This window comes from Lasioglossum baleicum, chromosome 11, assembly GCF_051020765.1.
Source record: "Lasioglossum baleicum chromosome 11, iyLasBale1, whole genome shotgun sequence".
Classification (NCBI taxonomy): Eukaryota; Metazoa; Arthropoda; class Insecta; order Hymenoptera; family Halictidae; genus Lasioglossum; species Lasioglossum baleicum.
The window spans coordinates 6,694,649-7,164,690 of record NC_134939.1 but is presented as its reverse complement, the minus strand read 5'-3'; the positions used below and the strand labels follow the sequence as shown (position 1 = coordinate 7,164,690).

Here is a 470,042-nt window from a genome sequence, read left to right as displayed (position 1 = left end):
AATGTTAGTAAAACAAAGGTATATTAGCGTGTTGCCCCTCTCGTAAAGAAAGTCTATTCGAGAGTTGATGCAGAGGTCGCTTGACGATCTTGAAAATTAAGGATGCGTTTGTTTGTCATTCGAATGACAGTAACTATAACTAGACTGCATATTTTTGTGATATAAATGATTTAAGATATGAAATATTAATATATAACAATTCCAGCACAATGTCCTATCCAAAGTCAAAGACTGAAAAAATGTAATTTTATAGTATCAGTTATAATTGTGACATATATATTAACTAGTTCAACTTTTATTTACAGTTGCCACTTGGTGTACATCTTACTTGATTAAATTTTAGCTAATCAGCCGAAGATTCCAACATCATTCTGTTGTACCGTAGCCAATCATAAATCACGCATTTGTGATGAGTGCGTGATCTTATATTCGCGCATGCGAATTGCAGTAGAGAGTGGGTTGGGCCTCGACAACACAGTGAAACAACGCGATGCATTTTTCAGTAATAGTTACGACACATTTCATTCTCACTTGTGAAGAAGTGTATCCTTAATCTTACATTTAAAAATTTTTTTCAATAATTATTTTCGATTTTGTTTCTCATGGTGGATTTGTCCTGACATTTGTTCCTAGATGGTAGTCCTACCCTCTCAAAAATTTATTTAACATTTATGAAGAAATTGGTTGGGTGAAATATACATAGAACAGTGAAGGGTTAGAAAAATTCAAGTATATCGTAATGTTGTTTTTAATGTAACAAAGTCATTAAGGGATAAAATCAATTTTTATTTTATTTTGCATAAATATCTGCAGTCTAGTTATCAGGAAAATAATAGATTCATCTTGTTAAACTCGTCTTATAAGATTCCACAAGGTCATTTGTTTGAATACAAAAGATGATAAACAATTTCAAGAACGTTCACCGAAGCTAAGCTTCAAACGGCGATAAACGACCTTGAGTGACCTTTGAAGATCAATGAATTGGTCTCGGAATGGACTACACAAAGGTCAACTGGAAACCTTGGAAATACGTCCGCTTAAAGATTTGTGATTAGTAGACTGCAGACTTTTATGCAAAATAAAAATTGTGTGCATTCATTACAAGATACAAGAGCTACATATAAATTTATATCTTTTCCTAGTTATTTTAATAAGTCGAAAATGATGCAACAGTATTTTTCACAGTCTAGTGATCAACATAAGACGTCTCTTGTGAAACAAGATAGGTTTTACTTGAAACTATTTTTGGAACGAGCTACAATTTGATAAACAATTCCGTGCAACACTTCAAATGGGACACCCTGTATGTACATCTTACCGAATCACAAAATTAACCAGAGTTGATCGCTTGTTCATTATATATAGACAATAAAAAAAAATAGTCTTTTAGCTCTCTTATCTAATTTTATGCTGGCAGTTGTCCCTCTTCATCCCTCTACGAAATTCCTCAAATTCCCTATTACGTCCTTACATAATATGCGCTAACTGCTGCTCAACTGCCATCAGGTACTCATTCGTCTCTTCTAAACTACCACATCTCGTTACGAGAACTAGTTTCTGCCTACCTTACCTGCCATCATTTTCTATATTGCGGTAACCTACCTGGCTTATCTATCTATCTACTTCAATCTCTGTATCTCTAGGTATTGCACTTGTAATTTTCCTTCTAAATCCCTTTCTCCTAATATCCTTTCCTTATTTTACCTAGTGCTCAGCTCTAATCCCGACTAAACCCGTTCGTAACACTCTGCTATACACCTCTCTTTCGGAAGTGAAAAAAAAAGAAGTCGCAAAGAGAGCCATTCAATCCCCGAATATTATTGTAGCCCAACACGCGTTATGCGAAATAAAAAGTCTCCAAGTCAACTGTAAGAAATAGAAGCTGAATAAAAGTATAATTTGACTTTAAAAATTAAAATTAAATGTGAAATCTAAATAAAAGTGTATAATTTGACTTTAAAAATTAAAATTAAATGTGAAATCTAAATATTAAAATAACATAAATGATATAATATTTGTGACCAATAGTAGATTTTTATGCAAAATCAAAATTGTTGGCATTGATTCCAAGATACAGAAGCTAGATAGACCCTCACTTCTTTTATTAATTATTTTAATATGTTGAACACATAACACGACAATATTATACATATTTTCTTTAAATGTTTTTAGTATTTTACATTCGATTCATTTTTGTCAGGAATGCATAAAATCAGCAATCTAGATAGTGATCAAATTATTATTAGAATAATTATTTTAATTATTTTTAAAAATGTTGCAAAAATTCTGTGTAGCTAGTATTTTATCTAAAAACTAATTTACAACTTTCTCATTAAACAAATTCTAAAAATTTCGTTAAAATCGGTCGACGGTTGAAATCGAAAGATGGTAAAAATTGCATATTTTCACGACTTTCGGCTTCTAACTGGAATAAATCTAAGGATTCTTACATCTTTCAATGCCTGTCGTTTTCTCCCGCATCAACCGATTTCGATGAAACTTTGACAGTGCATATAATTGACAAATTGACACATATCTACAAATTGTATTTTTAAAAATTTCAATATAGGCCCGCATAAAAATGTTGTAAAATGCAACTTTTAGTATTTTTTCGAAAATTTCTTTCCACATCTTGTAGTAAACTAATTGCTCTAGCTTCCCAAAAAAGTTCAAATCGTATAGTACAATATCAAAAAAGTTATCGTCTTTTTTAGAGCGTCCGAATATTAATTCGTTTCACTGTACGTAACGAGCTCTAATAACTTGATAACCCTCTACAGCTATTCGCATTGCTGCCCAACCCTAAGAATTCAGGTACAAGTAACTCTATAATTTCATGCTTTATTAGTTGTCCGTAATGTACCCGGTGTTCGCATATTTATTAGGTTGCTCGCAAAGTTTGGCAAAAAGGAAATCACGGTGTGATTAGTGCTCGGCTTCTTTTATTTACGCAGTACCTGCGCTTGAAAGTTTATAGCAGAATCTTGCAGTGAGGTTGCGCGAACACGTTCAAACAGGTTGTTAACCTAGACATATAGCTCCCTAGATTATAATACAGGTTTGACACTTGCATTTTCAGCCGAGATTTCTGCCACTGCGACAATCACGATTTTTTTCATTCCACTTGGTTTCTCTGTTCCTCTCACCGTCGTACATTTTTCGTATGTTTTTAACGAGAAAACCAGTATGTAACGCAAAACCGCTCGATGTGACTATGTGAATATGGTGCACAACCGGCAGAGTTGGGCAGGAATTAATTACATGAGTAATTAATTACATCTTCAATTACAATTACATGTAACTGTAATTGTAATTGCAATTACTTTCGCTCAACCAGTAATTGTAATTGCGGACCACAATTACAATTACTGGTTCAGCGAAAGTAATTGCAATTCCAATTACAATTACATGTAATTGTAATTGTATTTCTGCAATTCCAATTCCAATGACATGTAATTGTAACTGTAATTGTTAGTAGCAGTTACAAGTAATTGCAGCTACCAGCTACAATTACTTGTAAGTCTTGTAACTGCTACTAACAATTACAGTTACAATTACATGTAATTGGAATTGGAATTGCAATTACTTTCGCTCAACCAGTAATTGTAATTGCGGACCACAATTACAATTACAGTGATTCGTCAAGTAATTGCAATTCCAATTACAATTACATGTAATTGTAATTGTATTTCTGCAATTCCAAATTACAGTAATTGGCAAGTAATTGTAACTGTAATTGAAATTACATTTTGCCCAACTCTGACAACCGGTGTCCCCACTTTGCCTTCCCTTCTTCGATTTTATCATTGTATTTTGCGAACTACTGTGCCAAAGAAAGAAGCACCCGGCCATATTTAATAGAAAAGTGTAAACAATCAAATAAGAACACAGTAAGTTTCGGAAAAGGATGCCTCTGTTTAATTGAATAGTTCTGAGAATATATACAGGGTGTCTCACCTGATTTTGACATCTTGATTTTCTCGCTATTGTTACTCGTAGCAAAAACTTTTTCAGCATAGACTTGAACGGTATCGAGTGGAGCATATTTTGATGTTATTAGTTTTTTCGTTAGTGGACGCGTAAAGGTCATATAAAGGTTAACTTTTTTTTTTTAAACGGAATGAGGTATTTTTGAATACATCAATCGATGCAGCTGGACATTCGTTATAAAAAAGTACTAACCTATGTATGTCGAAAAGTTAGTAGTTCAGGAGATATTTCAATTTAAAAAACTCTAAAATACCATTACTGTCGTACTAAGACGTTAGTGTTTACTTACTTATGTAACGTTTTATTGTAAGACGTCTTACGACTTGTAACGTCTTAGTACGACAGTAATGGTATTTTAGAGTTTTTTAAATTGAAATATCTCCTGAACTACTAACTTTTCGACATACATAGGTTAGTACTTTTTTTATAACGAATGTCCAGCTGCATCGATTGATGTATTCAAAAATACCTAATTCCGTTTAAAAAAAAAAGTTAACCTATATATGACCTTTACGCGTCCACTAACGAAAAAACTAATAACATGAAAATATGCTCCACTCGATACCATTCAAGCCTATGCTGAAAAAGTTTTTGCTACGAGTAACAATAGCGAGAAAATCAAGATGTCAAAATCAGGTGAGACACCCTGTATACTATACAGTGAGCCACAAAAGTATTCGAACGCCCTTCAAGACAGAATAACTTTTTTATAATTGTACCAAACGACCTGATTTTTTATAACCAATTAGAAGCATTGGTTTATGAAATGACAGGCAAAAAAGATTTTCCAAAAGTTATAATTTAAAAGGTTACATGTAAAAATAAAAAAGACATTTGTTAAAACTTCATTATGTGGGCCCTTAATGAAAATCTTAAAAATATATTTTGTAGATCTATAGTAGTTGCACACACGCTGAAAATTTCATAGTCCTCGAGGCACCTCAGGCGCGTACCTATCCCAGACCGACACCCGTATCAATAGATTTCCAATTTGCGAAATGAATATAATATGTATGAAATTAGGTTGACGTCAGTATATGTAAAAGGACCGGGTTGTATTGGGCAAATAGAGCTCAGGCTCTACAACGCCATCTTTATGTATTATATATAAAGAGAAGAATAAACCAGAGTAAACCAGGTTCCCAGTTAGGTACGCGCCTGAGCTGCCTCGAGGACTAGGGCCGCCACAGGGAGCGAGACGAAAGGAAGCGTAGCGAGCCGAGATCGGGCTGAAAAGTCACTGTCGTTGCCGACCACTGATTTAGGGTCAATAACTCGTACGTGGCATTTACATGCGCGGTGATGCAGTCAAGTGTAATTAAAATAACGAACGCGCTATGCGTAACGTTATAGTGCATGGAAGGCCGATCATTTTGCGGTGTTGCGCCGTTTGAATCATTAATGAATCATTGTCACTTTTCATCGGCCAACAATGACTGATGTTCCAGTGGCACACAAAAAGACTCGTTGTCGATAGAAGTTCTATTGACAGGCGCGTACCTATCCCAGACCGTATGAACTGCGCGTGGCGCATTAGGGCGACACCCGTACAAATAGGTTTACCAGTTAGGTACGCGCCTGAGCTGCCTCGAGGACTAGGGCTGCCACGGGGAGCGAGACGAAAGGAAGCGTAACGAGCCGAGATCGTGCTGAAAAGTCACTGAAAGTCACTGTCGTTGCCGACCACTGCTCTAAATCAATCGATGCCATTCTACCGTGGTACGTGTTAGTGAATGGAGATCAATCTAGTTTGCGTCACCGAAAAAAAAAGATTGATTAAAGTTTTTCTTATTATTCAACGTCTCCAGTTCGTCCTCGTTTCATTGCATTAAACAAGCGATTCTTTTTTGCAAATTTTTCGCAATACAATTGTAACGTTTTGCAAAAATATAGAAGAAGCTACTGTGTTGTCACGTGACATGACAACCTATAGAATTATACTATAATCTAAAATAAAATAAAACGTAGAAGTACCGGGACAAAAGAATGAATTAAATCCACGTTCCCTAATTTTTTTCTGCTCCCTTAATGAAATTCTTGTTGATTAATTTTCAAGCTAAGGGTAGTTCTGATAAATTAATCCTTATGTTAATAACCGAGTACCTACGTATCTATTCTTAAATTAAACAATTTTGTTTGAATTTTTGCGGACAAATGTTTAAATCCTACATTTCTGGATAATTATAAATTGCATTCACATTTGTACCATCAAATATACATGCTGAAACTGTGAACGAGTACAATGTTATTGAATGTTGTGAAAAATTTTGGGCATTGACATTAAAAGAATGATCTGAAGAGTTGTGGAATCATGAGAAATGTGAAATATTTTGTGTACAAAATATTCTGTTTGAAGGGGATAGCCTTGTGGTAACACTTTCTTGTCGGATGTTTCAAGGACATTCAGCTGGATTAGATCTAAACGCACATGGCGCTGCACTGCGCTGTGCTACTGCAATAAGAAACGGCTGTATTAGATATGCGAGAAAGAATGGGTGCAAGACTATGTAAATGCTAAGAGAAAAAAGAAAGGAAAGAAAACTGATCCATAAAAAGATTCAATAACCCCATTTTTCTAATAACGATATTTTTCAACCTGAAGGCACAGATGCATATTTGAACAACTATTAACGATTAGCATTTCTGCGTTCTGTGGATACTTGGATACTAATTGCAGATCGTGCTATCGTATCTATTTTATGCAAATTTGGTACATATTTTTGTAGTTTATATGCATTATAATGTTTTCTCATCTTCGCAGGCGATAATCACATTCGCAAAAGCCTTAAAAAAATGTTGTGTAAAAAAGTGGTGCGTGATCTCTCTGTATAAATTGCTTAGATAGAAAAGCTCAACAAAGTACAATTAAGGAAACATTGAAATATCAACGTTAAAGGGTGTAAGCCTTTTTAGAAAGTGTAAGAATCATATGATCAAGGTTTATGATTATGATAAAAATGAACTATTAATTCGCAGTGGTTAAAAGAGAAAAAACTCTGACGACAGCTTACGTAACAATTCGTTGGCGGCATGGCATCCTTTGTTCCGCATTGTCCAATAAGAAATTAGTACAGTTACACAAAGTACGTGATGTTTATCAGTAATGCACTCGATCGTTTAAATGGAGGATCGAGAGAAGTTCAAAGAAAGTTTTCGATTCGTTAAACGAATTATTCATTTTTCAATTTCACCGATTCGGCGGTTCATTACGCTGTCACATAAAAAATGGATATTTCGATACCTGTACCATCAGAAAACACTTTTACAAATTCATATATTGCACAAGCAAATGCAATGTTACGCTTACTTAAATCATTTTAATTTTACATTTTGTCCAAAACACATTTTGCTAAACATTTTGTAGAACATTTCAGATATTATCTTATACCTTCTCCTGTGTACCTTAATTTTGTAATTGAAGGTTAAAAGAGTTACGCGCGCGAATACATAAAATAAATAAATTTTTAAAAATGAAAACCGTGAAGATTTGCTAGAGGTAAAAAGGATCCTGTAGTCAAATCTAGACGATGATGCGCACACGTTGCATTAGTATTCTATCATTATATATGCAACATACTGCATATTAAATATTTCAACGAGCATATATAGCTTTCACCTTCAAAACGTTTCGCAATACTTCAACACGTGACGTAAAGTCAAGTTTAATATACAAGATGTTTTTAAAAGTGCAGAACACGTTGTGAAAATTAATTATTTATATCAAAATCATACTAAAATCTGCTGTACGTATAGTATGACGTCATTGTGACATCAATCGCTCGATTGATGATGTAGTTGTAAGTGATCAGTTTCACTAATTTGTGGCCACATCTATTTCTATATTCGTTAGTCTCGTAAATAATGAATTTCCATTGCTGTTACATACTCATAGCCAATCATTGCACAGTTTGTTTCGAAAAATACAGTTCCGCGTGTGTAATTAATTTTCTCAATCGTCATTAAAGCATTACAAATAAATTCTAAGCAATATATTCTTGAAAGTGAATAGAATTTTGTTGACGAGAATGAGTTTCATGTTTTTCCGATGCAAAACAGCGGCTGCGTTGTTGATATACACGGCGCAGTCCATCTTTGAAAAGCTGTTGACGAAAATGACTCCACATTTTTACAATGCAAATTATTCTGACGTTGCGTCCGTTAAAATCTGTGTATTCCGCGAGTCGGTCCCGATTGGAAAATATTATTTTCCTTTATTTTGCAAAATACTTCAAAGGAACGCAATTAGCACATCTAAGTAGGAACAGATCCGTACTTCGTACTACATGCAATACCGGAGATACGACTACTAAAAAGTTTGCAGAAGTTTCTAACAAACAAAAACTCACTAAAAATAGTAGGAATGCATTTACAACGAACTGTCACCAACTTTTGTCATGACTAGACTGCGAATCTTTATGCACAATAATAAAGATATTCTTGGTCAATTGCAAGGAATAGAAACCAAATTGAAAGTTGTTTTTTTCCATTAATAATTTTAGTAAAATAAAAATAATGTATCGACATGCTTCCATTCTTGTTAATCTTCCCACTATTTCATATTATACTCAATTTTCCCATAAATATATAAAATCTGCAGTTTAGTCATACTATATACCTAAAAAAATTAATTTATTGAATAAATTTTCCACAAATGCGTGTTCACGATATCAATGATAAATAGACAGCGGATCTTGATGCAAAGTAAAAATTTTCTAGCTAAATTGCAACATACTGGAGTGAAATAGACATTTTTCTGTCTTAATATATGTTTAACAGGTTAAAACTAATGTAACAGTATTTTTAAATTCATCTAATCTTTTTACCATTTCAAATTACCCCTACTCATTCGTGTCATAAATGCGTAAAATCAATCACCTGACATCTGGCAACCTGAAAATCGCAATACACCTGACGGCTGGCAACCTGAAAATCACAATGCACCTGACGGCTAGCAACCTGTCCGTCACCGGCGCGAAGCGAGTAAGTCACTTCGTAAACAGAACCGTGGTAAGTGTTATTAGATTGTAATATGTAACAGAACGTATAAATAGATTGCATTGCATTTCTCCAATATTTTCTTTATAAAATGTACACGGTCTAATTTTTTTATCAACGAGTAAGTATGTAATTGTATCATTTTTATTGCGATTAGTTACTTTTCATTTGTTCCGGTCACAGTTTATAAACGTTGTTAGTTGTAATAATCACGACGTCCAGACTTGTAGATTTCTGTCTGCGAAATCCTCTTGCCATTCATATAATATAAGTGAAAGACAACACGTAAACGCTGTGTAATCAATAAGTACACACACATTGCATACGTGTACGAATTGTGCAATGCTAGACATTCTTAATTTGTTGCAATTTTCGTAAAATGTAAATATTAGTTATCTTCTGGTAATCTTTCAACGATTTACAAGGAAAGGACTCCGAGAGTCCGACTTCGATTTTGATAAGTTTTTGTGAGATGATGGTATATGGATCCCTAATTATCTATGAAAAATATTAGGTGTAGTTACTCAATAGTTTTAAAGATATAAACAATTAAAGTTTCATACCTGTGAATCACGCAACCTGCTTACACGGCTAATGGAACTTCGAAAACTACAAACTTTAATTGTTTATATCTTTAAAACTATTGAGTAACTACACCTAATATTTTGCATACATAATTAGGGATCCATATATAGATGGCAAAATTAAATTATCAGTCAGACACTTGGGGTCCTTCCCTTGTCAGTGTCGTTATTATTATTAGTTATATGTTAATTCATGTAATTTAGCGTTGGAAGTTGGAATCAAGCCGATTAACCCCTTGCCGTATCATATTCTTTACAGTTACAGTGATTAAAACGTCTTTATGCACAAAAATGTCTTTGAAGGGAAAAAAAAATTTATATTTCTTGTATGGCTACACATTTATTTTAATGCTTAAATATTGATTACTAGACAGCGGATTACTAGACTAGGATTGCAACAAACCAGAGTAAAATAGAAATTAATATTCTGTCTTAATATGTTTAATAGATTGAAAATAACATAACAGTATTTTGAAATTCTTCTAATCTTTTTACGGTCTTAAGTTACACCTACTCATTTTTGTCATACATGCATGAAATCCGCTGTCTATTAATTACAAACGAATCAAATTTTATTTCGTCTAAAATGAATCGCGTAACATTGATATTTGTTAGACTTTGTTAAAAATCCTTCATCACGAGTCTGGCTCGTCAAAATACGGCAAAGGGGTTAACAGCTTCTAAACGCGCATGCTTCTTCTGATTAGAATTGAATTCTTGGTACTTATGCAACTCGCTGCATCGTCGAAAGAGCCCTAGGTCTATTAAATTTTGAAGAAGCTGTTTCGGCACATATCTCCGGAAGGGTCAAAAGTCGCCACCGGAAACGTATGCGTACGTAACACCAGCTTACATCGCATCGGTCGATGAGTGAAAACAGCATTTCAGTATTTTCTTGTGGACTCTATTTACTGACGTCTACTAAATAAGTATAGCGTGTCGACATCGAGTCTGCCACAACTGGTCAATATTTGATTCAGTAAGAGCATTTCCATGTCCCGACTTTTCTTTAATAAATTATCATTAATTATGTGCTGTCAATTGCTAGTACATATACAATTTAACGCATGATTCGTATTATTTCTTTCTGAATCAATGAAAATGTGTAATTTTGTTGCAATTACATATTTACTTACTTAACCAACATATTGAAAACAATACTATGTGTAGTAGCTATGCATGTTGACATGTAACATTAAAATTGGATTGTATTTAGCTGGCTCGAAAAGAAACTTATTTTAAAATAATTTATTAAGAATTAATTATTGAAATTAGAAATTCGAAAATAAAAATTGACGGTGTTCGTTGACTGATCAGGTCCTATATACATATACTGTGAAACAAAAACCTTGTGTTGGGATTAATAATTCAAAAGAGTCGTTGAAAGTGGGTCGAGATAAATGAAAAAACCTTTGGTAATAAACAGGTAATAAATAGATCAATAGGTAGGCAAGGATAGGCGGAGGAAGTTTCAAATGACCCCTGGTCTAAGATAGCTAAAGGTAGACCATTGTAGGCAATGATGGCTGTAGTAAACCACCGATCAACCCTAAGGTAGGCCAGGTAGGTCAACTCCAAGATACACCTGGTCCTGGACCTGGTCTTAGCCCAGCTCAGGTGCGCAGCGATGCGCAACTCTCCCCAGCCCAACTGACTTCGGTAAATATCGATTGTCGTAATAGTTAGTTATTGATAAACTTACTATCTTCTAGCTGGATGATATTTATAACAATTCCTTTTGCCAACGATGTCCACAAGCACTCTGTTGTGTTTTGTTAATGCCCAACTGCGATTAGCTGAGAAAAACGTCTCATTGAGAGATAATGAAATAAGTAAGGGAGTAGTCGATTTTTCGGATAACAATAACTGTAATAAAAGGAGTCAACAACGGTATACAAAAGAGACTTCTCGTGGGGGTGAAAATTCCCTCCACCAAATATTGAAGAGTGGGGCCTTAGTCAATGACAGAGTTGTTACGAGCCAGGGCCGCGAGCAGCACGAGTGGCCGGCGAAGGATTGTCACTGTCACCCTAGGAATATGGTCTCAATTTGTTAGTTAAGGTACGCGGACGAACCCAATGCGAAACTGGGGAGCCGCTAGGATTATAGACAGCGAGGACGAACCTGACGCGAAGTCGGGCAGCCTCTACGAATGGAGTCAAACGCAGACGAACCTGATGCGTAATCAGGGAGCTGCTAGGATTGTTAGTGGGCCTCGTAACTAGTATAATTTAATGAATACAATCCGAGCGGTAAGATTGTATCATGTGGGGACGTTCAATTACGTGATTAGGATTTTGGAACAATAATAATGGGTTAAGTGATTTGCACGAATTTATCAATAAATACAAATATATTCTGATTACAAGAGAATATGTTACAATCGTGGAATTGTCGCGACTGAATAAGATGGAATTGAAAGAATTATTACGTATGTTGATGCACTGGCAATGCGGGGTTTCGGAGCAACTTTGCAATTGCCTAATAGATTTTACACCGAACTCGCGGAATCTATATGGTTGACTTTGATACGAAGGGGAACTTTAGCCCGATCTCACGAACAAGTTCACTCTACGAGACGAAGCACGACGTGACGCGATTCGTGTCTACGAAAGTACTAGCCCCCGAGAGTAAGAATCTAAGGGTTTATATACCCCTCCAATGAATGGGATGCTCTGTTCATAATCTGGGGTCACTTAGGGCGGAGACTCTCGTTTTTTGTCATTTCCAATTAAATCGGGCAAAGTTCGGTCTTCGTTAAGAGGTTCAACTTATGATACGAAAGGTTATCTAGGACCCTTCCTGCCAGAGACGATCTTGAAGAGATTCCTGTGAAAAAGTCGAACGGAATCTGTTCTCTATCCGTAACAGAGTTGAAACTACATGAACGCCAGCTATAAACGTTTAGTTCCAACCACTTCTCTAGAACCCATAAATTAGTCTTGGAGATACAGGCCCTTGACCAGGCTCTTGGCCCACGATGCGTCATGTACCAGTGACAGCGGTACGGTCAGGTCAGGGTCAGGGCGACCTTTCTTGACAAGGGTGTCCAATGAAACCTCCCAGACGTACCCGAGTCACAAGCTTCAAGCTGCGTAGACTCAAACTGAAACTCGAGTCGCGGCCACACACCAAGTACGTCTGAACGCGCACACTTGACCATCTTGCCGTCTAATTTTTTCAGTAAGAATAGCCAGTAGATTTCGAAGAACAAATTAACTTTTAACACATGAATATTACGAAGCATAATTATACAGGGAGGTCCGTTTAAATACGAACACCTAAATATCTCTTCAGGTTATTGTAATGCAAAAAATATTTGTTACGTAATTTGCATAGTGTCATTTTTTTGGAATTATCAAGGTCATCGATGTTTTTTGATACATAACTACAATTTTTATTTTATTGCATCAGGTAACTGATCGAAAAATACATTCAGATATGTATAATAACATGACTTTGAAATGACCTTGATCTTCGAAAATTAAAGTTTTACCTTCAGATCAAGGTCAAGGTCATGTTATTATACATATCTGACCGTATTTTCCCATCAGTTACACGCTGCAATAAAATAGAAATGTAGTTGTGTATCAAAAAACATCGATGAACTTGGTAACTCCGAAAAAATGACCTTTGAAAAAAAATATTCTTGCCAGATATTTGGTCCATTGACACCATGCACATTACGTAACAAATATTTTTTGCATCACAATAACCTGAAGGGATATTTAGGTGTTCGTATTTAAACGGACCTCCCTGTATAGAGCAAATTATAAATTCATTATATATAAATTTGCAATTGATATAACAACTCATAAAATACTTAAATGTTTTGTGATTGGTTTGATACCAACATATTTAACAATGCAAACAATATTTTCGATAATGGTACAACAATTTTTATTGTCGACTCTGAGTCACTACTCGTAATAAATTTATAATGTTCACTTATCATAAAATACAATCTTCCCCCTTCAATTTTACACGCAGCAATTAGAAAGTCATAACCGAGGAGTATTAAATGATTATTTTTGTTAGTGCGTTTATAATGTTCGCCATTTTTTCCGTAAGACACAATGCAAATTCCGGCAAGAATCATTTGCTGCATTTAGATGTCCGTACAGCGCAATGCCACGTGGTGGCAGAATGCTCAAACGTGTAGCCAAACGTGCTCGCAGAAGAAAACTACAGCGACATCTGGCTCTAATTATTTAAAAAACGATGTATCTTTTCAGAAATATTAAACAATAATTATATGAACCACTAGAAAATCTAAGCGGACTAAGCGGCCGCGTGGGGCCCTGGAATATCATAGGGCCCCGAATTTTAAATAAGTTCATGAATTTTTAAATAAATGTATTTAATGTGTAACGGTATGAAATTTTTCATTGCTGTTCTTTTTCATTAATAAGTTTATGAGAATTTTTTGCAACTTCTATTTCTAACTTGAGTTTGAGGGCCCCGACATTTTTACCGCTTGGGGCCTCCACTTGACTTTAACCGCCACTGGCTTCAGAGAATAAATGTTCACGTTATATTATATCTTCGTCTGCGTTTCTGGGTGAGAATGATCGCATGTAAGCATGCTAATAAATAAGATAAATGATAAAAAATGACAATGTCCCACTCGATGGTAGCTGTTGCGTCCTATGGTGGACGTTTTTAGAGATGTTACGAAACAGAGTCAGGCAGCACGAGTGGCCGGTAAAGGGTTGTGCCAGTGCTGCGATTATCGCAGTGCGAATAGTATTTCGTCGGTGATTTCACGCGCACACGCGGCGATTTCAGCCTCACTCGGTAAAGTAAGATTCTCGATAAAATGGGGTACCTTGAGCACACCGCAGAATTTTAAAAAATTGATATGATTTGATTCTGAAAAATGAATGTATAACATGTGTATTTGTGTATATTTTGTAACTCGTACACTCCGCGACCAAACTATAAGGCATGTGTGAAATTCGATGAAAATTCTATGTAAGTCTTGACTTTTGTCTTCCTTTATTCATAGTGTTCTTGTTTACATTATATAGAATATACATAGACGTATATTCTACAGTTCTACGAAATATCGAAGGCTATAATTCCAAGAACTTGGGAAATGTATACATATAAACATGCTATTCTCGTCAAGACAAAACTATAAGACAGTAGCTTTTCGTCAGTCGATCTTATACTCTAATCGCAGTCACAGTGTTAGAAGTAATTGTGTACTTAAAATTAAACATTTGTAATATTGTTCTTACATAATATAATTACGATGCCGCGTGGGAAAAAGCTGACAGACAGTGAAATAAGAGTGATCATAAATTTAGAAGATTTCAGAAATTTCGAGGGTGATTGGGCGATGTCGATGTGCTGTGCTCAATTATTTAAAAAGTACAGAGAATTATGGAAAAAAACATCCTGGTGGACGTGCAGAAGCAACAACAGAGCGACAACGACGAGCCATTCTGAGGGTATAATTGAAACTATAAAAAATAAAGGTAGTACAACACATTACTAGTAAATAGAAAAAAATATTTCTCATTAACTTACATCCACTCTTTTTCTTACCTCAAATATACATTATCTTATAGTTTTGCCGCACCTTACTTTATCAGAAATTAGAAATTTTAAAGAAACTTTTTTTCAGTTGTTGAGATATAAGCTGTTAAAGTTTTTGCAAAATTTCATTCTGTGGAGTTATACGTATAGACAAAAGCATACTACTAAAATCCATCCGACCGTGTCGATGAGTCAGAACATAATCGTGTGCGTGCCTCGAGCAGTGTTGGGCATTAATACGTTAAAATTTTAATCATGATTGATTGATTAATGTATACGATTAAAAAAAGAAATCGTCGAATAATCGGCGATTGATTCAATCGATTGATGAAGTTAATCGTCAATCGTTGATTAAATGAAGAAATCGTCTAATAAATCGGCGATTGATACAATCGATTGATTTAATCGTCAATCGTTGATTAAAAAAAGGAATCACCGAAAAAAAACATAAAAGCACGTAAACAGAATTTGTATTATGGACCAAATGACAATACACCTAAACTCAGTTTACATTTTTTTCAGTATTCATACAGTTCTGATTACGCGTATTTCATTTCGAAATTTCAGCAATAATCATTAATCAATTTGTAACAGACCAGCACTAAGCAGTATCACTGCACTGTCACTAACAGCTGAGCACCGGAATAAACCGAACTCCCCCGAAAACCACCGAAACACGCCGATACAAACAATACCCCGCCGAAACTCCATGCTCCAAATGTCACACTCCCAAACGCCAAAATATACCCAAAAAACCGATAGTAAACAGTAAGACACACCTTACCTCACCAGTACCCCTTGTCATCAAACCATACATTTTTGGAAGTATAAAAGGCCCCAGGAACAGACCAAATTATCGCAGTCCTGCTTCGGAGACCTAAGCCAACACCGCGCACCAAGTCACCGATCCTCCGACGAGACGTCGCAACCAGCCTGCCGAAATCACCGATCCTCCGACGAGACGTCGAAGCCAGCCAGCCGGAATCTCCAGCCCCCGATCACCACGTAAGATCAACTCCTAGTGCGACGAGACCACGACTCCTGTCCCGAATCTACCGCAACCCAGTTCCCTCGGCGAGACGTCGACTCCTACACCGAACCACCAGGTACCCCGTACGTACACTCGGCGAGACGTCGACTTCTGCACCGAGTCACCTAGTGCCCCGCTCTCTCGGCGAGACGTCGACTCCTACACCGAACCACCAGGTACCCCGTACACTCTGCGAGACGTCGACTCCTGCACCGAGTCACCTAGTGCCCCGCTCCCTCGGCGAGACGTCGACTCCTACACCGAACCACCAGGTACCCCGCACACTCGGTGAGACGTCGACTCCTCCACCGAATCTACCGCAACCCCGTTCACTTGACGAGACGTCGACTCCTACACCGAACCACCAGGTACCCCGTACAGTCTGCGAGACGTCGACTCCTGCACCGAGTCACCTAGTGCCCCGCTCCCTCGGCGAGACGTCGACTCCTGCCCCGAATCTACCGCAACCCAGTTCCCTCGGCGAGACGTCGACTCCTGCACCGAACCACCTCGTACTCCGCACACTCGGCGAGACGTCGACTCCTGCACCGAATCTACCGCAACCCCGCTCCCTCGACGAGACGTCGATTCCTACACCGAACCACCAGGTACCCCGTACACTCTGCGAGACGTCGACTCCTGCACCGAGTCACCTAGTGCCCCGCTCCCTCGGCGAGACGTCGACTCCTGCCCCGAATCTACCGCAACCCAGTTCCCTCGGCGAGACGTCGACTCCTGCCCCGAATCTACCGCAAACCCGTTCACTCGACGAGACGTCGACTCCTACACCGAATCTACCGCAACCCCGTTCACTCGACGAGACGTCGACTCCTACACCGAACCACCAGTTACCCCGTACACTCTGCGAGACGTCGACTCCTGCACCGAGTCACCTAGTGCCCCGCTCCCTCGGCGAGACGTCGACTCCTGCCCCGAATCTACCGCAACCCCGTTCACTCGACGAGACGCCGGGTCCTACACCGAGTCACCAGGTACCCCGCACACTCGGCGAGACGTCGACTCCTGCCCCGAATCTACCGCAACCCCGTTCACTCGACGAGACGTCGACTCCTGCACCGAACCACCTCGTACCCCGTTCACCCGACGAGACGTCGAATCCAACACACAACCTCCACGTACACTGCTCCTGCGACACGACGTCCCCTCCCACACAGAATCATCACCGACACCGATCCTGCGACGAGACGTCGCCTCCTGCACAAAACCCGCGAAGATACTGACCCCGCGGCGAGGCGCCGTATCCTGCACCGAATCGCTCCCCACGACTACTCCTCCGCCAAGATCCTGCGATCTCCTAACAGCTATCGAAGCTTATTCGCGAGGTAGCGAGCACCGAATTTATCGGAAAACGTAGTTCGTTTATTTACACCTTCACACCACAGCTTCCCGCTCCGATTTACCCCTCGCCACCAAGCGAACCCCGGCACGACGAGTTATCTGAGCACCAAGGGGATTCCGTGCCGACCAACCGATTCTCCGAAGAATCGGCCCCGTTATAAATTATCCGATTGACGATTAATAATCGTTAATCGCAATTAACGACTAAAGTAGAAATTTAATCGTTAACCGCAATTAGCGACTAAACTAGGAGATTAATTGTTAGTTGATTAATTGTTAGATTAATTTTTTGCTCAACACTGGCCTCGAGCAAATGAAATTTAAAGGGACATTTGTTGCTAGACATAAGTTGCAAAATATGAAAGAATACCTTATATCCATTGTTACAAGAATATTAATCCTGTATTATTAAATGTTACCGTGCCTCACCGTTCTCCCAGCGGATTAAGCGATATACCTATGAAGGACATTATAGCAAGCAAAAAAAAACAGATCAACAACACGTGCGACGGACCCATCGAAGCGAGCGGAATACCCTTATAAATCACGTCATTGATGACCGTAAACAATGTCAAAAGGAATTTCTACCCACTTCTCAACCTGAGGTCCTTCCGACACACCCCTGTTCAATTAACAAACGCAACATTTCCCCACCTAAATCCACCCCGAAGAAACCCGAGGTGACAGCCGCAGTATTATTTTGACCATGGTCTGAGTAACTTCTTCCCGGTCGCTGTCACGATTTCGGAAAGTGTGTCGTGTAGTGTCCAGTGATTGTGTAGAAGTGTGGTGTTTTGTGCTTCATCGTTAATAAGACGTATTCGCAAAAATGGCAGTGTTCACTTGATTCGACGGAGGAACAGAAGATTCTGAAAAATTTGTGAGTACCTATAGTTAACATTCGTATTTTATACATTAGCGTCTAACCGCAGAAAATCAAAACCGCGCTGTTTCCGCGCGATTTTATTTACTATGGTTGCTATGAGAGCGTTCAGGTGTTTTTGGTGTTTTTTTGCGACGTGTGGCTTCTTTCAAACTTTTTCTCTTCTGGATGAGTAGAAGGCGTTGATGTAAAAAGAAAACTTTAACAACAATTTTCTTTGTCATAAACAATTTTGCGGAAAGCTCTCACAAACATTCACCGATCCAGAGGTGCTGATTCACCCTTAGAACGGATGACCATTACTTTTTATACCCTATGCGTCCGAAGTCTGACTGGGAACCACGACTTTCGCGAACACGCGTACTATATTACATACTTAGCACTCACAGATGCAGTTGATTCGCCTGAGGCGGCGCACGGAACAACGGAGATAGCCGAACCGGCGAGGATCCTCGCGAGGGAACGCTAGACAGCGATCGGTTGAATGGATGGAAGACAGGCGGCCTCCTCCAGGAAGTCTGCTTTCGTTGTACATACCTCTACCGCTGGAGCCGATGATGGCTGCGGCGTCGTGGCGAGAACAACGATCCGCACTCGTCCTTGGAAGATCACGTCCCTGATGATCCTAGGTGCTCCGTCTTCACGTTCGTTGACGCGCGCGAGCTTTCGTAATTGGTAACGACGCGCCGCGCGTCATGTGATACTCGTATTATAGAACGCGTTGAATTAATGTATTGAAGTCGAGAGAGGCATCTGCGTTTCCCGTTGGAACCAGAGGAATGCACCGAGCAACTGGTTAGGCTCAGTCGTGCGAGGTGGAAATGCAGAAGCAGGTAGAAAGTAAATTGAAAAGGAGAGTATCACAAACGCGAGGATGTGGGGAGAAGAACTAAGCGAGTCTCACTTATTAAATGAATAACTGGGTGTATATTGTCACGTACGCGCGAAAATAGAATTACAATTATTAAACGAGGATTAGAATTAGAAGCACGTGGAATGGTAAGACCGTTCGAAGGCGGATGAGAACGACTCGTCGGAGTCCGGAACGGGACTTCCAGGAGGCAGCGAGCCTCGCTGGAGTCTAGAACGAGAGTGACAGACTGACTGTATGAACTGAACGCTTTTTGGGATCGTGTCGTTGAATGTATAGGTGTTAGGGGGTATCTTATCTTCTACGCGATACGTCGTTAGACATAACAGGTGTACTCATGTCTTATATTCCATGCTTAATTTGACGCTGCGGATGTTATGAGATATGAGGTTGATAACTACAGAGAATGATATGCGATACCGCTACGGGCAATATCGTGAGAATGTTATAAGACTATAGAAGAGAAGATACGTGAGAATATTATATGCTTATCCACTTGGTTCTTAGTGACGCGTTATGTCGCGACGTCGATACCGTTCGTATCGACAACATTTTTTCGAAAAAGCTCATGCAATAATGAAGTACGCGAGATATGTCGTCTGTAGCACCGCATGAATGGTATTACGTCGCGGGATAACACGTCCGTGACACCAGCGCAAGCGACATTGCGTCGCGTGATAACACGTCTCTGATTTGTACATGTGACCCTATACGAACGGTATAATAGGGCGACATAATTATGTCGCGACTAGGACACTCTTGAAAAAAATTCGTGATGGACAACATTTTTTCAATTTCGAAAACATCTAGAATAAAAAATCCGAAACTATGAATGTATTCATTAAACCGAATATAAATGATTACTGGGTTCTCGAAATTTTCGGGAATCCCGATAAATTCGAGAATCCCTATTTTTTCGAGAATCCCGATAAATTCGAGAATCTCGAAATTTTCGGGTACCCGTCCCGATCTCGATAAAATTTCTTATTATATAGTTATGGGTTCTCGCACACCCCTAGTCGCGACATAACACGTCCGGGGGAACGAAGTGGTTTTAATAACTATAATACATGTATAACTTTTATTAACTATACTTATTTTCAGCCTCCAACTGCAGTCATTCTAGGGATTCTTACATCTTTCAATGCCTGTCGTTTTTTCCCGCATCAACCGATTTCTATGAAACTTTCACAGTGCATATAATTGACACGGATCTAGAAAATGTATTTTTTAAAATTTCAATATAGGCCCGCATAAAAATGTTGTAAAATGCAACTTTTAGTATTTTCTCTACAATTCCAACCAAATGCAATTCTTGAAAAAATTTCTTTTCACATCCTGTAGTAAACTAATTGCTCTAGCTTTCCAGAAAAGTTCAAATCGCGTAATCGAATATTAACAAAGTTATCGTTTTTTTTTTTTAGAGGGTCCGAATAATAATGGGAGTCACTGTACGTCTGTTTCACTTTAAATGACTCACCCGGTATACCCCTACAATGACGGGTGGTACTTGTCTGTCAGTACCCTTGGAATGAACGGATGGTACTTGTCAGTACCTTTGGGTCATATTCGTGTTTCGTCATCGTCCAGTTGGTCGTGCGTATGTTTCGGTTTTAACTAAACAGATATGCGGATTTGTCTAGGGTGGTTCTGTGCGTTTGTCTAGGACGGTTCCTGCCAGAGTGGAGCCAGCTCGCATAATAAACCAGACGGAAGAAATGCTAAAAGAGCGGGGCCCCCTCTGGCTCTCCAGTGGGCCAGAAGTTGAGGGTGGAAAGGGCATAAACCCTGGACGTGTGGTTTTTTTTAGTGGGTATTGGGGAAACCGAAGACGAGTTTTTCTCAAGTCCCATACTACCCCCTGGGGGGGGGGGGGTTACGCAAATGTATTTTTTCTATACGTCCTTGAACTAAAACAAAAAAAAGGACGGCTCCTGCCAGAGATGATCTTGAACATCTGTTCGTCATCCGTAACAGAGATAATATTATTTAAAGATTTAGATATACAAAACAGTTTTCGAACCTACCTGCATTCACCGGCTTCAGTTCGAGTAATTGAGGTTTCGTTAATACTAATTGGCTTTAGTTGTGGGATTTGGATCGTAGAAGTTGAAGTTTGTTTTTAAAATGATTTGAGAGTTTTGATTTGATAATAAATAAACAAAAATATATTCTGAGCAACAAATGTAGGATACATACAGTTACAAGGATCTTATTATTATAAATTGTTAGTTATACTGTTAAGTTAGTATACTTTTCGGGAATGATTGGTTTGGGGTGTGGTGGTTGATCCTCGTGGTTGGGGTGGAGGATGTTAAATAGAATTCCAGCGGGTATTCTTCTTTTTACACAAACTTCACTTTCTAGCTTGTTCGAATATATTTAAAAAACTGACTGACTGTAATGACGAGCGGAACTACATTATTGAATGAATATCGAAAGGATTTCAGATGCTGACTGACTGATTGTCCTGATGAGGAGCTGCCCCTTCTTATAGACGGGTCAATCCATTGTTCTAAGATTAATCTTCATGGGGTGAGTGCATCCTCAGCAATTTTTCGTAATCGCTTTTCTTATAAAGTCGTCTTCAATTTGGCCGGATGCATAATCTTCATTTCCTTCTTATCGTCCTCCTGGCTGCATCATGTTGCTCTGCACATTCTCTCAGGTAGTTGGTGTCAATCTCGGTTAATTCTTTGAACTGATTAGTTCAGTCGGGGATGAGTTTCTTCTGAACTATCTTTTACATTCTTCAGCGATGAATAGGCTCAACGGATGTTGCGTTTAATTATTCGCTCGCATATTATAATATTTCGGATTATCTCCTGTGGTATAAGTGAGATTTGTTTATTAAAATACATTTCTTTCGTGTGTGTGTTCTTAATTTGTTCAATGAAGTTTCAAATTCAAAATGAGTTTAGGTTTCTGAAATAAATCACATAGGTTATAACAATTCCATGTAGTCCACTGCGAAATGTATCTTATGAGTTTTCCTTAATTCTATCATTCGCAATATGGTATAATATAAGATAATTCTATATTAATTATTAATTACAGTATTTGATATATTATTTCCCGTGCAACATTATTATTATAGAAAGTATAAAAAGAAATTCAGGAAATATACATACATATGTATACATGATTGATCTTATCAATTATTACTAGAATGCAGATCTTTATGCAAAATAAAAATTGTCTGCATCGATTGCAAGAAATAGAAACCAAATTGAATGTCTTCCCTTAATGATTTTAATAGAGGAGAAATCGTATAGTGGCATTCTCAGTTTTTAAAATTGTCCAACAATTTTGAATTCCATCTACTCAATTTTGCTATAAATCAGGCCTGGGCGATGCTGACTCGAAAAACACATGTTGCTGCTTCTCTCGTTCTCTTGTTCGGTAAGACAGTGTCCACCACGTCCACTCCGACAGAGGAGTAGCAGCAACATGTGTTTTTTAAGCCAGCGTCGTCCAGGTCTACTATAAATGCATAAAGATCCGCAGTCTAAGTGTTGCTAATGGCTGGGCCACCGGAAGTGGCACAGGGCACAGGATGTCTAGTCAATGCTAGACAATTAGTTTCGATTGGTGCTAGGTCCTTTTCTCAGACAATGCTCCATCGCAAAAAAACAGAACACGTGGGGTCTTCGTCGACAAGGTTTATGACACGGGCGTGACAAAAAGTCTATTCATGAGAAAGACCTTTTTCACATTTGGCGACCATTCGATGTGCACCTTTCGTTTTCGTTTTCCTCAATAGCCGTCGCGTGTCATAAACCTGGGAAATTCCAGGCTATTGTATATCCCTAAAAGATTTCACCTAAAGACCTAAAATCTAAAATATTCTAAAACATCAAATAACCATTACTTCTGTTTCCGTGCGATTCAAAAGACCAGTAAGTCTCCTAAGAAGAGACAAGGTGACAGAGAGAGAGAGAAGGTTAATTGTACCGACCGGACTATAACCGCTATTTACAGGTAGGTTTGGTATTAATTAAGTTGTAAAGTATATTAGCCGGCAAAAAATCCGCTATTTTCGAGGAGCTTAGAAAACACAGCTGGGGAGACCTGTATCTGTGTTTGAAGGTTTATGACACGCTAATAATCTTTATTGACTTGAAAACCAGGCCCTACAAGAGGCCCGACTTCAATGCTATTTAAAAGAAGGCTAAAAGCAAGCCAAACAAGCAAAATCCAATACACAGAGATTTGTTCTTTGTTGAATCTAAAAATTAAATATGGTTTCTTATTAATTATTTATTAATACCTTTGTTGTAACTAATTTGAACAGCTCGATACATTTAAACAATCCACACGATTTACCATACAATCAAGAGTACGTCTGCCTACTTTGACTTTGACTGTCGTTTACGATCTACCGCGACGCACATGCCGCCGAATTCGATTCGCGAATTCTCTGTCTCATTCTCTCACACATTCTCTCATCTTCCCTCATTCGAGCTATCCACTCGTTCTGTTTAATCATTCGCTCACTCTCACTCGCCAACTTCTTTCTCACTCATTCACTCCTACATACACCACACCTTTTTCATTTCGATTTTTATATATATATATACCTTTTATTTATGTTCATCGTGTTTTTATCAAAATTCATCAAACGGCAGACCTGGGTAAAAATGTATTGAAAATAGTTATTTATGTTGTGATAAGACAATTAGTAATTGAAATAGTATTTTCTTAAGATGTACTGGAAATATTGTATAATTATTTGGAATAGCATTTCATGTGTCTAAATTTCTGTTAATTATTTGGAATTCTATTTTTTACGATTAACACGTTCCATGCCGCATGGATTTTTGTGTGACTAAGGGTAGTGACCGGTCGAGGTTCACTATCGAAAACATCTTAGTCACTATTTATCAGAAAGTAAGTAGTTGGTCATCCTACAATATATAAATACATATTTTTTATCATATACATATTTGTAAAATCAATTAACCTTTCGTCGGGCGCAATATCTGGACCGCCGAGTTCGGGCGCAATGTGCTTGACGGGATAAACACCTAATTAAGTTCATTTATACAACTGCTGTTAGGAAAATAGTGCACTTGGTGCCGTCTACACTCGTAGGGCCGCCCTTTTGGCCCTTCCCAAGGGTGGGGGTGACTGATTCGCTTGTGTTTTCCAGATACTAAATAATCGCGCTGTGCCTCTCAGATCGGTTGCGCCCGACGGAAGGTTAAGTATTTCATTTAATACAGAAATAATATGTAATACAATTGATAGAAACAGTATTCGCAAATATTTGCATTTCCTAGTTGAAAATGTTATTTTGAAATACTATTTAATATTTTTATGGTACATGTACCATCTTCGCCGGATGTCGGCCACAAGAGGACCGTGTCGAAACGTCGTAACGAAGGTGACACCGCAACACCCCGTTGCGCAATCTCGGCGGCGCGGCGCGGCGCGGTGCCACAGTAGGGTAGTTGGCCGAAAAACCAGAAAAAATTATTGTAGCGATATTTATGGGCTCAAGGTCATAAAAAAATAGGTCGTTGGATTCGTCTTGACATCAGCTATAACAGTACGAAATCAAAAATGTATTTTAACATTTAAAAACTCAAAATTATTTTTATTTTTAGTCTAAAAAGAATTTTTTTCGAAATTTTATATATAGAAATTTGTACATGTTTAAATGCTGTTCAACTTTTATTCGAAACATCTTTTCCTCAGATTATCCGAAACCCTTGAAAAATCGCGATAATAGAGTGCTTCCATCGAAAATCTGGAAAAAATGATTTTTGCATGTAAATTATGTTGAAATGATGTAATTTATTATTTTGATGCCAAATATGTAGATTACGTAACTTTTTAATAAGCAAATACATATATAATAATATTTGAAGAAATTTTTAAATTCTCTCACTATTGATTTTCTTATACTTAAATACGAATTTGACTAGTGATCTTAAACAATTAACAAAGTAAATAAGGTAACACGCTAAATATAAATCCCGAACTTTAAATTTAAGACTATGTGTAAACACTAGATAAAATTAGAACTGGAAAAAACTAAAGAAAAACTAAAATATAACATAAAAAAATAGACGCTTTCTGGTGGCACTGTTTCAACTGAATATTAACTGCAAGGAGACGGTTTAGTCGACAATTTAGTTGCTTATCTACAGCATGCCATAAACACTCTCAATATCGGTAATAATCTAAACAATTACCTCATAAGATCTCGTGGAGGACCGGGCGAACGCGTTCGAACGTGAGAAGTTCAGCGTACAGTACATACTACGTAATACGTAGCGACTTTCGATGCTCATTTTAACTTAAATTAGTTGTTGTAACTCTTCAATCCGGAAAAATCCGGAACCAATTCTTTTTGGACTACGATCACAAACTTTTATCATAGTTTTTTTAAGGTCATCGTTAATTTTTATCGGGAAAACTTCTTTTTTTTATTCGATCTTCTTAACGACTGAAGCATATTCAAATGTATTTTTTCAGCCGCTATAAGATGCAATAAAAAAAATAAGTTTTCCCGATAAAAACACATCAACAGCGTTACAGCGCAGCGTTCTTTTGTGTGTCACTTGTTACGCGTGTTTCTAATAAATATACAGTGCCCGAAACTATAAAGTCACTGTGTTTTGTGCCCGTGCGAAATCAATACGGGCCGGTTTATGTACTTCTTTAAGGCCTGGTTTACGTTGTATTTTTGTCCAGAAGAATTTAAAAGTTGTTACACACGTCTTGTTGTTACTGGGAGCTCCAATTCAGCTCGAAATTGTGCTGCATTTTTCCTTTCCTTAGCTGCAGACCTCATTAATATTGAATGTTGTCTCTTTGACTGTTTTTTATTACTACCTTTAATATGATTTTTACCGTAATTTTCACGTAGATTGATATAATTATTAATCACAGTATATGACCGATTAGTTTTCTTAGCAATTGCGCGATTAGAGCATCCCATATCTTTATAAGCATCGATTGATGCTTTTTCTTCACTTGTTAGTACTTTTCCTCTCGGCATTCTCATACACGTGAATCAAATTATAACAAACAGGATTTCTGTGAGTTTTAAAACTAATACTTTTAGAATATTCGCAGTTTTCCGTAGTTCTCTGCTCAGAATACAGAGAAACACTAAGTGACTTTATAGAAACTTCGCACTTGTGTTCTGCACCACACAGAAAAAAATTTTAAAAAACGTAAATAGTAAACATAGCGGTCTAGAGTACGCAGTCCCTCTATCCGAGTGTCTACAAGGCACAAGACCAGATACGATAAATCGACAAAAATGGTGATATTTTTAAAATATCTATGAAAAAGAAGATGATTTTATAGAAATTTCGACCACTGTATAATAACTTCTGCCTACGCGTAGTTGAATCGTTTTCAACTTTTACTGTGACGTGATCTTGAAAAACTTCCCCCTTACTATAGATACCAAATTGTTTTATGCAGATTAGTTTAATACATCTTATTTTATTCAGTGAAATTTGTAAATGTAAGCGTTCGAATACTTTCGTGAGCCACTGTAGATGTGCCCGGCTTCCTGTTTTTCACCCAAAATATTACCCAAATTCATGATTTCACCCTTGACTCATCCTGAAACTCTGCCTCATCCTCGACCTCGATGCTTTATCTGGCCACGTCATCTTCAAAACTCTGACCTTAACATTCTAGCCTTTACAATTCCTAAAAACCCACCATTCAAATTACCCGTTTTCCCTCAACAGGGCAGATTCTCTGTTCTCCCAAGTAAGTACATACTCCATTCGTTCGGCTGTCGTAGCCTGCTGCATATTCCGCTAACGTACAGCTTGTCAAATCTAGCTGTGCGGCTGAATGTCCCCCGCAAGGGGAAATGACCCCGCTGCGCAGTGGTAAATACGCGGAACTTCACAACGATACGTCACCTGTCAAACGATTCACGTTGCGACAGTTCAGTTAAAGAAAGTATAGATAGTGACACAAGTGTATTCACACAAACATATAAACAATTGTTTTGTATGTTTACAGCTGTAAGAAATAATGGACAGTATGCACTTTTGACGAGGTGTGTACTTTACCGTTCAAATGTTGCATCCTTCTCTCGTCGAGTGCGGTCTTTGTTTTCTTCTGCGCATCCCTATGAATTTGGTCAACCGCACACAGCTACATTTGACAAGCTGTACAATACATTATATTGTCAACGTGTTTCCGACTAACAAGGGAACATATTCAGATGCGAAATTCGGATTTTGATAAAACTTTGGGAGTTTATAGTTCTTTGAAAAATATTTGACACGTATTTTTTTTTATCGGCAACCATCCACTTTGAAGGGGTGAAAACAGCCCTCAAAGTTGGGGGTAAAAACCATACTTCTTGAGATATCTCGGAAACCAGAGGTCGAAAAAATTTGAATTTTTTTTTAAATTGTGTGTTTTTCAATGGGCAATGTAGTCGCGCAAGAAAATTTTAACGAAAGTTTTTTGTTTAAACAATATATTAAAAATTTGATTTCTTTTTGTAGTTTCTCTTATTTATTGTTAGTTAATTTTAATGTAAACTTGGGTGCGTGATCTTTGATCCAAAATAGGGGATACATGTTCCAGGATTTTCTTTTTTTTTGCCATTTAACAATAATTATGCATAATGGAATATAGTCTTGCACCTGGCGTTTGGGGGAATTCTGGCTTGTTTTATCGAAATATAAGCATTTAGTCTAAACGTATATAGTATTTTAAACAATACCACTGGATTACATGTCGTTTATTGGTTTATCAGCAGCTAAAGAAGGTGGCGCAGGTACCAGCGTGACGCGGTGCTAATTAATAAAATTTTCTTGCGCGACTACATTGCCCATTGAAAAACACACAATTTAAAAAAAAATTCAAATTTTTTCGACCTCTGGTTTCCGAGATATCTCAAAAAATATGGTTTTGACCCTCAACTTTGAGGGCTGTTTTCACCCCTTCAAAGTGGATGGTTGCCTATAAAAAAAAATACGTGTCAAATATTTTTCAAAGAACTATAAACTCCCAAAGTTTTATCAAAATCCGAATTTCGCATCTGAATATGTTCCCTTGTAAGTTCCATTGTATCTTACGGATAAAATACTAATTAACGGAATACAACACTGGATCGAATAAAATATTATATTTTTAAAAATAATCGCGATCGGGACCACTATTTTACCTAGCTCTGCTCACACGGACAGAGTATGTACAGGTACGCGTGTGCGTAGCGTGGTGGAAGGAAAATGGGAGGCGATACGTCAGCGTGGAGGCTGTCCCTTTGCCGAGCAAGGCCCACTCACGGCTCGCGAGAGACATTTGCCTCGTTCTCCCACTCCCACGTCTTTATTCCGCTAAGGTGGGAGATGACTATTTCAGAGACGTGCCACCAGAAGAGCATGGTATTTGTTTACATCTACAGTTTAAGTAGTGGGGGAACGGACTGAGCGATGGTGGGGACCGTCGGGCTCGTGAATCACGACGAAGAAGTTCAGTTGCAGACCTGCCACAAGAAGCACAAGACGTATCATCCGTGAGCGAACAGTAAATACATAGCTACAAGATTATCGAGACTGAACAGTGTGATAACAAAGTGATTTTCGGCAGAATTGCGGCATTTTCTTCAGAAACATGTGAGTTGAAAGTTTGACTTGATAGCATTTTATAGAATCCCTGGTACTTCGTATTTCTTTTGCACTAACGTTTTCCCAAATTGATCTTGCGATGAATACTTCGAAACTGTTCCATTTATTTAATTGTAGAAAGCTATTGCTAACATATCTGTCGCGAGTTCAAGCTTTTCTTGGCGTAGATAATAGTCTTATATTATTGGGTATACATACGTTCGCATGGCTCAGGGGGGAAACACATCATCAAGTAAACGGTAGTCGTCCCGAGTGTTCGAATCCCGCCAACTGCATAAAAATATTATTCGGTATACACGACACTGTTTCGCACATGTCATTGCGTGTCAGCCTTGTCGTAAAGTCTCTGCTCCCTGGAATATTCATATACCAGGTGACAAAAGATTTGTAATTGTATTGTCTTAACCTCTGATACCGGTTTGACGTTTGTACGTCAACATAACCTCATCACCTGTGGCGGTTCGATGTATGTATGTAAATACCTACTCTTGTACCTTTCCGCTTTCTTTTCATTAAACTCTCTTCTTCTCTCTCTATATTGCACAATATAAACAATATTAATCTCTCAATATTTCTCTAAATATTACGAACACACGGTATTGTTTCAATGGTTGCATGATCGGCGGAATATGAGTAGGATCCGTTTCAGTCATATGCGCAGTAGATTCTTAAATTCGTCTGTTGTCACTTACATTCTTAAATGGTGCCAAGTATAGATAAATACCGGAGAAAGTTAATTAGTTAAAGTCGAAATCATTTAATCATAAGATTGTGTTATGAATTCTGGGGGGACTTGTACCAATATTTTTCAGTTATATCTTCATAACCGTTATAGAAACCGAAATATCAAATGTACACCGGGATATTTTCCTATATCTATCGCTGATATTTTCGGGTTTTCAAATATATAGGATAAATTAACTGCTTCACGACCATAAACGAGATATTCCTCCACGATTCGCATGTCTTTAGTGACAGATATGTAAGTGCTTGTGCCTTGGTTCTCATTTGGGGCTCCAGCGAGGTGAAAATGCTATAGTTTATGTTGTTGCGTTCAAGTTGCCAACCGGGTACCCATATACTGGATTTCTTTCAACAAACTATTTAATGTTAATGTTCCTCTAAAAATATTACTTCCTCTGTCCCATAATGACAGTAGCAGTTGATGAATTTAATTTGTCCCATAATAATAGTAGCAAAAGAAAATAAATATACATAGAACGCAACGTTTATTATCAAAAAACTAGGTTACATTAAACAATAAATGGTAATTATTTACAAAAGCACCACCCTCTCCGATTTTGATAAAATTTATATATGATATAGATATGGACATTTTGAACAACTTTTTCCTTTTCCAATATAGGGGGGTCGCTTTTAGTTTTCGAGATATTTGCAAAAAACTATCGCGAATACTGTATTGAATTTTTCGCATTCCTGGACACTCCGCTGCAACGTAGACCTGTTTAGGTGCGGCGTTTGTTTACATTTTGACGCTGTAGAGATAAGAGAGAAAACAGGGGGGGGGCGGAAAGGGCCAGCCTGATACCACACACACCCACCCAGTACTTAACACGCACCCACTGTTTCTAAATTATACTCTAGATTCTTACGTATTTTCACGTGCTGATTACGAATAGGATAGTGAAAATTGGTGCAAATGTTAATTTCTTAACGGAAACCTTCTTTTTAAAAACACTGGGTGCGTGTTAAGCACTGGGTGGGTGTGTGTGGTGTCAGGCTGGCCCTTTCCACCTCCCCCTGTTTTCTCTCTGACACCACACACACACACACCCAGTGCTTAACACGCACTCCCTAAGTTTCAGCTTTAATTTAAAAAAAATTTCATCGCTCTACCTCATTTCTAACGAAAGTTCTTTGATTTTGTCTCCGATTTGGACGAAAGGTCCCACTGTGCGCCATCGCGCAAACAGTTATAATTCGTAATAATTAGGTTAACCTAAAAATTGAAAGATGTGCCAAAACAAATGACAGATGTGAAACATTGATTTTGTTTGAAGAATTCGCAATTTTGCGCTACAACATAACTTAGAGCAGCGTTCGCTAATAATTCCCGTTTAAATATTCACTTGTTACTATTATTATGGGACAGAGGGAGTACAAAATTTCTCTGAATGGCCATTCTTTGCTCGTTAATATTAATTTATAGTCTTAAAATGAGAATTTGTGGAAATATGTTAAATACAAGACGGTTTTAAATCATCTATTTGATGGCTACATAAGGGTTAAGTTGCATTCTACATAGTTTAAGGGAGTAGACTCGTTTTTCCAGGATTACAAGAGTCCGGGATGTGCCTTTTCATTTCTCAATAATGCAAAGAAGGGGGGTTTTCAGTAGTCAAAAGTACTAGAGAAAAGCTCAATCTCGGCGGCGGCGATCGTCTGCAAAAGTCCTATTTTCTGCGAGGCGTAAATTGCATTATTCGGAAGCATAGAGTTGCGCATGTAATATTATCATAAAGGTGCCGAATAATGCAAATGACGCCTCGTAAACGTAAAAATAGGACTTTTGAGGGTGTTACGTTTTAAGGCGGACGTTTTAAGAGATATATTTTAAATTTAAAGATTTGGATAGAGAATAAAACGCAGTTTTGAACCTACCTGCATTCACCGGCTTTGGTTCGGGTAATTGAGGATTTGGATAGTTGAAATCGAAGTTGGGTATACTCTTTTAAAAATGATTTGATATTTCAATTTAGGTAAAAATAAACAAGAATATATTTTGAGCAATAAATTTCGGATACATTGAGTTATTAGGATTGTAAAGGAATAGAAGGGTCGTGGAAGGATATGAAAATTAATGTCACTAGCACTGTTGGTTAAGTGTATAAAGCACAAGTCATTGTCCAGTTTATTTAAAATGAAACCAAAGGAACCGTCACCACTTAGAACTAACTTAAACTAGAACGTAAAGAGTTTAAACAAGAGAAGTGCAAAGGCCTTGGTATTTTAATCGCTCAAGCAAAGCGATTGTTTTAAAGTAGCGAAAAGTGTTAACCGCTCAAGCGAAGCGGGAGTTCGAAGAGCAACTGAGACTCTTCGGGTAATCAGCTGTGCCCGAAGAGTCAGAACGATGCGCGATGGGAGGAGAGGTGAAGAGCAGCCTCTATGGTAGAGAATCATTGTTATGATTTTGGCAACCCCGTTACCTCTCTCTCCCCTGGCCTATAATAAGTCGCGTGCCGCCGCCGCGGAGCTCGCGCGATCCGCAACAAGGATCTTATCGTGTAAATTGTTAGTATGTATTTACCGCACAGTAGATTTCGCTCGTGGGGAAGTGAACAAACGGACTCGGTCGCTTCTATAGCGTAAGGCCTAAGGGATGACATGGTTGAAGATGATGAAAGTAAATAATATTGAGGATTAATAATCCGGCGGGTGTACACGCCTTATAATTTTAACTTCACTGACTTGATTTGAATACTGACTTTAAACTGACGTTGACGAACGATATAAAGATTTCTGATGGCGACCGACTGACTGCACGTATCTGATGAATTTCGGATTCTGACATTAAAGAATCGTATGGCGATTGAACCAAATTTTGATGTTGACTGAGTTCGTTCTGATGAAAAGCCATAGGAATTACATGTAGATCGGTCAGTCCATTGTTCTTAATCTTCATGGGGTGAGTCATCATTTCTTAGTAATCGCATTTCTTCTTAAAGGTGAGCGCATACTAGAGGGTCGCGGGAAGGCCGCGGATAGTCTCGGGAAGGCCAAAGCCGCCGATGGACGTCCACGCGGGAAGAAATCTCTAGCGGGCCGACGGCTCCACAGCAGGGAGCAGGGCTCCCTGAAAGAAAGGTCCCTTTCCCTAAAAGAGGTGGGGAGCCCACGGAGATCTTTTTTTCTGCCACGCACAGCAGATAGCCCTGCTCCCTTATCGCATGGTCGTCCATCGGTGGCTTTGGCCTTCCCGAGACTATCCGCGGCCTTCCCGCTACCCTCTAGTATGCGCTCACCTTAATTTGTCGTTTGCATTTTGACCGGATGTATAATCTTTGATTCGTTTTTATCATCCTCTTGGTTAGATCATATTTCTCTACCAGTCACCAACCTATTGCTCATCGATTCTTCAGTCCATTTCTTTTACGTAGTGTCTATCTTAGTTTCCCCTGGACTATCTTTACATTCTTCAGTGATGAACAGGTTTCAACGGATGTTTCATCTAACTATTGTATTTGATATTTCATTTCCAGTACAACGTTATTAGAGCAAGTATAAAAAGAAATTCAGAAAATGTATGTAATATATGATTGATTTTATCAATTATTATTAATGGCTGAACCACCGGACGTGACAAGGGCGATCGCGGCCTCGATTGATCTTTTATCTAGCGCTTTTGACTACGGAAAAGCCCTATTTTTAAATTATTGAGAAATCAGAACGCGCATCCCGCACCCTTGTAATCCTGGAAACGAACCTACCCCCTTCAGTTGCATTCGTTACGTATACAGACGTTTCCGTTGGTGACACTTGACCCTTCGGGGATATGTGTTGAAATTGAAACAAGGGCCCTATTCAAGAGCAAGGGCTTACTCGGAATCGATAAAGATTAGGGCGCTTGCAGGCGTGTAGCGAGATATACATATACAATAATTTCTAGGAATTCAGTTTTAATCGGAAGTAGCATGTGCCCCCCCCCCACCATCGTTTGGGCTCGATTTTGGGTACTATAGTACTATATAAGGGTATAGATCCCTCCTATTAAGGGGGCCGTCTCCTAGCAGATGACGGTCGCGCGTGAACACTCACACACCGCTAGAGTACACTCACACACCGCTAGACCACGTATACGTACGCGAGAATTGCTAGGATCAGGGAAATGCGTTCTGATTTCTCGATAATGCAAAGACGGGGGTTTTTATTAGTCAAAATCGCTAGATAAAAGATCAATCTAGCGCGCTGTTTGCTTCAAAAGTCGTTCTTTTACGTTTCCGAGCAATGATTTTGCAATATTCGGCTGCATGATGATTAGTTATTAACAATTAAAAATCCGCCTAAAATGCTGCAACACTTCTAACAAAAGTATACGTTGCGTACGCCAGACAGGCGCGCGACAGTCTCGTATCAAGTGACAAACGCATGCATACCTTGGTTCTCATTTGTGGCCCCAGCGAGGTGAAAATGTTTAAAAAATCGGTGGACGACATTGAACCTACCTACTCGTTAAAATCCACAAGGGCATTTCTAATATCCGCCCTATGGAATTATCGAGTAGAAGAGGTCAATGCCCTTTCACTTTTAAATTCTTCTCACACATATCCACAAATCCTTATCCTGCACTATAATTGTTCATAACACCGTACCTAATATACTGGAATAAACGCTCTAGCACTATTTATAATATCATACGCACGCACTACGAGTTTACAGAGAGTACAAGTTTAATAAGGGGAATGAGGAGAATGTAAAGAACTGGTAATCCTTTAATGTTGAAACACTGCACTTTATTGAACTTGATTTACGTCGCGAGACTCGCTCACAGACAGTATCGTATGTTTACATAAATATTTTGAAATCAAAACAAATTTTTTAATTTCTGGATAACTAAATCTTTTTCCAGATGCTTACAATATTTCAATACTCAAAAGAGATTAAGCGAACATTCAAACGATTGCGAGCTGATGAACGATTGTGTTTGGAGCTTCCATCTGAAGAAGATAAGTGGTTACGATTTAAGAATTATGCGAATAAAGAACAGACACCATTCATCATTTGTGCCGATTTGGAATGTTTGTTGGATAAACAGAATAGACAATATAGTAGGTCACGTGAACAGTATCAACATCATAATGCATTCAGTATAGGTTATTACCTGCATTGTAGCTACAATACTTCTTTGTGCAAATATAAAGCTCATCGTGATAAAGAGGGTTGTTCCACATGGTTTGCTACAGAGTTACATAAAATCAGTAACGAATTATTACCAATATTTAATAATACAGTAGCAACGCGAAATCTATCAAAAATCCAAAATCTAAAGTTTAAGACAGCTACACATTGTCACATATGTGATAAACCATTCAATAAATCTGATTCTAAAATACGTGATCATAAAATGATGATCGTAAAATGTTCGAAATCATGTTAATGTACAATTGATTTCTCGATGGAACGGACGATTCGGTATCGAACGATTGATATCCAGACCAATTTTTCACTGTTGCACAGTTTTTTCTGAGGATTTTGTTGCTGTTCAGATGAAAAAAATGATTATTAAATTTTATAAACCTATGTATATAGGCATGTCTGTGCTTGATGTATCAAAATCACATTTGTACAGCTTCCATTACGATTATATGTTACCCAATTTGCGGCGAAATTGTAAGATTTTGTACACAGACACGGACAGCTTAATATGTGAGATTACTTGCGATGATGTGTATGAGATTAACTGACAAAACATGTATCTGCAAAAATATTGACGAATAAGTATACAGACTGCAACAGTCAAATAGGTCACATAATTTATAGCTGTGCATTAACCTATGCGGTGCATTAATCAATTTGTAAAAAAGCTGATAGTCTGAGAGGGTTAAAGTGGTCTACAGATAATTCTCCATGTGAGCAGTACAGTCAGATAATCGTCCTTGTAAACACAATGCGACAGTCCAAGAGGACACATAATTTATCGCGATGCAATGATCAATTAGTAAGAAGCCGATAGTCGGAGAGGGTTAAAGTGGCCTACAGATAATCCTCCATGTAAACAGAACAAGGGTGGAAAGATTATTTACAACGGACATTATAAATATTTGGGTCGCGCAGCATTGGCTTCATAACTAACAAGTCAACCAGCCCGCTTTTGATCCGTCTCTTTCATAGTACATTCTAGAACATTCTAGCAGATTCTGGCACGTTCTACAATCTACAATATCTACAAGACTATACATTATGAGATATATGTAAGTCAGAATGAAATGATGAGGGATTGGTAAGGTTAGGTTGGTAAAATAGAGCACTATGCAACACCAACCCCCCTTCCGCGCATTTTCGATCGCGCGATTTGAACCGCGTCAAAATTGACAGTCGTTCAGGAACAAGCGGCAACCATGCGGATATGCAGGAGAGGGGCGAAGTTTTAGCTCAATGCTATTGTAAGATGAATATCGTAGAAGCAATATGTTTGTGTACATTGACACACGTCCAAACCGCGAGATTTCCGTGAAACACCTGAACGCTCTCATAGCAACCATAGTAAATAAAATCGCGCGGAAACAGCGCGGATTTGATTTCCTGCGGTTCAGAAGGCGGCAGCCGCGCGGATCTTTGGACCGCGCGGTCACGTGTGAACGAATACATAGACGCTAATGTAAATAAAGTCCGCGCGGTTGATTCGTGCGGATTCCGCCGTGTCTGAACGGGCCCTTATAGTGGCGACCCGGTGGTGAAAGAGACAACGGCTAGCAAACCTCGGCTCGTAACACATGCTAGTTTAACTTGCGTCCTAATTTGTTTCAGAATGTCAACGGTCTGTTCATCGATGGAGTCGCACAGGAGCCATATCAAACACTCCAGTTACACGGAAAGAAAGGTAAAGACTAGACTTGCCTATTCGAGAGATCGCTCACTCTACTTCTTACTGACATTGCCCTGTAATATTATGATTTCAGCAATCACAGACAATGCTGAGTAACGTTGCTACTACGCTTCCGAAGACACTGTCACATCAAGCAAACGCGTCCACGGGTCGTGTAACGAACCATACACGCGATCCTACGATCAACCGTAAAAGAAGGGGAAATAATTGCGATGTACAGGTGGTTCTAACTAAAATATCAAAATTGAACGATCAAGCAGCATCTTGTTCAAAGGAAAAATCTGTGAAAGGTAATTTTCTCTTTTGTTGTGCCCAGGATGAGGGTTAACCGTTTGCACTCCCTTGTCGAGTGTGACTCGACATCCGATAAAGAAAATGTAAATGAAACGGGTTTTGATACAGGGTGAGTCACTTAATGTTGCCACCTCAAATATCTTTGTTGTTTTTAAAGATATGTCGAATGTCTGAAGGACAAAGTTGAATGGTTAAACGGGGCTCACATGATACCAAAAATATTTTTGTTTTATGTGACTTCTTTTTAAAGATATCAAGGTCACCTTCATTTTTTAAAATGGAAGCACCCTTTTTTAAACATCTACAATGATAATCCCTTTATTAAAAATTCAGTGACCATGTACGTATAAACTTTCTAAGTAGCTCCTAGTCCATATAACAGACACAAAACATTATTATTTTGCATTAACCATTTAAAAATTCGCAGAGTCTACTCGTTAATCACTCACTAATTTTCAAAGCCCCTTATTTGTAGATTTCATACTTACGCTTTAAAAACAACAAAGATATTTGAGGTGGCAACGTTACGTGACTCACTCTGTATGTATTTGGTTCTTCCTTTATTTATTTAATTTCTTATTTCTTAGTTGAAATCAAACAAGCTCCAGAAATATAAATTAAAACAAAATTTTAGAACTGTCAAGGAACTGTCCCTTGATGTACATTTCAAATAAAGCACTGGACATGGTAGGGAGTTGTTGGCAATAAGATTGAAAAATAATTTGGAGTGCAAAGGGTTAACCATGTTTCTTGATGGATTTCGGAATAGACGTTTTCCAGGATAGGAGTTGGAAAGACTTTAGAGCCGCGAATATACATAACTAATCTTTATTGTACTCGTCTTGATTTCTTTCTGCCTTGTCCGGGTGGTGCCCCGGGTTTTTATATCTTTCTTCTGTCTATGATCTTTTGGCGGTGATACCGCTGCGCATGACACGTGTTGCTGATTCCGAATTTGTTACCTGGCCGTTCGTCAGCACGGCTTTCCCGTATTGCTTACTTATGAAATTCCCGGCACCACGCTTTTTCGCTTCTAAAGTGGCTCCTAGACAGAGTTAGGCAATAATCAACTAATATTTAAAAATTACTAATAGTCTTTTTGAATGTTAGTCATAGCAAAATAGTCATTAGTCAAAACTTTTTGATTACTTAGTGATAACTAATTAATAATATTAATGTATGTTAATCGCACAATAGTGATTGATGACTAAAGATTGATGACTGATCATCAACTACTAATTAATTAATAAGCAATAGCTAACGATTACTTAGAGCTGTGACTGTTTGCCATTTAGTTATCACTAACTAATCAACAAATTTTGACTAATGACTATTGGTCATTTTTAAATATTAGTTGATTATTGCCCAACTCTGCCCCTAGACGATCAATAATATTGTCAATATTCGCTTCAATATTGATATAAACACATCAATATTCTCACCAATACTCATTCTGGCAAAAATATTCGTGCTGCATGATCGGTGCTATTCCATTCTCTTTTCTAATTGTTCAACCGTAAAGTCTGGTTTACATTGTTTCGATGCATCAACAATTTTTTGCATTGTAATTGTTTTTTTATTTTTGTTAAAATAATCTTTTGACTTTACACGCCACAATTCCGGATAATCATGATATGCCGCTATAAACAGGGTTGTGAAATCCCGATCCCGAACGGAACCCTGATCACTAGAAGGGGAGCTCGGTGGATCAGCCATGTTCTCACTTCGCGGTCTCACAAGCAATTGATATTGAAGGAAATATTGACAATAAACCTCCTAGACGTTCAAACGGTTCTTCAATATTGACAGAAAATATAATTATCTATCAATATCCGTCAATATTGATAGGACGCTTCGGTACGCTCCTAGACGATCAATATTTCCATCAATATGGTCCTTCGTCAATATTGAAGCGAATATTGACAGTATTATTAATCGTCTAGGGGCCATTTTATATTACAAACTTGTACCTACATATACTGATAAATATGTATATACATAGAATCAAACTGAAGTCGGCTATTCAAATTTCAGAGCACAGCAATGCAGTGGATGAGGACGAAGTCATGGTAATCTACGATTCGTCAAGTAACAATGTATCGAAGAGAAATAGTAACAGTCATAGCTCTGACGTCGCAAGTATTCAATCGAATACTCGCTCGAATCACAACAAACATACCGATTGCAATATGCAGAATGTGAATCATAGCACATACTTGAATTCCGACATCAGTGATACGAACAATAATATTAATGACGAACAGAGTTTCGTCGGTAGTTGTAAGAGTACATTTCAGAATGTACGAAGGAATAATCTGTCAAGTAACGAGAATAAGGAGAATCTATTTATCAACACCTCTAATTGTAACAAACAGTCCGAAAACGGAATGACCGACGGCCGTGCGAGAGTCGGTTCGAGACAATACGATAAAACTAGTAGCAATTCAAACAGTACAATTGCTATGGAACAGTGTCCTATTGTAAGTAACCAGAACGATACATCGTTGTCGTCGCCTCCATATTTTGTACGTATTGGCGACACGGTGATCAAAATGGAAGAAGAGTTACAAATAACGGATACAGACGAAGATGCAGTTTGGAATTCCACTAATGCATTCTCGATGCCGATCGTTTTTCCGGTTGTATTCGAACAAGTACCACAACAGCCGAAAACAGAGTTTTCAGAAGAGGATGTTGTTACCTTACGCGACACCGAGGACGATACTCTTCGATACCCTCAATTATTCGACGGATGCGGTATGAACACGTCGATGAAACAAGTGGTCAAGGAAGAGGTGAGAGAAGAGGAAGCGGAGGTCGTGTCCAAGGATTCAGGTATCTCATCTTACGTCACCGATAACAAGGATGGTAGTTTTCCATACCCTCAATTAGTCGACAGATTCGATATTAACACGTCGATGAAACTGGAAATCAAGGAAGAGGTGATAGAACTGGAAGCGGGGGCCAAGCACAAGGATCCAGACATCTCGGCATACGTCACCGATAACAAGGATGGTAGTTTTCCATACCCTCAATTAGTCGACAGATTCGATATTAACACGTCGATGAAACTGGAAATCAAGGAAGAGGTGATAGAAGTGGAAGCGGGGGCCAAGCACAAGGATCCAGACATCTCGGCATACGTCACCGATAACAAGGATGGCAGTTTCCCACACCCTCAATTATTCGACAGATTCGGTATGAACACATCGATGAAACAGGAAATCAAGGAAGAGGTGATAGAACTGGAAGCGGAGGCCGTGCCCAAAGATTCAGGCATCTCGTCTTACGTCAGCGACAAGAAGGGTGGCAGTTTCCCACACCCTCAATTATTCGACAGATTCCGTATGAACACGTCGATGAAACAGAAAATCAAGGAAGAGGTGATAGAACTGGAAGCGGGGGCCAAGCACAAGGATCCAGACATCTCAGCATACGTCACCGATAACAAGGATGGTAGTTTTCCATACCCTCAATTAGTCGACAGATTCGATATTAACACGTCGATGAAACTGGAAATCAAGGAAGAGGTGATAGAAGTGGAAGCGGGGGCCAAGCACAAGGATGCAGACATCTCGGCATACGTCACCGATAACAAGGATGGCAGTTTCCCACACCCTCAATTATTCGACAGATTCGGTATGAACACGTCGATGAAACAGGAAATCAAGGAAGAGGTGATAGAACTGGAAGCGGAGGCCGTGCCCAAAGATTCAGGCATCTCGTCTTACGTCAGCGACAAGAAGGGTGGCAGTTTCCCACACCCTCAATTATTCGACAGGTTCCGTATGAACACGTCGATGAAACAGAAAATCAAGGAAAAGGTGATAGAACTGGAAGCGGAGGCCGTGCCCAAAGATTCAGGCATCTCGTCTTACGTCAGCGACAAGAAGGGTGGCAGTTTCCCACACCCTCAATTATTCGACAGATTCCGTATGAACACGTCGATGAAACAGAAAATCAAGGAAAAGGTGATAGAACTGGAAGCGGAGGCCGTGCCCAAAGATTCAGGCATCTCGTCTTACGTCAGCGACAAGAAGGATGGCAGTTTCCCACACCCTCAATTAGTCGACAGATTCGATATGAACACTTCGATGAAACTGGAAATCAAGGAAGAGGTGATAGAAGTGGAAGCGGGGGCCAAGCACAAGGATCCAGACATCTTGGCATACGTCACCGATAACAAGGATGGCAGTTTCCCACACCCTCAATTATTTGACAGATTCGGTATGAACACGTCGATGAAACAGGAAATCAAGGAAGAGGTGATAGAACTGGAAGCGGAGGCCGTGCCCAAAGATTCAGGCATCTCGTCTTACGTCAGCGACAAGAAGGGTGGCAGTTTCCCACACCCTCAATTATTCGACAGATTCCGTATGAACACGTCGATGAAACAGAAAATCAAGGAAAAGGTGATAGAAGTGGAAGCGGGGGCCAAGCACAAGGATCCAGACATCTTGGCATACGCCAGCGACAACTGGGACGGTAGTTTTCCATACCATCAATTATTCGACAGATTCGGTATGAACACATCGATAAAACAGGAGGTTAAGGAAGAGGTTGTAGAAATGGAAGCGGAGGCCGAGCCCAAGGATTCTGGTATCTCGGCATACGCCAGCGACAACAGGGACGGTAGTGTTCCATACCCTCAATCATTCGACAGATTCGATATGAACACGTCGATGAATCAGGAGATCAAGGAAGAGGTGATAGAAGTGGAAGCGGAGGCCGAGCCCAAAGATTCAGGCATCTCGGCATGCGCCAGCGACAACAGGGACGGTAGTGTTCCGTACCCTCAATCATTCGACAGATTTGATATGAATACGTCGATGAATCAGGAGGTCGAGGAAGAGGTTAGTGAAGAAGAAGCAGAGGCCGAGCCCGAGGATTCGGGCATCTCGTCATATGGCAACGACGATTTAGTCAGCTCGTTATCCGACAGCTACGACGAAGACTATTGGAATTGGATGCGTAAATTGTCTCGTAGTCGAATGCTGAACCATGATGAAGTTAGGAAAGAAGTGAAAGATCACGTAACACAGAATGAGGTCGGTCACGCTTTGGACAAGACTGCGGATAAGTCACCGTTGAATATGAACGAGAGACTCGAAGTGGAGAAAGAAAGGGAAATAGAGGAAGAGAAAGAAAGGCCTAAGCGTCACGAAGACAAATACGATGACGACAGAACTATGAACGAGATGCATTCGCTCAGTACTACCAGTATGAAAAGAATGGAAGTTGCTGCCGTGAATCGTGCCATAAGCTTAAAAGAGTCAACTAGCGATAGTACAATTAGTCATAAGAAGTCTTTTAAAAAGAAAACTCCCAGCTCGCTGGGCTTTCGAAGGCAAGAAGCCGATAGTCGTCCGACAAGCAGCACAACAAAACCTGCAGTAACTCCTAGCAAAAAATCACTGGAACGAAAAGTGCGTCAGATAGAGCCTCACCATCTGCCTACCAGAAGAAGAAGCAGCGGTGCCAACAGTGCGAGAGAAGATCCTGAGAAACCTCCCAAGGAGAGACTATCCAGCGAGGAGAAGAAGGAATTGAAAGAGAAAGCTAAGATAGAAGATCATAAGAAGGATCAAAAGAAGCGCAAAGCACAGAACGAATTGCCAGATTGTCTTACGCCATCCAAGAAAAGGGCGAGTCCGCTTACCAAGGTGGAAAAGAAACAATTAATGGATGACGGGAAGAAGGAATTGATAGAGAAAGCTAAGATAGAAGAGTACACGCGAGCGAAGGATCAGAAGAAGTGCAGGGCGCAGAACGAATTGCCAGATTGTCTTACGCCATCCAAGAAAAGGGCGAGTCCGCTCTCCAAGGGGGAAAAGAAAAAATTAATGGATGACAGGAAGAAGGAATTGATAGAGAAAACTAAGATAGAAGAGTACACGCGAGCGGAGGATCAGAAGAAGTGCAGGGCGCAGAACGAATTGCCAGATTGTCTTACGCCATCCAAGAAAAGGGCGAGTCCGCTCATCAAGATAGAAAAGAAACAATTAATGGATGACAGGAGGAAAGAATTGATAGAGAAAACTAAGATAGAAGAGTACACCCGAGCGAAGGATCAGAAGAAGTGCAGGGCGCAGAACGAGAAGAAGGGATTGGAAGAGAAAGCTAAAATAGAAGAGTACATGCGAGTGAAGAAACAGAAGAAGTGCAGGGCGCAGAACGTATTGGCAGCTCAAAATACGAGTCCGCTCACCCAGGAGGAAAAGAAACAATTAATAGCTGATAGGAAAAAGAAGTTGAAGGAAATTGCTCTGAAAGGGAGACGATCATCTGAGGAGAACAATCAGGAGAACACGATTTCCGATGTATTGGCGAGTCCAAGAACGCCCGACAGTGTAAAAGACAGGGAGGCGGCTAAAGAAATGCCGACACAACTTCAAAGCTCGGCGCCTCACAGCAGGATTGCCAGGATACCGAGAAAGAGCAATGCAGCCGAAGCTAAAATGAAAGTTTCCACTGGAGATGCTCCCGAGAAGGCTGTGCGGTCGCAGAAAATGAAAGATATAGAGAGCACCTCGAAAAGAGCAGAAGTAGCAAAATACAAATCAACCGGACCCGTCATTGCCGCATCATCGATTCTGAAATCTCCAGAAAAAAAGACTACGAAAAAAATTGACGAGTCGAACGTGTTGAACAGGCTCGCAGGAAACGACGCGGCTATGCCTAGAAAAAGCATGTATGATGAAATGACTAATAACTTTTTACTGCATATATTTAGATGGCCACCAATTTGGTTGGAGCAGCAGCAGAGTCAGCTGCGTTTGGACAGAACCGCGCCTATTGTCCCCGACGACGTGCTTCACGAGATGTTGACGCATTATAAGTCGTACGATGAATATTACAGGGCGATATTGCCTCGTGTGCTCCTGGAGACCTGGCACGAGATAACGCGAAATTTTGCACCTGTCGACAACTGCAGACAACCCACACTGATGTGTTCGATCATTGAAAACTCCATTCAAACGAAAACGCTGTCCTCGAATCTGCAATTGACTACTTTGGGGCTCGAGGTATTGGTCACGAGAAAAGATCGAGAAAAAAAGGCATATCCCGTTGAGGGGGATCTGGTGTTCTTAGAGTACTCCAACATCGAACAAGAGGGCCAAACGTTCATCAAAGTGTTCGGCTACGTGGATGACGATCGTCAAACTATACTGTCGGACAACACACATTACAACAAGGAGTTAATGAACTACGTGGAGAGACCTTACGCCTTGATAACGTATATTATACGGACGAAGCCCTTGAAGCCAGGTATCGTGGTGAATAAAGTTGCCAGATTGACGCGAGCAGGTAAATTGCGGCCCAATCTGCAGATGGTGCAGGCTCTCGAATATCTTCCTAAATCACCGCTGATGAATTTGATTTTAAGTCCAAAAATCGAGGAGTATTGTTTACCCACTGTCCCCATTCAATCCGAGCAATTATTCACTCGGGAGAAGCTGAATAAAAAACAGCTAGAGGCTGTGTTTAAGGTGACCGAGACTATAGTACAAAACCAGGCAAAACTGTGCTTTATTCAGGGACCACCTGGTACGGGCAAGTCAACAGTTATTGTAAATATAGTGAGCCAGGTGTTATATAATAAGAGGAGGTACACGAGCAGCAAGGGCGCGTTAAAGATACTAGTCTGCGCCCCAACGAACGCCGCCATCGACGAAATCACTTTGAGGTTGTTACAGATCAGATCTAGCATGAAGCAAAATCAGTTCAACATAGTAAGGATTGGCCAAACGGGGGTGACGGATCCGGTCGTAAAGAACATCTCTGTGACAGAGCTGACTAAACAGGAAATGAAAAGAACGAGAACCAGCTCGATGAACATTCCACTGGACAGCGTGAAGGAGAAGTCTCGAGTTAAGATCCACTCACTGATGTGCACGAGCACCCACAACATGTGCGACTGCGAGGACCACCTGCAGACGACGACGGCACGCCTGAACAAGAAGGAGTCTGTCAGGATACAGCAGGACGCTGAGACTGCGGTCCTCAGCCAAGCGGATATCATAACTTGTACCTTGTCGTCCATTTATAGCAAGCAGGCGGAGACCTTTTTCATGGCCAATAAAAAGGGGATTTCAGTCTGCATCATGGACGAAGCCACGCAGAGCACCGAAGCGGAGACACTGATACCGCTGATGTTAGGCGTGAACACGTTAGTTTTGGTCGGCGACCCTAATCAACTGCCCGCTACAATTCCGAGTCCTCGAGGGAAGATAGAGGGACGGGATCAGTCCATTTTCTCAAGGATTCAGAACGCCTTTGAGATGAACCCGGCCAATCCCATAATCATGCTGGATACTCAGTACAGGATGTCGCACGATATTTGTCGCTGGCCCAGCAAGTTCCTTTACGCTGGAAACTTAGAAACAGGCACACCGCCCAACGAAGAGTTCCCGTTCCACCCGTACAGGCTCTTCAATATCTATACCAGCCAGAACAATGATAACTCGAATACCGCTGAGGCTCAGTTCGTAGCCAACATGATGTACACGATGGTGACGCAAGCCAATTTGGATGGCTGGGAATGCATCTCCTATGGCATTCTCACACCGTACAATAACCAGAAGCCCGTGATACTGGCCAAAATTAACGAAATGTTAGTGCTGCATATACTATTTTGGAAATGTAGAATGATAACTAGACTGCAGATGTTTATAGACTAATTTAGAGAATACTGAAGTAATAGAAATCTTATTTATTTTACTATCGCTATCATTTTGGTTCGAAGAAGACACATATCTCGATAAATTGTATTAAATGTGTTAGCATAGAGAATCTGCAATCTAGTGATGATACATTTCGTGCAGACTGTTGTTCAATAAATGATTAATACCGGTGATGATTTCAGATTGTCGTTGCTGCCAGACATTATTAGGAAAAAGATTAAGTTTGAAGTGAGTACGATTGACGGCTTCCGAGGAAAAGAACGAGACGTGGTAATGTTGTCCTGTGTACGAAGCCAGCACATCGGATGTTTATCTGATAGGCAAAGATTGAGCGTCGCCCTTACACGAGCCAAACACAGTCTGATAATCTGTGGAAACATCGGCCTTTTTAATGTAAGATGATACTATTGCAACGACATATGGTCAATAATTTGTGCATCTATTAACGGAAAATAATTGTTTGTTGCAGAAAGATCCAATCTGGAACTCCTTATTGTCGGACGCAAAATCGCGTGAAGTATATTTTAAGGTGGACGCTCAAGCAGAATCTTGGGAGATTAAACCCCTTGTTGTTAAGCGATCCAGATGTTCACGATAGCCTTGTATATTTATAAATCACGCATTATATAAAGTTCACTTGTTCCACTGTAAAAATCACATAGACTGTTAATCAAATTTCTCTATCATTGTTTTAAAAAAAACCTCTTGCAATAAAAGAAGAAAATGCTTTGGGATATTTGATTTATTCGACAGTGTCCGAGAACTCGAGGGGGGGACTGAGGCTCTCTCCCGGAGTTCCTTGGATAAGTTACCCTACGTTGTTGAACACCCCCTTGGCAATCTTACCGCCTAATTGTTTTTACTAAAAATGGCTAATAGTACTCGAGGTACCACACATACACACACACAAAAAGTAACTATTAACGCATATCTTGAGCATGCTTAAAGCAGAGGTCGGCAAAAACTGCACACTTCGGCCGCGTTTTCGCACGTCTTGCTCCCTGCTCCCCGTGACGACCCTAGTTCTCGAGCCAGTTCAGGTGCATATGTATTTACCATAGGCGCTATTTGGTGCGCGCCAAGGAGGACTGTGACCGCCACGGGAAGCAAGACGCGCGGCCGGGTCGAAGGGGCGTCGTAGCTTTCGAAAATCGGCCGGCGCGAGTAAATAATTCCGAACCCTGCCCTTCAAGAACCGCAAGGTCCTCACCATTAGTTAAACCTATTCCCACTACTACAGGCCTCGAAATTAATGACTCGCGGCGGTCAATTTTCGAAGGCTGTGTCCCCTTGATCCGGCCACGTGTCTCGCTTCTAGTGTCGCCCTAATGCGTCACTAATAGCTCCTATGGGCGTAGCCTTCGAGAATGGGCTGATCTAATTCACCAGTTGGTTGCTCCAGAGAGTAAATATATGGGAGTGCTCACGACCGGGGTTTCATTGTTCCCGGTACTACCCCTCGTCTAATATTTAGCCTGGATCAAAACTTACATCATCTTTGGCCTGGATCCGAACCACAGAGAAGTAGACCAATCACCATATGCGGTTTCGTGTCTCAAGATCTGAAATACCGTCATCGATAACAACAACAACTCGATTTCTTACATCCTCTACGCTGGCGAACGAAACATTTTGGACCTAAACCCACGAAAATATTAGACCATATAAATACATATACGTATGTCGTTCCTTTGATCGCATCCACAGACTTACAATTAGTGCACATACATAAGATGAGTGCAGACACTGTGATCATTTAATATCTAATAAATATAATTGTCCGTACCTGGCCTGTGTCTCCAGAATTGCAGTAGAAGTCTGATGGTGTGCCGAGGGAGAGAGAGTCTAACTGACAAAAAGTCTTTAGAAGAATGATTATGTACATGTACAAAACAACCATTTTATGTATGAATGTAGAATGAATAAATAAAGAGAATATATAGTAAAAAAACGTATGTCTGAATATATGTATTAATTGTATCACCTATCTTTTCCCGAACTTCCGACTTGTCGTCGAGTTGTGACTGAATTTTCGAAAAATTTTCGGACGTCCGTTCAGATGTTGAATTTCACTATACTGATTTCCGAAAATTTTTCGACCGTCTGGCTTGCCGTTGACTATTACTACTGAATTTCGTGCCACCTCCTTCGATATCATATTCTCCTAGTAGAAACCCCAAAATTGGCGAAAATTTTCGAAAAATTGAGTTTTGTATTAGGAGAACATGATATCGAAGGAGGTGGCACGAATTTCAGTAGTACAAGTCAACGGCAAGTCAGACGGCCAAGAATTTTCGAAAATTCAGTAGTATAACTCAATGACAAGCCAGACGGCCGAAAATTTTGCAAAAATCTCGAAAATCAACTTTTGTATTAGGAGAACATGATATCGAAGGAGGTGGCACGAATTTCAGTAGTACAGGTCAATGGCAAGTCAGACGGCCGAAAAATTTTCGAAAATCAGTAGTATAACTCAATGACAAGCCAGACGGCCGAAAATTTTGCAAAAATCTCGAAAATCAACTTTTGTATTAGGAGAACATGATATCGAAGGAGGTGGCACGAATTTCAGTAGTACAAGTCAACTGCAAGTCAGACGGCCAAGAATTTTCGAAAATTCAGTAGTATAACTCAATGACAAGCCAGACGGCCGAAAATTTTGCAAAAATCTCGAAAATCAACTTTTGTATTAGGAGAACATGATATCGAAGGAGGTGGCACGAATTTCAGTAGTACAAGTCAACGGCAAGTCAGACGGCCAAGAATTTTCGAAAATTCAGTAGTATAACTCAATGACAAGCCAGACGGCCGAAAATTTTTCAAAAATCTCGAAAATCAACTTTTGTATTAGGAGAACATGATATCGAAGGAGGTGGCACGAATTTCAGTAGTACAGGTCAATGGCAAGTCAGACGGCCGAAAAATTTTCGAAAATTCAGTAGTATAACTCAATGACAAGCCAGACGGCCGAAAATTTTTCAAAAATCTCGAAAATCAACTTTTGTATTAGGAGAACATGATATCGAAGGAGGTGGCACGATTTTCAGTAGTACAGGTCAATGGCAAGTCAGACGGCCGAAAAATTTTCGAAAATCAGTAGTGTAACTCAACGACAAGTCAGACGGTCGGAAATTTTTCAAAAATCTCGAAAATCAACTTTTGTATTAGGAGAACATGATATCGAAGGAGGTGGCACGAATTTCAGTAGTACAAGTCCACGACAAGTCAGACGGCCAAGAATTTTCGAAAATTCAGTAGTATAACTCAATGACAAGCCAGACGGCCGAAAATTTTTCAAAAATCTCGAAAATCAAGTTTTGTATTAGGAGAACATGATATCGAAGGAGGTGGCACGAATTTCAGTAATACAGGTCAATGGCAAGTCAGACGGCCGAAAAATTTTCGAAAATCAGTAGTGTAACTCAACGACAAGTCAGACGGTCGGAAAGTTTCGAAAATCTCGGAAATTGAGTTTTGTGTTAGGAGAATATGATATCGAAGGAGGTGGCACGAAATTCAGTAGTAAAAGTCAACGGCAAGCCGGACGGCCGAAAAGTGGCAGAGTTATTGGTGAAATTAAACTTTTTAGATTTTTGAGGGTGGGGAATAAAGAACAGATTAACTGTGGTAAATAATATTCTTTATTTTTCACTAATAAAATTACAACTTTGTTTATTACCATATACATAACAATTTTAAATGTGTAAGTACATGTGGGGTGCGAAAAATTGTGTACAAATTTTTATTTTTTAATTACCACTATATAAAATACAACGCATTACACAACTAAAAATCCTTTTCCGGAAGCTGTGCCTCCTTGACACGGCCGCACGTTTCGCTCTCCATGATGGTCATATAGATCTCGATTTACCTCAGGCCCGTACCGTGTGAAGCGAGTGCGGCGTTTTGGGGCGACGCGACGCTCGTATGAATAGATTTCCACATCACCCATGAGGTACTATATTTTATTGATGCGTTTTTTTTGTCGGTGGTATCCCTTGTAGGCCTATTCCACTGCGTCACATAATAATTTCAAGAAAATTCATAATCAAAACCATAACATATGGCGTTGATCTGAATTTCTTTCTACAAGAATTAAGATTTAGAGAGATTTATTTCTGAAACGCTCTCTTTACGGCGAACGAGCAGAAGAGAGCCTCTTTGCGATCGCGATCTTCGATGATTTTCGGATGTATTGAAAACTTATAACCTGACCTGAAGCCCTGAAGCAGTGCTTCGATTGTGCCCAAATTTTCTCGCGCATCCGCGGCGATTTCAGCCTCAGTAACGTAAGCTTCTCGATAAAATGGGTTCCTTAAGCACCCCGCAGAATTTTTAAAAATTTATATGATTTGATTCTGAAAAATGCATGTATAACAAGTGTGTTTGTATATATTTTGTAACTCATAGGACACGTCCTGGAGTCTTTTTGTCCGGTAAGATTATTTCAGTACATTCCCGCCAATATAACTGCTTCACGGCTCTGGCCGCTCTGCTACCCAATAGTAGATACGTTACTGTTTTCTCGCGCCTGCGCGTGAAAATTTGGGCACAATCGAAGCACTGCCCTGAAGTCCTGAAGCCGGGTCTATAAGTATAATAAATATTTTAAATTTATATGAAATTTATTCTTAATTAAATTGTTTTCTTATATATATATACATATTATCTTTAAATTTGCAATTTAATATTTTAAATTAAACTATACAATAATGGTACAATAATATGGTCAAAGAATATGGTCTAAAAGATCTGTACTGATCGTAAGTCTATGCACTGACGAGATACTATTCTCGTCGGTGGTCAATGTCTCTGACGAGGAATATCGACATCGCACTGTCTTATCGACGGACCAGAATAAGTTCCGAACTGTTTCAGAATTGTGCCGTCGGCCTCAGTTGTCGCTAATTTCTCGCCGAGTTGAGAAATTGCGATTGGTCGACAAGTATTGTATAAGCGGTCGTCGCACGGTCTGCTTGGGTCTGCTTCCATGACGCGTAGGCTCGGTGTGCGAGTTTGTGTACCGGTGAAAAAAACATTGGCACGGGATTTTGGCCATCACATTGTTTTCTATAAGACTTGCAACGTCTCCTGCAACCTCCGTAACACGTAGACCCGTGACTGCAGATTCGTGTGTAGCTAGGCCAGTCAACAATACACAACGGACAACATCGCGCTGCATACATGGAATACAAACGCAATTAATACTCCAATGGTGAGCTTATACTTCGCATTTCGTGCAGGTTGCATCGCGTCCTCCGGATTTTCATTGCACCTCGGTCATACACTTACCTGTCAGTCACATCTACGACATAATAGACCTGGTTCAAGAACTCGGTACAACCTGTCACTGACTCATACTTTCACACTATCGAAATGCGCTGCCGATTAACACTATGTTCACGATACACTAAAAGTGATTACTTTATATTACTAGGCTGCGGAGTTTATGCATCTATGATAGAAATGAGTAGCTGCGACTTGAAAGGATTGAAAGATTTAAGATACTTAAATATGTGGATATTATTGTATTATTTCTAACTTGTAATCATTAGAGAAAGTTGGCTATTTCGTTCCCGCTTTTTGCAACTACTGTCGTACTATCGTAGTACTATCGTAGTACTTTATAAAAATAACAAGACCATATTTATTCTTCATGCTTTCATTCAAATATACGCTCAAAGAAACGCATTTCTCGAATAATTTCCTATAAAAGTGTGTTTACAATCTCTGTAATCGTAAATTATACAATTTGGACTCGTATTGAAAGTATGTGTAGTATGGACACAGTGTGGGGTGGACCTTAGACATACCTGCTGAAATTTTTCTTGCGGGATTTTTCTTGGATAAGAAAATATTAGGTTGGCAAGAAAGCAATTTCGCTATTTTAAGGTGAAATAGAATCCAATTTTTTTATTCAAGCAATGAACTTTAATCAATAGAATATTTTCCATTTTGTTCGATGATCTTTTGCCATCTTCCTGGTAGCTTTACAATTCCGCGCTCATAAAACTTCTGGTTCTTATCGGAAAAATACTGATCCAAGAGCGATTTCAGGTCATCACACACATATCATTTCATCTTAAAATACCGAAATTACTTTCTTGTCTCTCAACCCAATCATTCTTGCAAAAGATGAAGTTAATCGGATAAGAGAAAGACGTGGAACATTTACGTTAAAGTCGCGATAAATATGAAATTTATTTTAAATTTTATTTTAGATTTAGGCTGGTGGCGAATTAGAGTTTTTACTCCAACTGAAACGCGTCGTTCTCACCGGTATTGCGCTTCGCGAAAACGCACTTGTTAGCGGGAAGGTGGTGGACAGAAATTAAACAGGCCAATTAGTGTGAAATAATCTTAATTCGTACAAAGCAAACTTGTCCTTGGATGTATTTAATTATGCATTCATGATACGAATTGATTGGTTGAATACGAAACTGTGCTTTATGCTCTCGGTTTATTAAAACTATTGAAAAATGCACAATTTTCGTTTAGCATAAATATCCGTAGTGCAATGGTTACGTCTTAAAAACTCCAGGTTACTTAAAATGTAAATATAAAAATTCAGTCGTGTGACAAGACATAATTTACAATATATTTCATTAAAATATACATCCATAATTTTTTACGATACGTTTTTAAATTAAATACGTCTGGTAAGATATTTGGCTACCATAAAAATATAAATTTAATTCTGTTAAGACGATTCCAAAGTTGCATTTTCTGGCGTCCCTGATTTTTCAGCTTTTTCCATCTAGATCCAAAAATATTGGAAAAAATTCGCGTAATACCTGTATGTATACTGTGTGCCATCATTTTCATTTGAATATATGAGAAAGAAAAATGTAGCAAAAACGGATAATCCGATTTTACTACCCTTTCTATCGAGGTGGAGGATTTACATTTTTCGAATATTTTGTTCGAAACCATCCTCTGAAATACGGATGTTGGAAATCTGTTTTATATATTTTAATGCATTTTTATAAGTTAGAGACTGCGAATTTTCTTGCAATTATAAAGAAGCTGAGTGGGTGGACTATAAAACAGTAAAGAGAGAGGACTAGTTTTTTGTCGTTTTCAATGAATCATATTGTATATATATTAGGGGATGAATTCCAAATTACATAAATCCTGCTGATAATCGATGGGGAACACTCGGTCGAAGTTGGTCCTCATCGACGATTTTTATGACCTCGAAATATGTTGTCAAGGACATCATTCTGAACAACATGCTAATTTCTTAGGTACTCGCGTACGAACACTACAGCGAATTCTGCCCTTTTTTAATTGACCGAACACTTTTTATGCCTAACAATCCCTCCTCAAAAACCTAACCGAGTAACCAAAATTCATTTAAAATAGCGGAATTTTCCAGAATGATCCAAACACTATTTTTGCGAATACCTAAAAAACAAAGACCGTGCCGCGGTAACCTGTATGTATAGGCAAAAGTTGTTCAGAATGACGACGTTGACAACATATGTATTTCAAGGTCATCAAAATCGATGATGAGGACCAACTTTTATATTATTATTTTCCGTAGAGTAATGATCAGATTTATTCATTTCGTCCTGATTTTAATAAGCAACCGCGCGAAGAAACGTAGAGAATGAGCATACGAACAAAACATTTGGGTTAATCATGATAGAGTATGTCTTTTCGTCGACGAGTTATCGAATGATCCATCGTTAATCCACTTTCATTGAAGGGGGTGCTTTTGACCCCTTTATCTCGCCATATTCTTCCACCAAGTAACTATAGACCGATGATCAATTTTCTGCGGCTTAAAAGCGTATGCTTCAATATTCCATGCTGTATGTACTTAAGAGCTAATCAATTTCATAGTGGTTTATAAATACTAGAAGCACAAAATTACTTCGTGGCCCACGCAATTAATCAAGTGTAAGCATTATTTCAAATTCAAATCTTCCACCCGCCATATTGCGGATTCATTAATTATTGGCGAGACGAGAAGCAGATGCATAGAAGCGATGGAGAGAGATCGTCTTCGAGAGTAGAATACATTTTGGTTGTTCATAAATAATTAATAGATTCGCGAGAATAGGGCTGCGAATTAATTTTTGTACACTTTGTAATACCTAAAAAATCATTAAACATCAGAAATTCCCTATGAAATAGAATTCGAAGAAATAGATAATTTAAAATACGAACTTGTATAAACTGATCACAGTTACGTACAGGCGCAGTATTTCCTCCTTGTAACTGTATACCGAAGAAGGATTCGAGCGAATCGATCACTGTCTTTGGGGGTTGTTACGCGGGTATAACCATCATCTATAGCACTATCAAAAGCTGGTATTGACATCGACGTTGCTTTTTTTTCAATTTATTCAAGGAATAAATCATTTCTATATATAAAACGAAGGACTGCAAGTGGAAGGACAAATTTGGTATCCTTTATGCAAAATTAAAATTTGTTTGTATGAATCGCAACAAATAAGAGCTAAATAGAAAAGCTTCTTTTTCCCGTTACTAGTTTCAACAAACTGAAAATAACACTATCGATTACTGCGATCAAGTGCCTTCTTCCGAGAAACAGCCCATAAGTTTCTCATTTTCGCGTGGAATTTTACAAATATTTTGCAATGCGTCCCAGATTGTATTTTTACACCTTGAATAATAGCGTGCTGTCCGTGTGATTTCAATCCGAGTACGCAAATATGGTCTCACATAAACAGACTTTAAAATAGAGGAAAGTATCATACAGAGAAAATAAGCAACGAATATGCTGCCTCATAGCGTTCTCTTGTATTGATCTAAATTTTTGATAAAAGGCGGGGATAAATTCTTCGCGACGAAGTAAATCAAGATTTATGCTTATTAATTAGGAAAATCTGTATACTCGTGTCTCTTCTTTCGAAACATCTGCATGTTTAAATTTAAATATTTTAGAACGACAGAATTGCATTTATAGCAAAATTGAGTAGATGAAATTTAAAATTATTAGAAAATTAAAAAAATTAAGGGAAGAAATAACATTCAATTTAGTTTCTATTTCTTGCAATCGATGCAGACAATTTTTGTTTTGCATAAAAATCCGCATTCCATTTATTACATTGCCGACATTTACTGAACTTTAACTTGGAGTGTCTGAAATCTAAATTTTTTAGAACAATATGATTTGCAAAATATATTTACTTTACCTTCGAGATACAATAGCATATTCATTTATTGAATTGTACCATTGGATGTGTTTGAAATGTGAATTTTTGAAATGATGATCAATTTCGAAAATATGTTTATTAGATTTTTGACGTGATAGCACGTGCTACCATACATTCAGTTATATAACGTTTATTGTAACGGTATATGTACCGGATGGAGACCACTAATTATGTTATTATACATGTATGTAGCTTGTAATTTTAGTAATGCGTTCCATGCGATTACGTTTCGTGATAAGAAAACCAGCAATTACGTCACAACTATGACTGATGTTGAAGGTAGATTGTTTATTGCGTGCTGGACAATATTAATCTTTGAAATCGAACGAGTGAAGTTAAGTAACTTCGACTTTATGTTCGTAGTTATCATTTGAAATTTACTTGTTGCATGATTATTTAAATTACTAACGAAGTGAGAAGTTTGAAAATTTATTTATATACATAGAAGTTTGAACTTTGAAAAATTATAATAAGAACATTTTTATATTTTTGAGCGTTAATGATACAGTGTAATAACCCAATTATATTTAGTTACTTACTAAAAACATTTATAAGGAAGGCCTTCTCTCTCTCTGATCATAAAATTTAAAAAAACTTATTTTAGTTAATATAAAATTTGCTACCTACCATAATGTGTTAAAAGACTGTGTCACATGATATTTTTTATACATTTATCATAGCTTATTAAAATTGTAGTTTATCAAGGACGATCAACATTTATCATGTTCAACTGTTTAAAATAAAATCGAGGCACAACAAAATACTGAAATTGGTATCAAAATTAGTTTTACTTCTCTTCAAAATAATGAGTTTATTATATTTCTGGAAGCACAACAAAATAATGAATAATAATGAGTCTACTATATTTCGAAAATAAAATCGTGATCCAATTAAATAATGAAATTGATATTAAAATGAAGTACTGATTTCCCATTTCAAAGTTATTACTTTACAATACAAGGATAGATTAGTACCAAGATGATTTAAATTGATTTTCCTTTCTAATAATGGGTTTTTACCATATTTCTATGATAAAAACGGGGCACAACAGCATAATGAAACTGGTATTAAATAAATGAGCTTCCTTTCAAAATTATGTATTTTCGTTCTCTCGAGAAGTTTCGACAATTCAGTTCGCCTCCAACGAAAGTAAAATAAAACTGCACCCGCAGAGAATTCCACACGTCACAATTACAACTTCAACTACACATGAAAATGTCGATGTTTCAACGTCTCTTTCAATTCCGAGCAACCTGGAATTCGGTGCTGCCAGATAGATATTGCACGATTTTGACTGGCACGCAACATTCCAGTTAAAAAAAATACCTGTCACTGATTGTTGCTTCGTACGTAACCGGTGACGAACAAACGTTATTAATACTCATAGCAGTCATATTCATGGCAAACTGAGACAACGCGAACTCACCGTACAAACTATCGAGCGCAAGGTATAGCTCGTTTCTATTGTGATGGAATCTTACAATGCCGACTTGAAGGTCGTTTAAATTGTTTACATTTGAAATGCCTGTATGTATTATGCACATTTCCCATATAACAGAAGGCTCTTGGCGATCAGAATGAAATAAAAATTGATGAATATTAACAAATATACAGGGTGTCTCATAATTCGTGGTACAAATTAGGTCAGGTCGATTCTATGGCTGGAAATAAGACAAAAATCAAGAATAACGAAATTGCGTGGGGTAGGACGGTTCTGTTTACTTTATTCTCATGCGTCCCTGTTCAGGTCGTCACGTACGCCCAGATCCTACCATAAATCCTTCCAATCTTAAGGGTCGCCTCAACATCAGCCCTTGACTTTGCTTTAAAACACGTTGACGCTAAGATGTACATGTTCCCTTGCATTATTCAAATTTGTTATAAACGCTATAAATGCATGAATCGATCAAATCAATCTCATTGTCCATCACATCATTGTCCATCCTTCATTGTTCATTTGTTCCATTATTTAAGATATTGATCTAGATCAGGCCCGGGCTACTTCTTCCCCGCTGTCGCTTCACGACTTCTACTACCAGTGTACCCCTACTATTACGACAGGTTTCCCTACTATTAACTATTTCATGTTGCCCCTACCGTGCTTTGTCTCGCATGATTGCGAGGCAATGTCGCCAGGTTCAATCCAAACGGATTGCATGTACTCTCCTCCTTTTCCCCTTCCACTATCCCATTCCAGCTCCATGCGCGCACTCCAACGTCCCTCCACTAAAGGGGCCCCCAGACGATCAATAATATTGTCAATACGCCTATCAATAATATTGACGAGGCGCATGGAAAGGGCATACTGACCGTTTAACAGTGGTTCAAACGCATTGTCAATTTATTGGAGCATATTGATAGAAATTTTGATTGAAGCGCGTTGACGTTTAGGAGGTTTAGCTGTCAATATTTCGTCAGTCTCGACTCGGACGTCGTACAGGCAAAATGATGTACAGGCGCACCGATTAAAGACGATTCCGACGCGGAACGAGAGTTTACTATGTTGCTTATTACTTTGTACATACCGTGATTGCCCAGAACTGTGTAAAGTGAAATCAAAAGATTACTTCAACCAAAACAAGTAAGACATTTCTCAGAAAAAAATAGTTGACGCGTTGATTCAGTTCAAACCGGATTTCACTGTCGAAAAATTCAAGAAGAAAATCGTCACCTCGTCACAAAATAGAGTGCACAACCGTTTTTCGAAACAACAGTGCGTAGTCGCCGTATTGATAGCTAGATTGACGCGATTGTTGAAGAATATTGACGGGAGCTTCAATATTATTGTCAACCTACATTGACGTGCCGTAGACTGGTCTGGTCATCAGAGAGGGGGTACTTGTACTCCCCTCGATTTTCTCGACCTGGCGACACTGCTGCGAGGACAGAGTTGGGCAGTATCCCCTCGGCTCTACAACGCCATCTCTGTACTACGATATGGAGTAACGAATAAACCATTAACTAACCGTTAAAATTATTTAAATACCGATTGGAATAAAAAATACATAACTTTTATTCGTTATTAGACTTTTATTTAAATAATTTTGTATTCGCCGAGAATGTATTCGATGAATAATAGTTACAAATTGTGTTCGAAGCTTCGAATAACGAATACAAATTTTGTATCTTTTATTCGTTATTCGAAATTTGTATTTAAATACAATTTAAAGACAATGTATTTAAATACAATTTTTTCCCAACACTGTGCGAGGATAATATACACATCTTCCCTACACTCCACAGAAGTTTGGTGGGGAGGACCCAGGAGTAGGGAGAGTCGCCCAGGTCTGATCTAGATAGTAATCTAGACACAATCTAGTTCTCTGAAGAAAATATTCTCAGTGTTTCTAAAGATCCCTAAAGGACAAGAATTTATATACTCGGGAGGTGACAATGGTAAAATTTCAAAGTGGTTCGTTGTTTTTGCAGTGGCGAAAAAGGAGGAAAACGCCAGACGGATCGGGATCTCTCACTCCCGAGGAAGAAGACAATGAGTTTATCGATGAAAATGAACCCGAGAAGAAGGAGCCCGGCACCTCGACTGACGGTTCGGTAATTCCAGGCACGATGAACATGGACATTTTAAAGAATTGTTATAATTATTAGTGTACTTGATGCTTTTTAATTTTTTATTTTGTTCGGTCATTATTCCCGATCAAAAGTCATTATTGCTTCTCGGATTGTATGCACTCACGACGAACACGAGTAGGCGAGATTTAAAACAATCGAACGATTAAAAGAATTTAACGCTGTACATTTGAATATATTATTTGAAAAATTAAGAAGATACTGAACATTTGAATATATTATTTGAAAAATTAAGTAGATACTGAACAAAACGCATACTCGTCTTGCTATCGCCCTATGCTGAGACGCATTATACCTGTAAATCGATCTTTAAACCGAAAAACCTAATCTTATCTCAAGAATTTCACAAACATCACGTTATCACCATTACCTCAAAGTACGAGTGTTATCGCACTTAATTTTATTTTCATGGAAGAAACGTTGTCGATTGTTAACAATGTTATTATTACTCATGAGTAGACTGCGAATTTTATGCATTTATGACAAAAATGAGTGGGTGCAATTTAAAACAGTACAAAGGTTACAATGACTTAAAAGTGCAAATCTGTTTTTCACAGCTTGTTAAAATTATTAAAGTAAGAATAAACTGTTTATGTGGCTATAGTTACTTGCAATCGGTGCAAGCAATTTTTATTTTGCATAAAAATCCGCAGTCTACTTACGAGTATATAATTTTTTTGTGCTTTCAGTGATGTTAGCTTTTTCATATCGTCGTACGATATTCGTAGAGTTTGATAACAGTGCTTTGTTTTTTACTTTTCGAAAAGTCTGAATACATTTGTTACATTTTACGTTTACATTTTTCCCATAGGAAGTGAACCGGTGACACCAAGCAGACGCGATGCCCAATTATGGGAATTTCTTTCAACCAATAGATCTGCTAGGAGGAACGCAATCACGAACGTGCTGCGTTGCCACGCTAAGGCTGGAATGTTAGAATTGCCAAACCGTTTCGAGGACCTCACTGTCAACATAGGTAAATGAAACAAACCATAAGTTCTGAGCCACCATAACTTAGGAGAAAATAATGAATTTGGGAATTTTTTTCCAGAAAACCGTAAGACTTTTTTCAAAAAGAGTTTTCATATCTAAAACAGTTTAGTTTAGAGAGTACCCCCTAATTTTTGAATTCAAAAATATGTATCAATTTCAATGTTATGGCTGATGTTACGGATACCCTGTAAAAAAATGTGCATCCAAAATTAAGAAGTCGATGAAACCTGTATTATTTATAATATCTATTAGGTTGTTGCATATGAAATGTCCGATTTTTAGCAATGACATTAAACAAACGCAATTTTGTACCCAATGTATTGGATATCTATCGAGAAATACTTATACTTCTATTTAGAAATTTTAAGTCTTTTGATTGTATTACGGTAAAAATAAGATTTTATGGTCATTCACATTTTTCATTTACAAGATTGTCATCTTGATTTTGTAGTTCATTTTTACCATCGACGATTAGTAAGTTAATTAATCACGACATTTTGACAAAAAATCATGAAAAGTTATTTTTCCAGGCACATAAAAGGAATACACGACAGTCGCGTTGGTTGGCGTTGAAATATACTTTATTTAAAAGTAAAATTATACGTCTAGATTAAAACATTGAACATAGGATGTTGCCTTATAATTACAGTAACAGCATCGCTATATCGAAATGTTTTATAAGAGTCGTATTCTAATATCGGACATTTCATATGCAAAAACCTAATAGTTTTGATTAAAAACGAGTAAGTTTAAAACGTCCGTTATTTGATCTCAAATCAATATTTCTAGAAGTTCTTTGTTCGAGGACTAGATGATACAAAATATTACAGAAATTCCGGATTAATAAACATTTCTAAAAAAGATCAGGAAAATCCAAAATATTCTATCTTCAAATGTGTTCATGATTAAACGGAGTACATACAAGTAAGTTGAGCTTGCGACCCGCAACGCATAAAATATCACTTGCGTAAACGTTGCAGTATTAAATTTTCATTCATTACAGCGTTCTCTTCAGCACAGTCTCGTGCCAGTTCGTTTAAAAATTCCTCGTCGTTTCGTATTTCTTTTCCATTTACTAAACGCCGCCGACGTATAACTAGCCAAGTGGCAAGAGTCTCATTTCTCGAGAAATAAATTACGGATCTTGATCCGTAAAGTTCAAAGTAATTTAACTTATCTCGGGAGAAACTTTATTAATCGGAGCAAAGGCCATTAGACTCGCCCTCGCCATTAACAGACGTGTTTACGTATTCCATCTCGTCATTCTTGACTTTCGAGACCGATCACTTTTTCATAGACGCTGAAAACTGGCTGCTTCGTTATTAAACATTTCCTGTGTTGCACGTGCGGGGTTCGAGATGTTTGGATCGTTGGTTATCGGATTGTTAACACTGAATAATAATGGGCGAGCCGAGAGTCTCCAGATTAGGACTTGTGTCCCCACCAGTGGCGCGTTACCCTATGGGCAACTTGGGCCCGAAGCAAAAAGGGCCCCAAACACAAACCAAGATTCAAGATCAAAATTCTACGTTTTTCTTATAAAGTTATTTTAGTTGGGGTTAGGGGCCCCGAAATTCTACTTTGTCCAAGGCCCCAACTAGTTATAACGCGCTACTGGTCGTGCATTTGTCCGGTATTGTCGGAGAAGGGGCAACTTTTTCCCCTCAAATAGTGCTCCCACCCCTCATCTAGCGACTCTGGGTGTTGCGTGACCGATTTGCTAAATTCCTGGATTTTTCTGTCGTGCAACGAAACACAGCCTTATCGATCGTAAAAAAACGCTGATTATTCATCGCAGGACTGCTGATTTGATGCATTTGTGGCAAAAAGTGATTAACTACAATTTGCGACAGTCAACAAATTAACAGAATTGAACAGCATTGCCGTATAATTTTCGATCTACTGATATCGTTAGTGACAGAAAGAAGTTACTGAATGACTCCTGTTTCCCGCAAGAAATTCGTCACGCAGTTTCTACGATTCGTTGCTGAATCATTTAATTTGTTAACATTCGTTCCCATCGGTTCACGAGGCACTTTAGTTGCGGCGAGTAAATCTTTTCACGCGGTCAATAATCTCTTTTTCTCCTCCATTAGATTAGCGATTACTACTTGTTTATAAAGCGTTCTTAAATATTTCTGTCATACTGGTGGACTCTTTCGAGAAAAACGCCGACCACATCATGAGAAAAATTTCACAATAGAATGAACGGTGGATTATGACTAGACTGCGGATCTTTATGGAAAATAAAAAATGTTTGCATTGTTTGCAAGACAGAGGAGCGAAATAAAAATTTCTTTCTTCTTTTAATTATCTAATGAAGCTGAAACCAATACATATTGATGTCTTTAAATCTTGGTAATATTTTCACTGCTTTAAATTGTGCACACCCATATTTGTGATAAATGCATAAAATCCGCAGTCTAGTTATGACACTAGAAGCTTCTAGCTTCAAAATTAATCTAATTTTATTATTGAATTGTTGGCTGGTACAACGTTGCACGATATAAAGTGCAAAGATTCGATGGGAGAACAATAAAAGCTGAAATAGATCTTAAGGAAATCCCACGTCCAACGTTGCTTCGTTAAATCTCTTTTTCCTGAAATTGCATAATTGTTCAAAGGGGGTCTCAATCCCTCTAAACATCGGACACGAAGCATTTGCCGTCATCCATCAGTTTATCTTTTATTGTTTCCCGATTTAAATGTTTCCACTCCGCCCGACAATTTCGAGAATTCCCAGCGCAAAATTGTCGAATATCCATGTACAAAGGGATTCACTCGAAGCATCCGATCGGTTTGATTGCAGGTCAATCAAAGAATGGCGCGCACGATCCAAACACACCGGGTACATCGAAACAGCAGGGTTGACGTGAATCCACGTTCTGTCCGTGATTATCTCGATCTCTATATCGACGTACACGATCGATATAGACGGTACCGCAAGAGGTGCCTATGGAGATTCTACGGGGACGTTTGCTGAATCATCAACGACGTCATACCTATGTGTGCGCAGAACTCTGAACAATGTACTCTCAACATGTACTCTAAGGAAAAAAATACTGTCAACAAGTAAGTTTCGACGCGTCTGTATGTAAGATTGATAATTGCGCATTGACGTAAAATGTTGATGGCGACTGGTCGAGGTTCAATGATAAGAGTGCATCGCGTGCACTCGAACATAACGAATTGTATACGGTCCTGGAGTTTGCCGCAGGCACTATTTTAGAAGCGATATGCTTCGTACGACGCGAATCCTGCTGGTAGTAGATTGCTGTACATAATGTGTCGCTTAACGATTATGATTTCTATCGTTACACACGGTAATGAACAATCTTTGTGTACCAATTTCACGCATCGACGAACAGGGCCTACTGCGGAAACATTGTGAATAAAACGTAAGGTGCAAGCATTTTTTATGTTCAAGTAACATTTTGTGATAAACCTTCGAGGTAGACTGTACCGGCGAGGTGTTTACGATTAGTATTATTGGTCCTAGGATTTCCACGTGCTATGTTGTTCGCAAAATTTTCGATTCATCGTTTGAAATCTGATCGAGAGCTTTTTTATAGAATGGTTCTCTTGCGACGTAAAGTGGCCTACCAGCGTTTAGTCACCTTTTCGTAGTTTGTGATGGTCTCATTTCGCCTGGCACGAAACAGTCAACGAAGAGGAGAAAGAGAGCAGATAATTTTTGTATCCCAACGTTGGGTGATAGTTTTAGGAAAGGATGGCGTAGCTCTTGAAGAATGTGTTGGACCTAACGGCGTGCAACCACGTCGATATATTTGTAGGAAAAACACGAAAACAATTATTTCCGAATCGCCTATTAACCCTTGGACGGCGAACTATTCTTGTAACTATATAAATAATGATGTGTAGGAGCATTATCAATTTTTTAAGACATATTTCTGAAGGTACTTCTCGTAGACACGTTGATCTTTCTATTGTTCCTAATACAGCAGCTTAAGTTTAAGTAACTCGATAGAACCTGAGTAACAGAATGACGATTTTGATATTTTGGATAAAGCCACGTTATGTTAACCCTCCGAAGACCGTGCCAGAGTCAATTTTGACCCATCATAGCGCGCTCCTCGAGAGCGGTGTTGCACACATTGACGAAATATGACGTAATCGCTGATGGAAGGCAAGACGAGTCTTTTGGCTGTGTGCGTTGCGTTAATTATGGTGAGGAGCTCGAGCGATTGTAAACGCATTTATGAATATACATGTGGGGTCAGAATTGACCCTGGCACGCACCGCTGTGCCTCGGTATCCGAGGGTTAATAGGTCTAGCTGTCTACCTGTTTACCTTCATAGAATCGGTATTGTGAGCTCGCAGATTCACGAAACTGTAGACGGGAACATAAAAGCCATCGAGAGATGCCAGAGTCTAAGGAATGAAGTCATTTCTAACACGGAGGCGTGCGCTGTCATTGAATAAACGAGAAGCCTAGAGGAATATTTTCTGAAACAATTAGATGACACCGACGCAATTAGCTTCGAATTCGTGAGCGTTTCTCACGTTACAGACTGCGCGCAATACATATGTATGTGTTCACACGATGCATTGATTCATTTTACATTGCATTGAACGCAGTGAAAATTGGGAATTACGAAATTGGGGCAGAGGTTGCATCATCATTTGCTTCACGTGATATGTTCCTGTTTGAAATGAGTATAAACAGGATACAATTTGGATCGTATATGCTTGTTTAATTCACGACATAGTGGAACCTGGATTATTTATTTTTTTTTTATTTATTAATAAGCTTTAGATCATCCGAACTACAGTAACAGTCGCCATCTAAGTAAGCGCGACGGAGGTGACCGTTCTAATCAGTTCGAATAATCGAGGATCTACTATGTCATGCATTAAACAAGTAAATGTGATCCCAACTGTATCGTGTTTCGTCTCATTTCAATCAGAAGGAACAAGGAAATAATTAAAACTTCGCCTACAAACTAAGATTCCGGTTACGTCAGTTGATTTCTTGTTCCATTTGCAAAATGGCTGACAACGATATTACTGAAGCTTTAGCGCGAGGATGCTATGACAAATTTCGAGATAGATTGTACAAAGAAAGCGATGACGTAGAAACTAGTAGTCGCTGATAAATGTCTACTTCTTATCGTGAACCTACAAGCTCCGTATTATCATACACTAGAATTTTCCCTCGGTATAATTAGACTGATTTATTTGAAGAACAATCTTCAAATTAAACATCTATGCTCATTGTCGCGTCGAATATACTTTTCAAGAGTTAGCACGATCCTTTGTATATGACTTCTAGGAATACATGTTAGTTTTAGGAAGTTCGCATAGCCCAAAATCTGGTGAATAAAACGACCTGTCATGCGTAACTGGAACTACCTTTTCTGTGTTGTCTATACACGAGAATATTCTGTGGCCAAATTAAACATTTTGCGGATAAGATCGTGCTTAAATCACTGTCCTTCACTGTCCGAAACCTGTAATGGAACTGTAAAGATTGGAATCCTTTATGTATAAATTCTGGAAACAATTTCTTGATATTAAATGAAAATTATCGAAGAATATCTTATTTCCACGAGTCTTTATCCTTTATTATTTAACGAATGCTCGCGTGTCGTCTAGTAATCGCAGATCTAACGGATCCAGGTAAGTATGGATAATGTTTATAGTTCTAGACACAACCCGTTGTACCTTACAAATGGTGTCAGGCAACTAAAATATAGTGATATTTACACAACTTTTTGTTGGTGTCGTGTAACATGCACGCATTGTAGAAACCGTTGATGTGATCAAGGCAATTAAACTGCATTAGACGCAATCGAATGATCTGTGTGCAACGGGTGGACACGCAGCGTGTAAAACCTTCGTGCGGTTTAAGCCTGAAGACTCGGATCAAACGAAGTGATATCCCCGACATTAATTAACCGACTGATCCACCTCGGTTTTCTTTCAGCAACGTTTATCAGTTTGTTTGTCTTTATGGGGGTAGACTCGTTTCCAGCATTGCAAGGGTGCGGGATGCGCGTTCTCATTTCTCGATAATGTAAAGATGGGAGTTTTCAGTAGTCAAAAACGCTAGATAAAAGATCGATCTAGGCCGCTATCGCCCTCATAATTCCTATTTTTTAGTTTACGAGACGTAATTTACATTGTTCGACAGCATGTAGCTGTCGCAGCTTTATGAAAATAGCTGTATGCTTCCGCATAGTGCAAATTACGCCTAGTAAACGTAAAAATAGGACTTTAGAGGGCGATCGCAGCCTAGATTGATCTTTTATCTAGCGCGTTTGACTATTGAAAAAGCCTATCTTTGCATCATCGAGAAATGAGAAGGCGCATCCCGTGTCACGGCCGTAACCAGCGAGTCAGTAAAACAATAATCAAACCCTCTGCGTAGCGACGGGCCACCCGGGGTTGGTGCAATTTGGAAAAAACTGGACTCATCTCTTGAGATTGCATGAAGTGCCAGAGTGCGTGCGTCTTGTTCACGTCTTCGACGACCCTCTACGTCAGACCTGGGCGACGTGACGCTCGAAAAACACAAGTTGCTGTTGCTGCTCCTCTCCTTCTCTTGCTCGGTAAGACAGTCCCCACTGCGTCCACTCCGACAGAGGAGTAGCAGCAACATGTTTTTTGAGCCAGCGTCGCTCAGGCTTGCTCTACGTCTCAAAAAGGGCAACTGCCTAAACTCGGGTGGGCCCGGTGAACCGTCTGGAAAATCCTGAGCCTATCCTCATTTCCATTGTTCTTTTCCCAATCCATTCTTCCATCAACCCCGGGTGGCCCTTCGCTATGCAGAGGGTTTGATAATTGTTTTATTATTTTCGCCGAAGACAGGAGAGGTTCGCCAGAATCGCTGGTTACGGACGTGACACCCGCACCCTTGCAATCCTAGAAAAACGAGTCTACCCTCTTGACATCGATCAGCTTTCATTTTGCTGTACAAAAATGGCGGTACACGGTACACGTCTGTAAAATCGAAACGAAAATTATTTTCGATGGAACAAAATAGTTGCATGGTTCCTTCGATCTGGTTTTTGATGCCATTTTCTTTGCGTATGATCGTTTCACACTGGCTTATAATAAATAAACTCACGACAACCGATGGATGAATCACCAAATATGGTCATAAATCATCGCCTAACGACAACTCACCCATCCACCCTCTCCTCCAAGCAAACATAACCTTCCAAGAAAATCCGACTGAGCAAAAAGCGAAATTGCTTTTCTGCATTTACATATACCCTATCAGAAAACGTAAATTAAAAACTACTGCTATCTTTTCTTCTGCTCACCTTTCTGTTCTCTCATAGTTTCTAATAAATCATGATCAGGATTATACTAATATAAGAAAGGAATAAATTATAATTCAGGGATTATATAGATTTCAATTTATTTCGATTTATAGTCATTTTGAACTACTATTAATATTATTTTAATGTATTCATATTGTACTACAATTTTTTAGACTAATGCCCAGATAGCACAAAGACGTCTTTAAGGCGTGTACCGTTTTCTAACACACAAGACGTTCAGGAGACATGCGTAGGACAGTCGGAAGGTCTTTAAGACGTCCCTAAGAAGTCTTACAGGTCCATAAATGTTAATTAAATTAAAAGAAGGGAAGAGTAAAAATAGATTTCGACAAAAACGAGTTTAAAGTATTAAAGTTAAACCAGTAAATAGCTTTATCAGAAAAACGCATGTGGAATTGGCATAAAAAGTGTAATAAAAATAACAATTGCAATTAAAATCACAATAAAAATAATAAAAATTAAAATTACGATTAAAATCACAATAAAAATTGAAATTAAAATCGAAATCAAAATGGAAATTGAAGCAAAAACACTAATTCGAACAAATAATACCAATGCTAATACTTACTACTAGATTATGGCTATACAATAAAAACCACACTGTTTATGGTCTTAAAGACGTCTTTTTAGGACGTACGACTTTCAAACCTAAAATATCGCGTAAAAAGAACGTAGTGTGCTATCTGGGTATTACCCATTTGTCAACTTCAGTAGTCAACTTCAATTGTCAACTTCAATAGTCACCTTCAGCTTCCATTATCTTTTCCGATTACCTCATTTTTCCATTTTTTTGTTATAAAAATGTTCATTTTCGTCGTCAAAAGATAATTGTGTCTTTAATGCTAACTTGTTCCGATAATTTATTTATAAAGTTACTATTTGTGTACATGAGAAGATTGCCGAAAGAGGTTCTACGAATGAAGATACGGCTAGATCTCGTGAGACTAGCCAGTTAGGGTAAGGCTGATAGAATTTTAATCTCCAGATACGTTGTGTGAGAGGCACGTAATGTTCGCGTGAAGCACGTTGCGATTCGTGACACACGGTAATTGAAACTGAATTGAAGCAAATTGAGTAGCCAATGCATATTTACTAACAGATCTGCACAAAAAGTACTGATCATTTGTGTACTTGTTTGGAGCATCAGGGACATTCTTCACGAAACGGTTCACTATACATACAGGATGAGTCACCTAACGTTTTCACCTCAAATATCTTTGTCTTCAAGACATTTAATGTATCTTTGAAAACAAGAAAGATATTTGAGGTGAAAACGTGAGGTGACTCACCCAGTGTATTGATCTCGCGACCCGAGTGAATCGCGGACACTAACATTGCTCTGGATATCAGCGTTCATACAAAAACCTTTGCCAGAAAATTGGTTGCACCGATTTTAGAATTTTTACAAAAAAAGAACAATGTACAGGTTGTTTCAGCCAAAGCAGGTCACCTAAATATCTCCTTTATTTTTAATGACAAAAAAAATATTTGTGCCATAATTTAAATGGTATCGAAGGAGGAATATCGTAGAAGAACAATTTTTATTTGTCCGGTTATTTTTACATAGTTTATTCAAGGTCATCGTTATTTTTTAGCGGGGACACTTATCTTTTTTATTCGATCTTGTTAATGACTTAAGCATATTGAAATGTATTTTTTCAGCCGCTATAAAATGGAATAAAAAGAAAAGTTTTCTCGATAAAAAAATAACGATGACCTTGAAAAAAACTATGAAAAAATAACCGGACAAAAAAACTTGTTCTATGATATTACTCCATCGATACCATTTAAGTTATGCCATAAATATTTTTCGTGTCGTTAAAAGTAAAGGAGATATTTAGGTGGCCATCCTTCAGCTGAGACACACCGTATATGTTGTATACTAAAGGAGTAAAAGAACACGAAAATATGATAAAATGGAATATTCTCTGCGCAAGAACTAATTTATGAACACAAGACAAAGTATAAAGAGCCGTACAATTTTTCAGTTCATTTAATATTCATGGAACTGCAAAAAGATAACTATGCCAAACAAAAAATAAAAGAGCAATATAAATTTGCATTTCGTTTAATCAAAGCCTTTCAAATTCTGGGTCAACATGGACCCGACCACCGCCATCCAATAGCCAACAACATTTCCTGTTTGTTTGAGGTGTATCAGAACCCCTAATTGACTAACAACATATCTTTTATTAACACATTACCGACCGGTGATTATTGCATAATTTTGAAAAATCTATGGTACATACATGGATAAACACTCTTTAATGGAACCTTCAATAGCAACAGCAATTTTCATTCTGAATTAACAAGTCACCCTCAATAACGTCATCTAATAGTTTCATTTAAAATTTTAATGTAAAAGGAAATTTGGGTCTAGCAGACTAAGAATGATCCAGAGGCCCACCCACAATTTTACACATAATAATAATAATTTTTAAAAAAATGGAATACTATATTTTTTTCTTCGGAAAATAATAGCAGGTACTGAGACAAATCCAAAAAAGTGTTATATGATATTATTCTGAGTTGATTAAAGGTAAATCGTTATTTATCGATCGACGGTCGATTCGACGCCACTCACAATCAGCAGCGGCTGCATACTGTCGGCCGTCGCGTCGGTCGATGCACGTAAGTTAACGATTTACCTTTAATCAACTCAGAATAATATCATATAACACCTTTCTGGATGTGTCTCAGTACCTGCTATTATTTTATGAAGAAAAAAATATAGTATTCCATTAAAAAAAAATTACAAATTATTATTATTATTATGTTTCACCAATCCGATCATCTTGAAACTTTTGTATATATTAGACAGGTAACAGAACATTTTTCTTGAATTTTTTGGAAGTGCTCTCACTCGAAGGGTTGCTTGCAATCCCCACCCTCAAAAAATTAAATGATTTTTTTCTACCCTTAATAATTTGATCACAATTGTGAAAAAAATATATGATATGAAGGAGGTAAGTTCGAGTATTCTCGTTTTTTTTTATCTGAATATCTTAATTAACAACCGAGAGAAAAAATGATATAGTTAAGGGTATTTACCCTCATATCATCCTTATATGAAGGGTTAGCGACTTACAATTTTAGGGGGTTACCTTTGAACCTAAAACCATTGTTTTCCACACAATATCAATAAAAATTCAAATGTTTTCTTTTGGTACAGCACAATTATTGAAAATCCTATTAAGGGTGTTCTGGAGGTATATAAAAACGCAACAAAATTTTTAAAAATTTGACAAGATATAATTCTTACTAAATTAATGCAATTACCAAAGTTTGGGTTCGATTCACTGCATCGCTTAAGAATTATAGCAACTTAAAATTTGCACATTTTAATACGTCTTCTTATGGAGAATTCATAAAATTCCACTTCAAACCCTATTTAAACCTTGAAAAAACGCAACTAGAAACTAAAAAAAAAATACACTCAAAAACAAAAATATACTCGTGAATGGCTTTCATTGCCAATATATATTGATGGATTTCGAAATTCTTGTACTTTTGTCTCCCATTGTACCTCCAGAACATCCTTAATAGACTTTCGGTAGGTAAAGTGTTGTCTATCTCCTTAATTATTGGATAACAATAGTACATATTGAAGATAAAACAACGACCTTCGTGACTAAAATTGACCGAGCACTTTTACATTGTGAATCGACACGATTGCAGTCGACACATATACAGCAGTGCAAAATAAATATAAATCACAAGCGTAAATTGACTGCAATGTAAACACATTTTTCCTTTCCTCCATCATGTTTCCGATAGTCATCTCAGATTCGAAGTGATCGTTGGGCAAGACTGCAAGTAAACAGGCCAGACATAACGTATACATAATGAATTAGATACATCATTAACGACAAATGATCGTTTCACAGTATGTATCTCGCACGGCGGGATGAATATTTAATTGAGACGCGGCGATTAATTAGTGCGACTTGCGTGGATATACGTCGCTGCTACGTTCTACGACACGTAATGATTTATTTCTTTAATGATTCGAGATAATATGAACAGGTGTTTTCATTCGAATTTCGACTCGTATTCATACGAATAAATGAACTTTTTCCAGTACTGATATTTTATTTTATACAAAATATTAGGGCAGTGCTTCCCAAACAGAGTGCGTCGCGAAATAATTAAAATTATATCAAAAATGAGTGAACTATGAAATAATATTCTCAATATAAATCATTAAAATAATTAGCTACTAAAATATATTCATATATTATACAGGGTTGGGCAAATAACGACAATATTCAAAGTGGACATAGTTATTGCCCCACCCTGTATACAGGGTGAGTCACCTAACGTTATCACCTCAAATATCTTTGTTGTTTTCAAAGATACATTAAATGTCTTAAGGACAAAGTTGAATGGTCAAATTGGGGCTCATACGATACCAAAACAATTTTTGATTTTAAGTAATTTCTTTTAGAGATATCAAGGTCACCTTCAATTTTTTTAATGGAACTACCCTTTTTTAAACATCTACAATGATAGTCCCTTTCACTACGAATTCAGTGACTATAATTACTGAAGGACATTCAAGGCCATTTGACTATAATTACTGAAGGACATTCAAGGTCATTTGACTATAATTACTGAAGGACATTCAAGGTCATTTGACTATAATTACTCAAGGTCATTCAAATGTTTGAAATGATGGCCATCTACGTCGATACATGTCTGTAAACGGGCTCTGGGGGAATGTTGAACTCTGACAAGTACATCCAGACGTTTAGAAAAGGGTGGTTCCATTTAAAAAATTGAAGGTGACCTTGATATCTCTAAAAAAATTACATAAAAAAACTTTTCTGGCCCATTTTACCATTGAATTCTGCCTCAAGACATTTTATGTATCTTTGAAAACAACAAAGATATTTGAGGTGATAACGTCAGGTAACTCACCCTGTATAATAGAAGCGCCGCAATTTTTTCATTTGCTGTAAAGTGCGCCGCGAGTAAAAAAAGTTTGGGAAGTACTGTATTAGGGTGTCTGTAAAGTTTATTTTGTATAATAAACACTCGAAGTTAAAATAGAACAACGCAGTTAGGTAGAGAAGGAAAATATTATAATCATTTCTCTTGTGAAACGTGTTTGTAATACATTTTCGAAAGGCAGGAAAGGTTATACTAAACATACTACTCTAACCACGTGAAAAAACGGAGTGGAAAATATTATTAATAGTCTATTTAAACACCGTCTGATAAATGACACGGTTGGTGGATAGTAGCAAGCAGAGTTGCCCCAACCGGAAGTGTCAGTCGACCGTCATTTGTGTTTTGACAAACTTCACCTTCCTCCCATGTTTTCACTTCTTCATCGTTAGCCACTTGAAATACTTCACGGATTGATTGTAACATGTTGCTGGGTTATGACAACTGATTTATCAAAATCGTGAACAGTGGATCTCAAGTATTCGCTCCACGTAGAAATAAGTTTTATAATTGGACTGCGAATCTTCATGCAAAATAAAAATGTTCTCCTCGATTACTCTCAATAATGTCAATTATTTAAAAAGAACATTAACGTTTGGTGTGTTGTTCAGTTATTTTTGTTATAAATACACAGTCTATTTATAATGAATTGGTAAATTAAAATTGAAAACTGAAATTCAGATATTTATTCATAGATTTATTCAATAGCATATTTTCCATTCCTTAATTTTAATATTTCCATTCCTAAATTTTGAATGCCTTGATTTTATCTTCGATTTTTAATTTATGATCATATATGATCACAAATGTTCATGAAAATTTATAGTTTTTTATAAAAAATTTACAATTTCATCTATTAAACTCTTTACTTCACCTTTTTTGGAAGGTTTATAGTAAATTCAGATGCATAAAGCTCGACTTACAAAAATGACAAGATGTTATCGTGATCTGTTGCACAAGTAAACAAAAGACGAGCTTTCATACAAGAACATTTACAATTTTGACAATAATTTATATACATATACAATAAATAAAGCTGTCCTATTTTCTTCTAAATAACAAAAATAATGTATCTTTCTTCTACATAGCAAAATAACCAATCTTTCTTTGGAAGAACAAAGAGAAATGATCAGCTAACTATTGAAAAAGTGATCAAGTGGACCACAATGTTTAAAAGACTATGAAATCATCTTAGGTGAATAAAGTGTTAATTGTTGCCCGAAGGCATTGTCCAAACACGTGACACTCGTGTCGCGTTCTAATGTTTAAACAACGGAGTGCCAGGTATTGGATCTACATATTGGTTTCCATAAGTAAAACCGAAAGGATACTAAAGTGGGTCGGTGTTATGGGAGAGAATACACATACTCGTCCCATTTCACTGGAAACAAATGCACGCGGCATGACAATGGAAAAATTCTGTTTACACAGTCTGTCAGGTTATCGTTTGTTCACGTATGCGGAACACTATTGCTGTGGAAAATACTGAAGTAATGAGACTGTGCTCGGCTGCGAACAAACACTATTAAAAATGGTACAAACACGAATGATTTTGCATTTCGTTCTTTCCTTTGTATGATTCCTCCTTCCTTATTATTGAGATCACTAATTGAAACATTAAATAATGATCGACTAGTGTCACAGCATTCAGAGAAGAATAACGTATGTGAACATTTATTTAGTGCAAATAACCAAATAAATATTTTCGAACGAAGTCTGCTATTTTCACCTTCCCTTGATTTAATTACATCAACTTTCTATCAAATGTGTAATAACTAGACCGTGATTGATTGATTACAAGCATTTCTTCTTTCAATGATTTTAATAAGTCGTAAGTTATGAAACAATACTTTTAGATACGCTTTGAATGGACCAACAATTTTGTATTTCACTTCTCCATTTTTACGCAGTTTAGTATTGTTTCCTTAATTAACTGTTTAGTTTCCATTTTAAACAGTTATAATAACATCGTTGATACTGTATGCTATTTTGTTAAGAATTTTAGTCCGTACAGAACTGGTGAATATATCTATGATAAATTGTTCTCCAATTTCTAGATGTTACGAACATTATAACGAAGACTGTATATATCGCTAATATTAATGTGTCACTATGCAATACATATGAAATAAAAAATATGTTTCTCTTTATTCTTAACGGAAATATAATAAACAATACCAATTCCTATTAAATAAAATATATGAACATATAAATAATATAATATAACAAATAATATATATGAATATATTATTTAGAGTATTATATTAAAAAATATATAATGTACTATATTAAAAAATATAACATGCACTGTGCAAAATATTAAATATATTACTGTTCAAGAACAACTGAAAATATCACATTAAAAAAGTGTCTATAATTTGCACTGCATATAATGCAAAATAAAATATGCATATTTCATTTCTCCAATGTTGAGCAATCATGTCTGCTCAAGTCTCGCTCTTTTTTCAGAAAAATGTGCAGTTGCATAGATACTAGCAATAAAAAAGAGAGAAAATGTTTAATAAAAACGAGAGATTACGCAATCTGTGCTTTAAAGTGACCAATTGTTGGAAAAGCTTTGGATTCGATAGTTTGAGACGTTTTCAATGCGCGAGCACACCTTGAAGTTGAGCACCAGTCGATAGTGTGAGCCTCCATTGAATGGCATTCCTGTCAAGTATGTCAAATGTCCGGTCATATACATATAAACCTTTATGAAGCGGTGCATATCTGTTATTTCTCTGTCATAGTTTATAGAGGCGCTGTATAAACAATATAAGTGTATACCCGATGCAGTCGTCCAGTGCATCCTCAGTTCATTTTCTGACGCGTTCTCCAACGGAACAAGTTGTCCTCGCTACCGCGTTGCAAATACGATCTTTTACAGTTCAATCATTTTTTAATTACTCTGATGTTCCACTTTGCACAACACAGTCCATTCTAGAATTTATATAGAATTTTTATATAGAATTCTATTTTGATTTTTGTTTAATACAGAGTGTGTTTGCTGAAATGATCGTAGAAATGCAACGGATTTAACGATTTATTTTTGAATTGATAGTAATCGATATACTATTTTAATCTGTTATGTAGATTACGATGGTTCTATGTTCACTTGAACATGTCGAAATATAGTAGTGGCACGCGAATACTGAACACTATGCGACCGATTAATTTGTCGATGAAGAAAAGTCCAAAGATATTGTCTATTAACGTCGGGTATGTATAAATATAGAGGTTTCACGTTTGTTGATTGTCCTGTGTATTTCATTAAAATTTACGTGCTTCTTCACTTTTTCATCCATTTTTTATTCGGACATTATTGTGTGTTTCCTGTCACTCGCAACAACGAACGGCTTAAAAGAAATATAAGTTTTACTGGGAACCAGACAAAAACATTTTGGAAACCAATGGTGTCGTTAAGACAATGTCATTCTGAATGCTACTAGATCATTGTCTCTACTACTTTCGAAATAAATTGATATATTATAATATGAAATGAAAATTTTATTGTTTACCGTTTCTTCATAGAGAATTTTTATTGAAAATATTAACAGTGTAGCTAGTAATAGACTTTTTGATAACTGTATATTTTCTTCTGAATAAGAATGTGTTAGATCAAACAAGTTATTATAGATTATATAAAATAACCTATTAGTTTAAAAATAAAATTGTTATTGTTATCGAACAGTTTCGAATAATTTTTGAGGAGCTATTAAGTATCTGCCGAATAAGTGTTATAATAATTTCAGGGTTAAATATTTTAGTGAAATTTTATTTTGAAGTTTCCTATTGAAAAATAATGCTAATTGTAAGTAGGGTAAACTGTACTATTGCTGGCACTGCAGTAGTTATTGGCACTTTTGATTTAAACGTCAAATACTAAGAATTCCTGGTATAGAAAATCATTTTATACTGCTTCTTATTTATATTTCAAAGCAACGTTTTAAGTTTTCATAGCGGAGTTCCACATATGACCACAGTGCAGTGTAAATAATGATTTATTAAAATTTTCGTTACGAGAAAGTAACCTTTATCGCTTTATAACTTAATATCGAACTGTACTACAGATGTAATAACTGCGCGTATAAGTTTAATTATAAAACAAATAGCCTGTTTAACGTTTACTTCTTACGGTGCCAATGACTGTACTATTTGTCTTACGATTGTTATTCACTGAATATATTTTATAATAAAAGATTTATGACTAGTAAAACTGTTTGATTTTGCTGAAAAATCTCTATCAGCTTATAGTAATAGCAAGTTAAGCTCGTTTAAACATTTCAAAAAAAGATAAAAAGATTTTTACTACGATTTTGGCTTAGGGTACCAATCATTGTACAGTTTACCTTAAGCACTTCAGAAATATTATGCAATTTTTACAGATATAAATGTATTGTCTTCATAGCTCTAAAATAATAAAAAGCAAATTCAGTTATCATTTGTTTTGCTGATAAAAAATGTAAAAGAACGTATAAAATGCGCAACAAACATGAATTTAATCGTGATGAATTATTCAGAATTTTCAAAAGAGTATTACGAAGTTTACTATGCTTTATACAAGATAATCTTCTGTAGTAAAACAGTTTCTCTGTATGCTATTAAAATAAACTGATAATTGTCGCGATGCAGCTCGCTTTAGGAAATTGTAGTGAGTCACGCACACAGGCTGATCGCATCGTAAACACACCGTATTGTTCGGATGAAGTTGGCAAATGAAATCGGCGAGTTTTTACAGCTGCTTCAATTGCGCAATTTCTCCCGATGTTCGCAAAAATCGTCCCAGTCAAAAATCCAAAAATATATTCTACTTACTGCAATACTACCAAAGCAATTTTATTAATCAATACAAAGTTCAGGCATTTAATTGACCTTATAATGCAGGTTCGAAATATTCAGATAGTAGTGTAGAATCTGACTAAACTAAATTGTCAACTAAAGTAGAACTTTTTTATAGATTTTTATTTAACACTAGAGGGGAGTTGTTGCTCGCTCGCTTCGCGAGCTTCGCGAGTAGGGTTGTTGTAGCTTTTTGGTGTGTGACTCTCCAAGAACTTCCCGATTCGTTAGACATTTGCGTACGTAACAAAATAAATTGTAATCGAAATTAACAAACAGACGTCGATAATGTAAATTTCTATTGAAATATTGATTAAACGCTACGACGTTCGTTTTTTTGTTGTATTGAAATATGATTCTAAAAGCTTTTAGTTTTTCCCGAATTTTCATGTTTCCGGGCAACTCTTCCAATTCTTTTTAATCTAAAAACCTGATTCGGACTACAACGAACATTTAAAAAAAAAAATTAGCCAAATCGGTCCAGCCGTTCTCCCGTGATGTCGTGACCAACGAACAGCATTTGATTTTTATTATATAGATTGAGCATAATTGTTACACCCACACTACCAGTGTCCACATGTACTTTGTACAAACTCAAACTAAAAACGCCCTAAATTGTCTACATGTATATAATAAAAGAAATACGCGGTTGCTGCAATAAAACAAAATATTTATTCCTTAACTACATTATATAAAACAAGTTTAAGTTCATAAATCTTCAACAAAATGAAAATTTTATGTTTAAAGTTCATATTTCAAATGTTCACATTTCATATACAAATTGAAACAGAAAGCGCCCTAAATTGTCTACATCTCAATCGAGAAATTTTAAATTATCCCTTTCCGCAATGAATGACACGTGAATATTTCGCCTAATTGACTACGAAAAGGCGCGGATCAGAAGCAAGGGTGAATTTTCATCACCGTGACATAATCCGTTCAGATGATTCAGGTGTTATGAGAAACTCACTCGACCCTCGTTATTGGCTGGAAGGATGTTTGCTCAGAGGCACATATTAGCTAGACGGATACGAGGAAACCCATTAGATTTATGACAATAGATGATTATCACTGAACGCGACCAAGATCATTCGATAGATGCAAACCTAGCGCAAGTCTTCATTACTTACCCGTATCACGGCGAACGTTATTATCGCTTCGTTATCTGTTCCCCCATTATTCTAAAGCGAGAACGTCGGGCTCTATTTTGTATGGCTTCACGAGTGGAAACACTTTCCGTTGTTTTCGAACACGGAGTAGCTTAATCACGGTGCAGTAATGCCTCGATACATGCGAAAGAGATGTGCACGATATATGTATATTTGCGAAAAATCTAGAAACCAGACGGTACTAATGCAATAACAAAACTTGGTTGTTTGTAATAATTCTTTTGTGAAACATTGACTAACACGATACACTTCGGATGGTGTTTACTAGTTCAATTAACGATTCATCCGACGAATTAGTAACTATTTAATCGAACAATGCAGGCGTAACTATGCTATTGTAACTAGACTGCGCGGATAAAGATATATTTAATTTATTTTAATAGCTATAAAATTCGACATGTCAATTTTTTATCTATACATATAATTGCATTAAATTATATTTAATATGTAATAATTAAACTGCGGATATTTATGCAATTTGCAATTTTTGTAGACGAATTTTAAGAAACTGGAATCAAATAAAATTCTATTTTCAAAGATAATAGCAAATTTGTAGATCAAAAATAAATAAAAATCATACTAAATTCTGTTGACTTTTCTCTAGCATTTTTTTTAAATTATTATAAGCCACAAATACATAAACATCCGCAGTCTAATTATAACATAAGTGTTCCACTGATTCATTAGGATAATCGAGGTCCCACTGTCTCTTGAATTACACAAATAAACATGACCAGAACTGTGTCGTGTTTAATGTCGTTTTAATCGGAAAAATGGCACGAATATGCTGGTGGTAGTTAACTGAATTAATTAATTTTTGTAAGGATGTTTGTAGACGAATTGTAAGAAACACGAATCAAATAAAATTCTATTTTTAAAGGTAATAGCATATATTTGTAGATAAAAAATAAATAAAAATCGTACTAAATTCTGTTGAATTTACTCTAGCATTTTTTTTCAATTATTATAAGCCACAAATACATAAACATCCGCAGTCTAATTATAACATAAGTGTTCCACTGATTCATTAGGATAATCGAGGTCCCACTGTCTCTTGAATTACACAAATAAACATGACCAGAACTGTGTCGTGTTTAATGTCGTTTTAATCGGAAAAATGGCACGAATGTGCTGGTGGTAGTTAACTGAATTAATTAATTTTTGTAAGGATGTTTGTAGACGAATTGTAAGAAACACGAATCAAATAAAATTCTATTTTTAAAGGTAATAGCATATATTTGTAGATAAAAAATAAATAAAAATCGTACTAAATTCTGTTGAATTTACTCTAGCATTTTTTTTCGATTATTATAAGCCACAAATACATAAACATCCGCAGTCTAATTATAACATAAGTGTTCCACTGATTCATTAGGATAATCGAGGTCCCACTGTCTCTTGTATTACACAAATAAACATGACCAGAACTGTGTCGTGTTTGGCGTCGTTTTAATCGGAAAAGTGGCACGAATATGCTGGTGGTAGTTAACTGAATTAATTAATTTTTGTAAGGATGAACATTCAAATTTTTGAGGAAAAAAATTGTATGCAAACCGTTGAAGAAGTATCAGGATCGTGCACGTATAGAAACATCCACTTAAACGACACAGTTTAGTTTTATTACCACAATATCATTAACGATAACAGAGGCTCATCCGTGCAAAACACGTTAATTCTTAGATGACCTCCAGGGATTAGTTTTCTGACTCGTTAATCCAGCGTAAAAGGCCAATATGCGTGCTCGCGAGCATTTCAGTTGCAACAATACAACGTGCAATCGTTGATATCGTACAGAAGGTTAGCTGAAGGATAACATATTATATGAGAATTTGTTCTTTTGTTGATGACCTTCAGGAACATGTTATCTTCTTTTGATGGCATACCTCGTGTGAACGTTATCTTCTTTTGATGGCATACCTCGTGTGAACGTTATCTTACTAGTTTTACACGTTTTAATTAATGTCGTATTATCTACAAACGCAATATTTTAGTATCATTCTTCAAGATGTATGAACAGGATACAATAAAACAGTAGAAATTCATGGTCGACACTGCACTGGAAACATCTAGCTTTATGATTAGTTTTGTGATAATGCTTATGATGATTAGCAGGCCTAGTATTATTTTAGACTATCAATGTTATCTTTTTCAAGATACTTCGGGGAGGTTCGTTTGCATTTTTCGTAGACGGACACTATTTTTTTGAGCTTCAAAGGCCGAGCCGAACGTAGATAAGGACAGCGCGTGTAAAGAGAGAGCGATTGCGTCTCTTTCTTTCCCATACGCTGTCCTTCCTTGCGCCCGAAACATTCATCGTCAATTAAACCACTAAATAGATTTGAAATTATATCGTGTTTGGTCTTATTTTAATAAAAAAAAACGCCACAAATATATTGGTAAAAGATTCATAAAAAAATAAGTAATAATAAAAAAGATTTTATATTGGTATTATATTGTGAGGATGTACGGGCCTTTGAACTGTGCCGACGACTGCGACTCTCCGTGTCGCATTAGAAGTGGTTCACACCGATATACCCGAGCCGAGATCAGATTACTACAGTGGAGGGGATATTTTTTTGCGTTTATAGAGGATTTACTGTATATCATTTTATCCTTGAGTGCAGAGAATTTATATATTACTATGCTGATAACACTGGTGCATGCCATTCTGTGCTACTTGTAAAAATATTATTTCATAACAAATTCTGAAGATTCGCCAACAATTTCATTAAAGGAAACTTGTCATGAGGATGATTCTATTTAAATTTTAAATTCGAATCTTTTAGCAGTCAACTGACATTATTAGCGACTTATATCAAATCCAAAATTAACCTCGAAGAAGTGGTTTCACAATGTAAGAGAAATATTCATTCATGAGGATTTGAATGGATCTAGCTACGTCGTGAGCTGTTCGATTTATTAAAATTGTTAAAATAAAACGGAACTTATTTCTATTTCATTTCTAATTAATTAATTTCTAAAATCAGCTGTCTAGATGCAGTCTAACTTTGCAGGGGTAGTATTATGCAAATGTTCTTTAAAAAGTTCTTTGACTTTTTATTTCACAATTTTCAAAATTATAAAAATGTTTCTGAATGAAGCATTTATAATTTGTAAAATACTCGTAATGAATAGACTCCGGAATGTTTATGCAAAATAAAAAGTTTGTGCATCAATTGCAAGACGCAAGAGCTAAATATAAATTTATATTGGTCATTAATAAACAATTTGAATGTGGTGAAAATAATATATTAATACTCTTAAAGTCTTTTAATATATTCACTGTATTAAATTGCACTATGTTTGTTATAAATGCATAAAACCCGGAGTCCAGTGATGAAAAACCGAGAAAATCTAAATAAATTCAATCGTGCCATTTGTATAAGGTAACACACATGCTTTTAGTGCTCGGCAGGTTAAACGGGATTATTAAAAAGTTCCATAACTCTTTCAGTCTCTGCTTTGACGCATTCTTGCTCTAGTATAGGGATAAAGTGTTACATTTGTCCGCGAGGCCCGACAGAGGCGACGTTTCCTATGATTGAACAAGCAGACGTTTATTGAGCTTCCGTCGTGTGTGTAAAACACCCTCCACCCTCTTTAGCCCCTGCCGTATGATAAAACTCTGAAATAACCAGTTTATCTTCTGTACGCTATGCGATCCTGCGTCGTGCACACCGTCGATCGTGACGCGCCACAAGCAAGGTTGACAGATCAATGAGCTCAAGAATTCATCGCGAAACGATCGCATCCGGATTAATTCGCGATTCGTTTTATTTCGCAGATCGAATCACGCGAGTGCTTCTACGTGGAACGTTCCTCTCGCCAACGTTCATATAGCGTGACGCATAATTTAATTGCCACGTGTTCCTCCAACTTATTCCTCGTTAGTGGAAGTTCGTATGTGCAACTAGTTTTGCGAATGACATTTTCAGATCGCCCAGGGACGTCGAGATATTCCGCAAATTCGACAATCTGAAGTCCACTCTGGTGGCTGCTGAGAGTAAGTTTCTTCAGAAATCGTTCAATGCAAAAACATGTAATTTAAAACAACAAAAACATTCGGAGAATTTACAAATACAGTAGAACCTCCATTATCCAGGCCTCTGATGTTCGAATTGTTTATCGTCTGAATACTTTCCGCAAAGAATTAAAACCAACCCATACGCTACACGATTTACTGCACACTTCAATAACGATTACGCTCAGCACTGAAACTATGTAATTGTTTTATTATCTAAATAATCATGTTCCACTAATTAGCACGGATAATCGAAGTTCTACTGTACTGTTATAATTAGACTCTGGATGTTTATACAAAATAAAATGTTTGTGCATCAATATTTTCACCGTTTTAAATTGCACTTGCTCATTTTTGTTATAAATGCATAAAATCGGGAGTCTAGTTATATTTTCAATCTGTAAAATATATCTTAACCCGTAGCAGTCGAGGGGTGACTCAGAGTCACCACTAAAAATGGCTGCACCATTATTCGTAATGTTCTTTACGTTATTAAATATGTTGGTATCTAATTATTACACATTTAAGTATTGTACAAGGTATTATATCAATTTCATATCTGTCAAATAAAAAAAATCATATACTGTGAACCATAGTAATATTCGGACAATATTAAAAGGACAATAACTTTTTTAATATCAAATCATATGATCTGAAAATTTTTTGAAAAGATTGCAATTTTGGTCGGAATTACAGAGAAAATATTAGAAGTTGTTGTTTTTTTACAAATTTTTTATGGGGGCCTATATTGAAAATTTAAAAAATACATTTTGTCAAAATCGGTCAACGTTACAATAAGCTACAAACGTTTAGAGACAGTAAAATTGCTATTTTTCCAGCCAATAACTGAAATAAATCCCAGGAATTTTGCATCTTTCAATGTCTGTAGTTTTTTTCGACATCTACCGATTTTGATGAAATTTTCAGAATATATATACATATATGTATAATTGACACAGATCTAAAAATCGTATTTTTTAAATTTTCAATATTGGCCCACATAAAAAAGTTGTAAACAACAACTTTTAATATTTTCTTTGTAATTCCGACCAATTGCAATTTCTCAAAATTTCTTTCTCACGCCATGCAATAAATTAATTGTTCGAACTTCTAACAAAATCCAAGTCGTATGATCTGATATTAAAAATGTTATCGTTCTTTTAAAAGACACTGGAATTATTGTAGCTCAGAAGAAACGAATTTTCGAGTTAAAGTGTAGATCTCATTGCGGAGGGTTAAGAACTAATTATTAAAACTTGATCTACAATTTGACTCGAGACAATCTGGTTTTGTATTGAAATGGGATTGTTTAACAAAATTTTCAGTGTCGGGCCCAGCAGTGCGCCCCGCCAGCACTTTCAATCCGGAAACCGACAGTTTGCACGCGTCTATGAAACCGATCATTATGTTGGCTCAATGCTTTTCCATGTTTCCTGTATCCGGTGTGAACACTCCAGACGCATCATATCTCAGGTAAAGTTTTCTCATATAATTCGAAATTTAATAAATAAGATATAAATACAAAAGTGTTCTACAACGAGTCTGATTCGACTTTTCTGGTGGCTTTTATCATAATGTTTTATCATTACGTAGTTCAAGAATCATCTTCACATCTTTACAATCACAATAATTGTAAATTAATCATTTTAGAACCCGCCAATTCGACGCGTCCCGTAAATCTAATGTTAAAGTTGTTAGTCGACTGAATATTCACATTCAGAAATATATTTATATCTATTTCTACAAGAATATATGCATTTGCATTTTCTGCCGTCTACCAATGACTCGCTGAATCGCTGATAAAAGTAATAAACGTTTGCTTGTTTGTTCAGGTTTACCTGGCGCAGTCCAAAGATCATATACTGTGCGCTTTCGTTGCTTGGATCGTTGACGTTGACGATTTTTAACATTATGAGGATAGTCTCGACGGAAGCCAGTTCTGCGAAAATGAGTAAGGGAAAAGGATTATAAAACGTCATCACTCTTTGAAAATGGAATTTTTTAAATGTTCAGTAGCATTGCAGACATATTGACTGAACCATTTTTAATAAACAATTTTTTAATAGCTTGTGTGATGCAATAATATCCTAATAATAAATAACGATTCCTGTGACAATTAAGTCACGAAGATTCATGTTTGTAAAATGGTTCGATTTGTATGTTCATTCTTGTATGTTTGGGACAATAGTGGTTACAAATTGCAAGTTTCTTTTTATAACTAATTAAAACAATTGGATAGAACATTTTTAACGTCTGCAAAATAAAATGTTACCTTTGATTATATTCGATTATTCTACGATTATTAAAAGTTCAATCATGTTCGTTTAACATATCGACTAATTGTATCATCGAAGTAACAGCTTGCTTTTTAAATGTGAACTAGCCAACTTTGTATTCAATGGAACGAATTTAATTGCATCCTTCCTTTTCCTAAAATTGGCGATGCAATGGCCCTCGTTGATGCTGACGTGGGAAAAGCTCGAAAAAGAATTTTCCAACAGACATAGAAAAGTGTCGAAAATAAGCTTATCCACCAAATTCAAGATTGTTACTATAATAGTCATGATACTTGCTTTGGGTGAGTAATATTAATATTACCATGTTAATTACAGTATTACATTCTAATAGCCACCACAAGAATTTAGGGATTTTGTGCATTTATTACAATTTCGATAGTTCAAGATTCACCGTAATTTCAATGTTACCGAGTTTTGTGAGATTTTTATTTTACAATTCCTGTAATTTAATGTATGAACTTTGAATTTGATTAGAAATCTCTAGTGATTAGTTTAGAGTCTAGACTGCGGATCTTTATGCAAAATAAAAATTATCTGCATCGATTGAAAGAAATAGAAACTAAATTGAATGTTATTTCTTCACTTAATGACTTTAATAGATGAGAAATCATATATTGACATGTTCAATTTTAAAAATTATCCAACAATTTTGTATTTCATCTACTCAATTTTGCTATAACTGCATAAAGATCCGCAGTCTAGTGATTATTCATTACTCATTGACGTATAAATTAAATTGTCTGCTCATGATTCACCATTTCTGTTTTTAGTAGAAACAAACTAACTGTTAGGTTTTTCGCTGTTTTTATTGTATGCAACCCTGCCATAATAAAAATGTTCTCCCAAACACTGGGAGTACGTACATCAGTTGTGTACGTGTCGGCCGACGTGTTAAAAATTCTGGAAACGTGTAGCCAGTTTCGTTGGAGTCTCCTCTAGAAAGCACTTGACCATGAAAGTCTCTCTGCACTTAATAACAAAGAACTGAACTCTTAATTGGCGCCTCGCTGCTCGATCCGAATATCTGGGTCATCTGCTGTAGGTTAACAGTATTCAATACGAGTAGCATTATTGGAATAGTGCGCATAATTATAAATTTCGAGATACAAAACCCTATTTTCTATCTTTAGCATTAGAACCGCTTGCACTCGTTGTTCGATTTTACATTGAAACAATAAATTTTTATTTCAATATTCATCCATCCCTCATTTTCGCAATTTATCCCTAGTTTGCATTACAAGCAGAATTATTCGTATAGTTCGCATAATTATAAATAGACTGCGGATTTTTATTCAAAATAAAAAATGTTTGCATTGACTGCAGGACACAGGAACCAAATAAAAACTGTATTTTGCTTTTAATTATCCTAATCAGCTGAAACTAATACGTCGATGTCCTTAAATATTTTTAAAATGTCCATTACTTTAAATTACAAATAATACCCATCTTTGTCATGAATGCATAAAATCCGCAATCTAATTATAAATTTCGAGATACAAAACCCTAGTTTCTATCTTTAGCACACGAGTTGACGATTCTACATTAAAACAATAAATTTTTATTTTAATCTTCATCCATCCCTTATTTTCGCAATGTATCCCTAATGTGTCAAATTAACAGTATTCAATACAAATAGAATTATTCGTATAGTTCGCATAATTATAAATAGACTGCGGGATCTTCATGCAAAATAAAAAATTGATTGCAGGACACAGGAGCCAAATAAATATTGTATTCTTCTTTTAATAATCCTATTAAGCTGAAACTAATACGCGTTGATGTCCTTAAATATTTTTGAAATCTCCACTACTTTAAATTACAAATACCCATTTTTGTCATAAATGCATAAAATCCGCAGTCTAATTATAAATTTTAAGAGATACAAAACCCTAGTTTCTATCTTTAGCATCAGAACCACTTGCACGAATTGACAATTTTACGTTGAAACAATACATTTTTATTTCAACCTTCACATGCATCCCCTATTTTCGCAATGTCACAGTCATTGACACAATGGCAAAACAATAAATAGAAAGAGTTGATGAATAATAATTAACGTTGGTAATTATTGTATCGAGGATGAAGTAATAAATATTTGCACAATGTGTGCTCTAATATTCGCGTTGCTCGCTTACCTATATTCGTGTTTCTCGATTTCATTCGCACGTGTTCGACTTCGCTTTGTTTCGATGTTATCGTTCTTAGCTTTGTCTCGCGATGAGGAGAGAACGAAGAGGATACGTAACGCCTTTTATCCTCTTCTTCAAGTTCACGCCAACTATTGATGTTCCAAGCTATACATGTCTAGCTGCACATTCTAGAGGGGTTGTACAATGCATCATTTTTGTGTAACAATTACAAAACAATGAACTCGCTGTCAAAGAAATTGAAAAAACGTGAAAATTATGCGTGTTAGATTGACACGTGTTAGATGCGTGTTTTGCTATTAACAAGATTGAATGTACAGGGTGTTAATTTGAACTCGAGCACCTAAATTATTTCGCTACTATCGAAGGTAGGAAAAATGACTAAATAGAATGAACATGGTTTTAAAGCGTGCATCTGATAGTGATAAAAGAATCCTGTGGAGGTCAGTTCACCGGATTCTCAAGGTCATCGCTTTTTTTTATATTAACATGTATCTTTTACTATACACCGTGACCTTGAAGCTACCTTCAATTACAAATGGCAAAATAACCATTCAATATACTAATTACTGGAGATTTTTATGGAAAGAATTTTTATGCAGGAATTATTTCATCTCTTTAAATTGTTTTAACCTTTTAACTATTTGGAATTTGTCATAATTGCTTAAAATCCGTAGTCTACTAATAAGTATTAATAAGATATAAATAGTCTCATATAATTTTGAATTTCATTTTGATTTACTTACGTTTAATAAATCGTTGCACGTGTTCACAGTGGAGCATGGCTTCTCTATTCTTCATGGCTCTTTCAGAGCCCAAGAATGCGCAATTTATCAGGGCTCTTCAGACGTGGTCGGTGTTTATTTCGAGTCACAGTTTCCACAGGTGAAAGAACGTCTGAAATTTTAATCGTTTTAAATTAACATATCTTTCTCAATATTAAAGGGGGGGTTTTATTATTAAATGTGTCTTTGTTTAGGTATTCTCTAAAATTTCGTACAGCTTGTGGAAGGGAATTATAGTGGACCTCATCAACATTCTGAGTACATTCTCTTGGAACTTTGTCGACCTGTTCCTCATCTTAATTAGCATTGCTTTGGCGGAGCAGTTTCGACAACTGAACAATCGTTTGTACTCGATCAAAGGCAAGGTACGTCGTTTAATTGAAAATTCAAATTCTAAATGCTTCATATTTTCAATCCTAATTAAAACCTTACTTTAATTGATATTTATTGGATTGGCAAGGAAGTAATTTCGGTATTTTGATTAATTTTTATTAATTTCGATGATCTTTTGCCAAAAAGAATAAATAAGAAAATATTTTATTGATTAAAGTTCATCGCTTGAATAAAAAAAAAATTGGGTTTTACTCTTAAAATACCGAAATTACCTTCTTGCCAATTTAATGTAACAAATAATTATGTATCGATAACAAGCATAATTACACAACCCTAAAATGCTGACACCGGTAGTTAACAAATGTATCTGTATACATATAATTTGACAACGTCCAACTGCACATTGAAAATTAAAAATACTATGTCAACTATTGGGTTGTCTGACGATCATAATTATTCTACAGTACAGTATTGTGTACAGTATGAAATTTGAAATTGTTCTAAAAATCCTGATATTTATTCTACAATCCAATAATCATTTTTAGACGAGATATATTAGGTGTACAAATAAGTTCGGTGCCTTTTAAGCATACTTTCGATCTTTATTTATAAAAAAAGGTATACACGTTACGTTTCGTTGCTCCCAAACTTCTTCAAACGAACGGAAATTACTTGTAGAGTTACAGCAAGTTTCTGTTGTGTTTGACAAGGATTTTCATTCAATAATTGTATATAATCAACTGCGTTCTCGATCACCGAGATCAAAATTTCCACTGCGAAACCTTCGGTACCACTTCTTGCATGTTTTATAAATCATTTTCGTAGCCTCAGCAGTATTTTTCTTTGACTCAAATGCAAAACGCCATGGTGCAAAGTATTGTTTTTTGAGGTTATGTACCAATTAGCGTAAATTTATGTAGTGCTTTTAAGGGTAAGATTGATACTTTAAAACACCAAAGCGGTGGGGAGCAACTTTTAATTTGAAATGCAATCACAATTGAATATATGTATACATAAAGGCACCGAACTTATTTGTGCACCTAATAACTGACTGTGGATATTTATGCATTCATGACAAAAATAAATAGGTGAAAGACGAAACAATGAAAATATCAGTGATCACATTATTTAGCGCAAAAATCGGTGTCGCAACATTCATTGTGCAGCGAATGCGATGTCAACAGCGGAGGGGCAATCGTAGTATCGTTTCTAATGACGAATCTTGGTCGTTAGTATCATTTCATTGTTAAGGCGATGCCAGAATGGTGGTGGGCCGAAGCAAGAAGTGACTACAACCACTTGGCAAGCTTGACAAGGCAATTGGACTCTCATATCTCCATTATGGTTCTTCTCTCGTTTGCCACCGATCTCTACTTCATCTGCATACAACTTCTCTTCTCTTTCAAGTATGCATAGCGCACAATAAAATGTTAATTGTGCGATCCGTGATGTCGCTTTGTTTGGGACATCTTATCTCGAACAATTTTTCCTTATTTTGCAATCAACTTTAATATCAGTTTCGGCCAGAAAATCTTTCCGCACAGTTTTATGTTTTTAGGGGTAAGTCTGATGTATTAGGTCGGAAAGAAAGTTCTTGCTGTTTTTATTATAAAATCAAAATAACAAATACCGCAAGAATTTCTTTCCGACTTAATACTTTATTGTAAATTGGTGTCTTCATTTTGTTTTAATATTTCTTCTTCCTCGTTACACCATCAGTGAAAAGGAAACTGTGAAGACTTTATGGTCAACCCAAAATTTCGTAAACGAAACTGTCTTCACACACTGCCTTGATCCTTTATATCAGGCCTGCCCAATTTCTTCTTTGCCGCGAGCCACTCGTCGCGTCCCAACCATCAAATTAATATAATTGTTAAAGCAATGAATATTGTAACCACTTATACTTAGAAATTATATGCCCATATTCTGAAATTAAATACAGGAAGTTTTAAGTTGTTAGTAAATAAAATACAAGAATTAAATAAATACAAGTTGAACAAGCGTGCTTTATGTGTCCTGGATTATTTTGTTTTAATCTTTTACTGCTATCTTTAATTTATGACGTCCATCTCAAAACGGTTCACAGAAAATATGGGTTAAGTATAAATATCGATTGCAATTATTTTATTTTCATGTCAACGATCTATGGTCGGACTTAATAATTTCAATGTTCTTGTCTGGTTTAGTTGCTTTTTATCTGATACTTGTGACGCTTCCTTATTTTTCAGTGTTCTTTTCCCGTCGAAAATTACGAAGTTAACTAATTTTAAACGTTTTGAAACAGTCCGATGCGGGGCATCATTGAGAAAATTTACTTTGGATTTTCCTTCGGCTTCCTGTTGGCCAGGACAACATTGGTTTCTTTGTATGCGGCGTCGATTCATGACGAATCCTTGCTTCCGGCTCCAATTTTGTACAGCGTGTCCGGAACCAGTTTTTCTACGGAAGTACGATTCTCATTTTGTTCGTTTTTCTAATGCTAAGTAGACAATTATTTTCTGAACGTGTCATCTTAGAAGTATTGCATGGTCGATCCACTTCTTTTCAAACATATTGCATGTTGTAAAACGAATAGTCAACATTTACGTAAACAAAACTAAAATCTTTAACACTCTAACCATTTTATAAAAATTACAAAACTGAATTTATTTAGATTTAGATTCATTGGATTCACAATTTGTATAACAATACGTGTGCTCGAATGAAGAAATTTATTGAATACTCTTTCTAATGAAAGCATCTTTATCATTTCAACAATTAAAAAATAGACGGTGGAAAGTGGAAGTGGTCATGTGACCGATTAGTGTTAATGAGATTATGTTAATGTCTAAAAACTGATCTATTAACCAAGACTTCCCAAGCGATAAAAATTATCTGTTGGTTATAAATAAATTTTTCTATTTTTATTTTTAATAGGTAATGAGATTCTTAACTCAGGTGACGACGGACAGTATTTGCTTGACAGGCATGAAATTTTTCTCAGTGACCAGAGGCCTTGTGTTAACGGTTCGTATAAATCACCATAATCTCTATGCATTTATCTGTAGAATTATCATGAAAATCAGGATATTTAATTACACGAAGAATAACGTTTTTCCTGTTTTTCTATCCACGTAACAAAACATTAACTTCATTAATCTGAGGCAACGTTAGGTCAGTTTCTATACGTTCATCACATGACAATTAGGCTATTTTTGTCAACTGACGAATATTTCTTACATTTTTTATTAATCGTTACCGAATAATCTTTCTTTACGTGAAAGCTAGTCCTAAAAATTCTGACGAGGATCAATTTTTTTCGATATTCTTTTATTTATTAAGAAAGCTAGCCTCAAACTAATGAACTCTAAAAATTCTGATATGGGTCAATTTTTATTCTACGTATGTTATCAACGTTGTTATTGCATATTACATTTTTAGCATTATCAATTTTCATAAATTTTCTGTCTCCATCAGCATTGTTAAATATTCTTCTTTCCTAAAAAAAAGCTAGCCATAAATTCGCGAATCCTGAAAACGTTTAGATGCGTCGATGTGTCTCTAATATTAGCATTATTGGACGATCTTTTATGAATAAATCCTTCAATTGATTAAATAACACTAAAAATTCTGATATAGGTCAAAAATAATTTCAACAAGTCGAATAGACGCAATTTACTCTCCGCTTCCAAACTATACAATTTCATGCCACTTTCCTCCTCTTCTTTCAATGGAATGGGAATTACTCATTGATAATACGTTGCAGGTTGCAGGGACTATAGTTACCTATGAATTAGTTCTCGTCCAGTTCAATTATGCTCAGCAAATCGATTCGACGAACGTAACGAAGATTTGTGAGGTGAAGTAAACGCGTTTTGAAGCACCTTCCAAGACGCTTTTACAAAGCGTAGAAAATTTTCCAATTTGCCCCCTCCCACCCTCCCATTCCACCTGAGTTTTTTCTTTGCTTCTTGAAGTATGCATACGTGTGGAATGTTACAATATTATATAAAGCTGCTGTATATAAGACGTTCTATGAGCCAGGCCAGAGGTGGGCATTATTTGCCGAAACACACAAATATTTCAAATACTATTTAATATTTTAGATTTTATCTTGCTTAAAGAAAATAGTACTTTAAATGAGATATACAATTTCGAAAATAAAATATTTCTATTTGAACAATCTGAACCTCAAAATAAAATATTTCTATTTCAACAATTTGGTCCACAAAATAAAATATTTCTATTTGAACAATCTAAAACACGAAATAAGATATATTACTTTTTGCATTGTTATAATACTCTGAAACGATTTAATCATAATTGTTTACTCATAAATGTATTGAATTCGAACCATTATTTTCAGCAATAATATTTTAAACTGCAGTTGAAAATAAAAAGACAAAATACAAATATCTTCAATATTCTTCAAATAAAATACTATTTAAAAAATGACTGCCTCAAATAAATTATTTTATTTTCAAAAATTACTGCATCAAATAAAATATTTTATTTTCAAAGTTGTACACATATTTTCAAATAAATAGGATTATATATATTTATTATTTACTATTTTTAAAATACTATTTTCCCCAGCTCTGCGCCAGGTCCGGGCAACTTGTCCGCTGTCGCTTCACGACTCTCACTACCAGTGTACCGGTCCCCCCCGCTATCAACTATTTTATATTTCCCCTATCGTGCTTCCCGAGGTCATTTGAAGCGACATTTTCATTTGCAAAAATGTCCGCCTCGGCTTTGTGTGTTAACAGCAACCGTACAGAGTACAAAAGGTGACTGATATACATTGTTTTGTAAAAATTACAAGACTTTTGATTTAGATTTCTCACAATTTTGATAAGAATATGTGCTTGAATAAATAAATGTATGTCATGATTTCTGATGGAAACATCTTTATAATTTCAATAATTGAAAAATAAAAAATATGAATCGTTCACTTGACCGGTCGTGGAACGGTTAGTGTTAAAAAGTTATTAACGAAAAACATGGACCAATAAGAACGCGGCGTCGACGGTAGGTTCCACTGAGCGTAGCGATAGTGTCACGCCGCGGTGAAGTAGTGAACAAGAGAAGGGACAGAAATTGATTTAATTAGAACTCACCTATTCAGCCGTAAATGTACCATTTAGAGACGAACTGCACAGCTGACTTCAGATAGTAGATTATACGACAAGTTAAGGGGTGTGGGTTAGGTCAACGATCTGGAATTGTACTTTCACTTTCACTTTCTTATCGATAAATAAATCGTACGTTCATTTCACACCGTGACATTTTTCCACACTCGCGATCATTGTTCACATTTACCAACACGTAGGTAGCTAGCACTAATAACAATTGCAATATTACTTGTATTGGAGCACAAATAAAAATTCGCAAGACTTTAGATATGTTCTCTACCGTGGTTCGAACGACACTGATTCTACGCAAGATTTTTCTGTACAGGTTCAGGGGAGGGGGGCATTATGCGTGTCGAACGACGGAGTGGTCGGACAAAAAACAGGACCCGAGAGGGACCGCTGTAAGACCATGATTTATGGCAACCACATGACAAAATATTATCTGTCCTTTATTAAGAAACTTTCTAAAAGGAGAGTCATAAACGCTGCGCGTACTGTTTTTCTATGTAGACAAAAAATCTGTCCTTTTCGCGTTTATGAGTCTCTGTTGTCTTATGAATTGCCATTCCAAAACTTGTTTACTGCTTCACCGCGGCACACCATCGCTACGCTCAGCGGTGTTTACCTGTCGAGCCGGACTCTCCCCGCCATCGTTCGTCGTGGCTGCGCTCTGAGTGGTCCGTGTTTTTCTTTAACAGCTCCTTAAGCTTTTGCACTCCGAATTATTTTCCAATTTTATATTGCCAACAACTCCCTACTACTAAATTAAATGTCTTATATTTGAAATTTACTTCAAAGGACAGCTCCTTGACTGCTATTTATTTTAAACAATTTTGTTTACTAATTATATTAAATATAGCTCTCAAACTTTGTCGTAATTTATATTTGCGGGACTTATATTTGTTTTTAGCTCTCATCTGTCCCTCGGTGTCAAATTGACACAGTGATAAAAAATCGACAAAATAAAAAGGCAAACAGTTATTTTTCGATGTTTTTTTTAGTCAAATTGATGATGAGTTAACATTTACTTAGGTTTCTCGGTTGTTTCGCATTAAAAAAATAAAAGTCACGAAGCTTCAGGAAAATTTACGTACAATTAACAGAACAGTATAACTTATTTCGGGAAAACTGTATCAGATTGACACGGGGGGCGAATGGGGGTTAACTAAAAAATAAGAAATTAAGTAAATAAAGGAAGAACCAAATACATATAGAAACCCGTTTCATCTACATTTTTCTTTCTCTGATGTCGAGTCACACTCGACAAAGGAGTGCAAAGGGTTGACAAAGCCGAGGCAAACATGCATTTCTAGAATAGACGATCCCCTTAAGTATGCATCATTTACAATTAGATTATGTCTGTAATACCATTAGCACTCAATACGTACCATTAACTATTAAGATAATTTAGCCTAAACTTTAAAATAACTTTTTAGAATTATCTCTCTTCCATGGAACCGTTTGATACATGTATCCGATGCAACAATTTTCAATTATTGCGAATACAGCTTCCAAGTTCCAGATGCTTAACAGAATCGTTGTTTGTAAATACAAAAATCCTTTACACCATTTTGCAAGCCGAGATTTTATTTTTGTAAACTAATTGTACATTATATATTATAATTCATTGCGAGAATGTCTCAACTATTGTTTACGAAACATAAAAGCATGCATGTAATATATTTTATTCTATTTACACTGTACTTATAAATAATGTAAATAAAATGCCAGCAAAGAGATCATTGGACTTTACATCTTGGATTATCATCGGACTTTACATTATTATTAACACGTTCAAGATCAGAAAATTGTTATGCTGTCTCTCGGTGATACTTTTTTACAGTATTATAATGTTAATAGTGGTTAATCTCGTGTTAAGACAAGACAAGAATATTGACACTTAGTTCGCTTCATCTGTAACATGATATTTCCGGCTATAATCCAAGAACTAACTAATTATGTTGGAATCATAGTTAACGACGCAACAGTTACGTCACCGGTCTTGAATGTGTTAAGCAATAATCCCCTCCACATTTAGCCTAAGATCTTGACATGTACATATTTGATACGATACGTCACCTTAATATTTTATTAACTATTTTGAAATATCTCGATTAATAATCGAGATTGCCACTGAAAAATTCACGAAGAAACTACGAAGTGTGTTAAATTAATTTTTATTTCAGCCTATAGGCTGATACATATAGCTTTCCAACTTGGGGATTTAAATGGACAAGATCCCCAAGGCCACGAACGTGTTTTCATTTTACGATTCATAGGTATGTATTTGCTCTATGTACAGATGGTACATAATAAAACTATTAACTGGATAAAAGAGATACATTCAATTATAATTGCCGATTTGTTTGTTTATTGCAGTTCTTGCTGGACGATTTCGCAGAGATCAGCAATTAACGCCTCGATGAATTGTACGATTTTCGAAAATACACTTTGCAACCAATGTGGCAATAGTGAAAGAAATTCTCGACCACTTTTTATATTTCATTTATTGTGTTTTATACTATATATTTAATAAAGGATATAATAAAGTAGATAAAAATGTACATCTCGAGAATCTGTTCACGTAATTTCCGTTTTTTATATTGATGTTGAATATTTGGAGAGCTATTCAAGATAAAAATGCAGTATGAACTTTCAAATTGTATATTTTGTAAATAATACCTCGACCAAGACAATTCTATAGAAAATGAATTAAATGTTTAACGCTCATCGTTCCACATTGTTTTATTAGTTTTGAATATGTATGCCAATACCTGGGTACCATTTTCTTGTTAATAAATAGCAAAATCGTCATAGATCTCTATTTCCCTGGATAATAAGTTGATTCATGTTGGACACACCAACAAATACATAGTTGCTCCAGTCGTACCACTTGAATTTTGAACAAACTACTTATAATAAATAACAACAATATTAACACAAGTTTTGAATAACACATTTAATTTCGATTTATTTGATAAATCCTAAGTTTTATACGGGTTTTTTCTTAAGGGGCACGACTTGAGCAACCTTACCTTACATTAAAACCTTAAAATCGAACGACTAAAATTTTATTAAAAATCGTAGGAAATGTTGGATATTAACGCAAGGATTAAAGAATAAAACAATGTTAATCATTTATGTTTCCCTTATATTTTATATTAAACTCTGGAAACGAGGGACGGATGAAGATTAAAGACACTGTGCACCAAAAATAGAAATACAAATTACAAAATGCTCACATATCAGAGAAACATGATAACGAGGGTTCAGGGGTGAGAAAAGTAGTGTACATTATTGATATATTAATACCGAAATGTTTGGCAATGTATAATCCTAAGTGTATCACGCATTAAGTGTAGATCCTTGTTCGTATCGAGTGCAGGACGAGTATACGTAGCGAGTTCGTAAAACACTGTGCTATGCCAAACGGCGAAGCTCATCCTATGTGTCGAAAGCCAATATGTATTTCGGAAACGATGCTGATCGATTCACTCTAATTCGCTATAATGCTTTGGTTTGGCACCCGTGGCGCGTTGGTGATATCACCGAAAGGTAATCACGTCCATTCATGCCATGAATTGTGATCCTAAAGAATGTTTCAATAAAATCCAAGAAAATTGTTTAACTGTGTATTATATTTTCATTGTCACGAGTACGCACCGTACGATTTATTAACTTTTACCGTTGAACTGCAAGAGCACGATTTCGTATGTTATGACCGCGCCTGCCATCTGTAAATATACGTTTATTAAACAAAGTGTAACACACATTATTCTCAAGGTTTTGTACATCACGTGTTCAGCAATTTTTAATTTTCCTTTTACGTTTCAATAACCAGATTTTTACAGAAGTCATTTTTTAAAAATGAAAAGTAGTATACACGCATATACAATGAGCCGCGAAAGTATTCGAATGCCCTTTAAAACAGAATAACTTTTTTATAATTGTACCAAACGATCTGATTTTTTATAATCAATTAGAAGCATTGGTTTACGAAATAATATGCAAAGAAGATTTTCCAAAAATTATAATTTGCAAGGTTACATGCAAAAATAAAAAAGGCATTTTTCAAAACTTTTTTATTTGGGCCCTTCATGAAAATTTAAAATATAGTTTTGTAGATCTATGTTAGTTATACATATGCTGAAAGTATCATCGAAATCGGTTGACGCAGGAGAAAACGACACGCATCAAAAGATGTACGGTTCTGTAGATTTTAAGCAGAAACTGATCAAAAGTCGTGTGAAACTATGATTTTCACCATTTTCAACCGATTGTAGCTCGTGTATGTATATGTTAATCGATTTCGATGAAATTTTGAGCATGTTGTGCATCTACAAAACAAACATTTAAAATTTTCTTTAAGTGCTCAAATAAAAAAGTTTTAAAAAATGCCTTTTCTATCTTTGCATGCAACTTCGTAAATTGTAATTTTTGGAGAATCTTTTTGCTTACAAAAACATCAGGTCGTTTAGTACAATTATAAAAAAGTTATACTGTTTTAAAGGGCGTTCGAATACTTTCGTGGCTCACTGTACATATTACTACTTTATAATTTATAATAATGTAGTATAAGTTGAAATAGGAATTTGACAATCAGTTAATAAATAAAAAATACTGAATACGAAATAATGTGGTGATACCGCAAGCATGAAATTTCTTGTAATGGAGAAAAATCGCAATCCCGTCAGTGCCACGTCATCTGTGGCCAATTGGTACTGCAGCCTCTGCGTCTATTAAAAAACAGTTAAATGCTTTATTATCAAAGAAACTTAAATGTACGTAAAAATATAAATGGATCTACTCTATTTCAATACATCCACGATGATAGTTCCTTTTATTAGGAAGTGATCGAAGTTTTTAATGTCAGTGACATTAAAAAACATTGAAAATCAGTTGAATGCATTATTATCGATTATGATGGTTTCAAACAGAAACTATTATAAACTATTTAACAAAAAATTATATAAATTTAAGAATGTAATGCGATGTTACTGGAATAACTTATAAAAAATTACCTCAATACCATAGCTGGACGTTGAACAATTGTACAAATGTGGTAACGCCTGTTTGCTCTCGTCATATATCCTCGCAGTCAATAAAGTAACCGCAGCCGTACGGCCGATAAGGAACGCAAACGAGCCGAAAAAGTATATTGCGTTTAAAATGCTGCTGCCTTCCGAAATTCTTAAAGCAAGAGCCGAAGCCCAATTTTCATTATCACTCTCCAATTAATCAATGCCAAAAGCGTCTGATAAGTATACTTACGAAAGGCCATTCAATAATTGAAGGCAAATGAAATAGAGATTATTTGCAAAGGATAGGAAAATAATTGGCGAAATGTAATTGTCCACTCTTTTCACGATGGAACTCAAAATGGCGTAATCTTCGCGAAGTTTGCACCAACCATTAGGTGACCGACTATTTTTCGAAGTGATAGCCAATTTCTTATTTAAAGACCTGTATCTTTCAGCCAGACCAGTGGACATCTAGAAACCACGTACAACAAACATAGTTTTGTAAGTGTTCACTAACTTTTGTATTTAACAGAGCGAAAATTTGTTTACACCACTTTTTATAGTACATATCTTAAAGTTTCATTGAAAAATATTAATACAAGGATGAAAGCCATCCTTAATTGTCTTTCATCCTTAATCGTAAACTAATACCAAAAGTCCCCCTTTAAGCAGCTTACATAAAGAAGAAATGTAATAATAATACTAAAATATTAGATATGTACCAGCATAAGAAAGAGATCCGTAAAGTTCCACGTGAAGGTTGCCACTTTACTGATAAGGAAGATGTATAAACCGAAGCCAAAATTGTAGTCCACTGAAATCGAAAATCACTGTAATATAACGTTTACACATATACAGTAGAACCTCCATTATATAAACTAAACAAGGGGAAAAATGCTCTCATAAAACAATTTTCATACAATTTTAATAAAAATGTAAATTGCAAGAAACTAGGATCGATTAATTTCTTTGAATTCTACTGTTTTAAATTTCATCCACTCGTATATCAAACAAACGTGCTAAATGCTCACATAACGAAGGTTTTACAATAATACAATAATTTCTCCTATAAATAAAATCTTACATATACTGAAGATGAAGAAATTCGACTTTACACAATAAATTTCTAGAAAGTCGCGAAACGTGGAGTTACGATTTTCGCACCATTCGGTGTTCTCGATGTTGCTTAGCATGCTCAAAATATGCTCAACGAGTGCCAGTAACAACACAACAGAGCTTATGAAGAAGAATTTCCATCGAAGACTTGTTTTCTCTGTGGAGTTGCTGCACAAAAGAAAGAAACGGAGATTATTTATAATCAAGGGCTTGTATTGAAAATCATTCGCTAAAGTGCAATATCATCCTAAAAAGATATTGTTCATTCGATAAAATTTTCAAAATGTACTGATCGTCCATCAGGAGATGGCAGTGATTTCGACAGTGGGGCGCAGGGAGATTTGGGAGAACCTACTCTTACGGGTAGGCTTTGGCGGGAACGATCGAAATAGAAGCGCAGCGTCACCAGTCATCGAGCGATTCGGCCAATAGCGAAAGATGTGTAGCGCGGAGTAGGGATATCACGTGGTCTCCACAAGTTTCTCACTGCATTCTGCTGATGGACGATCAGTATACAGAACTAACATAAATCTACAAAACGTAATTTTCTTTTAAATTCTTAATACAGATACAGGACCGTGCTGTGCTGTGATACAGAGAGGCGGCCGCATCAGGCGGCACCATAACGGGGCGGCGCGGCGTAAGCAGCGAATTCAAAATACAATTTGAGCCATTCAATAATCATAAATCTTTACGCAACTCCCCAACCTTTTTATCGCCGCGGACCGGTCAACGTTTGATAATTTTACCGCGGCCCGCTGAGGGGGGACGTTGATTGTTTATATTTTAGATTGTTTTGATTTAATAATTTTAATTTAATCGTATTTAAATAATTGTATTTAATGTTCCTTGGGCGGCCCGGTACCATTTGATACACGGACCGGTATCGGTCCGCGGCCCGGGGGTTGGGGACCACTGATTTACGGTATGATTTACGGAAGGTTATTTTAAAGAACAAACATTTAAGGGAAGGCATTTAGAAGACTTGCATCATATTGAGAAAATCTACCGCACAGATAATTGAAAAATAAAAGAAATTGCATCCTGGTCCTACATTGTTATCAACGTCACAAAACCGTGCTCTCGCTTAAGCATGGTGCAAAAACAAATTTTCTGGCCAAACAATATATGTAAATAAATGCACAGTCATGCTACTAGAAAATGTATCAATTATCCTCCGTTCGGATCGTAATGTCGATTAATAGCTATCTAAAATCGCGTGTCTGCTGATAATAGATGAACAACATGATCACTAATGTCACGCTTTACATCTACACGATATTGACCTATCTATGTATTGTTCCATAGCCCTGTATTCGCATTGGAAGGACGACCATCGCCAAGATAGCCAGAAAAATAAAATCGAGCCCAGCAGGCTGTTCCCATAGAACACTGCGCCGACAGTTGCTGTACCTATGCCACCTGAAACACAATCAGTCAGTCAGATCAGTCAGCACAATCTACTTACACAATGTAACATTCTGTAGTGAAACAGCCTTAAAAATCATATGCTAATTAAATGGAATCTCATCGTAGTTGCACAATTTTATTTGTCAGTAAAATAAACAATTGTTCAAATGAATCGTAGTTTTTTATTCGTTCACGATGTGTTAAATATGATAAATCTAATCGTAAGAAACTTTCATCGACATATTCATTACATTTTGCTGATTAAAATGAGTCCAAACACGATACAATTTGGATCACATTTACTTGTTTAACACTGAACCTAACACGGGGGGTCAAATGACCCATTTTAGATTTTTTATTTGACAATTATTGTGAAATTGTGAAGGTGTTTTCATGGGAATTGATTGGATACATTTTTCGACTCCAGTATACGGGGTGAGTCACCTAACGTTATCACCTCAAATATCTTTGTCGTTTTCAAAGATACATTAATTGTCTTGAAGACAAAGTTGAATGGTAAAATGGGGCTCACACGATTCCAAAAAATTTTTGATTTTATGTAATTTTTTTTAGAGATATCGAGGTCACCTTCATTTTTTTTAAATGGAACCACCCTTTTTTAAACATCTGCAATGATAGTCCTTTCATTACGCATTCAGTGACTATAATTACTCAAGGTCATTCAAGGTCACGGACTGAAAAAACGTATAAAACTAAAATATGGAAACAGAATACGTTTATCACCAGTCAGACTTGTAGTAAAGATGCTAAGGTCCTTCTCTCAATGCTATGGAATGTTTTCAAACATCCTCTAGCCGATTACGGTGCGATTTATTTACTAACAGTATGCTTCCAAACGCGATTCTGCTATGTCTTACTCAATGATTGAAAGGTGTGACATGATAACGGTTTAATGTGAATGTAGACAAAATGCATTGCAGGCCCGATTGCTTTATGAAGAAAGGTACCCTGAGCGAAACACTCCTTTTAAGCTGACTTTTACTAATATCTACAAGTTATTTAGAAATACTGGAAGTGTAGATGTAAGAAAGCGTAAACGAAAGAATCCCATGACTACTGAAAACAATGAAATTAATATTTTAGCAGCTATAGCTGTCAATTCACGTGTGAGTACGAGAGAAATTGCCCGAGAAGCAAGCATGAGTCAAAGTAGCGTAATACGAGTTCTGGCCCGACATTTTCATCCGTTTCACATATCGTTACATCAGGAATTCATCAGGTTTTTTCTGTCCGTGACCTTGAATGACCTCGAGTAATTATAGTCACTGAATTCGTACTGAAAGGGACTATCATTGTAGATGTTTAGAAAAGGGTGATTCCATTTAAATTAAGGAAGGTGAAAAACAAACATTTTTTGGTATCGTATGAGCCCTATTTTACCATTCAACTTTGTCCTCAAGACGTTTAATGTATCTTTGAAAACAACAAAGATATTTGAGGTGATAACGTTAGGTGACTCACCCCGTGTATTATAGTAAAAATCGCACAAAATATAAATATATTTAATCTTTAGTAGGTAGCAGAGAGAGTGTGGCCAGAAGGAAATTGGTTTCAACTTCATTTCCCCCTCCAGGCTCTCCACCTTATCCCCTTCCACTATCCTATTCCACCGTTCAGTCCCTATCGCGCACGCGCAACGTGTCTTCCATTCGCCTCACTCTGCCTCACTCTATTATCGTCTCGCAACGTGTCACATATTACTCTCGTCATCAGAGAGGGAGTACTTGTATTCCCCCCCGATTCCTTTTCGATTACCCCTGTCTGGACACACTGGTAGGTAGGGGCTCCTAAGTTGCCTCGTGCCTCGCTTCCCCCTCGTACGTCCCTCCGTAGCCGACCACGAAAGCACAAGGGAGTGGGGGAAGCTAGACGGATGCCTCTTGTTTGTGGCGGACAAACTTTCCCATCAAAGCAGTAGAACCTTGATTATCCGAACTGACATCTGAATTGTTATCAGTTACATGTGTTTCATTACAACGACCCATACACAACACAATTTATAGTGCAAATCAGTAAAGATTTAATCTAGCACTGTAGCTAGCCAACGGTCCTGTTGTCCGAGTTGGTGTTCCACTAATTAGGTCGGATAATCGAGGTTCCACTATATCGTGTATTAAACAAGTAAATATCATACAAATTATATCGTGTTTGGACTCATTTTAATCAGCCAAATGTGACAAACATGTTGATAAGGCTCGATAAAAACATAATTAAAAACACACATGCTTTGTTACTGGATTAGTAGTATCGTACATCAATGTTCGTGAATACTTTTTTGTTTTGTAGAAGATGAAAATTTGGTTTTAGTAAATACTTTACTAGAGAAATCTTGCTAGTCACTTGACGAAACTTTCGTGACTGCACGATGAAGAATACAACAGCTTTTGTGTTACACAGTAATAAATACGTCAATAAGTCAAAGCCAGGGGTTCAGAGTTTCGACTGTCACGCGAACTATGATTCTATCTCTCCCTCTCTCGATAGTGCTCACTTACTCGACGGGTAAGAGACATAAAATCGCAATTTTCTATACTGTCACGGATTCTTATCTAAAAGGTTGAACTACCCCGGTTCCCAGAAATCATTTGTCCAACGATTCGTTAAACAATATTACCGGATATCTGGATTTGCAAAGTAGCGGCACATACGTAATGCGTTCACAACTCAACACCTCACGCAATGCGAGGGTGGCATTATTTCCTGTTTCTTTCATGAAACTTTTACTCTAATCAAAGTAGAAATCGCGTAATACATTAAATGCCACGCCAATGGCCATACAAGTCACGCAAAGTTAAAATAACTTATTTGAATATAACAAAAATAGACAATAATACGAGAAAAGACAAAGTTTATCGTAACAATGATTTGTGTAGATCCTAATCAAATTTGGTTTTGGCTAGCTGTCCTTATGGGAGTGAATAACAACGTAATTTATGTAATATTAACTAGAAAGTTAGAATTATATATATATACAATGTAGTGTGTGACTCTAAACTCTCTTGCATTTCCTATATTTAATATATTAATAAAAAAATTGATTTTTGAGAGGTAAACAATTTAGACAAAGTGTTGATAGCATAAATGGGAACCTATTTTAGAGTCATTTGTTATTGCAAACCCAGGAACGCTATACTGAAATTTTATATTTCGCAATCATCTCTTTATAATGAAAGGACGTGCTGTTAATGTTAACATAATAACCGCAAACAACGAGAAGAACATGGAGTAGTTTCTACTTTTCACGAGACAGTCTCACAATACTAATCATCACAGAACATGCAATCGTTAATGGAATTGGTGTCCTGTAAAAACCTTTGCAGACATAATTAACACGTTTGCATAACAGTTGATGGATTTGCATCTTTACACGAATAAAGCACAGAACGCAATAAATAAATGCGATAGTAAATAATCGTGTACATGATCAAAGAACTTGGACAGTAAAGAGGAAAATTCCAGGCTATACGTTATATCAGTTTAAAAAATGCTTGAAGAGGTATACCTACCACGAGTTTCGAAAGTTGCAGAGTTTAAAGATTTCAGCATGAAAATCACTGATACGGCTGTCGCGAAAAATAGCATCACAATGATGCAAGAAGAGTAGATGCTGAGCAACGAGATCATGCTAAAACGAAGTTTCGATGGTGATGGAGATCGCACCCCACATACCGGAAATATGCCAAACACTTGAGCCATGTTTAAAATAGGTCCAATTGCACAGTGGAAACTTTCTGCGTTCTTTGAAAAGAAAAACAAATAACATCGTTAATAAATTATTCTAATTAAAGATGCAAGTTGAAGCATAACTTTCAAATTAATATAATTGCTTAAAACAATAAATATATTGCAACCACATATTCGGAAAATAAATATTAGAAATGTTTGTTAGTAGATTATGGATCTTTATGTATTTACGATAAAAATAAGTTGGCGGAATAAGTGACAGTAGAACAGAGTCGCCAGACGAGGGGTGGGAGCACGAAAAGGGAAAAAGTTACCCTCTCTCCCGGAAACGCGTCGGTTGGTAGAGTGGGGACACAAGTCTTAATCTCGTGGCTCTGCAGTAGAGACACAAGATAATTTTAGAAACTCGTTCATATTGTCTTCAACGTGTTAAAATTGATTAAACACAGAAATACATAATTGTCTAGTTAACACTGATAATTCGGATTTGTAGAACTGTTCAGAATTGATGCAGAAAACTTTTGCATAAAGATCCGCAGTCTTTTATTAAAAAACAGTTTCCTAAACAGTAGATCCTCACGTCAGAATGTGGAGAATAGTTTCGTCGACGTTGATACTCATCCCTAGATAAACGCGTTTGTTCACTCATCCTTCTCTCCCCAATAATGTTGTCATATTTTCTTTGCACTGCCAACGGCCAAATTAGTTGGTTCGGCCTCTTACTTCTACTCGGAATTTCATTGAGGGAGATCATCTCCATCTTTAAAAGCATGACTTAAATTGTGAGATGCACATTCGTATTGACAACCATTGTACTTTGATCCGGACATAATCCTGCGAAAAATTGGAATAATTACAAGCTTAACCTTTAACTACCCGCGCCCTGAATTTTCACGTAACTATCCGCGCGGTGTATTCAGTACACCACATGTATCACTGCGTGTGACTGAGTACTGTGCGGACCACGAGAGAAAACTAGCGGCAGGGAACGGGGAAAGAAGCCTGACCATTCAGATTGCCTTTGCGTTGCTCTTGCCCCGTTCCCCTCCCGCTAGTTTTCTCTCGTGCTCTGGACAGTACATATATTATTGTATTGGGACAAGAAAATTGTCGTAGTTTTTACATCAGCGCGGGTAGTTAAAGGTTAACAGGCGCAACCCCTTTCTTATTTCTATTATCCAAATTTATCTATGCATGAAAGTTTTCAATCTTCGCAAAAATTTTTTTAAAATATAAAAGATATTATTCTTGAAGATTCTGATATGCTATTATTTGAATAATTATATAATTTATTCGCAACTTTATAAATTGGATACCTAATGTTTCCAATATGACGACATTCATCCTCGAAGGTTTAAAAAATTAGATTGAAAGTGAAGAATATAAAACACTCAGTTTAACATTCTCTTTTCTTTAGAGCAAACGTTGGGAAACTATATTGTCTACGTCAGGTCTGGGAAACTTGCGATTCGCGCACAGACGACTCCTCTCCCTACTCCGAGGTCCTCCCCATCATGAAATAGTTGATAGTGGGGGACAGGTACACTGGTGGTGGGAGTCGTGAAACGACAACGGGGAAGGAATTGCACGGGCCTGGTCTACGTGTATGCAATAGAAAATACTTACAACACCCACACAATTTCGATTCACCGATCTGAATAATTTATTTCCAGTAATGAGTATTTTGTTCAAATCTAGATCATCGTTCATCTAAATTGTACTGCGATGTCTTTTTATCATTGAACACCCGCGTGCCCTAATAACAGATGTAGAAAACAAATAAGCAATGGGATTAAACATTCAGAGATCACGTAATGCTTGGAAAATTTTATAATATAATACTCGGTAGGTTTAACGTAAACCGATTGGGTTGCATATTGGCTGAAGGAATTACCTAATAATGCAAAATTAGTTGCATTACTTGCATTGCATTACTCAATAATGTAAAGTAAATTATTGTTATGTATTTTTTCTTGTAGAATATTTGCTTAAAATGAAATGCATTTAAATTTACTTAAAATGCACATAAACAACAAGACACTTTCAGGGCAAAAATAATTTTTAGTTTATTGTACATCATTCCAAAATTAAAATTTGATTACTAAAACATTTGAACTGTCTTTTTTTTATAAAATACATTATATATATATACGTATAACTCCAATCACTTTAAGAACCGATCAATGTTGGGATTTATTAATAAACTACAGCCAAAATAACTTCGTCAAACAATGCTAAAAAATACTTCGTTCTGTATAAACCACAGAATGGGGATAATTTTATTTTTATTATAAAACGCTTTTCGAAAATCCTGGTCAGAACTTATACAGACTAGCTCCGTTTACACATTCCAAGCCTCCCACGCTAGTTTTGCAATTACTACAGTTCGTTTAACATCGAGTTAGTAGCTGTAAACAATTGCACGTGACGCCATTTAAATCGAACAGAGTCAGATTCATCCACGTTTTTGGGATAGTTAAAAATAGAACACCTAGATCTTTTCGTTTATCTTCATTGACTCGCCTCGCTGTAGGAGCTAAGAAGCAAAACAAATTGTATAATTTTTATACTAAAAACTATACCTCTATCTTAAAATATTATTGTTATAACAGAAGTTTTATCACATGTCTGAAAAGATTACAGAATTTTACAGATTCTGCAATAAACATATACTCACCAATGTTCTCAATGGAACTTTTAATTGTTATTATTTTCATATTTTTAATTTTATGAGTATTTCTATGTAGGAATGTTACAATTTTCGTAACGATGGAAACACAAACTTTTTATTTTAATTTCGTGATATCTACGACACCTTTTAGGATCGCAATTTTTCCGTGAATATCACTTTTAAAAGTTTAGCTTAAAAATAGTATAACTGTATCGATGAAACATTGCGACATGATTAATTGCAACAATGTTTTATCGCCACGCAAACGAGACGTCCCTTTTTTTATTTTGCAGAACGCATCTGGATATCACACGCTTCCGATCGCGGTCAATTATACGACGTTAATCGGCAACCTTAATTACGAAAAGCAACACAGTGAAACTTTAAAAAACCCTAGATCGTGGCTGCGTCATTTGTCGCCGATTACACGGTTCTTAATTAATTATCATACACTATAACGTGACGCGCATTCGGTTCAACCGATACTAGCAATGCGGTATATTCCTGGAATGGGAGTGACAAATGTTTATCCAGGATATCAAGTAACGTGTTGACGCTTCAAAGTCATGTTAACTCGCCGCGTCTAAAGTTTTTATGCAACTTCGTTCCTATTACCTCCCTCTAACAGTATAAGGGTCTCATCAAGCAAGTGCGGCCGAACAAAACTCTAGGATTTGATTAATACCTGACATTATTAACAAAAATTTCATGTATACGAACATCCTTATCCAAATAGCAAACTGAAAACATTAGTTTCGACTGACATTTCTTTTTTAATTGAATGTGGTAACAAATGTCTGCTGCATTTGATTGGAGCACGGAAAACGTGACAAATATTTACACAAAGAAAACTTTGCATGATCCATACTTTACTGTACACACGAACCACTTTGCACAGGTCAACCTTGCAGAAATTACATATTAACCGCTGCCGGCAGCGGTAATGATTTACTTTTTTATCTCTTATCAGTTCATAATATTATCGATTTCATAGCATTGCACAGTGCGACATTTAAACGATGATTCGGAAAAAAATGCATATGTATAGAGTTATAAATATCTTCAATACTTATTTCAATGTCTTAACCACGCGCGATAACGTTTCAATAAATAATACCGATTTCGGGAACAATCTTCCAATTTTTTATCGAGCGTCGAACAGTAAACATTAATCTTCTCTTCCATTTTGTTAGATATTGTTATTATATTATTGTTTATATTCAATACATCAAATTTTTTGCATAATATTCATCTACTAAATCACGATTACGTATGGATTTCTTTAAAAAAAATTAATAAACTTATACAACAATGTAACACAACACACCGTTTTCTTTTAAATTACTTTCTAAAGAAAAGATAGATTTTTTCAGGAATTAATGTTTACATTTACATAGTTTATTTAACGACCGATGATATCACCGAACAACAATAAATTCGATTTTTGTGCACAGCATGCTGCACCGTGCATCGGCTTGTTCGAACTGCATAATTTTAAAATAAATTCTACTTACCGCATAAGGAGCTTAGCAAATTAATTACACTGCAGAAAATGACGACAACAAATGCAACAAGTCAAATTCGATGCCGGGATAAAGAGGAATTCACTGTATGAGAGTGTCAAAGGATACTAACACGGAAAGTTTCTTGATTCAGAAAAATTGAAGTGTATACTCGGACCTGCGCTATGCATGCCAGATCAGATAGGTAGTTATACTACTAGCTCCTCGCATTTCATGTTGATTATATACGTTGGATTCGATATTCATTGAGATTTCGTTGCGGTTTTGAAATGGTATATTTATTTGATTTTTTCGTGGTAAAATGCAATAAAAGTATATGTTTCTCGGATGATTTTGTTCTGTATAGGAAATTAGAGTTCGTTCTGCGAAGTTTAGTAAACGTAGGAATCTCGTTTACCGGCACTTTAACAATGTGTTTTTTCACCACTTCTAGATCTGTACAATAGAAAGTTGTTACAGACCAAATGATAAGAATAGAATTTTCGTGATCGCGAATACGTTCTCTAATTCAGTCTGCCTAGCTGTTTAATATTCATAGCTAGACTGCAGATCTTTATGCAAAATAAAAATTTTCTATCCGAATTACGTAGATTGAAAATAATATAACAGTATTTTTAAATTCTTCTAATGTTTTTACTGTTTTAAATTACACCTACCCATTTTTGTTATAAGTGCATAATATCCGCTGTGTATTCATAGCTATTAAGTATATGATAATTATAATTCATAATTATTAGAATCGTTTTGCTAGTAATATGTTTGTGCAATCTCAATTGTATTATATGTATATAGTTTTCTAGTAAAAACAACTAATAATGCATCCTCAAAATTTTGATAACGGCTTCATAAATGTAACAAACTCAAGAAGCATGAAATACAGTTGTAAAACCACGAAAATTTTACTTCTTTTTGGTCTTTTATTTATTATCTTAAATACCTGTTCTAAATAAATTGAAATGGTAATTTTTACACGGTGTAAGGAAACGATTAAATCTACCATTGCCTAATATCTTATAATTTTATTTTCACCCTTATATTATTATATTCTAACACACTAAAAGTATCAAGTATTCGTCGTAACATGTGAAACCACTTTATTGTTTACCAGAGAGCACGTTGCACACCAGCTAATTTGTTATAGTCTGCTAAGTGACGGAACATCATTCTTGATAGTCTCCATCTTATAACATTACCACGGGCACGAGAAGTTAACATACAACGTTGTGTTAACTGCCGTAATGCAGTTTGGCGAGGAATGGTCTCGTCTATTTGTTTACCAGCGAGTTCCTGAAACATAAAACAAATCATGTTACTAGAAAATTGTTGATGTTTTAAGGGGTTAGACTCATTTCAAGGATTGCAACGGTAAAAGATCAATCTAGGCTGCGATCGACCTCAAAAGCCCTATTTTTACGTTTACGAGGCATAATTTGCATTATTCTACAGCATGTAGCTGTTGCAGCTTTATGAAAATAGCTACATGTGCAGCTTTATGCTATCAAATTACGTCTAATTGCTAATTACGTCTCGTAAACAAAAAATCTTTTGAAGGCGACGAGGCATACATTGACCTTTTACCTAGCGCTTTTGACTGAAAAACCCCATCTTTGCATTATCAAAAAATGAGAAGGCACATCCCGCACACTTGCAATCCTGAAAAAATGAGTCTACCCCCTTAACCCCTTGGACTACATATTATCTTATGGTTACAGTGCTTAACCCATCCGACCCAAAGTAGACGAACAATGTACGGTGTATTTCCTGATGCAACATGATGAATTTTTCAGCGTAGACAGACAGCGTAGCTCCGTCGGGTTGGAAGGGTTAAATGTTACAGTACAACGAGTTAATCTTCGACTTTTTATACGTTTGTTTCACATATTGAGGTTAGTTTCAGTACGTACCCGAATTTCCACTGGTAAAATGTCGTTTCTTTTCAGAGCAACTAGTCGTAATCGCTCTGGGGCATGCTTTTCGGCCAATTTTCTTCGTTTTATATCTCGAATCATCCACCGACCAACATATTTGTTACGTACTTGCTGAAACTGATCACACAAGTACAATTACAAGACAGTATTCACGCTTACATAATACAAAATATATAAATATATTTTTATGACATATTCAATACTGTAAGGATTTATTTATACTTACACCAGCTAGTGTGGAACTCGCATTTTGTAAAAGACTATTTGAGAAACTCGTCAATCGACTTGTTATTGTCGCCATGTTTGATATCTCCGTTTATCTTCAAATTGATGAAAGTACGCCACCTAGCACAAAGTTTCTGAATATGTACGATTATTTGAAACTGCAACATGTATTTAGGTGCAATGTGTTTTGTACAATCAAATTTTCATATTTAAATTTTAGAGAAACATTTTTCACAGTATCTTAAACAAAGAATAGTAACAATTACTATCATTTATACCGTATAACATCATTTTACAAGTCTGAAAATTAGCTCAATACCCTTTAATCTTATTTCAAAAAATCAAATAATCCAATTATTCAAATAACAAAAGGTCCGTATATATATTTTTTTGTTCTCAGGCTCTGATATATGATTTGTTACTTTGAGAAAAATATTTTTAATATTTAAAAAAATAATTAATTAATATGTAAAATATACGTGATAGTCTTATCAGCTTAAAATTAGTCTAATAAGACTAAAATTCTAATAAGACAAGGATGAAGTATTTAGAATCGTAGATGCCGCGGAAATCTATTTGCACTAATTGTACATTCTACTAAATAATGACGCAAAATCATTCTTGATTTGTATGCAGTAATCTATATATTATAAAAATGGAGTAATTATAGTAACAAAAATTGTATGAACTTATAAATAATGTACACAATGTGCGTATAGTGCGTAAAATATACAGAATGTTGAACGAATTTGAGGCCAAACTGCATAAGCATGCATATGTATATTTATTATTGAAACAATTATAACAACGTTAGCAGTCATTTAAGAAATCAAAGTACAAATGTCATTTGTTTCACCATTATAAAATACGTTCAACTTTGAGCCTATAATAAAATTCTATTGCTTGTCTATGTAATACTGATCGAGTGTCTTGCTATTGAATTATCAGTAGACTGCGGATGTTTACGCAATTTTCAGTTTGAAAAACTAAATTTCGTAGGTTGAAATCGAAAATTGGTAGCAATTTGCAATGAGTGTACTTACAGTGTACAGACATCCGAAGTTTACTTATATGTAGATCATTATACAAGTCTTATGTAACACTTCTGCCTGACAAATTTTTAAAAAAACGCTTTTCAGATAAAACTTTGGAAAACGTTTGAAGCAAAACTTACGCAGTTTATCTAGTGAAGATTACGAATATATAAAAAATTCAAAGTGGCACTGATTTTGTTGTTCTCACATTATAAATAAATTTTTAACACGTGTGATGAAACACCCTGCGTAGTGTTAAACAGAATAGTTGTCCACCTCATTCTCGTTTCTTAAAACATGTTATGAAAAATAGCATTTTTTATACAGAATTTGACATATACACTATGTTATGTATTTTATGCACACTCTAAAGTGAATTATGCAAAATAGAATGTTAACATGGAATTGCATATTCAAGTTACAAAATATGCACTATATCAACGTAATTCTTTTAAGGAACTTTTCACAAAGTGTGGAAATATATATATATAAATTTTATAGAAAACTTCTAAGTATAAAAAGTGATAATAAAAATATTGGTCGAACATTAGATTATGTAATGAACAACTATTTTGTTCGACGATGCATAAAATATATTGTAGTTATATGTTTACATACGCAAACATACTTCTCTGTAGAATAAATAACGGAAGAATATGACCGTTTTATAATTATAAATTAATATTGTTCTTTTCTTTATTAAGTGTAAATATTTCTCATATATATGTTGATAACTCGTTACATATTGTACGTATGTAAATTTTACCATATTTCCTTATTTTTCATACACTTTGCATACTGTATACTAACGTGAATTGTACAATGTTCCAGTAATACAATTTGCGTATCTCGATACACATGTTTTTCCGTTGCGTAATTTATATATCTCAAGTGTTTTAAAAACATTTGCTTTTGTGTTACAGTCCACCAGAGAAAAGTAGTTCACACAAGTCACTCCACTGAATTATTCATACCGGTCCTCGCCACAGTAGAAAAAATAATTGTAAATCTTTTAATCCTCTAGATTATTAGTTTCTTAAAAGCTAACTCATGTAAGCTTTTCTAAAGACGGTAGAATTATTGGAATTTGTTTTAATAATTTCATTAAAGAAAAATAAGAGGAACACTTGGGAGGAATAGAATGTTGGACATTATTGGACAAATGAATTATTAATTGTTTCGGTAGCTCCTTTTATTCACTTTCATTCGTTATTACTGTTATTTATAGGTATGTACAGAAAACCGTTGTTAACCAATCTCGGTCATAGGAAGAAACGCGGAGCAAAAGTATTGAACCATTGCAGACCAATCGTATCTTCGCACATACTCCCTTTTTTTCAATGTAGAAAGTGTAAAAAGGAAAGGTATAGTTGTAAAGAAATATTTCGTAGAAAAAATGTTTCGTGTATATATCTTCCAGCAGTTCAATTCCTTATCGAGTCAGGTAATTGAAAAGTAATAAAAAAGCAGGTCCCATTTCCCCCGATTAAATCAGCACTGGAACTACCGATCGCTTGTGTGTTTCTCGCTGCTTACTTTCGCGCCGACGTATAAGATATAGTTTTCTTTTCTTTTTCTTTTATGATGAGAGAATGTCATATGCCAATTAAAAATAAAATATCCTTTACTGAAAATCTATACGATAAGGATGATGATGATTAATTAGTAATAACGACGACAAAAAAAATAATGAAATTTCTCGAATATCGCAGATATAGGGATTTATTTCCGTATAATAATTAGAAAATATAATTAAGCCGAGCTAAATTATGATGTCTGTTGATGTTCTTGTGAAACAGATGTTAGGAGTAGCTCACGTAGTTTACTTTCTTTTGCCATGGAACTCGTAGAGAAACGAGAAAGATGGCTCTCACCGAGCCTCATCATCGTCGGCTGCCGACCTTTCCTACGAAATTCTTTGCGATGGGAAAAATGACGACGCAACCACTTCGACAAACGGAATAAACGAATGTAAAAGAAGTGCGACGTACGTGCTACTTCATGTACACGAAAAGCCCTCTGCCGCGACTCTTTGATAATCCTGTTATTCTTAATCACTGGCTGTGATTTCATAGGTAACATCGTAGTCTGCGATGGAGGCGATAAGTTGCCATTCTCGCACGAGGAACATGAAGAAAGAAGGTAAGCTACTTCCCAGCTACTATACGCCGACGCCCATCTTGGGATACATATGTACGGAAACTAGTTATTTCTTTTTCTGGGCCTTCTCTGCAGCCTTGGTGACCTTGCCGCCCGATGCATCCTTGAAGGTGACGGCCTTGATGACACCTACAGCAACCGTTTGACGCATGTCACGAACGGCGAAACGTCCCAAGGGTGGGAATTCTTGGAAAGCCTCGACGCACATGGGTTTGCTCGGGACAAGCGTGACAATGGCAGCATCTCCGGATTTGATGGCTTTAGGTTCCATTTCGGTGGTTTTTCCGGTACGACGGTCGCACTTCTCGATGATCTTGTGGAACTTGCAGGCGATGTGAGCAGTGTGGCAATCCAACACTGGAGTATATCCATTGCTAATTTGGCCAGGGTGGTTCAGCACGATAACCTGCGCGAAATAGAAATATAAAATTAAAAACAATATCCCTTAACAATCGCATTTTAAAAGATTGCATTTTGATTAGCACTCAGACGCCTTCGGCCGTCAGCAGATACAAAGACCTTCCGGTGGAAACCGCGAATGAAGTAATTAATTTCTCATCATTATGCCAATTGTTCTAATAACCGTAGGAGATTGTCGATGTGTACTTGTGGAACACCTACCTGTGCAGTGAAATCAGCAGCACCTTTAGGTGGGTTGTTCTTCGAGTCACCAGCTACATAACCACGACGCAATTCCTTGACAGACACGTTCTTCACGTTGAAACCAACGTTGTCGCCGGGAACAGCCTCCGTCAAGGCTTCGTGGTGCATTTCAACGGACTTAACTTCAGTGGTGAGACCAGCAGGGGCGAATGTGACCACCATACCAGGTTTCAGGAGACCAGTTTCGACACGACCAACGGGTACTGTTCCAATACCTCCAATTTTGTATACATCCTGTAATAAAAAAAGGTAAACATTCTTAATATTTCGTTCTAAACGAATCCAAAAGTATTGAAAAATGATTATTTTAGTCAGACACCTCTGGCCATCAACAGATCGAAAAATCCTCCGGTGGAAACCGCGAATGAGTAATAGATGTTATCATCATGAAAATAAAACCCCAGTTCAATAATATTGTGCGTAACAGAGTGATCTCACCTGAAGAGGAAGACGGAGAGCCTTGTCTGTAGGTCTTGAAGGTGGAAGAATAGCATCGAGAGCTTCGATAAGGCATTTTCCTTCTGCCTTACCTTCCTTGCGTTCCACAGCCCATCCCTTGAACCAAGGCATCTTGGAAGAGGCTTCCAACATGTTGTCTCCGTGCCAACCAGAGATTGGTACGAATGCAACGGCAGCTGGATTGTAACCAATCTTCTTAATGTAGGATGACACTTCCTTCTTGATTTCTTCAAATCGGGCTTCGGAGTATGGTGGTTCGGTAGAATCCATTTTGTTCACACCAACGATCAATTGTTTCACACCCAGAGTAAAAGCGAGCAGAGCATGCTCACGGGTTTGTCCATTCTTCGAAATACCAGCTTCGAATTCACCAGTACCGGCAGCGACAATTAATACCGCACAATCGGCCTGAGATGTACCAGTAATCATGTTCTTGATGAAATCTCTGTGTCCAGGAGCATCAATGATGGTCACGTAGTATTTAGAGGTCTCGAACTTCCATAGAGCGATATCAATGGTGATACCACGCTCACGTTCAGCCTTCAGTTTGTCCAATACCCATGCATATTTGAAGGAACCTTTGCCCATCTAGAAATGTTAGAAATCACATTTTAGTTTAGTTAGAATTCTGATATACCTGCTTCACATTTTTTACATTTGTTATATATGTTTTTATAGCTTACCTCCTGGGCCTCCTTCTCGAATTTTTCGATGGTACGTTTGTCGATACCACCGCATTTGTAGATCAAGTGACCGGTGGTCGTGGACTTGCCGGAATCGACGTGTCCGATAACGACAATATTAATATGGATCTTCTCCTTTCCCATCTTGAACGTTTAGCGAGACTACTGGTTATCTCTGAAATCAATAGAAAATATTAATATTACTTCTTTTATTCAATAACAACGGGACGGAACAAATTAATAAATCGAGAAGGTTATACGCGTGGACCACATGCTCGCTAAACTCTGCTAAATCAAGTGATACGAATGTAACGAACCGAATAAAATATATAATTTTGTCAAAACAATCGTATTTCAAAATTACATACACGCAACTACGGTATTTACAAATAAAAATGCTCGAAAAGCAGCAGGTGTCTATTCTAACGTACACGTGGCGACGTCTGAATATTCTAGAACGGAACTGGCAGCCATTTTGTAGATAGCGAGATATTGCAACGTTGCCAAGATTTCCTTGACGCTTGGCATCGGATGATGCCACGTTGTGAATTACATATAATATTTCTAATGAAAGGAGCCGCAATTAACCCTTACAGATTCGAGGTTTTACTTTGCATCAGAATTTGCGAAAAAAAATTCATCGACTTTACAGTTTCCGCGAGGCATTAGCTTCCGGTTAACAAAGTAGCTTCCTAACACGTTCCGAAGTGTATATGCAAATATTGGTGAAGAAGTTTGAGAAAAACGATACATATATTTTAGAAATTCGAAAAAATATCAACTAACGTTGCGCAACGAGCAGTCAAATCTAAATAAGATAAGTCTCATGTACGTGCACCATAAATAGCGTTCGAATAAATCACTTAATTGTTCGTAATAACAATAATTCCACTGGACGTGTTGTTCGTTTCGCACAAAAATGATCGTTTATGTAACGATGTGAAAAAGATCGAGTCAGCTATACTGTAGAGCGGCGAATGAACTCCATTGTTGGGAACAAGTCGTCCCACAAGGTCGCCGTTGCATACAATTTCCAACAGATCATGATGTTCGCCCGCGGACACCATTTCCGAAGAACCAAACCGATTACAGTTCATTCTTTAGTTACGTTCTGCAAAAGTACGTTTTAGAAACGGTTTTCTCTTAGGCTCGCGAAGCGCACAAAGAGTAATATTACACAACGAATATCTCCAATGATGCACGAACATGATCGAATCTCCAAGTGTGACAAGCGTCCGCCATACTGCATCCGGTTATTTGCTTTTCCCGAACTTTTTAAGCGAACCGAACGAAATTTTATCCGTCATTTACCGCGTTTGTTTTATTTTTTTTTATCCAGCCGGCAATCGGTCGCAGTATCGCACGATTTTTACGAGCCACGTTAAAAGATTTCAACAAAGTTCAGCATGTGGTCCGCGTTCGAACAGCCGGCTAAAATGGTGATTGGCCATGCGCTTGCTTTTTCCAACGTTGCAATTCTCCGATAAAAAATCAGATTTCCGCAAAACTGTTGTCACAACACATTTCGTTGATATTTCGATTGTTGTTCTATTCTGTACCTGACGTACGATGCTACCGTCTCGATAATAAAATCGACGGATTATTCTCCCGTGTAAAAACCACGAACAACCACTCACCTCCAGATGCCACGACAGAAAGAGATCGTCGAAGTGAAGTGACATGCGCATAGGGCTTCCCGACCATAATCTCGAACCCAGCGCCTCTATCATATTGATCACTTGTAGAATAATCAACGATTTCCGTTAATATTATTCACGGTATTTCCCTCGTTGGAAAACTGTCAGAGAAATTTCACTAATATCCAGCTAACAATAACATTATTAAACTGCCGATTTCCGTAATTATTTCAATGGAAACTCTTTCAACAAAATGGAGGTTTGGCTTCGAGGCTACGGTTACGCAGCACACAGGCGTGCCGGGAGACATATATATGTTACACACAGGTATTCTCAGGATGTACGGTTGTATGCGTAGCCATGGAATCAAGAAAAAGATAGACTGTTGGACCACGATGTTCAACGTTCAACGATAGATTGATGCATCTGTAACGCGAGTTTTCAACGGTACAACCTTGAATCCCTTGAATCTTCGGATATTGAATAACGATATGAAAAAGAATTCAATTTTCTTTCTCACTCACTTTTCGCACCGTTTGTTCCGAGAAGGCGTAGGCGAGATTAGCGTGTCTTGCTCGACTTATGCCGGACACAATGCAGGCTCCACTCTGATGTAATCAGATGTAATCCAGTACAAGATTAATACAAAGGAATATGAAACGATAATCTGCGTTCTTATGTAATTAAACGTTATTGTAACGCGGATTTGTTTGCTGCACAGATAATTCCGTACAGTTAATGAGACCAGTCGGCAGGAATGCTTGCTTTATTCTTACCACGTTTCGCATTTACATTTTAGCAGTAACTATAATTGGCTGCTGTGTTAGCATAAAATAAATAGTATTTGGTAATTCCGTTTGATTTTGTGCATTGCAAGGTGTTAATGTTTTTTGCAGAACTATGAACAGATTGTGCTATTTGTTTGAGGGTATAGGAAGACATTCTGTGAGAGATGTGTACGTATGCATCCATGTATATGTGTGCACACAATGCTACTGCTTTCAAATGGTAACGTTTCCTTGTATGTAGTGGGAGCGTTGACATGCAGGTCAAATTTTCTCAATCGTACATGGTTAGTCGTCCGTAATCGGTTGTTTCCAAGTATATCCGGTGTCTCCGGATTATTTTTATCAATTTTTTGCATTTTTTAGTAATAAGAAAACATATTTTATACGAGCATATATATGTAGTTAGACGTTTTTCTTAGAAAGTTGTGTCAGGAAAATGTTCTGAAATTATATTCACGTGCATTATAAATTTATAAATATATTGTATTACTTTAAAGTAATGCAACGAAGATTTATTCACATTTTGTACCTTTATAATAAGAACAATTTCGTTATTTCATTTTCTGTCATGAATTTTTAGAAGTTTTTTAAAATTGTTAGAAGTTGCGTTTACATAGCACAATAAAATATACATGCACGAAAAATGAAAAGAAAATGTGAACTGCACGGTTTGTGTGTGTGTGTGATAAGAAGAATTAATAAACATTTCATTGCATCGAAGAAATAATCGTAGGAGAATGATAAGTGTTTCGGAAACTGTTGCTATATAATTATCATGTGTTTCAACTGAATATTTAATTACTTTTATTGGGAACAACAAAATAAATATTTATATATAAAGACCACACTATCTCTGATCAATTGCTAATTACCGACATCCGAAAAAGAGTAAATGAAGAGATACAGAGAAATAAAATGATTTACATAATGATTGAATTTCAATGAATCAGAAAAATCAATTAATAATAAATATAAAATAAGTATAAAATTTCCATGTTTCATTTATTTCGAGTGAATTTACATAATATTTGTTCTATCTACGTTTAACGGTAGTTTTAGATAAAAAGTAGTATACATACATGTGTAAATACTATATTAAATATATGTATAGTCGGTATGGAAACACGTGGTCAAAGTATTATAGTAGGCGCCTGAACACAGGCAACCGTGCTTGCAATCGTGCCATCAACGACGAAAGCAATCATATCGGCGGCGCTCGTGATTGCACAAAGAAACTCCCGTTGTAATAGATGAATTCCTCGTAAAACGATGTATGCATGCTAAGCCTTAGGTATCACCTACTATTAATTAGCCTTGTTATCTTGAAACTTTACAAATATAAAAAATACAGCGTCATTAAGCCCCAACTGGAAATAATTCATTTAAGATCGGATGAACTACTCAGTTCATTAATGTTAATATTTATATCTATTATCAGTTCGTCAACATTGTCAGTTTGAGATGTTCAAAACCTCCGCGGCTCGATAAGACAAGGGATTGACGCTATTTATGGTCAACGATGTTTGTCTAACTTGTTTTCGCCGAAAACAGTGTCAGGGAGGCTTGTGTTGATGATTTCAATTTGACCTACTGTAATTGCGTATGCTGATTCATAAAGAACATTCCTTGGTAATAAACACACATCTCGGAATAGAGGTACACGAAATGTCTCTCGGAAAACTATAATTTTCTTCACTTTGTTGCAGTCGATCTTTTTCGCACAACATTTTTAGTTTTTAAATACCATTATAATTGTGCACTTTGTTTTTTATCAAGTAACGTCTGCATTTTTTTGAAGACTGATGTTCTAGGAAAATGGTTACTAACGTATATGATGCTGTTTTGTTCATATTATTTTGAATAATTCAACTAAGGATCCTAGTAAAATTAGCACAACTGTTTTCTAGATTTTCTTATGCTTACGCTAAGCCTAGCAAAATGAACATTTTCTACCTCGATTGTAACGAAATGGAGTGATATCCGTAATATTTTAATAGGCATAAAATCTATTTCTGATGATTGGATTCGTAAAAATGCCTCTACACTATAAATTCAATCTTTTCATTTTGATTAGGCAACACGTCGTTTTTAGTACATAGGTTCATTGTTGATTAGTATGGTGCGAAGGGTATGTGAAAGAAAACATGTCGCCAAGTTCAATTGTCTATTTATATTTGTGAATTTCTACTGACATCCGATTGTACAACACTCGCACATGGGAGCGGCGCAGCGAAGTTTCGAAAATTTAAAAATAACTGGTTGAGGAGAGAAAAAACGGATATTAGTATGTACATACATACATATGTGTCGAGATGGACAAAAATCTGTGCATATGTGAGTGGGAAAAATGGTAGTTCACACGGGTAAGTTATATAGTTCACAATACACACGATGAATGTTTGCTTGCGAATGGTAATTGATAATCGCATGGTTTCCAGTCGTGTTTCGTCGTGATAGTTTTCTTGTTTCTCGTTTTGCTCTATTTGTGTGTCTCCCCCGTCCGACAGTCACGATCATCCACAAACGTTATGTAACCTTAATGTCGACATTTTTGGTCAGTTTCTGTAATCGGAAGTAAATTCTCTCGCTTAATACTTCTTCCACGCTTACTTTCGCTTTATCTCTCTCACATGTTCCTCATCATTCACGCACCGTAATCTCAGGCTTTTTATCTCTTATTGGGACAATGCTATAGTTGTACAGGATGATTTCTCGTTGGCGTTTGATCGGAGAATCTCTAACACGAAAGGTAGCACTAATTCGATCTAGAAAAAAGCAACCACACGGCGAATCTTCGATTATCCGATAGTAATTTTTTGAAAATACTTTTTAAATATGGACATTGATTAAAGAGGGAAAATTTTTACTTGAGAACATTTTTAATTTTGTTATTTCTGCTGCTTCCTCCTCTGTGTTTCAATTTCAATCCATCTTGAGACTGTTTTTGAAGGAATGAAAGCTTCGCAGAGTGTGAAAATAGAACTTGAATTATTTTTAGACACCTTTTCTCCTCTATTTTCTTTTTCCTACATTTCTTCCTACATTTTCGATACCATATCGGGTGTTATCAAAATATCGAAGAACTTCTGACACAGTTTTCACTTCACATTTTTGTATCAGTATGCCACACTTTTATATTGAACTGATATTGAACTTTTTCCATTTAAAGTAAATTTTCCTAATTTCCAGGTTTAATACCACAGAAAATATTGTTAGAACTTTCAAAAATGAGTATATGCTATTTTATTAATCTTCTCCATATTTTATTTTGTTCAGTTTGTCGATTTGGCAAATGAGCAACTCTATTCAATGTTCGTCAATTATTTTAAACATAACTTCATTCTGATCCGCTTCAATAAAAGTATTAAAAAAATAATAATTTTGTATTTTGCCTGAAGCAATAGAACACGGTTCTATTTCATTGCAATATATTCGAGTATGCTAATGGACTTAAAAAAGAAACTCGAATAAAGCAGGTCAGTAGAAATGACATACAGAATCCAAGAGAAATAAAAATGGCGGTGGAAAAAATCTAATCGATATTCCGATAATCGTTAATTACCGTTTCAATAATCGAGGTTTCACCGTGCATCTTTTTTTTTTGTAGTTAATCTAACGCACGATGTCCTATTCGCTTATTGTATCCTTTTAAAATCATGTTACAATTGTTCATCAACGAAAAAACAGTGCTCGCTCCGATCGTACAGTTCGAACAACCCTGTACACAACTTTCGTACATATTCATACTATCATTATTGTATATTCGTTATTATATTTATACTTACAGGCTACACTCAATATTTACAAGAAGTAGTCTCGCTAAACGTTAATATTCATTATCGCAATATCGTTATTACATTATAACTTTATTCCTGAGTGACCATTCATTAAGAGACTTCCCTCTTCGTTTAATCAGATAGCTTATTCAATGTTAAAGCGCCGCGATAAGTAAAGAGGTAGTGAAATAATGAATATATGGAGACACGTTCAGTGACAATTCAGTTTAGCGATGCGCGAACTAATCCGACTGTGAATATATATATGCGATAAGCTATCAAGAATTCAGCTTATATTGAGAAGCCGACGCTTTCGATGATATCGAAATTAATCGAACTCGTTCGGCTCTCAGAACAAAAAAAAATCGTCCGTTTGATTCCGTTTTATTGTTACAAATTGTAATGATATCAAAACAGATACATATTTATTATATACTGTTACATCGAAGCTAAATATCCTGAGATTTGCAATTTATTGTGAAATGCCTCTGTATATAATGTAACGTCCCGAAAACATTTCTTATTTAACACGTTCACTGCTAAATCTGCGTGTGTTATTTACGTCGTGGGTAACTCAACGGTTCCGTGGTGCCTAAAAACTCTTCGCATAATTAATTACTATGAGCGTTTACATTCGGATTACGATCTTGATTTATGCATACATCTTACGCTATGTCTACATTGCTGATACTGCCACCGAGCACTATCGTACCTCGATGCTCGTGAATTTTACGTCTGTCTATTTTGTTCGCCGATACCCTACACTCGTCACGTCCACACTGCCACCGATCATTGCAAATACGAATGCATTAAGGGAGTAGACTCCTTTTTCCAGGATTGCAAGGGTGCGGGATTCGTGTGCTCATTTCTCGATAATCCAAAAGTGGAGTTTTTCAGTAGTCAAAAACGCTAGATAAAAGATCGATGTAGGGCGCTATCGCCCTCAAAAGTCCCAGTTTTTCGTTTACGAGGCGTAATTTGCATTATTCGGAACCATAACTTATTTTGTGACCTAGCTAATACAGATTACTTCCACTAAATAAATAAATAATTGGAGAGACTATATTGTTACAGGAATCATTTCAAATCTAAAGAAAACAATTTTTAAATGATGTCTAAGAATTGTATGAAAGAGTTTACAAATTTTTTAAAATGACATTATTTTTAAATAAGTATCAGTGACATCTGTAAGGCAGTCTACTACTTCGTTGCGAACCACACGGCCACCACCATCAATCATTCCGTTTCCCCACCATGCACTTCGGGCAGTAAAAAGTGGGAGAACATCACCGCCCACCTTAGCAGAATAAAGAATTGCTCTAAGGTTCTAGAGCATAAGACAAAATTTTTCTTTCCTGGAAACTACAAATAGAATGATGTGGAAATTAGTATAAATAAATGCATGTCGTCGGCTGCATTCGTAATTTTTATTCATTCATCAGCGAGCAATGTGAACGTGACTTCAACTTCGTTAGTATAAATTGCTATCTACGACCATTATACACACCTACTACTGTAAGAGCTTAATATATAAGTAATGTCTTAAACATTAATGATCCCATTTGTTTTGTTGAAAAAGAACGCAAAACCTTAAAATCTTTAAGACAGCGCAGCACCCAGGAACAGACCTGTTTTTGGCAGTGATCGTGTTCAGTTCACTCAAAAATCACTGAGGAAAGTGTCTTTGTTTTTTGTTTGTTTGTCGAATTTAGTACATTCACCGATAATATTATTATTTCGAAAGCTTAACAGTTTAATTAACATTCTACATGTTTTTTGTTTCACCGAGATTCACCCTTATTAGATGTTCGTTACACGTTGTTTTTAAATGTTGTCTGAGTGAATAATAATTAGAAATCGATTAATGGAAAAACGTTTAAAATATACATTGAATACTATAAAACATCGCGATTGTTTTGGTTAAATCATGTTTAAAATGTAAAATTAAGTAAAAATTTTATCTTGAATATTTAAAACTGATTTTATATTGGGTTGGCAAGAAAGTAATTTCGGTATTTTAAAGTGAAATAAAACCCAATTTTTCTATTCAAGCAATCAACTTTAATCAGTAAAATATTTCCCATTTTGTTCGATGATCTTATGCCATCTTTCTGGTAACTTCGTAATTCCACACTCATAGAACTTTAAAATTGTACCAAAATTGGGTTTATTTTCACCTTAAAATACCGAAATTACTTTCTTGCCAATCCAATATAAAAAGATGATAGCAATTGTACTGCACGAGCTTACTTGCAAGTCATGGATTATTATATTTTTCTATTTGTATGAACATGTTTGGCATTATTGTATTAACTGGCAATCCATAAAATGGTTTGAAAATATTTTCAGAAAAATATGAATAAATGGCTCCAACAAAATTAATGAATGTGCCTCAATTAGGCAATTGGGAGATGTTTTTATGCAAGATACATTCGAATATAATATAATATCAGTACATGACTTTACTATTAACAAACTTTTACAAATCGTCTCCGTTATTGCGAGACACTTACAACATTTGTACACGGTTCATTTCTGTTTTAACATCGATAAACATTTCAATAAAATTACTATCATGCAAACAGTCGCGAGGGGGGGGGGGTTGATACTGCATATTCAAGTTAATCGTGGTGAATGGGTAAATCAAGTTTGCTAAATGTTAAGAAACAATTTTATATTTCTTGATCTGTCCCGTTCCATCGTTAAAATACTTCAGAGACGTTAAAATTGTTCTTTCAGTCTAGTTGTTACACCAACTTTATGCTTTAATAGTGTGACTCAAATTTTTATTATTATAAAAGAATGGGGTCTAGCAATTTTTATGATTAGCAAATTGAAACAAGTCGATTAATTTACAATTCTAACTTTCAATACGTGGAAATGATTCCAAATGTATTAGCCATAAGTTTTTGTTCAATAATAACAGTAACATTAAATAGTTATATGGATAAATGTCGATATTTTTGAAAGCATTACTTGTCTTGCATTTCGCGAATTTATATATCGATACGCAGATTATCAAACTGTGGCTTTTGTTTTACTTTACAAATGTACTTTTTAAATTAATGATTAGACTGCGGATTTTATGCATTTATCACAAAAATGGGCATGCACAATTTAAAGCAATGGACATGTTAAAAATATTTAAGGACATCAATGTATTAATTACAGCTCGATAGGATAATTAACAGGGGAATACAATTTTTATTTGGCTCCTGAGTCTTGCAATCAATGCAAACATTTTTTATTTTGCATAAAGATCCGCAGTCTATTAATGATACTACATTAATGTAGAAATTTTCATGACTTTATTGTGAGATAAAGTAATGTATATTGTTTTTATTCAATTGAATGAAACGTCTCTACCAATGATTAAATATTCTTAGTAAATATAATTTTAAATGTCTCTACATTGTAGGAAGAAAAACAAGAAAATTGATGGACTATTTACAAAAATATAAAACAGGAAAAATGTGGAAAAGGGACTCGAATGTAGCTACAAAAAAGTTACATAATTTCAACAGTACATTTTGCAAACTCCTACAAGTACAGGTATATAATACAGGACTAAAAAAGGAATTCAGACTTTACAGGATAATTGTACTCACCGAGACTTGATGAGTTGATTCCAAATAAACAGATAAGTTTGTTTTTATATTTATAAGAGATGTTCAATATATATCCTCTGTCCGCTATGACTAACATCTACGGCTTCATTTTGAACTCCAATTGCAATTAATATTAAACTCGTCACAAAAATACCAAACAGTTACTAGTTATTCTTATCCTCTTTTTAGAAATGTATAAGCACGTAGTCAAGCCTATAACATGATAATCTGCATATAAATTTACAAACCTGCAGAGCTGTAAGACACTTTCGACACCATCTTGCAAAAACGACGAGAATCGATTAATCTTAATATATTATAATTTTTAGATGATTATATAATCAGACAGCGGATTTTATGCATTCATGAAAAAAATGAGTAGGTGCAATTTAAAGTAGTAAAAACATTGAAAGAATTTAAATATCCTACCAAGCCCAAAACATAAAAGTGGAACACCGTATAGAAATGAGAAGATTGTTTTTATTATAATACGTTCTTAAATAAAGGAGACAATTCAGTCATTTTCTATGGAAGCGTTCTTATAATTTCAGTAACTATGGCATAGAAAACCGGCCAATTTGACCGTGGTAGGTTCAGTGTTAAACCTTCTTCACTCCAATTTGTTGTAACTGATGTAGACAATTTTTATTTCGCATAGAGATCCGCCGTCTAACTATAATAAACAAATCTAAATCAGCTACATTCTGATCGTATAGCAGATTCAACGTATCAGGTCAGAATAATTTTGCAAAAACTGTTTTGCCAATCTCTATTTGTTTGTTTTCATCAATTATACAAGAATGAATGGAATCTGGAGCTTGCTCCTTCCAGAATACAGCGATGAGTCACAACCATTAACTAGCCTTCCATGTTGTTCAAACAATTCTTAAAAAAGAATTCCCAGAGTGATCTGTTCGAAAAATTGTGTCTCCGAAAGTCGAGAATGTATGAGAACGATGACTATCACGGGAGGACTACATATCAGACACGGAAACAGTAACGCGAGAAAACAAAAGAAAATTCTATATCCTCTAGATACTTATATTTTTATTTAAGACACTTCGTTGAGAATCTCAGGAATTATTTATACTCAGACTGTCTATGTTATCGGTGGTGTGTCATATTCAGATAACTATATTGTACATAGAAAACTGTTGCATCGTCAAGCTTCCCTCACATTGCTCTCCGAATGTAATCAACACTGTTGAGTATTATTATATTACCGGCAGAATTGTGTCAGTTCCTGAAACAACCTTTTGTATATCAGTCCCCATTAGTCGTCGACGCGATTATTATTTGGTCATCTAGATTATTATTCTATCGGTGTGATATCTTTACTCTAAGTTCTTTAATTTAAGTATGAAAACAAAATTCACTGTCGTTGGAGCAGATGCGTGAATCGAATTATTACAGAAAAACGTGCGAATACTTTTTACAGCTTTAGCTGTGACATCGTTGTTGTTGTTTTCATGGTAGATAAATAAATAATGATGAATGACAATGCCGCGAAAAATTCTAGTACAGGTCCGGGCAACTTCTTCCTCCCTGCAGCTTCACGACAGAGTTGGGCATTAATCGATTAAAATTTTAATCATGATTGATTGATTGATGTGTACGATTAAAAAAAGAAATCATCGAAAAATCGACGGTTGATACAATCGATTGATAAAGTCAATCATTGATTAAAAGAAGAAATCATCGAAAAATCTACGATTGGATCAATCGGTTGATGAAGTTAATCGTCAGTCGTTGATTAAAAGAAGAAATCATCGAAAAAAAACATAAACGCACGTAAACAGAGTTTATATTCTAGACCAAATGACAATACACCTAACTCAGTTTACATTTTTGTCAGTATTTATATAATATATATATATAGTTTTGATTCCGTATTTCATTTCGAAATTTCAGCAGTTAATCATTATCAATTATCCGATTGACGATTACAGTTGAAATGAATGTAATTGTTAATCGCAATTAACGACTAAAGTAGAAATTTAATCGTTAACCGCGATTAACGACTAAACTAGGAGATTAATTTTTAATTGCGATTAACGATTGAAGTAGAAATTTAGTCGTCAACAGTTGATTAAATTTTTGTCCAACTCTGCTTCACGACTCTCACCACCAGTGTACCAGTTCCCCCACTACACTCCGCCTTCACTCCACAGGAGTTTGGTGGGGAGGACCCAGGAGTAGGGAGAGTTGACCAGGCCTGAAGTACAAAATGAAGTACAAAAAATATGTGAACACTACATTTCCGATTCTCGAAAAATTGTCGATATTTAAATTTGGATAATTTCGTAAAAGGAAATAGTAGAACCGTAAACCTGGACTGGTTTTAAAGCTTGGAATTTTTCCTATCCGTTTTCGAAAGGGAAACAGTACAAGGAAGTGAAAATAGCGAGATCAATTTCCCGTGTAAATTCAGTTCGCTAATGTAGGAGAAAGCTTGTTTATTTCTGTCATATTGATTTCCTTTTAAAGTTACATATTAGTTCTCGAAATGATGCGTATGTTTTCGGAATCGTTGTGTATAAAACGCAATTTTGAGATTCGAATGGTGTATAATGATTCGTTCATGAGAAACACAGATTTTCTGCACTATTTTCATATTCCGTATATGTATAAGGATGCAGTATGTATGCGAAACATAGTGACCGGAAATGAGAACAGAAAAATCAGCAGCAATGGGGGTTGGTGGTTTTTAGTTGGTCCCGAACATGAGTTACAATGGATTTGTGTATAAATCTTAGTTAGTTGACTTTTATTCGAAACACCGTAAGATACTGAACATCATAATAAACGAAGTCGAGTTTCTTCCCGTTGATTTATGCGATTAATGACAAATCGGTTCTAACCGGGACGAAACTAACAAGCTGCTCGAAGCAGGTCGGTTTCAATCCGATTGAAACAGTTACTGAATCAAACTACGCGAAAACAAAGTTAATTTAACATTAAGCTACTTTTGAACTACCTCGAGAGATTTCGCGTTCAAAATGCGTATTTGAATCGGTGCTTCCTTTTAAGGGTCTGTTTATACTGGAATATTTCCGATCTGATATATCCGACCAGACAGATATTTTTCAATACATTTTAATGGAAGTATGTAGACCTACGGTAGGTATCATATCCGGTCGGAAATATTCCAGTATAAACAGACCCTAAGGCAGGCCTGGGCAACTGGTGCTCCGAGAGTTGATGACGTAGCCGTTGATAGTAGCCGATTCTACGTCATCGACTCTTGGACCACCAGTTGTTCAGGCCTGGTTTACGGGATGCGATAGGAAACGTGATTCTGAGTAAATAGTTCGCCTTTGAAAACGCGATCGTCAATTTTTTCATAAAGAATGTTCAATCAAAATGTTAAAACAAATTATTTAAAATTCTTCGATAGTTCATAATGAGGCAAATAATGGTTTTGATTCAATTTGGTTCAGTGTGAAAATAAAAATTGTTCAAATTCGATTTTTCTGCATCGTAAATCAGGTGCTATTTTAAATTTGTTTTAATGTATAAAAATCAATGAATGAGAGCAGTAATTTTTAATATTACAATTTTAGTATTCTTGACGAAGCATTGTCGAACTGTTTTAATCGAAACCCGATTTCCTATCAAACGGAGTGTACTCAATCGGAAGCACGTTCGATTTCCCTTTAATCTAAATACTTCAGCAATGTATCTTAAAAGTTACCTAACGATAAGACAAAGGAACGTCCAGGGCTAATTGACGAAGAATGGGGAAACGAGTATAGGTTCAAATGGGTACGATTTTTGCACAAATCCATTCTAAAAGTCGCGCATGGAATCGTGTCGATCGTTGCATCACGCATCTTATTGTTAGCTCATGGCGACACAGCACGTGTCGAACGCAAAATTTATCTCTCTCTCTTTCTTTCTCTCTCTCTTTCACTCTCTTAAACTCTTACATCTCTCTGGCGTCAGTTTCTTTCGTCGACTCGAATTCACACTCACATAGCACTTTTAACTATTACGGATTACTTATTAAATCTATACAGCCCTACGATATAAGGTTTATTGGCAGTTTATTTACACGCGAGTCGAGCTACGGTGCCAAACGCGATTCGAACAACGAAAATTTCGATGTTGAATGATCATCGGGGATCATTGTAGGAGACTAACGTGACGATAAAATCAATAGGTTTTTGTTTTGCGGCGCAGTAACACGTCTCTGTTTCGTTTTGGATGGAGAGTGTCGTTGTTGATTATTAGTCAGTCGCTTCGTCAACCTTCTCTTTTCCTTTATGAATTGAGCGGGTAGTAATTATCAAATGCTATCTCAGCTTACCACTTTGAAATTTCTAGTCACCTGTCTTTACCTGTCACTAATCGGTTTCGTTAATTATAGCATCTTTATTGCAAAACATCGTTTACTTCGTGCACGGCAAAATGAATTGACAATTTATATTCTTTATTATAAGAAACAGACGTCAACCAATCGGAAGAAACAGAAATCTTCCTTTCTTTTTGTAATATACTAATAAATAAATAATTACGAATCACTGTGGTCAACCCCTGTAAAAATTCAGACAAGATTTTGACCCTTTAAAACATATAAAATGTTAAATATTCATATTATAATCACTACACTTTGATGCATATATGAACAAATTAATACATGGAATGTAAACCATAAATAATACATTTAAAGAATTTAAAAATGCTATTATAAAATTATTACGAAAAGAACAAAACCGTAGTGTAGCTTCTGTGTCTTCATTAATGCAGATAATTTTTATTTTGAATAAAAATCTCTGATAAAAATATTTGTTACTAAAAATCTGTCCGAGACACTAATACGTAACCTAATATAATTATTTACTTGACTTACGAAACATTTACAAATGAATTGAAGAGGTTTTACCGTACGGGTGTGTAATTCTATTTTTGTTATTCGAAGAAGAGATTGAAAATAACTCTACATCGATTTCGGTTCTCGTTACATTTACGAAGAATCGGAATCGATTACAACAAGCAACAAATGTATTCGAACGGCAGAGTTTCTTATTAGCAGGCATTGTTGTCATTCTTTTGCTCGTACAGTTACTTCAATATTTTTTAATCTAATATTTATTTTACTTTTTCAGGTCGATTATTTTTGTCATACACTGTATATCACTTTTATCGTGACTCCATAGCAGTTTGAAAAAGTTATTGTATTGGTTTTGTAACGGTGTAATATTGATTTTATTGCAAAACGGGATAAAATTGTAAATATGAATGCTTTGTGACAAACTGAGATTGTCATGTGCTTTGTTATTTTTCGCAAAATCCTGTAGGATTTATTCGAACTTTTCGAAATTTTCGAACATGACAGAATGTAATTGGTGGGTGTCGAGAAACATGAGAAATTAGAAAAATGTTTATATCGTTCAAACATGAACAAAAGAGTATAACAATAAATAAATCCGAAGCTTATTTCGTGGGATAAGTTGCGAGAAACGAAGTTTTTTTGTCGTTAGAAGTTTCATGAAAAATTCTGAAAATTAGAGCGAAAAGGAAGTTCTCTCCGCGGCGAGAGAATAATGAGCGATGCTAAGTGCTAGAAAAGTCTTGCAGCTTTGAAAGGAAGAAAATGTAATTAAACGAGTCGAAATTGAATTTACGAAAGATAATTCTTTCGTACAATTCGTTTACTATAGTTTCTTTTATACACTTCAGAAGAAAATCCTCTTCTATTATTCAAATTTTTTTACTTCGTTTTATTATTCGAATTCTTGAACACGAGCTCCTCGAGATTCCTACGTAGAAACGAAGGGGATTAAAATCCTTTATGCTCCAAAGTTTCCCTTACGTGCTAAAATTCTACATTTCGTGTCTTGTGAAGCGGAATAGAAAATTAAGTGTTTTCGTAGCTACAAAGGTGAAGTTACTGTTCAATTACAAATGCACTATTCTCATTGTTAGGATCGGAAAATGTTTCGAAGAATTTAAGAAAAATCTAATCAATTCGTTTGTAAATATTTCAGAGTATTCTGCTCGCATGATCAAGTATCCCTCAGCACATGAACTAAACAGATAACCGAGTAACCCCATAAAAGGAAAAACGATGCATATTAGAGTATAAAAAGGTTAGCGTAGTACACTATGAATACTACTAGCTCAGATTAGTACGATAGTATAACAATATGACAACAGTACGCTACAAATACATGCGCCTATGGTGTACGTCCATTCGAGATCGCGGGACTGGTACATACAACGCTACTACAACCGTGTCTACAGTTAACCGTCGGTACTCTAATCTCAACAATACTCTCCATGCGCCAGCGGCGAACTCCGTAGCTCAACCGCGGTGATCGTAACCGTGTTTATTTACAGGGAAAACCAGTAGGACTGGTCGTGTAATTGAAATATCCTCCGTCAGTTCGATTTATCTTTGTACCCCCATTTTCCTCGTCATCCTCACTGGCAGTGACTCCTTCGCCTCGACTATGGTGTCCAGCCGTTCCACGGGGCTCCTGTGATGGTGTTGAGCTGCGGAGACGTCGTTATCCGTCGTCTCATCGGAGTCCCCGTCCATGGCATGATCGTTCACCTGGATTTTCACCACGGCATCCACCGGATACTTTCCCTCGTCGCTGGAGGACGCAGCTCCCCTCTGCGACCTCAATTTACCGGACATCATCCCTCTATCGCCAGCCTCGCAACGAGGACAAACTCGACCGTTTGACGAGCCCTCGTCGCTCTCACAGCGGAAGCAGATTAGGTTGCCGTCGCTAGAACAATCGCAATGTTCGCACTGTGGCTCCCGACCGTTCCCATGGCAAAGCTCGCATAGTTCGTCCTCCTGGTCCAGCAGCTTGTCCCTGTAGTGGTCGTGGCCGTTCGAGTCCTGCTCGTGCTTCTTCGACCAGCCCTGACGAACTTGATACTCCTGATCGCAGCAAAACGAACTTTGAGAGGAGCTTTGACCATTCGCTTCCTGATCCCTCTGAGACGATTGAGGTGACGACCCGTGAACCGGGCTCTTGTACGACCGAGACGTTCCCGGAGTTTGGAGCTGATCGTCGAAACGCTCCTCGACGTACCGGCTAGAGTACGTGCCTGGTGTTTGCGGCCTGTACGTGCAAGTTCGAGACTTCTGGTCGCACTCGCTACATAGCAATAAGTTTGATTTGCTGCCCGGCTGAGAGGCGTACCCGTTACACGTGCCGAAAAACTTCTCGTCCTCGTCGCTCTCGAAGAAGTGCTGACTGAGGCTGCCGATCGACTTCGTGTCGCTCGATCGGCCCGACATCCGAGCACCCTCCGGCTCCTCTTGATCATCCGCGGTATATCTAGAACGAAATCGGTCAATGTTGCTCAGAAAATTGATACTGCTGCGTTGGGGATTCCAGGATTCGAGAGATCCATGCGATTATTCGGGAAACTCGAAAACGCGAGCTCTCTGGTTTTGAATGAGTTTGTGCTAGAGACCAAACCTGATATTACTTCCACTAATAAGTTCGATGTTATCGGATCATTTAAAGTTTGAATTTATTTATGAAAGAATCAATGTGAATGCTTAAGAAATGAAATTTCCTCTGAATTCGAGTCCACTGAATGTTAGACCTTTCTGTAGTAGATTCAAAAAATATGTAAATACAAATTAGTGTATAAAAATTTATTAAAGTTTAAAGTTTTTATTAGCGATTAATAGACTGCGGATCTTTGTGCGAAATAATTGTATGGATCAATTGTAAGATATAGCACCCATTTTTGCCATAAATGCGTGAAATTCGTAGTCTATTGTTGGAGGTCTCAGAGAATTGTATTAGGTTATTGCATATGAAATGTCCAATTTTTAGCAGTGACATTAAACAAATGCAATTTTCTATAACCAATGTATTCTATGTACAAAAGTTTCTTGATTGTATTGCGGTAAAAATAAGATATTACGGTCATTCACGTTTTTCATTTAGAAGGTTTTGTAGTTTTTTTACCATCAACGACTACAACGTCGTTGTACCAAAAATCACATAATGCTACGGTCAATAAGTTATTTTTCCAGATATATAAAAGGAATACACGACAGTCGCGTTGACTGACGTTGAAATAAACTTTATTAATTAATAATATTAAGAGAATTTCTTGATCGAAACGTTTTATAAGGGTTGCACTCTAAAATCGGACATTTCATCTGCAACAACCTAATATTTTGCTATAAAAATCGCATAAATAGAGGATAAATTGAAGCAAAGCGGAGCTCCAGTGTTGCGAAAGATCCTGATTGTTTCGATTGATTTTTCCTTTGACCCAAGTGGCGAAACGGAACGAATATAAATAGAAGAAACCTACCTATTGTCGGTGGCATCAGCCAAGTAGTGCCGTATTCGCCCCGTTTTCGTTTTGCCGCGCTCTCGCGGCCTTGTTTCTTGTTAAATGCTACTTTCCCGATTCCTGTCGCTGTCTTCTACACTCCACGTGCTTCCGGTCTGAATCTGCATTTCAATTTCCGCTAATCGATGCTTCACTTCCCGGTGCTGTTGCTTCAACTTGACGCTCGTCGCCGCATTCTCCGATTCCAAACAGATCAGACGTTTCCGAAGACGCTTGATCTCAGCTAGCAATGTCTCGTAGGTATCCAACAACGGCCCCGTACCATCGCTCACCAGCTGCGTCATGCTGTTATATGTCATTCCTACAGACAAACAGTCATTTTAATATACAGTCGATCCAAAATGTATTCGAACACTTACATCTACGATTCTTGAGTAATTGACAGTATTTGAACTAGCATCATTTCGTTAAGAAAAATAGTACAATAATAAATTTTGACTCATTTTAAAGCTGAAGACCTCTACTTTCGCAGACCATCATTCAAGTTTATCTAGCATATTTACGCATGATACAGTGGGTGAAAAACTGGGGGAACGTTTTTGCTCGAGAATGCTACAAATTGAATCGTCTGTAAAAGCATTCAAAACTTTTTTGTCCGGATGGATCTATTACTGGTTCGAAGAGTGAATCTTCTACTTTACAACGACTGTTTAAAATCAGATCTGTGATTTTTTTGACTGTTTTACAGAACAAAAATGAGGAACAAATCATTGCAAAGATGGCAGTGCGACTTTGTCTCAAAGCCTAATAAATCGACTAGAAAAAATCGTAGATCAAGTTTTAAGTACTCGTTGTAAAGGGGACCTCCAATCTGTAAATCTATGGTGGTTTCAGTCGCGAAAAAAATTTTTCAATATTTTTACAAACGGTTCAATTTGTAACATTTTGGACGAAAAGTGTCTTCAGTTTCCCAGTCGTTGAATCATGAAAAAATATCTTAGATAAAAATGAACGATCGATATATAGAAAAAGTGGAGACTGCAAGCTTTAAAATGAGTCCAATTATATTGTCGTACTAGTTTTTTGTAATGAAATTCTCACAGTTCAAATATCGACGATTTCTCGAGATTGGTATATTCAGTTTGTTCAAATACTTTTTGGATCCACTGTATATCGAAGCAGTCGATTGTGCGTTCAATTCTTATATTCTATGTGCTTATTGTTTAAAGTGCAGATTTAGGTAGAGTTCCTTTATTAATCCTCATCCGTTCCTCGTGTTACCAATTTAATTTACAACACTTGGTGTTAAGTTGACACCACAGTAAAAGGTAACATGTATTGCACAGATAAATCATTTAAATTGTAACTTCATTTTTTAATCATGAAAAGTTGAAATGATTAGGTTCTAAGATAAGGTTCGAAGATTAAAATGTGTTAAATTGACCCGAAAGGCGGATGAGGATTAATTTTGGGTGAATCTCCTATTGGTGGAAATTAAAAAACGAAAACCAAATTGACGTTTTGGATAATTCTAGTGTAATTACTCTATTGAAATTGTAAAGGGATGATTAGAATTTTTAGTCACAGAAAATGAAAGAACTAAATGAAATTATGACGTGTGTAAACATTTATATTTTGACTATATATTTTTAATATTAATTGTAACAGCATCTGAATACCACCGTGATATTTAGCTAATTTTGTTTTTCGATCTTGGTTTAACTTTTTATTGATTGTACTTCTTTTCTAAATATTCTCGGCTCCGCGCACGCGCGCGCGAAAAAAGGTAGGATTCATTGTCAGAAGAATGTTATGAAAATGCATGATGGTAATGTAAGAAACAAAATTAATGACGCTCGATGTCCTTCACGTATTTTCATTTATAATAAAGAATAAATAGTGGAGCACCCAAAAATGCACACGCAACTTTTTATTTACAGACGTCCTATTCAGAATCTGAATATTATGTTTATTTTGTTTAAACTATGTATCATTTACCTACTTATGATTAGGTATACATATACGGTTTACACTCACAAATACATTTAAAATGCGTTTACTTGAAAACTGAAAAATTAATATTGAATTTGATGTGCATTCATTTAAAGCGTCAAGTCTTCCATATTCAAAGAATCTTTAATACTTCGTGTATTTACACCTTTGTGTAATATTTATAATATACATATTGTAACACAGAAACTTGCAATAATTCTTATAAATATTGTATAGTGTTTACCATGAAACGAATATTTAATATGTACGGAGACCTAAGGAAGTATATGTATATAAGGGACAATCAATCTACAATATTAATATAATTATTGTGAGGCCGTAAACAGGATGAAATTAATTTCATAGACAATTTTAAGAAGAAAAAGACAAAGGAGATAATTTATTTCGTTAATTAAAATATTTTTCATAACAATAAAATATAATAATAAAAATTGAGTAAGCGTTACAGGTGCCGGAAGACTTGTTACTATTTTTAGTAAAGATAGCATCGGCATTACAAAGCAAAGACTTTAAATTCTCGCGCTCGGAGTAGAAGGCAATAGATGGCGCCATGTTTAACGTTTTGGTTGCCTTGATAATAGAGGCTGCTTATGGAAGGCGTTTCTACCCCATAGAAACGAATGAATACCTTGATTAATTACAACTTCAACATTTTAATAACAATGGTAAAACATGTGTACAGTCTTCAGGGTTCTATTTACATATATAATGTCCTATATTTCACCACGATTTCATTAAAAAAGAATGGTTTGTCCTGTTCGCAGGCCTCCCTAATTCATAATGTTCATAATGTCCATTACAGATTTTGCAATTAGGGTACAAGCTTTTAGGTGAACAATTAATTGAAATAATCCTATACGAATTGTTAAATTGATCTTATCAATCAAGCATAAAAAGAGACAAGGGGAACGGGTGAATAGAGAGGTTTAGCCATAAGTGGTTGGAAAATGTTAGGGTTGATTCTGTCTGATAAAGTACGATAAGGATAAAAAATAATAAAACTATGAAGCTAGAGCTTAATTAAGCTTCGTTTTTAGTTATAAACACTTAAATGTTCGATACAAATCAGCTTTGACAACAGGCAATCCGACGATCACCGTCATTCGTGAGGCAACTCGATAGAGGAGCCTATAATCATCGTCAAAAGTCAACGAGGACCAAACACTCACCTCATAGAAACTGTAACTCCCGTTTACAGCCATTAAAAATGACTTATTACACATGGAGACCATAAATTACAAGTACACATGCAGGGTGTCATCAAGAGTTATAGCGCCGTCAAGGGAATATTGCAATAATCAATGTCAACAAGATTGTAACAGGAATGTCAAACGGATACTTGGAAAATGTACAACGTGTTCTATTTATTAAATCAGTTACCTGCTGCGAGGTTGATGTTGACACGCCGATTTACTACCTGTAGGGTCGGTTATGCAGATCCTTCTTTATGTGGGAACGAAGCAGAAGCAAGGATTTCGCGAAATCTTACACCTGCAGTTTTGTCTGCTTTACAACTAAGGCAATACCTATTGAATTACCGATTGGCTCGGGCGCAGAAACACTCCTCGATTACCTTAAACGATTTATGCGGACGTTGTCGTTGCTTATTTTCAGTACTGATACGTTTTTTTATCCCCGTTAAAGACGAGCTGAGAGAGGATTAGACCCGTTACATACTTTCCAGTTATCGCTATATTGTTTATTAAAAATCGTTGACTTTAACCCTCAACCTTTACATGCCATCCGGGAGTTTCCTGCATTTAGATGTTTATTAATTTTTTTCAGCTATTTCTAAACAAAAATACAGGAAGAAATAAAAAGAAAATATAAGGGTAAGTCAACAAAATCTAAAATAACTATTGGTTGTACCAAAAAACTTTTTAATGAATTATGTAGCATTTTAAGGGACACATTGAATGAGTACAATTTCATTTTTTTCTATGATATCAAGGTGACCTTGAATATTTTCTTTGTCAACTCAAGGTCTGAATTCGTCCTTTCATCGGCAAATAACAACGGTATTAACACTAAACCCTACCGAGTACTAAAATCGATTAAAATGTTTTAGCTTACAAAAATGACAAGGCTCTATTTATTTAGATTTTGTGCAACTATAATTACAATATATGCTTGGATAAAGAAATTTATCGAATCAATTTCCATGTAAGCAACTTCGTAATTTGAATAATTGTAAGACCAAAAATATAAAACCGGTCATTTGACCGGCAGTGGTAGGTTTAGTGTTAAAACAAATTTGCGTTGTCTGTGGAAAAACTGGAGGTCACCTCGATATCTCGGAAAAAATGAGATTCAGAAAAATCGAATTGTATTCATCCGACCCCCTTCCCTTAAAATGTTACATAATCCTAATGTAATTATCATTAGTCGTGTATTCTACCACTAGCTTCTAAAAGGAAAGACCAAAGTTACATGTACGATTCAGGGTTAAATTTATAGAACAGATAGAATTCTGAATTAATAATCGATCTAGAAAAGCCAAGAACGACCGAACAATGGATATTTGAATACATATTTCGAAGTGTCGTGGTATTCTATGCACAGTAATCTACGATTCCAAAAATGTTTGCCATTATTAGCATTACGAATGACGGTGATCGGTGGAATCGGTTGTAGGTTTGCTATGCCCGTCCATACTGATGCAATCACGTCATAAAATGCTGTTCGGTTCATGTCAGAACCAGGCTTTAGCCGACGCGACACATCTCCAGGTTTATAGTACGTCGATCGCTTTTAAAAATTGCTTTTATGCCAGGATGCTGGAGGCATCGAAAATAAATTGTTTAACCGCGGCCAAAACACCGCTTGTCGAAAATCCCTCAAAAAGAGCAGCTTTCAATCATCCACATGATAGACCTAGTCTGCCAATATTCTAACAATATTGTAAACTATCGTTGAATCGATACAGTTGAAGCGAGCTAACATGATTTTTCGAATGAGCTTTCTGCAAAAGAATATTTTGACAGATGTTTCTCACATCGTGACGAAGTAGATCTGTTATTACTAGACTGCGGATGTTTGTGCAAAATAAAAATTGTTTGCATTAATTGCGAGACATTCTTTTTTGTGTCGATGTTCTTAAATCTTTTAATCATTACACTGTTTGAAATCACACCCAGTCATTTTTGTCAAAAATGCATAAATTCCGCAGTCTAATTATTACCATATATGTCGTTGATAAAGTACCTGGAAATAGGACTTGCATTAATACCGTACGAAGTATTTATTATTATGAGCATTTTAATAATTCTGCTATCAAAATGTGGAATCCCAATGCGCACTTCTATTGTATATTCGGCGTAATGAGTACAATATTCCCGTATTTGCACGTGCAATGTTAAAACTTGCAGCAGCTTTCAAGTCGTACATTAACAATTCAATGTGTTACTTGTGTTTATTGTGCTGTTTTCACGAAAAATCTGGGTACCTCGATGTTGTTTAAATAAAATATATTCCAAAGATTTCGAAACGTACATATACACATATAATGGAAGTACATACATACATCGTATCATGGAATTATATAAAGTTTTCAGATAACAAATTTGAAGTCGTCTATTATATGAACACTTTTACACATTCGCCATACGTGAGCATCGTTTCAGAAGTAAGTTACGCAGACATGTTCTGAAAAAATGTGATGCGTGTTCGATTTAGACATTACTTTAAGATTAAGTCACTTTAAGATTAAGTTATTTTAAGATTAAGTCACTTCGAGATAGAAGAAGCTTTTCCCAGAGAATGTGTTCAAAGTGGAGGAATGATAAAATAAATGTAAAGATGTGGATGACGATACATTAGTTTGCCTTATACTGAAATATGAATCACTATGAACCAATATGAATCACTTCGTGTTTCAATAAATTATTTTACAGGTACTCTAGACTAGAGATCCCTATTTCACGTGCATTTAAATACACGTGTACACGTGTACACATGTACTATTTCACGTATATTTTGAATATACATTTTTAAGATACAGATACTAATTTTAGAAAGCAAAATATGGGTACACTGGTGGTCAAAATGATAAGGCACCTCAAGGTTTTTAGCAATGAACATTCATTTGTACATATACACGTAGAAAGTGAATATACAACAAAATAAGATACTAACTTTTATATAATATACTAAAAATTATATGATTCGTTCGAACCATTTATTATTTCTACAAAAATTGACTTTTAGTGTCGGTAAAATGGTAAGGCACTTTGAATATAAAATAAGAAAAGTATTAGAATTCAACAAAATTACACAATTTTTGGCAGTTTTAGTAATGCGTGAACTGCCCTTCACGTTGTACCACTTCAATCTTGCTAAAGTTCTATATAGATTTTTTATATAATTTTGATATATGCTTTCCTAAGCCTCTAAAATGGCTGATTTAAATTCGGATACTGTACTGTATTGCTTTTCACCTTCGTTTAATATTCTTGACAGTCTTCCCCAAACGTTCTCGATAACGTTTAGGTCAGGAGACCTTGCAGGCCAATTCAAAACCTTTATATTTTCCGCTTCAAAATAATTTTTTACTATGCGAGCAGTATGCACAGCTGCATTATCTTGCTGAAATATATATTTTCTGTCAGCAATTCTGCGAGCATATGTTTCAATTTGCTCTTTAATTAAATTTAAGTAGCCAGCACTATTCATACGGCTTTGAATAAATTTTATTTCCATTTTTCCTCTATAGCTGATTCCTCCCCATATCCATCTGGACCAGGGTTGCCATCTGCGAGTCTCGTCAGGCCCCTTACCCTGATCTGGACCATCCAAATTTAGTTTCTTTTCATCCGTGAATATAATTCGTTTCCACTGAAATTTCGCGACGTATACATATGTATATGAAATTTTGTGCGTGTACAACGGTGCTTTATCATTTTGTCCACCAGTGTACATAAAATAGATAGAATAATTAATTTGAGAACCACTCCCTTAAAAGAATGCAATCAACTAACCCTCCAGTTTATTAGAGAAGAGTCTGATATGTTTTAATGTTCTGACAATACACGACTTCTTTTGTGACAACAATATTCTTAGCAGTTGGAAAACACCATTCCAGAGCAACTGCTGTTGCTGATATGTTTAAATATTTCCGCGTTATTGTTGCACTAACAACCGCGGAATTTGTGAAACCGTAGTTCCGATACATAAATTAATATCAGTGTTCTAAAATTATACAAATTAAATTAAATTAAAATGAGAATACATTAATCGTGTGTATTTAAATACACGTGAAATAGAACACGCGTGTACTTAAAACGACACGCACTAAAGTATGTATATGTAAATACCCGTGTACACGTATACACGTGTGTTATTAATACACGTTCAAAACCACGATCTCTACTCTTGACTGTATATCGTGATAGTTAAACAAATATCGTCCGTATAAATTCGCTACATATTTCTCACAATTAAATCGTATATATCTGCAGGTTTCTGGGCAATAAAAATGTCCGTCGGGTCGTTCGAGAAGTTCGTGTCGTTTCAACGTGCAAAGTTGTGTCACAGTTAGTACTGTGCGAGCAATTGGAACGTCAAACAATTTTATCACCGCAATTACACGTCTTTTTCTGAAATATCAGTCTTCTCCGGACTCGAGAACGTTATACACGACGTTCCCTAAAACTAGAGTAGTTTCTGTTAACAGTCTGCCACTATACAAGTCCCACAGAAATAAAAAAAAAAAAGAATAACTCTAACTCGCACACGCATATGAATCTACGTAGAAGACTACGTGTTCGCCAGGTCAGAGGATGAAGGACAATGAAGAGACTGGTCCGGAGACGGCACGAACTCTCGACGACCTAGCTTGCAAGTCCGAAGAGAGAACGATACAGTAGTGCACGGTTAAATTTACATCAGTTCGGGAGCCAGCAGTTACATTCCCGCGAGCAGGAGCGAAATAGACGTAGTACGCCGATCATCAACAGCAGTGTCGCCAGAATCGACCAAAACTGATCGATTTCCCTCTCCTCCTTTTCCCCTTCCACTATCCCATTCCAGCACCATGAGCATACTCCAACATCCCCCATTAACACCGTAGACTGGTCACGTACAGTGTCGCCAGATCGAGAAAATCGAGGGGAATACAAGTACCCCCTCTTTGATGATCGGACCAGACTACGACACGGGCACGGTGGTCTACGGTCTTAGTGGGGGACGTTGGAGTGTGCGCATGGTGCTGGAATGGGATAGTGGAAGGGGAAAAGGAGGAGAGGAAGAGATATCCATTTGGATATCTATCTGGCGACACTGGTCACCTATTAATCTGGTTATCAGAGAGGGGGTAAACTGTATTCCCCTCGATTTCCACGATCTGGCGACACTGGTCAACGGTAGAGACTCAAAGGGAGATTGAAAAACTAAACATGCAACAAAGGAAATTTCGTTTTCAGTAATTATCGTCTTACCTTCATAATTGCAGTACCGATGGACAGCAGAGGTTCTTCCGATTAAGCCAAGTCCAAACACGATGTAAATCGGACTATTTGCATCACCTTATAAAAATGAGAAGAACGTGTCGTGTTTTTATGAATTTGTTCAACAATTACAATCTCAATAATTGTAGATCACAAATATTAAAACCCGCGACTTTGACGAGTCACGTAATCCGAATCCATTCGGTCCCAATTGTGGATGTTTAAGTGGGGAGGTGGTTCCAACTGAAAAAGGAGAGGGGGTAGGTGCATGATTTGCCTCGTGTTTGGATTCATTCTAATCGGAAGAGTCCCGGCGATCCGTTGGTGCTACAATTACAAAGGTAAGACGAGAATGACTCGAAGTAAGAAATTGTCTTTGCTGTATGTTTACTTTTTCGTGGCGTTGCATGTATCGTATCGATCCTCTATCCTTGTCTGGTGAGGTAGCTTCGCCGAGCTCGAGACACTGACTGCGTTGGGAGATGAGTGGGGCTGACTCGTGCAAATTTAACCGTGCAGACGACGACTCGATGTGAATTGAACCGTGCACTACTGTATCCCTAGTTTCGAGTGTACTTAACAACCCCAGAAGAAATACTTGCCGGAATAGGTGGACTGTCGGCCGGTGGATTGTTGGGTTGCTGCAGATTGCGGCGCCCTGGCGGTTTGATCCTCGCTGCTGTGGCCGCTGCTTGTGGCACTCATCGGGCTGTCCATGCTCCTTGGAACGGTGTTGGCGTTGACATTGTTCCCGGTGACGGCTAAACCGCGCGGTATCACCGGACTAGGGCTAGGAGAGAACAACGAGTGTCCGGCTGAATACGTATGAGTAGACTTCGTGTCCACGGGCGAGACCCACATCTCCTCCAACGGTATGCGACCCCGTGACTCCACCAGTCCCGGCGTGCTCTGACACCGTCCCATCGAAGCTGAAAATTTAGTTCATCTACAGACGTGTGCAGGAGGATGCTGGACCGAAGATCAGAGGAAAAAGCTTTTCTTTCACATGCGTCCTAGTTCTGGCTAACCTCGCGCAAGACACTACTGCTTTCTTTGCTACCAGCCACACTCATCCTCTCTGCTACTTTAACCGTTGATTGGTCACGTGCCTTAGAATCACATGGTCGGTCACGTGGGGTTTGTCAGACCCTGTATGAGAAACGCTTATAATCTTCGTTATTATTGTTTCGGACGTTCGCACAGTGTGACGCGCGTATGGACGTTCGCGACAAAATTCATAGCCAGACAAAGATGTATATCACAATTAATAGTAAAAATATATCATTTGTGTAATATCCGTAATGACTGTACTAAAAATGGCGGAGGTGCTTTTTGATACTTCTTTTAAATATCAAGTCAAAGTTTTTCTTATCGATTTTAAGGGTATATATATATTAATACTTATAAATAGAAAGACTGCGGATGTTTATGCAAAATAAAAAGTTTGTGCATCAATTGCAAGACGCAGGAACGAAATATAAATTTACATTATTCATTAATATAATTTTAAGGTGGTGAAAATAAGATATTAAGACCCTTGAAGTCTTTTAATATTTTCACTGTTTTAAACTGCACTTGCTCATTTCTGTTATAAATGCATAAAATCCGGAGTCTACTTATAAAGATTAAATTAATCAAGCATATTTTCGACAAACGGTACACGTTCAAAGAATTATTTTTGACAACAAAATTGAAAATTTCATAAAATTTGTCAACAGTACTAAAATCTACATACCTTCATTAGCATTTTACGATTAAAAAAATGGTTCGAATGTTTGACTTAATTTTTCCGACTTTTGTCCATTGCTCGTCACACTGTGATCCGTTGTGACCGATATGTACAAAGGTATGCTTTAATTAGTCTTCGTGAAAATCTCGTGCATAACTTTGGTATAACATGCGACTATGTTCATGTTCAATGTGTACGATTGAAATAACAATGTTATAAACGTTAAAAGTTTACTGGGGCCTACCAAACCCCACGTAGCCAGTCAAAGGTTAAAACTTAGTCTCCCAAGGTGGATGCTGAGGAGATACTGTTTTCTGTTGTTTCCATTTAACTTTTCAAGATGCAAATGTACGGCGCACTATTGTACAGTTGAACTTCCGTTATATGAAGACAGCACTGTTTTTCAGTTCTACCAATTAAAAATCTATTCCGAAATATCATACTGTTTCATTAACACTAAACCTACCGAGCACTAAAAGCGATGAAAATGGTTGAGCTTATAGAAATTACATGGCTCTATTTATTTAGATTTTTTGCCATTTTTATTACAATATTTGCGTGGATAAAGAAATCGATGAAAACAAGTTCCATGTAAGCAACTATTAAGTTTCAATAATTGTGAAACTAAAAATATAAACCCCGTAATTTGACCGGCAGTGGTAAGTTTAGTGTTAACTTGAAAATATGATTAAATCAAGTATGGAAATATTCAATAAAACACACAGAAAAATGTCATCGGAAATTGGAAACGAATCCATGTCCAATAAAATTTATACAGTATTGGATGTATTAAATAAACAGCCCTCAAGACCAGTGATAATTAAGAACAAACAGAATTTGTTTCTCCACAAACAGAATGTCGGAAACATCGAAAACGTGTTATTTTATCGGACGCAGTAACGAAGAAATATATTTGTTCGAAGATATAACTTTCTATGGAAGAAAATCAATATTTACTGAATACATATAATTCTGTTTAGTATAAAACACATTCTCTTGAACAATGGTGGCACTGTTAGAAATCAAAATAGTAATTAAGAGAAGCAGTTAAAGAAAATGTGTTGTTAATGTATACTTATAACACAATATAAATTATACGAGAACATACAGTTAGGAGCAAAACTGATCACACTTTAAATTAGAATAACTTTTTTATGAACGGACCAAACGACTTCAATTTCTCTGTAAGACTAGATGAATTAGTTTAGTAAATGATGTCTACAAAGTATGTTGAAAAAATGCATTTGGTCGGAATTGTGAAAAACAATAGTAAAAATTGATTTTTACGACTTTTTTAACTGGGCCAATAACGAAAATTTAAAAGATGTGTTTGGTCAACTTGTACAAATTATATCCGCTCCGAAAATTTCATTGAAATTGGTTAATTAGTTTACGAGTTATAATCGATCAAAAGTGGTAAAGATGGCAGTTGTAGGCCGAAAATAAAAAAATTGCAATTTTTACCACTTCCGATTGTCTATAATTCGTAAACCAATTAACGAATTTCAATGAAATTTTCGGAGCGTATATAATTTATACAAGTTGATCAAACACATCTAAATTTTCGTTATTGGCCCAGCTAAAAAAAGTCGTAAAAATCAATTTTTACTATTGTTTTTTCACAATTGCGACCAAATACTTATTTCAACATATTTTTTAGACGTCATTTACTAAACTAATTCATCTAGCCTTACAGAGAAATTGAAGTCGTTTGGTCCATTAATAAAATTCTGATTTAAAGTGTGTGTGATCAGTTTTGCTCCTAACTGTAGATTCAGGTTAAATTTAATTTAAAAACTGGGTAAAAACCGTTATCGTCACGATTCTTGTAAGATTATTTAAAAAATATTTATAACGAATCCGCAAGTTTTCTGTCTATATTCTGAAAGGAGATTTGATTATTGATTATTTATTTCGCGGTACATCTGTCCAGAGCTACCCGGCTTTCCATAACTGGAAACCGAAATCAAGTTTCCGCAGGTTTAAAATGCAGCTGGAGAAGCGAATTTTTCGGGATGTGTCTGACGGTCGTCCCGGACACGTTTCCGACTGTTTCGTTCGTTTGAGAGAGATCTTGGTCTCGTACGCACCTCGGTGTCCCGGCTGCAGCGTCAAGCCATCTCTCATTTTCACCGGCAAGCTTCTTTAATTAAGCCACCGCACCTTTCTCATTGTGCAGCCACTGCAGTCGAGTGCGCGCACGCGCTCCGACGTGTGCTACGTGCCGCAACTTTGCCTCCAAGAGTTCACACAAAACGACTCACTGGTTCGAAAGTTCGTCTCGCACCACCGCGCCCGCGAGAACTTTCTTTCGCCGGGAGAAGGAAGCTACCGAGTAGACAAGCTGCATTTGTTTTGCGCCGAACTTCAGAATTAATTAATTAGAAGTTTGTGCCCGGTTACGGCCTGTTGCCATTACCGCGCAGAAGAAATCTTTGCATGTCTTCTTCGTTGTCTTTCATGTATTCGCGAATTAGGCGGCTGCAAACAAACACCACTGGAAACGCGACTGGTCCTTCGACCATTGCATTGCGCGACGTGTCCGCGCGTGATAACTAGACTGCGGATGCATTTATGGTAAGAATGGATGGGTATAATTTTGAACAGAAGGATTGCAGAGAGTTTAAGAACATCAATATATTTTTTACAATTTAGTAAAACTATTCGAGACAGAAATAAATTCTATTTTTAGTTGCTGTGTCATTTTATACAAACAATTTCTATTTCTATTCTACATATATGCATGACGATCTGCAGTTTAGTGATAACTGAAGTGAATAATTATAATAGTAACTGAAGTCCCTATTATGTCAACAAGCTCAAACTTTAAATAGCTGCATCTAGGCCCGGGCAACTTCTTCCCCGTTGTCGCTTCACGACTCCCACTACCAGTGTACCAATTCCCCCACTACCATTGTACTGTTCTCCCACTATCAATTATTTCGTATTGCCCCTACCGTGCTTTGCCTCGCGTGACTGCGAGGATACGGCTTCCTTCCCTACTCCTAATATCCCAAACCTCCTTCTATATTCCGCAGGAGTTTGGTGGGAAGGACTCAGGAGTAGGGAGAGGAGTCGTCTACGGCTCGCGAGCAGCAAGTTACCCAGGCCTGATCTAAGGTGATCTATATGCAACATTATTTACTGTACAAATCAATACAGATTAAAGCTAGCAATTTAATTAAGTGACTACAATCGAATAGAAATGAATAGAAATGTCTTTATCCTATTTTTAAATTCTTTCTATCCTTCGTTTCAAGTTCTACCTACTCAAGTTTGTCATAAAAATGCATGAACTATAATACCTAAGTACATTATAGATAAAAATGACGTGGGAATTCAAAGAAGTACCAACACAAAAACTATAAATTACACGTCTTTGTGGACGTGGTTCAGGGATGAACTAGGTAAAATAAGAATATTTTTGACTATCTTTGTTGCAATAAAGTTAAAAGCAACCCCTCGGAAGTTTGGACGTTCCACTTTAACTTCGAATACTGAATGCATGAATAATTCCGCGAATACTGGCAGGAAAAAGTGTCTATTTTTTTTAGTCAACTTCGAAACCAGCAAAACGATTATTTCGATACTGCTCTACCTCGATTTTCATGCGGCTACAATATATTTCAATTTGTACAAAATCACGGACATCGAGCACGCAAGTGATGGATTTAGCATGCAATGGACCCTATTCATTTGTATACATGCGTGTATGCCCGCTTAAACGCGCGCGCGCGCGCGCGCGTTTTCCGGAAAACTTTTAAAACCTTTGCAATTTACCGATTTGTTAGCTGCAATTCCGTACACTGCCACTATCCTCTAAATCCATGTATGTATAAATACTATTTTTCTATAGCCTTGTTACTAAACATTTTTGCCGTAGAGGAAAATATCACTGTTCTAAATAATGATTACGCCCTTATTCAGATTTATCGTCATTATTAGACAGCGGATCTTCATGTAAAATATAAACATTTTCTACTCGAATTACAACAAACTGGAGTGAAACGGAAACTTATTTTCTTTCTTAATATGTTTACTAGATCGGAAATAATAAAACAGTATTTTTAAATTCTCCGAATATTTTCACTGTTCTAAATTATACCTACTATTTTCTCCAAAAATGTATAAATGAATATTTCGTAAGAATTAACGAAGCATTAATGTATATTTTTTTATTGAAACGCTATTCAATCTTTATTCGGAACATATTTTTCCACGGACGAATGTTCTTTTCAAGAATATCCTGAACGCAGTCAAATGGTTAAACTGGCAAATGGCTACGTATTTGTACAAACATCGGAGCGTTTTAAATTACGTGCAAACAAAAAGAGAGATTCGCTTAGTTCGCTTTCGACCGGATTAAAAAACGTGTATAAAATATTTGAAATGGATTGTGGAATAAATAACTGAAGCTTCACTTCACGACACGTGTACCGAATATAAAACACCCGGGGTTGTACATATATATAATGTACATAGTGCATAGTATAACGAATTTGCTTGCGCTGCGTTTTGTTCGATTTCGCATGTTTTCTGCATCAGAGTTTTGTTCGCCCAATAACGCACGATGGATTTCTACGCTGTACGATGTTCCGTAGACCGATTGTAATAGGTAGAGACCAAACTAACCGGGAACAACGAACAAGGCAATTCACTAATCCATTTTTCTGTGGATTCAGAGATGAAATGGTTGCTGAAAACGCTGTCAACGTTGTTGATCTCTTTGAACAATTTTTGATCTGACAGAGAACAAGCTTTTCATGGAAAGCAGTGTGTTCTTCCATTTGAATTATTAACATGTTGACAATAAACTAAAGAAAAAGGCTGATTTGCTTAACAAAAATTTGACGAAATCAAAATAATTTAATCATTGAGATCTTTAATGGATTACTTCTTGAACTTCTTTGGATCGTATACAAATAACTAATGAAGTTCTGTTAAAGTTGTATTATTAACAAAATTAATTATTAAAAAATTGAGTTATCCACATATGAGCGACGTGCTAGTTAAAATGTTAGTGAGGTAAAAATTGAAGACACGCTCTGTATATCAGCACAAAAATTAATTTTTAGATCTGCACGATACAAGTAATCTGTGACATAGATCTCTATACAAAATAAAAATTTCTTAAAAGTATTTGAATTTCAACCCTCGTATGACAGATTGTGGTCTCCGGTGACTGGGTCTCGCGTGACCCAGACTAGTGACCGTACAGTTAGAGACGAAAAGAGTTAATGAAAATCTATTTTTTCTCTTAATAATATTATAATAGTAAATATAAAACAATACAAAAACACTCGTTATGTTTTGTAAGGTTTTCACTGTTTCACGTATTGTTTATGAATGAAGGATCGCATTAACGCTAAACCTACCGACCATCAAAAGTGACTAATGTGTATGGTATTATAAAAATAACAAGATTAAATTTATTTATATTTTGTGCGATTTTTACTATAATATAATACTAGAGTCAAAAAATGAATTTAATCAATCCCCATGAAAACACCTTCACAATCTCAATAATTGTCAATCAAGAAATCTAAAATGGGCCATTTGACCCTTCGTGGTAGGTTTAGTGTTAATGGAAGAAATGGCACATTATTAAAACTTGTTTTTGAACAGCATAAACTTGTTTCACGTATCGGGAAAAGCCTCTTAAAAATCGTGGAGCCCCGCGAGCTGGGCGAGGAGGAGCGTAGAACGCGCGACACGGCCGTAATTTCATTTCCCCGATTTCAATTTAAGGGCAGCAGCGGGAAGTTTGGTTAGGTCCTGCCGCATTAATAAATACCGGTCCACAAAGGATAATTTTATATCTTTGTTTTATCTTTTCTGGCAAGTGTAACAGCACACAAAGTCGTCCACTCGTTTCCTCTGAACCAGGTGTTCGTAACTCTCTGCCGCGCCGGCAGTTTTGCCTGGAGCGACCGCAAGCGGCCGTGCTTAGCACAGGTGAGTTGCCCGAGTCTTTTGAGCACGATGGTACTACCGCGTTACCAGACTTAGAGGTCGACCTTCTATGAACGGAGCCCTGTACTTACGTTGCTCTTATTATAAGGCTGAACCGCGTAACTGTAACGACTTCGATAACTCGGTAAGTAATCACTAGACTGCAGAATACTGCAGATCTTTATGGAAATTCGGATTCTTCCGGGGTGTACCTTTCCGCAACAGATTAAAACGAAAGTTTTGGTGGCTCGAGAAATCTCCTGGTCTGAATGCAACAGAAAATCGCTGAAAGTTCGCGAGTCTCCTGGAAAATTCTACATATACAATCAAATTACGGTAATGCCTCGATGCATGTAGAAGGGATTTGTACGATATTTGCAGAAAAATGACCACTATAGCCCTTAATACAATGATAAAACTGTTTTGTGTTTAATTATTTCTTTATGCGACTGTTACCAACATATTCGTGACATTTTTCTGGTTAACATGAGCCCAAACACGATATAATTCGATACATATTCGCTTGTCCCATTAACGATTTAGTAAAACCTCTATTATCCTTTATTATACGAATCAGTTTAAAGCGACAAACAGTGAACTGATCGTACAAATTAGTAACATTTAATCTAATAGTTAGGTAATCCGAACCTTACGTTCCACTATTGGTTCGGATAATAGAGGTTCTACTGTATCATGGATTAAAATCGTAGATATGATCCAAACTGTGTCGTGTTTGGTATCATTTTAATGAGAAAAATGTCAGGAATATGTATATTGATAACTAGACTGCGGATGTTTATACGAAATGAAAATGTTTGCGTTGTTTGCAAGACACAGGAGCCAAATAAAAAATTTTTATTAAGCTTGATTTTCTTATTCAGCTGAAACTGATGTCCTTAAATCTTTTTAAACCACTGCTTTAAACTGTACGTACCTATTTTTGTCATATATGCATAAAATCCGCAGCCTATTGATAACAGTTCCATAAAAGAAAGTTTCAAGTTCAAGTTACACTGAGTTCTCGTTATTTGCACGATACTTTAAAGTTTGAACATTGCAAATATGCATACAACGTGATTGACACCATGGTCCATTACGTGGCTAAAAAATACAATTTTCGTATTGCGAATTTGGTCATTTGTCCACGAGTATGTGCAGGTTGGACAGTCCAGTCCATTAATTCCTCCGAAGTAGAAACCCGTTTGCAACAGCGTTCAGCCTCAACTCCTAATTGTAAGCTGCTCTTCCAGCAACTATGTTGACCGGACTGGTAAGAACACTGGTGATTGTGGACGAAGCATGTACGGCTTTGCTTGGAGCTTTTCGGTCCGGCTTCGGCACGTAGCCTTGCCCGGATGCTTAGTATGTTCCTGCGTTTCGGTTTTCTGTGAGAGAACTGTTCGCCGAGATTAATTATCGCAATTTTACGGGTTCCTCGTGAATTCCCTGTAGGAGGTTTCTCGCGCAGCTCCGCCGCGGTTTATCGAAATATCGTACTCGATACTACCGGAGCCATACACATCGCGAGCTCGAATTTTAAACGGTAGCGCTGCAGAGAGGAGTTTGCCGTTTCATTAAAATTCCATGGGAACTTTATCCCTCGTTCGGTTATTTTCACCGTTTCTGCGAATTCTGGCTGACCTCAGCTATCCGAGCAACTCTTTTGATCTATAGTTTCGATGTAATTGTTGTTCAACGGCTGCGGAAAATGCGCGAGGCAGCGTTCCGTCCTAGGGCCGCTGGAGGACTCATCGATGAGGCCATCTAGCAAGCCCTGACATACACGCTGACATCAGAGTATGGTGTCCTCACTCTACCTTTCCCTTCTACGACGCTAGTCCCCACTCCTCCGCCGCGACCCGACCACGTGACTAATCCGGTACTGGCAGAGAGAGGATAACTTTTTCCATCGATTCGTGCCAGTGTCGGCAGAATCGACCAAAAACGTCGATTTTCCCATTCCAACAACCTCCACTAAGACTGTAGACTGGTCTCGTTACGTCATTCGCCCCACTCAATTCGTGTTGCGTCCCCGTCGCGCACGCGTAACATGTCACGTATTAATTGGAGAGAGGGTAAACTGTATTCCCCTAAATTTCCCCGATCTGGCGACACTGATTCGTACACCTTCCCCTCATCTGGTGACTCTGATCAGAAGGCAGTTGAGGACACTACATACAGGGTGAGTCACCTAAGACTTTTACGTTTAGGACGTTAATTAACGTTGAATAACCTTGAATGATTATATCGTTGACATTTCCTCGCGAAGGGCTACAAACGTAGGAGTTCAAAAATATGTAGTTCCATTAAAAAAAAACTAGGTTGACCTCCAAATCTCCTAAGTACCTTCACCCGAGTTATTCAGGCGGCTTGTCTTAGGTGACTCACTCTGTACAAGTTCGGTGACGGATTAGGTAGTAGCGGAAAAGGTGTTGACTATTTGTATCGCGATAATTTCAACAGAGACCCCCCACCACAGAGTCTAGAATACACTATACAGCAAATTCATTTTGTGGCGCTATCGGCCGCCTGAGTGAATCAAATGGGCTGCTCTACCAATGGCAGACCATGGTTGCACAGTGAACCGCACCGCGGGCACGGTTTATAGCAGGCTGGTTCCCCAAGAAAATCCGTAGCGTGTTCAACGGGTGGGACCAGCGGTAAACAAGTGCGCGCGATGATCATTTTGAAGCCACCATTCCGGTGGTATCATTTAAGTAGGGCAAAGTCGGATTAGTTGGTCAGAGCCAATAAGCTGCTGCGTCTATGACATGCTTGGATTAGTTGATGTTTTGTTGATCTGCACTGTTCCGGCTCGTTGAATAGAGCACAGCTATGCTTGGAACTGCCCGATTGGGTATAGCTGCCGTACGGCAATGATCTCACAAGAGATCATTAATGAAACTTTTGTGAGAGCTGATTCTTAGAAAAATATTCGACACGTGTTTTTTTTATCAGATATCGTCCATGTTGTAGGGGTGTAAACAGCCCTTAAAGTTGGTGGTTAGAAACGTATTTGATTGAATATCCTGGGACCTATTCGAGCTAGAGAAACAGTTTACATGGTGAAGTTGTGTAATTTTTTATTATCAGGAATAGATCTGCGAAAACAGATTTCAGATATCATTATTTGTCTAAACATTATCTTGAAAATTTTTGCTATTTTCCCTTAATATTGGCAAATTTACGCGATTGTGGTTGGAGATGTTTTAATAAGTTCATTATACACCGCGCCACAAGATTAAACGAGCGGTAAATTTTAATAAAAAAAACGGTCGCTGCTCGAAGTCTCGTAACTTCCTATAAAGTAATCTTCCGATATTCTGCCGGCGCTCATTCTGAAGGATAAAGTCTTTACTTTCATCCCCTTAAAGTTAGTATTTTCAGAGACCCTTTTCTGTTATAAAGTGGAGTGAGACACTAAGCTTGTCTCCTTTCTTTCGAAATTTTAGTACGTATGGAGAGTGCGCGTGTGTCTAGTGTGTAAAGTGCTGTAAAATCGGAAGATCCGAGATCAAGACTTGAGAGGTCAATGTAAAGATGACGCTTCCCTCATAAGATTACATTGAAAAGAATATGGAGAGAAATGTGTGAAACTACGTACAGCAGTTCGAACGTGTAAAATTTCAACAGAGGAAAAGCGCAACCGCATTCTTTTACTCAATTTTATAACAAAAAAGGTCTTGGAAAAACTAAGGATGTGAATGATACTTTAATTTGATGGAGTAGTATACTATCATCGTCTTTTGATGTTCGCATCAATATATTATGGTTTTTTAGTATACGAAGTTTATCTCTCCGAGTTTTCATCAATCTTTTTTAACTCTGTAGAGTAGATGAATTAATACTTTCAAATTATTTCTGTACCTTTAACATATTGTACCATTTTATGGAATCCTTGATTTAATATAAATAAATATTTGAGACTTAAAATACCGTTTAACTTTTTGTTAAAATGTATAGAAACGAACAGCTTTTCTATTGTGAGTTGATACAGAAATGCCTAACGGTAACATTGAATAAATTATTAATAAACAATTAGTTATTCACATGAAATTAATCATAATTATTAATTTATGCTATTACTAAAATATCATATTATAAACTAAACCTGACCCGTGCATTACAAGTTTGAGTTGCTCCGAAAATTAAATGAGGAATCAACGTAGTTATTGAAACACGTATAAACAGCTATTAATATTTCAAAATATTAATTATCCGACAATGGCTCCAAATGAATACATTTTCGCAAGAATCTTTGTTATCAATAACGTAATTGTCTTTTTCTGTCATTTGTTAATTTTTATGTGGGTATTAAATAGTTTCGTTAATACTTTTGTATACATTAGTTACAAAAGATTCAGCCCCCCAAAATATTTTCGGTGACCCTGCTAATTTTGAGAGATTTTCGAACTGTATCTGTTGTTCTAAGCATTTAGGTGAAACAGAGCTTCATTTTTTTTTTTAATTTCATTCTGTTGTATGCACGTATAGTAGAAGCTTGTATGTAAAATAAATAATTAAGAGTAACATTCGGTTATTATATATGAAATGTCCGATTTTTGCAATACCTTAAATAAACCTAATTTTTTCCTAAATAAAACTAATTAATTAAAGTCAAATAATTAATAAAGTGACTGCATAACATTTTCATTTTAAAATCGGACAAATCATATGTAACAACCAATGTAATAATAAAAAGTAATAAACACTAGATACTTAATAAATGAGTCAAATCAGGCCACAAGTTAATTCGCATAGAACACACATTCAATCGACTACTTTTTAAGAAAAATTTTTTTGTTTGAAAGTCGATGGAAAACTGAGTGATTGAGATTTTAAAATCACTATTGAAAGCATAGTATTTGACGAAATTTTATGATAGTTAAAATATTGACAATTAGTAAAAGCACCATTGAAAGCATGATTTTAATTTATATGAATTGTATATTTTATAGAATCCCCAGATTTACTATTGCAGTATATTTTTGACGGAAATTTAGTGTCAGATACTTAATAAATTTTAAGGGGCCTCGGTCTACTAACTTGTGGACTGATATCAGAGAAAATTTCGAAAGAACGTTATGAGAATGGTATTTAATCATTCTTACTCTTCTCCGGAGGCGCCCTCTTGTATTTCTCGAGTCTTTTTACGGCGATGGCTTCGAGGCGGAATCTGGCAGCAGGATATTCCTTGAGGACGTCCCACATGTCCTTCTTGCTGAGGACGAAGAGGTCCGAGTATCCAACCGATCGCACGCTGGCTGTTCGCCGGTTACCTGCGACGATGTAGCCATTTATTGGTTATCGGGATGCATCAAGCTTTCGTTTGTATCCGCTCAGAATCGATCGTTTCTGAACCTCACAAATTCCCATTTGGTCGTGTGTGTGATCCTACCTTAACTGACGTTGCATATTGTAATAGATTCTCGATTCTATTATGCAAACTCTATTACTGAAATATCGGAAGCATAACCTTGGCTAGTACGCCGTAAAACTCATGCCTAGAAAAGTTTTCATTGTCGATTGACAAGCTACGTGATACTTTATTCGTATGAGCACGTTTCCATCGGACCGGAGCTTCTCGAATGCAAATTTCCACCGAGCACGCGGAAACTTTTGGAGTTACTGAATCTTCCTAGATTTAAGAAATCACATACGCTTCGCACTTCCGGTGACTCTACACATAGTAAGTACATCGTTTTATTAAAGCTAGGTTTACGAGGACTAAATTTTACAATATTAGACTGCGGATTTTATGCATTTATAGGAAGAATGAGTGCATAAAACATAGAACAGTGAAAGCATTAAGAGAATATTAAAATGTGGTTGTTATTTTGAATGATTAAAATTTTCTAGTATAGTCTAGATCAGTGGTGAGCACGTTTGCGTCAATTGAGGCAATACCGTCCCCACCATAGTGCCTAGTGATGAGAAACAGATTGGTGGGGGAAGCAAGCGATGTTAATTAAAAACTCTACCTATTAAAAGATTAAAATTATTAAGACAGCAAATGAATTCTTTCATGTAATTCCCACACCTTGTAATGGCAAACATTTTTATTTCGCATAAAGATCCGTAGTCTAGTATGTGTGTCAGAGTTGGGCAAAAATTTTATTAAAATAAAAATTTCGAATACTGTGGGTTTTTCAAAGTGGTTTTTAAACCGACTTTATTAGAAATTTTTATTTAAATAAAATTTTTGCCCAACTCTGGTCTATATGTTACAAGAATAATTAAAATGTGTCTGTCTATAAATTTTAAGCAATTTCTTTAACAATATATACCCAAATAAATTCGTTGAATAATTCGTCGTGGTTGCATCTTTGCAATCTCAATAATCGTAAATTAAAAATATTGAAATCAGTCATTTGCCCACCAATTTCTTCAATTAATAAAGTCAATATCAAATATAACTTTTTTAATAGCATTTTTGTTGTTAGATAACATATTATTATCATTGCTAGATAAAGTGAATTCCTACTTAATTTTATCTTTCGCAAATTACACCAAGAAAATTTTATTTCACTGCTAGTACGACACTGGAATTGGCATTCATAATTTACAATGATAAGCGTACGTGATTTCTACTGTAAACATAATGTTTTCATTGAAATTCTGGAGAATACTAATGTTTTATATTTAATACTTGTTAATAGATGGAATAATAAACGAGAATAATTTCTATGATTCTCACATATGTAATAAACAAAAGATTATTTATGTATGCTATTTCAAATTACATTTTCACTACACAAGGATATTTTATGCGGTAATATTTTTGGCTACGAATAAAATACGCACAGAAATTGTCAATACCGTAAAACAAAACGTAAGCTGTAAATTGTTATTGAATTAAAGCTGAATCATTCTGTTTCACTATAAAAAGATAGCATCGTATCCACATTACATATTCGAACGTTGTGTGATATACTCTATGTACTTATATGATTGAAAATCAATTTACTTATATTTTGAGTGTTTTACTTATATTACGAATAGTTTTACTAAATTTTCGTGGTATATACTGTAAGAATTAAGTATTTTCTATGGGAGCATTATTTACCAAAATTGTCAGTGCATCGGATTCACTGCAACAAATGTTAGCTTCGTGTGTTCACTCCGATGCAATTATGAAAGTATAGTAAGAAGAGGTGCAATATCAAGCTGTTCAAAGATGATAGTTACGTTGTGTAAAGTGGCTCATAATAAATGTATTAGAGTGCACAATTATTGTACTTCGAGGAACTCAAATGCATAGGGATTATACATAACATATTAGATCAAAATTGTTTGTATAACATTGAACAAACGTTGTATACCATTTCGGCACAGTGTGTTTAATAGTTTGCTTAATTTCGTTCACATTTAGTTTACTGATGGCACGAATACGTCAGATTAGGTTATAAAACGTTGCAAACACAAATAATGCAGAATGTTAATAACAAATTTCCAAATTTCTAATTAAATGTTTTGATACTAACACTTCACTGTTAACACTTCTTTACTTCATTCGCGCAACGAAATTTTTCATCCTAATCATCGTATTATTTATTATCATTATTTAACACTTGACCAGTCACAGGAATTGCTATTGTCACGTTTAGGATTCTTTTCTGGTAGATTAAAAACAATTGTAAATTTCTATAAAACCGTAGAATTTGTGAAAAGAATTGCAAAAATGTATTCAATGTCGTCACGTAACTGGTGAAGGGTTAAACTTTAGAGTCAAAGGTAGTGTCCTCTCCTCGCAAAGTATATTGACAAAATGTCATCTGTTACATGGAAATTGCGCAATATACAGGGAGCTAACTGTAATAGTCAATATGTGGGCGTATATCATGAGAAATTCAGATGCGGATTAATCACATGTTTGTGGAGTGTATGCATTACAGCAGTAAGTTACAATCACTGTTCAGTGGCTACGATAAGTAATGGAAACGAAGAATTGCGAAATATGTAATACATGAATAACAGTAATGCATCGAGTAACAATAGGAAAGTACAAGAATGAAAAGAAATCCCAGAAACATTTTGTGTATTTATAATTTATTCATAAAATTCATTTTCAGACTAATGATGCTGTTACGTTAATGTTTCAGAATCATCCCGATTCTGTGATCCAAAGTTGACAGTGTCGATCATAAAAATGTTTGAACACTTTGACATAACAAATAGGAAAAGATGTTAATGGTTCTACAATATCGATTACGTATTCATATTTTCGAAGTTGAATAAACTATACATACGTTGTTCGTGTAGATTCGACATGAATTAGTTAAACAGCAACATTGTATATAAAGTGTGCTGGTTGTATTTACAAGTGGTCGTTGTGTAATTTCTCGTGCAACAGTAAATACAAAATACAGAATTATGTAAACATATAAGTACACATATAAAGATTCGAACATTTTTGCGACCAGCTACATATACAGTTCAATAACCACATTCAAGGATAATGTTAATCAGCTCTGACTTGAGTTAACAATTTAGCACTGTTTACGAGGATTATTTGCATGAATTTCCATTAAACAATATATCCGATGTGATACCGAATAGATCAACAAACAAATTGAAGCTAAATAAATTGGCAAATACATGAAAATGTTTCGTTCGGTCAATTAAAACGAATAGTCACAAGAAATATATTTATCAGCATATCATAAAAGCTTCATCGATCGCCAAAAGAAATTGGAAAGAGGATGAAAAAGATGTTAGAAGAGCATGTCCCATTTTCAAGTGGAAAATTCTAAACTAGATCAGCTAAAGTAAACTACGGAAGCATGATAAAAGTCAAGAGTGACTAAAGATATGTTTCTTTTTGTCATAGATCGATCAACCAACACGATCTACACTGTTTCAGACATTTTCTGCACGAAATAGCAATATCATTATTACACAATCAATGTGGGAGTCGCCAGATTAAGATTTGCCTTCCACTCTACCCTTCCCCTTCCACGACGCTATCCCCACGCGTCAGCCTGGTCACGTGGCGCGCTGCGTCTCTGTCGTGCGCGTGTCACAATGTCACGTGACTAATCTCCGGTACTAGCAGAGAAAGGATAACTCTTTCCCCTTAATTCGAGTCAATTCCCCACATCTGGCGACTCTAAAAATGTGTTACTTCTGCGCGATAACTATAGTTTTTTTTGTAGATCGTGTTGACATGTTAGCTGAAAGACAACAATCGATAAAACAGAGGGTCGAAGGCTAAAGGGCAATTCGTGTCACGGGCCTTTTCCAAAACGATTCAACGATCCCGCAACGATTTGTCCACGTTTCTTTACGTTATCCACGCTCATATATAATTCATATATAAATGTAGGAACAATATAAACGATAGTTACAACAAAATAGATATCTTGTTGCCTTTAAAACAAAGTTTCCAATTTTTGCGTCTGAATGAAAAATGATATTTATGTTTACGGGGCGAGAAAACCGAACTCTAGGACTTCGTTTTGTTTGTTTTCAATTTTCGACGTGCTGCGAATATTTTCTTTATCATACATCGATATGGATATACCTAAACTAAACACACGTCCGATGTTTTTGTGTATTCCTTAAAATATTTTGACCTTGTTATTCGATATTTTACCGACACGAATAAAAATTCGATTCGTATTGGAAATGGGTTATGAATTAAACTGAAACAGCGTATACTGTTAAAACTGTTTTATTCAACCGAGCTTGGAAGGACGTCGTATCGCGCTGAAAGCTATACTAGAAGTGAAGAGAGGCGAAAAGGCAACGTGGAAAAGTCCCTTGTCCACTTGAAATAAAGGACCAGGCCTGTGCTCTGTCCTTTTCCCAGGCAATAGGTATGTAGAGAAGTCGCAGGCCCATGGGTCCGCTGACATCTGGTTACTGTTAAAGCCAGTGATTCTCATACAAAACTAAATTCGTTTTTGCATTTGGACTGCCGGAGTGTTACCGGCAATCCAACACGCCCCCTCAAAAATGAATCGGTTACATTTAAATTCTATTTCCCGTTTAACATCAAATATAATCACAATATCTATTACCACTAAAACAAAAATAATAAATGACTGTCCTTCCTTGCTTTCTCTGGGAAATACATATGGTCCAACATTTGTTGCGTGGATTAGGGAAACCCAGTAAAACCTAATCAGACCGTTAAGTATCCTTACGATTAGACTAACTTAATCAAAATATCTTATTGCTTAAGATTTATTGTAGCCCCATCCTTGTCCTGAACTCCAAGAATTTTACTGCAGGCAATGGTTTCGTAAGTACGTCGGCAACCTGGTTCTCTGTACAGACAAATTCAAGTTTAATCTGATTCTTTTCTATCTGTTCTCTAGAGAAGTGATACTTGATATTGATATGTTTTGATCTCTTGTGATTGCTTGGGTTTTGCGCTATACTTATGCAGCCATTATTGTCCTCATAAATAATAATCGGCTCTGAAATATTTATATTTATACTAATTGCTAAGGATTTCAACCATAATGCTTCTCTTACGGCCTCGAATAGTGCCATATATTCTGCTTCGGTAGATGAAGTTGCTACCGATGCTTGTCGCCGAGTCGACCAGCATATTGTGCATCGATCAAATAATTTAAACAAGTACCCTGATGTACTTCTTGGATCATTTTCATCTTGACCTCCCCAATCCGAATCAGCAAAACCACTTATTATTTTCACGTAATTACCTTTTACATAGGTCAACATGAGGTCACTTGAACCTTTCAGGTATCTCAGCACCCGCTTCAGATTTTGCCAAAGCTCCCTATTCTCTTTATTGGTATATCTGCTTAAAATGTTTATTGCAACACTCAAGTCAGGTCGTGTACATACCATTATGTACATTAGACTACCAATTAAATTTCTACACGGGGCCTCGTATTTTTCATCTGAATTTAACGCTAAATAGTTTAATTTGCTCGGAAGAGGTGTACTAACAGGTTTACAGTCAGTCATATTGAATTTCTCTAACACTGTTTTTAGGTATGCATTTTGATCTAACGTGATTTTACCGTGAGTCCTCTCAACTTTTATCCCCAAGAAAAGTCTAATCTCACCTAAATCTGTCATGCAAAACTGATCCATCAAATACCTTTTAAAGTTTGTCATTGTTTCCTTATTCGCAGTAGCAATCACAAGATCGTCAACATATAATACCACATATATATTTTCATATATATTTCCTTTATCTAATAGATAAATACAGCGATCAACCGAAGAGCTTCGAAAACCCTTTTCTACAAGACATTTTTCGAACATTTCGAACCAACATCTTGCTGCCTGTTTTAAACCATATATAGCTTTATTTAATTTGCAAACTTGATTACTTTTACTGACGACTCCTTCAGGAACTTTCATATAAATTTGCTCCTTTAACGTACCATTTAAAAATGCCGTCTTTACATCCATATGATGTATCATTAAATCAAACTGGTTTGCAAAAGCTATTATAAATCTGAAACTTGCTATTCTGGCAACAGGTGCAAATGTTTCATTGTAATCAACTAAATACTTTTGACTAAAACCGCGAGCAACAAGTCGCGCCTTATATTTTAATGGGTTTCCGAATTCATCACTCTTTATATTAAAGACCCACTTACAATCTACAATGTTTATATTTACCGGTCTTTCTACTAATGTCCATGTTTTATTCATCAAAAGGGAATTTATCTCATCAAGGATGGCTTGTTCCCATTGAATTCTATCAATTCTAGTTTTAACTTCATCAAATGAACTAGGAACTTTGCACATTAACGATTGTGCACACATAAGAAGATCATATTGTAAATCGCATTCTTCATACGATATAGAAGGTCCTTTTTTAATCCTTTCACTCCTTCTCAGCTCAGATTTCTCTTGTACTTCACTTTTATCATTTTTAGAAGTGGAAGACTCATTGTGCATATCTGTTTCTATTACAGATTTATTAGGTTTCTTTCCTAATTTTTCTTCAGAACTTATTTTTACCCTTGACACCGATACATCTGATTTATCAATATCAGATTTATTAGACTCTCCATCTATTTCTACTGATTTTGACCGTATGTCTAATGCATCAGTTTTATCATTACAATAGATGTTCTCACCCTTTTCAAGTCTCAGTATCGGTCGAGTTTTTAAGTAATTTGTCTCATCAACAATTACGTCCCTTACTACAATGAAACTCTCTTTTTCTACATCCCACACTCTATAACCATTTGGTTCATACCCAACTAGTATACCTTTCGACGATTTTTCGTCGAATTTACCTTTCCTAGTTTTATTATGGATATAAACTGTAGAACCGAAAACTTTCAAGTACCTCAACTTGGGCTTCTTACTATGCCACAATTCGTACGGCGTTTTTGACTCTTTTAAAGCCTTGGTTGGGGTTAAATTAATCAGGAATGTAGCAGTAAGCACTGCCTCCCCCCAAAACACCTTATCTAAACTAGCACAACTTACTATTGTGCGACCCTTTTCGGTTATTGTTCTTACCATGCGTTCCGAAACGCCGTTCAATTGTGGGGTTCGTGGGACCGTTAAATGGTAACTGATACCTTTTTGCACACAATAGTCTTTCATTTCCTTCGATAAATACTCTCCTCCATTATCGCAGTACAAGTTAACAATTTTTAAATTGAAATGAGCCTCACTTTTTGCAACATAATCTTTAAATACGTTAAATACGTCTGACTTGTATGTAATCAAATATGTGACGCAATAGTGAGTGAATTGATCAACAAAGAGAACAAAATAATTTTTGTTGTTTATAGTAGGTGGAGTGATAGGACCACAAACGTCCGAATGAATAATGAATAATGGTCGCCTTATGTGACTTTTATCCTTAACCTTTTCAAATGGTAACCTTGCTTGCTTACCATTTATGCAAGCTTCACATAGGTTATCATCCGGTATTACTTTTTCAATATATTGTATGTCTTCGACCATTTGTTTATTTTTCAATTCTAAAAATTTCGATTTTCCCATGTGACCCAATCGTCTATGCCATAGTTCATAATTGCAACTCACCGTACTATTTACCTGCGAGTTATTACCTGCCCTTTTTATATTGACTTTGAAGTCGACAGCTGTTAAATTATTTAAGGGCTTACCAGACATTACGATGTTACCGTCTTTGAAAATATGTACTCCCTCGTTGTCGAATACGATACCCAAACCAGCCTCCTGCATTCTTCGTACGGACAGCAGATTGTACGGAACTTCAGGGCAGTAGAGTACATTTTCCAGCACACCATCTACTCCTTTGTTGCTGGTCACGTAAATCGTCCCCCTCTTCGTTGCTGTAATAAACGCACCGTTCTTCGCCACAGAAATATTCAGCGGCGGTTGTAGTGTTATAAATTGGGTAAACAAATCTTCCTGGTTGACGAGGTGATCAGAGGCACCTGAGTCCAATAAAAATGTCACTCTTTTCCCGGCCTCTGGCTGATAATCCCGGTCACCAGCCATAAACGCAAAGCCCGAAGTATTATTATGCATCTGTTCTGTCATTTGAACCGTTTGAACAGTTCTGTTTCTATCTTCATTGTATTGGCGATTTCTTTTATAATAATAGCAATCTTTAATCTTGTGTCCTCTTCTACCACACTGATGGCATTTCGAAGTTTGCTGACTATTGTTATTTCGAGATTGCTTCCTTGGTTTCCATTTGCCGTGGTTGCTCCTTGATGTCTTTTGTCCTTCAATAATGCCTTTATTGAAGTTCTGCGAGGTATGTGCATGCAGTACCTTTGAGCTTGTATCTCTGCATTCTTCACGCAATTTCACTTCGTGGTCTAAAAGCCTAATCTTTACGAAGGCTAGCGTCAAATTGTCATCTGACAGTGTCTCGATTGCCGTTATGACACCATCGTAAGAATTTGGAAGAGTCAATAGTAGATGAGCCACTTTGTCAGTCTCTTCCAATTTCGATCCCGCCGCCGATAATTCGGTGATCAGATCGTCGAATATCATGAAATGACGCACCAGAGGTTTGTCACCTTGCAATTTAAGAGTTAGTAATTGTCTACGTATAGCTAGTTGAGTAGCAATACTCTTTCTTTGATAAATTGCATCCAGATTCTTGAAAATTTCTCTTGCCGTGCTAGCTGTACTCGCGAACCCAAGGAGGGAGTCCGATAAATATTCGACTATCGTGTTTTTCGCGATCCTTTCCGCTCTCATCCATTCGGCAGTTAATGTTTCTGGAATTTCTCCGTCAATCACATTTATTACGTCCAGTTCACTCATTAAACCGCGCACTCTTAGTTTCCAGACACTGTAACGTTCACCGTCGAAAGGTTTAATGTTTCTTTTCGCTTTTGAATTTTCCATAGTTTTTGTCCTTTTGATAAACTAACACGTAATTACCGATTAAAACTAAATAACGTACACTAGATATAGAGTTATGTATATATATAGTTCAATAACAAGATGTCTAATCACTATACTTAGTCACAGTACTTTCTTAAACACTATCGCACTATAATTCTACGATAACTATATTAATCGTCTATCACTTATAGTTTTAAAACACAGTTAATATTAAAGAAAAACGTTTACTGGGCCCATAACCTATTGGAAATGGGTTATGAATTAAACTGAAACAGCGTATACTGTTAAAACTGTTTTATTCAACCGAGCTTGGAAGGACGTCGTATCGCGCTGAAAGCTATACTAGAAGTGAAGAGAGGCGAAAAGGCAACGTGGAAAAGTCCCTTGTCCACTTGAAATAAAGGACCAGGCCTGTGCTCTGTCCTTTTCCCAGGCAATAGGTATGTAGAGAAGTCGCAGGCCCATGGGTCCGCTGACATCTGGTTACTGTTAAAGCCAGTGATTCTCATACAAAACTAAATTCGTTTTTGCATTTGGACTGCCGGAGTGTTACCGGCAATCCAACAATTCGTTCAGGAAGCGGGCGATTCCATTGAAGCAATTAATTGAACTATTCATATTTTTGATGAATTGTTATCTTGAAATATACAGGAGGTACCACAAAATATTAACAGATTAATATTACGGGTGTCTACATGCATCAAATGCATAAAAAATATTGTGCTTTTCACTAATAATTCCTCAACAAAGGCGCACAGATCATTTTCGCAACGGAAAAAATTACTTCAAATGACCTCAGGAATCACCTCTTTCAAGGAAGCACATTTTTGGTGCACTCTGTATTTCTGTTGAGATGCAGAATCTCAGGATGCATTTAGACTGACGACGGAGAGTGCGATCAAGGGTTTGTATGCTTTCGCGCAAGGGGGAAATCGTCCGCAGCTCGTAGGAAAACCCTTACCAACTCCTTACCCCACGGTTCATGCATTAGCTATCATCAAATCTATGTCGCGCAGCCTCGCCCCAACCCCTTGCAATCCCGACCTGGATTCCATGTTCAATTTTGCAAATGCAATTAATAGTGTAAACACAATTTTACTGTCCCGTAAATGATAAATGTCGCTTGCGCTGTTAAATGTACCAAATGCAATTCAATTAAACCGGAATTCGTATATTACAGTAAAAAATTGCAGTGACCTCTTGGTACGTAGTGTGCACACACACACACACAGACGGTATTCCTTGATCTATTACCTTTTACTTAGCGTTCAACATAGAAAAGCATAGATCGTCGATAAAACAGATTTGTTTATCCAACGTGTTTGTGACGTTTCTCTGATTAAAACGACCCCAAACACGACACGGTTTGATAACTGATAACTCATGGATAACAAAACACTTACCTTGCTATATCGTTACCGATTTGTACATTGAATCATGAGTGTGAAACACGTATTCGATAACAATGAATTCAGATATCATCGGTTCGGATAATCGTGGTTCTACTGAATCGCGAATTGCACAAGCTAATATGCTCCGCATTGTATGGTGTTTGGACTCGTTTTAATTAGGAAAATGTCACAAATATGTTTGTAGGAGTTTCACATAATTATTATTTATGACCTATAGCAAATGTACTCTACGATCGATTCAATTACTAATTTAACTAATGAATAAAATTACCCCGTTTAATACATTCTACACAAAGCATAAATAAGGGGTCAAACTTGACCCGTTCAAATTAATGATACGAAATTGATGCATTAAAACGGGAATGACGTATGCCTCAATCTAATACATTTCAGAAACATTGAATGGCAAAGTACGGATGCGCCACGAAAAACGACTTGCTCGCATTAGATCGGTTTTCCTGTGCGTCCCATGTTCGTTGCGTGATCGTCGATCGCGAGTGGCTGGTGGATATCGACAACAGGAATGTCGGTGACAGAGAGAGTACAAGAGTAAATAAAGTTACTAGAAAGAATCGGTTTTAGATCGGCTCATACCGGCTCGACGGCTTGCCCTCTCACAGAGTGGTAAGCACGTGAAACGTGAAATCGTGATTGTGAAATATGAGGGGGACAGCTCACGGGCCCCTGGTCCGCTTGGAATATTTACCGCACTCTTTACCTGCAGTCCCCATATTGAGAATGCTGATCTCCCCGAAGTAGGAACCCGCCTTTAGTGTCGCGAGGACTGTCTTCCCATTGTCAGCCACCACCTGCAGTCTCCCCCTGTTTACTATGTACATCTCCTTCCCCACTTCACCTGCAACAGATTTTAACAGAATTTCAACGCAAATATTTCACTCGAACAGCCCATTGTGCTGGGCGAGAACCTAATTACTCTACGAGCCTCGACGAGGCGACCTTTTCCAGAGACTGTAACGTAACGTGTCATTTTTTTAGTTCATCATACTTAGACTGTGGATTTTTACGCAAAACAGAAATGTTCCCGGTTAATTGGAAGATATGGGGATTAAATAAAAATAAACTTGTTTTTTTGAATAATTTTGACAAGTCGAAAATAGTGTACTGATTCGTAGTTCGCTTATTCATTTTTACCACAAATCTGCAGACTAATCATATTATTTGCTAATGTTCTTGCTTGTATTTCTTTAACCCTTAAAATAAAGAAATCAGATATATTGCCTTGTCATTGCATTTTTAAAATAAAACAAAATCTCTCCATACCATGATTATCACATCACGCGTTGTGACTTTAAATGAGAGTGTGCATAAAATTAATTTGGTTTAATATCATAAATATGCGATGCCGGTAGTTAACATTTTAATTTAAAGGCGGCAATTTTTTAACCTCAGGTTTAGGTTCGGGATAATTAATCTGTCACGCATAAATTCGCAATTAAAGTAGGAACGTAAGGCACGCCAGATTAGCTTTGAAGAGTGGTACTTAACACATCTTCAAAATGAATTTCCACGGATAACCGCAGGCTAGAATAAGAAACTTTGGTCCGCGTGACAAATTGTTCGAGCAAGATAGATTGCGAAAGAGTATTTGTGCCTTTGAGCAAAAGAAATGATATATCGTTGTTAAGTGAAACTTGAGATGTCGTCGTGAAAATGAGTAATAGTGTGGTTTGAATAGTACATATGAGTTTATATTCAAGTATATGGAAATTATAAAAGGAAATTCTGCAATATTTATTTTACATGACAAGCCCAGAAAAAGTTATTTAATTCTATTAGGCAAGATAATTTGTTTGCCTGCGTATAAAATGACTGCGGTAATGTCTCGATTGTAAATCTAAATTATTTAAATTAACTACTGAGAAATTAGTGAATCCTCAATTGTAAATCTAAGTTATCGAAATTGACTACTGAGAAATCAGTGAATCCTCAATTGCAAATCTTTGATTGCTCACGACTCTTCACTGGTACGTACAGTGTAGATAAGGTAAAAGATGGTACGGTTAGACGACTCATCAGTTACACATTACATTAAGATCGTACCATTAAGAAGAACGACAACTTTATCGATCTGTGCGACATGATGTGGTCATGAGCCGTGCGTAACTCGGTCAACGCCAACTGCACGGCAATGATGCACTCGCAGAATGGTCATCAAACGAAAGCGTTTACCACCGTAGCGTAGTAGGAAACGGTTGCCGCATTCCGGGGGCCATGCGGCTGTCGTTTCCACGACGATGAACAAGACAAAGAAGACAGCAGGATGACCTCTTCGTCTCTTCTTTCATCCCCATTCGCCCGATTTTCCCTCTGCGCGTCTCCCCAGGCGAGGGAGAATTATTTGCCCGGTTGCTCACGTTCGCCGATTCGAAAGACCGGAGAAATATTGACCGGCTCGTGACAGATCTAACGAAAACTATTCCACACCTGAATTGATTCCGCTAACTCGGCAATCAATGATTTTTCCAGCGATGTGGGCACGCCGCGAATCTAGTCGACCTTCATTTGCAATTTTTGACGCATCAAATGCCGCAGTAGTCTTCGTATACTCTTCAAAACGGAAGAAATTTTTCAATTTTGTTTAAACGAATTGGATCCTCCTTTAGATGTTGAAGCTTCATGATGCATGAAGCAATCGTAAACAATTACAATTTACCATCAGCGCTGTTGGAAGTACGCATAACTGACGCAGTAAAGCCTTGATCTAAGAAAAACACTCGCGTAAACACGGACCACGCAGCCAACGGTACATACTGTCAATTAAATCACTAAATAAAATTAAAATTATATCCTGTTCAATGTCATTTTAATCACAAAATGCAACAAATAAGGTGGCGAAAGTCCTATAAAAGAATAATGAAAAATGAAGAAATATTTAACATTGCATAATATACTTAAAGAGTTCAGAAAAAACGAGTATAGCTGTGAAAAAACGTTGGAGAAAATTCACTAGAGCAAAAAATTGCTTCTAAACTTCAACATGAAATCTGCATTTTTTCGAATTTTCTTGTGTTTCTAATTTTTACTATAGAAACTGAATAAATGATTAACGATGTTATACTTCGCCCGGGTCAGAACAGACCCGGGCTCCGCCATGAATTGATCGACTCGGGCCGTGATACACGAGTATTTATTTTACGGGAATGAATTACGATCCGCGGCGGCGCCCGGCGATCATAAACGGCTATTTCTCGAAATGAAGTAATACTTCTGTTATACATAACTGCGCCTCTTCGATGCGCTATTGGCAATGAGGCCAAGTGGAAAGGGCAGGGCATTCACTTTTCAGCCCCCTTCCAGGTTAGTACATGTCTTGGCTCGGTTCCAGTAGCTCGTTCCAAAAGTGAATCACATCGTATCCAGAAAACATGTCGCCCGATACGAAAGAAGGAAGGGAGACACACCTCTCCAGGTACATACGCGTGGATGTGGATACGTACCTTTACGACAAATGTAGTCGCCAGGTGAGAAAAGAACGGGTCGCAGTCTCAGCACCAACTCGCACAGGAACCCGGCCTCCGTGTTCTGAAAAATCTCCACTCTCCTCAACGTGTCCAGATGCACGTTTATCGCAATCTCTGCCTTCAGTTTGTCTGGAACGTTTCGAGAATAAGGTCATTAGATACAGAAGTTCTCGCAAGGCTGATTGCGCATCGAAATGCTGCTTCCTCGAACGGAATAGAAAGCATCGACTTTGGAAGTCGAACAACTTTTCGTTTCGCGTATCCACTAGCATTCCAGGTTATGTGAACGTTTGTTACGTGAATGTTTTGTATTCTCTGTTGTTTAAACGGTTTAGGTTGCTATTTCCTCGCGTAACAAGAAATGTTTACCTGTTCCCTATGTTATCCAGTAGATTTGGACGAGAAGACGTAAGAAATCCAAGTTTCGATCATGCAGGATCAATGATTCATTTGTTTTGTTACAGTGTCGCCAGATCGAGGAAATCGAGGGGAATACACTTTATCCCCTCCTCTGATGACCAGATTAATATGTGACCAGTCTACGGACTTACAATTAGTGAGGGAATGTTGGAAGGAGAAAAGGAGGAGAGGAAAAACCGACTAGTTTTGGTCGATTCTGGCGACACTGACTGGTTATAAATGTTTAAAGTTGTGCAATTGTGTTTTTGATAGGTTAGCGCCGCCATGTTGTGTGTTGTGACGGTCGCGCGCCGCTTACCGAGCGGAGGAGCTAGGTGGAAGCACATGCACGCAATAATGCCGATAATTAATTAATTGGTTTGTGGTTAGGTCGGGAGGGGTAGCGGCTTGGGAATCTAAATACGTGCTCAACACTTATATAGACCATATACAATCTGTGGTTGCCAGGAAAAACGCCGCATGTCACAATTTCAAAAAATTTGAGTTTATGCATTAATTGATCTTTATAGTAGGATTTGCGTCTTTACCAGAGGAAAGGTGATGAAGATAAAGTCGAAAGGCTCAAAAGAATAATGTAATTTAACCGATATCCTATGTCAAAGCATTAGTGAACAAAACTTTAAACGGAAATATGTATCTCGAAAGTGGAAGTATGTGACATGCGGCGTTTTTCTTGGTAACCACAGAGATCCGGCTACGGATAATATATGCTGTGTTCTAAGATTACTTCATCTACCAGATGACGGATGTGGGCAAAGTGTGTTGAGAAGTCGCAGTACACGAAGAGCTAAAGTGTACCTAGAGGGGAAAGGGGAATCGTCGTCGTATCTCCTTCTGTATAAATATTTATGGAAACTGTTACTGTAATATATATTTTATTTTATTACTCGTTCACATTTTTACTTTAATCGTATTATTTTAAATATGGCTAACTCATTTTGTTAATTATAATTTGGAAAAAGTGAAATTTTAACGTAGCTTACAGCTTATTTCGTTGAAAAAAAAGAATAGTAAGAACAATATATGCAACATTAAGTATAAAATACTTATATGTGTGTAAAGAGATATTTGTATCACGGTTTTGTCGTCCCTTACAATTTTTTATGCAACAAGTTTGAGCCATTTTTCCAAATGTTTACGAAATAATGCATAAATACACTTGTGTACCTTGCTTTTATATCGCTACCCACCATTTTGAAATATCTTGTAGCGTGACTTGTGGGCACCAGATACTCCGTTACTTGGAACAGTGCTGCGATATGGTGCAACATTTCAAGCGCATACGCGGCGATTTCAGCCTCAGTAAAGTAAGATTCTCGTTAAAATAGAGTACCTTGAGCATCCCGCAAAATTTTAAAAAAATTGGTATGATTTGATTCTGAAAAATGAATGTATGACATGTGTATTCGTGTATATTTTGTAACTCGTAGGACACGCCCTGGAGTATTTTTGTCCGGAACAGATTGTTTCGGTACATTCCCGCCAATATAATTGCATCAGGGCTCTGCTAATATAGATACGTTACTGTTTTGGCCGCGCATGCGCGTGAAATGTTGCATTATATCGCAGCACTGCACTGATTCAGCATTAGCGTAAGTGGCGCGCGACCGTGACTACACTGGACTACACTCAACATGGCGGCGCTAACCGCTAACCAGTCAAAAATACTGGAAATAGCTAAACTTTAATGTATAACTAGTGAATCGTTGATTCTGCAGGATCAAAACTTGAATTTCTCACATCCTCTACTGGATAACATAGAAAAAGGTACAAATTTATAGGAGAAAGGCAAAGACTGCTGGTTACGCAAGGAAACGTTTACCTTACGTATTATTTTATACATTTATTTTCTAATAACAATACTATATGTGAACGTAGCAAGTGCTTCTATAGCTGTTCTATTTGAAATTTCGCACGCACTTATTACCTAAGCTCGTTAGAAAATTTTTTTTAATCATATACATTTAATCAAATTCTATAAATAAAATATTACTCCTCTCAAATAATATTAATACTATATAAATTTACTTAAATGTATACTCTGTTTCAGAGGTTATGGTGGTGTAACACTTTCGTCTCCCAAGATCAATCAAGGTCATTTAGTGCTGCTCAAAATTTAGCTTAGCTACACGTCCACATCGAGTAAGTTTTATTAATATATATTAAAATGTTATTAATAAAAAATTTCATGAGTTTCTGGGGATTGTCTACGAATTATTTAAAATGTACTGCGGGCTACTATGTATATCGATTCAAATGCCAACGGCTATTTTATTATTACTCCATTTTACTAGTATTATAATACCGTTTCCCCGAGTAACGACCGGGAAAAATGGGTATTAGTACCTTCATGAAAGCAGAAGGAATTTTCTTGGCATATTTCACAGTTGACTGTTTTTTATGGTTCGAGATCTAACCTCGAATCGTACTGCAGAGATATTCTCTAGCCGCGTATATCATTTTTGACGGAACAAAGAGAAAGAAAAGAGCTCTCGCAATGCCAAATTGTTACGAGTCAAAATAGAATTACTGCGTTGACGAATAAAATATGCTTTGTCGATATTTATAATTATATGTATGTATATTTTATCGATAGAATTATAAAACAGCAAATCATTCTATTTTCATAATTTTTGTAGCATTTCTCATCGATACTTTCCATAATCATGATCAATTGATCATAATTATTCTTAATTTCACATTCATACTATTATAATTAAAAGCGTTGTTGACAAAATAATTTATTACAATAATGCTATAAAAATAGCAAATAATATTTAATTCTTAGTTTCATAATTTTTGCAGCATATTCCATCAATATTGTCTCAGTAATTTTATTATAATTAAAAGGTTGTCGTAAAAAGAACAAATGATATTTTTTTCGTAGTTCCACAATTTTTGTGGGATATCATATTGATATTTTTCTCGGTGCACCTAACAGTATTATTATAATTAGAAGCATCGCGGCGCGACCATACGAAAACGTTGCGTTTCATAATTTTTTTGGAAGAATATTTTTATACGCTTCACTTAGGAGAATGCTAAAGGCGTATACTTAGTAGAAACCTTATAAATCCTTACCGGGAAGACAGCTCACTGCTTTTTCCTCGTCCGAACATTTTTGTGTTAACCAGAGGTAGTCGAACCACTTGATCACTTTCACTTGTAGATGCTTTGGCACTCTTCTCATCCTCATGTACGTTTTCACACCATCCAACTTTGCTGCAACAAAGAAAAAATTGTTTCTATTAGATACACGCTGCATGTAGATCTAATATTGAATTTAGATAAATGAATACATAATTTGTTGAATATTTGCTATTTTAAGTTGTGGTGTACGAAATATTGATTTTTATAGCTTTGATGATAATGGTATGTCAACGTGTTGACAATTATTTGATTAGCGAAGTGTCTCAATCAGGGATCTACTATATCGTGAATTAAACGAGCAAATATGATCCAAACCGAGTCGTGTTTGATCTCATTTTAATCAGAGTAGTGTCACTAATATGTTAGTGAAAGTTTCACATATAGAAATAATTAAAAACAAATAAGTTTTGTTACATTCTCCTGTAGGTAAACTTTTCCCAAATATTTCTGGAGGCATTAATACATTATCATTACTTTTAATTATACAAATAATTGCGCATAAATATAAGGAATGATTGAAACTCGGGCAAATGCTTTAAAAATTCTAATTAATATGCTGATAAAAGATTGCACGTACAATTAAAAACTGTGCTAATACTTTTGTTCGTGACCCCATTCCTGGCACGTTTACCTTTGATGAATGATCGCATAGATCAAGTTTAACAAAATTTGACGTAGATTTATAGACCGACTCGTCAAAAGGGACTCGCGGAGTCAAACGTCGCAAAAGAAACTCTCTGCGAGTCGGAAACTTTCTACTGACGCTTCGAAAACTTTCGAAGAAGTCGAAGGATCTTGTATGTACTTCTGGTATTTGAAAAACTGTCAACTTTTTGCGATCCAGAAAGATGAATACGCTCGTGGAAGGATCCCTTGTGGGTGCATCATAATCGGCTATAGAATTCCTTTCCTGATTTCCCTGTGGATCCTCGAAGAGGCTCTAACTACCCCGTCAAAAGATGCTTTCGTGTTGATGAAAACACTTTCTTCAAAATTGCATCTGAGCCATTTAACGAATGGCTAATATATTCCATCAACTTCGTTCATTTATTTCATTCGGGTTACGAAAGATCTTAAATTAACTTCCGAAGAAATATTCCCAAGACTCGTCATACATTTTTCAGGGTGGTTTCATTGAAATATTTCTTCGAAACGTGACATTATGTATGAAACCTAATTTAAAACGTAGAACAAGAGTGAGTAAAGTATTGTCCTAGGAACTTCTATTATGATACACGATACTCATAACCTTGATATGTATATTTAATAGCTGAGGAAACGAAATTTTTATCCGACTTGTTCAAATTTTTCTATTTTGACTTGAAGAACCTAGTTATAATAATTGAATTTTAAAAGCAATATTTTCAATTAAAAAACTACTGATCATAATTTATAAATGTCGATTAAAACACTATCATTGTCCTTTTTACGATTGAATCTGTTTACAATTAGACTTTATACGAATTATCTCTTTGACACGTTTACTTGAACAATAATGGTTTCTGTATTAGTCGAACATGGCTCCGCTGATGAAATTATATTAATATGATTTTTGTTGGAGAATGTTTTTATCGATTCCAACTGGACCGTCAATCATTATGTTACCTCTGATTACTTGTTATACACATTTCATCCGTTTATTTCTCTTTCGCTTCAGTTTATTTTCGCGTCGGTCTGTAGCTTTTTTCTGTGCAATAAACGTAGCGAATTGAGAAGCGAGTCGTTGATATTATTCTTGTAATCCGCGGCTGTAATCATTTCAAGTAAATTAAAACAGAAATGAAACGTAATGAAATGAAATGAAATTCAGCCGACTGTATCGCGTGAATTTTGTTTGTTCGTCATTCGATTCAACGAAGATTGGTTTTCAGCAAAGGAACGTATCGTGCGAGATTTCTCTTAAAATATTTACTGCTACTGAAAGCTTCGTTTGTTTCTATAGACTAATTTAAAAATACGATAAATATCGAGAAACTCCAGCAATAAATTCATCATTCTATGTGAAACTTAAATATGCATATGAAAAATATTAAGAACCTTTACCGATTATTATTCTGAAGAAAAGAATTTTTACAAAATTTTCTTATTCATAGGCTGCTTTGTCATGTTGAAATGTTAGCAATTATTTTCTTCCATTTCTTTGACGTACAGACAATTTTACACAATTTATGTAACGGAGTCTGTGCAGAGTCGCCAGTGAGGGGAAGCGTGGGGAGTAGCGTCGTAGAAGGGGAAGGTAGAGTGGGGACACAAGTCTTAATCTGGCAACTCCGAGTCTGTGTGTCGAAACATTTTAATTAATACTGTTCCCATAGAATAACATCAAGAGATTTTTATTAACATTATTGAAATGTTTGTAGTTATTTTGTTCCAACACACAGACAATTTCACACAATTTATTTTTCGCGACAGCAGAGTTTACGAGTCCGATATTATATATAATAGCGTTTCCCTAGAATAATAGCAAAGCTTCCAGTGATTTGAATATTATCAGACGTCACGGGAGTCGACACGGTTGAGCTGGTGTCTTTCCACATCGGTTACTGTCACGAGATTGGAATGTCTGTCATTCCAGAATTCTCTTGTCTACGGATGCTGAATTTCCACCGGAAGTTCGGGGAACCATCGGGACTATCTCTAGACAATATTTCAAAGTTGAGGAACACCACTTGTTGGAACAGATTGAAATTGTTGCCCATTCCGCGGGTATTGATGGAGCAGAAGGCGAACTGGTTAGGACGATGAAACGGTAAAGGGAATTATGCGCTAATCAGATAATTATGTGGATTCGAAGCTCGATTATGTACCTTTGTTACAAAACATCCTTATTTCCAGTTTGTTCCTCACTTGATAGTCTAAGTACAAGATAACTGATGTGTCCCAAAAGTGTTGTGCTTGAAAATGGTGATTCCGGAAATCATTTGAAGTAATTTTCCTCTTTGCGAAAATGTTCTCCGCGGCTTCGTTAATGAGTTATCAATGAAAAACACGGACCAATCAGAGCGCGACTACTACGGACGGATTCCGGCTCAGTGATTGGCCCGTGTTTTTCGTTAATAACTCCTCAACGAAGCTGCGGATAATATTTTCGCAAAGGGAAAAGTTGCTTCAAATGACCTCAGTGATATCACCTCTTTCAAGGAAGTGCAATTTTTTAAGGACGTCATCTATAATAAACCGCGTAATAGTATTTCTTCAGACATTTCATATACAACGACCTAATACATTTTGGTTAACGAGCTCGTTCGATCACTATTGTGCGATGGTTCGCGCGGTTTCATTTCGCAATAAAACAGCCCGATGCCCCGAAATGTATAGGCACGTAAGCTTTGTTCGCCGGAGAGGTACGATCGTAGATTTATTTTACTCGATCCCTGCGCATTCAACCCCGTGTTCGATAACTACGTTTATTTCGCTCCGGACGCGTTTGTATTCACGGCGTAAACATCTTAACGAGAAGTTCCACTGTGCAGGGTACTAACGCAGCCCAAAAGAAAACGCAGCATGAATAATTCACCGTTACACTTTCGAACTATACGAGTGCGAGTAGATCTGTGCGTGAAGTGGAGCGGAAAGTCAGCGTGAGATCTGGCCAAAAAAGAGGTTTCGTTTAGCGAATTAACAAAGGATTCTGTGGGGCGTCTGCTTCAAGAACTGAATCGATGTACCCAGTTGGCAAACTCAAGTTTAACGGGCCAGCGCGCTTCTAACTTGAAATGTGCACCGGCGATTCCTCTGACAATATCATTTCTGGCGAAACCCTTCTCCGCGTGGTTCGGATTTTTATGATATTTATAACTAGCAAAAACACTGGCAAAATAAAAATCACATACGTTAATTGCAAGACGTAGGAACCAAACGGGAATTCATTTCTCTTTTCTCCTAAATGCACCCGCCCATTTTTTTCATAAATGCATGAATACACAGTCTAGTTATAACTAGATAAAATTATATAACTAGATTAATCGCTTCACAACTCCAACTACTAGTGTACCGGTCCCCCACTATCAACTATTTCATATTGCCCCTACGAGAAGTTTGCAGCTCGCGAACCGCAAGTCGCGCAGGCCTGACGTACATAACGTTAAATATATTTTCTGTACAATTTATAGTACCTATTAAAATAGTTATTAATAAAATTCGACAAGCTCTTTTTCTCTATGAATGCCGTTTCACAAAAATGGTTGCATTTGAGTGTCATCAATGGCAAAAGAAAAGCACAACAGATTTTCAATTCCCGTTTTTTCAAATTTTGGACGACAGGGAAAAGAGTGGAAGAAACTATATGTATAAATAGAAATGCGGTAATTAATCGTGTCAACGACCCGCCAGATCCCGGTAATTAATCTTGAGCAGCTCGAGCTATCGTTCAACAATACCGTTGAATTTCTTTAAGCTACGAAATAAAAGGAAACCGAGCGAGCTCTGTGGGAAAGAGGCAAAATGGCCGAGAGCGAAAACCACGAAATCCATTTACCGAGGGGAGGACGCAAAATCTGCTGGAGTTTAAAGTATAGCTCATAACGCAGCGTCATTTCTTACGTTCATAACTTGCCGCGATGACTCCATTTTACTATTGACCAGATAAAAGAGGGACACAGAGTTGGAAAGGATATTCGCATTTTTCTATTGAAGTCGCCTTTTGTTTCGAATTTTAATTATAAACTGCTAGCATATACAGTTTGATTTGCTTTTTATATTTTTCTCCCGTCTCGCGGCCAAACTGTTCGGAGCTTATTGAAAGCGATCTTTTTTACATAACACGCTTTTTTACTTTACTTACCTTTCAGAAAAGCATTTCAACACCTTAACTGCCGCACGTGACAGATCGGTCGCGGCATTGTGTTGCACGGAGTGCTGCGACGATCGATCAACCATATTGTTTAATTTCTTCCCCTTCTTAAGAATTTCTTTTAATCAATGTTTACCGAAGAATTATGCTTCAATGCCAAAATTAAGACGTTTCGTATGCGTGTTCTTTTTATTACATTGTATATGTTGTTTATCTCATTTGATTTTGAGTCAACATAAATTCGAATTTAATATTTCCCTTCATTTAATTAACAAAGCACAGCCTTTCATTCTGTGAATTATACGATTTTCATTATTGTTCATGACAGTTTTCCGATGAGTTCATTGTTTCTGCGGGGACTCATAATTAAATTCTTTATCATGTGAATTTTGTTTGTTGGCCAATCGATTCGACGATGATTGGTTCTCAGCAAAGGAATGTATCGTAAATTCTTAAAGTCTTGGTTGTTTCTAGATTAATTTAAAAACGCAATAGATATTGGAAAATTCCAGCTATAAATTAATTATTCCACGTGAAGAATTTTTATTATCGATAAACAATAATCAATCAATAATTCAATAATTGTTATTGTCAAGTAAACAACTTTAGAAAAGCTGTATGCACATTCATTTTATAATATTCTTAAGAGAACAGAAAATTGTGAAAAGAATTATAGTAGCAGTATAATATAATATTTTTAGTATATGTATAATATTTTTAGTATATTATACTATATGATATACTATAGAATTGTTTATAATGTAAAGACTAAGATATGTGTAGTACACAAGATATGATGAGAAAATAATAGCATAGAAAGCAATATTTCACACGAGCACATGATTTCTAATTAAAATATGCAAAACGCGAAATATGCAAAACATTGGATAATAGCAGATCGAAATATGCTGTCGCATAAAACTCCGGTCTGCTCGCGATTCCATTTCAATGGTGTCATAGGAACGTCGAATCTGTCGATACATATCGGTATGTTATCGTTAATTATCATCTATGCTTTCAATGAAATCGCTAAATTCAAAACTGTCCACTTTCGTTCGTTTTTATAAATCGAACAGAAATACGTCGCCTTTGTCGTTCAGTGGAGACTCTCAGCAGGCGACCGTGTATATTTTAATAAAAATATTGAATTTCATCGGAGCGATGTTATCTCAAAGTGAATAATTCAAAAGGCGGGGAACCTTTCGCTGCGATCCAATATGTGAGAATGAGAGCGCAATGCTCGCTATCGGAACTGGCATCGGACACAAAGGATCGAATAAACAATTTGTCTCGGCGAAGATCATGGCGGTACTGCGCGGGCATAAGTAGCTAGTTCAGATTGGAGAATTACAATTCTCTCAAATGTATTACGATGGAAACAAAGTTTATTTACAAGTGAGATTAAATATCTAGATATACAGCGAGGAGCAAAAGTGAGCACACAAACGATATGTTTGCTTATAGAATAAAGAAAAAACAAAATACATAGTATTAAGTACAATATTTCAGTTTTCCAAAAAAATTTAAACAATGATGATATTATTATTATTTTCATAAATACAAATTGTTTTCGTGTAATCGGTTTTGCATCACAATTCATTTTAAAATAAACATTTCATACTTCTATGCATTTACTACTTTGTCCAGAAGCCTTGGCCTTGGCAGTGACTTGAATGCGTTTAGGCATACTTCAAATTATATTTTCGCAGTATTCTGGAGGAATAGAATACCGCTGTTGCTGCACTCTTTGCCACAAATCATTTATCGTCGTTTGTGGATCATTGTAGTTATTCGCTAATTTAATTTTTTAAGTCTGGGCTTTGAGTAGGCCACGACATCGTTTGAAATTGTCGATTAGCCAATTAGTTAATTAATAACAGGGCAGAATGCCCTGGGGCGTTATCGTGTTGGAAAACAAGATCATATTCTTCTACGGGCATATTATCAACAACATCCAATAAATTCTGTTATGTAAGTGAACTGGTTCACCGTACTTTCAATTCGACGCAATGGACCTACCTCATATGCCGTAAGGCAACCCCATATCATGGCTGAACCACCGCCAAATTGAATTGTCTGTTTAACATGACGCGGCAAAAGAGATTCATGTTTCCTTTTCCAACACCAAGAATATCCATCCGATAAAATTCGATTTATTTTAGAGTCGTCTGAGAAAATCACGGTCTTCTATTGTTCTTCGTTCCAATTTATATATTTTTTGACAAAACTGACACGAGCTTCAATATTTTTCTTTGAAAGAGCAGGTTTCTTCTTCTTCTCCATTGATATAAAATTAATTTCTCTTAATGCTCTTCGAGCCGTCCACTTGCTTATTTTCTTTCCAACAACTTCGCAGCCATTGACGCCGGCGACGTGTGTGTGTGTGACTTCTGATGTTATATGTATATTTTCTTAATCGTCGCTTGTCCTGAAAAGAAAATATTTTTGGACGTCCTCCGACAGATGTAGGAACATCATTACAATATTGTTTTCGTATTTTATGTATGTACTGCAGCTTTGACTAATTCTCGGCAACTTTTCTCGTCGATGAGCCAGATTTTAATTGAGAAATAATACTATCTTTCACAGTCTTGGATAATGGCTTCATGACAGTATGTTGATGCGTGTAACTGCACGAACAGCAAAAGTGCAATTACTAGAGTACTCCCGGACTCGAATAACACCGGTCACTGTTAATAAAAATATGTTTAAGTCTCTCAGCCACAAACATACTATTACGGTGCAAAACCGCCTACACGGAAAAAGTTTGTATTTATCAAAACAATAATAATACCACGATCAGTAAAATTTTCTTGAAAAGCTAAAACTTTGTATGTACTTAATACTGTGTATTTTATTTTTATTCTATTTTACATGCAAACATTAAATAAAAATACGTTTTCGTGAAAATATCGTATGTGTGTTCACTTTTGCTCCTCACTGTAGCATTGAAAATCAAGTACAGTCCAGATAGGGCTTTAGAAATCTAGATAATGCCTAAACAGGTAATTAATATCTAGATAGGGTCTACATAGGGCCAAGATAGGGCATTAACATCTAGACCGATCCTCAAAGATCAGCTTTGTGTCTTAAAATGGTAAGCAACAAACCCGTATACTGTAATATTTCTGAAAAATCTTCACAACATCAATACTCTAAAATCGTCCATTTCCGATGCAACATACATTCAAACTGAAGACTATCACAGAGTTAGGTATATCCTACACCAGAATGTCCCAAATCCTTCGACGCAGAGCACTATGAAATTCCCCATTGAATCGAATGCTCTCTTCAACAAACACCGTGCTCGCCTTGATGTTTCGATTGACATTAGACGGGAAGGCAGTTCGAGAGATCAATTTGGCGCGGCGAATGCGCGAAGAGGTGGAGTCGAGGAGGGGAGGTTATCGTATCAATCAGGATCCATTTAGGGCTCGTTGTCGGTAAGCAGCCGAAGCAACAAAGAGGATCGTATTAATTCTAGCACGTCCACCTAATGTTGGTGCCTTAATACCTGATTACGTATGCATGCATCCGTAGGTACGTAGGTCTGCCAGGATTAGACTGTAACCGCACAAACGGCACCGGATCGTTCCAGTCTAGTTTAGCATTGAGCCTTTAATCTGTACGTTATACCTCTTATCGGAGCGCGAGGGCGGCTACCTGGACGGAATCGGCCGTGCTAGATCGAAAATTCGGTACAGCCATTCATTCTCGGTTATCTGACCTGGCGAATCGGTGAGCTGGAAGACTGTATTTCGGGTCCTGTACCGGGCGCGAATACCTATCGGACATGTACCAAAATCGGTTAATTAGACAGACCGCGGCGAATGATCATCGGGCGTTCGTTATACGGTTGTAATATTAGACACCTGATTAACCTGATCATGTTGTTTAGGCGGTCGGATTGTTTGCTTAGAACGCTCCACTAATTAAGAGATGATTGTTCTACTGTTAGACCGTGAATTAGTTCGTTAGCCAAGGGGAGATTGAATTTACGGGATAGCGGCCGGTGCCGCGGGGGTGGACCGCATTGATGATGACAGGAGGAAAGGATTGAAGTCTTTCCCATGGAACCGTGTGCGGTTTAATTCGGCATTCATTCTGGAAAATGTGGACATTTTGTCCGGCGATCTAGCAGCCTCGAAACTTGTATAAATTCAGAGTAATTTGTCTAATGAAATGGAAATTGTATTTGTAGCGGAAATGAATATGTGAAATTTAAATTGTGGGAGGATCAACAGTAAACCTACCACTGCCGGTCAAATGACCGGTTTCATATTTTTCATTTCACAATTATTGAAACTATGAAGTTGGTTACATGAAAATTGATTCGATAGACAATGGCAAATGACAAATGGCCACTTTCAAAATAAACGGCTCAAATAATCTTTCCAAAATTTCGTTGACCTGTTTCCGAGCTCCTGAACGGTGGTATGACGCAGCAAATGTGCTGTAGGATCGAAGTAGCGCGAAGAATTTCGAGTTTCACAATTTTCGCGTGCGCGAATGCAAGGGGATAATGCATGTATGCACAGCGGGAGTCGCAGCTTCCAAAATTGTGCAGTGGAAGGATCCGAGCGAATCGAAAACGGCCTAGAAGAAAGTTCGAAGCGGTGCGGGGAGCGGATCGGTTTCAATCGGAAATGGGCTACCAACCAGTCGAATAAACGACAACCGAACTGTGATATACGATGGCGATGCAATTTAAACTTTCTCGTTCACGCCAGCTTACGGGTCTTTTTCTTCGCGGAACAGCTACAGATTTCGGATGACAGTCCATAAGAAGGATGGCGATAGACGAACACCGCTGATAATACGGAAAAACCAAAGACTCCCCGGCTAGTCGGGAACGATTTAAAAAGAGGAAGCGAAGATTTTTGGCGGGGGTCCAACGGGAGATACTACCACCAGGCTAAACGGAGACAACGATCAGATATTTTCTCGGCGAGACGCAGAAGGAGAACGTTCCGCGGATTCTTAAATATTTGCCTATACGCGCTGTACTTACGGGAGATGCGAATCTACAAGCGCAGCGCAATACAAATATTTGGAGAGCCCGTATGATGAAGTGGATGAGAATACGAGGGAACAGGAAAATGCATTCTAATATTGTAGCTGGTCGACGATACAGCGCCGGAATTTTTCAAATAGAAGTCTGAGAACATTGTTCGCATTTGAGGAGGTATTCTCGTCTCCCCAGTGCCACGTCTAGAAATTAATTTCGAGGACACGGGGTAACCTGGGGAGTTCAAATTTTGCATATATGTTTATATATTGTTAAAATAGCGGCACAAATTTTTCTGAGATGTATTGTCAAACTTTGCCGGAGTTATTAATACATATGTGTGCAGGGATCAATTGGATAGTGTTTTCGTGACATGACTTGTGCAGTTAACAAGTGCTGTAGTTTTGAATGAAACGTCTCATAAAAGTTTGTTTAATTTGCAGGGTTTGATTGTTTTCTTCGAATTAAGTCCCAAATATTGCAGTAAAAACGCGCGACCATTTCCAACCTTACATGTACATACATAGAGGTCTATCACAGTGTAGTCTATAAGGTCGTCACTGTGTATCTTTTAGTTCACTCGATCGAAGCACTCTCCTTAATGAACGTTGCTACTGAGTGTCTGCAGCAATACAAGAACAGACTACTTACTATACCTGCTGCAGCTTCTGCGACTTGTTAAATCATTTGTCAGCAATTTTGTTCAAAAATGTCAGCATAGGAAACAGTGTTGTAGTTCGGAGAACTTAAATGAATAATACCGGAATAATAAATTAAGTATACTGGATGTACCAAATCAAGTAGTGTCCTAAGCTGTTTTTATTTTTATCGTGTTATTTTTTTAATTAAATGCTCTTTCTTTTCTTCAGGGGTACTAATCTTTTAGTACCCAACCTTTTGGGGGGTAAACCACAAAAAAGGCTGGCTCCAATATTCTTTAAATAGGAGAGTATTCCCATTAAACTAAATAACAGTTACTTGAACCATTTCTTTATTATGCAAAATCAACCCGTCGCCTTATAAAAATTACAATATAGAATTTATTTAGATATTTCATCTATTCTATTTTAATTGTCTGCATCGATTGCATGGAATAGAAACCAAATTGAATATTATTGCTTCCCTCAATGATTTTAATAGAGCAGAAATCATATATGACACCTTGAATTTTCAAAATTTTCCAACAATTTCGAATTTCATCTACTCAATTTTGCTATAAATGCATAAACATCCGCAGTCCAGTAATGTGTGTTTGAGTAACGAAATTTCTTCAACAATTTCCGATGGAAGTAATTTCATAATTTGAGTAATTATAAAATGAAAAATCGGAAACCATGAGAAAACAGATTTGGAACACTTTATTTGGCACGCCCTGTAATGGGAGTAAAACGTTCATCAAATTCCGAAACCAGTGATTAGATGTTAGCGACAGAAACCTTTAAACAGATCAATACCGGCAGCACAATGCGCGTATTTGTGCTTTGATTGGATAAATGCATACCATTTCCGCGCAATTTGATATACAAGGATTCGCAATTACGTTTTAAACAGTCTTTGACTCCCGACGCGTTTAGAACGATTATTCTGAATGAATCGTTGTGAGCTCGAAGTTTCAGACAAGTGTGTGCTGTTGCCTTTCCAATTTCGTTCCACTTACGATTAGTTGAGTGGATTGAAACTTCTGTAGTTACTCTGGCAAAGACGTACACTTCGAAGAAGATCGTCACTGAGCTGAAGTACAGGGTTCTATATGTATAGTATGTTTCATGGAATCCCTCTGTTCTTGATTACTTTTCCGAAGTACACAAAATATTCTCAGCAACTGTACTCTTGTGATGAAAATATAGGGAACACTTTGAAATTATTAATATATTCAGATAATTTTAAAGTATACGCATAAATCTACATACGAGAGAACAACAATTTTGCTTATTTTATCGGCGTTGAGTAACTTGTCAATTCAAATCAGTAGATTGCAGTCTCTATCAATCTATATCAAGATTTCCACTTTGCCTAATTTTAAGTAATAAATAAGTAAAGAAAATCTTGTTCTCAAAATCTTTTTAAGTTCACATTTGTGCATCATCTGCACGTCTTCATTGACGTAATTCTAATTTTAATCCAAATATTAAATCAACCCCTCGCTAGACTCCATTTTCGCACATTTCGAAACATGATATAACAATAAGAACATGCACAGCATTTTCTTCTCTCAATGCATCCAATCGAATCAGCATTTCCCGAAATATATTATATTTAGACGCAACCCGCATATTAATTTCTGTCTCTTTATATCGCGACGAAGGGTTCGAAATAAAAATCCTCACAGCGAAAAGATTAACGAGCGACACGTGCTCGCCCATGCCAGAAATTCGCAGTCATCGCGGCAACGTGTAATTATATAAATGTCAGCCCCTTCGGAACGGAGCGCGCGGGATTCTAGAGGTTCGTTACATTTCGATCACTGAGAAATAAGACACGTTCAACCAATTTTTTTAAAATCGAAAATTATGTTCCATCAAAGAATCAGTATATACATATCATCATGTGTTATTTGAACAGTATTCGCTGAAAATTTGGGCTGGATATCTTAAACTAGAAAGATGTGGCAGCCATTTCTCCAAAACTCTACATGAGAATACCCATTTAGGGTGAACCACCCACTTAATTATTTGTTTGGAGGATAATTACTATCCCTTTGCACTCGGAGCTATTTTAACTCAAAAATTAAACATTTCTTCCGGTCTAGAATATTTCATTCCCTATGATTTTTGAAATTTATGGATACGAAACTGGTATAATACCTCATACAAGTAATTGATTAGATATCGACACATTCAATAATGTAAACAATATTTTGAATAATGGTACAGCAAGTTTAAGTGGCGCCGCAAATTCACCATTCGAGTGCGAAGGGTTAACATGATTCTTAACTGTATTCTCCATTTCGTTCAGGACAAGATATTAAAAAATTGCGAAAAATTGAAACGTCCGAAATGAAAAATTTCTTTTGTTCGCAAATGTATTGTCTAAAACGTAGACATACACTCTTAAAAGATTAACCCCTTTCATTAACTTTCCAACATAAATTAAACTAACTATTTTGCACTAATTCTGAAGCAATATAAATTATTTTGTAATAAGACTTATTGTAGTGGTCAAAAACTTCTCGGTCACACCACGAATTACCGAACTGAACACGTTTCGGCTAAAAGTATCGATCCGCCTGCGTCGTCACGTTTCAATACTTCCACAATCGCCAGTGCGAACTTCCACATTGTCTCTGTATTAATGCCGTAAAGTAACCGTCCGGCTGCAATGTATGGCGTTTCATTTTGAAATTCCTATTGGCCGTTAAAGGGCCTTTTGTAAAGTTACTAGACCGATATTAGCGGCGATAATACAACGGGAAATCGTGTTTGCGCTTAATAAGACAGTTTCAGTGATGGGAAACGTTCGTTCCCTCGCAACACTGCGCTACCATCCTCGAAACCTTATGTCATTTACATGAGCATGGCTGCGAACCCGGAATATATAAATATCTTTGCAGCTGAAAACGCGCGGAATCGAGATAAATTCTCGTTTTTCTGCTAAGCATTCCTATTAAACCCGTCCACCGGATTATTCCGCGATCCATTTTTATTATTCGTTTCGAATTTCGAAGGAAACACGTGTACTATCTATCGCCTCGGAGGTTTGCTCTTTACTGCAACACGATGACGTCACTGGAAAGCTGCAGTATAAGCTGCAAGCTGTTTTTTTTTGTCACAGTGTTATAATAAATACATCTCCGAACCTATAAATTATTCGTGTTCCAAATAAAACTTGTTCTGCTTCAAGGAGGACATTTTATGATGGCCACCATATTTGTTTTACCAAATGCAATGGCACACATTTTCATACAGCTAGGTTTTTAGCCCATCCAAGGCCATTCGAGGTCATTTATACACAAAAACTATAATATGTTTACAGTTAGTGTAACAAAATTTTACGCAAAGTTTCAAATTAATTAACTGTATTTATCATTTCCAGAAAAATGCAAAAGTGTTCATGTTGTTTAATAGACAAAGAAATTTCCCTCTTCAAAACAAAGATAAATTCTACAACTTTTAGTAATAAGTACAATAAAAATGATCAAATAACCACGTGATGAGTAATGTCGTTTACAATGCTGCTAAATACACATTCATAACTTTTAAACATTAATAGTCATTTAAAAATGGAATGTTTCAGTGTAAAATGGTGAACATGTGTAAATAATTACAACAATTTGACCAAAGGATAGCCACAATTTCCTTCGATAGAGTACGTGGTCTATGTTTGGGACCAAAAACTTTCAGTTAGAGGACACACCTGACGGACGGTGACAGTCGCAGTAGCCTAACTTCGAAGCTCTAAAAGTTATTAGCCTGGAGTGTCTGGTAGGTGGACATGTATTGCGACGAACGCACGCCAGTTCCTCGGGTTCTATAGTCGTTAGAAGAACATAGCTAGCGTCTTGGATGGAAACAAGCCCTGTCCGCCGTCTTGGAATTGTAAGGGAGGTCTTTAATCTCGTCTGGGATGGAGATGAACTCGGTCCGTGGTCCAGGAGCTTGCGGACGACGCGGCGGTCTTAAATCTCGTCTAGGATGGAGACAGTCTCTTTGACCAGAAGCTAAGGAAAGTAGTCTTATGTCTCGCCTAGCATAGAGCCGAGCTCCTTTAGCTGACCAGAGGCCACTACGTGATCTTAAATCTCGTCTTCCATGGAGGCAAATTCCATCTGCTCACCAGAAGCCGAGGTCTTAAATCCTCCAGGATGGAGGCGACAAGCTCTGTCCGTTAACACCAAACTGTCAATTTGACGACGGATCCTCGGATCAAAGAATTCGGGTCTGTTTTGACCCATGACGCACTGCGGCGAGTACTGGACAGGCGGGGATCAGATGTGGCAGATCGATATGTCAAGTTAGAATTTAATAAAAATCCTGGGAAAACAAGGAAATAAACAGTTGATAGGTTTTCACATAATTTTTCCATTTAAAATGAATAAGAAGTATGTATCATAAGCTATATTTTATAATAATTACTTAAAATTTTCAAGCTGCAATTTATAATTGTAAAAAATTTAGAAATTTATGGACTCAAATTAAAGTTCATTTTTTCTGTCATCAATTTTATCAGTGAACTGCAACTATTATTGATATATCCCTTCTAGTGGAATGGTAAATTCATTCTTTATTTATGTTTGCAGTTAAACAAATATCGTATAATATACATGTTGAATATATATAAGCAGATTTTTTACAAGGATTACGATACAAATAAATATGCTATAACTATGAATAAAATACAGTTTTGCAGAAATTAAAGTGTGTTTCTTTCATAGCAGCATTTTAATGGAAATGTTACTTTATAGTTTATAGTAGATACCCCGAGGACATAAAAGGTTAAAGACGCAGGACGTAATATGATTATCCGGGATATTACAGAATTTTACAACTTCTTGAATGGTTTGTTGCTCAGGCTCCCGTCCTGCGGAGATAGCTGTTTTATTATAATTACTCTAACTCTTATTGGAAGGATGAAACTAACAATTTTAACGCATCCGTATTTTTTGTATATTGGCGTGTGGTACGCAAATTATGGCAATTAGTAAGCAAGAAAATGTAAAATATTAATAGATAAATTTCAGAGATCGAAATAAGCAGTTATTTTTCAGTTTAAATGAATTCTGGAATTTATGTTTCGTTTAAGAAAACATTTGTGATAAAATGTTGATGAGAAGAAACGTTAGTCCCAGGAATTTTTTAAAATTTTTGGACTATAAATTACCTACGTAAATATTGCAAATAAATAACACTAATAACGATTTAATGTCGTTATAGTACTATTCATTGAATAATTTTCAGTATTCATGACAATGATAGAATCGAACAGTATTAAACAATTAAGGTACGTAACTACCTTTAAAATGAAGGTCTTAGTCTTCTGTTAGAATCGGAACTGCATTAAATATTCTTGAAGCAATGAGAACATGCACAAAGCGAGGTGCTAAATTCAGTGGGACCACAAAGAGGAGTTTGGGACCGATGGTCAACAAAGTGTATCGAGACAAAAGGAAAGTGACTCGCCGCCAATGCTGTGCAAAGTAGCACCCTTCTAAATTAGTTTCCACTTTAGAGCAGTTTTGAGAATGTTTGAAGTGCTAAAGACTCCGCTCGAGTAACCTAACTAGATCGAATCCGCAAAAGGAACATCCGTTCACAGTCCTGACGGATTTTAGCTCACTAACTCGGCCAAATTTCGCGCGAACCATCAAAAGTGTTTCTAAAATCAAAAATATACAAATCATATTCTAAAAAGGAAAACATTCTTCGAAGATAGAAGGAAAATAGTTGCAACAATTGTAATGTTACAATTCCATTTAAAAGTCGTACGTAAAATTTTAATTAAATTACAATTCGAATATAACATTAAGATACTTATTCACAGATTTATTCAATAACATGTTTTCCACTCTGCTCTATTACTTTTTGAGGTAACTTATTCTTGAATAACCTATAAATAAATATCTTCATTTCATTTTTGAATTTAAAAATTCATGCTGATGTGAATATAGGGAGTTGTAGGGGCCAAAATTGAAACAGAATTCGAAGGGTTAAGGGTTGGACGTGTAAGGTTACAGGAAAGTGTATTTTCTAAGGTTCCTCGCGAGATTGCATTGGCGCAGTACGCAATTTTAAGATCCTTGGGAAATAGCTCACGGATCGTTAAAACATGTAGTCGTTCTAATAAAATGAAATGTCGAGTCTAGGTGGACGCAGAACCGCGAAGGATTGAAGTAGCAGAGCGTTCATTCGACTCGCTATAGTGAACGTTTAAATGTTTCAGCGGATTCGTTGGTATAAATGCGGGTGGCTGGTACGTGCGGATAAAACTCCCGGCCGTATCTTCGTTTTCCGTTCCACTGAATTACGATTGATCTGTGACCTGTGCAATGATTGCACGCCTGATAAACCGCAATACGACGCTGTTAAGTTGTCGCTCGCCGACAGTCTCAGATTAAGAAAATGGAACGTGACAAGATACAAACGAGAAAACTTTACGGACGATAATTACGTTCCGGTTTAAAGGCCCGCGTCGTCCTCGGCCACCCGGGAAGAAATAATATTAGTAATTAAACGGGGACGCTTTCGCGATTAAACGATGCGTTGTTTTGTAGCCGAGCGCCATTCTACAGAAAAACTTTGCGAGCAACCAATTGCATATACAGTCCGCGAAATTTTCATATAATTTTTAGTGTTGTAATTGTTGTCATTTGACTGTCTGACTAATGAATATTGCGAGAGATACAGATTTTTTAGCACGAGAACGGTCTAATTATCTAAGCTTGCTGGATAAAATGCAGAATTCAACTAATCCAATGATAAAGCTTTTTTGTTTCTAGCAGTTCTCTTATGAAACTGATTTTATCAACAGATTCGTGACATTTTGCTGATTAAAATTATACCAAACACGACACAATTCGGATTATATTTACTTGTTTAATACACGATAAAAAATAGCGTCTCGATTATCCGAACTAATCCGTGGAACATGAGTGTACGGATAGTAGAACAGTTATTTAGCCATCGTATTATATGGGTCGCTTTAGAATTTTAGATTAAATTGTTTTATTCGGATAGTGGAGAATTCTGATATCATCAGTTCGGATATTGGGGGTTCGACTTAATCGTGATTTAAACAGGTGAATATCATGCAAATTGCATCGCATTTGGGCTCATTTCAATCAGAGAAATGTCACAGGTATGCTAGTAATAGTTTCACAAAATAATGATTAAAAACATAGTTTTGTCATTGCATTGAATAAATACTATCGGACATAATAGAAAAATTGTGCAAAAGTCAAGTAGTCACACTAATATGCTTATACTCTGTATTGGATAAATAGTAAACATTAAATACTCTTAATTGTTAAGGCGGTAAACTCGTTTCCAGACTTGCAAGGGTGCGGGATGCGCGTTCTCATTTCTCGATAATGTAAAAAAGGGGTTTTTCTGTAGTCAAAAGCGCTAAATGAAAGATCAATCTAGGCCGCAATCGCTCTCGAAAGTCCTATTTTTACGTTTATGAGGCGTACTTTGCATTATTCACTGTCACAGCTTTATGAAAATACAGTAAATCCTCTATAAACGCAAAAGCCTCGGGGAGGTTCGATTGCAAAGTTCGTAAACAGACACTACTTTTTTGAGCTCCAAAGGCCGAGCCGAACGTAGAGGGCAGCGCGTCGCGCGGACGAAGCAACTGCGACTGTCCGCGTCTCTTTCTTTCCCGTACGCTGTCCTTCCTTGCGTCCAAACGTTCATCGTCAATTAAACCACTAAATACAGTTGAAATTATATCGTGTTTGGTCTTATTTTAATCAGAAAAATGCCACAAATATATTGGGAAAGTTTCATAAAAAAAAATAAGTAACAATAAAAAAATCTTTATATTAGTATTATTTTGTGAGGACGCACGGGCCTTTGAACTGTGCCGGCGACTGCGACTTTCCGCGTCGCATTAGTAGTGGTGCACACCGATATACCCGAGCCTAAATCAGATTACTACAGTGGAGGGGATATTTTTTTGCGTTTATCGTGTACGGCCTTTTTGCGTTTATAGAGGATTTACTGTAGCTACATGTGCAGTTGTATACTTCCGAATAATAATTACGCCTCGTAAACGAAAAAATAATACTTTTGAAGGCGATAGCGGCCTAGATAGATCTTTTATCTAGCGTTTTTGACTACAGATAAATCCTACATTTGTATTATCGAGAAATGAGAACGTGCATCCCGCACCCTTGCAATACTGAAAAAACGAGTCTACTCCCTTGAAGTTGACTTGTTGGTGTGTTATTGAAATTGTTATTGCTCCTGAAAAATTTATTACATAGTCGTTCAGATTTATATGTAACAATACAGTTTTTACGCGCACCACAGTTAAAGGTAGTATCCTATAAGATTTAATTTTCGTTTCAAATAGCGCCATGAAAGCATTCCATGGTGTATAACCAATACATCAGAAACTGAATGGGTACTAATTAAATGCATATTTTCGTCGGACAGAATTTGCCGAAATTCTCATGCAGTTAAATGCGATGAGGCTTGTACGTTAGATCATTTATTTTTCAAAAATTACAAATTGCTGCAGGCGTTTCGGCAGAATGCGTTTCGGAGGAATGTTATCCGAAAATACGAAGGACTGCCACGCATTTACGAATTCCACAATGCCGTGCAAATGTTTTCCCGTTCATACATCATTAATTAATTTTGACATGAAATATCAATTTCGCGAAATCGTCGCGCGGCACTGCTATGCGCGATTTTCAGTCAATTTTAGTTTTCGCTCGAAGCGTCGGAAATTTATGCCACACTGTCGTGTTTGTGCTGCACCGGCTCACGTTAATTCCGTTTATGCTGACAGTGCGATGTCAACTCAACGAAAGGAAAGTGACACTCTTCACTTCCTGACGACAACGTTTATCTAAATAAAACGTTGACTCGATTAAAAATTAAACAATGCTTTCGTAAACTTATAAAATCAAGAGTAAAATCAGGAGTTGCCGAGATTGTGTACTCTCAAAACAGTTAAATATTATGACACGGACACATCTTCATTGATGCGACCCAGAAAAGGAATCTCCGTTTCAATATTTGCTTGTTTGATAACAAAAGAAAGTGATGGTTTTCAAAATATTAGTATACGTCAGAAAATGTTGTGTATCTTTAGTAATTGCTTTTTTGGCGTCCATTTTGAGCATCAAAGAAGCAACATTGCTTGTAGAAGATAATCAAGGCAGAAAACATGATATCACTTCAAACTTTCTTACCTCACATTAATGAAGATTGAATTAATAATCAAATTAATGTGGAGTAGAGTTTTACATCATCATATGAAACAAATTACCATCGATTATTAAGTTGTGGTTTACTATTCTTTTATGAAACGTTTATTAACACATCCGTGACATTTTACCACGTTTTTATTAGCTCGCTTTCTTGTTTCTGATTAAAATGAAACCAAACGAATGCAGACACTCGTGTTCAATTCGGATACTGGAGAAGTCAAATTGTATCTTCGGATATTTGAAGTTCTACTATAATATATTGTGATTTAAACGAGGAAATATCAAGCAAATTGTATAGTGTTTGGTCTTATTTCAATCAGAAAAATGTCGCGAATATGTTGGTAAAACTTTCATAAAGATATAATTCATAATATACAGGGTGTCTCAAAATTCCTTCAACATCCGGAATTGGGAGGTTCCTGAGATCATATGAAGCAACATTTTCCTTTGTAAAAATCGCGTCCGCGGCTTTTTTAAGGAGTTATTAACGAAAAACACGGACCAATCAGAGGGCGACCTAGGCGCGTGTTGGCACAGTCAGCCCGACGCGTCAACTGTCAATTGGCCGACTGTGCCAACACGCGTCTAGACCGCGCTCTGATTGGTTCAGGTTTTTCGTTAATAACTCCTCAAACGAGCCGCGGACGCGATTTTTTCAAAGGAAAATGGTGCTTCAAATGATCTCAGGAACCTCCCAATTCCGGATGTTGAAGGAATTTTGGGACACCCTGTATTAATAATTAATATTAATAATAATAAAAGTGGAAATAAATTTTTCACAAAGATGCATATATCTTTCATGTATGTATTAATATATGCAAATATATAAAATAGTAGATGATAGTGAAAATCGCGACTCACTATTATATAAAAGGTATGTAGCTTTAATAAATATATCACGCAACGGTGTTAAGAGAAAGAAGGAGCAAGCTCGAGCCAAGAATTACGCAATCACCTGTTGAAGGGAGGGGACCGATATAAGGAAGATGAAGACGGTGATATAAGGATTAGGCGATAGGGTAAGAGGAGATGGGGAATAGATGGAATAATTCTCGACAGGTGATTCCGCGGTAGTACTGATGGTAATTAGGCTCGCCGACTTAACGGCAATTAGAATAATACCGCTTACGGAGCGCAGCTTTCGAATAATCTCAAGCAAACCGGGATCATTACTTCGCAAATCCGACAAAATCGGTTAGTATCGGGAAACGTATGTACGCGATATTTTTACTAGAAAATCTCGGCTGTAAATATCTATAGTTAGAGTATTTATGAGGGTATGAGTAGACAGCACACAAAATTATGAAAACATCCAAAGAATTTTAAAATAATGTTACATTACTTTTAATCTATTTAGATTTAAATCTATTAAGAAAGGAAGATTTTTGTTTAATTCTTGATTATACTGAAATCGAAATAGAGAAATTCTTTATTTTGCAACTAAATGTGCCATATCGTTTCACAAAATATGAAAAGTATTTTTACAAAAATTATAAATTCTCTGAATATCATGTGTTTCAATTTTAAACAAAGGTGTGCACGTAATGAATTTGATTTAGAATATAGAATAGAAATACAAATTAATTACTGTACAACATTTTTAGTTGATTAAAGGAAATTGATGTCATTACATTCTCTTTATATTACACGACTTTCATGTTGCGTACGATAAAAAATCTATTTTTACACGTATTGTAAATCAGTTCGTAACCCTAATGTTTGCAAAACAAACAACGTCACTCATCGTCAGAGAATATATTCTATGACAATTGTGTTTCGCTTGCCAAAACGTCAGTGAATATTCGTGAAATGCTGTCCGGGGAATTCAACATGGAACCCGTTCTGCATAAAATTGATAAGGTGTGATAAGGCCGAACTATTTCGGCGGTATGCTACGAGAGGCGTTTTGCATTCACTATTGTTGTTGATGTAACCGGGCGATCAAAACGGAAACTAAAGTGGAGACAAACTTTACTATTGTATAATAGATGCTCCGGATTTATTGATTCCGATGGGAGCTGTTTGTCCACGGTGTTTACGTTAATAAACATTGTTCCAAGTGGGCGGAATGGCCGACGAAAATTGTAATTGCCGTGCAAATACTGCAAAAGCGTGTGCGCTCCATGCTGTATAAATCTAACATCCGAAATCAGAAATCGTAACTCAGCGTTACCCCGTCGAGTTAGTATTGCGATCATTCTTGATATCAAATCTTCGTTAGCTGAATTCGCTGTGGATTTATTGCTCGTTTCGTATAATAATTTAACGAGGTCGGTCGAGCTTGTTGTATCTTATTTCTCAGCTACGAAAGTTTTGCCAACTTAAATAGATAGTATGTATTACGTTTAGGAGAGGATGATATTGACCTTGACATATCTCGTTAAGGTCACTTTGCCGAGTAACGTCAAAGAGATTTTAGCCGTCGCTCGGTTTTTATTAAAAAGCCATGATATTACAAATCTGAAGTTGAGTATAAATTATTGTTCTCGATAAACGATGTATACAGGCTGTCCCACGTAACACTTTTCACGATTTTTCAAGTACTTGCGATAATTTGACAATAAAATATTTTAAACGAAAGTTGATCAGTTTTCGAATGGCCATACATTGCAATAAAAAAAGTTCAAGACTTATTGTGTTGTCAAGGCCATCATTTTTTTAAAATGGCACGGTATTTTTTACTTAACAGTATTATAGCCCGTATCAAGACGAATTGAATGACCTATGTAGTATACCATGGCCTTCGGATGACCTTGAAGTACCATTTAAAAAAATGAAGGTGGCCTCGGCAATAATTAAAACGAAATTTTTCGAACATTTTTGATTGCAATGTGTAGCCAATCGAAAACTGATCGACTTGTGTTTAAAATATTTTTTTGTCAGATTATCCTAAGCACTTAATTGGAAAATCGTGAAAAGTGTTACGTGGGATGTTATATGAGGAAAGGGCTACGAATCAATTCGTACACCTAATGGGTACCTTAACAAATCACTGTATAATAGTGCACATCTATTTCGTTAATTGTCTTAATTTTGTGGTATTGGTAAAGAATTATAATTATATTTTAAAACAAACACTTTCTTTTATCGGAAGAGAAATACGACCCAGAGTACCGTAGTCTGGCGCGTCAGCTACCTCAGAAAAATTATGACATTTTTCTCCGCCGGTAGCGCGCATAAGCTTTGCATTGAGCATAGCAGAACAAAAACATCTCGCTGTGCAAAGACCAGACCAGCGTTGTTTCCAGCGTTTCTTGCGGTTCAGACATTACCCAGCGTATTTCTCAGTTTCCCGGTGCTATCACGACCGGTTCATTTCTTATGCATTTCTCACTGTACACACATCAAGCCAACACCTATAGTGGTGTTGCATCAAGCCGAGTTTTTTTTATATCTGTCGCGGAACTGAATACCAGTACCATCAATACCGGTGTTAAAGCCAGTTGAGGTGGTTTAGTGTCCGATTCTTGCCCGTTTTTGCCAGAGATCGAAGTAAACGGTTATTCAGTATGGTGCAGCTTTATTTGTTTGTATCACGTCGATAGATAAATCTACAAATACGCCAATAAATAAGCCATCGACATATTTATTAACGTATTTAGACTTGTGTATTTACTCATTTTTATCTATTTTCTCTTTTTATGACATAGTTGGAAACATCATATAATATTAACAGTATTAACAAAAGATAGTAACAGTTAAGGAAAATGGTCCGTGCCCAGAAGGAGGAATGGAAGAATGGAAACAAACAATGGAAAATAATGTACGAAATAAGGCGAGGAAACACAGATATGTGGTGCATTCAAAGCTTTGGCAATCGGTATGATGAATATCGATAATAATGTCACTCGGTAATAATGTCACTGTAACGTATCCTAGGGAGGGAGGGAGTGCTGTGGGCGGAGGTGGGGAAAAAATGGAAAAAAAGTATAGTGCAGCCTTAAAAATTGTAGGGAGCCCCCACCAAAAAATTACCCCAAACCCACTTGTCTCTTTCTCGTTCGCTCGACTAAACTCAGTTCCACGAGTTTAACCGAATAGCGTTTCACCTCGGAGCGTGACGGATCAGACTCTTTCAGTGGTCAGTAATTGCGTACGCGGTGAGCCTAAAGAAGTTTTAAAGAAGTTTTAAAGAAGTTTAAGTCCCCTTTTATAAGTGTCCGAATATTACTGGGAGTCACTGTATATAAATAATATATAAATAATTCTTCTATTGCCAATATTTTTTTTGTTTGGAATTTACTCAGCTCTGATGGTAAGGTTAGGCCACGTAACTTCAAGTCAGAGGGATTTCGACATTATCGAACCCCTACTGTTTGTCTGGGAAATATTTTGCAAGGCGACCCATGGCCACGTCAACCATGAGACGTCATCCGACAGAAGAAGCCATTACCGGAAATTGAACGACGCCCAAGGATAGCCGAACCCTAAGATGTTCGTGCGTCTTGGTGTATGGATTCCATTGGTCGGAATCATTTTGCTTTGGAGGGTGGACCGTCTTTGCTGATAGACAATCGTTCGATTTGTGTCGTGTCTGTGACGATGGCTTGCATCTGAGGACCGCGGACGTGACCCTTTATTCAGGAATTACAAGGATTAGGCGTGGCCACGCAAATCATCCTCGCACTCACCTTTTGTAACGTAAATAGATAAAGAAACAAGATAAATTAAGACACTTTAGCAAAAAGAACTGTTGTATCGAGTAATTGAACACTTGATCTACGGAACACTAAAAATGATTACTCTGTATAAATATTTAGCTAGCTGTTTTCTGTGATCTCAGATTTTCAATGATTTCTGTTATGATTAGACTGCGAATTTTATGCATTTGTGGTAATAATTATCAAATTCCAAACAGTGGAAATATTTAGAATTTAAAAATTCTGTTATATTATTTCCAACTGATTAACATTATTAGGAAAGGGAATAAATGTTTACGTAGCTCCTCCTGTATTCTCTAAATCTGCGGTTGAGCTATGATAAATGTCCAAAGAAATATATTTATTAATCCTGATAACAAATTTTGAACTGACTATTTTGACAAACGTTATACGTATAACTGAATAAATGGAGGCTATTTTCACTGTTACCTCATTTAATTATTCTTTAATCCGAATAACCTTCCGTGTTAAAAATATCAGAAACCCAAGGAAAATTCCGACAGTACCGATCGGCAAACCGGATAAATATGCGAACGCCTCGATTCTGCTCAAAATTAATTCGGCGAGCATCTGCGCCTTTCATTAGATTCCCCGGAGGAATGTTCGCCATTTCTTCGCGCGCTAAACTTGCATCGCAGGGGACACGGTCGCGAGACAGCTACACGATTGTCATATTTATGTAAATCATAGCCATAGTATCTCATTTCGAACTGAAAATTCTCGTCCAAGTCAAGGCAAACAATTCTCATTTACGGGGGTGGGCTGCGACGACGTTACCCGGGGAAAGTCGGGCGGAAAAATGTACAGCTTTTCGGCGAGCCGCACTTTTCTTCTTGAAAAATTCGCCCTCGATACGTACAATTTTTACGAAAATGTACGGGGGAGCAGCAAGTTTGAATGTCTGCGCGGAAAACTTCTCCTGCCACAATGGGAAAGGAGATATTCGACCAAAGCTGATTGAATCTGTGACCGAATTCTTCCTGGAGAAGAATCTTTATTCAGGTTCCAAGTAGACGCTGATATATTCCAGTTATTAATAATTTATTAAATTTAACATAGTAGTAGTAATCTTGTTTCTGGTATACATCTTGTAGAATACTTGTAAACGTACAGTAAAATGGCGTAAAACAATTTTTTGATATAATAACACAATATGTATTACACGTTTTATGAAATTAATATTTTGATTCGTACTTTGTGTATTATTCTGTAGTTGATATAATACACAGATGCACTGATTTTATGCATTTATAATGTTTATGATCTTCTGAAACTTGTAAATGTCCAGTAAAATGGTCCAAACAAATTTTTTGACATTCTCAGTTTCCTCAAAATATAATAAATCAATCTTTGAATGTATTATAATTACTACATACTTTATGAAATTTCGTGTAATCCTTGAATAATTAGCAAAGTTTGTACTTTGTAAAGCCTCAAAAGAATTTAAGAATATTTTTATGGAAGGGGGGAAGAGAGAGAGGAATACAATTTCATTCAATTTGTTTTTCCGTACAATTCACCTGGAAAATTTTCATTTTGCATTAACATCCGCCGGTTAGTAATAAAAGATAATTCAGAAGGGTCAATCTCGGTCTATCTTGATCACAGGAATTGAAGTTACAGACCTTGCTAGCTACTTCATTCGTCGTCAGAGTTTCGCAACAGCTTGATGCAACCATATTGCAGCGTGATAAGAGAAGATCGCGAGTCTCTGTATATCGATCTAATAAATAGAGCTTATAGTTCGCGATATGAAATGTCAGCATTAAAAATTACTGAACGTTGTCTAGGTATAAGTATTACACGTCAGCTTTCTCACGCGTGAATTATTGCTTGCTATAAACTGTCGTCTCCTTCAACTTTTATGGAATATAAAGCTCGAATATGGTCCGCTGCTTGGACGATTTTTCCCTTGGTAAACATTGTTGGAGTTTTCGAGATGCGCATAATTTATCTGAATCATTCACAATAATTAATTTGATTCCTCGTGTTTTTTAAATAATTGTTGTTACTATTAAAATTGCATATTTATTATTACATATAAGAGAAACACATTTTTAATTAAATCATGGTTTTAACAAATTCGCATTTTTAGATAGTTATCAATAGTTTCGCACAGTTATAAATGTAATCCAGTGAATTGTTAAATATGCGAGCGTAACAACAGCTCTCGTCATGTAATATTTATTAAATAATCGCATCGAATAATCGTTTTAGTAAAAAAATATTTACGAACAGATATGAGATTTGAAATATGAGATTATGGCTCAAGTGTATGATTATCAATCACAGTTTGTCGAATTGAAGTGTAAAGCAAAAATAATTGAAAATCGATTTTTCGAGGACGAATAAATAATCGGATGAACACTATAATTTTATTTCGATGCACAGTACTGAATCTTTTATATTAGAGGATTCCGTGGAGCGTGAATAAACTTGTTTGTTGCTTTCGTAAAATCTTTCTGTGCGAATAAAGAATGAAATCGGGTTACGAGAGTGGAGGCAAGTTACGCTTTGTGGTCAACCATGACATTCCAGCTGGAAGTTGTTCTTTGGGGTGCATGAAGAGATTGCATTTTTACAGACGGCTTCCTCATTCTTTAATAACAATGTTTTCTTCCAACGTTCATTTTTTCTTTATTTTTCACTGCTCAAAGTTCCGTAGCTGGATATATTCTTTTTACATAGAACCGTTGGTCTGTGTTCTCGAATGCGTTATTTTTTATACGCCCTATACATTAATATTTTCAGAAATGGTATTTAAAATAAATACATTTTAAATAAAATCCTTACTACTTTGAGGATCCTCCAAATAGAATAATATTTTAACAAATAATATATATTTAATATTCACAGAAGTGTACGTATGATTCCACACACACACACACAAATGAAATAAATTATTTACTATTTCAAATAGTATTTTACGTAGCTCTGATTCAACTATAAAGGTTCTACTGCATCATAGAAACCGTCATTTTTCCCAATATTCGGATATACATCTGCTTATGATATTTATCCGGCTCGGCGTAGTGGTAAGCTATAAGGAAAGTCGCGGTATAATGTGTTGAACGCGATTTCATAAAAGCCGGATTTCCGGTGATGCAGTCGGCTCGCAGAGTGTGTTCGCGTGTTGTCTTTTTCGGATGGGTTCGATTAATTGGCGTTGCAGTGAGCCAGCCAGTGGTCGGCAATTTCCATATCGCGGGGATGTGCGCCACGGTTTTCCCGAAAATGTCGACGAGACCGGCTCGCATCATGATATTATCACGGCTGATCTCGGATCTCTTGGGACAAATACCCGGGAATATTCGTTTCTCGATAGGCCGGGGGCGCTGCCTCAGCCATTCGAAAGAGAGATAGCTGTGCTTTGAATCGAGCATTTCCCCATTTTAGCAACCGCCATGGGACCGATGATAAACAACCTCCGCCGGAAAAACAATCCGACAACGAACCGGAATCTTCAGTCGCTCGTACGCAACGTACTGAATCTCATTATTAAACTGCGGATTTTATACATTTACGACGAAAGCGAGTGGTTCAAGTACAGGGTGTCCCCAAAATGTATATATTTTCTTGAAAAGGGTGATCCCTGAGGTTATTCTAAATAACTCTTTCTCCTTTACGAAAATGTTCTCCGCTGCTTCGTTAACACTTTGATCGCCCAGCGTAATTCGGCTAAGTTTCCCGCGGGGCCCAATCCGACCGTCGGTACACAAAACGTAAACACAGCGAAAAGCGAGAATTCATGTTGTATATCCTATATATATAATCCTATTTTTAATTAACTCGAACAAGAAGAACGTCACCCATATTCGGGTGACGGGGCCCCCACGGAAGCATACCCGTCACCCAGATATGGGTGACGTTGGCGATCAAAGTGTTAAGGAGCAGTGCTCTGGGCAATATTTAAATAAATAATTATTTAAATTGGTTGCAGTGTTGGAGTACGACAGACCCACCGTACCAGATCGACGGGATCATACATACACACATACTTTTCTATTTTATATATTGTGTATATAGATAGATACTAAATTATTATTTATTATTCATAGGCATTAAACAAATTTTCTTTCCAACTGTCCTTAGCAACGATATTAATATTAATGTATCGTCTGTTGTGCATTACTTGAGAAGCTTTATGAACTGCGATCTATCGCAAAAGCAAATTAGTACAAAAAATAGTTGTGTTTATGTAAATATTATACATACGGATAATGACGATATTAATTTCGCCACGTGTTCATTGTATATACAAAATACAAGCAATAAGAGCAGACCAAAAAAACTATTTATTTGATTTCCACCTCAATCCAAATAATAAATAATTTTTTATTTTCAAATAAGAAATAATAAATAGATCACTTTCGCGCGCGCGCGGAATTATTTAAATTACTTTTATTTGAATAAAAATTTTAGTTATTATTTGCAATTGAAATCGCACGTTTATTTATTATTTAAATTAAAATTTGCCCAACACTGTTAATGAGTTATTAACGAAAAACACGAGCCAATCGGAGCGCGACTATAAACGACTAGCGCCGAGCAAGGCGTTGGCATTGGTCGAGCCGGAATCCGTCCGCAGTAGCCGCGCTCTGATTGGTCCGTGTGTTTTTCGTTAATAATTCTTCAACGACGCTGCGGAGAACATTTTCGCAAAGGAAAAAAAATTTTCAGTGCTAGAAGAGCAGTAGAAGGATTAAAAGAGTTTGAGAATATCGATATAGGGGGAGGGGGAAAAAATTGAATGTTCTCTAGGGTTTTATAAAGATATAGTCAATTAAATTTAATGTATGCGTGGTTTCGCTATTTTTTCGTATAAGCAATTTTTACAGTTTCTGTTGTTCCTCGTAATTTTTAATGTTTCGTGGCTCTGCCGCGATAATAGGTAGTGTTTACACACTGTGCTAGGTTATAGGAAATTTTACGAGAATGATGACTGTATCGTAAAACTTATCGATAGCTGTACTTAGCAAATAATGGCGCATAAATACATAACAAGGAGAGATTAATAAAAAGATTACGCGTACTTCCATTTAGAAATAGATAAAATTTTCCATAAAACCGTTGTAAACCGCAGCGTTCCGAGAATTTTAGTAGCCTTCGCTGTTAAACATTAAAAATGAATTTTATGAAGTCGTAAAGCATTTACGTCCCTTTTCTAAGCATATTTCTTGTACTCATCAATTTTTCGTGCTCGGGTTCAAATACTTTTCGGATTCACTGTACACAACATACGTATCTTTCTTTTTGAACCGTATCATTCCGCAATCGTGTAAAAAAGTATCGTTTCTGGGGGATGTTAGATGGGAAGAAATGCTATAGCGACGGTAATATAGCGAAATAAATTCTGCTCTAGCGGTAATACTTAATTCGTCTAGCTCCAGCTATGAAATAACAGCGGAAACGTTAAGCGATGCATTGCGATGTGAAATTACCACTTAGACCTCCCGCGGATTGAGTTAAATTTCAATTTCTCCCACGGCTGTATCTGCTATACTAAATTATTGGATTACTTAGAATGTTCGACGAATCCCTTCGCGTCACAGAATATTTCGTGACGTTTTCATTATCCGCGCAATCGAGTCCCTCTCGTACAGCTCGCGTTTTAACGAATGTTTACGTTTAATTAACGAACGCTATCGGTTAACGTATCGCAAAATAATTGTTAAAATAATTGGAACCCTAGAGATTGGAATAGTCACGTAATAATCGGTCAAAATATTAGATTGATACTTTTTCACGAATTGCTTACTGCAGCACTTTCGTTCATTATCCAGCAAATTGTAAGGATGAACGCAGTGTAACAACTTCTGAAATTATTTTTCAAAAGAAAATTATCGAGCTTCGCTTAGATACAGTTTGGTAATTGACAAATAAATTATAATTATAAATTTAATTTAGATATTATAGATTTATAATAATTTGGGACTGAGATGATTGTTTTATGAAACTCAATTTTCTATTTACCTCTCGCTTTAAAATGGCGTCCCGCTGACGTCATGGGTATCGGACGACGATTTTTTATTATTTTAAACTTTTTATATTGCAATTATAATTGCAACCTAACCAATTAATTTTAACTTACACTGATTGCAACATGGTTGTACAAATGAGCGACCATTCACGAAAAATTACATTTACTGTACTCGTTCGACATAAAGCAGAAAAAAATGAACAGTGCTGTCTGCCGCAAAACTAACATCACATGTCACTGACAGTTGCTGTGGGGGTTGAAAAAATAATTTGAAAAATCTCCTTTTTATTCTTGTTTTCGGAACTCGACATTGTTTCACGTTTGCGGTTTATTTCTCCATTTTTATATGCGCGCGGAAGATTCATGGTATTTTGAGAACGCTGCTTGCGATGTATTTTTGTAAAAACAGGGAAAAAATTGTTTGGTCTGCTGGTATGCTCTATTTGATTGAGGGAACTACGTAAATATCTCCGGTAATAATTGGTTATATGAAAAAACCGCTAGGAGAACGCGGTATACAGTTTTATATATATAATCTATAATTACATAATTATAGTCTCTGGGCAAGTGAAATAGGATTAAATAAATAAAAAGACTGTTCAGAGTACGGTAGACTGTTTTCCCACGGATCCATAAATATCAGAAGAATTTACGTACACCATGCACAAAGTAATTTTTATTTTTGGTAGTTAATTAGGAATACTGACAAAAAAATTACACGATTATAATCGTTAGAATACGGATTTTGTCCACGAGAAAAATCATTTTAGAAAGAACGTTAAAAATCAATTTTGAACGGGAAGGATAATCTTCTGTCCAGACAAAATTATATTCAAACAGGGTCTCCGATACGAAAGTACATTTGTTCGTGAAATAAAATACGTATTGGACGGAGGGACTACTACGTTCGAAAACGGTACGACTCCTGTTTCAGATATTCATAGAAATATTCTAAAGGAGTTCGAAACGGACAAAGATATTCTGTAACTTTTAAAACTTTTAAAACTCTCGAAATTCTTCGTGAGCTGATGTCCGTAGCAGTTTGCATTTTCATAAGTTTTCTACTCCGCACGGAAATCGAATAGAGACCTCATATGTAACATCGTATCGTTTAACTTCAGCTATTACAAAAATTTTGGAATCCTTTTTCGAAGAACATAGTTTATACAATTAACCATAAAATATTTTCTGATATTATTGTTTAAAATTTGCGTTTTCTCTTATTTCACGTTTATATTATATTCACATTGTTCATAGTTCCTACAACTTATGTAACTATAACGATCTTGTAGTTTAATATTTTCTCTTGCGTCAGTTTTTGTATAATTCACACATAATAGTAGTTGAATGTTGTTCATAGTTAATGAACTGCATTTACTATAAAGCTATTTTATGATTTTATAAATGTTTTCATCGATTTTATAGTTTAATATTTCAGTTAGTCTTCGTACAATTCACATGTAAGAGTAGTTGAATGAATTGAACCAAATTATATACGAATTTTTCTCTGTCTTGCCAAAGTGCATATTTTCTGCATTTGTTGTGCACATGCATCTTCCACGTAAGTACTTCTCATGTTCACTGCATAGTGCACATTACATCTGCAGGAACTTCCGCAGTTATCATAGTAAGCAAAATTCTGCGAGCGTCACAGATAAATTCAAGAAACTGTAAGTTAGCATTTCTCGGTGAACAAATCTCAAGAAATTAGACAAGATTCTATTGTCCCGATGGATGGCCTTCGCGAGTTCGCGACAAGATGAAGTTTCGCTAAATATTATTGAAGTTTGCACACCAGAAGCTCCGCAATCTACATTGTAGTGATACAGTCTAACGTCCTATTCAGAAGATGTTCCTCGTTTCCCTTGTATAGGGTGGCCGACGGAAAAATCGAGTTTTCAGCAATTATCTTCGCGGACAAAGGCGCTCGGGAATATTTACATCTTTGAATGCGACAATACCGATGGACAGTATTGAGATCGCCGAGTACTCCGGTGTACTATGTTTATTGAATGGCTCAGTCATGTGTGCACGACAGTGCTGCTCGCGTCGAACAATGGCATCTTCAGTGGCCCGCTTTTGTCCGATCCCAGTTTCGAGTCTATTATCTGGCCTAAAGTTCCGCAGTTTACGGGTCCGGCGCAATCTGATTTGTATCTGGCCATTTTCTGGCAAGTATAAGTTATGTCTATGGTGGAACCACCGTTAATATTAACAACTCTCTTCCAAACGTTCTGATATATGAACGTCTGTTATTCGAGCCTCTTGTTATGTGAACTGCCTATTGCCCAAAACAATATTATGTATTAGTACTACAGCGTTGGGCACATTTGCCTCAATTCAGGCAAAACCGTTCCCCCACACGAGTAGCTAGATGAGGGGAGTTAGCATGAATTGTGGGGAAAATGTTAATTGTAGAAGGGGAAGTGGCGACTCTGGACACCACCATAGCGCCCACTGTCAGTCAGCGCCGTTACCATGGAGAAAGGACGCGCTTCGCGAGTACAGTAAATCCTCTATAGTCGCAAAAGCCTCGGGAGGTTCGTTTGCGAAGTTCGTAGACGAACACTATCTTTTTTGAGATTCAAGGACCGAGTCAAACGTATAGAAGAACAGCGCGTGGAAAGAGAGACCGCGCACGGCCGAAGCGACTGTGACTCTCCGCGTCTCTTTCTTTCCCATACGCTGTCCTTCCTTGCGCCCGAAACGTTCATCGTCAATTAAACCACTAAATACTAGTAAATACAGTTGAAATTATATCGTGTTTGGTCTTATTTTAATAAAAAAAATATGCCACAAGTATATTGGTGAAAGTTTCATAAAAAAATAAGTAATGATGAAAATTTTTTTATATTGGTATTACATTGTGAGGCCGCGCGGGATATATACCCGAGCCGATTTCAGATTACTATAGTGGAGGGGATGTTTTTTTGCATTCATCGTGTACGAGCCGTTTGCGACTATAGAGGATTGAGGATTCACTGCAGATATGAAGACGCCTTTTAGTTCAAAATATTACAAATAGAAACGCCTGTAAAAACATTGAAAAATTTTTCTCGTAACCTAAATCACCCTGGATTTAAAGATTGGAGCTCCCACCTTTACAACGAATGTTCAAAACTGGATCTACGATTTTTTCCAGTCTGGTTTGTGTTTATTTTAGACGTTTGTAGACCCATTAAAAAGGGTTCAAATTTATTACTGTACTATGTTTTTTTTTATCATATTTGAAATATTGACGTACAAATACTTCTTTTTTGTACGCTGTACAAGAGAGTATAAATTTCGTAGAAAAGAAATCTAGTTTTTAGAAATATTATACTTTACTCGGAAATACTTCTACACGATCTCATGTTCAAATTCCGGAAATATGACGATGTAACGTGCTTCGAGTTCAGCGTATGGAAGACCGGAAGCAAGTGTCGCCGTGTTATATAACAGGCAATATAAAATGTGACAAAGAAGATGGCAGTGCATCTATAAAAGATACGAGAAAATAGATTCTGTTAAAAATGCCTAGTGGGTCTCTTATGGTACCAAGGACTATCATTTCATTTGAGATGTTTCACTCTAAATAATTGGACACGATAATATCTAAACAATATTTTGTGTATAAACAATGTCTAAAATATTAGAATTGCAGAACGTGAAAAAAAATGTTTCTGTAACACATATACTTATTGTTAGATAATTCATTGAATTCAAAACTACTTATGATTGACTTTATGGAAATTTTACACTTTCAGTAGATTGAAAATATTACAGAATTTTATCAAAATTCGAATAATAAAAAAATGTTTTCTATTTTGCAATAAAAGTAGATATTATTTCATTGGATATTTCATTTCCCAATAAAATTGTTATTAAATAATAAAAGTAGTGAAATAAAGTATATTCCAATATGTCATGAACCTTTGGGTTGCCAATACTAAATAAATTCAGTTTCTTCAATTTCAAGGGAATTTCAGTTAGCCTGCGGTGTCAGTGAAATACAATTTTAACATTTAGTTAGCGGAACGCATAAATGTTAATAAAGATACGGTACAAATATGCATTTAGAATGAGGATTAAGGACGGTGGGCGAACACAAGTTGCATCTCCTAATTTGTGAAATCCGTTATTTACGTCGTGCACTAATTACTCGCGATTTCGCAGGCAGGCCAAGACAGGCTTACCCGGCAGTTACATAGCGAGAAAAGGTGAAGGGTCATCGTTCTCTGTCAAAGGATTCTGGAAATTTAATTAATCTGAGTCGATGAGAACGAGATATACGTCGTATTCACTTGAACACATTACACTTTGAGGTAGAAATTCACTGAAATTCGTGTTCCATAGCGGAGAAATTTATAAGGAAAAATTGAAATTCGATATCGGCACATAGGATTTCACGAGTTCGAATCGGGAAATGGATTATGTTACCCTCATTGTTCTGAAACAAAAATTTATTGTTTTGGATTTATGCTTGGTGTTTTCCAGAAGAATTCTATAATAATATCAATGTGGTTAATGCAGCATTTTTATCGTTATTTTCTTCCAATAAAATTATTTGTCATTCTGATGAAATGTAGACCTTCATATTTTTCCAAAAAATAAGATACGAACTTTGTTGATTTTTTAATATTTTCTTGTATTTACAAGTGAGACTTTTATGATCGGTAACAACATATTCTTTTAATAATTATTATAAATTGAAGATAATACAAAAATATTCTAATGTCTTTATTATTATAAATGCCAAAAAATCTGCAGTGTTGTAATAAGTCATCTCTTTAATTAATTCCCTGATTCTTTCGAAGTTAAAATTGGTCTTCTTAAATTAATTCATTTTAAACAACTAAGAAAATTCTTCATTAAATATTTGTTTTTGTAAGATATTGTGAAATATTATCTTTATTCATTCATGGAAATTTATAACGGATTCATAGTCCAGTTTGAGACTCATTTTGGCAATTAATATCCGATTGCCGGAACTTGATTGTAGTTTCCTGTTAAATTGCAATAATTTCATTTCCGCAATATTGCTTTCACTGCCACCTAAAGAAATAGAATATTTTAGCATACACTGGTTGTGCGAATTTTCTTCACCATGAGTACTGTGTTGTCGGACAAGCTCGTGCTGATACTTGAAAGCAATCATATTTATTATTATAAAATTCATGTTTCGAATATACACCAACGAATACTAGTTAATAATAGTTAAAATGCTCTTATGTCAAACGAAAATTTTCTGAAACAATTTGAAGGGGGACAAGAATGCAATAGGGCTTATTTCTTTTTCAAAATATTTCAATAAATCAAGAATGACAGTATGTCTTCCGAAAAGATCTCCAACATTTCATATAGCTCACAAAGTTGGGGTTTTCACCGCTGCATAAAATTCGCGATGTAATAGCAACTTTCCTGAAATCTTCATTGAATTTTATTTCCCCGGAGGTCTGATCGGTATCCATAATACGAAAAATCGAGCACGAGCTTCCCAGACAGCACAATACATGCACGTTCGTTCCGAAACATGATATCGTAAATAATAAAGTTGAATCCGATGGAAGTTCGACGTGTTCCGGTTGGACTCTCAAGTTACCGGGCTGAAGGGAGTTTCTACAGCTGATGCATAACAGTCGGTGGACTGCTCAAGCTGTAGACGATGCAAATGTAGACGGCAAAAACCGCGGCGAACGTGGCCAAAGTAAAGACAGCCGTTCCCAATCCTGCGAGGATGGAATTCAAACTAAATTCTGATTCCACGGGGCATCTGTTTCGGTTAATTCGGCCGGGCTGGTTTGCACACGTTGTCTCTATTATTTTAGATCTGTTTATTCGCGAAATATTTGTTTCAGCCAGCGCTAACATTGCGTCTGCCTGCCGTGAACACCGGAAACTGTCAAAACGTCAGTTATTAGAGGCAAGCGTGAAACCTTCGGGCACGAAACTTCAGATTTCGTATTCAGTATTTTCCTTGCAGTTACACTAAAATCTACGTGGTCCACGCAGTTGTTTCAACCTATAGTTACAAGTACAGTTACAGAAAAACATCGAAGAAAAAGGATGAATGGTTTGAAAAGTATTACACCTGCAGGACCTTAATTTTGTAGAAATGCATCCTTTTTATATATTGGGTTGGAACAAGTTGGGCAAGAAAGTAATTTAGGTATTTTAAGGTGAAACAAAAAACCGCATTTCTTTATTCAAGCGATGAATTTTAATCAATGAAATATTTTCCTATTTATTCTTTTTGGCAAAAGATCATCGAACAAAAAGGAAAATATTTTATTCGTTAAAGTTTATTGCTTGAATAAAACAATTGGGCTCTATTTCACCTTAAAATGCCGAAATTACTTTCTTGCGAACCCGATAGATAGATTCTAGTAATTTTTAAGAAATATCTTTATTTGCTCACTGTCTTTAGCCCTTTCGTCCATAGAGCCAAATATATTCGTGGCTGAGCATGCTGGGTATTGTCGAGATTCCGATACCGTGATTTCATCTTCAGTTTTTGCCGGTTCAGACGTGCCTACACGAAATTACACAGTGTTCTTTCGTATTTTAAATCAGTTTTCATAGAAATGTCTACAGTTTATGATATTTATAAAAGCCACGATAAAAAAATACGTCTACCTCGCAAATAAACGAATGCTTATTTTAAAAAACACGGTCAACATGTTAGTAAGATTTGTTAATTTCAAACACGTCAACGAATACTACAATTTAACGTTACTAAAAATTCTAGAAAATTGTTTTCAGGTCTAAACTTACTGTGTATACACGAAGATTGAAGCTTCCCTTCTACAACGATCCTCTAACTCTAACACATGATATACGATCTTTTTTATCGTTTTATTGATCCTCGAATGAAATATGCACTGCCGATTTTACAAAAAGGGATCGTACATCATGTTTTAGGCGATCATTGTGAAAGGGAAGCAATAATCTTCAAATCTATGGTGGATTCATCACGAAAAAAGTTTTCGAATATTTTTAGAGATGGTTTGGTGTTCCCATTCTGTCACGTATTCAATTTGCATATGTTATTATATTAGTCTTGTGTGAGTCAATAAAAATTACCACCTGAAATAACTCATTATTTATTCGATTTTTTAAACTTATTCAAATGGCACTGTATATTTTTTTTGTTACTACATCGTAGTCCTTAAAGAGACAAAAATTGAACGACCTATAACAAAATCCTTCAATGGATCTTGAACCTCAACATAAATTTTATTTGAAACATTGTTTTAATAAAGTCAATATAAATGAAATGAGTTATTTCGGGTGGGGTAATTTTTATTGACTCACCCTGTAGTTTGTTTAAACAATTCCTTTGGTCGTGTTATACGGGAGAGTCTATTGTTCCAAACATAATGCCGTGTGTATAAATAAAAAATGTACATAGCATGTACATACGTACGCGGTACACCTTGATAACCTCACCTGATTGGTCATTTTGGTCCGCCATGTTCGTTCAGTGGATTGCCAACCGCAGAAGTTAGTTCGAAAGTGTTCCTCGAGTGTCGATCGACTTCTACGAACAAGTTAATTTAATTCTGATCCGTCTAACGTTATCGCGGTGTAATTGTCAACATAGAAAAAAAAAAGAAAGTCAAAGGGAACCTCGGAGTTATCGGTCGGGAGGACAACTTTCGTCGGCGTTTTCTCTTTTTCACCGCGGGAGTCAGCAGTTCGGACGGCTCTCAGTTAGCGAAGTAGACGGCAAATTTACACGGGATCTCTTTCTCCTTCTTCGTTAAGCTGTCGTTAAGCGCAAAAGGTTTTTCCTATTTCTTGCCGTTTTCGTTTCACTCTGCGCCAGAAGTCTCTCTCTCTCTCACACACACACACACTCTCTCTCTCTCTTTTCGCTGAATGTTCGCGGCGACGACGAATTAATCTGCCTCCGGTGATTACGCAGTTAGACGACGACGCTTTCCCGGAGGCTAGTGCATTTCTCCGGGGAGATTTTCCGCTCGAACGATGCAAATTTATGATAAACACGTTGTGACTCTAACGAGGCCGGATGTGGAAAATCGCGTAATTTGTTACGCTAGGAACGGAACGTCTTGGACGCGGCAAAAGTATACTTCGAATCTTGATGGCCTCGTTTCTTATTGAGAGAAGCTTCTGCAATTTATACAGTCTGTCCCAAAAATGTTGTACTTCCTTCAAAAGATTCTTGAGGTCACTTGTAGTCACTTTTTCTTTTGGGAAAATGTTCTCCGCGGCTTTGTTGAGGGGTTATTAACCCTCCGTATACTGTACCGGAGTCTATTTTGACCGGGAACACGCAAATTGGCAATTAAACTAACTGAATAGCTGTTTCATCGAGGATATCGGATAGACTAATGTATCTACACGAGATATCAATAGTAAATTTTTTGAAATTATTAATTAGAGCTGTGAACGGTCCTAAGCATTGCCAATTATGTATATAGCTATAAAAATAGTCGGTTGTCCGAGGACTGAGGTTTAACGAAAAACAGAGCGCGACCACTGGCGCTGGTTGAGGATAAATCCTCAACGAAACCACGGAGAATATTGTCGAAAAGGAAAAGTTACTTTCAATAACCTCGGGAATCACCCCTTTTGAGAAAGTACAACATTTTTGGGACACTCTGTATACATACGATAGAGCTGCTAAAAGTTCGAGACAGTTCTTCCACCCCCCAGAAAATGCAATAAAATTAATGCGATTTAGCTCGTGTAACTAAGACTGAAGGAATTAAATTTATTGTAATTTATGCTTCAATGAACTAACAACTAAACTGCAAATTTAGTATGAAATAAAAATTGTTTGGATTAATTGCAAGATGCAGGAGCTGCATAGACATCAATTCATTTTTCAAATCATTTCAAGGGGACGAAAATAATATTTGCATTTTTAAGTGGTTCACATATTTTTACTGTCTTGCATTAAATGCTTACCTAAAATGATGTTTTAAATTGCATCGATTCGTTTTTGTCATAAATGTATATTTGCAGTCCACTAATAATAAGAAAAAACGTAAAAAATAATGTATTATGTTCATTAAAATCATAATATTAAGCTCACAAGTTTAAATGTTTATCAAACTCACAGAATGGAACCTCCGATAGTTTATTTATTGATATTTCTAGATGGAAATGCGAAAGTTTATTCAAATATGCAAGTATCTTTCGACACGCCACGCTCGAAACGTCTCTAACTGTAAATATCGATTCAGCGTCTTCGAGAGTTTAAATTGATTGCCTCAATCAGAGAAGCCTTATTACAAATACAAATTTCATTTGAAGAAAAGAGTTAATTACGATAGCCTTGACGTATATTGAGATTTATGGCATAGTTAATGGAGAAGTTTCATTAAAGTTTCAACCATGTCTCATTGCAAATATAATTCTAAATACGCATTTAATCATTTTCAATATTTCAACGGATTCCTCCGCAGATATTTTCATTTTAATGAAAAATACTAAGTGAAATTGATTCTTAGATCGGAAATTCAATTAACCCATTTAGAGTTGAAACTAATTAAGAAATTCATGAACTTTTCGTTATGAATATAATTAACATTATAGATCTTCAGAGCACTAAAAGTATGATTGTTCCATAATGTGATTATTTTATATTACTCTATGAAAATAAGAAAGATATATTTATTCAAATTTTCAGCATTTCTGATTATATGTTTAAAGAAATTAATTTATCGTAGATTAATCAGTTTTGATAGCGTGGGAAGCTAACGTTTAAAAATCATCTAAATGCGCTAAGATTATTTAATATAGTAAACCCCCGTATAATGCGATCAAAAGATTGTTTAAAAGACTATATATAGTTATATATTGTACTGCACTATTATTTATAATTAATATACGCCGAAATAAAGCGCTCAAAAATCACATTCACAATTTAGATCGAATATTTTCTGCCAGAGATAGGAATATTTTTAAACAACTTTTTGAACATGTTATACTGCAGTCTCCTTTATATAATAAATCTTTCTAATTACCTTCTTCGACTTCGAAATTTCCTTATGCTCTCGATAAATATTCGTTCATCGTTCTTTTAGAGAACTAATTAGTTGTTTCTGTTGGATCAGATCAGTCTTTTCCGATCGGCTCTTCTTCTGACGGCTCTATCGTCGAGTCAGCCAAAGCAGTTTCAATTTCACTGTGTTCAGTGATTGAACTGGTTCCAGTGACTTCACTGACTTCACTGACTTCAGTCGTATCACTTTTGGTAGCCGTGACACCTGTATCTTCGCCCTGCTGCAACCCGGCGTCTATAGCTGAGGGTTCGTTCAATTCGTTGTCCTTCGATTCGCTTTCACGGCCCTCTAGGTTCGAATTCACACGTTTACATTACTGTTTCTGCCCTCCCAATCTACTTTGAAATTGTATTTCTCCACGGAACATTCGCTCCATACAAGGCGCACTGGGACGAGGACCATACAATCAAGAAGTCGATCAATTTCTAGACGTTGAATTTGAAAATTTGATCGAAAATCTATTCGCCCGGCGCATAGTTCGCTGGTAGCGAACAGGGTGAAAATGGCGTACAACGAAAATTGTTTACGTTCGTTTTGAAGAGAAACAATGCTGCGGCGAAATAAATAACTGGGCGAAAAGTCAAATTGCCATGTTTAAACTTCGTACACGCTCCTCGAAATTGGTTACATAAAAAATGTTACAACACAAATTTGTAAAAACTGTACAGTGGTTGAAACAGGAAACAGATCAATTTTTAAATTGTACCGTAGCTAACACAGAAAATGGACAATGTTTAAAATTGTACAGTTGCTAAAACACAAAGTACACGAGTCTTAATTGTCATGAAAAGTTAAAAGTTGTTCAGTACTTTCCATAGAAAATGGGTTAATATTTGTATGGAAGAAATTAGAAATTGTTTGAACAGTATCTAAAAGAGGGTAAATTTCCACTCGAGAAGCGTGTCAGGATTAAACAATAAAGGATGCTGTTGTTCTAATCACATTGTATAAAATATATGTTCCTCATTATGGAAAGATATGAATAAAAGTTGTGAAATACAGATTTGAAAATTGAAGTTTTCTTCGAAAATGAGGATAAAATAATTAATGTTCAACCTTTTTTTTGGGCTTCTTCTTCGAGCATCTTCGCTCTCAAATACGCGAGTCGTCTGCAATTATTCTCCTTTGTGCAACCAATGATAGGCATTGTTCAATTACCCGCTACAGTAACAAAATGAAAGTGTGTATTATCACATTGTTTATAAATTGTTTACTATTTGTTTAATTATTTTGATCTTTTTCGAAGAGTACAGCATACTTTCATTAAAAAGCCAAATTAAACATTGAAAAATTAAAAGTTGTCAAACGTCTGTATCCTTTTACAAGAAATTGAATTTTGTAATACCTTCTTCCTCATAAAATTTTAGCTAAATTGTTACCATTTAAAACTTTTCATTTCATTTCAGTGGCGCGTAGATTTTTATATTCGCATGAGTGGGTTGAGCTCTATTAGCAAAAAGTCTCCTTTTATAATTCAGAAGAGCCAATTAAGCAGCGCGGATGTACATGTAAATTTTTCAGAATTCGCGGGTATGGTAATATCAAAAAACCTACTTTTGGAAAGGAAAAGTAAAAAGCGAAGTCTTTGTTTCAGCTCGATGTAAGATTATCTTCGTGACCCAGAACCGCTTCTTTTAAGAAAGATTAACGAGTCCTCCTTTTTAAAAGTAGTTATCGCATTCTGGCAACCTGCAACCTGTTTCTTTCCGCTTCTTCGGTGTCGCTGGTAATTCGTATTTGCAACGTTTCTCGCAGGCGGGCGGTCGAAAATCCTTCAACGTCTGATGTGAAACACAACACTAATTCATATTCGACAAACTACATATTTTCTCAATTATCTTTCAATAATCTAAGAAGTACTAGGTTGTTACACGTGAAACGTCCGATTTTTAACATTAACGTGAGGCGAACATCATTTTTTATTAATAACACTTACGGTGACCTTATTGGCTGTATTACGGTGAAAATTGAATTTTTTGATCGTTCATATTCTTCATTGACAAGGAATTTGATTTACTTTCACATTTTTACCGAACATAATGCTATCGTTAATATAATTTATTTATCTACACATATAAGAAGAATACAAGGCAATCATATTGATTGACGTTGAAATAAGCTTTACTTAAAAATAGAATATTCGAATAAAAACTGAAAACAGTACGTTAAAGTTTGGCTTTATGTATTTATGTGTATACTAAACCTGTGGACCATAATTAGTAATTTCTTGATCAAAACGCTTCATTATATTTGCATTCTGAAATTAGACGTTTCATATGTACCAAGCTAACATTCGTTTATTTCCAATTATCCAGTTGAAACAGGATCGAATCTCCTACTTCATTATTTATATTCATAATTTTTCTTAAATAAAGCAATCTGAGCGTGACATTTCCACGAAGAAGACTTATGAAAAATGAAGGATATTAAGAAATGTACTAGTCTCAATTATTTTGAACATTTACTATAACTAAAAAATTTTTTCCTCATTAATCTTTCTTACTATGGTTTGTTTTTCGTTTCAAGAGCATTTTGTCTTAAATATCATAATCTGACGATAAAATATGTGTACCCATTTAAACAGCGTTTAGTTCTATCCTTTAAATAATGAAATGAATATTTTCTATTATAAAAATAAGTAAGACATTTAGGATGCTCACATGGTAGGAGATACGCGTAGTGTATATTTTCCAAATTTCACGCTTTTAGCGTAACAGCTTCGATTCGATAAAATCGTATGTCGGTTAACATTACCACAATCCAGCCCACCACAATCGCTTCACTGATGACATTTGAGTGTTCGTTGCACAGTGGACAACTACTGTGACTATCTGTATATCGCAGGTCCCGTCTTTAAAAAGAAAAAAAAAACAAACCATGCTATCGATCAATACTTGGTTGGTTTGTTTTAGTTTTTACTGAAGCTGGGTCTCCGTGAGAATTTGTCACACAAAATAGTGTCGATAAAACCTCCGGTTTCAGCGTAATGTTACTTGAAGGTAATATTACTTCAGAAATAAATTATTATACCGGTCGTTACAACAATTCTAAAATAGATTAAAAAAATCCTGAATTTACCAAGTAGTTCACTATGTACACAATTTATTCCTTTTCAATAATTTTGATGTTAGTTGAAGATTGTAATGCTTCATGAATAAACTATTGTATCGGTTAGCAACTAAATAGAAAGTTAACTATCAACTGATGCAGTGATGTACCGCAGTTCTTTCAAATAGTAATTTATTTATTTCTTTAAATAATTTTTGGCTAAAAATTACTGAATAATTGTAGGTATTTCAGAGCGTACATTAATAACAATTGTAAAAATCGGATTAAATGCAGTCTCGCTTGTTTTATATAGCAATGCAAACTAGTTTTAGTGCTCGGTAGTTCCACGGTCAAAAAGATTTATGGGAGTATCACAGTCAATGCACTCGGGCAGTCGAGGATGAAAAGATAAGGGAAAAGTTTTTCCGAAAAATTCTCCCGTCCCAGAACCCTTCGCAGTCTAAAAATTAACCCTTTCGCAATTTATCCGCGGTGAAGTAAGACCTCGATTAACCGGCTTGGTCGGGAAGCAAACAGTTCAGACAAATTAAGGCCCGATGGATAATCGAGAACCGAGGGACATAATTAAAATGTACATTATATTCCAAAATAAATTTTTTATTTTTGAAAATTTATTTCCCCTCATAACATAATCATATTTAAATGCATATTTGTTTATAATCGGGATCCGGTTAATCGAGGTCATACTGTATAAAATATTTATCACCTATTTCGTATTTTTATCACATATAACAATATTCCACACGGTATGTACCAAAATTACAGAAATATTTTATCACAGATGATGTTCACAGAAACACGATGTTGCGTATTATGCAAGTAAAATCAAATTTATTTTGTGCATGTCGTTATTTAAAATTATAACGCATGATATTCGGGGAATTTATAACTTGTCTGTGGCAATATGTTTTTTCATATTTCACAAGATACATTAACAGTAGAACCTCCATTATGTGAAATAATTGGGAGACAATAGTGGTACGATAAGAGAATTGTTACACCTATAATAGATAATATAATATTTGATATAATATTTGAGCCAATATAAAACAAAATGAACAGAATTTGTTTATAGATAAATTTACACAAAAAATACAATATCGAGAAGAGATTATTGTTTAATTCTTCTTTTTAACAAAATCAGCTAGAAATTTTCTGTATTATTACAGTAGCGAATTAGTAAATAATTATTCTTAGCATGCGTCTTTAAATTTAGTAGTGTAATAGGAAACATAATATTCACACATAATAGGGCGTTTAAACGGCAATCATAGAACGTTCATATACCAGAAATTCTACTGTACTATAACTACGAATTGTTAACACATATGTGACCGCATGACTATAATTAATTATTTCGCCGCCAATCACCAATAACCAAATGACTAATTAGTGAATACTAGTCCTTTGGCGTCTTGCATTAAATAATGATTCCAGCTTCTTTAATTCAAAATAAATTGAAATTAACATCAAACAAAATCAGAATTTATTAAAAATTAATGAACAAAAAATGAACAGAGAAAACATGGTAGTCGAATATGTATTAATATTACTCCTAATGAAGTTGACTATTAACCTCTTCAGGGACATTGGCATTTATGCGTACGTTTATGTACTTTTTAAATACAAATTGTCTAAGTGAATCAACATTTGTTGGAGGACAATAGTATTTTTCAACGATACAAACATAAAAAATTCGCCGAAGCGAATTTGTATTTATATTATATTATTCAGAATTTAAATTTATATTATTTTATATTATTATATATTTTCTGTTTACTTTAGAAAATTCGTCCCTGAAGAGGTGAAGGAGTTAAAAAATTTGCATTCTAATGAAATAAATAATAAATAAAAAGTAATGGTCACCCGTCCAAGGGGTGAATCGGTGGACATTTGCAGGAAAAACTTGCCGCGGAATTGTTTATACCAAAGAAAATTGTTCTAAAGTTTGTTTCTACACCATCACGTTCGATTCATCGAGAAGAGAAAAATTTTGAAAGAAACCATATGTCACACACAAATTGTTATTGAGATAAGCTGTTAAAGTTTATGCAAAATTTGATTGTGCCGAGTTATGCGTCCACCTAACCGTGTCGATGAGACAGAACATAATCGTGCGTGTGCCCCGAGAGAAACGAAATTTAAAGGACATTCGTCGGTGCTCATTCCGATAATAAATTTGAAGTTGCAAAATATGAGAGAAAACCTTATATTCATTGTTATACACATGAAAGTATCCTACATTACAAAATACTAATGTAAAGTACCTATACATACCAATTTTTCAGAAACTTCTGTTCCTCCAGTCGAATTCACAGCACACTATTATTTTACTCACGCGAATACGTCCGAATAAATGTGCCTGTTTTTCGAAGCACAAAATACCACGCATCTACACAATCGCTAAACACTACACACACACTTTCCGAAATCGTGACAGCGAACGAGAAGAAGTTACTCCGACTACGATCAAAATAATTCTGCGATATAAATGCGACTTCCGCACGAAAACTCTACCCTCCCATCATAGAATGTATTCGACCACTCATTGACTGAAACAAAAATAATAGTTTCCAAGAAGATATTTCCAAGAAGGACCCCGACAAATGGCTATATACCTGAAAGGGATTTATAGCAGACAAAAAATGCACACGGATTAGCTACGACCTGACCGATTATTTTACAACCACCGCGCTCGACAACTTGAACCCCGGACATATGGACAACACGTGCGACGGTCTCACCGAACCAACGAGCGGACATACTATTATAAATTACGCCATTTACGACTGAAGACAATACGGTAGACAAAAGGAATTTTCTTGACAGTTTCCCACTCCTCAACCTAAAGTTCTTCCGGCATACTCGCGACCAATTAACAAACGCGCTACGATTCCCCACCTAAATCTACCCTTAACCATTCGAGAAAAAACCGAGGTGACAATCGCAGTACTATATTGATCGCGGTCGGAGAAACATCTCGTTCGCTGTCATGATTTCGAAAAGTGTGTAGTGTAGAAGTGTGGAGGTTCGTGCTTCATAGTTATTAACTCTTTGCACTCCTCTGTCGAGTGTGACAAAAATGTAAATGAAACGTGTTTTATATATGTATTTGGCTCTTCCTTTATTTATTTAAGTTGTATTTTTTAGTTGAAAACAAATATAATATAAATTGCAACAAAGTTTGAGAGCTATATTTAATATAATTAGTAAACAAAATTGTTTAAAATAAATAGCACACAAGGTAATGTCCTTTGAAGTAAATTTCAAATGAGATACTTAAAATAGTAGGGAGTTGTTTTGGTAACGAAATTTAAAAATAATTCGGAGTGCAAAGAGTTAAGACGTATTCGCGTAAATTCGTTCTTTTAATACAAAAAGTATCGGCGCGGCATCGCGCCATAACGCGTCTGTGACCTTAAATTACGTTGGCAACTAAATTCGCTACCTTTTGTTTCGTAATTCTTTTATTGTATCATTCTAACCTCATTCAGTGACCATTCCTTTTGAACTGTATATCATTAGAAAGCTCTGAATTCCGCGATTAATTTAATATAAAATAATCGTGCTTAAAAAATATATATAAATGCCTTTGTTTAAGAAAATGTGGAGGTCGCGAACTTAGTTGCCAACCTAATACAAACAGTATCGGCTTAGCGATTTAACACGTTCAAGAGAATGAAGTGGTTGAAAGGTATTCGCGTAAATCGCAGTGCCCTGTGGATACTACGGCGGAACAGAAGATTCTGAAAAATTTGTAAGTACCTATACTTTACATTAGTACAGCGGTTTTCAACCTTTATGCTACTACGCCTCCCCGAAAATAAATTTTTTTCCGCACCTCTCTGTATTTTATTTGTTTAATAGATATAACAATATAGACATGTTCTAGATGATAAAAACTTTATTACAAAAAAAAACTGAAAACTGCAAATTAATGTTTTATTAAAAACTTTTGGCGCTTCCCCAAGCAATAGTCTGTGCCTTCCAGGTTGGAAACCGCTGCATTAGTCTTTTATAATAAAGGATTAGTATTCTTATGTATAATAATGGATATTAGATTTTCTTTCGTATTTTGCAACTTCAAATTTATCATCTGTATTAGCAGCGACGAGAATGTCCTTTTAAATTTCGTTTGTCTCGGGGCACACATAGTATTACGTTCTGTCTCATCGACACGGTTAGTTGGACTTTAGTAGTAGGGTTTTGTCTCCACAATCAAATTTTGCACAAACTTTAACAGCTTATATCTCAATAACAATTTTTGTGTGACATATGGCTTCTTTAAAAATGTTTCTCTTCTCGATTAATCGAACGTGTTGATGTAAAAACAAACTTTATAACAATGTTCTTTGTTATAAACAGTTTCGCGGCAAGTTTTTCCTGCAAATGTTCATCGATCCAGAGGTGTAGATTCACCTCTTGGACGGATGACCATTACTTTTTATATACGTTGTACAGTCCAGAATTTTTCGAATTCCAGTAGTTACACAGTTTTGCTTTCGCTATCGGATGCTACGAGCCTTGCAGAAAAATGCCTGAACTCGGCTCGAGTTTGTTGTACGCGATACAGGCGTATCGGGAAGATTTCGGCCGGGAAATTCCTCTCTTGGCAATTTGCGGAACTTTTGGAATTATTTAGTGCTCATCGGTGCAGCGAAGTCCTTAATAGAAGCAGTATTTATTGAATTACCTCGAGTATCGAGCGCGCCGCCTCGAATATTCCGCGCGCAGCACGGTACGTTCGCACGGAACATTTCGTATCTTACTTGAAACCGACGTCGGTACCATAATCGACATACTTCCCAGAACTTCACATTTTTCGGAACCGGAAAAGTCGCGATTTTGCTCCCGAATAAAAAAAAATTAGGTCATACAATATAAACTGGAATTTTTTGGAAATATTTTCGAGCAAAATTTTCTAAAATACTAATAAGTTGATTTGTATGGAAAATAAAAATCTTCTGCGTCGATCATGGGAAGCAGGAGTTCGAAATTGTTTTCGAGTTGCATTGAAGATGACAATGTTTTCAGATTTTTGCTAAATAAACACGTTCCGAGTTCAAAAATAATTTCATCTCGTAATAATTACGACACATTGAAAATGACAATATTTTTAGATTTCTGTAACCTTTTGCTATTTTATATTTCACGTAGCCAATTTCTGGAAATTCCAACTTCACAGAAAGTAGAATACTATGCAATTGTATAATACAAAATCCAATTAACACGCCGGCATGTAAAGTTATCGGAGCATTAAATTTTTTAAGTCCACGTTTCATAGAAATTTTCGAGGCAGACCGCGCCTTCGAACAAAGAATTCTACATGCGAATGGAAAAGCACTTGAACTTGTGCAAGCTGAACGTACTGCATTGGCACCGAGTAAATAATGTCATAATTTCCGACAGAGTAATGAAAGAGCGTTGTTCATAGTATTCAAACTTCAATTGTACAGTGAAAGAGACCAGTGTTTACTATTTTCTCCTTTGACTTAAACACTACCTTTGCAATTTCATGTGAAAAATTAGTGTACAGTATTCAAACGTCCGAATGTATTTTTCGTATAGTAATTTTTCTTTGTTACAACCATATGCTTAAAATAAGTACATACTACCACGCTACCATTATGTTATTCTCATCTTTAACTAACCCATTATCATTCGTTTCGTAAATGTCTTAAATCAGCAATGAATTTTCAAATTTAAAATATTAACAAATTATTGGTGAACAATTGAGAGATGCAAAACGGTCATAGAAACATATATCATAATTGGTAATTGAAAAGATTTGATTGTGGCCAATCAATATTGCAACCAAGGCCCAGCGAAATATACAGGGTGGCCCACATAACTCTGAACAGCTCAATATCTCGAAAACTATGCCATCGATTTTACAGTTCTTAGTTTTAAATTGCATGGAACTGAAGGGCCTTTCTGACTACATAAACGTGAAGCGGCCTCCCTTCCCCTTTAACGGGGGAGGGGAGGTACCTTTGTAATTTTAAATGGAACCCCCTATAAAATGTTACATATTTAGATTCTACAGGGGAAAACAAGTCAATTTTGTCTGAAACATTGTTTTGTCAGATACTTCCATGATGAGATATAACAGTTTGAAGTTTCGAGTTGTAGGTACTTGAAGCGCTCGGAAATAGCGTTATGGAATTATACGCGCTTGAGTCCTTTGCTTATTCGTGAAAAAATAAAATGTACTTTAAATTAAATGTTCAAAATGTCCACCACGGGCTTGTAAACATAAAAAAAGCGCGTATAATTCCATAACGCTATTTCCGAGCGCTTCAAGTACCTACAACTCGAAACTTCAAACTGTTATATCTCATCATGGAAGTATCTGACAAAAAAATGTTTCAGACAAAATTGACTTGTTTTTTCCTGTAGAATCTAAATATGTAACATTTTATAGGGGGTTCCATTTAAAATTACAAAGGTACCTCCCCTCCCCCGTTCAAGGGGAAGGGAGGCCACTTCACGTTTATGTAGTCAGAAAGGCCCTTCGGTTCCATGCAATTTAAGACTAAGAACTGTAAAATCGATGGCATAGTTTTCGAGATATTGAGCTGTTCAGAGTTATGTGGGCCACCCTGTATAGAATATACCCTAAAAAAATCCCCAAAAAATCAAAATAACTTAATTGCCATAGCAGTAGCTACATTTGCATTCTAAAAATCCTTATAAAATGTATGTAAATAAAAATCAATGTTTAAGAACAGTGTCACCACGTGGAGTCTACATGTTAAAATTTAAAAATAAATGATATGACTTTCTACTTGTGTAGCCCGTATACTATAGGCAACGTTGCAGTGAACGCGTCAAAATTTAAAATAAATTGTACGCGACTTTCTACTTGTTCATAGAAGAACTAATATGTTTATATATGACTTTATGTTAAAATGAAATGACAATGGCTACGCACAACTAATGTTGGATCGTCCGCTATGTCAGAAGAGACGCAGTCTGGGGTGCAATCGAGTGGATTGGGCAAGGCTTTGTCCTGCGATTTTCCTGGCTTTACCTCCCGTTCAGACATAGACTTAGAAACCGATTCGACACTCTGTTTTTCCTGTTCTGCCATTCTGAGAACGCAACACGCTTCGATCGTCACTAGCTTTTACTCGTGAAAGATTTGCATGATCTCCTTCATTTAAAGTGATCTGTGTTTCGTAAGGGGAGAACGAGAACTACTCTGGGAACAGTATCTTCTCTGCTATGGACTCTGTTATTTTGTCATGGCGAATGTTGGTCAGATATATCATTCATCCAGGAACGAAATTTTATTGTTGAAAAAATTCATAGAAAAATGCAATAAGAAAGATTGCCACGTCTGGTGCACAAAACGAAATCAGTGATTTATGCGATGCTAAATAATTAATTAAAAAAAAGAGAAGCATTATCAGAAATCTGTTAATTAAACTGTTTCCCTATTTATGAAGCGTACGTAAATATTTTTCACTACAAAAATAGGGGAGGAATTTTATATAGTAATATAATTGAGTTGATTATTAGAAAATTGTATATTTACTTTCTCACTTAACTTTAAATTAAACTTAAATCGAGAAGAACGTACGTTCTGTTGTACGATTATTGCAGTTTTTAAAAATTCGTATTTACTAATGCGTATACTCACTTTGAATCGGGATTGAAATGACGTAGAAGAAGTGAAAGAAAATTATTAATAATTTTGATCAGGACCACGAATTTTGAAGTTTTCAATCAGCCGGAATTGTGTTCATTGCAAATTTTTAATCTGACATTTCGTTTACACCGTCACGTTTGGTAACGCGTCGGTCTTTTGTTAAATACTGAATGTAAAACTATATTCAGATTTGATCGAGATTAATTTTTTTTTGTATAATATTAATGTCACTTCATGACGCAGTCATGCAAATTTATACATATAATCACTACAATATTAATTATTTCATATGAACATTTAATCCTTTGTTTAATAATTAATTGGAATCAATCAATTGGAAGCAGATGATATGTGTGCATATGACTATTCATTTCTAGATTGCAGATTTTATTAATTCATGACAGAAATGAGTAGTAGGTCAAAGGACCCCGCACTAAACCACGTGAAATGATGGGTCCTCGGCGAAAATGGTTGAATTTTAAATATGTTGTACCTTTTCGGTCACTGAACAAATGTATGTCAGGCAAAATGTCAAAAAATGGACAGTTTCGTTGTTTCAACCATTCAAAAGCCTGAGGTCAGATCAGCAAAGAAATCACTTTCGGATCAATGCGGTTACCATTAAAAAAAAATTCATATTGTTCCCTTATAATGGTAACCGCATTGATTCGAAAGTGATATTTTTGCTGGGCTGACCTTAAGCTTTTAAATGGTTGAAACAACAAAACTGTCCATTTTTTGACATTTTGCCTGACATACATTTGTTCAATGACCCAAAAGGTACAACATATTAGTGCGGGGTCCTTTGAAAATGCAGTTATATTATTTTCAAGTCATTACAATGATTAAGAAAAGAAATAAATACATATGTGACTTCTGTGTCTTGCAGTCAGTGTATAGACAACTTTTATTTTGCATTCAAATCCACAGTCTAATTGTTACTTACCATACTATGATATATTTCTGTATGTCTGTACTTGCTATCTTTTTCATAACTACGTGAAAATATTTTCTGTCAGAAATTCAATTTTGATGAGTTCACATTTTCGTTCGTCCTCTTAGACATCTAGTAATAATTTCTGGATTGAACCATGGATGTGTCCTGGATTTTCCGCTTTTTTGTGCTCTCCTACATTATTTCCACTTAGACGTGTAATACCCTTCAATGCTAGTTTGAAAAATTCTGTTGTATGAAGGCGGATACGTAAATAAAGAATGGTGGATGTAGACTTCCAGTGTAAACCCAGCTGAGCCGCTATTTATTGTCGTGGAAATATCTGTGCCATGGAGAAAGTTAAATAAAAGATTTGAGAATCTGCCAACGAAGGCAAATAAAAGTGTTGCAACAAAACTGAATGACAAACGGAATTTTAGGACGGAAGCCTCCTGTCTAGTTCCGGTGACTAGCATTTTTGAAAAACGAACATTTTATTATATTGCCTACCACGACTAACTCCATTCAATTCATCTTCATTTAATAATTATTTTCTTTATTTAAAAAAATCGTACATCAATCTTCAAAGTATTGTTGTGAAGAGGAAGCTTCAATCTTTAAATGTTTATAGTTTGTCTCGAGAAAAGTTTTTCAAAATTTTCACAGACGTTTGAAAGTATAGAATTTTCGAGAAAAACGTGTAATCAAATCTCGTCCCCTATAGCACGAAAAAAATCGTAGGATAAAATGAATGTGGCTTATGAAACTGGAGACTTCCAGCTTTGAAATTGGCCCGAATTTATTGTCGTCCGACCATTTTTTGCGAAACCATCACGGTTTAAATAAACAGTTCTGGGATCCACTGTGTATGTCAGGATTAACGTCGTCAGAATCGGCCAAAAACGGTCGATTTTCCCATTCCACCTTCTCCCCTTCCCACTATCCCATTCCACCACCATGAGCCAGAGTTGGGCATTAATCGATTAAAATTTTTATCAAGATTGATTGATTAATGTGTACGATTAAAAATCGACGAATGATTCAATCGGTTGATGAAGTTAATCGTCAATCGTTGATTACAAAAAGAAATCATCGAAAAAAAAAACATAAAAGCACGTAAACAGAGTTTGTATTATAGACCAAATGATAATATACCTAAACTCAGTTTACATTTTTTCAGTATTCATATTCTATTTTGATTTCGTATTTCATTTCGAAATTTCAGCAGTTAATCATTAATCAATCATCCGATTGACGATTACAATTGAAAGGAATGTAATCGTTAATAATAATCGTTAATCGCAATTACCGACTACAGTAGAAATGTAACCGTTATTATGAATTAACGATTAATAGGTATTTAATCGTTAACCGCAATTTTTTAACAATTAATAAGTATTTAATCGTTAACCGCAGTTAACAATTAATAAGTATTTAATCGTCAACCGCAGTTTTAACGACTAAACTAGGACATTAATTGTTAATTGCGATTAACAATTGAAGTAGACATTTATTCGTCCATCGTTGATTAAATTTTTGCCCAACTTTGCCATGAGCATACTCCAACATCCCCCACTAATACCGTAGACGGCAGATTGGTATTTACAGTCAATCCTTTATTAACGCAAAAGCCTAGGGGGATTCGTTTGCATTTATCGTAGACGGGACACTATTTTTTAGAAGCGACTGCGATTCTCCGCGGCTCTTTCTTTCCCATACGCTGTCCTTCCCAGCGTCCGAAACGTTGATCGTCAATTAAACCACTAAATACAGTTGAAATTATATCGTGTTTAGTCTTATTTTAATCGTACGGGCCTTTGAACTGTGCCGACGACTGAGACTCTCCGCGTCGCATTAGTATAATGGTTCACACCGATATACCCGAGCCGAGATCAGATTATTACAAAGGAGGGGATATTTTTTTGCGTTTATCGTGTACAGCCTTTTTGCGTTTATAGAGGATTTACTGTAGTAGGAGTTGTGACGCGACAGCGCGGAAGAAGCTGTCCGGGCCTGTGGTGTATATCAAAAGAAAATTTCTTCGTTGTCTATAGATTTAAAAAATCGTCGATCTAGACAAATAAAAAAACATATACAATTTTGTTGTAAACACAGTAATGCTTTTCCAGGACGTCCGAATATCCAGGTTACCGATGTTCGTTTATGAACACAGAATATTAATTAACTGTGAAATGTGTATTGAATAATACATTATGCAAAAGTACCCGGAAATTGTAAAGTTCAAATGTATCTAGCTGCACAGCGGTTTGTTGACAGAGAAAATGTAAAGCGTTAAAGTTTGGGCAAACGTGGATACTACCCATATGGCATTTAGGTTGTCGAAAAAAAAAAAGAAAATGCTTCGGCCCGAGGCATCTGAGCTTCCATTTTGCATTTGAATGGGCCACTGCCAACGGCAACAGAAGATTGAATCTTTCCGCCGCTACGTACATACAATGAACCTTCCATTCAAACGTATTGACTTATGTGTGTGTACCGAATGGAAGGAGCAGTTCGTTAGAGAATTGACACGCCCACGGAATCACATCAAACTAGTTATGGTCGTTTTTATTGCCGCAAGTGAAGCAGTTTACGTGCGGCTTTTGTTTTATATTTAACACGGTGGCTGATGAACCGACAATTATATACAAAGTTTACAAGAGCAAAGTTATGTATTCGTTATTAATTCATTATAGTGATTAGACCACGATCATTTTAACCTTCTTGAATTTCGAATATTTGAAGTTATTTTGATGTTAAAAATATGAATTTTCAAATATATACGAATAATGGCAGTTTGCAATTGGCGAGACAACAATCATGGAAATTTTTTTCAATTAATTCACGACTTTTCCAACCCTCTTGCACTCTAAAGTGTCTAAATAATTTTGCTGTTAAAACTAAAATTTTAAGTGTAATAATGAAAGTACTCATTGATTCATTGTAATAGTTCATGTTTATCAAAATGGCTATTCGTGTTTCATTGTTCATCATGGACGTTTATGTAGTATTTTTTATGTGCGAATGAAAAATAAAAGGTACGTTGTAAAATGTTGCTGGAGCTGAAATTTCATAGCTTTTTGCAGATGTTTATGCACCATAAATACGCATAAAGTTCAGCAATGTGCTTAATATCAGCGCCATAAGAAATGGACTTTCGAAAGGCGATAAGATTGGAATAAGTCAGATAAAAATGTAGGTACCATTGTTAGGGAAGGAACCTTCATGCAAATTTACAGTTTCACAGATACATGTATAAAATCTGAGATTAAGTGAAATATATTAACAGTTGGTCATTTACATAAGAACAATGTGGAACTCTACATTCCATGAGATGTTATATTTTAGCATTTTTGGGGGAATTTCGTGAGTTCTGCATAAAGCTCAGCACAGCGATTATAGTCAAAAGAAATTATTATAACACGTAGAAATGTAGACCAACCATAAGAGTTAGTAAAACATGTCAGAATAATATGAAACGGTATTATATTTAATATGTAAATGTTTCATAAATTTTTAGAATTATTTTTTAGTAATACTTCCATAAATATTCGCGATCTGAGGATTGCGGTTAAATTAAATTATAGTACGAATTATATTATGTAAAGAAATTATAACAGTTTAAAAGTCATATCCCAATAATATGAGATCGTATTATATTCCAAGGAATTCTGTATTTAATTAATGTTTCTTTATTTTTACAAGTAGCACTTGCATAAATATTCGCAATCTGATGATTGCGGTCAAAATAAATTATAATACGAATCATATTATGTAAAGAAATAACAGCAGTTTATAAACCACATAAAAATAATGTAGAATTGTATAATTTTTATACAAGTTACGCGGTTGACATTGATATAAATTAAAAAACATAGAAATAAATTCTACTCAAGTAATTATAAAGAAGTTAAATTGTTACTTAACTATAGCTCTTAATTACCTCAAATTTTTCACACAGACATCGAGAGAGTAAAAGCTTGCAAATTAACAAACTATCACCTAATCGTTCAAGCCAGTTGAACCAGTCCGCGCGTTTAATCGCAAGAAATTGTTTTTTAACTCCTTGGCTACGGCGGACGAGATATCTCGCGCCCCGATACTTCCCGATAAACGCTTTTGGCGAGATATCTCGCCACCTAGCACCAGTGGTTTGACATTTATAAACGAAATATTCTCTGTTCTGTTCGGTCATTTTACCCGAGATAAAGATTTCATACATTTCTTCCTTTTACGAATCAGAATATATTGGGTTGGCAAATAAGTTCGTTCAGTTTTTTAGAGTCGAATAAAACACAAAAACCGAACGAACTTATTTGCCAACCCAATAGTATAAAATATATTTGTCTATATATAGCGTGAAAATATTGGTGCTAGGTGGCGAGATATCTCGCCAAAAGCGTTTATCGGGAAATATCGGGGCGCGAGATATCTCCTCCGTGGTAGCCAAGGGGTTAATTCAATCAGTAAGTTCCACGGATTCGTTGCAGCACGCAGCGATTACAACGTTCAACTTTCGTAAACAAAGTTTAATTTTTCATTTTGACTTCCTGGCTCGGTCGAATTCATCGAAGCGATTCAACGATGATTGCCGCGCGTCTCCCAAAATTATGCTCGAAAGTCAAGCGGCTGGACCAGCCTTAACGTCGTAACATGGCGGCGCATAATTAACGAAATTAGTATTGGCCTAGCCAAGGCCAGCCACCTGGTGTATTGTGGCTCACCACAGCAGAATGCAAGCCGAGGGTCAACGAACTGTCAGCTGCCTACTTCTACGCACAGATTTCCTATTACCTAAATGCTTTATGCTGTTCTGTTCATGTGAAACAATCGAACTTTATTAGAACGATATTTTCTACTCTCGCGAGAGGGAACATGTTCTCGAACAGTATACGTCGAAGTTTCATGAAAACATGCGAGACTGCTCTGGAAAAAATGTTTGACATGTTGTTTTTGTTGACAAACGTCCATATCGTATGGATGAAAAGCGGAGCTGTCGTTAAAAAATATAATTGCTTACACCATGCAGTGGGATATTTTTTAAACTTTATAAAGAAACTAGTACTTCGTCCCATACGATTTATTTAACAGTCGTTTGTACAAGTAAAGATTAATTTTTATTATGAATTAAAGTGAAGTAGAGTAATTTGTAGTGCTTTTTCTTACATAATGATCTGATGCTTACGAGAAGCTTGATCATTATCTTAAATAATGATCTGATGCTTACGAGAAGCTTGAGCATTATCTTAAATAATGATCTGATATTTAGAAGCCTAATTATTTCCCAGAACAAAACTTCGTGTTGAAAGAGCCTTAACCATTATCTTAAATAATTCCTTAATAATAGTTTGATATTTTTAAAACAGCTTAATCATTTTCGTAAACAATAATGTTCGAAAACTGTGTGTCAACAACATGAAAACTTTTGCAACCCATATTGATGTTAATGAACTAATTCTTCACATTGAATGCGAAAAGGGTACCTGCATAATTGATGATATTAAAAATACAAAGAAAAATTTGCTGTCCTCACGTAGATGACAATATGACACAGGGCTTTTAAAAAATAATGGATGCCATCGTAGTTTGCTTCGGCTTGTATTCTGTAATTAAAAGTGTTCTACATAGATGTATTCTGTAGTGAAAAGTATTTTTATTCGTTGGTATTTTAGCAGCTTCAAAATTAATAATAAAAATTTTAGCAAGGGACAACAGTTGTTAAATGTTGGAAATGAGCAGTTCAGGTAAACAGAAACAAAATCGGAGTTATATTTCGAGTGCTCGAAGTTAAACTAAATGAAATGAGAATAAATTGAATAAGAAGATGTCTGGAGAATATTTCTAAAAAATTTGAAGCATTTAGAAATATGATCCGGCAGTGTCAAAGCTGGCCATTTATCAGTGCCATTCACTCGAATACTGGATGAAAACCGCGAGATTAATAGCGCTCTCGTTTGAAGATTCATTAACTTGCATTTCGTATCACCTATATTCCCCGAATGTTAATTACGTCCGAATAACATTCTAGGAGCTATCAATACCAGCCGAGAATAATAAATTTCAGTTAATTGCGGTTTCTAGGCCGCGCGAGAATCGGAGAAAATATCAATCTTCCTACTAACGAGCTGTGCGCATCGTTCTCGAGACAAATTTTCTAAAGGTAGTTCCTCGCATTGAATACTCTGACGGAATAATTTCTCTTCGCTTAGAAAAAGTTTTGTTTTAACTAACAGGCTGCCTTCGTTCGCTCCACAGACTCGAGAGGAGTGTCTATTGATCTTCTTTTAAGACCGTAAAGAGAAATGAAACAAGGAGTATTTTTAGTCTCTGACCCTCGAGACAGTCTTTTATGGAAGAATTCAACGTTTATGGCTTCAAAGATCGATATATATTTTTGTATGCTTTCCCGATGCTTAACTTTGACTACACCGAGAAAACAGTCACATTCTGCTGGAAATGTTTCGGAGGAATTCATATAATTATGTAAAGGGTTTTTCATTAAGAGCTATTTTCTATTTCTGAAGATTAAAGTTCTCACTCTTCGACACGTGGTTAGTAAAATTATAAAAAATTGTAAGTATATGTAGAAACTGTGTGTGTAACTGTATATGTAGAATATGTAGAATTGTATATGTAGATACTGTATACGTGACCATATGCGTAGAATATGTAAAATTGTAAAAGAATTGTAAATTTTTTTAATTGTATATGTAACTGTATAGAACAAAGGTAACGTTGTAAAAAGTAATTGAATCTTTGCTTTGACAGGGAAAACAACCCCTAAATATTACAGGAAAATTCGAAAAAGTCAGTAACATACTGTTAACAATATAAATTTTTGGATGGAATTCATGTGATTATTATGTAGAATACCGTAACGTTGTAAAAAGTAATTTTATCTTTGTTTCGACGGAGTGTGTGAACTGCAATTACACGACAGAGTTTTATAATTTTGCTTTCTGCATTTTACAAGCTTCGATATTGTTAAAAATGATGAATTACAACATTTTTTATTAAATTCCACACTGTTTCCTTTTATTGTCAATTTACTAAAATCACTCGCGAAGGAAACAGTATTTGATATCAAATTCCTCGAATTCGCCCATATAAAATAATAAATTTGTATAAATACAATACAGAAATAATTATTATAAATAACAACACAGAAAGGAACACGTCACTAAGTTTTCTACTGAATGTATGTATTTCCAAAATCAAATATTGTTATTCGATTGGATAAAAAGAAATTTTGTTTTTTGTGGAGTGGGATTTTTTATTTTAAGATCTCAGGATTGTTGTTATATACGTGAATTCCTATAAAAAGTGCGCGGTGGATCAAGGATTTATATGAATATGTAACCAGATGAAACTATTCGGTGCGGACTCTGTTACCACCTGTGCATTCGACACCAATGTTCGCTATAAACATTTGGTCCAGTGCGTGCCCTGCCACCAGAAATATTCGGTCGATACTGTACACACGCCGCGAAACCATAGGGGAAAAAGTTAAACGCCGCATTGTGCTCTTTTATCTTTGTTGTTACTGCTTTATTTAATGTTGAACGGCCCTGCATTATTGCTCGTTAAAACCATTCGTATCGACAAAAAAATCTATAAAGAAAATATTAGGTGCGCACAGAAGCCATTTACCGACGAAAAAATTTCTACTATATTGTCACCCACGCAATACCGTTAAGGATTTATTAACAACTGTTTTCCGTTACAAATAATAGAGTTAGTAAGATAATGAAACCTGTTATGGTAGTCTCTGGATTGATTGACGAAATATCATAAAAGAGTGGAATTTACTTATGATAAAAATTATTAAAAATTAGAAATCTCTATTATACGAACGTTTGTTTCACATGTTTGAGAAATTAAATACGAAGAAACAATCACAATGATTAGTCTTGTACGTATGTATATACAATCTTTCTACTTTCATTTAATCATTTAATGGTGCAGTGTTGAATTTTAAAAAACAAAGCTAACGAACATGTCAAGTTTAAACTTTGTGGGTTTGTTTATTAATCTTTGAAGAATACTGTAGAATTTTTTCATCATTCATTAATGACATTATTGCAAATTATAGCTATTCAAATGTTTCTTAAATGACACACACACAAACACATACATTTAATATTCTTCATGGTAGCAAGAATTTATAGTTCTGTGTCGCAAAGCGTCATCCGGTGACTCTAGTTAGAACCTGCCAAACGTTGCAAATTGGATCGTAATTAATGCTTACAAAATCTTAGACATATTTTATCGAGCATCTTGGAAACTATTACAGCAAGAGGAATAATTTAAAGGGTAAAGTTGTGTAATTTTGTAAAAAGGGTATTATCTTAGTTAACATTTTTAGTTAGAATTATTTTAAAGTTATAGTTCTGTCTGACTAGCGTCAAAATAAACGGAAACACTGCGGGACGCCCCGAAGCAGAGAATCAAACGAAATCGCCACCTAACGATTAAAGCACTTTTTGAAAGTAAAATCGCAGATGTCCACCGTTACGAGCGAGTTTAGATACGGTCGACAGAAAATGAAATTTAATATCCCATCAGCGTCACCGCGTTAAAATGTAGTCCAATTCCCCGAAGGAAATTGTAAGAATGAGAAGCACGCCATTACGAGATCGCCACGGACCGTTTCACGTTTCTTCGGATTCCGCGGGATTACATTTACAATATTAACCCCTCCGCGGGCCGGGAACGCTCGCGGTAAATACAGTTAGCTTCCGGTGAATCGCAAATAACGTTCCCCGATGCAAATTAAAAATTGCAGTATTAATGTAACCCCTTAATGAATGCGAGCTTTATTCGCCGGGTGACAACATCTCTTCGAGGACCGGAAACATTTCCAAATAAATAATCCATCGTTGCTGGTTCACACGATTTATCAAAATTTAATTTACTTAAATCGTTCAGTACGATTTATTTAAATTCAACTTATTCAAATCATTTAATGCGATTTATTTCAATTCAACTCGTGTAGATCGTTTATCATAATTTATTCCAATCTAACTTACTCGGGAGAATTTCTCCATGCATCAGACACACGAAATTTTTCCAACGCGTTTATATAGAAATTGTTTTTATAAAAAACATGAACGCGTCTAATTTCTTTTTAGTGTATCCAAACTTACAAAGGAGAGGTCTCAACGGTGGGGTCGTCGATTTTAATGAAACTTTTTCTGGCGAATCTAGAGCAAAAATAAGCAGACTCATGTCTGAGCGTTTTTGACAATGCTCATTATTTATAAAGATAATTAACATTTAATTTTATGATATCCAGAAAATATCCATGTGGTAGAGGGTGGTTTTTACTTTCAATTTATAATTTTTATTTGGAGTGTTAAGTCTGCATTTTTTTATTTCTCTTTTCTTTAGCATTGTTTTCTTTTTTGTAATCTTGCTATTCATTTATTGATGGGGTTGTCAATGGTGCAACTAGCTATATATTTTGTGCAGGAAATGGACAGTGCAAAGCAAACCTGGTTTTGTGGTTATATATATTTCATTAATGTAAATAAATTTGTCCAACATCAATTTTGTTGCGTACCAAGAATACCGAGATCAGATAAAGCCCGTAAAAGTTAAGATATGATTATAAGGAATTAAGTATATCAAGATATTCTCTGATTTATCTTTATGAATAATAAGCATTGTTAAAAACGTTCAGACATGAGTCTGATTATTGTTGCTCTAGATTCACCAGAAAAAGTTTAATTAAAATCGACGATCACAGTGCACGAGTCAAAACAATCCATTTGCTTTCTTGACATTTCTTCTAAAAGCATGAACATGAACGATGAAATCATAACGTGTTTAGAAAATACAAAACATAAAATAAATAAAGGGATTCTGATAACTAGACTGCGGATCTTTATGCAAAATAAAAGTTGTCTGCATCGATTTCAAGAACCAGAAACTAAATTGAATGTTATTTCTTCAATGATTTTAATAAAGGAGAAATCATATATTGTTACCTTCAATTTTTAAAATTTTCAACAATTTTGAATTTTCAGCTACTCAATTTTGCTGTAAAGTGCATAAAGATACGCAGTCTACTGATCACTCCAATCCAAAAAAGTTGGACCTGAATGAATGCGAGTGCTAGTTGCAGTGTGCATTAGTAGTTGCCGCGCTGTATATTTTGATTACCACCCTATGTATCTCGTGCTGAAAGCTCAGTCGCATTGCCGATGTGGAGTGACGTTCCCTGCGGATTCAGCTGAAAATTCCCGCGGCTGTTTCGGAGCAAGAGCGAGAGATCAAGTGTAAGGGTTGTTAGGAATTTTGAAATTGAAGTTCCAGCCGTGTGTATGGCGAACGCAAAAGCTGCCTCGGTGGCTTTGTAACATTGTTAACCGTTCGACTGTTCGGATTGATTCGCGACACGTTTGCGTACCAATAGCCTTGTCACGTTTTCAAACCTGGCAATGAACGGCGCGGCAGCAACGAGAGCGCAGTGTCGCGAGCACATCGGGAATCCTCCTAGCCGGAAGACTTTTCGTGTTCCACGAGTGGAACGCCGATTAACTCGAGCAAGAACTGTATTTTCCGATGAACAGCTCAGGGAGCACGAATGAACCCCGGGGACGGACAATAACAAAGCGACCAACATCCGCGCCGTTTATTCCTTATCGATCCGATAGCTCCTGAAAAGCAACTATAAATAAAGCCATGGTAATTAATCAGGGACAACTATGGAAGTCGATCTTTCGAGCACAGGAGCGTAATGCGACATTATACCGGGTGGTTCATAACCTTGATATTTCGATGGAGTCTGCCAAACGTCTCCATGCAACCTTTAACACTAAATGAACGGTTTCAAGTGTTTTATTTCACAATTGAGGAGCCACAGAATATTAAAAAATGCGATTTCTGTTAATTCTGCTACCTTCTTGTGTCCGGTTATTGTCCCACTATTTGTACCTGGCAGAAATCCTGTCTCTACTATAATTGTGTAGATTCTAGATGATCATTGTCCTCTCTAATATTCGTAACTGTCGTACACACTGCAGAATTTTTACCAGTTTATTTAATATTACTTAATATATTATATATTATATGTGTAGGGATTTGTGTCAGGCTGGTCGAAATCAACTTGATACGAAGAACAATTCGTTTATTAATTTGAATAACACTACTAAAAATACACTAGTTTGCACTGCTGGCTTCTCTAAGCCGAAACGCTCTCTCTCTCTCTCTCTCTAACTCTCTCTCTCTCACTCTCTCTCTCTTTCTCTCTAACTAGCTCTCTAGCTTTATCTTCCTCTCTATGTATTTCGACAATCCAACGATAACTCTGTCGCTCCCGCGACCTACCTCATATTTATACCCTACTGTGATTACGCAAACATTCATACTTTCTATCTCACACATGAAGTTCGCGGTCGTTGCCTCTTACGACTCTTTCTCTCTCACTCACGCGCTCGCTCTCTCGCAATCGCTCAGTAGGGCATTCACCTGTCCCCGTGTTATTGTTTCGGCAATTCGCGGGCGACCTATTCGGCAAAACGTTTGCCGCTTTTCCGTTCTCGCTCGCTTAACCGTTGACTCCTTTAACGGTTCTGACCCCTACACTCGGCCATCCTGTGTTGATATCCGACCCCGGATATCGTCTCCAGCCTCATCTTCGCTGATATCTCCGTCCGTCGATCGAGCCCAGGGTTTCATGTGGTCCGCTGCTGTCGAGGTTCGGAAGGGCCCCTCATGGTCTCCTACCTTCTCGACGACGTACCGATCATTTCGCAGCTTCCTCGTGACTGTGTATGGACCCAGAAATTTATTGGCCACCTTTAACCCTGGCCCCTGCTGAGTGCGCTTAATCGCCACCAAGTCGTCCTCTCGGTATTCCCTCGCGACCACTCTCCTTTTGTTGTACCCCTTCCTGTTTTCTTTCTGTATCGCCTCAATGTTTTTCCTGGAACGGTCCCGTATTTCGTCCCGTTCGGTCTCGAATTGGCCGATCCATTCTCTTTCTAGGAGTTCCCGGACTTCCGGGCTGTCTCGTAGCCTGGGGTGGGTACCAAAAAGGACGCGGAACGGCGTCGTGCCTATGCTTCGGTGCATCGTCGTGTTTAGGCACTGCTGCGCTAGCTCTAACCATCTATACCACTCCTCGCGCTTCGGGTGTGCTAATTTCGTTAGCAAGGGTATAAGGGTGCGATTTACGCGCTCTACCTGACCGTTCCCTCTCGGAATGCCCGTCGTAATCAGCTGGTGCTGAATTTTCTCTTCCTCGCAGTATCTCGCGAATTCTCCCGACGTAAAGGCTGCTCCGCGGTCGGAAATAATTCGGTGTGGGTTCCCAAAGACGACTGATTGTTTTTGTAGTCTCGCTATTACCTCCGCGGCTCCCGTGCTTTTAGTCGCGTACAACCACGTAAACTTGGAAAACGCATCGACCACCACCAAGATGTGCTTATAGCTTTTCTTGGTAGACGGTAGCGGTCCGAGGTGGTCAATATGAAACGTTTCCAGCGGGGTTTCACCCTTGTCTAGCGAATTTAACAACCCTTCCATCTTACCCTGTTTCCTATTGGCAAGGATACACGCCACGCAATTTCGCACGATTTTCTCAATTTTCGCTTTCGCATTCGGAAACCAGTAATCGCTTCGCAGTAACGCCTCTGTTTTCGCGACTGAAAAATGACCTCTCTCGTGCGCTTTTCGGATAACTTGATTCTGCATCGAACTCGGAACCACTAGCAACAAATTATCGTCCACCTCTTTAAATAATAAATCTCCTCGCATGGTATAGCCCTCAATACTTCCCTGTTTCGCAAGCTCTAGTATTTTCTCTACGTCTCGGTCCTCGCGCTGCGCCCTTCTAAACTGTGAGGTTATTGTATCGTCACATGTTTCTACAAACATACAGGTTGGCAGCGGGCTACGGCTAAGAGCATCGACATGTGTCATGCTTCTCCCTGGTCGATGCTCTATCTCATAATGGAACTCCTCTAATAGTAAGGCCCACCTCGCCACACGGACGCACAGGTCCTTTTTCCGCATCGTTAACGCAAACGCCCGACAATCTGTGAAAATCTTAAACGGTATGCCTAACAAGTACACTCGGAATTTCCGCAACGACTTTATGATCGCTAACACCTCTAGCTCGTAACTCGTATACTTTGACTCCGCCGCTGTGGTTTTCCCGCTCGCGTAATATACCGGGTGCATCCCGTTGTCCTCCGAGCTTCTCTGGAGGAGTATCGCGCCGTAGCCATGCATTGATGCATCGGTGTGTAACTGAGTTTCGGCGTTTTGTCTGTACAGTTGCAACACGGGTTCGTTGCTCAGTATTTCTTTCAACCTGAGAAACGCTGCCCTTTCCTCCTCGCCGAATTTGAATTTCACGCTCGCTCTTAACAAATTGCTCAATGGGCGTGCTATATTGGAATAGTACGGCACAAATTTTCGGAAATATCCGCTTAATCCTAGGAAGCTTTGAATGTGCTTCACGCTGGTCGGCTCAGGGAATTTTCGGACGGCTTCTACTTTACGCGGCGACGGACGCACGTGTCCGTTTCGCACAATATGGCCTAAATATTCTACTTCTTCTCGCAGAAAACAACATTTCTTCCAGTTAATGACTAGTCCGACCTCGCTCGCAACCGCTAGCACCGCTCTCAGCCCGCTTATTCCCGTCTCGCGATCCCGTGAAGGTATTATAAGGTCGTCCATATATGTGATTACGGTTTTGTTACGTATGAGATCTTTAAAAACGGCATTTATGTATCTTTGGAATACCGATGGCGAATTACACAGGCCAAAAGGGACTCGGAGGAATTCGTAATGTCCATCGGGGACAATGAAAGCGGTGTACTTTCGGCTCTGTTCCTCTAACGCGACGTGAAAAAACCCGTTTTTTAAGTCCAACGTGCTAAAAAATCTCGCATTCTGAAGCAGGTCTAACTGATCTTCTATAAGCGGTAGCGGATACCGATCACGAACTATCTTTTCGTTCAAGCGTCTGTAGTCGACGCACAAGCGTATTGTGTCGTCTCTTTTCTTCACTATCACGACGGGGCTCGCGTATTCCGACAGAGACGGCCGTATTATTTTTTCGCTTAACCATCCCTCTATTTGCTCGTTTACTTTTTCGCGCTCTGCTTGGGCTAATCGCCTCGCTCTCTGGAAAACCGGCACGTCATCCGTAAGAACGATTGACATCTTTACGCCTACCTCTCGTGTTTTAACCGGCCTATATTCCCGAACTAACTTTTTTACTTCGACCCTCTGGTCGTCACGCGGTATGTGCGCGACGTCTACGTCCCTGTCCGACGCCTCTTCGTTTATGTTTATTTGAAACACTTCCGGAAGATTTTCAGTGAACTGCTCGGGCGACGGGTTGACGTACACATTTCCCGCTCGCATCATGACGTCTACCGTGTCTAAGAAATCCGCACCTATAAGAAACCCATGCTCGATGATTTCATCAGGGATAACTCGAATGACGATCGGATAGGTATTCCCGTCTACTCGCACTTCTGTCTTAAACTCACCTAATGTCGTGTTCTCGCCCGACCCGACGCCGCGAAATCTGACCTCGCGAGAGTTCAACGGAGGAGAACCGATTCCGACGTACTGCTCTTTACGCATTAAACAAAGGTCGCTCCCGGTATCTATGAGCGCCGTTATTTCGCGACCGTTAATCTCTACGCGTTTCTTAAACTTCGGTGATCTTACCTCACTCGCCGCACATACATTTTTGGGTTGTCCGCCCGCTCTTTTGGGACACCTCGATGCCAGGTGACCCCGCGCGCCGCATTGGAAACACACCGGACCCTCCGCTTTTGTGGGGCAGTTCACCCCGATGTGGTCGCGCATGCCGCAATTATAACAGGGCCGCTCTCTTGGCCGCTCTACACTCGTCCGCTCTCTCCATGCGCCGTACTGCCCGCTGCTCCTCGTTTCCGGCCGGTCCATTCTCCTCACGATGCTCGGCTGGCCTCCCTCTCGTAGCGTGATTCTCTCGAACGCCTTCTGCAGTTCCGACGCGGTCTTATATCCTCCCATCCGGGCCTGATCTCTTAGTCGTACGTCAGGGATTCCCTCAATCAAGTAGTCCGCAATTTCTTCTTCTGCCACTGGCACGCGATTGGCAAGAATTATTTTATCGTGTGCGTATTCTTGGAACGACTCGCTCCTCCTCCATGTCCTCTCCTCGAATTGTCGCCGGAGGACTAATCTGCTAAGTGGGAAATGGAAAACGCTTCTTAGCCTTGTTAACAGCGAGCCTACGGACATCTCTACGTGTTCAGGTTTCGAGTGTAGCCACTCCGACGCTTTTCCTTTCAGCCGCATTCCCATCAGTATTTTTGTCAAACCTTCGTCCAGCTTATACGTCGCTCTGATAAGCGCCAATTGCCTTTCCCAATTTTCGAATTCCTTCGAGTCACCGCTGAAAGGACAAAGTAAGTCGGCCAACGCCGTCACGTTCACCCTTTGAGACGTCACCATCGTGTTTTCGTGAGCTCCGTACTGTGACACACGCATTACCTCCATCTCGCGTCTCGCGATCTCCAATTCGCGCTGTGCCAGCTCCAACTCTTTAGAGCGGATCTCTAATTGCTGCCTGTAGAGGCTCTCCTCCAACGACCGCGACTTTACCTCGTCGGGAGGATCATCCTCTACATCCAGGTCTGACGTCCACGCGCCTGACGGATCTTGCTCGTTGAGTCTCTTTATCAGGTCGGCTTTCGATCCTCCTGCCGATATGCCTCGTCTCCTTGCTATTTCCCTCAATTCTGTGATCGAGAAGCTATCCGCGGACCTTCCTTGCTCCATCGCGATGATACTCTTCCGTCTGTAGACTGACTTGTGCTACTGGTACCCGCGGCTCACCGCTCTACTCTCTTGTTAATTTTGACTTGGCCTGAACTGATCCCGGCTGAGCCCCCAAGATTTGTAGGGATTTGTGTCAGGCTGGTCGAAATCAACTTGATACGAAGAACAATTCGTTTATTAATTTGAATAACACTACTAAAAATACACTAGTTTGCACTGCTGGCTTCTCTAAGCCGAAACGCTCTCTCTCTCTCTCTCTCTAACTCTCTCTCTCTCACTCTCTCTCTCTTTCTCTCTAACTAGCTCTCTAGCTTTATCTTCCTCTCTATGTATTTCGACAATCCAACGATAACTCTGTCGCTCCCGCGACCTACCTCATATTTATACCCTACTGTGATTACGCAAACATTCATACTTTCTATCTCACACATGAAGTTCGCGGTCGTTGCCTCTTACGACTCTTTCTCTCTCACTCACGCGCTCGCTCTCTCGCAATCGCTCAGTAGGGCATTCACCTGTCCCCGTGTTATTGTTTCGGCAATTCGCGGGCGACCTATTCGGCAAAACGTTTGCCGCTTTTCCGTTCTCGCTCGCTTAACCGTTGACTCCTTTAACGGTTCTGACCCCTACATATGTAATATATAAAAAATTGTAAAAAAACTTTACACAAACACAACCTTGTCATTTTGATAAGTTTAGGGTTCAAATAGAGTAACTTTTTCAAACGTGGAACAAACGACTTGAGATTTTTCCAAAATTTAGATTTAATAGCTTACAACACGTGTGAAAAATTTGTTTTTTAAAATTGATATTTTAAATAATGTTGAAATTAATATTTGAAATAACTTTCTTCCTAAAAACAGGGGTTTGTAATAATATTTGTATATTAAGTAGAAAAGAGAGTGGCACTTTCCCAAAATTTTCTCATATCTGTACTTCTGCTCCTGATGCAATGCATTTTTGTTTGAAACTCCTTTTTGTGAAGCTTCTAGGAATAGTTGATTCGTGGACCACAGGGTATATTTATCCACAGAAGATATTTCAGCGAAACATTGCCCCCGATATTATTTTTCCCCTATTAGTAACATCTATTTACATTTAATTACGGCTAATTGTTCTACTTGATGCCGATTCCCTACCTCCCAGAGTTAACATTTGTCTTGCCAGAGAGAAACACCAAACCCTCCCTTTCCAACCAATTATGTAGCACTTACCATTCCAACAGGACTGTTATACATATTAACCCTTTGCACTCTGCTGGCTCCTCTGTGGAGACATTCATGATCCATAATGATAACAATACTGCATTTTTATTTATATTAGAATAAGCCGATCAAGGAAATTAATGTAAATGATATCGTATTGATTTTTTACTTCTGGCAGAAATGGATGAGTGGAAAAACAAAACTGTATAGAAATAAGAGAAGAACTTAGATTATTAGAGACTTATTAAACTTACTGAAAGAAGAAGTATATTTGAATTTACTCTCATTTTTATAATTGTAGAATAGAACATTTTGCACGAAATAAAATAATTTGCAGACTCGGTATAAAATTTTCCCAGTATTTCTCCGTTATATTTTCGTCTGTAGAATTCCACATTTCCATAATTTGATTATTTAGTGTAGAAATGTGTAATATCTTATTGTTTAATCTCTGTAGTATTATCATTTACTTTCTTTTGAATTTTGAAGCTCCCATTATGAAATTTAGTATGAGAAAAGCGATTGTTCCATTATTCGCGAATTTCTCTGTCCTAGCACTTGAGTCCTGTTATTAATTATAGGACAGTTTTCCTGTTTATTATTAAACTAATAAAATATGTTGGCATTTTAAATAAAGGACTCCCTTGTGCAAACCTAAGCGTGATTTATATCGTGTCGGAAAGTTTAAATTGTTTGTATTATAGAGGCTTTATTGAAATTTCTGGCAATAATTCACTGAGAAGAAGTTTGAACGACAGCAACATTGACCGCCAATAGCGTGACCGATAATAGTATTCCTGGGGTGGTTGCACTTTTAAAGTCGAAGTGTTTACGAACTTCTTATCGTTACTCTTCGTTGGCATAGAAGTCAGCGAACATGTATGGAGGGTGTCCCAAAAATGTTGTACATACTTTCTTGAATAAGGTGATTCTCTCCCTATGTCCTTTAAAGTAACTTTTCCCATTGCGGAAATGTTCTCCACAGCTTTGTTAAAGAGTTATTAACGAGAAACACGGACCAATCAGAGGCGACAGGTGGCGCTGAGCGCAGCGCTGGCATTGGCCGAGACGGAATCCGTCTGCTGTAGACGCACTGGTCCGCATTTTTCGTGGATAACTCCTTAACAAAGCCACGGAGAAGATTTTCGAAAAGGAGAAAGTTACTTCAAATAACCTCAGGAATCATCACTTTCAATTAAATACTATTTTCGAGAAATCCTGTATAGAACTCGTAGCACATTGTTAAAAGTGTTTACCACTAGACCGGTGATTATTGCATCATTTTGAAAAATCAATGACTAAACACTTTTTAATGGAACCTTCAATAGCAACAGCAATTTTCACTGTGAAGTAACAAGTCACCCTCAATAACGTTATGTAATAGTTTCATTTAAGATTGCAATGTAAAAGAAAATTTCTATGCACTGTTATTGAAAATCCTATTACATAATAGGCTTCTGGTAGGTAAAGTGCTAAGATTGTAAAACTGCATCCACGAGGAATTATTCAACAAATTTATTTCTATGAGTACTTATTGTAAAAGAAGAATTGCTAAAAAGTTGGGATAGATACGTCCTTGTGTTCTTTTCATAAAGTAACGTAAAATAATCATTTGAAAAGCCTGAAGTCCGGGACTCGTCGATAGAATATCGAGATACAAACTTTTCTTCAATATGAAGAACATGCAATCAACCGCGTTCATTGGATCGCCTTTGAAGGAAAACAATCGCGAGCTTAGACCGGCATGGCGGCTAGAGCCGCAAAGCTGCGAGCTGCAACCGGTTCTCTCTCTCTCTCTTTCTCTCTAGCTGATCGAAACGAATCAGGTGCATGGGGAAATAATTGGATTCGGTTTTCACTTACCCTGGAACTCTTTCCTGGCCGCGCTGACGGAAGTAACAATGTTGGCCACGTGCCCGAGCACGGTGGCGAACAGTAGCAGTCCAAACAGCAGCTGAGCTATTACGAACAAGTATTCGCCTTTGCTCCTCGGCCTGAAAATAAAGGACAATTCCGAACGTTAGCGCGTTCAACCTAACAAACCGGCATTGTTCGATCTTTTTCGAACTTCCCGCTCAGAATCGCAATCGCCTCGAACTACGGTCGCGTTCGAACTGCGATAGCAGCTGTTGTAGATGAATCTGCTTCTAAATTGTTGATGTCACGTTGGCAGAAAATTTTCTTCCGTAGAGCGCATGTTCCATATTATCAAAACGCGTTCGTTAATGTTTTATCATTGCCTAGGCTTCCTATTACTCAACCATGACAATTGCTTTCTTAAGAAACGCCAATACAGGGTGGACCAATAACTTTGGCCATCTTAAATATTTTTGTTATTTGTAACAATATGGAAAAATGATATATATGAATGATGATTTCTGAAGTTCTTCCAAGTAACTTTTCCCTTTGCGAAAATGATCTTCTCGGCTTCGTTCACGAGATATTAATGTAAACCAGCACGGACGAATCGGAACGCGCCTGCAGCAGACGGATTCCGGCTCGGCCAATGCCAGGGCCACGCTCACCGGGATCTGTTGCCGAGTCGGAACCCGTTTGCAATAGCCGCGCTCTGATTGGTCCGTGTTTCTCGTTAATAACTCCTTAACAAAGCCGCGGAGAACATTTTCGCAAAGGGAAAAGTTACTTCATGTGACCTCGGGAATCATACCTTTCGAGGAAGTACAACATTTTTGTGACATTCTATATACAGGGTGAGTCGGGAGGAACGGACCAAGCTCCAGGAGTGGATTGTACACAGGAAAATAATGTAAAAAACTCTTTATAGCGTGATTAACAAAATTCCATACATTAACATTTCGGTTATCATAGTCTTATTTTAATAAAAATGTTTAGATGTCAATGGCGATACTTCCGAACATTTATGAAAATAAGACTATGATAACCGAAATGTTAATGTATGAAATTTTGTTTAATTGGAATCACGCTATAAAATGAAAACAAATGAAAATCGCTTCTGGAGTTTGGTCCGTTCCTCCCGACTCACCCTGTGTAAAATTGTTTGCAATTATTATAATATAAAAAAGTGTTTGCATCACAATATTTCCCAATTTTATGTACATATTTTTCCATATTGCTACAGATAACGGAACTATTGGTGAAAGTGATTGGTCTACCCTGTATACGTGCTTCGAAAAATTCAATTTTGGCTAGCTCTCGAAGGAATGGCGCCACAGTGAATGGTCAGGGATGGTTTAACGAAATTTTCGAAATTTAGGGTGAGACGATACGTACCGTGGTAAATCGCCGATGGTCGTCAGGGCCAACGTACACCAATAGTAGCTCTGCAAGTATTGTTTGACAACATCCGCCGTCTCGGAGTCGCTGAACACCCAGTTCTTACTGCCAAAGCCGTTGTTCTTATAAATAATGTGATAGAGGCACCCGTTCCAGTGAAAGATCACCAGTAAATAATGTATCAAGGAGGTGGAGCGGAATAAATTCGGATAGTTCGTGTGTCGCTCAGTTCTATCCATGAACGCCCAGAACCTGCGTGACAATGGACAAAGAAGATTGGATGAGATTCCAGCGTGGTGGTCATAACCCGGCGATAAATTCCAAAATTCCTATTAAAATATTGCGCCGGCGAATTTCTTCAGCTCGTGGAATTTTCGCTTAACCATAGGGGACGGATAGTTGCCGAAGAATGTTTACGAGATCACCACGGTTTGTTTATTCCTGATTATTCACTGCATAATTACTTGGCGTCTTAGCCGAATGAAACTACACAGGATATATCTAGTAACTAATTGTAACTCGACCATTATTGAAGACAACAACTGTAGACGGATTAAAAAATGTCATGAATAGACTGCGGATGTTATGCATTTATGACAAAAATGGGTACGTACAACTTAAAATAGTGGAGATACATGAAAAAGACTTAAGGCCACCAGTGTATTAGTTTCACCTTGATAAGATAATTAAAAAAAGAATGAAATTTTACAATCAATGCAGACATTTTTTATTTTGCATAAAGTTCCGCGGTCTAGTCATGAAATATACAGTGGATCACAGAAAAGTATTTCAACATTAGTTTCTCGAAGAATTGTCTGTGTTTAAACTGTGATAATTTTGTAAAAAACGGTCGTACAACAATAACCCATCGTTCATTTTATTTTAAGATTTTTTTCATGGTGCAGGGGACCAGATTTGAAGACGCGTTTTTTCTTGAAAATACTGTACATTCAAACGTTTGTGAAAAGCTTGACAAATTTTTTACGAGAATGACACTACCATAGATTTATAGATTGAAGCCTTCTCTTTACAACGACACCTTGAAGATTGGTGTACGATTTGTTTTAGTCGTTTTATGGAGCTTTGAATGAGTAGTGTTTAAATACTGTTAGGATCCAATGCGTATGCAGCCTCTGTATAAAAAATAATTGTCACACTGAAATGGTTCTTTTCAAAGTTCAATTTGTCAAATAATTTTGGAAACGAATGAACAATGTAACAAAATTGTTCATCGACGACGATCATATCCGATTGAAGGATTTAATGAAATTCCGATGTTATTAACCCCTTGCCTTACGATATCGTGTTTGGCTCGTGTTGAAGATTCTGAACAGATTCTAATAAAAATGTATGTCATTAATTTCCTATAAGAAATAAAATTCTATTTTGGTTTTGTTAATGTACAGCTTATACATAGATATAAGTTTTCTCCTTTTTTAGGAAATCACGATCTACGAAAAAGTTCTAATCACTGAAACCGTGAAATGAATCGTAGGGCAAGGGGTTAATATTATTTTGGAAGTGTCACTTACCGATATATTTTCACAAGTCTAAAACTTCGCAGTATACTATTGAATCCTATAGATAAGTATAAAAAGTCGAGTGGCAGCAGGCACAGGATGTCCATGTAAAATATGGTGCTGTTCGTGTAATGATTCCGCAGTTTAGTCGCGTCAGTTTGCAACACGCCATCCTCCAAATATCCGGTTCGAATGTGAAACACTATGTCCAACACGTATAAAAAATCGGAGAAGTAATCCAGACAGAACCACACCCACCGCGTTTCGCCTGTAACACAAACAAATGTCTCTTCTAAACAAAATAGCATTTTCAATCATAATCTTCACTACTATCAATTCGTAAATTCTGTAATGCTCTTTGTTTACAACTAGTTTGCACTTGTAAAACAGCCAGTAGCATTCACTGCAACGACGAGAACATAATTTCACGAGTCTCTGGAATACAGAAACGAGCTTTGCTACGGTGTATCGTGAAATATTAAAAATCCTGATGTGTCCACTTCAGAGTGCTCTTATTTGAGCTACAGAAGTACAAAATTCGAGAGAGAGAGCTGTACAAATGCTGGGGTAGTATGATATTTTATATTTTGTAAGGACTTCTACTGGAAAAGTAAACGGGGCGAAGGCAACGAGTTTCTCGAAGAAAGCGAAATGGAAAAGCTAGGATCCTGCGGGAGGAAGCTCGGAGGACGAAGATATTTTCGAAGAATGGGCCGAGAGTCTCGTTTAACGACGCTCGCAATTAGCAGCGAGAAGTAAAAGAAAACAATTCGATATTTCCCGGTAGATATCGGAGCAAACGTCAAAGTTTTCGGCCGTTACGGAATCCGGGAGCCAGACTGATGGAGGCGCAAGGAAGTTTCTGCTCCTCGCCAAGCTGGATAGGGATTCTTTCTCACAGAGGAGTCGTGGAATTTTTGGAATAGAGAAGCGAGGTAATTCTCCGAGGTGCTAAATCCGAGCTGGCGCAGAGTTCTTTCACGGGAGCTGTAAGATAGGCAGAGGAAAGTCGAGTTTCTATCGGGACTGATCTTCGATCTACGAACCCCTGTGAAGAAACGAGTGTCTGCCAAGTTAACTGGATGTCTGTCTCGGCATTTTTACCCGGGAGAATGTGCTTTTACGATCATTTTGACTGTTTCGATCCGAAAATCGCCTCTACCCAATTTCGGGCGCTGACCAATCCTGGATTAGGGGGTATTCTGTACTGGAACTTTCGAAAAAGCGATTTCTTCTTATCTTAGACTTGGGTGGAGCTCAAAATCGAATGGGTAGAAATAGTATTAGATGATTGTATAAGTTCGTGCCCGATTTCCATAGTTGTCGCAAACTGTACTGCACGGCGGACTGTAAAAACAATTATATAGTCGCTAGGGATGGGATCAAGTTTAATATGTACTCACGAATCCGAGTCAATTTCAATAACGAAGTTTCATTTCTTGGGTTTCGATTGCTACTTAAAAGCAATAATGTTTCAATGATTATATTTGAGAAGTATTCATTTCATACAAACTGATATCGAACCTCGGAATGAGTACTTACAAGTTTCGGAAAGATACTTATAACTACTTCGATGTTGAAAGGAATCGAATCTTTCACAAGTAGTACTCGAATCTTGGAAGTCAGAACTGCATAGTAAGGTTTATAGCACTTTCTTTATTAAATTCGTAACTCTTTAAGAATAATATTTCCGATAGATTATGAAATTATAGTTATACATGTTGAATTAAATTATGCAATAGAGGACAAGATAATTGATTTTAATGGTAAAAAAAAATAATGATTAGAAAAAACAAGTTTCGAATCTGTTCGACCAGGATTCGAATATACTTGCAAGTATTATTTCCGCAACGTAATTGTAAAAGGTTCAAAACTGTCCGGCATAGGTTCGAGTATACTTAGGAGTACTATTTATGTTTTTCTAAGTATTTATAGAAGTTCGAATTCAATCAATCAAAGTTTGAACCTGTTTGGGAGGTACTTGATCCCATCCCTATTAGTCACCATTCTTTTCTACAATTATAATAATTAATTGCAATATGTACTACATATAATTATTATACTATTATTGTACTACGATGTTACTACGATATAATTAGAATAATTGATTAATAAAATGGTATTATTTATTTAACCATTGAATTTTTTTTATTTTCAAGTCGGGCACGAACTTATCCAATCATCTGATGCATTATTCTTCTTAGATTGCGAGAGGCAACACAGGGGCTGCAAACTTTTTTCAATCTCGACGCGCCTCGTCAGAAAATCTGAAAAAGTTCATGGGCAATGCTCATAACTCTGGACTGCGGATTTTATGTCTTTATCGTCTTTATGTCTTTGTCGACATGTTAAAAATATTTAAGGACATCAATGTATTAGTTTCAGCTTAATAGGATAATTAAAAGAATAATGCAATTTTGATTTGGCTCATGTGTCCTGCAATCATTGCGAACACTTTTTATTTTGTATAAAGATCCGCAGTTTACTCATATAACGGTACACTGTTACTGGAAAAATATAAACGATGTATCTGTTAAACTTCATTGCACGATCTGAATTTTTCCGACTTTTTTCAGAGTTTCGGTTTTTTACAACTCGGATTTTCAACTTCGAAATTCGGAACAAATTGCAGTGTGCGTATCTGTGAATTTGACATATCTTCCCGATTTTTTAAACATTTTTTTATTAACAACACAGGAAACCTACCAAGCTGGATATTGCTTTATAATAATTAGATTGCGGATCATTATGCAAAATAAAAAATGTTTGCATTGATTGCAAGACGGAGCAGCGTAATCAAAATTTCTTTCTTCTTTCAATTATCTGATTAAGCTGAAACCAATACACTGATGTCTTTAAATCTTTATAATATGTTCACCGTTTTAAATTGTGCTTACCCATTTTTGTCATAAATGCATAAAATCCGCAGTCTAATAATAATGAAGTATGTCTTTGAAGGTTTATTAAAAATTTCTGATAAAAATTATTTATATAATTTCAATCATCAACAACCTTTCCTTACTCGTCTGGTAGTTCTAGAGGCTTTCATTGTATTTATTGGAGGACTAGAATCGCGGATATTGTTCTTCCGGCAATAATGGTATATTTTTAACAATACTGTATCTACTTTATTCCATCTCTCCGGTAGGTAGCCCTGGGCACAACATTTAACGGAGCTATTATACCACAAAGCAGTGATGTCCGAACTAAGCTTCAGAGCTTAAGGTCCTTCCTCCTCTTATTCTCAGAGCCTGTGACTCATCGACTCATACTACTGTACGTCAAACGACGACCACTGAATACAGGCTCCTTATACAGAGAGAAATATCGTCTTCAGATGAATAAAATCCTTGGAAGAATCGAAACGCTTATTGTTAGTCTCGTGAATTTATTTAAGTTGAGCTTGAAATCTGCTACGATCCTTTAGCATTCATAAATAATGGCTGCGCTTATGTAGGATCATTTTTCGAATGTTCATTTAGTCTTTAGTAGTCTCTCCTGATATTAGTCAAACTTACATGTAAAAATTATTTGACATTTCATCTACTGTTTTTCAAAATTACTGTACCAATCGAACTCAAATTTTGCATGTTTTCAGCACACGTAAGTCGTTTGTCGGTACCACAAGAAAAGATCGAAAATATAAAATTCGTCAAAAAGCTAAAAAACACCTGTACCGCTAAGAATATTTGAGCCGTTTAGTTTGAAAGTGGCCTAAGTCCATTCAAGTTTAAATTGAGATATTTGAGAGTTTGCGTTTCAATGAAATTAAAAATATCTGTACGTATAGGATACCAATGTATCTAAGAGAAAAGAATAGCAATTATTAAGTGTGAATAATATGTCTTCTTACCAAGAATGGTAACAACTAGATTTGTCATAAAATTTGAAACAGCACAAGTCCATTCAATATCATTCAAAATGCTTCAAATTGAAAAAACAATATTCAATTTATTTTATATTTCATTGCAAAACTTGAAAAACACCATTTATGCAATCCAACAAAACTTCTAACTTGTATTTCGCTGTTGTAATTTGTCTTTAATTTTTATAAAGTGGCGTCAATACAATATTACAGTATTTTAAACTCTGCATCTCATCCATTGATGTCTTATAGAAAATTTTATATGGTTCATTTCTCAAAAAACGCATCCAGCATATTTTTAGCCAATTTATTGTTTATTTGTTAACTGACAAACAGACTTAGGCCATTTTAAAAATAAAAATTTGTATCATTCTATTAACCAGCTAATTCCCTTTTTACAAAATCTTTGTGATTTTAAATATGTTAGTTACAATTTGCTGCAGAATGAAAAGATAACGCAGAAATGTAAATATTTATATTGCTAGCCTGATTTTTCTCGAAAATGGACTTGGGCCACTTTCAAAATAAACGGCACATTTCTTTGACATAAAGAAATGATAAAATACGAGACAAATTGTGTAGAAATTTACTCACCATTTATTTCTTGGAAGGCGAACCTATAGATGATAACCCAGAAGTTGTAGAGAAAGGCAAGGGATACCACCATCGACCAATAATAACAGAGGCGTCCCGCAGGATCAAAGATGAAGGACCAGTTAGGAGCACCAGTACGGAATCCTTTCGTCCCCGATTGCCCTGGATATCCTCTGCTTCCACGTTGCTGCTGCTGTTGTTGTACTGTATACCTGCTACGGACGAGAAACAGGATTTAAAAGTGTTCATAACAGGTACGCATTGTTTATTAGAAATTTATCTTGCTCAGTAGCAAATATATTTTAGGATCATTAGGCTTCCACAGCTTCCATTCTGCACACCTTGATATTTTGAAACACATTAATATCGTATATCTTCGCATTGAAAAATGATTTTTAATTCAAACTTTAACTAGACATGTGATTTTTACATGTAGAAGTATCTCGAGGAACAAATTGAATTGAAATATTCATTCTTCTCTTATTTATGACCTAATTACATAGTAATAGACTGCGGATTTTTATGCATTTATGAAAAAATTTTGTGAATATAAACGATTAGAATAGTCTAATAATAATTAGACGCCGGATTTTATGCATTTATAACAAAAGTGAAAATATTTAAAGATTTTGAGAGTATTAACATATTATTTTCATCACATTAAAATTATTCATGAAGAATATAAATTTCTATTTAGCTCCTGCATCTTGCAATTGATGCACAAACTTCTTATTTTGCATAAACATCCGGAGTCTACTTAAAATATTGTCACCTTGTTTCTCATGTAACTAAATTATTAAGGGATGAAATCAGCTTTTATTTAACTTCTTATTTCCCACAAAGATCCGCTGTCTAATAACGACATGTACAATAAGGTACACATAAGTATATTTTTTGTCAAAATGCGATGGTATTTGTTACCCTATAAGTTTGGGTAGTAAAACCTACAAGGCTGGAACGAAAATATGAACACGCGGAACGTCACCCTCCACTTCGCCGGTGCTGTCATAAACTGCTACTTTTAGGTAGAATGCAGGTTACAGTCGCACTCGATTCCTGGAATTTACCACCTGCAATTCTAGGAATTCGCGACTCGTTGTCCTCTGAAACGTAACTCCGTAACGACCAACCAAATTGCTGACTAAAAGTTCCTCCACCAATCACGTGTCGCTCTCGCAGGAGCAAACCCGCCGTGACCAACCGCATTTCAGCTTGCCCTAAGTAATTTCACTCGATAGATATCATAAACGCTTGATATTTCAATTTTGCAGTCGACCAGAAACTGCGAGAAGAAATTTCATGCTACATACGTGCAATTTTCGACGCTGAAACCACTTCATTATTAAATTCGCAACTGCGGTCCCTCGTTTTGCTATCAAACTGCAAATGTTATCAGCAAATTAAGTTTATTATGGAAATCTGGAATTCTGGAATAGCGGTAACATTTGACATTCTATTCGAAGTCGTGTTTGGCTCATATAAATTATTGCTGATGTAAAATGGTGTTGAATTTTTAAGAACAAACCTGATGAACAATCAAGTGTGAACTTTGTGGGTTCGTTTATCAATCTTTGAAGAATATTTTAAAATTTTTTCATGCTCGCGAATAATGATACTGCTGAAAACTATAGCTATACAAAGAGAAAATAAAAATCGTGGTGTTTGGCTCATATAAAATATTGCTGATGCAAAATGTCGCAGTGTTGAATTTTTAAGAACGAAACTAATAAACATATCAAGTGTAAACTTTGTGGGTTCGTTTATCAATCTTTGAAGAATATTTTAAAATTTTTTCATGCTCGAATAATGATACTGCTGAAAACTATAGCTATACAAAAAGAAAAGAAAAATCGTGGTGTTTGGCTCATATAAAATATAGCTGATGCAAAATGTCGCAGTGCTGAATTTTTAAGAACAAAACTAATGAACATATCAAGTGTGAACTTTGTGGGTTCGTTTATCAATCTTTGAAGAATATTTTAAAATTTTTTCATGCTCGAATAATGATACTGCTGAAAACTATAGCTATACAAAAAGAAAAGAAAAATCGTGGTGTTTGGCTCATATAAAATATAGCTGATGCAAAATGTCGCAGTGTTGAATTTTTAAGAACGAAACTAATAAACATATCAAGTGTAAACTTTGTGGGTTCGTTTATCAATCTTTGAAGAATATTTTAACATTTTTTCATGCTCGAATAATGATACTGCTGAAAACTATAGCTATACAAAGAGAAAATAAAAATCGTGGTGTTTGGCTCATATAAAATATTGCTGATGTAAAATGTCGCAGCGTTGAATTTTTAAGAACAGAACTTTAGTGTAAACTTTCTGGGTTTGTTTATTAATCTTCAAAGAATATTGGAGAACTTTTTCATGGAAGAATAATGACTCCATTGCAAATTATGATTATACAAATGTTTCTGAAATGATACAAAACACATACATTGAATATTCTTCGTGGAAGCGAAAATTTCATTGTAACTGTATTTGACTCGTAGTTCTGTGCCACAAAGTGTATGTTGCTCGCGCCGAGCCTAAGCGTTCAGACAACAAAAATTACTCGAGCGTGCGATATAATTCGCCACTGTACGTCATACTTGTTCCCGTGTGTGACCAGTAGACGTTGTGTGTTCAAGGCTAGAGACACCAGTGTGCATATGTATAACTGGAACACAAAACAAAGCTGTTTCGCTCGAGAAGCTCCGACAGAAGTTTCTGTTTATCTGTCTGCGTCAAACTAGTTAGTTGTTGAACGTTCGCATGATGAAACTGAAGGCTGGCACATCTCAAACGACTCTGTATCTGTCGTAAAATTTGCTCCTTGGAATTGCGTCGGTCTCAGCGGAGACGCACACGTTTCATTTAGCGAGACCCGGAGTCGTTGGTATGTAAAGAGAAACGGTTTCTGGAGAGAAATGTTTTCCCTGAAAGGGAAACGGCGACGGTGCAATTACATATATGGGTTCCTCTGTTTGATAATTTAATATTAGACATACTATGTACGAAGGTACACGAAAAATCCTTCCCTGGGTCGACATATTACTCGAGAAATTTTAATCGTGTGTTTAACCACGCTTTATATTAAATCTCGTACGTTCCGCATGAATATTCAACCGCTTACTATTTTTATATACTGTAAAATGATTACGGTCAGCGGACCATTATTATAACGGGACTGCGGATTTCTGGGCGAAATAAAAATTTGATGCATCTGTTGCAATTTACTGCAGCTAAGTAAACATTTGTATTTTTTTATTTTCGAATTCTTTCGCATTCTAATTATGACTATATCATTGATGATTTTTTTATCAATTTTTAAACATATTTTTGAAGCCACTTCTTGTGGACATGTAAATCATTTTATTGTTCCGAATGCAGCAGTTGTCCATTCAATTAATTCGTCAGATCGCATGGCGATTTTTATACTCTGGGTCAAAATAGACCCGAGCTCCTTCATCGAAGGGTTAATCCCCTTCAGCCAGCTTTCTTTAAAATGTGATAAATGGAACACATTTTGTTGACTTCGAGTATAAAACAAAAATGAGGGAAATACCAGGTTAGTGTTATCAAGGTTGAAAGTGCACCTTCCATCTTTAAAGCTCTTGGACCCGGAAAAAGAATTTTCAACTCTCATTCAATTTTCACTTTTCCATTCAATTAATTCGTCAGATCGCATGGCGATTTTTATACTCTGGGTCAAAATAGACCCGGGCTTCTTCGTCGAAGGGTCAATCCCCTTCTGCCAGCTTTCTTTAAAATGTGATAAATGGAACACATTTTGTTGACTTCGAGTATAAAACAAAAATAAGGGAAATACCAGGTTAGTGTTATCAAGGTTGAAAGTGCACCTTCCATCTTTAAAGCTCTTGGACCCGGAAAAAGAATTTTCAACTCTCATTCAATTTTCACTTTTCCATTCAATTAATTCGTCAGATCGCATGGCGATTTTTATACTCTGGGTCAAAATAGACCCGGGCTTCTTCGTCGAAGGGTCAATCCCCTTCTGCCAGCTTTCTTTAAAATGTGATAAATGGAACACATTTTGTTGACTTCAAGTATAAAACAAAAATGAGGGAAATATCAGGTTAGTGTTATCAAGCTTGAAAGTGCACCTTCAATCTTTAAAGCTCTCGGACCTGGAAAAAGGAGTTACCAAATGACGATCACTGTTGTACCATGGACCTATTGTTACACAAATTTCTGTTCTGCATCCATAGATTTGAATACATTTGGAATATAATTCTGAAACATGCTAGCCACACAGAAGAGAGATGGCTTCCTCTTCCCAAGAGCGTCCCAGGTAGAAGAAAGATGCGTAGGACATCAATCATTCCGTGTCCAGCGTGCTGGCACGGTTCATAGTATCTGGCACCTGCATTGCGTACATTTCCACTTGCCAGTGGAACACTTTTCAATTCGCATTTTGAACCTGTCCAGCTCCAACAAATGTTTCTACAAGCATCTACATTTCAAATCGTTGAAACCTTTTCTGGGTTTTTCCAGAAATTGTCACATGGCTGACATGAAATCTCTGGAACCCTATGACCGATATCCTTCGAATTTTAAACGAATATTCTACACACAGTACTGTAAAATGTAGCATAAGCTTTAAATTATTAACGTTATTTTTCCAACGCAAACAGCGAATTTTTCGAATGAATCTGCTGCTATTGCTCCAATAATAATTGGACTTCATAAACAAATTTACGCTTCAGTTTAAATAACACATTCTAGTTTGTGGATAAAAAACATGTTTCAATTTTGAATATCCATCGATGTATCAATAAATGTCCGTTTCAGAAACACCGAACAGCTCCGCTATTTTTAATATTGTGTCCTGGAAAAAAATGGAAAAACCAAAATTTTTCACTGACTAATTATCCCTGAAAAAAATTCCCTAGGACACGTTCTTCGATTGTCAAGGTCAAGGTGGTTTAACCCCGTAAGGGCGCAGCATCCTGAGATTGCTATCGAGAAAACCGATCGATGACGCAATCGACAGAGCAGCAGGCAAAAGTCTAACAATACGAAGCGGTGGTGGAATAAAGAAATGAATAATTCACTTTACACGATAAACATGAAGGCGGGCGGATCTTTACGGCGCAATATCCGGTGAATAATTCATAGTTTCGCGGGAAGTATGCCACGGGAGACCAGTAGTTAGGTATGTCGGATACGTATAATCGAAAGTGCGGTTCCTCGTCCCTGGACTTACCCGGCTGGCATTGTCTATGGTAAACGAAAACACGGAGATGCGAACAATATTTACCGGGCGCGATGATCGAGCTTGTTGTATCAGCCGGAGGAAACCGGGGCTCGATCACGATCACCATCTACGTAACACCAATAATCGATCGCACACTTACGTCTCCGTGCCGTTGCAGCTGCTGTTATTCAGATGATTGATGGACGTCGGTGTGTGCAGGTGCGACTGGTCGCGCGAGGGTGTCAGCGCATCTGCATGCAGCTTGAATCTGCCCCACAGATGGTCCCCCTTCTCTGATTTGCGGCTTAGGTCGAAATCGGTTGCCTCGTAGTTTACGTAAGCCCCCTGAAACAGGACGAACCCGTATATGTTTTTGTTACCTGGTGTATACGCTGCACCATGCAACGCGGATATCTAACGCTGATGCATATCGATCATCGGAAGACGGTTCCGATGGATTCTGATGTACTCGAATGCGGAATTCGTTGTTATTAGCGATGGAAATCATTCAATTCTTTCTCTCTTAAATCCATAAATAATGGTTGGAAATAGTGATGGGAATGATCCGATTCATTCAAAGCAGGTACTTGTACGGAAGAATCGGAGAGTATCGAAAAGTAAAGTAGGTACTTGTTATCGGAAGCTGACATACCGAAGAGTCAATGACCCGATTCCTTCTCATGATTTTCAAGTAACTCACCAATCAGGTACTTTTATATAGAAGAATCGATACTTGTCAAGATAAATAAGATCGGTATCATGACAGCACGTGCTGTATCGATACTATTACAAATAGAATCAAATGTTTCAGTACATTATGAGTACCCTTTAAAACCGTGAAAATTGCTAACATTTAGTACATTGAATTATGTTATATCCATAGATAATGGTTGGAAGTAGTGATAGGAATGATTCGATTCTTTCTCGGGATATTCAAGCAATTTGCTAATGAGGTACTTGTACGGAAGAATCGATACGTGTCAAGATGAACACTAAATAATATTGGCATCATGACAGCAATGGTCACAAATAGAATCAAATGTTTCAGTACTTTGAGTACTCTTTAAAACCGTGAAAATTGCTAACATTTAGTACATTGAATTATGTTATATCCATAAATAATGGTTGGAAGTAGTGATGGGAATGATTCGATTCTTTCTCGGGATATTCAAGCAATTCGCTAATCAGGTACTTGTACGGAAGAATCGATACGTGTCAAGATGAACACTAAATAATATTGGCATCATGACAGCAATGGTCACAAATAGAATCAAATGTTTCAGTACTTTGAGTACTCTTTAAAACCGTGAAAATTGCTAACATTTAGTACATTGAATTATGTTATATCCATAGATAATGGTTGCAAGTAGTGATGGGGATGATTCGATCCTTTCTCGGGATATTCAAGCAATTCGCTAATCAGGTACTTGTACGGAAGAATCAATACTTGTCAAGATGAACACTGAATAATATTGGCATCATGACAGCAATGGTCACAAATAGAATCAAATGTTTCAGTACTTTGAGTACTCTTTAAAACCGTGAAAATTGCTAACATTTAGTACATTGAATTATGTTATGTCCATAGATAATGGTTGCAAGTAGTGATGGGAATGATCAAATTCTTTCTCGTGATGTTCAAGTAATTCGCTAATCAGGTACTTGTACGGAAGAATCGGAACGTATCGAAAAGTAAAATACTTGGTATCGAAAGCTGACATACCGAAGACTGAATCATCCGATTCTTTCTCATAATTTTCGAGTAACTCGCTAATCAGGTACTTATATGGAAGAATCGATACTTGTCAAGATGAACACTGAAGTACTGATGGGTACGATCCGATTCTTTCTTATTTCTCTAATTCGTTGCTAAACTTGTTGTCATACCAAGAAAGTTGAACTTTCGCATACAGAAGACATTTTCACCCCAAGGATCGTTTATGCACAATAAAATCAAAGAACATAGCCGAGCTAATTTCGCGAGGAAGCGTATCTCACTCAGCTCAGACGTTGGTCTTGCAATTCCAACCATTGTTACCATTTTCTGGAAGAGGAGACCGTGCCATCGCTTTGTCTTAAAAATTGCATGGTCCAAATGGCGTCACGCGCTCTTCAACTTCCACCATGAAATTCCTTATCCCTCAGCAAAGTCATTTCCCGTGTCATGGCTGCCACAATTGCGTACGCATATATAGCAGGTCGTTCGTCCGGTGGAAATAAAATAGAAAGCATTGCTCTTTCTGACTGTGCGACGCGCATTTGAATAGAATCTATAATGCGTTTTTCCTTTGGCTTTTAGAACCGCGAGATTACTCTGCCGGAGCAACTGGTACGTGGATTTATGGCTGGTGGTGTGTCAACTGCATTTACGTTCGTTATAGTGAACGGAGAAATGGCGGTTTTTATTTGATTCAGGATTTATGATCAACATGATCCGGCCGAATTATTAACAATTCGTAAGTATCAAAGAGTATTGATTCCTAAATTGTACCTATTCAGAAACATTATATTCATAGGTCAATCTTGGGTGAGATCGGTATTGAGTAGTGATGGCCGATACCAAGTACTTTACTTTACGCTACGCTTCGATTCTTCGGTACAAGTATTTAATTAGCGAATTGGATCATTCCCATCACTATTCACGATGTCGCGGGGTTCCGCGTTATCATTGTCGCTAGCAGTAGGGCGATTAAAATGTTGGAGGCCAGGCCGTAATTGAATACCACTGTTAGCAACGTAAGAATAAGAATAACGGATCACATCGGAATGGGTATTCTAAGGGCAAGGGTCCGGAACGGTTGTTCCGGGGGGTTTGATACGGACAATCTATTTGATTAAGGAAGACTCTCGCGCTTTATTCCGCCGGCACGGAAAATTTTCTTCTTTTGTGCGTTTCAGGCCGTTCCTCGTTTTTTACCATCTGCTACCGGGGAATGGAGAATTTTATCCTTTTCACGATGGCGCAGACCTCCTGCTCCCCGGTTACCGTTTTTCCCGGTCCGCGCTCTTCTCCTTCGGAAAAATAAACAGGTTGATGAAGAATACCGGTGAGAAATAGGAGACCTCTTGGGCATAATAGAAGAAGCACGTTAATGAGGGCAAAGAAAACGAAGAAATAATAGTATGGTGATACGACGAGGAACGGAACCTTGGTAAGCTTGTGATTAATGGCCGTTACCAACAATACCAACTCTTATCTTATAAACCTATAAGGGAGACGCAATAACTGCGGAATGAAATAAATAGACTGTAGTGTCTGTGCGTTTATTGCGATCTTGATGGCCTCGGACTTAAGATAAGAAAGAGTTGGAAGCGGTCTAATTACATCTTTCTTTTCTTCTGACCCCGTTGCTACCATTAATAACGATGGCCTAGGATGACTTCGGATGGCGAACGATAATATTTGTCGAGTTTATGCATTTATTGCGGGACAAATGTACTAATGTACAGACTCATACCGAGATTTCACTAATACAGTTTTAGTCCGATATAAGGCGATGGCTCGGGACCAGTTTTTCCCGTATTTCGGATAAGGTATCTATGCGTCAAAAAGAAGTCATGAATGACTCTACGAATGCATAGTATTTTTATAATAATCTTCGTTGCTACATCTTACCATCAGTAATACTATATTGGGTTGTTCGGAAAGTCTCCGCCGATTTTTGGATTAAATTGAAAATAACAAAAATTGCACTAACAATCAAGTTTATTTTTGGGAGGTTTCATTATACCACTCTCATAAAATGTCCCTGTAAACAGCACATATCTTTTTTGCAACTCGAACTGCATTCTTGCCTTTTTTGTAGTAAAAAAGCATTGAATGCCGAAAATGCACTTTTCCGTTCTCCGTGTTTCCATTGACACCGAACAAAAACGAATTGAACCTATGTTCATGGCGAATAGATACAATTATTGGCGAAAGTGCCACCTTTCAGAAAATGTATAATATCATGTTGTAAAGAAATAAATGCAGGATTTAAACCTATGTTTTTAAAGTGTTATAACTCACATAAAAAAACAATTTTATTAAAATTGTATTAAATTGTATTAAAATTGTTTTGATAAAAACAATAATATGAGAATTAATTTTATAGAAAATTTAATATTGTTTAATAGTAACATTAAATTATTATGAGAATTGATTTTAATATTATCGAGGGGAATAGTATTAAAATTAATATATTTTACAAAGAATTTAATATTATTTAAAAATATAAAGCTGTGCATTCGTTGACACTTCCTTCGCCCCATACGTCTTTGATATTCCCAGCCGTTTGAGCGGCACTTCGGCCTAGTTTGAACTCACAGAAAAAGATAATGGCAAAATCGCGTTTTGACATCCTGAAATAAAAGCCAAATAATTTGATAAAAAATTGAATAAAATTAAATATCAAAAGCATAATTAAATAGAGGTTAAAACGAGCTTTAAGATGACATACAACTCATTAAATTAAGGTAAATATTTATTGGTACAAAATTGCAATTAAAACAGAGGAACAAAAAATCCTGCATTTCTTTCTTTACATTCTAATAATAAAGGTTTATAAAAATAATTGAAAATCTGCGGAGACTTTCCGAACAACCCAATAGTTCGTAAGTGACGAAATTGTATATAAATTGTTTTGTACGTTTCACTTGATCAATTTGGATCGCACTATTCTGGTACATGGAGGAATATTACAAATACCGAATTGCTTTGATTCAATCAGAGTGTATTAAACCCGACGCAATTAACGAGCGGTACTAGAGTAACAATTATAGAACTAACCTGTTGTTGCGTGGGTGTGTGGCGATTCATGCATTTACAGCTTAGAGCGGAAGTGGACCCCCCCGTGATCCGGTCCCTTACAGCACCGCCGCTACTCGATATAATCACGCCTGGAACATCAAATCGAGACATTTCAAATTATGTGTCGGTAATTCCGCTTTTTCTTAAAATTAAGTGGACAAGGTGGTCCAACAGTCATAACTAGACTGCGGATCTTTATACAATTATGAAGATATTGATTGGGCGAAATATAAAACGAGGAATAGATTAGAAAAATTTCAGAATACTGTAACGTTATTTTTAATGTAACGAAGTCATCAAGCGATGAAATCAATTTTTATTTACTTCCTACTTCCCACAATCAATGCAGAATATTTTTATTTTGCATAAAGATCCGCAATATCCATAATTTTTATACATTTTAGAAATTCACATTTTCTATAAATAAATTCTAAATGGATCAGTGATTTTTGGGCTGCCCTGTAAAATTTAAGACAGTACAACGATTATTTCAAGATTAGAGCATGACATTGTTGAAATAAATTGTTTATAGATTGTTCGTTATACGAACAAACATTTCAAAGAAATTGTATGATGCCAGAGTTCACAATGTAGCAATTAATTTTCGATCATTCTGACGTTGCCACCTATGTACACCCTGTATAAATTGTACATATAATAAGTTATGTATTCAATTATGTGTAAAATTGTATTTCATAAAATATTGATATAAATTAAATGCGTTATAGTGTGGGAAAGATAAGTGTTCCGAGGTTAACAAGTGTGAAAGATGAGCGAACGCACACCATTAAATCGCTGTCGGGTGTATAGTGTATCGTGGATGTCGGTCATAGTTAAACAAAATATAGAAGACAGAGATCGATATCAGGTATTAAATTTCGAGGCTTGACGGGTGATGTAATAATCAATAACGCCTCTGCGCGAAGTGGAAGTTGTAGATTATGATAAAGATGAGACGGAGGAGAGAAAGGGGATGAGGAGTGATAATTGATAGGAGACTGCAAGAGTAAGGGGATAGGTTTGTCTAGAGAGGGATATATATTTCTCTATGTTCAAATTGTATACTATATAAATTCTTAAATTATAATAAATATTATTACTAGACTGCGGATGTTTATGCAATTTTCAATTTTTGCAGGCAAATTTTAAGAAAGTGGAATCATGTGAAATGTTATTTTCAGTGGTAGTAGTCTTCGTTTTTTTGTAGATCACAAATAAATAAAAATCTTACTAAATTCTGTGGAATTTTATTTCCTAGCATTTTTTGATAATTTTTGGAAGCCATAAATGCATAAAGATCCGCAGTCTTGTTATTACACAGCGAAATCTTAAATGTCTTTATAGACAAAATCCACAAAATTATACAAAGAGACATTTAAATGCATTTTGTTTCAATTCCATATGTTAATTTTAAAAGTACAATTAAAAAGTGGGGTATGTATTTTATTAACCAGAGTATTTTTCAGATGAAACCACGTTTTCCATTAATGAGGTAATGACTATTAGTTTTAAAAAAGTTAAAACGTGGGGGTAAGTATAAATAAACAGAATATTGTTCACATGAAACCTCGTCTCCTATAATTAATATTGCAAATAGTTTCAGAAGTGTTAAAAAATTATTGATATATTGCAGTTAGACTTATTTTAGCAACTGTTACCAATAATATTATTTGGCGAGTGTTCTCTGTGCACACAATTTTGTTTGAGAAATTTCTGTGTCGAAGCCCATGCATGCCGTACAATTTTTCATAAAATGCAAACGTTTGCAAAAATGTTTCTTTCGGTATTATGGCTGTACACACGTTTTTACGGAGTTCTCTCTTTCTATGCAGAGGTTACGTTCTCTATAAAGAAGTGCGATAAAATAAGCGCCACGAATTTTATCTGGAAATTCGCGATTTCCCAGGTACCTTGATCCTTCCTTTAATACACGTTCCAGGAAGTGTGTACCTCGGTTTCGCTCGACTTTTGCAAGGAAACGATATTATTTAGACTGCAAACATTCTGCCTGTACTACTTTCTATTTATTCCTATCAGTAAACTTTTTAGAATCAAGAGAAAATTCTAAAATAACAGAATAAAAATGATTTCCAACTACGTTCTTTACACATTTGTAGTAACCACCATAACATCTACCAAACATATAAACAATAATACACGTATATCAATTTAAAAATATAGTTAAATAAAATTCTACCGCGTGTATTCTTTTTTAATTACATTTATATTTGTAGTCGCATTAGCGACTGTAAGGTGTTTTAACAAATTATAATATTTATACGATGCTTATTTTCCAAAAATTGAATAGTAAGCATTTTATAATTTATTATTATTACGAATGATTTCTTTTTCGAATAAATTGAAAATTAAATTTAAGGATGTTGTAATACTATTTTAGAGTTACTCACATAATATTGAAAATAAAATCATTTATTTAATTTCTATTCTTCCAATTGGTTTAAAAATGTTTCTATTGCGCAGAGGTTCGCAGTCTACTTATTTGCATTTTGGAGGTGCTCTAATCCGAAGCCGTCATTGCATTTGCGAAACGTCACGTGAAGCGGTTGCAAAATGAATGAAGAATGAGAAGAGCCTCGTAGACAAATGGATAAACCAGTTTGAGGAGAACAATACCGCTGACGATCTGCCAGAACGTAGTACCAAGTGGAAAACGACAGATAAGGAGGATAAATGGATTGCACAGATATCTGCCGCAAATCCTCGCTTATCTCCGCACAACGTTAAGGTATGTGACAGTGTTTAGACGTGTTTACATGCAAATAATTTCTTTCCTGGTGTGATCAAGATATTCTTTTAACTCGTAGTAAAATTTCATTCTCTTGTTATTCATGTTCAAGCATTCAAGAAAATGTATAACAAATACAAACTGGTTTTTAACAGTTTACATACAAGTGACAGTCTTTTAAAATACAATGTTGTTAATAAGTACGATAAATTGTTAAGAAATATTTCACAATTCTTGTGTACATGTGTATACGTTAAGAAATTATTTACAATTGTAATACCAAATTCTTTTGTGTAACGTATTCCAATAATTTCATTTAGTTTTGCTGGTTAGATTTCTTTAAATATTGTATAGTCATTAAAAAATGTGTTGAAAGTGTTAGGATCGTCTCGGACAAATCTAATTTTACATAAAGATCTACATTCTAGGAAGTTCGCTTAAACTTCTGCAAATCTGCGAACAGAATGAAATGTCTACGAAATTGGTTTCTGGATTGCGTGTGGTTGGTTATTCAGTAGTACATATTTTGGAAATAGTTTCCTCTTTGTAGTTGCACAGAGCCAATTCCAGTTAAGATATCTGAAAATTCTGGGTACTTGTACTGGCAGACAAGCTGTGGAAGCTCTGAGGTCGTAAAATCCCGCACTACACCTTCCGTGCAGTCTCGCGGGAATTGCAGAAGTGCAGTGAACTTAGCTTTGAGCCAGACTCCCCTAGTCGCGAGAATAACTGTAAAGCCTACGTCCGCATCAAGCACTATTCCACCACTCAAATCCTTTGTCGCTGCTGAATGATTGAAGTAAAGATAACCCTTTAGGTTCAGCGTCGTTGTTTAGAATTGTCTAGACATTGTGTCTGCATTTACGCCACATCAAATGATACTCTGCTAATTTTGGAGCACGGTAGAGACTCCATTATGAACTAATTAGGGAACAATGATGATCACATTAAAGTATTTTTCAGTTAACAAAACAGCTAACATTTAGCACTATACGAATTGTACAGGATGTCCTGTAGTTTCACATGCAGCAATTATTTCCCAAAATATAGCTGTAAAAAATAAAACTTACTTCGTTTAGGGGAAGACATTCTATGCTGCTTTCGAGAATTCAAGGTTTTTTTTTATGGAACGGGTGTTCATTTATTCCTAAGGGTTTCATAAAATTCTTGAATTCACTCATCCATGTTAGAGAATTTCATAAAATCTTTGGCTGAACTTCCGAAGACGTCCATGCTTAGAATTGGATGAGAATAGGTTCCTTGTTGACTAAAATGATGATTGTCAGAAGGATTTTTGACGACTCGAAAGACATTTTTCATTTTTCAAGTCTAGTTATAGAGGTATGAAACCATGTGGACCGCCTACGACTTTGTCGGTAAAGTAGAGAGTGACATTAAAGTGGTAAAAAGTTTTTTTTCGAGTCGCCAAGAATCCTTGTGACAATCATCATTTTAGTCAAATAGGAACCTATTCTCAAAATTTTATTCAATTCTGAGCATGGACGTCTTCGGAAGTTTAGCCAAATCCTTGAATCCATTTATCCATGAAAGAATTCTATCAAGTTATTAAATCCATTCACTCACAAAAGAATGTTAAGAAATTCTAAAATTTATTCATTGTTGTCGCAAATTGTTTATGGTGTAATTAATTTTTTTCCAACATTCTGAGCACAGGAGCTTTTATAAATTCGCCGTGAATTCAAAAGTTTAATATTGTCATTGCATCGCGCTGCACTTGTCCTCGAAAAGATTAAATGCATATGAAACTCAGCTTCTTGGACACTAGTTCATGACAGTCGCCACCCTTCGTGACATGAGCTTTTTTCCGAGATAGAGTTTACCGAATACTGGCAACGTTGACACGAATGTTTGATGTACCGTCCGTTTTGGAACAATGTTCTGATATTGCATGCACCTATTGTTTACACTCGAGCTTGCAAACTGATTGGCGCTGACTCTTTCATATTGAAACTTTTACATGTTTGCACGTGCTCCTCGTTATTGCAATTTTCGTACGGTACGCCGATTTTTGATTTCGAGGTGTACTGACTTCGATATTTTGATCAGTACCTCGAGCGTCCTTTCATTTAGATTAACCTTAATGCTAATGGCAACAATTTTTCTACGATGTTCTACAACATTGACAATTTCGATAACAAGAACAAATAATTTTACAAAACAAATTGAAAGTAGGTACAATAGTTTTTTACTGACATAAGCGGTAAAGGTTTTTGGTTAATTTCTGTTATGAAAAATCTTTTGAGATGTTTTACAAAATTTAATCAAATAAGTTACTGAAATGGGAATTCGCATGAAGAGCTTTAATATGTAGCAACGATCAAATTATTTCCGCGAAATGTTCGCGTATAAAACTTGCGTTCCGCTCCCATCTACACACTGTTACTAACTTTCCAAAAACCTATATAACAGTCAGGATTAACCGCTTGTTTCCCTCACCATTTATGTTCCACTTATAAACATAATTAACCTTAGAACGACACTGTGGCGTACACGACGACTCCACGAAATTTTAATTCCGTCTGCAGAGGTGGAAATGAACATTAGAATATTAAGCTTTTGTTTACCCTTCTATTTTGTTCTGTAGTTCGTGAAATAACCGGGGAAAAGGACCTCGCGTACATTTTGATTAATTTTCAGCTTTTCAGGCTTGCGAGAAAAAATATTACGATAATGTAGCAACAATTTTTTGCTGAAAACGATGTCATCAATGTCAAAACAAAGAAAAACTGTCGCATAAATGTTCTTTAAAGCCAAATAAGTAAACCATGGATTATTTATAATATTTTCTACCTGAAATACTTTCTACATAAAAATATACAGTCTAAATGCAACGGAATGTGAACCTTTTTATTATACATTGGAATGCAACTTTAAAATTTTTATTTTATAAATAACAAACATTTTATTATAAATTACTATCATAAATGTTTGTTTACAACTAAGTATAAATGTTTGCTCACAGTAAATACTACGATGTGAAACATAAAATAGAATGTTTGACAACGTTTGCTTTATAAACATTCTTTAATTATTTCTCAAATCAATTTACACAAGAAAATTGAATAGTGTTACTAAGGATTTTATTTTGCTGTATATCGCACAGCTGCGTTCGCTACGAATGCATAAATTCTGCGGACGACTTGCGAGTGCACTCGAATATTGACAGAGCGTATTCGAACGTTTTATGAATATGTACCTCGGTCGTTTTCAGTTCCATAGCATTGAATTGCATGCATTACGTGCCGTCATGGAACAATCGCGGGGAATTATAGAAAATCTTCTCGCGTTAATTCTTGCGATCCACGTCTTTCGCTAGTCAACGTTGGCAAACGTCCATCGACAGTCCCTTTTGTATTCTCATAACTCGCCCGCATTATTCTCGTCCTTCCAATACGGCGAATCAAGCGTACCGTGTTTTCTCCTATTCCTCCTGCACCAATCTCCGTCAGCCTACTTCTCTCAAAGATTAAACACTACTTTTCACGAACTGGAACTTGTACCCCCTTAGTGTTCGTAAACTCAACTTTATTATTCACTGGATACTAATTTATTGTAAATCAAAAATTATTTTTATTCCTTAAACCTCGAAAGGTGAATTTTTTTGACAATATCGTGGCAGGCTAAATTACACTTTTATACAATATGTCCATATAACATTTTTATATAGTATTTTATATAATAAAAACACGTTTTTTAAATATATTTTTGAACTCACTGTCGTGAGATCATCTTGATCGATCCTTTCAGGAAACTTAATATAAATAGTTGATCATTTATTTACTTAGAACTTCTACAAGTTTGGGTCAACATGGACCTAACTGTGAGTTTAAAGAATTTTTAACATTCATTTTAACTATTTGTGTAATACCTTTGGTAATGAAATATGAGTATATCGATTTATTGTTCATATTTATTAATAGACAGAATATAACAATCCCGATCTATTTTTTCCAACTCACTAAAATTATTTAAAAAGGGAAGAAATTTCTGTTTGGTTCCTGCTTGTTGAAATTGATGAAGACAATTTTTATTTGGTTAAAAATAAAAATTCCATTCAAGCCACATTAAATATATATTTTGAGTATTAATTGTATACTAATGTAATATTATAGAATACATTTTACGTTATTATTTTGAGAACTACGTTTGGAATCATATATCTTCCATACAAAAAGTGTTGTTCGACAGACTGTTCGAGATAAATTATGTGCAGCAATATCTCATATTGCCTTAATTTAATGATTGTATGAAATCAATTTTATGATTTAATATATCATACCGGTTTGCAATGTTTTTGTTCAAATAAATAGGCCATACGCGTTCTTTTAGAAGGAAAATGATAAAAGCCTGCAGTTAAAATAGAAATCCGGAAAGTTATGATCATGTCAGTTTTACGCTTTCATGCTTCAATATCCCTCATTTTTCACGCGTCAGCTAAAAATAATATCAGATTTGAAAATATCGTTTGCACCGTTTAGTTTATAGCTTTCATTTAGCATAGTAAACGACCCATTTTTCCTTTTATGCAAGATAATACGAGTCTTTTTTATAGCCACTTTGCTAAAACTGGACTCTAATTTTTTGTGTAGGTATTGTACTTGTTATAGGCGTACTAATTAATTCGTAGTCATTTATTTGTGTGTGTGAATATATTGACTATTTACAAACAATTAAAATATATTCTACTGTCGACAATAATTTCCATGGAATTGTGTGCATTTACATTTTGTACGTAATTAATGAATCTCTAATTGAAAAGATGACAAATTTATATCAAAAATAAGGATGCAACTGATTGATTGTGAGAGTCACTAATTAATTTAGACATTTATCACAATTGATGGAGATAGTTTATTCGAAAAGAGGGTTAAACAAGAAAAATACTGCAAAAATGTAGAATCACGTTACAACCAGCTTTACACTTATTCTTTATACACCCTGTACATTAATATTTTCAGAAATAATGTTTGATCGTGACGAATAAGAGAAATAATAAATTACCAAACAAAATTCTCACTATTTCGAGAGTCCTTCAAATGAGATACCATATTTTTAAAAGTGTACTTGTGATATTTACTATTTACTATTTGAAATACATCACCCAGCTCTGTTGTCGATTGTAGAGTATAAAATGTCCTAAACCATTCAGTTCCTCGGTTGATTGATCCCATTAAAATATCTCATCGACGGCTTTGAGAGTGCGCACTGTTTCGACTTCGCCGCGTTTCACAATTTTGTATTTTCTCGACATGTTTCCTCGAAAGCGAACAGGTTCTCTGAAGGCAGTATTCACTTTCGAACTTTTCCGATGAGAGAGTATCATATTTCCAATATCCGGCTCGCCGCAACCTCTCTTCATACAGAAGTCTGCCGTCCATTTCAGCCAAACTTATTTTCGTACCGACTAAGTGCTTTCAGAGCTGAAGGAACTTCCATCAGGGAAAGTAGCAGATTAATAAAATACAGTCGCCGATCTTCCCCGAGAAGACTGCTGTGTTATCCTTGCAAGAAAATACTGGTATTGCTTAGAAAAACCACATGCGAACTGACAATATCACCTCCAATCTTCAAACATATGTTAGACTTGAAAAAGTCAGCCATGGGAATATGTTTCAATATTTCTAAACATTGTACCTTCGACGAAAATGAATAATAGATTGCAAAAGTAGAGAATTCCAGCTGGAAAATCACTTAGGTTCAATCTTGAAACAAATTTTCCAGTGTTTTTAATAACATTTTAGAAGAAAATGGAAAATGCATTACAAGAGTAGAGGTTTCAAGCTGTAAAATGATTTGAAAAATTAATAATTTAATGTTCAAACAGTTTTTCAGTCACTGAAGTTTCCACAGATGTAAAATCGTTACTGTAATATTTTTGTTGATGAGCAAATGTTTAAAACTCCGCAGTCTGGATGGAATTAATATTTTGTTTTTGAAGGAGGGCTCGCTCAGAGAGAAAGAGTAATTTATTTACGTCCAAAAAGTAAAAATACTACTCTTTAATTCCGTAGCCTCTTCCAGTTTATATCGTTTCCTGCGGAATTTATTTTTAATTTACTGAGGTTCGTTCTTTGATAATGTCAAATTGGATGAAAATATTCATGAATTCCGACGGTCTCTTTAATTATTTTTCACGTGCGCTTCGGACTTCCTTCAAATATGATAATCGAATTTTTCAGATAATTGGATTACAGTACTTTGGTGTATGAATATTTATCATGCAATGTTTATGCGCGTCTATATTTATATTAGCAATGTTTCAATCGTCGTATTTCGTGCAGCTGATAATTTCATTAATTAATTCTAGTGACAACATATTTTTAGAATGACTCACAATGTTTGTTGAAGGATTCTCTCACAGATAATAAGTATATTCAACTATAAGATACAAAAAGTGTTTAAACATTTCCAATTCTAAAGAAATTGTCGATATTTGTATTGTGATAATGTCGTTATCAAAAACAATACAACAATCTACCTGGGCTATAATTCATGAAATAAATCTTACTTAAATATTACTCCAATATCCGAGGAAAACATTAATGAGGGCGAAATTTTAGAAACGAGGCCAAAATTATTGTACTATTTTCGTCAACAAAACTATTCAGATATTGGCAATTTCTCGAGAATCGGAAATTTAGTGTCGAAATAGTGTTTCGGATCCGTTGTAAATCTAGAGCTTTATTTCCCAACCTGTGTAATTCAATCGTCGCTTGCTTCGTTCCATGATCGATGCGTCTCTGGGACTCCGCGTTCCGCGAACATCCGCATTCTACGTCTACAACCTGTATCGTTAAAAGTTACCTGAGCGCCGCCGAGCTTCCGCTCTCGGCTTGTGTTCGTTCATGAATTTACCTCGGAGCAGCATGCATATCGATTTCTAAAGGCGGATTTCGCGTACAAACGCTGCGATTCTTTCTGCAAAGAGATTGGAAGCTGGAAAACATGTGCTACGCGTTCCCCGGAACATCGTTCACTTTCAAACGTAATCGCAAAGTACAAGCGCAACCTATTTCGAGCCGAACAGAAGGAAATCGTTTGCCAAAGACTTTTCCTGTGTGCACGGATTAGAATGTGGAAATTGAAATTTTCATTCACAAGGTCGCTATCAACGTCTTGTCTGACCACGGTCTTTTATAGGCACAATAGTTTATACTAACGCGTCGTCTGCCACGCGAATTTTATACGTTTTACACACTTCCTCAATCTATCCACTCCCCCTCAGCCGCGGCTGAGTCACGTGACGCAGAGGGGGCAACTTGTTCCCCTCAATTCGTGTTCCCTCCCCTCATCTGGTGACTCTGCACCATTTTGCATCAGCAATTATTTACATAAATCGAAAACTGCGAATTTTAGTTTTTTTTTTAATAGCTGTAGTTTTCAGTAAGGATGTGATCCAGTACCTCGGAAACAGGTTCGAACTTTGATTGATTGAAAAATATTATATAAATAGTACTTCTAAATATACTCGAATCTATGCCAGATAGTTTCGAATATTTTACAAGAGTACTTTGGTAAATGGAAGTAATACTTGCAAGTATACTCGAATCTTGGTCGAACATATTCGAAGCTTTTATGAATATCGTACCAGAAATTCTCTGATTTTTCTAATCATTATTTTTTTTACTTTTAAAATCAATTATGCTGTCCTTTAATGCAAAAGCAGGACATATCGTGGATAAAAAAGAAATAGGCTTCCACCAAGTATTGTAAATGAAATACTATTCTTAAATAGTTACGAATTTAATAAATACAATGCTTAGAACCCACTTTGCAGTTCTGATTAGCGTTTATTTATTAGTGTAACGTTATAGTACGACAGTAATGGTGTTTTAGAATTATTTAAATTGAAATATCTCCTGAACTACTAAGTTTTCGACATACATAGGTCAGCACATTTTTGTAACGAATGTCCAGCTGCATCGATTGATGTATCAGAAAATACTTCATTTCATTAAAAAAAAATGAAGGTGACCTTCATATCTCTAAAGGAAAATTACATAAAAAAAAAATTTTTTTCATTCAACTTTGTCCTTCAAACATTTGACGTATCTTTAAAAACAACAAAGATATTTGAGGTGGCAACGTTAGGTGACTCGCCCTGTATTATTCGATCCCATCCCTAGTTCTCAGCAGTGTCATTATTCAAGTATGAAAAAATTCTACAGCAGCTTCATTATCATTAATAAATCTATCTAAATATCTAATTAACGATTTCGGGTTAGGTAAACAAATTATTGAATACTTTTCTACTTAGAGAAGTACCAGTCAGAATGACTGGTACCGGTATAAGTAGCCATGATACAAAATTATTTTGATTCTGAATAAATTAAACAAAAATAAAATTCATTATATTACTCCTTTAGTTATCGCTGTAAAAGTCATTACATCATTGCGGGGGAAAAATGTAACATGAAGTAGGAATTTTAAAATGAAATTGTAAAACCAGTCATTTTGACTGGTCTGGTAGTTCTAGCGTTAAAAACGCTACGAACTGTCGTTCCAACCCAACAAGTTGAGAATGCTATAATAACATCATTCAATAATGTCTTTACAGTTTTATATTTAACCAGTCCGGTTGAATGCATATAATCCGCAGTCAATAATTTGTAATTTTTATGCAATATTTAGCGTTTCAAGATAGACAATGCTTGTCAAAAATGTTTAAAGACTATAGCACAACATAATAAATACAAAACATTTTCGAATAGACTTTTCGAGGTAGTTGTAGTGTCCGTAGGTGATAAAATCCCGCAATCTTCATAATTTGTCCATGGAGATGGGAATTGACGTAAACATCCTAGCAGTCTAGTCGGCGATACATACACGAGCGTCTGCTCGCGATACTGTAGAAAAGTATTCAAGACACGTTACCGTATTCTTCCTAAAAAAAAGAGCTTGGGAACAGCAAAGGTTTAAGCTCTCTAGAAATTAAATTCAGATCTGAAACTCAGAGAAAAGGATTTTCAGCCACAATAGCTTCTGCTAACCGTGGTTCTTGTAATATGTATTATCTCGGAGCTTTTTGCAGGAGGTTTTACGCTAAAACGCTCGCGAGTAAGGGGATGAGTTTTTCTCGGCGAATTAGATTTACGGACAAATATTCTGTCGCGTGTTTAATCCTATCTATTTTCACGGAGAGACTGTTCAATTCGTGGACAAAGAAGAATCTTGCGGGCTTTGTGCAATCCTCCTGTACAAATAGAAAGCAATATTTAATCTCGTTGCTCGGTTCGAGTTTGGCTCACATAAAATGGATACTGACTTTTTTTATTAATTCCTCTCGCGAACATTCTCCATTGCATTTTATAGAAATTTTGTGTATACGCTTACATGTAATTACTGTAATTACTACACACATGGACATTTATCTCCTCCCTTAACAATTTTCACGAGTTGAAAATTGTATTAAGTATTTTATACAAGGAAATATTCGTATTAATTAAGAAATGAATAATGTTTTTTCATGTTCACAAAATTGTCTAATTATTACATTTTGTTACTTTATGTAGTTTTCGGTTCACACAAGCGCACAACACAGCATTTCTGAATTGTACGTTTCGATTTGATGAGAGTCAGATTTGCTTGAAATTTTCGCCTGAAGCAAATTGAGCTTGAGCAACTGTTTATCTTTCGGTGCAAGCCGGCGTCACAGATTCAAATCGGGAGAGCATCGCAGTGGACACTTATAACTGGAGCCCCGTTTATCATAATTCAAAACAGTTTAACCTCATTATTAGTAATTGCGAACTGCGATTTCGTCGTAATCCTTTATAATTGTGTCGGTTGGATGCGGTTATTGCAACGAGTTGCTTTATCATTTAACTGGACCGGCTTAATAACTCTGTTACCACAATACCAATTATTTTCGGGGAAACGATGTCAAATGTACCCGACACAAAAAGCTTCACAATGAGGGAAGCAATTGTAGAGTACACCATTTTTATTAATTTCGATTTGTTCTAGATTAAACGTCCACCAGAAGCCGGGGTTCGTCAAATGTTTCGTGATTATAATAATTTGTGCAGATCTAAAAATTAATTTGTTGCATGCACGAGTGTATCAAATAAATTGTTTTGACGCCCAAGGTATAAATAAACCGAGATAAAAATCTATTTAGCGAATTTCTGACAAATTGTTTGCTAGAATGCTTGTAATACAGACGTTACTTTAACATACCCACTGTTCATCGTTTTAATCATGGTGATTCTGGATTTGGCAAGCAAAATTGTGACATTATGACGTACACATAAAGCCCTATATGTGCATAATAGATTATTTTAATGGTTTGCCCGTTAATTTGTTTCGACTGCAGTTAGTTTTGATCAAAAAGTTCATTTGTCCAATCTTGTTAATTAAAGCGCGTACGAATTACTTCTATGTAATTAATCTGCAGCTGAATTGAAACCTCCAGATAAACCAAGCATACTATTTATTGTAATATTTCACATTAAATAACATGTCTTATATACCGGGTAAGTCATTTAAAGTGAAACAGACGTATATTCAGACAAAAGTTGTATGGTTTCAAGTGGGACATAAATTGGTGTCATTGATTTCACCTTGGATAGTTGTTTGAAAATCACGTGAAGGTCATCTTCAATATCTTAAATAGAATTTCCTATTTTTTACTGCATATTCAATAAGCACTTTCAAGCCTTATAAAGAGAAGATAATTAATTCAAGCCTGAGAAAATAATTTAGTATAGTGTTTTGGAAAGAGCTCTCAAAGCAAGCTACAAGAATATGCAATAAAAAATAGGGAGTTATATTTAAGAAATAGAAGATGACCTCCACGTGATTTTTAAACGACTATCCGAGGTCAAATCAATGACACCATTTTATGTCCCCCTTGAATACAACTTTCGTATGAAACATTTTTCTCCAAAATGCTTCATTTCCGAGGTATACAATACAATATTTTTAAACAATTTTATGTTTTTGAGTAAATGCAAAGTCTATACAGTTGGATTCTGCTAATTGATTTATGAACTTGTTTGGAATTTTTACCAGGCAAATTTACACGACAGAAATATAGATGACAGAGCGTACGCGCGCGGAGAGTGCGCTTTTACTGGCGAACGAAATGTGTGTTATTTATCAACACATTTTCGTCCCCCAGTGACAATAACTTCGTCGGAAAATTACGTTTTAACAAAGAATGCGCGAGCACTACGTAAACGCGGATGGTAAAGAATATCAAATTTTCATAGTTCGCTTCTCGTGCGGCGCGTTTTACGCCGACTGTTAGTGTCTGACCACTAAAAAGCAGGTATAAAATGTACAACTACGCACGGTATACTGCGAACGATAATTTTAAAAAAGGAATATTGAGTTACGCAGTAAATTCTCCACATATGTTTGCAATAAATATTGCTTCACAGATTAAAAGTATGCTATTTCTAAAAGAAAGGAACAGAAATGAAATTAGCACAAGTGTTACATACAAAATTCATTTTTAATAAAATTTTTATACAAAATTAATTTTTAATTTTTAAAAAAAATTTTTTTTATTTTTTTTTCTATTTTTTTTTTGGAGCGGTGTAAAAATAGAAAGAAAAATAAATTATTAACAAATTACATCAGAAATACTATAGCATTCATACAATTTAATTTTAATGTAACTTTAGGGATTGAATTTTTTAAAAAACATTCGTAGAAAAAAGAAATAACATGGAATTTGTAAAATTGAATTGTAATAACATTTTAGTGCACACTTTAAAAAGAGTCATTTGAAATAAAAAATAATGTAGAAGTTGGAAAACTTCAGTGGTTAAGTTAAAGAAAAAAGTTTATTAAAATAAAATATGCAATAGAATCAATAAAATAAAAAATTATATATATATAAATTATACTATAGAATTCACACTGAATTAAACTTTGATAAATTTCGACGGGTTTTTAAAAAGGTTTATTTAAATAAGAAATAGTATAGAATTCGTAAAATTCATAAAATTTAATATTGATAAATGTATAAGCGTAACATTTTAAAAAGACATGATAAAATTAATAGGAAACTAGAGAGAGGTTTTATTAATGTCACATTTTAAAACTGATCCATCCACTCGATGAATTTGTTTTTCCATTTGCTTTATGGAGCCGAGCTGGTATCACGAGATCGTATTTAACAAACTTTGCAACTGCGTACACGAAGCAGCTGCTGTTCCTTTTGTTAATGGCACATTAATTAATCGATAACTACTGCCTTTGTTACGGATCGATACATTTACATGAGAAAGCCCTCGTTTCTGTATCTGTTGCGTTACAGTCAGTTAAAGGAATTATTCGCATTAGGGAGTACACTACTACAGAATTACCGTGTTAAGTATTATGATTACAATTTTTGTAGACAAATTTTAAGAAAGTGAGACCGAATCAAATCCTATTTTCATTGACAACAGCATTTGTAGATCCAAAATAAATACAAATCATACTAAATCCTGTCCAATTTCATACTTCAGCATTTTTCGAAAATTTTTATAAACCATAAGTACACAGAAATCCGCAGTCTAATTATGACTATACGATGATCATTATTCCATACGACTTATGAATGGAATTTTAATAATTCATGTGCATAAGGTGACTCAGGTCTACTATTAAGGCCAAGAGAATATTCTGTATGCAGAGATAAAGACATTGTGCGTTGTTAATGCACAATGACATTCTTTTTGTATAATACTTACTTTCGACGAAAAATCTTGGCTGCTCTTTGTTTTATCGGACTCGAAATTTGTGCCTTTCTCCTATAAATCATGATTGGTACCCGGGGCGGTTGGAGATCGAAGTTTCGATCCTGTAGGATCAATGGTTCAGGAGTTATGGTTGCTTAAAGTTGAGCAATCTGCAGTGTTTTTGACAGGTAACAGTGCCGCCATATTGCTATTACCGAGCAGAATAAGTCCGGGGGGGGGGGGCAAGGACCGGCGGTTCTCGGTAAGCGGCTCGCGGTCGTCGCTACAAACGAATATGGCGGCGCCCTTACGTGTCAAAAACACTGCAGATTGCTCAACTTTAAGCAAGCATAACTCCTGAACCATTGATTCTACAGGACCGAAACTTCGATCTGCAGCCGCCCCGGGTGCAAATCTACTGGATTACATACCAAATATGTACATCATAATTTATAGGAGAAAGCCACAAATTTTGAGTCCGGTAACGTAAAGTTTATCCAAAATCTTTGTTTTGTAATTAATAAAAACAGTTTTAGGGGCACTCGCATTTTAATAAAACTGTCAAATATTATATCACCATGTGATCAAAATATTATTCTTTAAATACTACTAAAAGATATTTGCTCGATTATTAATTAGAAAATAACATTTGTACTCTTTTTCAATATTTCTTTATTTCATTGATTTTACATAAGCAATATTGTAAGCTGATGAATATTTTCTGTCCAAATTGTAGTGGCTGATCAATTGAAATACAGAATTTCAAATATATGTTCAATTATCATCTATTCTTAATTACAGAGAATCAACGTGTAAAAATAAGAGGAAGAAAAGGAATAAAATGTCTTCGTTTGACGCCTCGTTTACGAGTAAATCGAGTTTAAAGATCTGTCAGATTCGTGTGCTACAGTATATCCAGTAAGTAGAATAGTTCGGTTATGGTCAGACGCGTCAGACGATTCCTATCTACATAATAGCACGCGTGCTTGCTGCATTTCAAACTCGATTTCCTCGAAAACGAAGCTCCAGATGAAAAAATGTTATACCGTAATATTTTCTTAATTTTCTATGTAGAATCACTTCCTCTGCTCTTGTGCTATGTTTAATTGTAAGATCGTCGTGAAATTGTATTTGAAAATTGTCTTATAAAATTAGTGATTACAGCGATGCCAAAATATCAATGTACAAGTCTTCCATTTCAAAACAATAAAGAATGCATCTGTATTCCACTAAAATTGATACAAGAATTGTTTCTTTAACGGTAACTATAAAATTGAAATGTAGGACAGACAAGTAGAAGGGCAAACATTGCATTATAGAACGAAACGTAGCCTTTACTGAAACTTTTAGCGGTCGCTTCAATTAATATGAATTCCCCTGAAAGCGCACTCAGAATTTTTCTTTTCCGTCTTTTGAATTTGTAATGAGACTTACCGGTAGGATCCATTCCGGTGAGATTAACCGAAATGAATACCGCGTTACAAAAGTGTACGCGGGACTTTGTAGGGATCAAGTATTCCAGCTCGCCTTTGATTCAGATGGAAACAATGAATTTCCGCAGTTGCAACACCATACCACTTATACAACAAGAACTTCTAATCCTGTTTGGATTAATATTAACCGAATCCATTCAGTTTTAACATCTAAAATGCAAGAAACAGACAGACCTCGTGAAATTCCGACGAACTAATTAAATCTCTACAAAAACAGTGGTGCAGGACGGTCAGTGGAACAGGAGGTGATTTTCCGTGCGGAAATAAATAAAAAATTCAGAATCAAATTTCACGTATGGAACTTCGAAGCTGAAATTTTATACCTTGAAGTTTTTTATTCGAAGCTGAAATTTCGGTCTGATATTTCACGCGACAGTGGCCGTCCAGCTTTATTTGTCTCGAATTTCTCGGTGAACTCCGAAATGAAAACTGGAAAATAAATTATTCCGGTGATCTAATTACAGAATGTTTATTGAATTAATTAATTTTTGCATTGAATAAGACTACATGAAAGAGAAAGATTTAAAATATTTGCTTGTAATTCCCAATTCTATGAAATATTGAATTTTTCACTAAAACCGAATATTTCGCAGTATTTTATGGAAATAACAGGAACGTATTTATTCAAATTTTCAGTAATATTTTTCATAATATATATTCAAAGGAATAAATGTATTGAATACTTTTCCAGAAATCTTTACAGTCTCAATAATTGTAAATTGAAACGTGGAGGAAAATAAATTATAGTTGGGCTTAGATAATAGGAACGTATTTATTCATATTCTCAATAATATTTTTCATAATACATATATATGTATTCAAAGGGATAAATTTATTGAATAATTTTCCAGAAATCTTTACAGTCTCAATAATTGTAAATTGAAACGTGGAGGAAAATAAATTATAGTTGGGCTTAGATAATACGAACGTATTTATTCATATTCTCAATAATATTTTTCATAATACATATATATATGTATTGAAAGGGATAAATTTATTGAATAATTTTCCAGAAGTCTTTACAGTCTCAATAATTGTAAATTGAAACGTGGAGGAAAATAAATTACAGTTGGGCTTAGATAATAGGAACGTATTTATTCATATTCTGAATAATATTTTTCATAATACATATATATGTATTCAAAGGGATAAATTTATTGAATAATTTTCCAGAAATCTTTACAGTCTCAATAATTGTAAATTGAAACGTGGAGGAAAATAAATTACAGTTGTGCTTAGATAATAGGAACGTATTCATTCAAATTCTCAGTAATATTTTTCATAATATATAGTCGAGGGAATAAATGTATTGAATATTTTTCCGTAAGTAAATAAAGTATAGTTAGGCTTAGATTAATATTAATATATCATGGAGGTTCGAAACCTGTGGGTTAGGATCTCCATTCACTATTCTTAATTTATACATAGACATTGGAAAAACACATTTCCGGATACACTATTGCGAGCCCAAAATACGCGAGGGTATTCGAACGGTAACAGGAAAAAGATGTTTCAGGTATCATGAATTCGAAAAGGATTGCTTATCTAAAACGGTCCTCTTTATCGCCTATTTCCCTCGCCTATTTATATGCATAGCATTCTCCTGGTTTATACAGATCATCCCCATTCGTAGAAAACTTGAAAAACTTCTCTCGAACTTAACTCGCGTTATGTATGGTAAACCGATTCAATACTTCGCGAGGCACTAACTTTTATACAGGAAATATGGCAGTTTACATTGCTTCCTGTGACAAGGAAAGATTGGCAATTCGAAATTTCAACAGAACTTGAAAACTTCGATTGTAGTCCATGTGATGCTAAATAGAAAAATTTTTTACTGTTGAAAAACAAGGGTGAACACGTTCTTCAAAATGGATCTTGACTTTCTAACATGAATATTTGAGAAATTTTGTGAGACATGCTTATAAATTATATAAAAAACACAATATTAATTTTTGTATTAATTACAAATATTGTATTGGATAATTATAAAACGAAAAACAATGTAATAAAGTATAAGCCCAGAAATTACAAAAAAATTAGTACGTTCATTTATAAACAATAAGGAATTACACACGAAATATTAGCTGTATAAAATAAATAATAACAAACTTATAAATGTGCCAATGCTTCTGTTTCAGTGAAAACTACCCTTCATCGTTCTTTTTTTGTTTTGTAAGTAACCAATGCAACATTTGTTGTAGTATTCTAAAAGTATAGATCCAGCAGATGAATCCAAAAGTATTGTGTTTTTTTAATACTGTCGTTTGTTCCTAACAATCCCCAAATTCCCAACATCAATGATTAAACGTATATAGAAAAAAAAGAAGAGAATTTCATTTCGGCTCGAGTGAAAATCTGATAGTTAACCTTTGAAATATTTGTCAGGAGAGCAACGCGACATGATAGGGCCGGGAGTTGAGTCTCCGGTCTGATTTATCAGAGTTATTCTGAATTCTATTAATGGGCAGCCGGCAGGCAAACTGTTAAAATAATTCGAGCTTGAAACGGTTCAAGACAGCATTGATTTATCGACGAGCGGCGAATTGGCGCCGTTTCTCTTCGTCTCCGCGAGAAATTTTTCCCGGCGCCCCGTCAATTACACGCGCAACGAAAGTGAGGAATGTTCACGAGCCCGTCATTTCTCGAATTGGTGAAGTTCAGTTACCCGAAATTGATGGTTCGATCCGTTTCGCCGGTCCGACCTTCGATATATCGCCGAGGCGATACGTAAAGGCGAATTTCGACTTTTCACTTCGGATGCACATCGATGATTTGCCTACAATGAAATAGCGAAACGGCGAGTCTGAGCCGAGCCGATCAAACGAACGGTGCTCTCGGTTTCATCGTTCAGCTTCAATCCATTTTGATTTACAGTATTGTACAGGATGCTTCAAAATTTCAGTCACAAGAAAAACTTTTCAATGTTTTTGCATACATACGTTTCAATTTTCACATTTTCGATGAAAAAAGCGTCTCCAGGTTTCCAGTCATCCACGATGCACATTTAAAGTGAAGAAGTGTAAATTCGCCTGGAACATCGCACGCAGGATTAAGGCAAAAGCGAAAAAGGAGGAAAAGTGTGCGGACACAACTGGTTTACAGCAGCTCTTCTCGCCCGAAATCGAGTTTTCGCGATTGCGTTCTTAAAGCGTCGCAACAGAACGGAACAAAGTGACCCTTCGCCATTTGTCTTTTTTTTTTTCGAACGAGTTCATCAGCCAGATTTCGGATTGGAGAGACTCCGGGCGTCGTTCAATTTTCAACTGGAAGCCCCAATTCCATTGAAAGGTTGTTCCATTTTCGACCAGTTTAGTGCTTAGACGTCTCTCTCTGTGTATCCCACAATTTTATTTTTCCTTTTTTCGTATTTATTCGTGCAGGTATGATTTAATTGTTCGCGACGCTATTATTGCGGGCTTGGTGCGTGTGAAATTGACGACTGAGAATAGCGTGAAAAATCTCTTAATTGACGCGACGATAGAATTGCGGAAAATCGTTTCTGCAGGATAAAATTGTCTACGATATATTTTCGGCGGAAAAATTGAACGTTTTCTCTGGTACTCTTTTTTTGCAAATTCTTTTTTTTCGTCGGGTCGACGAAGGCACTTCTATTCGATAAAATTGTTTCGTGGAAATTATTAGACTGCAGATTCTATACATTTATAATAAAAATAGGTAGCTGGGATTCATAACAGTGAAAGGATTGAAAGGTTTTAAACGAAAGGATGAAATAAAAATGATTTTGTCACTATGATGAAGAATTACTAGATTATAAGAAAGCGGTTTAATTATGTAATTATATATATATTTTATTAAGTAATCTCATTAATTTTATATAATGTACATTCCCATAGATTCTTGGATGTAGAATAAAGGTTTCCTTTTCCAACAGAAGAATCTTTATTCATCTGGAAAGAATCTTTCCGAAACAGAAGGCAGAGTAAATTTGATTTCCATAAAAGAGGTAGACCATCTGTGACATCGAAATGTGGACCATTAGAAACAACATGAAATATATGTAAATGTGTTACCGATATCTTTTGTAGTTTGCGAGTTATGGGCACATAAATAAAAGCGATGCTTCGGATAAAAGGGATGGTGTCTCTCTTAAAGGACGACAGCAAGGCTAACGGAACACAGGAAAATTCTGGTTTAATAAACAATTGCGTATAGCCGCGTGAAAAACTTTCATAATATTTACTATTAAGTTTCGTTGTTTACTTGTAGTTTATTATTAAAATTGTGAAGATGCATTCATGGGGAATTATTGAATATCTCTTTGGACACACATTATAAAACATCTCTGAAAGTCTGACTAAAATACATTCTTGTTATTTTTATAAAGTCAAATGAGAGAGAATAAGACTTAAATTGGTTCAATATTTCATAAAGAAATTACATTTAACACTAAACCTACGACGAGGGGTCGAATGACTCATTTTAGATTTTTTATTTGACAATTATTGAGACTGTAAAGGTGTTTTCATGGGAGTTGATTGAATACATTTTTCGACTCCTGTATATATTATAGTATAAAAATGGCACAAAATATAAATAAGTTTAATCTTGTTATTTTTTATAATACAGTTGTGCAGAATTACAATTGAATTACTCCAGGAATTATATAATTACAATGTAATAGAATTACATTGTAATTCAGTTATATTGTAATTCATAATTAAATTAAAATAAAAAATTAAAGAATAATAAAGTAATAAGTAAGAAGAGGTTGAAGAATCCATGTGAATGTTTCAAACAGAAGGAATTTATTATTTATAAATTTATAATATTTAAACAGAAATAACTTCTGCGTTACACATTTTTTAAATTTCAAACATGAACATGAAATAGCGTTACGTATGTATTATGAACGAGGACGAGGAATAGAAACTACGCCGCACAGACAGCAAACAAGTATATGAAAGAAAAACATAAAAATATATCGCACTTCTTCAAAGTTCTGGGCTATAATTTGGAGAGCTGTATTTTAATTATATTGTATTTCAATTACACATCTGATTAAAATACTTAGTAATTGAATTAATTGAAAGGTTTGAATTATGTAATTCAGTTAGGACGTAGTTGAATCACTATATAATTGAAAGACGATGTAACTCAATTGCGCAATTGAATTAGCACAACTCTGTCGGTAGATTTAGTGTTAACACTATGTTTAAGGGACTCGTCAAAATAACGCGTTCTAATAGTTTAAATTTACTAATATTGTAAAGATGCATCTTAGGAAAAAATAGTTAAGAATTTGAGTAGACACATTCGTGTTATTTCATTACTAGAGATCTCTCGGTTGACGTACAATTTTTACTCGTAAAAAGGTAGCAGAGATCCGAGGAGTGTCACCGACCACAAAACTTTCGAGAGTGTCGATATTATGGGGGCCATAGTCTGCCCAACTCGGTATCTCACTTTTGTAGCGTCGTTCTGAAATATGCTCTGCTAGGAGAAGCTGGAACCTCGTAACACACACTTTAAGAATCCTGCCATAATATAATATTCCTACAGATTCAGCTTGCGTACTCCATCATATTATTATTAGTAGACAGAATATTTTATGTGTTTATGATAAAAATCAGGTGACGTAGAAAATGGAGAAAATGGCAAGACAAATGTTTTATAATGTTCATAGTAAGTTTGGACAGCGGATTTTATGCATTTGTGATAAAACTAGGATACAAAACAGTAAAACAAAGAATCAGTTGAATAATCTATTAGGTGACAATGAATTTTGAATACTTGCGACAATGTGTAGGAGAAATTGAAACCAGTTAAAATGTCAGAATTTTAAAATAATGTCTATCGTATGTTAATTACCAGTTCACGTTTGCAAAAGAAAAATTTGCAATATACGTGTTTTCGTTTACAATTAAGATTTTCTATAATTTTCGTATTAAAATTGTGAGACCGTTTTTAATTATAACAGACGAGATTATTCACAGGAAAATAAAATAGCATTTGATATACTTCTTCACAAATTTATACTTCACTCAATATTCCAAAATATTCTGAGACGGTCGAAAATGTTCAGTGCAACCTTTAGCAAGAAACGGGAAGGGTCCTTTGAGAAATTCCAGTTCCCGTAAATTACTGCATCAAAATTTACGTTCGCGTGAAGATCTGCACACCACGTTGCAATTTGTTAAGCCGGAATCGGCGTGAACGAACCCGTCGTCCAAAATGGAGACCGCGGCGAGCTTGTTAAAGACAAGAAATTCCTATTCAACGCGAACCTTCAGAAACTTATTTTTAAAAACTGGATATGTGCGGTCTGCTAATGAGTCTCTTTCCCTGAGATACTTAGACAAACAATGCTGTAGGGACATGCTCGCGCGTATGTTAGAAGGTGTTCCACCTTTCATGACGAGGGTAAAACGTCCAAGAATTACAGCGTTTCGCGTCAAAAACGCTGACACGGACCTTTGCTGGTTACTGTTCCGTCTCATGTACAGGAAGCGTGAGTGTGTGCAAAATGTGAGTGTGTTAGGTGAAGCTATGTGCACGAAGGACTGGTTCTGCAGCTTTTCGCAAAATTGTAGAAAGGATTCTGTGGAAGTGTCGCTTTAACGTCGCCAAGGAAGAAAACGTCTTTTTCCGCGGAGACGTATGTAGCAAAATGGAGGTACTGCTTAACCACTTGTAGGCCATAATTCTTGAGAAGGAAATGCTCTTTTCTTATACATTGTGAATCAAGAGCTAAAAAGGGAGCTACGGAAAGCCTCTGGGTCATTGAAATGGTTACAAACGACATTAAAAATGTAGAAATCAAAATTACTCTCCATGTCTTTCTACAAAATAGAAATGTTCAATTACATGAAACAGGAGCAGCGTAGAAATTTATTTCTCTCTTTAATCGTTTTAATATGTCGAAAATGATATATTTCATTAAACTCTTTTAATCCTCCTATTGTTTTAAGACTTGTTTACTGACTATTTAATATATACGTTATATACATTATACATTGTTCAAAGAAGGTTGATTATATCGAGAACTGTTAAAAATGATTTCCTATAGGGTGTCGAATAAATTGCTTCCCGCAGACGTCAATGTGTACAACTATTTATAAGGATAGACATGATGGTGTATAATAATTAAGAATTGCATTATTATACGAATTTGCGTTAGTGTGAAGTATTTTATTCAACCCGTTATAGGGCGTCATTCCTGAGACATGATACATTTTTTATTAAATAGCATAAAGTAGTGTCTAAATGAAAATTCACTTCATATTTCTTTAAAACATTATAATATTATAATTATATTGGGTTGGCAAGAAAGTAATTTCGGTATTTTAAGGTGAAATGAAACCCAATTTTGTTATTCAAGCTATCAACTATAATCAGTAAAATATTTTCTATTTTGTTAGATGATCTTTTGCCATCTTTCTGGTAGCTTCATAATTCCGCACTCATAAAACTTTGAATTTTACCAAAATTGGGTTTATTTTCACCTTAAAATACCGAAATTACCGTTTTGCCAGCCCAATAATATTATAATTATAATACTATAATTAGGCTATGATTTTTAAGCACTTATATAACAAACATGAATAGATAATTACACTATTTCAGACACATTGAAATGATAGAAAATTGATATTCATCTTCGTTTCATTCCTGTCTCCCGTTTCTCACAATTCGATCACAAAATTTGAATTTTGCATAAAGATTCGCAGTCGAACGATAAGCTCTCGGTGGTAGTATCATGCCAAATGTAACTATTGAACGATAAGAGGTTAATTTCGCCGTAGAATGCGATTATCTGTATCTCTAGAGTTGGTTAATGGTTAGCCCCCTTTCCCAGTGCCCGTTTAACGACTTCGTTGTCTCGACGTTGCGGCTAACTTACATTGCATACTAATTTCATAGCTGGAGAGCGTATGCTTGGTCAACATTTGATTCTGGGACCCTATAATAAATCAACTGGATTTAGAAGATATGTCACGACACGCGACATAATTTATGCAAGGTTGCAACGTGAAGTCTCGGAAGCGATTAATGTAGTGCTTGATGACCTTGCACGATAAATTTGCTTGGGCTCGTGCGATTCAGTGAAAAGTTAAACAATCACCAGTTTCACATAGGAATTTCAGAAGACAATGTACATATACGATTTTTCTTTTATTATTGTTGTTGATTCAATTAAAAACTTTTGTCTTTGAGAAGTCGTCATTTCTCGAAATTTTTGAGAAACGGTGTACCACTTTAAACATAATATATTTCGGTTTAAGTTGGCACTTTGTTTTTATCTTTATAATGCCATTCTGCTGGTCACGAAGTTCAATAATGTGTACAACTCTACGTTTTGTAACTTTACAGCAATAACAGTTTAACATTTTCTATAAAAACCTCGTATTTTCAGTATACTTATTAGGTGTGCAAATAAGTTCTTCCCCGTTTTTCCAAATTCAAGATTCTATTACATAAAATGTAATAAAATCTTATCTGGTGACTCCGAATCTTTCTGCCGATTCTTCTTGCGTCTGAATCGGATTTTCGTTGAGCAATTTCTCTAACTCTTCGTCATCGAACTTTCTCGGTGCACCTGAACGATCGTCGTTTTCCAAATTAAAATTTCCGGCTCTAATTGTTTGGTACCACTTTTTGCATGTTCTGTAAGATACAAGCAAATGATGCTTCTCGCACGCCATACTGCTTGAAATTGTTGCATAGGAAACTCTTAGAGAACTCATCACGACTCTTCTTGAAACTAAAGAACGCTCTTTCAGATGCCACCAAAATCGGGAAGGAATTCGAATTCAGTTAGAAGTTATTAGAGAAGAAAGGGGAAGGAACATATTTGCACACCTAATGTATAGAAAAAGAAACTGTTGGATTCCCTAAATTTTACTGTGCTCGCAGTGGGACATGTATGAATTTCGTTATGGCTGCTACTAAATCATTCAAAGCCGCCCACAGGCTTTCATGTCCCTTTAAAATAAAGTAAACTAGAATATACATAGGGAAGGATCATTGGCACAGGAGCTGAATAAATCCATTGGACCACTACTCCGAATAATTGCTGTTACTAATGCCACACACCAGCAATTATCCGAAATATAGTATCGGTAGCAAGGAGGTTCGTCAATCGAACGCGCGGAATATCAATAACAAATAGCGTTCTGTGTGCCGGTTCCGAAGCAAATGTTAAATTTGTCATCGGCGAGGGATCAAGGGGCCCAAAATTACAGTGACGCGGACATTGCATCGCAATGACGAACTGGGGGTGGGAGTGGAGGGTCACGTGCTCACGTGTTAGGGCGTTGGTCAAACAAATCACGACGTTACAAAGCTGGCGCCGCTCAAAGTGTTGCACCGTTGCACGTGCACGCGCATTGCACCCTCGCAACCCGACAGTATTGACATGCACTGTGCTCGAGCCTCTTATGTGCCCCTGCTCGGGAATTCTCAATGTCAACGTTTTCACGTGCAAATGTTTGCCCGCGCTGTGCTTCTGCGAGATTTCTAAGTGAAACAGGCTGCCGACTTCTGATTGTCGCATTATTGCCAAAAACTACACACGGAGACAACGTTGTGTTCCCGGTTTTATTCGGCGAATTGTCTGCACCTGGATGTGGCCACTCGCGTCCGACTGATACTAATTAGCTGGCCAAAACTCATAATGTAATTCCGTAAGAAGTAGATGCTAGTCATATGAAACAATGTCTAGACAGTAAGGGTGCGTTCCGTTTCACGCTTCAAGCGCATACACTGTATAGTGTATGCATAGAGACTCTTATACTACACTATACAGTGTATGCGCATTATGCGTGAAACGGAACGCACCCTTAGACTATTAATATTAGGTTGGGGAAAATGTTTCATCGTATTCTCCCGATAGATGGTGTTACCATGTCATAACTCCGTTAATATTAATCGGATCTGGCATTACTTGTGCGCTTCTGAAAGGTGATGTATCATAAAGTAATTACGAATAAGAAATTGTGATATTCGTTTATTTAGTCAAAAGTTGTTACGTCTTGAAAATGAGTGAAAATAAAGAAGAAGTTCGATACACATTTTGAAATTTTATTACAAAAAAAGGAAAGAATGCGACTCAAGCTGCTAAAAAAATTTGTGATGTTATGGACGTGATACAGTATCAGTACGTGTGGCACAAAGTTGGTTCAAGCGTTTCGAATCTGGCAATTTTGATCTCAAAGATACATCTCGTTCTGGTCGTGCCGTCACTGAAAAAGTCGATGAAATCATGCAAACAGTTGAGCAAGATCGGCACATTTTTTAGCAGTCGTGACATCGGTAAGGAACTAAATATCGAGCACAGGACAGTTCTAAACCGTTTAAAGAGGGCTGGATACAAAAAACAGCTCGATGTTTGGGTGTCTTATGAGTTAACATTGAAAAATTTAATGGATCGAATTTTAATTTATGAGTCGTTGTTAACGCGAAACAAAATCGAATCTTTCTTGAAATGGCTCATTACAGGCGATGAAAAATGGATCACGCACGACAATAATGTACGAAAAAGATCGTGGCAAAGCCAGGATTGACACCAAGAAAGGTGATGCTGTGCGTTTGGTCGGATCATAAAGGAATCATGCACTACGAGCTGCTGCCATCCGGTCAAACGATAGATTCTAACCTCTACAGTCAATAACTGAAAAGATTACGTCAAGCAATCGAGAGAAAGCGAACAGAATTGATAAACAGGAGAGGCGTCGCACAGTGGTCGGAAATCGCCAAAACGTGGTCAAAATAGGAAGGAGTACTCTAATTTAGTTAAAAATTGATACTCATAGGTTCTTCGGGTCGCTGATTATAAGTCTGAGGTCAAAATTACAAAAAACAAAATGACGGCCGGTTATGTGAAAAATTATTTATATTTCCACAAATATTAAATTATTATCAGGTGACTTCAGATAGCAAAAAATGTAAGATTTTAGTGTTAAATATTGCATGCGAGGTAATTCTTTAGTACTAAAATGTAATAGAAGTTTCTCAGTTCTGTTTCGTTCCGATATTTCACTCACCTCTAGTAAAATAAAGATATGTAAAAAAAAAGAATAAAAATCTTACACTGTTGACTATCTGAAGCATTTTATTCTAATATAATGACAAATATGTACCTTGCATTTGCGAAAATTAGTTTTGTCTACGATTTAGGGCAAATTCGCCATTTCGGAACGTTACCGGTCGCTAAGGAAATGGCGATAATTCATAAGGTCGCAATAGGTCGCTGATAAATGAAACGTACACTTGTTTAATAGCCTTAACAGCTTCTTTTCCAAAAAAAAATGATTGCTTGATCGCGATTGATAAGCAATTTCTTCGTCAATGAAATGTACCAGATGTGTAGATTTCTCTTTTTTCATCTCCCAGAGTTTTAAAAAATTAAATAAAGCAATAAAATCAGAATATTATATTAAATTAGGACATGCCCAACAATAGCAAGAATGATAAACCAGTATAATAATAAGTCGCAGAGGTAATTTCAATTATGGCTGAAAAATGCCGGTCTTCTAGAACTACTAACTTTGAACTTACGTATCTCCGACAGAAGTACGTATTAAATATTGGTTGTAACAAAAAAACGTGCTCTGGAACCTTATAAATAAAGTAGTATTACATAGATTTTTAAACAACGGAAAAAAATTTTCGACTTTTGGCCACGATTTGGCGATTTCCGACCACTGTGCGTCGTCTTCCATCATGATAATACCAGACCCCACACATGTTTGGCGACCCGTCAAAAATTAAGAGAGCTTGGCTGGGAAGTTTTGATGGACCCATCGTATAGTCCTGATATTGCACCAACAGACTACCATTTGTAAGAAAGAATTTATACAAACATGTTAAATATAGAAAGGTTTTAAATAACCTATACATTTTGGTTAACTACACAAGGGATATTATCCGACGTCCGCCACATTAGTGCGACCCACGGTGCATTATACAGGTGTGCCGACTTAGCATCTCTGTAATGCTGAAATTTGGAGGCAGATGAGTCGTAATTCTCTGGCCGCCCCCAGACGGCGCATGGTTCCAGGTACCGTACGTGTGCGAATGAGTGTGATTGTGTGTATTCAGCAGCGCAATCTCATTCGCACATGTACAGTACCTGGGACCATGCGCCGTCTGGCGGCGGCCAGAGAATTACGACTCATCTGCCTCAGTTTTTTCAGGGAAGTCGGCACACTTGTATAATGCACCGTGGTGCGACCGTCTGCCTGCGTCTAAGAGGGCAGCACGGTCGCACTAATGTGGCGAATGGCGTTATACAGAGCACTAACACAGACGAGGGGTACCTTATCTGTGGCACTAATATTAGTGCGACGCAGACAGAATCCAGGACCGAGCTGCCTTCGTGCTGCCAGCAGCTTGCGCCGGCAGATGACCGTCCAGAATCGATCATTTTGCTTACTGGATAGTTGTAAAGAAGGTTTTGTCCAGCTAGCACCTCGAATCGCAGCTCTGTGAGTCGGGGAGAGGGGGATAGAACGGCCTACGTTTCTTTCTTATTCCATTGTTGGATGACAAACTATCAAGGGTTAGGCCTACAATAAGACACCGGACCTCACGCACCCGGTTACTCATCCTGGATGAGACATCTTAAGGAAGTCGTCCGTACCCCTTCCTCATTTTCAAATAGAATATGGTTTTAAGACATACATCTGGTGATAAAAAATCGTTTGAAGATCATCATAAAAGTTTCTTCAAGGTAATCGCATTAATACTTTGCCTACCGGAAGCCTATTAATCGGATTTTCAATCGTTGTGCTGTTCCAAAAGAAAGCATAGAAATTTTCTTTTACATTGCATCTTAAATGAAACTATTGGATGACGTTATTGAGGACAATTTCACTGAGGGTTAGTTCACAATGAAAATTGCTGTTACTATTTAAGGTACCATCAAAAAGTGTTTAGCCATGTACCATAAGATTTTTCAAAATTCTGCGATAATCACCGATCGATACCGTGTCAGCAAGTACTTTTTGTACCGCGATATGGTAGTCGGCGTCATGAGGAGTTTAACGACCTATACAAGCCACGACCTTGAAGTGATCTTGAGGGTGAAAACATCAGTTTCTGATGTCCAAGGTGGATAAAGCAGATCGGTGTCCAGGGTTTAACAGCAGTCGAGGATGGCGTTTGTGCTTGACGAGAGCTAGGAGATAAGAAACGGGATCGAGTGGATAAAGAAGAATGCCGACCAGTAAGAAGACGATAAACTCGAGGCAAGACGGTGGAGAGAATCTGGCGAGGAACCTGGTACACTGTGTATAATTCGCGCGCAGCCGGGAACACTTTCGCCCGGTATAAACTAGCCCCGACTGTGAATTTATTCGACCGTAAACTAAAGGATGTGCGTGGGATACGCGGGCCCGTTGTTCCGTGAAGAGAAGAGCCATTGCGCTTGCAGAATGGCACAGTTTTAGCCGTGGCGGCGGGGTAATGAAACGCGGCGTCGCAGCAGAACGGACCATCGGGAACAAAGCCGATAGCAATCGGATAGGCTGTTTCGTTTACCTTTTACGGAGCCGTGACGGAATCTGCCCGTTTAATCGAAGGACAATTTATGCATCGGAGCCATATACTCTCTCTCTCTCTCTCTGTCTCTTCCTCTCTTTCTCCCTCTTGGGCGTATCACGCCACGAGCTATTTCCTGTCCTGGGCACCAGTTCCTGCGTGAGCGATCGTTTTCGCGTGAAACTAACGCCCCTTAACGGATTAACCCAAACCAACCATCCCGTTCCACCGCCTCGAAATCAAATGACACGCGAGATCAAAGCGATAGCCCGCGTTTCTCACTGCCACGGATTGCTATTATTTCGGATGATCACGTACCGCGGTCAAGATGACATTGATACGCCGCGCGCAGCCACGATGAATTTGTAAGCGTTCTCCGCTGCGAGGCTGCGCATCGTTCGATGGAACTTCTTCCCCCTACTACCGTAATATTTCTGTACCCAAATTGCAGCGAAATGTCACCGGGTTATATAACTCGGCTAACCAATCTGGCTAATGACATTAATACCTTTGGCGAGTCCAGCCAGGCGCTAAAATGTCGCGTGTGGGACGCGCCTCTGTGACACAACGGATTAGCGAACGCAATTGCTGGAAGCGGACGACAAGCTTTTTTCTGTGTTCATGGCGTTTGCCTTGTTATCTATTCGATCCCGTCCTCGGACGTTTAAATACCAACTGCGAGAACGAAGATACGAGAGCTAGATATAGTTAAGAATTACATAAATTAGAAAAAATAACAGCTAAGTGAGAGATCCTCTGTTTCTTAACGAATTTTTGTAAGTTAACACATTACTAGACTGCGGATCTTTATGGATTTATGAAGAAATTGATTCGGTGAAATATAAAACGGGAAAAGATTTTGCAAATGCTGTAATGCTGTTTTTAATGCAACAAAGTCCTTAGGGGATGAAATCAATTCTTATATTATTCCTGCTTTCCGCGATCAACGCAAAACATTTTTATTTTGCATAAAGATCCGCAGTCTACACATTACCTACCGGTGATTATTAAATAATTATTGAAAGTCTATGGTTCATGGCTAAAGATTTTTTAAAAGAATCCTTCAATAGCAATAACAACTTTAATCATAAACCAACAACTGGGTGAGTTGAGAATGCTGTAATGCTGTTTTTAATGCAACAAAGCCCTTAAAGGGATGAAATCAATTCTTATATTATTCCTGCTTTCCGCGATCAACGCAAAACATTTTTATTTTGCATAAACATCCGCAGTCTACACACTACCTACCGGTGATTATTAAATAATTATGGAAAGTCTATGGTCCACGGCTGAAGATTTTTTAAAAGAATCCTTCAATAGCAATAACAACTTTAATCATAAACCAACAACTGGGTGAGTTGAGAATGTTGTAATGCTGTTTTGAATGCAACCAAGCCCTGAGAGGGATAAATTTAATTTTTATATTATTCCTGCTTTCCGCAATCAATGCAAAACATTTTTATTTTGCGTAAAGATCTGCAGTCTACACATTACCTACCGGTGATTATTCCATAATTGATGAAAGCCTATGGCTGAGGATTTTTAAAATGAATCATTCAATAGCAACAGCAATTTTATTCATAAACCAAGAACTCACCCTCAATAACAAAATCCAATAATTTCCTTCGGGATTATTGTGTAGAAGAAGATTTTTAAGCTTCCATTTGGTGCAGCATAATTGAAAAGCCTGTTAATAGGTTACCAGTAGATAAAGTGTTAAAAATGATACCTTTTCTTAGATTTTGACAAAAGAGAAAATGTTTAATGTGTAATTTGAATGGTATGAAGTGGCCAGTATTTTTGACAAGGGTTGTTTTTTCTCATAGTTTTTATCAACTGCAGGTATTTTTCATGTTGCATCGCGTAGCTCATGAAAAAAATGCATTGAAACTGCGGCTTGATCTTCAAACGATCTTGAACTCCGAAGATGAAGGTTAAACTTAAGTTTCGTTTGTAAGGCGAATGCAGGGTGACAAATATAGGTCACCCTATTAATTTGTTAATAGGTAACATAAATTAAATTTCTTATAAAGGGTGGGCCATTTAAGATTTGGAATTTGAATCGGCTATAAAAAAAAACTAATGAATATTTTTTCAAAGTTATGAGTTTATTAAAAAGATTGAACCTTTCCATTTAGGAATGGAAGACAACATCATTCAAATGACTGCCACGGCTAGCCTTACAATACCCCATTCGATCAGTCCAATTTTTCAGTACATTTTCGATTGTTTGGGCCTCTATTTCGTCAATGGCAACTTCGATTTCGTGTTTCAAGTCGTCAATCGTCGCTGGATGGTTAGCGTAACACTTGTTCTTAATGGCTCCCCACAAAAAAAAGTCCAACGGAGTCAAATCGCAGCTTCGAGGTGGCCAATTGACATCAGCATTTCGGCTGATTATGCGATTTTCGAAAACAATGCGCAAAAGATCGATTGTTACGTTGGCTGTGTGGCACGTTGCGCCGTCCTGTTGAAACCAAATGTCGTCTATGTCATCCTCTTCAATTTTGAGAAACAAAAAATCGCTTAGCATGGCGCGGTAGCGATCGCCATTCACTGTAACGGCGTTTCCTTGCTCATTTTCGAAGAAAAATGGCCCAATAATGCCGCCAGACCAAAATCCGCATCAGACAGTCACTCGTTGTGGATGCATTGGTTTCTCCACGATGACGTGTGAATTTTCTGAGCTCCAGATAAAGACAATTTTGCTTATTGACGTATCCTCCGAGGTGGAAATGAGAGGTCCAAACAATCGAAAATGTACTGAAACATTGGACTGATCGAATGGGGTATTGTAAGGCTAGCCGTGGCAGTCATTGGAATGATGTTGTCTTCCATTCCTAAATGGAAAGGTTCAATCTTTCTAATAAACTCATAACTTTGAAAAAATATTCATTAGTTTTTTTTTATAGCCGATTCAAATTCCAAACGTTAGATGGCCCACCCTGGATATAGGAAAGCATGGAAATGTCTAGATTATCAACAGATTACCGCGACATCTGTAACATCATATCGATCATATATCAGTAGACTGACGACATCGTTCCTGAAGGGTTGTATCTTCACGTTACAAACGTACCATTCGGTAACGTCCAATGACACTACTGTGTACTGTGAATAGGATCAAGTTCAATATGTACTCACGAATCTGAGACAATTTCAATAACCAAGTTTCATTTCATGGGTTTCGATTACTACTTAAAAGCAATAATGTTTCAATGATTATATTTGAAAAGTATTCATTTTATACGAATTGATATCGAACCTCGGAATGAGTACTTAGAAGTTTCGAAAAGATACTTATAAGTACTTCGATGTTGAAAGGAATCGAATCTTTCTAGTACTCGAATCTTGGAAATCAGAACTGCATAGTAGGTTTTAAGCACTTTCTTGATTAAATTCGTAACTATTTAAGAATAATATTTCATTTACAATACTTGGTTTTATCCTATCTCTTTTTTTTTATCCAGGGACAACATAATTGATTTTAAATGTACAAAATATAATGATTAGAAAATTCTGAGAATTTCCGGTACGATATTCATTAAAGTTTCGAATCTGTTCGACCAAGATTCGAATATACTTGCAAGTATTATTTCCGTTTACCACAGTACTTATAAAAGCTTCGGAACTGTCTGGCATAGGTTCGAGTATACTTAGGAGTTCTATTTCTATTCTTCGAAGTACTTATAAAGATGTTGTTTGAAATATCGATCGCAAGATAATGAAATGTATAATATTCAAATGTTCTCGGCGCAACGGTTCGATCAGTTTATAGGAAAAAAGCAAAATTTGCACGTTAGTTTGGAACTTTCAACGTTTCGATCTTCATTCAGATCATTTTCAAGAAAGTAGAAAAACTGCGTCTGAAAAATATATTTTCACAAAAATCCTCAATTCACATCACTTCCTAATAACAACTATTTTCCTATTACATGTTATATAAATTACATCTTTATCATATATTTAATAAAAGTTTTTCATCATATGGTCACGAACATGTTGTAAGTTTGGGTTGTTGACGTTTTTCACGGTTTGAAATAACCGCCAAACATCGATCGACGATTGACTTGTGTTTTGATCGATCGACCAGCTACGTTCTGTGTCTAATGACTTCGATGGTCTATGATCCAGTATCCTGTCTGACGACATGAAAACAGCATGTGCTAAGACAATTTCAATTCCGTGTTTATAATCTGTATAAAGCAATGTAAGTAAATTATTGCAGTATCTTGTTACATTTTTACATTCTGGTTACGCAGATATTTTAAAGTTTCTGGTTTTAAAGTGTGAAAATATATTTTTCAGACGCAGTTTTTCTACTTTCTTGAAAATGATCTGAATGAAGATCGAAACGTTGAAAGTTCCAAACCAACGTGCAAATTTTGCTTTTTTCCTATAAACTGATCGAACCGTTGCGCCGAGAACATTTGAATATTATACATTACTTATAAAGAGTTCGAATTCAATCAATCAAGGTTTAAACCTGTTTGCGAGGTACTTGATCCCATCCCTGACTATGAAGCAGAATTAGGCGAGCGTATATTGGCAATTGTAGGTGGACAGTAGGCGAACGTGCGTTGCCGATTGTACGGAACGATTGTATGAAACGAAATCTCCTCAAAGTAATAGACATTAAACGACAGGCGGTTACACGGTGGACGAAAACAGGTGATTATCAGAACATGTTGTCGCCGGTCATAACTGTCAAACACATGCCTTCTGATAACGAACGCGTATCAGTTGGCGAACAGTATTTGCGAGTATCGAGTGGAGAGCGATACGTGTGTCTCATTAACGTGCATGTACGAATTACTCCGGGCACGCGTCAGATCGGAATACGTTGGTTAACCAACAAGCAAGCTGCGACCAAGCACTGCCGTTGTAAGCAAATTTAGAGCCCGACCGCACGCAGAAATCCTGAGAGATTAGCTCCATCGCTTCAACGCGCTAGACATTCTACTAAGCACGATGATCCTTCCTTTCTCGAGGTCGAGAAGTACCATCCTGATGCATTAAGTAGAGACCGGATCAGGTTCAATGTGTACCCTGGCGCGCCCAAGGAAATTCCAGTGTGAAAACTTCGCCTCGCGAGTTTCGATTAATACTCATTAGGGATGATGTTTAATTTTGTCCGTTGAATTATGCAGATAAGATTCAAAACGATGTATGATAGTTGCAGTGTTTGGCTCAATTAGTATACAACAGAATCTTTCGGGATACACATGATTCACGTTTCACCGTTTCTGTACCGAATTATGCAAGTCAAAGATACAAGTGAGATTGATAATTATAGATTCTGTTAAATTAACACTCCCTCTATCCCATAATAATAGTAGCAAAAGAAAATAGATATGGAACACAACATTTATTATCACAAAAAACTATCATAGATTACATTAAACAGTAAATTAAAAATATATTGCTCCTAATTTTTATTTTGGGTGTTCAGATAGTTTCTGGATTTTTCAATAATTTCGTTACTGCATTTTAAACTTGTAGGTAGGATCCCTTGGCTGCGAAGCTTTGCTTTTCCTATATGCGTCAGCTTAAAATTATTCGAGAATTATTCTTACTTTTACAATGGATTGATATTCAACTGGAAGAGTTGAGACATTAGAAAAACAGTTACAATTCGCAATAATTAGGTTAACCTAAAAATTGAAAGATGTGTAAAAACAAATGACAGATGTCGTGAAACATTGATTTTGATTGAAGGCTTCGCAATATTGCGCTACAACTTAACTTACAGCTGCATTCGCCAATAATTCCCGTTTAAAAATTTCGTTTTAAGTAATTTGCTTCTTAATTTTCTGTAAAATTAATAATTAGACAGCGGATTTTACGCATTTATAACAAAAATTAGTATGCGTAGTTTAAAACTACAAACATTAGTAGAATTTCAAAATACTGCTGTATGATTTTCAACCTATTAAACATATTGAGAAAGAAAATAATTAAAATTATTTTGCATAAGGACACAAGACACACACTGCTCATTTAATTTATTAATGAAAACAGTCATTTATTATCCCTTTCCGAAAGGTACATCTCCAACATGTGTGCATATTTTAAATAACCAATGCTAATAAAAAAAATATGTCATTGAAATTAAATACTGTTTTATTTAATGATTTTGATAAGTTGTGATTGATAGCAAAATTGGGACTACTCATAATTTTAATTTGGCTTGGAGAAGGTACGTATTCATCTGTACTTGTAAGTAGAAACAGTGAGCAATGGTCAGACAACTTTTCGTGTAAAAGAAGTGGTACATATTCCAGTAGCATATATCTTGAATTATTATATAGAACAATATATGTTGTTAAATTATTTGTATTCGTACATTGTTAAAGTAAATTTAACTTTCAAATTGAATTTACTCTTCACATTTATAGATGAAATGCACATCTTCAATTTAGAAATCGAATGAAAAATGAATTGAATTAAAAATAAATTAAACTGATATTTAATCTGCAAGTTGATTTTTTAAATATTATTTAGGAATTAATATTTAGAATATATGAATCAAAATGATATTTTTAAATATGGTTAAATTGAACTGCTTGCCTGATCACGTAGACAAGAAGATATTTTTAATTCATAAATTGAATCGATATATATTCAATTTTTTAATTAAATTGCTATCTCAAATTCATGTCGTAAATTAAATTGATATTTTAAATTCATATGTTGGCGAGAACACGATCATGATTTATATAATCGCAATTAGAATGTTACACGTTTGCCAGAGTGCAGTGTTACACAGAGTCCGCGTTAGTACCTATGTAATAACGTTGGGGGCGGACCCAATTCACAAATTGAGCCCGATTGATTATTTTCTAGTAATGGCTGAAAATTATTTTGTAGGACGAATCGTATTCAGGGCGATTAGAGTCAATTAAGCGAGCGATTTCGAAAATTAAACGCGCTGCTCGCCCACCGAAAGTGTCTAGCAGGGGTCATGGTTACGACCATATTATTCCGTAAATCGGTAGGTACATAACGGTGCACCGAAATTGATGCACGTGTTTAATCACGCCTCGTTCGCTGTCTGCATTATAGAACGACACGTTCGGTTTACCTAAATTCGAAAACCAGTTGCCGGAAGAATTTCTGTCGTTCCTGTCGCAACCGGAACCATCAATTTGGAGTAACGGCACTAGGCAACATGAGACGACAATGTGTATGAAAGACGACCAGAATGCTTCTCACTTATTACCACAAATATGCAATCCAAATATATTTTCCGAAAACCCGAATATATTTTTGGAAAATGCAAATATATTTTTCGAAAATCCATTCTAACGCAACTTCAGAATATAATCTGTTGTTAGAAACAAATATACAAGATCCGAGCAATATATTTTTATATAACATAAAACATATATGACATAAAACTTTAAATTAAAATAAATGATAAAGCTTAATTGTTCCTAATAATGTTTAGATGTAACTTTTGCTAACATATTTGTGAACATGCATAAATATTATGCAAACTGTGTCGTGTTTGGACTCGTTTGAATCAGACAAATGTCGCAGATGCATCGATAAGTGTTGCACATAGAAACAATTAAAAGTTTCGCCACAGAAAATTTTGTCGCAAATATCGTGTATGTACATTTTCTTCACATACACTACTGTGCAAAGGAAAGAAGCACCCGGTATAATTATAATGAGAAACAATATCTTTACGTAGAAATTGTATTGTACAATAATTGATTTTCTGCATTTAAAGTATTAGACAATCCGCAATAACACATATTCTCAGAACTATTCAATTAAACAGCGGAATCCTTTCTCCAAACGTACTGTGTTCATAAGACCTGTATTAATGCTATCGGCGCATTGACTCGATCATTTGATATTTAAAAGCAATTTTGCAAATTACCACATTGTTACTTCAACGTTTCGATCTTAATTTAGATCATTTTCAAGAAATAATTAATAGACGCAAGTATTTCTTGAAAATGATCTAAATTAAGATCGAAACATTGAAGTAACAATGTGGTAATTTGCAAAATTGCCTTTAAATATGAAATGATCGAACCAGTGCATTAATACAGGTTTTATGAACAAATTTATGATCGATATAACGAAATATTTACTGTGTTCCTATTTCATTTTTTACGCTGTTCTATTAAATATGACCGGGTGCTTCTTTCTTTTGCACAGTAGTGTATATCGCGGCATTTCTGTATTTCGTCGACGCGACGCACCGGAACATCGTGGTTTACTGTAAGGGCAGGGAACCGAAATCGACGTGTGATTGTAGTTTGGATATTCCGGATCTGAGCCAGTATCGGCATAAAATCCACACTGCACGATCAATTTCTCGCTCGCAGATCTCCCAGCCCCGATACTAACGTCGTCGCGCTGCTTCAAATTGAACCATATATTTTTTTTCTCAAAATCATTGAATCCCCTGCCGACAGAATATCAATGTAAGCTTCTCTTAAAAACTTCATCTCCAATAAGACCTGCAGCGTTACAACGCTATCGACGTTTCTGTCCATAAGTCACCGAGCACTTGATTACCCTGGAAAAAAAAAGAATCTGAATCGCGATCGTCTTCGGACGGCAGATTTTTATGATTTTCATCTCGTCGTAGATTGTAAAAGTTTTTTAAGCTGTAATAAAATCGAAAGATCTCTTCTTTTAACCCCGTCCGTTCTTTCATCTGTAACAACGCGAACTCGCATAAATGTTCGGTAACTTTATTCTTGATTGCTTCGTTTCCATGGAGGATGGTGATTTTCGATATTTGTTGAGCACTTTGCTGAATTATTTTCCAAAGGTTGATGACCATATTGAGCTTATGGTTAACAAAACTTGATTAGAATAACTCGGATATGAAATAGACTGTGGATTTTATGCATTTGTGATAACAACGACTTGGATTAAATTAAGGATCTTTAAAATTATTTAATTTCAGATACCTCACCCTGTGTTATATTTTGTTAAATCAACTTAGCAAATCGTAAGTTAACACATTACCTATCGGTGATTATTAAATAATTATTGAAAGTCTATGGTCCACAGCTGAAGATTTTTTAAAAGAATCCTTCAATAGCAATAGCAACTTTAATCATAAACCAACAACTGGGTGAGTTGAGAATACTGTAATGCTGTTTTTAATGCAACAAAGTCCTTAAGGGATGAAATCAATTTTTATATTATTCCTGCTTTACACGATCAATGCAAAACATTTTTATTTTGCATAAAGATCCGCAGTCTACACACTACCTACCGGTGATTATTAAATAATTATTGAAAGTCTATGGTTCATGGCTAAAGATTTTTTAAAAGAATCCTTCAATAGCAATAGCAACTTTAATCATAAACCAACAACTCACCTCAATAACAAAATCCAATAATTTCCGTCGGGATTATTGTGTAAAAGAAGATTTTTAAGCTTCCATTTGGTACAGCATAATTATTGAAAAGTATTAATAAACTACCGGCAGATAAAGTGTTACTATTCGTCACCGTGTCACGATTAAAACATTGGAGATTAGTTACGTATCACGAAAGAAGAAAAATAAGACAAAATTAATAATTATCATGTGCGTCCTCCCTGTTACCATTTGTTGGAAGCATTTTTCCATATAACTAAGAGTGTGGAAGTAATTCAGCAGACAGGTCAATCACCCTGTATTTCGCGAGCTAGCGAGGGGTTCAACCATCCCATTGAGTCCATCGAACGGAGTTCAGTTAATAAACAGGTTTTACGATATACCCTTCAAGCTAAAAGGTGTAATATTACACGATCCAGTTCTTCTCTGTTCTGTTGAGACACTCCGTGTTCTAGAGGTGATGGACCCCGATATAAAAACGATCTCGTAAAACGAAGACTACTATAACATTGCTGAAATTGTGCGTGATGAATTGATTTTTTATTGGTCGATAGTAGTTTTTATAGTTAACGATACGAAAACAAATTAACGAATTGTTATTTGCTCATCATGTATAGAACAAACATTTTAGATTAATATTATAGTAATATATAGTAGAGTTAATATTATAATATTATAATATTTTAGTAGAGTTAATATTGTAATTTTCTAATATTGTACAGCTAATATTGTAATATTATTTCGTAATATTGTGATACTATACCAATAATGTAATATTGTAGTTTTGTAATATTGTACAATTAATATTATGGTATTTTAGAGTAAATATTTGAATATGGTAGAGTTAATATTGTAATATTTTAGAGTAAATATTTTAATATGGTAGAGTTAATATTGTAATATTTTAGAGTAAATATTTTAATATGGTAGAGTTAATATTGTAATATTTTAGAGTAAATATTTTAATATGGTAGAGTTAATATTGTAATATTTTAGAGTAAATATTTGAATATGGTAGAGTTAATATTGTAATATTTTAGAGTAAATATTTTTATATGGTAGAGTTAATATTGTAATATTTTAGAGTAAATATTTTAATATGGTAGAGTTAATATTGAAATATTTTAGAGTAAATATTTTAATATAGTAGAGTTAATATTGTAATATTTTAGAGTAAATATTTGAATATGGTAGAGTTAATATTGTAATATTTTAGAGTAAATATTTGAATATGGTAGAGTTAATATTGTAATATTTTAGAGTAAATATTTTAATATGGTAGAGTTAATATTGTAATATTTTAGAGTAAATATTTGAATATGGTAGAGTTAATATTGTAATATTTTAGAGTAAATATTTTAATATGGTAGAGTTAATATTGTAATATTTTAGAGTAAATATTTTAATATGGTAGAGTTAATATTGTAATATTTTAGAGTAAATATTTTAATATGGTAGAGTTAATATTGTAATATTTTAGAGTAAATATTTTAATATGGTAGAGTTAATATTGTAATATTTTAGAGTAAATATTTTAATATGGTAGAGTTAATATTGTAATATTTTAGAGTAAATATTTTAATATGGTAGAGTTAATATTGTAATATTTTAGAGTAAATATTTTAATATGGTATAGTTAATATTTTAATATTGTAATATTATAGTGATCTTGTACAGTTAATATATTGTAAGTATCTTCGTGTTCATTTCTACAGCTAATGGTAGTACGTTGAGCAAAACAGCAAATGGAACGGTCATCGCACGTCATTAACATAAAATTACGTCACGGTGAAGAGCAACCCCACGTTCGGTCGACAAATATTTAGCTATGATTTTTGCTCTCAGGAACGAACTGTAACGTTTCCCTACCCACGTACGATAAGTTTGAACAAATTTGGACAGTACCTGAGGCTGAAGGGCAGAGTAAATTAGTCTACTTTGACAGCCCTGTATTATTGAAGCGAAAACTTCCAATGAAAACTAACACGATGCCCTAGTAAATTTACGATGGAGAGAATAATTTTTCGAAAAAAATATTTTAGTCACAGATGGAATAGGGCAGCAACAATTGCTACTGCACTCGCATGAAGCTCGAAAGTTAAAAGTTTCATGCCAGTTCAGTTTTGACGAACTGGAAGAGATAGTCGTTCGTGCTCCTCCAACTCTGAAATCACAATTCTGCATTCGGTGTGACACGAGAAATGATTTAATGAGCACTTTGCTCTAATTTGTTCATTTCGAAATTACTTGTTTGTTAATATAATTCTTTTTGTGTGTATTCAAACTTATATTCCACGATTTTTAAAATAGAAATAAGGAAATATAGGAAATATAAAAGAACAATTTACAATTTGGACATCCACGGGTTTAACCAATACATGCTATAATACATGTGTATATGTATATTTATGTACTATGTTATTATACATATATACGTTATTATTGAATGATCACACACAAGGAGAGGCAGTTACGAAAGAATTACACATGAAAGAGGGAATGATTACATAAATTAATAATATTTTGGAACGGAACGTAACAATAACGGTAATTGCCATATCTGGAAAATGCTACGGTACGATGGCCAATCGCATGCTTTAATCTCTCAAAAGGCCGATTACGCGACACGACGATATGGAACGGTGCGCTATATATCAAATTAATGAAATATTCGTAGCCGATTTCTATATTCGAAACGAAATTTATTAAATGTGGAAATATTTATAAACCCGTTCATCTAACACGAAAAAACCTGTCGAAAGGAATTCATTATTTCACGTACAGGAATATCAGTTTACGAAGATCTATTTATATTTTTTACAGAAAAGAGTTATAACTGTATTCCTAAATGTTCTTTTGAAGAACATGTTTGAGAATATTAAGAACATTTAAAGCACACAGTTCTCATGAATAAAATGGTATTATACCAAGGGAAAGGGTTCGTTGTTTGTGAAGAAACTCTAGTTTCCTTTTTCATATATAAAAAATGGGGATCCGCATTACAAAAGGCCACCGTAAACAGGCGCCGAATCTAATTAGGAAGCTGCATGCAAATTTTGAAGTTAATTAGACGGAAGCCTCGCGAGGTTGGGTTGCCACCATAAAAAGAAAACTAGTTTCGAGAAAAATATATCCCGAGTTTCGTCTGTGTGATAGATCGTTCCATTAAAATCTTATTCTTTCGTTAATTTCACGAATTTCTACGCATGGCATTTCGTTGAAAATATCAATCTATAAAAACGTGCAAAAGCTCAATTATTCCAGAATGAGTCACGAGGAATTATATAAATTATATTTGGAATGCATAACAATAAAAAATTCGAAAAGATCAGTTTAAGAAAACATCTGGAAGAACTCAAATTCAAACAATTAACAAAAATGACTTGCACATTTACGAAAAATATGAACAGGATTAATATAAAACAGTAAAAAAATTGAATTTAAGATAAATCAGTTTCTATTTTAATTCAGTGAAAACACATTAGAAGATTTTTAAATTATTATTTTCAACCTACTGAGCCTGTTCAATTTCTCACTTGAACTCATTGCAATCGAGGTAGGCAATTTTTATTTTGCATCGACCTCAAAGGAAGATGAAAGTGCAGTTACTTCGCTTGTAGAAAGAAATTTAATAATGCACATTCCGTTTCGGTTTAAACGGTCGCTGCTTCCGAAACAAGATTCTAGATCTAGAAGTTGAACGAAGAACATGTTGGCGGGGTAAAACTGAATGGCTGTGGAAATAATTAAATTTCTATTAATAGCGTAGATGGTGCATGCAGTATATACAAAGCCGGTAGTGTATACATATTATACATGCCTTCAATCACGTAACATGGTTCGCCGGGATGTAACCGGCTACGCATAGTCTACTCTCGACATCGGCGGACTTTCATACTACAAGCACTACTATAGTGTGTACTTTCACGCCATGGGGCCATTACTTCGAGAGGGGTGGTTCCGCGCTATTCGTTAACCGTCAGTCCTAGCTTGAGAACGTGCTTTCGAAGACAATGCTGCTTATGCCAATACCCAAAATTTTCTCTAACCTCCCTTGCAGTTGTTAGAATAATTTCAGTAGATACAGTGCTGTGAATAATTATAAACTCACACTTATTTCCTGTATTCTTTCGTTATTACTTCCAACAATCCACTAAGTACGTTTTACTACATTTATGATGAGATAGTATGACCTTTTCTATGTTAACAGTTTCTTCCTATCTCTTCTTCGTGCAATGTAGCAGCTGAATGTTTCAAAACGAGGAGATTTGAGCTGTGAATATTTATAAATTCAGTCGCTGTGTTCATACCTCATTCAGAACGTTTCTGAAGTTTTGTCAGATCTTCTTACAAGGGAAGTTACCCAACCGTAACACGCCGATTGTAATGAAATTTTGGTATGATATTTGACACGTATTTTTTTATAGCGGCCGACATTCGTGTTAAGGGGGTGAAAATAGCTCTCAGAGTTGGGGCGATAAATCGATTTTCTTGAATATCTCCGAGAGTATTAGGCCTGGACAACAATTTCAAAATCCAATTTCTGCGTCTCTGAAGGACGAATCTTTTCGTGTATCTTTTCTCGGAGATATTCAAGAAAATCGATTTTTCACCCCAACTTTGAGAGCTATTTTCACCCCCTTAAATCGTTGGTGAGCAATGTTTGATGTTTAAAACGATTCTAGGAAAATATAATAAAAATAAGGAAGAATATCATCGTTCATGAGCGTAAAAATATTGAAATTGAGAAACATTTAGAATTCATGGAACGTGTTCTTTGGAAAGTGATAAAATAATCTTACGTAAAAGAAATGTAATTCAAGCACAGCATTACACAACATTAATTTTATAAATATAAAATTTTAAAAGTGTAAAATATGAAAAATTGTGGTCGGAGATATTCAAGAAAATCGATTTTTCACCCCAACTTTGAGAGCTATTTTCACCCCAACTTTGAGAGCTATTTTCACCCCCTTAAGTCGTTGGTGAGCAATGTTTGATGTTTAAAACGATTCTAGGAAAATATAATAAAAATAAGGAAGAATATCATCGTTCATGAGCGTAAAAATATTGACAATTGAGAAACATTTAGAATTCATGGAACGTGTTCTTTGGAAAGTGATAAAATAATCTTACGTAAAAGAAATGTAATTCAAGCACAGCATTACACAACATTAATTTTATAAATATAAAATTTTAAAAGTGTAAAATATGAAAAATTGTGGTCGGAGATATTCAAGAAAATCGATTTTTCACCCCAACTTTGAGAGCTATTTTCACCCCAACTTTGAGAGCTATTTTCACCCCCTTAAGTCGTTGGTGAGCAATGTTTGATGTTTAAAACGATTCTAGGAAAATATAATAAAAATAAGGAAGAATATCATCGTTCATGAGCGTAAAAATATTGACAATTGAGAAACATTTAGAATTCATGGAACGTGTTCTTTGGAAAGTGATAAAATAATCTTACGTAAAAGAAATGTAATTCAAGCACAGCATTACACAACATTAATTTTATAAATATAAAATTTTAAAAGTGTAAAATATGAAAAATTGTGGTCGGAGATATTCAAGAAAATCGATTTTTCACCCCAACTTTGAGAGCTATTTTCACCCCAACTTTGAGAGCTATTTTCACCCCAACTTTGAGAGCTATTTTCACCCCCTTAAGTCGTTGGTGAGCAATGTTTGATGTTTAAAACGATTCTAGGAAAATATAATAAAAATAAGGAAGAATATCATCGTTCATGAGCGTAAAAATATTGAAATTGAGAAACATTTAGAATTCATGGAACGTGTTCTTTGGAAAGTGATAAAATAATCTTACGTAAAAGAAATGTAATTCAAGCACAGCATTACACAACATTAATTTTATAAATATAAAATTTTAAAAGTGTAAAATATGAAAAATTGTGGTGGATGTAGAAATGTTTACAGTGGCTTTTTGCACTGCAGCCTAGCTACTTATAAAATGTGCAAACGATTAGCTATAGCTCCAGTGGAAAAAGAGGAGGATATAAAACCGCGGTCAAAGGCGTGAGAAGTCCGATAAATTGCACCGTTGCGTTCTAATCAGTTCATTCGGTTCGTGTCTCTTTTTTTCGGAGTTGGAGAGGCAGTAATTAGTAGCTCCTCTTTCGATTTCCAACGGTCGTTCTATAGATCTTTCATCTCATCCGATGTTGCGTTTCACCGAATTGGTAAGTGTAAACTATTGGATTGGCTAAAAAGTGTTCTTGCATCTCCTCACTCTACAATTTTAGCTCTATTACTGTGAAATTGGTCAAGCTTGTAATTTTCACAAAATTAGGGGTTTCGAGAGATAATAGAGGAATAAATAAATTTTTAAATAATTATATCACTGTGTACATTAAAATTGTGATTTTCGTTGATGGGAATATTTTGTGCATTTTTGATGAAATTGACTAGGTGAAGCCGAAATAATCTGTCAAAATGGTAATTATTAGGTTGGCAAGAAAGTAATTTCAATATTTTAAGGTGAAATAGAGTCCAATTTTTTTATTCAAACAATACATTTTAATGAATTCTCCCTTTTGTACGATGATCTTTTGCCAAAAAGAATAAATAATACCGAAATTACTTTCTTGCCAAACCAATAATCAATCATAGCACTATGTATAAAGTTAAAAACTGAAAATTAAATATTGAACTACAATACATGATGCGCAAACGATATAGCTTAGCGTAATCGGGTTATTAGTCCTAAATGGGCGTACGAATGCCATGTACAATATCTATGCTAAGCTACCATTAAGGTATTAGGTTTACGAATATTCTCCCATTTCTCGTTACAAATACGAAGAGGGAATATTATGATATTTGTAAAATACTATTCACTGAATTGAAACTGGCGAGTACTAAAAAAAGATGGTTTCTAATTCTATGAAATCAAAAATCATAAAACATTCATTTAATATATTCCCATAAAATCATCTACTTAATTCCAGAACTTAGAAAATAAAATATCTGAGATCAGTTTTTTCTACGTGGTAAATAACGTTGTTACCACACTCCGGATTTTATGCATTTGTGACAAGAATGAGTTGGTGCAATTAGAAACTGCTGAGGTTTCAACTTTAGGAGTATTAATATATATAAAATATTATTTTCAATAAAATTGATGCACAAACTATTTATTTCACATAGAGCTCACCGGTCTTATTATCGGGTTAGCCTGGGTTTGTCACATAAAAAATACATGAAAAAAGTTGTAAAATGCAATTTTTAGTGTTTTTTATACAATTTCGATCAATTGCAATTTTTGTGAAAATTTTGTTCTCAAGGATGTGAAATATAGGAATAGTAAACTAATTGCTGTAGCTTCCTGAAAAAGTTCAAATCGTATGGTACAATATTAAAAAAGTTATCGTCTCTTTTATAGAGCGACCGAATATTAATCCGAGTCACTGTATGTCGACGAAAACATAGTGTCGACGAAAGTTAGTGTCGGTCAAATCATGTCGATGAAAACAGTGTCGGTGAAATGAGTTGTCGACGAACCCAGGGTAACCCCTTATTACCATTCCTGTTACTATACATTTGAAAATATCAGTAGTGAAAACAAAAATAGTAATTTTGCAGCTCCAAAAATAAAAAGATTATTGCAAGTTACAGTATATAATAATAATAATTTTATTGTTGTACTTTTTAACAAGAAAATTTTGTCCGAGAGAAAGTCACGTTTGTCCATCGCCTGTCTACAGCTGTCAGCGTTAACGACATTGATTTGTTCATTTATCCACGTTAAATGATTTGCTTGTCAGCTAAAATTAGACAATCGTATTCCACCCGTTCATCACTACCAACAGAATGGCTTCGATACACTCGCAATCCTAGACACGTAATATTTCTTGAATTAAATCATTGCTGTCCAATCTAAGCTCCGGAGCTTAAGCTACCCTCACTCTATCACCGTTGATTCCCCATTAATAGACACAGTACTATATTCCCGAGCTCTGTGCCAATGCTCTGCAGGCTTCATTCCGGACTAAATCGGGTCCCCGTTGCTCCACCCCCGTTATCAAGGATATTTAGACCGGAAGCACAACGCCATTAACCGCTTAAACTGCCTGGGTCTTCTTTGGCTCGGGATATCAAAAGTTTCTCTCAGATCGTAGAAGCTAACTTAACAGGCTGCATACCTTCGGCGAAATTAGGAAAATCGATTTTCCAAAAATGCTTCCATTAGCACGATACTGCTTGATGGATAACTACCAAAGTGCAATCGTGTTGCATGGTGCCAACAGATAATTGAAATCTCAAACACGTTTTTGAGAAGATTTCAAAATAGGTACCAGAAATAATCAAGAAACTAGTAAACCAATTTCGATAAATTTTATCAGTCTTCGACGAAGCGGGATTTTTATTTTGCATGATAAAAAATTCTATATTTCAGTTTAGATGGATAGAACTTTTTCGAAAATTGATGTTGATTCAAATAAAAATTTCTTTCCTTCTTTAGTAATAATAACAGCTAATTAAAAATAATGTAAACTCATTTCACTTTTCTGCTGTTTCAAATTTCATCCATTGATTGTTGTTATAAGTGCACAAAATTCTTATACAATTTTTTTTAAAATGCTGGAGTATCAAACTCGACAGAATTTAGTGCGATTTTTATTTATTTTGGATCTATACGAATGCTGTTGTCAATGAAATAATATCTAACATTCAGCGGAGTTCACAACGGTATCACCACCCTACATTTTCGCAAATGAAATCGTAATTAATAGAAAAATGTAAACTTTTTTTGCACGGGACCATCCCGGGAACACACTTTACAAGATGCAAAAGGTTTCGTTCCGATTGATCCATCCAACTCGGTATAATCGGTGAACTTTCTTAAAATTCGTCCACAAAACTTGAAAATTGCATAAACATCTGCAGTCTAGACAGAAGTATTTCATATTATTGTATTAGTTAAAAAAATGGAAGGTTTTATGAAATTCAGAATAATATTAACGCGACTATCAGCAGAATAATTGAAAATTTGTCGACGACAATTGATGGAGGTTCGAAAGGGCCCGTACACAATCGGCTACGTCAACAACGACTAGCATGATAGGATTAAGGGCGACTTCGTATTAGCGGTTGCTAGGCGATTTTTTTTTGTCTCTCGTGACAACCGTGATCCTTTTTATTCAACGAGAGCAGTTTCTCTTTTAACGACGCTTACTATACTCTGCACCGGAGCTCATGAATCGATACATATCCTACTGCCAGCCGATCTGTCATCGTGAATCGGTCGTCACGATATTTGAGCCGGTTTTGATGGTTGAACAGAAAAAAAAAACAACGAATGTTCACTGGTATCAAGCAGAAGATTCATCGACGTAACAAAAAACCGAAAGTATCTTTTTCTCGTAAAAGAGTTCAGTCATCTTTTGCTTTTAAATAACGTCATACGTCGTAGTTTTATTCATGAGCTTCATGCGAAAGCGAACTCGTATTGAAATACCCACATGTATAAATTCCATTTCTTTTACCTATCTTACCATTCTATCAATTGATGACAAAAATGAGGAGGTGTAATTGAAAACTGTAAAAACATTAGAAGAATTTATAAGTACTATTACATTATTTTCAACCTATTAAACATATTAAGAAAGAAAATAAGTTTCTATTTCATTCCAGTTTGTGTTGCAATCCAGGAAGAACATTTTTATTTTGGATAAAGATCCGCTGTTTAATAATAATTATTAAATATTTTTGACAATAACCTGGATTAGTTCAGGTGCATGACTATAATATTAGCAAGTTTAGTGATCTGTAAAATTAACAAAAATTGAATAGAGTCCTCTACTCATTAATGTTACTAATAATGTACATTATTAATATTGTTATTCCCCCCCCCCTTACAGCAGTTTTCTATTATTAATATTTTTATTATATATATATATATTCTTCTACTATTAGTATTATTATTCTTCCATACATCTGCCTATTATTAATATTATTATTATTATTTCGTACAGTCGTCCATTATGAATATTATTCTTAGTCTACTACTAGTATTCCTTAAAACAGTTGGTTACCATTATCCTGTCTCTAATATTATTATTGGTCCGTTGATTAACCCCTTAATATATTCCAGAATTACATGACGTTATTTCGGAGCATTAGAATAATTTAAAAAATTGTTTTATAAAATGCAAAAGTGGTGAAATGTCAAAGCAAAATGTGAAACCAGCTCAGAGAAAGAACACGTTGTCAGCAGTTCTGTTAACTCGACAAAGATTATAAGAATTTATAACAAACGTGTTTTACAAACGTGTTGCGACTGTAGTGCAATTAATAGCAGAACCGCCACATCCTTTCGTTCTTCAGGAGTGCCTGCGAAAAATATATATAGGGGCTCTGCACAAGAATATATATTTTTCATGCGTAAATAGAAGTTGCGGACTCTTGGGCTTTGTGTTTCGTACAGATTGTGCAAATGGGGGTTATGTGTGGAAGAGAATTATTCCTACGGGACGTATCACGGGAAACGAACCCACGAGTGTAATTTCCGGGCGTTATCTTCGCTTCCAGACGTGGTCAGTGCAAACAGTATTAGAATTCAACTATATCACTGGTAATCAAGTTACCGCCGTCCGATTTATGGGCCTTCTGTACGTTTCTCTTTAAAAATTCAGGGAACTCCTTAAACAAACATTCGACGAAAGAGTGTGTAGTCTCGTTTCAAAGCTTTTGTTGCCATGCTTTCCAATCTTTTTGCGACGTGCGTAAAACCGTAAGAATTTCATTTATTTATTTTATTTAAAGTGTCAACGCTGCATCGATTTTAACATGCAGTTTCTAATTATCGAATTTTGTTAATTCAGCGTGTTTTGTATTGGATTATTTTTCTTTCTCAGTTACAATTTAAAACATTGAACATAAATTACACATAAATAATTTCAAATAATATAAATTATTATTACTTTCATTTTCTTGTGCATAGGCATGTGTATTCATGAACGAAGAAATAGAAGGAAATGTTATAAAAGTCAAACAACATTTCGAAGAACGATTTTTCCATTTTTATACAGCATTTAAGAGTAGAATGCTTTATTCGAAAATTTAATGAATTTACAACAAAAGTAAGCGCGAATGAATACCTTTAAAAATATCCAAAGAATCCACAAATGATCAGAATTTCATTTAATTCGATTTGAAGAAGAATCTGCAGCGCGACCATGATCTTCTGCAGGCATATTCGACACCGAGGCGAATCACGTGTTAACGGCAATTAAAATGAAAAATCGGATATTGTCCTCCGGTAAGTGTAACATAAACCGAGCGACGTGTTCTTCAAACAAACTTTTATTAGTGGAGTGGTAGCCAGGTCGCAGTAAACGGGCAGAGCAAAACGTAGTGCAAAGCAGAAGCGAAATTAGTGAATAATGACTACAAAATGTCTGGGAGAACGAAATGCCGAGAGAAAAGCGACGCAGGGATAACGTGGTAATGAGAGAAAAGTGAGATTAGCTGGCGAAGAGTAGTGTGAAAAGCAAGGCGAATGTACCGTGAGATGAAAGACCAAAAAGCGTTCTAAGGAAAGAGCAGCGAGACCAGTCAAATGATACCTGCAAGTCTATGTACTATATAGCCGTGTGCAAATGAGAATACATCTGCCTGCGAACTACATATATATGCATTTTTCCCTATATCTCGGGCTGCTATACCCACGCACAGACCCTCAGAATTTTAATAGCCTTCAAGGCGAATAATATTGTACGCGAAGATATTTCAACATTTTAATGTAGTTTTATTAGGAATTTCGGGTTTATAGAATATTCACCAAGGCACAAATGTTTTCTTGGGTTTACGTGTGGACGTGATTTGCTCCAGGCTCGAATCTGGGACTGTGCATTTCTAACAAAAATTAATACGTGAATTAGAAAACTGCGAAGACTTTAAGGATCCTGTTGTATTACTTTCGACTGATTAAAATACTCAAAAGAGATATTTTCTGATTTCATTTTGGCTTCTAACAACTAATGCAAACTTTTATTTTGCACGAAGACACAAATTACACTGTCCAACAGCCAAAAAGTATTTCGATTCCCACTATGCGATTCTTGTAGAGTTTTCCGCGCTGATTCCGAATCTGGTTTTAATTTTTTTCCTATACGTCCAGTTTTTGAGAAAATGGAGTTTAAAAAGAAGACATATTTTTCAACTTTAAACAAATATTGCGATGTTATTATAAAAGATATTGAATTGTTCTTTACAGAAAAAGATTCTGTAGACTTTCCCGAATACAGTGATATCCAATATTAATACATTATGATTGTTTAAACATGTTTAAACAATGATTAAAGACGGAGATGCACCACTTTTGCACCAATTTTTGCGGATATTTTCGAATTTATCTCAAAAAATAAGGGTTCAGCGAAAAATTGAACTATACCACGCGAAAGAGCAGACTTTTATCTTGAGAAACCCCCGTGTGAAGTTTGCATGGTCGACGTTTTCTTCGAACCAGAAAGCAAAATATCTTCGCCCGACATGAGTTGTCACCAGTGGCGTATCCCGTCGCTGCGCCGTATTCCGTCCCGAGCGCCACTGGCGGAAACTCATGTCGCGCGAAGATATTTTGCTTTCTGGTTCGAATCATAATGTATTAATATTGGATATCACTGTATTCGGGGAAGTCTACAGAATCTTTTGCTGTAAAGTACAATTCAATATCTTTTATAATAACATCGCAATATTTGTTTAAAGTGGAAAAATATGTCTTTTTTTTAAACTCCATTTTCTCAAAAACTGGACGTATAGGAAAAAAATTAAAACCAGATTCGGAATCAGCGCGGAAAACTCTACAAGAATCGGATAGTGGGAATCGAAATACTTTTTGGCTGTTGGACAGTGTTATTAGACTATGGATTTCACGCATTGATGAAAAAAAAACGAGCTGGTGCAGTTTAAAGCATCAGAAAGAATTTAAAGAATTTTAAAACTCTGTTTTCACAATCTAATTATACTGCGAATTTCATTGCGAACTGAATCATTTTTACATCAACTGCAAGCAGCGGAATTTTAATGAAGATTCATAAAGGAATGAACGTTTTAAATTTTAAATATTTTATTTAAAAATTTCTTTCCTGGACGAAATGTAAACCAATTGCACAGAATATGAAATTTCGGTGTATCGAATTGTATGTTTCCGGTATTGTTTACATGGAATACCACATTCTCGAAATATCAATTTTATGGAACTCGGAGCAATTTCTACCAGAATTTTATGAAGAAAATTGTACAAGCACCCACACGTTCACGCGTTTTCAATACCGAGAACGTGTACGGCCGGAATATAACAGCGTCTAGCGCTAGATGACAGTTAAATTAGTTCCGACGTTATAGCAGCGCCGCTGAATATGAAAACATCCGATGGAAAATGTTCCTGCCCATCAACTTTACCTATTTTTCGAAAGCTACGGCGTACGGGTTCATGGGAAACGCCAATGAAAATAACAATACCGCCGATGGAATCTTTCAACTTTTTCAATTGCACTTTAATGGCATTTCCCGAGAACACGCCCGACAATTTGGTGTCGGAGTATTCAGAAACGCTGCTGCTGCTGCAATTAATCGCCGCAGATCGATCGTGGAAATGAGTTTCGGTTTTCGAAATTTCCTCCGAAAATCCGCGAATATCAATTCGGCTAAAATACGGATAAAAGTTCCAGAGAATTTCGTATTGTTCGTCGTCTGCTGAAACTTTTCATACACGAGATAATATCTTTTTAATACGGTTGAAGTAATTATGTAATTTAGCTGGCAAAATACCTGGCATTTCTGACTTCTTTAATTTATTTAAAAGAGGATTGCACAATATTATCTTTGTAATTTGGTATTTTATGTATGACATTATCTAAAACAACGTATGATGCAAAAGATATTTTTTAATTGCGTGCAAGAAATGATATGCTGTAAAAAAAATTTGGGGTTTTTGTCTTCTTTGTCTTTGTTAACAGGAAGGAGGATTTAATATTTATTTTTGATTTTATATCTCATGTACCTAAGAAAACATTTGATATGAGTAGACAGCGGATTTTTAGGCAAAATAAAAATGTTTTACTCGAATTATAACAAACTGGAGTGATATAGAAATTTATTTTCTTTGTCACCATGGATAATTTAAATGTCAAATGAATTTTTAAATTCTTTTAATGTTTTCACTTTAATTGCACCTACTCATTTTTATTATAAATGCATAAAGATCCGCTGTCTAGCTATGAGTAAGTTCTTTTATTGTTAGTCTGCAAACATGTTTATTTGCATAAATATCTGTAATTTAATTGTAGCTAATGCAAAGCTAAATTGCTTTTCCTCACTACGACTACTGTTAGATGCTGTTATATCGGTTCAATGTACCCTAAGCATGCTGCACTTGGACACTTTCTGATTTATGGGAATAAACTAATGCCACGCGGCAATAAACTAATGGTGTATGCTGTACGAAAATTTGGTGAACATTAATTGACTGTAGTTAATGTCGTCAGAGATGATTGTAGAGGGTTGTAGTAAAGTTTCTTGTTGAAACTAATGCTAATTGTGGTCAGCACTCATTATAATACAATATAATGTATGAAACATTGTGACCAACAAGATTATTCGCAATTATGAGTTCCCAGAGTATCGTAAACTCAATAAATATTAAAAATGTTTAAACAGTAATAAAGAAAATGTTAAAAGTTTTATGCTGTAATAAAAGACACATTACACACAGTTTTCATAACACATTATATCAAAATTTATTGATAACTTGTGTATTGTGTAAAAATAGTTATTTAGTATAAAATAACATTTGGTGCCATGTGCTAGGAGAACTCTTTACGTAGAGTTACATTCCATAAAAAGTTCATTGCCGAATAAAGCGAAGATTTTTTTTGTATTTTTAATCAAACCACTGATTAAAATTTTTAATAATGCTCTGGAATCAAATTTTCTGTCGAAATGTGGGTTAAAGTTTTTAATGAAACTGAAGGTTAAAATTCTTGGTTAAAATTTTTCATCAAGTTGAGTGTTGCAGTTTTTAATCAAGCTGGAGGTTAAAATTCTTCATCACCTGAAGGTTCAAATTTTTCATCAAGTTGAGTGTTGAAGTTCTTAATCAAACTGGAGGTTAAAATATGTAGTCGAATTGGAAGTGAACATTTTTAGTCAGTAGGGTAAACTTTTAATCAAACTGGGGGTTAAAATTCTTCATCAAATTGTAAGTTAAAATTTGTCATCAAGTTGGATGTTTTTAATCAAAGGGGAGGTTAAAATTCTTCATCACACTGACACGGTTAAAATTTGTCATCGTGTTGGATGTTTTTAATCAAAGTGGAGCATAAAATTTTTCTCTCTCCACACTGGAGGTTAAAATTTGTTATCAAATAGGAAGTGAACATTTTTTATCAGTAAGGTAAATTTTTAATCAAACTGGAGGTTAAAATTCTTCATCAAATTGAAGGTTGAAATTTGTCATCGAGTTGGATGTTTTTAATCAAAGTGGAGGTAAACATTTTTCACCACACTGGAAGTTAAAATTTGTCATCAAGTTAAGTGTAGAACTTTTTCATCAAAGTGAAGGTTAAAATTCTTCGTCAAAAGGTTAAAATTTGTCATCGAGTTGGATGTTTTCAGTTAATGTGGAGCTTAAAATATTTCACCACACTGAAGGTTAAAAAATTTGTCATCAAGTTAGCTGTAGAACTTTTCAATCAAACTGGAGATTAAAATATTTCGTCGAATTGGGAATTACCACGTAAATTTTAAATCAGGAACTGAGTAGCACGGCTGATCCCGTACATAGAGAGTTCATAAGTCTCGCGCAGGAGGAATGGCATCCACGAGCGATCCTCGAAACTATTAAGGGAAATTTCATCCCTGCGTTAATCACGCATGCACGATCATGAATTGCAATTTGTAACCCGACCGACCATTTAACAGTTCATAGGAAACGTTTAATGGTACGCGTAGCTTCTTCGTGACAGCTTTCTACCTTCTCCGTTCGGAATAGTTTCCCTATGGTTTCGTTCAAAGGCCGATGCTTCTATGGGCTGATCCCCGATTATATTACCGCGAACAAACAAGCGGCCGTGGGAAACAACTTGGACGTGTTAAGGGATTAAGCTCGTTCATTAATCTTCGACAAGGGGTTAATCGATATACAGCTGCGGGGGCATGTTTCTTCCTTCGATATCGAAACGTCTCCTTTTTTGCCAACTCCTGAAATTACTTTCGTCATTTTTAACTCCTGATTGCTAGCTATGGATATGATCCATTTTCTTTTCATGATTACCAAACAACTCGGCAATCAAATATGTCAGAGTCGAAGCGTACTGAAAAGTAAAGTACTTGATATTGGCATTAGTACCTGTCAAAATGAATACCGAATGATAGGAATGGATACTATCAGGAACAGAATTAAAACAAGTTGAAACTGTTAATATGTTTAACTTTATTAGAAATTTTTTTTTACCACATTATTTACAACTTCTTCCAACCTTAATTTATTTGAGTACCTCAAGAGAAACACTTACGTTTTAGGTCAAAGAATATTTCAGATTATTAAAATAAAATTGAGATGAGAAATGAAGTAAATAAAATTATAGAATAAGCATTCAGCATAAAATTCAAATAAAATCAAATTGACAGAAAGAGCGAATTATGAAATATACTATATTAAGATCAGAGCCTTTTTACCACGGTTATATTAGCTTGCCGAGTTGTCGTCGTCGTTGTCGTTGTATGCGTCAAATATTGTAATCGAATTTTAAGTCACTTCTGAATGAGCTAGAGACTTAAAAAACAAATTTTAAAAAAAGCTGTGCGTCTCGGAGAAAAAAAATTTAATATTAACCGTCACACCTCGTTGCGCGACGCTCGGCAATACGTCATCACGTTCAGCGTTCCCCACTCCGCGCGCTAGCGCTCCCTACTCCACTACGTTTTCCCACTCCGACTTATCCCCACTCCAGTGACCCACTTCGCACCGAAGGAGCTCAGTCAGTGTGGTGTTCCGTTCATTCAGTTCCATTTCGGACAATTTCGGACTCCATCAAAAGACGTCGTCTCTCGGACTCATCCCCTCATTCTTTCTCACGTATTTCCATATCTTGCGTTTCTATATATATATATATATATCTTACTATTTCATACCAGTATTGCTATACCTTGTGTTCCATTTAAAAAAAACTAGAAAGTAGAAAATAAAAAAATATGTAAAAGAAAACTTTTTAAAAACCACGTTTATATTAAAATGCCCTAAAAAGGAGAAAATAATTTTTTTAGGCATTAGTGACTATAAATAAAAGCGTGGAGGGCTCACGAAGATTACGTCAATATAGTTTAGCGCCCCACGCTTTTATTTATAGTCACTAATTCCTAAAAAAATTATTTTTTGCTTTTTAGTGCATAGTTTAATATAAGCGTGGTTTTAAAAAAGTTTTTCTATATATATTTTTATATATAATACTAACAATAAGAGTATTTTCTGTAGATAATAACAGGAGAAGCAAATAGTATCTAATAATGGTTTGCATAATTAAATGATACGTTTGCAACTTATCATTTTATACGGTATATAACGGTACCATTTTGTATCTGATTTATTAACAAGCGCACTGCTCACGATGGATAGAATATTTTTAAAAAATTAAAATGGTTTTATTCGCAGATTATCGTATAATATTTCGCGATATTTTAGATATTTTTCAATTCAGTGAGTATTTCGAGCGAATGCAGCGCGTGGTGCGCGAAACACTAATTTTGCATAGGGCTCCCAAGCGTAGCTGATAGCAAACAGGCAGACTCTTTATGGCAGGCAGAGGACTGCAGACTGTTGGCAGAATTCCGAATTCCGCCCGCTTAATGAGGTGCTCGTGCCGTATAAAAAACATTTACAAAATGGTCCATGTCCGAAATTTACCATAAGAGGGTACGAGCGCTAGACCGGGAAACCCTGGTCATGGAATTAAAAGGGACAAGCGGTGTACAGGGTGTGCCAAATAAAGTGTTACGAGCTGTTTTCTCCGAATCTAATGAAGATATCAACTCCGGTTTCCTTTAATTAAATGGTCCAAGGGAGCTAACCTTTTAGTACACAATTTTCGGAGTAACTGTTAAGAGAAAAAACAGGATTCCGAACATTCTTTCTAAATGGCGCATAGTATTAATTTTTATTGTTGTGGTAACTTTCATCGAAACTGAATAATATTTATTTGAACCATGCTCTTTTACTGTGCATAGTCTTTTAGTTTAAAAGAGATATTTTTTATTCCCCCGAATAGTTGCCCCCAAAAGAATTTACAGCATTCTAAAAATATCCAACCACCTGGATCATGTAATTTCAAGAAAAAATAAAGTTGATATCTTCATTGGATTCTGAGGAAACTGCTTGTAACATTTTATTTGGAACACCCTGTATACCGTTTATATAGTCACCATAAATATGTGGACAGGTTATGTAGAAGTACCGTACAACTGCTCCAAAAAATGGAAGGAAATTCTAGCAATGCTGAAGCGAAATTAACAATGTCCACTTGTCGACTCCCTAAGGCATTTTCGCAAAAATTGTTCTTATCTCGATTATATTATTATTACTACGTTATTGTAAAAAAAAAATCATATTTACCATTGTTCATTGAATTCTAGTCTGAGCAAAGCTACTAATTAATAATTATTTAAAATAAAACACACATTTATTAAACATTTTCTTCTAACCTACTTACTTTAAATAGTACCAATTGAACATTTTCTTAAACAGAAATATTTTATATTGGAACTGAAAAATTATTAATTATTTAAAAAGATATCTGAGCTCTGTTAATAACTACTTCGGCGCAGCTTCTCTTCTAAAATGTTCACTCTGTAAGATAATGAATGGATTAAGATCTAAAAGGATTGGTATTAAAGTATTAAGAGATTACTGAAATGATTTAATCGTTGAGAAAGATAGACAATCCTTTAAAATCACGGAAGTACATTAAGGAGCTATTCTTCCTTAACGCGACGATGCTTTCGTGTCTTTTTTTTTTTAAATAAAACAATTGTGTAATAACATATTATTAAACGGTCAAGATACAATGCTATCATAAATAAATGAGCAGAATTAGCACCAATTATAGAGAAAGTGTTCGCAACTACTCCAAAGCATTGAGGAAATTTTTCTGAAATATCAAATTTTTCAGCAAGGAATGAAACAGTATTTTAGCACTTCTAATGCTACTCTAAATTTTTTTATAATTATCATGTAACGGGGTCATTATGTTCCAGAATTGCAAGGGTGTGGGATGCGCGTACTCATTTCTCGACAATACAAATTTAAAATCAATTGCAAAAGTACCGAACAGACAGACAGGCAGACAGACAGGCAAGAAAGCAAGCTAATAAAAATGTAGTAAAATGGGGTTTTTCAATAGTTTTCGCCTTGAAGTCGCCTTCAGTTCACCTCCAAAACTCCTATTTTTTCATTGGCGAGGCGTACAGCTTGTCAAATCTAGCTGTGCGGTTGACCAAAACTTAGGAATGCGCAGAAAAGAACAAAGACCGCACTCGACGAGAGAAGGATGCAACATTTGAACGGTAAGGTACACACCTCGTCAAAACTGCGTACTATCCATTATTTCTTACAGCAGTAAACATACAAAACAACTGTTTATATGTTTGTGTGAATACACTGGTGTCATTTTACTTTTTAACTGAACTGTCGCCACGTGCATCGTTTGACAGGTGACGAACAGTTCTCTATCGTTGCGAAGTTCCGCCTATTTACCACTGCGCAGCGGGGTCATTTCCCCTTGCGGGGGACATTCAGCCGCACAGCTAGATTTGACAAGCTGTAATTTGCATTATTCGGCAGCATATAGCTGCGCATGTAGCTATTTTCATAAAGCTGTGACTGTCAATAATGCAAATTACGCCTTGAAGAAGCTTGGATGGTCGTGTTCGAAATGAGAATAGAAACAAGTTCGCGGGAAGGTGTCTTTATTCAATCGTAGTCGTTGCTTCTACAAGTCTCTCTGTAGCTTCTCCCCGACTCTGTCTTCGGTACGCCTTTTTATCCTTTTTCCGAAAGGCGGATTCTAAACACTAAACTGCACTGATTGGGCAGTTGATAACAATTGCCTCCAATCAGGCAGTTTTCTCGTTTAGAACACTCCCACCATCCTTGCGCCCGAGGCGCGCTTTTTCGGGGATGCAGAAAGTGACCGTTAGGGTTTTTATGATATAGCGGTATTTCCTCCAGATCGGCGAGGTACTTACCGTGGCCTTGCATGGGCCCCTCGGACCTCGGTCGGCGCGGGACCCTTCGGAAACCCTTCGGAAACTCGGGGTTTACGATATCAGCATTTGCTATTGAGGCCGTCAACGAAAGATTCTACCGAACGGGACATACATTGTCTACAACATCTAAATTGTACGCGTTAAAAACGGCTTTCTCAAAAATAGCTTTATTGCTGCTTGCCTCGCAAACCGTCCTGACCATTTGCACGCCAGATGTTTTATGGTACGTGCCCATGGCCGCTACAGCCTCATAAGAGGGTGATCGCGTTCTAGACCGATCTTTCATCTACGGCTTTTGACTACTGAAAACCCCCTTCTTTGTATTATCGAGAAATGAGAAGGCTCATCCCCCGCACCCTTGCAATCCTGTAAACGAGTCTACCGCCTTAACGTTCAAACTCCGCTGTTTGCAGGACCAAAGAAATTACACGAAGTTAAGATCTTGTAACAGTTTCGCGCAGTGGGCGGCGAAGATTGCTCCATCGTAAAGGCGAAACTGGACTTTATGTGAATCGTCGGGGTAAAGGATGAAACGGAGAGAGATAAATCCAGCTTTAACACTTTTTTAATTTACTTAAGACAGTTTCTGGCGTGGCCCATCTGTTTTCTTCTCGGGAGCGCGCAGCCATTACATATTTTACACCTCCGAGACGGCGCGGCGGCGGCGGCGGATGCTCGAGCATCACGGTTCGACGTCGGAAGACTTCATCTCACTCCGAGTAACGTTAATGCAAGTTCACGACATTACTTCGTTAGCATGAAATCGAATTGACACGCAGCAGGTGTCTATTCCACGACGGAAGCTTTCAGTAATTTTCCTGGGATCGCTAGAAGAAGCTTGTAAAGTGTATAGCTCAAAATACTCCTCGGTTCTCACATCGTAAACGACACAACCCTTCAACACATACATGCTAATCGCCGAACCTGTCATTGTAGCATATTTGTACAGCTTTTCATATCGAAAACATTTCATTCTGCAACATTTTCGTAGTGACCATTAAAGGGGTTAGGACTAGGAATGGGATCAAGTACCTCGCAAACAGGTTCAAACCTTGATTGATTGAATTCGAACTCTTTATAAGTACTTCGAAGAATAGAAATAGAACTCCTAAGTATACTCGAACCTATGCCAGACAGTTCCGAAGCTTTTATAAGTACTGTGGTAAACGGAAATAATACTTGCAAGTATATTCGAATCTTGGTCGAACGGATCAGAAACTTTTTTGAATATCGTACCGGAAATTCTCTGATTTTTCTAATCATTATTTTTTTTACCTTTAAAATCAATTATGTTGTCCCTGGATAAAAAAAAGAGATAGGATAAAACCAAGTATTTTGTAAATGAAATATTATTCTTAAATAGTTACGAACTTAATAAAGAAAGAGCTTAAAACCTACTATGCAGTTCTGATTTCCAAGATTCGAGTACTACTTGTGAAAGATTCGATTTCTTTCAACATCGAAGTACTTATAAGTAACTTTTCGAAACTTGTAAGTATTTACTCATTCCGAGGTTCGATATCAGTTTGTATAAACTTAATACTTTTCAAATGTAATCATTGAAACATTATTGTGCTTTTAAGTAGTATCCGAATCCCATGAAATGAAATCTTGAAACTACATATTGAACTTGATCCCATCCCTAGTTAGGACACAGTAATATTTTGCAAAACTCGAAAATTCTTTTTATAGAAAAATTGCATTCGTGAACTTTAAACGTGTTTTTCGCAGAGTTGCGTTTTCCAAAATGGTATATAAGATATCTTGAGTTCTACGTTAGCAATTACTTTCATTAAAATTTCATAGTTATCTTCATTACTTATAATATCTATTAGGCATCGGCGATCGATTTTTATTTGATTCTCCCATTATTTTGTTAAATATAAATTAAAAGGTAAAATTTCTACCGAAATGAAGTCATGAAATTTAAAATATCTGCCATTTTGTTAATTTTCACAAATATTGAAATGTGGGATCGTCGATGCCTAGAAAATATATCACAGTTTATGCCTTTTTTGGGATTTTTGTTATGGTCAATTCGATTTGCAGGAATCCTGTATATCAGTTGACCATCTGGAAGAAGAGATATTCCCAGCAAAGACGACGAAAGGCGTAAGAACAAATTATTTTTTAATGGGTCTCTGCCAATCCATTTATCTGGAAATTCATCATTTAAATAATTCCTCACTGTTATACAATAATGTGGAGTTTCTTCATCTTGCATATACCACGTGCTTCAGATTCACACAGCTATAATTGTCTGCACCTTGCCTGTTGCAGATTGCAGTATTGCAGTACAAGTCTGAATCTTGTCTCATCGAGCCACTCTACAATTATGTTATCAATATTTAGAATATAATTACGTTCATGTAAAACACACACATCTTATGTATTAATTCACTATGAATAAATAAAGACATTATTATGGAAAAACGTGTCTGCGCATATATTTATTGAACCACCAATTTTCCCGAACATCCACCTTGTCGTTGAATTACTCTACTGATTTGTGCGCAAAAATTTACAACTTGTCTATCTTGTCAGTGAGTTACACTATTGATTTACAAAATTTTCGAACGTCTGACTAGACGTTGAGTTGTACTACTGAAATTCGGATACCTCCTGCGACATCATGTTCTCCTAATACAAAATTCAATTTTCGAGATCTTCGAAAATTTTCCAGAATTTTTGGATTTCTACCAGGAGAACATGATAGTAAAGGAGGTATCTCGAAAATTCAGTAGTACAACTCAACGACAAGCCAGACGGTCGAAAATTGGCGAAAATTTTCGAAAATCTCGGAAATTGAGTTTTGTATTAGGAGAACATGATATCGAAGGAGGTGGCACGAAATTCAGTAGTGCAAGTCAACGACAAGCCAGACGGTCGAAAATTGGCGAAAATTTTCGAAAATCTCGGAAATTGAGTTTTGTATTAGGAGAACATGATATCGAAGGAGGTGGCACGAAATTCAGTAGTGCAAGTCAACGACAAGCCAGACGGTCGAAAATTGGCGAAAATTTTCGAAAATCTCGGAAATTGAGTTTTGTATTAGGAGAACATGATATCGAAGGAGGTGGCACGAAATTCAGTAGTACAAGTCAACGACAAGTCAGACGGCCAAAAATTGGCGAAAATTTTCGAAAATCTCGGAAATTGAGTTTTGTATTAGGAGAACATGATATCGAAGGAGGTGGCACGAAATTCAGTAGTGCAAGTCAACGACAAGCCAGACGGTCGAAAATTGGCGAAAATTTTCGAAAATCTCGGAAATTGAGTTTTGTATTAGGAGAACATGATATCGAAGGAGGTGGCACGAAATTCAGTAGTGCAAGTCAACGACAAGCCAGACGGTCGAAAATTGGCGAAAATTTTCGAAAATCTCGGAAATTGAGTTTTGTATTAGGAGAACATGATATCGAAGGAGGTGGCACGAAATTCAGTAGTACAAGTCAACGACAAGTCAGACGGCCAAAAATTGGCGAAAATTTTCGAAAATCTCGGAAATTGAGTTTTGTATTAGGAGAACATGATATCGAAGGAGGTGGCATGAACTTCAGTAGTGCAAGTCAACGACAAGTCAGACGGCCAAAAATTGGCGAAAATTTTCGAAAATCTCGGAAATTGAGTTTTGTATTAGGAGAACATGATATCGAAGGAGGTGGCACGAAATTCAGTAGTGCAAGTCAACGACAAGTCAGACGGCCAAAAATTGGCGAAAATTTTCGAAAATCTCGGAAATTGAGTTTTGTATTAGGAGAACATGATATCGAAGGAGGTGGCACGAAATTCAGTAGTGCAAGTTAACGACAAGTCAGACGGCCAAAAATTGGCGAAAATTTTCGAAAATCTCGGAAATTGAGTTTTGTATTAGGAGAACATGATATCGAAGGAGGTGGCATGAACTTCAGTAGTGCAAGTCAACGACAAGTCAGACGGCCAAAAATTGGCGAAAATTTTCGAAAATCTCGAAAATTGAGTTTTGTATTAGGAGAACATGATATCGAAGGAGGTGGCACGAAATTCAGTAGTGCAAGTCAACGACAAGTCAGACGGCCAAAAATTGGCGAAAATTTTCGAAAATCTCGGAAATTGAGTTTTGTATTAGGAGAACATGATATCGATGGAGGTGGCACGAAATTCAGTAGTACAAGTCGACGGCAAGTCAGACGACCGAAAAATTGGCGAAAATTTTCGAAAATCTCGGAAATTGAGTTTTGTATTAGGAGAACATGATATCGAAGGAGGTGGCACGAATTTCAGTAGTACAAGTCGACGGCAAGTCAGACGACCGAAAAATTTTCGAAAATCAGTAGTGTAACTCAACGACAAGCCAGACGGCCAAAAATTGGCGAAAATCTCGGAAATTGAGTTTTGTATTAGGAGAACATGATATCGAAGGAGGTGGCACGAATTTCAGTAGTACAACTCAGCGACAAGTCAGACGTCCTAAAATTGTCGAAAATATTTAAAAACCTCGAAAATTGAATTTTGTAAGCGGCACAAAATTTTTCTGCCACCTCCTTCGATATAATATTCTCTCCTAATACGGAATTCAATTCTCCAACGTTTTGAGAAAGTTTCGGAATTTTTGGGAGTTTCTATAGGTTGGAAAATAAGAACACATTAACTTGTTGTAAAAATATACTTTATTTATTACCCCATATACATACATTGCAGTTCTTAATGTTACGTACAGTGTTTGAAAAATTTTGTACAAACTCAAAATAGTAATGATTAACAACGAAGACGAACGAGGTGGTACGCGTCAACGTTAGATTCGTCGTATCCTTGCAAGGGGCGTTGATTGCAAATTCCACGAATGCCTTCGTTTTATTTCGGACGCGGGTGAGCAGACAAAATTCGAGACGATTAAAACTACGTTCCAGGAGGTGAAAATATTTTGGCAGGCGAATGAGAATTAAAGTGATAATTAACTGAAAGATAAGTGGCGATTTCCAGTAGGCCGAGGATCTTGAGGCTGGTGCTCGTGCGATCCAGTTTCGGGATCCAGAATAGGAAGCAAAGAGCGACGGGCTAAGCAAGCCACGCTCTCCAAGAGCTGAGGTTCTCGTGGTGGGGTAATCTGTGAGTGGGGCACTGCGAGCTCTATTCAACCAGACACCCTCTATAGACCTCACTACCCCTGACACACAGAAACACCGCTACTCTTCGGTGGCTTTGGCTCTTCGTGTTGCTTGTTAACGAGGAACAATCCTGAAGTGTCGGTCGCCGATTTTTGCGAAACAGCTGGAGCACTGAAAAATATTCGACATGCGTTATTGTTGTTATACGGTGCTCTGTGCTTTGCCTCTTTTCGAGAGCTGAAAGTGACTCTTACCCCTTCGGATGTAACATCTGCGCACTTTTACGAATGTTTCACGATTCGGTACACATGCTCAGATTATTATTATTATATACGGACCGAGGTCCTTTTATACAAATGTATACAGTTTTTACAGTATAGCTGATAAAGACAAAAAGAAGACATAACAGAAAAAAAGTCTTACCCTAAAATTTACATAAGAATGGACCGCGCGAAACTAAACAAATACAGGTATGATTAACAAAGAGTATTGCGCAATTTTGTTTTGAATGCCTGTAACGTGCCATTAAAAAGATCAATATTGTTGTAAAATATGTTAGCGCTAGCAATAATGCGATTTAATGGTTTTATTAGGGTTGATGCAGTTCTGTGGATTAGTGTACTAGCTGGTGTACAAAAAATTGCAGAGAAAATACGAAAAGATGTTTTTCACAACTTTTTTATATGGATCTATGTCGAATAATTGTTTTAAATAAATATATAATTACTAGCCTGCGGATCTTTTTATGCATTTATGACTTCTGAAAACAATTTTGATTCGTTTTGGATCTACAAAGGCTGGTCATTCTTAAAATTTGTCTACAAAAATTGGAAAATCGATTAATATAATCTAATCGCTCTAAATCCTTAAAAAAGCTCATGAGATGCGGTCCACTTTTGAAAGAGTTACATCATTTTAAAGGGTGCATCGGGACCATTTTGAGAGACTATTTTATTAATAGGCTGCAGATTTTATGCATTTACATGTAACAGAAATGGACAGATAAAATATCCCGCAATTATGAAGTTCAGCCATTTTGAGATAGCTGTAAAAATTCGTCGTATAAAAAGGCATACCTTATCTAAATATGTATAATGAATGAAGTGGAGATCATTAATTTGAGTGCCCAACAAAATGGCAAGAAGAAAGCTGAATTCTTCCGGAACAACCGTACTCACAGTTTCTGTAATATTTTCTATATTATTAGGATAAGTTGGTGAGGGTAGTCGGTCGGGCTCCTTTTAAGGAAACCTCTTTTGTCGAACCCCTCCGAGGATTTCAAAAGGGTATGTGCAACCGGATTACACAACTTTCTCGTTCTCTTTCAGAGACGGCACGGCGATCTGTACCGTTCTCCCGTGACGTCGGGGCTCGAGCGAGAGCTCTTTACTTTTCGAGCACTTAATCCACGACGCTCCCATTTAACGTGATCCGACGATTGACCCAAACAAGATTTTACCTTACTCCTTTACGTCTGTGCCGGAATCGTCAGCCACCGCTGCGGTTTTCGGCACGACCCACAGTGGGCCAGAATGGCTCGGTAGCTGTTCATGAGCTAAAAAATGAAAGTCCTCATATCGATTTTTAACCAATGCACAGTGATTCTTAAATGTCCATTACATTCGAAAACAATAATATTAATTAAAGTTATTAAAAACTCTCGTCACAATAAGCGTTCAAAGATCAAATTTTTTCAGATATGATTTATCACCGAAAAAATTCCTTTTCTTCATAACGGTGTCCTGGAAAACCTACTGAAGATTAAGTGCCCAATTTTTTTTTATACGAAGAATGTATATTTTTGTTGAGGACGCACCAGGAACTAAACATTATTGTTCATAATTTGTTATAAAAAAAAAATACTGAGTCAACTAAGGAAAATCGTCAAAGTTTTTCACCTTTGACAAGGAATAAGTTAAAAAATGATCAAAAATGATGGCTCTAACAACGTGGAACATTTTCAGCAACATCTCCTCTAAAAGATCCTGCAAAATTCGCGTCCCCCCTCAGACCACCGTGAAAATTATGATAGTTTAAAGCGTCGCGTGACACGCAATTCCGCGGCGAGTCGCGTTGCACGAGACGCATTGACGACCACTCAGCGGCTCTTAAGAGTGTGAAGACCTAGCCCAGACCAATCTTATGAATTTTTTAGATTATACGACCATTGATAAACATTCAAACTTCTTGCTAGCTTAGATGAATCATTTGTATTTGAGAGATCATAGTAATAGCATCGTAGTATAGCATCACAGCAGCCAATTTTGCATTATTATTCATCATTCACACGATTTTTCAGACATTTCCGGTGGTGTGACAAAAAAATGTTTCGTACAAAAAGTAATCAGTAGTCAGTCTTCTACAAATTTCAATACAAAAAATTTAAATAATTTTTGTTTTTTAATCAAAAATGGTGTGCACCTTGAATATTTATTTATAACTATATATTTTTTATTAAATAATGTTATAGCTGACGCCAAGACTAATCCAACGATATATTTAATGTGGTCTTTATGTTTTGAAATAATGGTGAACAGCCAGTTTTCAAATATTATTCATTATTCACACGAGTTTTCAGACATTTCCGGTGGTGTGACAAAAAAATGTTTCCTACAAAAAGTAATCAGTACTCAGTCCTCTACAAACCCCAATACAAAAAATTTGAATAATTTCTTTTTTTAAATAAAAAATTGTGGTCAGCTTCAATATTTATTTATAACTATATATTTTTTATTTAATAACATTATAGCTGACGCCAAGACGAATTCAACGACCTATTTAATGTGGTCTTTAAGTTTTGAAATAATGGTGAAATAGGCGTGAACAGCTACCGAGCCATTCTGGCCCACTGTGCGACCCACAGTGTGTCGTCCAATGGAAAGAAGTCCGAAAATCAAAGTGTAAGATCGGCAAATTTATGTATCCTAAAATGTTCGTAACATTTTCTATGTTCTAAAACTGCCTTAAATTTTAACTGAATAAATCAATTTGTTATTAAAATTCAGGCTGAAACTTTACTGTCAAATTCCGTGCATTTTCTTAAACGTGCGTCCCTCGCAAGCTATTTGGTTTTTTAATTTGATTTTTACAGGGCGTGTTTAACATTATAAGACCTTCGATCTCCCAAAAATTTTTTTTTAAATAATCGCAATTTGTCCTAATTTTTTATGTTTAACATTTATCATCTTTGATTAGAGTTTTAAAAAAAAGTACATCAAAGTACACCAGTGAATTTTTTTACAGTAATTGGTGGCATATTAAACTTTAATTTCGCGTTGGTTTGAATCTGCTCACATTTGCTCAACCGAAGAAAATAATAAAAAACCATATTAAGACGCTCGCGCTCGGCGGCTTTCTGCGTAGTCTTTCGAAGAAATTTGTTGCAATTATTTTTAAACGCATGCCATTTGATAAGTGCTTACATATGTGTGTTCAATTTTATTCTTATAAATTATATATTTAGTTTTAAAATTGTTTAAATATTTACAATCTTTCAATTGAGTATTAAAGAAAGTACCAATAGGTTCCTTTGAGATTTTGTATTATATTAATTTAAAGCACATTAGACTTGATATGACGGTCGACCTTAAGTGCATAAATATACACAAATGTTAAAAATAGAAGAAATTTATGTTGACGTTGAGACGCGTGCGTTCGCCGTCCACGCCTTTAACGTAGTCTATCGAGTTCCTACTTGAGTCCGCGCGAAACGATAAGACAATATGTTTACTCATTATGTTATTATAAATATACAGTCCATTATTTTCAATTGTTTATACGATAGCCGTCGTGGTCAAAAGTATGAGGCGTGAAACTGAAGCCGAACATAGTCAATCGCAAACGCGTCCAAGGTATTAATAATCTGTAAATTCATTTACTACAGTATTTATTTTTTATTCTACATATTATATGTATTATATTCTGTAATAGTATTTTTGTTATTGTGTGTTGTATTATATGTATATCATTTAGTTTATGCGTATTATTTATATAATATGTTCCGTCGAGGAACATAGACGACTTCAACAAGTCCATCGAAAATAACTCAATAAAAAAAAAACATAAAAAACAAAGTTGTCGCATTTGAAAAAAAAAAATTTTTTTTTAAATAATTAGAAAAAAATTTTTTTTATATACCAGTCGATTCGTCTTTGCATTTTATTTCAAAAAGTATTAAGGCACCTTACTCGAAAATTGCATAGTTTAAGAGTTATTACTTTTTTCCCGAATTCCCATGAACTCGACACACTGTGCGACCTGACTTTTCGTTGCCATTCTCGTTAGTACGCTGTCCGAAATTTCTATGAAGCCACCACGTTTTGTGACATTTGTATTTGGCAACGTATTGCAAATAATTCAAGAGAGCTAATACGACGGCTCCAAAACATAAATACACCGTTTATTTCAAGAAAACTATAATTATAATGCCATTTACATTTTAATTACTCCCTCTGTCCCATAATAATAGTAGCAGATGATGAATTTAATTTGTCCCATACTATTATTAGTAGCAAAAGAAAATAACATTTATTATCAACAAACTAGATTACATTAAAGTGATAAATTAAAACTATTACTCCCAATTTTTATTTTGCGTGTTTAGATAGTTCCTGGATTTATTAATAATTTCGTTACTGCATTTTAATCTTGTAGGTAGGATCCCTTGGCTGCGAAAAAAGCTTTGCTTTCCCTATATGTGTGAGCTTAAAATTATTGGAGCCATCATTCTTCCTTGCTTCCAGCATAACTTGTTTTTTTTCATCTTACTTTTACTTTTACAATGATATTCAACTGGAAGAAAACAATTGATTTCGATCAGCGGATGAAATTAGAAAAATAGTTACAATTCGTAATAATTAGGGTAACATAAAAATTGAAAGATGTGTCGCGAAACAAATGATAGATGTCATGAAACATTGATTTTGATCGAAGGCTTCGCAATTTTGCGCTACAACATAACTCACATTCGACAATAATTCCTATTTAAATATTCACTTGCTACTATTATTATGGGACACAGACGGAGTACATCATTATACAGGGTGCCGTTTGTACCTAAAATATTTTTGGTCTTTTCAAAGACACATTAAATGTCTTGTGCACAAAGTTAAAGCCGAAGTAAAACAACAAAGATATTTGAACTACAAACGTTAGGTGACTCACCCTGTATACTCTTTTTCGAATAAAATCAAAATGAAATAAGGAATTCGATATCACAGCTACGCAGTTCGAAATGATACATTTCAGACCTCTGTTTTTAATTACCGAATAATAAAAGTGTCTCCGTGAGAGATTATTAAATAAATTTAATCACGTGCACGCTACAATTAAAGACGCGCAAAAACTCAACAAAAGTGCTCTCACGATTTTTATGAAAAACCGGAGCCCGCTGACGAGTGTGTCAAGAGGAATCAAGAGAGAATTAAAATTACAGAAATGTAGCAAACTGCCTGAAGATCCATTTTTAATGGCAAAATCATTTCTGCTTTGAATTAGCTCTCGACATCTACCGGATATTAACGGTAACCGATTTCTTGCTGTAGGGCTGTCTCGTGTGACGGGTTTATGCGAATAAACCAACGACTTTACAACAGCCGAGAGCTAACATTATGGCTAAAATACGCGGTTTAGTATCAAAGGCTTTATAGTCAGTGGTGGAATATAATGGTGGAAGGCAATGCAGGTACGACATTATAATGGTGGTCATTTATGAGACAATGTTTCAGTCGCTGTAACAAAAGATCTCAACGGTGCATTTCATTTTGATACGAAAACATTTCGAAAGTTTCACAGGTTTTAAATCCTCGGACAATGGACGATTTTTATAGCTATGTATTTGGCAATGCTTAGGACCGTTCACAGCTCTAATTAATAATTTAAAAAATTTACTTTTAATGATATCTCGTCTAGACACATTAGTCTTTCCGATATCCTCAATGAAACAGCTATTCAGTTAGTTTAATTGCCACATATTGAGTACTTAAATGACAATTTGAGTCGCGATTCTTGTCAAACAGCCTGTGTTCTGCACGGATAACAATCGCATACCGACATTATCTTTTTATGACTGCGTCTACCGTGCCGACCGTGCCGAGAGTTCAAACGAAAGCCTACAAAAACTTCTTTATTTTTCATTATTATTTTATGGGACTTTCGCCAACTTATTTCTGGCATTTTTCTAATTAAAATAATACCAAACAAGATATAATTTCTACTGTATTTAGTGGTTCAATTGACGATGAAAGTTTCAGGCGCAAAGAAGGACAGCGTATGGGAAAGAAAGACACGCGGACAATTGCCGTCGCCGGCACAAATCAAAGAACTGTGTGTTCGCTGTCCTTCCTTGCGCTCGAAACTTTCATCGTCGACTGAACCACTAAATACGGATGAAATTATATCGTGTTTGGTGTTATTTTGATCAGAAAAATGCCAGAAATAAGATGGCGAAAGTCCCATAAAAAAATAATGAAAAATGAAGAAGTTTCAGACAGTAGAGTGGGTAGACCCCTGGTAACTATCGCGAACGCGGTCGTTGACAAATATCGCGACTTTACTGCATAACAAATACTGTTGAATAATAAATAGTAGAATTAGTAAGAATTTGAACAAATTCTAACACCGATTTAATATTCTTTTATTTTACATAAATTTTATTTTCTGACAATTATATTCTCTGAACGAATCCAGTCCATACATCATCTCCAAATATTTAAATTTGAATAAATGTCGAGCCATTAATATTATCGAAATAAATTATTGGGTTGTGTATTAACATTTGAATGATGGGAAGTATCTATTTTGACACTTTCAAACATCTCATTTAATTACTTAACTCTTGGTAATTAACTTCAATCAAAGGCTGTGCATATTTGCTTGTTTTTTATTAACTTTTATGGAACTTTTACCGACATTTTTCTGATTAAAATCAGACCAAACACGACACAATTTGGGTCATGTTTACTTGTTTAATTTACAATAGAGCAGAGCTTTGATTATCTATACCGACGCCCACCTATGTATAATCGAGGTTCTACTGTATCGGAAATGAAACAAGTAAATACGATCTAAATTGTGTCGCGTGTTTGGTGTCGTTTCAATCAGAAAATAATCTCTAAACGTAGAAATTACACTTGATTAGGCTTAATTCACTCAAACTTGATCCCACAAAACCTGGAAGGTTCGCATTCAAATAAACTCGGTAAAAGATTAAAGATTTGCATCTGAAATTCCGTAAAATAGACATTGATTCGCCAAACTCGTTAACGAATATTGTTTATCGTATTTTCGCACTGCGCCATGAAATAATGCCCCATGCGTTCATGAAGAAATTCATATTGACAGAAATTGTTTACAGCTTGTTACGCGTATTATGATTCGACTGTCGACATTGTTTTCGATGAAGTTACGCTACACGCTTGAGGACACTGCTTTAAGCATTAAACGCGTTCGGTTTTTAAATGCAGTTCGCGAATCGCTGTGGGGAAACAATCATTTATTTGAATTCTGCCTGTGGTGGACGGCATGATAAAACGCAAGGGAAGTCGAATCAATTCGATAGCATTGGATGCATTCGGATATTTTGCGAACGTGCAAAAAGCTCAAGTGTTTCGCCAAATACCCTTCTTTGTAACATAATATCGAAATATCTCTTTTGAGGATCATAGACTAAATGACTCAACATCGTCTAAAAGATTATAAACTTACAGTTGATACTTATTTATAATTTTGTTATTGAATTTAGAGAGACACTTTAAATATGCTATTCAATTATTTAGTATCTCGTATTTCTTCTACATAAATAGTTGTTCAAAAACATTTAAAGTAAAAACTCCAATCATACAAGTCTGGAATAGTTGTAAATAATTTTAAATCGAAAATTAAATGAATTATTAAAACAGTTTAGCAGAAGACAGTCGCAGATTCTCTGAAAATTATGCATTCTACAATGACTTTAAACAACGAAGAGTGCATAAAATTAATTTGACTGTTTCTTAAAAAACTGAACTGTCAGATTATGGATGTCACATATTTGTGACGGTGGTAGCGAACGTGTTAATATATCAAGAATTATAATAATAACAAGAATATATATATATATATATATTTTCAAACTCGTTTTTCCTAAAATCGTGTTTTGATATATCATAGTTGCAGCAAATGAGCGATATGAGGGAAATGAAACTCGTCAGCGGAACTGCATATTAATCAATCCTTCATTTCCATCATCATCATTCAATCTACTATGATGAAGTCACTGATCATCGATCCCAGATGATTTCATGCGTCCCTTGTCCGTCAAACGTAATAGATTCTTTGAAGAGAAATAATTATTCAGGGAAAAAGATTTTTATATTATAAATATTATCAATTATGTTAATTATATTTTCACATTGTTGGAAAAAATTACATAATTAAATCGTATTTAATCCTACACAAACTGCATGAATTTATGCCACTTTTCACTACTATATTTTACTGGTTTTATGTTTAGAAACATCCTCATCTTTATTCCATCTAATCCCAATAAATTATAAAAATAGAAGCAATCGTATATACACATTTTTAATAAATAATATGAGATCATACTAATCCTACACATTTTTATTCTCTCACTGGTATTGCCAATTTTTGTATTTCGTAATATGTACTTTTTACCTTATACGTTCCATTAATGAATCCAACATGTACACCATAAAAATAAGTACAGCAACGCTTGTACACATTTTTATAACAACCGATGTTTGTTATTTTAATACGAGCTCTCTCCCCGCGTATCATACAGATACACGAACGAAAAATATTCACATTCTGATAGGCAAAGAGGGAGCAAACTATAAAGCAGAATTTTCTGTTCACCGCTAATGGCGAACGAATAATAGAATGAAGCATTATTAAATTTTAATTATCATAGAGCTCCGCGTTGCCGGTAACGCAATACGAATGATCGAAGGTCTCGTTATACCGTACAGGACCGCCATTTACGAGTTCTGCCGACAGTGGTTCTTATCCACTCATTAGCAAGCAAAAAATGTTCGCACACCGGTGTTATCGGCTCGAGCAACAAGAAACCGAGCTTAACGAGGAAGAAGGAGAGTTCCATTTTGCTCGTGTTCCGAGGACGCAAAACCGAAAGAACTAAACTTGCGGAACGTACAGTATCCGCCCTCCGATGACGGGGATCGGGTCCATTCTGACCCAGAACAGCAAATTCGCCATTTCACCCTTGAACAGCGAACCTATTTTACAACCACACTACAACCTATTTTAAAAATGGCTACGAAAATCATTGACACACCGTATTTCCAATTTTCGAAAAATTATTAACTCTTATCTGTTACAATTTTGTAAAAAAAATCTGATTCAATGATAAACCTGGCTTTATTTTAAAGTTTATGATATACCGATATTGTATTAAAGCCTCTGCTTTCGCAATCTATCATTCATTTTTTTCTAAGATCTTTTTGGATAACATTTATCTAAATTATATTTATCTAAAATATACAAATATGTTCAGAAATAATATTTCATCGTTACGAATACGAGAAAAAATGTTGAGAATCCGTCAAGTAAAATACTATTTTCGAAACGTCAAAACTAGCTCCGCTTATTGGTACAGTCGAGACAAAAAGTGAGTTGACGATTGGTGTATCCAAATGAATACGATATATCTTTAATCTTGAACAATGATAATACATATTTCACTAACGTATTTGTTTATTTTCTTGTACCTCCTGAATAAAAACAATCGAATATTTTATTTCATTCATCATTAAGCTGCGGATCTTCTGCAAAATACAAAATGTTTGCATGGATTGCAAAACATAGGAACCAGATAAAAAATTATTATTCTTATTCAGCTGAAACTAATACAGCGGTGTCCTAAAATCTTTGTAATATTACTACTGCTTTAAATTGGGCGTACCCATTTTTTAACCCTTTGCACTCCTGTGTCGAGTGTGACTCGACATCAGAGAAAGAAAAGTGTAAATGAAACGGGTTTTTATATGTATTTGGTTCTTCCTTTATTTATTTAATTTCTTATTTTTTTAGTTTAAAAAAAGATAAGTTCCACAAAATATAAATTACAGCAAAGTTTGAGAGCTAAGGTGGAGTGGGGTAAGTTGTACAAAGCGTCAACTACGGACTTGCCCCGAAAATGGGCAAGTCCGTCTCTGAGAGTTAAAAATGTGCTTTCGAACCTTGTTTCAAGTGCTACGGGGCAAGAAAAGAATGAATTAACAAGTTTGCTTTAAAATGCTTCTTATTGCTTTAAATTATATTGTTTAGTTTTATAGTTACACATACAGTACGGACTTACCCCACCGTGATAGTACGGACTTGCCCCTGTAGTAATATTTACGGGGCAAGATCATCTGAATGTTTTTCTCAATAAATTTTAAACAATACAATAAAAACGGTTTGTTTAATGTAAACCTACATCAATATTTGTTGTACTTACCTAAAATAACAACACAGAATATATGAATAACTTGTAAACTATTGCACATTCAGGGTAACCTCAAAATTCTACGTGTACCTCGCACGTGACTGTTTGGCATGCGAGGAAAATACCTTTATTCTTGGGCGACATCTATGTAGAATAGTTCATACTAACTTATACTGCATTAATAAATAGAAGCTAGAGAAATTTCGTTCATATTATAATAAAAATAACCAATTAACGGACTTGCCCCGTGGACGGACTTACCCCACTCCACCTTATATTTAATATAAAATTAGTAGACAAAATTGTTTAAAATAAGTAGCAGTCCACAGGAACTGTCCTTCGAAGTAAATTTCAAATATAAAACACTTAAAATAGTAAGAAGTTGTTGGCAATAAAATTGAAAAATAATTCGGAGTGCAAAGGATCAATTGTATGTCGTGGACTGCGTCTTCATGACAATAGATTTAAAAAATGGCTGAATTAATCCGCGGATGTTGCTAAGTACGGTCAACAGTACATCTGTAAAAAAGATCGGTCGTCGGAGGTTTAACTGAAGCTTTCGTCGGGAGTAAACACGTCTGTGAGAGCCAAAGTACGAGTCTTGTCATCGGGATACCGTCGTGCTTGCCGGGCAAGGTAAATCAGACCCAAAACCCTTGTAAACGTTCCTATGTACCGGGCCGTGTACCTGCAGAGGACGCAATTTACATATCCACTTAGCAGGTTTCCAGCTTTAACCGTCTGTTTCTGTAGGAAGTGGACCGGCTGCCGTCCACATTCATAGAGGACGCAGTTCACTGAATACACGGTCTCCTGATCTGTACTATCCGTCTCTCTCTCTCTCTCTCTCTCTCTCTCTCTCTCTCTCTCTGGCGCTCGTTCTCTCTCCGGCTAGGTGGACTGTCACGGAAATATGGAACGACGACAAGAAAAGCTGCCAGTCGTTACCTCGTCTTGAAAGGATTACGAAAGAATCCAATCTGGCTGCTCGCGAATAAGGATGTCGGAGCTCGTCTGAAGTTTGTGATACAATTGAGCCGATGGGATCATGACAGCATAAGCCAGCCTGTTTTTGAAATTGAGTTATGCGCCGAATCGTGTTGCTCGCGTTTTCAATAAGGCGATTCTACTGTATCGCGCTCCTTGCAGGCATAACTGAACGGCGCACAGTGCGGCATTTGGCCCGAAATGTCGTAAAAATACTATTTTAGTATAATACAGGGTGAGTGTCACGTAACGTTATCACCTGAAATATCTTTGTTGTTTTCAAAGATAAATTAAATGTCTTGAGGACAAAGTTGAATGGTAAAATGGGGCTTTATGTAATTTTTTTTAGAGATATCAAGGTCACCTTCATTTTTTAAATGGAACCACCCTTTTTTATACATCTACAATGATAGTCCCTTTCATTACGAATTCAGTGACTATAATTACTCAAGATCACGGACAGTAAAAACGTATAAACTAAAATATGAAAGCAGAATACAGTAAAGTCGCGTTTACTGTCCGCGATCGGGTACGCGATCACTGTCCAGTGTCTACTCACTCCACTGTCATGCTGTCGTTTTCTACGTTCGGCTTTCTTTTGAACTCTCGACACGGTCGGCGCAGTAGATGCAGTCATAAAAAAATAATGTCGGTATGTGATGACTGTCTGTGCAGAACACAGGCTGTAGGACAGTTAAATCGACTTTACTGTAACTGTATTTCATAAATGTTCGAAATGATGGCTTCGAGATGAATGACCTCGAGTAATTATAGTCACTGAATTCGTAATGAAAGGGACTATCATTGTAGATGTTTAAAAAAGCATGGTTCCATTCAAAAAATGAAGGTGACCTTGATATCTCTAAAAAATTACCTGAAATAAAAATTTTTGGAAGCCGTTTGAGCCCCATTTTACCATTCAACTTTGTCCTCAAGACATTTAATGTATCTTTAAAGACAACAAAGATATTTGAGGTGATAAAGTTAGAGTATAGTAGCTCGTTGGATTCGTCTTAACGTCAGCTATAATATTATGAATTCAAAAATGCATTTTAATATTTAAAAAGTTAAAATGATTTTTATTTTTTTGTCGGAAAAAATTCTTTCTCGAAATTTTATATGTAGAAGTTTGTAGATGTTTATAAACACTGTTCAGCTCTCGTTTGTTCAAAACATTTTTTCCTCAGATTATTGGAAACTCTTAAAAAATTGTGATAATGGTGTGTGCTTCCACCGCAAAGCTGGAACAAACTATTTTTGCATGTAAATAATGTTGAAATGACCGAAACTTTTTAATAAATGAGAGTTTTAAGAAATTATTAAATCCTTACTATTAATTTTTATAAGGAAACACACATTGCGATTGAAATTGATGCTCATTTCTACTTAAATTAGTTATAAATCAGCAATCTGTGCAAATCTGGGACTAATTCTTTTTGCACAATGATGACAAATCTTTATCGAATGTAATGATACCAGAAAGAGCACCGAATATTACTCAATAGTATAACAAAATCGTCAACGAAGTTTTATAATCGTAAAATAACTTACAGAATGATTGATTACTTGCAGTTATTATTAGCAGGCTTTAACAGATCACGTATAGCGAGCTACGCACAGCAATGTGTTTTACAAAATAGAAAATTTATTTTCCATGTTAGTTCCTTTTATAGCGTCCTCGTTAAACGATTATAAGTATACTGGATTTATTGATTAATCAACAGCCTTCATACTAATTTTATAACGTTCGCAGTATCTCGAGTTTTATTTAGAGTCGATCGTGTAAAACGTGGCGAGTGATTTTCTGCTGGCTATATCCTATGGAACGCAAAATTTATATTATGTGTCATTGAAGAACTAAATGGATAAATAATAGTGTGCGAAGTGATGAAATATATTAATATCGATGGAAAACGGATAACACGGAAAATATGTACACTAAACGTTCCATGTATATTCGATTTTTCATAAAAAGCCTGAAAAATGTTCTCGACATATTTGCTCTACTTCTTAGCTTTTTATTTAATTCTGCAATTATTTCTCTCGTTCCCTCAGCTGTTTAATTGCTCAGTAAATAGGAGATTCAACTTGGTACGTTGTAAAAAAAGATTGAGAACGCTATATTTTTATATAATTACAGAGAAATAAATTTTTTGCTCTGTTTCGTCGTCGAAATTTATTAAGTCAATACTGTAAAAAAGCAAAATTTTCATTCTCAAACTACGTTTCCATTCCAATAACTGAATAAACCCGTTAATTACTTACACATTCGGAAAGAGCACATGTCTACGCCTGTTATTCTAACATGTTTAAAAGTTTAAACATTTTTCATAGGTGTTTTTATGCAAACAAAGTAGTAGTACAGTACAGCACGGATTTTCAATAACCCCTGAGTATCTTTGAAATAAATTACAATCCAAGGGTTGCTTTTACCACCTCGACACGAATGTCATGAAAAAAAATGTATCTAATATTTTTCGATGCTCTACCACTGTGCGAACTTTCATCAAAATGGACGATTGACACTTCGGGGTGCCCATTGCAGCAATAAAACGTGCACAGGTATACGTGCGGCCGCTCGGCACCAACTAATTGCCTTCCGCTTCGAGAGCACTGCCAAAACTGTCGAATATCGTCCGCAGTTTAAAGAATGCGAGAAAAACGAGCAACCTCGTTTGCGCATTGGGTGAGTCGCACTCCGAAGAATTTTTTCAGAGTATATTTCCTGATAGACTTGCGAGGGACGTCGTTATAGTGCCAATCTTTGTGCAAAATAGAAGCTTTCTGCATTGAATACAAAAGTCAAAAGTTTCATGCAAAATTTCTTCTCGTGGTGTATCAGGTGTACAAATTAATTCGTAGCCCTTCATTCGTGAATTTATTTATTGTGAACAAACAACTAAAATACACTCTACTCTCCAGAATAATTTCGATCATTTTCTGTACAGTTATTCCATCTTCAAAGAAGTTAATCAAAGGAATTAATATAATAGTGGAAGGATGCAACATAAATTGCGAATTTTATGTAATTATGACAAAAATGAATCGGTGGAACTTCAAACAGTTGAAATATTCACGCTTAGTGCTCGAATGGCGACTCAGAGTCATCAAAAAGAGTTCCTGTACGGTACAGGAACGTCTATAGCAGCCAAGACCAAACATTTCTTTACACCTTGTACTAGTGTTATACATAAATAATTGTTTAAATAACAAGTTATTTGTTATTTGGATATTCAAATAAAAAGTAAAAATAATTATCTATTATTTGAGCAAGTCTAAATGAATTATTTAGAATAATAAATACAAATACAATTTCAATTATTATTTGTATTGACAATTTTCTGTTATATTTCTATTGTATAATATTGTATATACAATGTTCATTGTATATACAAAATACAAGAAATAAGAAAGCACCAAAAACTATTTATTTGATTTTAATATATAATAATTAAAATAAAATAAATAATCTTTTATATTTGCAAATGAAATATAATAAATAGATCACTTTTGGAATTATTTAAATTACTTTTATTTAAATACAAAGTGCAATTAAAATCACACGTTTATTTATTATTTAATTATTTATTATTTAAAATAAAATTTGTCCCACACTGCCTTGTACCTAGTGATTTTCAGCTGAGTGGACCGTAATGAATAGACTGCGGATGTTTATGCAATTTTCAATTTTTATAGATAAATTTTAAGACAATGGAATGAAATAGAATCTAATTTTCAGTGGTCATAGCCTTTGTAGATATGAAAGGAATAAAAATCGTAATCGTTTCTATCGAATTTAACCCTTTCCATCGAGTCTCATTGCCAGTGTCGGCATTAGAAATTGCTGTACCATTACTCACAATATTGTTTACATTATTAAATATGTTGGTATCTAATCAATAGACTGCGGATCTTTATGCAAAATAAAAATTGTATGCATCGATTGCAAGAAATACAAACCAAATTGAATACTATTTCTTCCCTTAATGCTTTTAATAGAGGAGAAATCATATATTGACATCTTCAATTATAAAAATTTTCCAACAATTTTGGATTTCATCTACTCAGTTTTGCGATAAATGCATATCCACAGTCAATCAATTACTACACATTTAATACATATTTACAATGGAATTATTCTAGGTCGGAAGGAACGTTTAATTTTCGAGTTAAAATAGCTGTGACTGCACAGAGTTAAGAAAATTTGACAATATCAATATATTAACTGTAATATGTTGAGACTATTAAAGGAAAAAAGAAATTTGTATTTAGCTCGTGTTTCTTGCAGTTCAGCGCATACAGATCCACAATCTAGTAATTGGATTTCTAAACTAGTGATATATGGTTATGCATTGTTACAGGTTCTCACGGTACTGTTCTTTCGATACAGGTATCCGAGTTTCATTACATGAGCAAATCAAGCCTGTAACCACTCGTTGAAGTTCCGGAGCTTTTGTACGTACCACTAGTTGTTAAGGGGCAATTCAATATACCGCCAAGAGTGATTTGGATCCATCAGTTTCCCGCAAAACAGGAGTTTAGCACACACGCTGTGGATCCATTCAAGGATGATTCATTACCAGTGGTATCATTATAACTCTTTTGAGCCATTCTCTGTAGTCAAATCGCACCTATGAAACGTCACTGTAATGCCTAATTAACCCTGGAACATCACACTTAGTTTTTGAGACATGTAAATACACACTTCACACTCGGGTCTCAGAAACCCAAAGCTCTTTTTTAGAAAAACAGCAGAAAATGTAAATATTTAATGGTTTTGGGAGAATAACTAATCTTAATGGAATGCGTAGAAAAAAATTCGATCATGATGTGTTACTCTTTACAAACAGTTATAATTCATGAAAGTGAAAAATAACAAGCCACTCATGCGCATGTCACATTATAATTAATGACTAGACTGCGGGTCTTTATGCATTTATTCCTTCCAAAAATTTTCAAAAAATGCTAGAAAATAGAACTCCACAGAGTTTAGCACGATTTTTATCTATTTCGGGTCTACAAAGACTACTACCACTGAAAATGAGAATTTACATGATTCCACGTTCTTAAAATTTGCCTGCAAAAATTTAAAATTGCATAAACATCCGCGGTCTATTATAAATGACGTTCTGTGTTTCTGAGACCCAACAGTGCAGTTCCAGGATTAATAATGATTACTAGACAGCGGATTTTATGCATTTATGACAAAAATGAATAAGTGCAAATTAAGACAGCAAAAATATTAGAAGAATATAAACATACTATTATATCATTCTCAACCTATTAGACATATTAAGAAAGAAAATGAATTTCTATATCACTCCAGTTTGTTGCAATTCAGGTGCAAAGTTTTTTTATTTTGCATAAAGATCCGCTGTCTAATGATTACTATACCTTGTCCAACGAGACCAGGCAATAAACGTAAGGATCGATTAACACTAGAACTACCGGATAAATCAAAATGATTTGCTCCTGATTTGTTTTTTTTTAGAAATATTAAAATTATAAATATATATGTTTTCCTGAGAAATTTTTTTAGTGAACTTCTCTATTGAAGTACATATTTAAATAAAACTGGCACGAAATCTAAGTAAATGCAATTTTGTCATTATTATAATTATTAAGACTTGTGTCCCCACCCTACCTTTCCCTTCCGCCGCGGATCGGTCACGTGACGCGTTTCGTCTTGTGCGTGTGTCATAATGTCACGTGACAGATCCAGTACTGACAGAGTGGGGGTAACCCTCATTTCCCCTCAAAATTCGTGTTCCCTCAAATCCTTAAATACATGATAACTAGAGTATATTGGTTAGAAACAAAATTTTCATTGTATAATTAATGATATTTATTTTAGTATGTTAGAAAGGTTTGAAAATTTAATTATGGAGATAACCTGATGTTTTTTTATGTTAAAGATATTATTGTTCACGTTGCTATTTCATTATGGAAACTGATTTTTAATTTAAAGTCATGCCAAAAGTGTACGATGCTAAATTAGTAAAATTAATTCGTTAGTAAGTAGGAACGGAAATAATTTACAGGCTCTACGTACGAAAGAAACACGTAACAGATAAATTAGTTGTATTATAAACTTCTAGTGCACTACGTAGCAGGTTTGTACAGTATATTCACGATATTTACATAAGTTTTCTTTACGAGTTTAATCTCAGTGAACACTCTGGGCTGAAAGTTGCGCGCAACATTAATTTACTTTTTGAAAAATGAATCTGCGATTGGTTTATGGTAAAGCGTCGTTGTTATAGCGATCTTGTAAAAGTTAAATCTGTGGCAAATTTATTTTGTTTCAATGTAATTCGACTTTTTGAAGTTTTATTCATATCAATAAATTCATTGATATCAACGTGCTTCCAATGGAAGCATTCTTAATTAAATGATTGCCATTATGCTTTACAATAAAAATAAATTAAAACCCAACTCCTAGTTCTTGTAATATTTTTATAATCCCTAAATGAAATGAAGCAACAGTAGAAAGTCCTCATGTAATATACTTAAAAGGCGAGTTCAACAAATGGGTTCAAAAGATTCTGCATTAATTTAATTAACGTTAATTAATTCATGGAAGAACCTATAATATCGTGAATACAAAACTGGTGTTGCCCACTGTAACCTTCTATTTGATTACACTTTTGTAAATTTGAAAAGGAATTTTATTTTGCACGAAAATTTGCAGTGATTATTTATTTACAATATTATCTAGTTATTATTCATCTAATAATATTACCTTTTCATTTATCAGTTTAGTTATTGTCTGTCAAAAGCGATGTTCGCGAAATATTGTTATTGTTTTGAACGTAACAAATTCGTACGACTGCATTTCATTAATCACATTGATATGTCCACGTTAGTGGTGTGTGCATAGTGAATTTGAGTGTAACGCAATCAATATTTCGGTACTATTTGTTCGGAGCTAATGCATGCATCTGTTAAAGGCAAAACAAATTGTTCCGTTAGTTCATACATTTTTTATTGATCTGAAAACGCTCTATCGATTCGGTCTGGAAAATCGGTAGGTGGGTGCAAACGTCAATATGTACGTATGTCATAATGCAGTTCTGAAACAGACGAGGGCTCTGTACACACCGCCGATAAAAGTTGGATGAACCATTCAATGGAACTCATTTTAGGAATGCGTTTAATCCATCAGAATATTTCATTCTCATCGGTCGACATAGCGCTCCGATTACTGTGCACATTTTCAATTGAAGCCTCCGACAGAAAAGTTTTCGATTAAAAGGATTCAAAAAAAGAAGAAAATTTATAATCTTGTCGAGTTATATTAATCATATTAATTAATTCCCATCGAGTTATATTAATTAATCCCATTAATTTCGTTATATTAATTATATCTGTTACATCGAAGGCTCTTTTTTATTGTCATACATACTTTGCGGATTTTTATGCAAATACAGACTTCCACGCATTAATTAAAGGAACTGCATAAAATATTTGATTATTGTATTGAGGGTTACATAAACCCTTAAGTAAACCGTTGGCCGATGCGACTCCACTCAAATTTATGCTAATATCTAGGTGCACGGTAGTGCACCAGCCAAGTTCTCGCACTACCTTCTTTTACACGAAACAACTTAGCCGTTTCTTAGAGGCTTATAACTCGGCACTGGAGGAAGATGGAGAGATGTAATTTCGTACACTTGTTAAATGCTATCATGTCTCAATATTGACGAAACATTAATCTTCCAACATTAGTAGGTTCCGAGATATAGGACCTCAAAAATCGCTTTTGTCACTGACTGACTGACAGTCAATTTCGACAATTTCGATTCATTTGAGTCAATGTTGTGATGTTCACACCGATATACCCGAGCCGAGATCAATCCTGCGCGGCGTTGCCCGGCAGTGGAGTGGGTAGGCACTGGACTGCGATTGCACAGGCGACCCAGGACACCGATCGAAGAATTACTGTAGTAATAATAAAACTCTTAATTAAAATGTAATAGAAAAAATTTTTTCTTCAAAGCAAAACACAATAATTAAAACGTAACTATTAATAATAAAGTAATAATAAACACTACGAGTCTACGTGTCCTGTCATTACGATAGAGATGACTATTAAATATAATTTAATTGAACAATTGCACTTGAAAGTACATTTTGAAGATCCACTCGAGGGTTTAAGCTGTATTCAATTTTCTGGTATATTAAGGAGTTCTATGAATCGTACAAGACTTCAGTCTACCATTTCAAACGTAGAAACGAGAAATCGTTTTATACAATTTTCAATTTAAGTTTCGTAAATTTCTGTTCACGGCATAGAGGCAGTTTTAACCATTAACTGGGATATGTTTGTCGAGAATTGCGCGAGGGGATCGTTTGTTCGGCACGATGTAGAATTCAAGTCTAGCTTTCGATTTTCCGTGACGTAAATGGGCATTTCTTCTCTCGTTCTCGCTCTCTCTGTCTCGGTCGTTCTAAAATGGCTTTCTCACTGCGGTGCTATTGATATCACGTTAGTGTTATGTGGATTGAGGGGGATCAATACTTCGGTACTGTCAATGCCTTTGGAAACTGAACGCGACCATGAAGATTCCTTTGCAATAACCGCAAAACCTTTGACGAAGGACTCTCTGTTATCATCAAGCTCCACTTCCATCGCCTTCGTCATAGAAAACGGATTGACTTCCTACAGGACACCTAGCATTTGCAATCGAGGCAATTCATAGTCGGTTTGACGAAGGAATCGTCGCGTTTCCAACAGAGAAATTACAACGACGCCCACCGCCTCCTTTATTTTATTTATAAACAAACATATCTCTGTACGAATGCAGCAGAGGAAAATAGAAAAAGTTGTGGAATGCTCATCTATAGACTCCGGATTTTATGCATTTATAACAAAAATGAGCAAGAGCAATTTAAAACGATGACAATATTACAAGATTTTCAGTGAATTAATATATTATTTTCATCACACATTAAAATTATCAATGAAGAATACAAATTTGGGTCTAGCACAGAATGGTCCAGTGGCCCCACCCACAATTTTTAGTGATATTGTGTAGAAAACAATGGTTTTAGGTTGAAAGATAACCCCCTAAAATTTTAAGTCGCTAGCCCTTCATATAAGGATGATATGAGAGTAAATACCCTTAACTGTATCATTTTTTTTCTCGGTTGTTAACCAAGATACTCAGATTTTAAAAAAAACGAAAATACTCGAATTTACCTCCTTCATATCATATATTTTTTTCACAATTGTGATCAAATTATTAAGGGTAGAAAAAAAATCAATCTTCGTGGATGCTCTACGCTTTTATTTTTATAGTAACTAATGTCATGATTCTATTTAAATTTATATTAAATTTATCTATCTATCTCGACACTAATTTTATAACAGAAGAAATTTTGAACTAATTGCTTAAAATTTTGAGGAAAAATATTATTAATCATTTAACTGGCTTCGGTGTTTTATGGAGAACCAGGAAATCAATTATTTTCTCCTTTTTAGTGCATTCTAATATAAGCGTGATTTTTAATTTCTAATCTGTTACTGTTTCATATTTTGCTCAGTCCATTTTTTCATAAAAATTCTAGCTATAACAAATAATTTTAGCTGCCGTGAAAAATTACCGAAAACGAACTTCGTTCGCCACGCAGTAAACTTTCGAGTTCTCATGCGATATCGATACCACCAGCGATCAAATTCCACGTGCAGAAGAATTCGACACGCCGTTGAACTAATTGCAAGTGAAATGGCGAACAGAGTGCAATTAGACGCGTGCACCAATTTCGATGCACCGTTGGGCCGTCACATAGAGCAATATTATTATAAACCGCTTTCGAAGTACCTTCACGCCGATTGGTGTGCGGTCAGTTCTCGAAATCGGTCGTTTAATCAGGTCGGACTGACGGGTACACGATTTCTACCGGATGAATCGCTGGATTCAATCTTCCGTGGAAGCAATTAACAAATTCTTGGGACAGTCGATTTCATAAAAATCGGAATTCCAATTCGTACGGAATGAATAGAACGAACGCGGACGGTACAGAGCTTGCGGCAAAAGTGAGGAAGCTGTTCTACCATACAATCGAACTTTCAATTAATCTGTACAACTTTTCGAGCATGTAGTTAAACGATAATAATAATAATATTAACAGTCTTCCCACAAAATACTCCTTCAATTGTAACAGGTGACGACCATATTGATTGAACAGGTATGTTTTAATTTTTACAGAAATTTTAATTACATGTATCAAGGTATTTGTTTAAATCTGTCTGATATTTTAAATTTCTTTTTTGCCAACTCATTTTGTTTGGGATAAAATCCACAGTCTATTAATAAGTAACTAAATTTCATCGTAATATTTTTAACAAATAATTTAATATTGCGTATCATGGTACTCGAATTTTCGAGAACCTTTCTAATATTTTCAATTTATGTGTTACATACTTACTTTTGAAAACCTTTCTAATATTTTCAATTTATGTGTTACATACTTACTTTTGAGAACCTTTCTAATATTTTCAATTTATGTGTTACATACTTACTTTTGAGAACCTTTCTAATATTTTCAATTTATGTGTTACATACTTATCTTTGCCATAAATCAAACATTGGTAAAAATAAAATCTTCGGGTTAGTCATAATTAAACTGCGGATTTTTATGCATTTATGAAGAAATTAGCTGGATGAAATATAGAACAGTAAAAGATTTGAAAAATTTACGAATATTGTCATCATGGCTTTAGTGTAACAAATCTGTTAAGAGATGAAGTTAATTTTTATTTAATTCTTGCTGACCACAATCGTGGAAAAACAATTTGTATTTTGCTAATAAAAAATATATGCCTGTGCCAGTATACGCCAATAGCATTAATATATTTTTTATTAACAACTCTACGATATATATAAGGAAATATTTGTTTGTAATTTCCGCAAATTTTATATTTTATATTTGAATATTACATTATACTACATACTTTATATTTTCAAATTCTTTTAACCTGCCTATTATTTTATGTTTCACCAACTAATTTGTATCATAAATACGAACACCGGTAATCGAATAATAATTATTTTATAATTATTTTAATATAAAACGTTTATATTGGAAACGCAGAGTGTGTTTAACGTGAGAGTAAGCAATTTGGATGCGTCTAATTGGAATTGATTGTTTGAGAACACGAGAAAGACCCGTAGAAAAGTGATCAGGAAGAAGGTTGGAATCGCCGTCATCCGGACTTGAAATTCAATCATGCTCGTTTACGTTCGCAGATCACTTTAATCAAGCCAGGATACGAACACACATATCAGCCGGACAGGATCGATGCACGCTTGTCACGAAATCGTATTAACGCCGACGATTTCTCATCTCGAATGTATCGTTAATAGTAATGACAAGGTAGCGAGTCAGCGACAAGGTCATTAGCAGGCCCAGCCTCGATTACACGCTATCCACCTCACGTTGTTAACCTGCCCATTTTGCATTCCATTTCCGACCCACGTACAACATTACTTCTCGTTTCGTGCGAAGATAACCATCTCTAAGTGTATAATTATTTCATTGCTTTACGTCTTACTTATCATGTAATTAAATGCACGCGCGTATATGTATGTGGTTGCGAAAGTTGTCGAACTCCCATGAATTTCTGAATTATATTTTACAGGTAATGCAACTACGCTAGTTACAGTGATTAACAACTTCGACAACGTGCGATGTTATTACGCTTGTTACATTAATTAACAACTTCGTTGATTGCGCACGCTCCCGTTCGTAAGGTCAACTGGACTTCAGGTTTTCCCTCAAAGCTCGAGGCGTTAAGCAGTTGAAAAATAGGGCGGATTAAACTTTTTCAATGTATAAAACTGTTCCTTTGGAGAATCATATCAATATTTGGACTGTTTATTTTGAAAATGGTGCAAGTCCATTTTTTATTGTTGTTCGCATATTAGTCAGTTCAAAAATATAAATTAATTATGTCAAGTCTGGCAATGTTTCTACTAATTTATCAATACATATGTAATTTGATTATATACATTTTTTTTTTAGGCGCGAATTTAACGAAAATAATATATATTTACGGGCTGTAAATGGACTTAGACCACTTTCATAATCAATCGCTACGCAATTTCTTTTATTAGTCAATTTTAACTTGAACAAAGCATTGGCATTTTTGAAGATGTTCAATATGAACTAGTTATGAATAAAAAGTTTACACTAATTTAATCGCAAAGTATGTGATATCTTATTTTTTTTTTTTTAAATGGACTTACACCGCTTTCAAAATAAACGGAACATTTACATCTTGTTACGTATTTCCATGTTATGTCTTCAAAATACAGAAAAGTCGCGACATTTGTCAACGACCGTGTACGCGATAGTTGTCAGGTGCCTAAGTGCCTACCCACTATTTTTTTATGGGACTTTCACCAACTTATTTCTGGCATTTTTCTGATTAAAATAACACCAAATACGATATAATTGCGACTGTACTTAGTGGTTCAATCGACGATGAAAGTTTCGGACGCGAGGAAGGACAGCGCATGGGAAAGAAAGAGACGCGGACATCCGCCGTCACCGGCACAGTTCAAAGGACCGCGTGTTAACTGTCCTTCCTTGCGCCCGGAACTTTCATCGTCGATTAAACCACTAAATACAGTTGAAATTACATTGTGTTTGGTGTTATTTTAATCAGAAAAATGTCAAAAATAAGTTGGTAAAAGTCCCATAAAAAATAATGAAATATAAAGAAGTTTTTGTACATTCGATTAGTAGTGATTCACACCGATAAGCTTCGGCCACGCGGTCCGTATTTCATGCTGTCCTTCTCTACGTTCGGCTTTCGTTTGAACTCGTGCTGCGGTCGGCGCGGTAGACGCAGTCATAAAAAAATAATGTCGGTATCTGATAGTTGTCCGTGCAGAACACAGGCTGTTTGACAAGAATCGCGACTTTACTGTATTTACACTTTACATTAACGTATTAACACTCCGCTCATAAGTCATAGGACAGTGATCATATTTGTATTCAACTTTGTAAAAATGAAATAATCGTGGAAGTATGCGAACAAATTTTTCCTTATTTAAAGGTCTACATGTCGAGGAAAGGATGCTGCACTCATATATAAAAAATCTTACCAAGAAGTGTAAAAATATTTATATTTTCTGTTCGTCGAAGAATCCGCCACGTTCCTTTATTACAGTGTCCACTATTCTTGTCATCCGCGTGATAAATTGTTTCATACTTTCTCTGTTGTTATATTATTCCATCCTCGTTCCAAAATATTTCATAAATGTGTTTTCGAAGTAGGGCAAAAGTTTCGTACTTGTCTTATCCAGTTCATCCCATAATTTTTCTGTGGGATTCAAATCTGGTGATTGGGGTGGACATTTCATAATCTTTAATGAATTATTACATTGAAGTTGATGGAAATAGTTTTTACATGTTTTTGACGTGTGTTTTGGATCATTATCATTATATTTATGTTACGTAGTTAATACAGTTAAAGATTCATAATCTATACAAAATACCAGAGTTTTACTATAATAAAAACCAGAGGTGTCCTAAGATTTATGAACGGGAGTGTACACTTTACAGTAATGTCAACAATCACAGACTGTACAATTAATATATTGTAATTTAAATTATATCATGCTCGGAATTAAATTGAAGATATTTACAAACAAAAAGAATGATAAAATCATCAAGGTTTTTATTTGGGTCTAAACCACTGAAAATGTATTCGGTGTTTCGAGATACCAGAATGGTATACAAATCTGATCGTAAACTGTGTGGCTGCATATGAACCATGTAACAGTACTCTGAGCCAATTCTCGCCAAAATCACTACTTGCGGGTCTGTTTATAGTGTTTGAAGCATCCAATTGGATTTTCAAGCTTTGTTAAGCACCGCACTAACAATGAGTTCGAGGTCCATTTAGAGCTTCCAGCGAAATCCCATTTGACATGCATGTGCCCTCTAATTTTCAGTATTTAAATAACGTCGAAATCATGTGGACGTGCTTTCCTAAAATTATTGAACCGCGATTCACCTAATGAATAATTCGTCTGTGAAATATTCTAATAACTGGATAAAATAAAATAAAATAAAATGTTTGTACATAATTTGCAAGCAGGGGGGGGGGAGCTATTTTTATTTAATATTTAATAATATTTTTCTAACACTTTTAATATTTTATCTTTCACCTACAACGGCATGAAATTCACAGTGTTATAATAACTGAATTGACACTTTGTCTACTAAAAATCTATCGATAATAGTTTGTAATGTATCTTGTCAAAAATAAATTTAGTGATAGTAAAGTAATTTCTTAAACGTGAATGATTATTAAGAATTGAGAATAATTTATATACAGCGGCGTTTATGTATTCAAGACAAAAATCAGTAGGTGTAATTATGCCACAGTGACAACGTTAGAACTAATTAAAAATACTGTTCCATTTTTTTCAATCTGTTTAACATATTGAGAAAGTAAATTCATTTCTACTTCACTCCAGTTTGTTGCAATTCGTCTACCAAAAATTTGTAGTTTGCATAAAGATCTACTGTCTAGTAATTTATAACAGGCCTGGGCAACTAATGTTCCGAGAGTCAATGACGTAGAATCGACTTCCCCCACCTGGCCAGCCAGCGCGAGAGGGGAATACGAGCTCGCCGTAAGGCAGTAAGGGGATCTCGTGCTAGTCGGCCGGGTGGGGGTGCCGATTCTATGTCATCAACTCTTGGAGCACTAGTTGCCCAGGTCTGATTTATAACTAGACTGCGGATCTTTATGCAAAATAAAAATTGTCTGCATCGATTGCAAGAAATAAAAACTAATTTCAATGTTATATCTTCCCTTAATGATTTTAATAGAGGAGAAATCAGATATTGACATCTTCAATTTTTAAAATTTTTCCTAGTTGCCCAGGTCTGATTTATAACTAGACCGCGGATCTTTATCTATCTATCTATCTATCTATATAAATAAAAATCAAATGCTGTTCGTTGGTAAGCACATTACTTGAGAACTGCTGGACCGATTTGGCTAATTTTTTTTTAAATGTTCGTAATATTCCGAATATGATTTTAGGGAAAGAAAAATGGAAAATTCGGGAAAAACTAAAAGTGCTTTTTGAATCATATTTCAATACAACAAAAAAAAAACAAACGTCGCAGCTTTTAATCAATATTTCAATAGGAATTTACATTATCTAGACTGCGGATCTTTATGCAAAATAAAAATTGTCTGCATCGATTGCAAGAAATATTTAGAAACTAAATTGAATGTTATATCTTCCTTAATGATTTTAATAGAGAAGAAATTAAATATTGACATCTATTTAAAAAATTTTTTAACGATTTTCAATTTCATCTTCTCGATTTTGCTATAAATGCTTAAAGATCTATTGGTAACATAAAGATATTTTTCAAAAATGTTCTATGGCCCATGCCTCAATTGGAAGTCTCATAACTCTTTTAGTCCTCCGTTAATATTTATAGTCTTTAGAATCCTCTATTTCTCTGTTAGGATTGTATATATTAATTCTCTGTGAACAACTACAAGTAAACGATAAACAAATCGGATGTTATTCTCGAAACAACCATGCGAAAAGTCAGCATAAGCTTCCCCCCGGTTTTCCGTCTGACCGACAAAACCATGGGCGCACAAATTCGCAAATTATTCGTAACTTTCCGGCAATGCCCGGAGCATAGCCTGCTTTAATTACAGTCTAGAAATATCGTACACGGTTTTGCTCACGTGGCCAGAGCTACGAACTTCTATTCGAAGGAGCTTATACAATGAACTTATTCGACTTGTTGTCGCTAATTACTAAGTAAAAGCGCTGGTTTAAGAGACTCTCATTATAGGCTTCATCGCATACTATGATCCAACTGTTTCCATATTCATGGGTTTCCTTATGGCTAATTCGAACCATTTCGCGAAGATATGGAAACAACGAACTTTCTTTTTATTCAACTTTGTAATGTTTAATATCTCAGCTGCATACTGCAGTTTCCAAATGTGCATCTAGATGAATATTTTATCGAAATGCTGCGTGTTCTCTAAGTGAATTTCTTCATTTTCTGTGTGTTTTTGTCACTTTTTACTTGTTTTAAAATATTCTACAGGATCTAAAATTTGGGAATATGTTTTAGATTTTAATAGCAAATTGTAATATTACTATTGTACAAATTAAATTAAATTAAATTAAGTTGTTATTGTATTGTGTATGGGTTTTGATATGATTATGAATGAATGACGGATCAAGAATGAATTTTGTCTGGAATCCTGAACAATAATAAAATAGAATTTCACAAATGAATGTTATCTAATTGTATTCAAATTTTAGCGTGATTAATAATCCACATTCATAGCACAGAGATTGTAATTAATCTTTCATTTAGGGTATGGTACTCGATTAATCATACTGTAACAGGCGTCTACCACATTTGTAATACTTTTTACAATCTATGGTTCCCAATTCTATTTTTACGTTTATTCTTTGCACTTCCACAAATTTGCAAGAGGTGAAGAATTAAATTAAAAGGTGATACGAAATATTTCACATAACCTGACATATCTTGATTGTGCATGCAAAACTATAATTTTCACTATAGCACGTGAGCAAGAATTATCGATACTGTGAGTGAGACAGATTCAAAGCTCGTATAAGCATCAAACGAATGTCGTATATGTATCGATGAGATCATTAACGGGGTCATTCCACGCCAAACGTACCACTATTTGGATGCAGTAACAGGGATTCTGATAAAATTGAGATACGATGCAGTCCACGCGAACTTGAAATAGATTTATTATTGTGTTTCTAACTTTTAGAATAAAAGATTCAAACGTGTTTTTACAGAAAATAGTGAAAATAGTTCAATAAATCTCATTGAAATTTTAATTTCACTTCAACTTCAGAAACTATTCCTGGATAACATAAAGGTAACATAAATTTATGCATTATGGAAGGAACAACAAGTGACATTTTTTATTGTCTAATTAAAGTTTATACTAGCAAAATGAAAAAAACTTTACTCTCTCTCTCTCTCTCTCTCTCTCTCTCTCTCTCTCTCTCTCTCTCTCTCTCTCTCTCTCTCTCTCTCTCTCTATTTTATACCTTTATATAATTTATTTTAAGACAATACACGAAATAAAAATTTTCTTATTCGTCATCTGCTTTGTAGAAACTTTTTCGATAATTGAGACTTTCCTAATAAAATTGGTTACAAATACATATGAAGTTCATTACAAAAAATCATACCGTAATTTTATGACGTCATTACTCCAAGTCAAAGCACATGGAATTGATTCAGTTATCCAAAACGAACATTTGAAAGTTTGAAACCTCGTTTTGATTTTTGTCGAAGGCTGAGAAACGCACTTTCTATCAACAAAAGCTGTGTTTGAAAAATCCATAATACAAATGGACGCTGAAGGAATAGTGCATTTCATAGCACCATTCTCCAACGCGTATAGATTCATAGCCGTTGCAAGGCGCGATAGTGGAGAAATGTGCATGGTGGCGAGGGCAAATAATTCGCGGATAGCATCTGTAGGCAAATTGCAGAGAAAAGTACTTCTCCCTTATCATCAGTGTTAGCGGGATCCTCAGGAGGCACGTTACTGCTTATATTATGTATACGTGCACGCTCAGCAACGTAAACTGCTGCTTTTTCTCCGTGATATCGAGTCCTGCCTCTGCCAGGTTTGCGCTGAGTGCTCGAGCATAATCAGCTGCAACTGCTGCTCGGACAAAAATTAAACCGCAGGAAAAGCTTCGCGTCCTCGGTGCGCTGCAAGCTTTTATTCGGCCAGCCTGTGTTTTTTTCTCTTCCGTTTTTAATGCGCACGTGGGCACAGAAACTCGTCCAAAAGGAATAATAAATTACAGAAGAATGCGGGCCTGACCTCCATTGATTCCGGACGAAGATTATCCTCGGAAATTCTCTATTGCGTTATTATGATAACAGGAATTCATGCATTTATGACAAACATAAATGAGCAGTAGATGCTTAAGCATATTGTTGTACTTTTCTTCAATCGCTGAAGTTATGCATCAATTTCTATTCGTTAACATTTTTATTTTGCATAGAAAAAAATCTGCAGTCTAATTATCATGTAATACGAATTTACTGTGAGGAGATATTTAGACGATTGTTTTTTAAAAATTGTAAACTGAACATATAAGTAGACAGCAGATTTTTATGCAAAACGAACCTTGCTAATTAATGTACTAATTAAAGACATGGGAAGCAAACATAAACATTTCTTATCTCAATAATTTTAATTAGTTAGAAATTATATTATCTTCCATTTACTCATTTTTGTTGTGAATGTATAAGCTGTACTAGCTGTACAAGATGTACGAGATGTACAAGCTGTACAACAAGATGTACAAGAAGATGTACAGGCTGTACAATAAGATGTACAAGAAGATGTACAAGAAAATGTACAAGCTGTAACATACGATTTACAAGAAGATATTTACAAGAAGATGTACAAGAAGATGTACAAGCTGTAAAACAAGCTGTAAAACAAGATGTTCAACAAGATGTTCAACAAGATGTTCAACAAGATGTACAACAAGATGTACAACAAGATGTACAAGAAAATGTACAAGAAAATGTACAAGAAAATGTACAAGAAAATGTACAAGAAAATGTACAAGAAAATGTACAAGCTGTAAAACACGATTTACAAGAAGATGTAGAAGAAGATGTATAAGAAGATGTACAAGCTGTAAAACAAGATGTTCAACAAGATGTACAAGCTGTAAAACAAGATGTTCAACAAGATGTACAACAAGATGTACAAGCTGTACAATAAGATGTACAAGAAGATGTACAAGAAAATGTACAATCTGTAAAACACAATTTACAAGAAGATGTACAAGAATATGTACAAGCTGTACAACAAGATGTACAACAAGATGTACAACAAGATGTACAACAAGATGTACAACAAGATGTACAAGAAGATGTACAAGAAAATGTACAATCTGTAAAACACAATTTACAAGAAGATGTACAAGAATATGTACAAGCTGTACAACAAGATGTACAACAAGATGTACAACAAGATGTACAACAAGATGTACAACAAGATGTACAAGAAGATGTACAAGAAAATGTACAATCTGTAAAACACAATTTACAAGAAGATGTACAAGAATATGTACAAGCTGTAAAACACGATTTACAAGAAGACGTACTAGAAGTTGTATAAGAAGATGTACAAGCTGTAAAACAAGATGTTCAACAAGATATACAGCAAGATGTACAGGAAGATGTACAGCAAGATGTACAGGAAGATGTACAGGAAGATGTCCAACAAGATGTACAAGCTGTTTATATAAAGATATGTACCAACCCCATCCTACACAAAATTTCTTAAAATGATTTCTTGCCTGGCTTTAATATTCCAATTATTCACCCTGCAATAATCGCATAGCCACGGCAAAGAAATTACGTCGCAGCTCCAATAATGTAACTTCGTTTATTTTAACGACATAACTACGTTTATTATTGTGTCTACGATGTAATTATTCGATTACGTTCTTTACCACTATACCGGGCAGCATTAATTAGGGAAAAAGGTATAGATAAACTATGCTGTGGTCGCAAGGGCATCGAGGTAATGTCCATTATACTAATGTGTATTATAGTGTAACATTAAAATACATGCTAGTGGTCCGTTCACTAAGCAGCTTCCACATCCATTGAATTATACATCCGTGTTATGCTGTGGACGTGGAACATTTACAGCGGACAGTGCGGCACTTTTTGGATCAATATTAATGAGCCTTTGTGAGTTCGGTGTGACAATAAATTTTACCACTTGATATACAGTCGCGTACTGCTGTTGCAATCTTAAACTGCTCTCCTGGTAATTGCAGTAATTATACTGTGGATTTTTATGGAAATTTATTTCAACATTTTAATGGATTGCAGTTTTATATTCCACTTAATCACTTTTCTTTTACGAAAGTCTGCAGTGTAATAATTGTGATACTGACTCACACTTGTAGAAATAAAGAAAAAATGATTTTATACGAAATTTAATGCGACAAAATTTTTTAGGAAATTCCGAAAAATTTTAAGTGTTTATGATAAAAATGAACACATTAGAAAAATTTAGGAACATTGTTATAGCTAGACTCCGGATTTTATGCATTTATAACAAAAATTAACAAGTGCAATTTAAAACAGTGAAAATATTAGAAGATTCTGAGAGAATTAATATATGATTGCCATCACATTAAAATTATTAATGAAGAATATAAATTTATATTTAGTTCCTGCGTCTTGCAATCGATGCGCAAACTTTTTATTTAGCATAAACATCCGGAGTCTGGTTATATCATTTACAATGTATCGAAGTTATTTAAAAAAGAGGTACATTGTAATTTAAAACTTTCGTTCCCTACACATTTTTTTACAGTGTACAGAAAAATTTAAGGTAAGACAATATTACTCACTATACATATAAGAAACGTATTTTTACTTTTTTACTATTGCGGATTTGATGAATTCGTGATAAAAATTAGTGACAAACATTTAAAAATGGGAGAAAATATATTTGTTTGTAGGTAAATGAATGATTAAATGTCATTGATTTGCAGACATAGTAGACATGCGTAGAGTTCACGCGGATTAAATTAATTCCCATTAATTTGCGGTTAAGTCTTTCAGTATCCGATCAGAATCGTCTCACGGTATAAATCGCTATTTTCGGATATGATTTACACGTGCAGATATTGACGGAGAATTGTTTTATGCCTGAATAGATCCGCGTCGGAACCATTCAATAAGGGGACGAAGCGCAGCACACATAGGGGATGCAGAATAACAGAGAGAGAACAGTTTGCTACCGCCAGCGGGCAGTAAAGTGCAATAAATCGCGTACGCGGAAAACCTCATACACGAATCAAAATTAAAATTGTCATTTTTTATTAGAGTTTGATGAAATGATTGCGTTGCAGCGGATTCCCGGCCGAAATAAAACCAAATAATACGCGATCCAAATTACTTCCAATTTTGTCGTACCTTCTGATTCCGATATAAAAATGAACCGACGAATGTGGAACTGAATCATACGAATTCGCGTTTAACAAATTTATAATTGCGGATTACCGAAAAATTTACCTCTTTTCACTTTGTGAAAAATATGTTGAGAACTGTGTGAAAGCAAGTAAAACGAGTTAAAGATCTCACTTTGAAAATTAAAAAAAAATCATTTTTCTGTTCTGATACTTTCTGAATTTGAAGATTTTCACTATTTCATTAATGAGTTGGTTTAGGGATCTTGTCTCGGATCAACGAAGTAACAAATTGAAACTTTAAAGCTTGTTTTGCGCAAAGTGAGACTTTTAAACCTGGTAAGTATCTTCTATAATATTCATCCGATTGACTTCGAACTTTGACACGATCTTCCTGTTTATTATAATTAGGTTTCGGATTTTATGCATTTATGCTAAAAATTGGTAGATGCAGGAGTCCGATTAAAAGAATTTATAAGTTTCAATGCGTCAGTCCCGACTTATCAAAATTAATAATTCAAATTAAAAATCGCTAATTTCGTTTTGATGTAAGGAGAAATTGCAAGAGAATGTTACAACCCTACTATGTGGACTTTCACAGTAGATATTAATAAACGAAAATAAAATAATGAAAATAAAATAATCTGTGTAGATAGAATTAAATGAAATGTAAAATAATCTGTGTAGACAGAATTAAATGGAATGTAAAATAATCTGTGTAGATAGAATTAAATGGAATGTAAAATAATCTGTGTAGATAGGATTAAAAGAAATGTAAAATAATCTGTGTAGAGAGATAAAATTAAATGGAATGTAAAATAATATGTGTAGAGATAAAATTAAATAAAACTCTTCAAAAAGTTAAAAGTGACTAAGCACATGTGAGAAAACCAATGTAGAAATAAATAAATTTTAATCTTTATGCCACGCGAAAGAAGAAGCAGACGTAGCCGGCAACTAACAAAAAATCTTGCAGCTGCTGCGAGATTCGGAAAGTCTTCTTGACTATTCGTAATTGCCGGAAAATCTGAGTGCAGGCGTACACGTCTCCGTGATAGGTGTTGCTTTTTCACCGGAAAATGTGCGAGCTTCTTTTCAACTTCGTCCGTTTACTGGCTGTCCAAGAGATCTTGGCGATGCGAGACTACCCGCAATAAAACGGCAAGATACAATTTCTTAAATCTTCTCGCCATCCACGACACTCACGTCTCCGCAAATTCGGTCTTTTTCAATCTGTTCCACAAAACTGTTTTTCCGCTTTGGTCACGGGGTACTCTCAGTTTTATCTGCCGTGACAATTCGAGATTTCCGTCGGAATTTCAACACGAATACCTGGAGAGTCTGGGGCTCTTAAAAATCCTGTTTGCAATCAATAAAAACTGCAATGAAATCGTCTAACCTACAGTTTGTTTAGACTCGCAGCTTGCGATGTACTCTAACAATTATTTATACATGCACAAAATATATTTTTCTGTGTAATAGTTATTGGATCAAAATGAAATAGTGAATAATATACACGATCGAATTTGTTGCCCACGTTTGGTGCATAAAACAGTAGAAAAAAATCGTACATCAATTTTTAAGGAGCCGTTGCAAAGAGAAGGCTTCACTCTTCAAATCTATGAAAATTTCATCAACAAGAAAAATTTTTGGAAGTTTTTGGGGACGTTTGAATTTGTAGCATTTTTAGGAAAATGGGTCTTCAGTTTACCACCTGCTGCATCATGTAAAAATATGTTAGGGAAAAATGAACACTGCGTTGCAAAAGTAGAGGCTTCGAGCTTTAAAACTAATCCAGGTTTATGGTTGTACTATTTTTTTTTTTTTTGACGAAATTATCTTATTCGAGAATCGGAAATGTGTTTGAATACTTTTCGGATCCACTGTATATGTGTACGAGAATTTTGATGATCATTTCAGTGTGTAAAATCGTCTGTCCAAGAAGTAATATTTTCTTTGAGTAAAATAATGTCTGTAACAATTGCCCGGACGGAGCATTCAAAATACTTATTTACTCGAACAGTGTTGTAAATACTTTAAGCAGACGTGATTCTATTCTTCAGCAAGCTGACCTACTCGTTCGTGCTTTCTTGCAGTTGTCCGCCGTAAATATGAATCTCCTATATTGGAAACGCTTTGTCCCCATATGCGCGAAATAGACAGTTTGTCGTGGATCCTCGCCGCTATTGCACCACTGCCTTTTATTATTCGAAATTCCCCTTTTATCCGGATTCCTATATTGGTCGCTATTTTTATTTGCTTCCATTGCCACGCACTGCAATGGTTTCTTTTCTAATCTTGAATACTTGTCGCGTCATTCACAAGCTACAGTAGGGCCTCGATTAACCGGATTCCGATTACAAACAAATATCCGTTTAGATATGACTATATTCTGAAGGGAAATGAATTTTCAAAAATAGAACATTTATTTTGGAATATAATGCGGATTTTATGCATTTATGACAAAAATGTTTACGTACAATTTAAAACGGAGGAAGTATTAAAAAGATTTAAGGCCACCAGTGTACGAGTTTCACCTTAATAAGATAATTAAAAGAAGGATGAAATCTTTATTTGGCTCCTGTCTCTTGCAATCAATCATTTTTTATTTTTCATAAAGATCCGCAGTCTAATAATGTACATTTTGATTATTTCCCTCGATTCTTGATTATTTATCTCCGAGTTGTTTGTCTCCATGCATAAGTATCCTAGGTGAAATAAATGCTGGTGCTTTAAAATGATTCTAAATTTATTATTAGACTGCGTCATTATGCATTTATGAAGAAATTGGATGGGCGAAATATCCGAAAATGTATCGATGATTTCAAAACCAGCAAGCAGCTGTCATTGTTCAAGGATGAAATTTATAATTTACCCATCAGGTTGGGAAAGGTTATAGAGAATGAGGGTGATTACTTTGAGACGTAATCTAGTGCCTGATTTATGTAATACAATCTTAAATTTGGAAAAATAGGGGAAAGAACTTATTTGCAAACCTAATGCATACACCACTCGCACTTCAACTATTTAATACATAGTGAGCATACATATTAAGAATTTCTCGAGAATCAGTTTGCGCAGTTCGTTTGCTTCGTGTCTTCGGTTTCAGCGAGATGTCTGCATGACTCGTAATTTCCGCGTTGATGGACACATTCGCGATACGTCTTCCCACTGTGGTTCTTCGTTCGGGGCAACTCTCCCTGAATAGCTTTACTAATGACAGCCTTGGCGAGTCCATTAATCAGCGGCCGCTCTCGGTCGGTTCTACGACGGCGCGCACTTATCGTGCCGCACAAAAAGTTTTTCGCCCACCCTCGCGGCAAGTTCTTTGCGTAAATGATTGTACGCGCTCCGCAAATTTCGCTGGTTTCTTCGAAGTCCTCGAGCCACTTCCGAACATCCCCACCCTCGGCTAAATGTTCGCAAGCCGAATCCTCGACATCTTTGAATGGGAGCGACTGATGCGCGCTGCTTCCGAAATTTTTCTCCTCTCAGAACTCGGAACTGTCTTCGTCCCCTATTCTATTGTTCCCCTCATCACTCCACCTATTCTTCTCTATGGACACCCCTGCGCGTCGACAAAGTCGCCATCGGCGATTACTCGCAGTGGCTCCAAAAAGTATTGGCACGCTAAGTTCACGTTTTTGGAAAAATCGTCGTTGTCTAGCACGTTCACTGTCCCGTGAAATTTTTGCGGGGTAAACTTTACTTTACCGGACTCGAAATTGTGCCTTTCTCCTATAAATTATTATGTATTTGGTATGTAATCCAGTAGATTTGTACCCGGGGCGGCTGCAGATCGAAGTTTCGATCCTGCAGGATCAATGGTTCAGGAGTTATGCTTGCTTAAAGTTGAGCATTTTTCAGTGTTTTTTGACAGGTAAGGACGCCGCCATATTGGTTTGTAGTGACGATCGCGCGCCGCTAACCGAACAGAACCGCTAGATGGCAGCACGGACACACAGTAATATCGCTAACACAGAGAAAATATGTCAAAAAATGTTTAAGGAAGAAATATCGTGGAAAATATTTACAAGAAGCTAACCCAGACCTGTCAAAAACACTGAAAATGCTCAACATTAAGCAAGTATAACTCCTGAACCATTGATCTTACAGGATAGAAACTTCGATCTGCAGGATCCCCGGGTAAAATCTACTGGATTACATACCAAATACATAATAATTTATAGGAGAAAGGCACAAATTTTGTGTCCGGTAAAGTAAAGAGCAGCCTTCTTGTGTCTTGTACAAGGTGCCGCAATATTGTCCGTGACCTTGACTTTCATTGTCAAATTTGTTTTATTGCATTGCATTCTACGCATCATGCAATAAAACATAATTTGTCCTTGAAAGTCAAGGTCAAGGACAATTTTGTAGCAACGTTTATTACAGATCTTCATCGAGCTTTGACTCTATCATTCGTGTGAACGATCAGAGTTATTAATAGATGTTATTAGTTGCTAGATAATAAAGTTTGCACAACTCACCTTATAATTTAATTAATCTCAGAACAAATTGATATTCAGTGCCACTAATTTTATGACTAGCCTGTGGATCTTTATTGTGCATCAATTGTAAGAAACAAGAGACAAGCAGGAAGTTCTTTCTTTAACAATTTTAGTAAATTGACATTAACACTTTTCATCTTTTCACTATTTTTGATTGTCCAATTTTTCGGCAGTCTAGTTAAACACAATAGTTTTAAGCAAATGTACGAAAATGTCGTAAGACAATAAATCTGTGCTCATTTCAAAGGTTTAAGCCTCTACTTTCGTGATCTATCATTCATTTTTTCCTAAAATGTTTTTGCGTGACATGATGGATGGGGAACTGAGGATTCGTTTCTTACCGAAGATGTTGCAAATTGAAACGTCTCTAAAAAGGATGGAAAATGTTTTCGCGACTGAGTCTACCACAGATTTTAATATTGAAGCATCCCCTTTACAACGACCCCTCAAACTGCTTTGAAAATTTAATGAACAAGAAAATATCCCGGATAAAGCTAGTTTGCATCTTTATATTATTCGTGATTTTTAAGGTGGTCACTCAAAGAGTTGTTTGCGAAAACCACTCCTGGAAAATCAATTATTTCTTGCAACCCCTAATAACTGATATAAGGGTGTCTCAGCTGAAGCAGGCCACCTAAATATCTCCTTTATTTTTAATGGCACAAAAAAAATATTTATGGCATAATTTAAATGGTTTCGAAGTAAAAATACCATAACAATTTTTTTCGTCCTATTATTTTTTCATAGTTCTTTCAAGGTCATCGTTATTTTTCATCGGGAAAACTAATTTCATTTTTATTTCATCTTGTTAATGACTTAAGCATATTGAAATGTATTTTTTCAGCCGCTATAAGATGGAATAAAAAAATTAGTTTTCCCGATAAAAAAATAACGATGACTTTGAAAAAACTGTGAACAAAAATAACCGGACAAAAGAAATTGTCCTTCTATGATATTCCTCCTTCGATACCATTTACATTATGCCATAAATATCTTTTGTGCCATTATAAATAAAGGAGATATTTAGGTGGTCTTCTTCAGCTGAGACACCCTGTATAATTCTGAGAAATATATCCCGTTCAAAGCTAATTTGTATCTCCATTTCCCTTTGATTTCACTTAAATATCATAAGTGATAACTGAAAAAATAAATGGCAAAGTTTAGGACTTCACCGCCATGTTACCCCTAAACGGAGAGGTAGAGATCCGAAATTTTACAGAATAGTGTTTCAGACAAAGAACACTGTTTAGCAGCAAAAAAAAAAGTGAAAAATGAAATGTTTATCCTGCTGGACCCCATCTTTTTATGTCTTGAATGCTTTTATTGTTCTATCACGTGAAACTTTTCTCACACGAACACTTTTGTCCTGCAATTAATTCGCATGATGGAGGTTCCACTGCGCGTATGGACTATTAGGACTTCTTGGTCTCCAGCTATAAAAGCACAAGCGTGTCCACTTACGAGATGTGTAACTTAAAAACGACATCTGTCTGATAGCCTTTTCGGTACAGAGAGAGAGAGTCTCAGGTTTATGTTCGCAACAGAGTTCGCTCCCGAGAGTTCCTTTCAGCACCGAAACTCGCAAATTGACGCGTAGCATTAGTCTGATGAAAATTCCAGAAAGTAGCGGCATTACAAACTTCTCCGCGCAAATAATTCCCCACAGCAAAGTGAAAACAAGTTTCACTCTTTATTCCTCTCCATCGAACGGTTTCAGGTTTGCATAATCGTCATCGAGTGAAGTGGACAAACACTCTACCAGAAAAATCACCAAAAAGACCATTTTCTAATGCAGTCTACAAAAAACATGGAAATTTTTCGAATTTCCACAGTTAAATTATTTTCTAAAAAATACACGTTAGCCATCTTCTTCTAGCTCTAGTATAATATTTTAACCTCTTTCCAAAATATTCATTCATGCTTCTCACCGCGAGAACTTTCAGGCTGATTTCACCCCTTCGGCAGGAATATCGACAGATAAAGAAAATATTTTCGTGAGAACTACTTGCTGCCGAAGTTGCACAAAAACTGACGATCGCTACTTCAACAGGTTCTCTTGTGCATGAAAATATCTTCGGTTAAGTATAGTACCTTTTAAAAATATCCCCACATTTATATATTTTGAGAGGCCGCTGAAATATCTAGCAAATATAGTTTCTTTTATCTTTTTTGATATAGCTTTACAAATTTTATCGTTTTACAGTGCTCTAAAATGCACAGTGTTACTGTTTGACAATGTAGCTACTACTGACTCAAGTACAGTCAGCGGCAATAATAAGTGGACACCCTTAAAAATCGCATATCTTTTTAGAAGTTGGTGCAAAGGACTTTAATTATTTTAAGATGTTAGAATGGCTAGTTCGCTAGAGAATAAGTAAACAAAAATTTATTACGATTGCAATTGGTAGGAATTATACAAAATTTTAAAAAATGATGTTTTGTCAACTTTTTTATCTGGGCCTGTAACGATAATTTAAAACATGCGTTTTATAGATTTCGGTAACTTGTATGCATACTGAAAATTTCATCGAAGTCGGTCAACATTGCAATGAGCTAGATACGTTTAAAGATGAGAGCTTAAGGGTGAAAGTCGCAGATTTTCAGCCTTGCCAGGGCATTTTGCCCTTACGTGATAATCTTTAAACGTTTGTAGCTCATTGCAATGTTGACCGATTTCGATGAAATTTTCAGTATGCATATAAGTTACCGAAATCTATCAAACGCATTTTTTCTATTATCGTTACAGGCCCAGATAAAAACGTTGACAAAACATCATTTTTTAAAATTCTGTATAATTCCTACCAATTGCAATCGTAATAAATTTTTGTTTACCTATTCTCTAGCGAACTAGCCGGTCTAACATCTTAAAAAAATTCAAGTCCTTTGGACCAATTTCGAAAAAGTTATGCGATTTTTAAGGGTGTCCACTTATTATTGCCGCTGACTGTATATTAAACATAAGTAAACGGTTTCAAAAATTGCCAAAGAATGTTTAAAAATCGCTATATACTCTTTTTATAATTTTTATACTGCTCTGTAATAAATAAATTGTTCGACACATTTAATTAAATCTAGAAAAGTCGACTACGTAAGTCTTAAACTTTCAGGTATTTATTGTGCTCACTTGGAAACGGATTTGGAAACTATTAAATAAACATTTATATCCATAATCGTACATAACAAAAGTTTGTTTGTGATACTGAATTATGTTCGAACTTTCGAACACATTGCAACAAGTGTTTCAACTCCACTCGGTTTAATTTTCCTGCTCGTTAATATTTTGTTGATCTGGCTGTGTTAAATAATCGCATACTCGTGCACGATAACATACGCACCGAGCTATACCACCGTGTATAGATCGCAGGTCATGAAACTTGGTATAGCTCTGTGGCGGTCGAGTTTGATTGGACTTGCGTCACTTCTCAGTCATCCGTGGCTCAATTTTCTGCTTCGCCTTTACCCAGAACTGTGGATGCCTAAGATCAAAGTAGATACCGAAACGCGTCCATTCTATTACAAATAAATGTTGAGCGGAGTGGTACCAAAGTGGTTGGTATTTCAGACACAATTTCGTGAATGCTTCGGTTTAGGGTAAACGGTTTAACAGTCTAAACGGACTGTGCCGGCAAAAACATGATTGTTTTGGCTCCAATGTGATTCAAGCTCTATCGGGCCCGGGGCGTGTCTATAACAGATCTGCCGAAAAGTTTGTTCGAACCTGTCTATTGCAGAACACTATTGGAGCAAGGTTGGTGAAATAGGGTGAAACCACTACTTTGATCGTGTACCATGGTCTTATTCTTATTCAAGGCTACATGCTGACAAGGAATACTACTCGATCGATGATAAAATCACACACAATTGTTGATTTTACGGTTCCAGTGATTAGAATTTTGTTGTAGTTCGTATAATTTCCTAAAAAAGGAGAAAATTTATATCTATTGTTTGCTCATACAGGGTAGCCCACATAACTCTTAACAGCTCAATATCTCGAAAACTATGCCATCGATTTTAACACAAACGAACAAAGTTGAATGGTAAACTGGGGCTCATACATACCCTAAAGATGTACATTAACAAAACCAAAGTAGAATTTTATTTCGGGTTAAAGGAAATTAGTAGCATACATACAGGGTGCGTCGCCAAAATCCGGACAAAATTCAATTTGAATTTCCCGCCGTTCTATACCACTTACAGATGTCGCTCTTGGCTTCAAAAATAGCTTGATGCATCTACTATTCGTTGATAACCTCAAAACGATCGCAATGTTGAAAGCTAACGCAGAATACAATCGAAGAGTCGCTATCATCGAAAGCGTGCGCGCTGGTCGCTCAGCGACAGAAATTATTCGATTCTTCGGATGCCCGAGATCGACGGCTTATGACGTTATTGCAAAATATAATGAGTCGGAGATGTCCAGCGAAGGTTCTGAAACACCGGCAAGGAAGTCGCACTCCAAGGAAAGCGTTGTCAGGACGTCGGACATCATCGAACGGGTTCAGGAGCTAATTTTTCAGGATCCAGGACAGTCGACCCGAAAATTGTCATCGGTCGTCGGCATTAGTGAAAAAACTATGCGTCGAATCTTCGAGGAGGACCTCCGCTACATGTCCTACACAATTAAAGTGAGACAGATACTTTCTGATGCTGCCAGGGCAAAGCGAGTTGAACGCGCTGTAACTTGCTCTCGTGTTCCTTACGAAACAGTGCTGCTGGACGCATCAGATTAAGGAGTTTTGATCTCCCAACAGACCCGATTTAAATTCTTTGGACTTTTATGTATGGAGCGTTGTTGAAAGGGTCTCTAACAAATCCAGACGTGCAAACGTCGCGTCGTTGAAATCCGCCATTGAAGCAGCATTCGCCGAAATGGACCGTGACGCCTTGAAGCGGGCATGCCACCGTTTCAGGACGAGAATGGAGGCGGTTATTAAAGCAGAAGGGGGCTATATCGAATAAATGTATTCTTGAAGAACCAACAAACAATTTCCGAAAAAAAAAATTTTTAATTCCGCCATTTTTGAAAAAAAAATTATGTTTGAAAAAAATGTTCAATTTGTCCGGATTTTGGCGACGCACCCTGTATTTATTAGACGAAGTTTAGAATCGTCATCATGATTCGGACACGATACTGTAGGGGAAGGAATTGAAGTATGCAGGGCAACTTGGAAGTCATTTTTCGTATGGTATCATATAATTTTTCAAAACAAATGTTGCATGGTTTCCAGGGGGAATTGATGTTAGTTTGTATAACCCCTTCCCCTACAATATCATGTCTGGCTCGTGATAAAGATTCTGAAAAGATTTTGATAAAAATGTATGTTAATAATTTCCTTTAAACCGAAATAAAATTCTATTTTGATTTCGTTAATGTACAGTTATTGGAGAACATGTAGGCATACAATAGACATAAATTTTCTCTTTTTTTAGGAAATTACGATCTACAAAAAAGCGTTAATCACTGACACTGTAAAATAAATCGTAGGGCAAGGGGTTGAACCGAGATAAACTTCTATTTTGGTTTTGTTAATTTACAGCTATTGGAGAATATATAATTCTCTAGGAAATTGTACGAACTACAAAAAAGTTCTAATCACTAAAAGCGTAAAATAAGTCGTAGGGCAAGGGGTTAATTTTTCCACTTTCTTGAAATTAAACTAATAATGTAAATTTAAATGCTACTGATAATTTTAATTGTGGTTTTCAAAACTACTCCTCAGAACACTTTCGTGGTTTTTGGCAGTGTAAGAAATTATGCAAGCTGCATCTTGGTCTTGTTCTGTCTCATCGACACGGACGTGTCGACTGTAGTAGTAGGCTTTTGTCTATACGTATAATTCCACACAATCAAATTTTGCAAAAACTTTCACAGCTAATATATCAATAACTATTTGTTTGCGACATATGGCTCCTTTCAAACATTTTCTCTTTTCGATGAGTAGAAGGCGTTGATGTAAACAAAAAACTTTAACAACAATTTTCTTTGTTATAAACAATTTTGCGGCTTACAAATGTCCACCGATCCAGAGGTGTAGTAGATTCACCCCTAGGACGGATGACCATTACTTTTTATACACCCTGTACAATTTTCGAGTAATGTAATCTAGAAAATGGAATTTTCAGCGCACTGCGCAGTGCGACAGAGTTAATGTCGACGACCACGCTGAAGCCTGTGGAGTAAAATTCGGTGAATAAAAGAAAGGCACTGACCCGAATGGAGTCTGTACGCCGGTGTGTCGGGCACCCAGTCGGCAATACTGAACAGTGCTTGCCTCCTGTCATACTTGAGACCGCCGCAGTGGCAGGGTGTTGTAGCGATAGTGTCACCGACCACCGAGATTTGATTGAGCTCAAGGCTGTTATCAGAATGGCACAATCTGGTTGCACTGGTGCTACTGGCACCACCGCCACCGCCGCCACTGCCTTCCCCACCGCCAGCATCGCTGCGACCACCGCCGTTGCCTCTGCCACCCCCGCTGCGGCCCCTAAGCGACTGCACCAGCCGCTTGGCGCTCGAAGACATTCCACGGAGGTGATCCAGCCTTCCGGTCTTTTCTGCTTCCTGTCTTTGCCGAAGCCACCCGTGTACGAGCCCGAAGATATCCACCTGAAATTTACAATTTTTTCGTTATCCACACAACACGCATTCGGTGTTTCAATTTTTCTGTGAAACTATTTCTTAACACTAAACCTACCATTGCAGGTCAAATGACTGGTTTTATATTTTTCAAATTATGAAGTTGCTTACATGGAAATTGATTCGATAAACTTCTTTATCCAAGCACATATTGTAAAAAAAATTGCACAAAATCTAAATAAATAGAGCCGTGCCATTTTTGTAAGGTGGAACATTTTAATCGCTTTTAGTGCTCGGTAGGTTTAGCGTTAAAAATATTTTAACACAATTTTTAATATTACCCTTTAATAATTAATAGTAAACTTTTCTATGAAACTATTACATATTGAGAGCTGGAAAGAAGTCTCTTGAGACGACACGGGGAAGGGGAATCTCCAACATTGATGCTTTCGTAGTCCTAATGTTTAAGCTCTGATCACTAGACAGCGGATCTTTATGCAAAATATAATTGTTCTACCTGAATTGCAGCAAACTGTAGTCAAATAGAAATTTATTTTCTCTCTTAAGATGGTGGACCCGTTTCCAGAATTGCAAGGGTGCGGGATGTGCGTTCTCATTTCTCGATAATACAAAGATGGGAGTCTTTAGTAGTCAAAATAAGCGCTAGATAAAAGATCAATCTAGGCTCCGATCGCCCTAGAAAATCCTATTTTTAGGTTTATGAGGTGTAACTTGCATTATTCACAGTCACAGCTTTATGAAAATAGGTACATGCGCAGTTGTATGCTTCCGAATAAATCAAATTACAGTTTGGAGCAAAACTGATCACACACACCCTTTGAATCAGAATAGCTTTTTTATGAATGGACCAGACGACTTCGATTTTTCTGTAAGGATAGAGGAATTAGTTTAGTAACTGACGTCTAAAAAATATGTTGAAAAAATGCATTTGGTCGGAATTGTGAAAAACAATAGTAAAAATTGATTTTTACAAGTTTTTTTGCTGGGCCAATAACAAAAATTTAAAAGATGTGTTTGGTCAACTCGTATAAACTATATACGTTCTGAAAATTGAAATTGGTTGATTGGTTTACGAGTTATAAACGATCAACAGTGTTAAAAATTGCAATTTTCCAAGATTTTCGACCTTTGTACCACTTTTGATCGTTTATAACTCGTAAACCAATTAACCAATTTCAATGAAATTTTCAGAGCGTATATAATTTATACGAGTTGACCAAACACATCTTTCAAATTTTCGTTATTGGTCCAGCTAAAAAAGTTGTAACAATCAATTTTTATCACCGTTTTTCACAATTCCGTTCGAATGCATTTTTTCTAGCATTAATTCTTCTAGCCTTACAGAGAAATTGAAGTCGTTTCGCCCATTCATAAAAAAGTTATTCTGATGTAAAGCATGTGTGATCAGTTTTGCTCCTAACTGTACCCCTCGTAAACGAAAAAATAGGATTTTTGAGGGTGATAGCGGCCTACATCGATCTTTTATCTAGCGTTTGTGACTACTGAAAAACCCCATTTTTGTGTTATCGAGAAATTAGAACGCGCATCCCGCACTCTTGCAATCCTGGAAAAACGAGTCTACACCCTTAATATGATTTATAGTTTTAAAAAATCCAGTTCTTCCAATGTTTCTACTATTTTAAGTTACACCTACTCGTTTTTGTTATAAATGCATAAAATCTGCTGTCTACTGATGAACACGCTACGTAGTGTGTGTGACCACTTTGTCAATATTCCGCTAGAAAATACATGTAATCGGGGCGTGACCCCACATTCTTTCCAAGAGACTTCTTTTTAGCTCCCTACCCCCTAAGCATGTTTTTAAGTGATGACGAGTGTACTCGACGAAAGCATAATTTCCAGGAAAATAAGTTTTAATATTTTTCGAGTATAAATTATGTTCGAAATATCGAACTTACGCGTTACTATAGTTTCCGAGTATTCTGTAACTTTCAGTAATGTTCTAATCTATTGCTAAGCCGGACCCAGGCTGCTGCAACAGCGTACAATATCGACTCGAGTCTTACCGGTCTTACACGATCGAAAAGCCGTCCATATTGGTTCGATACATGCTGAAAGCGCCGTTTGAAACTATTAACGCTCCTGCAGTTTAGTCAGCAAGAATGCAAGGCAACGCGTCGAAGCTGTTTAGCCTCTCGTAAAGATCGAAACAAACAGCTAAAAGTTGCTGAGCATTATAAACATCGTTATAATATAAACATTATTGATATACTCAAATGCAGACTGAGAATAAACTGTAAACATCTTTAAATTCTGTGTTATAACATCTGTTTTATACTGACACCCTATGTTGCATATTATTTTCAAGATTATTTCTGTCGACAAATTCAATATTCATAATTCAACATTATTTTTATCTTCAAACAACGGTATTGAAAATAACAATGCAATATAAACTATTCCAAATGGTTATTTCTTATTTTCATTTAAAATAATATGTTCCCAGATCTGCATTTTCAAACTAATATTTAAATCCACGTTTGAAACTCTAGAACAACATGTTAATAATATTTGAGCTAACAATGTCTTCTTTGAATAGTGTCCTTCATGCAGTTTTACAATTTTATGAAAAGAGAAACACGTAAGTGGAAAATTGATCAATAATATATTTATGAGATACAGTTAACTGAAAATTTTGCAATATATTTTTACAGTTTTTTAGACGTTCTGTTAATTACTATGCTAAACTTCGTTTGAATTTTATAGTCTGAAACGCCCCACTAGCTCTTTGTAGATCACTAATCCAACAGTGTCATCGCGTTGAAACGAAAACTTCTTTGACAATGACAACGCAGGTAGGGATCACAGGAAAATTACTTGCTAAACTGCTTAAAACGTGTCATAAAGACAGGCTGCGATTTATTTTTGATCATTTAGTTGAATTACCATGCTCCCAACACCTAAGAACAAATACGTGTTCCTTTTGATGCCTTCAGCGAAGCGCTTCAACGCACGCTTTGATAATTCACCGGTCTTTGCAGCATGAATCTGTTCATAAAATGGACGGGTTCATTATTTTGGAAGCTCGAGCCTGGCGCGCGTGCTGATAGCCTGAATGCAAATAGAATATTGCGAACGCGTCTTTATTAAGATTGAATATTAACCAATAACTTAGACCTGCAGACGTTTTTATTATTCTAGCCGCTCTCATTTGTTGAGAAATATTAAAATTACAATTTTTTGACGTTCTTGTTAAGGAAATCTATTCTAAATGGAAAAAGTTTAACATTAACCAAGTGCTTTGGTAGAAAAATATAAAAAAGGTATAGAAAATTAATGAAATAAATTAAATAATAAGTTAAAAGTTTATCATTCCCCCCGTGGCATAATTTCAATCGTTAAGGAAATCTATGTTAAATGGAAAAAGTTTAACATTAACCAAGTGCTTTGGTAGAAAAATATAAAAAAAAGTATAGAAAATTAATGAAATAAATTAAAAAATAAGTTAAAAGTTTGTCATTCCGTGGCATAATTTCAATTGTTAAGGAAATCTATGTTAAATGGAAAAAGTTTAACATTAATGAATGACTTTGCCAGAGAAATGTAAAAAATCTCGAGACGTGGTTAATTAGTTTACTTTATGAACGGCCCGTTACATCTGCGGCAGTTGTTATTCTTCAAAGATTGATAGACAAAACCATAAGGTTTCAAGTTGGTGTACATGTTACGTTGGTTTGTAAAACTTTCTAAAAGCATCAGCGCTCAAATATTATTTTTGTTGTCTTTAGTCAAAGCTCCTCCAGAGCAACAAAAGGGTACACAATATAGATACAGTCATACCCGCTGGTGAGATCACTATCTGGAAAGGTACAGTTGCAGAAATAACTGTCTCTTTTTTCCATCTCACGTTGACTCTGAATGGGTTGAGAATGAAAATGAAAACCACAAAGGATATCGTCCAACTGTCCTCTTCCGATTTTGATAAAACTTTGCAGGATTTGTAAAATAACGAAAAAGACAGTTCCAAAGGTGACTCTGGAGACAAGAAGTTTCAAGTGATTACACTTTTCTATCTTGAATTTTCTCATCTACAAAAATAATTCCTTTTTCTTGCTGCTTTCACGGTACCATCGAAATTGAAAGCATGATAAGGTGCAGACTCAGGGGATATAGGGTATTGTGTGACACTTAAGTGAGCAAAATGCGCTGGGTGTTTCGTTTGAAATTTTAACTTCAGAACTATTTATTATTTAATAAAATACTTCACGTAAAACCTACTTTATTTTCGTCAAATCTTGTTTACGTAATTTTGTAAATAAAACTACAGTAAATCCTCTATAGTCGCAAAAGCCTCGAGGAGTTGAAGGACACTATTTTTTTGAGCTTCAAAGACCGAGCCGAACGTAGAGAAGGACAGCTACAGTTACTAGAATTAACATTCGGACGCTCTAAAAAAGAATATGACTATTTTAACGTTCTACTATACGATTTGAACTTTTTTGGGAAGGTAGAGCAATTAGTTTACTACAGGATGTCAGAAGAAATTTTTTCCAAAATTGTAATTGGTCGGAATTGTAGAGAAAATACTAAAAGTTGCATTTCACAACGTTTTTATGTGGGCCTATATTGAAAATTTAAAAAGTACGCTTTGTAGGTCTGTGTCAATTATATGCACTGTGAAAGTTTCATCGATATCGGTTGATGCGGAAAAAAGCGACAGGCATTGAACGATGTAATTTGTGATGTAAGTGAAAATCTGAAATTTTTGCCATATTTAAACGTTTGTATAATAGCCCTAATATAACAGCTATAATAGTTTGTATAATAGTTAGTATAAATTTTTAGAATATGTTAAATTGACACAGATCTACAAAACGTATTTTATAAATTTTCAATATATGTAGGCCCACATAAAAAAGTTGTAAAATTAAACTTTTAGTATTTTGTCTACAATCCTGATCAATTGCTATTTTTGAAAAAATTTCTTTTCACATCCCGTAAGTAGTAAACTAATTGCTCTAGCTTCTAAAAAAAGTTCAAATCGTATAGTACAATATTAAAAAAGTTGTCGTCTTTTTCAGAGCGTTCGAATATTAATTCGAGTAACTGTATGTAAAGAGAAACCGCGCGCGGCCGCGGCCGAAGCGATTGCAACTCTCCGCGTCTCTTTCTTCCCCATACTCTGTCTTTCCTTGCGCCCGAAACTTTCATCGTCAATTAAACCACTAAATACAGTTGAAATTATATCGTGTTTGGTCTTATTTTAATCAGAAAAGTGCCACAAATATAGTGGTGAAAGTTTCATAAAAAAATAAGAATAATAAAAAGATTTTTATATTATCGGTATTACATTGCGAGGGCGCGCAGGCCTTTGAACTGTGCCGGCGACTGCGTCTCTCCGCGTCGCATTAGTAGTGGTTTACCCCGATATACCCGAGCCGAGATCAGATTACTAGAGTGGAGGAGATATTTTCTTGCATTCATCGTGTACGACCTTTTTGCGACTATAGAGGATTTACTGTATATGTTATAATCCAAACAGTGTCCCGTATTAATTCGATAATTACGTATCGTACGTATTAGATGTGCAAACAAGTTCATTCCCCATTTTTTCCACGATAACAACTTACGACTGAATTCGAATTACTTCCCGATTTTGGTGCCATATGAAAGAGCGTTCTTTTAGTTTTAAGAAGAGTCGTGATGAGCGTTCTAAGAGTTTCTAGTCCTATGCAAAAATTTGAAGCAATATGGCGTGCGAGAAGCATCATTTGCGTCACTGCTTACTCTTTGCATTCCAGCTTAGGAAATCAGCTGTTTAAGCTACTGAAATGGTTTGTGTCGGCACTCGGAGAGAACGCTGTATCTTACAGAACATGCAAAAAGTGGTACCAAAGATTTAAAGCCGGAAATTTTAATTTGGAAGACGACGATCGTTCAGGTGCACCGAGAAAGTTCGATGACGGCTAGTCAGAGGAATTGCTCAACGAAAATCTGATCCAGACGCAAGAAGAATTGGCAGACAGATTTGCAGTCATCGAACAAGATTTTATTACATTTTATCTATTAAAATGTAATAAAATCTTGAATTTGGAAATAAAGGAGAAGGAACTTATTTGCACACCTAATATACAGGGTGAGTCACCTAACGCTGCCACCTCCAATATCTTTGTTGTTTTTAAAGATGTCTGAAGGACATTTCAGAAATCAAGGAGAAATCAAGGTCACCTTCATTTTTTAAAAATGAAAGCACCCTTTTTAAACACCTGCAAAGATAGTCCCTTTCATTAGGAATTCAGTAACTATAATTACCCATGCACGTATAAACTTTCTAAGTAGCTCCTAGTCCATATAACAGACACAGACAATTATTATTTTGCATTAACCATTAAAAATTCGCGGTCTCGAAGCCCCTTTCTTATTTGTGTAGGCTTCATACTTGGGCTTTAAAAACAACAAAGATATTTGAGGTGGCAACGTTAGGTGACTCACCCTGTATAATACGTACTTAGGAGATCCCACCTGCACATTTCCGTGTAACAATAGATGAGAACTCACCACGGTCGAATATCCGTCGTGCCGATGGCAGTCCGCCACCTAGGAGAACCAGCGACGCGATAGCCACCCACGCGCACGCACTCACGCACAACGGCGACCGGTGTCACCGGCTTGAACACACGATCATCACGCTCATGTCCTCTGTTCGTCCGGTTACGGTTAACGATTCCCCTGAATAACGCGCGCGATAATTGGAAGGAACTTTAGCGCGGAACACTCGACGGAGCTGGGTCGTCGAGTAGCTAGCTAACAGGTAGCTAACTCGCGGTAGCACCCGCGCGCAGATTCGTCAACGATCGGCATGGCAACCGTCACAGGTGTTCATCGAAGCAACCAGCGAATTCGTATCGCGTCAACGAGAAAAGTACGCGAAACACGATGAGCATGCTCACGAGCGGCATGGCTGACAGCACGCGGATGAACACTGGCAAACCCGAACGAGATTCAAGGCACGCGCGCGTCACTCCCTTTCTTTCTTTTCATTTTCTTCTCTTTCTCCTGTTTAAGGACGTTGACTAATCCCTTGGTCCTGACAGAAGCACGCCTCGTGGCGGACTTTTTAAGGGATAACCGACGTGCAACAAGTGTCTCGGGTCACGACGCTCGTCACATGTGCTCACTTACTCCGCGTGAGACGCCGATCTTGCTCCTTGTCCTTCGCCCCGCCGTTCATCAGCCACAACTTCCGCTCTATCTAATGGCCCACCCTGCACCTGGAACAAGAACAGGCAAATTAAGGCTAGCCTTTCGTTGATCGATCAGAGCTATTCAGTTTTTTCTTGGTAGATACACAGTGATTTGCATTATTATTCGGACGCTCTAAATAGAGACGATAACTTTTTTAATATTGCACTATACGATTCGAACTTTTTTGGGAAGCTAGAGCAATTTGTTTACTACAGGATGCGAAAAGAAATTTTTTCAAAAATTCCAATTGATCGGAGTTGTAGAAAAAATACTGGAAGTTGCATTTTATAACTTTTTTATGTGGGCTTATATTGAAAATTTTGAAAATACATTTTATAGGTCTGTGCAAATTATATGCACTGTGAAAGTTTCATCGAAATCAGTTGATGCGGGAAAAAACGACAGACATTGAAAGATATAAGAATCCTTAGATTTATTGCAGTTAGAGTCCGAAAATCGTGAAAATCTGCCATTTTTACAGTTTTAAACGCTTGTAGCTCATTGCAACGTCGACCGATTTTGACGAAATTTTCAGAATATGTTTAACACAGATCTACAAAACGTATTTTTTAAAGTTTCAATGTAGGCCCACATAAAAAAGGTGTAAAATGCAACTTTTAGTATTTTCTCTACAATTCCGACCAATTGCAATTTTGGAAAAAATTTCTTTTCACATCCTGTAGTAAACTAATTGCTCTAGCTTCCAAAAAAAAGTTCAAATCGTCTCGTACATCTATTTTTTACACGATTTTGAAATAATACAATCCAAAATACATATACACAGTAAGCAGAAAAAGTATTCGTGCACACTTTGAAAACAGATAACTTTTAAAATTGGACCTAACCGCTTAATATTTGGTGAGATGTTACACAAGTTAATTCGAAGAATGTGAAGATCACAATTTTTAAGTTTTGTGTATGTTATACATTTTTACGAATTATGAATACATTTTTTGACGGTTGGCTTTTCTCTTCGTAACTCCTGATCCTGACAGAGTTACTTTTTGATATTGCCCTATAAAAGTAAGTAAAAAAAGTAGACAAATTTTACAGTATTTGAACTAAATTTATCTATTAAGTTTCACCTCGATATTTCAAACAACTTGTTCACATTATTAAAAAATAAAATCTGATTCAAACCAGAGTTGGGCAAAAATTTTATTTAAATAAAAATTTCGAATAGAGTGGGTTTAAGTCGCACTTGAAAAAAGCCCACTTTATTCGAAATTTTTATTTAAATAAAATTTTTACCCAACTCTGATTTAAACACATAATATGCATGTCGCTCAATGCTGTTTCCTGTATGATACCAGAAAATTCTAACTTTGCTCGCATGTCTGTTAATGAAATACCTGAAGTGGTAATGGGGAAGTTTTATAGAGATAATTTTTAGAGACATATTATAGTGTACTATAATTAAGCTGGAAATTTTCCCCACGTTTACATTCTGCTTGATAATAAAATGTCTTCATCAAACTATTTTAAAGTTTCACCATTTTAGGTAAGTTTGTGTAACCCGGTAGAGTGGAACTTTCAGATTAAAAATTTCAATTATAATTTTATGTGCTTTAACATTTCCAACGAAAGTGTAGAACGAATATCGAAAACCATAGTCACGAATTCATTCCAGTTTCACGACTTTGAAACCATTAGAACTATGGGACACAAATGATCTAATACGGAGGAATACAATGGGGGTTGGAAACGCAGTTATTTGGAAGATTTAAGGAGACTATAAACAACAAAGTTTTATAATCTGCGGCTAAAAGTAAATTACCAGCATTACACAGAATGTATAGCTGCAAAAATGAATATTAACCATTGGAAAACCTCCGACGGAATAAATGAACGAAACGAATGCTTGGAATCTACCGATATTTCATAATTTGGAGGAAAACGGAGTATACCGGAGTATACTGCATTAATCTAGGAAAAGAAATATATCTCGCGCAGAAAAGTCGTCCATTTATACTGCACGGAACAATGTATCTCGTAGATATACAAAATAACCACGGAATGTTTGATGCATCACGCGAGAGTAACTCATCATAGCGCAAAAAATTAAATTCCTTCGAAATGATTGATCGCGTCGTTGATCATACAATTTTTTCCTGAAGCTTCCGTATTGCAATTGAAAGGAATAGACACAGAAATTTCTTAAAACCTGATTGAAAACCAAGATTTAAATCCAACGGCGCGCAGCAACTTACTAGAGTTTTTATCAATAAAAATCTGGTTAATTTGCAACTAATTTAGTCGTACCTTGTGTAGTTATAGAAAGCCCTGAGTAGAATTATAAAAACTAGTTAATAACTAGAAGAGTTATAGACAATTCTGATCAATCAAAAAAATTAAACCGACTTCGGAAAGACGCTCTAAAAAGTACGAAATAATTTCCATTTAATTTATGTGAATACACACGAACTTGAATACAATAGAATCATTTCGGAGGCAGCCCAAAATTGAAAATTTTCCAAATAACACATGTTGCTGATTATGATTTCATTGGAATATGGTGGACTTGGAAATCGGTAGGTGGGAAGAGAAGATACATTAATATGTGAAAGCATGTAGAAGATTTTAAGGATTTTCGTAATTTCCAGTGTCGAAAATTTTCAATTTTGCGCCTCCTCCGAAACGATTGTATTGTATTTAAGTTCGTATGTATTCACATAAATTAAATGGAAATTATTTCATACTTTTTAGTGGAACGAGCAGAATTTGTAGAACACCGTATGTTTTTCGGTCTTATTGGTTATTTGCAGTAAAAACCGCAAAGAATGAAAACATGCAAAATTTGTTTTCACGGGATCACCCCGGGAACATACTCTACAAGATGCAAAAGGTTTCGTTCTGATTGGTCCACCCATCTCTTCGTAATTGATGAAAATACATAGAACAAAAGCGAAAAAAGGCACATACAGATCGAATTGAGTAACCTCCACCTTTTTCGAAGTCGGTTAAAAAATTGGTTAAATTCCAACTAGTCATAAGTTGCATAGTAACGGAGTTGGATTTTTATCAATTAGAAATTTTTCAAATTGCAAGTTGCACAGTTACGGAGTTGGAGTTCTTATCAATTAAAAGTTCGTCAAATTGCAATTACGTAGTCATAAGTTGTATAGTTACGGAGCAAGAGTTTTTATAGATTACAAGTTTGTTAAATTGCGACGAGGCAGTCATAAGTTGCATAGTTATAGAGTTACAATCTCTATCGCTTAAAAATTTGTTAAATTGCAACTGGGTAGTAATGGGTTGCATAGTTAAAGAGTTGGAGTTTTGATCAATTAAAAATTTGTTAAATTAGAACGAGGTAACCATGAGTTGCAAAGTTATAGAGTTTTTTTCAATTAAAAATTATTTAAATTGCAACTCAGTAGTCATGACTTGCATAATATTATTTAGAAAACGAAACTCTTAGTGTAAGTAGTGAATTTCCGAATCGGAAATATGTTATTTTAAGAAAACATTTACTCGCTCCTCTTATGTTTCTTAATCTAGGTTATTTTTGCTCTTAAAAATAATATTCTTGCGCGAAATCATTGACACAGCTGGCGAAGCCACTAACGCCGGAATCGAGTATCACACACGAAAGCAGTAGATTGACAAACTGAGCATAAGGGTATATGTAGAGTTGTCGCGTTCAGTTGGCTTGACGTATTATTTCTACCAATTATTCCCTTCCTGCCTGTAAAAAGGACACTTTGACAGCTCTACGGTGTCTCGACATCGAGATACGAGCGAAGGCTTTAGCGATGTATTGAATTATTCGAGAGACAAAGGGGACCAAATATACCAGTAACACCGACAATCAGGTGTCAACTCTTTGTTATACTTTGAAGTTACTCCTGGACCACGATTAAGTGCTTCCAATCCTTTCAGATGCTAAGGATGTGCTTCAAACAGCTATAATTCTGCTTTTATTATACGTGGCCCCGGAGGTAGATAAAATATTGCATCAAATAAATAATGAATAGTCTATCTGATTTTAGATCGTACACTTTTGAGAATAAAATATTTTATTCAATATCTTTGGAAAGTAGTATCTAAAATAGTATTGTATTCAGAAAATATTTTAAATTTCATATTTATTCAATAATGAAAGATATTAACATACTTTTTTAACATATTAACATATTTTCCAATTACTATTTATAACGCAAAATTAAAATATTATTTAATATTACTTTAGATTATCAAAATATATATTTTATTTGCTCTTCATTTTCTATTTAAAATACAATTTGATTTCAACTTTGAAGTGACGATTAAATAAATGGAGTTTGAAACATTTCTCTACAATCTGCACAATTTAACAATATCTATGTTCAATTCTAGAAACCAGAAATATTTTGGACCTTTCTAGAAATTTTCTTATCTTTCTTAAGGCTTGTATGTATCATATAATTTTGCTGCTAAATTAGAGTTTAAAAATCGATTTTATCTTGGCATTTTTTACACTTTATATTTCCCCAATAGTCTGACAGGTCTGGAAATGGAGCGAACTTCATTTGCTTTGTAATAGTACGTAAAAAAACGCGTTTTTCACGGAATGACGTTTCCGTAATTGGCTGACATGGTACCTCAAAAACCGATCGTCCAATTTATCGAAACCTTCACATGCGCATTCAGTAGATGCTCCTTTATCGCCTAAACTAGCGGCAATATTTGGAAAAAGCGAGATCTAAAACTGAACAATCAAATCTTGTTTCACCAAAATGTTTCTCTACCGAACGTTGCTATTTTCCTATCATATTTTTTTAAAAACGTTTCTTCTTGTTCTACCTTAAATAATAGCCATATTTATATGCATCTATTTCATTCAAATTTCATTCATCTTTACGTACAATTATATCAATGGTTTCACTTGTAAAAATTACAATGTACTCTGAAAATACATACAAATAAATCGACATGTCTAATAGTTTTGTTTATAAAAATTCCCGCAAATCGCCTGCTCTCACAGATCTAACAAGGTGCTCTCTTTCCCATGAAAGACGCCATTTTCGCCGCATTATTTGCTTCCGACTCCGAGTGTATGTAGACGCGTGTAAAATCGGAGAAATCGACAGCGGAAACGACGGTTATCGGGAAATAAACTGTCAAAGAAATTCCTCTCAGAAACGTGTCCACTAGGGATTTGTCTTTCCAGAAGCAAACCGCGTGAATGAAACTTTCAAATCGAAGCATATAATGTATAATACATGTGGACAGCAGTGGAAAACCAAAATCGATGGAAAATGGATTCCCTTTACGTGATAAGCATAAGGCAAATGCCTTTTTCAATCAATTATTTATGGATCTAAAACATAAAAAAGTACCAGAATATATTTATGGATCTAAAATATGGTAAAAGTACTATCCAGAGTATATTTTTTATAGAAACAAAACTACTCAACGCACCATTTTGTCGACGAGAAAAGATAATTAGAAGACCTCGCTATTTTATTAGATTAATTACATAGATTACATCCAATTGTTAAGCATTGCGCTATGTGTGTCTTAAATATTATCATCCTTTTATCCGATAATTGAGATCAAGAATAATTAATGGACACGCTTTAAGGAGTGTCATCGAAGATTACCATAAATAATTGCTACAGTGGAGAATAATATTTTTGCTAATTACTCAATAACAATGTAAAACAATATCTGCCCCTCGCGAATATAATTCCTGGTGCACGTATTTACCTCTCATTCGAAATTCCTGGATCTTTAATGCAAATTAAGTAGTTCCACGGAGTATTTACTTTAATCAACCCCGGATATTTTTAATTATCTCGAGCAATCTTGATCTCGTTGTAATGAAATGTCCGGTCTAATATGAATGGCTAAATAGTTTGGAATTTCTCTGTATAATGATAATCACGGCGTGATGGGAAAATTGTCGACGATGATTATTTCGACGGAACACATCGAGGGATGCTCGTTAATTATTCGATTCTAGCGGACGTATTGAATGGCATGATATCCCTCAAGTGGGAATTACTTTTGGGATCTAGTTTAGTGTAGAATTTCAATCTGAAATCGAGAATTGAATTCATTTTTGAGCCCTCCATGTCGAGTGAATTTCCTAAACGATATGTAGAAGATAGTTAAGAGGAGATTATTTAACCTGCTTCCCTTGCTTCATTTCTATTTTACAACGTTAGTGATAACTAGACTGCGGATCATTATGCAAAATAAAAATTGTCTGCATCGATTGCAAGAAAAAGAAACTAAATAGAACGTTATTTCTTTCCTTAATTATTTGAACAGAGGAAAAATCATATATTGACATGTTCAATTTTTTTAATTTTCCAACAATTTTGAATTTCATCTACTCAATTCTACTACAAATGCATAAACATCCGCAGTCGCTAGTGATAACTTTCATGCACAATAACCAAATGGAAATTGATTTCTCTCTTAAATTGTTTTGATAATTTCTAAGTAATTTAGAGTTATTATTAAAGTATCATTTCTTCTTGTCATAAATGCATAAATAATAGTGAGAAGATATTTCTTTTTCTCATACAAACTATTATTTCTATGTTTTTCTACTTCAATCATTATTTTTCATTGAACAATGATGCTACTATAAGGACCATATTAAGTCTGAAAATTAATTTCACTCTTTCAAAATGTATTTCGAGTGAAAAAGGTATCCATTCTAAGCTATTGTTTACAAACTAATTATGCATAATCGATACAGCACCATAATTTTACATTTCTGTTTCCCGTCGAAATCGATCTGCAATCATGGTATTGTGTATCGTTACTGTTACTCGTGTATGTATTTTGATTTGAAAGTTGCAAGTTCTGTGTGTAATGAGCTATTATGCAGCTTTAAATAATACATATACGCAGCTCTGTGTGCTGTCTACAATTAATTTATGCGAAACAGTAATTCTGCTGGATGTGTCCTGAATACCTGAACAGAATCTAACTTGATTCATGATCATATTGATTCTCTTGCCTTTGCATGTCCAAACATTGATTGTTTGATATTTGTACAGCGACGCTAAATTTTGTATTAGAAATTGCCAAGTTCTGACCTACAACACGGAATCATAATAAACAATTCACTATAATAAACTCGAACTTGATTTTAAACTTGATTTTATTATTATCGAGGTTCTGAAATGATTTTTCGCGATGTATTTTCGACAGAATATAAATAATAACATTTTGTTAAAACATGTGACACCAGGAAACACCACGATTGCAATTTTCAATTACCACGATTGTTTTATCGGAGATCTATCTTTATTTGATCGGCGTCAAAGTGCGTTCTCTCACTTCCATCCACTCCGCCATTACAGTGAAATGTTTCCCAGTTAAGATGCATTTCAAGGAACGAAGTAAACAACAATCTGTTAGAGCATGACATGGTGAGTAAACCGCATCTGAGAGAACTTCCGGGCACAAGTTTAGGATAATCTCTTGAGTTAATTTAGCGACATGTGGACTTCTCGATTTGCTTATCTAGTAGACAGTTCCCCACTGCTTAATTCGTCATTTTAACATCCGTAGATTATAAGACAGTGATCCAGGTCTCTGAATTTCGTCGAATTAAGTTATCGTTTTATCGATTTCAAATTTCCATGCCGCATTCATAGAAAGTTCGAAACTGTGGCAATTTTAGTTTACACGATTAGCATCGATCATGATCAGCATGGTTAGCATGGTCAGTCATTCTCCGACATCGTGACGAAACTTTCCCGAAACCGTTCTGTCATTACGATACCGGCTGAATGATACTGAATATTAACGCAATACATTTGGCTGCTTAATTGGCGAAGACCTCCAACGAACGGTCCATTTACCACTAATTCCCCTTAGTTCCCCCATAAACCACAAGTACGCTTGGTAAACCTATACGTATACATGTAACGATGTACGCACATACTTGATCACACTAACCGTCATTAGAAGAGATAGCGAAATTATACAAGAACAACGTCGCACTATTCAATGTTTATACAAGGTCGATCCACCCGGAACAAGCTACCTAATTATCTTCAAAGACATTTTGAGAATGTGATTTTTGTATCTGTCTGTCGAGGTCGCGGTCTTTCATAATTTTGTCCATTGTGAATCATAAGACATCATTATCTAAAACATTTAGCATTAAAATCATTTCAAGTTCGACAATTGTTTCTAACTTGAAGATGACGAACACCTCAGTTTTTCACGACTACTATTCGATAACTGTGACAAGTAAATTCCGGATCTTTATCCAAGTAAATATTTTCTACATTAAAAAAAGTATTTCTTTCTTTAATAATAATCCCGATATAAAGTTTTATGAAGTCATATTTTTATTGTCTTAAATTACACTGTATTCGTACACCTTTTAAAAACTAATAACTTTTTCATAATTGTACCAAACGACCTGATTTTTTATAATCAATTAGAAGCGTTGGTTTACGAAACGATATGCAAAATAGATTCTCCAAAAATTATAATTTACAAGGTTTTATGCAAAAGTAAAAAAGAGAAAAAATTGTTTTATTTCAATTTATCACTCAATGAAAATTTAAAATATATGCTAAAAATTTCATCGAAATCGATTAACATACATACGAGCTACAAGCGGTTAAAAATGGTGAAAATCATAGTTTTACACGACTTTTGATCAATTTCTGCTTAAAAACCACAGGATCCTACATCTTTCGATGCGTGTTGTTTTTTCCTGCGTCAACCAATTTCGATAAAATTAACATAGATCTACAAACATATATTTAAATTTTCATTAAGGGCCCAAATAAAAAAATTTTTTAAAATGCCTCTTTTATTTAATTTTTGGAAATTCTTTTTTGCATATCATTTCGTAAACAAATGCTTCTAATTGCTTATAAAAACTAAAGTCCTTTGGTACAATTATAAGAGTGTTATTAGTTTCTAAAAGGTGTACGAATACTTTTCACACCCACTCTGTATTTACTATCTACAGCAGACACACATTTTTATTTTCCACGAATTCTCTAATCGTAACTGAGGAATATTGTACCGAAGCGTAAGTCGCACTTGTGCGACGTTGTACCACTTGACTCAGATCGATAGGAGTCTAGTACATAGTTCCCGAAGTCGCGATTCCGGTTCCGCCACAAACTTTTTCCGAAGTTACACTGCTGAACGATTGCATCCTAGAACAATACGTCTTCCGGCACTATCAGCGAGACGTTTTTTCCTAACTTGAAACACACATCCGTATTCGATTTTGGTTGGTTTCTCGGTTCCGGCTTCGCGACAGAACACGACATTTGACACAAATGAAATGTCCCGGAGCAGCTAGGTTTTCAGTCAAGTTACATGATACTTGAAATGTTGCACCCTCGGGGAAGTTATTGGGGACAAGCGAAGAATGAAGACACTCTTGAAAACGCGTCTATAAAATAACTACGTGAATGTCCAAAAGCTGGTAGAATTTTTGTACATATATATATATATATATACATATGTGTACAAGAATTGACCATTTCGTTATACATATAAAATTGTCTATCCATAATTTACTTAAATATTGTGAAACTACCATTTTTTTTTACGTGTAAGAAAATCAAATAATTTCTATAAAAATTGCACTTGCAAATTGCAATATATCTGTAACAAAAACATATCGTGGGAGAGTAAAATAAAATACTGAATTATAAAATTCATCGTTGAACTCGTCTTGATATCAGCTACTACACAATGAATTGAAAAATATATGATGCCATTTCAAAAATTATTGGTGACCTTTAGAAGACCTTGAAGACAACAATAGTCAGAAAATTGTTTATATCATTGCGTCTTTGTTTTGAAGAAGGTTGTACCGTTCAAAGAGGCAAATATATGAACAATTCTGGCTATAGTTGTCTTCAAGGTCTTCTGAAGGTCACGAATGATTTTCATAAATGGCGCCATATATTTTTAATTGAAACTTAACGGAGATATTGGGTTGGCAAGAAAGTAATTTCGGTACCTTAAGATGAAATAGAGGCCAATTTTTCGATTCAAGCAATGAACTTCAATGAATAAGATATTTTTCCTTTTGTTCGATGATCTTTAGCCAAAACTAATAAATAGGAAAATATTTTATTGATTAAAGTTCATCGCTTGAATACAGAAATTCGGTTTTTATTTCACCTTAAAATACCGGAATTACTTTGTTGCCAACCCGATATTTAGGTGTTCTGTTTCTCGTGAATCGGCCGGTATAATCCCGATAGTAGCCGTAAAATAAAAACTGTGAAGCACGCCATTTTGACGGGCTCGGTAATTCCAGTATGAAACGAGCTCTGTATCTCTGAAACAGATCGGGACCGTTTAGAGAACATGTTGGCGATGCGAGCTCTAGAAATTCGCGATCGAGAGTCATTGAATCGTTGAATCGATAAGCGCGCGGGACAAAAGAGCTCGCGTAAAATCAGAGGATAATATCCATAACGCCATTTACACGGGGGGCCGGAGATGTCGGCGGTGCTTGTCAACGCAATAGGATCGTTTCCGGTGGAGGTCCGGTGAATAATTCGGCCAATATTGTCTGGTATTCCGAGGAGGGTGTTACAAGGCGACATCTCTCGAGGCGTCGTCGAAGGCGCCTGTGTGTGCGGGCGTCGCGACGACGCGCGACGCGACGTCTATAGCACTGCCATTGCGACACTTGCTCGGGCATATAGTCCCATTGGGCTCCGGGTATATCCTGGAACCAGACCATGCCTGCGTACTGAGTGCTGCGAACAATATGACGATCTATTCTCTCGATATCTTTGTCCTAATCTATTGTTTGCTATTCAATACGCGCCGGCTCCGATGGAATCTGATTGACTCCGAGAGTAATTGATAAATCTCTGCTATGCCCCGGCGGGAGAGTGGAACACGAATTTTGGCGAACAATCGTAGAAATCATCATTAGGAACAAAAGTATTGGGACACAGCTATTTTATATATTAATTAAGAAATATATTTATAGATCCACTAGTTATGGTTAATACGGTTTAAAATAGTGTTGTATAAAGTTCGAGTCTTCGAAGCTCCAGAGCTCAGTCTTAAAGACTAAGTTTCTAAGGCTACAATTATATAAAACTTAAGCTTTCAAAGCTTTAAGACTCAAAGCTTCAACGCTCAGCTCTCAGCTGTTATGTTATGATATTTGGTATGGTTATGGTATACATATTATATTACGTCGGAATATTCAAACACATCCAGGCAATACAGAAGACTCGAGTCTTTGAGTTTCAAGCTCAAGCGTTGAGGACTCCAGTTCTCACAGCTCAAGGTTCAAACCTGAAAGGCTCCAGCGTTTACGACTGAAGTCGCGACTCGAGCCTTCAAAGCTCAGGACTCGGAGCTCATTTTAACAACACTAGTTTAAAAATTATCCTAATATTGCAATTTTTCTTTCAGTCATATGCGTCTGTATAAATAAAAGCCAGGCGTGCCAATAGTTTTATTCCTAACTAACTATATGTATACAGGGTGAGTAACCATTACGTTGCCACCTCAAATACAATATCTTAATTGTTTTTAAAGATACGTCAAATGTGTTGAATGGTGAAATGGAGCTCATACGACACCAAAAAATGTTTGTTTTTCGTCAATTTTTAGAGATATCAAGGTTACCTTCATTTTTTTAAATGGAACCACCCTTTTTTGAACATCTGCAATGATAGTCCCTTTCTTTACGAATTCAGTGACTATAATTTCTCAAGGTCATTCAAGATCACGGACAGAAAAAACCTGATGAATTCCTGACGTAACTTCCTGACGTATTACGCTTCTTTGACTCAGGTCTGCTTCTCGGGCATCATTGTAGGTGTTTAAAAAAGGATGCTTCCATTTAAAAAAAATTAAGGTAACTCCTGCATAAAACAAAGTATTAAATATTATTGAGCAGCACGCTTGAAAATTCCTTGGAATTTTCTGTACGTTATGCACGGATGAAGTTCGACAGTCTAGTGACTATACTTATCGATATGTATAAAACGGGAGAAGATTAATAAAATTCAAGAATGATGCTTTCAATGTAAGAAAGTCGTTAAGGGATGAAATCAATTTTTATGTAACTTCTGCTTCCCGCAACCAATGCAAAATAAAAATATTTTATATCAAGATCCAGTCTAGTTATTACTCTTCTGTACTTGGTGCTCAGAGTTGGGCAAAAATTTTATTCAAATAAAACTTTCGAATGAAGTGGGTTTGAAACCCATTTGGAAAAGAACCCACTTTATTCGAAATTTTTATTTAAATAAGATTCTAGCCCAACTCTGTATGGTGTTACAGTCAACAATGGTTTAAGAGGAGCTAACAGAATGTTCATGGAATTTCTCTGAAATAAAATATCTTATAGGTCGGTCGAGGGATTAAGCCCGCGATACCGTGTTAACTATGTAATCTACGGTGCGTGCGTACGCACCAGATTTCGCGGATCGATTTCTCTCGGGAACTAAGCCTCGGCTGAGACAACTTTATTCCAGCCGTTCGATTTATTCTCGCATAAGTCCTCCTGGCCCCTTCCTGCCATACTGTCGGTTCTCGCACCCCATATTGTAACGCGTTGCCTCGATCTTCTTTCCCTCGGTAAATCTGAGTCATGCTACCTGGAGAGACGCTCGCGACGCAGTCCCAAGATGAAGTTCGACGAAGGACGAGGAGAAGTTTCCGCTTCTTACCGAGCCGGATGGGATTCTCCTTCTGATGAGTTCGGAGAATTTCGGAATAGGGATGCGACGGGTCTGATCGCTCCAAGCTGGTAAATCCTAGCTGATACGGAATTTCTTCGCGGGATATCTACAATAGGGAGCGGAAAGCCGACTTCCCATCAGAACTGATCGTCGAACGGTTAGTCAAGACCGAGCAGCCAACTGGAATCAGTTTGCCTGGCACACTTGACCTGTACGCTCTTATCCATTCGTCTCCTTACTTTTGGTGAGCTAGGTGTTCACGTTTTTGAGAAGTCACTGGGGATTAGGTCTTTCGGAGTTTCACTTTAAGGGGGCAGATTCCTTTTTCCAGGATTGCAAGGGTGCGGGATTCGCCTTCTCATTTCTCGATAATACAGAAACGCTAGATAAAAGATCGATCTTGAGCGCTATCTGCATCAAAAGTCCTATTTTTTCGTTTACGAGGCGTAATTTGCATTATTTGAGTAGTAGTAGCTACATGCGCAGTTGTATGCTTCCGAATAATACAAATTACGGCTCACAAACGAAGAAATAGGACTTTTGAGGGAGATAGCGCACTAGATCGATCTTTTATCTAGCGTTTTTAACTATTGAAAAACCCCGTGTTTGTATTATCGAGACATGAGAAGGCGAATCCCGCACCCTTGCAATCCTGGAAACGAGTCTACCGCCTTGATCCCTTGCTTTCGTAAACTTCAACGATTTTTCTGAAGTGACATAGCTGAAAAATTTCAATTTTTCATGAATTTCGGCCTACAACTGCCATTTCTACCACTTTTGATCGTTTCTAATTCGTAAACCAATTAACCAATTTCAATGAAATATTCAGAATGTATATAATTTATACGAGTTTACAAAATACATTTGTTCAATTTTCGTTATTGGACCAGCTAAAAAATTTGTAAAAATCAATTTTTAATATTGTTTTTCAGATTCGGATCAAATGCATTTTTTCAACATATTTATTAGACGTCATTCACTAAGCTAATCCTTCTAGCCTTACAGAGAAATTGAAGTCGATTGGTCCATTCATAAATAGTTACAGTAAATTCTCTATAGACGCGAAAATCTTTTCACGATAGATGCGAAAAAATATCCCCTCCAACTTAATACACTGATCTCGGCTCGGTATATCGGTGTGAACCACTACTAACGCGACGCGGAGAGTCGCAGTCATCGGCACAGTTCAAACGCCCGTGAGTCATCATAACGTTACACCAACAGTCAAACTTCTTCATTTTCCATGATTCTGTTATGGGACTTTCACTACCTTATTTCTGGCATTTTTCTGATTAAAATGATACCAAACACGATATAATTTAAACAGAATTTAGTGGTTTAATTGACGATGAAAGTTTCGCGCGCAAGGAAGGACAGCGTATAGAAAAGAAAGAGACGCGGAGAGTCGCAGTCGCCGGCACAGTTCAAAGGCCCGCGCGTGGTCTCGCTTTACACGCGCTGCCCTTCTCTACGTTCGGCTCGACCTTTGAAGCATTGAAGCTCCAAAAAGTAGGACCACGATCGAAAGATGCGAAGAAATCCCCCCGATGCGTTCGCATCTATAGAGAATTTACTGTACTCCGATTTAAAGTGTGTGTGATCAGTAGACTGCGGATTTTATGCAATTATGGCGAAAATAGGACCATTTAAAGCAGTGGACGTGTTAAAAATATTTAAGGACACCAAGGTATTAGTTTTAGCTTAATAGGATAATTAAAGGAAGAATACAATTTTTATTTGGCTCCTGTATCTTGCAATCAATGCAAACATTTTTTATTTTGCATAAAGATCCGCAGTCTAATGATCAATATTATGTACGTGACTGTATATTGAACTTGATCCCATGCCTATCCTTAAGTTAGGCCTGAGCAACTTGCGACTCGCGAGCAGCGAACGACTCCCCTCCCCACCAAGCTCTTGTGGAGTGGAGAACGGGGTTGGGGAGATTAGGATCCTCGCAGTCACACACGAGACGAAGCACGGTAGGGGCAATATGAAATAATTGATAGTGGAGGAACCGGTACGCTGGTAGTGGGAGTCGTGAAGCGACAGCGAGGAATAAGTTGCCCGAGCCTGGATTAAGTAATGTATTGCTCACTAATTTTAGGGGAGTCATTTATTAAGTGGCTTCGGTAAGAGTATGGCATTTTTAGATGAATAAATATTAATTATTTATTTTATAGTGGCTTCGACGAGAATATTTTTCGCGTGACCATGATCACGATTTATTACGCAGCTTCGAAAGATCGTCTCCATCAGTTTACAGTCCATCTCCTCTCCGGTTTCAGCGAAAATATTTCAAGCCGCCTACTTCAATATGCGCTACAATGTTCTGAAAATGCTTGCGGAGCTATCCGACCGAGGCATAATCCGTCGTGTAGTTCACTGGAAGCAGTTACCGAGTGTACACTACAAGAGAAACTTCCTAGAGTATTCCAAACGTGACATCAATTTGAACTACTCCATTATCCGGACGACAGTGCTAACTTAACACGATTCCGATCGCTCGGGGTACAATATTACAATAATTTTATAGTTGATCAAACTGTAGGCTCAATATTTGAATTACTGTAAATGGCATTAATGCAAGATAATAATTTTATTTGCAGCGATAATGAATAAGATAAGGAAATAAGATATTTCATTATGAAACAAACGTTTTCAATGTTCTTCGAATAAAGTATTTAAGCGCGAGTTTAAAAAAATTCACGTTATTTTATTCCAAAGTTTTTATCAAATAAACTATTTGATTTTCAAAGTTGTACAGATATCTTTAAATAAATAGGGTACTATCTGAATTTTACTCAGCTCTGGTTGCAGTTAAACTTTAACCCTAGATAACTAAATAGAAGCACAAGTATAATTGAACTGTTAGAAAAATATAATATGTACATGAAATGAAAAACCATTTGGTACAGAATTTATATTAACGAAAACATTCGACAGACGTTCGACTCGTCATTTTCACGAAACTTTAGTTATCCAGGGTTGAAGGAGGTATCTTCCTTAAGGGGTTAGGACACAGTAACAAGTCGGGAAAATGTAAGATTTGAAACAACAGTACAGAAAAAAGTGAATGATCGATTAATATAAGATTTTATCAGAAAAAAATGCTTCTAATATTTAAAAAATGATTTGTTCTTATGCCTTTCGTCGTTTTTGCTCGGAATATCTTTTCTTCCAGATGGCCAACTCGTGTACAGGATTCCCACAAATCGATTTAACTATATCAAAAATCCCAAAAATGTCATAAACTGTGATATATTCTCTAGGCATTGACGATCCCACATTTCAATTTATGTGAAAATTAACAAAATGGTAAATATTTTAAATTGAACGACTGAATTTCTGTTGAAAATGTATTAGTTTTTTATTTATATTTAACAAAATAATGGGAAGATAAAAAAAATCGATCGTCAATGTCTAACCGATATTATAATGAAGATAACTGTAAAATTTTCATATAATTGCTAAGGTAGTACTCGAGATATTTTGTACACCGTTTTGAAAAACGCAACTCCGAGAAAAACGCGTTTAAAGTTCACGAATGTAATTTTTCTATGAAAAACAAAATTTTCGATTTTCTCAAAATATTACTGTTTCCTAACCCGTTAAGAAAAAAAAGGGATAATAATGCACACTGTGCAGGAAACGTACCCGACGAGCTAGCAGCAGTGAGAGGGAGGATTAATAGACCATTATCCGAACGATCCAGTTATCCCAATCGCCTTGTCCCCCGACGGGTTTAGATAAATTGAGCCAAGGGCAAGAAGATGCGTGAGCGTACCGTAAATGCCAGTAGGATACAACCGCTCAATGGCCTACTGCGAGGAAATGTGCATTGCTGATTGCTGGGAAATTGCGACGACAATGAATTTCTGCCAATTGTTTCCACACAATCGTTGCTCTCCCAATTAACCCGTCGCCTTATTTAGCAAGTTGAGTTGCAACTCGATTCTCAGTACGAACGATAGTCCCCTTTTAACAATACTTAATACAGTATTACCTCTGCAACTGTCGCGAAGACCTCTACCGTAACTGTTAACATTTAATCCCCACCACTGAGGGGGGATCCCCCTTGAAACCAGTCATCCGGTGTGCACAGTCGATGACCCAACCAGCGAGGGGTCGAGTATCAGTGAGACTCACACTAAATCAAGCATTGCAAAAGATTGTAACTTTTATAATTTTTTATCTTTTTGTTATGAAACTTTTACCATCGTATTCGTCTCGTTTTTCTAATTAAAATGACTCCAAACACGATGTAATTACGATCATAATTACTCGAGTAACAAGCGAAGTTAAGAATTCGTGTACCTCTACCGTAAATGTGAAGTCCGAAACTTTAATCGCTTGTTAGACAAGTAATTATGTTCGTAATTATACCGAGTTTGGTGTCATTTTGATCAGAGAAAGGAGACGAACGATAAACAATTTATTGTAATTTATAATTTAGACTGCGGAGGATTTTTATGCAAAATTAAAATTGTGACATTGATTTCTTTTCTCCATAATATGAATACGCGTTCGAAATAATATAATACAATTCTTAAGTTCTTTAAGTGTTCTAGCTGTTTTGTAATTGATCTTCTCATTTTTATCATAAATTCTTGAAATCCACAGTCTAGTTATGTAATGGTAAGACTGTTTGAAATAGACGCTCTCGAAATTATTAACAGGCGTAGCGCAAGCAAAAAAAAAAAAGGTTCACTCCAGTGAACTTCGCAGGAGTGTTCTTCTAAGCTTGGGAATTTGAGGCAGGAAATAAATTTCCAAGATGAGAACTGTCTCGCGTGTCGGCCGAAGGGAGCCGAGGCCAGAAAAATTGTGGACTCCAACAAGATGACGTGGAACGTCGAAAATTATCGTCGAAATTTCCATAAAGCAGCGGAGATACCCGAAAGGGTACGTACAATTTCAACATTCTTCGTATTCCGTCGGTCGCGAATAATCCTCACGTGGCTCCTTTATCTTCGGGCATGCCTACGTAGGTAAAGGATACCCAGCCGCTTCGAAGCGAAAGATGAAACTGGCATCCTTTGAGTTTGATTCCACGGATGTTTACCCGGCTACATTTCGTTGCTCAGGCTCCACAGGGAAAACTAGATAGATCTACGAAATAGTAACTCAATGGAAAGCTCGTGTAAGTTCGAAACCCCGTTAGAGAGACTCAAACCGAGAGTGTCTTGAGAATTTCCTAAGGAATATTGTCGAATATTGCGACCGGTTGTGCTTGCATTACAGAACCCGTTTCGCAAAAGAATAACGCGAGCTTTGCACAAGATGATCACTTTTTATTTGGTTTGTGTAGAAAGTTTTTGCTTTCTAGAAAAAGCATACATTTTCTGTAAGCAGTGTACTTGAATGATTGTAAATATAAGCATTGCAGTCGAAGTAAAATAAAAATTATAAATATCCACAGGCTACTCATTATTCATTTTATTTATTATTATTATTAATTTCTAATGTATTCAAAGCAGGTTAGAAATTGTAGACAATTTTATTGTACTTCGTAAAATTAATCATTAATCTTCTGTGACAATAGAATGACATTAGAATCTATCTTAAATAAATGTATGCAATTATTGTTGCATGCAACAAAGAATTACTTGGTTTTCATATGAATTTAATGTATACAATGAAACCGGTGAATCGCTAATGATATTACAGTAAATCCTCTATAGTCGCAAAAGCCTCGGGGAGGTTCGTTTGCAAAGTTCGTAGAGGGACACTATTTTTTTGGGCTCCAAAGACCGAGCCGAACATACAGAAGGACAGCGCGTGTAAAAAGAGACCTCGCGCGGCCGGAACGACAGCGACTCTCCGCGTCTCTTTCTTTCCCATACGCTGTCCTTCCTTGCGCCCGAAACTTTTATCGTCAATTAAACCATTAAATACAGTTGAAATTATATCGTATTTGGTTGTATTTTAATTAGAAAAATTCCACAAATATATTGGTGAAAGTTTAATAAAAAAAATAAGTAATAATAAAAAATTTTTATATTGGTTTACCTTGTGAGGACGCGCGGACCTTTGAACTGTGCCGGCGACTGCGACTCTCTGCGTCGCATTAGTAGTGGTTCACACCGGTATACCCGAGCCGAGATCAGATTACTAGAGTGGAGGGGATATTCTTTTTGCATTCATCGTGTACGACCTTTTTGCGACTATAGAGGATTTACTGTATACTGTGATTTCATCAACTTCAAGTAGAAATATCCGAAAATAGTCGGACACAAATGTAGTACTACCTAGAACTGAACAGTGACTCAATTCGTCAATGTTTAAGGTGTAACTACTATGAAAAACGAACATTTTTAATAGATTCTTTTTTTCTGGTTTCATATAGAACTACTCAGTAGTTATTTAAAAATAAACAACACTAGAATGCATAATATCCTCCACCCACAATATTCAACTCACGATGCAATTGTTTAATTTTGCACGGAAAATATGGTACTTAACGAAACTTTAATTAACAAATGATCAAACTAAAATACGCTGAATCGTAATAGCATTTTTATTTAATGTAAAAATCTTAACGAAACTCATTTGTATTTTCCAATTATATTTATGCTGCCAATGGCTGTCATTTGCTTGTACACAAAAACTTGATTGCAATACTATTACAATTGAAATGTACGTCAGTGTTGTATTCACCTGTTATTCGCAATCATTACTTTTAATGGATTTAATCCCTAAATGATGGAGGCCAGACGCGAAAAGAAATTTTATTCCGTGCTCGACGTTAACTAACCCCCCAAAGGTTACAAAGTTATTTTAATCATGTCCCTGAACGAGTATACGATTTTCAAAAGGCCATGCAGAAAAAGTCAATTATAAGATCCTCTTGATAATCGTTTGGGTATTTCAATATCAGTCGATTAGGTTATTCGCCATTTATAAATATTCAAATAACGGAGTTCAACTCACATCAAGCGTTATTTTAATTAACAAAGATCAATGCAACGCCACATCTGATAATTAAAACGGCAAGATTGGAAAACGGCACTACAATTTAAGTTCAGGAAAATTAATGATTATTCAAAAGGAGTAAGAACATTTGAGGCATAAAATTATCTTCATTATAAATGATTATACACGGGCACGAGAAAAATAATTAATTCCATATTCGTTTGATAAATCCAATTTACAGTTTCACACGATTACCACTGAATTATTGACGTACACGAATACGTAATATATCATATTTAAATTGCTCTAATGCAATGCTACAATTTGATGAATGTTAAAAGCTTCCCATAATGCACAGTTTTATCGGATTTGCTCGATTGGGTCGTAAATAACTTCTGCCATCGATATCGAAAAGTTAATATCGAATAATTAAACAGCAATAATAATAATAATAATGGACCAGCACCTAGAAAATGATCGAGTGATCGAAATTGCGTACCATAATTATGATAATTATAACATATGCAGGATTAATGTAAATATCAAAAGCAACCTCATAATTTCGTTCAATTAAATAATATTTATTGGAGCTCAAATACTTAATTAAAAAGAGTAGAAAGATTTATTTTTGGAAGATTTCCATTTACCTTATGAAAAAATCAGAATAAAAGGAAAAAAATAAATTTTAATTAGTAGAGAGACATTTTACACAATTTGCAAATTCGAAAAGGGCGATAATATTCGAGCTTTCGTAAGATCGGAAGGCAATTATAATATATGTATGAGTAATTGAGCAAAATGAATGTGACAGTGTTGGACGTACCCCGATGGAAATTGAGTTTTCAGTTTTCAGCCGGTGGAGCTCTGAAATAAAGTTTGAGTGAACCGGGCCACGGCCGGCGAAGTTTGTATGAACTCGTAGCATGCACGTTTGCGAATCGATTCCACGTAAAAGCGCCGACGAAAAAGATTCTATTTTTAATTCGTAGCAGGTGAATTTTTTAAACACAGATTCGATAACGCGTTTGCATTTGCTTGTGACATTCGGCGATGCGCCCGTATTCCCCGCGGTTCTATAACTTTGCCGGGTAAAATAAACCAGCGGAACCCGACCGGCACGGAACTTTCTGACGGATCGTAAATAGCGAAATATGTGCTTCCAGTTTTTAATCTTGAATTTTTCATTTATTCCGATGTAAGGACGAGAGATTTGCTGATGGATTGCTGTGCTGTTGCATGATATTTTCATGTCTCCAATGTTGGCAAACGTATGCAAACATAGGTTGCTTCCACTTCTTTTATTTTTACAGCTGAATCAATATGTGTGTCCCACTTAATTCGCTTAAGTCAATTAACTTTTAGTAAACTTTCAATTTAGTTAAATTTCAATAAGAACGAAATTATTTCTAAATTTAAATATTCAATCGTAAGTTTCATTTTAAATTTAAGTTGTGTAATTCTGAGTTTAACTGTGTTATACGAATGTAATTTTGATTTTAACTATGCCATTTAATATTTGTAGCTTGAAATTTAATATTAAATTAGAATTTAACTTTAAGCTCAACTATTTCACGCTAAATATAATTTTGATTTTACCCGTTTCATTTCAAATTTAATTTGAAATGTAGAAAGCTGTTCATTTAGAGTAACAAGTATTAAACCAAGAATAGGTATCCTAGAGAACATGATCGGACTGGAACTATAATACTGAATGAATCCATAGGTTCCTTTGGTTTATGTTTAGAGGAAGCTAGTCGAGTCTGGACTCTGATGAACACGATCGCTTGTGATACAATACAGTCGTGGACTATTAGAGATTGGGTATACCTTATTAACTGGGTTGAATTTCGGTTGCCCGCAACCGGATATACATGTCTGTATTGTACAGGGAATCCTGGAACAGGTGGTATAACCTCTCAAGAAGTTATATCAACGTCAAAATTAAACCAAAAATATGTAATTAATAATTACTAATTATATCTCCTCTATGCAGGGACCAAAAATAAAGTTATACTAACATTTTCTACGATAAAAATCATTAATAAAAAGTTGATTATTATTGAAATTTAAGATAATGTACACAAAATATAAAGAAAAAAATTCGAAGAACAAAATGATTAGAAAATATCGATTCTTATACTTCTTGGTTACAAATAACAGTTAAAAAATTGGATCCTCCTCGATAACTGTTATCGATGAAGAAAAACTGTTTCAGCTGCTCAAAGCAGTTATAGATGAAAGAAATTTATTTCGATCGCTCATAACAGCTATCGATGATCGAATTTCTTTTCACTTGATCGTAATAATTATTAATGAGTACATTCATGGAGCAAGCCTGTGAAATTCATTGAGAAGGTTTCGTACAACAAGACGAATCAACAGACCATAAGAACAACATAAAATCTGTTTGTTTGTCACATTCAATCTTGATTGTAGCAACTAATTGTACGAATAAAAAATTTATGAAATAATTGATTGTCTACCATTTGAATGTTGTACTATATTTGATAATAACTATTACAAATTTCCTTCATCAATAACTGTAATGAGCGATCGAAATGAATTTCTCTCAATGATAACATTTACCAACAACAGAACAAATTTTCGGTTACTTATAATCCTTATTTGTAACCACTACGATTTTAATCGAGGAAATACTTGAAATTCTATAAATCTTTTTCTTTTTGGTTATAACAGTTATGGTCCCTGCTTCTATGTGATACGTCATTTTCGAAGAAAGTGATTTTGTTTGTTTACACAGAATACATTCATGATTGCAACAAATAGGAAAATTGTGAGATTCAAAAGTTTCAAAAACACATTCGCTATCTTTAATTAAATAATAATTACTAGACTGTGGATTTTATGCATTTATGACAAAAATGGGCACGTGCAATTTAAAGCATTGGACGAATTACGAAGATTTAAGGACATCAGTGTATTAATTTCAGCTTAATAAGACAATTAAAAGAAAAAAGAATTTTCTATTTGACTCATGTGTCTTGCAATCAATGGAAAAATTTTTTATTTTGCATAAAGATCCGCAGTCTAATAATTACCTTTTACTTAATACTGATTTAATCACATGCTTCCAGAGATTGTCTCGTCCGTAAAATTTCTGGTATCATTTATGTATCAATTTTCAAAACTATTGAATTGTACCACATCAAACTCCATTTACTTACTTTTCACCGCTATTATGATACATTTGGAAATATTCAAATAAAAATGTATAAAATTAATTTTCACAACCACAATCTCAATTTCACGAACGTTAAATACGAAATAAAAAAATTTCCTCTTTTCAGGAGAATGTGAACGTGTTCCACCTGTTAAAATATTGTCGACAATTGTTTCTGCTTCACTGGTTTTAATACTTTTAATCCGAATGAAACAAATTTCATTCCGCCTAAATGTCGTGATATTAGTAACTTCAAGTGAATAAATAAATTAAATGAAACACGTGTAACATATATTTCTGAATTCTCGATGTTATTTACTTTATTTTATCTCGTCCAGTAAAAATAAATCCATTTCATGCTTCTGTAAAACCGTGACCGGTGTGATGTCAAGCGATTTTATGCGAGCCCATTAACAAATCTATTTAGCACGGTAAATTGTTAATAAAAATGCATAGTCCACGGTGACGTAAAGGACGAAGGGACTCGGACGAACGGAATAATTCGCTGTAAAATTAGCAACGCCGTAAAAACTTCCTCGAAGCCGATAAGTTATATCGGGTCGAGAAGGAGAAGTAGAAAGTCATTCAATTAACTCGCTTGTTAAGTTTGACAGGACATTTAAATCACTGTACGGACGGAATTAAGTAGTCGAAAGAGTTAGCGTGCCGCGTTATAAAACCGGCTGAAGACTTTCTTAAGAAGTTCTTTAGATTGAGAGCAGAATAATGGTTGGGAATCGACGGTGTCCGCGGCGGTTCATTGAAAATTGTTAAATTGAATTCATTAGCAACGGTGAACAAGAGATTAGCGTCCAGTTGTCATTTTACGCTCCCTTGAATGTCTTTCTTTAATTCATTCCACTTGAGTCTTGTTCCTTTTAGTTTCTACTTGCCACATAGAGCGTCAATTCTCTGAACTAATTAGGACCGAGGTGGTTCGGATAATCGAACGGTTTTAAAATTACTTATTAAATACAAGAGTATACTACTGCAGTACTGCTGTAATTAGAAATGTAATATATTTACTCAAAATATATATTATAAGTATTCTTTCTGTGCCAGGGGTAGTATAAAATTAAAATTAAAAGAAATTGAAATACAAATGGTTTGTTTTCGTTATAAAACAGTTTTGATCGATAGTACTCTTCGTATTCAGAATAAAAATAGAAGACTGAATGAACCCAGAGCTGGGTAAAATTTTGGAGAAAAAATATTTAAAATGCTATTTTAAATAATGGGTGTTCTAGAATTCAAATAAAATACTATTTTAAATACTGGGTATTCTACAATTCAAATAAAACACTATTTTAAATACTGGGTGTGTTCTACAATTCAAATAAAATACTAGTTTAAATAGTGGGTGTGTTCTACAATTCAAATAAAACACTATTTTAAATACTGGGTGTTCTACAAAATTCCAATGAAATATATACTATTTTAAAAACTTTTTCTAACAAATAAAAAATACTCCATTTTCAAAAGTACACGTATCATTTCAAATAACATTTATTTTCCATTTGAAATAGTCCCTCACCCACCTCCGAATAAACCGGACTATATTTAACGGACCCCAATTAGAAAGAAAGAAACGCGGGGGAAGGGAGGCTTCCAGTAAAAAAATAATAGTGAAAGAATAAGTTCATAAGCCGATCATCGGTTCAAAGTATACGCGTTGAAATTTTGTTCCTCGTTACGGAAATAAAGTGTGGATAAAGTAGACAGGTCAGCGGTGGGCGTGCCACTAGATAATTAAAATAAGTAGGGTCGAGTCAATTAACGAGAGCCGTATGCCTCTTTTCTCCATCGGCTTCAAACGAACCGGGTCGTTTGAGCCGACAAAGTTATTTAAACAGTTGATTATTTGTGGTGTCGGTCAGTAATGATATACTCTCCCTATTTACTCATCGTGTCTTTCGTCATTTCCATTCTTCCACAAAACGATCAATTATGCAAGCGGATAATACATCACACAAATTAATTTCCTTTCATTCCTGTTACTTTTGCAGCGAGTTCATCTGCCAGACTTCATATTGTGGTGGATATTAACAAGAAATATTGCACTCTATGACGAAACTTTTACTGATTTTAATCATCTTTCTACAGGGTGTCCCAAAATTCGTGAAAATCCCGAAAGGGGGTGGTTCCTGAGACCATTTCAAGCGACATTTTCCTTTGCAAAAATGTTATCCGCGGCTTTGTTTAGGAGTTATTAACGAAAAACACGGACCAATCAGAGCGCGCCTTGGGCCGGCGCGCCAAGCCGCGCCGGCAAGCGAGTGTCGCGGTACGCCGTGACATCGCATCGTGACGGCGCGGCGGCCCAGGGCGCGCTCTGATTGGTCCGTGTTTTTCGTTAATAACTCCTAAACAAAGCCGCAGTTGACTTTGGTGCAAAGGAAAATGTCTCTTAGAATGGTCTCAGGAACCACCCCCTTTCGGGATTTTCACGAATTTTGGGACACCCTGTATATTCGTGATATTTCTCTGATTGAAACGACTCTAAACATGGACCAGTTTAGTCATATTTACTTCTTTAATCCACGATACAGTTGATCCGTCGCGTACCGCTTCATCGCAAATTCTCCGTGGATACGATGACCCAAATAAAATCCTCCAATTTCCATGAACCACGGCGGACAGATACACCTGCTACATACGCAGATGTCTGGTACGTTTTTGACGAAATCAATTTTCGTAATCCATTATTATTAGTCGCTTCTGAGTCTCCTCAACAGCTAATTGCACGTCACGAACATAAATCCCCAAAGAACCTGGAGCCCGGACCCAACACATTGCCCAATATCGTTACGCGACAGCTTCCCTCCATAGCGGCACTAACTAATAAATAGCAGTATCGCCAACTTGTTTCCCACTCTACCCTTTCCTTTCTCCACGCTACTCATCCCCCCATTTTACGACGGCGAGCATCTCCACGCCACAGCTCGGTCACGTGACGCGTTTCGTCACAATGTCACGCGGCTAATCCAGTGTCGCCAGATCGCGAAAATCGAGGGGAATACAATTTACCCCTTCTCTGAGGACCAGAGTAATATGTTGCGACGGCGCTACGGTCTTAGTGGGGAACGTTGGAGTGTACTCATGGTGGTGGAATGGGATAGTGGAAGGAGAAAAGGAGAAAAGGAGGAGAGATAAAACCGACCAGTTTTGGTCGTTTCTGGCGACACTGGGCTAATCCGGTAATGCCAGAGAGAGGGTGAACTTTTCCTCTCCATCCGAGGGGCTCGAAGTGGTCGTCTTCGAAGTGAATGTGCTTTTGCACAGTGATAGTATACATGTTTCTAATGATACATGTAAAGTATTAGATGTAGATACTCAGAAACATTGAAGATATAAACACATATAAAAGTGACGTACCTTTAATAGGTAGTATGAGTAATGTGGCAGAGCACCGTTTACAATGGGGGACTTTGTTTGTAAAGAATGGAGGTACCTCTCTAATATAGTAGACACGTACCAAACCATCAACACACCCATAGGGGTCACTAATAACCGCAGTTAGGTACATGTGACCTTAAACACGCAACTAAAAAAAAGGAGGGTAGACTCGTTTCCAGGATTGCAAAGGTGCCGAATGCGCCTTCTCATTTCTCAATAACGCAAAGATAGAGTTTTTCAGTAGTCAAAAGCGCTAGATAAAAGATCAATCGAGGCCGCGGTCGCCCTCAAAAGTCTTATTTTTACGTTTACGAGGCGTAATTTGGAAAATAGCTACATGCGCAACTGTATGCTTCCGAGTAATGCAAATTACGGTGCCGAATAATGCAAATTACTACTCCCTTGAGCAAGAAATGATTGCATCCAATCTCGGTTGTTCACACTTTTTTGATATTATTTTTTGTGTCCATGCGCCAGAGTAAAAACTTAAATATAGCTCATACAAATCATCGAAAAAAGGTCCACGCAATTGCGAAGTAAAAGTAGAATAAATCTGTATAAATATTTCTATAAATCGTCTAGTAATCTAGCGCATGTACGGCGGAAAAAGGATGATTACGAGGTTGACAGGATGATTTTCTCCAATATTAACGTGTGCTTGATCGATTTATACGATTCCCGACGCCACGGTTTCTCCTTGTTACAGCAGTGCCAGAAACGCACCATCCCTTTCAATTAAGGCTAGAGGGAAAATGAAAGCTCATCCATTTCCTTCTGTAATCACCTAAATGATCTACGGAGCTCGATAATTATCCAGCTACTTCGCCGGTAGGAAGAAAGACAGACCGCACAGGATACACGCGACGAAGGGAAAGGAAATAAACTATATAAAGAGAAACGGAAAAGCACAAGACGATAAACGAGATATGGAGTTGCAAGTTGCAACGGGGACTGCACAATAGGGATCTTAATATTACTACTCGATCTTGGGTAATTTACCGCCGGAAAAGAATGGGACTTCGTGTCTCGAAAGTGCTTAAACTGGAAGCAATGAGCTGACTGTGGATCAATGAACTGGCGATGAGTGTCCATTACATTTAAAAGATGAAAACATTTTTCATTAACCTAAGTGGCGATACTAAAAGCCGAAGTGGTTTTACTGTGTTTTTATTTCGGAATCTCGAGGAGCGGATTGTAGCCAGTAACGATTCCCAGGAAAATCGCATTTTAAAGAGTTTTTACAATACTGATTCACTGTAGGATTACACGTTCACTATCGTACTAATTCGTAACGATTTTCAGTGAAATCGCGTTTAAAAAAGTATTTACGATACTAACTCACTATTGGATTACTAATTCACTACAGAATTGCCAATTCACTATAGAATTGCTAATTCGGAACGATTGCCAGTGAAATCGCGTTTAAAAGGTATTTACAGTACTAATTCACTATACGATTACTAATTCTCTATAGGATTACTAATTCACTGTAGTGCTAATTCGGAACAATTGTCAGTAAAATCGCGTTTAAAAAAGTATTTGTGATACTGATTCACTATAAGATTACTAATTCACTATAAAATTGCTAATTCGGAACGATTGCCAGTGAAATCGCGTTTATAAAAGTATTTGCCATACTGATTCACTATAAGATTACTAATTCACTATATAATTGCTAATTCACTATATAATTGCTAATTCACTATATAATTGCTAATTCACTATATAATTGCTAATTCACTATATAATTGCTAATTCACTATATAATTGCTAATTCACTATACATTGCTAATTCACTATATAATTGCTAATTCACTATACATTGCTAATTCACTATATAATTGCTAATTCGGAGCGATTGCCAGTGAAATCGCGTTTATAAAAGTATTTGCGATACTGATTCACTATAAGATTATTAATTCACTATAGAATTGCCAATTCATTATAGAATTGCCAATTCATTATAGAATTGCCAATTCATTATAGAATTGCTAATTCACTATAGAATTGCTAATTCGGAACGATTGCCAGTGAAATCGCGTTTAAAAAAGTATTTGCGATACTAATTCACTATAAGATTACTAATTTGCTATAGTACTAATTCATACTAACTCATACTTATTCACTTATAGAATTCCAAAACTGATGATCTTAACGTTTTCAATTAATTAGCAAATTTTATTTAATTCCTCTGGAATCCTATTTTACCACGTTTTTATTAGCTCGCTTTCTTGTTTGTTTGTTTGTTTGTCTGTTTGTTCGGTGGCAAATTTTGCAATTGATTTTAAACTAACTTCCTGATGAGCTAGAGACTTGAAATCGGTTACATGGCTCAGAACTGGATGACAATGCATTATTAAAAAAAAAATGTTTTTAAAAGTCTATCCGCGTTTCGGAGAAATAACAATTATTTATTTTACACCTAACCTCGATAGCAATGACCAATTTTCCACTCAAATGACACCGAACATACGCTTTCAACATCATTACTATAAGAGCATCTTCTATAATCTACTTACGAATAGTCACGAATTCACGAATTTTCATATTTCTCCAGTTTCTGCCAGAAAAGGTAATTCGAAATCTTCAGCCTGACAACATACTGAAAGATCTTCGAAGTCGTTGATCATCGAACTCTTGTATTCAATAACATATTTTCGATTCGTTTTCATTACTTTTTATTCATTGCATCTAATTTATAAGTTTCTTTATGATCGATTAATTATAAATAAACGTAAATAAACCTACTGAAATAAGACGTGCTTTGACAGACAGACAGCGAAACAAATGCTGATAGCGAACATATTAAATGTAGACTTGGTAAAATTTTTATGGTTCAACAGTTAAAATTGGATACCTCTTGAACGCCATAAAGAAGAATAGAGCCTCATAGATTTCGAACTATACGTGCTTCTGGTGGTTACCGACGCATCATGAAACGTGCATTATATTCAATTGAATTCACCGGCAGCATTTCAATTTTTTATTGCGCCAGTTTATAGTGGAGGGTCTCTAAATCGACACTTATCCTACGAACCGACCCACCAAACTGAACCATACGTATTATCGGAACGTAAAAATCACATGATGTTTTATGATTTGAAATAATCAACAGCGGAGTGGAATTTCTGTGTGCTTCACTTGTGGAAAGCATAAAATGTTAAATTCTGAAACGTTTATTCTGTTACGAATAGTTTCAATTATGTTCACAGCGATATTACAAATGATATATTATTTTGGACACCTGCAAAATTCTCATGGGATTGATTTCATAAATTGAACCTTTGAAATTTGTGTAATGAAAATTCATTTCAAGTTCGTTGATTTTTCCTGCATTTATTTTCATTGTTCCACGACGTAATACATTTATTTCGTCGAATTATGTTTCCATAGCTTCACAGAGAAATCAATATGAAACTTTTTATAATCCGAAATTTATTGCTGATAAATTGATTGTTTACGTGATCCCAGGCGTAATACAGGAATTACCAATTTGTAAAACTTTCGTAGGGGATGTGTGAAACGTATAAAAATAAATTCTTTTCGATTTTTAGGTAAATTATTTTAAGAAATAATTACAGATGAATATTCACACGTATTATTAACCCTTCGCATTTATTTTTGAATTTTGTTATCAGCTGTCTGTTATTTTAAGATTTTTATTTAAAATGTACTGCAAAAGACAGTTCCTTGAACTAATTTTGCATAAACACATTTTTTAAACTTTCACCTGACTACAGTAAATCTATTTAGACATTTTCTTTTGAGCAAACAATATAATCAGACTCGTGCCAGAAAATATTATTTCAGTTTCCCATTTACCTCGCGAAATAGCCATCCGTTCGTAATGCCTTATCGCTAATGTTAATGAACCTCGGAAAGCGAATTTAAACGTAATGGCAGCTTTACAGAAAATTAGCCACTTTTCGATGAGTTTTCTGTCGAGAAAGGCCACCGAGAGTCCAACGCGGGATACGTATTTCGCCTAAGTTGCGTACTTTTTCCAAGAGAAAAGCATGTCGTTCAAATTACATTTTAGTTAACGAGAAAATTAAAGCGACGAAAGAGATTATAAGGTAATAAGCTTTCCATGATTACTTCAAACTATAACATATAATGGAGGAACTAGTATGCGATTCGGCTTATGAAATTTGGATTCGATACGAGTTAACGATAGCACGTTACTATCATTTTTCAAATGGACCTAAATTTACTGGCTCATATTCTCGTTTTGTATTTTCAAATGGCTGCTTAAAATGACTGAGGATTTTATGCATTTATGGCAAGAATTGGTGGATGGAATACAAAACAGTGAAAACTTTAGTGGAATTCTTTAAAAATATTTCCAACTTATTGAAATTATTGAAAAAGGAAACATAGTTTTATTGGATCCCCGTTTCTCAGAGTTGGTCAAGACAATTTTATATTTTGCATAAAGATCTAGTAATAAAACTTTCAAACTTTGAAATGAAATTATAATATAATTTAATCGAATTTCAAGTACACGGCCATCATTATATGAAGAGTTCGTTATTATACAGGGTGTCTAAAAATTCCTTCAACATTCGGGAGAATGGGAGGTTCCCGAGATAATTCTAAACAACATTTTCCTTTGCAAAAATGGCGTCCGCGGCTTTGTTAAGGAATTATTAACGAAAAACCATGGACCAATCAGAGCGTGACCTAGACGCGTGTTGGCACAGTCGGCCCGGCATGCTAACCGTCAATTGACCGACTGTGCCAACACGTGTCTAGATCACGCTCTGATTGGTCCGTGTTTTTCGTTAATAACTCCCTAACAAAGCCGCGGACATCATTTTGGCAAAGGAAAATTATGTTTCAAATGATCTTAGGAACCTCCCATTTCCGGATGTTGAAGGAATTTTGGGAAACCCTGTAGAGACGATCCACGTTGGCTCCCCTCCCTACTCCTGATAGGGAGATTAGTATAGGAGGCCGCATTCTTGTAGTGATGCGAGGCAAAGCACGGTAGGGGCAATATGGAATAATTGATAGAGGAGCAACCTGTAGCGGGAAGCGACAAAGAGGAAGAAATTGCCGGGGCCTGACGTACACTAACGCTCAAAAGTATGTGGACACTTTACAATTCTCCTCCTGGAAGAAAATGAATCTTCAAGGGACTTAATCAAATTTCAAGCGATCTGCTTTAAACAGTATTGGAGAATTTATCTGAGCAATAATTTATTAGTAGATCGTGAATTTTACGCATTTATAACGAAAACTATTATTTACTGCATAATTACACATTTCTCTAGAGATTGGACGTAAAATATATATTTGATTTTTTATTTATATTATTCTGCACAATATAAATTTTTTTTGTACAAAAAAGCAAGAACACTTGTACTTCAAGACTATCTGTTTACATCTAGAAAAGGCCTTCCATATAACCACACAATTGTAGTTGTTCTAAAAAGAATCTTAAAAATCACATTTTCACTGAAAAGTTACACAAGAGTCTCCCTTAAAATGCGTTTCTAAACATTTTCAGTGGTACGCATACTTCACCTATTTCAAATATGCTATTACTATTATATACTATTTCAAATTCTATTTTACCCAGCTCTGTGAACAATAAATATCGTGTAATAACAATCAAATAGTACGTACACACATTTCAATGATAAGTGTCCACATACTTTTGAGCGGTAGTTGTATAGTACAGAACTGTTCAATATTTCAAAAAAGGTTTGGTTTTCAGACGATTCAGTTTGTAGCAATTTCGACCAAAAACGTGTTCTTCGTTTTTCACCTACTATACCATGCACAAATAGCGTAGAGGAGAAGGAATGATGTGATCTGCGAAAATAGAGGGTTCGAGCTTTCAAGTCAGTCGTTAATTATTCTATTATTTTTTTAACATAACTCTCTATCATAGTTCAAGTATTGACAATTTCTCAAGAATCGGAAATATTCAAATATTTTTTGTATCCACTGTCTTTTCGCTCGAGAATGAAGATCCATGGATCCACTTTTTTCTGGCATCGAGATTTTTTTGAAATTCAAATTCGACTTAAAGTTCGGTCGGCCAATTGCGGCGAATATTTTACACGGTAAACCCGACTCGCCCGCGACGTCATAAAGCCTGTCGATAAATGATACCGACGAAAGAGGGTTGCGGTGCGCGAATAAAACGAGATAATGCCGCGAATATGAGGCATCGGCCGAGAAGCTATTGTATAACGCGCGGACGTTTTGTTCGCGGAGATCGCGGCGATCCCATGAAAAATACAGATTCGTTACACACGGTTACCGTAAATCCCAGCGAAACTTATTTACCGAAAGCAAGATTACACTGCGCGTGAATTATAATCCATGAATCGCTGCGGAAAAAGTGTAAAGCTGTTTACAGACGAGCGGGCCGTAATATTTTATGCATACAATATGCGCATCTGCTAGTATTATATTCGATATTTAAATATATAAAGCTCGGAACAGGCGTTCACCGATTTTCGTGATTTAAGAGCATCAGACTAGAATAGAAAAATGGTATTTTATACGTTTATCTTGTTTGTTTTTAGTGTGCGGAATTAGTAAGTGAAACTAATGGTTTACCGCACATCTTAACACTAACCGTACCGCGACCAGTCAACTGATCGCTTTCACATTGTTTATATTTTAATTATTGAAATTATAAAGATGACTCCATTAGAAATTATTCAATTTTCTTTATTCGAGCACGTATTATCATAAAAACTGTGAAAAATCTGAATAAATTCAGTCTTGTAACTTTTATAAAACAGTATATGAGCCGTTTATTTTGAAAGTGGTCCAAGTCCATTTTTGAAAAAAATCAAGCCAGCAATTTTAATATTTACATTTCTACGTTGTTTTTATATTATTGATATTTTTATTCATTTTAGTCACTCTAAAATTGGATATTTTACGGTCAGAGCAGAAATAATTCTCAAAATTCAAAAATCTAACTTCTTCAGAGTTACCAAAATCGTGCTGAATCAAAACGTATAAAAATCAAAAATTAAAATTGGTATGAAACAGTGTAATTAAATTTGGAATTATGCGAAAACTATACCGCAAAAAAAGCATCGAAGACAGCTAAGAATTTTTCGCTGCATAAAGGATTTCACGGGTAAAACGCACGGAGGAAATCGTATATGCGCGAACTAGTTGGAAAGCAAAAATATTATTGTTAAATTTCGTATGGAAACAGTTCTACCTAGCTTCGATGTACCAAGTACTAAATATTCTAAATTAATGGGATTTGCAGGTCTGATGAATTCCGCAATAACTCTCGGCCGAAAATTCACTGGATTCATTCATAAATTACTTTTTCTATTCTGAAGACTTGTGCGAGTTGGTTACGAAAACAATAGTCACTCGGTTCGGACTTGTTTTCAAGCGATGTACCTTGCACAGTTCCTTCCTCTTTTAAATGACGTTCGTGTCGGTGCACCCACACTGCTATACTGTTCCCGGTTGGATAGCAAGATGTAGCAGGATTACAACAGTGTTAGTGGTAGCGGGCGCACACATGGCTTGCGGAAACTATTGTCAAAACTTCAACGTATCCTCGAAAACTGTTTGTTTGCGACATCCCTTGGCACTTTTTTGCTTTCTGTCGAACACGATGGTTGTAAACAAGAATTTTACTGCGATTTCGAGTGATATACATGGTAGCTACTGGTAACTTTGCACAGATATTACAAAATTTATAATTTGCTATTAAGCATCTGTTGTGTAAGAAGCCTTTGAGTGGTTTAAGAAAATCGAACAAAAGCTACTAAAACAAGAAAAAAGCAATTGTAAACAAGAATTTTACTGCAATTTCGAATAATATGGTAACTACTGCTAGTTATAATTTGCTATTAAGCATCTGTTGTGTAAAAAGCCTTTGAGTGGTTTAAGAGAAAATCGAACAAAAGCTATCATACTAAAACAAGAAAAAAGCAATTGTAAACAAGAATTTTACTGCAATTTCGAATAACATGGTAACTATTGGTAGTTATAATTTGCTATTAAGCATCTGTTGTGTAAGAAGCCTTCGAGTAGTTTAAGAAAATCGACCAAAAGCAATTAAAAATCAAGCGTTGTTTTATACATACGTGCTGTCGAGTCGTATCTCTTTTTATTTATTACTAATGTAGAGAACTATATTCAACCAATCGTGTCATTTTTTTCAATCACAACTATGTACAGATACAATGAGGCAATTACAATAAAATTTCGTTACATGCAATAAATAACAAATTTCACTCTCCAATCTCGACAAGATGCTTCTTCGTTTATTCAGTATACAGGGTGAATCACGAATCGTGAGCAGCAGAGATTACTCTGTTATTAAAATGTTTTTGTCAGGTATAGCATGACTTCAAAAGAGCTTTCACGTGATTATAGCAAAATTTTTGTCAACTCTTTTATTTCATGATTTTTCAAGATCACCTTCAATTTTTGCAAGTACACCTATCATTTTTTCACGCCTATTTCTTAGAGAATTTCAAGGCAAATTTGGAAAATATCATGACATGAAAAAATTGCAAAAAAAATTGCTTTCCTTGTTTTTTTTTTACAAAAAATTTGCTATATGTGATAAAAACATATTCGATCGGATTGCTAATAACTAGACAGCGGATCTTTATGCAAAATAAAGATTTTAAAATCCGCTGCCTACTAATAACAGAGTAATCTCTACTGGTGACGATTCGTGGTACACCCTGTATATTGCAATCAACAAATTTTTGTATCAAAAGTCCAAAGAATCCGCCATTTTCGCACAATCTCTGTCCACCATTTCCAGTCGCCACGGCAAACGATTAGTATCAGAATTTCCACGGCCTAATTAATTATGAACTCTTACCGTAGCACATAAAGGCTGTGTAACATTCTGTTTGGCCGAAACCGATATTGTATTTAGCACAGGCTGGTGTATTTGGTGGGATAGATTGTTCTTGCACGGAATTGTTCAGGAATCGAATTGTACAACGTGAACATATTAAACAACAATGGTTTCAATCATTTCACGGAGCTGTATTGAAATGTTGAGTTTATTTCAGTAACAATGGAGGCGCACACATTATGTTGTATTATGCAAACACACATCATGATGATTGACAGGTTCCTGTTACGATTCGCATCATTTGCGTATTGAATTTTCAAACTATGATGTTTCTCGCTTCTGTGTCTGCGGTTCATCTCGTAAGCTAACAGATCATTTGTACAGCTGGATATTTTAGCTAGTTATACGTAGATAACTTGCTCCAGAACAGTATTTCCCAACGTGGGACCTACGCCCCACAGGGGGGCAATTTGATTGTTAAGGGGGCAGTTCAACAATTTCCTAGTGATTTTTTTCTAAAACCTATCACTAAAAAGTGACGTACCATTACTCAAAATATTGATTGCATTATTAAATATATCGGTATCTAATCAATTACTAAACGTGTTGCTATTGTACGAGGTATTATACCAATGTCATATGCATAAAATTTCAAAAACATAAAGAATGGAAATATTCCAGGTCGGAAGAAATGTTTAATTTTCGAGTTAAAATTTCTCCGAGTGTTAAGTTTCTTCAGTGAACAATTAAATTTTTTAATATTAACAATTACGTATATGTTACGTACGGGACATAAGAATTTTAGAAAGGCTCCGGTGGGGCATGGCACAGAAAAGGTTGGGAAACACTGCTCTAGAACGACTGGATTAGGTTAAACTTTGTGTAATTCTACATAAACTGATGTCGGAAAATTCGAAGACATTGTAATTGCATTGAAATAACAAATATGGATAAAAGTTTCATAATTTTATGATAGGTAAATCTAAACTAATAGTATGTGAAATTTTCAAGTCTTGTAATTTATAATTTTAATTATATTGGTTTAAAACAAAATACATTGCAGAAACAAATCTGAAATGATACAACTAAAATAAGTAGATAATATATAAACAATTATCTTTTACTTTTTACAAGATCAAAGTAAATGTATACATATAGTAATTTTATTTTATATATTTAATTTGTGATCTTGTAATTTATATAATTTTAATTTATATACTTAATTTGTGTGTGTGATCTTGTAATTTTTTACGGAGCTTTTATTATATTGTAACGTACCTGCTCCATGAAGACACTTTTTATAAGAGGTCTTAAACGTTGCTTTTTATAAAAACTCCAAACTACATAAATAATGTCATCTTAAACGGAGAAGTTCCAACAGAATTTTGTAAAAAATAAAAGATAACTGTTTATAACTATACTCATTCTAATTGTATCATTTCAGATTTGTTTTTGCTAGGTATTTAGTAAGTTGCTTCAAAGTTATGGATAAGGATAAGGCGCTCACGTTTGACATTAATGCCTCATGTAGCTATTGTAGACGGTATTACGGTAAAGAAGGCAACTAACCAATAAATGGTATTTGTACAGTCGGGTGAAATATCAGAAAATAACATCGTCGGTCGAAGAAGTTCAAGGAAAATCGTTTTATCTCCTCGAATAAAAGTCAAAGAAGGCCTATTCCACTGAATGGGCAAAGGTTACTTGAAAATCTAAGCCAATCTGGCTACAAAATTGCAGAATACTGTAGTTCTAAACAACAAAGAATACAACATGCTTCTCAATGAAACAAATAAATACAAATTTGTATAAGTACAAATAAGACAAAATTTTTAAACAATTTATAAAGACAATGTAACAAAACTATTTTTCCCAATGAAACAAATAAGTATAAATAAAACAAAATTATAAAACAATTTATAAAAATAGTGTAACAAAACTATTAAATACAGAAGAGACTGTTAAACAAATTAAAAATTGTTTACATTAATTGCAAAATACAGAATCTACATAGACAGAAACAGTTTCCATGGTTCACTATCATGTCAATGGAAAAATTGATTGAATTTGTTGTATTGTAATAAATGTAATTTTAAAAAATATGGTATCCATTAATCTTTTTTTCCGTATCGAAAGCGTCGCAAATATGTTTTGGATGAGTTTTGTTAACATCCCGGAAATTTCCATGCAATAAACGAAAATTGTTTGCGTTATTTATACAGGTGTGCGCACGGATATATTTTGTTTTCTAAACTTGCACCAAATACAAATATTAGTGCACTGGGATACGTTTATGAGAACTGGCAAAAAACCGTTTCATCGCCACGGTGGAATAAACACGATTGGTTTCTATTTTTCTTTTCGTAGAGCAGCCGCCGCAGTGGAAAATTAAACAAACGTAATCAAATGAAGCTGTGTGCACGAATGGTTTTTCAGCCGTTCAGTCTCAATCATGCGTGTTCATTCCTAACGGTTACAATAGCTTCGGACGACTATATTGGCTGACAATTTAACACGTTTGCTATCAATACCTCGTTGCTTTCACAACCGCAATCTTTTGTGACATTTATTTTCTTGAAATTATTTATTATTATTTGCTTGAAATTAAAATGACGCGATATTTACGAAATCTGATAAATACTAACATAATTGTTAACGTTTTTTCGAAGTTGGTTTTATAATAAATAAAGGTACTTTATACTTTATCTATCCAAACTACTACTAAAGGAAATAAAATAATTTTTGATTTGGTCTAGTTTCTTCGCGTTTTCTCACAAAAGTAGAAAATCGTATAAACATTTGTCTAGTTTAGTCTGGATATTCTTAACACTAACCGTGCTGGCTACAAAATGTATCGGACATACACATATAGTTTTATAAAAATTACAAGACTGAATTTATTTAGACTAAGAACAGAAGAAGATTGAAACGAACCATGTGTCGCAAACAAATAGTTATCAAGATATAAGCTGTTAAAGTTTTAACAAAATTTGATTGTGTGGAATTATATTTATAGACAAAACCCGGGTGAACTTTAGTTTACCGGACTCAAAATTAGTACCTTTCTCCTACAACTACAAATCTACCGGATTACATACCAAATACAAATCATAATTCGTAGGAGAAAGGCACAAATTTTGAGTCCGGTAAAGTAAAGAGCAGCCCAAAAGCCTGCTACTACAGTCCACCTGACCGCGTCGATGAGACGGAACATAATCGTGTGCGTGTCTCGAAACAAACAAAGTTTAACGGGACATTCGTCGCTAGGCCCGTACCAAGTGATCGTCTCCCTGCCCATTCGGATCATTGCAAAATATGAAAGAATACCTTATATCCATTTTTATACATAAGAATATTAATCCTGGGTTATAAAATACTAATGTCTAGGTACTTACAAATTTTTCAGAACCTTCTGTTCCTCCGTCGGTTCAACAGGACACTGTCATTTGCGCTAATACAATCACTGGACACTACTCAACACACTTTCCGAAATCGTGACATCGAATGGGAAGAAATTACTCCGACCACGGTCGAAATAGTACTGCGGTTGTCACCTCGGTTTTTCGTGAATGGTTAAGGGTGGATTTAGGTGGGGACATGTTGCGTTTGTTAATTGGACGGGGGTGTGTCGGAAGGACTTTAGGTTGAGGAGTGGGGAAACTGTCAAAGAAATTCCTTTTGTTATTGTCTTCGGTCGCCAATGACAAGATTTATAATGGTAGTCCGCTCGTCGCTTCGATGGGTCGCACGTGTTGTTGATCTGTATTTTTTTGCTTGCTATAACGTCCTTTACAGGTATATCGCCTAATCCGCTGGAGGAACGGCGAGGTGCGGTAACATTATACAGGGTGTCCCAAAATTCGTGAAAATCCCGAAAGGGGGTGGTTCCTGAGACCATTTCAAGCGACATTTTCCTTTGCAAAAATGTTATCCGCGGCTTTGTTTAGGAGTTATTAACGAAAAACACTGACATCGCATCGTGACGGCGCGGCGGCCCAGGGTGCGCTCTGATTGGTCCGTGTTTTTCGTTAATAACTCCTAAACAAAGCCGCAGTTGACTTTGGTGCAAAGGAAAATGTCTCTTAGAATGGTCTCAGGAACCACCCCCTTTCGGGATGTTCACGAATTTTGGGACACCCTGTATAGTACAGGATTAATATTCTTATAACAATGGATAGAAGGTAATCTTTCAAATTTACGATCCGAATGGGCAGGGAGGCGATGACGTTTGTACAGGCCTAGCGACAAATGTCCCTTTTTTGTTTTTCTCGAGGCACGTACACGATTATGTTGTGTCTCATCGACACGGTCGGATGGACTGTAGTAGTAAGCTTATATCGCAATAAATATTTGTTGGCGACATGTGGTTTCTTTCAAACTGTTTCTCTTCTCGATGAGTGGAAGGTGTTGAAATAAAAAGCAACTTCAACAACAATTTCCTTCTTTGTTATCAATAATTTTGCGGCAAGTTTCTCTTACAAATATCCACCGATCCAGAAGTGTAGATGCACCTCTACGTCGGATGACCACTACTTTTTATACACCCTGTACATCGCTGGCATTCATATTTTATTCACAGTTCGCAATGGAATTTCGCGCTACATTAGGGAAATAGTATTCACAATGGTGTCGCCTTCTTCCTGTCTAGCATCGCGAAGCTGATTTTCGACGCTTCACAGTGAACGCAATCAAGACGAAAGAACGATACGCGTGCCGGCATTACTTCAAGAGCATTACGTGACACAAGTCGCGAATATTTCAGATTCAATCGCGGAGAAATACCGCATATCGATCGCTGTTTTCTTAACCGGTTTATTATCGGTTCATTTCTCCCAAATTCTATCTATTATCATTTGTGCCTCTTTCAATCCAGCATATATTTTATCGGAGACTAGACTGCAGATATACAATTTATGCTGTTTTGAAAATTATGTGAAAACATGTGCAGGGTGTAAAGAAATTATATGTCGCGGGTACCGTAGGATGATTCTACACCCTCGATTTGTGTGGTTGAAATTGAACTAAGATGCCGCAAAATTGAACTCGACCTTGAATTTTAAGGTCAAAAGTCAACAATTTTTTAAAAATTGCATCGTATTGTATTCATCGCAAGGGTCAAAAGTGCAAAAGGACCATGGGTCGCAACTCAATCGTGACTAAAAATGTAAATGTTCGTTTGTTCAAAATCTTAAATCTCCGAAAGTTTTTCCACCGATTGCTTTGAAATTTTGACACAACATTGCATTCGAATACGCGCGTGTTTTTATACAATACCTATTATACAGATGTCACACCTGTGACAGGTAAAAACATGCTTTTTTTGAAAAACAGCTCCAAGACTGAGCCACAGCAACGCGTGGCCGGGTACAGCTAGTGCAAAATAAAAATTGTCTGCATCGATTGCAAGAAATAGAAAATAAATTGAATGTTATTTCTTCCCTTATGATTTTAATAGAAGAGAAATCATATGTATATTGAGACATTCAATTTTTTTAATTTTCCAACAATTTTAAATTTTACCCACTTAATTTTTCTATAAATGCATAAGGAAATGCATAAAATTCTCAGTCTACAAATTATAGATAAGAGATACCTCCATTATACGATGAGTGGCAATGAAAATTTTTCAGCAACTTTTTCTATAAATCATTGGAACGATCAAGCAGCAATTAGTTTTACTAAATGTGGTACATAAATAATATGTACTGGTAATGGTATCAATAAATAATCCTCTACGTTCAGATGCATTGAATATTCACCCCTGAAGAAATCAAAAACTAGCACAGCTCAGACATTACAATACGACCCGTTCTCCGATATTGACCGCCATTTTTAACCGTCACACTGTATTCAGGTCAATACTATCCTGCGGAGGATATTTAAATTTTCGTTCTTTATATGACATTAACTTTGCATGAAATTTCACGTAACCTTTATACGCAACTCTTTTTATCTGTTCGAGCACCATTACAAATTGATAAATCTTCCGATAATTTTTTGCTACTCCTATAAGTATATTCACTACGGAAATGTTGTTATAAATAAACTGTTTTATTCCTTTGACAACGTGTTCACCCTTGGCCTCCTATCTCCAGCATCCATGTATTCCATCAATTTTTACTCTAGCATATTCCCTTTGTTGAAATAATAATCCGGTTATACCATTGGCCATCCAGTACGAAATTAAATGGCTCAATGCTTTCACAAATCCATATTGTTACAAACAAAAGAAGTATTGCTACAAACAATAGGGGAATAAATATTAAAAATCGGAAATTTTATAGGTCACTGAAACAGAATATTTCTATATGCTCTTCCAGCTGCGTAACCATAACGACAGTAATGAAAACATTTTAACAATCATTAAAATTTGGAATACGAATAATATCATTATATCACACGAATAATGTCAGTAATTAAAAGTTTTAATGGAAAATGTTGATACATCAACAGTCAATGTTTTAGATGTCTATTGGGTTGGCAAGAAAGTAATTTAGGTATTTTAAGATGAAACAGAGAGGCCAATTTTTTTATTCAAGCAATGAACTTTAATGAATAAGATATTTTTCCATTTATTCGATGATCTTTTGCCAAAAATAACAAATAAGAAAATATGTTATTGATTAAAGTCCATCGCCTGAATAAAGAAATTCGGTTTTATTTTACCTTAAAATACCGAAATTACTTTCTTGTCAACCCAATATATATTTTAAGCTGTTGTTAATTATTTCAAATAATTTATACAAGTCTTTCCACATAATTTTTACGAATATTTTCATAAATATTCCTTGCACCCAATGCCTCTAATTATGTAAAGTACCTAGATATACATAATGGGACACTCTGCATCAAAACTTTATCAGTCACATGAATAATTACACGAAAATACAAGCATCTACATGAGTAAGATTGAAAAATATGCAAGTGCTCCTCGTCGCTTTATCAAATATCCCAAGCAGTCTGTTTTCTCAACTTATCTGCGCATACTTCGAATAAAACGCGTGAAATCGTATTCCTCCGTTCGTTACGCTCAATTGACATCCACTATGTAATAGCTTACGATCTAGCGACATGCAATCTAGAATGATAATCTCGCAGTTCTTCATAGGAGACACGTGGCTACGGTTAGGAGGCAAACTGCTGCATACGAGAATCGTTGATCAGATTTCCGTTCACTTAGATCACTGATCCTTTTACTCTGTCCTCGGCAAGATTAATGAACTCTTCGATTTCACATTATGGGCCAATTTTCTCACTGCAAAATTACTGTGACGCCGATTCGTCGTGGAAAATGCGGCGTCCAATTTTTCGAGCCACATTTCACACGAATAATTTCGCAAAAGATAATAGTGGGACAATAAACTTGGACTCATTTCAAAGCCTGAAGCCTCTACGTTTCACAATCTATCCTAAATTTCCAGGTCTCGAGAAATTGTCAATATATGAACTATAATAATTAATACAAAAAGAGAGAGAGTTTAAAGACTAAATTTCCTATTCTCTAAAAATTGTGAACATTTAAACATCAATAATTTCGTTAAGAAAAATAGTATTATATAATAATAAATTTGGATTCATTGCAAAGCCTGAAGCCTCTATGTTTTACAATCTATCCTAAATTTCCGAGTCTCGAGAATATGTGAACTATAATAATCAATACAAAAAGGGTTTTAATACTAAGTTTCCTGTTCTCTAAAAATTGTGGACATTTAAACATCAATAATTTCGTTAAGAAAAATAGTACAATAATAAACTTGGACTCATTTCAAAGCCTCAAGCCTCTACGTTTCACAATCTATCCTAAATTTCCAGGTCTCGAGAAATTGTCAATATATGAACTATAATAATTAATACAAAAAGAGAGAGAGTTTAAAGACTAAATTTCCTATTCTCTAAAAATTGTGAACATTTAAACATCAATAATTTCGTTAAGAAAAATAGTATAATAATAAATTTGGATTCATTGCAAAGCCTGAAGCCTCTACGTTTCACAATCTATCCTAAATTTCCGAGTCTCGAGAATATGTGAACTATAATAATCAATACAAAAAGGGTTTTAATACTAAGTTTCCTGTTCTCTAAAAATTTTGGACATTTAAATAGCAATAATTACGTTAAGAAAAATAGTACAATAATAAATTTGGAATCATTGCAAAGCCTGAAGCCTCCATTTTCACAATCCATTGTTCATTTCTATCCAGGATATTTTTGCAGAACATAGCAAGTGGGAAACTGAGGAAACGTTCGTTCTCGAAAAAGGTGCAAGTTCAAACGCTTGTGAAAACGTTAAAAAATTTTTCTCGTGGCCGAATTTACCACGGACTTTAAGACCGAAGTTCTCCCTTTACAACGAGACCTCGAAACTTGAGGTCCGATTTTTTTTTTTACTGTTTAATGTGACATAACCTGGGAACAAGTTGGACCGTGCGAAACCTTCATCTTATATAATATTATTGTAAAGGCAGTACACTTTCCAATCGTATTTTAATAAAAAGACAAAGATACGTCTTTGCATATCAGGGTACACTGTACATTGAATTGGAATTTTTGAAACAATTTAATGACGTACACAGGGTGTCCCAAAAATAATGTACGTTCTTAAAAGGGCTAATTCCTGAGGTAATTTAAAGTAACTTTTTCCTTTACGAAAATGTTCTCCGTAGGCTTCGTTCAGGAGGTATTAAAGAAAAACACGAACCAATCAGAGCAAACAGGTCCCGCTGAGCGGGGCATTGGTATTGGCCGAAGGAAAATCCGTCCGCTGTTCTGATTGGTCCTCGTTTTTCGCGAATAACTTCGTAACAAGACCACGGAGAACATTTTCGTAAAGGAAACAATTACTTCAAATAACCTCAGAAATCATCCCTTTCGAGGAAGTAGAACATTTTTGGCGAAATTGTCCTTATAGTAGCCATTTTGTGTTACCTATGCTTCCGCGCATTCGAATACAGCACTGTTATTATATTACTGTGGTATTTTAGTGAATGCAAAATATCTAAAATTGTAGGTATAACCATTTGACATTTCGCCGTCTGAACGGTAAAGATTCTCATGCAAATCTGTCACGTATTGTAACGTGTGTTTGCATAATACATACACATATAATATAATGCATGCTCGTCTATTGTCTTTCAGCGGACTCCGCGTTTCCACACACTTGTATGGACTGATTTAAACTGTTATTTACGGTTCCGTACGTTTCCGCTGTTCAATCTAAAATTAATTTCGTGAGTGACAATGCAGGTAATTGCGCTTCGTGACAGGTCAATCATCGGCTCTTATAACCGCGGGGAGATTCGATTAAAAATTCGAACGACCATTGACAGAGCAATGTCGCAAATATGTTACGTTAATGGAGTTTTCATCATTCCTTTGTAATACTCAAACTACCGATTTATAGTTATGTACTCACGCTTCCACTCGATGTGGAATTATTAAAAGATCTTCAGAGAATTACTTACAATATCAAAAGCAAAAATCAAATGCTGAAACGAAATTAATTAACACTGATAGATGGAAAATGTAAGTGTCGTCCAAGTAGAAATATAATAGCAATAACTTTATTAATTAGTTAGTTCCACATTGCTCTAACATAACTCATAATATGATCAATAATAAGAAAATAAAATCAGAGAAATAAAAAAATTTGTTTGATAGAGTTATACATTAGAGTTAAAAGTATAATTATTTAAAAAACGAGAGAATTTATCAACTTAGCATATGATATCATTCTGAGAAAATAGTTCTTCATGATTATGCTATTATGCAAGAGAAAACGAAGTGAAATGTAGAGTCTCTCCGCAGTATAATTTAAATGCGAATTAACGTAATTATATTTCAATATAAGTTATTATAAATTATAATTATAAATTATACACATAATTTCGAGATAATTATTCAATTATACGTAGAGGTAATGTTGAAATCACACACACATCGTGCACGAGATGAGTGGAGAAACGGATCATATATTGTTTTAATTATCCATGAATCCGTGGATTTTTATGCGAGACGAAATGTGATCGCCTTTCTACCGTTTAATATTTCATATAATCCGCAATCTAATTAGTAAAATATTTCTTTTTTAATTTTCATTCATATGGCGCAGAACAGTTCATAATGAACATGATGAAAATAAGTAAATATATGTATGAAAGTATATAAATTGGTTAGAGAATTTCTTCCAATAATAAGTAATAAAAATTGACGCAATATTTTCTATATATTCTACATGTTTAATATAGTTTGTATACTTTTTATCTCCTTCTATATTTCCCAGCTTTATAAAAGAACACAATTTTGCAATGTTACAAGTTACAACACAAGGAAGCATTCTTTCTCGTGTGAAATAGTTGATTTCGATCGAAATATTCATAGAAACTACATATTAATAAATACTAAACTGAGGATCGATCAAAATGATTATAAACGAAAAGCTTATAAATCTTCTTTCAATTTTATAAAATTGGCAGAATCGTAAAAAACCAATATTATGAAAGGGTAAATAAACAATTTTACAAACTCCCTCTTTAAAAATGACAAATAAGGTAAATTGCGACAAGTTTACACGTACTGCAGATTTTTCTGCCAAATAAACATTATAGACATTAATTGCAAAATACAGGATTTTTTCTTAATAATTTAGTTGAAAATAATGCAACAATAATTTATAGTTTCTTTGAATATTTTCGTTGTTTTACATTTGATCTACTCACCTTTGTTACAAATGTACAAAATCCGATCAACACTGCCGACTATCAAAAGTGTGACTGATGTGTATTATAGCATTATAAAAATAACAAGATTAAATGTATTTATATTTTGTGCGATTTTTACTATAATACTGGAGTTAAAAAATATATTCAATAAATTCCCATGGAAACTATTCCAGGTGGTAGGTTTAGTGTTAAATCGATACGAGAGAGGAATGAGAGTTAAACAATAACGAATTTCGAACAAGCACGTCTATTGCAGACGAAAAAATTCACGTCCAAGCTATTAATATTTTTAATACATCCGATTGCTTGCACCAAACATTTTCGAGATAGGAATTTTTTTGCAAGTATCCTGGATGGAAGGGAGTAACAGAGAAAGGGTGCACTGGGATCGGATGAGGACACCTCGGATGCTTTCCTCGTTAGAAGAAAGGATGCGAGTGATACAAAGGCTTTGTGCTTAGACTTATGTTGGTCTAAGCGAGTACGGTTCTGCTCGAAGCAAAATGCACCGATGAGAAATCCAACCCGGGACGAGCCAAGCAGCTATTGTTGCTGTGATGGGATCTATCTTTAATGAAAATGAACAATACATTCCTTTCAGACGCCAACTCTTGAACACTCTACTGCAGGAGCCAAAAATATGAGGTCACTCTCTGTGCTCTGCAAGACCGTTCTTTTTTTCTCTCTACCGTCAACGAGGACGAAATGCCAGGAATGTATTTTTCAAATCCTCAACCTATTTTTCATCCACCACATTACTGCAGAGAGCCCATTTGGTTAATTGCATCGATTCCTTTCCTAACGATTTTCAGGTTCGCAAACAATTCCCAGGGACTGCCTAATAATGTGAAATTTTTTTCATTCGCGCAAATCTTTAACACATTACCGGCCGCTCATGGCTAAATAAATCACGAGATTTACGGTTAAGCTGCTTAAAAGTGAAATGAAATAACAAGGATTTCATTTTCCAGGTTATGTAGATGTGAATTTGGAAATTTAGTCGTGGGCATTATAATATTCACAATAATTCAGATTACACGTTGTCGTGATTAATTTTGACGACGCGTAATTAAACTGCGAATTACAACATTAATGCGGTATAAGTAGTATAAAGTATAGATGATCGAAGTAGTAACTGGGCTGGACTATAACTTGTTCCTTTTGCAGGTAGGAAAAACTTGTACAGGAAAATTTTCCATTGCTCAACGAGCATTACCATGAAGCAGATTTTCAGTGTATTTGCCCAAAAAGGGCTGTTTTCACTCTTTCAACATGGATAGTTGCCGAAAAAATGTGTCAAATATTTTTCAGTGATTTTGCCCAACTTTAAGGGCTGCTTTCACCCTTTCAACATAGACGTCGCCCGAAATGCGTGTCAAAGGGAAAACTACCCTAAACAGGATCAAAAACGGTAGGTCTAGCTTTTTAAAGTAGCAAATAAACCTCATCTGAGGCATTTTCTTTTATTCAAAAACGTTCAACGATATTTCCAAAATAACGAATGCTAAGCTTCGAAATTTTGCACTCATCATTTTTTCACCAAGTCTCGTAGTTTAGAGGAGTAAAAGCACCCTGCCTTGCTTAAAAAAACCACCCTACTGTGTAGTAGTGTAGAGGGCACTAATATAATTTTAAGATTTTATGCATGTATGACAAGAATGAATAGATGCAATTTAAAACAGTGGAAAGATTAGAAGAGTATTAATGTAATATTTTCATTGCATTCAAATTATTAATGAAAAATATAAATTTACATTTAGCTCCTGTGTCTTGCAGTTGATGCACAAACTTTTTAGTTTGCACAAACATTCGGAGTCTACTCTAATTTAATATAAATACAATGGCGTAATAATAAAAGATTTTCATGCATCAAGACAGAACGAAAATTAACATAGAATTTACACCAGCATCAAAAAAGCGAAATGGTTAAACGGACCTAACCAATCACTCCGAATTATTTATTTACCAAATAACGTCCCGTTCCCAAGGGTTCATCTCGCGATTCAATCGCAGACGTTCGTGCGCCATAAATAAAGATGCTTAGTCCGGTGGTGATAAATGAAAATTGGACAGGCCGTGCGAGCGGGTTCGTGTACCAACAAATGATACGTTAGCCGCGGCGGAATTTCGGTGAAAAGTGGAAATGAAAAACGAGCAACAAGCAAAGAATTATGTCGACATAATAAACGAGCATCGCGCTCAGCGATTGGAGGAGCGGGAGCACCTAACCGAATGAAAAAGACCCTTGGAACCTGTAGAAATGAGATTTCACCCTGGCACGGCAGCCCTTAGGCCGGGACTGCGTCCTCCGTAGAAAATTGCGCGCAGACCAGTGCGCGAACTATGCTCACGGCAGAGTGTCTTATGCGCTAAACGACGCGCGCCGGAAACGGCACTTGAGAGCCACGAAAAACGGTCGATTTTTACGAGCTTCCGCGCCCCAAGATCCGCGAATATTCGCCAAGGCACGCAGCCCAATCCTCGCTCGGCAGCAAACAAGCGAACTTCATGTATAAGAGGAGGAACATCAAATATCGGACACAAGGTCTTCTTAAGGATGTTCTGGAGGTACAATGGGAGACAAAAGTACAAGAAATTCGAAATCCATCAATATACTGGCAATGAAAGCTATTCACGAGTATATTTTGCATTAAACTTTTGCGAATACTGTACCCTCTGTAGCTATATTCAGTGGTCTACGCTTGTCGCGTTTCCATGCTAGTGAGAGACAACACGATAAATTTGACGTTTTGTAACAGTTTATAATTTTTTTGTTCTGTAACTGTTTAGTGAATCCTAATAAATTTTGAACATAATTAATTACATAATTTTTACTACGTATGAAAAAAAAATGGAGTTTCTAGTTGCGTTTTATCAAGGTTTAAATAGGGTTTGAAGTGGAATCTTATGAATTCTCCATAAGAAGACGTGTTAAAATATGCAAACTTTAAGTTGCTATAATTCTTAAACGGTGCAGTGAATCGAACCCAAACTTTGGTAATTGCATTAATTTAGTAAGAATTATATCTTGTCAAATTTTCAAAAATTTTGTTGCGTTTTTATATACCTCCAGAACATCCTTAAGAATCATCAAATTCTATTAGGTTGTCCCAAAAGTTTCTTTCGGAATGAGTTCCTTTAATGTTACTAAATAAATAGAAACAATGCGATAATCTTTATGTTAATGTTTTAGTACTTCCCAACATGAATTTGCATTATCTACATCAGGCATGTCAAACACGCGGCCCGACCAAAAACTTTGAAACTGTTGATGACAATTTATAGGTTTCACACTCCAAATTCACCCTTTTGCAAGTCAATTTCACCCACTACGAATACTTAAAAATAATTGTTTATTTATTTCGATTAAATTATATATTTATTTAGGCACGCGTGAACGGTGTCATTACTGCGAAAGAAAACTCAATGCTCAATACGCTTCAATAAATATGTATTTTCATTTCTACAATTTATTAATCAGAAAATGGCTGCAATGAATACACATATCTACACACAGTTTTCGCACATTACAGAGTTCATGAATTGATAATTACTTTTAAATAAGTATTTGATGTACATCTTTGCAATAAATAAATTTGAATAAATTTGATCTGATATTTTTTTACGAAAACTTACTTAAAGATACTTAATTTGTTGAATTTGATTTACAAAAGGGTGAAATTAATTTGCAGAAGGGTAAAATTGATTCACAGAAAGGTGAAATTGACTTGCAGAAGGGTGAATTTCGAGTGCAAAACATGTACAACTGGAATTAATCGAAATGCAGAGTGATTCCGTATTGAAACAAACATATATGAATGTTGTGATTCCACATTTTTACAAATTCTGTCGACCGATTTCCCGATATGTCATGTGCAATTAGGCGTATTTCAACTATGTTCAGTAGTAGTGAACTTGAATTTCTTCTACTTCTCTTTTCAGTTCCACTGATATTGATTTACAAATTTCATATTCGTAAATTTACGATCACCAAACGATAAAGTTATCAAGAATGGCAGAAACGACGAAAGTTTAACAATGTAATTTCGCGATATTTACTATCTGCTGCTTGCTCAGGACCAAAGTATTCAGCATATGTAACGTGGAACATGTTTCGTAATGGAAGCATAGGGTGGACAAGATAAATACACTTATATACATACAGTTAGCTTTACGATATATGTACTCTGGTACGTTCTTACTCAGAATTCGACGTTTTACCAAATTTCGACTTGAGAGAGGAATATTTACTAAAATAGAACTAATTTCGACTGCAAGAATCGTCTCTCCACGTGCAGTCCGAAGTAAATTATGCGGATCTTCGAGTAAAATAAAAATTGTCTGCATTCATTCCAAAATACAGGAGCTACATTACATACACATTTGTTTCTTTACAATTTATACATTTTTACCATATTTTAAAATATTTTACATTGTTTCACTGTCTTGCATTTTATCAACTCATTCCTATGTATAAATTACTTGTTTGTTAACACTAAATAAATCGAATTACCAAGAGTGAGGAATGTAACAAATTCAAGTATATTCATTCCTCGGGAAGGACACTTCGAGAATATTTTTAATAATTAGCCTGTGGATTTTTATGCAAAATAAAAATTGTGTGGATTAATTAAAAAATGTAGAAGTTACGTATATATTAATTTCTAATAATTTTATTCGATTGGAAAAATAATGGTATTTTAAAATTTAATAAATTGTTTAACTGTTGTGCATTTGATTCTTGTTATAAATACATAAAATCTTCAGTCGAGTAATAATCATATAAATTTCTTGCTTGTTCACACTACATAAAACAATAGAAATATCTTAAATGTTTCAATTAGTAATTAAATTGAGTATCAAAAACTGTTTCATTTCATGTATCCTGTTTCTTTATAACATGCTTTTGTTCTCGAATGAAAAGAGTTCAATTATATTTGTGATTTTATTTGCACGTCATCATTTGATAGTTTATTCGTCGATGGTTAAATTTATCACACACAGGAACGAGTGTCTTGCAAATTGTTTTCACTTCTGGAGCCACCGTGTATGTATCGCAGAAAATAATTAACGCTTTTATTAGCGTTCAACGCGAAAAATAGAAGCAGCTGCGAATTAAATGAAACATCTATGGGGGAGCATGTGCAAATAGAAAGAACCGTGGCCCTCTCGTGTGTTTCTCTTTACCTGTGTCAACTTACACGAACTGGCGAATTCAGCAGACAGAACAAGGGCCCCAGAATTCACGCCACTTGAGGATCTTGAGGAGATCGCTCCACTGTTTGCACCGAGTCTAAGGAAAGTTACGAGCAGCTTCCGCGTTTTTGGTTACTTTAATTATGCGGCCCGCGTTATGCCAGATATTTTCGCGCTTTGTACTATTATTTTCAGTTCTCTTTTACCAAAAAAAAATCGTTCTTTTTTATCATATTCACACGCAGTTGATTTTCGTGATCTTCCCGAATTTTTTACGTTCCAGCAAATAACAATAAAAAGAGAAGCGGTATTGAAACAGTTTTATTTCATGCAAATGATAAAATTCAGAATTATGAACAGACTTTTCCATGATTTTTCAAACTTTTTCTGTCGAAACCAAATAACAATAAAACAGACGATGAAATCTTATTTCGTAGATGTAATTTAAAACAGATGAAAGATTAAGACAATTTCTTCAATTAATACGATATATTATTTTCAATCTACTAAAATTATTAAACCACGATAGGTCCTTATATTTAACCTGAGCCTCTAGCAATTGATAAAGGCAATTTTTATTTAGTATATAGATCCGCAGACAAAAATTGAACTCGTTCCCCATCTTAGTTTAAAAGAAATAGTTCTTGAAGGAGTCTTCTACTGCGACGGGTCACAATTTGCAAATTTCTTATGAAAATCCAGTAGAAAGTATTAACATGAAATTTATTTCTGCATACTTATCCTACTTTTAAGAGTAATTACAAATTTTTTTGTTAAGAAATATTTACAATCGGCTACAGTATAATAAAATTAACTCTTCATAAAAAGAGTATATGGCTAGTTGACATGATTCCAGCCGAACCGCTTGTTTGAACCTAAAAAACCAAAGTTATTCTTACTCAGTATGAATGTGGTTATACCTGCAACTAGAATGAAAGAAAAGTATTGAAAAGTGAAAAATGGCGGCACTTCGAAATCTTCGATTTTTCAATTTCATTTTGTCTTTGCAAGATTGTGGAAACTAGAAAAAATTTCATTTCGGCGTGATTCTCGTTCTGATTGTAGCTATATATGAGCTGAAAAGGCATACCAAATTTTGGCTCGATCGGTTCAGCGGTTTTTAAGATATCATGTTAGCTATCTAATGTACATACATATGTATAATATACACATGTATAAATAATATGTATATATGTTTTCAATAATTTTTTAACAGAAAAATTTGTAATTACTCTTGAAAGTAGGTATTAACTATTATGTTAATACGTTGTACAGGGTTCGTATAAAAAATTTGCAAAAATCCGTCAATAAAAACAATCGTCGCAGTATTCACAGCGTTTACAAAATAATTTGATTCACTTCAAATTTTGATACAATCCTTCCTTTTACATAATCTAAAGAAGTACGTATCGTTAAAACATTTTTATTCAACAGTGTACAATTTCCACAAAAATAAACTGTTATTAAAAACCCTACACACTTCCCAGCGGATGTGTTATGTAGAAATTAAAAATATTTTGGTGCGTTAATTGGTTTCGTAAAAAGAAAGAAAAAGAAAAACACGCAATTGTAAAACGAGTATAATACCGATCATACCCTAACTATTATTACAATTTGATTCTTTAACAAAAAGATTGCTACGAATCCAACACACTCAAACTGGCCTATCTCCTTAACACTAAACCTACCGAGCCCTAAAAGTAACTGATACATGTTCCCTTGACAAGATTGATTTTATTTAGACTTTTTGTGCGGCTCCTATTGTAATAAGTGCACTACTAAAAATATCTATACACTCGTTTCTTATGAAATCAGTTTTATTATTGTTCTAATTGTAAAATAAAAAACCTGGAACCGGTCATTCTGACCGGTGTTGTAGGTTCCGTGTTAAAAGTTGGAGATTGCCTAACAACGGAAGGACCCTAAGCATCCGACTTCGATTTTGATAATTTTTGCGAGATGATGGTATATGGATCCCTAATTATGTATGCAAAATATTAGGTGTAGTTACTCAATAGTTTTAAAGATATAAACAATTAAAGTTTCATGCCTTGTTGCAGTTTTCGAAGTTTCATTAGCCGTGTAAGCAGGTTGCGTGATTCACAGGTATGAAACTTTAATTGTTTATATCTTCAAAACTACTGAGTAACTACACCTAATATTTTGCATACATAATTAGGGATCCACATACCATCATCTCACAAAAAATGATCAAAATCGTAGTCGGACACTTGGGGTTCTCCCCTTGTAAGATCCGCAGTCTACACATCGCCAGTCGTTAGGTCAAACGACTTCGACGCTAGTCGCCTGCCAGTAACGAGCTGCTAAGTATCAAATGATCTTATCAGGCATAGGCGAGCACACAGAGTAGGATCGTGACACATGCGGAGTGAATACGTACCGGCACTGATGTCTGGAGCACACGTTAGGTCCTCGTGTAGTTGAGCAGCGGTGTCCAAGTAGCCAGGAGTTTCGAGAGAAGCGATGTGTGTGTGTGTGTTAGAGCGTCGATCAAACGCTGGAACGATCGAAGACGATCAGGCGGGCACTGACGCCTGGTCTATGTGAAACACACCGAAGAAAAGTATATTGTCCCTTGACTCGCGACGATACCGACGACAACGACGACACCGAGCCCCACATATTCGCACGGGAACGTTCTCCGCTCCGCGAGCAACGCGAGCAAGACACGCTTCAGCACACCTCCAACCCCTACCGCTTCTGTGTCTGCGTGTGTGTGTGTGTGTGTTCTTCCGCAACAAGTTGAGTTACCCTTGAATTGGACCGAAAACCGGATGAACGCGTTCAACGTTGAACACCCACTGATCACCGGGACACGTCAACTTCTCGGATGGAACAGCAAGACGGAAACGCGAGGTCGTGTCTCGAGTTAGAAAGTAGGGGATGTAAAGCGTCGCTTTATTTGCTACCGTGCAACCGTTAGTCTCGAGTCACGTGGCTCGGCTAGCTCTACTAGAGAACCGCTAGCCAGCGATCCTAGAATTCGAAGTCGTAGAGTTCGATGCCGATGATGATGTCGTGCTGACAATGTGGGCTGATTAGCGAGATCGGTCGATGAGAGGCGTGTGACATTGGCGAGACTGTTGCGGTACAAAAAGCAACGTAATTGCACGCGGAACGATCACTTTTATCCTCTCTCTCTCTTTCTCTATGTTCTCGCTCTTTCCGGTCTCGGCTCCCCTTTTTCGTAACGGGCTGCTCGTCGATAGGGGCAAGTCGCACGCTCTCGGAGGGGATTCTTTCTAGAGGTTTCGCACTCTTTCAAAACTATCCATCCGGTATTTGCTCTCCGGCGATCAATTCGCTCGTTCTCCTCGGATGGTCGACCGTGTGGAGGAGTCTCGCTTAATTAGAAATTCTATCAAACACCGCGCGCGCGGGGGCATCCTTTCGCGAAAACGAGCCTCGAGGAGTCGATCGCACGTTGCACAACATAACGTAATTCCCGGTTTAACCAGTGAAACCCGTACCACACCGAAATGGAGCTGACACAAACAGATTGTGACACGTGCGTGCCTCTTCGTTATTCTTTCACGGGGAGAATACGACGCGTACCCGTCCAGCATACCACTGGACACCTGATCCGGGTGATCTCGGTCTCTTTCCACGGGGACCGGATAAGTTTCATCGGACCTTCGCGGACAGTTCCATCGTTGACTCGCGACTCGTCACTCACGCCAGGTGACGATTGATCACGTCAATTCCACAGGGTCTAGGGAATAGTCCCATTACACGGTGGTCGCGCATCGAGAGGTTGTATCGCTCCGATTAGTTTGAAAGGCTGGCTCGAAAGTGGAGTCCTGTGATCGGCGACGTCCGGCCGGAATGATCGACGGTACTCGCACGGTTCACGACGTCATCGACAGCCTCGGACATCGACGCAGCCCCGGGAGAAGGATGTCGGAGACTGGGTAGACGTCCGTAGAGCTCGGTGGTCTCTCTCGGCGATCGTAGGGTCTCACATCGTGGTGGACGAGCGAGGAATCGAGGTTAGCTCCGGTAGACGAGTTCACGCAGCCGAATCGAAGACGTTCCGCGTTTCCGTCGACGTCGTCAGCAGCACCGTCCGCGAGCTCTCCGCTGTCATCCGCGGTCACGTCGAACGGCAACGAGAACGAACAGAACGAAACGTGTTCGAAACGAGTCCGCGTCACATGATCCGCCGGCGGATCCTCTCGGCTCGTTTCGGTGTCCCAGCGAGAGGTCGCGGATAACAGCTTCGATCCCGCTCTCTCTCTCTGTTCGGCACGCGCGGATTCTCGCGGACGTGTGCGTAGATATCAGCGTTACAGTAGCGTGTAGAGCGTTACGGTAACGGGGGCAGTAGCGGATTGCCGAATTCCGCGGATCCGCGGGATCGTGCGCTAGCGTAGAGGAGTTACAGAGAGAAATACAGAGGAAACGGAAAAAAGAAAAAGAGAATTGCACGCCGGTTTCTCCTGGTTCGTTGCCCGGGGAGCGGCTATGGCGGCGGCCTGGCTCTTACTGCTGCTTTCCTCGGAGCGGGGGCAACCGAAAGGGGTCGGCTCTGCCGGAGGGACGAAGGGGGAACGATTATCTCGCAGCATCCCCCATCGCGCAGGACCAGACCGTGCGACACGACGGCTACGTGGAATCGAGACAGCCACACAGGCCAACAAAGCACACGGGAGAGGGCGCTGGTGGAAAAGAGACGTCCGCAGAATGTGGCGAGGGTGAAAGGGAACAGATCTTGCTGGTGAGAACGGTGCCAACCGCCGAGGTCTACGCCGGAGAGAGATAGAGAGAATGAGAGAGAGACAAAGTCAGAGGAAAGGGTTGGAAAGTGGGATCGGGACAGAGCTGGAAAGAGACGAAGATTCGCTGCGGCGGAGGTGGAGGAGGAGGAGGAGGACTTCGGAATTCACGGGGCTAGAGGAAGAAATGATGACTCGGGGCGAGAGCGGAGGGAGGGTACACGACGGAATAGACCCCTGCGTCGGAGCGAGAGGGACGACCGAGAGACAAAGATCAAACGAGACTGCGAACAGTGGGAAGAAAAACGCCGGGGATAATGCTGGACCAAGAGAGACGGCTGGATGAGATGCTGGAAATAGATGCGAATTAGGGGATGAGATCGGAGGGATGAAATGCGCGAGCGAGAATGGACGAATATATCGAAGTTATTGAAACAAATACGATGCTGTGTGCGTGTTTGAATCAGGTCGACGGGTCAAGAACTTGCGTGTGAGGTTCCTGTAAATGGTGGTGGAACTGTAAATGGTTCCTGTAAATGGTAACACGAGAGGGGAGACGATGACAAAAATTTTGTAAGATTGAATATAAAAATAGAGGCGCACGCGAAATCGGATATTCTCCGTGACGCTAGAATGTAGAATGAGCGAGGAAGGAAGACGGCGAATACCCTTCTCTTCCGACGGTTCGTGACACCGTTACGAATAGCAAGCAAGGACTACGCGCCGGCTCCAAAGATTCTAGAGGGAAAAACAAGACTCTGCTCTGCGGAGTTTCCTTAACGCGCTCCGAGCGCCGCGTCACGCAACCACGGTCGTCTGCGGTCAAAAATTAATTTTTCTGCGGATGAATCGTGCGGAGAAATGAGCTCTTTCCACACTACTTCGCGCGACCGATATCTTTTCAACTGGGCGACTTTCTAACCCGTTGCCGTGCGATTTTCTTCGCTGCTGCGATTGTTAAAACTGCTTTGTACTCGATCATTTCGTAGAAGAAAAACGGCAACATTGAAGATTGAAATTAAGAAAGACTGTGAGTGCCATTCTTTCAAAAATTCGTTTCTCGCAAAAAGGAAGTAAGTTTCAACGCTAATCCAATAAGGCTGAGAGATCCCTGACGATTGGTATTGTACAAGTTTTTAGTCGGCTACCATATCGGTTGCAAGATCAGTTACAAGACGATCTTACAAGATTTAATTCCAGTCTTCAATTTATATTTATTCTGTGTGTACATCTACTTGGATGCTGATATATTGATTACAAAAGAAGAGAAATTTTTATTTCGTTCGAAAATAAAGGCGTAACACTGACAGTAGTAGCAGCATTGCTTTAGTCAGCCTTACAGCTAAGAATTGGACTTGGTTTACACAATATCCTATATTTATTACAAATTATCATTCTCCCTCTCACCCTCTGGCATGAAGGTAGCAGTTTAAAATTACAATTGGACAATTCAACAAATGAAGGATTAATTTTTACGATTAGAAATTTTGAAACTTTTTGAGAAAAGATCACAACGATGGGCATTATTTCCGACTGGCTGGTATAGCCATAAAATATCGAGAGAAAGGCATTTGAATTTTTCTGTTGAAAGGGGGATTATATTTAGTGAATATAATACAGGAATACACCTGTATTTCCTAATCTGGAAGTGCACAATCACTGAATGCAGCATTCACGAGCATCGTGCTCAAAAGTTTGGATTCAAAAGCACACCGACAAAACTGGAACGCCGAACGACAGGCATAATATAAAAGCGAGGAACTAAGTAAACACTCGTATAATACATCGATCATCGTACTTCTATCATTCGATCACATATGAATCACATAGTCAGCAAACTTATATAACAATAAACAGAATATCCTAACTTTTTATAGCAGATATGTATTGGAAATAACGTGTATTTTGCGGAGAAAGAATATTTTATTCGGGAAAAGTTGTATGTCCCCCTTCGACGAGGGATAGATTGTACTGGAAATAAAATGTGTGTAGAAAATATTAAAATATATGGGACATATAGTGCACTTCAGAGAAATGTTCACATTTTACCTGTTATTTATAGCCTAGTGTGGTTAAAATATGATATATACCAGTTCGTAACGCCGTATTATCACTAAATGATAAATATCACAAACTAACAATAATAACAACCAATTAATGAAATTTCAATGATGTTATTACATTGAAAAATCTAAATAAATTCAATCTTGCAGTTTTTATTAGAAGTAACTTTATTAGAAGATTATATCGTTCACATTTTCGAGAAATTAAAAACCATTGGGGACTTATTAAATATTTTCTATAATCGAAAATAATCAAATCAGGTTAAAAAATGTTAAGATATATTTACAATGAGGAAACATGCATAAATAATAGCATAATAGCAATAATAGCATACAACGTTCATTTATAAGTAGAAACGGCAGTGATACACCGACGCATTAGTCAGACGTACACCTACTGCGCAAAAGAAAGAAGCATCTAGTATAATTATAAGATATAATGACAAACAATATCTTTATGTAGAAATTGTATTGTACAATGATTGATTTATTGCATTTAATCCGCAAAACACATAGTCTCAGAACTATTAAAAATTAAACAGCGGAATCCTTTTTCTAAACTTACTGTATTCTTATTTGATTTTTTACTCTTTTCTATTTAATATGCCCAGGTGCTGCTTAACAAAGGTTCGACTTCTATTCTATCGGGAAATTATGTTTAAAATACTCATTTTAGAATTAAAAATATTAAGAAGCGATTGGAACTTCAAAGACATCAGTTATTGTATTTAGAACATAGTCAATAAGAAAACTGTTTCTAAAATTTTGTAAATATAAAATCGAACTAATACATATGACTTTTATAAACTACTATTTCTGCTAATAAGTAACAGCAGTTATAATATAACTATTTATTCTCTAATTGTACCACAGTTTCCAAATTATCAATATGTTATCAATTATCTCTAAGCTGTGGATTTTTATGCAAAATAAAAATTTTTCTCTGAATAATGCAGTTTGGTAGCTGGAACATTCATAATGGAAATTTTACAATGTTTACCATGGAAAATGGAGGCGTCGGTGAAAGCACTATCCCTGGGTCAATGCTACGAGGTCAATACTAATCGTCCTCATCATGTTGGGCGCGGCTCAATTAAACTTGTTGTAGGACGAACTTATTTCCCGACTTGCACCGGTGACATTCATTAGGAAAAATACCTAAACGAGCGGCATGAGTTTCGCATGAATTGCCGCAGCGGAATCGTTTAAATCGAGCCGCCACATGTGTCCAACACCTTAATGTGCAAGAACAAACTACATTTGTGGGAGAACCGGTAATTAAGGATGAGAAATGGGTTTACTAATATCATCGGGTAAAGATAAACTATAAGCTGTGCAGTGTATGTGACCGTAACTTAAGAAATATATACAAAAAGCTTTTTAAAAACCACGCTTATATTAAAATGCACTAAAAAGGAGAAAATAATTTTTTTAGACATTAGTGACTATAAATAAAAGCGTGGAGCGCTAAACTATGTTGACGTAATCTTCGTGGGCATTCGACGCTTTTATTTATAGTCACTAATGTCCAAAAAAATCATTTTTTATATATTTTTTTATCTTCTACTTTTTAGTCTTTCTTAAATGGAACGCAAGATATAGTAATACTGGTATGAAATAGTAAGATATATATAGAAATGCAAGATATGGAAATACGCGAGATAAAATGAGGGGATGACTCCGAGAGACGACGTCTCTTGATGGAGTCCGAAATTGTCCGAAATGGAACTGAATAAACGGAACATTACAACCACACTGAGCTCCTTCGGTGCGAAGTGGACCAGTGGAGTGGGGATGAGTCGGAGTGAGAACGCGTAGTGGAGTAGGGAGCGCTGGCGCGCGGAGTGGGGATCGCTGAACGCGATGACGTACACCGAGCGTCGCGCGAAGAGGTGTGACGATTAATATTAAAATTTTTTCTCTCCTGAACGCACAGTTTTTTTTTAAATTTGTTTTTTAATATTGCATTGTCATCCAGTTCTGAGCTATGTTTAAAGTTTCAAGTCTCTAGCTCATCGGGAAGTGATTTAAAATTCGATTACAAGATTTGACGCATACGACAACAACTCGGCAAGCTAATATAAGCGTGATAAAAATAGTTCTTTTCGGATTACCAAGAGCGAAGAATGTGACAAATTAAATTATAATTAATCCTCAAGAAAGATACTTCGAGAATATTTTTTATTAGACTGAGGATTTTTATGGAAAAGAAACATTGTTTGGATTAATTGCAAGATATAGAATTAACATAATAATTTTATTGAATTGAAAATAATAGTATTCTTAAATTCTTTAAATGTTTTTTCTACGGTTCACATTTGATTTACTCATTTTTGTCATACTTTCGTTATTGATTTTTTATATTTTTAAAAATCTATCTTCCAGACCTACCTACCTACCTACCCTATAAACAACTATTTCATTTAAGTGACGAAAACCTCCCGAAATGTACACAAGCAAAAACACATTATATATTATTATCTGACAAAGCACAGTGAGTAGCTTTAGGCAGCATTCACAATGTAGGGGACGAATGGCAAAGACGATCAATAGACAGAGACGGATGTGCGAGTAGAAAGAGAAGATTTATGGGTAGGGAAAGGAGGGTATTCGTTCTGTCATATTGACTCCTCCCTCAAACCATCCACGCTCTTTGCCAGACAATACTCAATCCAATCACACGCCGAAATTAGATTCTCCATGATCCACTTTTATTAAATTTTAGACGAAATTCAATCCTTTAAGACCATCGTGAAACATGGCACCGAGTCAACTTGCACGTACAATGTAACAAAATCGTGAGAAAACTTGTATAATAATATTATCATTATTGGTTATCCGAATAAATATATACAAAAATTTTTTGGAAGTCGTTAGGTTGTTTAATAATATTCAGATATATTTTTCAGGTTCTCCATTTCTCAGGTGACCATTTTAATCCCACGAATATTCCATCTAAATTTGAATTTTCGGTAATTATTTACAAAGAGGCAGTGCTCTCCGATTTTCATGAAATTTAATTAAATATGTTATAGATTTCGACACTGCACAATTTTCCCTTTTCATATAATAGGGGTTCTCGTTTGATTTTCGAAATATTCGCAAAGAAATTGTTGCTGCTACTAGATTGAATTTTCTGCATGTGTGCGTGTTCCATGGAAACGTTTGTGCAGAGAGAAAACAGAGTCTGACTTTGGTCATCCTCCTTGCGAGTGTTAAAGGAGAAATTTACGAATTTCATTGTCTTTCCATCGTATTGGTTTTTTGTCATCCCGCTAATTCGACACGCGCGGGGTAAATTAAGTTGGACAAATGAGGGACGACAAGCTGCAGTCGTCGAATATAAAATACGATTTGGTGCACCGCAACGCAATTCCGAAGACAAAGAAGCACGAAGGAGCGCGAAAGGGCATTCCTTTAAACAACAACTAACCCTAAACCACGCAATCCCCGTCGACTGGAACAATCGTGCGCATGCAACTCACGTGCTGTATTCACTCGTACATTATTCGAATCGTACATTCGAAATCCAGTAAGCTATTGTATTCACGCTCGGCTCAAGAAAACTTCGTTCACCTAGATACAATAACCTGACCAATCCCATAAATCTGTGTGCCTGTTTTTTCGTTTTAAAACCGTTCGACGCCGTCCACACTACCAGTCGTTCGTATTAGGTGTACGGATTAATTCGTAACCCATATTCACGAACTAAACTACATTCTACTCTCAACAAAAATTGACTGTAATTGTGGTGGATGAATTAATTTGTATACTTGACATATGGTGCGAGTTTCCTATGTGCTTATTGCACTATTACACAAATTTTGAAAACTATAGTAGACCAATTTTGTTTGATCTCTACCTCGTTTATTATTGGCTTCATCGTCTTTTATTATTATATAATTATGGTGCAATAACCGTCTGAAATTATTGTTTTGCTACCAGAATTGAAAAATTTCTTTTATTTCACATCAGACAGTATCTGCAAAATAACAAAAAGACCATAACCATGCCCAAAATAATGAAAAAATTCATATAAACAAGTTAACTCTTTTTTAAATACATAAAAATTATTATCTAGCGTTAATATACATATGTCTGTTTTAAATTGTAAAAAATATAAAATAGAATGTATATATTATTTACAAAAAGTACAATTTTAGAAATATTCACCCATTCTATTAAATGTGTTATTAAGTGGAATATGACTACAGAATAAGAAAAATAACTGCAAAATGCATCCTCCGTATTGTTATTCAGTAATAAATAATTGGAGGTCCTGAAAGTTTATATGAAATTGTTAAATATTCCCGAAAATATGTGTTCGAATTATTGTAAGACGCAAAATACAAATAAATGTAGCACAATGTCGTCTGAAAACACTTTCTCGGCTGTCTTCAGAAAATCGATTATCTTCTAACTTTAGTTGTTGCACTTTTATTTATACCACTCGCCGTTACATACTATTTTCATCATTCAATATTATCTATAGATGGCCATGTGAGATAAAATCAATAGTTTCTCTGAAAATGTTTCCTTGTAATGCGTTTTATGCTGTTTTAAAGAGGTCTGAAGATATTGGAGCACATACTTGTGATGTCACAGGTTAGGTAGCTTCTTATGCTACCTAACCTTTGTATGATTTGTAGCCTTTCGTTCGATTTCTTATTTCTACTGCAATTTCTAGTCTGGACAGATATGAAAGATATTATATAATAAATTTTAGACATTTTTTCTTTGGAGCTCAAGTCAATTATGATATTTAACTAACTAAGTAGCATCATTAATATGTTGATGATGGTAAATAAATGCTTGAACTTGGCGCATTTATAGTGCATGGAAATTGTCGGAAAATTGATAAAATGCAACCTTTAATAACAGTTGCTTGTTAAGTAACACTAATACAAACTGCTCCTAAGGAAAATTCAATTTTCTTTGATTTCGATTTCGTTTTTCCCTAGAAAAATATGCACTTGCATAAATGATCATAATTTAACCAATTTCGTACACTTCCCAAGCTTCAGCAGCAATCTAATGCCAAACATAACACCGGTCGGAGAATATGCTCGTAAACCAGCACAATTTCGAAAACTCGGTAGTTCCCGGTTTACCGAAATTGCCTCGCGAATTTCACCTCGTAAAAACGAACAATTTTTGTTCCGTGCACGGTTGAATAATTCCCCTTCGAACGAAAAACGAGAAGAAAAACAACAGAACTTTCCGTAGAACCTGATGCGTGTACGCATTGTAAATCGAAAAATAAAATTCAAAGTAATCGTTCTAATTAATGCTTGAAATTTAACTTTGTGATTGAATTACGTGGAAAGTCGACGACACTGGAGTGATGTAAAAACATTTGCGATATTCGGTTGCCGCGCGAGGGCGATGCTTTTTTCGGGCTCTCAATAGAATGATTGCGAGGTAGATTGATACGTAGGATACGCGAATTGCAAGTCATGAAAAACAATGTACGCAACCCCGTCAAACGTCAAGCATCCAGCACCGAAATTTGTTGCCGACCTATCCAACTTTGACAACGAATAACGCGAAAAAAAACCGGTGATAACCGTACATCACAGGAGTACGTCATAAATCGAGCAGCTAGACATCACTAGTACCTATCTCAATTCAACCGTAGCCTTCGCAAATCCGCACGAACAACTATACCATTACGATACCATAAATATCATGCCACTTAAAGACATTTTTTATCCACGAGGACATTTGTAAAACGTGGAAAAAGTATTCGTACACCCATTTAACACTAGATCTACCACGCCAATGACTGGTTTTACAAATTCATTCTGAAATTCCTACCTGATGTTACATTTTTTTCGCGATGATGTGATGACTTTTACAGCGATGAGTAAAGGTGTAATATAATGAATTTTAATTTTGTTTTTTTTTTTATACAGAATCAAAATAATTTTGTATCATGGCTACTTATACCAATACCAGTTATTATGACTGGTACTTCTCAAAATGAAAAAGTATCCTATAATCCGTTTCTCGAACCTGAAACCGTTAATTAGATATATATGTATAATAGATAGGGTCAATATAGCCCTGAGGGGACCCAACTCGGATCACCTTCACCTTGACATATGTTGTCAAGGACACCATTGTGAACAGCTTTTCTTAATAAATTATCCGTCGCTCGGCCTTAGTTCCCGAGATATTCGCGAAAAAAGAGTGATTCGAGCAGCTAGTTTGCTTACGAGCTACTACACCCACCCATCTCGGATCATCTTGACATTGACATATGTTGTCAAGGACAATATTCTGAACAACTTTTATCATTACATCTACCCGGTGCTCGGTCTTAGTTTTCGCGATATTTGCAAAAAACTATTGGCAAACTACGGCCGGCTCTCTCCGCCCCCCACCGCCTAACCCTAACTAATTCCGATCGCATAATCTTTTCATTCTATATAGCCGTCATACAGAATTTGAACTTAGTAATGGAAAAATCATGCGATCAGTATTAGTTAGGGTTAGGTGGTGGGGGGCGGAGAGGGCCGGCCGTCAAGTTTGAATAATTTAGCTCTCCATGTGACTCTTTTTTTTTTCTAAGCTAACGAACTTGGCCGTATTCTGTTTGATCTAACAACTTTTTACGGCCACAAGAACTTGGCTCCTGTTTACAGAATGTTTTTGTTGGGATATTGATTCTACTTCAAATTAATTTTAGTTATAACGTTGATATAAACTTTTAGATTCGATTCCGCCAAGTGGTCAAATACTTATGCACGATAGTGTATACTTAAATATAGAACGATCCGCAGTCTAGTAATAATTGAACGATTCACTGGACGAAAGAAATGAAAGGTTCCTTCGGAGTGAATCCGAATCGCGACTGAAATATGTATATGCGGATTCGCAATCAGTATACACTGGCCAAGGGGTTTCGATCTCTGCGCCGAATAGTGAGTTTCGCGTGCAATAACGGTGAGCGTAATTCTAATTGAAATATGATTAATTAAGTGACAGGTTAGTCGCCGTCGAATCGGATACAAGCTCGATAGTAGCTCGTTAATTACTAGAACAGTTGATGGATCATCCGGCCGTAGAGAGAGAGAGAGAGAGGAGGAGGAGGAGAGAAGGGCGTCAGGTAGACTCGTAGTTGCAGCAACCGATTGTTTTCAAAGCTTCATCAGGGCCCCGAATAATCGATAAATTTTCCGCGGTTCCCCTTGCGGGAGTTTCCTCAGCCACGGAGTCAGCGACGGGGATATTCGGATAATTACTTCGACTCGTATTTCCCTAGGCTGCAGAATTCTGTCTTTCGCATCGGGCGTCCGTGCTAATTGTAATTATGTTACTAACAAGTTCGTCGATAATGCTAGATAACGTTCAAACATCTTGTCAGACAGGCTTTCGTTCTAATGGGGTCATTAAAGGAAAGTTGCCGAGGGCCGACCGGTCACCCGAATTCTACATAATTAATTCGCCGTTATTTATTATGTACAATACCTAGTGATAAATACGGTATTGCTTGTAGCACTTAAGAATAATTCCAAGATTCTGCGAAAAGAGTTATTCGATAACTATTATACAAATTAATATAATTATTAATATATATAATATGATATAAATATATATAATATCTATAATATATTAATATTAATTACAATTATTCGATAACAATACAGTTCGATTTTACTTTTCAATTTATCGTTCAAGTTGTCGAAGAACCTGATAAATTTGACTTCTCGTAGAAATATCGAATGCACTATATCGCATCCAGTTGCTCTATACAACTCTGTAACCAATTCCAGTCTAGAGCCACGAATGGTATACGATCTGGGCGCCCGTGAGCTTTGAGCACGTGTACATTAGCCTCGCGAAAAAATAATGGCAACCTATATATCTATCCAGTGGCGCACCCAGGGGGGGAGCCAGGGGGCCAAGTCCCCCACCAAGAAAAAAATGTTTAGCTTCCAAAATTAAAATCGCGGAATAGCCCTGGGTACCGTTGATAGATATTTTGGCTTAAAAAAAAAGGTCATCAGGCAAAACCTAGGGCTGGGTTCAACTAGCCCCCCCCCCCAAGATTACATCCTGAGTGCGCCACTGTATCTATCTATGCGGGAAACATGCTTCACGTTGCAGTGGAACCAACTTTGTCGTCAACCAATTTTTTCCAACCGTTATCGATCTATTACAATCGAAAATAAACATTTTCTGTTGTAAGACACAGAAGTTAAGTGGAAACGTGTTAATCATTTTAATGGGAACTGGATGATACTGGGTTATTAATAGACAGCGGATCTTTTCATGCAAAATAAAAACATTCCACCTGCATTGTAACAAAGTGGAGGATAAAGAGGATTTACTGTAAATGCATAAAATTCGCTGTCTAGTTATTAAAATAGAACTATAGATCTGTAACTGCTTACTACAGTCGCCATATTAAGACTTATGTCCCCACTCTACCTTCCCCTTCTTCCACGCTGTTCCTGGTCACGTGACTAATCCGTTACCGCCACAGTAAATTCCTCTCATCATTTAAGTGAAATTATTTTCAAAGCATAAGGGAATATACCAGTAAATAAGAAATTAAAAAATTACGATTTAAATTATTCGATTTAGATGTATATAGCTGTCACTTGATCACCCTTTAGGTGATCCATATCTCTAATATTTTTGCAGTTTTGCATTTTGCTTATTCCTCATAAATCCCGCAGTCTAATGATAAATGATAGTAAAAAAGATTACATGTTTTATTTCATTGCTTGGAACTTCATAGATTGAGAAGACATATATTATAAAAGTCATCCGCGTGGTAGGGATACAGTTGAACGTTGCGTCTGACTATTGCTATCTATTCCTATTTGCGGCAAATATTGATCAAGCCACAATATGGTCCGAGTTTCATCGATCGATGTATTTGCTAACTAAGTGAAAATAACCAGCAATGGACAGAAACATGATCTAAATGGTGGTGAAGGGCACGTTGTATACACCCTGTATTCAACCCTTCCAGAGCTCAGTCTCACAACCGAGTGAGACTCGAGCAAAGCGTCAAGTACCGAACTGTTTATTCCGAGCAAAACTCGAGTAAGACGAAGTGCCGTGTCGCTATTCACACAGCCTGTTATAACAATATTTACTGTGACAATTCATTATTATTAAACTGCTGCTCTTTATGCCGGAGAAATTCTCCAAGTCAATTACAAGGAACAGTTGATTCAAAATTAAAATGATTGAAAGAAGAAATACATTTTTATTTGTAGCATAAGCACTGCACAAGAAGAACTTAATAGTTGAAGTACAAAACTTGGAGACATTCGAAGAATTTAACAATACTGCTATACTCCGTATTTATGACTGATTAAAATTGTTGAAATATATAAGAAATGTATGAGAATTGTATTGATTGTGATTTAGAAGTTTTGTTACGTTTCGATATCTTCATTTAAAGTTTCCAGTATCGGAAGCGGTAAAAATAAGCTTTACCCTTGATTAGACCTCAACTCGATCCACATTGATTTACTAAATGTAAATGCAATGGTTGCAAGAACAGTTCACAGCAGATATTTCCGTGTGCAAGCCAGACCTGATCCGCTTTTGGCACCGATGTGACATCGACTCTAAAATCGGAAGTACGAGGTCTATTTTTATTTTTTCTTACGGGAACGTGGATTTTTTAAACTATATACTATTCAGAGTGCTCCTCCGGAAATCAATTAACTAAATATACCATTGCGATTTTATGAAGCGATGAAATAAGATCAAAATTTTATCAGATAATAAATAATACGAATTTCATTCTATTTCTGTACATAATTCTATAGATTGTAGAAAATGAAGGGAAATATACATAGAATACTAATGGTTGTGATTTTGTTTTAATATTGTACCTTCGAAAGACATGAAAAGTTACTTGTGGAATAACCTGATAAATTGTATCCATTTTACTTCACTGTACAAGTGTTTGATTCGTGAATTATTCGAAAATCATCGTTCCCATCACTACTTTCAACCATTATTGATGGATTTAACACAATTCGAAGTACCAAATGTTAACAATTCTCATTGTTGGAATACTCACAAAGTACTTACAGTGGGTGTAAAAAGTATTCGTACGCCCTTTAAAACAGAATAACATTTTTATAATATAATATAATAATATAATAATATTTATAATAATTGTACCAAACGACCTGATTTTGTATAATCAATTAGAAGCATCAGTTTACGAAATGATATGCAAAGAAGATTTTCAAAAAATTGTAATTTACACGGTTACATGCAAAAATAAAAAAAGGCATTTTTTAAGGCATTTAAAATATATGTTTCAGAGATCTATGTTAGTTATACACATACTGAAAATTTCATCAAAATCGAAACTGATCAAAATTCGTGTAAAACTACGATTTTCACAATTTTTAACCGCTCGTGTGTATGTTAATCGATTTCGATGAAATTTTCAGCATATGTGTAACTACTATAGATCTACAAAAATTATATTTCAAATTTTCTTTAAGGGCCCAAATAAAAAAGTTTTAAAAATGCCTTTTTTATTTTTGCATGTAACCTTGTAAATTATAAGTTTTGGAAAATCTCTTTGGCATATCATTTCGTAAACCAATGCTTCTAATTGATTATAAAAACATCAGGTCGTTTGGTACAATTATAAAAAAGTTATTCTATTTTAAAGGGCGTACGAATACTTTTACACATGTTCCATAGAGAGAGAGAAGTATTTAATTGGAGAATTACTTGGAAATCATGAGAAAGAATTTTATCATTCCCATCACTAGCAATAATCATTTCGTTAGCGGATGGGCATGCCCATCGCAGCTCTTCCGCGATGTTTCTGTAATTGGAACTTTGGTGGGAGATCTCTCCTTGACGGACGAACTGATCCAGGTGGATTTTGCAGGAACGGATGACGCAATTTCCAACTGACTCTCATTTGAGAGAAAGAGTGAGCGAAAAGGAAGCGGCGCGGCGCAACGGGAGAGTCCTGGATGGATGCTATCGTACTGAGAGTAACGAAACGTGAGCTCGAGGAGCCAAGAACGGAACCTTAATTTCGAGTAGTTATGAAACTCTAATGACCTCTAACGCGCGTCTACATTGTCGACTCGATCGCGTACTGTCGATCTACGACCTTGTCGGATGAGGATCTCGAGGAACGGAGGCTACTCCGTGAAAATACGCCGTTCAGAGATTTTATTTTTATAGACGAATCAATTTATCGATTTACAATTCATGGCTAGCTGCGTTATAACCGACTCGGCCGCAACTTCGTGTCACAGTTTATCTTTTGAACTGTAACGGGCCGATAAAATCGTCACTTTTGACGCAAACTGTGCTCAGTCGCTGTCGTTCGAACAGATAACGTGACATCTCCAACTATTAAATGTTAACCCTTCGGGTGGAAATTCATAGGACTGGTTCTCCAAACGAGAAAAAGAAAAATGAGAAATAATGATGGAAAACAATGAGTAAGCACGTACAGTTAGGACCAAAAGTATTGGCATACCTGGCTTTTAATTATACAAACGCATATAGATTAAAGAAAAAGCTCGATATTAATTGCTTTTATTAATCATAACTACTTAGAAATGTTGTAAAAACAACAGTTAGAGAACAATTTTCAGTAGCCAAAAAGTTTATAACTGGATGCAGAAATGAATTCTTTCCAACTTTGGAATAAAATATTATTGAAAAATAATTGAAAGAATTCAATCATCGAAATATTTGTCATAATAAAACTGTGTTTAATCGACTCTTCAAACTGCAACGGTATCTGCGCCTTATATGGCAACTAAATGCACTAACAGAACCAATCGTTCGAATCCTGTATTACCCATATGAAATATGGTAAACCAGAGTAGATTTAGTTTATCAAATTGCTAGTGTAAACAATGCAAATTGTAGGCAGTACTAGCAAATTATCTCTACGGTACTATTATTTCTGTAATTATCCTTTAATTGAGCGCAACTATTGTATGTACATCAAATTGATGCACTCTACTCTTCCATTCTTCTACCTGTGGTGATCTAGAATATTTGACAAAATTAATAACCTTTAGTAACGAGAAAAATAATTGTACGATCTCGGTATCGTTATTTTTAAAATAACGTTAATCTAAATCTAAATTACTGTTACAAGAACAACGACGTGTAAATTTAAGGTGTTTTCCTGTTGCTTTGCCTTAGAGGCACAAAAATATTCACTTTTGCCAGCAATTTTTGAGCAGAAATTATTTACTAGGAATTGCATATCGTAATCGGTACTTAGAGATAAAAGGTGATAGATAGTTAACGTCTACGTCTCTGCTTTGTAGCAAGACTGTGGAGCACCAACCGCTGTGGCGGACACCTAATTGAGCTGCTAAACGACACACGTGAGTAATTGATTCGACTAATCGATTTCCGTTCGCGGTGCCTTCCTTGTTTCGAAAAGTAACGATCCTTCAGGTGCCACAGTCAGCTACAAAATTCTCCGTACTACTAAATACCTACTAAATTTTCTAGATCTCTTAAAGCCGACAACGACCGTGCAATGCTAATCAATCTTGAATTTCAGAGATTTTCATATGGAGTGTCCAAAAAATATACGGTTCGTATAATTAAATTTTGCATAAAGATGAGATTTAAAACATTTTTCATTTGAACGCTAAGACTTCAAAAATCAGTATATATTAAAATAAACTTAATAACTAATTGTACACTAATTTAAACATATTTGAGAGAAATATAGGCATATTTGTGGAGGAACAAAATTGCATTCGTGAACGAGTGGTCTCAATATACAGGGTGAGTCATCCTAACGTTGCCACCTCAAATATCTTTGTTGTTTTTAAAGGTACGTGAAATGTCTGCAGGACAAAGTTGAATGGTAAAATGGGGCTCATACGATACAAAAAGAATTTCGGTTTTTATGTAATTTTTTTTAGAGATATGAAGGTCATCTTCATTTTTTTAAATGGAATGAGGTATTTTTTAATACATCAATCGATGCAGCTAGACATTCGTTATAAAAAAAGTACTAACCTATGTAGGTCGAAAAGTTAATATAGTTCAGGAGATATTTCAATTTAAATAATTCTAAAACACCATTAATGTCGTACTAAAAAAACTTATTTACTAGTGTAACGTCTTAGTACGACAGTAATGATGTTTTACTAACTTAATGGTGAACTACTGACTTTTCGACATACATAGGTTAGTACTTTTGTATAACGAATGTCCAGCTGCATCTATTGATGTATTAAAAAATCCCAACAAAAACATTCTGTAAACAGGAGCCAAGTTCTTATGGCCGTAAAAAGTTGTGAGATCAAACAAAATACGGTCAAGTTCGTTAGCTTAAAAATACCTCTTGGAATACTGAAAGAAGCGTTTGTAAAAATTAGTTAAAAAGAACGCTATTTAATTTTTAATGAGTTACATGGTGGGCTAAATTATTCAAACTTGGCCGCTACCTAAGACCTTTTATGGTCATTGGTTTAAAAAGTAACGGCCAAGTTCGTTAGCTTAGAAATACCTATTGCAATATTGAAAAAAGCGTTTGCAAAATTAGTTAAAAAGAACGCTATATAATTTTTATAGAGAAAAAAAAATGAAGGTGACGTTCATATCTCTAAAAAAGATTACATAAGAACAAAAATTCTTTTGGTATCGTATGAGCCCCATTTTACCATTCAACTTTGTCCTTCAGATAATTGACGTATCTTTAAAAACAACAAAGATATTTGAGATGGCAACATTAGGTGACACACCCTGTATAAAACAAAGTATTAAATATTATTGATCAGTACACTTGAAAATTCCTTGGAATTTTCTGTACGTTACGCACGGATGAAGTTCGACAGTCTAGTGACTATACTTATCGATACGTGCATCCTCCGGCAGGAAATGTCTCCCTTCCTACCTGTACAATTACCGTTGGCTCGTTCAATTGATTTCCTGATGAATGCTGCGATAGCTACAGATTTGATAGCAGTTATCAGCGCGACATGTTCAAGCAGTGTCTGTAGACATTCCATTCTCAACCCTTTTGTCCATAACAGCAAAATTTCAAACTGTTTCATAACCGGAGTACCCACCGACCAATGACTATTATTTAAAATCTAATACATTTTAATTTGATGCATAATAAAAATGTGCGTAATTAGTAGACAGCGGATTTTATGCATTTATAACAAAAATGAGTAGGTGTAATTGAAAACAGTAAAAACATTATAGTATTTAAAAATACTGTTATATTATTTTCAACCTGTTAAACATAATGAGAAAGAGAATGAATTTTTATTTCACTCCAGTTTGTTGCAATACAGATAGAAAATTTGTATTTTGCATAAAGATCCGCTGTCTAGTAATTAGGAACTTTTTCTAATGAAAAGAGATCCTCTGAACTATGTCATTTTCTGGTTTTTATTATTACAATTCACGTTTGAGTTTAAACTTGCGCTCCTATAAAATTTAAAAGACATAGGACCTTCTTCCAGACACCCATTCAATTATAATCAGGAGAACAAAAGCACATATCATTACCCCAATCGGCAACAACTAGAATTTCAATCGACATCAATAAAAACACATGAAATGTTTAGTAGAACTATGAAAATTTCTAATCTAAATTAAAAATAAAATAGCTTAAAGTCCGAAATGGGTACGAACACCAGGGTTAAGAGGCCGCGAAGTAAATAGTTGATCGTCGTCGAAGGAGCAGCCAGTTGAGTTGTGCTCGGCAGATAGAAAGAAAAACGAAGTAAGAGAGCAAGGGATGCGAGCGATGGGTACAAGCAAAAACGAATCAAGGGAAGCCGCCAACGAGAACCGAGTGCTCGGAAGGAATAGGATATCGCTGACAAAAATAGGGAACCGAGGGAAGAAAAAATGGAAGAATATCGATGGCCATCGTGCCACTTTGCCCGTGACAAACTCGGATGAGCGGCTACCCTCTTTTCACACGTTAATAAAACCGTCACACCAGTCCCGACCGATCGATCTTTAACACCCGCATCGCCGATGGACAGTCGAACTCGATGTACAGTAACGTCTTGATATATGAGAAGATTTTGGGATCGAAATGTGTTACTTGTCTCGTGTAGGTACTATTCTTTGATGTCTTCCTGCTGTGAAAAAGGATAGCGAGTAAACAAAACGACATAATACGTGACAGAACTATTAGATCATCCCATAAATTTAATTTTGTAAACGTACGTTTGAGCAGGGACCATAACTGTTACAGGCAAAAAGAAAAAAGTCAGAATAACAAGTATTTCATCAACTAAAATCATATTGGTTACAAATAAGGATTATAAGTAACTTTTTATAAGTAATTTTTTCTCTTGTTGGTAAATGTTATCGTTGAGAGAAATTCATTTCGATCACTTATAACAGTTATCAATGAGAGATATTTATTTCGATCACTTATAACATAAATTTGAGCAATCGAAACAGTTTTTCTTCATCGATAACAGTTATCGAGAAGAATCCAATTTTTTGGATACTAATAACTGTTATTTGTAATCAAGAAGTATAAAAATCGATATTTTTTAATCATTTTGTTCTTCGAATTTTTTTCTTTATATATTTTGTGTATATTATTTTAAATTTCAATAACAATCAACTTTTTTTAGTGATTATTATCGTACACAATTTTAGAATAACTGTTATTTTTAGTCCCTGCCTTGAAGTTTGTTTTAGGTATTTTCAGAACATCTGACAGCTCCTCTGATCTGATTGTTACTGAACTTCCTTTCCGAAATTCATATAACATGATTCATATATCATTTTTCACTGCTAGGAATCACTGTATTCACTATTTCACGATCTTATACCCACGAAAACCTTCTCTAGACTGTTCCCGAACAGCTACGCTTAAGTGCATTGGTCCCTTATCGCCGTAAAGTTTATAAATCGACGCGTGAAATGTATACACAAGAGTCAGCACGAACTTATGGGATGACGTAATATTTTGTTTTTAATTATTTCTTTGGGAAACTTTTACCAATACATCCGAGACATTTTTCTGATTAAAATGATACCAAACACGATGCAATTTGGATTGTATTTAACTGTTTAATCCACGATAAAGTAGAACCTCGACTATCCGAACTAATCAATGGAACGTGTTTGGATAATAAGACAGTTACCTAAGCTACAGCGTTGTACACATGTAAAACACGTTCATATGTATTCGAGAAAAATGGAGAGTTCGGATAATCGAGACTGTACTGAATCGCCGATTGATCGATCAAATATGCTCCGAATTATTGTGTGTTTGATCTGATTTTAATCAGAAAAATGTCAGAAATATATTGGTGTAAATTTCATAGAGAAATAATTAGACGAATAAGCTTTGTCAATGAATTAGTATTGTCTATGTATTATAAATTATAACTATGTATTAAAACAAATAACTATACAAGGAAAGAAAAGATAGAAATACAGATATACATTTTTTTTAACGAGTAGGTAATTGAAATGAAGAGAGATTTGTTAAAAAGAATGAAACTTTCGAACACTTTTATGAAATGGCTGGTCACACCGATGTTTGGAAGATCAATAACTCGACGAGTGCATTAACTTCGCAAATCACAGTAACTCTGATGATCAAACCGCGATTAACACTGCAATAAAACCGGTAACAGTCCGCAATAATATTGACTGTATTTTGCGTGGATTCGGATGAAATTTGCATAGGAAATGTTGGAAGAAAATCCGATAGTTACAGCAGTTGTTTTCATTGTCGAGCCAAACTTCGGCATAATATTGATAACATCGGTATAATTTCGTCTTTTCTAGAAACGAGAAAACTTCGAACTTTCAAACCATTGAATTTAATAAACATCTTTACTGTCTTTGTTGTGTGCTTGGAAGTTCTTAGTGTGGGATTAAAAAAAAAAAACTGTATTCAGAGGAACGCAAATTCTTGTTTAGTTCAAGTTGCTCGAGGTCTTGTAGCTTGAAGGAAGTTTCGAGCAACAGGCTTGGAATCTGCCGAACAATTAGGATCGGATTTTGCAAAAGCAGTCGGTGATAAACCTGAAATAGTTCACTGTTTAACGCTTGGAATAACTATTTCAAGAATCCAATTTTTGGCCACTTTTCCGATAATATATACCCAAAGAAATAAATTTCCTCAGGGAAGCATATTTACCATCGCAAATTAAGAATATTAGAACCCGTCATTTTCACGGGTCTCGTAAACCTTGCGTTAATAATGTTAGCTTGTGAAAAGTCATGCAACTGCACTTTTTTTTTTAAATGGAAGCCTATGTTTCTAACTGCACCAATCGATGCCGTTTCTTTTGCTCTACATAAAAGTACTGACGTACTTATGCCCTAAGCTTATTGGTTAGGAAGTTATCGAGGCTAAAAGTTCTCTGAATGATTTCGGTCTCTCGGCAAGTGTTCCGGAGTATCTACGATATGTTCCATTACAATTCAGAGAAATTTTAGTTTCGATAACTTCCTAATGAATGAGTATAGGGCATAAATATGTTAGTACTTTTATGTAGAACACGCGAAACTGCATCGATTGGTGCAGTCAAAAACATAGGTTACCATCTAAAAAAAAGTGCAGTTGCATTTCTCTGATGCACCGATGCACAAAAGTGCATACAATTAGTTGCATATTATGCACCGTCTGATACCATTCAACTTTTACTTATAACATCTTCTATTCCCAACCATTTAAGAGGTGCAGCCTGTTCCAGTTGCGTTGGACACCCTAGAACGAAGCGTCAAACGAAAAAATGTTATTCCTTTCTTTTCGACTTATTTTTACATGTCCTCCCCCTGATTGGTTGTACCACCCGTACCGGCCACACCCTGTATATGAAATGCTGTGTGTACAACGGTGCCTTATCATCTTGTCCACCAGTGTATATCGCGAAGTTTGGTCGAATCCTTCGTCTCATTGGCCAGTGGACGATCCTACGTGACACAAAACTCGAACTTCCTCGGTAACCGATCAAAAAACGGACACCGTGGAAACGTTGTAAACGGGAAACCATTGAAGCTCCCTCCGTCTTAAGATTCCACCTTCCTTCCCAGAGGTCTTATCAAAATTTCAGGAGATTTTGCTGGCTCGCTTGGGACACGTCGAATGAACCTTCGAGAGCAGTCGACGTATAGTTTTTTCGCGATACTCCCGTCTCTGTATTCGACGAATTGAGGAATGCAACGGGTTTAGGAATCGCCGTCCGAGAGCAATACGCTTCCTAGCGGATAAGATTTAATCTGTATACCGTGGCCCCATACGTCTTTGAACCTCCACAAAGGAGCATGGGTTACCTATAGTAGATATCGAGATAGGTCGTGTATGAAAATTATGAAAAAAATGAATTCAGAACTTTCTAAAGCAGACATTAATTTTAACTAGAATTTTTTTGGGAAGTAAGAACAATTAGTTTACAACGTGAACTTGAAATAGCAGAGAAAATACTAAAAGTTGTATTTTGCAAACTTTTTATGCGGGTCCATATTGAAAATTTAAAACGTACGTTCTGTGTCGATTTTTGTATAAATGATTGATATACATGTACAATTGTTGTATATGATTGTTCTGCTCTGACATGTGGAATTGGTTGACACGCATTTATAATTAACGTCTCTTAATCCCTTACCCTACAATTTATTTTACGGTTTTAGTGGTTAAAACTTTTTTTTTAGTTCGCAATTTCCTAAACGGAAGAAAATTGTATAACTACTGTATTCCTATACGTGTTCTCCAATAACCATACATCAACAAAACCAAAATAGAATTTCATCTCGCTAAAGGAAATTAATAACATACGTACATATCTTTATTAGACTCTGGTCCGAATCTTCATCACGAATCTGACACGACGTTGTAGGGCAAGGGGTTGAAAGGCTTTCCCAGGTATTCAGTTTGCAGTGTTGCAAATTATATACATATAACACCAACTTAAATACTTACATTCTAATTTAACTAATTAATGCGGAGGTGTATGCTCTAAGGGTTCAGTGTGGCTAAGATATTACGGAAATGAGGGTTTGAGAAATACGTGTCCTTAGATAACTGAATACAGGTTGCCATTGTGTGCGTGGAGAATCTCCACGTGGAGATGCATGAAGATTTTGAGAAATGCATGGTGCGTAGCTAGCTATGTACCAAAACTAAAGAGAACAAAATATACAAAATTCGTTGTAGAAATCAATACCGTAATGTTATACAATTAAGAAACATCCTTAATTTTGTAAGATTTATTTTGAACGAGAAATTAACGATTGCAGTAGAATATAAATGCACAAGACATAAAACCAGCAATCGAGAGATCGATAAAGTACGAAAAAGAAATAATCAAGTCGAATATTTTGAGAAGTAAAATCGTTAGCCTACATTTGCAATATTAACATCGGTCGATGTTAAAATGGCGATCAATCTCGAACGAATTTTCGCTTATTCCCAGTGGAGAAGGAACTAGTTTTTTCATACGAAATCCCCAATCGTGCGGAACGACATCGGATTTAATTAAAAGTTTTCGAGAATTTACATTTTATCCTACAGGCAGGGATGAAAGGATAGAACGCTCTACGCTTTTCTGTGTCTGCATGAGATATAAGAAGAAAATGTACATTTCAGTCAATCAATTATAGTGTACACGTAAATGTAAATATCTGTGAGAAAGATTATGCGTAGTCGGAGTCGCCAGATCAGGGAAATGAACTCGAATGTAGGGGAAAGAGTTACCCTCTCTCTGCCAATATCAGATTAGTCACGTGGCGTTGTGACTCATGCGGGACAGAGACGGAGCGCGTCACGTGACCGGGCTGCGGCAGAAGCGTGGGGGAAGGTAGAGTGGGGAGACAAGTCTCAATCTGGCGACTAATTTTAAATATGTATACAGTTATATATATACGCACATAATTGATCACACACACTTTAAATCAGAATAACTTTTTTATGAATGGACCATAAGACTTAAACTCTGTGAGGCTAGAAAAATTAGTTTAGTAAATGACGTCTAATAAATATGTTGAAAAAATACATTCGGAATTGTGCAAAACAATAGCGAAAATTGATTTTTACAACTGTTTTAGCTGGGCCAATAACGAAAATTTAAAAGATGTGTTTTGTAAACTCGTATAAATTACATAAATTAAATACATTCTGGAAATTTCGTCGAAATTGGTTAATTGATTTACGAATTATAAACGATCAAAAGTGATAAAAACGGCAGTTGTAGGCCGAAAATCATGAAAAATTGCAACTTTTATCACTCTTGAGAAATTGCAGACGTTTGGTCCATTCATAAAAAAGTTATTCTGATTTAAAGTGTGTGTGATCAATTATGTGTGTAATAGTAAAAAGCGATGTGTAAAAAGAGATGTGTATAAAACGAAATAATTTTAAATATGTATGAATCTCTGCCCAAACGAATAATTTCCGCGATAAAAAATAAAGAAGCCTCTATAAAATATTGGATATTAAACTGGTAAATTCCGTTTTTGTACATTCCATTTTTGTACATTCCTTTTTTTAGGTAAATTCAATCTCGAATAAAACAGCGTGAAACGGTGCATGCAGAAAAAATTTCATGAACGTTATCTGCTAAATAAATATTTACAAATTAATAGTGTTTCTTATTTTTTTGTCCCTGGCTATAGCAGACAGACTGGAACTTTTACGTGTGACTTTGACAAGTTGAAACAGTTGGCCGATGTCATTTTGGTGAGCAATGGTTTGGAATCAGAACGCCTACCACGACGCTCGAAACTAGAACCTATAATCCCAGGTGGAATGACAAAACAAGCCACGCGGATTGATTCGCAACCGTACCTATGCCTTTGGTCTTTCGAGCCGATTGCCAATCAGTAGGAGTATTCGTACATGCAGTTTAATTCGCCCACGCCACTGCGCGAAAATATTTCGCCAATAATCACCGTCTATGAAAAGTAATAAACAGTGCTGGAAATTATTTCACGATGCTCAGCCATTTTATTCGATATGCTAACATTTCATCAGACTTTTAATGAATGTATATTCAAAATCGCTAATCCTTGACCAGGTTTAGAAATTTATTTTTATTCTGACATATTCCAATTAGAATGCAGAAAGATTATAGTAGCAACCACTATGATCAATTATCAATTTTAGGTTTCTCGTTATTAGTACTTACCACTTGAAATTATCCTCTCGGAGCGGAAACTTCTCTATCAAATCACGACGAGGTATAGAATTGCTGAAGATGACGATGGTGACCTCATTCAGTGGAAAAAAGATAACCTAAAACAGGAAAAGGAAAGGATTAGGAACGGTTCCTGGGATCGGTGGTAGAATATATGGCATACTCAATCGAATAAACTCGACGTTTAACCCCGAATGTGGAAGGAAAGAAAATTTGGTTATCGAAATTACCGATTAACGCAAGTCCTTTGTGGTCGCGGCGTATTCAAGGCTTACCTTAATTGGATCAAGAAAGCCCCGGACGACTGTTGCTGGTGGCGTGACGGTATCCGCGGCGACGCTGAACATACGTATTCGTGTGCAATAGATGGTATCAAGAAAGAAATCAATTGGGAGCCGATCTTGGTTTCGATATCACAGTTGACAACTTCATAGACTCTACGGTCCATTCCGAAGACAATTGGAAGAAAATAGACGACTTCGTGAACCGGATTGTCGCAGGAAAGGAAGCACATGAGCGCCAGCTAGAAAGAGAAAAACGAAGAAGTACCTGAAAAACGTAAATTAGATACATACTTGCCATGTATTACTGCTGGCAATTGTGAGACATGCTCCGATGACATCGGGGAGAAGAAGAATCCAGGAAAGAACATCACACGATCTGGTCTACCTGAAACATAAAGAAAGAACTGTCATACATAATTAACAAAAAAAGAATTTGACACATACTTACCCTATTAATCAGTTGAAACACTCTGCAACGTTATGCCTGAGAAGAACCTGAAAAGAAAATAAATTAACACTAACCGTACCACGACCGGTCAAATAACTGGTTTTACATTTGTTATTTTTTAATTATCGAAATTATAAAGATGCACACATTGTTATGAAAATTGCAAGAAATTTAAATAAATTCAGAGTTATAATTTTTATAAAACAATGTATATTTCTTCCTTTTCTTCATTATATTCCCTATCTTTTTCGTCTTCTATTTTTAAATTCTACCATAACAATACAAAATACAATCGAGAAACTTGTATTTCGTTGGCAGAATATATTGGATGCAATGGTGGTTACGTTGATCAATTTCTTTAGAAAATGTTACGATTGTTTATCGTTACTGTTAGAAATCACACATTTCATACGTAACAACCCACGAAAAGGAAAATAAAAGATACTTTCGCCGCTCTACTACTTCTTGATCTAAACGCAAGGAACGGAAAGCAGACGCGAAGGAGCTAATTGAAACTAATAAGTAAATAACTACGTAAGTACGATTCGCAAATATTTGACCGCAAAGTGTTTCGACGACGGGCGGGCAAATGTCGCTCAAATTGCGGCTGAAACGTACTTCTTCAACTTCGAAGCCGAAAGGGCCAAGGACCGGGACACTTGAGCGTTACTCCGCTGCAGTTCACAAATAATCTCTACCCAGGAATTATGGCTAACGAGCCAACTTCTGTAACCTGAAAATTCTGACTTTTCCATAAACTTTGCCAATCTTTATTTTCAGGCTTTATTCTTCAAGTGCCGATTGTAAATAAAACATGCTCGATGAGTACTATACATGAGCCGTTTAATTTGAAAGTGGCCTAAGTCCATTTAAGTTTAAATTGAAATATTTAAAAGTTTGCGCGTTTCAATGAAATTAAAAATATACGTATAGGATACCAATGTATCACTCCTTAAGTGTAGTAAGAGATTTTACAATTCCTATGAAAATAATAGCAATTATTAAGTGAATAATATGTGTCTTCTTACCAAGAATGGACTTAAGCCACTTTCAAAATTGACAACTAGCCACTTTCAAATTAACTAAATGATCGAACCCTGCGCCGAAATCATAAAAATTATTATATATTCAATTTTCGATCAAGAAGAATTCACCTTTATTAACAACTAGATTTGTCATAAAATTTGAAACGGCCCAAGTATATTCGATATAATTTGAAATGCTTCAAATTGGAAAAACAATATTCAATTTCTTTTATATTTCATTACAAAACTGGAAAAACACCATTTATGCAATTCAGGATATCTTCTAACAATATAAATTAGATAACAATTTACTCCTCATTTACATTTTGTGTGTGCGGGAGGGATTTCAAGAAATCATGATGCTCCGGTGGTATATATCGTAGTAAGTCCATCATATCCTTGTATTTCGCTGTTGTAATTTGTCTTATATTTTTATAAAATGGTGTCAATACAATATTTTCGAATTTTCTTGGTGTACCCCGACGTGGTAATAAATTCAGTATTTTAAACTCTGCATTCTCATCAATTAATATTTCATAGAAAATTTTATATGGTTCATTTCTCAAAAAAACGCATCTAGCATATTTTTAACCAAATTATTGTTTCTCTGTTAGAATTCTTTACCCTTTAAAAAATTGCTTCCTCCGAAAAACTTGTTGCTATGAAATCTTCTTGTTTCAGTAAAACCACTTTCAAAATAAAAATTTGTTCATTCTATTAACCAGCTAATTTCCTTTTTACAAAATCTTCGTGATTTTAAATATATTAGTTACAACTTCCTTCAGAATTAAAAGATAACGTAGAAATGTAAATATTAAAATTGCCAGCTTGATTTGAACTCAGGCCACTTTCAAAATAAACGGCTCACATAGTATATCGGCTTGGTCGGAAAGGTTTTCCTGTTTACGTTGTTTACAAGTAAGTTCAACAACTTTAAATTTAAATTATTAGACGAGGCTTTTTCGAGTTTTGAGGACCTACGTGTTTTCCAAAATCATGTTTAAATTGGTTCAGTCTAATTTTGAAAGAAAAGATTTGCATATTCTGATGGGAATTTGATCACACTCCGAATCTAAATAAAGGGAAGCTGATCAGATTTATATCGACTCTCGAGTTATCTACATGTTTTCAAAAATCATGTTTAAGTTATTTCAGTCTAATTTTGAAACACTGAAATCAAGTTAAAGATAATTCTGCGTATTCTGATGACAAATTTGATTACACTCCGAATAAAAATAAAGGGAATCTGATCTTTTTCCGACTCTTTAGTTACCTACGTGATTTCAAAAATCATGTTTAAATTAAATTCGGTAGAAAAATTCTTATATTCGGAAATGTTATTGAACGTTTAACACTAAACCTACCGATCATCAAAATTGACTAATGTGTGTATGGTATTATAAAAATAACAAGATTAAATTTATTTATATTTTGTAAAAATGTATTTAATCAATTCCCATGAAAACGCCTTTACAATCTCAATAATTGTCAAATAAAAAATCTAAAATGGGTGATTTGACCCCTCGTGGTGGGGTTAGTGTTAAAAAAGCGAGGTCGGTTACAGTTTTTCGGGTTTCGAAGAGCAGTTTCTCGGGTTTTGTGTGTTTGCAAGAATCGTAACTGTATATGCATGAAAGCCGCAGTTTATTTATCGGTACCTCGTGCAAGTGGGAAAGCGTTCCTTCAGTCTACGGAGCGCTTCATCTCTGTGAACCGGCGGTAATCCTTTCAAGCTGTCCATCCGTTAATACTAGGAGTGGTACGTGACATTAATGTTATCAGCAACAATCCTCGACTATGCCTTTGTTTATTCAGAAGCTCGAATAATCCGGTATCTAGACTTCCGTTAGGTGCGCGCGTTAAATCCACTTCGGTATTGTCCTACATGCTTTACCTGGCATAACAACGAAACCATCGCACTCAAACACGATACGCAATGTGCCATCAGAATCGAACAAATTATGGTGGCTCGCGGAAATATTCATACACGCACACGCAAAGGATAAACGTGAATTTACAACATCTGCTTCAGAAAATTAATCGAACATACAGTCAACCACGAAAGTAAGACATGCAAAAAAGATTTTGGAAAAATTGCAATTGCTAAGAATTAGATAAGTAACAGAGGCACCATTTATAACTTTTTTATTAGAGCCCATAATGAAAATTTAAAATGTATATTTTGTAGATGTATGTTAGTTATACACATGCTGAAAATTTCATCGAAATCGATTGACGCAGAAAAAAACGACACGCGTCGAAAGATGTAAAAATCTGTGGATTTTAAGAAACTGTCCAAAAGTCGTGAAAGACTATGATTTTCACCACATTTAACCACTTGTAGCTCTTGGATATGTTAATCGATTTCGATGAAATTTTCAGAATGCGTATAACTAACATAGATCGGCAAAACATATATTTTAAATTTTCATTAAGGGCCCAAATAAAAAAGTGATACAAAATTGCAATTTTCAAGATTTTCGGCATTTTTACCACTTTTGATCGTTTATAACTCGTAAACCAATTAACCAATTTCAATGAAATTTTCAGAGCCTATATAATTTACACGAGTTGACCAAACACATCTTTTAAATTTTCGTTATCGGCCCAGCTAAAAAAGTCGTAAAAATCAATTTTTACTATTGTTTCTCACAATTCCGACCAAATGAATTTTTTCAACATTCTTTTTAGACGTCATTTACTAAACTAATTCTTCTAGCCTTGCAGGAAAATTTCAGTCGTTTGGTGCATTCATAAAAAAGTTATTCTGATTTAAAGTGTGTGTGATTGGTTTTGCTCCTAACTGTATCTGTACATTATTTTATGATGGTCTCGATAAAACGTCGAAAGAAAAATAATTTCATGGAAATTGTAGTTGATATTTGTTGCAACTCTGTGACGCCTGAATTCTATTAACCCCTCAACTGCGGAGCTTTTAAACAAGTATTCGCAACCATGAATGAAGATCTCCTACCTTTCACTCCGATGCGAATATGGGCGGGGGATGTCGAAATTAAGCAAGATAAATTACTTCGACGGATCATTGATCGCGTGAACCGTAGGTAATGCTGCAAATACACGCTGCATGGGCATACACCACTAACGCAAAGTAGAAATGTTCTGTTTCTGTCACGCCCTTACAAAAGCTTTGCGAATATATCGATACAGAACAATGAAAAATCTTTATATTGGATTGTAATTTTTTAATGTTACTTGAAGTACTTTTGGCAATGTAGAATTCAATAGAATTCTAAATAATCTACGTTGAACAACGTGCAATGAGTAACACTAATTTTACATACGTAGAATGAAAAATAAACTGCTTCGAACAGTACACCATGAGTAACACTAATCCATATTTATATTGAAAGTGCTTTTAACAATGTTGTTACAAACTGATTTTCTTTGGCAGAATCTGAAAAAATACTTTCACGAAGATATATGAAATCTTTATATTGGATTGTAATTTTTTAATGTTACTGGAACTACTTTTGACAATGTAGGATTCAATAGAATTCTAAATAATCTACGTTGAACAACGTGCAATGAGTAACACTAATTTTACATACGTAGAATGAAAAATAAACTGCTTCGAACAGTACACCACGAGTAACACTAATCCATATTTATATTGAAAGTGCTTTTAACAATGTTGTTACAAACTGATTTTCTTTGGCAGAATCTGAAAAAATACTTTCACGAAGATATATGAAATCTTTATATTGGATTGTAATTTTTTAATGTTACTGGAACTACTTTTGACAATGTAGGATTCAATAGAATTCTAAATAATCTACGTTGAACAACGTGCAATAAGTAACACTAATTTTACATACATAGAATGAAAAATAAACTGCTTCGAACAGTACACCATGAGTAACACTAATCCATTTTTATATTGAAAGTGCTTTTAACAATGTTGTTACAAACTGATTTTCATTGGCGGAATCTGAAAAAATACTTTCACGAGGATATATGAAAGAAATACGCTCAAACGTAAAAATACTTCAATCTTTCTTTCTCTGCAGGATCTGATAAACAACAAAGTGCGTGTTGTGCGAAATCCTAATCTTAAAAATAACAAAGGAATCACGTCCGTATCGTAAGCTTGGTCTATAACTATTTGTCTCGAACATGTTCCATATCTCAGGTTCGATCTTCATGGTCCACGTCTAATTTTCACTATTGTGCGCTAAATTAATTTTGTACAAATGTTTAAAAATCATGGGACATTCACCAATATATTCGCGCCATTTTTCTGATTAAAATAACACCAAATACGATGCAATTTACTTGTTTAATTCGCGATGCAGGAGAACCTTGATTTATCCAAACACAATCAATGGAACACGAGTGTTCGGATAATAGAGTATTAAATTACCGTGTTGTATATGGATCGCTTTAGATTGGACTGTTTACATCTGAAATCATAACAGATAATGTAGAATTCAGGTATCATCGGTTCGGATAATCGAGGTTCTACTTTATCGTGAATTAAATAAGTTAAAATCATCCGAATTGTATCGTGTTTGGTATCATTGTAATCAGGAAATTATAGCAAACATGTTGGTAAAAGTTTCGAGAAGAAATAATTAAGTAGTGGCGATACATTTTTCTTAAATATCGTGCACATCTCTTTCACGTGTATCGAGGCATTACTGTATTTATATTAAATTCAATATCATTTATATAGACTCCGGATTTTATGCATTTAAATAATGAGGGAGTGCAATTTAAAACAGTAAAAATATTAAAAGAATTAAAATTATATTAATGAACAATGTAAATTTATATTTATAGCTCCTGCGTCTTGCAGTCGTTGCACAAACTTCTTATTTTGCATAAACATCCGGAGTCTAATCATTGATCTCGAAGAAGTTGGTGACAAAATGTATGAGAGATTGAAAAATATGAAAATATATTCACAAAGAATATCGTAGCACGATGTATCATCTCTTACGAAGCTTTACAAAATAAATGGGATATCGACTTCGACACGTTTCACCATAGCCGAACACAGAAGTATTCACTCAACGAAAATATTTAAGGAATATACCATTGAAATTTCTGCGGTGTATGGTCGATGGTTATTTGACCAGGATGCGATGGAACAACGATCGATCCGATCTATACACCGGGATCAAAAGCTTCCTTCGAACCACGTAATATTTCAAACGCTTCCGCCGTAGAACATGCAAATATTTATTTGCCGTTTCCGATTCGAAGCTTTCGTAAACACTTTGAAAAATCTGAAAATTTACAACGCACGAAATTTGCACGGGGAATCTAAATGTTTCATGAAATCTTTTCGTGACGAACTTTCCACCTCGCGGAAAGTCCCCGAGTCATAAATATACAATGCGATATCGTCTTATTAGACTCTCGGTGCTGTTCCGTGACGTCTTTGGGTCCTCAACTTATTCATCGAGGCGATCCTGTGCTCTATGCGGGGAAAAAAATACGGAAACCGAACCAGAGAAGTTTTGAGATTGGCACTCTGACCGAGTGCCAATATCTTTAGCGGAGAATGCGCTTCGAGGTTGACACGTCTGACAATGATCGAGTGCGCATTTATGCAGCAGTTAGAATGCGCCTCTATTAATGCTGCCGGAAAATATTAGCGAAGGTATCCACGCTACAGTTTTCCAACCTGTGCTTCCTTGATTTTAAATTTAACATTTTCGGATTAAAAATTACACGTACAATTGCTTCTGCAAGTAGATGAATTAGGCCTGTCTTCGTTGCGCTAATAATAATATCATTAATAGACTGCGGATTTTATGCATTTATGATAAAAATGGGCAGGTCTAATTTTCGACAGTAAAATCATTTGAAGAATTTAAATGTACTACTACAGCAAAGTCGCGTTTAATGTTCAACAACCTGTGTTCTGCACGGACAGTGATCGCACACCGACATTATCTTTTTATGACTGCGTCTACCGCGCCGAGAGTTCAGAAAAAAGCCGAACGTAGAAAAGGACAGCATGACAGTGCAGTGGGTAGGCACTGGACAGTGATCGCGTACCCGATCGCGGGCAGTAAACGCGATATTACTGTATATTTTCAACCTGTTAAACATATTCAGCAAAAACTTAAATATTTTCAGATTCAGGTACAAAGTTTTTATTTTGCATAAAGATCCGCAGTCTAATCATTAATGCAATAGAAAAATATTTTAAACAATAAATGTGTCATCTACTATATTGTCTTATCTTAATTTTGACAAAATCGAAGTAACAGAATTAATATTATATAAGAAGGATGTAATTTATTGTAGCTCACCTTGTCGAAAGGGAAACAGGCGAGAATAATAAAGGGTTAAGTAATTTGCGCAACAAATGGACTATCGGTCTGTCTGGTTTCTTGTTTCGAACTCCTCCTTCTAAGAGTACTCCAGTTAAATGTAAGTGAGACTGTAACTTTCTGGGACTACCCGCTTTTGCAGCACGGTTGCTGTTCGTTTGCTCCTGTAGAGCAGTGTTCCTCAAACTATGTTCTGCAAATGAATACTCTGTGAGAATATTATCAAATCGAATATGAGCTTGCTATGTTTGAAATGCTATCACGAGAATCTAATTGAGTTAATTAACTAAACATGACAAAATTAGATGTTCTCGTTTTACTTCCTTTTACAATGATATGTTTATGCGATACATTATTATAGAATATTTTATTCGACTGCAGATCTATATGCTATATGGTAGTTTATTTCACTATTTTTATGTTTTTAATAATTGTCTTTTGGGAATAAATATTTTGCTTATTTTATTTATTATCTATAGCTACACCGAGCCTAAAAAATAGCTAACTGTTATGGACAGTTTTAGGGTATCTGGCTTAGGCAAATGTACTCCACAATATAACTCGATAGTATTTCCGTAACAATAAAAATTGCATAAAAATATTTTCTGTGTAAGTTTCGTATATAACATTTTTCCATATTATTACAAATAACGGCAATATACATAAAGTAGACATAGTTATTGCCCCACCCTATACATATAATGACAGCTATAATATAATATTGTATAATAGAAAAGAGAAGAGAAATAAAGATGGCCAGCATAATGATATCCCTGGCTAAATTAATCAATGTAGAGTCGAATAGTTGAATTATCATTTTTCAAAAATGCCATAATATTAACCAGAGATCATCACATTATGAAAATGACGACAGTGTCCCCATTAGAGTGGACCTTATTTTTCGACCATGAAATTTTGGGCACGCACCCCTCCCACCCCAATATTGCTCCACACATTTCATGAAAAAATTATATATTCAAAGTTTTAGGTTGGACCTTAGCTATACGTGGTAAAATTTTTTTTGCGAGATTTTTTTCATACCCCCTCCCCTAAAATTGTGGCATTGGGTAAGGAAATAATTCTTGCAAAAGATGAAGTTGATCGGATAAGGGGAAGACGTGCCACATTGAGAGAGAAAAACATAAAATTTTATTTAATTATTTAATTTTAAAACGTTCTTGTTTAGTCTCATAATCAAAAGCTTTCCTTCAAATATTCACTTTCCTATAAAATTTCGTGTTATTCGCAACTTCAACGTCAATGTAGCACATCTTCCCCTTACCCGATCGACTTCATCTTTTGCAGGAATTATTTTCTTACCTAATGGCACAATTTTAGGGGGGGGGCGGGCTGAAAAAAATTTCATAAGGTCCATCCTAGTCCCCACTCTACCTTACCCTTCTACGACGCTACTCCCCACGCATCCGCTGCAGCCCGATCACGTGACCCGTTTTGTCTCTATCCTGCATACGTCCAGTACTGGCAGAGAGGGGTAACACTTTCCCCTCAATCTCTGTTCTCTGCCCTCATCAGGCAACTCTATGCTACCGTTCGAAAGTCTAACTGCGAAAAGAACGAACAGGGTTGCGCCTCGCATGCTTACCAATGCTACAAAATGCGAACGTCAAAAATGAAAAATTTTTACGAAGACAGGGACGCGTCGGAGGGAACGTTTTATCGAACGGCTTGCTGGAATTTCGTAGAATTGTGTGGCGAGGCTATTGTCCTGGCGGCGAGACACAATCGAATTCCCGAGTAGTATCCTCATCCCGTCATTCCTATCGGTGCTATTAACAAAGTAGGAAACGAATTTTGTGGTGCACAATGAAGCGAAGGCATGCGGCACTTCCGAACTTCCAGATTAATCGGGCTTTCGACCAAATAACATTTATTCTATTATCGACGACGTATTTGTAATTCAAATCGTTTCCCGGCGGCAGAGCAGGTGATTCCATCAGGGCATCATTACCACATAAAATCGATTCCACGTTCCCCACGTGGCTGCACAATATCGGTATTTTTATGACTAACTGCGAAAGATCGGTCACTCGAAAATTCAACAACATTTCGGAATTCGAGCAGTGCTGATAAAGCTTGCGAGCTTTCCCTGAAGAAAATGGACCTGTGCTTGCGTCCATAATACAGACCGCGAAATTAGTTCCGTGTGTAATTTCTTCGTAATTTTAATTCAGTATTAAAAAACAAAAATATTGTATAGAAGAAGCTACTCGCAAATTTTAGTCACGTCGATCCTAATTATTATTTCCAGGAATGGAATACAGGACGAGTAAAATTTAAATAACAAAACTTTTGTCACGATCAAGTGTTAGTTATTAGGAGCAGTCATAAATAATTTTCGTTTTGACAGATCAATTTATCGATACAATAAGTAACAATTATATCTTAATCAATTATGTACTCGCCATTATTTGCCGTGACTTGCAGCCATTTATCAAATAACTCGAGTATAATCAGCTTATATGTAGAATGATAAATGCAATCAATTAATGAACTACAATTTGTTACTAGAAATGAAAATTAATCAGCCTGTTATAATACAGTTTATACGGATATAGATATTATAATGCTATCAAATGAAATATTTGTTGAAATAAGAAGATAATGAAACGTCAATGAAAATGAGCGCTTGTTATACGATTATAAATTGTCTAAATTAGCATCATTTACTTTTAATACTCCATGGATCTATTAATGACTCTTCGTTTCAAAAATAATTTCCAACATGTGATCCAGAGATTTCATTCTCGAATACAAAAGTTGATAGCACAATGTGTGCTCTCAAAGTGTATTTAAAAATAAATGTGTTTCTTTAAATCAATGTCAACGTTGATTCGACGTATGTAAATCAGTAAATGGCAACGTAACAAGTACTTAAACAGCACATGAGGATCAAGTTAAAGGAACAACGCGCAAGAGAAGGCTCGAAGTGTCAGGACAAGATACACACACACATACAAGGCTAGTCGCATGTTCAATAAAGTTAAGTTAGGCAAACGCCGCAGAAGTTGCTAAATTATCTCGGTTGTATTGTATCAGAACCTAACAACTAGGGATGGGTTCAAGTACCTCGCAAACAGGTTCGAAGCTTGATTGATGGAATTCGAACTCTCTATACGTACTTTGAAAAAAAAATAGTACCCCCAAGTATACTCGAACCTTTGCCAGACAGAACCCTTAACAAGTACTGTGGTTAACGTAAATAATACTTGCAAGTATACTCGAATCTTGGTCGAACAGTTTCGAAACTTTCGAAATTTTTATGAATGTCGTTACGAATTTCCGTATTCTTGCACGCTCCGTGGCAACGTAAGGCTATTCCGGCGCGGCGTCTGTTTACTTTTTTTTGTAAACACGCTGTGGAGATGGGAGAGAAACGGAGTCACATAATTTTACATGGTTCTATCGATGATTGTAGTTTGGAATGTACTTTGCGACAAAAAATAACTCTCTCTCTCTCTCTTCTTTCTGATATATTATATCGAACATTATCTAGGTGATGTCGAGAACAATCATTTATATATGTTAACTGCATTATTGGATCCACGATTCAATACATTAGCTTTTTCTAAAGATGAATCTATCCATCAAGCACGGGATGCCTTGACTGATATAGCCACTAATTATATTAATAATGATAATTCATCTACAACATGTGATAGTTCACAGACGCAGATGTTCGAAAATCGCCACAATAGCGAATTATCAATTTGGTCATCCTTTGACAATGAAATAGCAATTACGAATAATACGATACCTATATCATCGTCTGCTGTGTTAGAAGTGAAAATTATCTAAAATCACAATATTTAGAACGCAAAGAAGACCCGTTATTATTTTGGCGTGAAAATTCAATCAAGTACCCCATTCTATCGAAAATTGCACGTGACTATCTTTGTACAATGACCACTACTGTACCTTCAGAAAGAGTTTTTTCAAAAGCAGGAAATATCATGGATAAAAAAAGAAATAGGATAAAACCAAGTATTGTAAATGAAATATTATTCTTAAATGGTTACGAATTTAATAAAGAAAGTGCTTAAAACCTACTATGCAGTTCTGATTTCCAAGGTTCGAGTACTACTTGTGGAAGTTTCGATTACTTTCAACATCGAAGTACTTATAAGTATCTTTTCGAAACTTGTAAGTACTCATTCCGAGGTTCGATAACTACTTGTATACAATAAATACTTTCCAAGTATAATCATTGAAACTTTTATTGCTTTTAAGTAGTAATCGAAACCCATGAAATGAAACTTGGTTATTGAACTTGACTCGGATTCGTGAGTACATATTGAACTTGATCTCATCCCTACTAACAACCAGAAACTCGTCCTGTTCAAGCTGCGGGAAGTTCGACAGCAGAAAGTGTCGCAATAAGACTCCGTGACATTTTATAAACAATAGTAAATATAAACTCTTACATGATCTTCTAAGAAAAATTTATCCTGCATCAGAATCTCTTATATTGAAATTTATTATGAAAATGAGTAAATCAAATGCAAAACAGTGAGCGCATTCACAGAATTGAAAATTAGTCTTTTATTATTTTCAATAGAGAATGATTAAGAAAGGAAATTTCCATGTAGCTCCAGTATCTTGCCATTGATGGAGACAATTTTTATTTCACATAAAAATCTGCAATCTATAAAAAGGGCGTGCACCTAAATTTTCTCATTTTTTACTAATACCTCACAGCAGAGTCGCCAGAGGGGAAGGGGAAGGTAGAGTGGGGACACTTAATCTGGCGATTATGCTGCACAGTAGCGATCGTATTGATGTACACAGGAATAATTTGCAGGAAAATGCAAACTGAAATTAATTACACAAACAGAAAATTAACTGAATTGAATAAACTCCATCTGTGTGTACCAACACGTTTGCCCTCCTCCGCGCATATGTCAGTGACATTATAAACGTGGCGGGCATAGATAACATGCTACAATTCCGACTTAATTACATGTGACGTGTGCTGTTAAAAAATTTCAGTTTGTTTTTTGTAGGCCACGTGGCCTACAAAACACATGTACGAGGTACGACAATTACTGCGAGCGTGGCACACCTATGCTGCGCTGAAACAGTTAATGGGGTACTTTAATTTGTAACTCGTCATTTTTAGAAATGAAAATAAAAAACATTTGTTGGAACAACGAATTAAAACTTTATCCCAGATGGCTTCCTGTGTTCCTGGAACTCGCAGACAATTATGATGTATTTATTTCATGTATTTACAGACTTATTAACAGCCGCCCGCGTTGCTAGCATTTACCTCCATGCTTTTCACATTGGCGTCGCCCTTTCTATTTATTTGATTTTACCAACTCGCAGTTTTGTCGTGTACCACATTTTATCTGCTCCCTGTAATAATTATACTTTAAAATAATGAAAAATGTAAATAACTTAACAAATCACAAAATAATAATTGCGGTGTATGTTGTAATGTACATTATCGTCACATGTAACCTCTCATATCTCTCAAAAAAATGATTTTTTCACATAAGTACTTGCTAGAGCCTAAGACAAACCGCTAGGCACCATAAGCAATGTGCAATGCAGATAATGAATGAACGTTTTCTAGGGGAACTGTGGACGAGCCGAGGACGATTGTTCAGAGTGACCTACCAATTGGTGCACAGGTGGGAAGAGTTGTTCCCTTCGTCAGAACTAAAAGTGCATAGTGTGGCGTCACACTGATTTATTATACTTGTAAAAGTTCGGAGATTTCCTAACTAATATCTCGATAAGATTCGAATCTATTTGTGCATTCAATAGTACGGTATGATCTTCTTGATCGAAGACGTTCGCCATAATAAAAAGCATCTGGCTGCTGAACCAAGAGAAATAGATCTGACACCAGATTACTTCACGTGAAAGTGAGATTTCCGAATCTTTTTATCAGAGTTTTCCAACGAATCAGTCGGTTATCGGGAAACTGTCGGAGAAACGTTTCTCTCATTATCAGTTGGACGATTTACTCTTACATTAGGTTACTTAACGCGTGTTTCGAAGAAGGTATGGGTCATGTAAGAATCAAGATCTCAATTTCTTTGCGGTTTCCAAACTGAATTTCGCTGTAGCTAAAAGTATTAAATGTGCCTTTGTGTTATTCTCGCCAGAAAGTTTCCGATTAAATAAGATTAAGCGAGAATAGCCGAATTGAAGATTACGTCTAACCTAGATACTGGTTTAGTAGAAGAATTCTAAAATATCATTGCACAACTTTCAACTAATTAGAATTATTTATAAACCGAGTAAATATCTATGCAGGTCCTGTATCTTGCGATTAATGCAGTTAATTTTTATTAGACTATAAAATGCGATACAAAAATCTGTAAATTGTTTATGAAAAAAGAGTTGACTACAAAGTGGTTTATAACATGGTAAATTTATGTTGAATTTTCTCATATCATTATTTCTTATTTTACAAGAATACTTGAATTGAACAATACCTCATAAAAATTCTGTACGATTAAAATTAGTTATAAATAATTATACTATACCTGGTTACACAATACAAAGTGTAATACAGCTGTATAATATAATTATATAACATAGCTACATCCAATTATAGCGATATTTAGCTCACATATTAGTGATAATTTGTTCTTAAGTTTCCTATATTCCATACTTGGACCCCCACTTTAATTTTAAAATCAATAATAGACATATGGATCACGACAAACCAAATTATTATAAACAATCTGATGATGAAATATTTCTACGTTTTATAAAAAAAAGTATTCATCAAAATCCTCGATAGTATAGTGGTCAGTATCCCCGCCTGTCACGCGGGAGACCGGGGTTCGATTCCCCGTCGGGGAGGATTTATTTTTGCATTTCATTCTTAACATGTTTCATTTTAATAATATATAAAGTAATCGTAATTTGTTGCTCTAACAGAAAAATATTTTAATTTATTTACAACAAAATTATGGCTATAGTAGAATTACTAACTCGCGTGAGGTGATTATGGTCGAATAAATAACTCGCGTTAGATGATTCTAATTAAATTAGTAAATCGCAGCATTAGTGTAACAACAATTTCATTCTTAACATGATATTTTATTTTAATAATATATAATGTAATCGTAATTTGTTGCTAACAGAAAAATATTTAAATTTATTTGCTACAAAATTATGGCTATAACAGAATTACTAACACGCGTGCGGTGATTATGGTTGAATAAATAACTCGCGGGAGATGATTCCAATTAAATTAGTAAATCGCAGCATTAATGTAACAACAATGTGTAACA

The 470,042-nt window shown here is 36.0% G+C and overlaps 10 protein-coding genes, 2 long non-coding RNA genes and 1 other non-coding gene across 27 annotated transcripts; 5 read left to right on the top strand and 8 right to left on the bottom strand.

Moving 5' to 3' along the window:
- The first annotated feature begins 17,403 nt into the window (after positions 1-17,403).
- LOC143213354 (uncharacterized) lies at positions 17,404-47,339 on the top strand. Of its 3 annotated transcripts, none has more exons than XM_076433112.1 (6): positions 17,404-18,382; positions 36,368-36,440; positions 36,520-36,736; positions 38,775-45,354; positions 45,607-45,817; positions 45,894-47,339. In XM_076433112.1, the coding sequence occupies exons 2-6, from the start codon at positions 36,369-36,371 to the stop codon at positions 46,020-46,022; spliced, it is 7,209 nt and encodes a 2,402-aa protein (XP_076289227.1). In that variant the 5' UTR covers positions 17,404-18,382; position 36,368; the 3' UTR covers positions 46,023-47,339. The 3 variants fall into 3 exon arrangements, with proteins under 3 accessions (XP_076289227.1, XP_076289226.1, XP_076289225.1); XM_076433111.1 differs by lacking the exon at positions 17,404-18,382 and adding an exon at positions 28,655-28,867; XM_076433110.1 differs by lacking the exon at positions 17,404-18,382 and adding an exon at positions 28,655-28,867 and having other exon boundaries at positions 34,470-36,440.
- Positions 47,340-50,355: 3,016 nt separating this feature from the next.
- LOC143213262 (uncharacterized) lies at positions 50,356-64,750 on the top strand. The gene is made up of 4 exons (XM_076432946.1): positions 50,356-50,639; positions 58,042-58,174; positions 59,012-59,176; positions 62,003-64,750. The coding sequence occupies exons 1-4, from the start codon at positions 50,637-50,639 to the stop codon at positions 62,062-62,064; spliced, it is 363 nt and encodes a 120-aa protein (XP_076289061.1). The 5' UTR covers positions 50,356-50,636; the 3' UTR covers positions 62,065-64,750.
- Positions 64,751-73,868: 9,118 nt separating this feature from the next.
- On the top strand, positions 73,869-95,520 carry LOC143213440 (gustatory receptor for sugar taste 64f). The gene is made up of 13 exons (XM_076433302.1): positions 73,869-74,673; positions 81,398-81,465; positions 82,809-82,956; positions 83,316-83,434; positions 83,867-84,061; positions 86,703-86,812; positions 86,907-87,077; positions 88,279-88,451; positions 89,330-89,492; positions 89,962-90,051; positions 90,791-90,883; positions 94,346-94,438; positions 94,539-95,520. Exons 1-12 carry the CDS (start codon positions 74,576-74,578, stop codon positions 94,355-94,357), a joined length of 1,440 nt encoding a protein of 479 aa, XP_076289417.1. The 5' UTR covers positions 73,869-74,575; the 3' UTR covers positions 94,358-94,438; positions 94,539-95,520.
- LOC143213446 (uncharacterized) lies at positions 82,708-92,494 on the bottom strand. Its single transcript, XR_013009970.1, has 3 exons — positions 92,145-92,494; positions 86,674-86,824; positions 82,708-83,422 (listed from the first exon to the last, which is right to left on the bottom strand). It is a non-coding gene; the product is annotated as an uncharacterized LOC143213446 (long non-coding RNA).
- LOC143213441 (gustatory receptor for sugar taste 64f) lies at positions 95,139-108,474 on the bottom strand. Of its 2 annotated transcripts, none has more exons than XM_076433303.1 (12): positions 107,597-108,474; positions 105,038-105,947; positions 103,992-104,245; positions 103,234-103,465; positions 99,583-99,718; positions 98,265-98,464; positions 97,903-97,994; positions 97,431-97,651; positions 97,181-97,349; positions 96,806-96,895; positions 95,823-95,893; positions 95,139-95,748 (listed from the first exon to the last, which is right to left on the bottom strand). In XM_076433303.1, the coding sequence occupies exons 3-11, from the start codon at positions 104,181-104,183 to the stop codon at positions 95,834-95,836; spliced, it is 1,392 nt and encodes a 463-aa protein (XP_076289418.1). In that variant the 5' UTR covers positions 104,184-104,245; positions 105,038-105,947; positions 107,597-108,474; the 3' UTR covers positions 95,139-95,748; positions 95,823-95,833. The 2 variants fall into 2 exon arrangements, with proteins under 2 accessions (XP_076289418.1, XP_076289419.1); XM_076433304.1 differs by having other exon boundaries at positions 105,038-105,167.
- A 135-nt stretch (positions 108,475-108,609) lies between these two features.
- On the bottom strand, positions 108,610-109,916 carry Mrps14 (mitochondrial ribosomal protein S14). Its single transcript, XM_076433308.1, has 3 exons — positions 109,760-109,916; positions 109,510-109,650; positions 108,610-108,892 (listed from the first exon to the last, which is right to left on the bottom strand). The coding sequence occupies exons 1-3, from the start codon at positions 109,832-109,834 to the stop codon at positions 108,707-108,709; spliced, it is 402 nt and encodes a 133-aa protein (XP_076289423.1). The 5' UTR covers positions 109,835-109,916; the 3' UTR covers positions 108,610-108,706.
- A 2,043-nt stretch (positions 109,917-111,959) lies between these two features.
- Ef1a-f2 (elongation factor 1-alpha F2) lies at positions 111,960-116,538 on the bottom strand. Of its 2 annotated transcripts, none has more exons than XM_076433307.1 (5): positions 116,395-116,538; positions 114,758-114,932; positions 114,054-114,662; positions 113,574-113,849; positions 111,960-113,358 (listed from the first exon to the last, which is right to left on the bottom strand). In XM_076433307.1, the coding sequence occupies exons 2-5, from the start codon at positions 114,899-114,901 to the stop codon at positions 112,999-113,001; spliced, it is 1,389 nt and encodes a 462-aa protein (XP_076289422.1). In that variant the 5' UTR covers positions 114,902-114,932; positions 116,395-116,538; the 3' UTR covers positions 111,960-112,998. The 2 variants fall into 2 exon arrangements, with proteins under 2 accessions (XP_076289422.1, XP_076289420.1); XM_076433305.1 differs by having other exon boundaries at positions 116,317-116,422.
- A 15,189-nt stretch (positions 116,539-131,727) lies between these two features.
- Positions 131,728-431,341, bottom strand: LOC143213439 (cyclic nucleotide-gated channel alpha-3). Of its 9 annotated transcripts, none has more exons than XM_076433299.1 (16): positions 429,184-431,339; positions 375,225-375,937; positions 368,318-368,714; positions 259,956-260,065; positions 255,348-255,532; positions 249,980-250,194; positions 245,533-245,788; positions 243,998-244,252; positions 242,609-242,739; positions 171,685-171,823; positions 168,158-168,318; positions 165,418-165,555; positions 154,098-154,250; positions 141,908-142,234; positions 132,868-133,210; positions 131,728-131,867 (listed from the first exon to the last, which is right to left on the bottom strand). In XM_076433299.1, the coding sequence occupies exons 3-15, from the start codon at positions 368,628-368,630 to the stop codon at positions 132,948-132,950; spliced, it is 2,646 nt and encodes an 881-aa protein (XP_076289414.1). In that variant the 5' UTR covers positions 368,631-368,714; positions 375,225-375,937; positions 429,184-431,339; the 3' UTR covers positions 131,728-131,867; positions 132,868-132,947. The 9 variants fall into 9 exon arrangements, with proteins under 9 accessions (XP_076289414.1, XP_076289412.1, XP_076289407.1 ...); XM_076433297.1 differs by having other exon boundaries at positions 165,406-165,555; positions 429,184-431,338; XM_076433292.1 differs by having other exon boundaries at positions 154,098-154,265; positions 165,406-165,555; positions 429,184-431,336.
- LOC143213445 (uncharacterized) lies at positions 198,433-209,814 on the bottom strand. Of its 2 annotated transcripts, none has more exons than XM_076433310.1 (4): positions 209,678-209,814; positions 209,498-209,588; positions 208,467-208,580; positions 198,433-207,777 (listed from the first exon to the last, which is right to left on the bottom strand). In XM_076433310.1, the coding sequence occupies exons 2-4, from the start codon at positions 209,520-209,522 to the stop codon at positions 207,668-207,670; spliced, it is 249 nt and encodes an 82-aa protein (XP_076289425.1). In that variant the 5' UTR covers positions 209,523-209,588; positions 209,678-209,814; the 3' UTR covers positions 198,433-207,667. The 2 variants fall into 2 exon arrangements, with proteins under 2 accessions (XP_076289425.1, XP_076289426.1); XM_076433311.1 differs by lacking the exon at positions 209,678-209,814 and having other exon boundaries at positions 198,433-207,103; positions 207,651-207,777; positions 209,498-209,633.
- Positions 198,433-221,077, bottom strand: LOC143213444 (uncharacterized). 2 transcript variants are annotated; one of them, XR_013009969.1, is made up of 3 exons: positions 213,142-213,246; positions 212,047-212,373; positions 198,433-209,815 (listed from the first exon to the last, which is right to left on the bottom strand). XR_013009969.1 is itself a non-coding variant. In XM_076433309.1 (3 exons), the coding sequence occupies exons 2-3, from the start codon at positions 213,230-213,232 to the stop codon at positions 212,138-212,140; spliced, it is 327 nt and encodes a 108-aa protein (XP_076289424.1). In that variant the 5' UTR covers positions 213,233-213,246; positions 213,640-221,077; the 3' UTR covers positions 198,433-212,137. The 2 variants fall into 2 exon arrangements, 1 of the variants encoding a protein (XP_076289424.1); XM_076433309.1 differs by adding an exon at positions 213,640-221,077 and having other exon boundaries at positions 198,433-212,373.
- Positions 355,290-367,508, top strand: LOC143213633 (uncharacterized). Its single transcript, XM_076433686.1, has 5 exons — positions 355,290-355,300; positions 355,356-355,369; positions 355,446-355,780; positions 355,832-355,922; positions 366,305-367,508. Exons 1-5 carry the CDS (start codon positions 355,290-355,292, stop codon positions 366,835-366,837), a joined length of 984 nt encoding a protein of 327 aa, XP_076289801.1. The 3' UTR covers positions 366,838-367,508.
- Positions 431,342-447,261: 15,920 nt separating the features above from the next.
- LOC143213561 (uncharacterized) lies at positions 447,262-458,864 on the bottom strand. Its single transcript, XR_013009995.1, has 4 exons — positions 458,122-458,864; positions 455,439-455,485; positions 454,982-455,375; positions 447,262-454,804 (listed from the first exon to the last, which is right to left on the bottom strand). It is a non-coding gene; the product is annotated as an uncharacterized LOC143213561 (long non-coding RNA).
- Positions 458,865-469,536: 10,672 nt separating this feature from the next.
- On the top strand, positions 469,537-469,608 carry Trnad-guc (transfer RNA aspartic acid (anticodon GUC)). The gene has a single exon. It is a non-coding gene; the product is annotated as a tRNA-Asp (tRNA).
- Positions 469,609-470,042: the final 434 nt, after the last annotated feature.

Coding starts and splice junctions, on each gene's coding strand:
- LOC143213445 (XM_076433310.1), bottom strand. CDS start 209,522: ATGGCGGACCAAAATGACCAATCAG. Junction 208,581..209,497: donor GGACCAAAATGACCAATCAG/GTGAGGTTATCA, acceptor AATTTCGTGTAG/GCACGTCTGAACCGGCAAAA. Junction 207,778..208,466: donor GGACGAAAGGGCTAAAGACA/GTGAGCAAATAA, acceptor CCATCCTCGCAG/GATTGGGAACGGCTGTCTTT.
- LOC143213262 (XM_076432946.1), top strand. Junction 58,175..59,011: donor TGACGGTTCGGTAATTCCAG/GCACGATGAACA, acceptor TTTTTCCCATAG/GAAGTGAACCGGTGACACCA. Junction 59,177..62,002: donor GGACCTCACTGTCAACATAG/GTAAATGAAACA, acceptor GTTTGATTGCAG/GTCAATCAAAGAATGGCGCG.
- LOC143213441 (XM_076433303.1), bottom strand. CDS start 104,183: ATGCTTTTAAAGATGGAGATGATCTCCCTCAATGAAATTCCGAGTAGA. Junction 99,719..103,233: donor TGCAACTTTCGAAACTCGTG/GTAGGTATACCT, acceptor ATTGTGTTTCAG/GTGGCATAGGTACAGCAACT. Junction 98,465..99,582: donor ATGGAACAATACATAGATAG/GTCAATATCGTG, acceptor TCTTTTGTGCAG/CAACTCCACAGAGAAAACAA.
- LOC143213444 (XM_076433309.1), bottom strand. CDS start 213,232: ATGCCTATCATTGGTTGCACAAAGGAGAATAATTGCAGACGACTCGCG. Junction 212,374..213,141: donor AGAAGAAGCCCAAAAAAAAG/GTTGAACATTAA, acceptor ATTCGAACCTAG/AGGGCCGTGAAAGCGAATCG.
- LOC143213439 (XM_076433292.1), bottom strand. CDS start 368,630: ATGTCTTCGAGCGCCAAGCGGCTGGTGCAGTCGCTTAGGGGCCGCAGC. Junction 260,066..368,317: donor GGCGTACAGACTCCATTCGG/GTCAGTGCCTTT, acceptor TTGATGTTCCAG/GCGTGATTATATCGAGTAGC. Junction 242,740..243,997: donor ACCATCGGCGATTTACCACG/GTACGTATCGTC, acceptor CTTTATTTTCAG/GCCGAGGAGCAAAGGCGAAT.
- LOC143213440 (XM_076433302.1), top strand. CDS start 74,576: ATGTCGAAATATAGTAGTGGCACGCGAATACTGAACACTATGCGACCG. Junction 86,813..86,906: donor TCGAGTCACAGTTTCCACAG/GTGAAAGAACGT, acceptor GTCTTTGTTTAG/GTATTCTCTAAAATTTCGTA. Junction 88,452..89,329: donor CAACTTCTCTTCTCTTTCAA/GTATGCATAGCG, acceptor GTTTTGAAACAG/TCCGATGCGGGGCATCATTG.
- Mrps14 (XM_076433308.1), bottom strand. CDS start 109,834: ATGGCGACAATAACAAGTCGATTGACGAGTTTCTCAAATAGTCTTTTA. Junction 109,651..109,759: donor CGAGTTCCACACTAGCTGGT/GTAAGTATAAAT, acceptor TTGTGTGATCAG/TTTCAGCAAGTACGTAACAA. Junction 108,893..109,509: donor TTTTACCAGTGGAAATTCGG/GTACGTACTGAA, acceptor TTTATGTTTCAG/GAACTCGCTGGTAAACAAAT.
- LOC143213633 (XM_076433686.1), top strand. Junction 355,781..355,831: donor AAGAAGACGTACTAGAAGTT/GTATAAGAAGAT, acceptor CAAGATATACAG/CAAGATGTACAGGAAGATGT. Junction 355,923..366,304: donor AGCTGTTTATATAAAGATAT/GTACCAACCCCA, acceptor TACCACTTACAG/ATGTCGCTCTTGGCTTCAAA.
- Ef1a-f2 (XM_076433307.1), bottom strand. CDS start 114,901: ATGGGAAAGGAGAAGATCCATATTAATATTGTCGTTATCGGACACGTC. Junction 114,663..114,757: donor TCGAGAAGGAGGCCCAGGAG/GTAAGCTATAAA, acceptor TAACATTTCTAG/ATGGGCAAAGGTTCCTTCAA. Junction 113,359..113,573: donor CTGCTGATTTCACTGCACAG/GTAGGTGTTCCA, acceptor TATTTCGCGCAG/GTTATCGTGCTGAACCACCC.
- LOC143213354 (XM_076433112.1), top strand. CDS start 36,369: ATGTCAACGGTCTGTTCATCGATGGAGTCGCACAGGAGCCATATCAAA. Junction 45,355..45,606: donor CTGGCCAAAATTAACGAAAT/GTTAGTGCTGCA, acceptor TGATGATTTCAG/ATTGTCGTTGCTGCCAGACA. Junction 45,818..45,893: donor GAAACATCGGCCTTTTTAAT/GTAAGATGATAC, acceptor TGTTTGTTGCAG/AAAGATCCAATCTGGAACTC.